The sequence below is a fragment of the Pagrus pagrus genome (genome assembly GCF_965226575.1).
Source record: "Pagrus pagrus genome assembly, chromosome: 16".
Classification (NCBI taxonomy): Eukaryota; Metazoa; Chordata; class Actinopteri; order Spariformes; family Sparidae; genus Pagrus; species Pagrus pagrus.
The window spans coordinates 5,613,031-6,189,746 of record NC_140200.1 but is presented as its reverse complement, the minus strand read 5'-3'; the positions used below and the strand labels follow the sequence as shown (position 1 = coordinate 6,189,746).

General features: G+C 42.3%; 18 protein-coding genes and 1 long non-coding RNA gene across 34 annotated transcripts; 10 read left to right on the top strand and 9 right to left on the bottom strand.

The window, feature by feature from the left end:
- The first annotated feature begins 22,749 nt into the window (after positions 1-22,749).
- LOC311271573 (thyroxine 5-deiodinase-like) lies at positions 22,750-24,933 on the top strand. Its single transcript, XM_084377329.1, has 2 exons — positions 22,750-23,266; positions 23,436-24,933. The coding sequence occupies exons 1-2, from the start codon at positions 22,926-22,928 to the stop codon at positions 24,265-24,267; spliced, it is 1,173 nt and encodes a 390-aa protein (XP_084233455.1). The 5' UTR covers positions 22,750-22,925; the 3' UTR covers positions 24,268-24,933.
- Positions 24,934-44,277: 19,344 nt separating this feature from the next.
- Positions 44,278-70,645, bottom strand: ppp2r5cb (protein phosphatase 2, regulatory subunit B', gamma b). 3 transcript variants are annotated; one of them, XM_084378470.1, is made up of 16 exons: positions 70,538-70,645; positions 69,917-69,976; positions 65,941-66,106; positions 54,271-54,470; positions 51,003-51,113; positions 50,804-50,896; positions 50,548-50,678; positions 50,392-50,451; positions 50,097-50,205; positions 49,938-49,991; positions 49,475-49,645; positions 49,225-49,352; positions 49,026-49,127; positions 48,682-48,754; positions 48,233-48,349; positions 44,278-47,073 (listed from the first exon to the last, which is right to left on the bottom strand). In XM_084378470.1, exons 1-16 carry the CDS (start codon positions 70,562-70,564, stop codon positions 46,939-46,941), a joined length of 1,737 nt encoding a protein of 578 aa, XP_084234596.1. In that variant the 5' UTR covers positions 70,565-70,645; the 3' UTR covers positions 44,278-46,938. The 3 variants fall into 3 exon arrangements, with proteins under 3 accessions (XP_084234596.1, XP_084234597.1, XP_084234598.1); XM_084378471.1 differs by having other exon boundaries at positions 65,941-66,103; XM_084378472.1 differs by lacking the exons at positions 65,941-66,106; positions 69,917-69,976; positions 70,538-70,645 and adding an exon at positions 59,170-59,364.
- Positions 70,646-72,115: 1,470 nt separating this feature from the next.
- Positions 72,116-78,540, bottom strand: LOC311271546 (heat shock protein HSP 90-alpha). The gene is made up of 11 exons (XM_084377281.1): positions 78,418-78,540; positions 76,298-76,447; positions 75,732-76,098; positions 75,494-75,627; positions 75,077-75,406; positions 74,785-74,950; positions 74,483-74,673; positions 73,494-73,641; positions 73,108-73,376; positions 72,690-73,023; positions 72,116-72,576 (listed from the first exon to the last, which is right to left on the bottom strand). Exons 2-11 carry the CDS (start codon positions 76,445-76,447, stop codon positions 72,464-72,466), a joined length of 2,202 nt encoding a protein of 733 aa, XP_084233407.1. The 5' UTR covers positions 78,418-78,540; the 3' UTR covers positions 72,116-72,463.
- A 335-nt stretch (positions 78,541-78,875) lies between these two features.
- On the bottom strand, positions 78,876-83,649 carry hsp90aa1.1 (heat shock protein 90, alpha (cytosolic), class A member 1, tandem duplicate 1). Its single transcript, XM_084377913.1, has 11 exons — positions 83,369-83,649; positions 82,236-82,385; positions 81,757-82,123; positions 81,523-81,656; positions 81,129-81,434; positions 80,842-81,007; positions 80,486-80,676; positions 80,229-80,376; positions 79,845-80,113; positions 79,398-79,731; positions 78,876-79,305 (listed from the first exon to the last, which is right to left on the bottom strand). The coding sequence occupies exons 2-11, from the start codon at positions 82,383-82,385 to the stop codon at positions 79,196-79,198; spliced, it is 2,175 nt and encodes a 724-aa protein (XP_084234039.1). The 5' UTR covers positions 83,369-83,649; the 3' UTR covers positions 78,876-79,195.
- A 1,922-nt stretch (positions 83,650-85,571) lies between these two features.
- wdr20b (WD repeat domain 20b) lies at positions 85,572-92,827 on the top strand. Its single transcript, XM_084377620.1, has 4 exons — positions 85,572-85,882; positions 89,009-89,191; positions 89,351-90,757; positions 91,026-92,827. Exons 1-4 carry the CDS (start codon positions 85,634-85,636, stop codon positions 91,080-91,082), a joined length of 1,896 nt encoding a protein of 631 aa, XP_084233746.1. The 5' UTR covers positions 85,572-85,633; the 3' UTR covers positions 91,083-92,827.
- Positions 92,828-98,312: 5,485 nt separating this feature from the next.
- mgat2 (alpha-1,6-mannosyl-glycoprotein 2-beta-N-acetylglucosaminyltransferase) lies at positions 98,313-102,407 on the bottom strand. The gene is made up of 2 exons (XM_084376706.1): positions 102,231-102,407; positions 98,313-100,221 (listed from the first exon to the last, which is right to left on the bottom strand). The coding sequence occupies exon 2, from the start codon at positions 99,963-99,965 to the stop codon at positions 98,559-98,561; it is 1,407 nt and encodes a 468-aa protein (XP_084232832.1). The 5' UTR covers positions 99,966-100,221; positions 102,231-102,407; the 3' UTR covers positions 98,313-98,558.
- Positions 102,408-103,815: 1,408 nt separating this feature from the next.
- On the top strand, positions 103,816-105,331 carry rps29 (ribosomal protein S29). The gene is made up of 3 exons (XM_084377500.1): positions 103,816-103,940; positions 104,410-104,509; positions 105,216-105,331. The coding sequence occupies exons 1-3, from the start codon at positions 103,879-103,881 to the stop codon at positions 105,222-105,224; spliced, it is 171 nt and encodes a 56-aa protein (XP_084233626.1). The 5' UTR covers positions 103,816-103,878; the 3' UTR covers positions 105,225-105,331.
- A 42,002-nt stretch (positions 105,332-147,333) lies between these two features.
- LOC311272102 (MAM domain-containing glycosylphosphatidylinositol anchor protein 2) lies at positions 147,334-403,356 on the top strand. 11 transcript variants are annotated; one of them, XM_084378258.1, is made up of 20 exons: positions 147,334-147,671; positions 213,298-213,583; positions 226,117-227,224; positions 280,813-280,952; positions 289,430-289,604; positions 305,786-305,982; positions 309,981-310,116; positions 310,366-310,635; positions 326,263-326,354; positions 326,571-326,808; positions 339,559-339,879; positions 350,879-351,151; positions 361,367-361,515; positions 370,004-370,181; positions 378,058-378,078; positions 380,337-380,492; positions 383,450-383,611; positions 392,574-392,704; positions 393,281-393,377; positions 395,856-403,356. In XM_084378258.1, exons 3-20 carry the CDS (start codon positions 227,152-227,154, stop codon positions 395,942-395,944), a joined length of 2,898 nt encoding a protein of 965 aa, XP_084234384.1. In that variant the 5' UTR covers positions 147,334-147,671; positions 213,298-213,583; positions 226,117-227,151; the 3' UTR covers positions 395,945-403,356. The 11 variants fall into 11 exon arrangements, with proteins under 11 accessions (XP_084234384.1, XP_084234382.1, XP_084234380.1 ...); XM_084378253.1 differs by lacking the exon at positions 147,334-147,671 and adding an exon at positions 158,257-158,343 and having other exon boundaries at positions 309,984-310,116; positions 339,586-339,879; XM_084378252.1 differs by lacking the exon at positions 147,334-147,671 and adding an exon at positions 158,257-158,343 and having other exon boundaries at positions 309,984-310,116.
- LOC311271891 (low choriolytic enzyme-like) lies at positions 260,263-263,429 on the bottom strand. The gene is made up of 8 exons (XM_084377836.1): positions 263,323-263,429; positions 263,115-263,133; positions 262,926-262,988; positions 262,594-262,740; positions 262,359-262,476; positions 260,747-260,925; positions 260,583-260,664; positions 260,263-260,480 (listed from the first exon to the last, which is right to left on the bottom strand). The coding sequence occupies exons 1-8, from the start codon at positions 263,380-263,382 to the stop codon at positions 260,339-260,341; spliced, it is 810 nt and encodes a 269-aa protein (XP_084233962.1). The 5' UTR covers positions 263,383-263,429; the 3' UTR covers positions 260,263-260,338.
- Positions 403,357-467,220: 63,864 nt separating the features above from the next.
- fkbp3 (FKBP prolyl isomerase 3) lies at positions 467,221-469,624 on the top strand. The gene is made up of 7 exons (XM_084377208.1): positions 467,221-467,348; positions 467,718-467,819; positions 468,267-468,368; positions 468,480-468,615; positions 468,803-468,870; positions 468,969-469,066; positions 469,268-469,624. The coding sequence occupies exons 1-7, from the start codon at positions 467,244-467,246 to the stop codon at positions 469,320-469,322; spliced, it is 666 nt and encodes a 221-aa protein (XP_084233334.1). The 5' UTR covers positions 467,221-467,243; the 3' UTR covers positions 469,323-469,624.
- A 1,025-nt stretch (positions 469,625-470,649) lies between these two features.
- faua (FAU ubiquitin like and ribosomal protein S30 fusion a) lies at positions 470,650-472,443 on the bottom strand. Its single transcript, XM_084377174.1, has 5 exons — positions 472,346-472,443; positions 471,791-471,872; positions 471,490-471,634; positions 471,097-471,152; positions 470,650-470,882 (listed from the first exon to the last, which is right to left on the bottom strand). Exons 1-5 carry the CDS (start codon positions 472,375-472,377, stop codon positions 470,757-470,759), a joined length of 441 nt encoding a protein of 146 aa, XP_084233300.1. The 5' UTR covers positions 472,378-472,443; the 3' UTR covers positions 470,650-470,756.
- A 488-nt stretch (positions 472,444-472,931) lies between these two features.
- prpf39 (PRP39 pre-mRNA processing factor 39 homolog (yeast)) lies at positions 472,932-480,239 on the bottom strand. 2 transcript variants are annotated; one of them, XM_084377897.1, is made up of 15 exons: positions 480,097-480,239; positions 478,477-478,914; positions 478,176-478,369; positions 477,877-478,002; positions 477,464-477,582; positions 477,134-477,301; positions 476,685-476,865; positions 476,150-476,257; positions 475,897-476,061; positions 475,327-475,453; positions 474,923-475,191; positions 474,350-474,534; positions 474,167-474,250; positions 473,803-473,917; positions 472,932-473,599 (listed from the first exon to the last, which is right to left on the bottom strand). In XM_084377897.1, exons 1-15 carry the CDS (start codon positions 480,107-480,109, stop codon positions 473,510-473,512), a joined length of 2,382 nt encoding a protein of 793 aa, XP_084234023.1. In that variant the 5' UTR covers positions 480,110-480,239; the 3' UTR covers positions 472,932-473,509. The 2 variants fall into 2 exon arrangements, with proteins under 2 accessions (XP_084234023.1, XP_084234024.1); XM_084377898.1 differs by having other exon boundaries at positions 474,176-474,250.
- Positions 480,240-482,447: 2,208 nt separating this feature from the next.
- On the top strand, positions 482,448-485,354 carry arf6a (ADP-ribosylation factor 6a). 2 transcript variants are annotated; one of them, XM_084377900.1, is made up of 2 exons: positions 482,448-482,644; positions 482,783-485,354. In XM_084377900.1, the coding sequence occupies exon 2, from the start codon at positions 483,512-483,514 to the stop codon at positions 484,037-484,039; it is 528 nt and encodes a 175-aa protein (XP_084234026.1). In that variant the 5' UTR covers positions 482,448-482,644; positions 482,783-483,511; the 3' UTR covers positions 484,040-485,354. The 2 variants fall into 2 exon arrangements, with proteins under 2 accessions (XP_084234026.1, XP_084234025.1); XM_084377899.1 differs by having other exon boundaries at positions 482,448-482,648.
- Positions 485,355-495,211: 9,857 nt separating this feature from the next.
- LOC311272105 (E3 ubiquitin-protein ligase pellino homolog 2) lies at positions 495,212-507,396 on the top strand. The gene is made up of 7 exons (XM_084378265.1): positions 495,212-495,553; positions 500,201-500,330; positions 500,664-500,765; positions 501,237-501,434; positions 501,609-501,794; positions 501,881-502,086; positions 502,412-507,396. Exons 1-7 carry the CDS (start codon positions 495,474-495,476, stop codon positions 502,794-502,796), a joined length of 1,287 nt encoding a protein of 428 aa, XP_084234391.1. The 5' UTR covers positions 495,212-495,473; the 3' UTR covers positions 502,797-507,396.
- Positions 507,397-513,002: 5,606 nt separating this feature from the next.
- Positions 513,003-524,429, top strand: LOC311271913. The gene is made up of 3 exons (XR_014624498.1): positions 513,003-513,057; positions 514,276-514,353; positions 523,171-524,429. It is a non-coding gene; the product is annotated as an uncharacterized lncRNA (long non-coding RNA).
- A 5,884-nt stretch (positions 524,430-530,313) lies between these two features.
- On the bottom strand, positions 530,314-535,543 carry LOC311271912 (homeobox protein OTX2-like). Of its 2 annotated transcripts, XM_084377888.1 has the most exons (4): positions 535,355-535,543; positions 532,767-532,993; positions 532,231-532,382; positions 530,314-531,871 (listed from the first exon to the last, which is right to left on the bottom strand). In XM_084377888.1, exons 2-4 carry the CDS (start codon positions 532,858-532,860, stop codon positions 531,224-531,226), a joined length of 894 nt encoding a protein of 297 aa, XP_084234014.1. In that variant the 5' UTR covers positions 532,861-532,993; positions 535,355-535,543; the 3' UTR covers positions 530,314-531,223. The 2 variants fall into 2 exon arrangements, with proteins under 2 accessions (XP_084234014.1, XP_084234013.1); XM_084377887.1 differs by lacking the exon at positions 535,355-535,543 and having other exon boundaries at positions 532,767-533,097.
- Positions 535,544-550,521: 14,978 nt separating this feature from the next.
- naa30 (N-alpha-acetyltransferase 30, NatC catalytic subunit) lies at positions 550,522-560,431 on the top strand. Its single transcript, XM_084377886.1, has 4 exons — positions 550,522-551,909; positions 552,658-552,781; positions 553,096-553,151; positions 556,692-560,431. The coding sequence occupies exons 1-4, from the start codon at positions 551,049-551,051 to the stop codon at positions 556,827-556,829; spliced, it is 1,179 nt and encodes a 392-aa protein (XP_084234012.1). The 5' UTR covers positions 550,522-551,048; the 3' UTR covers positions 556,830-560,431.
- Positions 560,432-560,510: 79 nt separating this feature from the next.
- armh4 (armadillo like helical domain containing 4) lies at positions 560,511-568,612 on the bottom strand. Its single transcript, XM_084377885.1, has 8 exons — positions 568,277-568,612; positions 566,313-567,184; positions 564,347-564,700; positions 563,752-563,901; positions 563,447-563,605; positions 563,275-563,306; positions 562,559-562,708; positions 560,511-562,468 (listed from the first exon to the last, which is right to left on the bottom strand). Exons 2-8 carry the CDS (start codon positions 567,160-567,162, stop codon positions 562,394-562,396), a joined length of 1,770 nt encoding a protein of 589 aa, XP_084234011.1. The 5' UTR covers positions 567,163-567,184; positions 568,277-568,612; the 3' UTR covers positions 560,511-562,393.
- Positions 568,613-569,491: 879 nt separating this feature from the next.
- On the top strand, positions 569,492-575,805 carry actr10 (actin related protein 10). The gene is made up of 13 exons (XM_084378525.1): positions 569,492-569,696; positions 570,860-570,932; positions 571,016-571,098; positions 571,209-571,317; positions 571,489-571,596; positions 571,989-572,056; positions 572,208-572,287; positions 573,009-573,044; positions 573,352-573,431; positions 573,563-573,636; positions 573,886-573,967; positions 574,507-574,708; positions 574,830-575,805. Exons 1-13 carry the CDS (start codon positions 569,620-569,622, stop codon positions 575,009-575,011), a joined length of 1,254 nt encoding a protein of 417 aa, XP_084234651.1. The 5' UTR covers positions 569,492-569,619; the 3' UTR covers positions 575,012-575,805.
- Positions 575,806-576,716: the final 911 nt, after the last annotated feature.

Genomic DNA, 576,716 nt, shown 5'->3' with positions numbered 1-576,716 from the left:
ATGCTAGCAAAGGCTCAGAAGTTATCTGTGTTCACACATATAGAGAAGCAAATTTTTGCCACACGTTAGTTGATCGCGGGAACATTTGTGTTTCTCTGAGCTACCCCAAGCGCTCCAAACAGTCACAACACCTAACTCTACATTAGCCGCAAGATAGATCAAAGTCGGCCTTCACCAGAAGGTCCTTCTAGTGTCTTTTCTTTTCTTTTTCCTGCTCTTCTCTGGACATTCATGAATCAAAGAACACAGTACAATGCATTACAGTGGATTTTGGCATGACCAGGCCCTTAATTATGCATAACTTCAAGCATCAATATAATTCAAACAGGTGAATTATATAAAAGTTCACCCCTTTAAAGTTTTTGGTACTTCGGTGTTGGCTTCAATATCTGTGCCAATATCTGTGTTTTCTTTGGCACACAAGGTTCACAAAAAAAAAAAAAAAAAATACTGAGTTGGTCTAAATTCTTGGAATATTCTACAATAATCAGGTCAGACAAAGCTGATTAATTCCCAGTTGCTACCAGCTATCAGCACACTCAGACCAGACCAAAGGCCACAGCTATAAACGGGTGGCTGCAGCTCCGTGCAAATCCATTGCTTCTCCTTCACCATCTGTAAATAATTTGATCTAGTTCACATACACAGTTTTATTATTGTGTAAATGTATTGTCTAATCTGTAAATGTCTAGTGTTTGTCTGTACATTTGGCATACATTAGAGGGACAGAAAGAGAGAGGTCATGACGGTCAGCAACAGCAAAGCTGGGTTTTTGCCAACCACCCAGCCACTACTAATTGCATCAACAAATAATTGTAAAACTGAAAACGGTGACAGTGGCCAAGTTCATGTCAATGGAAACAAAAAGAACTGATATTTTAGATTCTCAACAGAAAGATAAAGATCTCGGTTACGAACTGAATATACTGCAATATAATTTATTTATGGCTTTCCACATATACATTTCAAGTTTTCATGGAAATGTATATTTGCAAGACTTACAGTCCTATAAATTATTTATAGCCGTAACGCATGACGAGTTCCCATGAAGTTTACCCTAGGCAGGGAAAGGTATTCAAGCAGTAAACTATATCCTGGGTTTTATGGCAATTTCCTGAGGGTCATATTTATGTAGCATGAAGATGAGAACATGTAAGACATGTGTTTTCTTTATATATTATAGTGGATGCAGTAGGATTAGGCACGCTATGGCAATGGAAACTAAATAGGAAAAACATATAGCATGTCAGTTTGAGAAATGAGGCATTCATGCAGATGTAGAGTAGGATTCATGGATGATTATTTTATAATACCATATCATAACATTTATTAATACCATATCACAGTCTACATTCAGTATCATAACTCAGAAGTTGTTTTTCATGCCGTTTGTAGTGTTGTTTCACTTCACTTGCACTGATGTCAGTACAAATGTGAACATGATGTCGTCATTTCAATAAATCAACAAATAGGCCATCTGAAAAAAACCCCAAAACTTTGGGTGTTACTTAACATTCAAAACAACAATTACACAACTCATAAGCTCACTGTTATTACTTCATGGTGGCTTCTTGGAAATTCTACAGATTTCTCAATGGCGTCGTCAATCTGTGTCGGGGAAAGCTCCTCCACAAGACATAAACCATTGATGCCCCCTGTGTCAGTAGATACTGCACTTTTTTTTACCAACAAATTTTAATGACAGTGAGCTTTGGGGCTTAATATTTTGGACACGGCCGATATGCGTCATAACTTTGCGTGATATCGACGCAAGTCTTCTTCAATTCCAGCAGAGGGAAGCCACCGCTCACCAGCCGGCACCATTCGCTCCACTCTCACGTCACGCTGTCATGAACATCAGTACGTTGGTTGATGAGTGACTCAAAACGTGACTCTGCCCCAGTTTCATTCACTGTATCTCTCAATTTGAGTGTTGCAATATGTTCATTAGATGTATCTGCCGAAAACACAGTTACGTCAGAGGGCCGAGTGTTTTTCGCCGCAGTTGTTTGTGTACTTTTCGGGGTCAGTTCAGGTGAATCTGTTCCCCGCTGTGGTGACACTGCTTGAAAGCCACCTCGATAAAAAGGACATCGCCGTCAACAAAAGAATTAACACTTGGGGTTGTGTCCCCATTGCTGGCTCAAAGAGTCCCTTTTGGGTCCAAATACTCTGGCCTGCAAGTAAGATTTGGGCGGGTGGGGGAATACCAGCAGAGAAGGGGGCACGGGATACCACAACAAGGACAAACATGTTTTCGAGAGAATGTCCTCATTTTGTCCATAACAGACCATCTCATATTTTAATGACTCTGTTGTTTACATGGGAATTGTTCTGACAGATGCACTGGCAGTGAGATGTTAAACATACAAGAAAAGGCCTCCATAAAACATTTTATTGCAGCACACACATATAATACATATATTATAGTGAGACAATAAAATTTCATATGGTATCCATTATTCATCAACCAGACTTTTTAATGTGTTTTTAACATCTGAAGGATTCCCCACGTAGCCGAGCAAGTGGTTTAACATCTGCGGGGCCGAGGCCAAAGAGGAAGGACACGCTGTGAGGTGAAGTCAGGATAACGTCGGAAGGGGTTAAAGACGGCAAGACAGGAAGAGAAAGTGAGAGAGGATGTGACCGGAGAGAGAGAGAAAAAAAAAGGAAAGGCGGAGGGGGAGAAAGTTGAGAGGAGGACAGGGGACGAGAAAGGAGGACAGGAAATGCAAGGGCATGTTGGCTTCGTAAACGATCACAGCGTCTGCATGGATTCACAGTCGCTGCAGCTGAGTAATTTTCCGGTGCATTTGCAGGACACCTGGCACAACACCCCTCCCGCCCACACCGCCACCGCCACCACCGCCACCGCCACCTCCTACGTGCACCTAAACTGTGTTGTTAATTAGTTTGTTACAGCAGCTGAAAAACCATGAATTGAGACTCCAGCTCACTGTGGATGACCTCGAATCATTTAACGGCTATCTTATTATTGCAAATCCCACCACCTTTGGAATGTGTCCCATTCCAGCAGCATGGAGATTTATTGCACAGCGGGTGTTAACAGTTGCCGTCGGGTGGATGAGATAGGGTCGTTCAGTGTGGGCCCAGGCTCTGGAGATGTATAAAGTTCAAAAGGAGTGACAGATTTACTCTCAGCAGATGGAGTGAGCTGAGGTCAAACGGTGATATACTGAATAAGCACACGTCTCACGTCCTCAAAACCAGAACAGTCTGCTCTCGTAAACATCACAACAACACCAGGACAGAGGATGTTGTAATGTGCGTCTGATGCGCTCCATGACTCATCCGCAGCCTTATTTCAACAAGTCCTAATGCACACTGCTGGGAAAGTTTGATATCTGACTGTAGCATGCAGCGTTTTCAGTCAATTTCAAATGTTTATTGTGACATGACAGGCAGGTCAGTGAGCAAATTTAGCCTGTAGAGACGCCTGATTTCCTCTTCGCTCAGAGCCAAGATCCTGACAGGTTGGAGAATTTAACTTCAACGACAGGACATAATGTACTACTGTTTATATAAAATGTGTGTTCTAGTCTGGCCATCATGAAGGACAACTCCTCACGAAATGTTTATTTTTAGGTATTGTTCTTAGCCGGACACTGAGACTGTACATAAAAACCCAGGAGGCCAGCTGTTCCTGAGATTGCAAGTGTCCCTCCAGCGCCGTGTCGCTCAGTATTCGGCATCACTTGAATCATCATGCGCAAAGTTTGATGTCTTGGTAATTCTCATAAAAGAGTATCTAAAGGTTAAAAACAAGGAGGTGTCAGTGTGTTGGCAGAGCATGCACCCCATCCACAGAGGCCCAGGGTTTGAGTCCAACCTGTGGCCCTTTGCCGCATGTCATCCCCCCTCTCTCTCATCCCCCATTCCTGTCAGCTTTACAGCTGTCCTATTAAATAAAGGCACTTTGGGTGAAACAGTTATCCATGTTCTTGCAGAGTTAGATAAGAAGGCTGATGTTGGTTAGCCTAGCTTAGCATAATGACTGGAAAATGGGGGAAAAAACACTTTTTTTACATGTTGTAAAACCACAAATTATTGCTTTAACATTTCAGTAATCAAACACAAATAACATACAAGATGTTGAGCCAAGCTAACCTGCTACTGGCTTCTTATTGAACAGACACATGTGAGTTTGGTATCAGTCATCTAACTCAAAGTGAAATACAAAATGAAGTGTACTTCCCACATTGTGAAAGTATTTTTTCATGTCTGGCTTGCTTTAATGCCCTTTAAAAGAGATGTCTTGACCTCATGAGTCACTAAAAAAGTTCACAGGAATCCCCAAAGGAGCACATGACCCTCGTAAAACAAAGCTGCTGACCTGGCAGACTTTAATGTATATGATTGCCTGTTGATTTACAGAAACGAGGGCTTGTACAAGACCACGTTGAAGTGTAAAATTCACGTGATAAGGGTTACTTTGGGTACAACTTGTCCTCAATTTACCAGAGCTGACTCTTTTTCCTTTCATCTTAACAGCGCGTTGAACTCTGACTCTGCAAATATACCCTTGTTACATTTTTTTTTCTTTCTTTACGATTTGGAGCCTGCCATTATCTATATGTGTTTTGCCTGCTCTGCATGTTGAGAGCGTGTACTATGTGTGCTGCACGCTGATAAGGAGATAAGACTGAAACGGCCTGAGGCAGAGTTTAACCCAAAAACACGACGTGAAAACAACTAGATGCAAGAAGGTTGCGTTCACTAAAGGCAGGGTTCAAAACCAGGAAATCAGTCCGACAAGCAAATAAATCTGGCAAGGGGCAGGCAGGGGAATTAGAAGTCCAGGTAGTTAGGTTAGGAGGGGTAAGTGTTGGTCGAAGTTTATAGGGGTTTTCCATTGGCACCACTTCCATTACCAGATGTAACGTACCGAGTTGGGCACAAGAAGGACCTGACTCAAACCACCGGAGTCAGGTCAAAGTATGCCACACCACCTCCAAGCAAGTGACGTCAGAAGGGTTTTAACATCATTCAGGGACGGATGGTGGCTTCCTCTTCCGCTCCTAGTTCCAGTCCGTCATCCCAGTCTTCATTTTTTTAAAAGTAGCAGTCGATGCCAAGCAAAATCAACAACAGCCTGAATAACCAGGACGATAACAACTGTTGCACGGTGCAAAAAGTAAACATCATCGACTCAAGACGTGCACATCAACATTTGAAGACGAATCTTGAAAAATGTTGATAACTTTAAGTTAATTTTTGCACGTTTTCAACTAAAATTCCTACATATTGCCATTTAATAAAGTAATTCTTATTTAAAAGTCAGACTGAGGTTATCAGCATCAATAGAGAGAGACACTGCGACTCCTCGCTTTGTTCAAAAGGTGAGAAGCTAGTGGGTTGATTATAGACGGGACACCTACTGTATAGAGGAATGAGAGGCGTGCACACTATGCAAACTGCGAATGCTGTCTTTGTGTTTATATGGGCAAACACAAAATGTGTGTAGCTCTGTGTCAAATTCAAAGTCAAAAAAATTCATTTCCGGTGCTCCTCAAGACCAGGTGATACTTTAAAAAGATAAAAAATCATAGAGAAAATGAAACCGACGTGTGTAATCCTGAAAACATTTTACATCAGATGCTTCAGATTTTTCTAAGACAGTATCAGTTCCCGTGAGATTAGGCCCATGACTCAACCGTTGGGAAACCTGACAGAAGTTTTGCTCTTGCTGTCAGGCAGCATTTCCAGTCAACCTCTGGGACACTGAGTTCTGCGATAGCGCCGCACACTCATCTGACATGTTGTGAGAATAGTGAAGGGGGCTGCTTCAGATGACTCTGAATCACCGGTTGATAACACGACACACAACAAACACAACATGTACTCTGTGGGGCAGGGGGTTCCAGATTCAGCAAACACAACACAGGCATGAACACGCACAGATACAACTGTTTGTGTTAGTAAAAGTGCGCGCACACACACACACACAGTTATAGTCAGGACGTGTATGACACACTCTGAGGCCTGATAGGTTGGCAGCACTTCAAAAGTGAAATCCAGGGCACTGTGGGGCAAACTACTTTTAACATGCTCTTGATATAAAGACTCACCTCAGATGAACTTGGCATTACCTCATTCTCTGATATTCATTCATCCATTTTTACAGTTTTACATTCTGTCTGACATGAATGTATGAATGAATTTGAATGAACAATGAACTGTGCAGCACACCATTTCAAATAAACTGGTTTTTTTTCTTTGCAGTCATTATGGTTGTTGAGAGAGAAATGTGGCTCCACCACTTCGGCCCAGACTGAAATATTTAAACAGATATACGATGTGTCAATATCGCCCCGAGGATGAATCCTAATAACTGGAATGACTTCTTGACATTTCCTCGAGCACCATCAGTAAAAGTTTTTACAATGTAAGCACGCTAACCTGCGGAACAAAGGTGGTGAACATAGTAAACATTAGACCTGCTTAACATGCTGATGGTAGCTTTTAGCATGCAGAGCCTTTAGCATGGTATTAGACAAGGTGTGTAACTGTACACCGAAGTCACGGTTTCGTACATACGTAGGTTTTGGAGCCCATTGTCAGTCACACACTCTTCTTCTTTGTCTCGTTTAACCATCTATTCTTCTTCTTCTTCTTCTTCTACTTCTTGGTTCATTTCAGTTAACGAACAGCTTTTAAGTGCAGAAGGGTTACACTCTCCTTACCGTGACAGTTTGAGACGATTACATGCACCGCACTGTATCCTCTTCAATCTGTTGTTTGTTATGCGTGATGTGATTGTAACCGTCACCGTAGTGCTTGTTATACCTGTGCAGGGACTGCGACCTAAGCCTGGTACAAAGCATTTCTTCTCCTTTTTTAGAGTTGATTGTCTTCATTTAGATAGTCCCTGACTATGAGGTAAGGCAAAAAGAAATCTATTCAGCCCATCAGAAAACAGGTCTGTTTATCTGTTTCATGCCAGAGCACCCTGCTCTACCACTGTCAAAGGCTGGCTCACAATCACACCATTGTCACTGGCTCAAGGTGGTCTGAAGATTAGTGAGGCCACCTACGTTTTTCAGTCAGCTTTCTGTCTGGTAGACTATATATGGAATATGTTACTAGGGGAAAATAGTATTATACAACAGAGAAGGGAGGGTTACATATGTAACCAAGGTTTTCTGAGAAGAGACTATCCTCCTTAAGGCCACACTGATGCAACCATCAAAATGGTGACCAGTGAAGATAAGGTGCACACTGTCTGTTCGTCTTAAAATATATATCTAGGTCACCTGGTGTCAGTGGGTCAGCCCCCTCACTTATAACATATTAAACTCGGTGGAGACGTAGCCTCCTACTTGTGACAAATGTGACCTTTTGATCTGTTTCCTTACACTTAAGGTGACCAAGCGCTAATCCTTGCAGCATTAGGTATTTATAGTAGGAGGAGGCAGGATTGTCTAGGCTATTTCTGTTGCCTCGATCAGGCTTATAGTTGCCGACTGTTTTATATTAAACTTGAACGTGTCCGTACCTCGCTCGCCTTAGTCCAATCTGTTTAAGTTACCTGAGGAAGGATTTAACATGATAAGAATTCAGCGCAGTGATCTTAAGGAGCTCTGGGTTCACGCTTCCCTGCTGCGTCGTATAATTGTCGCCTAACTACATGGAGCAGGGTGCATTGTGCTCTGAGACTTAAAATCAGTGACATCCTCTCCCAAATATCTATTTATACTGGCCTAGTTTCAAATTGTACAGTATGTTTTTAGCAACACAGCAGTATCAACCAACAAAACCTGAGAGATATTACTCCTTGCTTCGCTTTCTGTTATGCGCGTGACGCTTTGCATGTTGTTTTTTCTTCTATAGATGGACCACTCGTGTCCTAGTTGTGTGGTCTTTTCTGGTTAATGGTTACATATTAACATGTGAGCACGCACCTGGGAGGCAGAGGTCTGTTATTGCTAATGTGCTCATGAAACATCACATGACTCACATGTTCCTGCAGTGTAAAGATAACAATGTATGGACTGAACGAGTTGAAGCCTAATCAATCATTTCTTACACGTGTACATACTAATGATTTTTTTTTTTGGGTTGTTGTTTGTAGAATTTGAGAAGGAGGACATTAAATCACACACGACTGAAACAGACTATTATTTCCACGGTGCAAAAATGGACCCAAACACGCAGAAACCAAAATTAAAAATCCAAAACAAAGGGCAGCAATAAAACACAAGTCCACAAGTAGTACAAACCAAAAACAAAGTATAATCCAGTGTAGCCTGGGCAGCAAACGAAGGTAAAACACGACTGGAAGACGAGGAACGCAGCCACATGGGATGAAAACAGAGAAATCGACAAAGAATGAGGGGAAAACACATTTATTTGTGCTGTGGGGATAAATCCACGAATGTATATCCGACTGGGAGAATTCACGTGCATGGCCTCTCAAGTCGGAGCAACATCTCGGGAAAATGTTGGTACACAAGTTGCCGACCTGACGTAGCATGCTGCTGAAACTTGGCAGACGAAAGTAAACATTGGGTTGATTGAGTGGGTGACATTTACATTTGTGAAATACATTTGATGCTTACATGATCGTTTTCCTTTGTCACTCAAATACCGGGCCAAGCTGTCAACGTGTGGTTAATAGTTCACTCAAGTATGTAAACAGTGCGTACGACATTTCAATCTCATTATAAAAGAACCAGTTATATACCAGTACAGTCTGTCGGTGTTGCAGACAAGGCCCTGCCCAGGGACTGCACCTGTGCTCCATTTACTCCTATCTCTTTCATCTTCCTTGTATCCTCTCAGTAAATGCTTTCTCCGTTCACTGCTCCAAGCTAATGTAACGCCGCCGTTGTGTAATGCCATGCAACAGGCCAAATAAACTCATCTGTGCTCTGACAAGTGTTTTGTGGCTGTAGTTTTATCAGCGCTCATAAATAACCACAACTAATCAGGCATCGTTCCAGCGCTGCTGCAGCCTGCGGTGCATATGGAGTATGTGTGTGTGTGTGTGTGCCGTCGTCTCGCTCCCAAGCGCGTCACCCTCCAGAGGCCGATGAAGCACGTCACTGCAGCTGGGATGCATGTTGGAACTTTCCCTCTGATAAGATCTGGGGCTGGGAGCTACAACTCTTTCTGCCTCATGGCAGGCTCGTAACTGTTCCCGTGGCTCGTCTTGTTTCCTCGTTTAATCTCACTCTACTTCCATCCCCGTCAGTTTTTTTTTTTTTCTTTTTTCTTTGCATGTCACCTGTCCCGTCCACGCGCCTCGGCCTGTGCCTTGTACCTCCGCGCCTCCTCCTCAGAGGCAACCCGGCCTCGTGTGACCCCGGTCCTTCTGCAAAATCTCTACATCCGTGCCTCATCCTTCCTGCTGCTTCTCCCGAGGATCAGAGCAGGAGCCTGCTGTGAGATAAAAAAAAAAAAAAAGGCTACCCTCACAGTGCAGTGTAGCTAGGCTTGATGGTGTAGGGGAAACAAAGATGGAGAATAAGTAGACTGGGAAGACTTTTTGTTTTTTACACGCGTCCTCATTTCATGTAACTTTTAGTTGTTCATTTCACTGAAAGGAACACGAATCAATCATTCATTTTCAAGAACACTGATGAGTAATCCCTCTTTAACCTTTTGTTGAACAGCTGCTCAGTAGCTTTATCAACAACACCTTCCCCTCAGCAGCCGCTCATTGAAATGTGATGTGTGTCCACACGGCCGTCTGACTGCAGTGGTTAGGTTGTGTCAGTCTGACACGGTCTTGATGGAAACACAACAAATACTGATTTATGAAAACCTTCAACTGAAGGCTGGGGACAGTTTCTTATACCTAACATTATGAACAGAATGTGGAGAAATAACAGTGTTGACATTATGTCAACATCGTCTATGGACTGTGTTGCAGAGATGTCGACTGAAGTTAGCACACTACCCAGCTAGCCCCGGCCCGTCCTGTCTCATAATACAACTCTGTACCGTAAGAGGCGATAGTCTGATGACCCCTTTAGTTTCAGCTGGGAGATGTGAACACTGATGTAAAAGTTTGCTACTTAGTCTAATAAGAAAACAAAAGATACTCACAAAATGTCCAAAAAAGAAATATTTTTTACTGACAGAAAAATACATTCGTATACCATCTGAATTCAAGTTTCTGTCACTTACCAAACTAAGATCAGCTTAGTTGCCTCGTTAACTTGTCGTAAAACGCACACCTCTGCTTTGGTCGTGGTGCATCTCTCTCCTGTCCCCGCCTACTATGTCTTCTCGTCCCTGAAGTCACAGTCCTAGTCAGAGCAGCTGTAAATCACCTCCATCCTGTATCGCCTGTCGTCGAGTTGGTAAATCTCAGAGGTTTTTTCCATTCAAATAAAGTATGATTACAATATGAAGATGAACAAATCGACAATTGGAGGCGGTAAGAAACGGAGCAATGTGGCTATAGATTACACTGAAGAAGTAGAAGAAGAAGTTATGCAGGCTTCAAAATATTCGTAAAAAGTGAGCGTGCATACTTGTAAAAAACACTGAATGCAAACATGGTTGTGTTCCTTTAAAAGAAGCTCTGCAGTGTCTTTAAAATTAACAACGCAAAAAAAACAATGCAACAGAGGAGAAGTGTATTACTACAGGAAGTGACTGCTCTGTTGTTAGACAATAGATCTGTCAGTTTGCGACTGTGTGACGAAGAGAGACAACGTCACAGCGCTAATAAACAAACTACACAACCGCAACAGGCCTGGTTTCAAATGTTATTCGGGAACTTTGTTCCACCGTAAGGACGAAACTGTTGGTTCAGCTGCTCGACGAGGAGTCTTTCAAATATTTAACCCCTGTATTCATTTTGCTGCAGGGAGGCACTCAATACTAACAGACAAATACTTGGTAGAGTATTCCTCAAACCTCCAACTAACACATGTTTTTTGTCTTAATCAGAAACACAGACTTTGATCATATGCCCTCGACATTGCATTGCACTGTGGTGTGCTGTAGGTTTATTGCAGCCAAGGATACGAACGACAGACGCAGATTCATTAAATCATTAACGAACAGTGAAGAAAACAAATTAATTCATAAATTACGCTCAATGAAATTCAGTCGCGGCGTGAACGTGTACGGTGAGTGAACTTGAAAGCGAGTTACCAGAATCCTCAAGGTCGCTCGGCTCATAAACAACCTTGATGGCTACACGAACACTTTTGTTAACACTCTCTGAATCTCTCCGTCTACCTCCCTCTGAGGGGCTGAGGCTCACTGTTCTTTCATCCTCAGATAAATGAATTTTAAAACTTTATTACATAACAGAGAGTGGAGAGGCAAATCTCCATAGTAACAGCAGTATAAACACCCTCTGGCTCCATGTTGTGGTAACTGAAGCTGCTCAGTATTCAGCCCGCCTCCTCTCATTTCATAAAGGCAGCGAACATCTGAAGAAGCAGCAGCCTGTCGTGGATGCCCCCACGAGGGTCAGAAAACACTGGGCCGTCATAAGAAATGCATGCGAGAGCTCAGTCGGGGATATTCTGATGAAATCATGAAGAGAGGTTGGCACGGTTTTACGTAATTAAGCACCTTACGTGATCCCCTCTGCTTTTGTGCCAGCGTAGGTACAGTATGTTCCTCGGAGCACAATGAGACCAAACTGCTGAATAAATAACGAAAAGGAAGACTGTTTGAAGAAGAAATGAAGTATAAATATATATTTTTTTTTTTTTTTGCTCTGCAGAAATCAATTTCGACTTCAAAAAGAGAAGAAACACCAGGAAGCGTTGACTTCATCACTTCTACAGCATGCCCTAAAAAATACAAAACAGCAGTGAAATCCAATTTCTTGCACGCCAGAAAATGAATCCAACAAAAGGAGAGAGGCTTGATTCATGAAAAGCTTTAAACTTAAACAGTTATCATATTAATCATTAATCAGCCTTTCCTTCAGTGTGTTGCATGTTCCTGTACATGTAAAAGGTCTTGATAGTTAAAAAGTCCAACAGAGACTCCTCTCTCCCGCATAACGCACTGCTCCTGAAACGCCTCGTCAGTAGTCCCGCCTCTAATTCTGTGACATCACACCACTTCGCCATGATAAAACATTTGCATAATTTATGCCTGATGGATGACTCGGCTGGTATGAATGGATGTAGCACAGCTGCTCTGTTGTTGTTAGCGGCGCTGGCTCAGGCATGTGTGAGCTGACCAATCAGGATTTTAATGATTTCTTGAATTTTCTCCTGCATCATGATAACATCACCCATCGTGTCAGTAATATATGTACGATTATAATCATATTAGTATTAATATGGTATTAATTATTAAGGGTTATTACGCAGGCTATTGTTAGTCTCTCGACCAGGGACATGACCTCACAGTCAGCACATTAACACAGTGAAACCCCTTCCTGCTCAGGTAAGAGTGGGTCTGTTAACACGCATGTTAATTCAAGGGAAATAATTAATTGTAATTTATGTAGCTGGAAAATGTGCAGAAAACCACAAACAACGACTTTATGGTCGAACATTTATTGACTTGTCTAAAGACGCAGACGTGACAACAACAAAACACAAACTCGACCATGACGACGAGACATTACACAGAGACAAAGAGGACTGGGGGGTTGGACCAGGTGGAGCTGTGTTCAGCAACACAATAGAAGGTGATAGGAACCTTAAAACTGACTGCTCTGATCTAAGTATGGACTTAGTGTTGTCTTGTCCTTATTATTCAACCCTTGTAAAGTTTGTATGCCTGGTGAGGCTGCAGGGGGAAGGAGGATGGAGGCGTTGCGGTGATTCTCCAGTCAATGATCCTTTGCCGGTGTGGGGTCCTGCATCTCTCACTGTCCCTCTCACTTTGTTTCATGCACACTTTGGAAAGCGGTGCTTCACTCCTGACTTTGTGGAGTCGTCAAAGATTAGCATCTAGACAGGCCACGGCACCCTGGGGTCCGGGGTCCTGAGAGGGCAGTTCACACTTCTTTGTGAACTCTGGGCCATGTCTGAAGAGGTGGAACTGATGACAGTTTATCAGATAGGCTGGTGCCATCCTGCAATAAACTGTCCTGCCATTTGGAGCTTAGGTCCTTTTGATGTCCTGGAGACGTGACTTGCTGAGGCCGGGACGTCTCTCAGGGCGCACTCACACTCGGCCCAGTTGCTCCGCATGCTGCTGAGGCAGGATTGTCCCTTATCTGCAGTCCCCTTCTGGCCTGCACTCACATTGCTCCGGCCCCAACCGGACCCGAGTACCGTTAGCTCTTGTACATATCGCAGCATGACTCCATTCTAGAAGTTTAGCTACACACAGGTCAAACATATGGTTACACATATTACACATAATATCCACACATCACACAGTCTTGAAAGTCATATCGCACTTAGTAAGCATCACAGTGGTTTTGGTTTAGCAACAGGACGAGCTGATGTATAAAATAATTCTTCACTCGCTCTAAAAATGCAGTTCATGCCGAAGAGGGTTAGATAAAGTTAAAGTTAATATAAGTGTATGATGCAACAGTGAACAGCCTCATATACAATAGCTTCCTCCATTCTGAACTCAGTGCCCTCCTCAAAGGTCAGAGCTGACAACACAGCTTTTGGTCAATTGTGCAAATATTCCCATCAAAGTTGACCAAAGTTGAACTTGTGACTTGGCCATTAATCAATGACGCCTGACAATCCTGCTTTGCTTTGCCTCAGATCTGTTTTGGGTCGTGTTGAATTAAGGAAATCTTCTCTTGTGATTGTTGTTTGTTGGGAAACAGGATTACTGACTGCTCCGCCCAAAGCCTTAAAGGATAAGTCTGGCGGCGTTTTAATATTTTTTTTTTATACTATCAACAAAAAGATGAAGAGCACCAGTGTATTAGACAGTTTCTCAATACTTCCCAAATTCCCCGGCCCGTCGGTGGCCCTCGCCCTGAGCACATTCATTACGGCTGAACATGTGAATCTTTAAAAAACGCATCACAAGTTGATACATTCTTTTGAGAAAGGGCTTAATGATTTCCCCAAACAGCTGGGCATTGTAGATTTTGGCAAATGTAGCTCAAACAGGAGGAAACATTGTATTTCGGGGGGGGATTTTTTTTAGCCTCTACTGACTTCAAATTAAGTTTTGGTTTCCCGTTGAGTCAGTGACTGCAACTGTGCTGATACTGCAGCAGTTCATGAAATAGGAACCTTCTTTCCTTTTGAGTGTCTCATGTGCTATCTATCACTCTCCCTCGCAGCACTTCCAATAGTGTCAGTTAACACTATGGTGGCGTGGTCACACCCCGGTCCACAGTAAGCCTACAGCCTTTTTTGTTCAACTATAACCTTTAATATTTCAATTCCGCAAAACAAAGTGAGTCATCATAAATTATGTTATTGTAAAAATGCTATAATCTCCGTGAAATCTTGTCTGAGTTGTTGGAAAATCCCTCCCACGCTTGGGTGGCTCTGTATTAAGAGTATTTACGGCTATTATTTGGAGGGAAAGTCCCAAATTGTTTAGTTTTATCGGACTGAGTCAAGTCTTAAGACTGTCTCCATCAGAGATTGTGTTGAAAAAGTTATTATAAAGAAGCAGCTTTAATAAACTCTCTTTATATTTGTGTCGTGTGTGCTCACGCCTCACGTGTGTGAGCTGTGAGTGCACGTTTTCTTGGAGATCTTCGTTAATATGTGATATCTTGATTTAAAAGGGACTGATGAGCTTTGACAAAGGAACAAGTATAGTCCCACCTGTCTACTATACTCCCTCTGTTTAGTCAGTCTTTGGGTCACGTAGGGTGAAAACAGCTCATGATGGAGCAGGAAAGTGGTCTCTAAATTATGCAAAACGTCACCCGGCTCAATTCATATCAGCTTTTAAAGTGCAAAGGTTTCTGGGTGCACTATTAACTACATGATGCTTGTTGCTAATTGAAAGGTTTGGGTTCCCACACAGGACGTGACAGCTATTGTGAGTTACCCGACACAGATAACCTGGTTATGCAGAGACTGGAGGGGCTGGACACACACAGGTTCTCACAGACTTTCTGAGGTGAAGCGGCTCAAATTGAATCAGGAAATAGAGATAAAAAAAAAAATCTTCTGATCTTCTTTCATAAATTTAGAACAATATGCAGCCTTGGCAGAGGCACATGCTCACAGAAAATCACTACCTGCCTGCACTGAAAAAGAGAGAAAGACATATTCATATTAAAGACACAAATCTAACAAATGACGAGACATTTAGTACAGCCTGAATTCAGAGTGGATCCCAAAAACTCAGGAGAACTGGCCATCTGAATTGAATTCATACCCAAAACAAACAGGGGGCAGCATATTGGTAGTGTAACTGCTAACTATTGCTAAAATGTAGCTGCCGTTAGCTCAGTTAGCCTTGCAGCACCGGGGGAGTGTTGGTGTTTGCAAAGGATTGACACCAAAGTATGTTAACCAACGATTTCAGTATTTTCAAATATTGCCCCCTCTTATAAAACTATACAGTGGCCATTCTGTTTGATCCTGTCAAAGAAAAATTCATTCATATGATTTTGATACCACTCTCATGTCCTCATAGTAAATCCGAAGCTCCAATCAGCAGCTGGTTAGCTTAGCTTAGCATGAAGACTGGACACGGAGGGGGAACAGCGAGCCTGCCGCAGTCACTCGAGGTGAAGTACAAAAACGAGAAGCTGTGGTTTCATGTGCTAATCTGGTTCTTTCTCTGAAACAGCAGCGTCTTCCTGGAGTCTCGGCTGGTTCAGGTTCCCAGTACAGGGCATTTTTGTACATTTCTCTTTTTTCCCAGAGATCAAACACATGAAAGATCGTTAGTGAGCTTTAGAGGCGTCAGCTGTTTTCTCCTGGTTTCACTATTCATTCATACGGGCTCAAGATGGATATAGGTCTACTTATCTAATTCTCGACAAGAGAGTGTACATCGTGTGTATTTCCCAACATGTCAGGGAAAAAAACAGTGATCCACTTCCAGTAATATCTATCCGTCAAGTATGGTGCAACACGTTTACTTTATATAAAAATTTATTCAGCTCTCTCTGTCCTCTCCCGCTTCATGTCTCTCCTGTCCCCATCTGTTGAGTTTCCGTCATCCCTGGGGTCATGGTCCTTGTCAGAAATTAGACAACAGGATACGAAATCTTTTTGAACAGTGGGAAAAATAAAAAAGAAATATAGACCTTCACCAGCACAGCAGGCAGACAGCAGGCAGAATGAAAACAAACCTGGTGCAACACCTTTAAACGCCATGCAGCGACAAGTTGCCACCACAAGAGCAACTCTTCTCATTGTGTTTGAGGGGAGCTATGAGCTGAGCAGCGACCGAGGGACCCAACACTAAGAATAAGCCTCAAACTGTTGGTATGGGAACATTCTGGATACACAAAGGGGGTTGTTCAAAAAGATGGAGATCCAATCTGCAAAAGTTGCCCCCCAAAATGTCGCCGCCAAAGACCCATCACCTCGAATTTAGTACAAGATCTTTGAGATCACCATCCAGCAACACATGCTCGAGAGAAGGAAATCCACGAAATCTAAGAAATAATTACTTTAGTGGCAAGTTACTTCTGTCACTTACAATCAACAGAGTAGCTTCACAGTAGAATACTTTCAATTTCTTTCTTTTTGTTCTTTATTTTTTGACCTGACAAAACCTGTAATGGTTGCATCACTCATCCGTGACCCCCCATAGGCCTCCTATGTAGCACCAATTCTGTTTTAGGGGAATCTGTTTTGAAGCGAGTGTTTTATATTTTCCAAGCGGGTCAAATAAACAGTCAGTTCCAGGAAGAGACCTGTCCCAGGGGAGCCTCTGTTATCGTTCGACAACAGCAATCAATGTTCAAAACACTAAAAAAAACGTCAACTTCACGTTAGCAGCCGGAGTAGAAATCACTTCTGGATGGTAACTTTGTGCTTTGACATTTGAGAGCAGCCTCTCATCATATCAGACCTCAGCTGGCGCACTCTGTGTCAGCTTTATCTGCTTAGTTTGGGTGGCGTCGGAAAAAAAGTCAAAAGAGGCAGCGCGCCTCGCCTCTGAGCAGACTGATAAACCACAGCAAGGAGCGCCGTGTAAAGACCTACCTATCTTCCCTGAGCGCTGACTCTTTATCAACACAACAGATTAGTTATTTTTCTGGGCTAAATGACCCGGGCTGCGTGGCGCGATAAAGAAAAAAAAAGATGCCGGCCTCTCTAAAGACGGCCAGTTCGGCGTGTCGCCGCTGCTCTTGTGGACAAAGGACGCTGGTGATCCGAGGTGATGTATCAGTGTGCATCGCAGGCTCCATGCAGCCACAGCGGCCTAGACAGATTAGCCTGAGAGGGACTACATGACGGTTGCTTAGTAACTACAAACCTACTGAAATGCTTGACGAACATAAGGGACAGGGCTGTGTTTTGACCATGAATAGTCGAAACTGCTTTTATTGCAACCTCACCTCACCTTAAACTATACACAACGTGATATACGTGTCACGGCGATCACCAGACAGGCCCGAGTGTGTGTGTGTGTCCTACCTGAGACGTGTGTGTATTCAGTGACTCTCCAGTGGCCAGTGTACTAATAGTGGTTTATGCTGGATGCCTGCCACTCTTAGTGCTTTGCTGCAGGCTCCGTCAGGGCTGTTTTTCCTATTCTGGGCTGTCCTTGTATGACCCGCGCTCCCATGCCAAGATCCAGGCCGTGTCTAATGAAAGTAGGGTTCCAGCAGTTTATTTCAGAAAAAAAACAAAACAAAAAAAAAAAGAACAGAATCAAGGCTCAGTGTTTCATTAAGCCATACTTGTCAAGCCGGCGGTCGAGAATGTGAAAAGTAGCAGTAGCTGTGGGATTGTGGTGGTGGACTAGGAGGGTTTAGAAGAGAAAGAGGTATTCAAACAATGAAAAGGGTTTTTCATGGAGGCAAAACAGACTGTGATTATTCTAAGAGAAAGTGTGGTCGCAGTGATCAGAAAAACACTGATGACGTGTCACGTTTTTATCGTCGTCTGTCTCGCTTCTTCGTGTTTTTCTATCGGAAAAAGGGGGTACAGTAGGAGTACATTTCTGTGGTACCCCAAAATACTGGAGCAAAAGGCAACAATGTGTAGCTTTCTGAGGGCCAAAAAGGGTAAATATGCACCTGTTTTGTCTAAATGTCAGTTTCAAATGAATATTGACCGTATCAATGAGGTAATAACACAAACTCAGAAATATTCATTTTAATCCATAACTGAATAAACAAGCTGTTCTCAGAGGAAAATAAGGTCCCCAAACACTGTTTGAGGCTAGAAAGGTGGCAGGGTCCGCCACATATAAACAGTTAAGTAAGTAAAACAGTATGAAAAAAGGTTTTTGTTTATTTAGCTTGTTTAGGCACGAAAAAATCAGCCAAAAATCTTTCTCTTCTGATTAAAATTATTTCCCTAAAACTTCATAGCGCACCTTTAAATTAAGGTATAAAATTGCCACCAGAGGCACAAGACTGGGCTCTTTAAGGTACAAACCACAAGTACAAATAAGTACCCAGGGTCAAGGGGACAACAGCTGTACCTTCGAAGGTACTGTACCCCTAAAGGTACAAATATAAACCTTTATTTTCGACAGCGTAGGCATGATCGCAGTGTTTATATATCATGAGTCTAATCAGGATCTCACAAGTTTTGCCAAGAGAAGGACTTGCCAGCACAAACTGGCAACACCTCCCTGATAATCTGATCCAACTGATTGACTCAAGGCTCTTGAAAGGTAAAGGTGAGGGTGAAATACCAGAGGGTGCCAGCATAATCTAGGAAGCAAAAGTCAGTCATCCTGTCACATTTGCGATCATGTGCTTCAGAAGGTATTACACGCTCAAAGTGTGTCTCTGTGATTTGAAGCGGACTCACGTCTGAGTGTTTGTACTTCCACAACCATTTCTAGAGTTAATGAGCTTGTGAGTATTTCTGCGATGACCCCTCTGAGCGTGGGGTCACACGAGGCAGGACCCGAGCCGATCTAAGAAGTCCTAATGATTCTAGGAAAACTACATTCAGGGCCAATAGAGCGACACCGGCCACGAGTTTTCCGCAAGCGAGCACACATGCTCTTTTCTTCCTTTTAGCCTGCATGTAAACAACCAAACGACGCCAGTGGTCTAATCCAGATCACAGCAGCAGCGTCGCAGACTGGTGTGGAGAGACCAAATTCACAGGAACTCCTGATTACAGAGCGCTGAGTGTTGATGGGATGGTTGTTTTTCTATTACAGGCTAGGATCACACGCTCTTTGTACTTGATGGGAACTTTTTTTATGACAAACAGCTTGTTTGGCAGCGATCTCTCACACAAATTCTATCAGTATGATATTAAATCTGATGATAAACACGTTAATGCTGTGTCCTGTCGGTCTATTCAACGGTTAAAGCGCAACACGAGGTTGGCGTCGAGCCCGAGAGCCATTAGATCATCGCCTTAATTCAGTATCAAGCATTTAAACCAATCAAGCCTCTTCCTCGCAGCTGTCTTATGCAAAGCTTCTGCACACAGAGAGTGCGTCATCGTGCAACATCCAGGTCATGCTAAGACTGGTATGATATGAACATAGTTTGCATGTTTGAGTGAGAATGATGTGTGTCATCAGTAAGCTGGAAATTTTTACAGCTGCATTTTGCTCATCAGCATCTGAGTCACATCCATATTGCTGGTAAATGTTCGGTTTGTCGACTCTTTCCGGGATGTCATGATAACCGGGTGCCTTTCCGAATTGCATAACGCAAGGTGAACGTCGGACGTGACAGAAAACCTTTCTGCGGGCACAAACTTCTTAGTGTTAGACGTCAGAGCTGTTTTTGTTCCATCCTGTCACAGGAGAGCAGTTAAACCATTTCGGCAGTGACGGAATAATGCCATTATGAAGAAAATCAGATGTGCTTCATTCAGCAGAGAATATATATATTGAATTATTATTTTATTTGCTCATGTTTAGAGGGGCTGATAGTCACATTGTTTTGATGAAAAGTAACCTTAAATCTAATTTGAAGCTCCTAAATGATCTTGTATTTCTTAAATATTGCCTGATATATTTTTTTTTTTGAAAGAGACCTGTTTCACTCATTTTTAGGGTCATAATTTTATTTTGGGTTACTGCTACGATAAGTTTACATGCTTTAATGCAGCAGCACTGTATTACCCCTTTGTCTGAAACGCTCTGTTTTAGCTCCTGTCCCTTTAAGCCCCCCCCCCCCCTTCTAAATACCCAGTCTCCTCTGATTGGTCAGCTCACACACGCCTGACCCAGCACTGCTAACAACACCAGAGCAGATGAGCTGGATTAACTCGTATGTGCAAGGCATACATTATGCAAATGTGGGGCACGGCGACGTGGTGCGATGTCACAAAGTCACGGAATTAAAGGCGGGGCTACAGACGAGGCGTTTCAGGAGCAGCGTATTCTGTGGGAGAGGGGAGCTTCTGGTGGCGCAGACTTCAACTTTCGAGATCTTTTGCACGCATGAATATAAAAAAACACTGAAAGAAAAGACAAAAACGTAAAAGAAAAGTGTGTCTCCTTTAAACATGATCACAGTGTGAGAAGGACAAACAAACAAACAAACAATGTTTTATTACATCCAAAGCGCTGGCTGGGAAAAACGAGTAGCTTCTTTAGTGTGAAACACATGTACCTAACGTTCTGATACCTTTCCTTGGCATGCCTTTTCTACTACTTTGTTTACTAAAAAAAGAAAGACGACCTCACACTGCCAGATGTTTGTGTAAAAGCAGCCAAGACGTCAGGCGCGTAGCTGTTGCACATCTGGTTTGTTACGGCCACTTCTCACCAGGTCGCCGGCTGAGTTCTCCAGAACACCACCAGAGGCCTCGAGTGTGACGGCCGCTAAGCAGTTCCAGGTGCCTCCTGTCAGCACCAGACGGCTGTGATCGCCGAAGCTTGCAGAGAATGCGTGGTTGCCGCCGGTTCTGCATCGGTTGCATTGTAAGAAACAGGTAAATGCGGAGATCAGACAGGTTTTAAACAAACCCCTGAGGGCACGCGGTGAAAGAGTTTCCCAAGATGACATTTAAAGTGAAGTCATCACAGCCTACAGACTGACTTCTCGGGTCAACTTTGACACTCTTGCAACATTTTTCCAGGGAAAACATTTTTTCCTGCGTATTGGCTTATTTACTTTTGGTTTTGTCTTCAAGTGAAGTCATTAAAAAAAAAAAAAACCCGTTCAGCTGTTTCACAAGAAGTCTGACTGTCATGCCGCTCGTTTTTGTTGAGTTTTTTCTTGTCGCACCTGGTTTTCATTTCATTGTTAACATGACGGGCAAAGCTGCAACGACAAGTTGACATAAGTTTGGTTTATCCTCTAAAGCAAGAGCCCAATTTTTTTTAAAGTGAAGCACCAAGGGGGTCGGACATTTACGTTCCCCGTGTGTGATCTGTTTTAGATGAGTGTTTTTGTGCTAACTACTAACGAAATGATCAAAAAGGCCAGAATGTGATTGTTAAATGGTCACATCTGCTCCAAACCTCTGTGGTATCATTTTAACTCTCGTCAGTGTTTTGACTGGTGATCTGAATGAATCAAGTTATCACAGGAGCTGACAGCTGATTTCACACTCTGACATTTGAAATGATGTAGCTTAAAGACAACACATTTCATATGTTGAAGGGACAGTTTGACATTTAGATCACTTTCTTGCAGAGAGTTGGATAAGAAGACCAACACTCTCTTGTCTGTAACATAGCAGCACAATCACTAGAATAAATGTTGGCAAAGTATAATTCTGCAAAAACACAGACAAGCTTCTTTATGTTGCAAATTTACATGAGTTAAGGTTCAGTTTTCTATTTTTCTCTCGTCACAACGCTGATTAGGTTTAGAAAACATTGTGTTTTGGCTTCAAACAGTGGCGGATTCAGGATGTTTGAGGGACAGGGGCATCCATCCACCAGTGTTTTTGTTGCCACAAAACATGGCTGGAAATTGTCTCAAGGTATCCTTAACAAAAGCCAGTGGTGTCATGCTTACAAATATTGAAACTCTGTGGTCTGATCAGGTGATACTACTGGATATTTTCACAATAACCACAGAGTTTCAATATTAGTATCACCCTATCAGAAGCTGAAACGCAGTCTTGAACTGCCGTCATCAGCTCGGCAGCCTCGTCGCCTGTCGCTCCACCATGAAAGTCGGGTGATCAACATGATCGCTGGACATATAAATACGGTTATTCAGTGACGCGTACACATTTGAGCGTACCACCTCCAGCAGCCGGTTAGCTTAGCTTAGCATAAAGACTGAGAACATGGGAGAACAGCTAGCCCGGCTTCATCCACAGGTAACAACATCCACCAGCTCACTTATTAGCATCGTTGATTGCTGCAAAAGCCAGACACTGGTGGTTCAACAGGGGGGACTAAATTCCTCGAGTCCTCCGCTGGTTGCCTGGCAACCCGCCGGCGATGACAAGGTGCTGGTAAACAGATTTTCGATGCGTCTGGGGTGAGGTGACGAGACGTTTCAGATCACACTTTGCTCGGAGTCAGATGTGAACTGTTGATCAGCTCGAACATGAGAATGCAAATAATTGAATATTTGTATTTTTCGCTTCATCTTTTATTCACCAGATATGTCCCACGGAGGCCGGGGCCATTTTGTTTTGTTTTTGTGTTTTTTTGCAGAGGGGCTTCAGTGGAAAGGATGAAAAGGAAAAATACTCTGGAAACCAAACAGGAAATGTTTAATGTTCGACTGACCGCAGAGTTTACAGCTGTCTTGCGACGTCAGACGTTTCTGAAGGCACAATCTTCATTTCGGTTTGAGACGTTGGCGTTAGGACGTAAGAAAACAATGAATGAAAACACAAACATCGATTCATTTCTTTCACATTGGATATCTTTCAGATTTCAAACTGGTGGTGGCAGGTTTATACTGCCTCTGTTCCTCACAAGATGTTCAAGGGGCCCTGGCAGATCAGTGAATGAGTCATCCAGCCTGCACAGTCTGTATGAGTCCAGCTCCGCCTAGTGGTGACGGAGGGAGCTGCACTCCCCTCCAGCCAGGTCTGAGTGAACCTGCACACAAGTCAACTCAGATGTTTTCTCTCTCCCTCACTCTCAGGACGGAGCCTGCGTTCAGCTACAGCCAATTAAAACTAACCCGAGTGCCTGACAGTGATATGAAACAACATCCATCAGCTGTCATGTTTTATCCAGCGGTGTGGACCGAGGACACAGTCTTCCCAGCTGTCTCCAGCACCTCTCCCTGCCTCCCTCTCCGGATCCTTGAAGCCCAGAGTGGACGGGAGGTAATCCCCACCATGTGAGTAGGCGGTGCGGGTACCGGAGGCGTGGTTTTCTTTTTCTTTTTCTTTTTTTTCTCTATTATTCAAATGCTGCTGTACCTATAAAAAGAGTGCCTGCGTGCGTCAGATAGTTTTCTCCAATGGGTAAAGGTGACTAAATACTAGTTGTCTCTCTCGCCGGCCCAGTCGCATCCTATCGGCAGGGGAAGAGATGATGCACGACTCCGGCGGTGTCCAAATGGCGAGGGCGCTGAAACATGCAGCCCTGTGCCTGATGCTGCTGCCCCGGTTCCTGCTGGCCGCCGTCATGCTGTGGCTCCTGGATTTCTTGTGCATTAGGAAAAAAGTGCTGCTGAAAATGGGAGAGACGCAGGACGGGCCGGACGACCCCCCGGTGTGCGTCTCCGACTCCAATAAGATGTTCACCTTGGAGTCCCTCAGGGCCGTGTGGTACGGCCAGAAACTGGACTTTCTCAAATCCGCGCACCTCGGGCGCACTGCGCCCAACACCGAGGTGATGCTGGTCCAGGAGCGGAGACAGGTCCGGATCCTGGACTGCATGAAAGGGAAGAGACCGCTCATCCTTAACTTTGGCAGCTGCTCCTGACCGCCATTCATGACGCGCCTGGCGGCGTTTCAGCGCGTCGTGAGCCAGTACGCAGACATTGCGGACTTTTTAGTTGTATATATCGAGGAGGCGCATCCGTCGGACGGCTGGGTGAGCTCGGACGCTCCGTATCAGATCCCCAAGCACCGCTGCCTGGAGGACAGACTGAGAGCCGCTCAGCTGATGCTGGCCGAGGTGCCGGGGAGCAACGTGGTGGTGGATAATATGGACAACTCATCCAACGCCGCGTACGGAGCGTACTTTGAGAGACTTTACATCGTGAGGGATGAGAGAGTGGTGTACCAGGGGGGCAGAGGTCCGGAGGGATACCGGATTTCCGAGCTGAGGGACTGGCTGGAGCAATACAGGAACGATCTGGTGAATTCCCAAACAGCGGTGCTCCATGTGTAGTGAAAAGATGCTGGACTGCCCGACGCGCTGCCCATTCCGCTTAAGTGTCCAACTCACAGTGCAAAATATTCAGATGCTGCTATCAAATGTTTCACAAATGGCACATTACGTGTGTGTGTGTTTTTTTGTTTTTCTTGCGTAAAGGTACCCAGGACTCTGACAAATAGCCTCAAGTCATGTTGACGCCTGTAACTCCGGGCTGTAGGCTGTTCTGTTGTGCTCGTCTGAATTTCTCATAGCGATTGTTTTTATTTTTTTTTTTTTTTTGTAGGCTATGGAAAAAGTCTTGAATCAGTTCAAACTGGATTCAATTAGTGATCACTCTATTTTTCTACAATACCGGTGTGCGTGCGTGTGTGTGTGTGTGTGTGTGTGTGTGTGAGAGAGAGAGAGAGAGAGAGGGGTGTGTGTGTGTGTGTGTGTGTGTGTGTGTGTGTGTTCAGGCTGATATCTCACTCTGGTGTTTGTGTGAAGTTCGGTTTTTAAAAGGCGACGCCAGAAAACCGACACTGATGTTTCTGACACCGGGTCCGTGTCAGCAGGACGCCTCCCGCCTCCTCCTCCTCCTTCCTCCCTCCTCGAGTCGACGATCGATTGCCAAACGATGTATTGTTGAAACCATGTAACTGAACAAACATGTTTTTGAATAAATGTCAGATCACACCCCGATGACTTCACTGTCGAGTGTGAAACAACAAGCACCTTAAACAAAAGTTCAACCTCTGGGTGGTTTTTTTTTCTTCCCTTTTTCATTCAGTCCTGCAGGAAACAGGACGAGCTGATGTTTAAACTCTGCTACAACGTCTGATGACGTCACACCCTGTTCTCGTGCATGCTTTTTTGGGATGTTTACTACGTCAGAATGTACCCTGATGTGATTGTTTTATCTCACTGTTACTCCTGTTCATTCCTAATTTAAAGGTGGGCACCGTGTAGTTTTGGAGACGACACTCAAATTTTTTATATTTACAACATCATCAAACTCATAACTGAATAAACAAGCTGTTTACAGAGGTAAATAAGATCCACAGATAATTGTTTAGGAGCCAGAAAGGTGGCAGGGTCCGCCACATATAAGCAAAGAAGTAAAAAATGTGAGTTGTCCTTTAAGGTCAGTTTGTTTATTCAGTTTATTCAGTCATGAAAACAAACAAACAAACAAAAACAAGAAATCAGATGAAGTTTTCTTCGCCAAAACTACAAAGTGCACCTTTAATTGAGTGTATTAAGGTCAAAGCAGCCCTTCATTAGCACAGCAATCGTTCAGGAGGTGAGAGATCACCTGTTAACGCACACAGAAGTCGGTCTCATTCAAACAGCTCAGATGAAGAGGCCTGCGTTATGATCAATCAGAAGTGATCGTGAATCATGAAACCCCCAGTGATGATGATCCCAGAGAAAGTTCAGAGGTTTTCGCAGATCAACCAGAAAACTGCTTCAAGTTTCAGGGGGCAGAAATGATAATTTAATATTATTTATTCTCTTTATTGAATTTAAGTATTCCCTTTTTTGGAGGGAAGCTAATTTGAGGAATTGAGTCAAGTCATTACTGATCCGATTCAGAAAAGAGTGAAAGTGATGTGTAGCGTATGTCCGGAGGAAATCGCACCCACTCACAGTTAATCAGAGCATACAGGCATGTTCGGAAAGAAAAAAAAGAGAAAAGAAATCCTGTTTGATCAAATGTTTCTTTTATGTCGAGCTACACGGAGCCGTGACATTTTCTATACGTGGAGACAAAGGGAGTTGAGCTGATTATGTGCTGTGATGCAGCGACTGTAATCCACCCGGCTTTGTCTCTTTCTCGTTATTTCAGGAATCGCTCTGATTTCTCACTTTTCTCCTGGCTCCTATACATACATATATCTTCACACACACACACACACAAACACATGTAATTAGGATTAGAGAGCAATGTGATTACTGTAGGTCCCACGTGGCCATGGATGTAGGAAGTGTAGGGAGGGCTGCACCCACCGGCACGAGCAGTCTTTAGTGGGAAAAAAAATAACTAAATACATTTTATTAACATTTTTGGGTATTGGAATTAAGACTGAAGTGTTTTGAAGTCATTTAATTTGGTCGGTAAATATTCATGACCAAAGAAAAACACCCTGTCTTTCACATTTCACTGTGCATAGCCTGTTTTGTTACATGGCTCCAGACTTATTACAGGTTCCCATCAGATCTAAATTACCAAAATTCAGTCATTTCTCATGATCCTCCCGCCCTTTCAACTCAAGCAACATTGAGAATGAGACGATGTTTCTGCAGCTAGCTACAAGACGGCTGCAGGATGTCCAACAATAACCCAACCGGTGCTGCTGTCTCTGCGACAGACCCTGCTGTCGTTGCTTGAGAGCTGACGCTAGTCCAGCTAACAAGCCTAACACAGATGGTTGACTAACCGAGCCTCTCCATCTGATGCAGTTTGATTCTCCAGCCTGGTGTTTTGGCGACAGAAAAGCTGCCGAGATCACTCAAAGCAGGTTGGTTTCGACAATTAGAAACAGCTCGATTACATATGTGAAAGACACTGATAAAGTCTTGGCTCCACCTGTTGCTCCACTGTTGAAAGGAGGCTTTCACAAAGTGATGCAAAGCTGTCGAAATATTCAGAGAGTCTTCATCTGGGAAACGGTTTGCTTCAGGCTGAGTAATGCACTGCTGGAGGCGATCACTTCTGAAAAGCAGACGAGAGTGGTAATTAACAAATTAAAAGAGCTGGCTAACGTGCACTGGTGCTTTCTGCAGCAGATGTGATATTGGCATTGTTTGACTGACACCATGTTGAAGTTGTGGATGTGATGCATTTGGATGACTGTTACTTTATTGTTGTTATAGTCTCACATATAGTGTCAATACAAAAACAAGCCACGTGTATAATTATCTTGACTGATTATTATGCTCACACAAATCCACTGTCTCGAGGTTCCCACGTTATGAAATTATATTACTTAAAAAACTTATAAAATAATGCAGATAAGATTCACAGCAAAATCAGAGCTACTTCCAAATTGTGTGCAAAACTTGTTCTCAATGCGGGACAGCAGATATGAGCTGAGGAAACATTTTCAAAGAAGGGAATAAAAAGAGAGAGATTTCTTTTGTTGGGGCCAAATTATGAAACAAACCTGTAAGCCTGTTTGGGGACTGCTTAATACATGGATAGAAAATACTTCTGCTATAGTAATAATCTGCTCTGATTGGTCAGCGCACACACGCCTGAATCGGCGCCACTAACAACAACAGAGCAGCTGTGCTAAATCAATTCCTACGTGTCAAACCAGCTGCTCAGGCATAAATTATGCCAATGTGTGACATGGCGATGGCTGACGAGGCGCTTCAGGAGCAGTGTTTTCTTTGGGAGGGAGGGGACTTTGGCCTTCTTCACTTACAAGACCTTTGACATGCACAAGAACATATATATCGGGTCCTTATGTGAGCCCTTATGTCCCCACCATTTTTAGCCTAACACGCCACTGAGAAGGCCGACCTCTCACGATGGAGCGCAACGGCATCTTTAACAGGAGTGTTCACTACCAGCAGCTCGAGAGTGGCTGCTCAGCAGAGACGATCTGATATGGTACTGAATGAAACAGTAGAAAAACTGCATGATTGTTGACTGTAAATATTACAGGCTTCCTGCTGACGGAGGCACTTTGTGGTCCTTGCAAGGCAAGAAACCTTCATGGTGAGCACGAGGCCGGCGGAGACGGACTGTGTCCTCGTTGCACTACATTTTAATTAAATATTATCACCTGGTTTGGAAGTTGCGCTCTCTCTTGGCGGTTCTTGCTGTTATTACCTTGTGATTTCTCTTTAAATGTGCATTTTTGTTGACGTATATTCATATATTACACAAGAGAAGTAGCTGTTATGTGACGTTGAGTATCGGGCATCCAGACTGATGAAAATAACATGAAGCACCAACCGTGCGGCTTCTCTGCGGTCAGGACAAATGTTTTCTGCAGAGAATCAAAGGTTTGTCCCACTTGACAATGATAGCCTTTCTTTTCGTGTTATCAGTCAGTCTCAGGTCATTTTAAAAAGCTCTTTGGTCAGACATCACTGATTGGCTGACCCTCTTATCACTGTGTATGTGCCTGAAGGGCTGCAATTGATTTTAAAGGCTTAAACAGGGGGAATGAGGGCAGATTGTTTCTTTCTTTCTCGGCATCGTAACAGCGAAAGAGTGTTCAGGTTGGAAGCGACGGGTCATCCCAGTTCCTCTGCTCTCAGTTCCCCCCCTCCGCTCATACATAAATGTAGCGTGCTACGTGAGGACACGGCCATATAGGACATGCATGTAGAAATATAATGAGTATCATCTGAGGCATCACAGAAGCTGAATACATTAAACCGCTCAGTAGAGAGGTGTGCTACGTGCGCTGGATGGTAATTGGAGTCGGGAGTGCTGCGAGAGTGTTGCAGGGGAAAAAGTTTTCAGCCGTCGAAGCGCTGAGAAAGACGCAGGTGGATACGAACACAGCGGGATCAGCTATTCCACGTGGCTGAGGAGTCCTTGATGCAGGTTTCACATAAATTCTCAAGTATCGTGAAGTTTTCAGGGGTTTAGTGGGGACATGCAGCACTGTGCTGGATTATAACCAACACAAGCACGGGCGAGTGCATGAGAAGCAGGAAGGTGAAGTTGTGTTAGTCATACTTTTGAAAAAATATATATTAAAAAAATATGAGAAATCAACAAGTTCACTAGAGGATGATGTCTCCACTGAGGTTACAGTACAGTACGCTGTTACCCTCAACAAATGTTAAACTCCTTGTCCTTTAGACAAAAACGACTTTATAGCAAGAAGTCCAAACTCTACCGTGTCAAGGTTGCGAAGGATTACAGGTATATCCCTCAGCTGCAGCATAAAGTCTTGGGGAAGCGTTTGAACCCTAAGAGAAGTCTCAGGCTGGACGACTCGTGCCTCTTCGTCTTCTCCCTGGAGTCGTACCAACAGCTGAACCGGCCAAGGCACAAATCTGCAGAGGACAGGTATGCCAGCCACATGCCCACAGTCCTAACTGGTCTCTCACAAGGAGCCATTGTGGTTGATTATGTTTCATGCAATAATGGAGAAGACTAGCCTAGCAATTTCAAAACACACTTATCTAGAATGCTGTCGGCATGTTTGCCATGTTTGTCAAACTCAATCTGCCGTTCGGTATATTGTGTGCCACAGTAAATTCATTTCACTGGGTGTCATAAGATTTTTGTTTTATAGTTTACTGCTTATACTCTCAACTACAAGCACATGTGCCCGGAAGGATTCGGTCCAGCTCTGCTCCCGCACACCTGAGCTCTCCGTCCAGGTAGATTTCTACTGTTCGTCCACTCAGCGTCAGGATCTTACCTGGATTCAGATCTGCAGGAGGAGAGCTGGAACAAGTACTAATATTATTTATTAATAAAAGACCTTGCATAGAAAATTATGTTGTTGTTTTTTTTGTTATACACCACATGCAGCAGCTTGTTGTCACCACCCGCTGAACACTGACCTACTATATAAACTTTTTTAGGTATCTATGTCTCAACACGTTTTGGCGCTGCGTCACCGCTACAGAGTCAGATACGGTGTGATCTCAAACATAGTTAACTGCCAAACGATTATAGTGTGTGTAACTTTATTTACATCACCTGTCAACATGATGCTGGTTAATCACGACAGCCGTGTACTACGTTGCAAGGTTGAGGGAATGTGTTCCCAAAGGAAAGGGCTGTCTGACGGCAATGTAAAGCACCAAAAAATAATCAGACTTAAAGGTATATATTTTTTTAGGTGTTCCTCCTTTTAGGTGGCTAAAATACATCTTGCTGTCGGTGCCGTTTAGCAGCACAATGCTCTGCTTCCCTGTCGGTGCGACGTGCTGCTTCTCCACACAGGGAGTGAGCTGACCATAAACTGACAAGAGATACGTACCTCGTACCACTCAACTCAAAAGACCCGAACTAATACTTAAATGTGTATTTTCAGACACATTCACACAATAATTTTAAGGTACCTCTGCAGTAAGTCTGAGTTCATGCAGTTCATCTTTTAGGGAGCAAACGAAACTCATTTCTTTTCTTTGATTGCGTGACCTACATGTATACGTCGAACGGAGCAGTGATAGCGTTTCACACATGGTTAAACAGCTTCAACCTCTGTTTACTTAGCTCTTCCTCCTGTCAGGCACTTAGTTTGTTTCACAGTTACACAACCAAATCAATGTCAACTCGCTCTATAAGCAGCGACCGCTGTTTCAAATTTGATCGGTCAAAGTCTCTGTTTGTTGTAATCCGATTGCCTTTTGCTTTGCTATAAATTGAAAAGACCAACTGAGGGTCCTGACAGTATGGCTCGTGTGTTAATCATACTGAACATACATGCCTAAAAAAAACTTTGGGGACATTTTGTGTTTTATTTAGCCAATTATTTAGCTGCTTATCTGCATCAATCTCCCAGACTTTCAGGCACCAGGCAGAAGTAGCCAGAACGTCCTACTTGTTGTTGAGACATTTCGCCGTGTCATAAATGTGATTTGATTTAGACCGAACAATTTTCACTTGGCCAGCGCACAAATGGTTCTTAATCTCAGAGGGGCATTTTCTGGTCAGATAAAGTTATTAACTGTTGAATAACACACAGAAACTGTCTTAACTCAGAATCCCTCTTGTAGCTCGTTGGGAAATTCCAAGGAGGGGCAACCTGGGACTCTCACATATCAATTAAATGGCAAAATGTCTTAGATAAGATGTTCCAGCCTCGTAGCTGCTCATCTGACTGTTATAGCAACTTCTGAGCCGAAATCCCATTACATCATGTGTCCCCACGCTGGATGTATTTTCACAAAAGTGTGCTTTATGTCTATTTAAAGCTGTATCATTAATATGTTTTATATCAACAGTGGATCAATTGTAGTGATAAAACCCACAGAGAATAACAAACCCACCGCAGGTCCACACCAGCTTCTGTGCTGAACACTGTTTACCAGCGCGCTCCGGGCCGAGGTGTGGCGACGACAAACCCTGGTTCACAGCTGAGCTCGGGCTTTTAAGGTCGCTGGCCTTTAGGTTGCGGGCCTGGGAGACCGTTTACCTCTGACATTAACTGGCGTCTTGGGCGGTCCGATGCGTCTCCACATGCATCTCGATTGACCACTTGTCTTGGAGCTCACTTCCCGGCACTAAATGCAAATACATTTTTGCCACATGCATTGTTTTTAACCTGTGGCCCGGTTAGGGGTTTTACAAAAATAAAGAAATAACGTAATATATTGCAACTACTGGGTCTGCTTGAAGGGCCTCAGACGGATCACAAACTGTAAACCTAGAGCCCATCGCTCCGCTAACGGCTAGCTCCTGGCCAACAAACTGAACGATTACATACGACAACGATAACAGAACACCCACAAAGAAGCCAGACCTGACTGTCCAAGGAGGGATTGTTCTGTCTCACCGTTCTGTATAAGGACACACCAATGATGACCATTGGCCAATGGCAGTCAGTGAGCATCCGTAGCCCTAGTTTCTGTCGCCATTAGTCGGCCCTTGACAGTGGCGTATCAGCCGACTGAGCAAGTAGAAGCCTGTCAGGCTGTCATTGGCTGTTAAACTCAGCAAATCAGTGCATGAGATAAGAAACATCCTCCGAGTGACCTTCTCCAGAGCCATTAGCAGCTTTTTATCAGACAGTCTCCATCATTAGTGGCTGTATTAGTGAGAGTGGTGTGAAACTGGTCGGCAAATGCTACTTTACCATAACAACAGTTTGCATACCTGCAGCCCTGAGCTTTCTGGCTTCAGTTTTGATTGACTAATTCAGACTACCGCCACCTTATGGTATGGAGGCGCAGAGTGTAAAACTGAGTTTCAGAGTCGTTAGTTGAACCAGCTCGCTGCCTGACCAGCATTCACGTGTGTCCAGCTAGGTGGGTCCAGGTGATGGGTAGTGTCGTAGGCCACCTCCTCTGTTTATGACACTCAGAGTTAAAACGTGACCTTAACGACCCTGTAAGGGTTTAAAGCCTGCAACTCCCCACCAGTTAGTTAGAGCTGAAGACGCCTCTTCAGTCCTGAGAGATGAAACGTCTTCAAGAAACCGAGACAAGTCGTGGTGTCAGTGGTGTGTTTGCAGACTGTTGCACTGTTGCACCCCCAAAAGGCTAAAACAATTAATTAGTGCAGCTTTAAATAACCACTAACAGTGAGCTTAACCACAGACAGAAAGACTTTTCCCCCATCCACTACTATCATCCACTTTTCATCAGCATATTTTATAGGTTTAAAAGTAGGAGTGTAGATTTCTTGCAGTATTTATTGTTTTCTGTAGGTTGCACTGTAGATGTAGAACGCACATATTCCTATTTTTTCTCCACCTCCTCTCAGTCAACGACAAAAGGAGGCCCATTTTGGTTGTGACACAAAACATCGCCCCCTCCTGCTCTGAATCGGGGCCTTCAGCGCTGACCCGGCACGTGTCTAAAGACACTCCCAAGCCCTCATTGTCACGTACTGTACAGTTCATGAAATAAAATCATTACGCTGTTTGAGACAAGGTTCAACTTCACAGGACATAAAATGCCTTGTTGGGAAAATATCTCTTCATCTGGCCAATCCCATGACTCTCCATTTAGCTGCAGGCCCTTGAAGTCATATGATGTAGAAAACAAGGTTTGTAACCATGGGACAGCATTTCCATGTGGGAAGACACCATATAACACACTTTATAACTTGAGATGCCCTGACCTCAGTGACCCAGGATTACTTTACTATGTTATAGCAGGGGCTTTTTGTGGCTGTTTATTGTAACTTAGTCTAAAAGTATAACAAAGGGCACACAGAGGGCAAGAAGTTGTTAAGCAGCTGGGCAGCATTCTTTAATAAAATCAAGTCTGAGCACCGTGGAGAGGAGATATGAGTCTCATATAATGTATAGGGAAGTGCAGACGATATAACTTGTGAAAACAACATATACTAATAATGAATAAAACAGACTAGACGAAGACACTCGGGGCGTTTGAGTCTGTTTCATAAAGTATGCGCACAGCAGAGGCAACATAACATTAATGAAAGAATCAGAGGAGCAGCGAGGAGTCATTTGACCTGAGATGACTGCATGCTGGTGTTTAAGTTTGAACTAATGTACGACAGGTAAACCGCCAGTGTTCAGTTCTTGGATGTTATTTCACATCTGCACTGATACATTTCTTTAAAAAGGTGTGTTCGCATTGGTTCAAGTCTGTCACGATACAGTACCTCCACATTCCCTCTCTCCAAGAGATAACTTCCTAAAGCGATCTGAAGAGATGCGGGACAAAGGGACAGTCTTTAAGGAACGATGTGCCTGATGAAATTCAGTGCAAATTTTAACTGAATTTCTAGAGAATCTGCTCATGAAAATGTGAATTGATAGCAGCAGGCTATGCAGGCTAGTCTTGACGTCCCTCTCCCGGTAACGTTGTCCAGCTCCTTCTAGGGGATCCCGAGGCGTTCCCGGGCCGTATGAGATATGCAATCCCTCCGGCGCGTTCTGGGTCGGCCCCGAGGTCTCCTCCCAGTCGGCTGTGCCAATAAAACCTCCAAAGGGAGACGCCCAGGAAAGATCCTGATCAGATGCCCGGACACCCTCAGCTGACTCCTTTCAACGTGATCCCAGCCACCCTACGAAGGAAACTCATTTTAGCCGCTTGTGTCTCATTCTTTCAGTCACAACCCAGAGCTAATGACCACGGGTGAGGGTCAAACATAGATCAACTGGTAAATTGAAAGCTTCACCTTCCAGCTCAGTTCCCTCTTCACCACGGCTCGGTGCCCAAAATACTGCTGAAGCCGCACCGAACCAGCTGTCTAACTCACGCTCCATTTTCCCGTCACACGTGAACAAGAGCCCGAGATGTGTAAATGCTTTCGCTTGGTGCAGGAGCGCACTCCCCAACCGGAGGGGGCGATTCCCCATTTCCCAGCAGAGGATCATGGTCTCGGACTTGGAGGCGGAGGTCACAGTCAAAATGTATACAGGTAGATGCAATTCTGAGGTTCCCAAACTGGACGCTCTCCTCACCACGGCTGCGCCTCGAGATCCTGTCCAAAAATATCCCAAACAGGATCTGAGACGAGGGACAACCCTGACGGAGTCCAGCACCCACTGGAAACATGTTGGACACCGTGCCGGGTTTTAAAACGCAGCTCTCATGTGTGCATAAATGTCTAATGTGCATGAACATGGTGCATCCACATCCACAGTTCATAATTAAAAAGGAAATTAAGTACTTCTGTTCCCTGATCCATATTGAGAAGGAACATCAATTATTGTGAGAGGAGGCTGCTTTGGAGAAATGCTAAAAAGTCATTAGTGCAAGAAGAACAGGCAGGAAATGGTAGAAGGCCAATGATGCAGACAATAATTTATGGACGGAAACTAGATGAATCATTCAGTTCTGTTTTTTTTTTGTTTTTTTTCTTTTTCTGTAAAAAGTGTCTGTGGTCTGGCTGCCAGTCCCTCTGCATATCACCTCAGCATGGCATCTGTATCCTGGATGCCATGGCAATGCTGTTGCTATGAGATCAATTTATCTGGAGATCTGGCAGTTGCAGATGTCACTGGGTGCTGCTCTCAATAACAAAAGCCTCGGTCAAATTACAGTCGGTTAAGGCTCACGCTCTTTTCATATTTCTGACCCCGGCTGACAGAAAAAAAAGATTTTTAATAAAAACAGAAAAAACGTCAGTCAAGCGTCAGATAAATTGGATCTCTTCGTGTTGTGGCTCCTTCACAGTTAAGTGCCTCTTCCCTCCTCTTCTGATCATTCAGTCAGAAAATGCTGAACCCAAACGCCCCCTGTGAATGTATTCCATACATCAAGATGAATACCGTAAGATGTCAGTCAAGATCAAAGTATGACATATACAGTCTTCTCCCCTCCAGCTTCCCGCTTCTCTGCCATCCTCCTCCACTTCAGAGCCTCAGCGCTGCACAGCGCTGCCCCTGCGTGACGCATGTCTCTGCAGCTCTGACGTGTGGCTCTGTACAGAAGTGGGAATACCACCTACTTGCTTTCCAGTCGTTAATACCCCTGAGCAGCATCTGAAAAGCTATTTATTGCTCCTCTGCTGTCATCACAAAGTGGCTAAAATCTGTTCCAATCATCACGGGTGATTAATCAGCTGCCATATTGGAGGGAAAAAAATCTGGTCCGTGCAGGGATTACGGGTACGAATGATGACAAGGCTAGCTAGAGTTATGGCTAAGGCTAGTATTAGCCTCAAAGGAGTGAAAGTAAGTCGATACAATGTCCTCACAAGTGGTGGTATAACTCGTGTGCTAGTTGTTTAAGTGTAAAAGTCTTGAGTACACCATGTTACCATGTGGACGACACTCTTAGCACTGCCCACCTGTAGCCAGCACCATGCTAGCCTGGAGTGCAGCCTGTAGGAGTACTGTGTAGGTGGAGAGGCTGAAGCTGTGGAAACGCCGCGTGTCGAGGGAGAGTTGAACCAAGGTGAGCTACAGACAAGTAAAAATATGTTCAACATGAACAGGTACATAATTCTCTCAATTTGTGCCATTCGGGGTCAATTTCACGATGGACTAGCGAGGTTAGCCTGCGAGCTAGCCTAGCTGGCTCCCAAAAAAGCTCTGCATATACACATAACACTAGAACCAGTCGCACTTCTCTCTGATTTGTGATTTAAATCCTTTATCCAGCATTAAGGTTTAAGGGAAGCCCGAAGCGTATATCTGTAAGAGAAAACAAAAATAGACCCACTGTCAAAGAAGCGTCTGTAAAACAGTGAAAAAATTACTTTGAGCTTCTCTTGACTCGTTTCACCGTGATAATTTGAGCCATTCAGTCCAAAAACATTTGGAAGGTCTAGAAGAGCTGCACGATTAAATTATTTTACCACTCTTCAAGTTAGCGTGTTCACCCGGGTCTTACATTTAGATCAAAGCCGAGCCGAGGTGATAAAAACCTGTGTGCAGGGTCAGGGTCAGCCCAGCCTTCTGGTTGAGTGATTACAATGGTCGCACTGGTATAAGTATAATAAACACAGTAGTAGAATCCATTTGAAATAGTTTCTCAACAATTTTTGACCGATGAACCACACAATATAACCCGTGGTGCACTGCCTTTGAAAAACAGCTGCATTACTCATTCAAAGTCTTTTTATCTGTCAGGTGTCAACTTGATGTATTGCAAGTGGCGGGGTCAACGCTGACAGTGTCAACGTGGTGAAATGGACAGAAATATCATAAAAGGAAGCTGAGATTTTTCACATTTTTTTGTGTTGACACTGGACATAATCACCGTAGTAAGGAGGCAATACATTGATTTGGCAGAGCGAGTGTGGGGTAAGACTCAAGTGGAGCCGACCGTGTCAAAGGGGGAGAACATCCGATCAGTTGATGTTCTGTTGTGCTGCTCGTGAAGATGAACACTGTCGAAGAAACTGCCGGCTTAATATTAAAGAGCATCTGCAAAATCCTCCGAAATCTAGACCAGATTTATCCAGAGATAACCGTGTTGTCAGTCGATACACATGAAAATGGACCCCATACTTTTGGTCTATATATGGCTGATTTATTTGCCATATCATGATATAAAAAAGGAGACAACAACCAAAGAACATAACAACAAAGTTTGTTTGTAATAGTGTATAATAATGTAAGATTTTGTGATCATACTTGAGAGAAACAGACTCTGAATATTGTCCAGATTATCTAATCTGTTGTGTCAACAATAAAAACAGGTGTCTGCTCACTTCTTCACCTGATGAAGACCATCTGTGGTTGAAATAATTCCAGTCGGATCCAAAACAAATAAGATTTGGGGAAAAAGACAGAAGTACTTTTGTACTCTTACTCAAGTAGTTACTACTTTTACTTCTACTCGAGTAACTGTGTCTGAAAAGAAAAGAAAACTTTTAACTAAAAAGATCTTTTACATGCACAAGAACAAACATAACATACCGAAGGGAAGAAAGGAAAAAACAAAAAAGCATCACACGTCTCCTCTAAGAGTGCTGGTTTGGCGCATCGTCTGAAAGTGCCTATAATTGCCAGGAGACTTGGATTAAAACGTCGTTTTAAGCTGAATTTTCTGGTCTTTTTCTGGCCAATGTGCATATGACACAACCCATAAAAAAGATTTATTCATAAGATTTCCAGACAACCCTCGTGCAGGCTTTGAGTTTCCTCGAGCGTGCACCATCAGGCCGCGGCTGGCGTGCAGCGTCTTTCACACCAGATCCCGGCGTTACCCGAGGCAAGATGTTCTTCCGAGATCACACAACACATGCAGACAGTGGTAGCAAATGCCCGTGACCTATGAATTATCTTGAAAACCTAGAAAGTCAGTTCCGTTTTTGCTTTCTTTCAATCCGATCTTTAAACAGTGCTTGTATTTAAAGATCACGTGTGGCAGCGCGACTCATGAGTCTCTCAGAATCATTAAAAAATACTGCAGAATATAATCACGTTTGTTGTTTCTACTTCAGCTTGCATGCTTGTTTTTATTTACAGTGTGACTATCTTAATTGGAATCTGTCATAAATAGAACTAAGAGCATTACTTTCTTAGAAAATTCTGTCTAGGAATGACACGCGGGAGCCGACGGCAATGACAGGCCATAGAAATTAGCTTGCAAATGGAAACCCCCCCTTCAGTACAAAGCATCGTAATGGATGTAGTTTGTGAAAAATGTGCCCAGAAACAAATTACCTGCGAAGCAAACACTTTGCTACGTACACAGTAAGTGAAAAACAGCCATAAATGCATCCATCAAATGCAGAGAAAAATCATTCACCCGTGCTGTTTAGTCTCTCATCTGAACATCCCCTTCTGCGAAAGGTTGCCTCCATCACTTTCTGCACATCCGTCTATCGCTTAGCCAAGTGGAAAAAGAGCAAAAGGGTGTGAAAGACCTCTGTGTGTGTGTGTGTGTGTGTGTGTGTGTGTGTGTGTGTGCATCTTTCCCTCCAGTTTCCTCCCGTCTTCCTTGTCTGATTTTCAAACACAAGCCAGCCGCTCTGCTCTCAGCGTTTTTCTGCCCCGCGCGTCGCTCAAGTGTGTACTGACCTTGTGTGCTGAGAGCAGCGCGGCTCCAGACGGTCAGGTGAGGCCACCGTGTCTACATTGTTCTGCTTCATCTGGCCCACATATAGTCAGACAGCTACCTGTGTCCCTATTACAGACGAAGGGCTTATGTGTCTGCATGGCTTCAGACAATGGGGTTGTCCCCAGGTGGCCCAGATACTGGAAGATAATAAAGGTTATGTGTGTGTTCCAGACAATCACATTGGAAGAGCATCCTTGTACGGCCCTGTTGAGCCCGAGCTGACAGGCAGCAGGATTACCGCTCGAGAGGTTACCACGGTTTTATCTCCCAGATGCACGGTCACGAGCACGTGACTAACAACACGCTGGCTGACTGGGGGAACGGGCTAACAATGTGAGCGCTCATATATTTTTGATCAGGCAGAAGTGGCATTTAGTGTCGAGTGAACTCTGATGATCTTTTTTATCTGCAACCAGGCAGAACTGAGAAGATCGACATTATAATCAGGGTTCGATCCTTATCCACATGTTGGTCCGTGGATGGTTTGCAGTAATGTCTGAGAAATATACCTTTAAAGGGTTTCATTTTCATTAAAAAAAGGACATTTTTGCCAAAAAGTGGTTACCATGCACATCGAATTATGTCTTCAGACTAGCATTAAGATGTCAAGGTGCAATGTGTAAGAATTGGCAAACTATTGAAGGTCACTCCAAACAAATAGGGGGCAGCGTGTCACCAGAGTAACTGCTGCGCTGTTAGCTAGTTAGCTGTTAGCTCGGTTAGCCATGCAGCTAGTAGTTAAGTTTGTTTTCTTAGTCTTAGTTCGGTAAAGGAGAGAAACTTCTTGACACTTTTTTTTGGTTTATTTTGTTTGTTTTTTTTACAATAAAAGCGCGAAAAAAATAAAGAAGCAGGTATTCTTATCTAAGAAGCCAGAACCAGTACATTTTTGTTTGTTTTCTACCCAAAAAATATTTATCAATTATTAATCAATTGACTGACTCATCATTTAAGCCCTAAACTAAAATAAAACATATCCTGAACACACAGAAAATATCCCATAAAGTTTAACTGCAGTGTCGTCTAACAGCCGCTTCATGTGTCACCAGGGCACTCGGGAGGTAACACCTCGATGATACATCATTATCATGTTCAAACTGTGCTGTGAAAAGGAAAAAGCCACAAGAGGACAGTTGATAGCATATAGATAGAGTGCTATTTATATGCTATCAACTGTCTTCCCCTTGGAAACTGAAGAAATAGGACTGTTTGTTCAGGCTGAAAACGGACTCTGGTCCAGGGGAATTAACAGGGAGGACTCATGTTTACGTGGTTCCCACTTAAACTCCATCTGCTTCGTCGTACACAGTGGAGTGTCTTCAACTAAAAGTATATCTACCGTGTAAGTCAGTTTTGAATATGTACCAGCGTCTTTGTGGCTTTCGTGTCCAGGTGGATAAAAGATTTTGCATCTTTCCAGGGTCTGAGCAACGACATGAACAGCTTGTAATGCATCATTAGCGTCATGCTAAAGTGTGAGCACGAGGAGCAGGGATTTTTTTTTTTTTTCTACTGTCGTCCGTCACAACTCGTACCACCGTCTGAGTTTTACCCTTCTGACCTTTTATTCCTTTTTAGCCATTGTCTTGTCAGCAGGTTTCTGAGTCTAAATCCTGTAAAATGAAATGATGGAACAGGGAAATACGCACACGTGAACACAATTTATTGTTGTATTTACTTTGACACAGCTGAAGGGTTTTGACACATTATTGTGCTGTGATTGTCGCTCATCATTACCTCCACCGAGGAAGTTTTGTTTTCACCCGTGTCCGTTGGTTTGTTGGCGAGGTTACACGAAAACTACTGAACAGATTTCCACAAAACTTGGATGGAGGATGGGTCTCTGGCCAGAATAGACCCCGTTAACTTTTGGAGCGGATATGGATAAAGAAATGGATCCAGGACGTTTTTGGACGTTGTTAATTTCTAAGGGAAAAACATCTGGCGTATTTATATGGCTGGTATCTATTAGTGAGTTTAAAAGGGTCTGTTGGGCCTTGGCGGAGGTATGTGATCTACTGAGTGCCATTCTAGTCTTTCCCATGTTTCTTGTAACCTCAGCTGCTGTCTGGTTAACATCTATAAACAAATGTAAATAGTGAAATTTAAAAAAAGATTACTGTAAATGGTCGACAAGCAACATATTTTCTGATTCTAGACCTAAGGATTTATCAACACCATGATTTGGTAACATATTTATCGTCCTTTTAGACTATTTTATTATATTTATATATGTTTTTAAGGATTTTAGTTTTATAGTCAATATACTAGAAATAAGTGTTAACTAACTATTTCTTAGGCAGCATTACATCCATGCTGATTACACTCTATTCAGCCACAAGGCAACCACATCTAAATACAATTGTCGCTGTATGAACTTTCTATCTTAATGACATTTTTTGTAGATATGTGCAGCTTAATTTCTTTTTATTCCCTTGAGAAAATTACTTTCACGACACTCCGAGCTCAGTGTTTAAATCCTTAAGCGTAATTTCATTAACTTTGTCTTGTCGCGTTGTGTCCCCCGTAAGGAAGTTCCTCTTGTAAAATCTGGATGAACCTTAAGGGAAGACAGCTCTTGTGTGTGTGTGTGTGTGTGTGTGTGTGTGTGTGTGTAAGGCTCGATGCCGGGCCGCTGCTGGGCCCGGTCCCAAGTCCCCGGCTTTGATGCTGAGGACTTTGAAGCCGAGTGTCAAGCATCAAAGAAACTGGGACTGGGCTGCACCCCAACCCTCCGTCCTCCGGGTTGGGGGTGGAGGGGGGAGGCAGAACGGGTGAGGTGCAAGGTGTGACTTCGCTCAAGAGGACTTCAGGTGCTGCAGAGCTTCATCGAGAGAGGAAAAGATGAAGAGCTGGATACAAGACCATCTCAGACCCCCAGGGTGGTGTGATGAGTCACTTTCTGGCTCCCGGTCCTCACAAACATCACCCAGCACACACACACACACAGACCCAGACACAGAATCAGATCCACGCAGATGTACCCACACCACACTTCAGAGTAAAGTAATGCACCGCTGAAAGCTTTTCCTGAAATCTGATTGGATGTAGTCACAATGGGGGTCGACGCTCCAAACTTTTGAGCACTGTTTCCATGGCGATAGGTTCTGACATCTCCTGTCGTGACAAGATTTTTTTTTATTTTTTTATTTTATGTTTTCCTTTTGGTTGAAGGACCAGGGGAGGGGAGGGAGGGGGTTGCACGGGAGATTTGAACACTGACAGTCAGAGACGGCTGTCAGAACATCCTGATCGAGGGAAGGAAAGGCAACGCACCACGTTTCCAGTCTGGAACGACAGTACAGCGCTCCGACTGCAGGCAAAAACAATGAACCCAAGTGACCTCATCTGAGAGCAGAGAGGGAGAGAGACACAGAGTCTTTTAACCACGCACAAAAACCACTGACGTATTTGGATTTTCAATGGCGCATCCAGCCCAGAGGAATATTTCCTCTTAGGTAATTGGGCTACAATGTGTCGATAATGAGGCACTTTGCCTTTTTTGTGGGAGACATTCTGCATCCTCATTAGGCCAGTCATTTAGGGACATAGCCTATTGTACAATATTTAGTTCTCTTACAATATAAACATAGTAATTGTCTTACCCTAAAAATAGTACGTGTGGGATCCGTCACATGAAAACACAGTCGTGAATCAACCGGATGAATGAGCGCAGTGTCTTTTTCCACTGTGTCATCGTCGTGACCGTCACACGTTTGCAATTCCGAGGCTACAAATTGTCCGGGTCTGTTTGTTTACTGAAACCCCGCAGGTTCATCTGGGTTCAGTGCAGATCCCAGCAGGGGTGCTAGACATAAGAGGGTGGGCGGGTGCCAATCGTCACTGTTGTCTTCAAATGAATAGAGGAACTTAAGTGACCTCAGACGAGCCGGTGTTAGGGCAACTGTGACTGGCTGATGGCAGCACCTAGCAACATCTCCGAAAGAAGTGCCGGCAAAGTGTCCTTCAGAGTATACTCTATGAAAATGACTGCTGGTGAATTGTCCTCGTTTAATACTGCTGTGTGCTTTAAAGAGGTCACATGATGCTGATTTTCAGGTTCATACTTTTATTTGTTGGTCCTAGTAGAATAGGTTTACATACTTTAATTTTCAAAAACCACATTATTTTTCTCATATGGTGCATTGCTGCAGCATCCCTTTTCACACTGTGTCTTGAACGCTCCGTTTATGCTACAGAGTGAGACATCTCACCTCTGTTCAATCTTCGATGAGAGCTGCACATGCTCATCACTTAACGGGCAGGATGTAGCCAATCAGAGGCCGGAGTAGGGTGCGTCATGCCGAGCAAGGTAGCGTGATCTAAAATAACGCCGCAGTAGCAGCTGATGACTGACTGGAGTGTACATATTTTATAATAAATATATAAAAATATATATTTATATAACGCCTGTTACATAGTGACGCACATAAGTTGCGTCAGTAAAGGCTCGACTCCAAACCAGGCTTCAGGCGGTGCAGGAGCAGTGTTTACTGTGGGAGAGAGTCACTCCCTCTGGCGTGGACTTTTTCACTTTGCAGACCTTTTACATGCACAAAAATGCCTCATAACACAATAAATTAAAGGCAAAAACCCCAAAAGCATAATATGACCTATTTAAGTAGTTCAAAGCTGACACATAAGACAACACAGCACATCTTTCAGAGAGAATGTGATAAGTCTTGTTCTTGCAGTAGAGCTGCACCATGAAAAAATACTGTCTGGATCTCTAATACGTTGTTGTAAGGTTTCATAATTCATGGTAAAGATGCTTTAATTTAAATAATGTCAACAGTAAGACACTGATCTGTATTTCTTTCTGTGTTTAACCAACTATGAAACCTTCATTAAAAGGTTCCCATTCTGCAGTAGAAATATTAGTCTATGTTGACTTTACAGAGATGTAGAAACACTTGATTTACACCTTTGGTAATGTTAGTATAGTAGTGTGGTGCAGGTGTAACTGACAGTAATATTTATAATGAGGATAAGACTCTTGAGATGAATCATCTGGCTTTCATGGGTGTTGTATGTTTAACAAGTTTGTCCAGCAGGTGGCAGCAAAGGACTACATTTACATTTAAACTGGTCAAAATCCACACAGGTCAGTACAATTCATATTTATTGGGATTAGTAACTTTGGTTTCTTTCTTCAGGTTTTCATGCTGTTTTATATGACTTGTGAGTAATGAGTGTTGGCCTCCATAAATATGCATTTTTTTAAGAATTTAAATATATATATAACATGAATGCTTGTATCAAAATCAAATTTTTTTAGTCATTCTGCTATATAACCAGCTGACACGTTGCACCTTCATATTTCAATTAAATGCATGATTTGCTCATTCAATGTAAAATGGTGCAAATTTGTTTTTATATTTACAGCACAACAGTCAAGTTATCTTGTAGTTACCTCTCACCAATGTCCGTGTCGGTTGGTTGATTTGTCAGCAGGATTTTATAATAACTACAGAACTGATTTCCATGAAACGGTGGAGGATGGTCCGGCCCAGAATAGACCCCATTAATTTTTGGCGCGGATCAGTATACAAGCAACGGATCCAGGAATTTTCTCTCACTCTATTTAACATTTTTTTTATTAACTTCTCAGGGAATAATGCATGGATCCTAAAATCAGGCATAATTAGGTGGTTGGTATCTATGAGTATGCACTCTATTTAGTGCTGTTCTTGTTTCCTCTGTTACTTCTTGGGTAAAATGTTGGATGTTAAGTCACTTTTGTTTATTTCAGACTTGACTTTGATAAGTCAGTTTTTTTGTGTGTGGTTGTGTGTGTTGGTTACCATCATCAGCCTTATAGGTGAAGGTATCATGACATATCAATACATCTTTTAGTGTTTTATAACACTCGAATGTGACCAATGATGACTCGCAGAGCAGTTGTTTTAGGATGAAAATATAAAACTCACATGTTCTCTTTATTTGCTGTATATAGATAGATGTACACCACTGGAGATTTGGTTAAAAGCACACACAAAAAGCTCATGTATGTAGAATCTCAACACATGTCTGGAGATGAAAAACAAAAAAACGGAAAAGATGTCGGATTACAAATAGATAAAAAACTATCCAAATTCTATATACGGTTTCTAAATGTAAATAGTCACATGTGTTGAAGTCTGTGCCACATACCAACTGTCTGCAGTTGCTAATAACCTCTGTATTCTGTACACTGGGTGATTTGTACAAAATAGGAAATCTACCATGTAATAATAGTTATAACATAAAATAAAAGTACATTATATGTACAATATTAGATGAAGCCATTTAGTATGAGACATATACTAAAGGACACTTCATTCTTTTCAGAGAAAAAGAAAACAAAGCTTATGTAAAACGAAGAGAGCTCCAAAGAAGCCAATATTAAAGCCATTTCGAGAAGAACAACAGTCACCAAAGGGGCAACCAGCGATCAGAGGATGTGGATCACTGAAGGAGTTTTGTAAAGGCCTGTGGTGAAAGTTGTTCTTCGAGACAAACATGGAGAGAACGAAACAACGCGACTGCAGTATTATTTACAATTTGCACATTCAGTTGAAACACTGATAGGGAGGTTCTGCAGGCAAAGGAAGAATAAAAACCACAACAAAAAGAACTTGCAAGCATCCAGAAGCAGATCAAACACGTGTCCAAATAACGAGCCCTGCAGGGTGGTGAGGGAGGGGTTACAGCCAGTGTGCAGGTCTGGGCAGAAGGGGTCAAACAATGGTACGAATCTTAAGCGGAATGGGACAAAAAGTCACGATGGGAGGCGATTTCCTCTCCTGTGCGCTCATCGACAGGCACCCAGGGGAGGTGAACCCACACACCAAGACAGACAGCATCACGGATTTCAATTCTTTACTATTTTTATTTTATTTTTTTTCAGTTGTGTTTCTATTTTCTTTCAAGTTTTATCAGGAAGTGCTTCATTTGCTTCTCCTCTCTAGCTTCCGACTACGAAAAAAAAAATCGACTTTGTAGCTTCGACAAGGCATGTGCTGGAGTCCAAGCGTCTGGAAGTGTGTCAAGTACGGACTTGAAACGCATCTGTTTTTGGAAACCAACGTTACGACTGTCTTTTAACATACCTGGCATTGTATTTTATGCTACTACTCGATTCTCAGTTGAGCAAATATCCCCTTAGACTATAAAAGGCACTGTGAAAAGAAAGGCTTAATGTTTGACCTCTTCAAACCAAACATACCTCACCTATGAAGCGGTCTAAACTCGAACAAGTGTTTTATAAACAAAAGGGTCTTGCTTGAGAAGAGTAGAAAAAAGCGATCGGCGCTATCAGCACAGTTTCTGCCCCCGTTTGACTTCTCTCGACGCGACACTGTGGAAATCCCAGACGAGCGACTACATCTCTCTGACCTCTCGTAAGCCTCACATATGAATGACAGCGGCTTGTACTGAATGTTAATGACCATGTTCGACACACTCCTACAACTGCTGGATGCATCGGGCGAACCAAAAATAAATCCCACAGTCCCCTCTCATGTAGCTGTCGCGGCAAGGCTAATCCCACTGACTTATCAAATGGATCTAAACCTGTAACAAACTCTCTGACCATTGTTTGAGCTGCCGACGCACACTGCCACCTGTGTGAACTTATTGCCTACACATTTAAGAGGGTCGTTTTTAAGAAAGGAGCAGTTGGCACCGAATCCGTTAAAAAACCCCAGAACCAGGACCTCTATCAGGTCAGGCCAGCACTGTTTGATGTTGTGATGCTTTTAATCCAGACACACTCTACTGGGAGTCCCAGATGACCCCGTCCTGATTAACAGAGCGATCAATGAATCTTCACAGCTAATGGAAAATGAAGAGAGGAAAAAAACAAAAGCAAGCTCCAAACAGAACAGGAAGTGTGTTCGACTCTGAGAGGAGCTCCTGATATACTATGTAGGAAAAAATATAAACAGCCGTCTTGTTCAAATGTTACGAGAAAAATATGAAATATATAGAAACAAATGGAGTTTATCTCATCGATGTTTTGTTTAAAAATGACACCGGAGACGTCCTATGTGGAGGTTAATGTGTGGGGCTCATATTATTTGTACAAGCACCTGACATCTATGAAGAAGAGGCAAGAAGAGAACTGCTCACACACATACACACACACAGAACAGAACACCTGAGAGAAATGACCAGAAGGGGGCAGCACAGCACCCCGAAATAAACAGTTGAGAGGACAGGAGAAGAGAAAAACGAGGGAGGGAAAGGAGACACTACAGTATCTTGGGTGAAGATCAGGGCATGGTGCGTGTCGCGGTCATGCAGGGCCGTCCAGCACCACAGACATCTCCGCTGGACAACAACCAGAGTGTGGGGGTGGTGGTGGTGACCGAGCACCGCCTGTGCCGGAAAAAAGCCGAACCAGGCTAAGATGTGCGGCTTTAGACATTTTCTGTGTCAGGTGGAGCTGGGACTGTTTTCAGTTCTGTGTTGTGCTGGGCTGGACTGGACTGAGATACCAGAGTCGTGTTGTTGTGCTGGCCTCTGGGGGCCTGTGTGGTGGATGCTGCTGCTGCTGGTTTACGGGGGATCCGGGGTGGTCTCTTAGTGGCCGTCGTGAGTTGTCAACATTTCCTCTGCCCTCCGGTGCAACTCCAAGGCCGTGACGGTGCAGATGTCCTTGGGGAGTTCTGATTTCCTCCGCATCAACGGGCGCTCTCTACGCTGGTCTCTTTGGATCTGGACACACGGAGATAACAGAACATTCAGCACCAACACACACTTCAACCCTTCATAACTGTCATTTCACTTTACAGGAGCTTGTCTGCAAAGGTGAACAGAAAAGTCTGGACATCCACATCTCACACTTAACAAGCACATAACAATGACATCAATGTGTTTGTCTCTTCCAGACTCGACTACTGCAATGCATGCCAGGCTTTTAGCATGTACTAAGAGAAGCGACCACATTACACCAACCCTTGCTGCCCTTCACTGATTAGAGTTTGTGAATAGATTTTCAGATTCTACTGCTTGAATGGTCTGACTCCTGCCTATATTTGATTTTCTACCTCCCTATGAGCCTGAATGCTGCCTGAGATCTTCTGGCAGGGCCTTACTCATGGTTTTCCAAGATCTTGACTCGCCACCTATGGTGACCAGGCTTTTTGCTAATGTACAACTTATAAAAAGCAGCCCAGTGTCCTTTACAGACATTAATCAAACCAAAAAGTCAGTTTTCCTGGTGTACCTTCTACATGTTTGCATTGTTTGTTATATTCAGATGTTTAACTGTGTCCATAGGTCAAACAGTAACTTAGGTAGAATCATTTAGTTTTTACTGTCTATAGTAGTAGTTCTTATCACCAGGCACAGTCTGCTTCACTCCATCCCATAAATAATTTCTTCTGTCAAGATGATTATTTAAAGCAGACATGGGTCACGTGATTCCCAAAGTTGATGTGCAGCCTTAGTGACACATCTGGATCTGACTGAATTGTTCTAAAAAGACATGTTTTTTCTTTATTGAAATAAAACCTTTCAAAAACAAACTTACAAAGTGCTTCTCAATATAAAACATATAGTAAAACATATAAGATACAGAGCTGAGTAGCATCAGTTAAGAAAAAAAACACAAGATAGAAGGGAGTTTTAAGGAGAGATTTACAAGAAGATACTGAGTTTACTCGAGTAAAATGATGTCGCTCACATATCAAATGAGAATCATTTGTTAATAATTGAAAAAAGCCACCTGATAAATAAAGTATAAATAATTACGTATAAATAAAGTATAAATGTTTCTTATTTATTCATCAGCTGCAGCACCTGCCTCACACACACACACAACACCCCAATATTCACTGCTATACTACACTATACACACATACACACTCCCAACCTGTGTGGCTTCCTCCTCCATTGATTTTTTTAGCGCGTTGACGTCATCTAGCAGCGGCCCGTCTGTCTCCATGTCCATCAGACCATCCTGACCTCCCGAGTCGATCATCATCAGAAACTGTACAGAGAGAAAAGAAGAGGGGGGGAACAACGGTTATAGGCAGCACACCGTACTCATGCACTCCTGCCTTTGACTTTAAATACTTAACCAATTTTAAGAGATTTTTACATTTCACACTCATTTTGGACCATTTGGACATATATGGAGCCTCTACCCGCTTCTCCAACTGTGTTTTTTGACTATATTGTTGCATTCAAAGGCCTCAGTATAATGGATTTTCGTTGTAATAACAGAAACATAAAATTGTCGTGAAAGATTACAGTTACTGAAGCATCAGTCAGTCAGATGTCAGTATTAATATATTACAAGGTTAAAATCTCTCCGCTCACCTGTGGGTTTGACTTTGCAAGATTCTCGATCTTAATCCACGCTTCTTCTCTCTCTTTCCATTTGGCTTTCTCTCTGAAAAACCCAACAAAACAGACAAAACCATTAGAGACGGCATCAAGAGGAAATATTTACACAAAGACACACTGACGTCATGAATCTGTTATGTTCAAAGCATTTATGGCCCAGTTTACTTTTCTAAATGACTCGCCTGCGTAGTCATTTTTTCCATTTCTAATGATGTTTGTGCGACGTTTTCTATGACGTGAGTGACTGTGTAAGAAGACCACGAGAGCTGTAGCTGCGCTGCAAAACTCGGATTTTTGACGTCTCAGTCGTCACTTACTTGCTTTTCTCTGCCCTGAACTGTTGGGTGCAGTCGTCGAACAGCTTCTGGTTCATCTCCATGAAGAGTTTCAGAGCATTGTAGATCAACCCATGGATCGTCCTGCACACAGACAATGATTACCACGGGTAACTTGATTTACGGACTTGGTAGACAAACACAAAGATAGACCTGAGGGACGGCCCGGGTGGTGACTCACTTGTTCCAGTGGGTCTTGGAGTTGCGGTAGAGAGATGGGAACATGATGGGTAGGATCTTGGCGGCGTTGTCACTGATCAGGCTCATGATGTACTCATTGTTCCAGTAGTACAGAGCTCGTTCTGCTACCTAGTTTAGGATAGTTTACAGCAGTGTTACATTACAGAGTCGACATTAGATGTGGGAAAGAAAAGAAACACGTGCGGAACAAACTAAACCACATGTAATTGTGTACTAGGATGATGTCAGACCTGAAAGTGAGGGCTGGACACACACTTGGCCAACTGTCTGAAGAGGGGCTCCATGACTTTGACGAACTCCGAAGGCTCAATGACGTCTAGGATCTCCTCCAGTTCATTGAGGAACATCACCTCTTTTGGACTGTGTGTCTTTGGCCAGTACTTTAACAAAGCCATTACCGTCTGCACACAAAGGAAACAAGGCTCATTAAAAAAGAAAAAGAAGATTGTACGGACATCTAATTTGTCCGACTAATAATGAACAAGGCAATCCTGAAGAAATAATGTGTACTTGACAGATCACATTGCAAGTCTAGTCTACGAAGGAAATTTGGAGAACCAGACTCTGGCAATGGAGTCCTTGAATTCAAACAGCCACTAACTGATCTTGAGCAGACAGGATATTGAAGGATATTGAAGGATAATTCAATCGACAATATTAACGGCACAACCCTGTTAATAAATCGTATCTTACCGGTTCTGTGAGGGTGCTATCCTTCTCTAAGAACTGTACCACGCAGTAGGCCAGCTGAGGGAGAAACCGAACATAATGTTTCAACACTGCAGCACTGTAAACACCGATGTTAGAAGATTTTGTCTATTGCTTAAAGTATAACAATATTTAAGGGGTTACCTGTGGGTGATATACACTCAGAGACTTGACTTTGTGTAACGGCAGCAGAACTTTCAGCAGGAATATCTTGTGCTCTTCTTTCAGTGGTAATGCAAATCCATTGATTATGCTGTGAAAAGAAAAGCGTTCATTAGATCAATAAGCGCTCGAGTTGTACGTAAAACTAATGGACTCCAGAGACAATCATTCTACTGCTGAAAAACATTAATGGAAATGAACCACAAAAAACAAAAGGACACCGTGAACCATAAACATCCGAAATGTTTTATGGGTGCACCTCTCAAAAATATCTTACCTGCCTAATATTTCCAGTAATTCTGCTATTCCATTATGGTGTTCAGTCTCATAAATGAACCTACAAAACAGCAGCACAGGGTTACATTTAACAAAACACACCACATTAGTCACAAGGACAACAGGCGCCGATGTGTCACTAATGTACCTCACTCACCTATAAAATATGTTATTAATCTGTTTCCTAATGTACGCTCGCAGGCCCAGGAACTTTCCATAGATGCGATGAAGAGTGGTCTTTAAAAAATCTCTTTCCCTGGGGTCTTCACTGTCAAACAGATCTAAGAGCTGCACACCGAAAAAACAGGGTTACTAAGAATTACAAATACAACTGAGCACCAAGTACAAAGCTCTATAAAGAAACACACTCAATCATCAACAAAATGCACACAAAAGTATCAGTACATGCTCACCTGCATTACAAACTTCTGGTCAATATACTTTTTGGCTATGTTTGGTTGAAAGTCTGGTGACTCTAAGAACCGTAGGAAGAATTCATAGACAAGCTGAGGAAGGAAGAGCAGAGGTTATAAGACTTTAATATACTCTCATTAGTTTACAGTGAAGAAGCAAGACTTTTGTCTCAGTGCGTCCGTGTCACTCTCTGTGTACCTGTAGATGTGGCCATGCTGCCTCTAGCGTGGGCTCATCTTCCTCTGGGTCGAACTCGGCACCCGTGGGGTTGGATGATGGCGGCAACGTCCTGAACATATTCACAGCAAACTGGGGAATAAAACAGAAACAGGCATGATACCGTGCTTCAACTGCCAGCACAGGTGTCAATTACAGATTTAGTTTGTTTTAACAATGCAAAATCTGAAAAAATATTGAGATGGAATCACTTGACAACAAAAGGAAGTGTCAAATTCTCTTCCAACTCTGGTATGGAAAGGCTGAGCGTGCCTGATAAGGCAGAAAAAGCAAGTCATTGCACTGCACTGACTGTGATTTAACATTCAGCATTAGCTTTGTACCAAATAAGACTCAGTGTGGAGTTTGTTTGATTAAAGCAGATAGAAGAAAGTCAGAATAAATTAAGAAAAATCACCTAATTTGAACTGTAATTAAGTTTTAGATGATGCTTGCCTGACACTGCTGAAAACAAGTCAAACTTAATTCTGGTGCACAGATAATATCTGTGGTCTGAAGAAGACACGGCCTCAACAGAAACAGAATGTACTCACTGGAAGCAGTATTTACATAGGATGCTCAACAAGTGACGGAGCATCACTGGTGCGTGTTTTAGTAAACACTCCTTTTTACCCACAATGCACACACGACAATAACCTTTTATGCAGCATTTAGCCAGGCTGAAGAAAAAACACAGTTGCTATTGCCAAACCTTGGTGAACAAAAGCTCTGGCTGTTAAATTTGTCTACCTGCCACTGATTAAATGTTTGCTTCTAAAACAGATGTGACGGCTGAAATAATGAAGCTGATGGGGAGACTCGGAGATCCATCAGCCAGAGTGTCTGACAAGCAAACAAGGTTATTTACAATCAGTAACTTGTGCCACACTATTACAACAACAAATAATCAACAGAGCTTTAGGGGAGTTGATGCTAAAATCTAAAGAGGAGAACATTCTTTGCTACAGCAGTGCCATGCCAACACAAACTTTAAGAGTGAGATACAGTTCAGTGGCTATTGTACTGTCGATTACAGTGCAAATACATGAAAAACACTTGTGCAAGATTACATAGCCCCTGCAAACTGGTTTATCTTCAGTTTTGAGAAACAACTTAGCTTATTTCAACGGAGAAAATGATTTCCAGTACTCCACTGCCTACAACTGTTCCAAGACACTAACCAACAGGAATACAGTTCCCCAAATGGATTTCCATTATGTTAACCCAACTTCATAAGCTGCCTTCAAACTGTTAAATGAGAATATCTTTTATTTTCTTTATGAAAAAGAGTGAATGAACATTTGTGTCTATGGTTGAATATTCCCTCTTGCCATATGCTTTTCTGAGATAGCAGCCTGTTTCAATGGCAATTCAATCCCCCAAACTGGGAGCATCCATCCATTTTCCCTTTCAGCCTATTCTCACTTTATAGGCAGCACACTTCAGATAGTCCCTCCAGAGTGCAGTCGACCAAAGGTTGAAACACACTCGCTCACCATCATGTTTATATTCTTAGCAGAAACCATTTCTTACTTCCCTCCACAGAGAATGGGTCTAATGGAACAACCGCTGTCGTGTCATCCAAAGGTCTGTTAAAATATTGTTCTAAAGCCTGAACACCAAGGCATCAAACATGGCCTGAAAGAACAAGAGCTTATGGGAGAAAATAATACATACAGCCTTAACATAAGAATACACTCTTTATTGCTGTAAACGAGTTTGTCGCGTCAATCTCCATACTTTGATGATGAAAGCCAGCAGTGGACTTCAAAGAGTCTTTGTCTCTCTTTGGCAGAGGAAAGGGGCTGCAAGGAATACGAGTATATTTTAATGCTGATTTGGCAGCTCTGTTGCATTTTCTGCTGATCAAATGAAGCCACGACAAGGAGGATGGGGGTACATTTGCACCTTGATCACCTGCAGTTTACCATGTGGCATTGAGGCAGGGCTTTGATTAACATCAAAGGCTTTTTAATTTGGCTTGGGAAAGCAAACCTGGCACCACGAACACATCCAGGCCACAACCTCAGAGGAGCACGACTCTAATAAATATACAGTAGGAGCTCAATGATAGCACGCTGAATACAGCCCAAAAGAATGAACAGGTCGAGATCTGCATAGGTAGGAGTTACAGGCAATTCACTGTAGGTTTCGTGACCTCATTTAGGTTGAAGGGACAGTTCACCCAGAGAATCAAAACAGTTTTTCCACTTAGCCTCAGTGCTTTCGATCCATTTAGATTGTTTTAGTATGAGTTGCTGAGTTTCGGGGATATTTGCCAGAAGGAGGTCTGAAACTGGATGGCACTGGCTTGTGGTGCTAAAAGCGCCAGAAATTTGAAAAACTCAAAAAAGCAATACCTCTTTCCAGAAATCATGACCTGATTACTAAAGATTACTCGCAGATCTGTGTGCAGTTTCACATTGAAACCATTTTCTTTCTGAAGGAAATGTGCATCTACTCATGGACAAGAGGCTAGCTAAGTAAGCTAACAAAGCTATACACATAAACTTCTAAGACTAACTAAAGAGCCAAAAAGAAAAGACAAAATGGGTCTAAAGCATTAAGTATTGCTGCCAGTTGAAACCACAGTATATTCTTTTCCCATGGGGAAGAAATAAGTGCCTTAACAAATAGCAGATCCTCATACGGAGGCTAATTGAATATAAAAGCAATAACTACATTCTACTGTGTCAAATGGCTCTTCATGGTCACATGCATTCAGTGATAAACAGCAGAGCCTTATTCACAAGACTGCGTCATAGAGCTTTACAGACAATGAAAGAAAATCCTTCTCACCTCAGTGACATGACAACTCAGGAGCTAATGTAGGCGACCATTCTTAAACCTTAACGACCTGCTGTGCTGCTACACTTATCTGAGCCAGACACACGAGAAAGGCATGATTTGCTTTATGAAGCTTATTACTGTAGGCTTGTTTCATAAAACTATTCACGCCGCCCTGCCGTTGCATGCGTCTGCCCTCCGGACAAGTTGAAGTTGACATCCATGTCTGTCCACTCTCACATAATATAGCCTATGTAGTGAAGACTGTGAAGGAACTTAATAAAAGCTTTTAAATAAATCACATGGGCGTTCTGTGGGAAACACTGCCTCACGGCCGAAATTACATACTGAGCATTTAAGAAATGTCTGCGAGCTTAAAATAACATAATATTAATGACTGTTAACCTGGTTGGATGTGAACACTAATGACCAAGTCTGTAGTTCAATGCCTCTAAATACTGACCATGTGAACCACCTCTGGGTAGATGGGTTCTGTGATGACGTTTCTGTTGTGGGTGATGTACTCCACCATCTCGCTTAGTGCCGCCCGTTTCACCTCCTTCCATTTTAGATCACTCAGTGGGTCCGAGACGAAATCGAACAAGACGCAGCACTGCCGCAACTTCTGGATGAACAACTTCTCCTGCTCTGCAGGGGGAACATCTGCAAGACAGAAACAGAAAGACGGTTGGAATCGACAGGTCTGCCATCATGTGTGAAGATTTATCAAGAAACAGGTTACACAGCTTATCTTTAAAACAAAGATAGTAACACTATACAAGCCAGATGCTGGACTAAAGTAATCCAAAACTGGACCAGATGATACCGGAAAAAGGTAAACTGGTAATTAGTCCCAAAAATCATTGTTCAAAGTCATTTTTTTCTCCCACCATCCCCTCTTTCGCAGTCAGTGATAACTTGTCCCAAAGATTTACGGTCATCAAGGTTCAGCACAGCTCTAATTTGCTGCTGTGGAGTTCGTGTGGTGACATGTAGAGACTGCATTTAAAGACTTCATAAATCAATAATAAAGCCTTTTAAAGCCAGCGTCACACTACATCAATCTTGCAGAGGCTCTAAATCTACCTCCAGGAATATTAAGCCACACCTGTGTGTGTGTATAATCATTAGCTTGCAATTTAAAAATCATTACACGTTTTTGTAGCTTCTGCACACTCACTGTCAATGAGCCAGCCTCCATTCTGTGCCAGTGTGCATGCATTATCCTCTTACAACAGCTGCCTCAAATAAATCAATGATTAGCACCAATCATCCAAAACACTTTTTCGCAATATGATGCACCATCAATTAATCAATCAAGTAAACATTATTATGAAATAAGACAAGTATTAAAATATAGAACTGCTCATTAAGGTATGTTTTCTGCTCATTATGGCAACTTTCAGGACCCCTCAACATAAGCTCGGAGCACAGGAGCTAAATGCAGAATCACCAGAGGGTTTTTGTTCTGCAATTACAAGTCTGCTCCCACAGAAGCGTTAGGGCCACGTAGTGCTTTATTAACAAGTAAAAGAGCTTCAGAGCTGTGCTAGACCTACAGGTAAACATGGCCATTTTGTTTGCTTTAAATCAGGTGTTACCGATTTATGGCTTTTTGGGAAGACCAGATAAGACACCATTACTATAATCAATAGTAGTAAAATACACTCTGTCATGCTGTAGGTTCTGCAATGGGACACATTGCTTTCACCGAGGTTATAACTACTGTACTTTCACACAGACAAATGTCAGTATCAGCCTGTCAGCAATGACAATAGACAAACAGCTTCTCCTGCAAATCATTTAGCCTCGCTTGGTCAGATTCCACATCTACAAAAAGCACCTAAAACCAAAAACGGGTGCAATGGTGCTCATTCATGTTTGTCACATTTGGATTTATGCCTTTTCACTAAATGCCACCTAATAAATCCTACCTATAGGGCAGCATGGGTTTGTTCATCCCAGCTTGTGATTTATGAGTCAGTCTCGTCTCCCCATTAACAATCTGCATGTGTACTGCACATCACCATGGTGACCACAGGCAGAGATGGGACTTTGGACCAGGGGGTGACCGGCCGCTCCTAATCAAAGATGTATGCAAGCTGCTGCTGCTGCTGCTGTTGTTACACTGGAATCATATGCTGCCGATTTGCTGTGCCCATCAGCTGCGGCCAAGAGATGTGTCAGCCAAACTGACCTCACGGATAATACCAGCTGGGAGTCGGGAGAATACCCAACACCGATAAGTCAGCACTTTCTACTACACTTAATATAAAGGTAGGTGTGTTGGAAGCCATTTGGTGCCATTACGTTGTCGTAAACTAAACAGAAAAAGAAATACATTGGAAATTTGATAAGGAATGCAACAGGTTTCACATAAAACACAGCTTTATCCTTGTCCAAGATGTTCCTACAAAACACATTCTTAAAACCAAACCACAAAGAACACAAAATTAGAAGAAACTGCTCTTATGATAAAAACGGTAATCAAGCCAAACCCTAACCCAAAAAAACAAAATCAGGTTGATTATATCAGAAACAGTCCTGACAACTTGCATGTCAGATTAAAATACTAATACTCAGCTCTTACATAAACCTGTACCGACACTGATCAGCTTGTGAATGCCATCAATCAATTTACTTTAACTTCACATCAAATACAGAACACGCGGCAAGCGGCAACATCAGATAGTAACAACTAGTTTAGGCCTGAATGAAAAGTTTTGCACCTTAGACATGAATCACATCACTGTGAAACTCCGATTCCAGATAAGTGATAAAAAATGAATTAAAAAAACAACCACCATACTGATTCTGTGAACCCACAAGGCAGTTGACAGGTTTGTCAAGGTACTTTCTCACAACAGGAAACAGACTAACACATACGACTTGCATACGTAGGAACACTCCTAACAGAAAATGGCCTTAGTTTTTCTGACATCTTTTTAAGTAACATTTTGCCACATTTCCATCGTTTATATAATCTCCCTTTTAGCAACCAGAATATTGAGCTGTTTTTTTTAAATCGTTCACTGGACATTTTATCTGCCAGCTGATATACTCCTCAAAACTCAAAACTTGTGTAATGTTTCATCATTAATTCGCAGTATTTTCTACACAGCTCTCTTGTGACTATGGCCTCTACAGCATGTAGAGGCACTGGTACAAACATCAGAGTTAATGCCAAGAAAAATAATAAGTTAATTCTAAGAGATCAAGTACAGTAGGTTGTGCACACTCCCACACCTGAGACTGGCAGCACTAACAGACGGACTTTCCCTCCACCTCCATGTTTCTGAGTCACAGCTGGTATTCAACACACAAACACAAAATGCAGCTACCTGTGTGCTCCCTGTACATGCAACATTTTCTTCTCTCAATCCTATCTATTGATTTCTTGAACCCATAAATACTTCTGTTTTATAATTCCTCCCAAAATGAGCCCTCATAAAAGCATATTCAAAACCTGGGTTTCCTGAGGTCGTGGATAAGGAATCGTACAACTTGTTCTTCAAGTGTACATCAGCCTTTAGGGCCATCTTGTGCCGTACCTTGAAACCTGGAGTCCAGCCAGCTGAATACAAAACATTTTTGAGTCTATATTCAGACTGAGTTGAGAGTAGTGACAAGTCTGTAAGTAGCGTTGCAGTAACATCATACTTTATTCCCTTCATCCAAAGTTTTGGCCACAAACAAGATCTAATCAACCGCATCAAAGGTCGAACAGCTGGCAATTTGCTTCACCCCTGAGCTTTGGCTACCACATCCGTGGAGAACCCTAATGGGGATCTGTTTTTGTTTCAGCACTGTGTTTATGTAAGACACAGCTGAGTATTTTCTTTGCTCTGTCTTCCTCTCCAACAAGCTGCCGTTTTAAACTATGAAGCTGCAATATAAAAAGAATACTTGTCACCACCTTCTGTGTCGGTTATTGTCGCTTACCGTTTCCCTGCTACAGGTCTGGCAGGTACATTATCTACAAGAGATATTAGGACCTTTTCGTTTTAGACAAGGAAAAAGAAAAGGTGCAAACAAATCTCTTAGTATTTATCTAAACAAACAACAAGAACAAACATGTTCAGTCCTTTAACTGTGGCGACGCAAGTTCATCTGTTCAAAAGCTAAATGTTTTTGGAAATCTTCAAGTTAAATACTCCAAGTGTGCCATCTGATTTTAGGTTGAATTCACCAGCACCTGAAAGATCTGTGCCTGTAACTAATGAACTGAAACTCAGGGCCATCCATAAGCACCTCATCTCATCAAACACCAAGTACCAAGAGGTCTACCAGCTCCTGTTACACAACAGCACTAGGGTTTCTGAACAGGCCTAAAATATTAAGAGACATGCTGTGCAACTGCGGACTTCACACACAGGCCTCTCTGCATGGATGGGCAAATAACCTTTACTCATCTAAAGACTCCAGCATGCACACAGGAAACCGGTCGTGGAAACAAAATACTCCCAAGCCCAAGCCCTGCAATAACAGCTGGTGAATATATAATTACCCGATTAATAAACTGGCAACACCTTTAATTATTTTGAACATACGCTGTGTCAATGTGGACATATGCCAACCGGTGCAAATTAGGACAGGTAGCTATATGTAATTATGTGGCTTTATTTATGCCAACAATTTTACCAAGAGAATGCCTTCGCAAGTCACAGCATGCGACTAACAGATAGGAGAACGGCTACGTGATGCATGTACATGGTCACATCGGTTTCTGGAGAGAAGTTGGTTGCAGAGAAACTGATGAACAAACATTAGCATTGAATTTGTTACACCATATGCACTATACGCTCACTCTTAGTCTGCGTCTAGAGTCGGTTTCCGTTTTACAAGCTAGAGACTTGCTGAAGGTCCCAGCTTCAGGCTCGGTACTCAGAAGCCAACGGGAGATTCAACAACAACGTGCGGAGCATTTCAGCTTGCACGTGTGTCAGCTGATACCACATATACAATACAATACAAAAGCACACACTGACAACAAGCTTTGACCTCACTTCCTATGACATCAGCAGCCTTGATGGGGGGATGGGAGACTCAAAACTAGCACTCCTTCTCACTCTCTCCTCGCCCTCCCTCCCTGACTCAAGCTTAGCTATGCACTGTCTTGGCAGAACCCTTCCTCATTGACATACAAACACAATCCCCCGCTTCCTCCTCCAAAAATACTCCTGCCACCAGCACTAAGAGGATAAATGCTCTCACTCTCTCACAGCAACTTTTAGAAAAGTCCTCTGACACAATAATTTTCTTGTGCAAAAATCCAAAGTATACTGCAACAATTTTTGCTCATTTCCCCCTTGAAAACACAGAAACACAGAACAAGCAGAGGAGGCAAATTTCCTATTCTCACCTCTAAAATGCATGAGGGCCACAGGCTGGAAAGGCCCATTGGAGCTCGGTGCATCCAGAACCATCCCACTGGCGGCTCTAGTACATGCCAACATCAGTGAGCTGAGGCAGGAGCGAGGGGAGAAGAGGGCAGCCCAGGCTAAGGCGAGGAGCCAGCCTCCATTTTAGCACGAACACTCGGAGCAGAAAATGAAGCTCCCCTGCTGCTGGAGGGAACCAGCTAGTTAGTGATGTCATACCTCCCTACAGCCGCCCGGTTGGCTGGCTGCAATCACATGGGGCTGGCTGTCAGAATACATAAACATGAGGGAAGGGATTGGCTGGTGGGCTGGGGGGAAAGGGGTGGGACTGTTACTGTGATTGGAGCAGAGAGCAGCTACATCTGTCAAGAGTTTTGAAGCACAAAACTACAAACAGACTCCAGTTTAACCCGTTATATTTACAAAATGCAAGAATAAGGCCAGGAAATATACATTACTATACAACATGTAGCCTCTGTGAATCAGAGGACAGGTAAAGTGACACTACTCATTTCTCATTCACAACCTAACATGACAACAACAAACCGCAACACCACAACCAGCACAATGAATTAATTACTGGAGTTCAATGCCTTAAAAAGGACACACCATAGGCTGAGGTTTGTACATGACAGGAGACTGTTTAACACCGTCAGACAAAAGCCCTTTGTATACGTGTGCTGTCTTTGTGTGCGAGTTTTTGCGTGACAGATGGCTCTCCAGGACCACAGCCTGAGCCCAGGTGTATGTGTATGAGAAACAGGAAGGCAGGAAGTCTCAATGTGAGCAAGACAGGATGTGCATATGTAGCGAGCAGCACTGTCTGCCTCAGAAGCAAAACCCTGCACTGTAAAGCTTTGTGGGAAGAGAGCACATCTACGGTGGCGATGACACTAAAACCATCATCACAAACTAAGTGTGATTAAACAATCCCCTTTGCAGCAAATCAAGCAACAATAAGATAATTATTTCTCGCAATCAGGGTAGAAAGGTTGAGTAATTGTGTGCATCCACCCACAATCACGACCTATACAATCACCAATCCCTCTGCGCACTGTGTGTCATCATGCTGCAAGGAGCATACATACAGACACATACACACACGTTTGGCCCGACTAAGAACCATGCAAAACCGTGCAAATGCAAAGCAGGGGGTGTTCATTGCATTTTGGAGTAGAATAACCTATAGTCCCAAATCTGTAATCAGTGCTTGCTGCACTATCACACATTCTAAGAGGGGCACTCCATAAAAAAAGAGCAAGCGAGACACTACTAAGCAAAAAGCCATTTCCTGTGCACTTTTTCTTACCCCATGAGGATTAGCATTTTGTACCAAAGACAATCCACACACTTTTTTATGTGAACAGAGCTTGTGTAGCATACTAACCTGAGTATCTGCTTCCTTTTTGTGAAGTACAAAGTCTCACAGTTTGCACTTTTATACACATTTGCACATTTCAAACTAGACAATTATTTTTTACTCCACATGAATGTCAGAGCCAGTCAAGATTTTAAAATGTGACATGCTAACAACTAAATTAATAACAAGCACGCTTAGTTTTTGAAAGGACAAGTCTTGTCATTATAATCATATTAAAGTCTCCTCTGTATGGGTTTGACATGCCAAAAAAAACAAAGAGGCAACAAACTTTGGTTTCAATTTAGTTGGGCAACTTTTACATAGTTTCAAAATCAAAGAGGTGTGTTTTTAAGTCAAAATACTTATCTACATTTACTTAATGTCGTGTAATCTGTGAAATGCATTCATTGCAGGGTTTTTCAGAAGCACAGCTGTTTCAACACATAATACCGTGTCACAGCTCCTCCCTGCGGGTTTGTACTTCTGCTTTAGAGGTGCGGGAGGTGTCTGTGTGGTTCAAGTCGAGACGTCATGTTTGACAAAAGCACCTAATTTCAATGGTCTGTTTGCATTTAGTCGTATGTGTCCCCGTCTCTTTCTGAGTGGTGGTGTTTTAGTGTTGTAATGTATTTGACTGATTGCAGAAAAAAAGTTTACATTGTTCCTCAAAGATTGTCACGATCGCAGCTTGATTTTGTGCAACTGGATGACTTAAGATCTCACTTATGTATCTGTGCTGGTCTTTTCATTTCTGATCATCAGATAGAGGGGCGACATCAGCTAACAGTTGATTTCTCAAAATTGTGTACTAGGTAAAATGTAAGGAAAAATATCATGTTAGTCAACTCTAGCTAGTAAGCTTACTCAGAACAAAAATATAACCCAGGATGATTTATTTCTCTGTGTTTCCTCCCTAATCAAACTCTTTCAGGTTTCTGGTTTGACCGGTGTTTGCTTCTGCGACACTGGCTGCAAACTGCAAACCAACTATTTGTGTTTGTCAGCAAAGTCAGCAACCTTGAATGCCTTCAGCTAGGCTACAAGGCAGAAAAAGGGACTGAATCCCAAGCACAACGATCCAGTGTGACAGAACTCTAACATCAAGTCTGTCCGGTCCTAATATATACAATATTGGGGTATTTCAGCAGCAGGGTCTAGTCTGAGCGTATAAAGGGCTCTTTCTTGCCATTCTGTTCCCTAGTCATGAGGCAACCTCCCATCAGAAGATCTGTTGTTCTGACCAAGACAAGACAACGCCAAACACACCCACTTGTTACAAATACTCTCCAAACGCTTCTTTGGCACATGCATTCGACAGGCTTGAGCATTTTTACTGTCTGTGCTATTTCTGTTGGTGGAAAGACAGCGAACTTGTGAGGCATCATGAGTCTGCTCCTGGATGAGATGGAGAGCATGCTGGCTCGTGTTATAGCAGCGCTTTCTCATAAGTCATCATTGATAGCAGCAGGCCAGTTAAAGTGGTTCATTCATAGGTCTGCTGATCTTCAGTGTCGTGATTCCTCTTTAATAAGCACTTAAGGCTTAAATCTATACAGCTGAGGCTCTTTTAACAGCAGCGGAACTTAATTTTCCCCTTAAGCAGCTTCCAATGACAGAAACAGCTTTATCTATATCCGAGATCAATTCACAAAGTGACCTATTCAAATTCAAGCCATGTTTATTATGGCTGCTCTGTATTTCTTTCGCATAAAGACTGCAAATATGCACAGTTCAGAATCTCCGCTGCCATTATATTGGGAGTTTTAGCACAAATGTTGGAAAAGTGGAAACAGACTGTGGCTGCGTGACTGTAAGCTGAACACACGCAATGGGAATCACCATAAATGCTGCGACTAAAATTGTGTAACATTACTGAGGAACAGTTTATAATAATTACAGTGTATGAAAAGTTGCCAATTTCCTTTCACACATAGTGAGAACTGTTGTTTTCAAATATTTTTATAGCATGACAGTAATTGTTATTGTAGGATATATACAATGCATACCGGATGTTTATCAAAGGGTATAATGAACAGTTGTGGGCACAAGCATTCGACAGCAGGTCAAGCACAAAATATGTTTGCATTTGAGACACTATTTACTTACTTCAACATTTCTTTATTCGACTGCTTTCTAACACTAGGGACTTTTACTTTAAAGTAGCAGTAAGTAGAGTAATGCCAAAACATTACAAGATATTACAGCTTTATCAACCTGAGTTATTTTTCTGTGTTTGACCAGGGAAGTCTCTCTCATGAGGTGTGGGAGTCTTTTCCTCCACCACCTGCAGGAGTGGGACAGGAAACCCTTCCCTGAATCCTGCCTTGCCCTTTTGCATCCTGCCAACCATGGTAAAAAAAACATATCAGCGTAAGTTTCAGTGTCATTTCAAGCCTTACTACCCTGCGAGACCTGGCTGTTAAGAAACTGAGCATTCTTGGTTCTGCATGTGTCAACCACACATATAAGTCTAACACACGTGAAGCAAACACATTACTAGTACGCTCACTGTTTAAAGCAAACAATATTACAGAGACTCTAATGTTTCTATGGAAAGTGATCTAGCTTCTGTAGTAAATGATGGGAATTGTTTCCCCATGTTTCCTTTAGTATCCCTCTCTTCCCAGTCCAGTGGATTGAATAATCACTGTGGTTTATCCAAAAACTTCAAAATAAATGTGTGCTGCACTAAATACAAGTTGTTACAAAATTTTGCAGATCCTATTCTATGACTTGTATTACTTGGCTTGTTAAACTTTAACACAGACAAAATGCCTCTGACTGCAAAAACACTTAAATTCATTGATTAGAATCCCTTTTTCCGTTTGTTTTCCACTGCTAAAATATTCAGGGTAAGTTAAATTACATGACCGTCTGGCTACTGAAATGTTTGTTCCAGTTGACCAACGTTACAGTAACTAAAAAATGTGATACTCTACCCAGCAGATGGCGACAAACCCTGTGAGACAGACGCTTCATGCAGGATAGCTCTTGCTGTACTAGAGAACACATACAGAGGCGACAACTGTTGTTGTTCTGGGCTTTTTGGCAAATACGTTTACACTTGAAACGAGACCACAACGAAATAAACAGGCCCAAGTGGAGCATTCATCTCCTGTTATGTACGTCTTTAAAACTGCCACGCTAACATATACAAATGCTAGGACAGTGTAAAAAGTGCTCTGGAGTCCCAAAAAACACAACTGCTTTTTTGTGGGGGGGAGTTCATGGGAAAGAGCCTGCTTCTGGTCACGGTTTTCAGTCTCGCCTCAGCCTTGTGGCTCTGCAGGACAGCCTGTCAGACATGTGTTTCCATCGGGAGGTGGCGAACATGCCTGGAGAGAAAAGAGGCCAAGCGAGGAGCATGTTTGGACAGGACTAAGTGATAACATCTACCGGGCCACCGTGGGATAATGTTTTGCAGAATGTTATCAAAGCTTTCATTGGTCTGGGAAATGAGCAGCTTTTTTATCAGAAATTAAGTCATTGGTTTCTTGGCAGAGTACGAAATTAATGGCTAACCAAGATAAAGACGCAGGTATATTTATTGGTAGGATCAACTCCTTTGTGAGTCAATAAAGTCTTATCCTACAGAAACAACTGGTTGGGGAGCAAATGGCACACAATAACACAGCAGCTGCTGTCTCCTTTAGTCACAGATAGTGACACTTTGTCCTATAAGCAAAGTCTTCCAAAGAATGAAGTAACATTAACTTTTCTCCCTGAAAAGGAATGCTGCCTTTGCTCTAAAGTGTTGTAACAAGATGATCACTGCAAGTAGGGTATTCAGACTTAAGAGCGAGGAAAAACAAAGCGACTCTTTTCTGAAGACAAAAAAAAAAAAAAAAGATAATTTGAAGGCATTTACATCAGTGGCAAACAGTAAAGTCTGTATTGAAAAAGGTCAGGCCTTTCCAATGGTGTATTTTACTCTCTTTAAATGGGGAATTGGCACATCTTATGTTCCGATGTACATGCCATCATTTCCAATTCAGATATAGGAACACAAGCTGCACAGTTAGTCGATTAATCGATCAAAAGAAAATGAGTTTAAAACTATTACAATAATGGATTTCTTGTTTCAGTCATTTTTCAAGCAAGAATGTCAAACATCTGCTGGTTCCAGCTTCTTAAATGTGAAGGTTTACTGCTTGTCTTTGTCATGTATGATAGTGAAAGAACAGTCTTTTGGTTTTGGACTGTTGAGGACAAAAAAAGCCATTTCAAGATGTCACTTCGGCCTCTAGGAAGCATTTTTTTAACAACTTTTTGACATTTTATAGACTTAACTTTTAATTGTTAAAGACAAAATCATAATAATAAAAAGCAGATGAATCGATAATGAACATTATAATTAATAATAATGAATAATAATTAGTTGCAGCCCTAATTATAACACTGTTTTGTGTTTAGTTTTCCTACTCTTGTCACAGAAAAACACCATGTACTGATGCTTGTGCATGTTTGCAACTGTTCACCTTATGAAACAGTGAGATCACATTCAATACAATTTAGGCTGCACCGCCAAGTTATATAATTAATTTTTGAGCACTGGGAAAAGGCAGAGGACAACCTGTTTGTGTGTTTATTCATGCATGCATATACAGAAACATGCATGGATAATGTGCCCAGGGGCCTAACGACAGCATCAATCTCTCGCTTTTCCATCTGGTGCTATCCTGGCACCGAGCTCTGACATTAAACATCGATATATATCTGCAAAGACCGACCAGTTTACGTTCTACATGGGGGGGGAAGAGAGGAGGAATAGAAGAATGCCTGCCAGACATTGCTGGTCATTGGCAACATCCTGAAACACAAGGACCATGGAATTAAAGCTTTATCTCTGGATTACCACTAAATATAGACGCTTGGGTTAAATCCAGCGCAAAGTCCATGCCATGTATGTCCTCTGTTTGTTTCCATGTATTGCGTAATGTCATGCTCAGCTTGGTATTAAAATGAGAATGATGCAGCAGAGGATGTTCGTAGGTATCACAGCTTGGAAAGAGTGAGTAAATAACTGACTGCGTAGCTGTAAGTATGCATATCTGTGAAGCCTGCACTTACCTGTGTCAAGATTACAGGGACTCCTTACCCCGCATGCCTAAAGGAAAACTCTGCTCTATATATAGCTTCTGGGCGATTTGTTGAGTCTTGAATTAAAGCTTCAAAACATTTTACATTCATTTTTTTGCCCACAAAATGGTAGTTTGTCTACAACTCCTAAATAAAGTACAGACCCTTCCAGCCTGGAAACAGCAGCTCTCCTAACGGTGCTTGCACGTATATACTTTTCATGTATACGCAACAACTCCAAAACTGAGAGCACTGGGCAGTGAGATGATTATGTGATTAGATGACAGGATTTAGTTATTGTACCAGTAAATACCTTTGAAAGCAGGCAGCTTCTGTAGCTCCCTGTTGTTGCTCAGGCTGAAGCGAGAGGAGCTCTGCCTCTTGTCCTTTTTGACAGGTGTCTGGGAACCTGGCTGCTTCCCTTTTAGCAGCTGAGTGGTGGGGGGAACACTGTTGCCAGTCTTCCTGTTAGAGCTCTGCTGAAACAAGAGAAAAACACCCACATTAGTGACACTGAGGCAGAGCAAGCACATGTGGTGCACTGGGTGTGAACGAAAGTTCAAGGAGGACTCTGATAAAACTGCCTGCATGTCAACACTGGCCGAGTAGCTTAAGCGCCATACACTAGATGGGACCTTTTTATTCTATTAAGGTATATCGCCACGAAAACAGCGTCACGCATTACTAAGGTCCTAAACTACATTTTACCCAATGGTGGAATACTATATACATGTTTATGCATATAGATATATATATATATATATATATATATATATATATATATATATATATATATATATAAATTATTAAAACAGTACATTTATCTTGGGACTCTTCAAGTTCGCACTGAAAAAACAAAACATTGTGATTTTCTTATCCACTCATAAAGCTTCAAAGCTGCGTCTCAGAAGACTTAAGAAACCCAGACGGGTTTGTAGAGCTGGATATAATCCTGATGTGGGATCAACTGAATGTGGCAAGTTTCTCACAGCTGGTCCCACCTGCCTGCTGGGATCCATTCATCAACACACACCTGATGGCACAGAGCTTACTTCACCAGATGCACCTATGGAGCTGTGTCAGTCCGAGTCACCGGGGAATTATTAAAAGTCATTTGAGACCCAGATGAAGTTGGCCACAGTCTGCAGCGCTACAAGATGGGAGCTTAGGAGTTGGGCCACCACCAAGCTGTCGAGGGAAGTGGGAAATAAAGCTGAGCTGCCCTCCATTACGAACTGGATTACATATTCATGTCATACAAAGATAGGAATTTAGTCCTTTACTTGTTTGATCATTAAGCTACATTTACATTTGTCATCCATGATTCTCTAATTTTACCGATTTGAATGTAATCACTGATGTTTGCCAAAAAGCAAATGAAGCCTTCCTATATATATATATATATATATATATATATGTATATATATATAAATGTTTCCTTCAGTCTCAAACACTTCTGGTTACCGTATATATGAGACAAAAGGAAGGGTGGGGGTAACAACAACAGCTTGCAGCGATTTCAATCTGTCACACGGCTGGTGCAAGAGTAGATCTGCTAAAAGGCTGCTGACACAAATCAGAAATATCGATTGCTGCTCATGCTTGATATTATCCAACAAAAGATGGGTGGGAGGCGGAAACCACAGTTTGACGAAAAAATGAATTTAGAAGATCAACAGCGGAGGAACATATCTATATACACAAGTACGTACACAAGTCTATGCATCGATCAGAAAACTTGTGTAACTTCAATCACATCAATAACAAAACATCCATGCAGGGTTAGTATTATTCTTGGTAAGGGAAATGTGCCTGTACATCTCTAAAAATACACTATTGTCTTAAAGGGATTAACTTCAAGCGCACATTTCTAATAACAATAAATGGGACAGTGTATTACAACAGCCACACAAACAGGTGGTGACCAGCCCTCACAATATGAATATTGAATGACGTGTTAGGAGAGGGGGGGGGGGGCGCACCTTTTGCTGTCAGCTGTCATAGCAGACCTGAAAAAAAAGGTCTTCAAAAGGATAAAGGAAGTGGAAATCTCTCCATAATGGTTCAGTGATGTTTCGATATGGTGATTACGGAGGTCATGGAAGAAGTCTGATCTGTTGTTAGAATCTGTTAACAGATGTATTTTATAATGGAAGAGAGGAAAAATCATGAGAATAGTGTTTGAGACCATACTGTGCACCTGGTCCCAATGAATGCCCTAGTTCTCTTTTACAAATGCTGTACATGACCATGCAGTGCAATAACGTTACATAATGATTTCCGCCAGATGTCTGTGTTATTACAGGACGAACACAACGTTAAACGGTTTTTAATATTGGCCGAAGGCTTTTGGCTTTCCCAGATGTGTTACCGTTTTTTCAACATTTCATTATACACCTTGACAGGTTCCAAAAACTGAGTGCAATAGCTTTTCATAAAAGTTTTTTCTGGCAATCTCATGTGAAATTCCTGCCTTGAGATGCAGAGTTTATGACAGATGGTAATTTCTGAGGCGCCAATCCTGTAGACTGGAATTTGTTCACATGTTTTTCATGAGTATATTCTCCTTGCAACATTTTATACATTGTCTTCTTGTTGGTATGACAAGAAATGTCCTTAGAACTATATTTTGATTGCTTCATGTTAAGTTTAAAGTCTCATATTAGTGTAATATTCAAGTCATTTCATCTGTCCCCTTGTTTATGAGTAGGTAGTACAGTAAGCATACATTTGTATCATACCATCTTCATTATATTTTCAAGATTTTATTCAATATAGGCATTTTATCCACATGTTGCAAAAATAGGGCTGCAAAATATGGTTAAATAAAATTATATTGTGATCATTTTGACAGATGTAATGACTGCGATATGATTCAAGATTAGTGGGAATGATCATTTTTTAATTACAATTTTCAGATTCACTCAATAAGAACTAAAATTATGAGGATGTGACATTCATTGGGGGCTGTACCAAACAAATGTGTTTTATTACCTTTGGAGAACAACATCTATAGGCCACTGAGTCTCTGCAGCGTGACACAACAACAGAACAGCACAGTCTTTGCAATTTGGATATTGCATTCGGGCATATTGCAATTACGGTTACATTTCGGTTGATTGTGCAGCCCTATGCAAAGTATTACGACATGTACATGGCAGCAGCATCAGAAAGCAACCTCTGTGAACCCAACTGACTGTATGGCTGGTGCCATAAACTGATGTCATCTGCAAGTAATTTAGCACCAGGTTATCAACAAACGGCAGTGCGAGTCATGAGAAGGGCAACCATGACCCAGGTACAACCCAGTCCTGTCAATGAATGCTCTGTACACCAACAGAAGACAGCAGCAACCAAAGATCCACAGCACAGTGTGTTCATGAGATTCTGATTTAGAGGAGTTCAGCCACAATTTCACTGATGGTAGCTTTGCACAACCGACTCCTCAATCAAGCGAGTACATCAAATGCCTCGAGCTGTGATTTGGTTCTCACTACACAGGATTACAGCTGCTACAAGACATCAGGAGCAGGGTATACTTGCACATCTAACCACTCTCTGAACCCGAGTGGTGTGTGGGCAAATCTTGATGACTTTTATGTGACAGAAGTCGAAAAAGCTATGGAGGATCAAAAACACACATTGCTTGCTCTGTGACAAAATGTGGCCGCAAGAAGTATGTTCAAAGAATCATGAGGTCTACATCAAGCAAGCCTTTCTCCTCCCACTCCACAGGAGGTTTTCTGTCCTCCATGTGAATGCCTGCTTTAATAGTCAACTTCATTTTATATAAAACCCGATATCACAAATCTGCTACAAAGGCACTACAGCCTATAGAAATACCATAGTTGTATCAACACCATGCTGACCCGTTTCAGTGAAAATTATCAACATAAGCTCTACACATAGTGAGGGTTATTATGGTGCATTTCAGACTTCACAGCCACCTCCTGTGATATTTATAAACTGTGATTCACATGATATACTGAGTATCTATAAAAGATTGTATCAGACAGGGAAAACAACGTGATACAATATCTTTAAATCACCAAGATTTAACTTCAAACTTAAGAGTAGTTTACTGATTTTAAGGGCATGGACCTTCCCCTGAATCACTGCAAAGGACAGCAATGGACAGCAATGGACACTGATAGTGCAGGGGTTGAGCGTGTAGATTCGCATTGCCACTGATAAGGCAGCCCTCTTTCAAACACTTGTATTATCAGTGGCATTTGAACTTGTGTGAGACGAGGTCCTACTGTCTTGCAGGTGGTTTACTGTGAGCCTACCTCATGCTCTGTATTCTCTTGTCCTCCACTCTTGCCCACTTTGCCAGACTTAGGGGTCTCCTGAAAGAAAGAAAGAAAAAAAAGGTTGAAGCACTGAAGTCAACTGGGACATCACCACATAAGTAGGTTGACAACACCAGTGAGCAGTCTATCAATGAATGCAGCCATGGAAGAATCCTTGCTAAATATAGCACGCCTGCCCACCCAGTCTCACACTCCTGTTTGAATACACTGGCAGGTCTGCTGCTAGCTAGCAAACGTTACTTCAAAATCAATCGCATTCATACGACCCCGGCTTTCAGCTTTATTAAAAAGACAAAAGTCCTTACATTAACACTTTAAAAACACACACACTGTCAGGGAAAAAAGCATTCATTAATATCCTAACGTATCTCACTTTTGATAACGCTTTCAAATAAAAGAGCACAGCGTACCAAGCGCTAACATGTTGGCAGGGTAGCGGCTAGCTGGTGATTACTGCTGGCTGGCTAACGTTAATGTGATGGGACACTGCGCTCTTTGCTAAACGTCTTCTCGTAAGACCGGTTTATTGATAAACACACTGAAATGCACCTTCACGCAAACTTTGCTTCCAGCCGTGGTAACCTTTCTCCAACTCACCTTGTCCTTTTTCGTTTTATTCGGCATTGTACACGCGTAGCCGCCCTTGCTCCCCTCTCGATTACTCCACAATCAAAACCTTGACAACTCTCAGGGCACCACACTGTAAGGCGGCTCCAGCCCGTGCTCGCCCTGTGATTGGCTGCTGCCCGTCAGCTGACCCCAACGGCTCAGACTGACGCACCGAGCATCAGCGCGGGGTCGGCGGGAGCCCCCTGCCGGTGACAGGCGGCTATTACAACACACGGTTACACAGCAGCAGGCATCATTATGATCAGCTGGGAGGAGAAAAAAAAGAAAAAGAGCTGGGGTGATGTGAAATTTAGCTTACAATTCATAAGCCTGAGTGTGTTTGGAGTTATTATTTCAGCAGAAATGTCAAAAAGTCTTCGGTCTAGTCATTTTGTGTGTAAATATCTGGATTTTACACTATTGGACTGCACAAAACAGACAATTTGAAGATGCCAGCGTGGGCGTTAGGACCTTATTTTCTGTGCACATTGTGTGACTTTCATATACTTTCTTATTTTTCAGTCGTTTGTTTTGTTTTGTTTTTCTCTTTCTGTCTTGTTTATTCCTTTGTTTGTCACAGTTCTCCATTAACACCTGTAACATATACAAATGAATTACCTGTGTAGGCTCATAGAAAATATTTGATGAGTGAATGTGGAACAGGGGTGCTGGGAATTGAGGGAAGACACAAGATAGTGCATTTGTGATTTGTATTCAGTATGCATTTATTGTTATATGTTTGTTACTGTACTGTTCTATGTAATGATCGTGGCTATCTTTAGATTTAAATCAATAAAAAAGACTCCTCCATCGCTCACATTATTCTAAAGCATGTAAGGTTTATCTACTAATTGCACTATGGCAAATTTTATAACCTCTATTTCCCTCTGGATGGTAAATGCACACAGCTTTCTAGAATATCTGAAGAGCTTGATAAATCCTTGAATACAGCAGCTGGCATCCTTGTGCTGCATTACTGCCATCTACTGGAGTTTGACTGTCACTCACAATGTCTGTCTCCCCCTTAACTGTACTCAATTCCAATTTTGCCAAATCCAATTCATTTTGTAGGGAAGCACAAACTGGGACACTTCAACAGGAGAGAGCCACTGATGCTTTGTTTCTACTACGCCAAGCTTCTGTAATTTTGACACCTCTTCCTGCCTGTTGCTCATCTTTTTATCCCGATGGCATCTCCTTCTTGCAAGCAATTTGAATTTTCTGCCATTGCATTGTCATTTTTATACTACCCCTTCACAGACTATTGTCAGTCCTGTTAGAATGATCTAGTGGGTGACACTTTTTTTGCAAGATTCCTTAGGATTACAATGAAACAGACACTTGTCTGCATGGATACAGCATGAAATATGTGTCTTGTGGCAAACAATTTGTCACTTCTGAGCTCCCTGGTCAATAAAACATGCAAATGCTCTATTTCACTTACTGTAGAGCTCCATTTAACTGAGTTTATATACCTTTATCATGACAGTTTAGTTAGTAATCAACAGTTTATTATTATTTATAATTTGCAAGGATATAACTTCATCAGTAAGGATGAACAAAGTGTGACTTGTTAACATGGTAAATCTTTATTTATGGGTCGCATCCTGTTTCAAGTAACAGTATCAATTTTGACATATTTACAGTTAAAGTACACTCAAAGAACATTGGAATGTCAAAAAATACAAAAACAAATACATTAATTCATAAAACTCAAAATACAAAAAGTGACGAGTTCAAAAATAAATGTCTAAAAGGAATGAATCTGAACTGCATATGAGCCGATTGTATGGGGAAATAAAGTGAATTTGGTCAAAAGGGGTTGGGGGGGACACTCCAGGCTGATTTTCAACAGTAAACTTTAAACTTTATTACACTACTTCTGAACGCTAGCTAGCAGCAACAGAAAGCGGCCTAGTCCACTTCCTCCATTCTGGATGTGTCGTCATCGTCCCCTTCAAGAGGGGGCATGTCCTCAGTGGGAGCAGAGGTGACGTCCTCTGGTGTCATATCATCTTCATCGATACCTAAAAGAGGAAGGAAGTAGATTATGAGTCAGTGGAGCCAGATCATTATATAATCATTTCATTAACACAATAAATGAATGTCACAAAAGCTTTACATAAACACAGATACTCACCAAGACCCAGCTTGATCATTCTGTAGATGCGATTGGAGTGTGTCTGAGGGTCATCCAGAGTAAATCCTGAAGAGAGCAGGGCAGTCTCAAAGAGCAGGATGACCAGATCCTTCACAGACTTGTCGTTCTTATCGGCCTCGGCCTTTTGCCTCAGTGTCTCCACGATGGGGTGGTCTGGGTTGATTTCCAGGTGTTTTTTAGCAGCCATGTAGCCCATGGTGGAGTTGTCCCTCAGAGCCTGGGCCTTCATGATCCTCTCCATGTTGGCCGTCCAGCCGTAAGTGCTGGTGACGATGCAGCAGGGGGAAGAGACCAGGCGGTTGGAGACTGTGACCTGTGGGGGTAAACAACACTTAATACCATTTTCACTCATACACCTCAGAATTATTTTATTGCTCTAATTTATTCATCTTCTCACCTTTTCCACCTTCTTTTCCAAGATGTCCTTCATGATCTTGCACAGGTTCTCGAACTGAGCCTTCTTCTCCTCCTGCTTCTTCTTCTCTTCATCATCTTCAGGCAGCTCCAGGCCTTCTTTGGTCACTGAAACCAGGTTCTTGCCCTCGAACTCCTTCAGCTGCTGGACGCAGTATTCATCGATGGGCTCGATCATGTAAATGACCTCAAGGCCGGCTTTGCGAAGGCGCTCCACGAAGGCAGAGTTAGCCACCTGGTCTTTGGTCTCACCTACATTACAGACATGGTAATGTTGTCACACGTCTATATAATATCACATTAATTAATTAATTGAGTTCACTTTAAAATGCTTTTTAATTTACTCTAACAGATGAAGAGCATCCTCACCGGTGATGTAGTAGATGTGTTTCTGGCTGTCCTTCATACGTGTGACGTAGTCCTTCAGGGAAACCATCTCATCTCCAGAAGCGGAGGTGTAGTAGCGCAGCAGCTCAGACAGCTTCTTTCTGTTTTGGGCATCCTCGTGGATGCCAAGCTGAAAGACAAACAAAACTGAAAGTCAGTAAAATGCACATGAAAAAAGTTGCATCAGTAGGCACCATTTTAGTTTAAATCTAGTTCTGGCAAAAATGACATTATTTTTATATTAACTAGACCATTTTTAATGTGTAAATACACTGATATTAGTCTATAAATATGGCAGAATCAATTGGCTGCCCGCAGACCATGTTTAGCCCAGAAGCAAACCTCAAAGTGGCCCCAAAATGTAATGAATGACAAAATATGGAAACTATGTGTATGTATGTCTCACACACATCTGCTGGTGTGATGAGAGTGGTACTGGTTACTGTCATTGTCGCTCGTGAACAGTTTTGTGCATTGATTGCTCTTTATTATTCTGTTTGTGCAGTTTTTTTGGGTGTGCCTGGGTCAGATGTGTGACCAAAAACATTATCTTATTTCTAAAGTGACACAATAACAGTGAGATTTTTCACTGATTGCGTTTCTTAAAAAAAAAGGTTGCTGAAAATATCTGGCATATCTACATGTTCGTGATTTAACATATGGCCCAGTTGAATTTGAAACTGTTAACCCTGCCATGAGGTGTAGATTGATAAGTGGAGTGCCTCCATTTAAACAGAAGATGGCAGTAATGAGCTCCAAACAAATGACTCAAAGCAGCTTTACATTGGGACAATATGGCCACAGGATCAGACAGATGGCTACTGTGTAAAAGGTCAGAGGATCTAATAGTCATCAACTAAAATTCCTTGTGAAGCTTTGCACTCTGACCAAAAGTAAGCTCCATGCTGCGAACACAGGACGGACAACGTTTTAACAGTGTTTCAAACCAGGTGCAAGATGAAGACACTAACCTTGATGTTCTTGGAGAACTGCTCGTAGCACTTTTTGTAGTTGTCCTTGTCCTCGGCGAGTTCAGTGAAGAGCTCCAGGCACTTCTTGACCAGGTTCTTGCGGATGACCTTCAGGATCTTGCTCTGCTGCAGCATCTCTCTGGAGATGTTCAGGGGCAGATCCTCAGAGTCCACCACACCCTTGATGAAATCTGACAGGAAAGATAAAGACACCCTGGTTAGCAACATATTTAAATTCTGGAAATGATATGTTATGAATAAATTGTATAAGCTAGTAATCCAACTATTGGGCATATACTCACTGAGGTACTCGGGGATGAGCTCATCGCAGTTGTCCATGATGAAGACCCTGCGGACGTACAGCTTGATGTTGTTCTTCTTCTTCTTGTTCTCGAAGAGGTCGAAGGGAGCGCGACGAGGCACAAAGAGCAGGGCGCGAAATTCCAGCTGACCCTCCACTGAAAAGTGCTGTGAGGAAAAACAGAGTTTTGTAGGTCAGATATCAGGTCTCTTTTCAAATCTGATTATATTACTTGTACTATATAAACCAACTTGGACTTCTTTCAAGTGAATGAAAATCATGATGAGACCTACCTTGACAGCCAGGTGGTCCTCCCAGTCATTGGTAAGACTCTTGTAGAACTCTCCATACTCCTCATTAGTGATGTCGTCAGGATTGCGGGTCCACAGGGGTTTGGTCTTGTTCAGCTCTTCCTGGTCAATGTACTTCTCCTTGATCTTCTTCTTCTTCTTCTTTTTTTCACAAGACTTGTCGTGGTCGTGGTCGTGCTCCTCGTCGGACCCGACGTCCTCAATCTCGGGCTTGTCCTCGTCCTTGTCCTCCTCTTCATCCTTGTCTTTCTCCTTCTCCTCCTCCTCCTCTGCCTCGTCGTCACTCACCTCCTTGTCACGCTCTTTCTCCACCTGTATGAAAAGAAAAGAACTCAAATCACTGGTCATCATTTTTTGATTTTTTTTGCAGTTTATTAGACACTTTAAATGAATACTTACAAAGAGTGTGATTGGATAGCCGATGAACTGTGAGTGCTTTTTCACGATTTCTTTGACTCGTCGTTCCTCGAGGTATTCTGACTGGTCTTCTTTCAAGTGCAGGATCACCCTGGTGCCACGCCCCATGGGCTCAGCTATATAGAGAAAATATGTGTCAGTGCAAGTCAAGGATAACGCTGGTATCAATTACCAATAAAACAATATGATAAATTAGCAACAAAGCTTTTAGATTACTTACAGGTGTCCACTTTAACTGTGAAGGAGCCTCCAGCAGATGATTCCCAGGCGTACTGTTCGTCATCGTTGTGCTTAGTAATCACCGTCACCTTCTCAGCCACGAGGTAGGCAGAGTAGAAACCCACACCAAACTGACCAATCATGGAGATGTCGGCTCCGGCCTGCAGAGCCTCCATGAAAGCCTTGGTGCCAGACTTGGCAATTGTGCCAAGGTTGTTGATCAGGTCAGCCTTGGTCATGCCGATACCTGTGTCAATCAGGGTCAGGGTGCGCTCCTCTTTGTTGGGAATGAGTTCGATTTTGAGGTCTTTGCCAGTGTCTAGCTTGGTGGGGTCAGTGAGGCTTTCATAGCGGATTTTGTCCAGGGCCTGGAGGAAAAAAAGAGTCCATTAATGGAAAGTTTTTTCAGTACGTGTCATTTTCCAATTCCTTGATTATCAGCATATAACTCTGTATCACAGCCACTTCATATGACAACACCTCCCCTCTAAAACAAACTCAATTAACATCTTTAACAGAACATGAGATTAAGGAATTAGCCTCAGACTAATACTATGACAAACTTACGTCTGAGGAGTTGGAGATAAGCTCCCGGAGGAAGATCTCTTTGTTGGAGTAGAAAGTGTTGATGATCAGGGACATCAGCTGAGCGATCTCAGCCTGGAATGCAAAGGTCTCGGCCTCCTCCTCCATCGGTTGGTCGTGCGATTCAGGCATCTTAAGGAAAGCACTTTACGTTATTTTTCATCGAACCTTATTCTGGACTCAGGACATGCACACTGTATATCATGGACTACAAATGCAAACACAAACTAAATGGTGCTGGCCTATCAGCTGGCACTATGTGTCTCACCAAAGCACCATGCACAAATGCCTACACAATTATATGAATTAGATTAGAGAGCACATAACGTTGGACGCTTTTGTAGCACTTACATCTGCCCCAATTATTGTATTCCTTTTATCTATTGTTTTGCAGTTAAACAGGCGTGCTATGGACCTGTGTCACGTTCATTGTTCTGTGGATCGGCTGCAGCACAGTGAGTCACTAGGCTGTCACATCGGCAACAACCACTGCCACTCATCCTCGGGTGAGGGCTGGGTGATATGGCCTTGAAATAATATTGCCATAATTTGACCAAATACCTTGATATTGATATCGTATTTTATTTTTGAGATTGTGGATATAATGTGGGTAAAGGAAAGTATTAGAACAAGTAGAACAGGTAAGTTCAGGAAATGATATCACTTTTAAAAAAACATTTGTCATATCACGATTTATCCAAAAACACAATACATATTCTCATATCACAATAATGATATAGTACTGATTTCCCAGCCCTACCCTCTGGTAAAATGCAAGTACCTTAAGTTACACCTTACAAGATATCAGAATCAAATCAATACCACCACAAATTACCGGTGTGTTAAGAGTTTAATCAAAACCTCTGACAAAATCTTATTCATCAACTGTCAGTGCCATTATCAAAATGCAATCAATTGTCTCTGTCATTTGAAATCGCTGAGGTCTGCATCAGTAATGAAAGCTTATGTGTGAGCCCGTATCACTTGTGCAGGCAGGTGGCGTGACAGACGGCCCAGCTCTGCCCACTGCTCCACCTTCCTGTAATCCATTTTGCCTGCTTATGCCTTTATGCAGGCTGAACAACACAAGTTTTATTTCATATTAAAAGTATATGTGGAGAGTGTGAAAAGTGAATTGTAGCCCACTCAGCTGATTTAATCTGAAGATTCTTAGGTTGCACTTTTGATGAATTTCTGCATTTCAAAACACACAAATATCGTCACAGGGCGATTACAGTCACTGTCACCTTGTCCTGCTGCAACTGCCATGATCAGTTATTGGTTGATCAGACAGGAGCACATGGCCAGAGCTGCATATCAGCACCAGGACTAATGACTCCACCTGCCGGTTTCCCAGGCGCAATGCACGTTTCTAGAAGGTACCAAGAGGCGAGCAGAACTCTCTGGTAGTTTCCATAGGAATCGAAAGCTCCTCCTCTTGACCATCATCTTGGGGAGATGTTTTGTGAATGATGCCCCCCCTGTACTTCACCGATCCTCACGCTGAATCGCTGTGACAGCTGCGGACTGGAAAATCTGAGAATAAGCTCCCCTGCTCGGGAAATCTGATTTGGCTTCATTAAATTGCGCGCCTGCTTAAAGATAATTCCTGCCTGACAAGTGCACCTCGAACGCACCATGTGGCCGCTCGTCTCCCAGCTCGGAGCGATGCACCGGCAGCTAATGTGGATGAAGCCGGTTAGTTGCCAAGATCGTGCCAAAAAAAAAAAAAAAAAGTTTTGACACAAGCAAACAAGGCCGACATGCCAGAGGAATCACTTTGCCACAAACATTAAATGTAAAAACTGTGGAAAAATCCTCAATCCTCATGCTGTCATGAGCTGATTATAACACGATGTACATTTACAAGACTCGGATATTTTCCACTCAAGTCATCCCAATTTACATTCAGGAATATCAGAATATTTTATAATCGCTGTCATAATAAAATAATATAAAATATCTGCTGAACGGCTCAGCTTTAGTGAGCTATGCAACTACAAAGCTAATATAATCAATAAATGTTAGTGTGTACATGCCATTCTAGCAGTTGTCATCTCTGTCGTGCGTTTTATTCTATAATATATATTTAATTTCTTTACCTTGGTCCTCAGTGACTCGATACCCCCGTTAAGAAATGTATGACCGTGGGCTCGCTCGCAGACTGTCCGGGTACAGCGCTGTCTGGTGCGGACTGGGCTGCTTTAGTACCGTCACTGACCGTTCGAGAAATCCTGACTTGAGCTTCCAGAACCGTCTGGAATCTTCCTCCCTGCCGCTCTGTGCTGAGCGCTGATAGGCCCGCTGAGCTGTCAATCATTGTCTGTGCACACGCCTCTCTTACATTCTCAGCTGTGGAAGGGGGGGGGGGGGCGGGGCTTAAGAGCTGCGTGAGGAAGTCGTGCGGCAGCGTCAAAAGTGAAACATGCGGTGCCGACTGAAAATTCCAGAATAAAGTCGATGAATCAGAGTTATTCCACCCGGATTATCAATATCCATTCCCCAACCAGTCAAAGTGATGGAAATCCAGCATGCAGTAGACTGAATGAGCAAGATGGGCTTGATTTCTAAATAGATTTTATTACAAATTTGAATACATTTCATAAAAAAATGTAACAGTTACAAAAAGAGACATAAGCCAAATTCCCAGTGGCTTTATATCACTCTTCATTGTTGTCAGTAGTTTTATCTAAGCAGCTTATATGATGTAGACTAAGCCACATTGTGGCCTACATTAATTCCATTAATTAACTTCTGTTGACTAGTTAATACGGTTGTTGTAATCGGTCGTGTTAGAATGAAATGTCGATTTGAAGAAGCGATACATCTTACAAAAATAAAAATGAATAAAGGCAGTAAAGATTGTAGGCTACTGAGTCTTTAGTCGACTTCCTCCATTCTTGATGTGTCATCGTCTCCCTCCAAGACTGGCATATCTTCATCAGTGGGCTGAATGAGGTCCTCGACTGCAGAGTCATCGTCATCAATGCCTGTGAACAAGAATGCATTGATTAGCAACTGAAAGTGTATAATAAAACAGATTATTCCCGTAATGTCGGATGTCAGGGAGAAGAAAACGTACCAAGACCCAGCTTGATCATTCTGTAGATGCGGTTCGCATGCGTCTGAGGGTCCTCCAGTGTGAATCCTGAAGACAGCAGCGCAGTCTCGAACAGGAGGATGACCAGGTCCTTCACAGCCTTATCGTTCTTGTCAGCCTCAGCCTTCTCCCTCAAGGTCTCAACGATTGGATGCAGAGGGTTGATCTCAAGGTGTTTCTTAGCCGTCATGTAGCCCATGGTGGAGTTATCTCTCAGGGCCTGAGACTTCATGATCCTCTCCATGTTGGCTGTCCAGCCGTAGGTGCTGGTGACAATGCAGCATGGGGAAGCCACCAAGCGGTTGGAGACTGTGACCTGTCAATGAGATGTTATATGATCTTCATGATCAAACACAATTGGCCATACTACTGTATATTAGCATGATCGTATTGAAACATTAAAATATGATATCATTTTTCTGCCATTACCTTTTCAATCTTCTTGTCAAGGATGTCCTTCATGATCTTGCAAAGGTTTTCAAATTTATTTTTCAGCTCATCCAGCTTCTTCTTCTCGTCATCATCTTCAGGCAGCTCCAGGCCTTCCTTGGTCACTGAAACCAGGTTCTTGCCATCATACTCCTTCAGCTGCTGGACGCAGTATTCATCGATGGGCTCGATCATGTAAATGACCTCAAGGCCGGCTTTGCGAAGGCGCTCCACGAAGGCAGAGTTAGCCACCTGGTCTTTGGTCTCACCTGTGAAAGTTGATGTAAATTCATTGAATCATTATTACTGAATCACTTCTGAGAAAACATTTAAGCAAAAGTATAAAAAGAAAAAAAAAAAAAGATATCAAGATGACTAGCTCACCTGTGATGTAGTAGATGTGCTTCTGGTTGTCCTTCATGCGAGAAACATAGTCCTTCAGGGAAACCATCTCATCTCCAGAGGCTGAGGTGTAGTAGCGAAGCAGATCAGACAACTTCTTTCTGTTCTGAGAGTCTTCATGGATGCCGAGCTGAAACATGACATGGTGTGTTACTAATCCTGAGCATTGAATTCGAAATTCAAATATATCTATCTGATGGATACGAGTTAAAGAAATATCATAAGATGGATCATCCTACCTTGATGTTCTTGGAGAACTGTTCGTAGTACTTTTTGTAGTTTTCCTTGTCCTCGGAGAGTTCAGTGAAGAGCTCCAGGCACTTCTTGACCAGGTTCTTGCGGATGACCTTCAGGATCTTGCTCTGCTGCAGCATCTCTCTGGAGATGTTCAGGGGCAGATCCTCAGAGTCCACCACACCCTTGATGAAATCTAAGCGGAAAAAAATAAAGATTACTTAGCCTTCCAAAGCCACACGCAATAATGCTACTAATAATTTTGACTTACAAGAGCTAGACTGCATTGTTTTGAGGCCTTAAGTCTCTTGGATCGGATCAAGAAATTGTATGTGAATGATTAGTAATATAAATTACTTACTGAGGTACTCTGGAATCAGATCTTCACAGTTGTCCATGATGAAGACCCTGCGCACGTACAGCTTGATGTTGTTCTTCTTCTTTTTGTTCTCAAAGAGGTCGAATGAAGCCCTTCTGGGTACGAAGAGCAACGCGCGGAACTCCAGCTGACCCTCCACTGAGAAATGCTGCAGGGACAAGAAAGAAATATTAATTCACCAGTTTAAAAAAAAGCACTACACTTAATGATAATAAAAGTTGGAAAGAGGTAGTTCGGATGCATGTTAATCAGCAGTAGACTTAGCTTACCTTGACAGCCAGGTGGTCCTCCCAATCGTTGGTGAGACTCTTGTAGAACTCTCCGTACTCTTCATTGGTGATGTCGTCAGGGTTACGGGTCCAGATTGGCTTGGTCTTGTTCAGCTCCTGAGCGTCGATGTACTTCTCCTTGACCTTCTTCTTCCTCTTGTTCTTGCTTTCCTTTGTGTCCTCATCCTCGTCAGAGCCCACGTCCTCAATCTTAGGTTTGTCCTTGTTCTCGGCGTCGTCTTTCTCAACTTCCTCTTCCTTCTCCCCCTCTTCAAGGTCCACCTCTTTCTCCCTGGTCTTCTCCACCTTGAATATATGATATAGTGCGTCAATATCATTTATCATTAGGTTTTAAGATGGCAAACTCGTATTGCTAATGAAACCCAGAACTTACGTAAAGTGTGATGGGGTAACCAATGAACTGCGAGTGCTTCTTCACAACTTCCTTGATGCGCTTTTCCTCACAGTATTCTGTCTGATCTTCTTTGAGGTGAAGGATGACTTTTGTGCCTCTGCCGATGGGCTCTCCTAAAAGATGATAAAAGCACGGCCCAGCAATCAGTAAAATTATTCATCATGCAAATTATTGAGCAATGATTATTTTAGTAATTGAGGAAATCGAACTTACCGATGTCTGGTTTGACTGTGAATGACCCTCCAGCTGCTGACTCCCAGATGTACTGCTCGTCATCATTGTGCTTGGTGATGACCGTCACCTTGTCAGCCACAAGGTAGGCGGAGTAGAAACCAACACCAAACTGACCGATCATGGAGATGTCAGCTCCAGCCTGCAAGGCCTCCATGAAAGCCTTGGTGCCGGACTTGGCGATTGTGCCCAGGTTGTTGATCAGGTCAGCCTTGGTCATGCCGATACCTGTGTCAATCATGGTCAGTGTGCGAGCGTGCAGGTCGGGCTTGACTTCAATCTTCAGATCCTTGCAGGACTCAAGCCTGCTGGGGTCTGTCAGGCTTTCATATCTGATTTTGTCCAAGGCCTGTCCGGAAGAGATAAGCATGTTAGATTACTGTCATTTACATACACATGAAGGCTGCTTACATGTAAAAAAACAAAGATGGATGTGGTGATAAATTGCTGATTTTACTTACATCTGAGGAGTTGGAGATAAGCTCTCTAAGGAAGATCTCTTTGTTGGAGTAGAAGGTGTTGATGATAAGGGACATAAGCTGAGCGATCTCAGCCTGGAAGGCGAAGGTCTCCACATCCTCCTCCGTGACATGTCCAGCTTTCTCAGGCATCTAAAAAGGAAAGCAAGATATATTATGTTTACGCAAATCTTATTCTCACTTCATAATTATGCTTCTCGTGGTTAAATAGCGATGTGCTGTAAATTAAACTTTTAATCTACACATTACATATCTTGGAAATCGTGTTCTGCTGTTATATGTGCAATCTCTTTCTCCCCCTTCTTAAAGAGAGCCTCGTGGCTCGAGGAGGGCAGCTACTGCTGATGGCAGACGAACACATGTTACTTCTGTCAATCAAACACTTGGCCATTTGGCTAATGGGTGGAGTTCTGATGCTTTCCCCAACCCCCAATTGCTTCACCATGTGTCATTCAACACCTTTAGGTTAAAATAAGGATTAGCAGCTAGGAATTCAAACATGGCAGAACATTAGGCTTTTAACAGTATTAAACATCTGCTGTAGTATCCCTGTAGCAACATGTCTTCAGGACAATCAGGTTATAAAAGCTCATGATTAACAGACCACACAAAAGTTAGCATCTTTGTCATTCCATTGTATTCAAACATTAACCCGACACCTTTAATGTTGTCTGATGCTAACTCTCCACCAGCATGTGAAACTGCTGCATCTGCTCTTTGTGCCAAACGGTTTTTCCTCACCCGCCATTGCTCTCACACTCAGGGTCACCCTGCTTGCCATGTGCTCCTTGCATGTTGCAGTCTCACTTGGATACTGTTCCCAAAGAGGCTGTTCTGCCACACTACAAATAACTGATATTGAGGAGCTAAATTAAGTGTACTTCTAAATCTGTTGCAATGTGTGCAAGTATAAAAAAATTAAATAAGCTCGAATGAATTGCAATGTTATCAGTTGCTTGATCCATTTTTATGTATTCTAATTTGTTGCAAGGATTCTTGCTGTTCTGCCTCTGCTCCTAACATTAAAGCACCAATTTTGCTGTTAATTTTACAGTTTTTTTCTTTTTTTTAAAGCAAAAATTAGCTGTATTTGATTCTAGGTGTTCCCGTCTTACCTTGAATATCCTCTTTTTCACTTCTTGAAGATAGTTTTCAAATGTATCACTGAGCTTCTATTCCTGAAGAGCTCCGAATGTTGGCTTTCACTGCTGCTGCTGCTGCTGCTGCTCCTGAGGGCAGTAAGTCTCTCTTGGTGAGTCCAAGTGGGTATAGTTTCTCTGCAGAGTCCCAGGACAGGCCGCTGTCTTTATATACTCAAGGAGGGGTTTCTAGAAGCTCCCATTCAGAAGCTTCCAGAAGATACGTTCACTACGGTGAGGGAGGCGTCAAGGAAAGGCTGGGAAAGGGGGGGTGGGCGTCGTGTGATACACCAGAGCCCTAAAGTTTATGTGCCCTTATAGGGTTGCAGAGTCACAAGGAGTGCCTGTCACTCACAGTGAGAGCTTTCCTGATAGCTTGTCTAGCCCTTAGGCCCCATACCCCCCTGCAAGCATCACAGCTGTGCAGGGCCTTTACTATCAGCTGCTGTCATGGTGCCTCATTGGACACACACACATACCAGAGGGCTTCCTATGGACAGCAGGCCCATTTCTTTTTTTGGCGTGCAAGATTGGGGAGAATCTCAGAGGTTTCACAATTGTGAAGCAGCTGTTGGACAGACCATCAACTCATGTGCAGTATATCTAAGAGAAGCTGAAGTACACATTAAATCAATGAATGAATATAACTTTATTAAAGCAGTTAGAACATTTTTTTAACATGAGGTCAAACAATTGGACATTTTCCAGAGCTTTCCAGCGCGTATTGTGGCCTTTAACACCGGATGGACTTTGAAAACAGAATCAGCCATCTTAACATAAAGATTTCTCGAAGTTTATTGGCCACAATTGCAAATGTTTGTTTGTAGGGACAACTAGCAGGCCTTTTATCTGATGACCAAAGACAACATTGAGTGAATTTTTAACTTTAAAGAGTAATGTAGGCCCTGTCACGGGCCTTTGTGTGTATGCCTTGAGGTTACTTGTACTAATTTAAGAATAAATCACAAAATGTTGACTTTTAATGACATTTATTTGTAAGAGGGATGTTTAACAATAATCACTTGAAGGAAATGTGACTATAACAGTTTGGGAATTTGTTAAAATGTTACATGAGTCAAAACTAACTTCTTGCATACAAGTGATAATGTATATGGCTGATAGGGATGCCAAAAGGGAAGAGTAATTAACACAAAATTATGATCTGAAAAAATTGCGAAACATACAGTATGGTGATGAGAAGGGAAAAAGGAAAAAGCTGCAGGCTCACAGGGAAACTGTAATTTGAACCCCTCGTCCCCCATAATACTTTCAATATACCATAAACAACTGAGAGATTCTCACATTTTGGACTACATAATAAATACAACCTTTAAAAGACAAACAACTAGAATTTTCTGGTCCACTGTGGGTAATAATGACTTCAGCTGACCAGAGGATGGCAGTATATCACACTTGCTACAGATCTGTTATGTAATCCAAATGTTCCCAGTTGGTGGCAGACACTGCTAGACGCTGTGTCCATGTAACCGAGAAACATGGAGAACTGTCGCAATCACTGTAAGATGATATTTTACTGAAGCACAGAGCCAGTTTCCCCATAGCTTAAATAGTTTGCCAGAATAAGATGGTAAGTTCATGCATGTGTGATATGAACAGTGAAAAAGATCTGGATGTTTCTGGAATCTACAGCTGGATGATGGAGGTGTACTGTATATCCTGAGATGTCTGTGATCAGATATCCTGTTTTTACTTATTTGATTATAGTTCCAATCTCTGTTTAGGTCCTGTTTATGAGATCTTTTTATAATCTTCTACGTCCATCTGGATTTATTTCTTTCAGCTATAGTTTACTGAACAAGTGTTTTATGCATTTTAACTTAACAGTTTTCTCTAGGTAAAGAAAAAAAACAATTTCACAAATTGAAACATGTCCAACATAAATGTTGCCTGCCTTCTGATTATAATAGAGAGGTTAAATTAATATTTTCTATACAATTTCGACTTGGTCTCGCCCTTTAATTAAAGACATTGTGTATTTTATGTAATAAAATATCACAAAAACTGTATTAAACATGTAGTAGTCTGCCAGGTGTATTCACAATACATCATTAGTGTTTCTGGTGCCGAGTATTGTCGGTTTTCTCACATTAACACACAGTTTATTTTTCCTAGTTTCGCCTCACATGACTTTGTACGCATGGCTGCAGGACTTCAGCGCTCGGACGCATGCGCTGTCGCTAACATCCGGGGCTCGGACAAGGATGAACGCCAATTTCCAAGATGGCGGCGGAGGGAGGAGGGAAGGAGATGAACGAAATTAAAACTCAATTCACCACACGAGAAGGCGTCTACAAACTCCTCACTCACTCCGAATACAGCCGCCCGAACAGGGTGCCTTTCAACTCGCAGGGCTCCAATCCCGTCAAGGTCTCCTTCGTCAATGTAAACGACCAGTCCGGCAACGGCGACAGGATCTGTTTCAATGTGGGCCGGGAACTGTACTTTTATATCTACAAAGGCGTGAGAAAGGTAAACAGTATTGACTGCAGCGACGGAGCCCGCGCTGTCCGGGAGCAGCCCATTGATTTGGCATCTTCAAACGTGTTGCGCCTTAGCTGTCAACTCTCTTAGCCTCTGTCATTGAAGTGCGCAGATTGTCAAGACAAGGCCATGTAGCAGACCTAGCTAAGTTAGGAGCTAATTAGCATTCTTAGCTAACATCGCCACAGTAGTTGTTTTTGCCTCGACGTGACTTGTGGGCACTTCAGGGTCCGTCAGATGTTTGAGTTCCTGGTCAGTGACAAACAGTGACGTGGGATTTTCCGATGAGCTGGCTTACGTGAGAAAAGGCTCGTCATGTCATGTCTGTGATATGTTTGTTTATCCTCGGGTGTTTGGATGGTTAAGGCTACACATGAGAGGGCAGGTTGTCAACAGTGCTCCCCAGCAGCAGGGTCAAACTAGGTGTTTCTCTTGAGAGACCTCCGGTGTTGACATCGGGGGCTTTGGGAGTGGTAGTGGCGGTTGTTTTGTTACTCGTGATGTAATGATATGTGCACTCTCCTGTCAGGGGTCTGGATGTGATGCAATGTGATCCACTGTTTGGTTGCACACTGTGATGATGTCACTGCGAGCAAGTCACGTTTGGTCTTGTTGAGCAGGGATGGTGACTGACGGGGCTGATCGTGCTGATGATGTGGCTGTCATCAGCTACAGGATATGAAATCTAACAATGGCAGCCTCGACTGCCAGTGACAGATCTGCTGCCGTTTCACCAATCCAGGTGCTCTGACTCAGTGGTCTCAGCTCATCAGTCAGAAATCAGCTGATTTAGTTATTTAACGACTGCTTCCAATGCAGATAATTATGTCTTGTGTATTTTAAATGATCAAGTTCTTGCACAGTTTGACTTAATACAAAAGTATGGTATGTTTTTAACCTGTTTCAATAGCTTTTAAATTGGCTCATGTCAAGCACATCCAGTGTTTGCTTGTCCGTAGGGTTGAGATCAGTAAATTGACTAACTGTTGGGTGAGAGTGAAAGATGTTTGTTTACTTCGATGATGTTGAGGAACGTTCCCCCAAACTTTAACGAGCCCTTCTTCCCTGCAGCTTTTGATTTAACTAACTCGCTGTGACATCTTCTACTCTTCTTCCCATGTGATATTTCAGCATCACTGAAACATCACATCTGAGGCGTCACTGCAGCTCTGATAGCAGGGCGAATGAGAGCAGGCCAGACAACGTGGAGACTGTTGTCTGTTAGATGAAAGTCAGAGAATGGCTGCAGAAGTGTACAGATGCTGCCTGAGAGTAGATGGGGATTATTGTCCACATTAGTATGTATCCGCTTACCTCTATATGTATTCACTCAACATGTCTCTTCTTATATTTCTTGTTAGACACTAGACAGTCTTCTCCCTCACTGAGTTGACCTACAAAACTTTACTGTCGTACATACAGCTGGTAGTCCAGACCCAGCTCGTGTTTGATTTAATTACTGTCGTGTGGATTTTTCATTGTGCAGCTGAACTTGACTGGCAACATGCCAACCGTTTCTTTTTTAATGTATTTTTTTGGCCTTTTCGTGGCTTTATTGGTAGGACAGCATCGAGAGGTGACAGGAAACGGGATGACTCGAATCCTGGGCTGCTGCAGCAGAGAGGACAAAGCCTTCTGTACATGTGACGTCTGCTCTGCCAAATGAGCTACTGGGGCGCCCCATGCCAACCATTTCTGACAAAAGCAAGATCTAGACCGATCAATTCTTGGGGTTTTTCAGTTTCGAGATTGTGTAAATTATCTTGACAGCCAGTGGGTCAAGTTTAGCATCATTGTAGCACTTTCAAAGTCCGCCCTGGAACCTTGTTTTATTTAGAGCTGCTTCCCTTTGACAACACTGACAGCTTTATAGTTACACCCACTCAGCTTTCTCTCTACCTCCTTTTAAGCATAAAAATAGACCACAAGAGAGTTGCGGTGATAAAGAATAAAACTGTCACAGATATCACCTTTTCACGGGACCAGTGCTGGATACATTCCTGTCAGATTAGCAGTCCTGTCTATCATGCCCATATACCGGTAGTCATTTTCCTTTTAGACTCTGCACAGGTTTAGCCAATTATCTTGTCTACTTGCACAAGTAATGATTGATGATAAGGACGATGGCCATTCTATTTGAGCTCAGAGAACCTGTGTCACATGTTTAGGAAATAGATGATTTATGGGAAAATTAACTTAAAACACCACATTTTATTTTCACCTAAATGTCACTGTGTCATGGTTGGTTTAAAGATGCAGCAATTAATATATTCGTTTTCAACTTTTAAATGAATCGGCAACTATTTTTGTCAATTGATCGGTTTGAGTACATTTTTAATCAATATTCTTTGATTTCAGCTTGTGAAATGTGATTATTTCTTGAGCTTTAGGACACACTGATCAACACTTTTCAGCATTTTAGAGCCCAAACAACAACTTAATTGAGAAAATATTTGCCCCAATAATCAACAATGAAAATAAGCATTAGTTGCACCTATACTTTGGATTAAATTGCGAGTTGTTAACCACCTGTTGGAGGACAAACAGTTAACCTACATTGTCGGGCTTGGGCTGGTCTTCCTCTCTATTTTTGGATGACTTTCCATGTGTCACAATTCATTATTATCATGCATCAGAAAAATTAGGTTGGCAACAACAACGGAGAGTAGATGGCAGGCAACATAACGATGCTCTTGAGGTGTTTGTACCGACTGTTGAGAGAGTTAAAAAAAAGTATTTTTCTGTCAACTGAAAGTGAAATCGATCCCATTTCTGGCATTCTCATCTGGTGTGTGAGCAGTTGTCCCCAGGTGGTATCTGAGAGAATCAAATGTAATTTATGGGCTGAGGTTCTTGACTGAGACTGAGGTTTAAATTGATTATGTGTAAATCTTCCTTTTCAGTGAGTCTTTGGAGAAAAGCTGTGAGATAAACATAATTGCCGAGTTGTAGAGTTAACTATCAGAGGTCACCTTGGAGGAGAGACAACGTCTGAGGCAATGTCTATCACAATCACTGCTTTTTTTTTTGTTTTTTCAAAGCAGTGTCAAAATGGCTGACGGTAGAAAATCCTTTTTATAAAAAAGTATTTACGTGTATTTCTCATTTTTCCAGGCTGCCGATCTTAGTAAGCCCATAGACAAGAGGATATATAAAGGAACGCAGCCCACGTGTCATGACTTCAACCCCCTCACAGCTACAGCAGAGAGCGTCTCCCTGCTCGTGGGCTTCTCAGCGGGCCAGGTGCAGCTCATCGACCCAATAAAGAAGGAGACCAGCAAACTCTTCAATGAGGAGGTGGGTTCCAGTTAGCGTCTGATGTTTTGTTCCCAAGGCCAACTGAAAGATACTGAGGACATTTTAAATCACACTATCATTTAGTTTCAGTTGTTCAAATAAAGTAATACCTAGCTGACCACTATCTTTGTTCTGTCTCTTTCTCTGTTTTACCTCCAGAGACTTATAGACAAGTCACGAGTGACGTGTGTACGATGGGTTCCTGGTTCAGAGAGCCTGTTCTTGGTGGCTCACTCCAGTGGCAGCATGTATTTATACAATGTGGAAAACACCTGTGGCACCACGGCACCTCACTACCAGCTCCTTAAGCAGGGTGAAAACTATGCTGTGCATACCTGCAAGAGCAAGTCTGCTCGTAACCCGTTACTGCGCTGGACAGTGGGTGAAGGAGCGCTCAATGAGTTTGCCTTCTCCCCGGATGGCAAGTTTCTGGCTTGCGCGAGCCAGGATGGCTTCCTGCGGGTGTTTGGCTTTGACGCCGCAGAGCTCCATGGAACAATGAAGAGCTACTTCGGTGGCTTACTGTGCGTCTGCTGGAGCCCGGACGGACGATATATTGTGGCAGGTGGGGAGGACGACCTGGTGACTGTGTGGTCATTTTCAGACTGCAGAGTGATCGCACGGGGGCATGGTCACAAGTCATGGGTGAGTGTGGTGGCATTTGACCACTGCACCACCAGTGTGGAGGACGGTGATCCCCCCGCTGAGTTCAGCGGTAGTGACGAGGACTTCCATGAGCAGATTCACTTTGGTGCGGGCAGAGATCGAGCTAACAGCGCTCATTCTCGGCTTTCAAAGAGAAACTCAACAGACAGTAGGCCTGTTAGTGTGACCTACAGGTTCGGCTCAGTGGGCCAGGATACACAACTGTGTCTGTGGGACCTTACGGAGGACATTCTCTTCCCTCACCTCCCTTTGTCCCGCACTAGGACTCACACTAATGTTATGAGTGCCACAAGCCCTCCAGCCACTGGACAAACTACTACTACTACTACTACTGTAACCACCACTAATCCCAGTGGCACCAATGGTAAAGACAATTTGAGCAATAGTAGCTCCAGTGGTAACCCAGCTAACTCCCTCCCCAGCACTCTGCCCCGGTCCAACAGCTTGCCACACTCCTCCGCCCCAACTGGGGGCAGCACGCCCAACAGTCACACAGGCAGCAGCAGCAACAGCAGCAGCAGCACCACCAAGGGTAACAGCATCATCGACAGCGCTTTCATCGCCACTGGGGTCAGCAAATTTGCAACTCTGTCTTTACACGACTCACGCAAGGAACGCCACGAGAAGGACCACAAGCGAAACCACAGCATGGGTCACATCAGCAGCAAGAGCAGCGACAAGCTCAACCAGCTTAGCTCGTCGCGGACGGCAAAAGCAGAGGTAGCTAAGACTCTGGGCACCACGCTGTGCCCGCGCATGGAGGACGTGCCGCTGCTCGAGCCGCTGGTGTGCAAGAAGATTGCTCACGAGAGACTCACTGTGTTAATCTTCCTTGAGGACTGTCTGGTAACAGCCTGTCAGGAGGGTTTCGTTTGCACATGGGCTAGGCCTGGGAAAGTGGTGAGTGACAGGCCTCTCGAGGATACTGTCATGTGACACCTCTTAACTTGCTTTGTCTCGCTGCATTCAGACGCTGTTAACGCCACTGTGTGCAGCCAAAGGTTTTGTTTATTTCACGAGAGATTAATACTAAACCCTCAGCATTCTGATGGTTAATAGCACATCTTCTCCGACAGTAAACCTCATGGCCTCACTATTCTGCCTCTTTTAAATACATTCAAGTAACACTGTTGTTTGTTATCAATGTGTGTTATCTGTCTCTCCACAGGGATTGCTATCATCTCAAAACAACCCAGCCAACTCCCCCAGTGGAACAGTAGTATAGCCCCAGTGCTGGTGCTGCTAATGACAGCTCCATGCAACAGAGACGGGGATGACCAAGGCCAAGGCCCTGCAGCGCTTCTTCACACACTGTCACACACCACATGACCTCCAGTGTCATCTTCATTCTCGTCACTACAGCCACCCAGCTCTCTTTGTGTTACTGCTCATGTTTAGATAACCAGTATTGGCCAAGCCAGGGTTAGAAACTCGACCTCCCCTTTTTTGTGCGGGGGTTAAAAAGGGTGCTATTGGAAGTAAGAGTGCAAGCTTTAAATCGTCCAGGAGGTTTGTGGGAGGGGTTGACTGGTTCATTGTTCCATCTGTGGTCATATCAAGTGGCGTCTAGTCTGGAAAAAAAAAAAAAAGACTCTAGTACCCAATCCTTTGTGCCTGTAGATCTTCGAAGACTAGACACACTGTAAGCATTGTGGTGATGCCTCAGCTTAACCTTTTTGTATGGGTTTAATTTGGACATTTTTTTCCCCCTATATTTTGTTTCATCAGATGTTTTCACAGATAAAGGGAATAAGATGAGGGATTGTTTTGGAGCAGCGGCAGCAGCAGCATATCCCCATTATCTTTCATTTGTCACTTCGTGGGCGATCCCTTGTGCAGCCCGTAGTCTTCTCTGGACACGTGTTCAAGAGAGACTGCAGCTTTTTACTTCCTTTAAAAACAAAAAAATATATTTTAATCAGAGGTATCACACTTTATAGTGAATTTGCACAGATTTTGTTTCATTCTTGTTTTTTCCCATTTTTGAATTCATGACGGTGGAACATAAGAGTTTTTGAAGACAGCTTTGGAAGCACTTGTGAGGGGGGAATGGCTCGTTATCGCCCTCTGTCTCAACGCTGGATGCTGCAATCATAGTTTTTTATATGGAAAAAAAAATTGTTTGCACTTAATAGTTTGTTAGAGGAGAATGGCTTTACATTTTTGGAGTGTGTAAGGACTCCTTGACAAGGATGAAATATAAATAGAATTTAAAACAAACCTTTGTATCTATTGAACATTTATTTTAATATTGTTTCAGATTAAATGGGGTCTGTAATATATGTAAATATTGTACTTCAATGATTTATGGGTGAAATGATCATTATTACATTAGATCCTTGTTTCAGAAAATAGTGATATTTCTAATACAGAAAATCTATACATAATATTAAAATGAACCTTGAATATGCAGGTGAAACTGTTTCTTTTCTGTTGTACATAAAGAGAATTCAGGTGTATTTTTATTAATGAAACGTTTGGTATAGGAGATGTCTATGAAATCCTCTTATCTAACAGGTAGTGCTGAATGCTAGCTAGCCTGTCGCTGCAGATTCCTTTTACAACCTAGGCAGATAGGCGCAGACGCAGCGGTCTAATTCAGCCATCACTCCGAGCTCAGGTAAACCACGGGAAGACTAACGCCGGCATAGTTCCCCTCACTAGTCTAATCCATCAACAACGTGTGTGAATTCACTTTAACTAACAAATAAGACTGACAACCTTGTTCTGCAGACAGGGCCGAGATCTGTGAGGCCTGTCATTGTGAGTAATAATTACTGAACTGATGCTGAACTTGTGAACAAACATTTTGACACTGTGTTGAACTGACTCATGTCAGCACTTGATGATGGAATTAAAATGCTTGAGGTGAGTGTGTTTTTCAAGCACCCACGCAGGAAGACTGAGGATTTTAACAGTGGGAGCCTTTTCCTCCATGTGACGCCTAATTAAAACAGCTTTGACAGATTACATGTTCCATTTGTGTTACTTTGTTGGGTGTGTTGTACTCACATCACATGAGTCGTTATCTTCATGTAGCCTGTTGAGTGATACTTGGTTACTTGGATGGAATGCACCATCATGTTTCCCTCCGCGTGAGGCCAGAGCTCAGACAAAGGTGACTCATAGTACTCCAGTGGCACTCGTACAGAAGAGTAGTGTTTTCATTACAGAGGCTTATTTTACCTGTAATTCTGTGACACAAGTGTAGCTGTCCTAGAACCACACATCTCCATAAAATCCACTTAAAGAGGCCCCATGGCCACACTGATATACTTCTGGACTCTTGAGAGGAATGTGCATAATATGCTTCAGTTTGATGCTTTATATCAGGTGCTATTCATTTAAATGAATATATTTTTCAAGAATGGTTGCCATGGGAGAAAATAATAAACGCATAGTCTGCCAGACACTTATAGTCTTTTTTTGTTAGAAATATAGACCGGCAGATACATTGGTTAGCCAATATTGGCCTATTGCAGATATACACAGTAGGTATTGGTGTACACGTTAATATGCAGCAAACTTGGGGGAAAAAAGATTTTTTATTGCCCAGTATCTGCATAGGACCCCCAAAAATTGAGTATTGGTCTAGCTCTAGTCGAATAGTTGACTGTTTCTCCGACATCAAGTGTGTTTCTTCCTGGTTGGTTTGGTAACGTGTTAAAAAAAACATTAGACTTCATTGTTTAAGTTCAACAGAACCTCACTGAGTCAACAGCTTTGATAGTAAAAAACAGCTTTGAGGAAGTCCACAGCTAAATGTAATTCAGCCATCATTAATTTTAGGCCATTATTCACACCTGTGCTGTGTCAAAAGTCTGGCCTACGTCGTAACTCTCCTTTTAACGACTTAATTTCCCTCCTGGTGTTATGATTAAAGCACTTTGACCATTTCTTATTAAAGGCCCTCCACACCCCGAGCCCACCCACACAGGTGTTTTCACCTATAATGCCTGATTACACCTCCTGTCGGGAAGGTGTGGGCTTGTACCAGCTGTGCTTGATTGACACGTCCCTCAGTCTCCACCTACCCGTCAGGTGGGACAAATTACACACTCAGCTTTATAATAATTAGTTTATGAATTTTGGTGACCTCATCCAGTTCTCAACGTAGCTCCCCTGCTGAGGTCTAATCACACAGAATAAGTGAAAGCACCTGTGTGGGTGTGCAGGTGGTCAAGGCCAGCTCCAGAACTGAGGTCTAATTCACTGAAAACACCTGTGTGGCAGGACATTTAATAACTCTGCTTCCTCCTATTGTTAAGGAAAATCTCTACTGCATGTCAATGTGCTCATTGTGTTTACAGAGGCTTACACAAGCCCAAATGGAAGAACTGGCTCAGGACTTGATGTACATCCGACTCTTGTTATGAGCTTATTTGCTCTGGATTGGATCAGCAGCAGGCTTCTGTTACCACTCCTTTCATTTCTAATGGTGAGGCTGATCATGTGAGGACATGACCTGCCAGATCTGCTTTAATTACCAGTGTTATCAAAAAGAAACATCATGTCAGAGGCATCTCTTCTAAACTATCCAACAACAGTAAAACTCAACATACAGAATAATTCAGCATTAATACTCATCCAAAAACATTATATATAATAGTGACACCACTGTCTTTACTGCTGCTCGTGGCATGTTTGACTTACAGTTGGCCAGTAGGTGTCAGTATTGCTCAGACAACTGAAAGCTTGATAACCCCCCCACCCATACCCATTAAATGAACCTACATTAGATAACAGCTATCACTTGATCAAAGTGGGGAAACATTGTCTATATATGTATATCCTGTTGTCTCTCTCTTTCTCCCTTTACAAATGCATCCCCACTACTTCATCCTACTACTTCATATATATTTTATATTCCAAGGGGGGAATAAAACTGCTCCTCCATAATTTATGAGTCACTTTTAGAAGAAATACGAGCACTCACAGCCATTAAACCAGTAGCCCGTGGCATTATGGTGAGGGAAGAAGGGCTGGGGAGTGTGATCAGCAGGATGGAGAGGCCCGATCATCCTGTCAGGGTGTCGCTCAACACATGACAGCCTCTGACTGACTGTCTGATCCCTCCCCTGAGCTGCACGCATCAATGCTGAGCAGGTATCAATCAGGATTTGTGCTTACAGAGAGATGTGTTAAAAAAAAAACATCACGCTGACTGTAATATATGCGCTCTGGTTTTGTTTTTCTACATATGCTGTCAGCCATTTATTTATCATATTCATACCCTACCACCCTTTAATCTAACTGGCCATTTGAGTAGCAATCAAAAAACACTGTGGCGTAAAGTAAAGGCTTGAGAAACAGCCGCATTCATCTTGCATCCTCAGGGAAATAGGTCCCACTTGATAGGAATTCAATAGATTGAGAGAAAATCCAATCGCTTCTGTGGGGTCCCTGCTTTAATCATCTTCTCATCTGATGCAGTTCCCGCGCATGCATGCCTCCATATATCGACCCAGAGTTTTGTTTACCTTGCAATGTGTGCAACAGCTATGAATGATTAATATGGCCTGTCCGAGCTATAGGCCTAAAGAAAGAGCAGCATTCGGTGTGTGTTGTGCAAAAATCTTGTGGCAGTTTAGGTATAATGGACTGAGAAAATGAACGCACGCATTTAAGTTTGCAAAATGACTTCCCACTTACGTCAGTGATGGATTTCCTCTGAACAAACATGTCAGATTATGGAAATGATCAAATTAACCTAGTTCTTTCACAGATTCCACTGGGATATTTATTTAGCCTGTTAATGAGACCTGTAGTGAGCTCAGAAATGAAGGAGGAAGTGGGGATAATGACTTGGATGATAAATGAAATGGGACAAGCAATTCAATCCTTCTCCTAAACGGATGTATTGGCATTTGGCAACCAGATAGCATGGACTCCAGCGTATACCTACTGTTCTACCCAGCTCCTTGTCAATTAAAAAATCAATAATTATCTGTGTATCTAGGAAAATTAGGGATAGGAAAAAACACAGGTACAGTCTATAAGGGTGCACAGATGTTTGCATCTACAAAACCAAAGCCTAGTCTACTGCTAAACGTAAGGAGGTGCTAATAGGCTAAACCACTGAAATACTCACATTCAAATCTTTAAACTCAAAATAACCATTTTTTTGGCTACATGGCAAAACCAACCTTTGAATGCAACGCCATGATGTTCAAAGATGATATGGCGAACTTGTTAGCAAACACCTTTGACTGTTACAGACCAACATTAGCGTACATTTTGAGTCATCTCGCTGAGAAACAATTTTCCTTCTCCTTTTCGTTCCAATTTTTTCTGCTAAATGTTCTACCGTCTCTGCTAACCACATCTGTTTGCTGTGGTAGCACATAGTCAGTTATCAAGCTTTTGTGGCTAGCAGCTTGCTTGCTAGTAGCTAGCTTTTTTAAGCTAACAGCTGCCTGCCAACAGGGACGTTATGAGAGCAAAAAAGAATAAACTAGAAAAAGTTTTGGCTGGAAAATCAAAACAATAAGACAAAGGGATGAGCTCGCCCCAAATATGAAACTTCAGTCATTATCTACTCACCTCCATGCCGATGAAAAGTCGGGTGAAATTTCACGGGCCACAAAACAGCTGGGGACTTGTTTTAAAACTTAAAAAACCACAGAATAATAATAATTACAAGGCTCCATACAGATCGTCCTGGCAAGTATATTATTATTATTTTCATTTTTTGATAACTGCCTTTTTTTTTTTGATAAATCCTTTAATGACATCAAAATCTTCCATAGAGCGATTGTTAACACAAAGTAGTGATTATGGCTGCTTTAACATTAATTTTGCCTTTTGAGTACTTAATTATGGAATCAATCTATCATTAAAACCACTTATTAGTACACTGTAAAGACTGTGTTTTGACTGAATGAATGAATTGAATGCTACAGCAGCTTATTATTCCACATAGAAGTGAAAATCCACACATTTTCTACTTCTACAAGAATAACTTCAGAGGAATGAGTCGCCCTGTGGTTCGGGCACATCACAGGTCAATTATTATATAAGTATAACAGAAACCTCTATTTTCCTCACCCTGGCTGTTAGACAAAAAAAAATAGTTTATCTTATACTGACTTTATTACAAAGAGTGTCTTTTCAGTTCATTCTTGCCCTAAAGTATCAAACTAAGTGGAGCGCTCTCAAAAGGCAACAGTATATTACAGTTTCGAGGGCTCCAGCTTCAGTTCACCATTAGTCACCAGGAATCAAGAGCACAGCGCCACTTCCTCCCATTCTCTATTCTATTCTCAGCCGCGTTTCCCTTGAGATGTGGGCCCAATAATTGGGCCGCCACCATGGGAGCAGCTGCACAATCAGTCACATGACCTCGGCACAGCAGTCCCAGAGTCACGTCTTCACACTGTATTCGGAATTAAAGTTCACAGATAGGAAAGAAAATGAGACTTCTTACCCTGCAGAGACAGTTCGCCACAGAGGGACCTTTGTTAGGCTATCAGTGTTGCTCTGTCTTGAACGTTTGTCTTACAGAGCAGATGCACTCAGGATATACGTATGTCTTACATTTAGCATGTCATATTTAATTCATGCAATGTTTGGGTATTTTATGTTGAGGGCCGAGCCTCTTAAAGGCCTCCAGCAGAGTCTGTATTTGATATGAACTGTGTGGAGGGCCCAGTCAGCGATAACTCTGCAGTTATTCCAGATTTTGAACAGTGTGCAGTACTGATTGTTGAACATCGCCGGAGGGGGGATGGGGGACAGAGGGAATCAATGCAGCTTCAGAGAAGCCACTGAGCTCGGTCCTCAGCGGAAACCATCGATACCGAGCTGAGGTCTAAGCACTTAAAATGTAAATGCATCTTGAACAACAACAGCACAGACAAGAAAGTTGTATCAGTGTCTTGGGATCTCTCCAGGTGCATCGTGTGCATTTATCTGTGAAATCAAAATCTCTGCACAAAGACACAGGTGCCTGAGTTGGCATATTCTCCCCTTTAGTGTTGTGCTGGACAGTGATGCATTGCAACAAAATAAAACAAATGGACTGCACTGAACACACTCTCTCTGTCTCAAAACAAAAACCCACTGTAGTTTATACCATGTTCCCCATAATGTAAATTATCGCCGGCATGTTTATTAATGCTGTGTCCCGAAGGTGACATCCTTAGTGCTGTCACAGGACTAATAAGACTCTTGGTGTGCTCTAGAAAACCTGTTGAAAATAAGTTAAGTGGGAGATTATTTAAATGGAACAAGGTGTCTCTAAGGATCTCCTTTGATCTCAGCAATTTTGTGTGATATAAATATCTGCAGATTAATTATGCATGCACAGTGGGATTGCTAAATCCACAGATTCACCAAAGTTATGACTGCCCTGATGAGCACTTGCCTTCTCTTCCCATTTTACTACTGTTCAGGAGATGTTTTATAATATTTTGGCAATTTAAAGAAAAACCCTCTTAGAGAAAACACAACAATATATCGTTTAGTATATTATTAATGACAACTTACAAAACAAAGCAGGCTTGCAAGGAATCACTTGAATAATTCGATGTAAAGACATATTTGTGTTAAAGAAGCCAAAAATCCAACATTCGTCTTTATTTAGAACAGTCCAATAAAACAGGCAATATGAAGAATAGTCCATAAAGATTTACTTTTAAAAGGCTTTTTTCTTTATAGAGGATGCAAAAGAGACAATAATATATAATAGTAGCAATTAAGGTCACTGTAATCGAACATAACTCTTGCAGAGTTCATGGTCCCTGATATCTCCCCAGCCCCCGTTTTTCACGTGCGGGGCCACCCCTCCGGCCCCGTTGGCTGGCAGTCTCTTTGCTATCAGGAGGTTCTTTGGGAACAGCTGGTTCCCGCTGCTCTGTAGGATGTTCTCTATCTTCGTTTTCTGACTGACCGGCATGCAAGAAGCCTTCTTGTGGTGCATGCCGCAGTCGCCGGCGTGGAAAATCCGCGGCGCCTCGCTCACCATGACCTTCCAGTAGGAGGGCAGGCAGGACACAGTCAGGTGTTGTAAGGACCAGTCCCAGTTGTAGTCGTCGTAAGTGCAGAACGTATCGGTGCACTGGATGAGCTTCTGGTACGTCTCTCTGCTCAGAGCCATCCCCATGTTGTGCTCAGTGGACTTCCAGGCCTTCACCTCCACCTTATTTGCTTTGCTGGAGTAGCCGATGTGGCTGTAGCTCCCCAAAGAGAGGATGTCGCAGTCAGTGCACTGCTCCCTTTTGAGAGCCGACATGAGCTTTAAGAGGTGGATAAAGTCCGGGGACATGAAGTGGTCCTCCTCTATCAGCAGAACCAGACCCTTGTGGTCCTTCACAGCCCGGACTCTGTCCCATACAAAGTGCAGCTTCCACCACCAGTGGTGCTTGGTCTGGGAAAACTTTGCCTCACGGTAGTGGCCAAACGAGTCGGGGTACTCTGCGTTGATGCAACCCAGCTTTAAGGCGTCTTTTTTGGGAATGTCTCTTGGGCAGTCCTTGGGGTCGTGTCCGGGAAACTCCTGAGGGTACAGCTGGATGCTGAAGGGGAAGAAAATCTGAAGTACCTGACAAAAGTCAACAGAGGCCACCACTTTATTTATCTCAGGGGACCAGAAGTCATGGCTGAATATCAGCAGTATGCCCTCCACACCTCTGGCCTTCCGCAAACTGTCCACTAATAGCTTAAGGTAGTCTGGTCGGTTATGGACCTGAACCACCACAACCAGATCGTCCTTCTGCCGCGCCGCTTTAAACTTTTCCTCATTTCTTACTGTCTGGTCGAAGTTGAGCTGGAAGACAATGCCACGGTAGACTAAAGTGGTATTATCTACCTCTGGCTTGGATATCTTCTCTTTTTCCTTTGCTTTTTCCTGATGTGTGTCATTTGCTTGTATAATGGGAGGTGGAACAGGTGCCCGGCTGACTGCAGGTGTGACTTGCACCTGGACAGGATTGTTGATGCTACTGCTGCTGCTGCTTATGCTGCTACTTCTCCTCACCATCTCCGCTTCCTTGGGGAACGACCCGCCGTCGTTCTTCTTCTGCCTTCCGCTGCTCCAGAAAGCTAGGCCACAGATGACAACCACCAGAGTCAGTATCACCACCTTCCTCTTGTAGATTCGGAATCTCATGATAGGGGGTCAGCCTCTTGCGAAGGGAGAGAAGTCGATTGTAGTGAAACAAGAAGCACAGTTTTGCAGCTGCGGTGATGTGCTTTGCACGGGGAGCAAGCCGGATTAAAAAGAAGCTGTTATGGGGCTAATTGTTGGCAAAATGAACTGTTGTTGTAAACATGGATCCAGCTGGAATGTCATTGATGGCGGATGAATATTCCATAAGGCATGACGGTAACTGGGAGGCAGCAGGGTAGCAGTGAGCATGAACCACCTAAACAAAACATAAAATCAATAAATAATGTTAGGTGCATTGTGGCAGTATGACTGAAATCACTATCACAGTCTTAATAATGATTATATCTGACACATATGTCACAATCAAGGTTCATTTCTACAACACGGGGTTGTACAACGAAATGCACGTTGTAGTCTCTTTATGCTACACAAGAGAAACTATTTTTTATGGTGGAGTGCGGAGGATGAGTTCGAGAGTCTCACAGCCTGAGGAAAGACGCTGCTCTGTCGTCTGATGGTACGACAGCAGATACTTCTGTATCTTTTGTCAGACAGCGGCAGGGTGAACTGGCTGTGACTGGGGTGGGCGTATGGAAAGGCAAAGCAAAAATCCCAGCACCCGTTCCGAGAGCTAGAACAGACAAATGCTGGGCAATTTTGTTTGATCAACTAATGAAACGATTAAACTATTGTTAAAACGGCTGCTGATTAATTTTCAGTATATCAACTAATGATATAATCAATTGTTTCAAGGGCTGAACAATCTACTGAAATATTAATAACAGCATTATAGTGAAGAACTGTGGCGCAGCAGAAATGCCCCAAACAGTAACATCATCATGATTTTAATTGTTTTTTTCAGCAAATATGAAAATAGTGATGCGAAAATGGCAATTTGCACTAATTATGAATCATATTGCAATCATAATTTCTGTCAATTGTTTCAGCTTCACAACTGAGCAAACTGCATTTGCTGATGAGGACCTTGACATGCAGTGGGAAGCGAGGAAAACAAGCTAAAAACTCCCAATTTAGCTGGATTTTAATATGGACGGCAGAAATTTGTAAGACGATAACATCATAAAGATCGTATAATGATGACTCTGCTGAATCATCCGGCTCTAATGGAAGTGCACTTACAACAACAGCAATGATATAATTTCATATTAAAAGGGACGCTGGTCACTTTGAAAGAGAATAATGAAAACCACAAACATGGTTTACAACGTGCTTCGCTCTCCTCTCTACTTGTATTATCAGCTGATCGTCGCCCCACGCTATCTATATTTTTCCCTGCATAAATCTGTTCTTAACTGCATTATCATTATTGATCACCCCCCTTTTTCTGCTCACATCTGCTGAACACACCTCCATTTTTTATTTGTTATCGAGTTAGTGGTCTCTCTCCCTCTCTCCGGCTTCCTACCTGACCCTTTTATCTGTCTTATCTGCCTGCCTGGAGACTCCTCAGCTGAATGATCACCAAACACTGCCTGGGTTAGGCATCTGGATTTCCCCATTAGTCTGTGATCATGTAGTGACATATAACACAGCCTAATGAATACATACCTGGCAGCTGCTATAGAAAACAACAAAGTAAACAAAATGCTAGCAGTGAGCATGCACCATCACATTATAATACTTGAGTAAAGGCTAGTTTATGCCCGACTAGACCAATATAGCTACGTTTACAGTGAGCAGCTGTGTGTGTATACGTCTTTTTCTATGTCCAATGGTTTCCATACATTTGTCAAATGAAGTGAAGCGTTTGTTCCGTAGCTGAAAGTACAGCTGTCTCAGCCCACTGTGCTTATTTTTTCCACCATAACCAGAGCAGCTTTAATCTAAAAGTATCTCTGCCTGTCGTGTAAAGATGCATTATATTCTCCCTAAGCGTTAGTTCGCGGTCCTGCATTGGCCGCCGCCAGGCACACCGAGCCTCCGCCAGCTTTCATCGATTTTACCGTGACATCCCGTCGCCCGTTTTTTTTTCATCTCCCCCCCCCTTCACCACCACCACCACCGCCGCCGATATGAAACAATGCTCCCGCAGCGACCGAAAACAACAGTTAACGTCTAATCTCCGCTTTTTTTAAATGACGGCGAGCATCCCGAACAAAAAAAACAAACAAACAAAAAAAAAGATGCTAGCAGTAAGTTAGCTTCGGCTAGCAACTTACAAGCAGAACCAAAAACCTCCGTCAACAACGGCGGCGTCCATGGCGCAAAACCACAACAACCGCGTTCACGCCGGCGGTTACTGACCTAAAACTGGGGCAGCCGTGCGGTCCTTTCTGCGGGAATCATCAGGAAGGAAGAGTCCCCCTGTTCTCCTCCATACCTTCCAGCGGGCTGCATGGAGACGCAACTGCCAGCTAGCTGCAACAAAAATCCCAAATACGGAACCACTGCCTGCCGCTGTCCCACAATGCACTGGTCCAGCGGGGGGCAGCCAAGACACCTTAAATATCATGTGTCCCTGCTGCTGACACTGTTTTTGAGCTCATTACAGGCGAAAATAGGTTTACTATACCTTTAAGTGCTCCTCAGGTTCACACCGAGGCTTGATGTATAGATTTTTTTTTTTTTCAAACATGGAAAATCCACCTTAAAACAGGATTTTTGCTCACATTGTGCTCCTCAAGTGAAAGTGGTCAGTTCATACTGACTCCTTCAGATAGAAAACAGAGCAATCAATACTTTATATTAGGGCATATTTATATTTATCAGAACATATATCCTTGTAAAAGCACAATGGATGCTGTAAAAAGTCTACTGTTGGAGTGTTTTAAGTAGCCTATTGTTGATAATAATAATAATAATAATAATAATAATAATAATATCCAGTAATATCCATTAAATCCTTCATCACAAAAAAATGTGTTGAAAGCATCTACTTTATTTTTTTCTCTCTTTTTAAATTTTTTTTACAATTGAGACATTATGAAAGCCACAAAATGAGACACAAAAACATGAAAATAAAACAAACAACAAAACATAACAGTCATAATAATAGCAATAGCAGTGATCACAAACAGTAAAGTTTACAAATCATGGTCTTTTATACACTTATTCAGTATACTTATAAGGCTTAACCATGCAGTTTACAGGTATTTTACTATTGGAGACCAGTCCCTTACAAAAACATAAATCTAGTATTCTTTAGAAAAGTAGGCTACGAATCTAAGGTTGTTGTTATGCACACAAGTTACTAAAAATCTCAATTTTGCCTGGATAATTGTAGTTATTATATTTTGCTAAGAAATACAGTACGGACTGACGATGTAAGTGCCCATAAATCTGTAACTTTGTCTACTTCAATTCTCGTAGGTGAACCAGTTTATTATCAGTTTGTATTGTTTTAATATTTTTAACAATATGATTTTTTTTTTTAAATTAAATTCTGGTATTTGGTGTTAAAAAAATATCTTTTGGTTAATATTTCCTGTCAGAAATGGTAATAAATAGGGTAAAAACTCCTTTAAAGAGAAGGAGAAATAAATAAAGAAAAAAGTAGCACTCTTCAAACTGCATCCACTCATATTTGGTATAAAATATTCTCTTTTAAAGACAATATTGTCCAGTTTAAATGTAGTAAACATGTAAGCCACAATGAAAAATGTGCCCAAATGAGGCTTATTGAAGATCTGAACGTATGAAAAATATTTGTCATCATATTCAACCTGTACTTTGTCTTTTCCCTGCGCAGTTAACTCATATTTGATAGTTTTCCACTCATCTCTGCCTCCACTGTAACGCCACCAGCAGGCCGTGCGGCTCCCTGCAGCGGCTCTTTCTAACACCAGGGGGCGCCGCGCAGCAAACCTCAACCGGAAGCGCCGCCTCCGAACGCTTCATTGGCGCAGGCGCGTCAGTCCTTCTTCCTTTCCGACGCTCGAGCGAAAGAGACAAGATGGGCCACCAGCAGCTCTATTGGAGTCACCCCAGAAAATTCGGTCAGGGATCCAGATCCTGGTCAGTCCCGAGCTAAATGTGTCGATTGTCGATATATGTGCGGAAGCGAGTCGGTTTTAAGGTGTTTGTGGCCGAAAGGACTTGAGAATTAATGCCGAAAAGAGCACCGCATGGAGGCTGCTCCTCAGCTAATATGGCGGTGGAGGATGGATGCTCCCTGTTAGCTTAGTAGCGTTAGCATTGTGTGTAGTTAGCCGCTCATTGTTTGAAACTACACTACTGTAGTTTTATTCTCCGAAAAGCTTGTAACATTTTCCAAATACGAAGCAGTTGGCTTTCTTTCCCTGTATATTTGCCTCGAGGTGTTAAAAATGATTTAAGGAAGTGTTTAGTGTTAGCGGGGATGCTCAGACAGAGGCATGCCAACTGAACTCTGAGCTAGCGTGAACTTCCGCATGAATGATGGTTGGACATATGTTACACTCATGTAAAGATAATAAGATTAACCCCTTATTTTTTTTTATTTCAGCCGGGTATGCTCGAACAGACACGGTCTGATCCGTAAATACGGGCTCAACATGTGCCGCCAGTGCTTCAGGCAGTACGCTAAGGACATCGGCTTCGTCAAGGCAAGTGATAATGAGCTTTTTATCCTCAATTAATTAATGAGATTATGTTTCACAACATAGCAAAAGGTTTGGCTTAGTTAAGGTTCATTGCAAACACTGCTGTTGAAGTGTAGGTGAAGCATGACCAGAGTATTTCTAATGTTTAGTTTATATTTTGTAGAAAAAAGGGACAATGCACATTAATTAACATGAGCACCAAAGTCTATCAGATGTGCCAGGTTTAGCCACACAGGCTAATTTTGAACTGCAGACTAAAAACACAACACAACACATGAGCACAAACAAGTCAAATAAGACAGCCACTGCTCCAGACCATGACAGCTCTCCCTGGCAGGTTAATGACATGAAAACACAACACACATGAGGACAAGTAATCACTAAGCACATCAGCATTTTAGCACATTAAAACACATAAGCATTTGAACAGACAAAACGGCGTAAGTGCAGACAAAAGCAGGCGGACACAAGATATTAGTGAAGACAAAGACGGTAGTTCTTTCAAACTTTTGTTTTAAGGAACTGGTTTTAAAATGTTATGCATCAGGTTTTCATCAGTTGTCATTTGGTAGTGCATCCCTTTAAGAATTTAGCATCCTTATTAAGTGTTTTCAGTTTTTAGTTTGTATGAATGTATGATGAACTGAGCAATAAAGCTTACTACGTTTCATCTCAACTAATGTCTTGATTTACTTTGTTTTTCACACAGCTGGACTAGATGTCTCGCCCAGACACCTCCTCAGATGGGTCAAGTGATCTCTGGAAGGCTGGCAAAGATGGGATAATTCAGCACTGCAAATAAATGTGTTTTTTGTCCAAGCTTAATCTATTGTGTTTTATTCATGCATGTGTTTGTTTGTTGCACATGATGCTGGATAAAGGTTCTTAATAACACACAGGGCTGATTCATAATTTTCATACTGTTAAAAGTGAGCGAGGGCACATTCATAGACACGTCTGTAAATATGGCAGTTGAACTGTCGTGGCTAATTATCAATTCCAGTCTCTGGGTGTGTGTAATGACGGCTTTCAAAACTACAAGATGCAATGCACTTATACTGTGACAGCGAAAGTGGGCGTTAGTGAGAAACAGACTAAGACTTAAATGTCAGAATTTAAAGACGAGAGTACATAAACACAGGGTTGTTAGCTGTTGTCACTCAATACTTAATACACAAACTTAAAATGTGTCCTGTGTGCTTCAGTAGTTATAAACGTAAGCAACATCTGTTAGCTGTTTTTAGGAGTAACATGCTGATTTTTCACCTGAGCACGATTCTTAAATAAAAAAAAAAAAGTTCATGTAATTGATGAATAATAATAATAATTAAAAAAAATCAGGTAATTGCTTTCTTAAAGCTCCCATGATGGTTGGATGGACCTTTTTTAAATTTGTCTTTAAGGTTTAGAGCATGAGGTCCCAAATAGGAAGCACTCATTGTAAACAACTTGCCTGATAAATCCTTTAAACAAATATCTGGAAGGTAAACACTCCTTGTAGAAACTGCTTCAACGTTTAAATTAAACTACTGACAAAATGCAAAAAAGGTGGAACATCACTTCTAAAAGATGTTTTTAGTTTCACATCTTGGGTAACATGTAAAGGCATCCATATAAGTGGTAGGAAACCCCAAGGGTGGTAAGTTTTGAAATGAGTGAAAAGTATAGCTGAAAATCTAGCCATTAGAAAACTGAACTTTGAGGCCGTTTGGTGATCAAACAGTCACCTTTCTTTGTCAACGACCCTTAAAGAGCTATTTTACAAGAACAGAAGAGGTACAGTGGACCCCTGCAGCTGTCTATATAATAATAAATGGCACTGCAGTAAAGAGGAACTGATTAATTTCCAAGCCGGCATGAGTTCACATGAAACAACTCGCCCCCCTCACATCCTCGAATTGGTCACCTGCTGAGATATTGGACCTGTTCAAAACGAATGAAATCTAATAGGTCCCCCGCAGTGCGCTTAATTGCTTAGTGCCTTGTGACCCTGGCTCCCAAACTTGAAATATTGAGTGAGCACAGCATAAGCACCAGCCCATCAGCTGTTGTCCTGGAGACTGAGTAGTGATCAGAAGAGTTTTGTGCACTCTCAGATCAGTAGTCAGCATTCCTCCCCTGGTAGGTGGTAATTCATGTCCTTTTTTTTTCTCCCTTCTGGCTTCAAGGTTAAGTGTGGAGCACTAGATGGCAGCAGCACTTCACATTCATGATTCAAGACCAGCACGAATGAAAATGGCCAATGAAATGCCATTTATGAATTCAGATGTTCTTCAGTATTAATCATATGCAGATAACCAGCCATTTTAACCCCCTTTTCATCATCTCAAGGCCTCGTCTGCCACTCAGTGTATGGTCAATGTGAGGCTGCAGACAGGTTTTTGAATAGGACTCTTGAAGACAGGTTGAAAAGGGCACACGTGGTCATTTTAATATATTTTTCAACACTCATCTGACACATTAACTGTGATTCATGCTGAATCTACCGTGTGTATTTATATCACGCCTTGCGCTTTGATGATTTATCACCCGGAGGTTTGGGTTTGGTCCCATTTAATCCAAGGCGACAAATAAATGGTGTTTTTTTTTGCAAAGTCCTGTTTATCGTAAGCAGCAACACATCTCTTTGTGCACAGCGGGATTAAGATGGAACTTTAATGATCCCAGTGGGGAAATTGAACTGCGCCAAAAGAATAAATAAAAAACCACAGCAAAGTGAAGGTTACAGGAACACGCGACCTGCAGCTGCAGCGCGGGAACATACTGCATTAAAAAAATGATAAGATGAATGTGAAAGAACAGCAGTGCACAAGATTGGAAATGTAGCACCTTTTTGTAATGAGTCACTGGAAACTCAATGTACGTGCAAAATGAATAAATGTCACAGAAAAGACAGGATGTACACTTTAGAGCTAACACTTATAAGTACATGAGTAATCAAACATGGGCACCATCATTCCACCAAAGTCTTTGAACAGATGCACCGCATGTGCATCGTATCTGTGTACATGAATACTTTATGTGTGTATTATATAAGCACAAACTAATATGCATAAAGGAGAGCGTGTGTGCTTTAAGGCTGTCGGAGGGGCTGGTCGGACAGACTGAGCTGAACACACAAGTGCTCCATGTTGCATCAGTCCACCATGGAGGCGGCAGGAAGGTGTTGTCTTTGATGTTCACTTTCATTTTTTTTTTCTCACCACTGTATTAATGCTCTTGTTATGCTGCCTCCTCAGCAACACCGCGGCCAAGACAACCGCTTGATAGGACAAGTTGAAAAGTCTGTTTCATCCGACCCGAGTCTCCTCAAGAAGGCTCTTTCTTGTTCAGCGCCTCTGTGTGGTCAGGCCAGTTGCTGGGGACATGTGAGCCTCAGTTTCTGCAGTCTACTCACAGATATAAGCAGTGGAGGACCAAGGCTGGACCATGTGGCTGACACATGGGATATGCAAGATTTGTACACGTTTTTAAACCCATGTTGTTCCCTTATTATTTCACTGATGAGACTTTCCAAACCCTTAACAAATCATCAACATAATCGCCAGTACCGGCAGAACTTTTTAGTTGTGCTGAATATAAATGAATCGAATGGGACTGGCTGATGTTTGGTTGTTGTGACCAAGTTTGAGAAAGGAAACTAAATTCTGCTTTCTCGGTTTGTTTAACACAAGCCGTCCTCCCAAAATCGGCTTAGAAAAAGCAAGAATGCTGTGAAATACTAATAAGTGACGATATTTTTCAATCCTTAATATTTTTATTCATACGCTCATAAGTTTTGTCCTGCAATAGATTCGAGAAAAGAGAAGAAACGAGGAACATTTTGAGGTAACTTGCAAAAAGTACATATTTGATGTTGTCCTTTACTCTACAGAAGACTTTTTGTAACATGACAAAACGCTGTGTTCTGAGGTCTTTGCCTCATAAATGCCAGTTTCTTTCAAACCCCGCAATTTCAAGTCTTAAGCCTGGTCCGTAAGTAAATGCGTGGAGCGACCACAAAATCAAAACAAGGGGGCTAAAAGAGGCTAAAACAGCTCAGTAAAGCTGCATGTTTGAGTCACCACGAGACACCGATTTCACACGTCACCTTTTAATATTTCATAAAAACACTGATCAGTGCAGCTACTAGTACATTTGCAGCCAACATTATTCCTCTTTACTTCAATGACATGACGAGGCCAGTGCCCCAACAGTGGATGCTTGTGCGTCGCAGCATTGCTGTAGCAGATGTGAAGGAAAAAAAGAAATCAGTTTCCTGCAGAAGTGAAAGACCTGTCTGTGTGCACCCATGTGTGCATGTTTAGCCTGTGCGCGCTCCCCCTTATAAATATATTAGAGAGCACACTTTGTGGGTACAACCACATGTTAACATTGGAAGTAAACCTGAATAAAACACTAGTCAGACGGCGCATATCAGAAGGGAGAGCTCGTGCGATGGCTCGGGGGGGCCCCGAGTCCCAGTAGCTTCTCCGACTGACTGCCAGCCACGTCGCACAGGTTCTCCCATCCATCTCTGAGATTTTAGGGGAAAAATAAGTGAATTGAAGATGTTACGGCGCGCTGTTGGCATGGAAACATTCTGCTTGGCTTACCTGCTTTTCAATTGTTAGACCAAGAGGCACTTCTCGCTGCAAGGTTCCTCAAAAGGCCTGCGAGCAAACACACACGTTCTCCTTCAATTTCGACCGAGAGGGATCGTTGTTGGCTGAGTGAGGGCAAATAAAGGAAAGCAAAAAAAAGTGCAGCCGCTGGACACAGACAGAACAAACAGAAAGATTAATTGAAAAAAAAAACAAGAAGCAACAGTAAAGGCAGGAGCAGTTTGTTCTCACTGAAATTATGCAGGCTACTGTGTAAGCAGCTCTAAGTATTGGCGGATGTTTTGATCGCTATATCCTCATTTTCTTTCAAAAGTATGTGGATAGGTTAGGAAAATCCTCAGTAATGCAGTTTTTTATTTTTTTTACAAGAAAACAGCAGTATCTTTAGCCACATCACCAGAACACAGCGCTTTCTAGGATATTTCCCCTGTTTCAGTGTGCTCCCTTGAGAGGCGAGCTGTGCAACACGCTGAGCTTTATTACAGTCCAGTGTGAAACGCTGGCCGACCCAATTGTTCCAGTCAAACAGGTCCTAATTCTCAAACCGCCATGTAATAATCATTCTCCTGCCGCAAAGCCTCAATTTAGGCTTCGATGACTTTCGCAAACATTAATTTCTCCATAGATTTCTGGGGGGGATTATGGAAATTGAGAAATTGCTCCTGCAGTGACGTGCAATGACACAGACTTTATTCATATCAGAGAAAAGTGTCTATAATCTTCAGGCTGATGTTACATAAAATGGAAAAAAAAAATAGTCACATCACAGCCAAAGTAGAAGTGGGCGACTCTTTGGAGGCTGCCGTGCCACAGCAGGAAACACACAGGTGTAATTAATAACACTAATGGTGGCTGTTTTCCATTTAGGTGATCTAGTTGCAGGGTGCTGCTGCATGTTGGCTCACCGGGGCTTCTCAGTGGAGCAGAGCCAGCATTAGTTTTATTAGTTACACCTGTGCTGTGCCTGCTATGACAATCAAAATGGCTGCCGTGAGGAATCACACAGAAGAAGAGGTTGAGGGGGTTGGAAATGTTAAGTGTGACCCTGCACGGTCCGACAAACCATTGTTGTTTTTTCAATTTTAATTTTGAAATGTGGCAAATGAACCTGTTGAGCTCATGTGTAGATTATTAAGTATTTTGGAATGGCAGGAAATAAGGTTTGAAACTTGGATGTTTCCTCTAATGTTTTCATGTTGACTTCACGGCTGCAGCCCTGCGATGCCCCGCCATGAAATGCAAAATAAAATATGACGACAAAGTAGTTTTTCCTGTGATTTTATCAAAGCTCTCATCATCATCAGGCATTGAGAGTCAGCTCGGAAAGTCAAACCTAATTTCACCATTTTAACGTTTACCTTGCAATTCTAATGTATGTACATATATTTTCTCCGGAGGAGTAATTAAATGCAACTTAGGCAGAGACACTTTGCATTTCAACTTTCCGGGAAAGCAAATGAATCCACCTGTGACGCACAAATTACTGTATCCTATAAAAATATCCACCTGAATATTAATCGGCAGGACGGTTACCTGTAAGATGACTGGAGAATATGAACGGCCTCATCTTTGTGATGTGCACCTACAACTCTTAGTTATTGTTATTTCACTGCTGAAGTGCCGGACATGAAAAATGTGTTGCTTACCGATCGTGAGGAATAGAGAAGGGATCCTGCAAGATCCTCTTTGATATCGACACAATGCTAAATTTCATGAATTACACCGGGCATGCAGAGAAATCCATCAAACATCTGTGCACAGCTGTGGAGGATCTTTTCTTGCAAAGCCATGCATTAAAGTCATATGAGCTTGCTTTTGACTGGAAAGACGTAAGCTGCACTTGACCCTCATGCATTAAAACAAAAGTCGTGGCAGGCAGATTTACATCCACGCCACACTCTAAACTATAAACAGAAAGACCCCTTTGAATGATGGGATTTCACATCTCAGCCTGCACCCCACCATCCAGTGAAAAAGGACGCTGCAAAAACCCAAACCTACCTGTGGGGGCAGTGTGGCACCACAGCTGAAACTGCAGTTAGCACAGATGAGGAGGCATGGAGCACTGGAAGGTGAGGTGACGGGAGGTGCTGTGCTGCTCCCTGGGGAGGAGCACTCCAGTCACAGTAGGAAAAAAAAAAAAAAATACTAGAGAGGGAGATGCAGCCTCGATCAGGCTGTCAGCTCGGGGCACATCTAATTGAATACGCCATGCCATTTGAAGTGGTGGAGTAGAGCTGGAGCAGAGAAGAGAAGCGAGCGTAGGGCAGGCTCAGCGGGAGAGCAGCCTTCACCAAACAAAAAGACAAATCAAAGAGTGAACACAGAAGATGTTCAAACAGATAGCCCTGATCTTTGCTTTGTGTTCGACATCTCCCACTGTCTTTATGTATGTGCCGCTGGTAGCGGCATTGGAGAGGAGTGCGAGGAAGGAGAGAAGAGGCTGTGTGGAAGGTGAAGGAGAAGGAGCGAGTGAAGTCGTAACTTTCAGCGCGATTTGAAAACACGCAGTGAGGTTAAACAACCTCAAACTCGACGGTTGAGGTTGGAGGTCTGCATTTGACTGGCCTCGCCATACGTAGCTTAGCGCCCAACGGTGCTGAGGGGTGGCGGGAAAAAAATATTGCTCATAAAAGGAAAAGATCAAATAGTGGCATTTAACAATCCGCCGAGAAATGGTGTCACGGAGGGCCCCTCGTCTTTTAGCCCTCCTCAGGCTAAGAGGATGTGATGTTCTGTCGGCATTGTGATTTATTCCCCACACAGGTCACACTGGCCAATCGCACCATATACTTTACTGGGTGGTCCCTCGCTGTAATCCCCCATTACCGTCATGCACATACGCGGTATATGTTCACCGAGCTAAAGGTGTATTCAAACTTTATGCCTTCAAGAGACTAGACAGAGCCGTAACCTTTTATGCAATATGGAAATATCATGCCCATAACCGTGTCTGTCAATCTCTTTTGTACACCGGACTGGATGTTAACCTTTGAATTCACAACGGCTGGCCTGAATATGACCCGTGCTCACATTTTTTTTCATTACCTGCATTTATGAATCTCCGAGACAGCCCGAACGGACGTGAATATTTAACGCGATTTGCATGAACATTACAGTTAGGTGCATATTAAAGAAGCGGGACGTCTCTCTCGGTGGCAGCCGCAGGGGATGATGACAGGAGGAGGTGTGATGGATCGATACCTGATTTCCATTTTTTCTCTGCAACATGTAAACATTTGTCATTGCTGCCTCTGAATTGTTTGATGCGATAAACAGATGTTGGAGATGGGGAGCGAACATCTGCCACCCACTGATCTTATTAGCAGGTGCTAATTTCTTCCACGAGTTGTGTGGTGTGTCTGTGCCACTGCTCGGGCCTCCCCGTCTCTCTGCTCACGCTTGTAATCCAGGAGAGAAAATGAACTGTCACGCATGTTTGATTGTTAAAAGTGGCTGCTGGTTTCTGTGACAACACCTATTCCAGAGGGCTTTAGAGTAATGGGCAAGCATGAGGTTTCTCTCTCTCTCTCTCTCTCTCTCTCTCTCTCTCTCTCTCTCTCTTCCCCATTTTTGAATATTTGAAGGAGGTAATTCAGATGGAGGACGATTCAGTGAGCGACATTGTGACAGATGCAGCTCTATTTTTCCAGGATGAATGTGCGAATGATGCAGCCGGAGAGAGGATCAGAGAGAGCAGAATAAAAACCACCCAGCAGCTCAGATGGAGGCGCAGAGAGCAGGCTTTTCCTGCTCACTCCAGCTCCAGCCCTTCTTATTTTTTTATTAACCCCACTCCTACCATAACCATTACGCCTCTGGCTATTACGCACAACATCTCCACAGACCGACCAACATGTCAGAAAATGACTGGCATTAAATATGACACGCAGTCCTTATGCCATCATTGCAGAGAGGGCCATTTTCCTCTTGAGTGAAATGGAGGATGCTGCAGAGCGACACTTTTTTGGGGGGGACAAACACGCCTAATGCAGCGTTTGAGTCATCTTACTTTCACACTGCTTTCAGAGAACGACTACAGCCCTCTCGGGATCCAGACACAGTGAGATGGGGGACTTTAATGAGGTGGATCACCTCGGTCTGGTGGCTGAGCAGGTTTTTGACCGACGCGCTTAAAGCTGCATTTAAAATTCAGATCAACAAGCATACTTCATAAAACCATCTCTTTTAAAGTAAAAAACAAACAGTTGTTTATTAAACACGTTTTAATAAATGGAAAAACATGTGGAATGGAAGGAGCCCACATATATTTGACAATACATGCCATGATATTGTATTTAGGTTCAAGAATATACTACAAACTAGAATGTCACTTGGCACATATCGCCTTTAATTCAATCAAGCCTTATCCAATATCAAACTTGATAGCCCTATATCACTTTACATTTTAAACCACCCCTCACTGCTACTCATGATTGAAGCTCACCAGATCTAGATAAGACTTTTTTCATCAAGATTGAGACATTAATGAAAATGTGACCCATTCTCCATCCAAGTTTCATGGAAATCTGTTCAGTAGTTTTTGTGCAATCAAAAACCAAACCAACCAACAAACTAACCAACCAACCAACCAACCAACCAACAAACTAACCAACTGACAAACCAAACAACTAACTAACTAACTAACTAACTGACCGACCGACTGACCGACCTACTGACCAACCAACCAACCAACCAACCAACCAACTGACCAACAAACTAACCAACCAACCAACCAACCAACCAACCAACTAACCAACCGACCAACCAACCAACCAACCAACTGACAAACCAACCAACCAACCAACCAACCGACCAACCAACTAACCAACCGACCAACAAACTAACCAACCAACCAACCAACCAACAAACTGACCGACCGGCCGACCAACCAACCAACCAACCAACCAACCAACCAATCAACAAACTAACCAATCAACAGACCGACTGACCGACTGACCGACCTACCGACCGACCAACCAACCAACCAACCAACTAACAAACGAACCAACAAACTAACCAACCAACCAACCAAACAAACAAACAACTAACAAACTAAACAACCAACCAACCAACCAACTCTATCACTTTAAATATATTTGGCATAAATTTTATAGCTAATTTATTTTGAAAATATATTATATAAAATATGGTAAGATTTTTGTTCCTATCTTCATAAATACATCACTAATTTTATTACATATGAGAATAACACTAATTTCAAACATGAGCCTGAGACAACTCTTGATATCAGCGTTAATATGTAATTAAAGGTGAAAATATTGACATGACACTGTTTAATAGACACAAGTAATGAAAAACAACTAGAACGTGAATATATTAGATATAAGGGAAATATGTTCCTGTTGTACAGGCTTTTTAAATGTTTTTTGTAATGAAAGCCTCCCCGTGCTATGAGGATGTCTTCCCACCAGACTGAACAGATTATTCCTACTCCTTTCAAAGCTATAATTTTGGCTGTAATGACATGTTCCTGTGAAGAACAGAGCTTTAGATGAGAGGTTATATAAACTTTCATTCTGTATTATTCCACACCATAAAGCACTGTACAGTCTGTCTATTTTTATTCCCTGGAATGGCTTCACGTTCCTTTGACTGTAACCTTAGATAGTCTCCACGACATCAGGGATCGCAAGGAGTTAAATCACTTGGTTACAGCAAAGCGGTTTCTTGCCCGTAGCAATGACAAGTACGGCATTAAGAAGTCACGCAGAAAAGGACTGCGTGGCACGTTGTTGTTTGGTGCGGAGATATGCCTCTCCCAGTGGATTCGCTGTGTGTTCGCCTGCGGCAGCCTGACCTGCCCCCTCTCGGCTGTGTGCTGCCGCCGCTGCTCTGGGATCCTCTCTGCTTTTATCGATTCCCGCCCCGTCCGTCCACCAGAGGATCCGATACCGGTTAACATGATGCAGAGTCCACATATTTAGAGGCCGGAGGGTATCAGCGGACTGAACTCTGATTGGCGTAATTGAGAGCGATAGGGATCAGTTAGAGCCAGGTTACGATTGATTTGGTGTGTGTGTATATAAACAGATACAGAGATCAATGGTGATGGTCAATGGAAATTATAAGCATTTTAACAAGCACCAATAAGTGACACCAAGAGTTAAAAGGTGGTATGGATTATTGCAAGGGCCTTAATGTAGCCTGTGTGAAAAAGTATTCTTGTTTTTGCCTTTTTGACTTTAATGCAGAGAGCAGTAACTGAATTATGGCATGTGTGCGAAAGGCCTTTTTGGGCCAAGACTAGAGCAAAGTACAGGGTAACCTTTCAGGCACAGCTATTTCACTTTTCACACTGCACAGTGAAGCTGCACTCAAGAACATCTCCATCTTACACCTTCACGAGAATGCCACGGAAATGCCAGAATAGACGGGGCGAAGGACGGTCCAGCAAATGGTGCTAATGCAACACTTAGAGACGCCAACCGCCATAAAACTCAACTCAACAGAATAGAATGCAGCGAGAACGAGTCCTACAGCCCAGATACTTAAGTTCCCTCGCCTCGAAGTCGATGGGTTTTTCAAATGGGTTATAATAATGAGGTGTTCGGTTAACGCGAGCTGAAGAAATGTTCACATTTGAGTGGCTTTTAAAAGGCGACTGTGAATAACAACGCTAAATGTAAGATGTTTTGAGACTAACACTCACTAGTTTGTCTTTACGGGCTCTGTAAGATACTAAGTTTGAAATATTCAAAAATTAAAAAACTTTTTTTTTATTGTTAAATCAAAGACAATCAATATACAACTTTTCATCATACCACTCTGAGCTCCCAATCCGGCCCGCTATCTGCATCGCTAACTGAGCTAACTAGCTAATGGCAGGGCCAGTTAGTGGTTACTCTGGTCATATGCTGCCCCCTGTTTGTTTGGAGTATGAGGTGGACAATTCTTGCATATTGCACCTTTAAATAGATACAGGAGCCCCCCCATACAGGCACATTTTGATATTGGGTACACAAAGAAAGTGACTCAACTGCCAGAGGATTTTTATCATGCTCTTTAATTTAGTTCAGTATGTATTTTAGCGTATCGATTTATTTATTTGGTTAATCGTGTATTAATAGAAAAAGTACAGCCCTATATTTAACGTTACGTTTACATGCATTTTACTGTTTTTATATGTGCCTTTTTGTCATTCAGATTTAAATGGTAAACATACATCTGCTTATACTTTCTCCTTCTTATGATAAGGCGAAACCACTGGATTGCTTTTTCCCGTACAGACTTTAGTTGCAAACTGTTCTGACTAACTTTATAACTTGTGTTAAATGTGTAGAGCATAGTGTAGTAAGGTTGAAGTCATGTCACAGTGATGTAGCTCACTCTGTCGGAAGATGTGGTAAGGCTGGATTTTTTTTATTTTCAGGAATATGACGAGCTAAGAGTGTTTTTTGTCCTGTGCCGATGTTTTTGTGACGCACTTAATGTTTTTTCGCGATGAATCAGAAACGTGCATTCAATCCATTTACGGGAACATTAAAAGAGTGATTGCTGCAGAACTGGATGGAAGATACAGAGGAGAGTCTTAGTCATAGGTTCACTCTCTGTGCGTGAAAGAGGATGTAACCCACTACTGCTTGTCTTTGCAACACTGCTGCTTTCCCTGAAATATTACTCGGTCTTGAGTTGGGAAATTGTCAGTAGAGATTTTCCCTGAATGTCATCCCCGTTCCCTGCAGGAAATGTTCCTGTGTGTGATCGTGGCGTCATACATCTACTCCCAGAGCTTCAGTTTTACAGCTCTCTGGCTAATTTTGCTACAACTACATCCTTTAATAAACGACTGTGTGCACTACTTCTACCTCTCCTTGCACAGAAGTATTTTACAGAAACCAGCCTACTTGACTTTAATTATTCCTGGGCCTACACATCATTTCATAGAGAGATATCTTTATTAGCCAATTTGCATAGAACTGGTGTAATGTTGGCGTCTCATCACTCATTTTTCTCCGTCTATGATAGCCCGCTCTACATCATTACACTTGGATTTGGAGTGGTGCTCAATCAAGCCTCAGGATGTTAATAAAATATGCTGGTTACCGAGATGAGATGAATAATCGCAGGAGTCAAGTATAATTTCCAGCCCCACCAGGTTGAGTGTGCTCAGCCTTTTACGTCACACCCTGGGAGGGGATCGCTCGGTTGCAGCCCGCCTATCGGGGTGGTCGCACGCTGGCTGCGATGGTGGCGATTTGAGGGGAAGGCAGGCTTGGCATGGTGCACCGCACGATAAGGTTTCTGCACCGCCGTGGACAGCACTGGGGGATTGTGGGAGAGCGCTTATCAGTCTGTGTCAGGGTCTATCAGCATCTGTCATGTTTACTCCTCAGGTGTGCTGGCTGCTGGCTGACTGCTCTGCCAAGGCTCCTTCATATCAGCCAGCTGAGAGCTAACCGGGAGCACAAACAGAAACCCACCCACTGCTGCCGCAGACCAAACCCTACCTATTACAGTGCGTCCTCTCTCTATATATAGACCTCGTCTTCACAAAGTTTACTTGTTATATCCTCTGCTTCTCACTGCCTCTTCCTTCCACATCTTGCCTTTCACCGTGTAACCTCTCCACCGCTTTCTATTCACCTGTTTGGAAGGGATGCGGGTTGAATCATCGCTTAACGGGATATCAACAGACCTGACCAGAAAAAGGCCTTGATTTCACACCACCATGTTGCCTTTTTTCCTGTCAAGTGGCACAGTGTTTCGTCCATATAGTCCATTTCCCTCTAGTCGCAGTTCACAACTGCTTCTCCGCTCTTACAGGAGCTAAAAATGTGGCTTCGAAAGAGGGCAAGGTCCACGGCGAGCGTGCGAGGGAAGCCGGAGAAAAGGATGACATGAACCGAAGCGGAATACAAATGTTGTATTTAATTGTTGCATACAGGAAGAGCGAGCGCGAGAGACGACGAGAGACGACACACTCAGACGGAAAGGTGAGAGAGGTTCAAGCAAGAGAGAACGAGAGATTTGAGAGAGATTGTCAAAATGTCGCAGGTGGAAATGTCAGCGGCGAGGTGGAGAGGAGTCAAACTCAGCGAGAGCAGGAGGTTGAAACCATAATTAGTGTCTGCGAGTCACTGCGAGTGGCCCTGTGTGATGTCACCGGCTCGCCGTGCTCTGTATCCACCGCTGAGGACAAGCATAGGGACTAGCACGCCCTGACCTCTGGCCTTTCTGAAGAACATGCTGTACTCTCTTCTGTTTTACTGCAGCATCAGCCTCCAGGCTCCCAGCTCTGCCCGTGTCGGCTGTAATGACCTCATCACTATTTGCAGGGTCACACTCGGGCCTGCTGTGACTGCCGATGAGCGCGTGTGTGTTTGTGCGCGCCCCCCCCCCCCCCCCCTTCGCCAGTGTGCATCTCTTTTATCTCCAGCAGAGCATGAGCAGCTGCTGCATGACTGACAGCAGAATCACACTGCTGTGGCAAATACCGTCTGCCTGACCATCTTCCCGGGAAATCAATGTAACATTGGAGCAAATCAGAGCAACATATGAGTGGTGGCCTCTGTACATTCCTTTTCTGTGAGGCAGACGACCGTGGTCCGTGTCATGCTGTTTTCCCCTCACTGTGGTATCGCAGGGAGACAGGCAGCCAACCACTGTGAAGGAGCGAGCTTGGGAATGACAAACACCCACTTGATCTCATGAACCTGCATAACAAATGGTTCTCAGAGCCACGGACATGGCCAGTGCCATGAGAGATAGGGAGGTTGAGGAATTCAGACAGCGCACACAAACAAAACCGAGCTGAAGTCCCGAAATAGTGGGAAAATATCACAGATCGTGGCGCCGTTTCAGAGTGAAGGGCTTTAAATAAGGCCCAGAACAGCATTAAAAAAACAATGAGTGGGGGAAATAAATATGGATTTCAATGAGAATATAATAATATAGAGACAAACAAATCAATAAATCAAAGGAATAAAAGTTATGAGGCATTTTCAGTGCAGTAGATTGGCACTAAATTAATCTCCACGGCGCTGGAGAAAGGTCTGGCTGCACCTATTATCATTCTCATAGAGTGGAAAAAACACTCTGGCTTGTCTGTATTTCTTTCAAAGGTGCAATATATAAGAATGGTCTACCTGTCAAATTCACATTCAAAACAAATAGGGGGCAGCTCAACTGCTGCTAAATGTAGCTGCCGTTAGCTAGTTAGCCCAGTTAGCCGTGCAACTAGCAGTTTGGACTGAGGGCCAGGGGAGTGTTGGTGTTTACACGGGCTGGTTAGCATGCTAACTTCAGGAGGTATCTCTTCAACACAATACACATCATAATATCAAAACTGTTATTTCTTTACATTCTGTTGATAATTTGATGATGTCTTGAACATTTTCAACTTCTTCAGCAGCGCTAGACCCAGGACATGACGATGGTGGGGAGTGTACCTATGTTCCCCGGGTCCTATGTTCCCCGATCGGGGAACCCTAACCCTAACAGCGGGGAATATAGGACCCTTTTTCCAAAAAAATGTCCTATGTTGCTCCCATCGTGGGAACATAGGGATGTTCCCACGATGGGAGCCACTGCAAAATAGTGTCAGGGGGAACATGTTTTGTAAGAGAGGAGGTAAGCCCCTGCATTTAAATGGCTAAATCCTCGCAAAAGAAAAGGTAATAGCTTGTTAAGGTTAGCAAACGGGTTAGTGTTAGGGTAACTTGCCATTTTAGCATGTATGTTGTTAGCTCGGAGGTTGATGTTGCTGTTTCCTGCAGCTGCAGGTATTTTGAAAACAATAACAACCCCATGGCTTGAACCCACAGCCTACATCAGGTGAGTCAGTCAATAGAAGGGCACACCACAGGCACGGCTAAGTTACTACAGGTTGCACCACACGTTAGCTAGCCAGGCGCGAGTGCTACGTAGCTAATGGGTTCAACTGAAACAACGTTAGCTTGCAAAAATAACATTAAAAGAACACATGTATTCATCCATGTATGCATACCTGTACAACCCATGCCCAGGACAAGATGCTATCCAAAGGCCCCTCATCGGATTATTTTAAGGGTTAGAGGGTCATTTTGGGCCCTCCCATGACCCAGGGCCATAGCTGGTGATACTCAATCCACAACAGCAAACTGTAGGGCATTCACTGCATTTTAGTAGTCATCAACTAATTTCATAAAGTAGTCACATAGTCGGTTAATGACAGCAGATTTATCATATTTCTCTGCCCAGTAACTATAATCGATTCTTGTCAAAGGGCCTCCATTAAAGGGATGAACGATGACGATGATGATGATGGACCTTGTCGACAAGTGGTTTTGATAGCTGACTTGTCAACTAATTATTAGATTTTCTGTGAAACCCCTAGTAAACAGACCAGTCTTTGACCTGAGATGTCCGCTGAGTGTGTAACGCAGAAGCAGATGACAGATTCATTCTGGCCCTACAGGGGTGACAAAAATTTCTAAATGAATCCTTCGACACAGAAAAAAACCTGCGGTGTTAAAAAAAACACAGGCCTCTGTGGCAGTTGTTCCACCAGCGTCTGGCACATAGCGTGCCAAGATCCGCTGATTGTGTTAGTAATGCGCCGTGTTAAACAGATGGGACAAAATGGAGGGAATAGCGCAGTGTGTCTGACCTAGTGGTGTATTTCAACCGAAAAAAAAGCAGCGAGGGAGTCTGAGCAAAAATACCACCCAACTGGTGCTGAAAATAAGCCGGCTCTTCTGTCTGTCTGCTGTAATTCTCACAGTGTTCAGCCTCTCATGAAATTATTAAGTCCAAAATCCTGTGCGCCGGGGATTTCTCCGTCTCGCTCCCACTCTTCCTCCTGATCAGTCTTGCAAAACATGATGTATGTAGATGGTCTCCGAGCTCATCTGTCATTTAAAGAAGACGCAGTCTGAGTCCACCTGGCTGGGAAATGCACACTTTTCTGTACTCATCTAGTCTCTTGCCTTTTTCCTGTACGCACACTCCCCGTACACACACTAACAGAAACAAATGGACAAAGCTTACTCTGTGCTTTAAATGAACGTTGCACTGGGGCATGGCTGTCATAGCAAATCACGGTAGCACTCGGCGTGTTTCTATCCTCCTGCTCAAAGAACAGCAAGAGGTCCTTCCATTTATCCATTCTGTCTCTCGAGCTCCACAGTGCAGGGGAACAAAATAGGGCATTTTCAGTGAACACACAGTCGCATCCTCTTCATTATGTATCTGGTATATGTAATGACCTCTTTTAGAGTGGCTGATGTTACTGTATGCATGTGAATGGGCGCGCATATGGCAATGAGAAAGAGCAAGCCGAACGAGAATGTGTTCCCCCCGCTGTGGGCTTGAATATGTGCGACTGAGTTTTTAAAATGCATGTGTGTTACGGTCGGAGGAAGGCGTAACGGGCGAGGACGGCGCGCACAAAATGTATCTGGACAAACCTACAAACAGATAGGCCGACGTTCTGCTGTCTTTTTTTTTATTAATTCGTAAATGTCAGAGAGGATCACTGTGGGGAAATGACAAAAGGTTGAGGGAATTTCAAAGCCTTATTTATAAAAAGCAATTTAAAGGGAAGCATCCCATGTAGGGCCCATTTCCCCTCTCCGCCATCTCTTTGATCATCTGAGTTTGTCCTCACCTCTCCCTCGACTTTAGCCTCTCCATATCAATCACTGTTTTATATACGCTTCATCAAAGCCGCTTCGGGGGGAAAACAGCAACACGAAACCTCCGCAGAGACCCCGCGGTTCGATTTCTGACATATATTCGAACCAAATGGGACAGCCTTGTTTACCTGCTTGAAACAATCTGTATTAATCCTTTTCCCACGGAGGGAGGAGGACTTTTGTTCCACTAGCTGACCACTGTGAAACTGAAACCCTGCCATGGACTTAAAGACACCTGTAGCTACACATTAGTTGGGGTGCTGGCTACTAATATATTCATATGGGCTTCATCATTTCAGCCAAATAGCTAAAACCTGATGTTGCTGCTGAATTTCTCTGTCGGCTGCCTGAGCTCATTAAAGTTACATTAGCTTGATAATGCATGTTGTGAATGCCAAACGTTACCGAGACACTATGAATTATATTGTACAGTATAAAGTCATTTACTACGTTATTTACATACATAAGTTATGCATTATAACTCCCATTGACCTGATCGACTTTACAGAAGTCAGAGCTGTGGTTGCATGAGACTAAGCTTTTACTGAATTGTTTTGTGATGGAGAGTACTGAATGTTGAGGCTAGACTACTTCCTTGTTGTTATTTTGGCAAAGGTGGGCGTTAAGCCCCCAGGAAGAGCACCAGGCTTCGGAGCCAGTATTTTTAGTGGCCAAACCCTGTAATTACATCATCAGCTGATGTACTGGGGCCCAAAAAGACTTTGTGTCACAACCCCTCACTGTCAAAATTGGAGCCATCTGGTCTATTAAAATTGGAAAGTGTAGAAGAGCCACACGCTTAAATTATTTTATCCCCATTCAAGTTAGCTGGGCGCTAAAGCGGAAGTTAGCCGGTTCGGTCAGCGCAAGTCTCTAATGCGCACGCTCTATGGGCCCCACAACACGGAAGATCCGAGATAAAGAGATACAGATATAAAGTAGGTTATTAGCTACATGAAAATGACCATCCTGTGGATAAAACTTCTATAAAATTGAATATGTGGCTGTTATTTACACCTTATGCTGGAGTATATCCTCAAATATCCACGGCCAAGCTAACGTCACTTAGCATGCTTCACGTTTGTCGGCTAAAACAGAGCTACATTTTATGGTTCATAGCTCCATAACAATACCTTTATAATTATTATTATTATTTTTCTAGTTATAATTATTGTTTAGCTGAGGAAAACCTTGAATTGAACAGCCTGTGGCTGCATCTACCGAGACAACTGTTTATTGTCGATCTCTGCCTGCGAAGACATTTTATTTTGTGTTGTTGCTAGACACATTGCAAGCTGCTAAGTAACGACACCAGATTTAAACACAGTCGAATCGAATCACAACTGTATGCTGAGCATCGTGCTGTGTTTTCTCCTGACAGCAGCTTTGGCCCTTTTTCTGCTGTAGCTTCAGAACAGGAATACGTCTTCATTCTTATTATTAGTTCTGCTTTGGCCCGTTTGCACACATCCCAAGAGTCGTTAGGATTAAGTGCGCACATTATACATGTAAGGACACATAGAATATCTTTAAATGCCTCTATTAGTTAAACAGGGATGATTCAGCAGCTCTGGACCTGAACGTGTTATTTATAATCAAGATTAGGGCGACAACATGGAGTTTATGATTTATGAGTGCCGGGGTCAGGGGTACGCTGTCATCGCATCGCTCCTCACCTCAGTCGCAAACCACTTAATTACGCTTCCGACACATGCTACACATGAGCGGGAGGCCCCGACTGGTCAGCCTCATCTTTGGGGAGGTCGCAACTTCATTACGCTGTCCGAGATCAGCGTGAGAGCCCGCTCAAACAAGCTAAGACCAATTATTTAGATTAATTCGATGCACCCTTCCCCAGCCTCATTCTGCTCGGAGCATCTGCTTAGGCTCAAGGAAATGATGATGTACGAGGCGTAATTTAGCCTTGAGAGAGAGAGAAATCACCGCGGCTGATTGTGGCCAAATGGAAATCAGATGAACTGAGCGTATTAAGAGGTGGAGGGGATGGGAATGTACAGGTAAGAGGTTTATCAGTGTTAATAAATGCTGCGGCCATCTCGTCTGCAAGCTCCATCAGATGGGAGCCGGGGGGGCCTTCAATCGTCCAAATGGACTTCACCGCACCCGAGCCTGCGAATGATTGGAGATATTACTTCAGCTCATTTCTGGGAGTTAGTGCTGCTTTCATGAGCGCGCCTCTCAGCAGTTGATGAGGAACATATTGTGTTGGCGTCCTCGTACGGCGCTGGTGTTGTGCAGAATTAACGGAGATGCTCGCGAACAGGCTTTTTTCGGTGGCGCATCCCCGTTGAGTTTGCCGCGGAAATTGGAGAGAGGCACAAAAGCTGCAGCGACAGTGGTCCAAATGTCATTATTACTTATGAATTACAGCGGAGCTCATTTTAGCAGCGATGAAATCTTAAATGGGGTTATGAGAACATCATCACCACTGTGTATCGCTGAGCTTTATAAAGTAATGGATTTAAATGGAAACTCACTGCTAGTCTTAATGAAGCATGAAAAGCATTCCCAGTTTACACAGAGAGAGGCAGAGTGAGAGGGAGGGGTGGAACGATAAAAGAGGAAGGGTTGTCTGTTGTCAGATGTTTAAGGGCTGATCCTGATATTAAAAAAACAGGCATTTTCCATCGATGGAGGGCCATCGATGGAAAATGTCTGTTTTTTTAATATCAGGATCGTTAAGGTGAGGTATGGCTTTAGGTCAGAAGGACTGACGAATCTGTACTTTTACGTTATTCCTCAGAAATCTGTGAGGAAACTGAAAACAAAGACATCATTGTTGCTTCTTACACCCTTCGTATCCCAAGCAGACACTATATGGATGGACTTGCATTTCTGTAGTCTACTGACTGCTCAAAGTGCTTTACAACACATGTCACATTCATCCGAACCAGCGACCTTGCGATTACATTATATCAGCTATAAAAGAACTATATAGCTTAAAAATAATTACAACTCAAGTGTACAGGCCTTGGGTAGGATATAGGCATTCTGGGCACAAATAGATACCTAACTATAGTATAATAGTCATGTGGAATTTAATTGACTTTGTTTGTCTACCATCTATCGAAATGCGCCTGCCGAGAGTAATCCGTCCATTTCATCCGGCCTTGTCCACGACACAACTATAAGAACGACGGCGGTGAAGGACAGCGAAGGGATCACTTTCAGAGCCATTTGGTGAACGATAGAAACACTGACAGCCAATCAAAATCATTCTGAAAGTACATCAATACGCTTTATTCTGGGGACATTTCTCTGCAAAATAATGTTTCAAGAGTGCTTATAATATCGGTTTCTACTGTAACCTATAAACTAATTAATTGAATTAATGAAACACTCTTTAGATGGTCCACTTTAATACTCCAGTCGTCCTGGAAATTATACAACGTATTAAACGCTCGTTAAGTGTATATTAAGCTGCCAGTTACACTTTAAAAAAAGTCCTTTTACCTGAGACATAGTGCCAAATGCTCTATGGTGTTTTAATGAACTTTTTGATGGTCACAAACATCACTGATGTCGACTGGTAGGAAAGTAGGAATGAAATTAGTCTTTAAAAGACGACAGCTCTTGTAACAGATTGTTGGATTCCCCTAACATGAAACTTCATGAAACCCATCCTTCTGTTTTTTTTGTTGTTGTTGCTGTTTGTTCATCTGTGTAAGGTACAGCAATAACAGGTCATCAATATCCATTTTCCTGAGCTGCTGACACAGCTGGGGTTTAGTGCGTGCCTGGCACAACTGTTTACACCACGTTGTCTTTCATCAGTGTGGATGCTCACGTCGTTATAGTTATAGCTATGGTGATCGTTCTCGGTGTGGACAGCCCTCTGTACCATCTCTCAGATTTATATGTATTCGTAAGTCGCTGCACACGTGCGTGGTTCCTTTGTTGCTATCTGTTTGTCTGGTGGAGAGCAACGGGAGTGCCACCAGAGAGCACAGCCAAAGATATGTGACCTTGTAGAGCATAAAAATGATTCATGTCTCCTCCTACAACAGCAGTTGCATAACCTGTTGTTTCCCAAAAGAGTTTCACAGCATTTAAAAAAAAGAGAGAGAAAGAAATTCTTCCATTTCTTTTATGTTCCAGACTTAAGTTAGATTAGAGATAGGTGAGTAAACACACTGCTGCTACTGTAGCAATCAACCATCGCTCCAGGACCGACGCTGCTTTTTAAGCCTTTATTCAAATACAAGCCAGTGCCTCGTGCCTAAGTTTCTGCATGGCTATATCTGTGTGTACGAGTCCACTCCAAGCTATAGATTCATGTCTTTGCGGGCGCCGGGATGCAGCCATGTGTTATGCTTGCTAATGAAGCCGGGGGTTGAGAAGAAAGAAACCTTGTTTACTCAATGGAGATAACAACAGCTCAATCACCTACCTGATCTGAATCCTTAATTGGTATCATTATTAAACTGGGGACAACTAAAAGAAGATAAGTTTCCCATTTGCATAGCAGACCGGAGATGATAACTGCGACGCGTGTCACCTGTAGACAAGGGACTTCAATCATAGTAAAGGGTAGATTTGTAGTACGTGTGTAATCCGCTTTCTGTAAATAGTTGACGAACACATGCATGCGTTTGTTATATATCTAATCCCGTATGGTAATCATAGTATATGCCATAACTGTGCAATTACCTCACATTCCAGATACCATCTGGGAGACTTTCCTGTGGATCTGTGAACCCGATCAACCCTCAGTCAGTCTGCTGCAGTGGACACCGGCTAATCTGGACTAATCCATTTATCAGAACAGAGTTGATTCTGTGATATTGCTTTCCGTTGAGTGCTGTGACAGGTGCCATCTGATGTGCGCGCATGCATTAGCCGGTCGCACAGTGGCGAGCTTAAGTGAAATGTCACTTTTTACAGTGTGCCTGATTGCATATGCCTCTCCGAATGACACCGAGCCAGCCGGAACTCACTGGAGGCCTCTCTGGCTAGATATTAATTTCACTCAGATGTGCCCACAGCGGGCCTCGGTGCACGAGTGGATGAATGCACACAGTCACACATATACAGCCACAAAAGCCTCAGTTTGAGCCCTTGCTCGAGATTTCATTATCGCTATGACTTTATTGCCATTACCGCTCCGTTGGCGGCTGATTCGGGGATTGAAATGTCCCTTACCCTGTTATTTGCATGCTGATTATAACATGTGTGCACCGTCCGTGTCTCTACAATATGTCCATATCGCTCTCCCTTCACACACACTCACACGTGCAATGCTACGTGCTCGGACATGGCCGCTCTGTCCAGGGGACCTGACGGGTAGAGTCAGGCGGTAGTTATAAATGTGTGAAATGTGACAGGCAGCCAATTTTACACCCTGGTCTGTAATCAAACAAATCCATTTTTACGGCCAGTATATGTCTATGTAGAGCTGACACTTCTGGCTATAACTGTAAATGTGATTCATGAGCCAACCTGTTATCAACATTGTATTACTTTCCCTCAGAGTTAGAAAACAATCTCACTCCTAATGGGGACTAGTGGGGTAAAGGTCCTCAAAAAACAAGATAAAACAACGGTCCTCAAAATCTCCCTTTAAAAGGAACTTTTGACTGTTATGAAACAGTCTAAATTTAAAACAGATGCCTCTACATGACTTACATAAGCAAGCGAGACCATCAGCAAGAACATTTTCTATTTCCTTATATTATTATTATTGTAAACAGTTGTCACCAGGTCAGATTCTGACTTATCCAGGTCAGATAGGTCTTAAAATAAAACGATTTTTTTATGGCAGAGAGCTGAGGATGAATTAAGGAGCGTTCTCACAGCCCGAGGAAAGAAGCTGCTCTGTAGTCTGGTAGTTTCATCATCATCCTATTACAGCTATTACATAAAATATAAATAAAAATAACCTCAGCAACGAGATGTAAGATGTTAATTACTGAGTTGTGGAGGTCTGGGTGGGTGCTAGCTGTTTATCCCTGTTCTAGACTTTATGCTAAGCTAACCGTACCATCTCCTGTCCGTACCTTATTATTAACCACACAGACATGCGGCAGGTATTAACCTTTTCGTCTTACTCTCGGCGAGAAAGCGAACAAGCGCCCTTCCCCAAATGGTCAAACAATTACTTTAAGGATCTCATAAACTTAACATCCCCCTGCTCCATCTAAGAGGTCTTTAGTTTCTGTTTTGATCGCAAATCGCTCCGAGAGACGCAATGAAATCACTCTCCATTTTCAAACCCCTCGGATGGGAACAGCACATATATTTTTATTTCTTCATTCATATGCAGCCGTTCAAAGCACCCACTCAGCAGTATTGAAGAGGAAGCCATATTATATCCATAAATTGGCCCAGATGCGAGTGTCTTTGGAGACTTCGATTCATCAGGAGGGTAGGACAGGAGGGCTGAGGGGGCAGATCTTAGGTTTCTTATTGATGTGCTCATTACTGTCAGTTCCGCCAGCCGTAGATGGTTCCAGCCCAACAAGCTCACTCCAACAACTCCAAATTGGCATGTATGAAACAAGAAAATAGATTTTATCCATTACCTTGCCTCCGCAGTGTGCATTTTGCATGTCATTACCCAGCTCCTAGGTATCAGGCGTCAGAACCCATTACAACAGGGAGTGGGAGGATAACTATACTCTCAAACTCTATCTTTTCTATAAAGTAATTTGTAGCAAAAGTGTTCCAGTCAGGCCTCTGACAGTGGCCTAGAATATTGAAGAGTTTGTGTCATTCTTAAGTGCCAAGTGTTGTGTAGGTGTTTGTGTTTGCGTGTACCTGTGTGTACTTACTTACGTCTGAATACAGATGGTCTATTATGGATATAGAATAGCGCTGAATGACAGCACTTGCTGTTCCCTCAGCTCAACGGCACAGCAGAGGAGCGTTTACTGCTACACTGACTGACCTTAGATGGCTGGGATGTGAACAAAAGATCTCTTCCAAGCTGTTTTTAAAAGTATCCAGTGCACTGTTAGTTCAGCAAGATGGATCTCGGTGCCTAGCAAGGACAAGAATTGATTGATCATTTCATCCAGAGCTCCCTCCGCTTAAAGTCCTTGCATAATGAGTAATTGGCTGGCAAACGACCTGAATGCAAACAGTGGCAGTTGCTATTGAGCCTGTTCACCGGGGTGGTAATTATTCAACAGCATTAACTTAAATACACTGCCGTTGTCCGCTTCAAAAAAGAAGCACTTCAATCACTCCACACCTGCTCTTATTGGTCCCGAGCCTTATTTGTTGGCCTTTTATTGGCCTAAGAAAGTGCATCTAGCGGGACGGTAAATGAACTGCCCGGTGCAGTGAATACAGCGTGTATATTATCCACGTCAAGTTTGGCAGTTCACAAGGCCTAGTGGGGAAAACGCCCTTGAAAGTTCATTAAAATGCCACCGCGCTCATAAAACGCTCCTAAAGTTAGTTCACCGGGGCAGAAATCTATCTTGTTATATATTTTAGCAAGCATTTAAAACAATATGGGCAAAGATTATGGGATCGTTAAAACATTAAGACACTGGGACACCTTCGTTCCCCAGGAGCGTTATATTATCGCCATCAAACTTCCAGTTCAAACAACAGCAGCAGAGGTTATTTATTAGTGGCACTATAGTGAGATGAGGCAAACTGTCTGATACATCATCTTCTTTTCAAGGCTGGAAAACAAACTGACTGTGTGGCAATTTATGGTAATTTGATTAATTACCAATCTTTTTTGGGTATTATGCTCCATCAGACACAATTAATAACTGGAATGGTAAGGGCCCCAAGGTGGCTCCTGCATTCTTATCCAATCTTGAGGTCCTGTCTAACAGAGGGGGCCTCCTTAAACGAAGGGGTGTTTATTCAAATCATCACGTACTGACTGACGTAAAAAACCTGGTTCGGGGTTGTACTCCAGCGTAGAACAACAGATTGGTTTCTGAGGACTGTAGCTCTTTTTTTCTGCCGGGGTCCATCATGGCTGAATCTGGTCCTTTTACTGTAAAGTTGGCGGTATGCACAAAAATAACGAGTTTGTGCAACATGCTGTCAGGCTCCGTGTGAAGTGGTCGTTAGTGTTAAATCGTTTGGTTTCAGAAAAAGTTCAGACACTCTAACAAGCACTGCGGTTGGAGTGTAACCAGCATATTGGAGCCCAATTGCCAAAATAAATGTTAGCTAAGTCATGTTGCAACTTCACATTTGTGAAGGTTCAGTTTTCTATTGCTCTCTTGTCATTACACTGTGCTTATGCTGTAGCTAGGGTCAGGCACGATAACCAATTGGTTAGGGTTAGGAAAGCGTCAAGTTTTGGTGTAAAGTACCGATTGTTGGTCGCCACAAAACAACCTAATGATGGTCTGACTTCCCGTGAAAAATAGCTGCTTTTAGTCTGCAATAATACAGCTTGAGATGGTCCACCATGCTGTGAAAAACCCTCCAAACACCCGGCAAAATGCAAGGAAAAAGTCCAACTTCCCTCCACCTCCTGATGTGAAAGTCTGCTAATAAGCATATGATGTGAACATGACATGCCACGCCTGGTACAAATGTCAACCTTGGCTGTATCTGTGGTTCACAGAAACGGATCCCTGGGCCTTATTTATAAAAAATTCCTGGATTTACACTTGAACTTAGTCTCAAGATGATTTCTGATGGCGCTTATGTTTGTTTAATAACAGATAGTGTGCGCAAAAAACCTTGCTCAAGCATTTTTAACTTGCGCACTTGTGATCTATAAATCTCAGATCGACTTAAACTGATGGCACCTGCGTTGTTTTGTCCCCTTATATGACGCCCAAATGAGCACAAATGAGGGTTCAATCAGGAATAGACCTGGCCCGAAAGAGGAAATCAAAGTTTTTAGAAGATGAAATCACAGCGATGGAAGAGGAGATTAAAGCCAGGCAACACGTAGTATTCATTGGACCAAATATTGGGCTGACACACAAAGCTGAACACACGGCTTTGGAGTGTGTTGCTGCTGCAGTGAGTGAGGTGGAGCATAGAGACAGAACGGTGGCTGATTAAAAAACACAAGGTAGCACCGTGCATCCCAGACTGCAGTAACCCTGCAAATTTACAGTTCCTCCCTCCAGCCAGCTCCATACATTACTGAGCAACTCTCCAGACCTGCCATTCTCCACCTGCCCACCAGATGTCCACAGTCTCCCCCACCCATCCCGATCGCCTGACTCCCACATCCAACTGCTCATCTGTTCGTTCCCGTTTCACTCCCACCTGCTGATACACCTGCCCCTCATTATCTCGCAAGTCCTTCAGCATACATAACCAGCTTAACAGCCTTTTCCCTCTGCCAGTTCACCATGTTGTCAATATTGTGCTCTTGTTTTCCAGCCATCTGTACCCGCTCCCGCTCTCCTGTTCCTGATTTTCTGCCTGGTATCTGCTCCCCCACGTTTTGACCTGCTGCCTGTTTATGAGCTGCCCGCCTGACTTTCCCCTCTGGATTTGTTTGCTTGTTTGGACTGCCTTCTTGTGCCTGACTGTAAGCCTGTTAATTTGAACATTGATTCGGTAAAGTCCCTTAACTTCGACCTGTTCCGCCTCAGCGTCTGCACATGGTTCCTCACTCCTTTTTCCCCTCGTACACACATCCAGTCAGTTACATGAGTACAGTGAGAACGGATGTGTTTTGATTTTTTGGGATTTGAGGGTATCCACTACATTTGAACTGCAACAGGATTTGGTGCCAGAGATGAGCAACTGGGGAAAGAAAATGCTCTGCCGCTGGCAGATTTCTTTTTTCTTGATTCAGCAAACTAACAGCATCCAGCAACCGGAAGACACGGCAGGGTGTATGAAGGGTAAAGAGGTTGAATGATAGGGGAAAAAATGTAATGATTAACAGCACGACATTTGTCAACTGAAGCACTTTAAAATCCAATCTAGCTTGAATTGGAGCCGGTGAAAGGATGTTTCCGGTAGAAGCGTTTAAGTTGGAAGATTATATGAACTGGTGATCCAGAAAACAGGACTTTACAATGATTATAGTAATACACTTTCTTTATTTAGTACTTTTGCAAAACAGGTTTAAAAAGTGCTTAACATTTAGAATACAGGGGACGCTGATAAATGGTCTCATCAAAAGAAAATCATAATAAAATATAAAAACAACAACAAAAAAAAGTCCTAAAAGGATATGAGGAAGAGTTGGCACAATAACTGCAGTAGAATTAACTGAAGTAATTTGCAATAAAAAAGTCTATAAATAACATTTAAAAATATTAAATGAACAAACAAATGTAATGTAAATGTAATGTAAATGTAAGTTGATTTAAACTAAGAAAATCTTGATCCCCTTTAGATTTGAGTTTGGTTTGAAGTATGTGAAGAAGGCACTGGTCTAATTACCTCATTATGAAGGAGAGTATGGCTGTAACAGTTTGGAGACAGTGTACTGATGCTACTGTACAATGGAAGTTCTATGTGTGGACCATTGTTCAAATGTTGGTAGGATGGATCCTGCTAAAGATGATTAATACCTCGAGTCTTGTCAACATTAAACTGCAGAAAGTTTTGGTCCTTCCATTTCTTGATGTTGCGAAGACAGTCATGGATATCTGTGAAATTATTAAAATTCAAAAACAGAAAAGCACATCTATTTCATGAACCAGGTGTGTAGGAGAGGGACAAACAGACCACAAGTTGCAAGCAAACTCCCACACACTGTCTCACTTACAAAAATACATTGATTTGCATCGTTTTGGTACTCGACGATCATCCGGCAACCTGTTCGAAAATGTGCTCGCTAGATTATTAGGATTAAAAGCAGTGGTTGAGTGTAAGGTACCTGGTACTTGACTTGAGTATTTACATTTCCTGCAACTTTATACACTCCATTACATTTAGGAGACAGATGTACTTTTTAATCCACTGCATTTATTTCATTACTTACTACTTGTTTTGACAATGTGACTTGAAGGTAACATATAAACAGAAAACAATAATGGACCGAGGGTAGACCCTTGGGGAACTCCGCAAGACACAGCAGAGGAAAGGTCACCAATCATGACCACAAACTTCCTGCTGGAGAGGGACAAGACAAACAATTTGAGAGCAGTAATTAACTATCAATTAGTGAAATTTAGTCATTAACACATGTATACTTTAAGAATTTCAGCATACGTAACAGAAAATAGATGTTTCTGTAGACTGACAGTTGATGTATGTTCGAGATGAGGTCACTTGCGTTAGATACCAGGTTTTCGTGGGACGCTGTTGTCTCCCAGTTGCTCAGGAGTCATCAATCCACTAGAGTCGTATCTTGAACTCACATAGTTAATCTCTCCACTATCCTGCTCTGTCAGGATAAGTAACAATACTAAGTCTTCATTTGCCTCCTCTTGCTGCTCGCCTCCCTCATAAATAAACTAATTAACTTGGGCAGTGTGGGTGTGTGGAGGGAGAAGTACGCTGCACAACACACATACAGGGACGTATACACCTGGACATGCACATATACCCTGAGATATATATCCTGTACACACATACACTCACATATTCTTGCCCACTCACTCCTCCTTTCCTTCCACCCTGTCACGTTGTGTGGAGATCCAGATGAATACAAATCAGCCCCTCTCCTGTCTGTCTGGGTTTAGGGGATTGCAGCTCAGTAAATAATCAGAAACAATGTTCGAGCAAATGGAAGAAGAGATATCGCAAAGGACCGAGAGATACAGGGATGAACAGTTGGGCAGCACTCTCATGACACCGTTAGTCATCAGTGGGGAGAAGATGTGCTGGAAAATCCTTCTTCAACCACGGGCACAGGAGCGTTATTTCAGGGATGATGATTCCTATCAATCACTTGAATCCCTAAACTGCTAATTTGCCAGTGCTCTGATAGTCGAGAATTATTAGATGATTAAGAAAACATTATTTGAATGGAAAAAGGAAATACACAATTAAGGGTCCACCAAAGGCTAGTTTTTGCAATGCTAATGACTTTGCTCTAGGGATGGCAGTGTCAGTCTATTGGTGCACCACTTTCTCAAAATGTCTCAGTAACTGGTGGATGGACTGTCATGAAACTATTCAGACATTCATGATCCACAGGGAATGAATCGGTCAAGACTTTGGTTATCATCTGGCTTGTTCTTCTAGCACCAGCAGCTAGTCATAGCTCTCATTTATTCAGTCGGTATCTTGACATCGACTGTATTGGTGCAAAAATGTGGAATTACATCGTAATGGCTTCGGTGATCCCCTGACTTCCATGTGCCACCATGAAGATGACATTTTTGGTTTGGAAGTGAAAGTGAAATGTCTCCACAACGACTGGGCGGATCGCCAGCAAATTTGGCACAGACGTAAATGTCTCTCTCAGGATGAGTTGTAATAGCTTTGGAGATTCCCTGGCTTTTTTATCTGGTGCCAACATCAGATCAAAATGAGTGTGATGTCCGAGGAAGATGGCCGCCATGTGAATATGGGCTCTTTGCAAATGATGTTAGTATGCTAACCATGGACGTATCGAGAAACCTGGATACAGTGTTGGAGATTGAGCCTCATTCATTCCTTTGAAAGCTGCTCAGTGGTGCATGAAGGCGCACCAGAGACTTCCGCCGACTGAGCAGCCGAACTTACAGTTTAGCGCCCGGCTAACTTGAATGTGAATACAATTATTTAATCATGCGGCTCTTCTAGACTTTCCAAATTTCATTGGAGTGATTGGATCACATTATGATTGTGAAACAAGCCATTTCATGAGGGTTGTTATCCACCGTTTTACAGCCTCTTCTTCACAATGCAAGCTTATGTCAGAAAGTATTTTTGGGCCGCAGTGCATCACGTGGTGTTGTAATTACACGGTTTTGGCAACTAGGAAAACAACAACAACTTTATTCTGAGTGCTATATCGTAGGTAATTGAACGTCTTTCAGTTTCTTGAAGCTTTTTGGATGATCAGTGAAACATCTTCAAGAAACTGAAACATGTCCAGTTGCCTGCGATACAGCACCTAGAATTACCATGACCTGGATGACTGAGAACTTTCATCAACAACAACAACTTTAGATTTGTCTTTGTAGCTAAATGACCTCTGACCTCCCGGAAAGGAGCTACAGGGCATCCGGACCAAAAATGCCTTTGTTTATTCAGATATGTATTTATAAATGATTTATTCATACAGTGATTATTTTCCAGAAGATCAGAGGTCAAGCTGTCTGTTGAAGCATAAAGAAAAGACAACGCAAGCGTCAATCTAGAGGATAAACATAAGCCAAAGATATTTTGTGGCAAGTTGTTCCTCTTAATGGCTCACAAAGCATTAGTAAATGATTTATTATTGATAAGGCAAGCCATTAGTTAGGATCCTTTATAAAGACGGAATTAGGAGACAGTAATTCTAATCATTTTGTGAGCTTAAACATCAATGAGGCAACACTTATCAAATTTTGAAATGCTCAGTTTGCTTGTCAGCGTCACAGGGAACTACACAGTCTGATAATTAGTTTTATTAGTTTCTAATGCCAGCACGCCGCAGCAACACCAAGTCACTGATTGAGACTGCTGAACGGGTAGCAGATAATGACCGCAATACTATATATTCCCTCATGATACTGTTTTTACTTCCTCAGCAAATCATTTCCTATAACTACCCACTACCATCTACCAACGGCTCTAAAATAACCTCCCCTGCTCCTCAGGGAAACAGATATACAAAAAGCCAATCTATTGCAAAGGCCCTGACAGAAATCTTATACATTATTTTTGGGGAGTGCAGAGGAAGAGTGAGAGTGGGGGGGGAAAGGTAATCCATTTTAATAGAGCTGTCTCTGTGTTATTGGCAACTTTCCCTTCTTGCACCGCTTTTCAGTTTCATATAAGACACTACATGCAGTAAGAGTGTGTGTGTCAGCACAATACTGTAAATAATAAAAGGGCCACAGTAGCGATAGGAAACTGCAGGTCTTGAAATAGCTTTGAGGAGAGAGAATATTTATTCACTTTAATGATCAAGCCCTTTATTGACTTTTTGGAAAATCCAATATTCAGCCTGCAAGCCAGTGAGAATCTTTCTCATCGCTCTGCAATTTCACTATGGTCCCCGGGACAATAAGCATTTATATCCTTCGAACAGACATCACACGCAGGCACATACAGACATCTCCACTGACATTAGCGTAGGCACTGATGTACCGTATACGTGCACACATAACTCTTGTACAGACCTTTAACGTGACTAATAAAAGTTTGTCATTAGCAATCTGTACCTGATTACTTTCTGTCATCACATGTTCAGCATATTCAGGCAGATGAGCATAAATGCACGATGTTCATGTACGTATATACATATACATGTACATGTATACACCTACGCTGTAACCATAGGTACGTTCATATGGAAATGTAAACCTCCCGTCACCTTTGTGTCTCGTCGTACCTGGCTCTCTTTCTCCTGTTCCCAATGTCACACACTGTTGGTCCTCATCACACTGCAGTAGCCAAGGATGAGACAAAACATGATTTTGTCTGGCAGCCAGTATCTGGCACTGCATTGATACATGGTAATCCAGCTGTCAGCGGGGAGCTGAGGGAAAGAGCTGCAATAGGGAAGAGAAGAGGAACAGAAAGAAAGAAACGGTAACAGTGGGATGGAGAAAGTGAAAGAAGTAAGTAGAAAAACTGAGAATAACAGGCAACACATATAAAATATAGATGGTTTGCAGTTTTGCAGTGTTAAAGCAGACGTGGAGTGCCATCAATGAACCCAGTGGAGAACAGTCTGTGCGACAATAAAACATAACAACCTGCCAGTAAAAGAGAGGCTTACCTTAAAATGCTGTAGTGAGGGTAGATCAGTTCAATAAGACTGATGTTAAAGTGGCTATGATCAATATGTTGTCATCACTGGATCACATGGTTTGTACTTGTACAGTATGTAGGCAGCTGTTTTTGTAAAAAAAAGAAAGCTCAGATTAACCCACTGCCCGTTAGCTGACCAGCACCAAATAGCATTGAGTGCTGCAGGGATGACGTCTTTTTGGAGGCTAACCCAGAAGTTTGCATCTTCTTGGTTCCCTCTACAAAAAGCCTATGGGATTTTTCAATTGGATTTTGGATTATTGCAGAAAATAAGCTCTTGTTTATAATAATTGAATGTTTTCTTCAGCAAGATAATCTTTTTAAGAGACTTAAATGCTTTGTAATTCAAATGTGTGGTGTTAACTGACATATTTTATGTTGTAGAACAAAACATGTAAATATGTTAAAGAGGTCACATTATGTTTTATGTTTTTTTTTTTTTCCTTTTTTCCTTTTATTGTGTAACAGGTGTTATATAAATTTATCTTTATATATTTATTATAAAATATATACACTCCAGTCATTCAGCAGACATACTGTTGCTACTGCTGTAGTGGCGTTATTTTAGATCACACTACCTTGCTAATATATTTATATTTCCATCGGGAGATGGTTGAGACCAAAACCAGAGCTTAAACAATGTAAATATTGGATTAACATTAATCAGGTTCAGACAAACGTAACTCCAAATGAATGCTAATATTGCTCGGTAACTGCTGGATGTGTTTGTTGATAATATTAACATATCAATATAAATTTCAGTTAGTATGTCAATGTGTTTAGCTCATTTCTGCTGCCAAAAGTACCCAAATAACTCTGTTGGTTTAAACTGGAAAGTGTGATTAGCTGCATATTGTGCAGTCTGCTCCAACAACACAATGCTCTTTCATGTAAGCAGTGCTTTTGTTAGCATGCGGATGCTAACCACTGGTAAAGTTATTTTCTCCCAGATAAGCTGTCTAATGTGTCGGATGTTCACTGCCTTTATTTGTTGCCGCTCTCTGGTAATTGTCTTGAGCACAGACAGCACAGATCATGACCCTCTAACCCCAGACTTGATTATCAGCTGAGCTCATCAGTTCCTCGGCGTCTCCCTCACCATCAGAATTACTGCGATATTACCAGTAATGCATTTGTGTGGAGATAACATTGTGATATTTCATTATGTCAGTTGGAATATGTCAAGCTTCTGTATTCAACAGGCCCGGTTACACAACACCAATCACACAGCGGTGCATAAATGCATTAAATTATCCCGCTATCATAGTGAGAGAGGCTATCAGGAGACAATCTGTCTGTACTGATGAAATGTCTCCAGTCTCAGTATTGATGATGTATTGATTTTGCAGTTAGACGTTGGGGTTGATTTGATGGCAAATGTCCGCTGAAAGCTTTTCAATAATGACTCTTGAGTAAATCTTAATTTCTTTGAACCACTTAATCCCAAACTCATTTTAACCACAAAAGGCCTCCATGCGGGTTGAGATAACAGCTAAACGGAAAGCATCCTGGCACTTGCTTGTTCATTTGCACTACACAGTTATAGACCAGATTCACACGGCAATCCATTTTCCTCTATCGTCGCGCTGAGGGTGCGAAGCTCAAATGTCAAACTGCTGTGTTTCAGGATGCAAGTCCTATAAATGCAGCGAATATGAGATGTTGTTAACATTTCTCTGCTTCCTGATTGATCACCAACTGAAAAGACAATGGATAGTGAAAATCTGGAGAGATATTGGCCTGATGTCCCTCCAGTTTTTCACTATCCACTGTCTTTTCACTTGCTGGTGAATTGGGAAGCCATGAAATGGTAATAACTTGTCAACTTCGTTTATACGACTTGCAACCTGGAACAGAGCAGTATAGCATTATCCCAGCAATGGAGCTTCCCAACCTGAGCGGGACATTAGACGAAAATGGCTGCCGTGTGAATACAGTCAATTGTTATATTTGCATTTGGTTAATTTATGTCTACATCTCATTGTCTCATTGTTAAACCCAGTACACAGATGTAAATAACAAATCTGGTTGTTACATTTTTTAACATCCTTTCAGGCAGTAGTATATTACGTACAGTAATGCCATCCTGTGATCATAATATATCTCCAAAAATGTTAACTTTTCATGGGTTAAAGCTATTTTTTTAGGATTTAGGGGGGTTAATGGGCAGACATAGCATATAAAATTCAACATCAACATGGAAGTGCAACGTGGCGGGTCCGCCATGTTTCTACAGTAGCCCAGAATGGACAAACTGCACACTGGTTCTAGAGATGGCCTTTCCTATTTTGTTGGGTGTTTTTTGTGTTTTTTAGCTGACACCACTGTCATGTGTAGTAACCAGGTTAGCCAAGTGTGGCACTGTAGAGTTACTTACCTGCTGAATGACGTTTATTAGAAGAAGAGGCTTCAGTAAACATGTGAGCTATGCGCACAAGCTAGTCTCTGTCTCCATTCATATAAGTCTCCACATACATCTACGTAGCAAGTAGAATATATCACAACCACCAGGATGAGGCGAGGGGTATTTAGTTGGTTGCAATCTGCAATCTCAACGCCTGATGCCACTAAATCCTACACACTTGACCTTTAAGTACAGCTACCTTGTCCTCACCTTTGTGACAATGCATTTTTCACAGAACCCAATTTTTAGATGCTTTATTTAATTTTTAAATTCAGCAAATTTGCAGACATTTTGAAATACAGTATGGGTGTTAGTTAGAAACGTGATTATTTACCAGTTTTAATTTCCACAAATTGAGATACAGCTTGATCTGATGGGAACTTAACAGGTAAGATCTGCAACAACATGCTCAGTGATGCTGTGGGGGATTGGTTGTCTCTTAGCATGGACCTTCAGAAAAGCAGCCTACAGCTGGAATAATCCAGTCAAACTCAAATAATGTCAGAATGTACCCTGATATATCCAAAAATATTACTATAACACAAAAAACAACTATATTGTCATTGTCATTCATTCTGTTTGTTTTGTCAAAATAAAGAAGACCAACGTGGAGTTTGTTATTCATGTATAAATGTGCGAGTAAATCTCTGATATAAATCCTGTCAATGCATCTCAGATGTTTTTTTCATGCTGCGTTTGCCATGTTTACTCTGAGGATAAAAACTCGGTCTGCATGACATGGCAGTGCAGATTTTAAAAGTTTTATGTTTACTCTGTGTCTGTCTTGCCGTAGTAGCGGAGCACACTTGGCATACACAAACATACTTAGCAGTACTTGACTCCCCATGGATACATATTGAACAGCACCGAAACAAGTGGTGGTGTTGGTGAAAAATCCTGAGGCAGTACCAAACAAACAAGAGCAGCTGCATTTGTGGTATGTCTGAACAGACTCTGAGCTTTAATTAGAATGGGTGCGTTCACAGCAACAATGACAACTGGGACTAACATTTACAGCGCTGTTTACATTATGGACTGCACATCTCCATGTCCACAATAAGTCTGACAGCATGTAGCATTATAACGGCAGTGCTGTGGAGCCCTGAGGAGGGCACTGTGGAGACGTGGACAGAAACAGACAAGTTTGGATTTAAAGAAGGATACAGTTCAGCAGCACAGTTGATCAGACCTAAGCTCTGTTCTAATAGGGGCCATGGGATTGACTTATTATGCATCTTGATAACTTCTCTCTGCTCCAGGGAAAGGAACATTGTACATGGGCAATAAGTACGCACAAAGTATGGATATTATTTTTACGGACAATGCTTGTAAAAATTATACGGATACCCACATATATATTTCTACTCTTACTTTCCTCTTTTCCTAATTAATTTTTTAAATTATAGTGAAATTAAAGGGCACAAAGCATAAGGGGATGGACTCCTTAATTGCTTTGAAATCTCATTTATTTTCCCTCTTTAAATGAAATCCTGGCTGTAAGGTCTACTGATAAAGAAGGCAAGACACCCTGTCGGTGTATGTATGTGTGACAATGAGCAATAGAAGCTGATTGGACAGAAAACCAATCAATAAATGAAGGGCAGATAGGGAGCAGATACTCATGTCTGAAGGCGCCACATATATATTATGCAATATTGATGTTTTTTTGTCATGTGAAGCAACATCACAGAATCCACTCGCTTGTTGCGATAAATTAAACATGATTTCTGTAGCGAGATCAGCTCATTAATGTAACACAAATCTGTCTTTTCTTTAGTCTATGCATCATATTATGGTAATAACGTTTACATGTAGTCATTATTTGTTACGTTTGAGATGTTGAGAGATTGGATTTTCATTATAAAAGGAAGGGGAGCACTGTTTTAATACAGATGAGAGACAGATGCTGAATGGATGGATAACAAATCAATATATGCAGTGCAGAGCGGATGAAGAGAGCAGATACTCATTTCTGGAGTAAATAGTCCCATGCTTATTGTGACCAATTGGGTGTGTGATTAATTATTAAACATACAGAGAGGAGACTCTCAGCAACGATGAGCACAAGCCACACTGAGACTATAACCTACTGTTAGTGTCCATGGTCCGCAGGCAATGTTTTTCACAGATGTAGAAAATGAATATTTTCTACTCTATGAACCTATTCATATTCTGGAACTGGAGCTCACAGTTGTCTAAGCCCTAGGTAACAGACACAGCTGATTTAAATGTCTCCCTTTCACTCCTGAAGGATAGAGAATCTACTTACCGACTATCATATTGTGTCAGGTTAAAGCTGCCATAATAAATTTCTTTACATTAACAGCGAGTCTAATAACTAAATGTATTTGAAAGGGCTCACTTGAAGTGACATCTCTGAGCTGCTGATTCTGCAGCTGCTCTCAGCTTCTGGGTTTTACAGCTCACAACTTTACTCTTTTGATTCATTCTTGCCATGTTTCCAGACACAGCAGGCAGCCATTTTCATCAAAAAGGCTCCAAGGATAGACTGTACTCTACCTTGCCAGTACAAAGTGAGAGACACGGTAAGTAACTTGCTGACAAACATCACTGGAGAAAATATCTTGCAGCTAAAGAGACAGATTTTTTGCTATGGATTTGGTGGAGACCAAAACAGAGCAAAAAACAAGCGTGGACATTAGACTTATAATCAGTGGGTGGCTAGAAAGTGGACTCCAAAAGATGTTTTTCTCTGTCTGTTGGGTCTGTATAAAGGCAACTTGCTTACCATATCAATATGATAATACTTCAGGGTTACTGCCAGGTTCACACAAAGCAGACCCAAAGATTCACAGGCAGGCAGATAACTAAACAAAAGGCAAGTTTTATTAAATCAAGCTGTTAGCCAAAGTCCATAAAATACAAAATACAAAGACCAAACAGAAAGACTAAACAAAGTACAAACCAAGAAGCAAAGTACAAACCAGGAATGATGCAAGGAATCATGAAACACACAACAGGAAGGGGAAGACAAGGACTTACACACAGGGGGTGATTACTAATACAGGATAGCACAACATGGGTGAGGAGCAAAACTAGCGGGAAAGCAGACAAAGGGAGGAAATGAAAGCAAAACATGACACATGAGGACAAAACTCAAACCGTAAGAGTTTCAGCTTGTCACCGATGCCAAAGTGGCCAAAAAATAATTTATTCTCTTTGAACTACTAAATCTGATATTTTTATTCCTTTCCAAATCAGCGTAACCCCAATAAACTGTCCAGTCTAGTCTCCAAAATACTACGGCCATCTTAAAAAAACAGATGAAAGCCCTGTGGTTATACCCAACTGCAACTGCATCCGCCTCCTTATGCGGACCTTTTCTATGCGTATAAGAAGGAAAATCTGGTTACAGCCTTTGTTGCGGAGCCCTGTTCATTCCTATGTAAGCTGCTCAGCGGCGCATGAAGCCAAGAATGTTTTTTTGCCAGGTATAGATCTTCCGGGGTTATGGGTAAGCCCCATCGGTCAAGCCCGATGCCCCCGACTAACATAAATAGGAGTAAATGATTTAATCGTGCGGCTCTTCTACACTTTCCAAATGTTATCAGACTGAGTGGAAGAAATTATAATCGTGAAACAAATCATTTCGCAGGGTTTTGACGCTCAAAAAAAACATTTTTTTTAATGTCAAAATTTAAGATGCAAGCAATGATATGACCTTAAATGAGTATTTGTCACAAGTTAACAAAACTAAGCTTTGAAAATGTTTCTTTCCACTGTATTTTTTTTTTTCAGTTGTACTATTGCCTTGCAGCCATCCAGCAGTATCCAGTATGACAGTAATTTCGCATATTGAGAGTGCTTTAGTACATCACAACCTATAAGCAATTACTGCCAGCAGAGAATTGCTGGGGCCTGAATGTTATAAAACAGAAACTCACGGTAGCGCAGTCATAAAAATAAGCAACAGATTGAATTGTGATTTAAGGGTAGATTCAAAAATGGATAAAACATTTATAACAGAATCTTATAACGAACATTTGACAAATGATGCTCAACAAAAGAGGTATTGATTACCAGTGGGGAACATTAGATGGAAAAAATAAATACGATTGCAGAGTATACAGGGTTGTCAGGATAGTGAGACATAGCTTGAAAGCAACATATTCCACAACTTGAAAAAGAATCATCTAATGGACGACCGGTCTTGCTTCTTGTGCCTTTTAGTGTGGTGAATGATGCCTCTTTCCCATTACTAAGTGCTCAGAGGAAAAGGTGAGTTCTTTATGGATTGGACCTCAGCAGGCAGCGAATCGTTGCGCACAACACTGCGGCAACTTTTATCAGCAGAGGAGCTGCATTTCATACTGAAAGAGCACCTCAAATTGGTGTTTAACTTGATGCTGAGGGCATTAAAATAGGTCAGTGTACACCTCCCCTGTCATTCCTGAAGGCAATCTTCTTTGAAAGTCTTAGTGAAACCTGAGGACATGAAAGCAACTCGTTATGAAAAAAGATTTTTCATTGGATTTATGGTACATCAGGAGTCTCTTTCAGGTTGGGTATCTAATTAGACTGCTTTCGAGGGAAGTACTGTACTGCAGGAATGACTGCTATGAAGACAGTGCTACTGTAGGGTGTTAATACTTAAGATGAAACACATGGGCGAATGTTTCTGAGCTGGACCTGGAAATGGAGAGACAGGGACACTGTGGTTAGTGCTTCACAGATTCTGTCCTGCTTGGCCTCAGTGTTCTGGCTTAATATTAGAACAGTTTCTCTTTTGAGTATTTGATCTGCAGACGCCTCAAAGGGAAACTGTCATTTTTCATCCAGATATGAATCCTGCATGAGAACTAGATTATTCTTTGAGTTCTGCAGCTTACAACAACGAGACAGAGATGTGAGAACAGATAAGTCTCACACAGGTACATACAGTACAATTTCAGGCATATACTGATCCGTGTGCGTACACACACGCACGCACACTCGCACACCAGGTATTTTAAGGCAATGTCTTTTGTTTTGAAAAAGTTAACACGTACAAGCCGGCAAAAGTGCCTGGGGTTTTGGAATCAGAGCAGCACCGACAATTGATTCTGATGTTTGTCCACTCTCTCTGCATCGAAATGAGGACAGGAAACATATGTAAATACTGACAATGAAACAGGGAAAGTCTCAGCAGAGGTCCCTCTGGCTACACAGTCTGAATTGATTCGATGTTATACCACAGCTAAGCCTCAACAGTTTGGCCATGTGTCTGTTCAAAGGGGCAATATGTAAGAATTTCAGTTTAAATCAAACAAAGTTATGTCAAAGATGGCTGTAGAGATATCTACTGATGTTAGCGTGCTAACCAGCTAACCTTTCTCCCATTGCTCCCTGCAGTGATGTAAACAGGGTAAAAGTAGTTAGGCTAGTTGCATGGCTATAGCTAACAAGCTAATAAAAGCTACAGTCATGGATGTATAAACAGAATACAGTTAGCTGCAGTTAGCAGTTACCCTGGCCTGTTGATATGCTGCCCCTATTTGTTGGGAGTATGAATTTCACAGGTGGCCAGTTCTTGCTTATTGCACCTTTAAGTGTGTGTGTGTGTGTGTGTGTGTGTGTGTGTGTGGGTAAGAATCAAGGCTTCAAATCCATAGACATGATTGATGTTACACATTACAGCTGCTTCTGCCAACCTTGTTTTGTGCCTGTCTTACTGGTCCTGCCTCCTACAAGTTTGACCACTGCGGTGACACTGAGAAATACAAATTCACCTTACATGCCCTGTAAAAGTTACACTATTATTTATCAGTGTATCTCACAGTAAAGTAGTCCCAAAAAATGAAAAAAGGAAGAAAAGACTAAACCAATGCCTTTAGGGAGTTTGAACTCAAGATGTTTTTCTTTAAACACTCTGTGAAAGGTAGCCAACCTGCACACGGGGGTGTGACACTCTGATTGACATAGCAAGCTGTGTGGGGAGTTTGTTTCCAAAGTAATGTGCGCTTACAATAAAAATGCCTTCTATCACCTTTTCTCACCTCCTCCCGCTGCTTTTTTTTTCCACTCACCAGACTGTATATGGATACCCATACCGCTGTTAAATCATTTAAGGTGGGAGTGAAACATTGTTCTCAAAAGAGAAAGATACACAAAATGTACCCAGTAGAAGTCGAACATTTCAGCAAAGTCACAAAGTGATAACACATCACAGCGTTGGAGTTGCAGTTGGGTACATTTTCATTACAGCAGGGGGAAATTTCCAGTGCCATCGGCCCTTTCATTTAGAGACAGAAACCATCAGGGATCTAAAAGATGTCAGAATTCTGACAGGAAACTCTGAGCTTTTGTTGAACATCTCATCATCTGCACAACAATAAGAAAGAACATATTTGGAGCAGTCCCACGGAGCTTTTGCTGTTTTTCACTTAGCCAGCCACATACCATGTCAGACATTGTCATCATCAAGTCCTGCAATTAAATTCCTCCTATTTGGGGACCAGATACACAACATTGCTCGCACCCTTTCATGCACATGTCATGTTCTGATTAATTCAATTTATACTGTATGTACCTTACACACTGTGACATTTCCGTTGCAACTATAGGTGAGGCGAGTATGGTGTGCTTTTCTAATTGCCTACACTCATGTAACTGCATGGCCCTCTGTAGACCAATTACGGGGTGAACACATCCCTGTGCACTTTGTACATGCTACACAATCACATACATCATGTTATTATTAAGAGGGGAGCACTTTAGCTGTCCGTGCCAAACTGCGGCTACATTTCTCAGCAGGTGATCTCTGAGCCCACCCATATACAGTCCCATTCGCGTTCTGCTTGCAGAGCAGAGCCGCGGTGCGCTCGGCAGCATCTCCCCCGCGAACCGAGCAGTAATGGCCTCGTGGTCAACTGACCGGCTGAAGAGTGTGTGGCCATGCAGCGGACAGGAAGCGAGGGACGTTGACATTTAAAAGGCTCACTTTGTTGAGCATACAGCAGCATTGACGTCAGAGCTGCTGTTTTTGGGGAGCTGAGTTATACACCTCCGTTTTTGCTGTATTCATCTCACAGATAGCAGCCTCGGCTCCCCTTGGATGGTTAATGAAAGTCCATTACTCCCTTGCAATGTTAATCTCAATACTTCCTGCTGCTGTTTAACAGTAAAAGCCTTCCAGCGATGCAGTATATGCTCAGCACAGGTAACAGCAGCCCCAGGGAAATCTGCCTATATTGTCTTTTTCTTCAGCTCCATTATTTCTTTCATTGTTATTTAGGTTAATACCTCCTATGGCTCAGTTTTCTGCTGCCATGGAGACTATTGCAGCCATATTATCTTCTATAGCTGTTGCAGTCTTTTAATCATTACGTTTTTCCTTAATGTGTCTGGATTATTGGTTGCGTATGTTTCATTTCCGTCATTTGGGATATTATTAATATTCATATTACTTCTGTGAACTAGTGCTCGCTGCTGCAATGTACAAGGGATTACTGTTGTTTCATTGCATCAAATCTATGTATCTGATATAATCAAAGCACGAACAGTCAAAGATATATTGCATGAGGGCTTTTTGCTTTACTTAAAAAGAACATTTTACATTTTTTGAAAATTCAGACGTATGCTGTGGGTTAAGATGAAAGATTTGCAGAAATAGAACATGAGCTTGAATTGCACACACTGCAGTGCTGACAGTCCAGCTGCCAGCTTTGTACATTTCCTCTGCCTGTGATGCACGGGCATAGAGGAGACATCTCAGTGTCTGAAGCAGAATTGATTGACCTGACTGTGTCTCTCAGCACTACACCAAAAATTGATTTTTGTGGATGCTATGCAACTGTCTCTGTAAGACTTAACGCCAGGCTCCCCTGCACCATCTGTTGCCAGCCACTTTTTTTTAATATCAAAAACTGCTAATTAGCCAAATTATTCAGGGTATGCTGATAGAATAAATTGTTGTACAATCACCAAACACAGCTGGCAGCTAACATTTATCTATTTTATCTATTTATTTTTTTTAGAAATAGCTGGAATTTTAGGTGATATTTCCAAAGAGGGGAAAGTGTATGAAACTAAAAGCAATCTAGGTCGGTGTCATTATTTAATGTCGCCACTAAACCAGAGAAACTAAGTGTTTGTGTAATGGTGTGTCCTATGATATTAGGAGATGTCATATTTTGTGTAGCAGTGATCTTTAAAATTAAAGCTCAAAATGTTACCTGTCTATTTAAACAAGTTTTTCTCACACTTCTTGCAGAGTGCTTACCTGCACCCTGTTGCTATCTTTCCCCCCCATGTCTTATTGAGGTCTTTAAAATGTGGTGAAACAGCGCCCCCCCTAGATTGTACTACCAGTGTCCATTAGCACGTGTGGTGGAAAGAGGTATTGCAGCCACTGGAGAGAGCCCAGGTGAAGCTCGTGTTCTTTGATTACAAGAAGTCACCTACTATCAAACAGGAAGATGCGGACATGTTAACGTGGCGCTGTTAATTGACAGGACTGTGTAGACGAAAAGTTGGACTTCACTCCAAAGAAATAGTACTTAGTTAACTAACTTAGCTAGCTAACTTGCAAACACGTGATACAAACGGAAGACGTAGCTCGTTTTTCAGCACTGACCTGACGTTAGCAACGGTAAGTTTAGCTAGCTTGCTAGCAGTGATGGAGGTGCTGAAGCTGAGGGGGAGACAACAAGTGCATCATAGAGATATTAACTTCGCCTCCGTGAATAAAAGGACAGAGGACTACAAATGTGAGTTAAGTTATTTTTATTATACGTTTAAGTTTATAAGTGTAAGTGTTGCCAGGTTTGTTATACGAGTTATGTAGAGAGAGAGAGATAGTGCTAGCTAAACTAACTATAATAGTGTGGCTCAAACACTACTTGTGTTTTAGATACGTTTGATTGAAGATGACAGTTTTCTTTAAAAAGGTATAGACTTCCTATTGTATGACAGTTGACTGAGAGTAACTGACTGTGTTTGGAAAGGTGTGCTCTTTGGTGTTGCCAGATGGTTAAATGTTTTCCAGCCCAATCACTGTTAAAAAGCTAGATACAAATATCATCTATAATACACATTAAAAATGAATTCATAACCAGTAGCAACGGCCCTGTGATTCATCACAATCTTAGCTTTGGTGTTAAAATGACTGTCCTACTTTAGACCTTGTGTTTTTAGATGGGCTGTCCGACTTTCCCTGAGACACATCACAGCTAAAATGAGCACTCACTTTGGGTTCACGGTTAACTGGCGCCCCTAAAATACCACCTGGTCCCATTCTGGCCCAGATTGCTTACCGCCTTTGGAATACTAAATTTATGTGGCCTTTCTTTGGATATCTTGTCATTTCTTAGCCACTTTCAGACAGGGTTGAAAAGGTGTATAATTTTCATGGTACAATAACCATCTCAGAAAATACCACAGTTTCAAGGTATATGGTATTACACAATTATTATTGTTACTGTGTCTTTACAGACATGAAACTAATACAAACTTATATTGTAGAACGCAATGCAGTACATAAGCAAATGCACACAGAATTATATTTTTTATACACGGTATACCTTGGAAGCGGTATAAATCGTTGCTGTGATACTTACAGATTAGAAGAGGGTGTTATTTCCATGTTTTTATTACTTTTCGAAGCCAACATGTTCTTCCATTATTGATGTTTACAGTTGTAGCGTCTGACTTAAGGTTAATAACATCATCAGCAGGCACTCGTGCCGATTAATTACTGACAGAAAAACAATATGTGGCTCTGTAGTGTTGCTCAGTATGGCACACATTACTGTTGATCACATAATATAGCGGTTCATGTTCCCTTGACTAAATGTCTGGAGTTAACGAGTCATGAACATTATGTGTGCAGTCACCCTGCGTGTTCTGTTGTGAACATCTGATCGCCTAAATAAAATTCTTATCAGTTTGCAACACCTGGCTTTATGACATTAATCGACATTTCTAATGTTCCATTAAATTAATGTCGCTGACCTGTGTGACATAATAGATTTATTTTTGAATGGGACATAATTGATTATGCTATGCAGGTTTTAGCAGACCAAAACAGCCTTTCTAATCTTCTAATTCGACTGGAATTGTCTTGTTTTGCCTCTTTTCCTAAAAAAACAGCAAAAAATACATCTTCAATTTGTGCCCCCTGGCTGTCAGACTGACTGCTGCCTCCTGTAAAAAGAAACACCGAAAACAATAGATAAGATGGGTGCTGCTGTATGCAGTTTCCTCTGCTGGCTGTGCAGAGTTTCCTCCGAACGATCAGAGGTGCCTGACATAAACACACAAAGTCATGTCGGAACATATACTACATATGGCTGTTTAATTCCTTCTGAAGCAGCTTCCTTGAATTGTCTATTTCCAGTGTAACACAAGCTAATCCTTACACGCTTGTCAAGTCCCCACATTGTAATACTGTGTCTTTTGCTTGGAAAGCTGCCGCATTAATTCAGTCTCACCTTGTTCTGTGAATGGGAAGGCATTAAAAGTCTCCCAAGTCCCTCATCCTTTTGTGCCACTCCCCAATGACTATACCTAAAGTATGAATAGAAATGTTATTTCAGTAATTTGCAAAGAATCACATTTAAAAAGAGGCTCCATAAAACCCCCTGCTCTTGAAGAAATCCTCAAGAACAAGATGATTACATATTCTCATGTGTGCACTGGCTGTTCTTATCAACTGATTAGATAGTTTAGGCAACAGCAGACTCATTTAATGAGGCTCAAAAGGGCCATTTACATTTTGTTACTGCATCCAAGGTTCATAAATATCACCGGGAAAGGCTCCGATTTTACTGATGGGTTATCTTTTAGAGGTTATACCAGGGCTCCAGACTAACTTTTGACATTTGTTGCACTGGTGCACCCGATGTTTTTTTTTTTTTTAGGTGCACCAGTGCATAATTTAGATACACCCAATGATATATTTTAATTACATTTCTTAACACATTATGTAAATGATTGTAAACAGGAATAAAGCTGCAGAGAAATGTTTTTCCTCATTTAAATCACAGCAAACACAACAAGAAACTGCGATAATTGCTTCAATCATTTAAAATTAAAGAAGTGCTGATGTTTTTTGTGCTTGACAAACTCAAACAAATAAATCAACCTAAAATATTATTGGGGTAGTATAAAAAACAGGAACCATGGTGGTTTGGCAGCATGAAAAGTGGAAGCAGTGCAGGGTGTGGCCTTGCAAATGCACATACACACACACAAACACATCAAATCCCACTATACACTGACAAAATATGCACAGAAAATATCTTTATAGGCTAATATTTGTTCAAAAGCAACTACTATCTGTCCACCCAGTTGGTGTTTGTAAAAATATTTTAATAGGCTACATTGTTTTAATTAGACCTGCTAAATTTTAGGTGCACCTGGTGAACAATGAAAATGTTAAGGCGCACATGACAAATTTTTGGGTGCATGTGCGACCAAAACAGTTGCAAGCTGGAGCCCTGGGTTGAAGTTAAAGTGAGTGAAGTTTCTACATTTCTAAATGGGCTTAAACCATTTAGTTAGAGATGATTTGAGATGTAGACAGTTCAAGATTAGCTGACAGCTCAAATCTTTCCTCACGTTCTACCACTTAATGTTTCTGGAAAGTATGAATGCCTTAACCGTAGTCAGGCCCTGAATTTTAACTGAAGGCATTTTTAATGTCCAAGGGGGAAGATGCTCTGCATTAATGGGCTGTAATTGCCAAAATGTTTCTGTGTTGCCCTCTCAATCCTTCATAAATATTGTAATTTATTTCCAGTGGATCTCTCTTCATTCAATTGATGCGCACACAGTGCGGCTAGGGACAGCTAGCGCAGATCAACAACTGAGTTTTTGTTGTCAACAGAGCAACAGTGTGATTAGAGTGATGATCATGCCAGGCACAGTCCCAATCTGGTCAGGTGTACTCAAGGCTGAGCACTAAAGAGGAGGCAGGCTGTAATTTTTGGTCAGGCTAATGGGCTATTTCTCACCTCTGCAGAGCATAACTCTGCCATCTGCTGCAGGGAGTCTCTCTCAGCGCCTTGCCCCCTCTCTCTGGAACAGGGAATGGACAAATGGCAACCTGAGAGCTGCACTCAGCAGCTGAGTACAGGACATGGACTCTTTGCTATTCTCCTCGCCTCATCCTGCCTCCACCCAACCCTCCCCCTCATCCTACTTTTGTCAGTTTTATTCATACAGTTCGATATTACAAATCACAGATTTGCCTCAAGGGGCTTCACAATCTGCACAGCATACTACACCCTCTATCCTAAGACCCTCGTTTCTGATAAGGAACAATTCCCCCCAAAACCCCTTTTTAAACAGGAAAAAAAATGGAGAAGTCTCTGGACAACAGAGGAGGACTCTCTCTTCCAGGATATATGCTCTAACTTCTCTTAAGATCCTTATAAACAGCCTGTTCAAGGTGGGAATGCTGCGTCATTATTCCGCCTCGCCATTGTATAAAAGGTACAAAGACCACTGGGTTTTTTTTAAAAAGCAGCTAGTCAGTTACCATCTAACTCAAACTCAGACTGCTCCCCAACTGTCTTCAGTTTTTCCTCCAATCTATTGATGATTGCAAAAACAAGGAGCTCACACAAATCCGCCATTGTTCACATCATGTCTGACACTTTGTTTGCAGTTGCAGAATGTGCATGGATAGCAAAAGCTTAGCTTGTCCTCAAAAAACATCGACACACAGTGACATGCATGCATGTACAAGAATATCAGTGTTTCCCCTATGTAAATTGTAGGTTAATGTATCACAATAACTCTATTCTCTTTATGTGGACCTATTTCATGTTATTGCACTATTGCATCTAGTTGACGATAAGTGTATTTATTGTGTGTTGGTAACTCTTTTCAGTAATTACACCCTTTGGAAATTAGCCTCGCTAGTGTGTACCAATCTCATTTTACAGTCCTTACATGCTTTTAGTCAATGCTGGCTATCAACTAAAGAGCTTCAATCTGAAGTCAAAGATGAACAGACATCAGCCCTCTCCCAACACACCCGCAGCACATTCGCCCACCCAAAGCAGTCAACCAAGGATGCTTCTTACAAACGTACAAGCTTATGTTTGTAAGAAATAAGATGATTAAACCACATATAGAGTGCAGCCTCTTCTGACAAAAGCTGCGCCCATGTAGAAATCAAAAACAACTTGCAGTAAATTTTTCATTTGACAGTAAGTGGGTGTTATTGGATCTTTCTCATTGAGTCACGTTGGAGCACTCGACTAGAAAACCAGGGCAAACAGAACTTCACGACTCCCTTCGCGCTCTTCTTCCAGCCATTTCCTCCAACTCGTTACAGACGTCTGAAAACTAGCCCTGTGCTAAAATAAGCTGAGGAAGATCAGGTGTCTGCTTTGTACCTCGGCCCACTCTGTTAAGTCTTCTGCGGTGAGCACAGATAAGCAAACCTGTGAGAGATGCTATCGGACCTTTGGGTTAAAGAAACTGACAACTCCATCACCTGTAGTCAGATCAGTAGGGAACTGGAGAGCAATGCATATAGAGCAGTTTGAGCTGAATCCTTATGATTCTCTGTATGGCCATTATGCTTCTCTGTGTGTCGCTTTGCACAAGATATAACTGCATATGAGGACATAGACTGTATGCAGCCTAGGAATAAATGAAGGGGAGGGGAGGCATTTATAGCTAACAGCCTGACATGATGCCCTAATGTGCTGCAATTTGTCTTCAGGACTGTCTATGTTACAGATACACATTTACTGGGTAATACTACACTGCTGAGCATGTATGATTACAGATGATCTGAAGAAATAGAGGTTAAAAAGTTAAAAATGTCATGCATTTCTCCAAGGCGACTTTAAACATTGTTGCCCACATTAGATGTATTAAGATACTGCCTTTAGTGGCTCTCTGACCTCAGGACAATGGCAAGGTGAAATGTAGAAGGTTACACAACTGCAGGCCAGTCCAGGAGAAGAAAATTACAACAATTTAGCAGAGTGACAAGCCAGGCCTGGAGGCACAGAGCCATATCACTCATGTTCTCTCATGTATGACAGCCGGGGCACACTGGCCTCTCTGCTGCCTTAGGAATACAATAATGACTGCACACTGTGTGTGTTTATATCTACGTGAGCCTGTGTGCCTGTGCCCATATGTGTGAGTACATACAGTGTGTGCCCAGACTGTGTTTACATGCATACATACATGTGAAGGTGAAGTGCTGCTGAAGCTAGCCTTGGCTGCGGAGAACAAGAGGAGTCATGTTTCCTCTGATGAGCAACACAGTCAGACGATTAGGCTTTGTTTCTGTAATATGGTGGCGTTCTGCCTCCAGCCTGCAAGCTGAGGCTGAACACAGAGGCATCTGTATCCACGTCCTCTGAGTAGTCTGAACATGTACTTGGTATTCCTGATAGGACAGAGCTGGCTAACTGAGCTTTCCTGGCAGTCTGGTAGATCTGCAGAACGCAGCTCTGTGGTGGCACATTAGAATAGCAGTACAAAAAACAACAGCGGCTATGCATAGACTCTGAGTCAACTGAATGGGCTGTGTGTTCATGACAGGAGGAGAATAATTGGTCCAATTTATGCCGTGTGGATTTATGGCAAGCTGTCGCACATTTGGTACAGGCTTTAATGTTTTTTTTCCGTAGTCGACTTGGCATTGATGTGTCAGGGTTGAGATAAATGAGAGCATATAAACATGTGTGATGTTTTGAATGTTGCAGAGAGAAAAATCAGTGTTTGTGTGCAGGCAGACAAATTAAAATAATCATAATATTTTTTATCTTGCTAATAAACCCTGCAAAGCAGCCCAAATGGAAAGATGGAAATGTGATTTCGGCGACTGCAATAGTAATCTGAAAATGTCATCATCGTCGTGGTGCATGCGCTCGCTCTCATATCATTTCAGTGTATCCCAGAGCCAAGTCCAACTGAACTGTACTGTGATCCTGTCTCTTGCATATGGATTGCATCTTAGGCTTTTCTGTCCTGCAAGGTTTTAGAAGTGTGATCAATGAAATGTACTCCAGTGGAAGCAAGTGTGAGACGCAAAGCCATGTACTGATAACTGACAGACCTTAAGAATAATATATTCCTCCTGCAGACTTGTTATGTTGATCTGTATCTTTGCATCTATCAGTTCAGTTCTTGGCTGCTGCTGATGTGAAATACTGAAGTAAAGAATATTTATGTTGCTGTGCATGTGTGCACTGTACATTAATAATAAATTATTCTGCTTTTGAGTTGGCTCGCATAATAAGCTCTCTTCTGAATTCAGAAAAATCCTTACACCATACTTTGAATGGAAGAATACTGGACAGGTTCATGAAATGAGTGTTTTTTGTGTAATCCAAGGTTAGGCATATGTTTACATATAGGATTTTTATTTTTCCTGAGGTTACGTAAAATCTATTATTCCATTATTATTTAGCAGAATGGGGATGTCCCAACCCACTCTTACTGTTTAGAAATTGGGCCATTGCAGCGATGCTTTGATGGATCATGTATGTTTGTTAAAAATGCCCCATCGCGCTCTGTTATTACACACTGGAGCCATGCAGCTTTCTAAGCTATTTAATAATAAGTGAAGCACAGTTGCTGTAAAATTAATAAGCGGCAGCTAGAAGTTTGAATTGGTGGTAACTGAAAGGTTAGAAAAAAACTTCTGCAGGTGTCTCAAGTGTTGCTACTGGTTGAAAACTCTATTTGAACTTTAGCATTTTGTTCATGCTGGAGATGGAGAGGAGCAATCCAAGACTACCTACCACAACAGATCCACTGTCACGGAGATAAATCACCATGTTTCAGTGATATATTATTTCTTTTGATAACATACTGCCTCCCAACTAAATGAAAATGCACCAAACTCTGCAGACTTTATCACATGGATTGATGTGAAAATTGAGAGCAATTTTCCTCATGGTAGAATGATGGAAACTTTCAGAACTCTTTTGCTCTCAAACCTTTTTTTGGGGGGGAAAAAACACAAAAAAAATCTACTGTCTCTCCTGAATATGCCAGATCTTTGAAATATTTTTTATATCGCCTTCATAGCTCAAAGCTTAGTTGCTGTTTTAGCTGTGATGTTATTGCTTCTAATGTAAGAGGGTTCAGTTTTTAAGAGTGTCCTTGACGGCTTGGGATGGGCAAATATGGCCAAAAAAATAATATCTTAATCTATTTAATAGGGATGGGAGGATATGGTACTATCGCAGGTGGTGATTAAAACACACACACAATTTCCATTGCTGCGATAATTTAATTTATCATCTATAAATGTAGGAGGACCTTGTTGTTTATGTTTTGAAGGGTCAGACTTTAAAGGATGTAAAAAATAAGTGATTCCAGTATGTTTACTGCCATTTCAAGAGTTTTAAAGCAACATTATGTAACCTTTTTTATCTTAAAATAACAGCTTCAAAATCATGTTGATGGTACAGTGTCTTGTAATAGGGTGACTGGTGTCTCTGTCTCAGCCACTCCGCCTCCTATCACTTGTTTCTGCACTATGTAACTTCATAGAGAGGGTAGGATCAGTGTTGCATACATGTTTACTTCAAGATACAAGTTTTTAACACATCTATCATTGCTATGATGGGATGAGTTTTGTTTGTGGATGGCACTTACATTATGTCTGAGAAATTGTTACAGACCTGGGATTTGTATTTATGACAGTGTTGTTGCACTCAGAGACTGTGGGGGGCGGCAAATCACACAAAATGCCAATTTCAACATCATGTCGCTTTAAGCATATTTTGATGATTATAGGAATATTCACGTCAATTGGAATTAATTTGGCATCAGTAATAGTCACATGAACTTTTTAATATTGTCCAATGCTTCCTGTTGAATTGGAATCACAATCCACAATCTAAATGTATTTTTGTTTACATTTTGAAACGGCCGGTAGACTAAAGTCAGACTTCAAATAGCCTGACTTACTCCATTTAGACCATTAAAACAATATTGCATTAAAGATAGTTCTTGTTTGGCATAAGCTCCTCGTCTGCCATGCCTCTAGATGTAACTCAACATTTTACAATGTCACCTAAGGAAGTGCCATGTGAAGTAATTTGTCCAGTCAGCATAGCCATCTTGTTGACTGTGAAGTTTGGAAACTGAAGTAAGAGGACATTAAATACCCCAATATCAATGATTGGCCTGAAAGGTAGATGGTGGATGCCTTAATGATTAATCACAATCTAAAATCTTCCACCCCTATATAAACTACCTTCACCTAAATGTTCATGAAACAAATAATGTAAGGTAAGTTTTTAAACATTTTAAACACAGAGTAAATGTCACATTATGCAAATGAAAGGTTTAAAAGATAATACAATACATTTCTTATGCCGTCTGCACAAGTGCTTACTGATCTGGGTATTGCTCAGTTTCACCTGACAAACACCTAACCATCCTATAACAGCTGCAATCATGAAGCAGTGCAGTGGGAGACAGCCTGTGAGCTATTGATGGCTGCTGAAGTGGAAATATGGAACTTTCCCTCTGTTCTCTGCAGCGCTGCACAGGATAAATTGTAGGATTCATACTGAGATTCTCACCTTCGCCCACATCACCGGGGCCTGCTGCTGCTTCCTTTACAGAAGCTCCTCGCATCGATTGCTCTGATATCCCTCAGCACCCAGCGCTCGCTTGAATCCCAGTGTTTTTTTCCACGGAAGATTAATAAGGGGCACAGCGGAGGGTCGCTGGAAACGGCAGATGAAAAGAAACACGGTTCAGAGAGAAGGTAGTCTGTAGACCCCGCACACCTTTTTTAAAAGTGCACGTGATCCCCGCATCACATGGGCAAACTTGGTGGGGGCTGATACGTTATTACATTATTTTATCTCTCACTTCAAAGGCACACAAACACTCACTCGATTGTTGTTTTTTTTTTTTTTTGCGTGAGATTTTTCTTCACTCTCAGCATGAAGCATGTTCTCATTCCCCAGGTAACTCTGGGAAGACAAGATTAATCCCGGACACACTGCTCGGAGTTCTTTCCATCGCCCCGACAAACCTCCCATTCCTCATGTCTGACGGTGACCTTTCCTTTGCCGACTGCACAACGGTTATTTCAGTAATAACTAGGCATCATTCAAGGCTACGCTCTCAGCAAACAACACCGGCAACACTGTTTTCTGTTTTCAAATTGTTGATGTGGATTCAGCAGTACGTTGTTTTTAAGCTTGCAGTTTTTTTTTTGTTTTTTTTTGTTTAGTTTTTTTTACTTAAGAATGTAGAGATTCAAAGGCTGTGAGTTTCTTAGAGGGAAGTAGCAGATGGATAAGAACTGTCTGTTGAGTGACTCCAGGAAATTAAAACTGTCTTTATTACCTCTCATTCTCATCCTCTGCCACCCACCTTCCATTCACACACACTAGCACGCACAACATTGCACTATTACCACTACAATACAGCCATGCGTTGCAGCTCCATAAGCTCGGAGAAAGAGAGAGAGAGAGAGAGAGAGAGAAGGAGAAAATGTCAGGATTATATGAAAGCGTGAGCCGTAATGAGATGATAATGGCTTCTCCCATGCTGACGAGTTGACAGAAGGATGAACAGGCTTCTGGGATGTTGCTGTCAATAACCTGCTGAAGCAGATAAAATGACATTACAGTCAATTAGCTCTCGAGTTTGCATGGATGCATCCTGTAGCTCCGCGTTCGGTAACGCAACATTTGAACCCCCACAGATCGTGATGACGCTCGCTGTTTTGCTGTCATAAGCACGGTCAAACATGTTTTACATTCTGTAAACAAATGACGCTGGTGTATTATGTAATGGCAAATTTGAAAGATTGAGGCAGTTGCTATAAGGATGACGTTTGGATGATCGGTAAGATGGCTTTCCGATTGTCCCTGATATGTAACATGTTTTTTTTATGTCAATCAAAAACCTAATTAGCAGCGGGCAGGAAATAGCAGAGTACATTGATAGTGTAAATATTTGATTACAACACCTCTGTGAATACACTATGACTTGCTCTTCACTTGTGCTGAAGTGTTTACGCAAAACCTTGCAGGCGACTATTTTTTCTTTCTTTTAATGAACATCTTGTTTCACTTTTATTGAGCTTTCAGACTTCACAGTGCTTATCACACAAACACTCCTTGTTTCAACAGAAATGAATCCATAGGCACCTTGGCAAAAATGGAGTAAAAAAAAAAAAAGCAAGTCACATATTTTTTTGACCCCAAGTGTAGAGTCTGTTTCATCTTGGTAAACTCACCTCCACTCCTCTCCACTCCCCTTTCCCTTTCAGTGCGCCTCTCGCTCCCTCCATGCGCTCAAATCACCATCTGGGGAAGCCTGATAAGCTCCGAGGCAGACACCAGCATTTGGGCGTTGAGTTGAAGAGCTGCCTTGAGACAGCCGGCAGGTTAACCCGACCAACGAGCAACCTTTCCGAGCATGGAGGTTAGGAAGTGGCAACACAGCTCATTCTCTGCCTGTTTGTTTCTGTCTTGTTGATGTGTCTCTTTGTCTCTATATTTTCCTCCTGCTCTTTCATTTCCCCTCCATCCCCACACAGGGAGTCTATAAGACTGCACCCTATTTAAAGTGAAGAGATTTGCGTCGGACATATTTGTTAAAGGGACTTAGAGTATGTGTCATCCAGCAGGTGTGAGAGCTTATCCCCCTTCTGACAGCTTATGTCCTTCCCAATCTGAGGAATTTTCTCCACTGAAGGCCATAATTAAACAAAGCTCATGTTTATTCATTTGATCCTTAAACCCAGACATAATTAACACTGGAGCTCAGTTGTCACAAGCTGGAGTACATGTGTCCAAACTATTAGTCACAACCCTCTTTGTTGAAATCCTGCATGGAATGGATTTGGGTGTAGTTCGCTGAAGGTCTCTGGAAAGCTGCGTGTCTGACACGCATAAATACACTTGCAAATGATACTTTGCAAGACCCCACTGTGCTTTCACCAGCCTTAGTGTGCATTTAATTTGGTTGCAGTTTCCTTCATAAGGGTCCGGATTATGCCCTTGCTTGAAGTTTGGCTGGAATCTCTCTGTGGCGCTGTCCACGGTCCTGAATAGCAAATGCTTCCATTAACAACCCATTAACTCCAGTACACTCTTTTCTGTTCCTCCTCACTGTTTCTGTCCTTTTTGCTGCATCACTGTCTTTCCCACACACAAACAGCACATTGCAACTAATTAATGAAATTCTAGTTCTGTCTAAATTTAATCCGAAGGCTACCATCTGAATGTGGCAGCTGGGAGAAAAGTCAGGGAAGACCCCTGGGGCAGAGTGTGCCCATGCTTCACCTCAGAGGCCTCTCTGAATTTTTCTGCTCCTCTCACTCTGTGCCGCTCTTTGACCTCTTAATGGGCTGCACTTACACTGTGGTTTCGCTGATGAAAACTCCAAGTGACAAAGAGCATTTCTGTCTTAACCTCCCTCGTAACTTAAAACAAAAACATTCAATGAATAATTCAATGGAGGAATGAATAAATAAGTAAATTGCCAGATATAAAATTAAAAACTATCATGAATAGTTGAATTCAGAAGCGGTAAAAAAAACAATGTTGCTCAATTCAGTAAATTTAGTTATGCTGTCTTGATCTGGTCTGAACATTATTGGCTAATGTTAGATAGATATTGCTTGATAGTGGGCATTAGTGAGACAATTCACTGACTACATGACTGTCGTATATTTCATTATTGATCTGTTGTTTAATTTATTGATAGCCAAATTAATAGTTTGTTCTAAAATGTTATAAAATAATGAAAAAATGTCCACAAGAACAAAGTGATATCTCAGTTTCTTGTTTTGTCCGACAGTTGACTGGTTGACATACAATGACATAAAACAGGAAAATGGCAAATCCTAAAAAACTGATGTGTTTTGCGTTTTTACTTGGAAATAAATGACAGTAGACTAATTAATCAATTGCACACAGAAAATTGTCAATTATTTTGCCAATTGACTAATTGGTTGGACCATTTTTCCTATGCAGCGCAGTTGCACATTTTGTCAAGATGACAGTTGAAACTCTTCCAACATTTTCTGGCAAGTTTCCTGACAATTTATAAACCAAACGTTTAACCAAGGATATACTACAAATTAATTGATAATTAAAAAAATTGTTACTCGCAGCCATCGTGACAAAATAATTTTCTGTTGACGCGCTAATTGATTAATCAACCACTTGACATTTCATCCAAACTCTCACAACTGGTACACAAGGAAGGGCTGTTTTTAGCTCAAAATCCACATGCCCAGTCCTGAAAAAAGAAATTCAAATTTACACAGATGTATTTATGATATTTATGACAAATATCCAAAGACCAAAAACTGCCAAAAAACTATTTTGTGTTTGACGGGTCAACAATGTTTTTGACATTGAACCCTGATATACAGTATGTTTAGTTAAATCCTCAGTTTCTTGTACTTTAATACTAAATTGCATAATGATTTTGTTCTGCATAATGGTTCAGTTGAAAATTAAATTAAGTAAATATCAGAAAACTGGTATTTATTTTATTTTCAATGGTCTTATCAATCAATAGACTTGTTGTTCCAGCTCTACTTAACTGCATACTATGCATACTACCTTCATAAGGACACATGTTTGGCAGTATTTGTTCTGTCCTCGTGTTCCTTTCACTGCCTGCTGGCATTGTGTGAACAACTGCTATGAATGCATCCTAGCTCTTTACATGATTGCTGCTGCATTATGTGTTTGTCACTGTGTTTATGTGTAGCAGCAATGCCTCCCATTCAAAGTATCAGCGCAATATTCATATCAAGTGATCCATAACATCACCGATTCAGGCTGTGACCTTAATTTAGAAGAATGAGAATGTTTTGATGCATCCTAATGTCTGCACTCACAGATGTGCCTTTCTACTCCTGCCTTTCATGGATCTCTTTGAAACGCCTTTCTTTGTTGTGCTGGCTTCATCAAAACATGTCATGGCATTCCCCCCAAGGACTATTTTTTGTTTTTTCGTATTCTCTTTATTGACAGATTCAATCAGCACAGTAAACACATTTTGTCGTAACATTCAAAATCATCCTTCTTTTTGCTTCAATCGACAAATTTTATCCCTTCTCTTTTAACTCCACTTCATGTGTTTCAGTGTCTTAGCATATCTCTTGAACCAGAGAAAAACTAATTAAATATGTAGTCCAATCAGCATGAACTTTTTCATATGAAACCACTGCAGTGTGAATTCTGCCTTTTCTAGCATCCCTAAATGGACTGCTTTCCACGAGGCAAGACCGGGCATCCCAGAGGATATCTAAAGAGATCTAGACAACCCTTCCTGGACACTCACTTATTCATGTTGGGATGTGGGAGGAAGGAGGGAAGGATACACGGCAGCCCAGTAAGCCCAAGGCCATATGGTCTAATGCGATGCAGGATGAGTGTGCTGAAAGGCTTGCAGGACAGATATCAGATAAGGTCAGGGAAAAAAGGATTTGCGAACCATTCCTGGGGATTTGATAAGTAGACCATTGCCGACATGTCCCCTGTAACAGTGACACCTCGGGCTTAGTATGAGGATATCAAAGGTCCGATGGGCAGCGGAAATTAGTTGGGTGGACTCTGCAGTGGGTGATAGCGTACAGATTGGTGATTTGAAGATTTGAACTCGCAGCACACTTGGCTACGGACTTCACTGATGGGTCATTTGGACGACTTAAACTAAAACTAAGAAGTTTAAATAAAAATCTCTAGAAAATGAAACATCATCCCTCATGTAAATCACGCTGGGTCGAGTGAGGACCGAGGCTGAGATGATGCTGAATATCTTTAAGCTACAGAGTGCAAAGGAAAAAAAAACTGTGTGGATATTGAAAAAGAAAATCAGAACAGTATGATCAAAGGTCTAATGTCCTCACATTTAAAACCAAGTTTCATTTGGACTCCTTCCATCAACTTAACAGGCACTCTGGCAGCTGTTTCTGAAGTCCTATAACCTCTGATGATAATTATGACCCCCATACCATAGAGAGGGGATTTATTCAAATTAGTCATGTCATTATCCCCAAGATCACTCCACTAAATATTACTTACTGATGTCTAGTCTGTGACAAAATGTCCTCCTCTGCACCGTCTGACCGTGTCACTGCAAACCCTGGGGAAAGTTGAGCTGAATGTACTAACTATGCAAGCATCAAAATATTGGCAGACATCAACAAATCAACTCATCCTTCAAGAAATTGACTCCCGAAGGGAAAAGAAATGAAAGACACACATACTGATGTTTAATTTCCACTTCCTTCACCATCCATCGCACGTCAAAGAGCGTCGAGGTTGAGGAATCCTGCTTCACATTGAAGCAGCTTTTAATGGCAGACACGATACAGGACTGTAAGAAGTGCTGCAACGTCCTTGTGCATCTGACTGGCACAGTCTAGATAACTGAGGTTACAGTGTGAATATAGAATAATGAACATAGACAAAAGGAAGATGGATCACATTAATCTGAGCAGCAGAGCCCCCTCCCCAGCTCTTCATCTCCATTTTTTTTTTTTTTTTTACTGTGAATACTGCAGTTGTGTAGCTGACACCGCAGCCTTCCCATTTGATGAGCAATTAGCATACCCTCGCCTGAGTTTGTATCGTGATGATCCATTCATTTCCGTGGTGTAATTATGTGTATAAGGCTGCTCATTTGGAAAACATTGAACTCATCAATCTTTTTGCACCCGTTTTCTAATTCGGCCCATTGAGAGAACCCTGGGGGACACCAAAACCGCACTTAATTGTCCTCATTCCAGACAGCTTCTAATTACACCCAGTGCTTTAGATCTCGTTAGAAAAAGTTCAAGATCCTCCTTGCCTTTTTTTTTTCTTCCCCTCTCTCTTATAGAACGGTTCTCAATGTGTAGGGTGAGAGCAACAGGGAGAGAGAGAAATTCCCTCGTCACCTTGCCCTCTGGCAGCTGCGCCCTGGATAAACAAACACGCGTCGCTGCACATCAGTCAGCCGGTTGGGAGCTGAGGCTTGATTAAAAAGCTCCCTCCGCTGTTTCTCCATGGCCTTGCTCCTGTGAGTGCCCAGATAAATAAATTAATGAATAGCTCTTGTTGAACTAGTGGAGGGACGGTGTTGGTTGTCTCAACAGCTACTGTATTGTGTCTAGTTCACGTGATCGAGTGGCAAGCGGAGCACATTGAGCCACACTGTAAATCAGCCCCGATTAGTGCTTAAGGAGATGATTACCGCTTACCTCTTCTCTGCTGCTCTCATCTTCAGATTCAGCTAATGTTGCTCCCATCCTCCTAAAAAGTCACTGCCTACAGTACATCTCCTGGTTAAAGTGAAACCTTGCTGATTTTCAACCAGCTTTGTGTCATTACAGTGTGGGTTGTTTATGCAAAATGAAGAATATTTAACCTCCCATGTTGCCCACACCCAGAGCTCCCTGCTCATTGGCAAGCAAAAGTCTGCCAGAAGGTCGTACTTTCACTCTTTTTGTATGCCAGCTTTTATGGACAGTTGAGAGGGATGCAAGTGAGTTGAATAGGGACAGTAATTTATCATAAACATGACAAGGTTTATGGAACACCCGCCTTACTACTCACTACCTGTGAACAGTTGGCTTTGTTGGGTGCATTTTCAATTCTTTATTCAAACTGTTAACCCACACATTAGCTCTGGTAATGTATGTTTTTCTTGCGGTTCTTATACGGTGATTCATGAGCTGTAGTCTTCCCGGTAAACACACCAACCACTTAGCCTTCTGCTGCTCTTCTCCGGTTCACTCATCTTCAGGAGTAGTTCTTCACTGCAGGAGTGTCTCTGGGCTCGTTAGGAACAGTTGACCGGCTAGCTGTTTGCAGGGCGGGCTGCTGCAGGCCTGGCCTGCCGTTATACCTTTCGAACACAGAGACTGCAGTTGTGACAGTCACAGTGGTCACTATATTTACCAAGGCAATGTTGTCTCACAATTTGCTGCATCAGCTCCATTGCTGTTTGTTAAAAGGTGACAAAAACACAAACACAACCCACAGGCAACATTTTTTTATATATATTTGCATCTTTCTCCTGCATAGACAGCCCGGTTTTATGAAAAGACCGTCTATCCAGTGATCAAATACCCCTTTTAAGGAATACAGACATCAGAAACTGACAAGGAGCTCTTTAAGTTTAAATCTGAACATACAGTTGGAAACTTTTGTTTCTGTGGGGGACATGAGAGAATAGGACTGAAGCTGGCCCTAATCAGGCTACAAACGCAGCCAGGGATGAGAACCGTCTCTCTGTTGAGAGGCAGCAAGAGGCTTTATATAAGGCATAATGCTCAGCAGGGAAACCTTGGTTTTTTTAGAACATTTCAAACTGTTTATTTCACACAATGACACCCCATACAGCGCGATCACCCATTTGAAGAGATCGTTTCTATTGCAGTGTAGTGCCAAACACCAGAGTAGCACCCTTTCATATATAGGAAGAGGCAAGCTAGTTAAGGAAGATCATAAACATGTATTAAGAGACACATTTGTGCTTTTTATGTATATGTCGCATTTTCTTTTGCATGGGCTTCATTTGCTCTCGCTCGTGTTTACATTAGCTCACTGCCTCTGTCACTGAGCTAAAGAGCTGAAGAGCTCAAAGTTGCTGCTATGGCAACAGTGCAGAGCTCTGATAGGCCGTAGAGGCAGCAACGAGCCCCTGGATTGTAGTGGAAGTCGGACATGGGATTGAGAATCGGCCTCGAACCTAATTTTACTCTCCAACAGGGTTTGTGTACCCTTTTTTTAATATTTATTTTATGTCTTCTATACAGTATGTGTGTTAGTTTACAATTGTATTAACATATTTATTATTTCCTGCTGATTCATTGGAAATGATAGTCACACTTGCAAAGTCCAAAAATGTATGCTAGATATGTTCAAGGGGATGTAGACCACCTTCCAACGCACACACGCACACGCACACGCACACACACACGCTAACATCTTGTCTACGCTAACATTCAGCTGTGTGTGTACTGTTAACAACAGCACATTACCCAGAAACCTACGTATATGTAAACATCTCTTCAAATTTAATTGAATGGTCCTTGACCCCCAGCAGGGAAAAGTAATTACTGGTATTGCCATCGATATTCACCTTCATTTTAAAGTGAAGAACTTTAAATAAGGGTCCCAATTTGTAGGACAAATGCACAGAGTCAACAAGAGCATAGCCCAGCTGTGTGCACGTAAACACTCGAGCACACTTTGAAGTAGCGTACAGTGGCAAGAAAAAAGTGTGAAATATGGTGTGACAGCCTAAAGCCTCAGCTGAACTGAATGTGAACTACAGACTAGCAACCTTACAGTATATCGTCTATCGCCTCCATATTTATCCTCCTTCAGTGGTTTTATTTCAAACAGGCTGTTCTTTGTCATAGTGAAGGTGTTGCAGGACGCTGCTGAAACTGTCCTGGTGTGTGCTAAGCCGACAATGGCCACACCAACTGAAGTAAAATGTGGAAGTGGTGTTGAGAAAATGACCAGCTGAGGAGCGTCCAGTGCAGTGGGATTAATGTCCGGCCGGGGAAAGTCTCCACAGAGCAGAGTTAGCAGTGGGGTGTGCCCGAGGGACAAGTCGCTTCATCATGGTATTGATTTGTACCAGTGCTTAACTGACTACATCGTAGCATGAGGTTTCATGATTGATTATTGATATCAAGAGAGTGTCATCAAGCCACAGCATTAATGAAGCCTCTTTTTCTGGCAGTGACTCTCCGCACAATTCCCATTTGAATTGGAAACAAGGAGAGAGCAAGGGCTGTCTGAAATGGTAGAGTGAGCTTGTGTGTGTGTGTGCGTTTGTGTGTGTGTGTGTGTGTGTGTGGGAGGAGCAGAGAGAGAAGCACCTGAATCCTAATCACGTTTGTTGTTGTAATCGAATGCACACTAGCTGATTTCATAGAATATTTAACAACAAAACAACTGGCTGGAAAGAATAACTTTTCTGCAGCGGGGGCAAAAACTGCTTTGCAACACGCTTTCTTATCTCTTCTCCTCTGTGATCTCAGAACAAGTGAATAAATAACATCGGAATGATGAACTTTCCTCAGGCTGAACATAAAAACCCTACTGGAATTTGGGCCATCGATTTACTTTTGCCAGCTGTGAGGCCGTTCATATGTAGACAGCCTGTGTGTGTGTCTATGTGAGTGTGAGTGCGCAAATCCAAAGAGATTAGCAAGTCATCTCACACTTTGTGATTGTCAATCCTAAACATAATTTTCTTAATTTGCGTGATTATCAAGGAACACTCACCTGTGAATTTCACAATGTAACACCACAGGATAATCCTGTTTGGCTCAGTATGCAAAATTCAGGCAGAAAATACATTGGGGAAATAGAGCAAGAAACAGTGTTGCACTAAAAATGATTTCTTAAACCTCTCATTTTGTGGTTCAGGCTGACAAGATCAAAGTAAACAATTGTGTATTATTTGCATTTCTTTCTTTCCTTGTTCAAAAGTTAAATTAGAACCAGGAATATTAAAGAAGGTTACACAGTAGTGTAGCTGTGGTGGTCCACAGGTGCTGTGCTTCTGTCTTTTCAGACAGTTTACAATGGAGCTTGGAAATGCAGCAATGCCACCTGCAAGGCCACAGATTTCTAATTTCTTGACAAATTGTTAGTATGCACATATGAAATAAAAAAGCCTTAGGCTCTAATTCTTCTCAGTTTTTTGTTCTTTCAATATTTTTGCAAGTAATTTTACAGGAGAATGACTCAAAACCTATAGAAAAACTAGTCTTTGTTGATCTCCAGTTCTCTACATTCACCAATTGCTTTTGTGCCTTAATGAGCAAACTGTCAGTTGAAATGACGCAGAATAACTGATAGAAGAGTTGAGGTGATGAACTTTAAGTTAAACAAATGTTGTGCTCCAATTCAGTGTCCTTCTATCGGGAAAAAAAAACAAATTCAAGCAATTCTGAAAGCCTTTAGTTATCCTTCAACAGCAGACTCACTGTAAGGTCAACCCATTTTTATTTTACTGTATGCACGAAGCCATCAGCAGGTTGCTTCTTTTGAGTATCAATGAGTGGTTGGATCTACATACTTACTGGCTGCAGGGCATAATACGTGTTGATTAAAAATGTCAAGGAAAGGCTGAACTTAGCATACATGATTAATTAAATAATAACTATGAAAAACTGTTTGTTTCCTCTTGTGCAATAACTTCAAGGATCAATTAAAGAATATGTTGACTGAATTGAGCCAAATCTTCCCACTAGAGATAACAGCTTTACTGCCATGCATTGTGCCAACAGCAGAGTGGTATTCAGAAAAACTGTATATTAAGAGAGTGGTTTGTAACACTGATTAATCAATACATGCGCAAGCAGTTAATACAGACAGTTATTAATTCTCAATTAAATAATGATTTATGTGTACATTTTCCAAATCATTATTCTGTTAGGCGTGCAAGGCTTTTCTCATGTTTTCTATGTCTCTTCCTGTATACAATACACCTCAGTACAATGAAGCTGACACCGCTGGAGTGTTTTTTTAAAAACTCTTTAACAAAGTTGATTCATTTCTGTGGTCATTTTCGAGGGTTTGTCATTGAGGGATGTTTACTGCCGAGAATATTTTTGACCACTTGCGCATGTCAGCCCACAGGTTAATTCACATACAGGCACAGTGTCTGCAAGAGCAGGCTGAGGTAAAGTGATGCGTGCTAAAAGACGCTCAGAGTGGAAACATTTCCTCCAGAAAGGCAACAAAGTCAAGTTGAGTGAGATGCTACTCTTAAGTTTAGTATAACAAGCATTATAACATGTTGCTGCAAGCCGGAGGGAGAAAGTGTGCACGCTGGTCTGAGGAGATATATGTTGCCAATCGGTGTGGTAGAGGTTGAGGGATTCACAGAGCTGATTCAGTGACTTTACCTCAAAATGGAAATGTAATGCCATCGAGAGCTACTGTGAGTAAACACATGGAGAAGCCCTTTGAGAAGGAGGAGGATGAGCTATAAGTCAAGCTAGCCAGGGCAGACAAGCGATTGTTAACTCTGACGAGCAACTGCCAGACAGCTCTCTCAAACGAAAGTTAACTTCACAACTACCTGTAACTTAAGCAGTGCTGAGTGGGAGATGCAGTCCAGTGTGCGTCTTTCTCCAGTGCTGACACAGCGACAAAAACAAAGTGTGGAAACAGGTCCAGCAATTCAAGACTATAATTGTGCTCCTCATTCAGATACTCTCTGTCCAGCACATGACAACTTCACCAAGAAGCTGACGCAGCGCACCGGAGCTCATTGAGTCGACGGAGTGCTGGACTAAACTGCAAGCCCCTCTTGTGTTTCCTGTCATTTTGTGTTTTTATTTCTTAATAATTATTCGGTTTGTTGCCAAATACTAGGTGTCTTAATTACCAAACTGACAGCCCTAGTGTTGTTAATATATTGTATTACATTGGATTAAATTGCATTTTAAGAGATGAGGTACACATGTACCCACTAAGTACTTCATAAAATAAGTGCTGATGAATCATTGCATCCTCCTTCTGGCTAAAGTTAGTTGCTGTTTGGATCTGTAGGAGGATGTTTTCACAGTCAGTGTCTCAGCAAAACAGTCGGCAGATCTTTGAAAATGTTGTCCTTAAACTTACATCATGATAATGGAGCTGTCACTCACCGTTTGTCCTTGAAGGGTTTGTTTTGGGTAATAATGATTGCTTGGGTTGAACGATGCTAATTTCCCAGTGACTGGAATAGTATTACATGCTAGAAAAACCATGCAGTTTTATCTGTTTTTGCTCTTGTGCCTCAGCGTAAGGATGCACCCTCAGAGAGCCATTTGCTATATGTCTGGTAAGCCAGACATTTTGCTTTTGAATTCCTATGATACTCTAGTTTTTATTTTTAATCGTAGAGAGGATTAATAGAAAATGTGCCTTTTGAAAATGTGCTTTTAGCTCCTCCAGGGGACCAAGTCATTTTTTAGATGTTTTCAGCGCTTGTTCGCTTATCGATTTAAATGAGCAGAGAAGTGTAAGTTTTTGTTGTTGAAGGGAGCGTATGCCTTTGGTTGCCGTGCTACTCTTATTTGTGCTAAAGGAATATCAATGTCGAGCAATTGATTCCCTCAAGGACAGCAGAGCCACGCTCTAACCCACCGGTAGAATATACACAGGCCACAATAATAGCTTCTTTCTCTCTGACATACATTAATATGCCGTTGTCATAAAAATTTGATTATTGTGTCATTTTTTCATTTGATACACAATCACCACAGTAATGTAACGGTGATTAAATAAAGAATGCTGTATCCTCGTCCTGACAGTTTCCCTATTAATAAAATGTCAAAATCAGGTTATCTAATGCATATTAAAAGTCGGGAGGCTGCATCCTGGCTCACTGGCTCAAAGCTCATCTCAGGTGGTAATTTGCGGCCTATTTTCCATATAAAAGAGACAGATTCCAGTTAATTCACCCAGCTGGAAAACCAGGAGTGTCTAGCTCTGTGATATAGTAATTTGCCACTGTATCCTGCTATACCTGCACTAGTTTTCACTTCGGCTAGGTCTCAGTCGAATATCTCCGTTTCAGCCTTAACCTCCAAAACATCCACACACACACATACACGCAAGCAAGCAAGCACTCACACTCACTTATTCTCATGTAGCCACTTCCCGAGGGACAGGAAGTGCTGCCGGAGAAAGGGTTGTATGTTTACGTGTGCGATTTCTGTTGTACACGTAAGACTGCGCCCTTTTACGTCTCTTGGGATCGGATCAGGCCTCATTCTCCACACACTGAGCCTCAACCTGCCCGCTCTGTTCACACACGTGCACATACGCACACACACACACAGGCACAAAGTTTGCAGTTGTACAAAAGAAAAAAAAAAAGAGTACAGTCTGATGGAGTTTGAGTCTGTGGGAATATAAACTCATAGGTCTGCTCTTTGTCATTCAGAGGGCAAAATTACAATAGCAGAACATTTTATAGGATTACAATATTAGATAGACGAAGCATTAAATTAATGCTAGTGGACTGAAATGTTGAAGATGGAGGGAGGGAGGGTCTGCAGGGAGGATTTGCCTTTATATTATATATTATATGTTTCTATCCAATCTCCATTACCAGACCACAAGAAATAATATGAATGTGGGATAACATTATCAGGAAAAAATACATTACCACTAGCTTGCGATTGTTTTAATGCCAGGGAGCTACTTCCAAAGCCAGATGGGACTCAAGAATACAAATGTCTTTCCATTACAGGCATATCTCTGCTGTAGAATAGACCAAAAAATATATGAATAAACATCTCCGTGCAACCAGCCCAGTCTTTTAGCTTGCCATTACATTCATAGCAGTGGTTCGTTGGGTTTGTCGCTGTGAGTTGTCCAGGTGCACTGGCAGGCTAAAGCCCCCAGCATCATCTGTTCAAATCCACCTCATGACTGCTACATCTTATCCCATCTGTCTTTTGCTGTCTCTCTCTGCTTTACAGCATGCAATGAGACCAAAATTAGTGATGGGGAAAATGGTTTGAAAAAGATGGAGTCTGGAGTCATGCAGTGAGTAGGGAAAGATGTCCCTGTCAGCTCTGTGGCTGCTCCTCTCTACCTCAAAGTGCTCTTTGACCTGCCTGTGGAGGTGGCACGGAAAACATGCATATACAATAAACTCAATAAAATGAGTATAACTGCTGTTGTGTGCAACACACAGTCCTGTAAAGGTTTTAACAGTTTTAAGCTATTAGTGGTGCAAAGTAGCTAATTGTAGAGCCTGACCGATACTGGATCTTTGGGGCAGATGCCGATACCAATAAATACAAAAAATTGTTGTGGACAAAACGAGACATTTGAGGATTATCTTGGGCTTTGGGAAAAACTATTTGACATTTTTTAAAATCATAATCAGTTAATCAAACAGATTAGTCAACAATGGAAGTAATCAAAAGCTGTTGCCCTATTGTTTAAAGCTGTACAGTTTTGCCTAAACATCAATATACAGTTGTATTTTAATATGCAGCGCAATGAGGCGATCTCTTGATGCATGCTTCATAAAATGCTTCAAGTAAATGCCTAAAGTTTTGTTTTAGTTGAGTGCAGAACCCTGATCCCTGGACTGCTGTCAGTAATGGAACAATAGGTTTTAGATACACCGTGTGCTTGTGTCTGGTAGCAGGGTTTACCGCTCCAGTGCACACTGTCATGTGGAGATATGATGTATGAGCTTTAAGCGTCCCCACAGTGTTTTTATATTTTGACACAAGAGTTTATACACAATCTGGAAAACTTTATACCTTATTATAAGGGTGCTTAAAGGCTCAGGCTTTCCTGAAAGACAAACTGTGAGGACTCAGGAAATTAATTGCGATCTAGTTGGCTTTGGGATCATCAGTCATATAAAGTTATTTGTTATAGGGCTGGGTGATATCACCTGAAATCAATATCATGAGGACTGCACATTTACTTTAGTGACAATTAATAAAAGATATCTTAGCTTTTTTTTTCATTTTATTTTTACAAAAAACAGTTTTTCATTGATTTTGACAAAAGATCGAATCAAGTCACATTGCCTCAATGGGCTTTACAGTCTGTACAGTGAAAGATGTGCTACATTACAGTATTTTTTGATGTCCTTATATAAAATGACATATCTTGTGATTGAGGATTTTATCACCTTCCTCTCCTTACTCTGATTTTCTGTTGCCAAACCACAATTTGTTAAACATTGCTTATAGCATTTAAGCTCATATAACACTATGACTTACACAATTTTGTGATATTTGCAGACGCACTGCACATGTCGAGGTGACAGACCAAAGAAGTCACACCACACTGTTCTCTTCAGCATGACCGTCAACACTCTGGAGACACAACAGTAAAACGTGACTGGAACTACAATACAGTTTATTACAAACAAAAAAATGTTTGAGTCTCTACTTCACATCAGGTTAGCAATGATGTAGTAAGTAGTAATGATCAGTAAATTAAGAATGCATGCGATTTGTAATGTAGACCACACATCAGTTTGTCTACATTACAAATTATCCACATTAATAGTAATTCAATTAGGCCTAAATAATCAGACAGTAAATAAGTATGCAATGAAAACTGCACCTTAGATGCTGTGTTGAAAACAATCTTACTAATGTAATAACTCATGATGGATAGCACATTCAAACATTTTTCACACGAATGTTAGCGATTTCATAACGTCCCTTTATTAGTGAACATAATTCAAAGATCTTCCAACATTCTGGCTTGAAAAATGGCTTGAAAGCACATATAAATCTCCGTATGATTCAGCCCAGGTAGCTTTAGAAATACTGAATCAAAGAACAGACAACCTGAAGGTGGGACTCACTTTGATTTCTCCTTTATTGTGACAGGGAGATTTCACTGGTAATGGGGTTTTATATTTATGAGAGTTTTTACAATGCCAAAGAGAAACAAAAGAAATGGGAATGAATAACAAAAGTGAGGAATCGAAATGACAAGGTATTTCTAGAGTGCACAAAAACAGAAATCACATGTCACTGCTGCTAAACGGGCTGCTGTACTCATGTTCGATGTAAGATAATTTTGCAATAACAAGGCCTACAATAACATGTAGGACCGCCTATTGTGCCATGTATAAACAAGTCTGCAGCAGTTGTAGCATGGCTAATGTTAGGCGCGTTCGCCTCAACCCTGTGCAATTTCTGTGCAACTTCTCTGCTGCTTTCTGAGGTGGCGGGTATGTCAGCGAACAATCCGTTGTGGCCAATATGTTTCAATAATCTGCAGTTTGCTTAGGTTAGCTTGCTCACATGATTGTATAAGGAATCATGGGTATAGACTACCATCGATGTTGTGTAAATTAATAACAATGTTTTTTAAAATAAACACTTTCAAAATAGGCCTATTATTAAATAATAATGTGGCAGCCCAACTGCAGTAACTCTGAGGTCCTCCGGGGGCTCACAGACCCCTTTTCATACAACAACAACCCAATGTATCTGCAAAACACTGATATGTTGACTCTTGACGTTTCTTTATTTTGCAACTTTCTTAATGTAGGTTTAATTGTGTTTTTTTAAATTGCGTTGCGCATGGTCTGGTTAGGTCTAGGCACAAAAACCACATGGCTAAGGTTAGAAAAAGATCATGTTTTGGTTGCTACAAACACAGCTGGCACAAAAATCTGTTATTTGTCGCCGCATACATGGCTGGAATTCGTCCCAAGGTCTCCTTTAAAAAATATCTTACAAGCTTATAAAAGCTGAAAAACAGTCTCAAACTGCAGTCACTGGCATGCATCTTGCCTGTACCTTCACCACCATCTCCTCCACCTTTTGATATGAAAGTCTGGTCATAAACATGTAATGTAAATGTGATGTGACATGTATTGTACAAATGTCAATATGATACATGGACAAATGTGAACGTATCAGTGGTCAGCAGAAACAGTAACTACCAACATTTTATCCTGGCGACTGGGCTGTAACCAATCAACCAAAGACTGTTCAGTGGAGAGACCCAGTTAAAGGTCTGGTAGGCATTTATAAACTGTGTGATCATTTCAATGACTTATACTATTGGTAACTGTGCTTACAAAATAAAGATAGTAAAACCTACTATACTTTTGATGTTAAACACTTTGGCCATTTGAGGAAACAGGAAGTGACTGGCAGGCTAAGTCTAGCCCATGAAGCAAGCTATTGCTATTCATGTGAGGGTCCAGCAAGCTAATGCATCTCACTTGTACCTAAGGCACATCATAAGTGGCAGTCTTTACCCTGACGATCTGGCTCTTTGACTTCAAAGGGTGGCGTGAAGAAAGATCCTATTATTCTGCTACAGCAGCAGAAATCATTAGACTCCAAATCTCTGATGTGGCTGTTGAGGAAAGAAAGTGGTGAATTAATACTTAGCCACTGTACCACTGCTGTGGACATGTCTTGCTCAGAATATATACAGTATATAGGAGTACAGAGGGGAGCAGGAGAGAGCAAGAGTTGAAATGAAAGGTGCATGCACAACATGAAAGCCAATGCTTTTTAAAAATTATATTTGCCACTCAAATGCTTTTTGAACAGTTACCAAGTTTTGTTTTAGTTTTCAGAAATGCATTGTTATTCTCTAAAATCAGTGTGGGCTTAGAATGAGCATGTCTGTCAGGAAACTGCCCCGCCGGTGTGTCCTTGACCAAGGCACAAAATCCCTCCCTGATGGGCCTCCATGTGGGGAGAAATCTTATTTAAGACCAAAAGCTCGAACTTTTTCTCACATTGTCGTCCTCTCCAGTGGTGAGCTGGTTTCAATTGCATAATTTCTGCTATTGGCATAGGTTGTGGGAAAGCCTTGGTTTTCAGTTTTCATCTGTGTTTTTAAAACATTTTATCGACAAAAGGCGCAAACCGACTTTTGAAAGATATATGCAATATTGCTTCTCATTCACTCACATTTACACCTAAAGTAGCCTTTCTGTTCTGTGTGTTAACCAAGGACAGTCAAGGATATGTGGCCAGGAGGAGCTGGGAATGAACTGCCAACCCTGAGATTAGTGTACGAACTGCTCTACCTGCTGCGTCGAGCAGTAAGCATCACTGAGTATCACATTTCCATGGCCAGTTTTCCATTCAAACTCTCATTGGCTCACAGAAACCTATCTACTGTTTTTTTGTTCTGCGCCAATTTCTTTAAATTTTCTTTCTTTGAGCAGAAGCTTTGGTGGACATTCATGCCTCATGTGCGTCATTATTGTCAGTAACGATTACACTGTTCACTTTTTGCTTTAGACAATTAACCTACTTTTTGATCTCAGCTAAGCAGAACAAGTTTATTTGGAAATATTTAAAATTGTGTCAAGTCACAAAGAAAGCACTGTGCAACAACTAAAACCCTTTTTACAGCAGAGTGACATGAGCAGGAGGTGGCAATTCACTGACAGCCTCACAGAGAGACACCACACTCCTGATTGATCTGTAAACACAACACAATACTCAGCTATGGCAACTCAAACCTTCATCAGTCTTGGGCTGAGCAACTGGCAGCCACTCTAAAAATAGTGCCATAACTGATCCTGTTACAGGACAAGCCTGTAGCAAAAATGAGTCACGTGTTTTGTAAGAATATCCCACAGGTAGTATGTGTTGCCACAAATAAAATCAGGCAGTCGTTTCAGTTCACTGACAGCCCCTGACTCTTGTAGATACTCACATCTATTTAACATTTTCATTATCATAATTATGCAACCAAATTCACCTTTCTCCGTCATCAAGTCATAACTGTCTCATAGATTCTCTCTGCTAGGGAACTAAACAAATAATTGATAGATGTGCCTGAACTTTCTCGAACTAAGCACCAGCAAAACAAAGATAATTGTCTTTGGTGCAAAAGAACGAAGGCTGAAAGGAACTCAACTGAAATCCAAAAATGCAAGTCAGAAATCTTGGTGTTATTTTGGACTCATCAAATCTATTACAAAGTCTGCAAATCAAATACAAAGTAATCCATACTTTCATTTCTAGCTGATCTCAGATCTCTTCACTGGCTTCCAGTGTGTTAGAGAGTTCATAGTAGTGCTACTACTTTTTTTTAAAAGCATTTGTAATTGCCTTCATGTATTATTATATATGCCATACAAATAAACCTGCCTTGCTAAGTGCATACAGTATTGTCCTTTCCTTGCCGTCATCACTGTGATTTTGTCTCTGCATATTAGTCAACAGTGTTCCTGACGTCCTTCTCTGTTAATGTCAAGTAATGTGACATTTCCTGTGGTGACGCATAGAATGCAGAGAACTGTCAAGCTCTGCAGGTACATACTGTACAGTATACTGTGGGGAGGGTAGCATATCAAAATAGAAGTGACAGAAATGCCATTCTGGTAGGCTAAATATCTATATCTATATATTCTTTTAAGTCAGTGTTTAAATCAGTGTTATTTTTTAATGCTAAGTGACAAGCCTTTAATATATGTTTCAAGTGACATTTCTTTCTGCTCTGGATATAAATATTAATTGAACATCAGTATTTAACAAGCACACACATGCACTCACACACCGCAAGGCCAAGGCCAAACATGTACAGACCATCTTGTTGAAGGCAATGGAAGGGAGAAGTGCTGAATTACTAGTCTCAGTTTGCTCACATGTGTTTTGAATGTGAATACTGCTCTTGTCCTTGCAGCAATAGAGTAGTACATGTACTTATGATGCAGTATATATAATATAGTATGATGTAGTGTATGTTGCACAAAAAACAATTCTGATAGCATTTCATGCATTTTTCTGATTGTCAACAAATCCAGTGAAAAGACCAAAACTAGCAATTAATTTATTCTGTGTATCCAAGGTCGATTTTGTGCCATGGACCTCCATTGTTGCCGAAAATCTATTTAAAAAACACTTCACTGAGCCACATTGTTGCACTGAATGGCATGTTGCTTCTCTGAGATAAAAATCGGCACTGTAGCATTCACTTGTGCAGTACAGTACAAGTACAACAGTGCCAGAGTAGTAGACTGTAGCTGTGGTGCCCTCTGTGCTGCCCTATATTATTGAAGTGCTGTTCATTTCATATTTCTTGCTCTTTATTGTCTTAAATGGTCCCAGTGTGTGACCCTGACCCAGGGAAACTACAGGTTCTTACTGGTTGTTATTGGTTTTTCTATTGTACTGTAAATGTTTTGAACAATCTCCTTTGGGATTAATAAAGTTCTTTCTTAGATTATCTTCATTAGCGTTGCCAAAAATATGTTTGATATGAGACTTACAGACTTACAGTCTCTGACTGGGAGTCCCTGCCCTCCTACTGTGCTTAGATGATTTTAGCGTGTAGATATGAGATTATCTACCAGATCATGAGGTTATCAATATTATGCTTCACCTTTTTTGTTTTTCAACAGTACTGCATGGAAGTGAAAGTAATATGGCTGGGGAGTCAATGTTTTAACAACAACAGGACAAACTATTGTCATATAAGAGCCAAAAAAGTTGTTGATTTCTATCTGAGTAATATGGTGGCACAACGCCCAACTCGAGTACAACATAACAAGACATAAGCACAGCGCCACTAACTAATTGACTGTCCTGGGGCTCCTGCCAACTAGCCACATGCTGGACATTTTCAGCGCTTCTGTGTTGGCAGATCAGTTTTAAATCATGCAAGAGAGATGACGTAGCCATAAGTGAATTGATTAGATGAAGAGCTGCGGGTGCTTATTGCAGTTTGCAGGTCACTGCTCACATCCTTTCCTTTAAGGATGCCCAAAACCTATATCCTGAACCTGAACATCAAAGCCATTTCAGTCAGACGTTCTGCTTCTGTCCTTAATGTGAGTTCACCTGATATCCAGAGTGAGGCAGAAAATTAAGAGCAACCTAATATTCGGCACCTTCTGCTGAGCATATATTGTCCATTTGTTTGTGAGCAGTCAGGACTTTGAGTTGAAACTAATTGTGCTGATTAAAGTTGGAGAACCAAACAGCTGCTGATTAAAACAGGCATTAGGAAACAAACTGGAGCGCTCAGGTCAAATGAATTTAGCTCCTTTTTTCCCCTTTTTAAATCGACAGAAAGTCATTTGCTAACACCAGACAGTGGTGGTCTCTGTAATGACTTGAGAGAATGCAAAACTATTCAGTGCCATTAAATGTACCCAGTCACTGTGCAACAACACCGTGTTGCATGCTGAGTGAATGTGCTTGTCATCAAGGTGACAAGCAGAGTGGCAACACCTCATCCATATTTCAAAATATACCTCTAATCTCAGACTGTACCTTGCAATTACTGCCAAACATAAAAACAACTCGCATTTAGCTGCAAACGCATAACTGAAAACATAACTCTGATATTAAATGCATTATGTATCAATAGTCTGAGATGTGAATTAAGCATCAGCTGATTCAAGATGCAGCACCACTCAGGTTCTCTGCCTCAACTAGCTGGCAGGCTTTATGTTATTAATATTCAGCAGGCAACACTTGAACGCCAACTGTCATTTCAAAACACAAGGTATAACTTTAGACAAATAGTGTATGTCATAGTTTGGATTCAAATCCCAAAATACTTGCATTGCAAGTGTGTCACACTGCAAGACATATTGTGAGCAGCAGGAATATCCTTACTACAATTCCAGGAAGAGTATTTATGCTCTTCTGCTATTTCCCTTCCTGCATCTGCAAAGCTGTTGTTGATATTCTTTCCAGGCAACAGCAAACCACCAGGCACCTCCAAAACCATTGAAAAATGCATGACTGAAGCATCATTCACTTCGATCCTCAATTCCTAGCCTACACTACATACCTCCTTTCTGGTAAGTGCACACATACATCATAAGACTGCATAAAACAGCCAAAGGGCTATAAATCATGCAGTAAGACACATTTTCAGCGCTGCAGTCTATATGCTTTTGTCCTCCGTATCCACCATATCTTTCAAGCTATTTTTCATAAGCACCACTCTAATGTATGTGCACAAATATTAGCCCTTCAATATAGCGATGGACTGTTTCTAAAATTAGGGTCTCGTGTATTTATTACAGCAGGACTGGCTATGGATCACTATTTGGAGCTATGGTTGACTGAGCACGAAGTGTGAGCAGAGTTTTACGGTATAATAGAGTGAGCCTGTGTGTTTGATTGGAGCTTAAGCTTGCCTCAGTTTCCACAGATGCAGCGTTCAAAAATTAAATTTGGCTGGATTTCAATTTCCAAATCAATTGGCCTTCTTTTTTTTATTTATTTTTTTATCATTGCAAGTTGCCTGGAAAATATTGTGTGAGATTCATTAGCGGAATGAAGACGGAGCAATTCTGCTGCAGTCTTTTCAAAAGCAAATGCACGAGGTACATATTGGCTGCCTGAGAGATTGTTGGTAAATTGTTTTGCAGATGACAGGAAGCAAAAGAGCATATCAAAAGCACACATCTCCCTCTCAGAGCACCTTGGTATTGGCCTTCTGTCTGATAGGAGCTCTCCCCTTCCACTTCACTGACTGTCCCCACAAGAGGAGAGCTCTCGGCTCCAACTCCAACCACTTTCCCATTATGCAAATGATTTCCCCGCAGAAAAGCTCCACGCCTGGTGCCCATCAATTCAGCGAGGCCTCCAGTTTGAATACATGCATTTTTTTTTTTTCTCTCCTCTACCCCCCACTTCCTCCCTCCATACTTCTGAAAAGAATGTCTATTTCTGATGCACAGCACTGGTGTTCACATTGCTGTGGTGGGGAATAGAAAGAGCTCTTACCCAATCAATTTATACAACCCCCTTTGAAGAGTATGCTTTTTTTCTATGGTGAGGAGTGAAATTATACAAATGTATGGGGAATACAAGCTGTAAAAAGTAAGTTGCGCTCACACAGCCATGGGTTGTTTGGAGTGACGGCATTGCCATTCAAAATGCATACATCCCACCAGCACATACAAATAAACTTCCTCAAAACATTTGATTAACTTCTTAGAGGCCCTGGAGGTGTGTGGCCTTAAAACCCTCACCATCGTTTAATCCTCTCTTCTGCAGAAATTTCCTAGAGTAAGACCATCAAAAATATCTTCATTCTCCGCATTGCCACTGGCAGTCCATCTGCAAACTCAATACATACTGAGCAGTATTAAGGTTATTTTTGTGTTTTGCCACACAGAATATGCAGTTTCCTTTTTCACAAATTGATAATGGAAAGATATCACATTATGTAGCGATTAAATTTGACCCAATATTCTATCGCATGGAAGACAAGAATGGCCGTGCTGCTCATCTTAAGAGCTTCGTTATCTTGCAATAAATAATCAACACTTTATCACGAGAAAACAAAAGTGTCAAGTTTGGCAAAATAGGACGCAAAGAACAAACTGACAGACAGCATAAAACGAAGAAGCAGGCTGGGGCAAATCCGAAAACTGTTGAATTAATAGATACAACAATGAAATAAAGTACAGTCCAATGACGCACTGGGAACACGGACAGAAACATAGATTGAACACGCGGAGCAAAACAGGAGTCGGAGGACTGATGGGGGGAAAACGGATGAACTGACAAAGAGTGAAGCAAAAAAGACAAACTCAAATACATAATGTCTGTTGAAAATGAAAGCCTGCTCTCCACAGAAAAAAGGCGTGAAAGAACAACAGCAGGAAGCGAAAAGTCACAACAACACTCGGAGGATGAATCTGCAAGATATAACAGGAAATGACTCACTAAAAACCAAAACCATGACATAAAGGTAGTTTATTTATACCATTCAGCACTAATATTGTTCATATTTATTCACTTGATCATGATTAAAGGGGCTATTATGGCACACTAGTTTTCATGGTTTGCTTGTGTGTTTTTCTTTTGTTATCTAGATTATAATTTGAATCCTGATTGAATGTAGTGGAAACACTGGCGCAGAATCATTTGAAGATCCCCAACCAGATATTATAATAGACAGTAACACATCTGCTTCAATGTGAGCCTATCTTTAACAGTAACTAATTAGCCATGATGTAAATGCCATCGTATCAAATCATGTGTGAAAACATTCTTACAGCAGATGGTGAAAGTTCAGAATAAGTTCATTCAGTTTGCTTTAAAACTCAAACCCACCACACAGAGCTGTGTTTGTACTTCTTGGTCCAAACAAGTCATTTTCTCGTGACAAATTATCTTGTTATCTTAAGAAATCAGCCTTTTGTTTTCTCCAGATAATGAGATAAATGTACCAGTTATCAAGACAAAACAAGCTTTGTTATCTGGAGATAACAAAATAATTTACTTGTGATCTCCAGATAACCACATTAAAAAATAATTGAAAGCACGGCCATTCTCGACTTCTGTAAAGAGAGCAATGCAATTTATTGAAAGTTGACCTCCTGATGTATTTTAAGCGTCAAGACTACAGTTGTTTTTCCTCACAGACTCACTCTTTCACATTAGATTTTCATGCTGTTCTTTGTGTTGAGCCAATAACCTCCTGTGTACATAAAGCACAGATATAAGGATGATTATATTTCAGATTTGTACCATTGAAGACAGAAATAGACCATGGTTGGTTCATGTACATCTGCATCTACATCTTTTCTTTGGACAGGATCCCTTTATGAGCCTCCTCTCCAAAGTAACCAAGGGCAGGTCGCCCTGAGGAGTATGCGCTCTCTGTTCCTCCCAGTACTCAGCAGAGCACACAGTGTGCTCTACGTGGGTTTATAATACAAAACTTGACAAAGATACTGCATTCACAAAAAGAGCATTTATCAACAAGAACTGAAGCTATGATGTCTGTAATTACCTGCAGGAACAGCAAGATTGAAAACTACAGCTATTAATAATCTTTTTTTTAAATAACTATGGAGTACAAAACTGTGGTTATAAACCTCTGCTGCTGTTGTAGCAGTTTGACAGTCAACAGCTTTGTCATTCAGTCGTATCTGACAGATCATTGAAAATCAAACCTCATTAAAACTTGACTCATTAAAACCTTGCTCATGAACCCTCAGCAAAAACAAAACACACACAGCAATATGATTTAGGATATTTAATTCTCATAGCTAAATAGTTCAGTTCAAGGTCAAAGCATGACAATCCTCAACAAAAAAAGTTCAATTCATCTCAGTCCATTTGTAGTTGGTTCTGGTCTGGCCAGTTTCCTGCTCATTAGTCGGCAGTTAAGAGTCAGGCAGGAAGTAGCCACTCTGGGGTTTCTCCATCCAGATGGTGAGAATGGCGATAATTGAGGATGTTCCTGGGGCTTTGGGACGACTTAAGACTCTGCACTAATGCAGACTGTTATGACTGTGCCGGAGGTAGGCACGGGCGCAATGATGGACCAACTTCACGGGATGGATTGTGTCCATTATCCTTGTGGGCTTTGCCCTACTTGTGAAGTCTCATGGTTTGAGCCATGCAAGTGTGGATATCACTTATTGGATCAATGAAAACATATGTGTGGGCTGAAATGTGTATTTAAGAAGCCCTCGTTTTTAAAGTGGTAGAACATAAACAATTACCTTTTACACCCAGTCAAAAAAAAAAAAAGTTCGATCAAAAAATGAAGTTATCTATATTGTCAGGAAATGTCTCAGAAAAATGTGAAATATCATAAAAATGCCAAAAATACACTGGAGTGGGGATTTAAAGACATCATGATATACATTTAAAATTGTGCAGATGTGTGTATCAGACTGCGAGTTGTTATATAACACCAAGGCATATGACGGCAATCATTTTCATTTTAATGCCTTCCCTTTGAACTTCAGAACATCAGCTGGCATTTAATTGACACAGCTTGACAGCTCGCTTCTTTCATGCTCCGTACTATGCGAAGTCTCTCAACCATCAAGAAGTGGACACTGCACTAACTCAAGCTGACAACAGGTTAATTCACGAGATTAACAATCCCCGGAAGACACCTTGCATAGAACTGCTGATCCCTTTGCTAACATTTTGTTCCATGTGTGTGTGTGATCTCGCACAAGCTGTCACTGGCAGTGGCTGTGTTTACATTTACTTCTTCTCAGAACGGCAGTGATGAAATATATATTTTTCATCCCATCACAGACAAGGAGATTATCTCACCAGGTTTATAAAACAAACACATGGCAGATGAAGAGGAGGCATGCCTCTCAATGAGTGAGTGGCCCCTGCTATTTCCTTGTGATTCACCAGAGATTAGAGTGATTACAGTGTGACAGCTGTGTAATTACATGGGAAGCTCCCAACAAGTGAGTAGATGACATGTTTGAACAGCTGCAAACAGTGACATTGTCCCTCTGTCACTTTAATGTGTATCATTTCCCGAGTGCGCACATGAGTCTGCATTCATTTGTGCTCTGGCCAACATTTTAACGGACAGGTGATGTCTTGCAAGACTTTGTGCCATGGTGGTGATGGTGGTGCGTGGGCACTTCCCATCACAGCTGTTTTGTTCAATTCGGAGTAAGATGCCTTGAAAAATCTCATCTTATTGAGTTCATACACTGATCAGCCTCAACACTTAAAGGACAAACGTACGGTAACATAAATAACATATTGATCAACTCGTTACAATGCAGTGTTCTGGGAAACCTTGTGTCCTGGCATTCATGTGGATGCCTTTACATGCACCAAATGGCAATGGCACTCCCTGATGGCAGTAGTTCTCCAGCAGGACAATGCACCTTGCCACAATGCAATTACTGCTCAAGAATGGCCAGAGGAGCAGGACAGAAAGCTGAGGGGTCGACCAAATTCCCCAGATCCCAATTTGATCGAGCATCTGCGGGATGCATTGGAACAAGTCTAATCCATGGACACCACCTTGCCAACGCACAGGCCTCAAAGGATCGACTGCCAATGCCTTGGTGGCAGACACCACAGGACACTCCCAGGGGATCTCTGTTCACACCTCGAGGGGTCAGAGCCAAGTCCAATCCACAGTGGGGCTTCCATGGACTGGAATTGTTCCAGCATGTTCCAGAAATTCTTAGTTGGATTGGGGATCTGGGGAATTTGGAGGCCACGTTGATGCCTTGACCTTTCTTTCCCAAGCAGTTTTTGCAGTGTGGCAGGGCGTATTGTCCTGCTGGAAGGGCACTGCCATGTAGGAGTAAGGGGGTGTACTTGCATTTGGGTGGGTGGTGTGTGTCAAGTGGCATCCACGTGAATGCAAGGACCCATGGTTTCCTAGCAGAGCATGGCATTGATCTGAGATAATCAATGTTAGACACTTCACCTGTTATTGGTTTTAATGTAGTGGCTCATCAGTTTCAATGAAATGACTTGTGACCTCTCTGTTTACACCCAGTTATCAAACTTTAGTTTTTCTTTATACAGATAAATAAGGCCGCACAAGAAAGGCAAAGAGGTGATGAAATGTTAAAGCAACACAAGGTGAAGACTGTTCCCTTCAGCTCTGCCATGAAGTAACACAGGTCCTCCCTCAATCCAGCTCACTACTGCGGTTATGAATATGATTATGTCTGCTTTTGGTTATTTTTGTGATTATTTTCACATGAAACGAGGTGTCTAAATAAGAATGAATTGAAATGGAAAGCAGTCTTGACTGCAATATGATACATTAATGATTCACTGAATTTGTGATCGAGGATTGCTTCGGCTAAATTTCCCCAGTTTCTTCCTTTCCTTCGCCTTCTGCATGTCAAGCAGAAATCGCTGACAGCAGCCCGCCTCTCTGGGCGTAGCTTTCAGGTTTTTATTTAACACGGTCACGCTACGAGGACATCCCTATGGATTTATAGCGCTGGTGCGGGATGTAACAAACAATGGCAATAAACAAGAAAACAGAAAAATGTGACTTGTTTTTAGAGGTGAAAGTGAGATGTGTAAACTTGATACGCACCCCCGTGAACTCATTTTCAGGATCACAGTTTGGTCTTCTTTAGTAATTCCTTCTTCTCATTTCTGCCTTGTATCAATGTGCAGGATCTCCAGGTACAATTACCCTCATAATCAGACCCTGGAACAAATTTTCTTTTATTAAATTATTCCTTAATATAGTTTAAAGATGATCACAACCCCACAATAATTTAGCAAGAGTTAATTAATTGACAAAGAAAATTGGGTCCTTCTAACAGTACGTTTAGACTGTCAGGAATTTGAAATGCTACCTTCGGAAACAGAGCTTAAACCGTCCTCGGCTGCATTTAACCAATCTTGTTGCTTCTTCTTGAATTTAAGAAATTATTATTTTCTCTTTTTTTTTGTCAGTGCCATTTAAACTCTCTGTGGCTAAGGGTTCTATTTAAACCTGTTGTATTACACAAGGCGCAACTTTGAACCGTTGAAGCGGTATTTTTCAGGAGCAACAAGGTTTCTCCCCCGCCTGCATCTATTTGGCATTTTGGTGACTCACCATGAAGAGCAGCGCAGCGGGGGTGCGTTGTTGGCAGTTCACTGCAATTCTGGTGTCCGTATTCACAGTATTTTGCAGCACGAGCTGCATGCCTTCTTAGTCCGGGTCAGAAGGTCAACAAACAGGCTGCAACTGTGGTCTGTGCGATTTTCCTCACTTTAATTGGCGGAAACGTACTTACACAGAACCCTCCAAAATAACACAAACCCTCTCCATGCATATTTAGCTTGTCAGTTTCATTTTCACAATACATTCATCAACTGGTAGACACATCGAAATGCATAGCAAAAATACAATTTCATAGCAATTATGGCAATAATGCTGGGAAGGCAGAGTAAAGAATTCATGTCTATTCTTATCAGCATCTCTCATTCACTTCCCTGTTCAGCTGATCAACTCCCTTTACAGACATCTGAAGGTGACAGGTATGTTTCCCATCTGCAGTCTCTAATTTGAGTGACACACATTGTCAAAATCGAGTTATGCATGCCAGATTCAGTGTGGTTAACTTTATTAAATCACACACAACCACAGCAGGCTGCTGCAGAATAAAGACACCAACATCTGTGCCCTTATGCACATCAAAGTGGTCGTTTGTATTGACACAGCCTGCAAGATTATGTAGGGAAAAAATCAACAGGTGTGTGTGAGACATCTACAAGACACAATGGGCACTGAAGACTCCATGAAGTCAAAACAACTTACCATCGCCAAATTCCTCCCCCAAACACCATTTGCCCATTCGTAGCTCAGCAACCATAAATAAGCTCGGCAGGTCCATCAAACTTTGGATCTGTCCACTTTAAACTAGAGTCTACGGTATGAGTCTACAGTGAGGCAGTACTTTGGCACAACGGTGCTTTGAGCCAAAAGCAAACACCAGCTTGCTAATGTGCTAGCATGTCATTGTGTAGCAGGTATAAAGATTACCATGTTCACCAGCTCACTTTTTCAGTGTTTTAGCTTGCCGATATTTTCTTACTAGCATTTAACACAAAGAACAGCTGGTGCTGATGGGAATGTCATTAGTTTTTTAGGTATTTAGTCATAAATGAAAATATTTGACAAATTGAATTTTTTTATCTTATTATGGCAGTCGATGAAAAGTCAGGGGATCAAGATATTAAAATTCATATTCTGGGGTCCTTGAAATTTCCCAGCCGAATAGTTTTGAATATTTCAATAACAGCCAAAAATGCATCTGGCTGGTGGCACTAGAGAAAAAGTCAATGGATAACCAAAATAATTAGAATTCCTCTTGGGAATTGATGGATGGCCATGGATTTCATGGCAATTCATCTAATACATTTTGAGATATTTTTATCTGGACCGACTGACTGACAGCCAGACAGTGCCATTCTCCGAGCCATGCTGCTAGCATAGCCAGTCATGTTCTTGGTAAAATCTTGTGCTGACATATGTAGAGTTGGGAAGCTGTACATTTGCAATTGCGACTCTGAATGTCCTCAAACAACCAAAGATAAGCTGATCTGGACTTTTTGTTCCAGTACAGGATGGTTGGCCATTTCTGCTGCTGTTTGTTTAAAGCTAACATTTCTCTCACTTGTTTGATCCATCTGTCTTTATTTATCACACGGATAGCAACTGACTTCTCAGTCTGGATCTGTCGTCTTACAGACTGTGATCATTTTATGCCCGCAATCTGTCGGGCCACGTTGTGACAAACATGATGGCTAATGTCTACTGTCTGTTCGGTGTGGTTTTCTGTGTGTCTGTGTATGTAATAAAGGCTAACACATTTGTTCTTATTGGCCTCCCTAATGGAGAAGCATAGCCGAAAATATGAAAGTCTGTCAAAACAACAGCAGAAAAAGATCCCTCTTCTCTGTTGCACACTGTCTTCGCCAATCCCCCTCTGCCACATCAGTGCTAAGCTGTCTCTTGTGAACCCTCTCGCACAGCACAACCCCCGCTATCACTTCTCTTTGGCAGTCATTTCGTCTTTTGAGCAGGAGATGGGCAATTGCCATGATGAACCTGTTGTCATCCGGAACAGACAAAAGTGTTCACTGGCTGTGGGGCGTTCAAAGATAAACATCCTGTTGTCTTCATCCTGTCTTGGGTGTCACAGAATGGAAACAAATTATCATTTTGCAAATGTAAAAGGTGTTTATGTAAAATAGATGCAATCATGCCCTGCTGTTTCTGGGTCTGTCTTTGTTAGTCAGACGTTGGAAGGATAAAACTATGTTCACTCAAAGTTCTCTATAAGTAGTCTCACTGTGGGTAGACGGCGGGTATAAGCCTGCAATTGGGCAACTATGCATTCCCTATCTATACAGGAAACAACAACAGTGACCGCTAAGCTAGCAATCTACATGCTAAAAAATGCCAAAACAAATCAGTCATTAACTAACACACTATCTGAAGTGTGTTCTTTTATTTTGTAAGGGCATATCTTTATCAAAAGTCATATGGGGTAAATATTTTGGGTTTTAGTTTGCTTGTCCATACATCTCCCATAGACTACAATAGAGCTGGCACCAAAATCTGGCACCAAAAATGTTGGAATGATGATGAACATCGTGTCCTTATTTTGTTTCACGTCCTTTGCATTAAGCAGTAAACACAGAGCACAGCTGAGACTTATTGGAATGTCATTCATTTTAGCATGAATGGAAATATTTGACAAATTGAATTTTTTATCGGATGATGGCAGTAGATGAAAAGTCAGGAGATCTGGGGGAATTTAAATTTCCCAGCAATCCTCCCAATACAAAATTCTTGAGCTATTTCATTAACAACCAAAGATGCGTCTGGCTGTTGGCACTTAAGATAAAGTCAAAGGATAACCAAAGTAATTAGAATTTCTCTTTGGAAAGGATGGCTGGCCATGGATTTCATGGCAATTCATCTAATACTTTTTGAGATATTTTCATCTGGACTGAAGTAGTGGATTGTCTGGCTGACAGACAGTCAGCTTACTTCAGACCACCTAAGATGATTGTGATTGGTTTAAAGATATAAAAACAAGCGAGTGTTCTTTTTCTTCTCCCTAAACCAAAATGAGAATTGGTGCTGCCAGACCTTTCTCCAGCCCTGACAAAACTCTCTGGAGACAGGTTTGGATAAGTGAGACTGCTAGATAAGTAGCGACTAGTTTCTTTTAAAATTGAGAGAGATTGATACCTTGACACTGCGTGGGTTGGTTGGATTACTTAGAAATATCCTTTTAAAAGTCTCTCTGAAGCACCACTGCACTGACAACAAAAAAATGTAAAAAGAAGTTAATAAAGAAGGTAACTTCTTACTTTGAATAAAAAGATTCAGGAAGAGCTAGCTCCTAGGTCGATTAAATAAAGAAATAAAAATACAGTCTCTCAGAGAATGCTGTAAGTGCTTAGGTAGTGCTCTATGTGAAGCTGCTGTATGATGTAACTCCAGCTCAATTCAGTGTTTCTGCTGAGGCAATGGATGGAACCAGAACCGCGAGAGGTAGATGAGAAGCCATCGCTGGCCACTAGAGCAAAGCAGAAAACTTGATAACGCCGATATGCCCCTTCAAACAAGAAGCCATACTTCCTGAGACGAGTTTCAAAATCACACACACATACAAAAAAAGCTGTTTTTACATTTGTTGTCCCCTTAGGATCTGAAACCATTCAGCCTCATCGAAAATGTGTTTTGATGTATTTTGAAATGGCGTTAATTTCTTTTTGTTCACAACATGAAATATAAATTGTGTGTATGTGTTTGAAGTCTACTTGTGACGGTGTTACGTGTGCTTCAGATCTTTTTTAGTGCCTGTTTGTATCAGAGCACAGCTTTAGTGCTGCAGGGATCAGAGGCCAAGAGTCTTCAGTGCCGTACATAAAGGCCTAATGCGCACTTTTCATAATGAATGGGACCAGTGCTGCTCATAACAGATGCTTACATGTGTGTGTTTGTGTATGAGTAGTAGGTTTAATTGTATGGGAGTCTCCCAGTATATTTGCATCGATACTGTATTTCCATCCTCCGTGTGTGTGTATGTGGTGCTGCATAGAGCAGAGCAGGACCACTGGGCTGGGGCTGTGCTGCTACACTGGTAATGAGCTGCCTGGTGCCTCAGCATTTCTGATGAAGTCTTCCCTGTGATCACTTCTCTATCTAATCCCTGTCGGCCAGGTTCCTAGCAGCCTGCCTCCCATTAGTACAGCCACTATCTAATGCACGCCGAGGAACTCTCACATTAACTCTCTCCTCTCCGGATTAATGAAAGCATCTCTCCCACAGTGGGGCTTTGCATGCATTTCCATGCTAACAAACCTGTTGTAAAACATGATGCACATTTCACACTGCCTAATGAGTTGTACATACGATACGGAGAGCGAAAAAGAAGAGGTACAAGGATGGATGGTGTTTTCCTTCTACTGGCTCTGATTTCAATGGTGTGTAAGATCAGATCTTATGGTGATGTGGATTAACTTGTGCTCTTTCCTGCTGCGTTGCGTCTCCCAGGGCCTTTGCAAAGGCCCATCCGTATGCCACTGTATCCGCGGATCCCTGTGTCCTTCTCGCGGGCTGAATTATTCATGTACCAAAGCCACTGCTCATATCTGTGGAGGCAGCAGCTTCCCTGCGTTATGAGCCTGCAGTAATGTGACTTTATAGGGACCAAAGCTCCCTTTACCCGACCAGCCAATCCCACATTCTTTACTCTCTGCCTGAGACTCTCTGGTGTCTCCCTCCCCCTTTACCTCTCTGTTCCATTTTTCAATCCCTTCCTCTATCCCCTCTCTCTCTCTCTCTCTGTCTCCGTCAACTGTGTCCTTCTCCCACTCTCCAACTTTATAAGGACAGACACTTTATACCTTTTGCTTACAGGTTTTCTTTTCTCTCCCTCTAATATAGCAATCCCCTTTTTTCTTCCCCTACAGCCGCTGGCAGTCAAACAAAAGCCCTCTCCCACATATCTTTGAAGCCCTTTTTCCACCTCAATCTTTTCTACCACACACTCCCTGTTCTAACCCTTTCTGTATGTCAGTCTCTTTACTTCTCCCAAAGCAGCCAGGGAACATCCTAAGAAAATACTGGCCTGCCCCTAGGGCTGCAGAATTAAACTAAATATTATCGAAATCGCAATATGGCCAAGTGCAATATCCAAATCACAGAAGATGCCCAGTTTAGTTGTTTTTGGGTGCGTTTCTTTTATATGTAGGAAGGTTACACAATGATATTGGCATGTCATTGGTGTCAGCTGATAAAAACTTATTCTCTCAATATCACAGGCAGATAAGATGAGTCTTTAGTTATCCATGCATCCTGTTTGCACATCACCTGGCCATTACAATGTTTTTTTGTTGCTCACAGTGCGAATTTCAAAGTGCAGCACAGATTGAGTCTAGTTTTCAGTTTAGTTTTTTTTTATTTGCTGTTTTAACGATTGTTTTTCAAACTGGGCTCGTTTTTGAGTTAAAGCAACAGTCTGTAAGGCGTATGCATTAATTTATGCCCATTTATTCAACAGTGTGAAAAAGAGTACACTAGGTCTATTTATATTCTTTCCGTTGGCCTTAATTGCTGTACAGTTGTGCAATCCACTTTCTTTCACATGATCCCTGTGGACAGAGATTACATTTATTTACTTGTTATTTACTTATGAAATAGGTCAAATTTGCCCTTGTTGTGGTTTTTTTTGTCAGGATTGTTTTAGAGAGAGCATCATCCAAGCCTGTTTATGTCAAATTAATTTACTATTAGTTTGAAAATGCTACATCAACATAACTAGAGACCATCTTGTGGTGGGATCACACATGCCACAACACACCCATCTTCAAACTTGGTCTTCATTTTTATCTCAACTGCACAACTGCATAGTTTTGTGACTGCATCTTGCATGGTTGTGATGCTAGTCTGTGACAAAATCTGTCCACAGACAGACGGACAAGACGAAAACAATAACAGCTAGGCTAGAGTGGACTGGGATGATTGGAAATAGGATTCAGTGATCCACAACTTAAAACAAATGTGGGCCAAGGGCATCAAGTGGGGAGCTAATGGCCCCTTCTCCCTACTTCCAGCACCCTCGCTTCTATTGTGGCCATTTTTTTACTCAGCCTTCATTTTGATCTAAACCATCTGTCCACAGACAGATAGACAGACATATAAACACTGGCAAAATACTCAAAACGGCTTCTGTTGTAGTTCCTGCTGGTGCTGGTCAATATTATATCATTATCATGATAAGACACTATATATCATCTTCGTTTATGGATGTCATTATATCATGATATGGCAAAAGTGTTGTCTTATCCTTCTTTTCAAGGCTGCAGTAAAATGATCATCACCTACTTTCAAGATCCCCCAAAACTCCAAAGGGTTTACAGTGAAATGCTGTTCTGTAGCTGACACACACATCTCTCATCACAAACTTGTGGAAAATTCCCATATGCAACCAGCAGTCTTAATGCAATTTTAATGATATGCTGAATAATGTATATCTAGAAATCTACGATTTATGGAAAATGGAATTGTTGCAGATTAAGTTTGTGTTGAGCCCTTATCCCCAGGATTGCTCTCCTATAACTTGTTGGACTCAAGATGGACCGTTATTAAAAAGGGATCAAAACTGAAGCAGCAGAACCAGAGATATCATCTTTTTATAGGGCTGCAACTAATAGTTATTGTTCAGTTAGTAATTGCGGTTGGTCTCCAAATAGTAAATAGTTATTTATCAATCTGCCAATGATCATTTTGATTATTTTTTCCAATTGTTAGTCAATTAAATGTTGAAAAATAAGGATTAAATGCCTAACCTCTCAGACATAAAGGTGAGGTCCTCACATGTTTTATTTTGTAAGACCACAACTCTCAAACCCAAAGATACTCAGTTCACGGTCATGTAAAACGAACAATGAACTGGAGACTCTTTCACTGTTTTTGTTTGAAAATCATTGAAATGATCAATCAATCATCAAAAAAATTGCAAAAAAGTTCCATGTCAAAAACATCCCAGATTTTTTCGTTTTGCTTGAGGCAATTCAACAGACTTCACACTGCTCCTCCAGGGGCCACAAAAGCCTTTATACTGTTTTTTCACACATGCAGTAGTGGTCCCAAAGACCTGTAAACAGCTTTTCTTCCCCTTTTAATAACTACAACCTATTTCAAGATGAACACAGTGTGGTTTATGGAGTTGGCAACTATCTGCATCACAAAGAAAACTAAATGAAATATAGATTTAACAAATACTTGTCCTAACATTTTGCTGAACTGTTTTACCTTTGTAGCTGCACAAAGTACCATATTCGTCTTATCAGTTTTATTCACATACACCGTGAATTTGTGAAAGCTTGCTTGTCTTCTGAAGTAGATTTTCCTCTAATACACAGTATCTCTACAATGCAGTGCTTTTCAGTAGCTGACTATCTGATCTCAAATGTAGGAACATTCTTGAAAATTGAGCTTGCAACTCCATGACCAAACAACAATATCATAACTTTGAGAACAAAATTAAGGCAATAAATTCTTCTGCGATGTGATCTCTTTCAGTTCTTGCTCCCCAGGAGATGCTGTAAAAAATTAAAAGGCACTATTTATATTTCATGAGCTAATATGTAGAGGTGACACCTAAGTTAGTGATTGTCCCAGACATGTCATCAGTCATGGGGAACAATATATTAACTGTTGCTATGGTATCTGTTTTTTTACCCCCCAGTTATACAGGCCGACACATTTGCTGCTCTTTCAGGCCATTTCCTTAATCTAAATGACATTTCAACAGTTGTCATTTTCTGTATTCAACTTTAGCCTACACCCTGAATATACAGTAAAACTCAAATGGAAAGACATGAAGATAGTCACTGAACCGTATGAGAAATAAAAACACAAAAAAAGAAAATCAATAGGCCCGTGTAATAAAAACATGAAAGGAAATAAAAGTGCAAAATGCTTTTTTATATCCTATTTTTATTAAGCCGATAAAACAGTTCAAGGGAGTAGAGGGAGCGAATCTGGGATGATGTGTTCTAATGAAGATATCTTTATTTCGGTATTGGCGCCCTTGGCTTTCCCCTTTGTGATCTCTATGTCTTGTAGCTTGATTTTAATATCATTGAGGTTTGATTTCTTTGTATTAGCTCTTTGGGCATTCGCAAGTCATAGAAATGTCTCGGCTCCATTTACCACATTGTCACACACAGAGCGAGGGGTCCTTCAGAAATAATTAGTTTGTTACATGCTGTCAGGACCAGTAATGCAAATCATGGTCCAACATCTTGTTATGTGTTAATTTATCGATCCAGTCAGGGAGGATAACATCTAATTTACTAATGGAGGCTGATTGAACAGTACACCTCAGAGGAGAGAGAATGTGAGTGAGCAGGAGACACAAAAGAGACCAGAGCTGTATACTCAGCCAGCTGGACGATTTTTTTTTCTTCTGCTACTATGTTATCTGAACAGCTTGCTAATAGAAATTCTTTTTCCCCTCACATATTGGAAAGATATTCATCACGCCTCTTTCAGTGAGCTGATGCAGTAATGCATTTTCGGACAGACCAATTCTCCTGGAAGCTTAGCAAGAATAATATGTTCTTCTCGATTATTTTTTTTCCCCCCATTTTTTTAGATGTAAGGTGTTGAAGTTTCCGCTGCGTGTGCCGTGACTCGCTGCCTTTTGGGGTCAAAATTCAAACAACAGCAGTGCTAATGTTGCTCTGTACAGATGCTACAAATGCTGAGGAGTTAGAGTTTTCTAATTGTGGAAAGACCTGCCAAGTATCAGCGCTGAGCTTTTATATCAGTCCCAGTGGTAGTTTCACCTCAAGATGATGTGTCTGCCAAAGTGTCAGACATACTGGTAGACTGATTTGAAACTGTGAGACTATGCTTTATTTTATTGCTTTTGAGACAGGCCAAGATATTTTTCCTCTGAGAGATTCGAAGACTTCCTCAGACAGTGAAGACAGTGTTCATTGTTTGCTGTAATAGAGCAAAGTACAGCGTGTTGTTAAGGGAGTTCACTTCTGCAGAGAGCAATTTACAGATGTAAATACTTACTTAATGGAACAGAATGTAATATTGAATCAACCTGTGTTTTATTCTCGATTATGGGAGCAAGGCAAGCAACATAACTCACTCTCCATCACAGTGAGCAGAGTCTGAATCCTGCTGTTGGTGGAGAAGGATGTTGCTTGTGTGTTGGCATCAGAAAAAGATCTGGATGCAACATACTTCAGGTGCAGCTAATTGGGTTTATAAAGACCATGCTATTTGGTAATTGAGTCCCGTGTGGGTAAGAAAGCCGAGTGGTGCTATTAGCTTACTCGAAAAGAATGGTATGAACCAGGAGGGAGTTCCATATTAGCTTTTAATCTGATAGGATAATAGAGCAAAGTGGGATAATATTAATGGAGAGATTAGAGAAGGACACAATGATTGACAAAGAAGAATGAAGTATGAACTCATTGTTTCCCACAGGTTGACAAATTAATTGTGGTGGTGGGTGATGTGATGTGTGACTGTTCTGTGATGGGCTGATTAATCATAAACTAGTCAAACAAAAGAATAATTCTTTTAAGATGATGACCTTGTACAGTTTTTGTTCTACTAAAAAAACACTGCACTCATTGACATGGCCAGAATTGTTCAAATGTCTTTCTGATTATTCAGGAGTTGTTCAGTCCTTTGACGTCGGCAGAAGGCATGCATACAATGTAAACTTTACAGTCAACATATTTACAGTAAATTTAGTAGTAGTAGTAGAGCCTGGGATACGGGTCATACAGTGGCACCTACCAACAGCTTTTAAGGTGGACTGCTTTCTTCCATGTCACGCAGTGTATGAGCTGATGTTGTGAATTTATCACACTGATGAACTATTCTAGTATTATTCTTGCTATAGATTGAAGAGTTTCTGCGTTCTGTTTTATTGGTCACATGAGGGTTACTTCAATGAATAGAGAAAATACCTTTTTGCTACTAAATTCTAATCACAAAGAGAAGGATTTGGATCAAACACTTCAACACACTACAAAGAACTTTTAAAACGGTCTCAATTTAATACTAATCCCTCTATATGACCTACAGTATATAAGCAGATGAGACTACTGTATATGCGAGAAGACTGGTTATTTCATTATACCGTTGGGTGTATTCTAAACACTATATTTAATAAACTGATCCTATAAAATGTTAATCTCTAAAGTAACAAGAACTAACTACAGCTGTAAAACAGAAATGTCCAGGAAGAGCGAAGCAGAACTAAGTGGACAACTCATGCAAAGTACTGCTGCTTTCCACCACTGTTAGTATAGATGATATTAAACAAGTGTGAATTTGCAATAGCTGTAACCAGATATGCACAGGGATCCGTGTGTCCATGTATTCAGATGCGCACAACCTCACAAACGTGGCAAACTGGTGTGTGTGTGTGTGTGTGTGTGTGTGTGTGTGTGATGCCCCTGTTTGTTATTGGCCATTCACACTGTCACACCCTCATTTATTACAGAAACACAGACATGCACACACACTTGACCTCCATGCCAAATCTCAGCCTCCTAGGGTGAAAACTGTGTCTGCCGAAGGGTGGGGACATTTTTGAGGGACCTATACAGCTGCTGGTCTCAGCTAAAAATGTGGTAAGCTTGACTCATACAACATTATCCAAGTTATAAGTTTAATGTGGCTGGTATTAAATGACTATATAAATGTGAAAGGGGTTGACTGTAGTGATAAACCCTCAGAGAAATATCATCGGACTCTGCAGTTCCCCTCAACTCTCTGAAGCTTTATAGTGTTTTTCATGTTATTGTTTAGGTTTCACAACCGGCAACTTTCCTAGTTTGGTTCACTCTCACTGCTCTCATCGGTGCCGCAGATGGGACCAAACTACAGACACAGTTAGCAACTAGCTGGTGAACATAGTGAAACATTTTGCAGCTAGATATACGTGGCAGGAAATTATGCACACCACATAAGAGCAAAAATAAGATGGAGATTAACATTCATCAGCAGACACAATTATGAAATGAATGGTAAAGTTACTCCTTACCTGCTAGAAGAGGCAACTGTTTGGCAAAAATTGGTCATATTATGTTGTGTTAACAGCTCTTTGAACAGTTCTCATGTGGCTGGAAAATCGCACATAACAAAATCCTCAATCGTCTTTCAGATACATGTGAGTTGATTCCAGAAAACAAATGCTGTGCACATGGACAGGCAGCGGCATGCCAAGCCCACCGACTATTGCATGCACTTTCTAGCTGCTCTTATCTATGAACATTTTCCAACCAAAGCCCCTGAGTGACGCTCTTTCCTTTCATGTCTGCTGGAGCTCTGCTGGCAGCTTCATCTGCACTCTTTTCACTTCTTTTCTTTCTCTCTGTTCGTATCTGAGTATTTAGGAGGCTTGCGCTGCCATCCCTGCTCTGTCCAGACATTCTGACCCTCCTTACTACTGTGCGGCACGGTGCTCCTCGTTGGCTCGTTGTCTGCAAATGCCAGAGCCGTTTTGTGCCTTAGGGAGTATGCAGAGATCAAATGGCCACAATTCAGTGTTGTGAACCACAGAAGAAGGAGAATGTCAGCAGAGGTCTCCCCAGAGCACACTGTGTGCCAGGATGAAGAGGCTTGCTGATCACTGACTGATAGAGGTCTCGAGGATAACACCTGTGCTTTTCTCATTGATATTGGCGGTGTCCCACTGACAGAAAGACTTTGGTGGGGACGTGCTGTTGTTATTTCCCCGTCCTATTCAAGTGTCTGCAAAAGAGGTTTTTCAGGAAGAAATTGTTGCAGTGGTGTCGCATACTGGACCTTGAATAACATCAGGCTAGTTTTGAAATAAAAGCTGAGAAGTGCATTAGTGTAAAGCAAGTCTCTCTCCCAAAGTACATGTGTAAACAGCTATCATAAAGCCACACGACATTAATGATAAAAAAAAAAAAAGACGAGCCATCTTTTAATATGTTGTTTGCATGCGTGAAGGCTTTTACTAAAATAAGTTATTTGCATTTAATTAACCATGAATACACATGGGCCGGAGAAGAACAAAGAAGCAGCGACATGAATTTTGGAATCCAGCCCCTGATGGGTCGGTGCCTGTATGAAGCTGAAATTTTATGCTTGCATAATAACACTTACAGCACCATGTTCACAGAGATGAATATAGCCCCACGCTTCCAAATCATTTCCGTTGCTATGGGGATTAAAGCTTTTTGCACACTTCAGTGAGAGTGGCCATACTAAACGCTTACACAAGATACTGTTGTTGTTACATAAGAAACACAAACACTTTGCAAGGCTAGCCCGTTTTAGGTGTTGATAAGCCATCGTCTCTGAGTGCATTGGTACGTGGGCGGCGTGCAAACCGACCCTGTGCGGGAGCCGATCGAATCTGCACTGTCAGCACACATGGGACTTCCTGGACGGGCAAAGCTGCCTCCCTGATTGGCTGTCAGTCAGCGTCAGTCACTCAGAGCCAGACCATCAGTCATATGGAACGCACACATACAAAGAAATGAATTGGACTTCGGAGAAGCCAAATTATTTGCAAGTAAATTGCAAAACTCTCATTCAGAGAGAATTACCCCCGAGAATGGATTGGGAACGGTTGCCTGAGCACACAACTGTTCCGCAGCAGCAGTTTACTTGTTGAAATGTGAGATGCTCATTAGGCCTAGGATTCCCTGATGAGACAGTTTAATTACATGCCATTGGGACTTGTGCAAGTGGTAGAGCTGCCATTACAACTTTTATTAGCACTGTGAACCAGCAAAACACCAGTTCTTTATAATGTCATTGTTTTCATGGGCTTGCAACAATCTGTACAACAGTGTGGATCATAGAAAGGTATACATATATAGTATGTATGGCTTTTATTTTGGGAAGCTAATGCTTTTATTTTGTGAAGTTGATGTACTCGTGCTGTAAACCCTGTGTCTGTAAAGCAAGGGGAAACAGCTTGAATTCAGCGATACCGAGCAGAGAAAAGATGTCAGTTCAGCTGAGGATTTACTTGCTTGTGTTTATTCTGTACTGTGTGCACATCTGTGGCTCTCTAATGGAGTTAATGGTTAACAACAGAAACACTTGACAAGTGTTTGCAAGCTGATCTCAGGCGCAACAGGCACTCTGGCAGGGCCGAGTGACCACCCAGAGTGCACCGTCCTTCTTCCTTCTACAACAGATTTACCTCTTATGTTGCCTCTTGCATCCTTCAGTGTGAACCATGTTCGGCTAAACCTTGAGTCGTACCTCTGAGCCAAGAACCCTGCTGGTTCAACCAACAGATCATTTCCTGGAGACAATCGTTCCCATTCCCTACCTCTGTGGAGCCTTTTGTTTCCCTGTGGCCCAGTGGTCTCTTTAGCATGCAGATGTGATTAGCTAATGCCACCGCACAGCAGGGCTGATTCAGACCGTTGCTCTCTGCTGGAGTCGCTTAGGCATTGCAATCCTGGGAAAATCAAATTATAGAGCCATTAATTTGTCTAGGTAATCCAGCCTGTCTGCTGCTCCGGAGAAGTAATCTCCCAGGACTGCGTTCATCAAGTGTGAGATGCCAGCAGAAGTGAAGCATTACCTAATTACCAGGAGAGGACGGAGGGAGGAATTACACCTGGCCTGAATCACCTACCTTTAATGCTAAAGCGTTGGTGACATGTAGACGTTGATTCTGAAATATAATCTTCTTTGATTACCTGTTAAAGAAAGGTCCTGATTCCCAGCTGGTCCTGAAACCTTAAAGTAATTAAATTCTACTCGTTGTTTCTGACTTGTTACTGTATTTGATTGATGTTTCCGCTGAAGGAACGTCACACTTGCAAACATCCATAAATGTCTTCTGTAAACACAATTTGACAAAAGTGTGGTGCTGGCAAGGCAAAGGTTTTCGAGTGTGACAGTGTTTCCAGGAAACCAATGTATATTCACGACTTGAACCTATTATAAAGGATACAAACCTCCATGTCAGCAAACCCTGGCAAGGTGACCGCCCAGTATTTGCCCATTTAGCTGATTTGTACTGTTGAAAGGGCACAAAGAGACGTTACATGTATTTTGTTGTACAGCTTATAAATATAAGGGGACCTTTTGAGAATTCATTCATTCATTGTTTGAGTGAAACTTCCAATAGTTCATACTAGAAATTATCAGACGGAAGCTGCAAAATGACATGGTCATAAAGGTTGATGTAAAAGGTGTTCCTGTTAATTAGAGCAAAGTGATCACTGAAAAAAAGCAGCATCAGTAATCAGATAAGACAATTATTCATGCTGGGCTGGCTTCAAAGGTACATTCCAGTTCTATTATTATAACTTGGGCAATCATTCCTTTTGGTTATGATACGGGTGCGCTCATCAAGTTAATTGCTAAGATCTTGGAATATGTCTACACTCCTGAAATGAAGTTTGGGCAAGAAATAGGGAGCAGACAGGTTTAAACAAACCCCCAGGTTAGCCAAAATTATTTTGGAAAAGGAACAAAGGCAAACGGTGAAATTACACTCCAAACTGAACATCGAATAGCATCCAATTTAAAGACTTAAAGTTCTGCACACAGTTTTCCTGTCCAGTGAGGGATTATTACCAACATTTTGGGTACAATCACCTTTGTTGCAACCTTTTATTAAAATGGTTTAGATAGTCGGTCTAAACTCGGACCATCCGAGCATTTGTGCTTGTCACCCAGTTCAGCTAAATCTGTAAAATGTTCCCAGATCTTCGTGATTACTAAGATGTACAAATGCATTATGATACCACAACTTACAATGTCTGCCTAAACCAATTCCAGATCTGATAACAGTTTTGGCAGAACACTTGATAAAAATATAATAGAGAAGGACAATATGGTCAAGTGCAATGCCTAAATCACAGAAGCTGCAATGTTTTGATAAAGGTAAAATGTGTGACAAACAACAGAATGATGAAGTACTGTAGAACTCTGGCCTGCAGATCTTGTCCTTCAGATGTAAGAAAAAAATGTAATAGTTTTCCAATGAAACTTTTTGTCACCAGCTCTTTTACGGGCTCACTTTTTGTTTCTCATTTGGCAGATATGTCTGGCCACCCACATGTGCAGACAGATTTCCTTGAGAAAATTGGCCCGGCACATTTCCTGCCTGAAATGTCTTCAGAAACACATTTTAAGGTACTGTTTGGATGTAGATTGAGAACCTTTCTGACAAGGCCGCCATATTTTTCCTGATTGAAAACAGACCAGGAACTGCCTAAACTTGCAGATGTCACTCAGAGATCATCACACGTGTCATTGCTCTGATTGATGTTTGATTGTCGGTCATGTTTTGTTGCTTTGATTGGTTGTAGGTCATGCTATCCAACTGCGTACAGAGGCATTTTGGTCTAAGTCTAAAATGAACTCAGCGGGATCACACTAATACACATTTGCAAATTAGTCTGCCAGTGCCCTCTGAGTGCTCTCTATTTCTCTAATATAAAATTGGTACACCACACTGTGTTGAACTGTGTGGGATTGCTGTAGTGCTACAAAAACAACCTGCCTTGAAAAAAGGGTAACTCTACAAAATCCACACATTAAAGTGTGTTTACAGGTCTTGTGGAGCATTACTGCACATATGAAAAAGTAGTATAAAAGCCTTTTGTGGCTCCAGAGGAAGCTTCATGTAATCTAATAAAAGTCCTCCAGTGATGTCACTCATTGGCTAAGTGGCATTGTGGTTAATGTAGACGCAAGGCTTTGAAAAGCAATCCACTGGTCTAGGGTTGCACTCCTATATCACTGTTGGACTGATTATGGACAGATCAAAAAAGATCAAAATTGATACAGTGTAACAGACACTCAATCTGCTTAATAATATTGATATTGGCCCCAAAACTGATCCGGTAGATTGGGTCGGCGCATTTCTAATGCTTTTTTACTGTTATTAAAACTCGTAAAAATGATGAAAAACTATGAAAAGACCCACATTTGAAACCATAATTTTCGGTTAAGTGCAGTTTTGAAAGTTCAAATTACAACTTGCGACAAAACCTCAGCTGGGTTGATGTTTGTTAACCAACAGGTTCTTGAACCATCACACTCAGGTTAATGACACCCCACTGCCTTCCTGTCTATATTCAGAGTTTGTACATGGCTTTTTATTTGAACCTCACGCACCTAGCCCAAGGGTTATTGTCATTAACGGATGATCGGAATCAACTGCCTAAACAATTAGCTTGATCTGCATTTGGTACGCATGATCAGGCCAACACACCGTGATTATTTCCAACTTCCTAATGATGCTGCGGGTCTTTTCTATTTGCCTTTTAACTCTACAAATGTATTTGTTATCAACATTTCTCAGTCTGCTGGGAGTAGAGGCAACAAAGTCTACATGACGTGACACAAAAGACTCAAAATATGTTCATGATACTGCAGGTTGCTCTGATACACAACCTCGACTCTGTTTATATTTGCTAACATTGGATCCTTCCTTTACATTTAACCGAACAGATACCAGTTTCTGACTCCATTTTGGCTCTAGTTAAAATACAAACGAACTGAGCTCCATGCTTTGGTCAAAAGGAAGTGACCAGTGAAGTGATCCTGTGTAATGTAGAGAGAAGGCAAGAAGGGGATAATTAAAGAGTACATCAGCCTGTCTAGTGTATCTACGCCTCTCTCATTAGCAGACATGAATAGAGTTGAATATTGCTCAGAAAATATGATTTTGAAATATTAATTTTCTACATGATTAGATTTGAAACTGATGAGAGACGTAGAGCATAATTAGGCAATGATAATGTCAGCCTTTACAGTAGGACTGCAAGTGAGAACGAGTGAGCAGAGGGAGAGGTAGAGCAGCATGTCTCCGCTGTGATCATTTTTCATTTTGTCGGGGTTTTTAAAGTCGTGATGTTAGCAAATCACTCTGTGCTGAAAGACGTTTGCTCTCACCCTGCTCTCATTTGTTGTTTTTTTTTCTTGCCGTGTCAAAGCGTTTTGCCAAACATCATCCGACTTTAAAAACGCTCTTCCTCCTCGCTTCCTCTTCTACTGTTCACATTCAGCGCTCAGGGGTATCACTCTGTAATCACATTAGCAGATCATTTGTGACAGCTCTTTCACAACTGCAATGTGTTTAACTCCAAAAAGATCCCTTCTTGTTTTTAGCGATGCGCCGGGAGGCGTCTTCAAGCAGACATTTTGCCAAAATAAAGACTTGGAGGAGACAAAATATAATGCACTTTTGTAATGTGAACGCAATCATCGGCGGTGTTTGTTTGCATGCAGTCGGATGTGTCTGTGCGAAATGTGAGGGTGAATAGATGATAACGAGACATCATTATCACCAATCCATTTCCTTTTGTGTGAAACGTGGCCTCAATCCCTTTGAGAGAGCATTCCACCGTTTTGAATACACACAAGAGAGCTGGTGGAATAAAAACAGCTCCTTGCATGCGGAGGACGTAACCCAAACCTTTGCAAATGTCATCTTCCCTGTGACTAAGTTTACTGCTGCTATTTGTGTCACAACAAACATCCCCTGGGTGTGGATGATTGACAAGTTGAGAGTGATAATTTGTCACATTCTGTCATTATTCCTTTATGCCGACTCACTGTTTGTTGCGAAGTACGCTGCAAGACTGTCAGCTGGAACCGCCATGACACCTGACAGCGACACATAAGAAGATGTCTTCCTTTCATATGAGTGAAAAGGTTTAAACTTTCAATTTAAGCCTCTTCCACACTGGGAAAAAAATGTTTATGCCCTTGGATCGATTCATACTTTCAACTTATTTCAGCCTTTTTTTTTGTTATACATTCTGGGTTATCTTCATTACTGTGATGGAGGGGCTTACTTCAAAAGTGTGCTCTTTGCCTAACAGCGCGCTTCAGCTGAAGGTGATGTGTAGCGTGTGATGCATTGTGCAAAGACTCCTCTGACATGCATAAACAACAAGCCGCATAAAGCGCCTTGCATCGACCACAGCCGCCTTCCCGGCAGTCAGCTCTGTGCGGGGCTGTTTAGCAACTTGCGCCATTGATCGCTTAAAGTGAGTACCCGCCACAATCGGCATCCTATGACACAAGGGGAAGCGGGGGAGTGCAAGAGGTGCAATTAGCGGCTCCCAGGAGCACCGAGGGAGTGACAGACAATCAACATGGAGGGAGAGAGAAAGGAGTGAGGAGGAGGGGGGGAGCCAGAAATACAAAAGAGGGGAGGAGATGAAGGAGAGGTGTATATAAGAAGGAAGGGAGGGTGAGGGAAAAAGATGGTCATTACCCAAATGGGTCGTTACGCCCCATCTATCCATCCCATGCTGCCATACCCCCTCGCCCACGCCACAGGAGTTTTAATTGGCCCGGTACACAGTGTTTGCTCAAGCACTCTGCAAGTTTGGAGAAGGGCTCTGTGGGGGAATGCGGTAAGCTCAGTCATCCTGGAAATATAAGATGGAAAAGAGTGGGTAGAGGAGTGAGGTCTATTTGTGTGCTAGTGTGTGCGTGCGTGCGTATGCATGTCTGCGTATGTTCTTGCGCCCCTAAAACTCATATCAACGTAGAGAATTTTATGTTCAGCCATGTGGATAATGAGCAGCTAGAGTTTTGGTGATTTCCTGTGTGGGGCACATTAAAGAGGAATCAGCAATCTTCAGGACTCATTATATTGCTGCTGTCACTGCATTAAAAGTACCGGTCACTAAACCTAAACTCTCCCTGCCAAGATGAAGTCTTGCTCGTCGTAGAGCTCCATACCACCAGAATTTCCCTAGTGTTTCTAAGAGCTGATGCCACGAGAAATAAGTTTTCAACTGAGCGTAACGGCTCAAATGCAAACTGTCCGGTGTAAAGCTCCCGCGCCGATAGCTTCTTCATAAATCCCTTTCTCAAATCCATATGCCTTGCACCTCACGAAGCAATGTTAATTTAGATCCCCTCGCAAGAGCTGAAGAGTTGACTTAAAAGTTGAACAGACTTCCTCGCCCCCCGGCTCTAGGTAAAGGCTAGGCTCCCAGTTAGAAATGCTTTGATGGAAAGACAGAGTGAAGTCTTGTCTCTTTCAATCTGATGAATACCCTCCATGGGATTATCTCACCTGGCAAAGATGGAGAGTCCTTGGCCACAGGGCAAGTCTGTGACACTATTATAGCTACAGTGGGTGTATAATACCAACTGCAAATGCCTGTGTTTTCTTTTGTGCCAGAAAGTGTAGATTAATTTCAACAAGGTCCCGGTGTCTTTCACTTTGTCCACCACCACATCTGAAGGCCAGAGACGGCAGACGGCAGTCATACACTGGTCCATTTTGAGATTTTGGGCTTTTTTACTTCTATAACATGTCTTCATTCTGGTGAGCAGAGAGTATCGATCAACTGGGGAAGTTCATGGGGATATTTATTAGTCAGATTTTTTACACTATTCACCTGTCGTCTGAGTCTAAGTCTGGCCAGATTCAGCACATTGTGCAGTTACAGTCTGAAATATTCAAGAATGCCCAGTGAAAGAGACGTTTTGGAACAAGAAAATACAATATATATTCTGCCGTTTTCTTCCAGCCTCAGGTTAAACCATAGTTTGTCTTATAGCTGCCATTTCATTCATCATTCATCATGGCCTCTGGTGAAAAAAAACTGGATGGGAATTTAGCTGATATTCTGCCTGTAAAGCAGAAAACATTGAAATATCACAGCACAGTGCAAGTTATTTATTTTCTCTTGTGTTTATTTGAATATTTGGTATTGCAGTGAGTTAAATTATTTTAATATTGTGATACTTAGTTACAGACTTCATTTTTAACTGGTAACTAGTAACTGTATATTAAATTAACCCCCCCAACCCTGATAGCGAGGTATAGTAATATAGTATTTTTCAAATATCTTGAGTCAACTTTGGCTGACGACTAAACGGACTAATTGAAACTTAATTCAAATAATCTTTCAACAAATGCAAGATGGTAAGTAAGTAATGGCACCGTTTTCCATTAGTGATCTAATTTAATTAATCTGACTGAGATTGTGAAACTTTGACATTTTGTTTTTTCACTAATTAAGAAAATAGGGCTTAAAAGATTAAGCTTGCTTTGCTTAAAGCAAATGGGTCTGTTTGCATATCTTATGTTTTTTAAAATGGAAAGATATTGGTTACATATTAAAACTTTTTCGTCTAAGAGGGAAAGTCAAGGTTGAACAACAGCGTTGTAAGAAAATATTTTTTAACAAAAACCCAGATTTGCCAACACACAAAGTGGGAGACATCTTACAGGAAAAATGAGCAGTTTGATCACATTTGATCTTTTAGTTGCAAAGAGTGTGAACTGCTTCAACACCATGATCCCATATCTCCCAACACAGTGGGCTACAGAGCTGCAATATACTGCAACAAGAATCAACAGTTTCTAGTCGAACACAATTAAATTCTCATGATGAAATCTTTACTTCCTCTGCATCTGTTTAAGTTCAGTGATGAGGTCAGTCTGGTTTGTTTCACACAGTATTCAGCACATTCTTAAATGTCTTTCTTTCTTTAATTTCTTTATTAACATGCGGTAAATATCTTTACTCCTGTACATAAAAGAGCTGCAGCTGCGCTGAGGAATACTTCAGAGCAGATATGTTAAGTTTTTACATTAAATTAAATTCCATCAAATTCTTCACATCTCTCTACCACGCGCACCACAACACCGAACATTTTTCTGATGGTCGTGTCTGATCCAGGTATGTCAGACGGAAACTTTACACACAAATGCACAGGTCCATAATTGATGTGCCCAACAGATCCAGTTGGAGCAGGGGAATGGGATGGTGAATTAATCATGGAGGCATGTGTGTGAGCTCTTCAGAGATAGAGAGACAGAAAGAGAGAGTGCATGGACCAGCACTGATGAGTGATGGTGAAGGTTAAGACAGACAGGAACCAGTGCCGTGGATGTGCTGGATGGGTGGCACAACATCATGTAAAGCCACATGATGCCTGCAGCCTATAGTGTTGTAATCGCTGACCTCATAAATATGGCAATGAATCACTGCTGGAAAACTACTTGTCATGAATACAATATTCATCACTCAATGGAGCTCGCTGTGCTCTGTCACCAAAGAATTATTGTTTGATGTCCATTTGATATTGCGGAGTAAACAAAATCTTGCTGTAGCCAGACTGACTGGATTTAGCTGAGCTTCTGTATTTCTTCAGTGAAAAACATTTTATTTTGTTTCCAAGATGGATGGTTGTAGATGAAATGGTCGACACGTTTCTGGTAAAATAAAACTCTTTGAAATGCTGGATAAAATGGAGGGCAATTTCTCTGGAACACTTTGTACCGTCTGTATTTGTTGGATGTTAAAAGAAATATTGAGCATCAACCAAGCATCTTTTAAGGACGTTCAATATGATGCCTTGGATTCCCCACCTGCCCTTCAGCTACCGCTTCCTCTTTGCACTCTTTGTGCATGCTGCTGCAGAAACGGTGTGCAAGGAGTAGCAGAAACCCACACGTTTTTTTTTCAGAGCTTCTCATGTCAAAAGAGGTATTAACCCTGTCAGTCCCACTTTTTCTGTGATGCCTGCACACAAACTCACTAGTCTTATCTCACTATTAAACAACATACTAATAATCCTGGTCTTGAAAGCAGCAAAAGCTATCACACTTGCTTTAACCCCTCTGCGTGTGTTATCATGACAATCCAAATGACGTATAAACTTCAAAGTCTGGTTGTGTACCCAACTGTGAAGAGTTCACTGAAAAATTTGATGCTCTGTGATGCTTTTGTAAATGATTTACAATCAAGAAGTTGACCCTTATGCAGTCAGAAAGGTTCAAGACATGATTTGATTTGAGTAAAGCCTGGGCAAATCAATCTGATCAATTCTCACCTTCATTAATGTGTTGATGAGTGATGAGGCTCTTCGTAGACCATACATCTTCAGTTTCACAAAACCCCTCACTGATTAGTTGGATTACTGTTTTGGAATGAGCTCTCCTATTGACACTTTCAGAATCTGGATAAAATGCATTTTTTGCATAAATCATGTAGCCACAACAATTAAACCACTGAAATGTGAAGTGAATAACACTGATCATCTTTTCACAATCCAGTGTTATGCTGGAAAACCTTTGATTTCTGGAATTCACATGGATTGATTCTATAGATGATTTGGCTCTGACTTGTTGAGGCTTGTGAGGCTACACAGGTAGATGGTACCAATGATGCTCTGGGCATTTATAATAATCTACTGTTGAGCCTTTCTCTTCTGGGCTGTGCACAAACCATGCCAGTTTGTGATGTTTCCAGTCAGGATGATTTCTACCGCTTCTGTGTAAAAGTTGACGAGACTTTGCCTCTGGAATTTGACCTTCTTAAGTTTCCTCAAGACGTAGAGGCTTTTCTGTTTTGTTTTTTTCACCAGGGTGTCGATGTGCGATGACCAAGTTCTCTGTGATGTTGATTCCCAGGAAACTTGCTGATCCACTTCAGCTCCACCGACTTAGACAGAGGTGTGTCTTTGACTCCTTTTTTTCTACAATCCATTAGGGATGCTAGATATGGATTTTTTTCATCCATTACCGATACATACCTGCTTCTCCTGGCTGATAAAGAAAAGCTTACCGATAATTCAAATTTTGTATTGTAAAAAGAAGTAAAACCTGTAGTTTATGCCCACCAGAGAGTAAGAGAGGGTAAGATGTAGTACATGAAAGATATTCAGTTTTATTGTCCTTATCTATTGGCTTTGATTTCACCAACACTGATAATGATGATAATATAAATTTCAAGAAAATGTGCAATAATATAATATTTATATTTGAGGAAAATGAAGGACTTCGAGAGGTACAGGTAAGAAAAATATTATTTTCTTCATTTTTATATATTTATATCAACTTGCAATTATAAAATCATGATTATAATGCGTACAAAAAGTATATATGGTATACAAAAAAGCCACATACTGTTAGCTACCTTTATTATAATGCGCTAACCAAATAATCGCCTCTAAAACCTCGACACCTCATTCTTTCTGAAAGATTTATGTTGCATAAAAGACGTTTGACAAAATGTTCCAACTCCCATTTACAGTGTCAACAATGGGCCTTTAAACTCAATAAATAATGTTTTATTTATGAAACTGTAAAAAGCGAGGGGGGATAAAAATAGGATTTTCAAAAGTGAGGAGGGCATATGGAAATCACGTCTTTGGGCGCCTCTCTCCTTTTTTGCATTTAAGGGAGCGTCACTAAGAGAGATAATAAGAGCAGAATAATAACAGGAGACATGTTCACAGTGAATGATTATGTTTTCTGCTGTGTTGACTGATACTCATGCATTTACTTCTGCGTGGAAAAAGATTGGATTTACAAGAAAAGGGTCTGGTGGGAAGAGAAACAATACTTCATACTGCAGAAATCTCATTAGACATAAAGTAATCACATCACTAATATATTCAAAATTCAGTTATTTGAAAATGCGTGAACTAATAAAATTATAGAGCTTTAACTAAATGACTCTCACGATGTAGAAAATAGATCAGTAACCATTGAACATCTGATTATACTGTAACAATGAACAAACAGAGGTCAGGGAGATGCACGATCTTCTCCTCCACCTGCTGCTCCACCCGTCTTTATCCCTATTCAACACATGCAGTAGATGAGCTTATGTGACTCTTACTGGCACTATATAGTTGTACCAAAACCATACCATATCATCATTTTACGAGTGAATATTTTTGGAATAAAGATCACTATATTATCATTCCTATATGAGCTTTGCGATTTCATTGAATTCCCACCACAGAAATGTGCCTGTGAGCTCTCCTTCTCTTGCAGAATGCGTCTGGAGGTCAGGCTCAGTTCAAGAGCTGACTGTGTAATGATCTTAATGCATGCAGATTGTGGCCACAAAGTCATTGATAATCACTGCACAAATTCGCACGACACCACTTTCTTAGTAAATCTGGCCACTGAATGAACATGACATCAACTTAGAAGATGTCAAAAGTGCCATCCTTGAACAAAGACAGGGGTCAAACTCTCCCATCACTCACCCATATTTCCAACTACTGGTTTCCATGTGACCGAAACATCATGTTTAGCTCGAGGCTGCAGGATCATTGACTGTATAAAATATGTATAGAGCTCTCTGGTCTGAAAATTGAAGCTCAGTTACTTGGGTTCGATTAAAATATAGGTTCACTCAAAGATGAAGATTGAGTCATTATCTACTCACCTTCAAACCAATTAAAAGTTGGGGTAAGTTTCGTAGTCTGAAAAACATTTCTGGAGCTTCACAGCAAAACAGCGCTGCGTGATTCTCCCAAATAACTGAAATCGATGGGGACTTGTTTTAAAAGGTTAAAAAGCAACACATATAACCGCTCCATACAATGTGTCTGACGTAATACAAGTTTCCAAAAGTGCAGAGATCCTAAATTGATTAGAAAAGATGGTATTTACATCCTTTTTAAGCTTCAGATAAATGTCATGCCAAGAACCGTTTTGAAGGATGGCTTTAGGTTTTGATGGACTTGCACAGGGTCCCTGTGGATAAGAGAAAAGGGCAGAACTTTAGTAACTGACAAAATCTGACCGAAGTGCCACGATGGCAGAAACTGGGGAAATAAAATCTCTAAATTATCCTTTAAGTTGTTGGCTATTCATCTTGGCTCAAGACTGTGTGACTGCGAGCAACCAAGTCAGTCATCCCGAGTGAGAGAACTCATCTGTCTGCCACTGTACAGCCCATTGCCTTCGAACGCTATGAAATATCTTTGTCTGCCATTGTATGAGTGCAACTTAAATTGTCTATGCTTTTTTGAGCTGCAGCAAAAAATACCATCATTTTCGTGAATGTACTTTACAAGGGCAAAACGACATTGTGCATAGAACAAACAAAGACGTTAAATCACGCAAGCAGAATATCACTTCCTGTACCCTTTCAGCTCCAAGGTCTGATATGAACCGATGTGATGGGGTGACTCTGGATGAGAGAATGGACTTTTGAGACGCTGATTTTAACAATGAAGAAAAATCAAATTCTGAACAGACACGACTTTTTACTAAGAGACTCAAATACCATCTAATAACTGGTTCAGATGTACTGCAGAGCAGCCATGTGCTAGGTCGAAGACTCATGTTTCATGGTCTAGCTAGCTCTCTGTCCCTTCCTCTCCATCCCTCATGTACACCTCTTCTCTCCCTTCCTCGCTATCTCTGCGTCTCTGCCTAAATCTGTTCTGCTCCAGCAGACTCTCTTCTTTAATCCTATCTGATGAGGACCCCGGTTGCCCCCCGCTCCCTCCCGCTCTACTGCATGGAGGAATGTATGCTAATGTGGCCCGAGTGCAAAAATGGAAATTAGACTACTCGCACTCTCGCAGCAGCCTGAGACAATGCAGCCGTAAAATGAAAAAAAAAAAAAGGAAAGAAAAGTCGCAGCATTGTTCCACAACAAACCTCAAACTGGAAGATAAGAACTTGTCAAATTTGATCAGCGATGAATTATGCATCACTGGCCACTGAGTTTAAGCGTCGTGCTTTTTGATGAATCCCCTTTATCTCTTCATCTGTCTCAGCAATCACACCCTGCTGTCGAGGACTCTCTCTTTATGTACACTTTATATACGCCTGTGTGCGTATCCGGCTTGTAATAACTCTACTGTCGCTTGTATGTGTACTGTAGGTGTGTGTACAGATAAGATGCAGCCTCTAAAAGTGATAAAGACACAGACAACAACTTTTTTGCATTTCTGATCCTCTGGAGAAAAAAAAAGCAGCATATTGTGAATTCAGATGCAGGATGAATAAAAGCGGCTTGTAAACAGCTCTTCTAGGGAAACCTTAGATGTAAGCAGATAAGAAAGCCTTATCACAGATACCACTCGATCTGGGCAAGTGTTTTGGGGAAAGAGCTGCTAACAGGATTACGTCTTGCGTGTTCACCTTTTACCAAGCAGACAGAGGAGCTTGATCGATATGTGACTAATGTGATCAGGGAGGGCTATCACCCCCTCGTCTTGTGCTTTCAATGAAACCCCATTAACCATGTGACCGTGGAGCTTCAGCACAATCTTTTTCCTCTCAAACCCTACGGCGAGCCAGCCGACTCTGTGGGCATAATACGCTCTTGAAATGGGACACATCTGATATCATCCGACGTTTCTCAATTTTAAAATTTGAATCCATAGTGGGGCTGGAAGGAAAATCAGCCGCATTGCTAACAGATCAAGGTTCTTGTCAGTAACAATTCAGCATGTCATCCAGGCTCGTTTTCATTTACCTACAGGACTGCAGGTAGCCTGAGCTGGGCATATCTCATTAAAATAGAGGAGAATGGCTCTGCCGTGTCTATTGTGCTCAGTAATTCCTCGGTGATGTATTCCTCCCCCATCTAGCTAATGTAACGTCGTTTCAGATCCCCCCTTTTGCCTCTCCATTTTCTCCTTCTCTGGGAAGGAATCTGATTTCCCCCAAGTTAATGAAATTGTCACAGCACCTTATGAAATCGCCACCGTGTAAGCAATAACATCTGGCAAATAGATGGTGCATGTAATGTCCGCTGAGCCTCGCTAGACACAACCCTGTTAATGAGTGGAGAGACGAAGTGACAGACAGACAGACAGTGGGGGATGCAGACAGACGGGAGCAGACTGACAAACAGAGTACATGACAGAAAGATAGACGGGTGGATGTCCGTGACAATCTGTTTTGCAAAAAATAGATTCAGGAAAAATGACTTGGAGAGACTTGGAGCACGTGGCTCTTCGTGGAGCTCAGCGATCTCATAGAAATCCCACCTCTGAACTATAAGTGCTCCTTCACTGGCATAGTTTCTGTTGGAGGTTTAGTACCAGGAGCTGAGTGCGCAATGGGCTGATTACACACAGATTTCAGTCACAAACTCAATGAAAACTGCAGGGCACATTTGCGCAAGACTTAATTAGAATGAGGTATAAATTAGGATGAATTACACCAAAAAGTGGAACAGGGTCATTTGTTCTTGCAACATAGTTAGTGCTGAAAACGTTGTGATGTTGTGACTGCTTGTGTGTCATGTAGTGACAACAGTTTTGTTGCTATTCATTTAGCAGAGCAGAGTCATATGAAACTAGATGATAGGAAACAACTGTTATGGTAACTTTTTAAAAATATTCTATTTTGAGGCTTTTCTTAAGGCAATGAGAAAAACAGTAAACAGTCATGTTGACTAGAAGACAACAGTGAAAGGCTGTGAAAAGGTGAGGACCCAAATGCAGACTCAAGGGACAGGCAGGTTGGAGAAACAAAAAGCAAGCTTTAATAACTAATATGAAGTTCATAAACAAGGGCAGGCCACAAAAGCAAAAACTAAAGAGATAAAACTAAACGTGGTGCACACCAGGATAACACAGGCAGCAAATTTAGTTCAGACATGAGGTTAAGTTTGAAAAACACTTAAATACACAGGAATAATTAACAGACAACATACAGGTCAGCAGGAAAGTAGGGCAGGAAAAAGACAAAGATAAGAAGTGTAAATCTAAACATGATACATAAGGCGAGAAGTGAAGAAATTACTATACCAAAAACCAAAACCATGACAGTACAGAGTGGGAGTGCTATGCATTAGATGACTTACTCATCCTCCCACAATTAATTGAAATGTTATCGAAATTTTAACATGGCCAAGTGCAATATAGAAATTGCAGAAGTTGGAATTTTTTCGCTAAAGGTAAAATGTGTGCCAAAACAGCATCATAATGAGGTATTGTAAGGCTGCAGAGCTTTGCTGGCTGACAAATCCTGTCCTTCAGATGTAAGAAAACATGTTTGTTTGGTCCAGGCAACAAATGTCAAATGAGTTTCTTTTGTGATGCAAAAAACGATCATTCTCATTAATTGTGAATTATTTGGCAATTGTAATATTAGTGAAAGTAATTGCAGTATGATTGCTTTTTTTTACCATATCATGCAGCCTTGAAGCTTCAACTGTTGCCATGGTTATTGTTGTCCAAATCCATGTTTGAATGCTTCAGGGGTTATTTTTAATTTTTTGTGAATGAGGAGGGGACTTTTGTTGGCTACAAAAAGAGGAAAAAGAAATTGAGTTCCTCTATTGTGTTGAATTTCGTCTCAAAACCCGCCCGTCACTCTGACTTTTGAGTTACTGTCTTCCCCTCCTGTCCTCAGCCCACAGTAGACTCTTAATTACAGTGATAGCCAAGTATAAAAGCAAATAATGACTGCAAGTTTGAGGAAAGTATGGTGTGTACCCTCCCCCACACACCCACAGAACCTTTAACTAGTTGCAGGAAATTCTCACTGAAGCTTCAAAGCTCGTCAAATAGTAGTTAGGACAGCCCTTGTCCTCTCTCATTCTCTTTGTCTCCTAAAAATTCTGCAGTGTCAGACCCGCTTGTTAGTCAACGGCACAAATTCACAGGTCAAAGCTCTCCAAAGTTATAACTTTAAAACTAATCAAAGGGCTGCACAACTTTATTTTTCTCTGAATATCTTTTTAAATCCAAATGTGACGCAGCTCTCAGTGAGTGAGCATGTAGTGAAGAGGCTCATATACTGACGGTTACAGGATACATCACTGGAGACTGTATGTGCTGTATAGTGATACTGTAAACATCTGCTGTATGTTTGTGTGTGTGTGTGTGTGTGTGTGTGTGTGTGTGTGTGTGTGTGTGTGTGTGTTCCCTGTTAATGCATCATGTTAAGCAGAGCAGAGAGCGCCCGGCTCCTCTGCGGCTCTGGCAGGCCTCTGACAGTTCGTGCTGGCTGCCCTCCCAACCTGCCCTTCCAACGGGGCGCCAGCTGGAACTGCCATCGCCACCGCTCCTCAGCAGCCACCGCCATCATCACCAGGGAGGCCGGCTGAGTGAAGACAGGGCGTAGAGGGAGAGAGAGAAGATGGGAGCTGCCAGCTTGCACCATCTTCACCCGCTCACTGAGATGTTAAATCTGTTGTCGGCCTCTCGTCGCCGGCGCGCCGATTTGTATGCAGGCGGTGAGTGTTATTCATTGCAGAATGCCTCCTTAACCCATCCTCTCATCCGGGCGCGTGCTCACATCCCCAGCACCACACTGTTTTTAAAATCATTTATGATAACAACAGAACATTCGGCGAGTGAAACACATTCAGGTGTCAATGCGGTCAGCTTCCTATAGCGCGAGTAATGCTGCTTGTGCTCTTTAATGAAGCCGAGTCTGAGCAGGATCAAGAGAGGAGGGAGGAGGAGGAGGAGGAGGAGGAGGAGAGGGGGAACTGATGTGATTATCTATTTATTAAGCAGCCCTCCTTGCGTTTTCTCATGTTCTTTGGCACCTGCATGTCCCATTAGAAGTGTTCGGTCAGCAGTGCTGAGGGCAGCACACCATAATTAGGCCCCCCACCACATATCACAGTTCTGCTTGGCTGTGCTCCCAAGAGACACGCTATCATGTCGACACACATACCCCAGACACCCGACCCCTCCCCCCTTAAACCCTCTGACACACACACAAAATACACTCCCACACACTCACAAACAAGCTCACACGTCTGTGCACATCTGCACTTTAAACCCACGATGCACCTCTGCTGCTGATTAATCTTCAGGGACATGCTCAGATATTTCTATCTAGTTTTACATGAAGTGAAGGTACATGTCGTCCTATTAGCGGTTCTCATGTTAAAAGGAATCAAAGAATCAAAGTAATCAGTTTGTGAATAGTCACACTTGATTATGGTACAGGCTGTCAAGCTGCCAAATCCTATACTGTAACAACTTTTTGCCTTCGTCTCCCCTTTATGCAGCCACTGGTGTCTGTTCTCATTTTACATCTATTAGCTACATATAAGTCTACAGTGTTGGATGCCTGCCCAGCAATTAAATGACAGCTTGGAAATGTGATGAATGATGATAGGAAGTAAGTACATGCTTATAGAGGAAAGACAGACATGATTGAATTTTATTATCCCACCTGATCCACCTCCAGGTTTAGTTAATTTTAGTTTATTTCAACATCCATGTTGTGCGGTACACGTGCACGCCAACAACATCCAGATGAAGTGATGCGAAAAACAATGCTAGCTTAATCTGAAATGCAATTTGAATTAGCATCTCAGAAAAAGATTAAATCTAATTTCCCAGTGAGCTCCGTAGGAAGGTTTACAGTTCTGAGAGCAGTGAGAATTCACCTGCCGCTCACACAAATGTCTATTATCATGAAAATAAAATCTCAGTTGCTTGGACACAGATACGGACAGCCACAGTAGACACAGAACACAGGGAATACATACTGAATGAGCAGAGTTTGTTGCTGAATTAAAAATTACTTCCCCCCCCCTTTTGTTTTTTCAGCTATACACACCAAAAGCAGATCACATCCCAGGTGTTGCTGTGGGTGAAGATTTAGATTTCCAGACGTGGTCTGAGAGAAGATGCCGTGTGATGAGGTTTCAGCAGCCTCGCTAAACCGGTTCTCTGTTACTGTGGAGCGTACAACATCATGAATATTTGAGATGTTGGCTGAGCACATTAAAGCAGGCTCATGTGGCTCCTCCAAAAGCCCACTTTAACTGAAGGTTGAGTAAGGTAGATCTGGAAAAATCAGCAAACTCTGCCAGACTTCTGTTAGTACATGAACAAAAGCATGGAAATGAGCATACCCATGCACTTGTTTTTAATCACTAATGCAAGAATTGTATCACATACATATGGTATTCATGTTGATATATTATTATTAGTAGTTGTAGTATCTATTGGAGGTTATCCAAACTCAAATTGGTGTAACAAGGCTTTGACCAATGGTGTCACTGAGCTGCAGAGTGTTGCAATATTAATGAAGACAGTGTGTTAAATGAACAAAGGTTTTCCTGAACCATTCACTTTACAGCCAAGGTCCACAGACAGCAAAGCATTTCATGTAACAAAAAAAAAGGAGGGATCTGGTCTAAAGCATATCCATCACCTGCCACAAAGTAAGCAGTATCTCACCTCTAAAATTTCATGACACATTGCAAAGTGACGATTCCCCCAGGCTCTGTCTTCCTGGATACATTTTGGCTGCTGTCACGGCAGTCCTGCAGCAACGTTTGACTGATGTGAAGTCCAGACAAGCCAAGTATGTTAGTGTTTATCAGTTCACATTGATCCTAAAACCAGTCTCTCTTTGTTCAAGGAGATAAAAAAAAAGAATTTTGCAGTTTGAAGTTTATATTCCTTTATTTTATGTGTGAAAATGCTGAAGATTAGATGCACAATATGGACTTATTTCAGCCAATAAGATAACTGATAATTTTTCTATTCTAAAAAGTTTCTAACCTATAGTTTATGCACACCTGAGGGTAAGAAAGCGGCAAAACCAACTTTAATGGCGCATACCATCACATACTGGGAAGTATCACAGTGTGACGATGCAGCCCTTGTCAAGTCAATGAAAGAAATTTGGTTTCGTAATATGGGCTCTTTTTATAATTTCATTGCTGGTTGCCCATTATCCAATATATATCACGCATCTCTAGATTAAAGCTGTTCCTGTTAATATAATAAGTAGTTATGATCCCACTGAGAATTAGCACTTTACTCTGCAGGTCCCCACAGCTTTAAAGGGATAGTTTGGGTCTTTTGATGTGGGGTTGTATGAAGTACTTATGGACACCCTCAACCGTATAACATTTCTATTCTTATGTTCAGGCAGGTGGGACTTTATTTTAGGTGGCTAAAAGACAGACTGGTACAATTTCAGCAGTACAAAGCCCTGCTGGCTGCCGGTGCTGCTGGCTGCTTCTCCACACCAGCGGCGAGATGACAGTCATCTACTGTCTACTGACTATGGATAAGCACCTCATACAACCTAACATCAAAATACCCCGAACTATCACTTTAAGGAGTGTTTTAATGTCTTTCAGCTCATTGTTTAGTTTTTTTGGTCATTTAACTTTAATGTTTTGCTTCATTCTCACTATTCTCATCTGCATCGTTGACAGCAGCTGTTTGCAGCAAAAGCTCAGATAATCCAACTAGATGTTACCGACTCACCACCAAAAAGCAAATCAGCAACTAGCTGGTGAACGTAACCGATAAGTTAGGAGCCAAAGAGCCAGATATTCCTCTCAAAATTTGTTGTTGGAATCGAAAAATAAAGCTAGAAAGAGAGTAAATATTTAACCTGGTGAACAGAAACTGACTGCAAATGACTGGAAGTAGCCAAAAATAGTTGATAAAAGTAGGTTAAAGAATTCATAAACTAATGTTTCTGAACTGTTAGCTACCACTCAGAGCGAAAGCTATCAGGGCAAACATATTGTGAGCCAACTGGAGCCAGTATTAGCTTTGTGACTCCTACGTGTGTCTGCTTCCATGAAAATGAGCATTAAGTGATAGATGGAAGAATCAGTGGCCCTGGATTTGAACCTGCCCCGGCCAGCTGGAGTCTGTCTGCGTGGAGTAAACATGTTCTCCTCTGAGTGTTGAGTTCGCCTCCCTCAGTCCAGACACATTCAGGTTAGGTGAAGTGGAAACAATGAATTACATGTAGGTGAGAATGGGGTGGTCTGTCTATATGTGTTAGCATTGTGATAGACTGCTGACCTGTTCAGGGGGCATAGTAGAACAGGCTGCTGCCCCTGACCCTGGAGAGTAGAAAGAGAAAATGTTGTCTGTAACGGCAATGAGTGGACTATAAGAACAGCACATACAGAATAAAAGCAGAAAAATATTATTTGTATACAGGAAAAGATTCTTTTTATTTACATTTGTAGTGATGGTGCTTATTATTAATGTATTTTTCATTTTACAAGGATAAATGCTTTGAATCAGTGTCTCTGACTTCTCTAAATCTTTTATAAAAACAGGTGAAATCAGCCTCTAAAACCCATGTGTCTGCTCATATTTTCAAAATGATCTTTTGTTGGTGGTGGTACTTTTAAATCCAGAGTGAATGCTTGCCAGGCATAAACAGCAGCGTGCACTCAGGTTTTTGTTTTAAGCCAATAGCGAAAAAAAAAAAAAAAAGAGAGACAATTTAAAGGACAACCGGGTGAGCAGATGGCAGAGCCATTATTACCCTACATCTGAACCGCGGTGCAAAATAGAAGAGCCAATGTAACACAGCGCCTGTTTCAAGCTTTGTTTGACCACTCGATTACTTTGTAAAGTGGGCACATCAGAAGGCAATGTTGGGTGAAAATAAGGGACACAACATGATGCGATGCCGCCTGGAGAAACATTGTTTATCGGCCATTGATGATAGAAACATAAACATGACTGGGTTCAGCGTGAAAAAAACCCTATTTTTCCAGTGTGCTGGAGGGGCCGTGTTTATGTTGCATGTCAAGAAAATAAAAAAGCAAATAATTAACATGGCTATCTTTTAAAAAAATTGCATACACTATAAATTTTTCACGTTTTGTGTCACAAATATCGACTCCATGTTGGCTGCTTCTCCCGTTTAAGTGTGCTGACGTAGAAGAAGTGATTAGAATTCAGCTTCCACGGAAGTGAATATCCAGCCCTGTAAATCAAATCTGCTGGCTTATGAAGGAGAGGCAACAACAATTTTGAGAGCAATATGCAATATTCATTGTTCATAAATAATTAATTTGTTTGCTCGCAACTCAGCCTAAAGTGATTGTGGCCCTTTTTCATTCGGTTGTATATCTATGGCAAACTCTGTCCTGCTGAATGGAGTGGCATTTGTATTTCATTCACACACACCACTTTACCCATACTTCATTGCTTTCTGCTGTCACCCCCCCGGCCCTACTGTGGTTTCCAGAAAGAGCTCTGATTCACAATGAGGCTTCCTCACAGAATCAGGCACAGGATCTGCTGCAGATAAAGAAAATAATTACACCCTAATGGTATCTTTCTTACGAAACACCCAATTATCTGCATGTGTTTGTACACTCACACAGGTACAAACAGTGATTACTAATGGCCCTTCGAGTGGTAGAGGTTGGACTGGTGTGTAATTTTGTGCTGATTCAAGGCCTGCAGAGATACAAACCAATACTTGAAGTTTACTTTTGAATAAGGATTTCCTCTCTGTCACTCTTTACCTGCAATTTTAAGCGGAGTTAGTAATGTAATTTACTGTCTGTCGAGTGCAATGTGTACTGCGTAATGAATGTACCCAAAATGAGATCAGTTCTGAAGATTTATTTTCCTGCCCTGGTGCAGCCAAGGACACGAAGGCTAACATGGGCTTCACTTTACCTTCTTTACTGAGAGATAATTACATTCTCAGACACCGAGCCAAGTAGCGCTGCATACTAAACTGGAAATCACATTTTCTATGCAGTTGAAGGGGTTTAAATTGGGAGCCTGATTGTGCTTGCTTAGATCATGGTATTTGTGATTAGCACAGCAGTGGAAATGCACTGCAGTGTATTACTGCCGCCATGAGAAAAACAAATCCACTCAGTTTCTCATTATAATGCCAGTTCTTTTCTTTCAAGGTCTTTTTCTCTTCACAAAAGGACACTGTGATGGTATTATAAAATATGTATATATACGTGTTACTTTCTCAACATTCAGAGCCAGTACGCTTAAGCATGCTTGGACAATACAGCTAATTTTGATACATAAGATATTTTTCTTAATAAAACAGCATGCACACATATATTCATCAAAACACTGACATAGCATAACAAAATATTTCTTGTTGTTAGCATCTTTTCCTATCGTTTGTTGTAATAGCAAGAAAAAACAAAACATTTTTATAATTTCGATTTTAATATGTATTTCATTAAGAATAGAAACAGAGGTAACACTTTCATTTTGACATTTTATGCTGCAATTTAAAGCAGAAAATACTCATATAGTTTATGACATACTATTATGATGTTGTCTGCAACTATGAAGACATTGTAAGTGTTGTATGTATGTATGTTACACTCCATAAAGTGTCTAATTCAGAGTCTTATTTTAAAATCACCCTTAATATCGTAGATTTAATTTTGTTTTAGGCTATTTATTGACCCATTTATTGGTTTTATTCTTCTGTCCTTGTGGTGGAAATCATTATTTTGACTACTGCTCTTGTTTTAATAACTTCAAAACAAATATTTCAATAAGATTGGTTTCCTCCGCTCATGAATAGTGCAATGCTTTTAATCCGCCCAAACAGATTAACGAAAAGATAAGAGGTTTAGGAGTACAGGCATACCTTCACAAACACATGTGGGAGCCCAGCTGTTGTCCTTGAGAGGTTGTCTTACAAGGCGAGTGTCCTTGAGTTCGAGGGTTAATAATAAAGTTCCTTAACAGCAGCTATCCTCTCGTAATATGTCCGGCGCTGCCGTAAGAATTTGGTCTCCTTGACAGTGAAGAGCGTCTTCAAGGAGATTCTCTTGGAAGAGGAATTTGACCTTGTGAATTACGGCAACAGTAGCTTTCTTCGGCCGACTTCCTCTACATGTTGTGATGAAACTGTTGATCAGAATGCCTTGGTTTCAAGAGCTGTGCTGTCTACACACAGCCTTTGTGTCTGCACTGGAAGTTCAGTATTTCTCAACATCACCTCTGTAAATTTGGTTCATTGTATACATTGCACACCTGCAATGCGGGGGTCTCCAGATTGACCGGCTTATATATTCTGCACGTCTTGGCAAGATTTGATCTGTCACATGTCACAGTGGCTACAATTTTGCCAAGCAGTCCATATGATGAATGAATCTGCTCTATTTCTGCGCCAATAACTTAAAATGTGTGTCTGCCTACATGCTGTGGTGGCCCTGCTGTGCTCCAGGGTGGAGCTGCTGATCCAGTGAACTGTTACACCCAGAAAGCTTTTGTTGTTAGCTGTCCAGATGTCATCTGTGCTGCAAACGAAGTTGACCTCTCCGAGTGTGGCCTTCGGATTGCATCCCATCACTGCATATTCTCTGTCGAGGTAGCCGGCGAACATCTTTCTCTGTGGCAGCTTGGGATGGCTCTTCATGTTTATTTTCTATACAGCGCATTGAAATGAGGGTGAAGTATGAGATTGAAACTGTGGAAATAGGTAACGTCTCCTCTATCATATACCCAGCAATGAGCTTCTGTAGATCTTGTCCACTCCAGCTCTGAAATCCAGTTTCTTTTGTTGAGCTGGAGCGCATGCATCACTGGCTGTAGAGTCCTCCCTGTCAGTGCCAGTTTTTTTTTTTTCGGTTTCTGACAAGTTTCTCATTCCTGTCCTGAAATGCTTCAATAAATTAGATGTTGTGTTTTTAGTGATTGAAAGCATTATGCTGCCAACACAAAATTAACAATGGATGACATCTTGCATCTTTGACTGAGACAAACTGAAAATAATGAAGACTTGTTGAAAATATGCCTCTCTCTCTCAGCCTCCAGCCTTCGTTTGGTATTTTGGCTAGTAGCCAACATGACCTGCCGCGCGTATGTCATCATAGGATGGCTCAATTATTGCAAAAGACAAATCTCAGTCTGGCAACACAGTAACGCAGCATTACTTGGATTTAGGGGTTTCGAAAATAACCGGTGTCGACGATAACGGTGATGTTTAAAATTAAAATATTGGGTTATTAATGCACATACAGTATGCACGTATGATAAGAATGGTAATAATCCAGAGTTGTGTTGTTAAAGCTGAATTATCATGGCGCTGGACATATTTTCTCTCTCCTGGTTAACTGTAAGGCAGTGTCAGAGAAGTGGGAGAGAGCCAGAGATTCAGGTCAGTTAACACTGTTTGAGTCAGTGGAGGAGAAAAGACAAGCAGGTCGCAGCTAACATTAGTGCATCACAGTACATCACAGTGGTTAGTTGTGTCACACACACACAAACTCTCTGTCTCCTATTCCCGGCAGTGGATTTTGTTTCATCTGACACTGTGTTGATGCCAGATGGCTTTTGGCTCTTTGTTTCTCACTTCATTTGGTTGCCTTTTCGCTAGTCATGAAGTGTAAATGTTCCTTTTGTACACTTTTGTACAGTTGTGGCACCCAGACTCAGTCTCCATCTCCCTTCCCTTGTATTACAAGTGTTACTCATTTAACAAAAAGAGACAATCCACACAGTAAATAAAGTTAGAGATTGTTTTTCTAGATGTTGTGATAATACCGTTATCCTGACTTATTTTGGCCATGTGACAGTCCAGTGAAAACCTGATATTGTGCCAGCCCTTCTTGGATTAATGACTGTAAAATAAGAATGTTACTGAAATACATTGACACAAGAAGTACATTATTCAATATTATCATGACTGAGCAGATTGTGTTTGAGCAATCTGCTGCCCCTGTGATGTGACAACAATGTGTAGAAAACCTGCTGCAGCTTTCTTTTAGATTCATCCTCTGATCACCTTCAAATGTCCATTTATTTGATTTCTTGCTTTATAACCTTCTGAAGTGAAATAGTTTACTGTGTACGATGTCAAATACCGGGCCACTTAATTAGTAAAGTAGGATCACACAGCTTATTTAGCATGCCATGCTAAGTATATGCTGTCTCACCAAAATAGCCCTGAGAGAATCAATCTGAGTTGGGGCAAATCACTCGGGACAGCAGCTGATCAATAAGCCAATAGGAAGTTCCCTCGTGTTAAGAATAGACAGCTGCAGTATAGTTCAATTAAGAGAGACAAAAGGTTTTCCAAATGCACGGTGTAGACGGATGAATAAATGAGCCTTTAATCAGATTGTAATGCTGAAGGCCATCATTAAAAAGTGAATGGAAAAAGTCAATCGTTTTGAGTCACAAACCGACAGTTTTCAGCTTTGCACTTTTCACACTGTGGTTGCAAGTTTTACAGGCTTGAAATGTGCAAGTAACTTCACACCACTTCAATAGATTCGTTGACAATTCAACCTCTGTGGAGACCAACCCCGATATCTCACTGGGGACCATCACAAAGGGCTGCGGTTTCTGGATTCTGACGGCATCTTGATACCAGCTGACACAAACCGCTGCACCTCATTGTGAAATCTACCTCTTTTCACCCCAGTTATGTGTGTAAATAGTGCCGACAGGCTTCCTGCTGCCGTGAATACCGAGAGTGTCAAAGTGCCGCTACCCAGGGAAAAAACGGGAGGGGGTGTCTGAGGAAACATTTGTAGAATAGAAACACACGTCATGCCTGTCAGAGCTGCCTTTTGTTTTTATTGTCAGGCTAAGGCCTGCCTCAGCATGAGATCTAACACAAGTCCATGTTAAAAGAGTGCGCTGAAGATGCTGCTTTCCTCGGCAGAAAATTAAACGCACTGAATCTAAATGGAGTCAGCTCTTTTCACATGGAGGAGCATAAAGAACAGATGTGATCTAGATGACGCCGTTAACATAAAAAGAAGGTTATTTGTTGCTTTCAGGGAGAATCAGCAGATCAAGTGTGCGTTAACTCATCGCTGCAAACATTTTTATTGGAGTAAAGATTGCCCTGCGTCTTTCTCGAGTGCAGCCTGGAATAGAAGTCGTGAGGGCTCTTGTTGGATGCAGTTTGACCCACCGGCTCTCTCCCTCCAGCTGCTCTCCGATAAGCCACATGCAAGGCATTACCGCGCGGTAAACGAATCATGACACGGAGAAACTAAATCATGTGCCTACTTTAAAATTTTGGCCCTTCTAAATTCTTCCTGCCAGCTCGGAGGTGACCTATTTTCTAAGTGAAACATTCGTCAACGGTGGCACACTGGGGGGCATGCTTGGTCGTGTCCTGCGAGTGTGTATGCTGTTGCTAATATGCATGCGGGGTTGGCAGGAAGTCGGGCATGTGCAATTTTTGAGTGACGGCCAAAAATGTATTTCCCATACCCCCCGTGGGTGCTCGTGCCCTGGATGTTGCAGCTTTCAACAGCTCGCTTAATGAGTCTTCAGGTCGTTCAGAGGAAAAGGTAATTGCAGTTAAAAGTCTTTTTTAAATCGAGAACGCTCGGGCCTGTGTCACTTCCATCAAACAATTCTCCCCGGTCGCCAAATGACATGGCTCTTTTTCACGAGATAGAAGTTTAAAGTAATCATTCGCTTCAAATGCCACATTCAAACAGTGACCCTGACAATTTAAATGAAGCAACAGGAACCAAAAGAAAAAAAAGTGAGCATTGCTTGACAAGCTTTGAGCTACAGTCATCAGTTTCCACAGGTGGCCACTTGCTGTTATATGACTTTTAAGGCAGCGAGATGGAAAAATACATGTTGTTCCATTTGAGATTTGCTCATGTGTGATGGCAACCAGAGCAGAATATTGTCAGACTACCAAAGCCATAACCCTCTCATGTTCTTCCTCTCACACTCCGGCTGACCCTGGCCTTGCGTTTGACGATGAACGCGAAGCCCGCAGAGGCCTCCCTCAAATGCCAGATTGTCTTGTTTCGTACCATATCCGACACCTCCTGCACTGTACGACTGAATACATTTAGTAAAATGTCATCCAGCTCCAACTAGTGAGGGGCATATTATATTTATAAACCCCCCTCATGATGCTACATGGAGACTCTGTACTCTAGCGCATGGTAGCATTAGACATCTTGGATTTAAAAAAAAAAAAAAAAATGTGAAGAAGAACTGAGAGAGCAATATCCACAATAGACGGGGAGTGAATTTCTAATCTCTGCGGTGGTCTCCTGCTCTCCTGGTCCATATTGGAAAGGTGATGCAAAGGTACAGTAATGATAAGAACAAGATGGTGGGAGGGATAAACGTATACACACTCCTGTCACGCATTACTTTACTTGTCAGGACATTCAGCTGGCTTATATTCCCGCCTAAACTGTTACCAAACAGCCAAAGAGCCTTCAACCAGAATTCATCCTCAAGTGGACACTTTCTTTTATTTGTCTTGCAGGCAATGAAAATCACCATTTGTCTGACACTTGTGGGGAAGAAAAACAGGACAGAGAAGGAGTGAAAAGACAATGGAAGAGATGGTTAAATGCCCGAGTTGATAAAATTACAGAGCTCTTGAGATGAAACAAAGCCGGTCGTTGGCGGAAAATAAGATCTGAAACATTTTAAAAATTACAGTCGCTATCTACGCTGCTCCACCACTCCGGCTTTCAAGGGCACTGCACTAATGACAGTATAAAAGGGACAGACGAGATTAATCATTTAGATTGTGAAATTAAATTTAGAATAGCCAATATCAAATATTAACTCTGCTAAATTTATTTTACTCCTCTATTCCACTGTGTAGTCCTGGTCCAAGGACCGCATATTGACAGATCGGCTCAATAACAGTGACGGACACCTCATACGGTGTGATTCCATCTTTATTTCATCTTTACAATCATATTTATAGCCTGGTCACAAACTGGGTATAACCACCAATGACTGTATCATTATGGATTTGTTTGATAAAGGTCCTGTAGAGGGCGCCAAACCACCCACTGGAGATCCAGCAGTCACTTCTGCATCTGATCCCCTGCTGGGGCCCTCTGAGGACAGTGTCTGTGCTTCAAGTGGTGTTTCTGCTCTGTTACAACATTAACAGTTATTCTTTTCAAAACTTGATTTAAAGGACTGAACAGTAGATGAATTACATGTTTTGGGGAGAAGTTAAGCTAAAGGACAAACTTTCTACCTCAACTTGAGTGACAAAATAGGAATAAACAATCTGAATATGGTGTCTTTTGTAAGCTTTTCCAGCCTTTTTCAATGTACTAAATTAACAGTGACTTTCTACCAAACTGCATTATTTGACATCACAGGGAAACCTAATGTGGTGAGTCAAAGCTACGTGCCTTTTGGTGCTTCACGCCGCACGTTTTGATCACAGAATCAAACTGTGACTCTTGACATTCGTCTCCATTCGTCCCAAACGTATAATAGTTGCCTCTCCGTTGGGGAGAGTATTATGCTAATTAAAACCCTTTAATTAAAATTGTGTTGCTAGGAAACAGCTATAGTCCAACTTTTAGATCCTCCCCGTATTAACATTACCAAACACTTCAACGGGAAACACAATAAAGTGGCCTCATTCATATAATATAACGTTTATTCCGCTTTGAAATGGTCCAAATGAGCATTAGTCAGGAATGAGCTCGGAGGATAACGGTGAGGTGAATACCTGTGGTCAGAGCGGACCTTCTTACACGGTTTTAATTGGGGGGTATTTCTAGCTACTAAAAACGGCAAAATTGGATATAATGAAATGGATTTCATAATTTTGCAGGAGCCCCACAGAAGTGCCAGCAGGACCCCTGAGGGCAAACTGGGACCCCATTTGGGAACCACTTAGCTGCACCTCTTCAAAACTTTAAAAGTCATGCATAGCTGGAAAGTTGGCACAAATATGTAGGCCTGTGGCAGCAGCAGTGTGTGTGTGTGTGTGTGTGTGTGTGTGTGTGTACACTACTAAAATAGACATCTCACTGTTTCAAGCCACAGAAGTGTGATCTAGCAGATGAGCGCTACATGACGGACAGCATCTCATCCTGCCTGTCTGATAAAGGAGGGATGGTGAAACATGAGCAGACAGCAGTATAGACTGTGTGTTTGGTGTTGATTGCAAAGGTCTGTCAAAGCTCGATCTCCTGAATTCCAATGGTCTCCCATCTCTCCCTCCCTCCCTCCCTCCCTCTCTCTCTCTCCCTCTCTCCCTCTCTCTCTCTCTCAGCATCCAGCAGCTGCGCCTCTCATGCCTTTCCTGACGCCGAGCGAAGCCTCCCATACAGATGAGCGCTGGAAGCCACGCACCTCTTGACGTAGCCACAGACCGGTTGCGGTGCCACTCGGTCTCCGTAGCACGTATTGCGCAACGTGACTGATGCTCAACTGGCTCCACGGCGGGGCACATCCGGCTCCCACCGTCGCGTGAATCCATTAGCAAGTGGTCTCATAACGCGGGAGACGGCAGCAAAAGGCATCGGCGAAGAGCTGCGTGGAGGAGCCGTCCGCCGGACTGGACCCTCCCCTTGTCATTGCCACCGGGAGAAGATGAGTCGAGTGCGCGGCGTCGGGGCGCAGTCGTGATGTGACCGCCGTCTCCACACCGGCAGCTTGACGACTTCGCAGCCCAGAGGGTGAAAATAGTGAGAATTTGACTGTGTGTGTGTGTGCGTGTGTGCGTGTGAGGCAGAGGTGATGGCTCCGTTTGACAGCATGCAGTCAACGCAGCAGCAGCAGCAGCAGCAGCATCCGCGGAGCGAGCCGTGAACCACAGCTGGAATTGAGGAGCTATGCCCGTGGGTACCGAGCCGCCGTCTGCCTCTAGTCGACAGCATCAGCGCGCCCCGTCCGTGTGCCGCCTCGGGGGTCTTCGCTAAAGTACCAGTGGAGCGCACCTCACCTGGACTCGAGAAGAGGTTGCTGTTTGTTTCTAAGGCCGGGCTTTCTGCAGCCCACTCCCCCGCGCCCGCCTTGCGTCCCCGCACCCTCCACCGCGCGGCGTCTCCGGTGCCGCGAGCGCACCGCGTTTTCCCACTTACATGGCAGTGGACATCAAAACCACCTGAGTGTGCGTGCGTGTGTGTATGTGTGTGTGTGTGCGCGCGTTGCCTCCTGCGGGCGTACAAACCTTTACAAGCGAGACTATACATTAATCGACGCGTGGATCGGAGCGGCGCTGTGTGTTCTATGCACCTCAGTCACACCGCCCCGGAAAGGACTTCTTGCCATTGAGAGCTGGATATGCAGAGATTAACGTGAAAGGATGGATCTAATTATCTGTGTTTTGGGGCTGCTGGCGCTGATCGTGGAGGGCATCCGTTGCCAAGGAGTGTACGGTGAGTGTGTGCAATCTGCTTTCCCCTGCTGAAACCAAACGTGATCATGACCTTGTGAAACAGTGGTCGCCCATAAATCACCACTTTGACTCACAAGCTCCTATGATGTAAAAAAAAAAAGGAAGACATGCAACATGAACTCATGTGAGGGTGACGAACCAGCTCTGAATGTCATGTTTGAGTGAGAGGCTCCAAATGTTCTCACAAACCCTGAGGTTATACAGGAAACCGCGCGCGTAGCCAATCATGCACAGCCCCCCTTTTCTCATCCAATCCATCAGTCATGATGGTCGGTGCGCAGGCTAAATTTAGTATTGTACAGTCATAGATTATCACACTGGAACCTGGTAGATCCAATCTCGATGCATGTAGCCTCTCAGCCATGTAGTTAACGCTAATTATCATTCAAAAGGTCGACGTGGCTCTCCTCTTACATGTATTGTTGAATGTCACCATAAGGGCTGTAATCTGTGTGTCTGAGGCAGTGGCATTTAGTATGCACAGTCATGAATTATTATCTGCCTACCTCTTCCGTCCGTCTGTCTGTCTGTCTGAGTCGCTCCGTCTCTCTCCCTCCCATGCACACGACCATACACATTTCTGTCTCTTACCCTGCCTGCTTGTGCAACCAGTGGCACAGATGATGTCTCATATGAACCGTCATGCTCGCAGCAGCAGCAGCAGAAGAGGGGAAATAATGATTCATGTGCACTAACAATGGCACAAGGAGAAAACCTTGAGGTGGACAGCCCTGACCTGCCGGCAGTGACAGTGGCTCTGACCGAAGCAGAGGTCGTGCAAGGGAGAATGTGAGGTCAAGTAGAGATCTGGGTTGGTGTGCTTCAGAGGCCGATGCCAAGCGCTTAAATAGGTCTTTTTGTCGCCGTGGTGTATGTGTGTGTGCGCATGGAGATGATGTAGCAATGAAAGGTTACTGTGTGAGCATGACAGGAACAGTCATGGTGCTGCACCTGACCAATGACGCGCCAGGATTTTATCTATTCTTTTGCTCCACAGGGAGAAGGATGAATAAGACGATCAATCACAGCACATGTCTCGGCAGCTGTAGCATACGAGCACAGTCACTCACGTTACCACATTTCTCCTTCTGACACCTGCTGCAGAGATATTTCACAGCAAAACGCCTCAAAAAAACCAAAAAAAAAAACAGAGCATACTCTTAATTACACCTAATCTTCAAACCTCCAAGCGCCCCGCAGGCGGTGTAAGATCTGTACGTGGGCGTTGTTGTTGTTTGGAGTTCTCGCAAATTCCTCCAGTTATGCATTCAGCCAGAGGGCATAACCCCTCATCAAACATTGATGTCTGGAGAAATCACTGTCGATATCCTTATCTACCAAATTGGTCTCTCCAAGAGATATTCAGGGAGGAACGGGCACGACGCTAACCATCAAAACCAATCACGTGAATGTCAGATCAAAGCTGCGGATTCTCGGCAAGCTGCCCATGCTTTCAGCGTGCGCGTGCAGATGAAGATGCAAGCTCATTAGGGGAAATCGTATCCCATAATGCTCGATATGTGGTGTTGCTATAGAGGTATGTGTGGACTGGTAGGCCAACAGCAGCAGCAGAAGAAAAGACAGGGAGATCTAGCAGATGGAGTTGTTTGAGGATTTAACGGTCTTGTGTTTGTGAGTGCGTTCATCCCCCCTTTTTTCCCCATCAGTCCAGTGTTTCACCTCTTCTACAGTAAGTGTGCCTTAGTAAGGATTTACATGTCTTGCTTTCTTGCTGATGCTGCTGCTGTGTCTTCGACTGCGACAGGGAAAGGACTCAGCTAGATAGGTTTATGGACTCAAACTTGTATCTCACTTTCCTTCAAATCGCGCGCCTCATGTTTAAAGCATACCCAACATCTCCAGGGAGGCGGTGCGAGTTAAAATTATTGGCAAGGTTCAAAAGTCAGCATTTATTATTGATGGGGGCAAAACATCAGCATGCACGTTGCGTCGCCTCCCATTGTATTCTCTGAAGGTTTTGACACGTGAAGGAGGGAGGGGGCAGCGAGATGGAGCGGCGTGCACTACAGGTGAAAAGCAGTGGGCGTGTGACTGAATAAAACGAGGCCTGTGAGAGGATAACACGTAACGGTTGGCAGTAACTTGAAGTGGGTGAGTTTCACAAGAGGTTTTACTGAGGGCAAAGCTTGAATTCTTTGCTCTGGTCGTATCATATATAGTATTTTTTTTCCCCTCCCAGATTCCATCATCTCTTCCCTTCCCTTCCCGGACATTGACCCAAAAGCAGATGAATAGGCCAGTTTGCGAAAATGAGACTTTCGGCGATTATTTTTTATCCCCGAGCATCGTTACACGTCATCGCCGCCGACTAAATGGCGAAATCACGACGTAGTAATGAAGAAATCACATACTAGTGCGTTAAGTGGTGCTGCCAGAGTCATTAAAGAGGATTGATGAAGGCTAGTCATCCCTCCATGACTCCAGGCCACAGAGGGAAAAAGAGAGACACCATAAAGTACAACATCTGCTCCACTCTTTCTTTTTCCCCACTTCATCCTTCCCTTGAGTGTGTGTCTCCTTTTTTCTCATCACCACACACACACACACACACACACACACACACACACACACACACACACACACACACACCCTTCTGCAGGAGATTGCTCTATTATCCTGACCTCTGCTCATCTCTGTGCTGCTCTCTGGAGGTCCAGTAGGAAAACTCTTCCATCAGAGCGGATGGAAGCACCTACAAACCTTCTTAATATTCCTACTGGGCGTTCTTCTCCAATGTTGCTGACAACCGAACCGCGCTAAATAATAATATCAAACGTCTTCAATGGAACATGACTCTTATGATAGCGTGGAAGTGTTTTTCTGCGTGTTACTTTATCTGGAGATGTACCGCCTTCAGTATGTTCTCTTTGCATCAAAGTCAGTCAGCGACAACCTCCATGGGATGTGCAGATGTTCCCGATCTCGTTTTGTGCTACGCTACTGAAGAGAAAAAGTTCCTACTGCTTTTTCTGCCACCACCGCTCCTCTCTCCCCCCCCTTCTCTCTCTCTCTCTCTTTCTGTCTCTCGCTCTCTCTCGTTTGCATTGAAGTCCAACCAATTGCTGGGGTTTCTTTTCATGAGCCCCGGTTCAGACGCTTTGGCTTCTAAGCTATGCAAATGCATTCTGCCAGTGAAACTAAAGCCGTCTTTGTTGGTTCTCAGAGGCCTCCTCCACAGAGTCCTTCATCATTCCCTTGGATCGGGACCCTCACATTTCCCACCGTAATGAGACCACGGATAACTCTATCTCTTCTCCTCCCTCCCACTCTCAGTCCCCGTCTCCCTGCCTGTCTCTCTCTCTCCTCCACCTGTCTCCCTGTCCCATTACCCTGGGGACCAGAAGAGAGGATGGACGTCTTCAGTGTATGTGCTTCAATCAGAGGCAAATGAGGATATACAGCAGGGTACGGTGCAGTAGAAGTGATTCGTTGCAGTAGAAACTGTGTGAGGTGCACATTGGGGATTATTACATACCCCTGGGTGGGGCTTCAGATAGCATCAACTTAATCATACCGAATGTCAGTTCTCTTTGGGCCGAGTCCTCTGAGACTGGCACTGAATATACACCGCAGAGACAATGTTTGAACTTAGAGTCTGAAGCACTCCTGCTGTGCTCGGTTCACCGCATAATCTGTGACAGTGTTACTTTAATACTCCAATACAATGCGATTAAAGTGAAACAGTCCTTTGTTCAGTGTGGTGAATTTTGGAAACCAGATGTCAGATACTATCTAAGTTCATATTAAAGGGATATTCACAGTTGTCAGAATTGAAGCAACTTAGGCCAGAGTATCATAACTTTTTGTTAGGGATGCACTATGTTTTTTTTTGTCAGCCAATACCAATAAGATAACCGATAATTTCCCACCTGTCCAGCCACTCCAACAACAACATGTCTGGCTCTCCGGTCCAGTCATCATCAGCAATGCAACAGTGTGCTGCACTTCCTCTCCTTACTCTTTTTCTTCTCTGTGTACTTTAAATCGCATCGTCATCAAGGTTATTTTCTCAGACTTCAGCCGGCTCCACCGCAGCCACAGACGAAATTGCACAATCTGAGTCACACCTCCTATATGTGTAAAGTCTGATAAGTGCCACCTTAATTTTATCCCTGCGACTTCCTGTGTGGCTGTGAAGCCAAAAGGTCATGTTGCTTGTTCTTATGCGAGGTGTGTGTGTGTGTGTGTGTGTTGCAGGGTGACACTCTCCACTGGAAGGATGCCACTCTCAGTTTTGCCCCCTGTCTGCTCCCTTTAGCTGTTTTGAAAGATGTAGCTGTGTTTAGTTTGGCAGTAGGCGAGATGGAAAATGGAGCTGTGAGCTTTAGGTTTGTAGCTGGGATTTGAACAGCACTGTCAGCTACTGCAGCGTCCTTTGCACAGAAAATAAGCGAATCTATTCCCTTTTTCTTATTCATAGTTCAAAGCAAAGATAGAGTTGTGCACTGCTGTAGTGAAAGGAATACATTTTTCAGAGTCGATGTTCACTCAGTTTAACATTTTCTGATGATTTGTGTTCAAAACTTAAAAAAAAAATTGGAAGTATAATGTAGCTTTGGCGAGTTTGCACACACCATGAACAACTGTAATACTTTTTTTTCCCTTCGACTGTGAGGATTTGGATGAGTTCAGGAACACAATTTACCTCTGGATCATTCAAGGCCAAATCCCCTCTGCGGACCAAAGAAGCTTATTGTAACCTGGCTGGCTGCTTCAACTGTTAAGCCCACATCCCCAAACCCTGAGCTAGTTGTCCAGCTCCATACAGTGCTGAGGACAGGAAGCTGCTGCTAATGATCTTGTTGTCATTCATTCATTAAGTCCTGTTCCGGTGCATGACTAGACCCAGCCTCTTGCCCCGGTTTATTTAGAATCAAAAGTAATTCTGCACTTGTAATGAAGTCTGGTTTGGCCTCTCACCTGCACTGAACCAGAATTGATATTTTTCCCTTTGTCTACTGACATTGTAATGAAGTGGCCGTTCATCATCTGGATCATTAAAAACAAGATTTCAATCTTAAATGTCATCCTCGGTCCTGCTAATATTACCTTGTGCAGCAGCAAGGCGTTTTTTTATCTGTAGTGTTTTCATCTCTTGTAATAGCGCTCATTTCCTCCTGTTGACAGACATGGTGTCCAACTGCAATAAATTAAAGCTACAGTATCTTGCGTTAAGAAGCCACACTGGTCAATTGCGGTTGTATAGCTGGAGTGTGACTCGTGGCAGATGTAGATCTTTGGGATAAGACTCCCACTAGCATTACATTGTGCCTCCTTTCCATACCATTGCTGCCCCTGTTTAACATGAGAGCATAAAAACACATTGACACTGTGGAGCTGTAATATTATGTTGCTGTTGGCTCTTGTCCTTTTGTAGCAACATTAATCAGCAATCCATAGCCTAAAGTTTTGTTTTCAATTTGGGTAGGGGTTAGGGTTACCAACATGATTTTTCTTTTTTTGGGTCCAGTTGGTGCAGAGGTTAAGACAACATCCAGGCAGGGACCTTTTGCAGCACTTTGTCTGCCACATCTCTCCATCATTTCCCGTCTGCTCTATCCTGCATACTATCCTAATAAATTAAAACAGACAAGAAAATAGGATTATGACTAATTCACAGCCACAACATTTGCATTAAGGTACGTACTGCGCAGTCAACAGATGGTGATTAACATCCACTGAGATCTCTGACTGGCAGGACACTATTTAAGGAACACTGAATCTAATTGTTCAAATTAGCTTCAGTTTTCTTAACAGTAGATGAGAGACTGCTGCTGCCTTGAATTTAATGCAAAATAAGTCATGATATCGTCTGGTAGTTTCAAGATCCACTCCACACATGTATTGAGGCCGACGTGACAATTCTCCCTAATATGTGTCTGACTGAAAAAAAGTAGCATAGTTACCACCAGTTAAAATCCTTATTTTGGCGCCTACTCCTTCTCCCTCATAAAAATCAGAATATGTGAACATGTAAATATTTTAAGTGTATCAAGTGTCACTGCTGGTCTCCCACTTCTCAACATTCTCAGTGTTTGTGCACCGGAGGCGTCAAGTTTCCACACCACACTTTTATTGCTGAATATTAGACCAGGATTTGCTTCCAAACTGTTTGTGATGTCACAAATCAAGCCTGTGCGCTGCCTCTTAAAATCAGATTTACAGTGAGCGCAGAGAAAATTTACACTTTGAGCAGATGGATGTGAAAACAGCCTTCTATTGGCAAACTCTGCACATACATAATCCTACACAGTGAAGCTCAAACATCAGGGCAGACTCATTTTTTATACTAGTTGCACTGGCGCGCTAAACTTTTTTCATTTAGGTGCACCAGCACATCATTTAGGTGCACCCAATAATACATTTTAACTTCATTTCTTAACACAAGAAATTTCAATGTTTAAAACATAAACCTCTAAGTCTCAGGTGCAGCGGCGCAACCAAGCAAAAAGGAAAAGTCACACAGATTTTTGGGTGCATGTGCGACCTGGAGCCCTGATCATTCAATTGTCAGAATAGGAAGAAAAAACACATTTTTTCCGTGAAGGGGGAACTTTAATCAATAGTCATTAATCATGCAACATATTTTATAAAGTAATCATATTATTTTTATGTATAAACTTAAAGGACCTGCACCTCCTTTGTTGATGTTTTTTTTTACCTTTTTATAGCTGTTGTTGGTGCACAGAGTTTGGTGACATTATGTCACTCCTGGCATCGCTCCACCCAGTGCACCTGGTGAGGTCTAATTAGCCAGAGTAATTGATGACACCTGTGTGAGTGTGCAAACTAACAAGTAGCTACAGCTCTCAGATTAATGTAGTGGGTTCAAAAGTACAACATCTCCCTCTAAGATGCAGTGAAGTAGAAGCATTAACTGGCATTAACTGGCAGTACACAAGTTAAGTACAGGAAGTAAAAAACCTGACTTAATTTACTTGTACCAATATCACACCATTAAATGTTTGCACCTTTGTGTGGTTGACCAAAAACGAAAACTGACCACTTTTGCAGTCACTTCGTGATTTACAGATTCTGTTGTTAAGATTTTGACCAAAAAATTTGAATCGCACATAAAACAGTACAATATAAACCCTTAAGGCTTAAACATCTTCCATTTATACGAGCTGGAGCTCTGCTTTGTGTTGAGTTTTTCATTTTCTGCTCAATTTACAATTTTACCATCATTAACTAACCTCTAAGTCATGCATTCATTAACATCTCTAATATATTAGCTGAAGTGCCACTATCCGGCTATTACAGAAGTTCATGCTTTCATTATGCTGTCGTGCATCTTTCACGCATTTCAGTTTGGCCAGCTCATAAATACTGTATACTGCATGTGGGCTGGTAATCAAGATGCAGAGAGTGAGGTATAAATGCAGCACGGTGATAAGAGCAACAACAGGTGTGCATAGAGACACCTGCACTGATGTGTCGAGAGGCTCACGTCCCTGTGCCTGGTTTATATCAAATATACTGTAATGACATGTAAATTAATGTGTGACTTGACTGTGTTAAAATTCACTTTTTGAATTGAGGAGTCATAAGGTGCTGAATCGTTACATAAACTTGATTATTTATTAATATTAAGCTGGTGTTATATAACCCATTATTACATGCATTAGATCTTGATGAGTCATGGTTCGGTTTTGTATCTGAAAACATCAATTGTATACCCTCATAAAGTGATACGGATTTTTCTTAATGAACAGCAGGATTGGCTGCTAAGATGGATCCTTTTAAGTGCCTGTGGTGTGTTTTCCATTTCTCAAGTTATCATTTCCATGATTGGCATCACTTCAAATCACAGAGAATTATACATGCTAGCCAGCTTCAAAGTGACGCGAATGATGAAAGGGGATCATTGAATATGAATGTCTTCCCCTCCCGTCTTCCCTTACGCACTTCAGTCAATTGGATTGTCTTTGTTAAGCCAAACTGGCAGGGCCTGCAATCGCACACGTAAAAGTACAAATCACTCAGCAATCCCAATAGGTAGCTGGTAAGAGCAACGGAGCACGTTTTAGCGGCGCTGTGGTGGAAATCAAGCAAAAAAGCAAAGCCGTTAGAGGATTGGTATGTTGTGGCACCCACAAGAGGCTAATGCCAACCTTCAACTATGTCACTTCAGCCCACACAGGCATCCTAAGTGCTGCTCCTGTGAAGTGATGTCTGTTGTCATGGTGACAGTATGTGAGCCTGGCATTGCACATCCTCTGACTTCCCTGTTGCCTCCCTCTGCTCGCTCCTCCCCTCCTCTCGCCTCCCTCCCTCCCTCCCTCCTTCCCTCGCTGCCTACCCACTCGCTCATTCTCTCCTTCCCCTCACATGCCAGGAAATCAATCGCTGAAACAAATGTGAAGTGATTGCAGAAACGCAAGCTCCTCGCAGCAGCCTTACAATTGTGCACGAGAGCAGATGAGATTGCTGTTTGGAGGTGGGGGGGGGGGGGGAGTCGGTGGGAGGGTGGAGAGAAGGTTTCGGGGAGAGGGGGGGAGAGTGCTGAATGTGTCTCTTCAAAAATAACCACCATTTCATTGCTGTGAGGCAACTGCAGCAAGGGGCCTACTTATCTTTGTAGCGCGTAATGCATAAGCCTCTCTGACAAGCAGGAACAGTGGCGATGTAAATGTGTTGACAATGATGCCTTCAGTTTTCTCCAGCTTCAAAACAAACGCCAGACAGCAGGGGAGCAGCCAAAAGGAGACACCCCTGACTAGCATCATATCCATACCTCCCCACCTCTCCCTGCCATCCACCCAAATGCAACAAAAAAAAAACAAGTATCCATGGCGCATTTGTTTCCCTCGCTTTCTCTCAAAATCTCCCCTTCTGGCAAAAGGAGACTGAAACCGCAGAGTGAAATTTCAACACACATGAACATACAGTTTGAGTGTGTGTGTGTGTGCGTGCATACTCGTTTTCTGTGTGCGCATGGGCTTTTTTCATCTATCTAGGGCAATACTTTGCTGAGATATTAACTTAGCTATGTGATTTATCACCGCGTCCACACATCGGCACGTCTGAGTGAGGAACATCACGGATGCCTCAAAGTGCCTGCGAACATGCGAACGCAGTCATTACATGCGCTTTTACACTCGCTAAACCTCCTACCCCCTATTTTAAAGGGATATCTCGCTGTCTGCTGAGCTCCTTTTTTTGGCATTATTTGGCTTTCTGTGCATCCCTCAATAGTCCCTTAAAACCTTATTCTTCTAACAGAAATTCACAATGTAATAGCTAATCTCTTTAGCGTCATGCTCTCTTCATCTTCTCTCCGCCAGACACAGTATATCCCAGAGGCTTGTTACACCCATGGGGATAACCTCAAGCCGTGTACTGTCAGTTAATGGCTTCCTATAGCAAAGCAAAGCAGAGTTATCTGGAGTAGGCAAAGCGCTTCTCCACTGAGATTTCCCTAAGTGGGGGAAGAAATCTCAAGTGAGATTTAATGCAGATGTTGGAGCTCTTGCCCAGTTCTGATTGTCTGCTGTCTCCCTTCTTGCCTCTATTCAGGCTGCTGCAGCAAACGCTTTGCACTTCATAGCCGTTTTACCTGGAGTTATATTTGTACAGTATATATGGTGATATATGGAGTTCGCCATGCATCCGCTCTTGAGAACAACGCGCCAAGTCTTGCGGATCGCACCTCACAGTCTGGTGCGTCATCTTAGAAAGTCATGCTTTAGCCCTTCGGTGTTAACACTCCCACTAGCTCATGACCCAGCCTATACGTGCCTGCACAGCACGAGGCCCGCTTCCTTTTGGAGAGCTTCTCCCTCGCCACAAACAGCGGAAGAATCAGCCCACGCTTTTGCGCCTTCAGTGAAATTCTCACTTGATTTGGTTCGATTTCCACTGGCCCCAACAAAGGCCCGCATCAGCCATTCACTGCACGTATTTCCTTTCCTTTGAGTCAGTCACTTTTATGTTTTGTCTCCAGATGTTTTTATCGTCAAATCAAATCATTGCAATGGCAGACTTACAGTAACATCAGTTTTACCAAATTAAGACTTTGCTAATTAAGCACAGATCAAGCAACGGGTTAATTCAAAACTGGTGTTGCAAATTTGATTTCTGGTAAGAAATCTGATGCTTTTACTCAATGACTTCTCAATTCATCCTATCCTGTCATGCTGTGTGTTGCAGTGAGTTAATGCATTTGTTAAGATTATGTATGCCAACGGTGTGATCGTAATACATATAACATTGAAACTGTGCCCAAACTCACATGCATAGGCATGTGCGTACAGAGACACACACTTTGAATCCTTTCCACTCATCTTTCATGTCAGTTAGATGTGTTTCATCTGAAGATGACTGAAGCCTGTAGGGGGCCTCCTCAAATGCCACATTCACAGCTAGAGCTGACCTCCTGCCCTCTTTCATTACTTCTGCTTCTCCCCCATTTCCTTCCATTTTATTTCCCTGTGTCCTCACACTGCTTTTTATCTTGCACGCAATATTATTACTCCTTCTTTTCTGGGTGTGAACCAAATGCCTCAAATAGCAGCATCATCTCAGAGGCAGTTAAAGCATCTTAATAAAAGAGGAATGGGCTGAATTGACCTCTCCAATGACCCTTTATTGGCGTGATTACCTTGAGAAGTCGCTGAAATGGAAATGGGGTAGAGTTTCTATGAATTCTATTCATATTCATTTGTGTGTGAAGCAGAAAAGCTTTTTTGAACAGCAACTTTTTCTCGAGCCAGCAGCCAGGCTATGTATTCTACCCTCCAAGCTCAGGTGGGTGTCTGGTTGATTGTGTGAAATTACAGAGCAGTAGCTGATTGATAGTTGATTGTTTGGGAACTGCTGTGCCAGTCCTTGAGAGAGCGCCTTAAAGAACGCCAGTATTTACTCATTGAATACATCTGTTGCTTATATAACTTAGGGCTGTATTCTGACGCAGGCTGAGCGATATGGCCTTAAAATATGTTTAATATATAATATATTTTTTAGCCATATTGTGATACATGATGTATATCTACATAAGTTTAAAACTCCTCAAAAGCACTTAATACATGCTAGGACTGGGCGACAAAATAAAATACCACGTTGTGTTTGACATGTATGCTCACACGTCTCCTATTTAATGTAGACCTACTTATGCCGTTGCTTTGTACGAGCTACCCCTGGTTGTTGCGATGTCATTCAGTGGACGTTGGTTTTGCTGATGAAGAAAGCAGATAACGTCGCAGGTTGAGAGAAAACAGAAAGGTGAGATGAACAGAAAGTCAAGGCAAGCCAGTGTGCGTGCATTAATGTGGACAGTTAAAGCAACACCCATCACAAATACACAGCCATACACAGGAAACACTGATGTAGCCTTCAAGCCCAGGAGACGACAACAATTATTTCATATCAACTATATCCATAATCTAAGATGATATAGACTAACACGATAATTGATATCTTGCCTGGCCCTTGTCGAGACACAAATAAAAAAGAAGAAAATTGCACGTGGCTTCAAAACTTTCTTAAAAAAAGTGACTTCTGGAACATTGCCTGTGACGCATATTCTCTAAGATTTAAAGTTTGGCACAAGTTATGACCAAAACTCATTTTAATACCCACCTTTAGTTTTAAATTTGTTATATTGTGGGTGTATTTACCAAACTAGAGCCATTTTCCCCCTGGTGGCACAGGTGATTTCGCACTATACAGATATCTGAGATTTATCAGCTTCAATGAGGAAGAAGCGGTGCTCCGGGCCGTTTCATCAAGTTATTAAAAGAAATGACGAATCTTGTATAATTAAAAATGTACCACCAAATCGATTTCATCGTAATGTCTGGTGAGGTGTGATTTCCCATTGGCCTTCAGGCCCCCTGTTTTAAGGAAAGAAGAAATATTAAAGTTATTAACCTGTGTAGGTGGAAGTAAAAAAAAAAGTCTGAATGCATTAATTCCAGGATGTTGTGTTTTAAATGAGTTTGGTTTGGTGGGTCTACGTGTTTGGTGTGCTGATGTGGGACCGTGTCGTTATTAAAGTTTGTTGGTGGGGATATTAAACAGCCAGAAATCCCAGCCACAGAACAGAGGACTTCAAAACAGCTTTGAAATGCACCAATAAACCTCAACATATCAGTGGACCCTTCCTGGCTCATCAGAAGAGCCCATGCAAATCTAGTAATAGCTTCTCTGAATGCATTAATAATGCTCTCCAAAGAGGTGGAACCTGGATGGTGTTTCCATACCGCTATCCATATTTATATCATAAGGCACATATCAACACATGCTGATAATATTCATGAATTCTGTAGCAGGCGATCCAGCAGAAGCAGAAGAGTGAAATTTGGCTGCGCCCCCTCTGCGGTAAGAGCCTCCTGCAGTGGGTGTCTTACATGTCAGTGTGTGTGTGTAGGCGAATGTGTGTATGTGTCTGTTTGCGTGTGCATTCCCTGTGGATTTCAGTGATGCTACCGAGGTAATTGGATGTGTGACGCCCACCAAAAATCCCCTTTAGCCCTGGGCAAGCGCTCTTTCAATCCCAGCATGCCTCTGTGGAAAGCGCAACCCAAAGTAAGGCTTATTCTTTCAACTGGCAAACATCAAATGGTTCCCTGTTCTCTCCATCACAGCCTCCGTCTCTCCAGCCCGCTGTAGCATCAGAGGAGGGCCCATTAACATGTAATGACATGATCGTACACATGCATGGCACACGTAGGGGGACAGACAGCTGGGGACGCACAAAGCCTGCTCACCGCAGTTTTCCCAGCTAATAATTGTTGATTTTTTTCAGTGACAATTAATTTGGGAGGTTCTCTCATGGAGCTGATACAGCTCTGGGGCAGGTGCTCAGAAGTATCAAGAGTGTTAAATTATCCCTGATGGGTGGAGATGTACGTAAACCCTAGCATAGTGTTGAGTCTGTCTGAATTTAATTAACGCTGTTTGGGAATGACGGAACAGCTTCAGCAAACGGTAAAAAAACAAAAAAAACATGGCTGCGAGCCGACACGACAACATCAGCATGTAAACAACCAGGAGAATCAGCAATTAACTGATTTGTATAGTGTCACATTATCGCACTAAATATTCATTTAGATGCGAGCTGCTTTGTTTGTGATGATTGATGGAAATAGATGACATAGCATGTGAACCTTTTTATAGTTGGTATATTCCTACACTGCAACCACAATTATTTTCATTATCTTGTGATCTGTGTATTTTAATCTGTATAGAATGATGGGAAATGGTGGAAAATGTTGGTAAAATTTCCCAGAGCCATGTTAGATGTCTTCTAATTGCTTTTTTTTTGTTCATGCCGAGAGTCCAAGACCCCAAGGTATTTAGTTTTGGGGCTGCAGCTAGCAGAGTCAAAGGTACATCATTACAGTAAATTGCTTGTTTATGAGGATAGATGAATTATTGCCATGGCTGATTATTAGATCCGGTTATCTGAATTAATGGTTTGTTTTGTTTTTTTGTCTGAATGCAGATGAAATACAGTAAATTTGCCTAGTTTGCATGCTAGCATTCTAATGTTAGCATTTAGCTCAAAGCACCACTGTGACTATTACAGCCTCACAGAAACTGCTAGCATTGCTGTAAACCTTTGAATTCCTTTGACCAACTGAGCATTATAAAATTCAACTTCTGCTCCAGTGTTTTACATACCTGGTCCATAGTTACACACATCTTTCCTCTGCCTTGCAGTAGCTGCTCTTGATAATCCCCAGTGCAACGCAGGAGTAATGTGTGACGTCGCTCTAGCTCACAAGGGATCGTTTTCTAACTAGTAGCCTTATTAATAATGCATGACAAAGAGGGGGTCAGAATGAGTTTCTATTTTAAGAGCGTGCCTTGTTTAGGGAAATTTAACTGCGGGCGAGTGTAAGTGTTCATAATGATGCACCTCACAACATGGACACAAGGACAAGATGGACCATGTGTTGTTGAAACTATCACGATCTCTAGAGCTGTCAGTGTCTGACGTGCCTATGTGTCAGTGTTGGGTTTGTGCATGGGTCTAAATGTGTGTCTGAGGGAATTTGTATGCGTTAGATGCTGCAAGCTCTCTCCTTCCAGTGGACTGACCCCCCGCTGAATCACTCACTGCAACGGGTGCAAGCAGAAAGAGAGGTAGGAGGAAGAGGGTCCTCCTTTCCTTCCTTTCCTGTTTATCTTCTTTGATTTCTCTCCGGATATTTCCGTGACCTTGTTTTTGAAGTTGCATAATACGTTGCTGGAGGTTTGGGTGGAGGGCAAAGGGAGGCAGCGGGGGTGGAGGCAAGACACTGATCTAAACTGTGATGACAGCTTAGGCTTTCTCCCTCTCACCTCCTCCACGCTCTCGAGGGGAGGTGAGACTGTGGCGACAGAAAGAAACCTTAAAGACAGCAGGGGATTTCGTCATTGCCACAAACACGGTTTACTGAGGGGGGGGATGAGGTTGAGTGAAAAAGCACTCTCTGAACCGTGCGGTTCATTCACACATACATAGAAAGGATCACACTTGCATGGGTTCGGATTCTGTTTCTGTTCACGTTTCACTCCCCTGCATGCTCTCTCTCTCTTTCTCACACACTCGCACACTCATGCAGAGACGGACAAAGAGGGAGAAGGCCTCTGACTCATTTATTTCGTCATTAAGTGGCTTGTTGTACATGTTACGAGGTTACGTGCTGCAACGGAAGCAGGAGTCAGCTATGATGATAACGTCATTGAAAAGCCAAAAGGGGACAGCTGTGGAAATTGCTCACTGCCCTGTCTGATGATCTAATAGGCTAAAACTCATTAATTTATGGAATATAAATGCATGCTCACAGATGCAGTGCTGCAACAGTGAGCACAGAAATAGAAGTTGGAGCTTTTTTGGAAAGACGCTTGGCGTGGAAACTTTGTAATTAGGATTAAGCTATATGAATAAATACCTCTGTCAAGTATACAAATGGCGACATTAAATATATATCGTGGTAAAGTTCTTGTTTTGGAAAATCCCTTTAAATATTTATGGTTAAAATTTGTGGTTTTGCACGCGTAGGGCTCAGAAAATAAAAGTTAGGATCAAAAACTACTTGCAGTGTCTGGTAGGAATAAAGCCTGATGACAAACATTGCACATATTATAACATAACATGACTTTTGACTGTTATTATTGTTGTCAAAGGGTCATGGTTTGGTTAGGTTTAGGCACAAACACAATTTGGTAAGTTTTAGGCAACAAATTCACCACACTAATGCAAAAATATGTTAAAATCCAATATTGCCATAAAGCAATACGGTCCCGCACAATTAGCAACATCGCCCACAATAGACCCGTTACTGCTACACCCAGGAATGAAAAAGGGAAAGCTACAGTGCTACTGAGTATAAGATGTGCATTCACAACATTAATAATAACTTCCAGTATAGAGGCCTAGCACTTTTCTAAAACTGTCTTTCTTTATATAGATAATGCTGGTGTAATATAACATTACATGTAAGAGTTCAGTTTAATCAGTTGTGATACATAATGAGAAGGAAATCTCATATCATTAAAGTTTCATAACGCACTCGATGTACAGATAACCAGATCATTAAATTGGAGTTTATATTCACTCCTCAATAAGATCTTGTAAGGAGCGTTGTTGTGGCATTCTGAAGCAGCTGAAGCGTGGATAGGTATTAGTCAATCGGCTTATGTTGGCTTAACAGTAGATAATTAAAGTTCTCACTCATTAGAAGAGCAGGAAACCAAACTGTGTGTTCCTTATGCATCTCCGACCCTCACGGTGCGACTGTAGGTCCCTAATACACACCTGGCTTGACTGTGGCTCTTACCGTGTCTGTCGCTTTCCTGATCCTTTCCTGTACTGTAGTGACACCTGTGGTGGAGAAGGGCCATGAGATGCTGAATCCACCACACTCCTCCACTGGGCATTTTTCTCCCACATAGAGTAAAGATAAATGGGATTTATAGCAGCATGTTCTTCATTTCCCAGGCCTCATTGAATATACATATGTAGATCACTGCCTCTGTTCATGATAATAGCAGTTTTGTGGGAGGCTGTGTGTAAATCTTTTCCTAATATTTGCAAGGCTTTCTTCATATTTCTCTCAGCTTGTTTTTAGCCTTGTAATCCCGGCAACCACAATGCAACCCAGCCGCCTTCGCCAGAAATCCTGAACATATAATACTCTCTGTTTTGTTCCTCACATTTGTTTTAAGTGGTTACCTCCCCCTCCAGACTCTGTGTGAAAAGCTGAACTCCAAATGCTGTAAAAAGATAAAGATGGAACATTAACGGAGCATATTCTCGATACGGGAAAAAAAGAGTAAGCAGCTATTAGTAATCACTGGCATTCACGAGTACACAAAGGCACCGGTTATACACGCTGCACTGCAAAGCTTTTAAAACTTATTTAAGTCAACACCCGTCAAGATCAAGAGATCAAGCTCTTGTGTTAATATGCTAAGTGTTCTTTGCAGCATTTGAAAGGATTTAGCCCAGATTTGCATTCATTTGCGATTCCGTGCCATGTTGTGTTTGATATTTGACGTTGACTCTGCTTTTTTTCTCCGGTTGGATACTCTCTAGATGGACTATTAATGGCTCTTCTCAAAAGGTTTACAATTCTTCTTAATGCACTTACATCATCAGTTGACATCACCCTATTGTCAACAGCAGTATGTCATCATGCGTGCTAATGTGTTGCAGCCTTATGCTTCGAACAGCTCATTGGTATACAGCATATATCTCGGTGAATCTATTTACATAATGGAAGGTCTTTTACGACGGGTTTCACTGGACGGAGGTTAACTGTTTCTCACCACAACATGTATGACAATAAAACGGAGCAGGTGTGAGGGTATTACACATCAACTTTGGTTTTACACGCGATTATTAGATCACCTAGCGTTATATATCAAAAGTGATGCTCTGTGGTTGACTTTCACTGAGCTGGGTAGCTTTCTGTTTGCTGTGCAGTCACTGAATAATGAGTATCAGCCCGGGCTTTGACGATGCTCGCCATGGCGTCCCGTAAACAAGTGCGGGATCCAACAATGCTCTCCTCATTTGTTGGCTTCGCCACGGGGCGCCGGCTCTTTAAAGGGAATGAAATCTTTCTGTGAGATAAAGGGCACATAGAGCTCACTTAAGAGTACCCTGCCTTTTTCTTTTTGCTTGTTTGCAAGCTTACTGTGCAAAAATGGGGACAGAAGGAAAAAAAAAAAAGGGGGAGCACCGCAGGATGGTAATTTTTAATGAGCAGATTTTTTGTGGCTGCACATGATTCCCAGGGGTGGATAGATAACCCAGAAAGGTAAAAAGTCAATTTCCTCAACAACTAGCTCCTTGGTAATGTTATATGACCACTCAATTTACATACGTAAAGAGAAGAAAAGAGATCCTCCATCAGCTCTGTGTTTATCTTCCTCAGCGGTGTTCTGAATCTGCGGCTTATTTCCTCCTCCTGGTCGGCTTGACTTCCTCTATCATTTCCTGTTTCTTCTTTTTATTATCCTAAAGCCAAGGTGCACAATGTAAGCGATGGCTCCTTTGACTGGGATTCGGAGGCAAAGTATTAGCAAGCGCAGAGAAGAGAGGAGGCTCAGCGGGGAGAAGATTAAATTATCTCCTTTGAAGGTGTGCTGGCGCTTTCATGAGACAGAGGCCATTATTAATATGCAGTGACACATGCATACATCCAAAATGATCCTGGACGCTTCGTCATGGATCATAAAATTCCCCAAGGTGCCTTTCGCTCATCGCATACTGAGAGCCGCCACCGCATCTCTTATGAATCATAGCTGTTCCGCCCGGATATATGGAAGGAGGGCAGGAGGGACGGGAAAAAGGGAAAATGGCCTTTGTGTTTTATTAGATTGCCCAGACGAAAATTATATTAGTTTTGAGCAGTTTGACTCCATAGCAGGCCACTGTGGAGCTCCGTCCACGGGTGACAGGAGGGCCAATGAACAGATTGTGTGGTTTGCACGGCATGCAAGAAGGTTAAATGGGTCATGTAAGCTGCTGTCAGTCTGGGGCATGGTGATCTCATCTTTTGATTTGTTGTTGGCATTTAAAGTTGAACTTTTGTCTCAGACGCTGTGCACTAAAATGGACTGTATGCAGTATATTGCTTTAGACAGGTGTTTGACAGTATAGCATGCTGTTCTCTAATTATTCTAATCAGCTAAAGGTAGCCAGGTTCAACCAGAAATATGGGATAATTTGCCTGTCACAGTGTGGCAGCGAGATAATGCCTCTCTGATCTCATCTCTTACCGTCCCGAGTGCTCTGCAGGAGCACCTGGATCTTCTTCACAGCACTCGCTGTTCTTCTTCTGATTTCAAAACTCTGTTGAATAAGTGATGCTCACAGTTTGCTCATTATGCAAGTGGATGGAGGCGTCAACAACGTCAGCCAGAGGTTACACATATCCATGGAGCGAATGGTCATCAACTGTGTAATTGGAATTTCTAACCTTTTATTCCCTTACTCTGCCTTCCCTCGGTAGATAGCCCAAATGAGCTGTCATCCATGATTGATTTTCACATTTCAGGGATGCCTACTTTGACTAAGCACTGGCTATTAGAGAAGCTCTGTCATGCCCGTGGCGTGGAGTGGGCCGTTAAGTACAGAGCAGGAAACAGTTTGGCTTGGACCCTCTCAAGCTTGACATGTAATGTACATGCAAATAGGCTCACATTCAGTTCTTTGCATGGCGATGAACTGCAACGCGCGAGGCAATAAAAGCCTTTATGATCTGCAAACTAAGCTGACTTTAAAAATTCTCCCGCTGGAAGAGTTCCTGTCAAGATGGCAGCTTTAAAATGGTTCACAGTGGCAAGGCTTGGTTTGAGATATCTTTACATGGCTGCCTTTTATGTCTCTGCATGTCGCAGCGTGCTTCTGTACTGTATGTCACGGCCTGCTGCTGTGTAAGAAAAAATGTGCAATTTGCTGACAAAATAATTAGGAGCTTCTCATTGTGGGGCATTTCTTTGGTTTGGTGTTGGAGTTGGTTAAGCACACACACACAAAAAAAAGCACAAATGGTGCATTAAATGGCATTTGAATGTCTCATTAATCTGGTTTGTTTCACTTCAGTTTCACAATGATTTTAGCTGCACCCACAAGCGGTTATTATGAGTCATTCTGTTGGTTGCTTAGATGGTCGATCAGGTCAAACACTTTATTATGCATGTGGCGCTGTGGGGCATAATTGGAGAAGCAGAGCTTTTCCTCACAGGGAAGAGACTTGCCCTCCAGGGTCGTAGGATGCTTTCTGGTGGAACCTGTTTGCATGTGAGCCGGTGGCACTGCATCGTCACATGCACAAAGGGATTATTGAAAATCATGAGAAGCTGGTCGGTGGGTGTAGTATTGGATGTGGGTGTGATGGTCCAGTCTTGGATTTCCGTGGCTCCTTTTCATCTCATATCCCCCTGCTGCGTGCCAGAGATCCTAGGTGCCAATCGCAGATGAGCCAATTTAACGGCAAGTTGGTTTCGAGCTAATCAAGAATTATGTGTTTATTTATTGGTAAATTACTTAATTCTTGGGCATTTTCTCAAAGCAGACCAATTGGAAAAACTGGGCTTGACCGAGAGAGGCAGATTAAACAGCCATCTTCAACACACAATTCAAAGATGGTTGGGTGATATTCAAGCTCTTCAGTGGACATCTGATCATTCAAATCATGCAAATCCGGTTGAATGAAAGCCATGTTGTAATTATTCTACAATGTCACTTCCACATATGCTTCATCCCTCCAAAAACTTTCATTTTGAAGGCACGTCAGTAAGCAGTGGTGGCAGCTAGGTGCCCAGCCTCGCCTGTGAATGATATAATTTGACTAACACTGTACAACACCAGACCTGCCATTTGACCCTGGAGGCCTTATGACTGGACATTGATTTACTCCCTCTGTGTTTTCTGAATGGATGATCAGGGCAAAGATACTTATCTGAATTACAGAGTGAAATGGAGTGAAGCCAAAAAAAAGTGGATTCTCGGTGGCCTGCACATACTGCCTGTGCACATGCACAGGTATGCACGTGCAGACACAGATTTAGAACAACAGGGTGACATGGCACAATCAGACACAGTTTACTGTGCGTGAAATGAACAAAATGGGCATATGCTCCTCCCCCGCAGTGGGTGTAGTCGGTTTGAGTTTGCTCAAGTCGAACATGTGATGGCCCTCTGTATGATGCAGACAAAAGATTTTGTTCCTTTCTGTTAAACCAAACTTATTGGGTATATTAGAAAAGGTGAAAGCTGAATGAAATTGTTTTTTTTAGATAACTTTCTCCATAAAAATCTTAGAATCACAGATTAGGTGGGTTGTTTCCCATCATGGTGGTTAGAACCTGTTCGAGGGGTTGCTAGATAAACCTGAGGGTTTACAAAATAGAAAGGTAATAAAATAATCTATGAAGGATTCCTTAGTTTAACGGCCAATTGCAATCTGTACATGAGGGGTTGCAAGTTGACATACCTTTGCTTTAACACGAGAAAACAAGGTGAGGAACCATTGCGACTGTCATAAGTATTACTTTTATTACCCAGCGTTCCTGGGTTTTGTAACTGTAATGTAATCACGACATTTCAAAATGTAATCCCTGACACTATTTGTGTGTCGCTGCCAAACACTGGCAATGAAAAACCATCGAATAAAGGTGCAACTTCTGCTTTATGCATGACCTGCCAAACAGGTGTGTCTACTGTAGCAGACACCATGTGCATCTTTAAACACACATATGTGTATTATGCAGGTGCAGTCACAGTAAAATCCACAGATCCTACACATCCATACTGATCCATACTAAAAGTCTCCCTGGTGTATGAGCGGATATGCAGCTCCCATACTCCATGACCTTTAAAGCTGTAAAGATGTCAGATATTTGTATGTTTCTTGCTCCAGGCTACTTGCTTCCTAAATCCCTGTAGGTGCCTGTCATGCCCTCCGGGGCAAGGTCCCGGTGCATTATAAATGCAAGAGTGGAGGTCAGGGACAACGAATCAAGATACAGTTTTGCCAGCAGGGACCCCGAGGGTCTGCTTTAATGATAGTGATGGATTCCCCAGGACAAAACCAGGTCTTGTTTAGAAGAGGAGGGGATGGTGCAGAGATTAGCGAGTGAGACAAACATTTCTCTTGCAACACCTGTTTGACAAAGACTTGTTTTTTGTATTATGAAAGATTACGATACAGGAGAAAAGCACATGATTTTGCCACCTTTGCTTAGAATTTTTTGGCACTCAGGTAAGTCAGTATGACCTCCTTGTTCCTTTTTCCATGATTTAGATGGCCGTAAGTTTGTTGCCAAAAATAAAATGTAATTGGTAAAGGATATGAATCATTTAATGGGTATGATCCGATGTCCGTGGGAGGCCTGCTGTCATTTGTAATACAGAAAGTTGCAGACTTGCCAGGTACAAAGAGGGAGCTATTTTACACTTATCTCGTTTGTCATCTGTAATGCGCCCCATATGTCTTTCTGCCACTCCCTCCGGTATTAAGATTAAGGTGAAAAACAAAGAACACACAGAGCAATTTAAATCACAGCTGGCTTAGAGCGACAAAAGTACACGCACGAGTAGAAGAAACCTATTGTGAGAGATAGATTAGTTCGACAATGCCAACGAAAACTCTGGCCAGTTTGGTTAGCCTCCTCTGAAGGTTAAAAACCAAGATATAAATTACATAATGTATTCATAAGTTGTAGATATTGGATAACAAATCTGATTTACCTCCATTATGCTTGCATTGGGTTTCACCTGCCGCCATCCATCCTGGACTCAAATCACTGGTGAACACCTTACACTTTCTGTCACAGCTGCCAGGAATAAAACAGCTGGATGAGTGATTACCAGGCTTACTCCCTTTCTCTTCCTTTTGTTCCCGGGCTGCTAAAGCTCTGCTTGGTGTTTGGCGGCTCCTCAGTCGGAGAACTGAGGGGTTTTGGCCTGTGAGGAGACATTACAGGTTGCTCCTCTCTGACAGGTATCTATAGATGCCATTGACTTTAAATTAAAGCAGGCTGGTGAGGTGATCAATCATAAGAGTGCTCTCCGGACACAGCTACAGTGTGATGCATGGGCTTCCCTCCCCGGGCCTCACGACAGTGCACTGCGATCAGAGCTAAATTACCCTAGCGACCCGCACTCTTTCTCCTCTCCCCTGCTGTCCTCCCTTTCTGCACACTGCCAAACCCTCCCATTTTACACTCCATGGAGCAACACTGTTTTTTATTGCCTTGCTACACCCCTCACACAACCACTTCCAAAATGTTGCAGTTTTTGCTCTGCAGTATGTAAGACCTAGAAGTGCACTATAAGTCGGGGTGGAAGTTTATTACTCACTCAGGTCAGATACAACTCCCAAACATTTTTTTTCCTGATGTTCAGATTGAAAGGGCTGTCAGTGTGTGTGACACAGACCTCATTCAACTTGGATACTGTTCCTGTGCTTGTGTATGTACCTTTTAGCCTGGTAGAGTGGAGGTTGCAAAGCTGTCCCTTCGTAGCTTGCGGAGTATGATTGAAGGACCATACTAATGGTTTTTTCACATTAATCGCATCTAATCACGCATACTTAACATTGCTGCTGCTACTTGTAAGTATAACACACTCCTAAAAGTTGTTTAATTGACTTCTTGCCCTTATTGGCAGTCACTTATTCCATTAATTTTTCTGTAATGCACAGGTCTGACCTGCCTGCTTTTGTTGGCAAAGTTAGATTACAGTCACGTGGTGATGCAGGCAGGGACTGCCTTGAAAAATCTCCTTTTTTGTTTTTTGAGATTTGAGAAACTGCCAAATTCAAATTCAATTGCACATGATATTTGTTCTCACTTGTCGTTTGTGTTAGCTTAGCTTACCATAAAGACTGAAAACTATGGGAAACAACTAGCCTGGGTCTATCTGACAAAATAGAAAGCTCACCAAGTGACATGTTATCTCTCGCTTGTTCATTTTTACAAAAGCTGAAATGTTTAAATGACTATCTACCAGACTATTTCTTGGCCGGGTGTAGTGACTTCTGTGCTGACAACACTCCCAGGAGTCTCTGCTCCTGGCCAAGAAGTAGTCCTGCCCGAAACATGTTTATTAGTGAGATTTAGAGCTGCTAGTAGGCACATTTTTACCTTTAGACCAAGTCTCACTAGCTGCTCCCCCCGTTTCTAGTCTTTATGGTAAGCTAAGCTATTAACACCCAGCTATATCACTATACTTGGCATACGAGTGGTATCAGTCCACACATCTAACTCTCAGCAAGTAAACACACAAACGTATTATTTACAACTACAGTATTGAACTGATGAGAGCGAAATAATGTCTCAAGTAACTGTTTGAGTATCGTCTTAGAGAAAGGATCGGAATAATCACAGCTAAAGGTAGAAACTGCAGCATTTGGAGGCGTGATCGGGGAGGGGTGCTGAAACTAAAAGTCCTGTTGTGTTGTGCAATAGAAATAAGCGGAGGTCAAGGTCTTTACAGTCGTGTTTCCAGAGAGAACAGAAGAATCAGTTGTTTCCAGAAATGCCCCAAAACAATGTTACTGTTAATGTTCAAGTGTCAAAGCCTTCTAGGGGCTGAAAGAATAAAGACTCTTTGTCCTTTCATTATGAGAACTTGTCTTGGTACTGTAGCTTTCTTCTCTTTCTATCTCTTCATTTTTCTGCTTTCTCTCGCTGAAAATCTTCACACAAGGCTAGGTAACATAGCTTAATTTCATGGTCTAATGAGCCCCTCACCGCATGAGGTGTCATACTGGCTCACAACATGTCAAGTTAGTTATGGGAAGGGGAAAAATTAACTTTATTTTCAATTAGTTTCTTGCACTAACTGGTGTCGCTGCCTACTCAAGATGGTTTTAATCACGTTAACTGGAAAACTGAAGCTAAACTTCAAAAATGAATATGTTCACAATTGTCGTGACAAAACTGCTATCCCATTTTAACAATCTGGCATAAGACGCATGACTGCCAGTTAAAGATAACTGCATAGAAGAAAGAAAACAATGAAGTAGCATCCACCTTGGTGCATTTTCACCTTTGAACGCATATGCAAACTCACAGGAAGTAAAAAACACACACACACTTGAAGAAGTGATGAAAGGCTTAATAATCAGAACTGGTGAACTGAAGAAAACGCTAATGAGCCCGTGTATTGTTGTGCCGCACCAGCACCGCCATCGCCATTTTTCAGCACACGTTGCTGCAGGAGGAGCTGTTGAAGCCTTGAAGTACATCAACTGTATCCCCGATCATGTGTGGACTACAGGCTAACATGCTTGCCTGCTTCCATTTACTGCTCCTGCCCGTGCTGCTGTCAAGGGTTGCTGGAAGAACTATGGGCTCCTTTGTTCCAGTTTGTGTCAGATGCGATGAACCGGGAGCATTAGGGCGTACCCACAACACTGCACACTTTTGTCATTCCCTTTGCCGGAGCAGAGAGGTTTCCCATGTTGGATTTATCGGTGGTTGGTTAACAACTCACGAGCACATTACTGCCAACCACTTCAAAACGCTGATCAAATGGATTTTTTTTTTTTTCATTTTAGAAGCAGAAAGTCTTTGGTTGCGATAAAAGACCGATGAGGCCAGAGGCAGAGGCCAGACGCAAGAAGCCTACTTAGGTTGTTTTCCTGAATGGGACCTTATAATTTAAGTGGAAGGGGAATGTACCACAATTCATGGCTGCTCAATGGCTCGAGCCATGTGTGCAATACAAACTAAAACAGGCACACATGAAAGGAATAAAAATCTTACTCGTCCAGTTCATGAAAATGTAATTGCTTCAATCGCCATATAGAACCCAGAAACTGTCTGGACCCCCATAGAGAGGCTGAAAAAGTGTCCATATAAAGGCCTCCCTCTCTACTGCGCACTGTTTGACCTTTCTGCTAATTTAGCATGTCCTTGTGGACAGTGTGTTTTGCTCCAAGACAGAGACATACATCGCCCGAGCAGACGATCATGTGCTCTCCAACCCATTCATTCAACGAGAAGAAATTACATTTTCCAATCGTCTGCGGCAGGATGATGGGAGTACATTGGGGGCGAGAGGATGTGTGGAGAAACACAATCAGCCCACAAATGTGCCGTCAAAGTGAATTTCAAAGATATTATGTTTTTAAAGCACAATCGGAGACTTTGGACCTTTTTGTGCTGTGTTTTTCAATGGTTTACCCACTTTGTGATCCTGGCTGTTTGTTTGTCATTTGCGTTAAGACTCACATTTTCCTAGAAGCACAATGCTGCTGCATTAATTGTGGCTTTAATTGGATGATACACAAGTATACTAAGTTAAAAATATCTTAAATGTGCAACACATCTCTGCAGGGATAATACGTCCTCCTAGGAACATTATGTTGTAAACAGAGAAAAAAGAAACATTTAGATTAAAAAAAAGAACATAATATCCCCTTTTTGGTTATATCTGGAAGCATTCACATTCTGAATGCACATTTGTGGTTGTGCAACACTTACAAGAAGTAAACAGCCTACCTTTGGGGATCGCTCTCTAATGCTGCATTATTATATAATAAAACTTAATTAAATTATTGCATGTATTAATAATATATCACGTATTAATGCTTCATCATTTTGTCATTTTGTCATTGTCTGCCCATTTCATTCGATTTTTTCATCTCCGCTCATGTTACAACTGCGCTGTGATCCAACCACAGTTTGACGATCTATGTTATCGGCTTAAAAGTGATTTGGGAGCCATCACCAAAAACTTAATTAAGCAAAAAAGAAAAGAAAAAAGAGGATGTATAATCAACAGAAAATCAGAAGCAGCTGTCTGACGATCACAATCCACCTGGGTTTATTGGCAAGTCCACCAAGGACAAAGAGACTGAAGTACAGCCTACCGCCATGATAATTAGCTGAAGCTGTAAGACAAGGCTTCCTGCGTATGAAAGACAGAGAGGTGCTATTAATATAACATGGAATAAAGCGCCTTGCAAGACTTCATGGGGATCGGAAGCTGTCATCCACTCGGCTGCTCATAGAAGTCAGATCCATACAACCTGTGTAATTACCTCATATAATTGCCACATTGCAAGGTTGTAATTATATTTTTATAGCAGTAATTATACAATCCCACCTTTAGTATGCACATTCAAAATGCACCGATACACCGCTCACATATAGCTTGCTCTTTTAGCATTCAGCACTTACAAAACATTCACTCCTAAGCACCTGCGTGTCACTCTTGACAGCATCGTGTCTTTGACGCACGTATAGAGATGAATCAACGCGTTCAAGCAGATGTTAACCCTGTTTGATCACATGTTGTTGTAAGGTCAACTTAAACCTGATGTCAGCCACATTTTGGTAACGCTTCACAATAACCGTTATTGATAAATTATACATTTATAGTTGTTAACAAACAACGACATGATTTATAAACCATTTATTAAGCAAGTTTCTAATGTTAAGATGCCACTTATTAATCAATACTGTCTAGTTTGTCTTTAAACATTATTTGGATGGCCATTAAAAGTTTCCACTGGTGTTTATAAACCTTTACAATTGCTTAATGTGTGGCTTATAAAGCATGTCATTGTTTAACAGTGAAATAATTGCTAACATAAGTCAAATTAACTATGAATTTACCATTGATGAATGATGGTTATTATATGGTTGTTACATTTCTTCATGGATGCTTTCTTCTGGTATGTTAGCTCCTGTGTGGATGCCCTGATGTATGAATGAATAGTTATTACAATTAATTAAAATAAAACCAGCCCAGTGGATCAAAACATTTTTGGTTCCTTTGGGTTTTGTCCTGTTCTGTGTGTGCGTGAGAAGAAAATTTGGAGCTTGGTGTTTGTACTTCCTAATTAACGCTGTGCACTACTTATGATGAAATCAACATTTGACCAGAGCAACTAGAATGTAGTGTTACTGAATATTTAAAACGGTTTCATCACTCATGTTCACAGTACTGATACTGCAGTTCTACCTGCGTCCGTTCAGTCTCCTCTCCAACAGCAAACTGACAGTTGCACCACTGAAGTAGCTACATACAGTACACATACAAGTCCCACCTACTCCAGAAGTAAATAACTTAGATGCAGTTGTGCTTAACGCACTAGTCCCATCTTAAACAACCCTGATTACTGAGGCCTTGTCGTAATATCCTTTATACAGTCATGTGTGTTTCAGAAAGTGGTGCACCTTGCCTCAGCCCTTGCTCATGAACAACTGAGCATGCCCAGTCTATTCTTGCCCCTGTCCCAACATTGAAACATGTCACTGGCACTGATTTCAGACAAAGTGAATATTTACAAAAATCAGCGAGGTTGATGAGGTAAAACATTAAATAAATTGTCTTTGTACTGTTCTCGATTTGTAATGTCCATCCCAGCCCATTAGTGGCTCCTGCGCTCCCCGTCAGGTTGGTCTCGACCTGCTTTTAAGTGCAGTAAACACTGTTTTAATTTGTAACATAGTTCAAACTTGGTGAGCTACAGTATAGTGACGCATTATAAATCACAACTACCCGACTAAACTGAAAACCAACATGGCAGAGTGTCAGTCTCCCCTGGTGTTTTGTTCAATTAACTTTAAAAAAGCCAAATAAAGGTTACATGGTAGCAGATGGCCTACAACACCTATTACCACATTGCTGCTTAATTAATTTTCTCATAGCAGCTAAACTGTTAGCTGCTTCGCTTTAAGCTTCCTTTAATAAGTGACGACAGCTAACAAACTGTAGTTGATTGTATGGATAGTTTACCTTGCCTGCTCATTAATTATAGCTTAATGTACAGTGAGGGGCTTCATCCTCGGTGTGAGATCACAGCCTGTTGCAGCGTAGTGATTTCCTGTGCGGCCCTTGTGGCGTGCCCGCGTCTTTATCCGGCTCCGTTACACACAGCTTCCCTCAGAGGTGAAACAATCTGCAGGATGAGAGATCAGTAACTCCCTGTGAATAAACCTGCCAATCTCTCAGGGCTCTGGCTATTGGCCCTCTGTGTCTCTCTCCGTCTCTCGCCAACTCTCTTGCCTCGGTCTCCGCTTTGATTCGTCTGTTTCAGTGTTGCCATCCCCCTGATTACTGTCCCAGTCACTCCCTCTTGCTCCCCGAGTCTCATTGTTCCCTTCTCTATTTGTCTCATCTTATCTTCGCCATCCGTTTTCCCCCCCCTTCTCTTTTTCATTCTTCCTTCTCACTCTCTTTCTTTATCTTAACCCCTCCATCTCCTCCTCCTGCCCCATTCTCATCACACAGAGAGTGATGCACAAACACCATCCCTCACATCTCCAATGAGTACCTTGTTATCATCTTGTCCCCACAGCGGCTTTCTGTCTGGCTCCGTCTCAGCTCGGATTCCGTCACTAATGGGACCGCGTCATTTTCGACAGCTGCAATTCCTCAGCGCTGACAAACAGAGATGCGGTGCGGCGCTACGAACACAGCTCAGAGGGATTGTAGACTAATGCCTCAGTCTGATTTACACATTTACAAAGGCCTTTTTAAAAGATAATTTCTCTATGACACACGCGGGCAAAGAAACGCCACGTGGTCCCTAAATAAAACACAGGTTAATAGATCTCGCTCGCTTTTCAGTCTCTCGTCCGAATAAAGTAACGTCAGCCACAATCTCAGCGCCAACGAACACAATGCATGAAATATTTATGAGTTTTGAGAATGCAGTGACAACAGACAGTAACTTGTCAGCGTGCTATTCTCGGTTCAGACGTCTCAGAAGTTTGTATGTGGCTCCTCCGGTCCCTCAGATCTGCAGAGGAGAAGTTAAATGAAACTTCATGAAAGCCGCAACAATAGCACATGTTAGAGTTTGCCTGCCTTCGATCTCTCAGCCCGCTAATCGTTTCCACTGGGTCCGGCAGGGCAACAACAAAGCCTCCCTGAATTTGTATGCCAATCTGTTATTTCTTTTGATTGCCTCCTTAACTAAATTTACTAGTTTTTTATGCGAGCGCTGCTTTCATCTCCCTCAAAAGGGACACTTAACAGCTGACTTGCTTGTGACCCACGACAGGCTTTGAAAGCAGAAGCACAGCACAGATTGCACAGTCAAATGTTCTGTAGTGGCAACTGTTTCTGTTTTATTTCCCTCAAAATTCCTGTTGGTTATTAGGCTTTTAGAATATATATGCAGGAAGAAGCTACCGTATGTTATTTATTCAGCTTAATACACATTCTGTCTTAAAGGATGTCAATGCTTACATGCCCATATGTACATTTACAGAGAAACCAGATGGTGTTATCATTCCTTCTTCCCATGATGCGGTCCCTTTTCTGATGCAATTTTAATACAAAACAGTCGGGGTAAAGTCCAAAGCGCTGTGCGAAAATGCATTCCACAACTCAGCGACTTCAACAAGACTTCTCACAGTTTTTTTGTATAAAATTCTCTTTTTATGTTTCCCCAGACAGTGTTTTCTCTTTTTTTTTGCTGAGCTGCTGCAAAAGTGACGGTTACAAAAAGGGATTTCTTTTTGCCAAGAGACTGTAACTTTGCTTTTACTCTCTTTATTTACAGACACGTCATAGATTATTTTCATGATAGTTTGGGCTAGAAATGCCATCAATTTGCATATGAGTTGTATGATGCATGTTTGAAGGCAGTTTTTTAAAAAATATTTTAAAAGCTTTTTTACTGAATAGGTCGTATATCACCATTCCTGAAACAGTGAAGCCATTGCAGTATATGTCGGCCAGACATTTTCCTTCCTTATTTCTTGCAACTCACAAACTACTTTAATCTGCTCACCTGTTCTGTCTGTTCTCTCAAACTTATGAAAAAGGAAATGTAAAAAAGGGTTACCAAATATACTTTGACGGCTGTTAAGAACCTGAGCAGCCGCCACCACAACTCTATATTTGCTTGTATTTTGGCGAAGTGGCACAATTAAAAGTGTTTTTATACTAAAAATTAAAAAAATATATAAAGTATAGTGTGTGTGTGTGTGTGTGTGTGTGTGATATATATATATATATATATATATATATATATATATATATATATATATATATATATATATATATATATATATATATATATATATATATATACACTATATCATATACAGTATACCCATGGATGTGCAAACAACTATCACTGCAGTGCTTTGATACCAAAGAAAAAGAAGAAGAAAAGATTTGCAGGCATCTTCTTTGAAAGATTCCTAAAAGGATTTATGGACGTTAATTGACGATGGACCTTGGAGACACTGATTTCCCCCGAGAGTGTTCAGATGACTGACTCACGAGTGTGATAATTTTGTGGATCTCTTCATGGCCAGTATGAAGAGGAGGAATGTATTACTGTGAAAAAAAAAAAAGAAGATAAAAGTCCTTTTAAAAGTGCTCGTATCAACTTGCAGTTAGAGATATAAAAGGGCTTTTTACAAGGGTCTTTTTTTTTGAAAGAGTGTTTTTTCAAGGAAATCCAAAAAACCTGCCTTGCTCACAAAAAAGACAGTCTCTAAGGCTGCACTGGCTGAGATGGTAGCACCACTTGTAGAGAACATTTTAATTTCCTATTGGTGGGTATTAGGCAGTGAACTGAGGAGAGCTGTGTGCTGAAGCTTATCATGTTTGAAGAGAGGCAGGTACACTGATCTGTGTTAATAACGCCGCTCAGCCAGCCAGCGGTTATGGCCTGCCAGCATATTACCAGTGACATCACAGATCAGACTGCATTTGGCTCCGCTCGGCCTGCTCTCATTAGAACAGACATCCTTCAGGAGACCCTGCCGGTCATATACACACTGCCCTTTAAAGTACGGTCAAAGAGCATCTGTAAAAGCCTTGCAGACAATGCTTTAAAGCTGTTATCAGATAACAGTCGGTAAAACAAAATAGTATAAAATAGAGACATGCTGTAGATCAGGGTTCCATTTTCATATTTTTAAGTTTTAAAAGGTTTCAGCAACTCCGGAAAAAAAGAGTCACACTTGTGAACAATCAAAGGATGGATAAAATAATCCATTGGATGTGTTTCAGATTTTACGTCAGCCACACATTTCAGAGAGATGACTCTCATTGGACACTTGCATTGAACATTCACTGATTTTGTTGTGTTCCTTTGGTGGCCTGTTTGTACTTCAGTCATGGGACCTCTGCCTCTCAATGGTAATCTTAATTTAATCAGGATTTGCGAAAAATACTCTAATTTATAGGCGGCCGAGAGTCTCTCGCAGCTTCTTGGAGCGTGAACAGAGCCGGGAGCGTTAAATATTTCAATAAACAAGAAGATTTTTAAATATTTCATGTGCGGAACGATTGATAGGAACTGAAACTACTTTATGAAACATTAAAGGCCCTGTGTCCATCTGAACTATACAGATTCCCTGGCTTTCTTGGAGCACTGCTTGTGCCATGGCCTCTTTAGCTGCGTTTAAGCCAGAACGCCGGAGAAATACATGCAACGCTGTCATGATTGTTGGTGCATTCATACATCACGGGAGGAGGCTTAATTGCTTAATAGGAATCTGTTCTCTCTCCAGGGCATTCTCCTCCCTTATCTCACCCTGACACTCCCACGCCACTCCTTCCTCACCCAACACTTCTGTCTCTCTCTCTCTCTCTCTTGCTGGTGTGAATGCAGAGGAAAACACTGCGTAGGATTTCAAAGTGTGAAAAAAAAAAAAAAAAAACACATTCAGGAAGAGTGTGGGATGTGGCCAAGTGAGAAACTAATGTCTCTGCAGGGTTCAGGAGTAGTACGAGAAGGGGGTTTATCTCTCGGTTGTGCCACATCTATGCCTTTCTGCAGAGAGGCAGCCCTGCAAAGTTTGGCTGGATGAATACATTGCAGTGCTGATTCACTCAGATAAAACACTGTACACTAAACCAGTGTACAAATCCCAAACTTAATTACTTTGTGCAGAAATGGAAATGAACTCAATTATGAAGATATTGCCACATATTTGCCCTACAGTCTTTTTTTTTTTCTATCTAATTCAATTCATCTCTTTGTCCTTTGCCAGCATTTCCCAACTTTAGTTTCGTACTGACAGTAATATGGAGCAATAGGAAAATATGTAGCAATAAAAACAAATATGAAACTGTTTTTTAAAGTTTAATGTGCAGCAGGATTTTACAGCGCATAAAAAAAAAAAAATCGATAAAGTTGTTCTTATAAATAAACATAAGTAAAAGAAGTAAGAAAACAAATTAAATAAAGAAAAAAGAAATAAAGTCAAGCGTAGTCCTTCGGGCTTATTTTATTCACTGGTGGATGTACATACTGTAAAGCATAACTCCAGACAGAGTGACTCAGAACTCCAGTTATTAAGTTTTTCACATCCATAAAGTTAGGAGGCCTTGCAGGAGAAAGATTAAAGGAGACCTATTGTATTTATTTTTCTTTCCCTTAATATGTGGGTTAGTCCACGCCAACGGGAGCTCCTCTCTCCCGCAGAAAACACTGCTCCTGAAGTGTCTTTAAACGCCTCGTCAGCAGTTCTGCATTCAATTTCCATGACTCAATGACATCAGACTACATCACCGTCTCACACATAATATACATGCATACGAGCTGAAAACAGGACAGCGTCAACCGGAGCAACGGTGAGCGGTGCTGGTTCAAGTGCGCGTGAGCCGACCAATCAGAACAAACTGGGTATTCAGGAGGCGGGCCTTAAAGAGACGGGAGCTAAAACAGCGTTTCAGACAGAGGCCCTGCTGTGCTGGGCAGTATGAGAAAACTGATTTTTTGAGTATTAAAGCATGTAAACCTGTTCGAGTAGTAACCCAAAATGAAATTGTAAACGTGAAAATAAGCATGCTATTTCTCCTTTTAAACAAAAATGCTCACAATTGAAGCAGCATAACCCAGGATATCTCGATCTGTAGTCCAAAATATCTTTCGTTTTACCCTCCCTGCCTCGTAAACATCCACTTCTATCAAACTTGATGCGTCTAGTTTGTAAAACAGGCCATCTGTTATAAATTTGTACTCTCCAAAGTAGCAAATCGGACAGCTGCTTTGAACACAGATCTACCTGTTTTCATAGAAACGCACAATTGATACTGTTCAAATGACAAAAGACAAAAGATTGATGCATTAACTACTTTATTGTCACACGAATGTCAAGTATCATGTCAAAATTTAAGACACACTGCTGTAATCTTCTATCCGATGTAGTTCCAGCACTTGTAGAGCCTGTTGATCCTTAAGATGTCCATTTTGGACATACCATCCCTATTCCCAATGGGAATGGAGGGGTCGGGGTAGGGAATGATGGTTTCTGATCTTAGCTTTCCGAAGGCAGTTCTGCAGATTTTAAACAATGGGAATGAAAAAAAAGAATAATTCAGAAGTTAGCATACAGTTGATTCAACATGGGCTTATTTCAAGACTGTTGTCCTTCCTTACCTTCCATAGTGCATGATGGAGGAGTAGTCATAAGGAGTGTTGAGATTATTTGTGTCCTTCTTGTCGAAGTTGTTGAGAAAATCTGGTGGCAAAAAAAAGTCAATCAGTATCAGACTATATCAGTTTGAATCAATCGATCATAATCGGCGCTGTGAGACTCTTACATTTATTGATGTTGTCCCAGTTGATTTTGATATACTGGTCACGGTCGCTCCTGGTGTGTTCGTGGTAGAAACCCAGCGCGTGCAGCGTTTCATGCTGGATGATGCCGTGACTTACGCAGCCATACCTCTGCAGTGACAGCACCTGCTTGTCTCCGGTACGACCTAGTAAAGAGGCGCAGCTAATAGTGTAGATGGTAGTGAAAGAGAGACAGAGACCATTAATTCGCAACATGAAACTTGACAATTCATTTATATATTAATGTAATTTACTTTTTCAGCCACCTTGTGTGGAAATGCTTTCATAATTTATGATTTATGATGATGTTTGGGGATGGGTTTTAATTGCTGTTAGCGTTGCTTGGAGCTGACTAAACTACAGATGCATTATTTGTACAAACAGGAAAAAACAGCTGTTGTGGATCTAAACCTGCAGTTTACCCCCTCTTTCGTTTGGTTTTAAAGCTCTTGTTTTGAGCTGATGCTCAACTCGGATTGTTTGCTGTTTCACGGCAGAGAGGTTACAGAGAGGACTTACAAATGCTTGGGTAGCATTTTGACCGACTAAAGGGGAGAGGGCTGGATTAAAAAAACACTTTGTGCAGTAGTTAAAAGCTTAATGCAGGCTGGAGCATTAACCTGTGTGGACGGATAATGAAAACCTTGGGCCTTCACCCTTCCTCTATAGGAGCAAAACCTCAAGACTGAAAGGGATGCAAAATGAGTATAAACAACACAGCTGTGTCTTTGTAGTCATTCACTTCTTTGTAGTTGTTACAGTATGTGTCTTTGTGGTTGTTTTGCATCCCTTTGTAGTTTTCTAGCTGTTTGAAGTTGTTTGACATCGTAGTTGTTTTGCACCTCTTTGTAGCTGTTTTGTGTCTCTTCGTGGTCAATTTTGCATCCCCTTTGTTGTCGTTTCACATCTCTTTGTAGTCATTTTGTTTCCTGTCTGCACTGACACTCCTCTGCACAGATGTGCTATATTTAAACTAGACCGCTATACACAAAATATTAAAAGAAATTACCACAGAAAGCCTGAGAAGCAGAGCTGTTCTGCCGGCAAACTGATTCAAACAGCTTCACTAATGTTACTTTATATTTGAATAATACGTTACTGTAGCCTCAGTATGCTGTGCAGCTGAGGAGGAAAAATCATTAAAACCATATAAATATTCAAACATGAACTACATATAAACTGAGATCTGTGACTCCTCAACATGAAGTTGTCACTTCAAACAGAGGCTCTGGCCCACGGGCCCCTTGATGCCTGGCTTCAAGGCCTGTGTCTCGTCCAGTAATCCACCCATGCCTGCGTGTAGCATCATATGTCTGTCTGCATTACAACAGCTCAAAAACTTTGTATTTAGGAGGTTGTCTTTCACAGGAGGGCATCCTGACTTAGGCAATGAGTAAATTAAGTTGCCTAAAGTGGAACTCTGTATGTTGTGCAGTGTGCAAAACCTGATTCACCTGGCTCCTAGATGGATATGCTAAGGTGAAATAAAGTGATTTTACTGTTAATGTTTTTCTTAACAGATGAATTATCTTGATTGCTTTTAATTACACTACTTATACTTCTTCAGTTTTTCCTGTGCTTTAGTTATCAACTCACCCATATCTTGGCTCAATGCTCAAGTACGCCCTCTGAGCTGCACGATGAATGAAGCGGATGCAGGTTTTAGTTTCAAAGTCCTTCAAGGCCCGTAAAATGGTAGTCTTCTCACTGTTGTCTGAGATTGTGGAGAAAGTAGTTCATCAGTGAGATGGTCCAGTCAGTAGGTGAAAGAGACATGTTAATATGCAGTATCCAGTTCCAGTAATGTAGTACCTTAAAAGGTCAAACCTACCGTATTTTTTGCTTAAAAGGAAAGGGATTTCCACATTCCCGTTGGAAGACTTCGGCCACAGGCAGCTGTATCTTTTGCTTACGCACCTCATAGCATTCCTGGTTTTTGGAATCAGCACGTCTCCTTCCATCAGATAATCACTAGATCCTATTAGGAAGATCAGAAAAAGGAAAAAAATGCACTTTGATCTGTCAGAAGTTCAAGCCATTGCTGTGTGTGTCAAAAATGTGTTATATATGTTGTAAATGGTTTCTATTATATAGAGTAGTTGCACTATTTCTGTGAGAAACTAATGTTTAGCTGTCCTTGTAATATCTTTTCTGAAAACTCACCATTATTCATCCTCAGAATAGTCTCGGTAACGTCCTCCATGTCAGGCTTCTCCACTGAGATCTCTAATCAATGGAAGCAAAGCAGAAGTTACACAACTGTGTTTTCACACAGACAGACAGTGTTATATCTGTTCGATCTGGTCTGTTAGACACGGCTGCAAAGAGATGCACTTAGATTTGGTCACTTACCATTATCAGCGCCATGATCCTGTGGAAAAAATGGAAAAAACATAAAGCATTTTACTCAATTTTACAGCAGTTTAACTCGGTCTAATGCAATGCAATGCTCTGGACCAAAATAGACAGCGATTATCTGGGACATAACATTTCATTCATTACATACATACACTGCATACAGGCTGTTCTAGTACAGTATATATGAAAGGTTATCTCTTACATGAGCGTTACAGAGGCCAAGGAGCAGCAGCAGAAGAGAAACTGTAGTTCTCAGGTCCATTTTTGTCTGAAGGTGCTGACGGTTGAGTTGACGCTTCGAAGACTTCACTGGTCTCACCGAGGACTGATGCTGAAGTCGAGTCAGGGCTGAGTTTTTATTCAGTGCTGTCAGGGTGTGTGTTTATACAGAGATTAGCAGTAGGTGTTCAATGGGCTCTGTCTTAGACACACAGCTGATGGGAGTGCCCTCCCCACCCTGGCCCACTGTCGCTACACAAGGATAATCTTATTCTGGCGGATTACAGTGAAAACGGGCTGCTGTCGGCTCGCTTAGCATCAGATTTCAGATGGCCTTCTTAACCAGCGGGGGGTTCGCTCGTGAGATCTGGGCCTGTCCCAAAGTTTTATTCCAAAAATGACAGATACACAATCTGAAACAAACAGCGCCATGGCCGTATTATAGATTTGCAGGCATTGACATGAATTCGATTTTAAATCATCCTGTCCTTTAAAAATGGCAATTTAAAAACACTATTTCAGTACTAAAGTATAAATGTGGTATTTTTAAATTAGAGCTGAAGCAGCTAATGGATTAGTTGATTGACTATTTAGAAAATTGTTTTGTCATTTCAGTCATTTTTAAGAAAAAATAACAAATATTTGCTGGTGTCAACTTCTCAAATGTGAGTATTTGCTATTTTTTGGTCATATGTAGATGAATATTGTTGTGTTTTTGATTGACGGTTAAACAAAACAAGATATTTAAGGATAAAATAAAAATAATACTTAATAAAAGAGAAAAAACATAATTAGCATAGTATGGATAATATAGATAAAGATGGATAGAGGAAGAAAGAGACTTGAACAGAGTAAAGTAAACCTCTGGATTAACATCCTCCATAGTTGTATTAATGTTGTGAATACATCATTATTTGTTGGCTCTGTAGTTTCTTTTTTCCCCCCTAACATCTTGGTCACACCATATTTTTATATCAGCATCTCTTAAATTGATTACACGAGTTTTCAAAAAGTGTTTTTTAAAAAATCAAGTTTTCTTATTAGATTCCTGTTAATTCCTGAGGGGAGCTGCTCCGCCGCTTTGAACATCTCTTTGGTTTGGAGCTGCTGTGCTGTTACTCCCCACACTGCTGTGTTTTTTGTTCCAGCCAGAAAATTTGTGTTTTATTATGCCAAAAAAACGACTTACGGAACCACTGGTATCAGAACAAACTTGCTTTTTGATCCAAATTTTGGCACCAAAGAGCTTCATTACAAACAACTGCAGCACTAAAGATACTATCAGGGCTAAACAGCCACTGTGGCCTTTACAGCCCTTTAGAGCTTTTTAGTTTACACTGCAGACGACCCGCTGCATTATTGTGCGGCTCCATTTAAAATGTGTTGTTTAATAATGACTCAATTAGTGACTGGCTGTAAAATCGTGGATTTATTATTGAATCACCGCCGCTGCCGCTGCTGCTGCATCTGTGGTGATCTTCGCTGGAGAGGCCGGGCCTTGGCCCCCCAGACTGTGATTAACGGAAAAAAACAGGCATCTAAAATCTCAAAATCCAGAAATGGGTTGTTTAGAGAGATGAGTATTCAGATTTATTGGATGCCTCGCTTATAAATCATCAGCTTCCAGTGGATTGTTTACAAGAGAAGAGGGATGCTGTCTGGCTTCATAGCGCCATAAACAGTTTTAGGATCTGATTCCGCATGTCAAGGCCGGCAGCTTCAAACGGAGATTCCATCACGGCAACCTTTATACGATGTGGTCCTGCGCTGTACATCACAATAATGTGGCATTTATTATCAGGGAACAAAAATTGCACTAGTGTGTGTGTGTTTGTGTCCTAAAGAGAGATGGACTGCAGGTGCTGTATGTGTGAACTCCCTTTACTGCAGCCCAGTAAAACCCTATAGATTTGTACAGTTTTTACAATGTTTGCATCATGCAGTCTACGCATGCAATGTCTATATGTGCCTGTGTGTATGTGCGTGTGTTCTGTATGTCCTGTACGTGCCTGTCCAATTCGGGTGATCCGCGTGGGTGCACAGGTAATCCAATTTGTGTTTTAGAGGCACAGGCGCAGCACGAGTAATGCTCAATGATGTATGACCCATCCATTCGGTTGAGCTTTATTCCTAATGCCTCCCTAACTGCAGGGGGAAGTAGATCTTTTTCAATTGGATGTCAGTCTAGTGCTCCCAACAAAGATTTTTCATTTCTCCTCAAACATCTGCACTTTGTGAAGCAGAGGAGAAGCTTCAGGAAACCATAACCTGTCAGGGTAAAACTATAGTGTATTGTATACAGCACAGTCTAAAGTATAGTTTGTCATCCTTTACTCTTCTTTTTCATGGGTTCAATTGACTTTAACATAAACTGTGAACATTTCTGGGGTAGCACAAATGCAAACATTGTCTGGTAAAGTCTGTAAAGATTTGCTGCCTTTCCTTGAGTCTTAAGGTTTTGGACTATTGGTTGGAAAATAGAAGCAATTTGAAGATGTCATTGGGCTCTGCGAAATAGTGATGACATTTTTCAAAATGCTGAAAATCAAGGGGTGTTTGACGTCCTGTGACAACACCAGTAGTTTTTGAGGAATAACTCATGTTGGAGTTGAATTAACCTAACAAGAGTTGAAATAACTCCTCTGTAACTTCTGATTGTGCTGTGTAGTGTTATATTACAGCTCTTACTATGACTTGATGGAGTGATTCATCATTTCATTCGTCATTTGAGTCAACATTGTCTGGTTCCAGCCTCTCCAGCGTGAGCCTTTGCTGTTTGTCTTTGTCTCATATGGAAGTAAACTGAGTAGCGCTGAAACAATTAGTTGATTAGTCAATCACCAGGACATCAGGCGGCAGCGGTCTTATATTTGATCAATACTTTTCAAGCAAGATAAACACTGTCTGATTCCAGCTTCTCCAATGTGTAAAAAACAGAACATATTTAGCTTGAAGACATCACATTAAACTAAATGATTTATCAAAAGTTACTCTGCATATTGCCAAAATAATCATTAGTTTTTACTATTATCACTTGATTTATTGTGTCTTAAAGTATTCAGAGGAAGTGGAGCTGATGGGAAGTTTTGGCACGTTGTTCCTGAACACCAAACAACAGCGATGGGATCTTGTGTTTATCCCTCCACTGTGCTGGATCCCTGTCTTTTTCTCTGACACTACGTGGGCAGCCAAGGACAACAGTCAATGAGCAATATCAATTTACGTAATGGACTATTAAACAATGTGCTTAACATTTGGAATGGCTACACTGGTGTTCAGTGGGAGTGTGTGCCAGGAAGTCGGCTGCCATGATAACCACCCCGTGACATGAAACGCATTAGCCTGCTCTGCTGCTTCTTACTCACTCACAGCTCCTTCTCCTTTCACAGTCCTACGCCACACACATGCCCTATTTACTCTCCCTTCGCTCGCCTTTCGCTCTGCACCCGACTGCATGTCAAAATAACAATTAACTGTTTTGTACACTGCTTTCATATTTCAAGCATCCACTGTGATCCGACTCATTATGTGTTTTTACAAGCGAGTCTTCAAATAAGCCGGATATTTCTCCTGTTGTTTCCCCACAAGCAGACTAATTTCTCATTTAATGTCTGCGGGTAACAAGTTGGTTTTTGCAGCATTAGTAACTCACAGCAATGGATTTATTTGTTTGTTTTTTTTTCTTCATCAAAATCTTTGAAGACTAAAAGTCTGTCTGTCTCCTGTGTGTGTCTTTGCGGAGTCAATCTGAGAATGTAAACATCTTGCTCATACTAATTGACATTCAGACAAACAGGAACAAATACATTGAATATGAACGCCTTCTTAATTGGCGTGAATTACCAGACTTGTAAGAGCTAGGCGAATAGTAAATTAAATCAGGTGTATTATTGTGGAAATGCAATTGATTAAGCCACAATCCAGTCGCTCGGTCCTCACAGGGTATAATTTGCAGTTGATGGATGAGGTGTCAAGAGCTTGGATTTGGTGAAATTATACTATAAAAGGTTTTTGTGCTGAGAGAAATAGCAGTGAAGTAAAAAGAGGATGTAGTGAACGAGAGAACATCTTAACTTGTATTTGTTTTCCTCTGTCAAGGTCCGTAGTTGGTCAAAAGGGTCCAGCTGAACAAACTGTCTTCTGTTTTAAACATCAACTCAATCAGATATTGGGTTATTTAGGGGTATTATTGGGATTTTCAGGGATAAAACACTTTTATTGGTTGCCACTAACCCAATATACCCCCTCCTCAAGGATCCCTCAAAAATGATGTTAAAGGAGGGAAGAGTCTGACTCATCCACTTTGCCCACCCACGCATCCCCAGCCCAGCCCGTCTGGAGTTGATGATGTTAGAGAAATGGTTGCCCATTTCCCCCACCTCCGGGCTACAGCCTCTGAAACAGACCCATCCTATCTGCATTTCAGTGTAGATGATATAATTACTTTAAGTTGTAGGAAACTTTATTTTAATCCAACATTTTAAAAGTTTGTTATGTGGTCGTTATTTCTTTACATCCTTCGTATTGTCTCTTAGAAGATAGATCATTTGGTTTGAGATAACTTTAGTGATCATTTGTCTGATACTTTGCTGTATGATCAGATATCATTAAACCTGAAAAAATACCCATCAGGGTTGTTTGGTACTATTAGCAGATGTTGCTAACCAACAACAACCCTGAAAAAGTTGGGTGTAAAACATAAATAAAACAGAATGTGAACATTTACTCAATTTAAAACCGTACAAAGACAATATATTTAATGTTTTACTGCATCAACTTCATTTATTTATGTAAATATATGCTCTGAATATGATGCCAGCTACACGTTTTACACAAATTGAGACTGGGGCAACTAAAGACTGTAATGCTCCAAAAACACCTGTTGGAAATATTCCACAGGTAAACAGGTAATTAACAGCTGATAGACTCATGGTTGTAACTGAAAGGCAGGAAAGGATTTATTTACGTTTCGTGTTGTAATTGGGGTTTTAAGATGGTGAGCATGTTAAAGACGATACTTAACATCGACGTAGCCCTTGCAAGCATATAAGCATATTCTACTGTTAGCATTTACTTTGTAGTACCACTCTGCATAAGTGCAGCCTCCTGCTGGCGTGGCTGTTGACTCTCTTGATCTTAGAGTAAACTGTGTTGTGAAGAATTTGGGATTGTAAATAACATGACATAAGTCCTCTGTTTGCAGGTACAAAGCTGTAAGCCTGTGCTGGGTAAACAGTGATTATAGGTGGTGTTTTGCTGTTTGTATGGCTTAGTCACACCCAAGCTAATGGGTGGTGCATGTGATCACTGTTAGCACACACCTCTTTGTGTCAGATAACATAGTGCAGAGGTCTTATCAGCAATGTAAAGTTTTTTAAGATGTTTTTAACTTCTGGTCTGGTTAGTTTTTGACAGTTTTGGCACGTTTTGATGTGAGTACTGGAGGATAAATTCATTTTTATATGAATTAATGAATAAATTAACGTATATGACAAAATGTGTGATGACAAAACACCACATCACTTTTCATCTCATACATGTCTGTTGTTTCAAAAAAATAATCCCACATTGTAGACTGTTTATTTTGTGTAACATATAACTTTTCTCTGTCTTCTGTCTCTTAAGCTTCCTCCCCTCCTGCTTCTTTTGCCTCCTTCCTTAAACGCCCCAGTCAGTGTACATGAGCTTACTTACTTAGTTTTTTCACCCAAATGTAGAAAATCCCCTAATGAGGCTTTAGACGCTGCTATTTTTCATCTTCATCATTTTGCTGAGCTGTATTTAACATCACATTGAATAAGCACCCTTCAGTTAACAAGACTCAGTGGAAAAATTCAAATTCATTAAATCTCAAAAACCCTTAGACCCATATTAATTTGCACAAGACTGTAGCAGTTTGTGTTTTGTGATACTACAGTACGTGCCTAGTCAACTGGGCGTGATTTTTTTCATGGAGTGCTGCAGTGTGGCTAACATGAACTAAATAGGCATTTCCTGGGTCTGTGCTGCTGATATTGGGAGACCTGTAGCCCTCATTTCCAAGAGCACAGCTCAGTGAGAGATCTCTAAAACCCATTTCCTGCCTGGCTTAGAATAATGAGGTGTTAGAGCCTGCTGGCAGGGCTTAGCTGCGCACCTCCCCAATGGAAAAGTTATGGATGGTATACAGTCACACACACACACACACTCTCACACACACACGCAAAGACATGGACATATGCCCCCTGGAGGTGTTATGGATAGCTGCATATTGCAAAGCTAGCCAGCAGGCAGTTTCGTCAGCCAGCCCGCGCTGTGGGCATTGATAGGACAATCAGTTCACTCTGGAGTCGCTACAGCCAATCATAAGACAGTTTCTTGGCGGGAAGCACCCAATCTTCAGAGGGTTGCCAGATACTCTATCCTCAGTGAGCTGTTGCTGGCCTTCTGCTAGCCAACCATAAAGAAAGCTGCCGCCTTGCGTCAGCCAATCGTGTGAGTGTTGGCCAGAGTTAGGCCTATCGACAGAGAACTGCTGCATGGTTACAGCCAATCTGGGCTTTATCCTTCCCTACAGATGTCCGATTAGTGTTGTTTAGGGAAATCAAACTGCAACAACAGGCCCCACTATGCCAAAGTGGCACGGTGAATGGAGAGACTGGTAGAATGGGATAGGAAAAAGCCACAAAGGCTTACTTAACTGGTACTCTGGCTGTCGTACTGTGAGTGTTCGACTGTGTACTATTGTTGGTAGGCAAACACCTACAGCTTGACGACCTTTCTTAATAATACCATGAGCTAGCAGACACCGCTTAACTTTATTTTTAATGAGAGTGTGAATTTTCCATTATCATGTCCTCGTAAAGGCCTTTAAGTTTATTTCTCTTAAAACCCGTTCTGGCTTACTCGAGCCGAGGATGCGTACAGTGTTCTCTGTCCATGTTGACTTTAATGGGCCTATAACACATGCCTGCGCCTTGTTGACATGAGCATTAGATCAGAGGATAGTACAGAGGTTTTAGTACATTCTGTTTCTGCTGTAAAATGTAGTAGGTAATGTGTAGAGTGTTTGTTTGTGCCTGACCAATTTGGGCAGATGTAGTTTGTGTAGCTGTGCACCTTTTTTCCTGCACAACATTTGATAATGTTATCTTTAACATAATTAAACACAGCTCTTGAAATAAGATGCCGTTTTAGAAGGAGAAGCCTGATTATCTTTGAAATTAAACTCACAGAAATAAGTTTTTTTTATCATAATTACATCATATTATGGTGGAAAAGCATGAAGATAAATGCTGCATTTCAAAGAAGACATGTTGAGATGTCATAGCAGCGAAAGCACAGGTGTAATTAATAACAATAAGTGAGCTAAATCCAGACCGTGGTATTGTGAAGGGTGACTCACTTGGAACAGAGCACTAATTAGCATTATTAGTTACACCTGGGCCTCTCCTGCTAAGTCACAATGCCTGCTGTGAAAAAGGTCTATAATTTGATCTCAATATAAAAAGGTCAGACAACTACTCAAAGCAGAGCTTGTATATTCAAGGGTACATGCACAAAGTGCTGGTGTTACAGATAAAGGAACCCAGGGACATTAAACCCAAGATGATGTATTTATTAGTGCCAATATTCAGCATTATTCTGATAATAAGTATCAGTGTTTTTTGTGTCTGATTACCGATAAAATAGATTCATTTCAAAATGCAGTACTTGGGGTCTGGTGCAGCATCTTTTCTCTGTCTGTAGTCACTACTCTGTGGTCCCACTCAATGTCCCGCCCATAACACTATCTGATTGGTTGCATTTAATAGCCTATCAACGCTGAGTAATCTGAATCTGCAAAGTAACTAGTACTAAAATGATCAAATAAATGCAGTGGAGAGGAAGCAGAAAAGCAGAAAAAGGAAATACTCATGTAGAAGACCTCAAAATTGTAGTTAAGTACAGTAATTGAGTAAATTGTAGTTAGTTACATTATATCGGTCTCCTTGATAACGTAAAACCATATCGGTCTATCCTTAATATATGCATGTGCTGGAGTAGAATGAGCCTACAGTGTTGTATTAGGTAACTTCTGCCTGTTCAGTTCGGTTGGTTCGATGCTTACATTTGCGTGGGCAGCAGCAGGCGTAGCTGTGTTTTTGCAGCGGGCTCTCCCTGCATGGTTAAAATAACAACTGCTGAATGCTTCAGCACCATGGACAGAGACAGTACCATCACAGCAGCGCTCCAAGCCAAACTCCAAAGTGCTTCTCACAGCGTTTTTCCCTGATATTCTGCTCTGTTAACTTCACACGTTTTTATTTGGAGTAAAGGAACAAGTATCTGCTAACGGGCTTTTAAAGTAATACATCAGATGAAACTGAGCTCGTTTTTGTGTCATTTCCTCAGTGCGGGTTCGCATGACATAAAGCTCGCATGAACATAATGGATGCAGCTGTATGCAGTCAAGGTCCATAACCCCTGCTGTGCAGCGCCGAGATGTGGGAGCAAAGATGAATCTGTCCTCTAAATCTCCCCACCTCATCCTCTCTCTTTCTCCTTCTCAGCGGGGCTTTGGCAGATTTACAATGGCCTAATTTTATAGTAACAAGGTGTGTGTGTGTGCACATGGTTATGTGTTTGTATGACTGTGTGTGTGCATGTCTGTTTTCTATAAATAGCACGATTTTCGAGCCACATCTGTGCATGGTTTGTCTTGTGCTCTTGTGGTGTTTCCTTGTCTGTGGAACGATCTGACAAACAAACCCCTCTGCTGTGTTAATGAGCTATCTCTTCTCAAGTACCCAATTTATGACAGTAAGCTTGTGCCACAAAAAAGACCACCTGACATGTCCCTCTTGATCGTAATAATGGCTGTCAGTCTTTTTCTGCTGAGCTGGAAGAAAATGTTGTGTTTTCTGTGATGCTGCAGACTCTGCACCGTCTGAATGTCTGTGTTCTGCAGCCCGGGGTACACACCGTGTGATAGATGATCTGTGCTGATAGTGCGAAGCCAGATCTATACAGAGTCTCATTTACAATAACAGTGTAGGCCGAGGAGTGCATGCAAGTGCATTACAGTGTGTAATCAATACGCTCTGACAACCCCTGATGTAATAATATGCATGTGCTGTCGGCAAACCATTTCAAGGCCTTACACACATGGATGACCCCGCGGATGAGTTGCTTCTCAATTATACAGTAGGGAGGGCCGGGTGTGTTGTAAGCTCACAGTTTCTAAAGTGTAAGGCAGGGGGGAAGCATCGAAAATAATAGAATTCAGAGTGTGACGCCTTTGGCAATGGATCATGTTTATCCGTTCTCAGAGTTAAAATCCAGTGAATTCACGCTGATTTTACAAATGCCAGTGTTCTGCTTCACCTGAGAGGACACTGCCAACCCTGCCTTCAACCATAACTCGTGTTCAAATTGGATATGGTGAAATCTGCTCAGCTGTGTTATGAAAGGGAAAAGATAATATCAGTCTTGTTCTTCAATACCTTCTGTGTGATCACTTTGGGTTTATCAGAGAATAACCATTACCTTACAACAGAATCTGGCCGGTGACTTTTTTGATAATGTATTATTTGGTTGTGTAGATGTGAATACTTTCTGGTTTCTTTACTCCTCTATTGACAATAAATTGAATATATTTGGGTTGTCGATGGAACAAGACATTCGAAGGACGTCATATTGGGCTTTGCTCAACTTTTTTATAGAACTAATCAACTAATCAATTCATCCAGATTAATCAACAGCTAATGAAATAGTTGTTAGCTGCATCCCTTGTGTACTGTGAAAGGACTCGCAGGTAGTGACAGACATGGTCGGCTCTGTGAGGAGTTTTAGTTAGCTCATTATTTTGGCTTTATGACCCGAAACTCTACTGTTTTGGTTGAGTCCCAATGCTCTCTTCAAGCTTGTTTCCACCAATTTAATTATATTGAAAAAGCTCTAATATACCCAGCGCACGCTGTCCTCCCAGCATCAAATAACAGACAAACAGACAAAATTAGCCGTCAGGAGACGGTGAAAACCAAAGCAGAGCTTATATAATAGTAATAATACCTCTGTTTATATATCGGTTTTCAAAACATGTTACAAAGCCCTTTACATACACATAAACAACAGTTAATTAAAAAGATTATGTAAAGGATTCTAATTATAGATAAAAATGCAATGAAGGATAATTAAACAAACAGTAAAATCAATTAAACTAACAGTAAAGACAACAACACAATCAGTAAAAAGCAAGTCTTTAAGAGTTTTTTAAAGGTGATTTTTAAAAAGAAAAAAAAGACACTGTTCAAGGGCAGATGTTTCATTTCACTTTTAGACGGGACAATAAGCAGAAAACATTTTCAAGTACCTTTCAAGCACCAACACCAAAGATGCTGCCAAAAGTAGCCAGAAGTCGAATCAGGATCAAGATTCAACCATGAATTAATGGACTGAACATAATGTGGTCTGGGTATTAAAAAATGTGTTTTATTCCACTGAGTGGTGAAAATCAATAAAAATGTCAGACACATCTTTTATGTTAAGTTTTGCACAGTAGCTGCTTATCGGAGCCTCCACCACCAACACAATCCCAGAGACTGCTCCACAGACACTGGTGGCTAATGTATGTGGAGCTGCACAGGGTTGGAAGGCAGTGGACCGAACCGTTGTGAGGTATATGACCCAATATTTCAAAAACTGAAAATCACATTGTTTTGTGTCTATATTAAGTATTTTCAATGCATATTAGTATACTGTTTAAAATGATATGTTTACAGTGATATTAGCTCTGAGGGGTCCGGACCCTTATATCCCCCCCATAATTTCCGCCTGTGAGTGTGTTAGCTTCCCTCATCTCCTGCAGGAAGTCATTACAAAACTAAGAGGCCAGGACAGAAAAGTGTTACACACGAACAATTACGCAATGTGACTACAATATTTCATCAAGAAAAGCTAAATGCAGACAGAAAGAAATCCTAGTTGTAGCAGGTTGACTCTCATGTAGTAACCAGTTTGACATTGACGCCTCTTTGCCTCTACTCAATCTGTTGTAAATATTAGATCAAGCACAGATGTGTTTTTTGTCTCGTGATAACACCTGACAACCTGGGACAGAAATCTGTTTTGACAGGGTCAAACGTTGGTTAAACATGTGTAATAAGTGGTATTGATTTAAAGTGGGCAGTGGGTGACCAATATGTATTTAGGACCCAGTTTCATTTTTAGGGGACATTTGCAACATCTGTAATGAATTTGTCTACCTTTTTTGAACAGACTAATAATACTGAACATATTTATTTTGTTAATATGTTATTACTAAGCTTTTTTATTTTGGCATTGTGCAGTTTTATCATACAGCTGAAATTGACTTTTGTCCCAGCAGTCCCTTTTGTAACCACCTGGAGGTTTATTTCTGGTGGTCCTGGCACAGAAGTCATAATGAGTTTCGTGTGATAACAGAAACTATTCTTATTTAAATTGTGACATTATGCATATTGCATATGTTTCTTTTCCCTCCTTCTGTGTCTCGGTCTCTTCTGTTTATCACTATCTGGCTCTCCTATTCTGAGAAGGTGATTGTGGAGCCCAGAAAACTAGTAGGATATGGTTAGTGGTCCTGAGGGGTTGGTCTGAGGACATTAAGCCCACAGCGACAACGAGCACCAGCTGTTGGAGTTTTTTTTTCTCCATTCATTTGTTTGTCAAATTTAGAGTCTCCACCATTGCCAAGAACCCCCTCTGCCACTCAGGCACTCCAGAACCGTGGTGACAAGGCTGCTTTTAGCCAAATCCAATTTAATCTCCATTGGCGGTAGTGGATAAAGCTGTCTCCATCTCCCTCAACTGAGGCCAAGGAAGGCTCGGCACTCCACTGGGAGCTGCTCATTCAACACACAATGACATAACGCACACTCAAAAAAACAACTCGAGATACACACACACACACGCGTGCACGAACTTAAGATGCAGACAGAGCACTAAACTAAGTCTGTTATTCACCTCCATCCTCCTTACTTTTCCGTCCCCATTGTGTGTTTCTGCAGAGGGAAATGATGTCACTGTTATGGAAATGAAATAATGAAATGAAAAAAGGGGGGGGGCACATCTGAGACTCCTGCTCCTTGCCGGCAGCTCCTCCGCTCCCCTTTTTAAACTTAAAGCTATCAGGAAGCTGTGTGTGAGTGAGAGTTTGTGTGTGCCTGCAGATGGTTGGGTGGGTGGAGAAGTGCGGGGGAGTGACACTACAGCCTGAGATGCACATTTATGCAAATCTCCCATCTTAACCCACAGGTTCACATGGCAACATTTGCTCAACATTTGCAACAGCACAGTTTAATCACAGGCGCTTGTCGCACAAATAAACAAGTGATTTCAGAGTAATTCTGCATTAGTTTGACTGCTAAGATCAGCTCAATATTTAGCATTGATTTTTTCCCTGCACTCTTTTGCACTTCTCACATCAATGCAAGTGGCAGATGTGCTTCTTATGCCAATGCCAATTCCCCAACTGGCAGGGGGAAAAAACGAGATCAGAAAAAAAGTAGCTAATTAACATCCAAATGTGCCACCAGCAGAATTGTTTTTTTCAGCTCATTGCTCCCAAATGACCTCTGCTCTGCTGCTCAACATGACACATGACCACTCACTCATTTAACATCTTGTACTTTTGCTCTGGAGGGTTAGGAGATAGAAGAAGGTGCTTTAGACACGTTTATAATTGATTAATTGGCTTTAAGCCCGGGCATGTTGTAACTTGAACGATTCCTCTGATTCTTCCAAACAGGCGACTGCAGGGACTGCTGGGGGTTGATTTGCTGTGCGTCCCCTCACATAGTAATCAATATTTGCAAAGGTATTTGCAAAAGTACTGTACTGTAAGACAGTTTGCTTAAACAAATGGTCACATTATAAAATCTGATGCATTATTATAAATCAAACTACCCAACAACAGTATATAAAATACTTAAAATTAGCTCCTTTTGATGAACCAATTACAATGTTGAAATGGTGCTTATACACTGAGGCAGTAGTAAAAATAATCCATTTATATAATATACTGTTTGTGTTTACGCTCTGCATGGGGCCATCCTACATTGTGAATTCTCCTAGTGTGGATGCTTTAAGTACATTAAGCTGGCAATACTTCTTTGCTTTTGCATGTAGGCCCTCCATGGAGTTTTAATTATTGAGCGTTATTTAGACGAGTGGGTCCCCGATTTGTTTGTATCGCGTAGCAATGATGCGAACATAACTTTTGTTTGTTTACAAGAAAACTCCACTGGGCACCTTTAAGCATAATTACAAATGCAGGACTTGTACTCGTAGCAGATCATTTCACTTTTATGAAAAGGATCTGAATATTTCTTTCACCACTGAGGATTGGTTTGAAATCCAGGACAGAGCAGTACGCAGTACTGTGTGTGTGAAGTCAAACTTTTGTTGATTTTGGAAATTTACAAGGCACAAACGTAGCAAGTCTATAAATGTTGATTCTTCTGTCAGTGTGTTGTAAAACTGAAGTTAGATTAAGTTATTTATTATAGGCTGCCAGGGTAAAACCTTAGCCTTCATCTGCCTCTGCTACTGGGGGAGATGTGATATGAAAGTATAGCAAAACAGTAAACATTTTGAAGAGAAAACATTACTAACTTACTGATTAGGGATTGACTGATAATGGGGTTTTCAGCATTGATACCTATTATTAGTAATCAAGGAGGCCGATAATCAATATTTAGAACTACAATGCAGGAGGATGCATGATTGCTGTACCTCAAGTACAATACAGAGGTACATGTACTTTCATTATTATTTCCATTTTATGCTACTTTAAACTTTCACGCTTCTTTTTTGAGGCAAATACTGACTTGTTACGATTTATTTTATTTACACTTACACACTTCTGTTATGACCTGACTTTTGTATGAGAATGTGAGAAGCCTGCCAAGCCAGTGACCGCTGTTCAAGACTGCGTTTCAACATTTGTTGAGTGTGACACCGTTGGATATTTTTAAGGAGAACTGTCCAACCTAGTGGTCACCAAACCAAGTGTTTATAACGAGACTTTGAGACAGCTGCAGCCATGTTAGTGGTCACCAAAACAGGTAATTTAAGCCAAAACATGATCTTTTCCTAACCCTGACCAAGTGGGGTTTTGTGCCTAAACCTTACCAGGGCATGTTCTTCCACTGTGCTGTACTATCCATTTTTTTCCTTATATGTTTGGTGCACTGACCTAAAAAACAATAGACTTTTCCAATGAGCGAGACAGTTTTCTAGTCCACGTGGTGAACTAGTATGAGGTGTAGTTAAGATGTGAAAGGCTATAACCGGCTGTGTCTGGCCTGCTTAGATGTTTTCAAAGCCTTTTTTCCACCACCCATACCCCCTCTCCTCGGACATCTTTTATCTCAGGCCTGACAGCACACTGACATCTCACTTTATGCTGTGTCCTACTGCATTAATGTCTCCTCGTCCGTTCTCAGATGTCTTTTCTGAATATTCTATGAGTAGTTACTGTCACATATCAAGCGGCTTTCATGAAAACTAAACAAACAAGGAATTATGTAGTAACGACAGCCATTTTAGTTCATGCTTTAGGCCAAGTGATCTGTGAGAGCAGGTCTTCGCCATACAATGATATGTGTGCGACTGCGAGAACATTATGGGGCTCATTATGTACGCTTAAGCGAGGGTTATTTGCTTTTGTCGCTGCAAGCTTAGTGTCGTCTGCGCAAAGAACAAGTGTGTGTTTATGCGTGTGTGTAGCCGTCGCAGTAGCAGCTATAGCCGTTGAAGATCATTAATTACGGGTGTTTCCCTACTTTCCTCCAGGACTGATAGTATGCTGCAGAGATACTGGCTCATTGGAGTAAATGGCATTAGTACTTTGTTCAGGCTAGCGCCCTGGGGTCTTGTTTCTAAGCCCTTTTTTTTGTTTCAAGTGGCAGCCTTGCGTGAAGCTCCCTTACACTGAGCCTATTTCTCAATCCCTTATCCGCCCCTATGGAATTCACCACCAGTGTATTCATCTCCAGCTGGAGAGAGGGAATGAAGGGTAAGAGCAAGAATAGTCCAACGAGGCATTATGAGTAGCCAGTTAGGACCGGCGCTCATCAATCTACCTAGCATTTTCGACAGGCAGTACTAAGCTAACGAGCTGAATGAGACAAACAGCATGGTCGGTAACAGGGGAGGGGACGAGTGGTTAGCGCGTGGCTAAGGGTACACTCTGGCTGAGACTCCCAATGCAGCGTTAGGGAGGAGTGTCGCCACGCTCATTAGCATTGCAGCCTGGATAGAGGTAGAAGTGAGTCTGCTGCCGGGCGCGAGTCTGCCGAGAGAGGCCCACACAGGAAGCGGCTCCTCCAACATGAAAGGCGCGCTACAGTCTGTAACTCGGTGTGATTTCTGCTTGACTTTTTTTTTTTTTTTGCTTTCTTTCTTTTTTCACCAATTTGTACTCCTCCTCCTAATCACATCCCGCATCCGCTCCCTCTAAATCATCTCATCCCAAACCTCTTCACTAATCATGTAAGTTGGAGAGGAATAAATGCTTAACAGATGCTAGTATTGTCAGGGGTCGGTTACATGCAACTGCGCTTTTACAGCTCAGTGGAACTGAACGTTTACCTAAGATGACTCGTTCCTCCCTTCCGGTTAACTCCCTCCACTTCTGTCCCATTGCATGTCGAGTTGTGGACGGACTGAAATGTCCTTATTATTCACAGGGGTCATCTAATGGTAGAGAGAAACACCAGTGCAGTGATTACAGCAGTGAGCAGACAGCTGTGGGTAGTCCGGAGTTTTTTTCAGTCCTGAACTTGTACTGCAGTGAGCCTGTGCAGCTGAATACTGAGTTTGATTTGCCCATATCACAGTTTCTGGCATTTTTATATCCCTAATTGCATTACATTAGGATTATGTGCTAAAATTAATATGCTAAATGATGAGTTTCTATTCCAAAATGAGATTTCCACCAATTTAAACATGGACACCCACTCTCAATGACAGAGTTATTTTAGGTTAATATGGAAATTTTTGTGAAAGTATATTAAAGTCATCTGAAGACATTTACTTATAAAATAATTATTACTTCTTTAGTCAGAGCCAGTGTTTTCAAGATATTAATGATTAATTTTGGATCACTTTCCTCTCTTTTCACAGTGTATATACGTGTATAAGATTTTGTAATGAAACCCTTCTGGCATGTAATTACACTGAGTTGTAAATTAATTCTGATATTGGGGAGAGTGAGGGGGACAGAGAGAGTGAGAGAAATGACTTGTTTTGCGGCCGAGCATCGGTTGTTCACAGTCAGTCATCTACTTGACACTGCATTTGCATTATTGCTGCGCACACTGGCTAATTTGGTTAGGATGCAAATTGAGTGTCACTTTGAATCAATGTGGAGAGATACTGATTGGTTACCGCTTCTGCCATAACCCATCTTTTTCAAGATAGTGTGACCAGGGCCAAGGTGCATCAGAAAACAGCTAAATATGCTCACATATTTAGTCTTAAAATGACAATAACATAAAACAATGTGTGGCCTTTGTGGGCTTGTGTCTTCAAATTTGGTACAAATGTCCACCTGGACTCAAGGATGAAACTGATTAGAATTTGGTGGCCAAAGATGTCAGAAGTAAAGGTCACTTTGACCTCACAAAACACATTTTTGGCCAGTCATATGATAAGTCTGATAACATTTTAAATACAGTAAATGTTTAATAGGATAAAATGATGAAGTTCTGACATTTGATATCCAAAAGGGCAGAGGATAAATGCTCTGTGACATCACAATGTTCTGCTAAAAATGTTCTGCCTTTTATTCAACACCACAGCTCAGGAACATACAACTGAGAGGTGGTAATTCTAGTTTTTGTTTTGTTCTTTGGTGCTGGGATGACCACTTTACTTAAATTGTGCATTGTGCCTTTAAGAGCCAATCAAAATGCAAGGCAATGCAAAGTATTGACACTTTATTGCAGTAGGAAGCATGTTTTTTTTTTTTTTCTATCAACTTACATACAGTACATGCACAAATACACACTATATATATATTTTTTATTTTCCATCTTTCTCAGTACAAATAAAATGAAAAAAAAAAGAAAGACATGTCTTTTGAAATGCATGACAGCACACGTTGCAGCCCTATTAGTACCACATCTGTGAAAGTGCTCCTTTCACAAGCTACTTCTTAACACACAACATTGTTAGGCAGTGAATCACTTTACCAAAGTGCCTTTCCTCCACTTTGTATTTGATATACTAGCAGTGTTTGAAAGCTAAACCAACAGGATGCTATAAAGGTCTCAATTCTTTTTCTCTTCTCTCCTTGTACAAATACCTTTGGTGTGTTGCGTGCAGGACAAACGTGACCACAATGCTTGTTTTCATCGAGACAACCTCTTAATCAATACGCCATCTGTTGTGCTAAACTACTCATTCCTTCAGAAATGACCTGAATGCTAACATGGTTTGGTGTTTTTTTTTCTTTTTTCCTCCGCAGCCCCTCCGACTGTCCGCATTATACACTCAGGGCATGCCTGTAATGTTGAGGAGGAGAGGCACACGGAGAGAGTCTACACCATCAGAGAGGGAGAGACCCTGGAGCTCACCTGTCTGGTGACGGGGCATCCTCGACCACAGGTAAGGAACTCGGTACCTTTTTCGTCCGTCCTTCGCTGACAGCGTGAACGAAAATAGCTGCACAAGGACAAGATGCTAATTTTATAGCCTGCCTCTCCTTCCTGTCTGTTCCTCCTCTCCTCACTCTCCTTCAGCAGCTTTCCCTTTTAATTCTGTATTAGCGTCATTGAGTGGCACACCACGTACCTCTGCACTAAACCAGCTTAAAAGTTTAATCCTTTAATTATTGATGGTTTAGGTTGCATTGTGCACCTGCATGTTGATAATGAAAGCTTCCGAGTCTAATGAGAACGCAGAAACAAAACATCTGCCAAAACACAACTGTAACGAGCCAGAAGCAGGCCACAGTGGAAGGACTCTGGGTCATGCAAATGCACATGGGTCCTCGACATCTGAAGGAGTGTTTGCACCCCTTACTCTTTGATTTACTACTGTGATCTGAACTAATTAAGAAAACACCTTTTATCTGAAGAAAGCAGGCATTTAATTTGGTCTTGTTGTGTCTTCCACTTATTGCTTCTTTCATAGATTAAAAGTAAGAATAAAGCAGAAAGATCTCATCTCCCTGCGTAGACAAAATACCAGCCAACTTGATCTGTGCCGGTATAAATGTCAGCTCTGCCACAATATACCTGACCATCACATTTTGTTCTCATATTAATCTGGGCAGGATTTGCACACCCTAACCTTTCCAACACTTATCGAATGTTGTTTCCAATTTGCTCGGTAACACAAATTGCACAGATTTCAGCACCGTCTCCGGACAGGACCAGGCACATTTACATTAATTAATATAATCCCCCTTTTGATCGATAGACAGGGCCATTAGTTTGTACACTTCCCCTCTGGATGCCAAAGCAAAAGAGCATATTGATTTTTATATTTCAATTGAAAAGGTGAGACCTCTTAAATTAGCGAGAGGTTCAGACACACCGTTCATCTCCTTCTGTCGTCGGGTTGGGGGGGCAACTTCACACTCATCATCTCTGTCTTTCCTCTTAATTAGAATTTCTGAAAAACAGAGCAGAGCGAGTAGAGGAGGAGAGGAGGGGGGAGAGGAGCGTGGCAGATCAAAAGCCCCGCATGGCTGTGGCAGGAGAGGCAGGATCTCCTTTGAAACCGAGTCATTATGAGACTCACGCAGATCCCCTGGCACAGCGGGTCTCGGCTGTGTCTCTGCGGACTTCGGGATGTGTCAGCTTCGTCCCCCTCTGGTAGTGGCATGGGACCTAGAGGGGGGGGATGCGCACACTCATTCTGAGCGGTTTCGGAAACCGAGGAGGTTATCTGGGGTGGCAGAGGACCGAAGGCTGGTTTTGTGATGTTGGTGGAAATAACACGAGGGTATGCGCCCTCATCGGAAACATCCCTCGCCAAGTCAACGCGGCAATAACAGCTCGTCTTTTTCATTAGAATTAAATATTAATCCTCAGAACATGTTCGGAGTCTTTCTTCACCCCAAAATTTCCAAATTTTAATTGAGTTGAGTTTCTTCATCTTTCAAGTGCATATGTGGGGGGAAAAGTAATCAGTACTCTCTGCAAACGTTGCAGTGTGCTTTCGATGTGTCCTGTTGTGATTAATGGCACGGGCATTGGTTTGGTTTTACCATCGGTGGGGACGATTTTAGTAGTTTTTTTTTTGCCCCTGGTTTCACGCATGCACATACTCATACTGTACTTGCACACACATAGCACTTGATCTTGCAAAATGTTTGCTATATTTGTACTGTACAAGTTCCAAGTACTCCTATCACAAAGTACATATTGTTATAAGGCATATCTTTTGGTAATCAGGCAGTAATTTGCTATTCTGTTTCTGCTATAATTGATTGTAAAACTATGTCTTCCCTTTCAGTCTGTTGATTTGGACTACACAAGTCCAGAGTTTGTTCAGATGGAACATCCTTAGTAATGACCAAACATGTCTGTATGGTATAGCCAGATATTTTATAATGACACCAGAGCTCATGTGATAGACTGCGCCTCACCTGCATGTCACCTGATACACTTAATGATGTCCATGTTTTTTAATGGCCCATACATTAACAACTCCTGTACCACTTAAGAAAAAAGGGTGTTATGCCGCCTTTGACCAAAGCAATTCAGGTGCTGGTTCAGAGCCAGTGCCTTCTCTGGAACTTCTTCTTTGCACTTCAACAGCCAAGAGCTGACTCTCAGCCAGGAAAACTGGTTTCAGAGCGGCATCAACACTTCACTGGTCCACAACAAAGAACCACTTACGTCAGGGTCTGGGGGCGGGCTTATCGTGACCAAGGACCAACTAAAACTGCTTATGACCAATGTTTTTAAAAACCAGAGCTTGTGTAGCATGTTTTGACATATCCACTAGAGAATAAACAAAAGATGTTCACTATGGACGCCAAATCAAAGCAACGGTGGTGCGAGGACGAACCATGTTTGGATGCAAATTTAGACAGGCTGGATGATGTCGTTACTTAACTCATTATCATTATAGCCAATATGCCACATCACATTTTGAGGAGGGGTTGTTAGTCAGACTGTCTGCAGGTTTAATCTGATCCCCATAAGCTGATACCAAGGTAATAACTATTCTTTCTGAGGTCCATGTGCTGTACAGGAACCATCCTCACTAATTCACATATACCTCCAACCCAATCCCCAGATCCCCCTCACACCCAACCACTGTCCTCCTACTCTCAACACCTATGATCTCCACCTAAGATTGGTGGGAAAATAGTTTCCCTGTGGAGTCATTCTGGATTTTGTCTCCTTAAAAACCCTCCATACCAGCAGTAACTTAAACCACTCTCTCCATCTGCACCACAATATCACAGGGGGCCACATCACGCTACTCAATCACTGTAAATGGCTTCAATTAGTTCTGCATTAGCAAATCACAAAATTGCTTTTTTCACCATTTATGTCCAGATTTCAGCCTCTCTCCCCGACTTTGAGATGCTACCAGCTCTCATGAGCGATGTGGGTGTTGTGCCAAGTCCAACATCAGCACCACAAAGGACCAACCACGGAGTAAATGGGGCCACGGTTGGCAATTTCGCCACCGCTTAATTCTTCACATGTCTATCAATATGCACACTTCTTAAATTACATAGACGCCCCTCAGGCCCTCTCGCTGATGGAGTCTCTGGATTGTGTCCAACCAGGCAGCAGCTTCCTCACAGTGGGCCTCACTGTCAGCCCCGTGCACATCCGCCCACCCACCTCGGAGGAAAAAAAAACACAGGCTTTCTAATAATAAAGCCTTACATGTGTCCAACCTCACACACAAACACACACGCGCACGTGGCAGCAGCAACACTTGTCTCCGTTCCCATTTAATTGTCAAAGAAATATATGTTCCTGTCAGTCACCAGCACACCGTGTAATATGTGCTTTTTCACTGTGCCTTGTGGGTTTGGCATTTCAAGGTGTTGCTGTGGGCTTTGCAGGAAGACTGGGACTGTTGGCATCTGGCAGGCTTGGGGGAGCAATGAAGTCAAATTCTCCTAGATGTATAATGCTAGAGGTCACTGGAAGGATTTGTGGAACTTGGCTCTCTGAGGAGGAGGATGAGACAGAAATCTCAGTTGCTGCCAGGGCTGGTCTCTCACTCTGCTTTTTATCTGTGTTAAACACCAGCAGGTCAATATCCTTCCTCCTTCGCTTCTTTTCATGTATTTGTAAAACAAATAATCGATCGACAAGGATTTAATGAACAATTTTGATAATAAATTAATCTTTCATGCCATTTATCAAACAAGACTACGGTTCTCCAGCTATGCTAGAAGCTCTGTGGGACTAAAAGCCAAAGTCAACACGCTAATAATCACATTGCCAATACTGATAATGTTTAGCAGGTAATGTTTACAATGTTCCCAATCGTAGTTAGTTGTTAGTTTATCCATTTTCACAGCGTTTTCAGTTGTCGAAACAGGAAAAGCACAGGTGTGACCAATAATGCTAACAATGGCTCCCAGTGAGTGAGTGAGCATGCACATTATCACAGACCTTGAACAAGCTAAATTAAAAAGGATGCAGCCATCATTGCATTTTATAAATTCCATCTGTGATTTTCCTGTTTAGACGAGTCAAAGTGTCTGCTGTGAAAAGGGTTTGTTAGAACTGAAGACCAAGAACAGCTGAGGCAGACGGGAATGTCATTGGTTTTACCGGCTTGAGGTTAGAGCTGGGTATCACCACTGATAACCAGAATCTCTCCGATTCACAAGGTTACGATTCAGTCTGATCTGACACCAATGTTGCTCCAAATAAGACACACCTCTTTTGATTACATTTAGCATACAGCTTTTTCTTAATGGTGATGCTATTTTACCTTGATTCATCCTGTGGGGAACATGAATGTCTCAACCAAATGTCATGGCAAGCAAATGAAAAATGTCTCCTTCGGCTCTGAGAACTTGTGATGGACATTTTTCATTTTCAAGTAGAAGTAGTGAAGAATTAGTTGAGTAGGTGGAAAATGAACTTATCAATTAATTGACAGTTAAAGGATAAAACAAAAAAGGGTTTACCGGTGCTGCTCCTACTCTACATGTCTTTCTAAAAGACCAACATGTACAATCTCTTCACTCTTTACTCTCTGTTCTCCCTCTATTTAGTGCTGAAATGATTAGTCGATCACTAAATGAATGAACGTGTTATTATGAATGTATCAGATCTTTGATAAATGAGTCATCTATCAAGCCCAACTGCCGAACTCTAGCAGGTTACAGCCTCTCCAGTGTGAAGATTTGTCGGTGTTTTATCTAAATGGCAATTGAATATCACTGCAATTTAAAGACGTCTCCTGGGCTTTCAGGAAACTTGTGATGAGCATTTTTCACTGAATTCTTGACATTTTATAGATCAAAGGATTAAATCATTAATTTGAAAAGTAATGAATAAACCAAGTAAGAAAATGAATATTACATTCAGCCTTGCCTCCACGAGATACAAAGACTCTTTGTCTTTATCACTCCCTCTTTGTCTCTGTATCAGAGCACCACATACATACATGTACAGCTTTATCTGTTCATACTTTCATGGCCACTGTTCTCCTGCTTCGTTCATCGTCTTTGATGCCACGAATAGACATCAAAGAGTCCCTGATGATGAAGCCATCTGCCCCCGTCTCCCCTGCCCTGGCCTCCATCCATTATGTCCACAGTACTTTGTTTGAGTACCAGGCTCCAATAGCCAGCAACACCACATTGCAAACACCTTTTTTTTTGTTTCAATTATTGGCCGGCCAGATTCAACTCGCAGCGCCACGGGTCAGCGAGTACAAATAAGCTGACCTCAGGCCCTGGGACATTTCGCTTTATACAGACCAATTGGAGTATGTGATCTGTTTTGGATGCTCCCATGACAGTTAGCCTACAGTGCTGGTGTCTGCAGCAGATGGTGCTTTTTTGAACACGATTTAACCTTCTCTTTTTATGTACTGTTTGCCGTACAGACGCCGGTACCAGAAGGGGCACCGTCTCAGAGTTTCCCCTTGAACTTCACCCTCCTTATTGCACCCGCAGTCATTTACACTCTGTTGTCTTTAAGTGGCTTTAATTGCAGCTCTCAAACATTCGTATGTGGTTCAACGACGAGGCAAATAAAAGCAGATTAATTCCATTTTTATCCTTCCAAGTTTTTGTCGACATCAAAGACTGGTTTATATTGTCATCCGATTTTATAAGGGTCAGTATGTTCGAATAAAGACCTGTAGAGTCTGTGCGCTGACAATTTGTGATCCGGACCCCCCGTTGCTTTTTCTGATCGCTTGATTGTCATGCTCAGCCACACTTGGCTGCACCACTGAGCGGCACAGACCCACCATCAGCGCCTAAAAAAAAAAAAGATGGCAAGCAATTAGAAACCAGTCTGTAGTTAGGGAGAGCGAAACGTCACAGCAGGCATTATGGGAGATTCACCGAGGACGCGTGCTCCAGCATATGATCCCTGCATAACAACAGACACTGGGCGCATTTTAATTAGCTCTTGCCGTGACATCGCAGCATGTGTGGTCTCAAACACTGCTGGGATTTTCAGTTGGATACTAATCTGGACGAGCTTCTGCTTTCCTTGTGAGCAAATGTTGATCTTTCTATTGGGATGTCTGATATTTTTTAATGGTGTTATTATTGTGTTGACTTTTCTTTGCCGTGTGGAACTAAGTGGTGTCGTGTTTTTGATGCTGTGCCAAATGCCACTGCACAACTCTGTGAAACATGAAAACCAGACCCAATCTTCATTTCACTCAAATAATATAAGCATGTAATTGCAAGGGACTAACAGCAATAATGCATTTTTGCCATAAAACAGCATTATGGGCAGTTTGACTTAATCCCCAGTGTTTACTTGCAGGCACCTCCTGAGTCTCAGCTGAGGACTGCTGCAAAAATAGCCAGCAAAAACTGAGCCAGGCTGTCATTGGGCTAGGAGGAGCAATTATCATATTGCTCAAATCCGCCAGCTCCTCTCAGATCAAGAGTATTTGCATTGTGCTAAGGAGAGTGAAGAGGGTCAAACTGTTCTCACCAGGCACACTTCAGGACTCCCCCTGCGGGTAGAGGTGCTCAGATGTAAAAAGTCAAAGGAGAGAGGAGGAATGAAAATAGCTCGAGGGCACAGGAGGAGTTGAAAGCTCACCAATAATGTGGTCTGCTGCCCCCGAGAAACAAACAGGAGCACTTTTCTTTTTGAAAGTATGAGGAGTTATTTGAATACCCACTTCTTAGTGTCACTCTGACAATGCACTTATTGATACTGCGCTTTCCTAAAACTCAAAGCTCTTTACACAAAAGGCAAAGGAAATGACTGGGGGTATAAGCTGGGAGAATATTGAATTCTGCTGAGGTCGCCATAAGCCAGCTTGCTTTGTATTTGCATGAGGGGATCGAGAGCGCTGCAGGAGAGCGACACAGAATTCAAAAACTTTGCTCCATCTAATTTATAATCATAACTTATTTAACTTCAGGCCCTGTTTTGCTGAACTCATGATGTCCTCGACTGTTATAATAAGGCCCCAGATTTTCTACTTTAGCATCGATCAGTTGCTGAGCTGGGTCTTTTTCTTGGAGTGCTTTCTCTCAATGTCTCTTGATGCATTTGAAACAGGCTGAGTGAAGCCTTCTCTGTGCAGTGTATTAATTTAGAGGCATTTATTTTTAATGGTAATGTATCGACTTAAAGGCTGTACAAAGGGATGGGAGAGAGGCAGAGCCTGGCTGCAGACTTTTTTCAAAGGAGAGGAGGTGGGTGAAATAGAAGAAAACAGCACACACAGTCTTTGAGTTTGAGGGTAGCTAATTTATTTCCGCCACTCTGAACAGTAACACCCCGAGCAAGACCGAGAATCTGAAACTCCTCTGATAAACTTTTGCTGCGCGAGTCTTTCTGGCCTTGTCATCCTCTCGCCCCGAGCTCCTAAAAAAGCCCCTGGAACAGGGCGCCATTATCAGGTTTTGGGCCACCCACCCTTTTCCCCCGTCTGTTTGGAAAATGACCAAACTTCAAGCTGTCGTAACCCCGGGCTGGAGCCGACGTGGGTATAACCCCACAGCTACAGCAGCACAGCAGCAATATCCCAAGATAGCACCCAATCCCTCGGTGCGATGATATCCCTGTTCCATCTGATGCTATCTCTTTAAAATGGGATGTTATCAGTATCCAAGATGATGCCACACCATACAGTGTGGCGATATTGGATTCTAATTCATAGCCTCCTCTGCTTAGACAGAGATATGTGAGGTTCTGCAGGCAAAGCCAGTCCATCTGCGGCTTACTTAGGATGAGGGATTGAATGGAGCTTCATGCTCCGTAGTTCTGGCTGTGTGGCCCCCAGGCCAGAGTTGTCACAGTACCTGTTCATGCTGTATGCTTTAATGAGGACAGGAGAGGCAGATGATGGAGAGTCAATTACAACCTCATGTTGGAGAGTAACACCATTTCACCTTTCATTACACCTCAATGCCATGGGCTAACTGGGTCTCATCAGTTAGTGAAAGGTACTCATGCTGAGAAAGCCACACTGAGGTCAGTCTTGTGTGGAAGAGAGTAAAGAGGGAAGTTAGTGGGGGACTCTTAGCTCTCAAGCCCTCCTATGTACTGTGACAATAGGATCTTCTTCTTCAGTCGTCTCTAAAATACAGAATCTTGTCAAGAACACAAGCCAATATGACAAACACACGCATAACAACATTATTTTGAAATACAGCAAGGCCAAAACAGCCTCATACACATTTCAAAAGCCTTCCACTGGCTCAAAGGGCGTAATACCTCCATTTTCTGGATGGCTTTTAATTTGAAAAAATATACAGGAAGTGATCATTTGAACTAATGGTAGCAAGAAGTTAGTGTACAGTATCTTTACATTTACTTACTGCACTACCCAAAGTTGTGTTTGATCCTTTACTCTATCGCATGCACATTACAACAGAAGATGAACACTTGAAATCAGATCTGAAAGTGTAGTCATTTCCACAATTTGTTCTTTTCCAGATTCGATGGACCAAGACAGCCGGCAGCGTGTCGGACCGCTTCCAGGACTCCAGCGTGTTCAACGAGACGTTGCACATCGCGAAGATCCTGAGGACCCAGGGAGGTCGCTACTACTGCAAGGCTGAGAACGGCCTTGGATCTCCTGCCATCAAGTCCATCAGGGTGGACGTCTACTGTAAGTGCATTAGATGCTCGAAATTGGGTATAATCCTCTAAGGATATTTTTTCATTTGTCATTTAGAAAGCAAGGCTAACTAAACATTTTACACAAGATTTACCACACATAATTGCCCCCTGTTGTTTTACAGTAACAAGGTCGTAGCTGTTCTGTTTCTTGCCTCGGCTGTTACTGTGTGGAGTTTGTGTTTTTTTCCCTTTGTTATTATGTGTTTCTTGCAAGTTTACAAAGACATCCCAGTGAAGCGTAAAATGTTGCCCAAAGGAGAGACTATCAGATCCTGTATCTGTGTTACTATGCGAATAACTGGCCACGGTGTCGCTTTGCCTTCTGCCTAATTCCCTGCTAGGACACTTTCCAGAGAGCCATGACCCTGAAAAGGTTTCTATTTACTGTCCTCTAAGTCAGTCTCTTAACAGTGTAGTAAAACACAGTATAGTGCAGCTGCCAGCTCGGTTAGCTTTTTAAATAGCAACCAGTCCATATGCTTTACTGTGAAATCCATTAAAGTAAAAGGAATGAAATTATTATGTGAAATGAAACAAGTTCTGGAATATTACTTTCTAAATTTGACCAAAATGATTTAAATTTCTCAAATACAGACAAATCTCACTGTGGGCACAGACAGCTGCAGCACAGCAATTAGCGCTGATCAGTGTGTAACAACACGAAACCTTCCAGCCCAGCGCAGAAACATTTCATATTTCTGCTGTTTGAATGTAGTTATTTGGAGGTAGAGCATCCGAAGAGACCCCTGCGCTCTCCTGGGAATGTTAATGAAGCTAAAACGCTTTCATTATCCCGACACAGTCATCGACTGTAAGTGCATCCTCTTTATGTTTAAAGTATCTGTACGACAAACAGCGAAGGCTCATTAGCATTCATCAAAGACAACAGCAATCCAGTGCCATTGTTTTTTATTGATTCAGCATCGATTGTCCTATTTCACCCCTGGAGTGGTCGAACAGTGGCGAGACAGGGGAGTTGCTGCCCTTTCATCAAAGCCGGACCCTCGGACAACCTCCAACAAGTGGGAGTTCCAGTGTTTAATATGTCGGTGTATTGCACTTGTTCAGCTTCAAAAGATTCTGCCGAGATACATTCGGAGTCACGATTATGGTGCCTTTGAAAGATCTCCAATCCTCCTCCTGAATTTTTCACCGCTCTTTCAGGAGCACTCAATCCCTGCTTCCTTTTTATGCCAAGCTGCGGAGTAAAAAAGGCTATCTCTTTGGAAATTGATGACCTCTCTGCCCTTAATTTGTCGCCAAACATCCAATTTACAGTCGCAGAGGAAAGAAAGAGGTAGTGAAGCAGAACATGTTTGCAGTAAATAAGCTGCGCTTGAGCCCTCTCCAGTCCATGATACCTTTCCAGTAAAAACCTACATTTATTTGATGCATCTTTGAGTGGTAACCCTGGTCTCTCTCTGCAGTTTTGTGAGTTACACTCAGGCAGTTATGGGCTCTGCTCCTCTCCTCTTTTTCTGCCCATATTTTCTTTCCTGTGTCAGGCTTATTCCTGCCCCTCTGTGTGTGAGCAACATTCTTGTATGTGTTTATTTGGACTGACGCTGGTGGAGGTTGTGGAATTGAACCTTGTTTAGAAAGCCTTAGTGGAGCAGCAGAGCAAAGGCTGAACGCGTCTCAGCAGCTGACAGTCAGTGCCTTGTTCCCTCTGTGCACCATTTCACCTTGGCTGCTCTAAAGAGCTGGAGGAGCAGATGTGGAAATGAAGCCAGATAGCACACCGGAGCCAGACGTGAGGATAATCGGAGAGTGCGGATTTTCACTGAGCTTCGCCGTCTGGCATTTTGACGACATAAGTTTGAGTAGTCATGCTGTTGAAGACAAACTTATTATTGTGTATTTATTTCATTGTACATCAAAAATGCTAAATTATTCATTTGATATAAGAACTTATTGATCTTAAGTCTTTGAAATTAGCAGCAAAGAAATGTTGAAGACATTTTAAAATAAAAAAGCATATGAAATGTAGACATTTTAGCACTATAGACTATGTAGGTGAGTGGCGCTAATGTGCGAAAAATCATATCATTATATATTTGCAGTATATCTAATATACACACACTATACATTAATAAGGCAATGCTATTAAATTGGGGTGGAAAAACAATAATATCGTGATACTTTTTTTTCACGATCCCTGAATCAATTTTATATAACTAGTGCTTTGTCTGCTAGCTCGATGCTAACTCATAATAGGAATTTCCCATAACGTCCTTTACAAATTATCTAATATTCAGTATTTCATATGCTCTGTGGAAACAAACTTATAACCATAGACTTTATTGTTAACTTAATCTGCTGTTCTGCAGCTTCAACACTCCCCCACAGTGACCAACTACAGCAACCTCAAAGGGGTCAAAAATCCAAAGCTCAAAATTCCCAATGGGTTTAAAAATACAGCTACCACTGGAGACATTGCGTGCCAGGAGAGGGCAGCACAAATCCAGTATATATCTTGTGATGCTGATGAAATAAAACTGACATGTGATGTGCATTGTTTTTGGAAAAATGACTCATGATATATTGTCTGTAGAAGTTTATGATTGAACTTTTTCCCATGGTCTAGTTTTAAAAAAAAAAAAGCAAACAAAAATCGCAATAAATTGTATTATTGAATCACAATACTTAAACTTCATCGAATCGGCACCTCAGTATCATGATAGTATTCGAAACGGGAGATAAGTGTATCGTCCCAGCCCTGCTACTAAATATATATTGCCAGATATGGCACACATAGAATGAAATACCTTAATGTAGCATACAATCTCATTTAAAATACAATAATAGTATCATAGTAGTAATAAAGTGTCAGTAGAGTCTAGCAGCTCTTTTTTCCCTCCATGCAAATGCATCACGAAAGGCGTAGAAGTGAAACATTTAGGAAAAAAACCTTCAAATGCAATTAATCAATTAATCAAATCAAGATGAATATAAACAAATCTTTTTTGCACTGTAGCGCTTCAAATTGTTCTCCTAGTGATGTCCTTGCATCTGGCCTTGTAACACAGTATGCGTGTACTTCATTAGCTGGCATTGTGTTATGTTGCACATCCAGCAAAAGCACATCATTCCTCCTGAGCAATGTTATAGCCGTCCCCCGGGGGTGAATTTAATTGATGGGCCTCTGCAGTACATGCTATTTTTAGTGGTTTGCAGCAACAATTTTTAATTAGTATTACAATTGCTGTTTTGGAGCCGGACCTCCCAACAACAACACCTTGAATTATGTTTGCTGTCTCTTGCAGATGTATCGTGCATGTGTGTGTGTTCATATCACTCTGTTTACATAAGAAAAGAAGAGAACACGCTGCGCCATCACTGAAAAGGGGGAAGATGCTCTCCAGCTTGTTTTACATTAAGAGGCTCAAAGCTTGAATGATCTTTCTAAAGTCTCTTCTGTGGTTTTCCATTTGAGACCATGTATCTGCTTTTGCTTCCTGGAATCAAGGGTCTTGTTTTCAATTTTCAAACTAAACACGAGAGATCATATTCATACGTGCACCTTTATGAGATCAAAGTGTTTCAGAAATCCCCCCCTTCTTCGTAAAAGCAGCCGCAGCCTGCTTGAGTCTGTTCAAAGAAATTAAATGAAGGAAATAAGGATGAACAAATGCCGAGGAGACAGACAGACAGACGGATGGACAGACGGGGAAGGTTTTCCAGACTTGCCTGTGAGCAGCAGATGAAAACAGAGAGAGATAATTACAGTTAATAACTGACCTCTGCAGCCCAGTGGAGCTGATATTAGCTATATAGCCAGCTCAAAGCTAACGTATTTACAAAGCTCAGAAGTCCATCTAAGCACATTTTATACCTGCTGACACTTCAGTTGTGTTTGTCGGCAGTTCGGTCTGTGGGGAAGGGCCTCTGCAAAGTTAATAAAGAACCTTGCCCAACTCCTACACTGATCGATTTGAAGCTTAAGATGCTCACTTCTTTTTCCTACAGGGGAGTCTTTTCAGTGTTTTCATTTAATTTCGGCTGCATTAATTTTGCTGCAGCATCTAATGTTTCATTGAGTGACTGATTGAGGAGGGCTTAAGAGTTCTGCAGGGGCAGCTTATTGTGCAGGCTCAGACTAGTTCACTGACCATCGCCAGCACAATATATTTAAGAGATTTGGCAAGAGAAAATGTCCACCGACCACAAAAACAACTGTTAGGGAAAAGTTCAGTGCCGTGAAATATTCCTTTGTACTGTAGGTTCTCAGCAAATTTTACTGCTTTTCCAACATTAGGCTCGGGCTGCACTATGAGTTATCAAATTAGTGTAATAAGCAAACAGCAGAAGCTGCAATTTTTTGATAAAGGAAAACATGAGGCAAAACACCATTATAATGAAGTACTGTAGTGCAGCAGTGATGCAAAGGTCTGCAAATTGTTTTCTTCAAACATTTGTTTGGTACAGACCCCAACAAATGTCTCTGATCGTCATGATTTTAATGGTCTTTCAGTGAAAATGAAAATTGGGATGTAAAAATAATCATTCTCACTTATCATGAATCATATCTGAATTGTAATATGTTTTTAACCATGTCCTGCAGCCTTACTCAAGAATTATTATAATTGATTAAACGTGCACTATGCAGCTTTTTAAAAGAAACTCAGAAAGGTCATACTTACAATATTGATAAGTTAATAATACAAACTCATAACTGAATAAATACACCTTGCTCAGAGGAAAACAAGGTCTCCAAAAAAAGGTGGCAGGGTCCAGCAAATACAAACAAAGTAAAACAGTATGAAACTGTGTTGTCCTTTAAGGTCAGTATGTATTTTCAGGTTATTCAGTCATGAAAACAGTGGCACAGTTTCTTTATTTTGTTTGTTTAAGCATGAAAAATCAATCAATGAAGATTTTTCTCTTCTAATTAAAATTTCTTCCAAAAAAAACAACATACCTTTAAGTCATTTGGGAATCAAGGATGTTCCTTCTCTGCACAAGTGTGAGGAATTTCAGCTTTTCTGTGTTTCATATAGTTTGAAATGAATGCATTGGTTGGACAAAACAAGCAGTTCAAAGGTTTTTCAAATTTTCTAACATTAAAAATGTAACTGAAGAAAAAATGACAGGCAGGTTAATAGAGGAATTGTTAGTTGCACCCTTGCAGCTTCCCACTGACAGACAATAATTCAAGTCAGTTATTGGTGCCCAACATGGCCTTCAGGTTGTAGAATTAACTCAACAGAATGATTTCAGCAGATGGACGAATGGAAATTGCTGCACCTTAAACCTGCTCAGTCCAGGTCAGCATTTACTGTACAGGTTGTGATAAAGGACCACTTTTAAACTCACTTTAAAAAATGGTCTGAACAAGACTGGCAAAACTGAATAAATTGAGGACACAGAGATGAAGTATGGCAAAGAAAGAACAGCATGCAGCCAAGTTTCCCAGAGTTCACAGGAAATATGTCCATATGCTAATGTTCTGCAGATGATATTAATGTTGTCTGTGCCAGTTTGTCAGGAGCTGTGAACTGGTAAGAATCAGGTGATGCATATATTGTGAGAAACAAGCCACCGGACTGTGAATATCGTCGGCTTTCTCACACATCTTCACTCTTCCCTGATATTCTCTCTACATTCCTTCAAAAGACGGATTAGAATAAGACAATAGTCTGCTTTCTCTGTGTTATCTCTGGAAGGACTTACAAAGCCCTTACTCCACACTGCTGGTGCACAAGCCAGAGAATTTTAATGAGGATACTGTGCGTTTGTGTGTGTGTTTGTCAGCACATGGGCGAGAGCCTGAGCTTGAATCATTTTTTGGCAACAGTGGCGTTCATCTAGATGTGAGACGTGTGAATGTGTGTGTCCATTTCTGTGTGTACTCACGCGCGTGAGAGGAAGCAAAAATAGAGGCTGCCCATTGGGTTCAAGCACATGCTTATGCATGAACACACTCTCCACCGGTGAGGTCCTGACTCACACACACACACATGTCAAAGGCTTAACTTGTCTTGGCATACGCCTCCTCAGCTGTGCAACGCTGTGCAGCAGCATGTGGTGTGAGGCAGACTTGGGGAAGTGTGTCTGCTTTATGTTTGCCTTCCATCGATGGAGTTCATGAAGGAGCTCAGAGACCAAACAGCGGCTGATGGTGTTTGTTTAGTGGCCATGCTGGCTTCGGTTTATCCAGTCGGTCAGTGTAACTGGCGCTTCCTATCTCATCAGGTGTCCAATTCAAGCCGCCCCTGCTGTCAGGTGCCTGAGTAAATATGTAAAAAGCAAGAGGAGCAGAGGGTTTTTGAGGAAACGGTGACTCAGAAACACAAAACAGGGTGATAAAGATCAACTGTTGACTCAGGCTAATGCTGCTATTATTAATTCCTGCGTCTCTTCATTACTGGTATTTGCAGAGAGCCTAAGTTAAAGTGACTAGGCAATATATTTGGCTATATGCAGAGGGAAGTGTGTGGGATGGAGATCTCAGGGGAGCCTATTGATTAGTGGGTTCAGTTGGTTGATGCAGGTGCTGGAGGCAGGCTCAATAGGTTGAGTTATGACTCAGATTGAGGGAAGACATAATTGTTAACTTGTGGGCCATCTTCCAATCATATTAAGCTTTTATTTTGACAGTTTCATTGATAAAATAAGATATGGTGCATCCATCGGCCCCTTGATGAGGCGTAAAATACAACTGTCGCTAGCAGATTTTATCAGCTGCATATCTAACGTTAGCTAGGTTGGTTGGTTGGTTTCCAGCTGAGGAGCAGCGAGTCTGAGGCAAAAAGGAAAAATAGCATTGTTCTTTTATTTCTGTATAGAGCCCTAACCCTAACCCTATTAATACTTGTATTATACTGTATGTTTTTTTGGTTGCATAAACTCTGATAGTCTTCAGTTGAAATTCAAAGCGGTCCAGTTACTCAGATTTCCTCCCAGCAAAGGTCCGAACCTCATAATGTCTACATTGCATCCAATAGCCTACCCCTATGTCTGTCAAATTCATACTCCAAATCAGTAGGGGGCAGCATATCACCAGGGTAACTGATGCTAACTGTAGCTAACATTAGCTATTTAGCTCATTTAGCCCTTAAGCTATTGGCAGTGTTGGTGTTTACACTGCCAGTTCAGGAGCTTTGGATTGTGACAGGCCGGGCTAGCTGGTTAGCACGCTAACGTGTCATGTCATTCATCAAAACTGCTTCCCATTATGCTGATTATATTCGTTAATTTTTTAATGTTTTCAACCAAAATTCTATATGGCACCTTGAAGCTCCTTGGTCTTGGAAGTAACACTCAGTTACCACTGTAGGTAAGCTAGTTAGCCGGGTAGGCTAATGTTTTCAGCTTACATGAGAGCACATAAACATTAATTAATTAATTCCTTACACTTTTGTGCTTGTATATTTTTTGGTTTTAGAGGGCTAAAAAAAATACACCACCCTTCACTCTCACTTCAGCCCTATTCACACCGCTTTGACATATAGAGAAATCTGATGTGTGATAGATCTGCTGTGCATCGTTCCTCTTACTAAGTTATGATTGGATCATCATTTTTTCCGTGCTCTTCAAAATTGAATTCAAGCAATACAAACCCTCACATGGCCTTTTCATCATCCATTGAAGAGCTAAAAACAGAGGAAGAAAGGATGAGGACCGCCATCTTGGTATCTCAGAATAATGCGATCCTGTGATACGAGATGATGTATTATACAATCTTCTGAAAAGATCCCATAATGTATGTAGACAAAGATATATTTGCAGCGGCTCTTAAGTGCTTTTGGATGTAAATGACCTGGTGTGATGAATGGTGTGATACAGCCACGGTGAGTTATCTGAGCCTTGTTTGAATCAGGACAGAATGAATCAGCACATTATGTGTACATTATGTAAATGTTTGCTGGTTTGGTTAATGGAGGTAAAGCCAGTTCACGACTGCCCATTACTCTTTCAAGGACTTGCTCTGGGTTGGGGCCCTTAATCAGAGTAGTGGAGTCAGCCTCGTCTCTTGCCTCTGTTTTTCTCCCCATCAGGAGCTTAAAACACACTACAGTGTGTTTGTTTTGCGTATGCTAATGTGATTATCTCGTGCAGTATTTCATTCTTATCTGTTTTTCGTGTTTTTTTTTTACATTTCCTCTCAGGGCGAGGAAAGGCCAAAGATGATGTACTGGCAGCTTGTTAGTATTTATCATTTTTCGGCAGCATTTTTGTATATATATGTACACAACAGTATCCCAATTACAAGATCCCACTATACACCGTGACTCATGAAGAATAATGATGATATCGATCTCCGAGCTCCGCTCATTTATAAAACCAGAAAATGTATCGAGCAAAAACGTATTTACCGGCTGCCTGTGAATGATAATATTGTTTGAAGAAGTCTCAGGAGGAGAGAAGACTTGAAATGGTCTGAGGCGAGAATCGGTTGAAGGATGTTGTTTAAACAAATATCATGAGCTTTGGTGTTTCGGTGCTGCTATGAAAGAAGACCAAAGAGACAAGAAATGAAATAGTTGTTTACTGATATTTTTTGAAAGGGTGATGGAGAGGATAAAGAGACTCTGTAATGATTTTATAACTTACTACGTCACAGAACTTGGCGGTGTGCATGAAACACACACAAATGTCCTTATTTCTCCCTTATAATTATGTAATTTCCGACGAATCAGGATGCAGCAGCAGGACATAACGCAGAAACAGATCTCATTAAGTCTGAACCAGTCAAATTCCGGTTCATTTTTTAATGGCCAGAAGGGCAGTGCTGTTTATAAATATATGATGTCTTTGTGGGTAAGTTTGTGATGTCCACACCTGCTGGTACAGAATGAGATCACTGTTGGAGATTCACAGTCTGCCAGGATGTTTAAATGCCAATTTCGGTGTTGATGGTGTCGTTAAAGAAGTGCAGCGCGCGCTCGGACATCAGACGTTGCGTCAGCGGTCAAACAGGCGTCAGCCTCCTGGACGCCAGCCTGCTGTCGAGAAGGAGGCGGCTCAATAATGAATGATATCTTGTTATTTTCTAACATACAACAACACAACAGGTTGTGCGCCTCCTTCACCCATCACATCCGTTGTAAGCCATTAGAACACACATTGGTATTAATAATGCGTGATAACACTGCTAATACTGTTATTATAGGTAAAAATTGCTTTCATATCATCATTTAGGAAAGATCTCCCATCTGCTCTTTGTGCAGACCCTACAAAGGAGACGGTCATTAGGCTGAAACCAGAAAAGGACTCCATCATGTCACTGGAGCTTTGCCTCCAACCCTAATGGTGGCTTTCTAGGCGTTGTTGCTTAGATCAGTGCTCTGTGGCCTGTTTGTTTTCTAGGGAGATGAATTAGAGAGGAGATGGGCTGAGGCAGACGCCACTGTCTAAGGCGAGAGGATGAAGAGGAGATTCATTACTCCTCAACCCCCAGCACACACACACAAACACAAACACAAGCACACAAACACCCACACAGCCGAATTGGGCCTCATTATTTCCTCATCTCCATCACTGGGAGGAAGTGAGGGGTTGCAGGCTCTGCTGTTGGGCTGCTGACGTCTGCCCCTCCATTTATCACACACATCCTCCACGTGCACACACACACACCGGTCGTGCACACACCTACAGACTCCCAGTGTTCCTTCCGAAGACAGCATAATTGGAAAAGCACTGTCACTGAGGAAGATGGAGGTGCAGCAGTCCTAAGTGGGCCGCTCCGGCTCTTAAAGCAGCCGTTTAAACAGCACACTTAAAGTGCAGGATGACTTCATCTGGCTAGAGGGAAACATCACCCACTCTCTGAGCTTAAATATCTTCTATTTGCATAGTTTTGACTTCAAGGGAAAAAAGAGCAATCAAAAGTCTATATTTAAGCTCTGGAGGTTTGTTTACAGCACAAACAAAATGCGTTTTAGATTCCTGCGTATTGTCTGAATCATTTCTGTTTTTTACACATTAGCAGTCGGTCGCTCGAGGGGACAGGCCCACTTTACTATACATTAGATTCTCGTCTTGCAGTACTAACAAGACCATTGTCCTCTATATCTATTTAGGCTTCTACCCACAGTGTAGCATGCGGTATTGTTCACCGTCGCTCCATTGGTTCCTTTCTGCATTGCTGCTTTAATTGCCAGTAATTACACTTAACTAGGCCTGATGACTGTGGCCTCGGAGAGGGAGTTAGTTAGCATTACTGAAATGCTCAATGCATACCCTACAATGGTGAGAGAAAAAGTAAGAATGTGTGTGTGTGTGTGTGTGTGTGTGTGTGTGTGTGTGTGTGTGTGTGTGTGTGTGTGTGTGTGTGTGTGTGTGTGTGTGTGTGTGTGTGTGTGTGTGTGTTTAAAGGTGTGGGAAGTCAAGTAAAGAAGATTTAAAAGAGAAAGAGAGAGGAAAGAAGCTTTCTGAACCCTCCTCCGGAAGAAATTTAAGTTCAAGTTAAAGCAGGAATGTGGAAAAGCGTAATGAATAATTCAGGACGTGTTGCACACAGCACCACAGAGGCATGCCAAACAGCAGCCATGGCAGGGGTGGTGAGTTGCCCTTTACAAACCTTAACCCAACTTGTCCAAGCTCCCCCTCGCTGTGTTCCTGGCAGAGACTGGAGAGAAGCCTTCATAAAAAAAAACCCCTGTCTCAAAGGTTTGCCCCTGTACACTGTATTAAAACAGTTGTTTCTAACCCCAGGAACTGACCCGCTGATTAAATTTCAATTCCAAACTTGAAATATTAAAGCCTGGACGGGGAGTTATAAGTTGTAATGAATTTTTTCTGACGGACTCACATTCGCACACACACAAAGCTGCCTAACCTAATAAATCTGCAATGTTTTATTAATGTGACACAAGGCTTTGGATATTCATTATTATTCTATCGATGCAACCGGAACAAAAACACTGATTCATTTGTTAGTGTTGCTCTTTTTTCAATTTTTTTTATTCAGAAATGGTAAATGCCAGTGACATTAATTTCATTATGGAAGGAGCTAATTAGGTGTGTTTTCAAACACATGTGAACAATGTTTGCACACTGTTATCTCTGTGTGCCACTGCTTTTGCTTTGAGCAGCTCATATTTAATCATCGTTAGTAAAAAAAAAAAATAAAAAAACAGGAAGTTGAATGGCTTCAATGCGCTATAATGACCTCTGTGATCATAACATCCTTATCCAATGATGACTCACTATCATATTAGAGATAAACATTATGATTAGGTCCACATCATGAAATCAACATTATTAAAACATCATTTTTAAGATAAAGATAAATAGGTGCTGCCAGTATTAATAGCAATACAACATGGGATATACTGTTAATAACACTGACATACAGTGATCCTGCTTTATAAACCATCATATTATTGCAAGTGTCTTTTTCCAACTAAAGGACGAGATTTACATTCATTTGCTTTCTTGCTGAGAGTTACATTACAAATTTGATACCATGTCTGTACGATGAATGTGAAGCTTTAGTCAGTGCCTGGTTAGCTTAGCTTAGCACAAAGTATGGAAACGGGGGGTGGGAACCAATTAGCTTGGTCCCGTCAAATGTTGACAAAATCCATCTACAAGCACCTTAAAAGCTCACAGATTATCGTGTGGCTTATCATTTGTTCATCCATATAGAAAATAAATCGTAAAAAAGGCAACAATTAACTTATCATGAAGTAATCGCCAACACGGGATAATTGCTTTACTTCTGTATGACAGTAAATTGAACATCTTCGGGTTGTGGACATTTGAGACAGAAGAAGAAGACATTTGAGGATGTCATCTTAGCCTTTGGGAAACAAACCTTTTTTCTGACGTTTTATAGACCAAACCACTAATTGAGTACTCGAGACAATACTTGACCTATTAATCAACAACGAATATAATCGTTCCCAGCACAGAAAGCGGAAACTCCAGGAGGTCACTGCCTCTTGCCAAGAAGTAGTCCATCAGCGGTGTGTACATTGCCATTTAAAATTTTGTGTCGAGATTAGCTCTCCTGTTGTATGATGTGTCCAGTCACTGTTTATGTTTTTTCTCAACATAAAAATGTGTATTACCCTGCCACATTCAGATATCACACACACTGAATGAGCCTCTCCCTGGATCCTATCCTGTCCCTCCTTTATCCCCCCGACAGCAAATGAAGCTGACTGCTCTCGTATCTCATGTCTCGGAGAATGATATTCAGTTTACCGAGATATCTCTGTTACACAGGCGCCATCAACAGAGTGGACTTATTGGAGAAATAGATGCACTGTTCCCTCGCCCACCTCCCCGAACACATCCATCCGCCACCGCGATCACACTTACGTGTGGAGCAACAGCTGACACCAAATACATGCAGCTAGCAGCAGCTAGTTATTGTGGAGATAGAGGTCACTGTTGCCAGGGGGTTGAGAGATGGAGGGAAAGGAAATGTTCTGACAGTAAATTACATGGCGGATTCACATATTCCATCAGAGGCCTCCACATGAGATGGATGTCATATATCACCAACATGGCTTATTAACCTTTGGACCCACATAAATGAAATGCATCAGAGCACACCATCCAGTATTATATCTGTATCATGTTTTATTTTGTGCTGTCTTATTTGATGCATCGTGTTTACACAGGGTGTAACTGATGTTGAATATTGTTAGCAATTTTAGGTCCTCTTACAGTACATCAATCCCACGCGTTCTGCATTAGCGGCGCAAGTATCTAAGGCATTGTATCTTATGTTTAATCCTCACTCCCTATTATTGAAATGCCTTTATTTATCCAAGGCTTTTATTTAAAAATGGCTCCAGGTGGTATTTTTAAAATTCACACAAGGCCTACATGAACAGTTGCCTTTGATGGACATTTAAATGTCTAAAGAGCTGAAAAAATAAATGTGCCTCTTATCGTCCTCCTATTTATGTGGAGGTGGCTCTACCTTTTTTGTTTTTTAAGGATTCTCTTTTAAACTCCATCTTCTCAAAAAAAAAGAGGCTTGAAGGTGAGGTCCTTCACAGGGCAGGCCGCCAAGTAATAACCTCTCTAATCGCTTATGCCTCATGCTCATATTTCGACCCAAAAAAAAAAAAAATCCACTACAAAGAGAGCGAGTCACCCTTATTTGGAGTAAGTGCAGGAGACAGCTGCTATACAGCATCATCACCTCATTAACCCCGCATCTGGATAGCAGCAAATTAGAAGTTTTTACATGCTCTCGACCCTCCTTTTCCTCCTTTTGTCTCTCTTCGACCACGGCCTCTTTCTCTCTCTCCTGCTGTCTCTTGTTGTTCTTCTGGCACAAAATAAAAGCAAACTGCTTATCTTTGACATAACAGGGCTGTTTTTACTCATTAAAGACGCCGCGCAAATGGCATTCAGGTCAGCGGCTCCCGCTGGTAATCAAGCTGGGACGGTGATTAGGTTAAATTAATCGCAGGCCTCTGTCGCTCATGGCTGACAGCCTGGGAGCCCGATAGGTGCCCTCTTCCCAGGTGACTCTGGCAGATCAGGCGGAGAGTGTGAAAGACATCAAAGCCGAGAAAAAAACTCGGAAAAAAAACTTGCATTAGATTAACAGCGGAGAGACGGCTCCAAAAAGGTACGTGTGGGTCTGTACGAGGATGTTGGCGTCTGTGAGTGCGCCTGGGTGGCCTGGGTGTGGGTAGGTGGAGTGAGGTAATGTGTGTGAGTTTTGTGTGCAGGTGTCTGCTTTTTGGGGGGGGGGGGCTGGAAGACATGAAAGGAAAAGAGCTAAGGTTTGATGTGATAATGAAGCACCTTCTTTAATCTTTATCGTCTCTTTTATCCAAACCACTCACTTGTGCCTATTTGTCCAACAAATGTTTTGGTAGGCCTGCTAAGTAGAAACGTGCCATCTGCTATTCAAACGGGAATATCAACATCTTCAGGTTTTGTTCTCACTTGAGGGAATAAAACGATTGATGATGAACTGGATGTTACCCCTTTTTGTTTTGCCCTTTGACTCACCCACGCGATGCGTTTGCACACTCATATGTCATGCTGTCCCACCCTCGCGTCTTAATATCAGAGGAACCCAGAGCTTTGAGTCTTGTCATGGTTGGTGGGAGTGAGCAGGAGTGATGCTAAGGTTAGCTCGCTGGAGCGTTTAGCTGTACATGGGCAGATTTACCGGCCTGTGAACCCATAAACCTGCAATTACAAACCCTAACAACTCTGGCGCAGGCGGCCTGTACACCGCAGTTTTCCTCTGGGCTCGGGGATTTAAGCTTCACAATCAGTCAAGCGTGACTTCAGAAGCTAATTGCACAAGAGTGACACGCACACACACTCACACACTCACACACACAGCATCCTTACGGGAGAAAGACTGATGGTGGAGGTGGAATTTTGTTTGAAATTCATCAAATTTTAATCCAGTGCGTACATTTCCATATTTCCATATTTATCTCTTTGCGCTCCTAGCATACACTTCCTCTCTGCATATCATTGCGGCCCTATTAATAGCCCAGGCCGCTCCTCACCTAATGCACAAACATACAGAAAACGCACCCTCGCACTCTTGTCACCACAAGGAAAGTGAAAGAAAGACAACCTCCTATCGGGTCCGACGTTCAAAGACACGTGTTATCCCAAGGTAGGTAGCGCTGTCAATGAATCACTCCATTTCTGCCACAGTTGGTAAATTGACTGTTTGAAGCAGGAAACAGATGAGGGGGAGGCTGGGTAGAGTCGGAGATAAGATGTAGGATTCATACTCTGCCCCCCTCCTCTCTATAATGAATCAGTGTATTTACTTAGAGCAATCTGCTCCTCTAAAATGGCACCGCAATCGCTCTGTCTTCTACGGAGCACTGTCACTCCCCTCCCCTGTTTTTCCCCCTGCCCCCCAAAGGTAATTGCTCTTACCTGAGACACTGTAATGGATCCTGGATGAAGTATTGACCGCTGCTAGATTTTGATTAAGGGGCTGTAGGGCAGAACATGTCTTTAATGAAACTGAGGAATCAGCATTCTCTGGCTGGTGCGTCGAGGCTGGATGCTGTGCACTGTGGCCCACAGGCGCCTTGATTAGGACCTGATCCTCAGCAAATCCAGGGGCGGGCCACCGCTACTGAATTAAAAGCAATGAATTCATCCATTAATAACACCTAAGGCATGTGTAGTTTTTCTCTGGAGGCCTATAATCATTAAAGATTTGGGTATTCATTTACTGTAAGCTGCTTGCACTCTCTCACCCGCATACCCACGCAGCGGCTCTCTCGATCACTCAATCATCCACCTTGTTGCTCACTCACAGAAACATTAACTCGCTCATTAATACACTCAATCACTTCCCCCTTCATATGCAAAAGGTCAGCCTTTATCAGTGAGAATTTTAGCGTGAGGGATAACTTGCATTAGCTTCTCTCATCCTCTCCCTTAAATTGCCTTTTCGCTCGTGTTAAAAACTGATTGCATCTCGGACAGAGATGAAAGGGAAACAGCTAGCTCCCCACGTTCTTTGAGCGTGCAAATGGACATAATCTAAAAGGCGAGTATTAGCATGCTAAAAGACACCACAGCTATGATGAACACCATTTGCCAAGGCTTAATGCGATAGCCGGGTAAGATGATTAACTTTGAATCCATTTAATCAACCACAAGCACTTTCTCAAATAACCAACTGTCTAGCGTTTGGGGTAAAACTTCCCTCAGATCTGCTGGGAAATGGGGGAGAGTAACAGATGTGTCAAATCACAGAGTGCCTAAATCGGAGTGGAAGGCCAGCCAAACGTTATTCTTTGAAGTGACGGACATCAAACATCATTTTGTGCACAGTATTTGTCATCCCCGCTCATGTTTGAAGCTCTCAATGGAGTGTGACTTGGAACACATAGCGGCTCGCTCATTGACTGGGAAGTCAATGTGCCCTTGGGCTGCATCCTATTGACTTAAGTAGTTCAAGCAGAGGGCGTCGCACCTCCTCTCACACATCGACCCCAGCGTGCATGCTGATAGCTAGCTCTGCTAATGCAATGAGAATTATGACCCTTTCGGTCAGATCTTTAACCACAATGAAGACCAGGGATCCTGGAAGATTGTGATTGTATTAACTTCTGTTATCATAGCTCGACATGCATGTTTATGCGTGAAATGTGGTCTGTGGTGATCGATTGATCCAAGACGTCTTTTGTCAATTGAGCAACTCGTGGAAAAAGTGTTTGTTGATAGCTTCCTCTTCTCTCTTCGCGCTCCCTCTCACAGATCTCGATGACCCGGTGGTGACGGTGCACCAGAGTATAGGAGAAGCTAAGGAACAGTTCTACTACGAGAGGACTGTGTTTCTGCGCTGCGTGGCCAACTCCAACCCGCCCGTCCGCTACAGCTGGCATCGCGGGAGAGAGGTCCTGACGCAGGGCTCGGATAAGGGAGTGGAGATCTACGAGCCGTTTTTCACTCAGGTAAGACAGACGCAACATGATAGGGATGAAAGTATTGAATCAGAGGGAACGGTAGATGCAAAGAAAGATGTACTGTTTCATCGAGGGTAAAGGCCTATAACTGTTACCAGGCAAATATGAAAGCTGAGGACTTATAGGTGCGCTTCAATGGCGCTTTATGCCGGCTGTCATGAAGACATGCATCCATTGCCCTCCGACTGCACACTACAAAGGAAGGATAAATGGGCTGATACAGAATGGAGCATGTGAAACAACCATAATAATCTTTTGAATGCATAACAAAAGATGCGTTCATCAGGGGCCATATTTGCCGAGGCATTTTCAGACAGTGCTCTCTCATATGAAGAGATGCTTTCACGACTAGCTGCAACAGAAGGGGGAGAAAAGCTAGCAGTTTTAGCAACAGAGCAGCTTTGGATTTTGTTCACTTCTGACACATTGCTCTCTCACTATGAGAGGGTGTTTGTGTTACAGTGTTTGCAATTAACTGCGATTCATTAGTCACTATGATTTATGGTTAATTTATGTGTGTAAAACTATTTTTGTTTGCTAATGTTTCAGTCATTAGATACAGAAAGTAAAGCAGTCGTGCAGAAATAAAAGTCTGTGTTAAATAGCGATGGTCTCATTATTATTACTAGTTTTCAACATTCTAATACATTTTACTGCAGCATGTGGGGGATCATGTTCTACATACTGCCGGGCCTTAAACAGACACTACAAGTATGTAAATGGTGACCTTCATCAGCCTCTTCTGTCAATGAGCAAAGAAGTGCAACAACGTGTCGTCACAGTACACTCCCTTCCTGCATTTTCACAACAAGGAATAAGTAAGCCTCGGTTGCTAATTAATGAATCAACACAACATCTTGTTACAAAGGTGAAACACTGCAAATTGAAATACTGTAATAGTAGTGTTGCTGCTTAGGGTTGGGGCGTTGATGATGTACGTAGATACCGTGCGTCAGTAGAATGTGTCCAGAAGTAGAGATTTGTGATTTCTGATATATACCATTACTGTGATAAAAAATGCATATATCACCTACCTCTACTGCTGTTTTATTTGCCTTATGTCCCAGGCAACACATTCTCACTCCTCATCAAATATGGCAGCTTGATCAGTGGCCTTAGGCTTCAAACTAAGACGCTGTACCTACCCCTCCAGTGTCAGTGGTGCATGTGAAAGGCTCAGCCCCTCAAGTCAGCAATAATACGTAATATGTGCTGCCCGGTTAGACTTCCAAAATGAAGAGACTCTGCTGTCAGTTTAGTGATAGTACCTAATATACAACATCCGATGAGACTTTAAAAATAAAGCTTGCTGACAAACAGTTCACATACTGTGACATATAATGACTTTTGGACTGTTATTAACGTTGTCAGATGGCTGCGGAGTGAGAACGCGCTGTACTGGAAGAGTTAGTGACATTGAGCCTGTGTTATGTTTGGTTTTGTTTTGTTTCAAAACCCCTGTCCAAACCATTGCAACCCTCCCTTGCTGTGCTATGGGAGAGAAAGACTTATTAGCCTTATGAATAGCAATCTTAGTTTCACAAACCTGATTTCACATAGTTGCAGGCACACGGGGAAACTGCAGACACAGAAAGACGGGGTTCTCTGCACAATCAGTCGGATTTTCTTTACAATTTGAAAATTGAGAAGCTCTTGTTCTAAAAAGGATCTTGTGCAGCCAACAAAGACCTGTTTGAGATTGTTCTGTCACTAGTAACCGAATTGTAGTTTTTGAATTGACCGAGCTGAATGCGATTTGTATGTTGAATTGGGCGGCAGAGGGAATTGGAAATCCTATGAGAGAGAGAAAAATACACACGGGAGAGGAAAAGCGGCTTAAGATACAGAGAGAGGGGAAAAAAGGAAGTGAAATTGATGTTTGGCCAAATGAAGAAAGATGGCTGGGGACTAATGGAGTGGGCGAAGAAGGCTGAAGAAGCTGCACAACTGGGCCTCATCAGACACTCTTCCCTTCTCCATCCTGCTCTTCATACCTCTTTTCTCCTTCCCTCGCTCCTTCATCCTGCCCTCTATTAAAGCTTTAATTGGGTCTGGAAATTTTGAGCGCAACCCAGACCCAGAGATTAACTTTGTCTGAGTCCAACCCCAAATAAATCCTGACTAAACTCCTAGTAATTTGCTCATATAAATGGCTAATAACATTATATTTCCACAATATGTCTGAACTTGCCTGAAACACACTCAGACAATTCAGTTGCATATTCATAACTGACCGAAATCGAGCCTACGGGCACGAGTTGAGCCCATTAGAGAGCAGCCAGGCCTCCATTTTAGCCGGGCAGATTTGTGAATTAAGTTCGTCTCTTTACCTTCCTCCCTCCATTATTCTTCATTCCAGCTTCATTCCCGGGCACCCTTTTCAGTCCTCCAAATGTATTTTATATTCCCACTGATACTTCAAAAATGCACTGGTGGCATTTCAAACTCTGTACAAAGAACAGGTTCGTTATTAAGTGAGGCCCAGAGCTGTGCTTTTATTGAAGAAAGAAACCCTGTCCTTTCTCCTGTCTGTTACTTTCTCCTCCACCTCTCTCTCCATAATTTTACCCACAAGGTGCCAGAGAATAGCACAATTATCGAAGGTATAATGGAGCCATTTCTCATCTCTCGTCGGATTCCCACCTCTTTATTGCAGTCGATATGTTATGATGTTTATGATGTTTCCTTGCGGTGTGATGGTCTCTCAGCGCGCTTTATCTAGATCTTTAGGAGGTAGCCATTTAAATACCGAGGTAGTACCGTATTGCTCATTACCCCGTTGAGTTACACATTCTTGTCAATTTGGAAATTTTCCTGCAGTTGTTTTGTTCAGCTTCCTCACTCATTTTCTTGGCCCCCATGTAGTCAACAAATGTTCCTGCCGCTAGCATGAAAAATGTCCCCCTATTCCTTTCTGCTGCCATGCATTTTAAGTTGATCAAGCTGGTTTCCAATCTCTCTTCCCAAAGATGAGAATTCGATCCCTCAAAACTGCGGAAATGCTTTTTTCACCTGACAGGGACAATACGTTCCTCCAAATTGTATTTGCCCTTTCCCGTCGGCCACAAGTCCTGTTCCTGAAGCTCTTGTGTACTTTAACGTTCAATCTTTCCATCAATATGGCCATCAATCCCCCAGTGCAATTCCTTTTAATGTGTTTGTCCTTTCCATTCCTTTCTCTGCCCCTTGCATTTTCAAAATAGATTTTCCTTCTGATCTGCCCCCCCCCCCCAGCCACCCACCCGCTGTGACTAAAGCTTGCACTATGAACACTGCGGACCTCATCTCCTGATATCTGCACTGAAGCAGAGGAGGTGACAGAGAAAGAAAGGAAGTGGAGTGTGGGGTTCAGGGCTGATCTAATACAATTAAGTTATCCATGAGCCTCGCTGGATATGAAAGGGTTTGATAGACGTGAGTGATTGTCATGTTGTGTGGACTGGCGCAGCATGTGGCTGACTCATGTTTTAATCTGCCATGTCCTCCGCCAACCCATCACCCACACATTGGAGTCAGGCAGATCAAAGGTTTACATCCTCATCGTAGCCCTCCGGGCGGGGCTCTCGGTTGACGGGCCCGGCTGGAATCTAATAAACACATTCTCAGTGAGATAGCCGCTTCTGTGGAGGGATCCCCCACCGAGCCCATCCATATTTCTGTAGCTGTATGGTGAAATTACCGCAATGTCATTGAATGGAGAGTAATCCGCTCGTTGGTATCGAGCAAGTTGACACGTTAATTTCCTTGAAAAATACCGGTATCCTTTTTTACAGTGATTTTGCACTAATACACTTGAACTCGACTACCTTTTCTTTTCATTTTGGCTTCATTAAAACAGTATACATATTCATTTCTTTGACCTTTCTTTGGAGCTGTTTGGCCTTTGTCATCTCCTTCCCAGTATCTAGTTTTCTGCATTTCTTTTACTTGATTATGTTGATATTTTTGCACACATTTGCATACCAGTGTTGGTTTGGTCTGAGCTGCAGGGGGAAACGAAGATTTTGAAGCTGAAGAACCTGCGTCCTCAGGACTACGCCAACTACAGCTGCATCGCCTCCGTCAGAAATGTGTGTGGGATCCCTGACCGCAGTGTTATCTTCAGACTCACCAATAAGACAGGTACTCTGACTATTTTAATTTTACAAGCATAGAATACCCAAAATGACAGTTTTAGAAGGGAATTTGATATTATTCTGAGTAGATTGCAATATAAAACAGCCACTTCTACAAAGGTGTTTTAATAAAAGTAAAACAGACATGGAGACGGAGAGATGAAGCGGTACGCAGTCTCTCAACTGACATAACTGCCAAAGTTGTCCATCTTCTGCCAATCTTTCTAATCAGACTCTACACGCTCTCCCTCCACAGCCTCGCCGTCCATCAAGCTGCTGGTGGAGGATCCCATCGTGGTGAATCCTGGCCAGACGGTATCCTTGGTGTGCATCACCACGGGCGGAGAGCCTCCCCCGACTCTCACCTGGGTTAGCAGTAATGACAGCTTGCCACAGAGGAGCGTGGTGAAGGGGGGCACGCTCACTCTCCCGGCCATCAGCTCGGACGAGGCGGGGGTCTACAGCTGCGTGGCCAGCAACAACGTGGGAAACCCGGCAAAAAAGTCCACTACCATCGTGGTGCGAGGTGAGAAGGCATGACTGCACAAACACATACATGGAGCAGCACAAAGCGTTACAAATGACAAAATAAAAAATAAATAAACATTATGAAAGTAAAATGTATGCAAAAAATAATTGTGAATTAATGTAGTAAAATATCAAAACTCAACACATTAATAACTAAGACATTTTTATTTTATCGACATTTTTATTTCAAAATGACACATTTTGCAACAATATTGCTATGAATTTGTATAAAGTTTGTTTATATACAGTCATTTTTTGGTAAAAGGGTGTGAAACCATTCATTAAAATGCACTGGCTCAGGAGTGGTTAGCACCAGTTTATTAAAAGCAGCAGGGCCAGGGCCTTTGCTGCCTGTTTGGCTAATTATCGGGGTTTTTAATATTTTTTTTCCAAGCTGCTCTTCACCTGAGTGGCACAGGAGGCGGAAGAGCATCTGATCTTGCTGTAGCTCATTACAGAAATACCTGTTATCAAAGTACCGCTTTTTGCATGCTTGCCATATTGGCATATCTCTATTAATGTGAATACACAGAAGGTGAAGTGCACTTATGATTAGGCTTTTTAATATTTACAGTAACTGCAAAAAAAGATCTGCTTTGAAGGTTAATACTCTAGACAGGCAATTTTACCATCTGTAAAGAAAAGCTGTTTCAGTATGAGACCCGAACAGACGAGACACGATGCACGAGGAAATCGACTTTTATATTCTTAAATCGACTGCTATTACTAAGCTCGAGGATTAAGAGTGGTGTGTGCGAGGAGACTTTCATCAGTGACATTACAGATGCCCTGAATGTTAAACTGCACAAACCTCTCGCAGGTGAATGAAAAGACGCTTTAATTAGTGAAGCCTTGACAAACAAAACAGCATTCGTGCGATGATCCATATTTGAATTTAAACTTTCCGGAGAACATCACACGCGCACAATTGGGACACATTTGAATCAGAGTTTAGCAGATTGGCTCGGAAAGTTTCTCAAAGAGTTTCCTCCTTTCATCTCGGAGATTATGCCACAGCTCCATCATCAGGTCGCCTCTGAGCTCAGTCTGTTTGGAAGCATTTATTTATGCAGCCACACACTCCCTGGGATGAAAATCAAATCATCAACAAATCATTTCTGATGGCCCCCCTGACAGATAAAAACCCCTTCTCTGTACTGTGAAAGTGCCCATATAGTTGAGGACTTAAGAATCGAGAGGCTTACATCAAAGAGAAGGTGTCAGGTGTCCCATGGCAGCAAATAAGTCAGGGCACACTCGGCGCAAGCAATAAATATAACGCTCTCATCGATGTGTCATATGTCTGGAGCTGACAGTGGTTCTCATGGGATCTTGGCAAAATGTCATCAAAAAAAAAAAAGAAAATCACCACCTTCCTTAGATATGAATACAATCACACTCATGTGTCACAATTAAATGGTACCTGTGGTGCTATTTATCCATTTCGACTGTTTTGGTGTAAGTTGCTGAGTTTTGGAGATATCAGTCGTAGAGACGGCGTCTCTCTCCAGAAATCATGACCTGGTTAATCAAGATAATCCACAGAAATAGTTTTAAACTTTTCTCTTTCTACCGAACTACACCCTCCAAGCGTATCAACATGCAGAAGGAAGCTTGCATCTACTCATGGATGATATTCCTGGGCTTGTGACATGGAGAAGAAAAAATTCCTACATGATCTCTATCGCTGATGACTCCAAAACTCGATTTACTCACCAAAAACAATCTAGATGTATAAATAAAGCTACAGGTAGGAGGAAAATGTGTATTTTTGATTTTTGGGATGAACCGTCCCTTTCAGGCTGCAGAGCATTGTCTGCACTTGTTAAAAGTGAAACAAGACCGGTATGTATTATTCTGCTTGACTAAATGCCATGCAGGATCCATAGCGATTGATTGGTTGGGCAGTACAGAGCTGTATGAAAAAACTTTTTTGGCTCCATCATTTCAGATATAAAAGCCTTGGACAACTTATCTGCTCCTTAACCTCGCCCTAATAATATCACTGTTCACTCTTTAAAAAAAACACACAAGAAAACCCATTTTAAGGCTCTATCTGTGTAATGTTATGAATACTAGCCTAGCAACACTGAAGGCCAGTGAGTCAGAGACGGGCAAAGAGACTGGAGCTGCTTCCCAGTGAGCAGTGTCAAAGGGAAGGCAGTGGATATTGTTGAAGTTGCAATAAACTTTGAAATCTTATGAGCTGTTTCTACGATTAAAATCATGCCCAGTTTCCCAGTTGAACACAGCACGCATCTGTCTTGTAGAAATGATGACGGCGGTGAAACTACTTCACACTATGATATTTAAATTATGCAATAAATCTCTGGTTAAAATGCGATCCGAACCACTTTGGAGGGGGGTTATCTCTGAGGATCACAGATCAACTTAGTTCCATTACTCCATTACGTGATAAAAGAGGCCTGGAAGCCACCACTGACGTCTGCACCACTTAGGAGTTTAGTGCAGATGTTAAAACACAGACAAAGATATCAGACAGGGGAGGTGGCTAAATAAATCAACTGACAAGAAATGCTGTCCTGAGTAAATTAACTCACTCATCTTGAAGTGTGAATTAGGGGCGAAAACAATCTAAACCAAAGAAATCTAGGCACGCTTAAACTAAATATGCTACATAATTCATCAAAATGTGACAAAAAATATTACAGTCACTCTTGTCTGTGCTTTTGCGGGGATCTCCAGTTATTAGTAAGTAGTCACCCAAACAAACTGAGTGGGTATAAATGACGTCTAATTAACCCAACAGTCTCTAACAAAACATCACTGGTGTCAAAATAAATTTGAACCAAGTCATATGGAAGCTATATCAGCTCTAAAAGTTAAAAGCATGACAGTCTCCTTTTTTTCTTTGTAAATTAGCTCTGCGACAGACGTCAACACGTTATCACACATCTCAGCGTGACATCAGGGGCGCTCTCCTGAGTCTGATGAGCTGTCACTGACGCAAATGCAATTTGGGGATCAACATGGGTGGGTGGTATGAATGTTCTTTGATAGACTGCGTTGTTTATTGAGCTATATCATGAATTTGATCTGTTTCCGAAGAACCGGCCGCATATTGAGCAGTGCGGCAGCCATGAAAAAGTGGAAATAATGGAGACACGCAGCGCTATATGCCTGACATACTCACGGTCATGTTAATTATATTCTGTCTGGCAACCCAGCTTTTCAGAGCCAAACCGTGTCTGTGATGCACCTTTTTCTCTACAACGATTTCTCCATTGTTTTGTCTCGCCACTGATCTCCTCTTACTTATTTTATCAAGTGTCGCATTGCATGAAAACATTCTTAAAGCGTCTTTCCATATGCAGGGGGCCCGGTGGGTGCTATATTTTCAGCCATTTGCAGGAAATTTCCATCACCACAGATGCTATTAGATGTTTGGATTTAGAAACAAAGTGATGTTTTTCTGCTTTGATTTTAACTTCTCCCCTCGCTGTTATTTTTGTCCTTCGCCAACATAAAAAGGCGGCGTAAAGAATGCAGACTTGTGAGGCGTGACCAAACTAATATTGGAAAGCTTCGAGACAGACTTACATTATTCATGATTTCTGCCGCATTCTCCAACATGTGTGCTTCAGTTTTTCGAAGTGGATTGAGCAGATAAACAAAATATATTTAAAGGATCCCAAACCTTTTTTTTTAAAGAATTATGACTAGTATATGTAATGATTGAGACATTTCACCATGAAGATTTAACTTCCCCTTTAGTTGACAGATGACATACCCCAAAATATCTTTTATGCCAATTTCTTGTGACTTATTGGCTGACATTCAAACACAGTCAAACATATATATCTGTAATAATAACCAATATATCAGCCCTGGTCATTATAGACGAGGACTTTGGTGTGTCAAGTAGTGCAGGTGCACTGTCAGAGTTTACAGGACCACTTCCACTCGCTATTAACTGGTTTGAGATGGTCCTGAAAATAGAAAACCCTCCAAGTGAAAGCAGTAAAAGTGGAGTGAACAGGGTGAGGTTGAAGTGCCGATAATGGTTTTGAACCTGTCTTCTTGACACTTTACTGAAATTACACATGAATAGGGCTCGGTACTGAACTTTTATACTTTTAGGACACCACTCGAATTGCATCAATACTGAATTCCAATACCTAAGGCGTGAATATCATCAGTGTCCGTGAACCAGTGATAAAAATAATCATTAAAAGCACAATTTTAAACCACCTTTTTTGGCTATGGAGTACAGATGGAGCCAAGGTGTAAAGTGTATCTTACAGGGGACCCGGTGCTACTTAGAGACCAGCAGGTCAAAGCAGAGAAATCAACCTGAAGATGACACGTTGGATACTTTGGAGGTCTCACTTTGCCACTATTTCCCAGTACCACGACCATCATCCACACAGTTATTACCTTCTTTTTCTTCCTCTTAGTTAGACTGGACGTTAAATGGCATATTGCTGGCATTTGATCAGTTATTAATGTTCCTTCTGACGGTTATTTGTATTGAATACAGCATCAGTTACCCAGGTCGAGTAAAGCGCGCTGAGTAAATACAGTTTGTCCTTGTCTCAGGTCTTCATCTCTTGAAGAGAGCAATTCTACCATAATATCTAATGTCAGCTTCTATATTTTTCGAAATGGATTTTACAGATTTGGTATCAAAAAGTCAGGGTATCAGTGATGAACACGTGTTAACAAAACCAGCCCTCACACAGGAAACACTTTGGAATAACAGGGTTGACTCTACACAACATACAACTGTATTATACAGAGTTGTGGTACTTGAATGGAACGTACTTTATCTCCGTCCAAACACATTGTGGCTGAATTACAATCTAACCATGTACAAATTAAGATAAAGCATTGTGCTTTGTTCTCCTGTACTTCTCACATATTGCTGACACTCCAGTTGGCCACATTTTAAATGAAAATGAATGTCATGTCGCGTACAAGAATTGTCTATTTTTTTTTGTTGACAAAACGCACAGTCACTCCACTGGCAACTTTATACTGTCGTGATACTTTGAAGTGAGGAGGAAAAGAAAATTGAAAGGGGCTAAGCCAGGCTTGAGGCTAGAGCACAGGCAGACCTTTAGTTGTTCTTTATTTCTGTGTGCGTTTGTTTTTGCATTAGTGTGTGTGCAGGAAAAGGAGGCAACAGGAAGAGAGACTGCCTGTCTGTATACATTTTCATGTATCTTTTATGCCTGTTGCTTTAATTTTCAGAAAATCTCAAATATAATACAGACTTTAATTAAGTGATTCAAAATGGAGAATGCAGAAATGCTCTTCAGATTGCTGAAGATGTGTGTGCGGCCATGAAAAGTTTGAAATTGGAAATGTTAATGAATTATAAGCACTTGTGAGGAAACAAGTACTCATTTGTGTTGATATCCATGTGCAAATCCTGCAGGTGTACATAAACAAAATACCAATTGATTTATTTCTGCCTGCACTAACTTCATTCTGCATGTTATGCAGGGTCACCCTGTGGCCTCATCGTTGCCTGCCTCAGCTTGTTCACCCTCCTCTTCAGTCCTTGAGAAGCCCTCTCAAACTGCTGTTGCCAAACAGGGCTGTGTGTGTGAAAACACACATCTCTCCCCAGCAGATGGTAGTTTCTCTGGCCATACTGTCCTACCAGCCAGACTGCCTTCCAGGGCTTGGCCTTCTCCACAGCCAGCCCAGCAGGCTACTGGCATCACATCACCCTGCTGACAAGATCCTTTTTATGGATTAAGGGTCCGCAACACGTCGTCAAATGCAGGTCAATACCCTGCTTTCCCCTGACCGCTTCGGTCCATTCAGTCCTCCACAAACACACCAGTTTGTGATGTATCTGCTGCGACAATGCAAAGATACTCCGCGCTGGTTGTTTCGTCCTCTCTCCTGTTTGGTATCAAATATGAGTCGGCAGCCCTCAAATGGAGAGTTGGTGAATTGAGACGGTACTGTCTGTGGATGGTGTTGAAATGGGCAGCCGGCCTGGCATTCTGTTTCCCCCGACTCCCTGCACACACACGAGCAGACTCATGTGCATGTGCTTCCTGTCTTTTTGCTAAAGCAATGTGTTTTCCCCCTGTGTGATGTGGAGAAATGAGCATAGCAGTAGCTTTCAAAAGATTCAAAAATCAAACGCCGCCGTGTTGTCGTCGGATTTTCTCGACAATTCCTCCAGGAGTTGCTGACAAATTCAGGTGCGAAGCTTTTACACCCAAGACATCCATCACTTCGACCTGCTAACGTCGACACGACTCACTCCGCACACCCACATGCGTGCACACACTCAAGCGTAAGACGCTAGCTACAATCCACACTTTGTAACTCTGATTGGAGGCTTGCTGGTATTTATAGAGAAGCAGAAATGCAATCTTTTTTCTGTGTGAGCTCCCCGCTGCTTATATTTAGGCTGTTTGGTGGGGAGAAAACAATCATGACGTGCCTTGTAAAAACCTGGCTGTCAGCATGTGAATCAACATGTGAATGACCCTTATCAAATTTGCTTTGGAATAAATTCTGGTCGAAAGCTGAATATATTTCCATTCATGAATGCCAGATTTAATGGCTGGATGGCCAGAACTGGCACAGGCAGGCCTGTCTCTTGGGCTGCGGCCCTAAAGACTGTGTGTGTGAGTGAGTGAGTGATCGTGTGTGTGTGAGTCAGTGATTGTGTGTGTGTGTGTGTGTGTGTGTGTGTGTGTGTGTGTGTGTGTGTGTGTGTGTGTGTGTGTGTGTGTGTGTGTGTGTGTGTGTGTGTGTGTGTGTGTGTGTGTATTTGTATGTGTAGGTACATGTGCACGTACCTGTGTTGTTTGTGCATTCAGCGCATGTGAATGCTTTTCAACGTAAATTACAGCCGGAGGTCAGCCTCAAGGTTGAGAGCAGCGTTTAGGACTAATTTCCCTCCTAAGAATGGACATGTGTGAGTGGCCATGATACTGTAAATACGCTGATGCATGGGAGGGTGATCGCGCCGATGCGAAGAGCGTTAATGGGAAAATGAAAGGTGTTTGGACGGCGGCGCACGAACGTGTGTCTACGCCAGGGCGCGTGTGAATGCCTGGTGTTCTGAGCCACGCTAATGCCCTCTGTCCTTTTTTTTTGTGTTTAACCTTGAGCGGATGAGGCAGAGCAGAGTGGCAGTTAGAGAGACATCCATCTGGCTCCGAGAGATGAGCTCGCCTTCACATGCTGATATTCTCTGCAAGAAAGAATGGAGAGCACAGTGTGATGCCTGCTGAGAGACAGACAGACAGGTCCGACTGAAAAATGAGATGGACTGATGGGAAGACAGGAGGATAATGATTCAGAGTGGGAGTGGAATGAGACGCGTCTTTCTTCTCTATCAGACAAAGGCAGGGAGAATGCACTGGAGAGAGTAGATGGGGGGGAGAGGAAACGCATAGACATGTCTTTTTTTTCTTGCAATGTTGCTGCATTTGTGTGTGCGCATAAGTGGTGCCATTGTGTCTTTGTCATTATGAGCCTACGTACGTGCATGTCATAGTCAATATGTGAGGGCTGCGTGTACTTTTGCCCTGCTAAGAAGCTCCCCTGAGGTGGTATTGTAATCCTGCCGTGTGACATGAGCTCTCTGTAGAAGAAGGCCTCAACCGGGGCTTTTCTCTTTGTGTGATTATCTGCGCTCTTCATGTACAGGCCACCCATTATTCCCACAGGCTATTAAAGCTATGGAGAATCATACAGGCTCGCTGTAGGCAATAGCACCGCTCTTTGTGGTGTAAAAAAAAAAAAAATAAGGAGCATGTGAACACTGTAATATGTATGGTAACGATCCATAAGAAAGCCTTGAATATCATCATTGAACCGAGTGCAATCTCCCAGGCAGAAAAGGAAACAGGTGGCATGTAATGCAAATGTAAGCACAAGCTGAACCTTTTTTCCTTCTCCTAATATTACCATGAAGAAAAGGAGGTCCTGTAAGTGAATGCTTTTACTCCTTGTGCATGTTGCCACAGTCAAAGTTCAATGACAGGAAGCTCTGATGGTGATAAAAGGAAACCAGCTTCCAAGATCCATCAATAATTCATGCAGAATTTGTTTGTGCGTATGTTGACTTGTGTTTTATGCCCCAGCGCCTGTGATACTGGCAATGGTTTTCAAAATAAGGCTGGATATTTTAATCCTGAGATGTGTGTTTTGCTTATTGCGCCGATGATTCCCTGCTTCAGTTGGCAACTAGTGAAACAAATTGAACATTGTGCTTCATAACGGTGAGCATGCATTGACCATTTCCCAGAGCTTTCAAGAGCACATCAGTTGTAGGGGTGTAAAGACTGATCAATATGTGAAAACCGATACAGTGCAAGACTCTGAGAATCGATTTTATCGCTATTGTACTGCAGATCTGACACAAATGTCTGCATGAAAAGAAATTGGCCCTGACTTAACCCCTGAATCATTGATGAGTCAAACTTTTTTAAAAGCTGCGTAATTGCACACACAGCAACACCGGGTATCAACAATATGTACTGCTCGTTATGTCTCAGAATGACTTGAGTACAAAACTAACTAATGGAAATAGAGACGTAGTGTGTAAACAGAGGGCTGAGCAACCTTTTTTTCTCCCTTTGCTGCATTAACGCTCTCAGTCCCTGGATGTTACCGATGTCAGATAAACTTTGTTTGAACCAGATGCTCACTCCACTTCCTCTGCCTCCTATCCATCATCATCACCACTGTTCTTTCAGGAGGCAGGCAGGAGAAAAAGCTTTGTTGTGCTCTAGGATTTCATTACTGAACTATGAGCAGGATTGGCACCTTTTTATTTCTCTGACTTCACAGAAGATGATGGAGACGCTAAAACTTGAGTCTAGCAGGTAAAAACCTGAGAGTAGACATGTAATGAACAATTCTGATTCGGATGCAGCCCTATTTAGCAGCTAATTGCACTTCCAGCCGGTCCCTGAGTCCTGAAAAATGTTGTTATCCACTGCCCACATTTACTACTGCTGGTGTGGAGGATTCAGTGTTTGAAATAAAAATCAATTACTTTTATTTATTTATTTTAGTTTCACTTAATTACATTTTAAGTATTGCAATCATTATACGATGTCCCTTGCTAGTCACGGAGATGCTTTTGAGCTCTGATGTCAGCAAATCCATCTCCATAACAACTGAGCCAACTCTATCCGCTGAGGAAGACGGTATGATGTGATTGAACCTTCAGAAACATGGGTTGATGTTTATCACAGAGCTATATGTGCATGGCAAAGGTGTTCATGATATTGTGTACATACAGTACATAGAGACTCACTCATTCCTACTGTACACACATCTACTTGTAAAATCTTATGATACAATGTATGTAATTTAAAATTGTGTAGCAACAGTCGGAAGTGAGTTATTTGGGCTTTTCTGCCTCATTGTCTGCCTAAACAAGGATGCACTGAGAAACTTCTTCTTTTGTATTTGTTGATGTTTCTCACAGTTTACAGCTGTTAAAACCCCAAAAGAAAGAGAAAATAACTCGTATTAGTGCCACTGCCATTATTACCAACAATTGCATGTGGGTTTATTTCTTTTTCTCTCAGTTTACATCATATTCCCATCAGCTATTGGTACTTTTTGCAAACGACAAGTCAAAATAAACCGTCAGTGATTCACTTATTGCTTTAAGATAAGACAGATCCATCTCATCAGTATCAAACACAGCAATGATGCCCCTGAAAGGAGAATAAAACCGCCATGCTGTTCCATCAAATGCTGAATAAAATTCTTAGACTGTACAGCAACGTATGCCTGCAATACCATAAATTACCAAAGGGCATAAATGAATCATCGGTTGACTGCGCACACCTATAATTTTTGCATTTAGTTTACAAGTCTACAGCATCGCTCAAACAATGGAAATCATTTACATACCATCAGCGTTTCTGAGGTCTCTCTGCACTTTGATGCAAACCTTTAGGTTTTCTTTCCACTGAAGGGATACGTGCTTTGTCTCACACAGAACAACGTTTACTGGCTGGACTGTATATTAATCAAAGTCTTTGGGGTTTCTTTTTTTACACCTGGATGATCCGGAAGTATGAGTCAATTAAATCCAGGTGAACTCTCTCCTGACGTGAGCTTCAAAGCTCAGTACAGCCACACTACCTCTTTTAATTCTCTCTCTTCACATTTGTTACCATTAAACTCGAGATTAGATGAATCACGCGTCTGGCCTGCCATTGAATGGACACAACAATGCAAAGGACCACCCTCTTTTTGCGACCAGGATTTCCACTATCAGGAAATTATGAGGCCATCTATTGAAGCCCAACATATTGTCTGGTGAAGATAAATCCATCTAAGCACAATTTGAATTCTATTTAAAATAGAGAGAGTGATTCTGGTGAAAGATACGTGATAAGTGTCTCATTTCCAGTCATACCAGCCCCATTGGGCTGGTATGACATCAGTGCACACAGTGAAAGTTCAGTAAACACAGATAACATTTGACTGGACTTTCACCCTATTGTTCAGGACATTTAAGTATTTTTGGACACCTAGTCCAGCGCCCATTTTTTCGCATGGAAACCCTGTGTGCGACGCAGCATTGTTAGGCTATGCAAATACAAAAGGATCAGTGATTGACTACCACTGTTAATGAAAAAGCAACTAAATTAATCGCAACTTAACAGCTCCCATGTGAGCTCCTGGTTACTGAACCCAAGGAGGTCACATCAGTCTTTCAAGCTTCTGACACTCTAGGCACCTTAACCGTTTGTGTCCCTTCTTCTTCATGAACGGGACAATTTAGCACGGAAAGGTTCTTAAATGTTGCCTGACCTGTCAAGGTTGACACTGACTAATCGGGCCAACGTGTTCGGATCTCTCAGGGCATAGCAGTCCGTCAGACACTGTTTACTCTCAGATATGGGAAATGGGAAAGTTCTGTTTCCAGGCGGAGCCCTCCTTAAAGATTCATGTGACTTTTGCCATGAATTGGTTATCAGAAATGGGAAAGCAGGAGTGACAGCGCACCATCACCCGATAAAGGCTCCCCACTCTGCACTTCACACCTCACACACTCACCACAGTCCCTTTCAGAATACCTCCAGTTTTAGCTCTGCTCCCATGCATAAGGGAACAGGCACCATTTTAGTCACTGCAGCTGTCCAGCAAAATTTACTACAACCAGGGGAAGTAATGCCCACTTATCTCTCTTGTACACAAATGTAGTCGATTTACAGGAATGCCTACTTGCTATTCAATATTTATGGTCAGATAAAATTGCAGGAGAGGAGGTTTGAACGTGGAGACGGCAGGGAGGGGAACCAAAACTGAAATATGCATGAGTCCACATATGCAGCACTGGCTAGTTTGACTTGCACTGCAGCTCCGTGTGGAAATGAGGGAAGGCTGAGTCACCGTGAGTCTGAGGGGTGTGGGGGATGAAGAAGTGACCATCAAGATGTAATCACATCTCTACTTAACTAGTAGTTAAGATCTGTGGCTGTGAAATCTAAATCTAAATCTGTGTGTGAGTGGTTTTCTACCACGAAGAAAGAAAGAGGTGGTTGCAGACATTCGGACACTGTGGTGTTTTTTTAATGAAAATAAAATTGATGCCGGATATGATGCTTGGTGGTGACACGTTCTGATTGGTATGATAATAAAGCAAGTCTCCCTTGGCGTGCTGGTATTATCATAGATATTAAAAAGTGGCGCATGAGCAGCCGGGTCAGTGTGGACTGTAATCTCTTCTTCCCTTATGTCAGTAATCAGTCCAGCCCTCGCTGATCATACATATGCAGGTGGAAGAAGAATACTTGTGCTCTTTTTAATTATGTGGTCCAACTTTTATGCTTTTGTTCCATATTGAGCATTGCATATGTACCAGTACGGCAACAGCCAGCTGCAAAAATCCGTCTCAGATGTGTCTCAGTCTGGATGCTCTGACTGCTCAATTCAAAGGGTCTTCTGCGCAACTTCAAATCCAGATTGACAGGAGTGCGTCAGAGCCTCGTCAGCAGCGTACGTGGTGCGTGATGCCCACGTCAGTACCGATGCAGATAGGTTGGCGATGTCTGGATACACAAATCCAATCTGATCAAATGATATAACAGTGCGGATAGCGTGGCTCAAAGATCTCATTCTGATTTGCCTGCAATAAGAAGAAGACCTTTATGCTTGCTGCCTTGTGAGCAAGACTTTTATTTAGCAAGGTTGTGATATGAAGGTCTATGATGTATTCATTAATTTTCTTTCAACTTGAATAGTTTAACAGTTAGGCTCAAAGTGGACTTTTTTGAGTTTGATTTGTACCAGCTGATGTAACTCGGTGTGTGTCAATATCAATCTGGCCGGTCAGTCGACAGTTATTTATATATAGGGGATACGAAGTGGTTACCAGACAGTTAGAAATGGATGAAGAAGAAGAAGAAAGTAAATGATGTAACACATCTGAGCCCAGTTTCTTCTCTCATGTGCTGTGTTGGCATGCTGAGCCATCCCAACCCAAGAGCACATGGTCCACATTGCACTGTGATAGGATCGTAGAAGCCATGGGGCAGTTGGATCCGTCACATCCTGTGGTCAGTGAAGTGTATCTACACAGCGCCAGAATTTCATTTGGCCGAGAAGGCCTAATTCTGTTCAGCAGCCCCAAGTTTCTGTTTTCTGCTGATAACGTTGGTGTGTTGTAACATAAACTGCAGGTTAATATTCGCCTTGGAAGCATATTTTAAATGTATGCCTATCTGGAGCAGCAGCCTCCCAAATTAGCAGATGTATGCTATATTTACCTCTGGCATGTAGTTTGGAAGGCAGTTGAGATTTATCAGTAATGGTGATGGAAATGTGATATTGTTTGAACGTAACGAGTAAAGGAAGGGGGGGGAATGTCATTCAGAATGTTTGATAGGTAGTTTGAAGCGGCTGACCAGCATGCTGGCTCAATACCGAGGTCCTGGGTTCAAGTTCAGGGCCTTTTTGTTTGGAGAATGCGTGTTTGCATGTTCTCAGTGTGTTTGCGTGGGTTTCTCCCGCCATTATTACATTGGTATTGATCCTTAATGTGATGTCATTATATGTCACTTCACATCTATAATATCTGTACAACCTAAGCTAAACAGTTATGTGGATGACTTTTCAACCATAATAAATGTTAAAAGAAGCACAATTGTGTCAAAATACAAAAAACAGTTATGTATTTTCATCAAAGTTTACTAAATAAACAAACAAAAAATATTGAACCAAAAGATTTCTAAGTGTAGAATTATAAAAACACATCTTTAATACTCCATAACTTATTTGAGTTAAGTAAAAGGTGTTTTAAATATATTTTCCCAGTGCCTACATTGTTATTTCTTTGTTTATTGTGATGTTATTTCTTGGATCATCTATAAATGCTCAATAAACCCACAACTACAAAACACATAATAATCAAAACTCACCAAATACGATCTATTTTCGTAGGGTTAAAAAACATGTATATTATTGCTTGGTTAAATGGGGAGATTACATTTCACTATACACTATAAATTGAACTTGAACCATTGTAAGCGCTCTATCATAAATAATTCTGTAATGAGGCATTCACGTACACTATTTACAGACATATACAGCACCTGTTGTCATGCAAGAACAATGAGTGGCAACAGTGCGTTGGAAAATTATTCAGCTTAACATAACGCACGCTTTTTTTCCCAGAGCGCGTACAATTACATGTTTAGCTGCGTAGCTCCCTGTGGTGTTTCACAACATTTACTACAAATGGAAATAACTCTAAACAACCAAGGAAAATGACTCGTGTTTGTCTGTCTGACAGACAACTTCGTAAACAAGATTAAACCTGGCCCGAGCAGTAAAGTAGAGCTGGATCGTGGCTGTTAAGTGCCTGGTTGTGTTAGAGTTTCTTGAGTTGGGGAGAGGAATGTACTCGAGGCAGAGGAATGTGAAGAGGAAGAGGCAGTTAATCCAAATGTTTATCCGCTGTCACCTGTGACAGCACAATGACTCGCACAGATGTGTGGAAATACGCGTGTGTGTATGAGATAATGCTTTCTTAAGAAGCAGCTACCAACTCCGCTGAGGATGTCGCTGAGACACAAAAGCCTTTTCAAACTGTCAAGATAGAACTACAACTCTGTCTCGGGCCGTTTTCACTGTCTGACATGTATGATTGAAGGACAGCTGCGCTCCCAGATATACTCACTTAATGGCTTCCTCCGTGGACTGCATATAGTCTCATTAACCTTATACTCTGCATGTTGGCTTTAAGGAAATTGAATCATGGCGTGTATGTAGTAGATTTACACCGCGATGCAGAGCTGAGGAAAATGAGAAATGAACGTGGGTTGCAGGTAATGCTTTGTATTATCTTCATTTCCATAAAGGTCACAGATAGTGTATACGCGGCACACAATATTATACTAATTGCTGCACTTTTCCATGCCACTATTAAATTATATACAACATGACTGATAGGCAGCGCCGTGCAGAATAAGAATATACAGGATATAAGAAGGAATACAGAATGCTCAGCAGTGTTTGTGAGAATTCGTGAGAGCGTTGACATGATTGTAATATTGGTATCTGACACGCGTCAGAAATAGGATTCTCTGCCTGCCGACATTGATTTCAAAGGCGTGGAGAGAGATCATGTCAAGGAGGCGTGTGTCACTCGTCTCCCCCCTCACTGTGCAGCTCGGCAGGCATCACAGTGTTTTGCACATTCAATTTCCTGTGTTTAAATCTGACACGCAGGTTTTGTTTTCGTTTTCCCCTTTACCAAACTGAATATGATAATGTCACTTGGGAATTGCGAGATGAAAAGATTTCCATGGTGCCGTCAGCTTTTTTTTCTGTTTTTTTTTTTCTTTTTTTTTTTTGCTGAGGAGATGAATTGAACAGTAGGCACAGGGTTTGGAACCAATACAGCATGCATTATAATGAAATCATCTCCCTTTTTTTCCATTCAGAGAAGCTAGGCTTTGAAAATGGAGTTTGCGAACCAAATTGGATTAGAAATGGTGGATATTTTGTTAGGTATCTTTCCAATTTCACAGTGTGTGTGTCTGCATTTGAGTTTGTGTGAGTGTGTGATGTGAACCTGCTTGAATGCTGCAGGTTCGAGGCTTTAGTCTTTGAAAAACAAACATATTCAGCTTTATCTGTTTAGTTCTCAGTTCGACCCCTTCTCCAGAATCGAAGCTAAACTCTCGGCTGATGTGTTCGAAGAACAGGTCGACCAGTTTGAGAACTCTTTCATGACAACCCTGATACCAAGGTGACACATTTAGATGAGCAAGAAATATAATCTCAGTTTTTAAAGGGAGTACAATTTTTTTTCTTGTTATACAATGATGTAAAATGACAAACTAAATGAATCTTCAAGTGTGCGAAGGCAGAGCAGGCACGAGTATCACGGTCACATTTCCAGTACATTACGTGGAGATGTATCACAGCGGTTTACAGCCCAAAGTGAGGACGCTGAAAAAAAACTTAAAACACTTGAAAAATCTATAAAAAAAATCCATAAAATCCTGTCTTTGGGATTACATCTCAGAAATCGCATCAATATGACAAGCAGAGCCATAACCTGCAGTAAATATTGCTGCAGACTTGCTGTAGGAACAAGTGTACAAATGTCACTCTTGTTCTCATCAAATGGATTATCTCTTCACAGCTTTGAAGAAGGGGCGATTCTGGATCACTCCGGACCCTTACCACAACGACGACAACATCCAGATTGGACGTGAGGTCAAGATATCTTGCCAGGTACAGTAAGCACGCACACGGGTAACATTTTATAATAACCATCATTATTAAACAGTAAATTACAGTTAATTAAACTTTAGACTATTAAACTAGTTAATAGTAATTTCACTGGTAACAAACAATAAAATACTTTATGAATTTTACATGTATGCTTAACATAATAAGTAATAGTTACTTATCAGTGCAACACTAATAACAACCTACTGAATGTCCCAGGTGGAGGCGACCCCACCAGAGGAGCTGACTTTCAGCTGGCTGAAGAATGGCCGTGCCCTGCGGAGCTCGGAGCGCATGGTCATCACCCAGACGGACCCCGACATCTCGCCCGGGACCACCAACCTGGACATCATAGACCTCAAGTTCACTGACTTCGGCACGTACACCTGTGTGGCTGCGCTGAAGGGTGGAGGCATCCCCGAGATCAGCATTGACGTCAACATCTCTTCCACAACTGGTGAGCCTCACACCCCTTTGTGTCAGTGACGCATCTACACACCTCCCCTCGACACATTCGACTCACACATGCACACAACCAGTGAAAGACGTTGCTTCACTTTAGACTTACGCAAATGATTGAGAAGATCATTGACGGAAATTTACATAGGCAAAGCAAAGAAAGAAAAGATCATGGCAGTGTTTTTTGAACTGTAAGGCTTGGGACGTCAACCTTTTAAAGGAAAAATCTTTTTTTTACTAATCGTAGTCTTGTTTTTGTAGATTCCTTTAGATCAGTTTTGATATCAGTTTCATCTTATTGTGTCAGGTTGTCCAAACCATTTAACAACAACACAACAAGTTTCTACGCATAAATTATGCAAATGTGTGACGTGGTGTTGTGGCGTGATGTCACAAAGTGAGCAACGGCGAGACCGCTGACGGAGCGTTTCAGGAGCAGTGTTTTCTGTGGGAGAGAGGAGCTTCTGTTGGTGCAGACTTGGACCTTTTTAACTTTCAACATCTTTCACATGCACAAGAACCAAAAAAAAACAAAAAGCAGAACAGGTCTCCGTTAATGTTCAGCCTGGTTTGCATCTCTCCATAGGTCTTTGAGGTTTATGTAGTTTAATTAAACTTTGTATGTTTAGAATAGAGTTGACCCAGATTTCAGCAGTTAAGTACAGTGATGGTAGCAATAATGTTAAATAAGACCAGGTTGTAAGAAAAGCAAATTTTCCTTTTAATGATCAGTTCACCCTGAACACACCCTTTCACACTTATCTCTTGTGTTACAAAGCACTGCAGAGATTTTTGGTTTATCTGCTCAAAGTCTTCACAAATCTGCTGATGAGAATTCTGCACCTCAACACCAAGACAGTGAATCTAGTTTCTACCTGTCATGAAATAGTTGAGTAATAAAATAAAATTACAATTGTCAGTGAGATCTGTGGATTATCCAGACTAACCGGGACATTTTTTGCAAAGAAGTACTTTATTTTTGTCTGCTTTCTTAGCGCTTTAGCAGCAAAAACTCAATTCACTGCCATTGTGCTGGTAAGCATCAAAGGCTTCAAAAACTCAAAATATCAAAACTTAAGCAGATATAAGCAAAACTATCTGCCAGATTTTCTTGCGAGTGTGTGATTTGGGTGAAGTGACCCTTTAAGCCCTCTCTCTGGAACGTCTCCGCAGGATTAGAAAGCTTGTATGTCTTCTTTAGACTGTTGTTGAGTGCCTGACTAAACTCCAGTAATCTGTCCCAGGCTGAGAGACGTTCAAGAACCACTGTCTGCGCCTGCAATTTCTAGTTACAGACAATTGCATCACAGCACCAACGCCATCGCTCGATCTCTGTGAACCAAAGCTGACTCCATCAGTCCGACTAATCAGAGACTAAACATCCATTGTCCCGCCATCTAATTGGCTGCTTCCACCACTAACGTTTGTATACATGTGTACAGCATGTTAATAACACAACATACCAGTCCACCTTGTCTTCTGAGCTGCATCATTTTAGTTTCAATCATGGCATGTCGAGCAGTCTCCTTGAAGCAGAGCGGCGTTGCAGCAGCCGTTCTGTGCGTCTTCTAGAAACTCTGCTGCTCTATTGTACCAGTCATTCGAAAAGGCGGTGAGACGTAGGTGCTCGGATAATAAAATCAGTGTTTGATCTCTGAAAGACAAAATATGCTGTCAGACGTGTTTTTCTGTGTATTGTTTCAGATTTAAACATCAATCAGCCCTCTGTCTGTCAGGTTTTTTAAGAAAGAAGCCTGGAACGTCTTCACAGGCAACAAAAGGGAGCCCGACTTTAAGAGGATTGCTACATTTAGCACATTTAGTACAGTTAACAATGCGTTTTGTACTTCCTGCAGGTGGTACAATAACGAGGAAATGCAACGGTTAGAGAGACAAAGCGATAACACTTGTCTTTATCTGTAATCTCCAGTGTAAGGTCAATCAATGAGCGGCAAATGCGCGGTAATGCCCCGGTGTCACCACACATTACTTCACCGCCTGTCAGCTTTACAGAGGGGTGTGACTCAATCGACTCCACGCCTGCAGAGAGCGGCAGCAGTTGGGAGTCTCCTGCTTGCTCGCTCGCTCATCCCAGATTTCCAGATGTTCCATGTGGGGGATTCCCATGGGCTGGTGTTGCCGGTGGCGCGGGAGAAATCTGTTTTTGCTTTGAATGTACCGGCGTGTGTTTGGAACTGATAAGTGACATGTGGGCTTGAGAGATATTTTGCAACTTGTGTTTGAGTTCATAGCCAGCTTTATTTCCCCTTTCTAACTCTCATGCATGCGTGCACACACTTCGTCAGGCGCATTTACACACTCGCGCACCCTTACCTCCTCCTCGCCGTCGTTCTGCTTTTTTTTCCTATGGCACACACACCTCGCTGCCACTCACAGCGTGAACATGAAAGCGGTGTGTCGACCTTCGGTGCATAATTATTGTTAGATAATCCTTTGATAATCCCTGCGCTATAAAACAGTGGGATCAATCGCACCTGCCAAGATTGTTTCCTCATTATCTTTTAAGTAGTGCAGTCTCTTCTTTTGGAGTGCCTGGGCGATGCCAATGCGTTAACACACACCCTTTAATGTGTAAAAAAAAATACGGCTGTCTGAGTGAGGAAATAACCGAGGAAATGACTGACTCTATTGTGATCATATGAAATGAAAGGTTTCCTTAAGGCTTAGATGTGATTGCTTCTTAAGCTTTCATTGTTCCAGTCAGATGTGCGGGTATGAAATATCATGAAAGTGTTGCATTGTCATAGAGCTGTTTCTGTCATAGGAAATAATATATTGAATTTTGCTTCTGCCAGTTGCAATTCTCGCTGCTTTACCTGGATGCGACTGGGCTGTTTTTCTGGAGAATGCCTGTTCTCCCACTCAGGTTTATGCCATGAATCAGAAAAGTATCTACACTGAGCAGCACAGTACTGCAGCTGTGTACAAAAGCGCCTTGTGCCTCTGCCTTGCCATGTGCCTGCAGCCTGTTTTGGGGTGAATAAGCCCTGTTTTTGTTCCTCTGCCTGTACTCCTGAAGGGAGAGAGCCCGAGCTGCAATTAGAAGTCTTAATAAAAGCGTTTAGAGGAGATTACGCTGCAGGTCTGCCAGGGTTTCGTGCTGGGGAAGTGGTTGGAAAGCGATTGAGCCTAAAGTGTCTCTAGTCTGAACAGTTTGGAGCATGCTGGCTGTTCCAGCATTGGCTCCGGTTCCAGATTCCAAACCAAGGCTTTGCCCCAGCCCGCAGCGCGACTTTATAAAAGAGAATATTTATTATCCTTCATTCTTTCAACTTTTGATGAACACTGATTCCAACAGCCTTCATGATTTCTGCCCTTTTGCAAAACAGCACTCATATTTACTCTCTTTACACGCTCATTAAATAAGCATCTTCTTCTCTCGTCAGGACTCCCAGAGATTGCGGGGCTAATGCTTATTTATGAGCGTGGTCAGGAAACGAGGACACGGACCTCCCCTTTGGATACTGTCAGGATTAAGAACCAAAAGACACAGGAAGAGCTGAAAAGAGTTACGAGCATTAGTGTAAAACATTAAACATCCCATAAACTTCTAACAGGAAGCAGCTGATTAATCCTCTCGTCAGTCCGCGTGTTAAATGTGTGTTTAGTGGGTGTGTCTTGCTGGATTATCGTCAGACGCTGTGATTAGTGACTTTCTACGGCTGTGGCTCTGAAATGTTATTTGGCTTCCAATGGTAACTGTCAGGGGCCACAAAGGGGGCGTACTTCACACAGCAGGACCCGGTGTGAGGCAGGAGGTCTGGGTTTAAAGTCCTCATGAATTGTTTTCTACTCTACATCTCGCCTATCCGCCATAATCAGGCTCAACAATGGCACGGGAGTTGTTTTGTGCCTTGGATGTATGAAAAGGACATTGCTGCCCTTGTGTTTCTGGGGACCGGGCCTCTTGAATTACTGGACAAAAACACAACTTAATAACTAAAAGAAATTGATTTTGGGTGGAACTGGCCGCCATTCTGGACAAAGTCGGTGGACTGATAGCTCCACTGGTGTCGGTCGCTCAGTCTGGTGCCTCCATGTTAGAAAAAACGCTGCCCTCTGCGATGCCCTTATGGTAAATAAAACATGATTGAGTTTGCTCTAGGATGCCGACTCAGTGGACAATACCTGGTAGCCGCTAAATGGGAACTTAAAAGTAGGCAGTTTCAGAGACTACAGCAACCGATGCAGACTCTGAATGTTACTGTATGTGTGCATAACTGCTTACATTTTTATTTTGACAATATTATTATTTTACCACAGAAATGCTCCTCAAACATCCTGAGTTCGCCTCTGGCCCTGCCCCTGGAACTACCACTGGGATAACATTTTAATATTATAATATTACAGATGGATTTGTGACCTTTAAATCCAGTTCCTAACACTGATTCCCAGAGCTGATACCTGCTTATTGCATTTGCTGTTTTATTACTATATACAGTGCTACCATTCAAGAAAACATTGCTGTCTTTTAAACAGCTGTGGCGAGAACCGTCTCCGTTGATACATGTTAGCAGCGGCACACGTCTGTAGCTCATCCTCACTCTGATTCGATGAAAGTAAGTGTGAGGATTGAAAGTCACCCCTCTCTTCTCGTGAGGGAGATAAATCCTTTCATGATGAGCCCCTCAATTAGCATCCCGCTCACACCTGAAACTCTGGCACCACCCAGTGTTTCTGTCAATCTCAAGAATCACTGCAGTTAATGAATTAAGCAAATCAATTAAGTGCTCAGTTGATTAAAAAATGAGCTGGTTTAATAAACACAAAGTACAGGCTCTTTTTTTTTTTCTTTCCTCAATTGAACTTGAGTCATCGAAAGAACGCAGCAGGCCTGCCCGTGTCTGTCTATCCTCCTTTTAAACGTCCCGTTGTCTGTTTGACTCTGATTCGTCATGAGGTGCCATCATCCGAGTGACCGTACCACATGTGACTCTAATAGGGACGGCATGACCGCTGGCTGTTGACTGGACTGATGTGCTTGTTTCAGCAGCGGATTCACTGACCTCGATAAACAGAGACCTGGTCTGCATCCTGACTCACCTAGAGGGTGCAGGAGTTCAACTGCTGTTTGGTCACTGTGGGTGGAAACAAGTTGTTTGCTTTTTTTGTTCCTTCAGGTTCAGACATGGGGCGTTTTCACAGAATGTTGTTCTTTATTGGTCAAATGTCTGTTCGCTTTTTTTGGATTGTGTTTGTGCGGCAGAAACATCCAGCTGGTCAAACAACTGGCTGAATACACATTGAAGAATATGAGAAAAAAAACCTTCTGTGAGCAGTGTATCTTGCTTTTGCAATGTGTCCAGTTTTCACTTTGTGGAAAGAAATCTGGAAAGAAAAAAAGTTTATCTTGACCATTTGCTTCATCCTATCTATGTCACTTCTGCTACACCTGTCAAGCTTTCCAATTCCACACGATATGTGGTTGACAGTAACAGAGGTGGATTTACCGCTCAAAATCCTTAGTGGCTGTCACACAAGTGCTACTTGATTTCAAGCAGTCGAAGATAAAATCAGGCTTCTCGTTTACAGCTTACAACTATCGATTTTGCTGGCTGCAAATCATTGTAAAGCACTTTGGATAAAAGTGCAATATACATGTCGCCTTTTCACATGTATTTATCCATTTAAAAAACTATAATTGTAATGTAATCATAGATTGATAGTATACTATTAATATGTTAATTCTATAATGTAAGTATATTTGTTAGAATGTCATATAACAGTTTACTACATGGTCTAATATCAGAATAATATTCATTCCAGTTGGACAATACAGCAGTTTAAGAAATGTATAACCAAGATGTATACATTTTATGGGTTTATTTAGGTATATTAGGTGCCAAGGAAGGAATCCTTGGCACCTAATATACCTAAGTAGCTGGTCAGAACTTACTCAGACCTGTGCTCATCTTATCCATATTGCCTTCTGCTTTGGCTGAAATAACCTTGACCAGCAGGTATACTGGTATCTATGGGCTCAGAGGGCTGCTCTCTCTCTTCTCTGCTGCCAGTTCCTTTAAGATCACTAGGCTCAGATGATTGACTGGTAATGGCACCAAATGAATCATTTATAACTTTAAAAAAACATTTGGCCACATCAGTCTCAAGGGACTTCAACCTCTTCTTTCTTCTCCGCAGTTTTTTTTCTGTTCTCTTTTTGTTTGTCCGTCTCTCCACTATTTATCCAATTGTTTTAAATTGATCCACCTAACCGAGATGGGAAAGGAGCAGGGCCCAGGTCAAGTTGGAATGGACCAAAAGTAATAGTTTTAGAGAGAGGAGCTCACAGATGTGATACCAAGCTACAGGGACATCACTCGGCTAGTCAGCCACACAGCACTTGGTTATTTTTATTCAAGCGGCGGCTCGGTTTATGAAAAATATTTATATTTCGATGCACCTGCCCCAGTTGTCAAACAGCCCGCCCGGTGCTACAGATGGCCGGTCCGTCATTGGTTATAATGTATGTCTCACCTCTGATATCAGCTAATGTGGTCCAGGGTGATTTGTTGTCTGCCACAGAAAGACGACACTGACTATACTTTACTTAATAGTAGAATTGAAACACAGAGAAAAAAACGACATGAATTACAACATTGAAAAGACGGCCCAGTCCATTCACTGGAACAGGTAGTGACAAAAATAATCTAAGTCTTTGAGAACATCTTAAAATTAAATATCTCTGATCACTGAGATGCTAAATTAAGTCAAGAACTGCAAACTGGACTAAAATAATGACATCTGAGAGCAGCAGATCCCAGCATTTGATTAATAAGCCAATAAAGGTCCGGAAACAGGCCCAGTGAGCTGTGAACTGGGATGAACTGGGACCTAACAGCTGTCCCAAAGCTGGTACACTGTCCTGGGAAATCTGCCATACGACAACAGTAGATGCCACGGCCATGCCACTTCTAGAATGATAGGCACATAACCACCTGGCAGCACTTGTCAGCACAACACCTGTGATGTTTCTGGGGGAGACTGTAAATGCTGAAACTGCCAGTGTAAAACAACACTGGAGTCTGTAAACACAAACATTTATGGAGGTCTGAGAAATCAAAGGGTGGCAGGCAGAAGCGTAGTGGTAGTTGCAGTTGTAGGTATATTGTGAAGCACATAAAATATGTTAATAAGACTTGACAACTCAGCACATTATGCCCAGCGTACCTGCATCTAGCCTCAACGGCACCACCTGAAGAGATGCTTTATAGAGGTGGCCATCTGGGAAATCACCTCCCTGTCCAGCTGGGATGGAAAATCTGGGAGGGAAACATGAATAAGAAACCCACTTCCCTCCCTCATTAACTACTGCCGAAGTCCCTTGAGCGATGTACATAAACTCTGGTCCTTCCAGGGGAGGTGCTCAGTACTTAGCAGCAGAAAGAGTGGTGGTACTGGAGGCGTGTATTTGTGTGTTTCTAAAAATGGGCAGTGGCCATTAATTTTACCCTGCGTGGTTGGTTAAATGTTAAGAAACATAATGGCACCATTACAGAGAGCAGTGTGGCCACAAATTCAACTGCAACCCATGAGAGCTTTGGTATTGAAAGCCACATGAATTCATGAGGCGTTTGTGTGATTGATCGCGAGATAAGTTATAAGATCTCAGGGGAACGGCTTAGAGCTCAAAAACACACACGCAGTACTATGTCAATGTGTTCAGCAGTGTGTCGCTGCAGTCTATCACTGCACTAAGCCAATTTTAACACATCTGTGGATATTTATTACACTTCAACAACTCTGGGTATGGATGCAGCTCTCTCTCGCGCACACACAAACACACACAGATTCACAAATATGTTCACAGTGGACCTCTGGGACTCTTCTCTCAGTCCCCAGAGGACCAGGACTCAGAGGAGCAGAGAGTCCTGTCACATTGTGACCAATTCATTGGCCTCAAGCTGTCTAAACACGCACTCTCACACATACAGACACACACTCTGCAGGAGTTGCAGTAGTGGAGAGAGTGCTGTGTTGCCATGGTGATGGGGAGTGATGTCACAGCACTTACCCGAAAAGGGGGCAGCGGGAATGTTGTTTATTCTCAAAAACACCACTCTGGCTCCCATCGCTGTAAGAAAATGCAAAGTGCCAGATATTTCCACGTTTTGCAGTCGGCTCGCATTGCACCGAAAGGCTCCGGCAATCAGCCTCCATACTTGGAGGATCATTCCAACTGAGACCCAAGAGATGTGCAGCACTACTGAGGCCAAACAAGAAGGTCCAGTCCCTAATTTAAACCCACAATACACACACACACACACACACACACACACACACACACATACACGCTGTGCTTTCAGTCAACAACGACGAGAAGCATTTCCATTGAGGAACTGAGGCAGGATCACAGCATGGTGTCACCCGTGGGCGAGAAGAGAAACACTCAGCTACACACACATGCACATGCAGACATAAAACCACATAAGCGCACACTATACAAGCATACGCACACAGCGGGCATGCCCTGCAGGCATCACTGGCATTTGGATGGCTTTGGCACAATGAGAGCACAGTGAAGACCAGTAGCGGGCTCTCTGCCACGCTGAGCATCTCAGTGGTCAGTCTCACACACAGAGGCAGGGTGTTCGCTTAGAAAGAGGGAGCAGGAGGAAGAATAAGATACAGAGTGAGCAAGGGAGAGCGATATGTGTCTGCGTGTATGTATGGCTGTTTGCGTTTCCATGATGGTGCAGAGAGAGACAATGGCAGCCGATAGCTATTATTTGTGCTGCCAAACCCAATAGGCAGACATCTGTAATTGCCTAATCCGAGCTGTGGAGAGGCCAGGTGTAATGATGGCAACTCAGTGAATACACCTCTCCTCCACTTGCTAATGGATGCTTGCTGCTGCTCTCCTCCTATGCCGCTGCTGTCAATTCACCATTTCAATGTTCGGACCCAAGGAAACGTCCGGAAAAGTGGAGAAAATATGCTGCGGAAAGAAATATGTCAGCTCTTGACACCTGGCTGCCTCAGCGGAGACATTGTGTGAATACCAATCAGTAACTGTATGAGAGTGAAATGAGCGTCTGCTGTCATTGTCTCTGCAGAGATCATTTTTGCTGCCAAACAGCATTGCCAAGACTTATCTGTGAATGACCAGTCTTCATTAGCCAATGCTAATGACACCAACATGTTTATGCAGTACTTACACAATATGATATAGATGACTGTTGAAGTTGCCAATTAGCAGCTCTACTGCTTAATAGCTGCGAAGGCAGGAATACTATTAATCAGTACAGTATATCATAAATGGACTAGAATTGGGTTAGCGCTGCCATGATCGATATTTTCATATTAACAGTGGATCAAATGTGTGTTTGAAACACGTAACACCAAGTAATTATCGCCGAACTACAGCGTTTTAGTGTCTTTCAGCACATTGCTTTGGTTTTTACAGGCCACAACTTCAAAGTTACGTTTCACTCTCCCTCTTATCAGCATAGTTTACAGAAGCAAAAGCAGCTTTACTTAAAATTACTTTGAGAAACCTAATCCGCACTACCTGCAGACAGACCAAAGTTAGCAACTAGTTAGTGACTCCACAGTTCTTTGTCAGAGCTGGAGAAAGGTTGATTATCACCCTGGTTTAGGGGGGAAAAACGCTCTGGCTTGGTTGTATTTCTTTAAAACAATGCTGAAAGGAGAATGAATGCTGGACTAGATGGCCAGAAACACAACTTCAAATGAATGCTCATTTTGTAACGTATCTGCTGGATGTGTAAATAGGCCATTGACAAGTTGCCATATCAACCTAAAATGTTTTGGTCTGTGTTGTGTTTACGCTCTGTTTCTGCTTTCCTCAAGTTGCCAAAAAACATAACAGATTGTAGACTCTCGGGAAAGAGTTTACTGAGACAATTCTGTGAAAGTGCCCCATTCAACTTTTTCAAATATTTAGACCCTCTCTTATTCTTCCTAAGAATTAATGTTCTCAATGCATAACCTCAGATCATCAGTGGTAGTAAATTTACAGTTGGTATTTTCTCATTTTTATAGGACCAGTGTGTAAGATTTAGTACTGAGGCTGCAGATTGCAACCAGCTGGATACCTCTCCCCTCACCCTTCCCTCCCAAGCTTTTAGGAGAACTTAAATGGGTGCCAAAAAGTGTGAAAAGCCCTCTCGGAAGCAAGTGTTCGGTTGGTCCATTCTGGGCTGCTGTAGAAACATGGCGGTGCAACATGGCAGACTACTCACTCCAGATATAAAAGGCTCATTCTAAAGTAACGAAAATGCATTAATTCTTATTTTCAGGTGATTATAAAATGAAAACATGAGTGAGTTTGGGTTTAGCACAACAACAAGGGCTGCATGTCGAGCTTTTCCTTGTTTTTTTCTCATCTATAATTCACATCCAGTTTTCCACACAATAGTTCAGCGTTTTTGAGCAGGTTAGTACCTGTCGAGTCACTTTAAGGACAAAAAGATTAGCCGACGGTTGCAGAATTGAGCTGGCAGCGGGATTGTTACCTCTCATCCAGAAATGGGGTCAAAAGAAATATAGCTGGACTCTGTTTCGTTTTCTGGAGATTGCTGGTGATTTCATCACCATGAAACTTCAATGTGGCTTGACTTCATTCCAGCTGCAGCATTGTTTGGGCAGAATGACAGTGATTCGAAAAATCATCAGGGAAGCATGACACGGTTTCGTCATTGCTGAGAAGATTTTCACTCCTCGACTCGCTGGCTGTAAACTATTTTTGGGAGCAGTGCTACAAAATAGTCTTGGAGTCTGCTGATGGTTTGGACTCGCACAAAAATACAGGAACACACAAATACACACACAGCACTCTAGGAGCCGGTGCAATTTGCCAGGTTTACTAATTAAACAAATTTACTTGGCCAGCATGCTTGATGGGGAACCAGAGTGCCTGATACAACCTGCTAGTTTTCCTGCTTTCCAAACATAAAATAAATACACACAGAGGCACACACACACACATAGGCACGCTCAAGGAAACCTGCAAACGTGTCCAGCAATTTGGCACATCGCACTTCTTTTATTATTCATTGTTCACTTTCAGCCAGGCTTTAAAATGTCTGTTAAACAAAGGCAAAATATTTATAGGGTCATATTTTCCAACACGGCCAGCAATAATGCTATATCACCTTTGGGAGGGTTCTGCTGTAAACGCTCTGAATTATATGACGCCGTGCTGAAATTGAGTAGCTGCATGAGGAGGAGTGCTGAGAAGTAAAGCACTGTGGAGAGTGATGGTAATGATGCAAGTGATTGTGGTGGTGCTCAGAATTATGAATGTCGTAATGATGGGTGGTGAAAGTCATCTTGGAAAAGTAGTATTGTGGTGAGGAAGTGATGAGAATGTGACAATGATGACGATAATGCTGTAATGCTGATGATTGTAATGGCAATGGTGACAAAGACAATGGCGTCTTAGATCTGTTAGCAATATAGTTGCTTAGGGAGATTAGGTAGAATTTGTTTATTGTTAGGATTTATGGTGGATTCCCATACCTTCTTATTTAGTGACTTTTAGCACTATTTCACTGCAGGAACTTTTCCAGGAACTTGTCCTTCCTTTTTAGGTTCCTTGGTGGTAACACAGTAGTACTTTTAATGGCCCAGGAACATATCAAAGATGAGTTTAGAGTGCTGAACTTCACTGATTGATACAACACATTCCCAGCATCCATCAGTTATCTTCTGACAATGATTACGCCTCTGGGGGCAACAACTGATGTCTCTGGGTTGTAGCCTGGATATCTGGGCCAAGATTTCCTCTTCCATGTACCATTGTCATTGAATAGAGTCTGATTAGCAACTTTAAATGCGAGAGAGGAGTTGAGAGGTTACTTTTCAAATGCTAATAAAAAGCTAAGTCATCACATGATAGTTGGTTGGTTCAGAGATGACATTTCCAGCCAATGCGTTCTGTCTCTTTTGCTGTCCAGGTCGACTCTTTACCTGCATGCACCCAACGCTTCCGATACCAAAAATCTTGTCTCTTGCCCACAGATTCTGCATTAATATGTTGATATCAGCTTAGATCAAACTTGAAAATCATTGCTTCTACAACGTCTGTACAGTAAGCAAGTAGAGGGTGCCACTAGCGTCAGTATGGCGATGGTCGAATGTACGAAGTTAGGTTGCCATGCTAAAAACAGTGAGATAAAGAGAGAGAAGACGTGAGACCGAGAGAGATAGGGAAATGGAGCAGCAATCAATGTAACAACTGAATCAAGCACTTTCAGTGAACAGATAGACAGTTAGCTTAGCTTAGCATCCAAACTGGAAGCAGTGGGTAACAGCAAGATTGTCTGACTTAAGTTCCTGGTTTCGATCCTGTGTTTATTTCCTGTGGCTCCTCAGTACCTGGAAACTTTTGGTTGGAAAGAGCTATTGTTGATCTTTTTCTTTGACTGTTATAGTCACAAAGTGCATCTGCTTGTCAGCTCTTCATTGCATTGTTCATTGTTTGCCATTGCTTGATTGCATTGAACTTCCTTACCGCTGCCCTCCATGATGATTTGACTAAAAGTACATGCTCCGATTGTCCAGTCCCAGCTGTTAGCCATTGCCGCTGCTAATGTCCGCATGGTCCTTCCATACAAGCTGTGTATGTGGCTGAGACTCAGCTTCATTGCCATTGCAACTTGGATGCTCCTTTCGCTTCACCCCATACCCTCCACGCCACTTCTTCCCCCAGTCGACCATTTCCTCTTACCCCGCCTGCTGACTTTCTAGAGCCCCATATCAGTCCCTCCTCTGTTTTTCTCTTTCTTAGTTCCCCCCAACCTGACAGTACCCCGGGGCAAGTCCCCTCTGGTGGCCCGCGAGGGTGACACAGTGGAGCTGGAGTGCCTTGTTTCAGGGAAGCCCAAGCCCATCATCCTGTGGTCGCGTGCCGATAAGGAGGCGCCAATGCCGGATGGCAGCATGCAGATGGAGAGCTACGACGGCGTGCTGCGTATTGTTAATGTGTCCAGGGAGATGACGGGCTCGTACCGCTGCCAGACCAGCCAGTATAATGGCTTCAACGTGAAGCCCCGGGAGGCCGTGGTGGAGCTGATCGTACAATGTGAGTAGACAGACTGTGGGTATTTTTGTCTCTGTATATAAACATGTTGCACTGTCGTGGTATAACTTGTAGCAGTGATATAGTATGTGTATATCGATGTATGATGCATCATTGTTTCTGTGATGTTCTTTCTTCATTTGCAGGGTAATTAATCTTTATGTGTTCTGGTCCAGTGTGACCAAAATTCTCCCATTTCTTTTCCTCCACGCCCATCCAATTTCCTTCTGAAGGCTGTAAAATTAGTCCAATCCCCTGGTACCCTCAGTCAGGTCTGAGAGGGAAACAGCTCCGACTCCACCTCTTACACTAAGGGGAGGCCTTTATCTGCTGAGTGTGAACTGAGCAGAACTAATATTAACAGAGGCACAAAGCTCTATATACTGATGTCCACACTTATTAGGGTCTGTCTGTCTTCGTGTGTGTGTGTGTGTGTGTGTGTGTGTGTGTGTGCGCGCGCGCACGTCAGAGAAGACCTAAAGACTGTGTGCCATATCCCCGGGACTAAGACCCCCTGCCACTGCCGCTCATTGAGAAGCCTCTTCCACTCCTTAAGATGTGACATTCAAAGATGGCTTAACGGCTAATTAGTGAGCGGCTAATTTATTCCCACTAGTAATCATTTTGTATTCATTTATGGAAATTTGAATGGAAATTTTCGAATGAACGTCAGGGATTCAAAGCGTTGTCACTCATTCAAGAGCTGGGGATGTTTCTCCCTGCCGGAAAAAAAGGGCCGGAAGATGGATAGGAAGGAAATGAAAGCAATCCATGTAGGATGCTACCATTCTCTGGCAAGTGATTATAGGAAATGGATCAACTGAGTCTCTTAGCCACAGTCCCATTGTTCTTCTTGTGGCCTACTTAGTTAATCCATACGTTCTTCCATCTCAATTTACCCTAATCTAGAAAGAACCTGTGCAGCAGCTCAGTATGTCACTTTGAAACTACTCTGACACAAATGGCAATTAACACGCTCCATGCTGACTGCCATTTTTTAAGTGTCTTCCCCATTGGACCTGCTATCCAGCAACTTTCAAAGTGTGAACAATAAAACAGAATTATGGCCGCAGCCCAGCAGTGTTTTGATTCAAGCTGAACCTGACACACCCACGACCAATATTTTGATTGAAGAGGCACAAGAGCAGCCCCCGTTCTGTTCTTGCCGACGAGGATTAGCACACGATTCTGTCGCCAGTTTTTTTGTCCTCTTTGCTATGGCATTCACGTTTCAGCTTAGCTGTTACCCACTGTGCTGTGTTAAGAGAATTAATGAAGTTTTGATGCGCTTTGAAGAAGACTGTTACATTTTTTGGTTGAATTGATTATGATTATGCAGCGATGACAGGCCCGTATCAAAGGTTAGTGGCTTTGCTACGCACCAATGCTGACACTTAAAAGTAAACAAAAGGATTTGGACTCTAAGATGCCCTTCATTAATTAGCGAGACTTGGTGGATATACTGCCTCTTGTAAAGCGGGTGTGTTGTGACAGAGACGAATTGTTTCAGTTACATTAAAATATCAACCAAATGTACAGTAGTCCACATGAAATATTAGCACACATATACATCCCACCCTCAGTTGCTTTAAAGGTGAAGAATGGATGATGCTGTTCCCTCTCAGCAGAGAGCAGTTTACTGCCACAAGCAGCAATAGGTCACAGTGATCTTACCCACCATTTGGGAAGCAGCAGGGGCACACACTGTAGTCTGTGCACTATTTTGTCTCAGAGCAGCACAATTAGAGTAGGAAAAAAGCAAATAAGTACAAACTGTCCAGTCGCTTTTTGGTCAACAGCTACAATTACGCAGCGATTGTAAAAAACCCTTCTTTTTTTCCCCTCTGCATTTGCAGGAACATCACGTGTTACCGCTTCATCTGCAAATCGGCAACAAATAACAAAAACAGATTATACATTTATTCGGCGTCTGCCCAGAATAAAAGGTCTTTTTGGGGTCAGTTATTCAATGCTATATTTTTTAAAAGAGACAGTGTACATGAAACAACGTTCACACCTCAAGTACATACAGTAAAACTATTCAAGACATTCAAAAACATATATGTCATTTATAATATGTAATTACTCTATGATGTTGGGCACGAAACACAAACATACATAGTAGATTAACACATTATGGAAAAACGTCCACTGCATGCAGCCATGTCATGTTCGAGCCCGAGCACAGGCTGGTGTGCCAATGCCTGCGAGGCATGTAACCAAAGTGTCTCACTTATGGCTCTTTTCTCTGCCTATAGGCAGTGAATCAATTTTGCGACAGTAACTCGCATCTGTGAAGCGTGAAATTCTCTGCGATGCACAAAAAAGCCTGTATTTATTTGACAGTTGACACTATTATTGAATATTTAATTATTCTGACTTTGTCACAGTCGGTTATTTATCTAAATATTCATTTACATGCACTTGCAGCACATACATGACCGCAGCACAACGATAAAAACAATATTTTATATCCTTCCTCCTGTGTGGTTGCAGTAGCTGTTTGACTGGTGAAAAAACAGCTCTATATTCCAACAGTAATCACTCTTATAGCGTGTTTGGTCAGTAACCCATGTCTATTATCACCCTGATCGTGCAGTAAAAGAGATAAGAAATGTTCTGGTGTCCCTGCCCACTTTATCCAATCAAGAGAGAACTCCATAAAGAGGAGAATCCTCCCGTTTGCTGCTATGTCTGGAGATTAGCTCTCCACGTTCATGTGGTGACGTAGAGAGGATGGCGGGGATTGCTAACTGCCACATAGACAGGAAGTTAGCTAAAACAACAACATACATCGCCATAAAACACATCTTTTCACCCACTTATGTAATATAATATATATTTAATTGATAATTCCTTTTGGAATAATTAGCTTGTTACATAATAATAAGCACGTCATGAAAACTGAACTCGGTGTTATAATGTAATGAACATAATGAGACGAATTGTTTGTCAGATTGTTGTAGAAGACCTTCCTGATCTGTCAGTCATTCGTGCTGTATGTTACATCTGATAATCCATAAAGTGTTGGTACCAGGTGATCACAAGCAGCAGATAACAATGTAAACAACGTGACACATCTGGTACATCTGGTGCAGAAGTGAAGTTAAAAGACAAAATGATATAGTCAAAACGCATATGATCAATTTTTTCATTTCTTCTCCCTAGTCTGCACCAAAGTGGAGGGAATTTTTTTACAATTTTCCCTCTGTTGATGTGCATTATTCATGAAATACAGATAAGACAGTTTGCTGTAGTAAAGAAATTGTTAACAGTGAAATACAGCCACAGAGTATCTGTTACCACGTTGTTCATAAATGAGCTGCAGACATGTATTCACTGGCTCTGGGGTAAAGTAGAGGAGTAATGTGTAGAGGAGGAGGGAAGTCAAGATGTCTCATACCAAGGCCCCCTCAGTCAAATTTAATGAAGTGTTATCGCGAAGATGAGAAGACAGAGAAGGAATAAGAATAAGGACAGGTGAAAGAAATGTAAAACTGTCTCGTATATAGAATCAGAAATTGCTCTGTTGTCTGATATAACGGAGGAGAGAGGGAAAAAGACCTTCAGACTATAAATCCAGGTGGCCTTAGCTATCGGCTGAATGTACAACGAACACTAAAAAATTCCAAAACCTATGCAGCATAACTCCCATGAATGTCCACAATGTTTTAATGGCCCGTTTATGGGCAAGATTTCTCTCTTTGGTCATCTTTTATCACCCCACACACACACACACACACAACCACCCCCACCCTCCCCGTCTCAGTAACAGTGGACAGGGGTAACTTACAGCAAGTGATTGTTGTTAGTGACACTCAGATGGAGAAGACATGCCTCAGGAGGCAAAAGGGCAACGCGACTGAGACTCCAAGGCCTCAGGTGAAAGACTCATGCCATTAAATCTATTCCTTTTCTCAGATAGATCGGCTCTGGCATGCAGTTGCATCACTGGATGACAAACGCGGTACAAGCCACCGAGTGGAGCGCGTCAGTTCACTCCCGATAAGTCTCTTCCTTTCAGCGCAAGTATTCCGAGAATGTAATTATTTCTCATCATGTAGTATTATTTTAATAAAGCACCTCTCTCGCACCACAGATCTCGATGTCGTACAGCACTTTCATCTGTTCGCCATCTTCAAAGCGGAGCACATAATGAATAGAGTTTTTAGGGCTTTGGTGTTGATAAATCAATCATTCTGCCATGTACTCACTTCAGAGCCAGTTCTGTTCCTCGTCAGACTCTAGTTACTTATTCATAGTTGGCATCAAAGCCCGAGTTTTAAAAAGCACAAACAAATCCGTACTTGAGTTGTTAGTCTGCTTAGACTCAATTTGAGTATATTGGGAAAATGTGTCCACCATGTGTACACATCAATGCACACTGTTGACTCCGGTGCCTTCGCCAAACACGCAGACCTTTGCCCGTCTTTTTTCTCGGCTCGAGAATTTACTTTATTAACACAATCCGACCCCGCTTTTGTTGTTTGCTCAGTGCGAGCGTCGGTATGCCCCCGCCCCTCTTTCTCTTGGCCTGTCTCATGGTGTGTAAGCACAAGCCAATCCCTCTGAGATGCTTTTTCTCGCCTGCATTTCCAGGTCCCAGCGTGAGCCACCCGCCTTTGGTGGTGAGCCATGTGCAAAGCCGCGTTTAGTAACTTGATCAAGGGACCGAGGTACAGTCCTCTGAAGCAAAGAGCATTAGAGGCGTGAAGGAACGACTCTGGCAAGTCAACAGCTTTGATATGTAAAAACCTGCATCTGTTGGCTGGCAGAGGCAACGCCGGGAGGAGAGGTAGAGGGAATGGAAGACGTCTGCCTTTAGAGTCGTTGCTCTAATAGAATTGCATACGCCAAATCCCAAGCTGTGACACCCTAATGTTCTTAGTCAAACTGACTTGGCATGATCCAGGGGCTTGAGAGAGGGAGCGAAGAAAGAGAGAGAAATAGAAGGAAGAAGGAGGTATAGAGTGGTCTCCTGTCCTAGATACCACTGTCTGTCAAAGTGAGAGTTATCAAGCTCTACTTGAGCCCAGATGCACGGGAATCTTTCATCCAGGCTTCCCTTCTGTTCCTCCGCACATCGTCCATGACACCTGCCTGATGCAACCGTGCGATTGTCCCCGTGAGCGAGCGACTCGCTATCTGACGTACATCAAAAAGACACACCAGGATAAAGAGCTACCGTCTGGGCCAAAGTAATGGGAAGAATTACACGATTATTGTTTTTAATTAATTTTCCTCTCTGCATCAAGAAGGTCTGCAATGCTGGCCCCCGAGGCCCACTCTAATGTGAATCATATTAGAGCGCTTCACATTAGCCTAACGCCAGCAAATTAATCTTTCGCATTACAGCGGGGCTCACACACCGCATTTGGGGCTGAAATTTTAATAACCGCTTTTTTTTTTCATGGAACAATATTGAATTGATCAGCCGTATCAAATCCACACCAGAAAAAGGTCAGCGAATGTGTAGGTTGTAAACACGAGCCTGCACACGGCTCAGACAGAATAATTCACAACTCGGTCAATGACGGAGCTAAACCTTTTATCGGATCACCAGGCCACTCCTTGCACTGATGAGCCTCCATCGATTATCATTAATTGTATGTTTAAGTTCATAAATTATCTTCAAGTTTTAATAACAATATGGTAATGCAGACGGTGCTTAAGTTCATTGTTTGATTGCAGCGGCTGCAGCGTGAGGGAAGGAGGGCGCGCTGATGCGGAGCAGCGATTCCCTACATTATTCAACACAGGGACTCATTATAAATCAGTTGAATCAGGGTTATCATTTCATATTCTGTATATATCTGTTTGACTTCCTAATGAATGTTAGTTCCTCTATCAAGACTTGATATTGGAGCATGTTATGCTACAAAGGTTATTTCTCCCACAAGAATGCTTTTGCTTCCATCCTAAAACAAGGCCTTTTTTTTTTTTTTTCTTTTATACTCCCACGTGCAGCTGCTCAAGGCTGTTGTGTGAAAAACGTGACAGATTTTCTGAATGGAGCGCTGCCTTGTCACATGTTAATCCAACATGTGTCAACAGACAATAAAGGGTCCAGCAGTGGTGGGAAGGAACTAAGAATGTTTACTCAAACATGTGTAATATTGAGGTATTTGAAAGGATTTCCATTTTATGCTTCTTTATAATTCTCCTCTGGTACATTTCAGAGGGAAATATTAAGCTTTAAACTCCACATATGCATGATATAGAACATAATTCACTGTAAAACATTAACTCAGTGGTTCTCAGCTTGTTTGGCATGTCACTCTTTACATATCTTTAAATGTCTATGACTTTCTAGCAGTGAGCAGAGTTAATTACCTTTTAAACTTCTGAAATGATTTTATTTAATTAAATGTATGAGGCCAAGAGAGGTAAAGCATCACATATTGTGAGTCGGAGCAAACATTGACGTCTAGAAACTTTATAGAAATTTATGTATCAGAATTTCTTTCGCTTCAATCCTCTCATGAACACCCACATTTACCTCGTGACCTACTCCCACGTTGGGCAACAGTCATGTGTACTGTGAATTCTTAAACAGTAGCCTGGGTTTTTTTTTTTTATCCTCATCGCAGAGAAAGCTACAAAATTAATTCAGTGTAACATCTGTTTCCACAGCACATTTTATTTACGCTTATGTGAGCTTATGTGTGATAATTTGCTAATCCTTTTTGATGTATACTCAACTGAAAAAAGTCCAGAGACAATGTATTTAATGTTTTACCTCATCAACCTAATGGATTTGTGTAAACATATGCTGATTCTGACAGCCAGCAACACATTTCATAAAAGGTGAGACAGGGTCAGCAACAATAGACTGGCAAAGTTGCGGACTGCTCAAAAAACAACTGTCGCTCAGGTGAGAGTATCATGATCGGGTAGTAAAGGGGCATTCTGGAAAGGCTCAGTCGTTCACAAGCAAGGATGGAGCAAGATTCACCACTAAACGTGTGGGCAAATGGTCCAACAGTTTAAGAACGTTTCGCAATGCTCAACTGCATTGACTGCAAAATTTAGGGATTTCACTATCTACAATCCATAAAATCATCCGAAGATTAAGAGGATCCGGAGAAATCTGTGCGCTGATCAAAAACCACCATGGAGTGCCAGTGACCTTCGAACTCTCACAGCCTGCACCGCATTACAAATCGGTAATATAATCAACATCCGGCCAATTTTTCCGGTACCGAGCTTATCTCAGACAGGCTGACGCTAAGTGGAAAAATGTCTTGCGCTTTGATGAGTCCATATTTCACATTGTCTTTGGAAACTATGGACATCATGTCCTTGGAGCTAAAGAGGAAAAGGACCAACCAGACTGTTACCAGCACAAAGTTCAAAAGCCAGCATCTGTGATAGTATAGAGGTGTGTTAGTGCCCATGGCATTGGTTACTTGCACATCTGTGAGAGTGCGAAGGCACCATTGCTGCTGAAGGGTACAACATATGCTGCCATCCAGACGCCGATTTTTTTTTTTTTCCAGGGACATCCGTGCTTATTACAGTGAGGCCATGCCAAGCCACTTTCTGCAAGTGTGACAACAGCATGGCTTCGTAGTAAAAGAGTGCAGGTGCTAGACTGACTCGCCTGAGGTCCAGTTCTGTCTTTCAACAAGCTTTTACGAAGTGCAAAATATGAAAACAGAGACCACACACTGCTGAGCACCTGAAGTCATATATCAAGCCAGCAATTGAAAAGAATTCCACTTTCAAAACTTTACCGAGTGTAAAGAAAAGCTGGTGTAACAGAGTGGTAAACATGTCCCTGTTGCACCTCTTTTGAAATGCGTTGCAGGCATTAAATTGACACTGAGTGCATATTTATAAAAGACAATTACGTTTATCAGTTTGAACATTAAATATCTTCTTTTTTTTGTACTGTATTAATTTGAATATAGGTCACAAAGGATTACATTCTTTCATTCCTGCTTTTCTTTTAAACAGCATTCCCAATGCTTTTCAAAATTGGGGTTGTATTATTGAATTATTGTACTTTGACTGAAGCAAAAAGGTCTGAGAGACTCCTGCCGCCTCTGCCATCCAGTGAGCCATGAGGGAAAACGTGTTGTCGCCTTGAGGATAAAAATGATGAAGGAGAAACCAAATGGACATCCAACCATATAGGAGGAATGGAATCACATATACGCACTTGATGTGTATATGCACAGAGCGTACAGTACAATCTACTCTGGCGGGCTGGCCCACAGGAGTTACATGTCCTTCTCCTGATGCATTCACCCGAAGCACATGGAGGAAAAATGAAGCCCGTTCTGATTCAAGCTGAAGTTTATTCTAAACCAGTCAAGCAGTGGCAGGTGCACGCATGCGCACAAATTCACTTTGGCTTTCCACACACTTGAAAAAACACTTGTATTTCCCCTATGTATGCCCGTGTCTTTGTTCTGTCCACCTCCCAGTAGATTGGCGGCCTGTATGGACCGTTGGGAAAAGGCCTCTGTGCTCCTAAATGTTGTTTTTCACCACATTACTGTCAAGGTATCCACCGGTGACTGATGATGGATTACATCTCCGCCGGAGCTCAGGGTTTTCCCTCAGCCTGTGACTTACAGCAACGCCGAGCCCTCCTCGCCCTCGCTGCTACGCTAACCATGGAGAGCACTGCTCAGGGAATATCGCACAAGACCTTTTAGCTGCTTTCTCCTCATGTTCTCTGGGCAGCTGTTTCACAGGAGATGCACAGGAGCCAGATGAGGCATATGCCCTTGTTTAAAGGATGTTGTGGTTATATAAGAGATTTTTGTTGTATCTTTTTTCATTTGCTGCAGACCCAAACCCTGTCTTCATTTGTCTTTCTGTGTCAATGGAAATGCACTTACTGCAATTTGGTCTAGTGCCACTCAGGGAGGCTGTGGAGCTGGGCTGTGATTCACCGCCACACACAAAACCTACAATTTTAATGTGATAAGTAGAGATTCAGACCCTTCTTTTGGAGTCACAGATAAGGCATTGGGTTTGGGAAAAAAGCCCAGGCGAGGCTCATTTGAAGGATAGAACTGATTGCTGTTTCATTTCGAGGGGATGAAAGCCACTTTGCTCTCCACCTTGTGAGCAGCACCAGGTGAAGGAGGCACACTATATTCTTCTTCTTTTCAGGCCAAACCTCTTGAAAGATTTGTGTTTACCTTTCACGTGTTACGATTTATTATTTCTCACATTTCAGCCCTTCATTATCTGACCTAATGGTGTGCCATAAATCACAGTAGCTGCTGTGTGAATTCCTGGTTTTTGCGTGCGATGTGTGATAATGAGCATTGAGGGCAAGAAAGGTAAAATCCCACTTTGGATTGTTATATGCTGCTGCATTCTTTGGCATACGGTCTGATGTTTACAGCCCCAATTCCCAGTGCGCCTCTGTGGCCTGGAGGACCTGCCCTGCTCTACAGGCTGGGCCGAGGTTAATTCAATTACGTGCAACGAGAAAAACAAGCCAGAGTTCGGTACTCCAAAAACACGGCAAAATATTCTGGAAAACAGACGAGTATTTATTAGATTCCTTGAAGAGATTTAGCTTATAAGCATCTTTTATAAATTAAGGTTGTAGATAATGACGTTAATAGTGTTATCAAATTATATGCTGTAAATTTTGATAAACTGTTCATTTAATTGCATATCCTATCAAGTTTGGAAGGCTCTGTAATTAGATTATATTACAGTGTGTGAATAATGTAGAAGATTATGTTGCAGATTACAGTTTCAATCAGGTAATCAGTGATCTGTAACATATTACATTTTAAAAAGTAACATCCCCAGCCCGGCTATAGCTACCCGCCTCTCCCTTACTCTGTCAGGAATTATGCAAATTTCAGGCAATTAAGAGGCTGTGTGTCATTCTGTCTCTGCTCCTCAGTATTCGCTGTTGTTTCTCAAGCCCCGCCAGTGACTTTTGTCAAGCATCTGTATGAGCATGTCAAGAGCATAGATGCTTAAGATGTGGAAATTATTCATAAACATTTCAGTGCTTTCACGCAGGAGCATTTGCAAACATTCTGTCCGACACACGCCTCTTCTGATCGCACCCACATTTAAAGTAGGCAGAAATATAAAATCACACACTGCAGAGGGAGGGTCCGGCTCGTGCCGAGGTCATATTCAGCCCCTCGCTTCACTCCGAGACGACTCGGCTAAATAATTCACCGCCAGGTTGTCTGTGTGGGAGGAGGTGAAGCCTGTCAGATACTCAAATAAGTTATTAATTTTCCATTTTGAAAGCTTGAGGTGCACTTCATCATCCTGTTACCAATTTTCCGCCAAGCGTGACTGATTTCGTTCAGAACATTGTTCTAGTTTCTCTGCAAAATTGATCTCCTCTCTCCCCACTATTGTTTTCACTCGTCATTTTTCAGTCATTGCTGTGGCATATCGACTCTGCGGGGCTGATTGTTTAAAGCTTATTTACAATATGCTTAAATCTGACCCTTTTTCGCCCTGCTCAGCTCCCATTCATGTTACAGTATGAGGCTTTCCTCTAAAATGTTTCTCCTCCTGTGTGCATGATTTAAATATGTGTTGGTCGTCCTTCCTAAAGCTGCTATTTCCCTTCCAGTTTTTGCCTTTTCAAGTCTGGGGATGGCTTTTGTATATTCTCACAGCCGTTTCCTTTTTTTTTCACATTTTCATCACTCGTCCTTGTCTGTATTTTTAAATAAATGTATTTATTCATCTCATTTATTTCTTCTAGACTCAGTATTCTAACTGTCTTTTCTGTCTTTCAGATATTCTTTCTCTGTAAATATCTCTTTAGGTCGGCGATAACCTAGTCTGACCGAGACGGCCCTCGTCTGAACAGCGTCTGTGTTATAGAGATGTTGACGTATCTTTCTCCCACTCACTGTCTTTCTCTCCTTTTTGCCCTCTTTATCCAAACCTTTTTCTTCATATTCCCACCACACTTTCATCCTTGACACACTTTCTGTGTCCCTATCAAATGTCAGCTGAACTCATCTGAGCCCATCTGTCTCCCACTCAGACCCTCCGACGGTGGAGCCGGTTTACATGGAGATGCGTCAGGGCCTGGGGAGGCCTGTGGTGATGACCTGCAGGGTGCTGCGAGCCCACCCTTCCCGTGTGCTGCGATTCGAGTGGCTTCTATCAAACCGGCTACTCCACGCCGGAGCCTTTGATGCCCAGAGAGATGAGACGGAGTACACCATACGCAGCCTGAATCGAGACGGCTGGGGGGAGTACACCTGCAATGTCATTAATGAGGCCGGAGCAGGCAAATGCACCTTCCAGGTTACAGGTATAGAGAGCTCATCATTAAAGTCTTTTCATGTAATTATCCTGTACCCTGGCTCCCTTTGCTATGCTTACCTTCTATTCTTGCACATCACACGCGCTTTTTCTTGTCTTGATAATGTTTTGAACAGTATTTCACTGATATAAAAGCAGCTTCTGATTTCAAGACGTAACATAACCCTGTTTGGCTCGGACAAACAAGACAGATTGGGTTTATGCTTTATTGTTTGTATTTTCAGTCTTTTTAATTTTTAATGTTACAAAGAAAAAGCTTTTAGGGTGATGACTAACTGATGTTGTTTGGTGAAAGTCACACTGTCTGGGATAATGAGTTTGGAAGAGGTTGCTGGACTGTAAATGTCCTCAAATCTAATAGAGAGCAGAGCAGGGCGGCTAACATTAGCTTCAACTCAGAAAGTAGCACCTAGGCAGCTTCTACATTAGATTTAAATGTAATAGTTTGTCGCACTTCGCATGTTTTAATCACTTTCCTGTCGGCGCTGTCTCGAAGTAATAGCAAGTAACTGCTTTAGGTAATAAGCTCGCGGTGTTAGCCAAATATGCTAACTCATGCAGCTCACGTTAAAGCAGACAAACACAGTTTAATCCGTCCTCTTTTTTCCTCTTTGTTTTGGAAAGGCTGAAAAGAAGACACCCTCTAAATTCCTTAAATGCAAAGAATATCTCTAAGGCCTCATTCAGACCAAATCAGGCGTTGCGGCGATTAGTGCAGGGCTGAGTAGGGGTGTAGGAGGACACAACTGCACTCTTAAGTGCACAGTTTTGGGTCCCAGCTCAGGAGCAACAACTCTGCAGAGGCTTTCTTTCGCAGGAGGACAGGCGATCTCACTTCAACGCCTGATTTAGTCTAAACAAGGCCCTTGTGCTAGAGCCCCATGTGTGCCACTTTAACATAGAGAAATCCAAAGTTTTAAAGACCTGCCGTGCATCGTCGCAGTTACTTAACTATGATTGGTCAGTTGCGGTTCAAATTTTTTAAGGAAACCCACCGTACACGCGCCATATTTCAATATCCTGCACATATTGGTGGTGTTGATGCGGTGTTTTATGGCAGCCATTTTGCTGCCACACTTCTGCATGTCTACATCAACTTATTCAGTATGCACTCCAGTTTGTAATTAGAGTCTTCACTGAGGATTTTTTTGGACAGCTAAAATTGCCTCCTCATACATTTAACCATCTCTGTCACTGTCTTGCAGGCAATGGATGATGGATAATTAATTTAAAAGAAGAGTGAAAGAAAAAAAAAATCTGAGATCCTCTAAATGAAACAGTCAATCATGGTGGCTTTTTCTCTGTCTCCTGTAGTAAACCTGTTCTTTCAGATAATACACACTTGGCCCTTGCTGCTTTATTTTAGAGATTGCCTTTTTTCCATCAAGAGCTGCAAGTGTCCATCTCCTAGTTGGTTGTTATGACAGGACCGAATTAGTTTGGCGGCGCTGAGTGACCGCAGGAACTCAGGCCAAGGTTTCAATCTCCCAGACCTCCCATTAGAGACAGGAGCTGCAGGGTCACAGGAGGAGCATTTGTCACTTTGATCCTCTGCCACTTAGGTTGCTCTCCTCTTTGATACCGCCTGTTTCTCACCATCTATTGCTGTCCTCTAAGCCTACCTTTCTGCACTTGATTTTTCTATCTCCTCGCTTGCTCTTTCCCTCTCGCTTTGACCATGTTTGCTTGCCCTCGTTCTTCATCTTTCTCAGTTCAAATGTCTCTCTATCGCCCTCCCTCTCTCCAGTTTGCCTGGAGAAAGAGATGGACACCCCCTCCTGCGTGTTTGTGTTATAAATCAGTCCTCCCTGGTGAAGCAGGTAGAGCACAGAGACAGAAGCACATAGTCCCCTCCAGCCATTTGTTTTTCTCAACAGGGCTGAGGTTTGCCTGCCTATTGCTCCCTCTTCCCACCTCCACTCCCCTTCCTTCCCTTTCATCCTCCATCCCTCCTTTCCTCTCTCTCTCTCTCCCGCCATCGCTCTGTTCCTCCCGCCCAGTGCTCCAGATTCCCACCATCTGGACTCAGTGGTTGCCAAAGGTATGGAGGCTCTTTTAGTAACCCCCTGAGTGCAAGAGCATGGTGCAGAAAATCCACTTTGGTTCCTCCCATCATCCGTGAAATCTGGCATGCCCCGTTCCCTTAACTCCAACTCATATTCTTTAAGATTTCTGTTATTCTATACTGAAACTCAATAACCACAACAGGAGATCAACTCTGTTCTGTATTGTGGCTGAAATAAATAATCTACTGGAGAGGAAGTTGATATCGGCTCCTTGCAAGCTCACTTTAAGATGAAGCTACTGAAATATTTCTTCTGGCTCATGCAGTGAGGTAGTTTTGGTGGTTTGAAGACAGGTGGACCCCTGATATTCCTCACCGCTCGTTCCCTGACTTCCTCCTGTGCCATGCTGATGTGTAATAAACATATCAGGCTGGACTTCTGGCGTGAAGCCACGTTTAACCCACTTGTCCAGTCAACATACCATGCAAAACATACATGTTGCCATGCCGACAGACACATGCAAACTCACCAAAGTCGGGCACGAGGCCATTCTGTGGCTTATATAAATGCTGTCGCCTCAAAAAGTGCGTTGTGCCAGAGCAGCGTGTGTGTGCATGTGCATGGATGCCCATGTGCCAAGCCATTGGGACATCTGTGGAAACAGTGAGTTGGCTGTAATGGCCAAGTTGGCCATTAAAGTGTGCCAGGGGAGAGACCCCTCGGAGGGATGTAATGTGTACCACTGAGTCTTGGCTCAGACTCCCTGTCATGGGGAACATGAGTTTTTTCAACAATGCTGAAATCTTGCTCCTTCGAAGGGTTTTGAGAGTTCGAGTGAAGGAAAAAAGTATTTTGACCGTCTTTGTGCTGCTTTTTTTTCTTTGATTTCATTCCAGTCTGATGCATTTGTCGATTTAGGCACAAGTCTGCATTTACTGTGGCTCCTGTCCTCAGGCTGTAAATGTGTACTGATGAGGCAGTGATGGGGTGAAACACCGGTCACAGAACACCAGAGGTGGGAGGTACCGAAGTATGAATACTTTGTTACTGTACTTACATAGATTTTTCAAGTATCTGTACTATACTTGAGTATTTATTTTTTTACTTCAGTACATTTCAGAGGCTGTACTTTCTTACTTTACTTGAGTAAAGAAGTTGAATCAGTTGAATACTTCTACTTTTCTTTTTTTTTTTTTTTACACGTGTATCTGTACTTCTGCTTGAGTAAAGAATGTGTGTACTTCTGCCACCTCTGCAGAATACACAGACATGACTTAGATTTTGGATATCGTGATATGATAAAAGCGTAGTCTTTTCCTTGTTTTAAAAGCTGCATTACAGTAAAGTAACTTAATTTTCTGTAAAGTTAAATGCAAAAACTCCAAGCCAGGCAGGTAAAGGAACATAAAGCCAGCTCTAATACAGGCAGACAGCAAATACCGAAGAAGCAGGCAGAGGTACATCTGAGACCTAATGAAGCAAACATACAAAAACTAAATAAAGTACAAACCAGTGAAGCGCTGGGTTCACAGGCAGGAACACAGAGAGAACACGTGGAGCAAAACAGGACCCAAGAACAGAGAACGCAGGACTGACGTGGGCAAACAGACGAACTGACAAAGAGAGAGGGAAAGACACAAACTCAAATACACAAGGGAGGGAACAGTAAGAGGAGCCAGGTGAAACTAATAGTGCAACCAAAAAAGGCAGGAAAAACACAAAGACAGGAAGTGGAAAGTAAAACATGCCACATGAGGATTAATCTACCAAAATAAAGCGGGAAACAACTAAACCAAAAGCCATGACGTTTTCTGAACTCAGCAGACTTATACTTGCATTTATCCACTTAGACATTATATCCAAACTATTGATGATTATTTCTCTAAAACCTGTGCTTTTGAAGAGATTTCACAACATCGAGATGTATATTGCGTGTCGCGATATACCCTAAAAATATCAGTATTATTTTAAGGCCCTGTCATCAAGGTTATTTTTAACCCCTCCTCGACAGATGTTATTGAGTAAACTGAACTTCATGGGTTAAATCAGTCGATTACTGCTTTGAAGAATCTAATTTGTGTAATCAGTGCAAAAGTGAGATTTCAAATAAAGTAAATGAAACTAATTCCACACTTCTGCCTTCGTCTTTCTCGTCAGTGACTCGTCCTCCAGACAAAGCATCCTGCAGTTTCTGCTCGCATTCTGAAAAATTCACAGAGAAAGGGCAAACAATGTTCCTCATTCCTCCCACGTTTTAATTCCTCCGTTTGGCAGTCGGTCATGAATTAGAAGAAGAAAAATTCTCAGGGACAGTGTTCACATATTCATCGTCTGCGGTTTGCGAGTTTGCTCGCAAAATGAATTCAGATTCGACATAATGATGAGCTTGTATGGTCCCAGTTTCCCTTTTTCTTGTAGCCATTGTTCTTAATGATGCAGCAATCACATTGTGGGATACGGTGCCAAAAGTTGGCTGTGATGAGATGTCTGCATATGTTTTAGGAGGAAAACCTATTTGTCTTTGTGGGACACACACACCTCCACTATCTCACCTCTGTTTTACCTTCTTTACACTCAGTCTATTTTGATATATTATTATTTAATCCATCATCTGTTTCCAGTAATGTTTCTGTCGTCTTGATTTGTTTTTTTGTATGTTCGTTTGGCTCTTTGAGGTGTGTTTTAAATAGGCCTCTTGGGGTTTTTTTTTTTAAGCTAGAGTAGTACAAGCTGATGTGTGTTATTTTCGTCTTTATCATTTTTCATATCTTCAAGTAAAAGCAAGAAACTAAATTGATTTTACCTTTCAAACTGGCGCACTCCTCTATCTCAGGGGTTTAAAGCCTTATCAGTCTTGGTTTGCACTGAACAGACATGGCTTTTTAGTAACTCGGCTATCTGCCTTTATTGTGCCAAGTTCACTTTGGTTGAACTTCTCCGCCGCTGTAAATGGCGGATGATGTTGAATACTTTCCGCAGCTCAAAGAGACATGCTGACATTGACGGATCCTGTATGTAGTAATGACTGACGTTGCGTGGTCAGAGTAAAAAGGCAGCATATGAATAATGTTATCTGTGATCAGACTGTCAGGCCTGAAGGACAGACACAATCTGTTCTGCTGTTTTTATGTATTTCTTTCTGGCATATGTTCCGGTGTTCTGCTTCTTTTATATCAATACAATATCATAAGATTAGTCACTCCAGAGCAGCCTCACTATTATGCTGGCCAAGAAGGATAAAAATCAGAAGTCACAGCCGGTCAGGACGAATAAAATTCAATCCCACTTAATATGATCACCGATTAGAAATCTATCTGGGGTTTCTTTGTTTGTTTTTTCTCAAGTGAATTAGACGAGGAGGCGAGAAGAATTAGCTGAATAGAATGGGTGGAAGTGACTCATTACAAGTTCACTGCCGCTGCCCTTAAAGAAAAGAAAATCCAGAGAGATTTCATTCTGTGTCCCAGAAGGACACAACCAGGCAATTACCACCCAGTCTTCTAATGTCTTCTCCCTACAGTCAGTTAGCTGCTCCTGCGGTGTTGTTGGGTTAGTCTCAGCCAGCTGTGCGTCCATATGTAAGCATCATTTCTGCCACAAAAGCCTACGTCACACATCAACCCAGCACCATATAGCAAAGGCTCGCCATATGGTGGGACAAAGTGTTTTCCTGAAGAAGAAAACATGTTCAGAAAACCTTAAAAAATAAGAAGGAAGTCTGCAAACAAGGTCAACTTCTTGCCTGAAGGGTTTCACAGAGCTGTTATTAGTCATTGCATTGGTTCTGCTGTTATAAACAGGATTTTCAAAAAATCAATTAAGCCTTCTGTACTTTATGTTTGATGTCTCCCACCCAGGGTTATCTGTTTCAAGGAGTCTAAGTGGGTTAGGTAATGTGCTTCACCACACTTAACGTATTATTTTGGAGTGAATGCCATTTTTGCTTCATGACATTGCATTAAGCGTTTGAATAAACGAGAGTACGTGTCAATGTCGGTGCCTCTGCTGTAGATGTGGTCTAAGAAATGTATCTTTAAAGATTTATTTCAAAATAAGACGCAGCTAATGTAGCAGAATACTTGAAAACGCCTTCGCTAAATGAACGTAGCGTTTTTAGGAGGCACAGTGCTCACTTGTATGAAGAGAATCCTTTCAGTGTGTCGCTTAAGTAGAGTCCGTGTGGGAATCTTGTGAAAACATACAATGTGAGGCAGTTTAATTATCCCTTCCTGCCTTTGCTCTGCAGCAAATTACAGCCTCTTGCCTCACTGTACAGTATGAACTGCATGAACGAGGCTGACAGTATGTGCCAGGCTGGCTTATGTAACATTTACTGTACAGTGTGCTGTAAACACAGCTGGCTCTATACGGAGAAGAGCTGCCAAGTGAAGTGCAGACAGTATTTGTCCTTGCATTGTTTTTATTGCATTAGCATCTGGGCGAGCCACAGAGGCAGTTTGCGTGATAGCATCTTCGGTTATGAAACAGAAAGGTTCAACTTGCCTTCAACATCTCAACGTTGCGAGGTGAATTTCTTACCCCAAACATGAAAACATTTAAAAATGAATCACATTGTTTAATTATTAACGGTGTTTTTCTTGCTCCGGCTTGTTGTTTTTCTCTCTGAATGATTTTATCTGGCTGATGGACAGGCGTTCCTTTCCCTCAGATTACACTATTGTATTTTAAATGGCCTCATCCATGTAAAGGCCAAGTGATCTGCAGTAGGCTGCCCAAAGCATCATTAACCGGATTTATTTTCCAAAAAAGCAGAACAAACGCTCTCCGTGTTGATTTTGACTTATTTTCTTGGACGATTATGAGAATTGATCAAACCAGTCAGAGGCTGAAAAAAACCCACTAATTGTGTTATTTTCCTCCTACAAATGCACCTCACTTAGTTTGAATGATTACATCTGAAGTGCATGTGTTACGGCTTAACTTCTACAATGCAATCAAAGAAATGATGAAATTTGCCCGTGTGTTATGGATAATGTTTTCCCCTGTAATTTCAGCAGTGTTTGCTCCATATCATGGTATGGATTTTATCTCAAGACAACCCATAATCTTGGCATCTCACATCACTTACAGCTAATGTGGCGTGATTACGCAGCTGAGTGTGCACTGAGTCAGATTCCCCGAGCACTGATTGGCTTCGTCTAACCTCATATGAATTGTCTTTAAAGGATTAGGCTGGATTTATTCTATATTTGTCTTATTGTCAACAAATCCCATTAAAAGACCAAAACCAACAATGTGCTGTCCATATCTCAGTACTTTAATGACTTAGTTACCCCATCTGTGGCACTCAGACACAAGCTCATTCATTACTATTGAATACACGGATGACTATACTTATTTTAATATTCAATTTGTAACATATATTATAATATAACATTTGCCGGATTTACAAGAAGGCCCCAATTATATCAAATTTGTCATAGACAGCGTTTCACAACAGTTATCAAGTTTCTTCTAACTCAGCAACTCACAAAGTTTCATGTTTTTTTTAGGGAGTCTGGGAAATTTCTCCACCTCTTCATCCTCAAGTTGATGTGGTTGTTGATGTTGGTGATCCAGTTTGCTGTCTGCTCTCTTGGTGTAAATTGTTGTTGATAAGTAGTCATTCAAATTAATACAAAACACATGAATCTAGCACGCCATTTACAATTGTGTAATTACAGTACATAGACTGACCCATTTACACACCCACCTGCGACGCACTTCCCACGTCCGTGCTCCTCAGCGTCATGTCTAGAATCAAACAAAACGACTCATAATGGGTCGAGGACCTGCTCACACCGAGGCTCACATCACTGTTCAGTAGAAAAATGCCATTATAGCTAATCAATAACATAAACTCACTTGACAGGTTGGTCCAGTTGCCTGACATACACCGCATTACTGCACAGTCACACCAAGTCCCACTGCTGCTGCTTTTGTTTGAGCTAACAATGGCCGCTCTGCTGTCTCCTCCATGGCTATTAAAAATCAGCTGCCCTGGGTATTGTCATCCTTCAACAAACAAGCCCAAATAACAGAGGGACCGGGGTGAATTACTATTCTATGCCTGGAAGGTCATCCTGTGAGCTTGTTTCTTGATCTTGATTGAAATACAATGTTCTGTCAGCTCCCTCTTTAGCTGTCAGAAATCAGTTTGCAGACTGTAAACCGAGCTGAGAAGTTGAAAGATTCATTCAGGTAACAGATTCAAAGAAAGCAAGCAGTGCTACTGAAAGAAAAGGTTTGAGGTGATCTCAGCGGTAGTCCAAACCCAGCTGTATGAAATTATTTGTGTGAGTGAACAGGTATCTAGCACACATGGGACAGACACTTAACGATGTTGGGTAATATTCATGAGACATGCTACAATCTGGTGCACGCTTTGATTCAATACCATGAAAGTACTGTATGTCACGTAACATACAATGAAACTTTAATGATCCTTGAGGGAAAATTCATACGTACAGTAGGAGCTACAAGGAATATCTTATAGCGAGGGGAAAAAATAGAGCAACCAGAATACAGTGAAGATGAAAGACACTGTACATCTTTGTCATGTTAATGCAGCGGTCCTTTTTTTGGCTTTTAAGAAGTCTCACTATGTTAACAAATGAAACATTTACACTGAAGTATAAAATAAATGCCTGTGAAAAATAACACTGCAGCAGAGCAGAGCTTGTGTACGGATGCAAGCAAATAATTGTGATGTCAAAATAATGATAATAACAACAATTAAGGTTGCTGTTGTAATTCATATCTAAGTTATACACCCAATTACACTGACCTTTCAAAAAAAATCATGCAAATACTTAATGATCAGCTCTTTTTCCGAGATCTGTCATATGATTCCTTCTACAAACGTGTCTCTGGGATCTTTAGGCTAAAACATACACAAACGAGTGCAATAGATACTGTGAGACAGTCGTGCAGCTGTAATGGGGCTGCTTAAAAAATGAAAAATTAACTTATTATTATCCTCTCACTCCCATATCGATGGAAAGTCAGGTGAAGTTTTGTCGTCCACTAAACGCTTCTGGAGCTTCACAGCAAAACAGCGTGGCAGCGTTCAACTAAACACGTGACTTAGATAGGGACTTTTGTTGAAACGTAACAAAATGCCTGGAAAGAAATGCCCATAAATATGGCTCCATACAGCTTGTCTGTCATAATCCAAGTCTCTGGAAACGCAGAGATCCCATATTGATTTGAAAAGGTTTGTTACTTGGTCGTGGTTGTGCAACCACTTCAGACGGGATGCTCACCAAAGCTTTTCAGAGTTTCTTGTTCGTAAGTGACCTTCGTCAGGTTTCAGGTTATGACATTATGTCACTATTCATTCAAAAGCATAATGAGAAAAGATTGTTCATAATGTGTCTATTCACTGCACAGGGCCAATAATAAAGGGACACTTCACCAGTTTGGCAGGTCAAGATCAGGATACTCATCAGGGCAGGTATTCCTGTAAAAGCGTTTGCATAATATCCACTGCGGGGGTGGTTCTGGCCTCGGCTTTGGCCCAAACTCTTTCAATGAGTCTGGTTTCCAGCTTTGTTGGAAAAATGTTAAAATAGAAATAGGTGCTTTTATAAAAGATTGTTATTACCACTGCTTTAAAGACAGTTAACTGTAGCATGAACAGTTGGTGCCTCCTCTAATTTACTGTATGTGAATGAAATTGAAATATTGCTATAATTTAACGATGAGTAATTCATCCTGGCCTATAGCGGTGTACCTGAAGGAACAATAAATTAAATAAGAAACAAACGGCGTTAATAAAAAGTCACCGTAAGTAAGATTAGCATCTGACAGGTTTTATGGCATGTAACATCACAAAAAGCTCCGTTCAGCTGCGAAATAAGAGCTAGTCACCGAGCAGCGTTATTATGAGCTGCCACAGGACGAACAACCTTGATGATATTACGTGTGAGGACATGACTATACTTCCATTTCTCTGAAGGGAGCTGTGGAAAGATATAATCAGTGTTTATGAAGCTTGACTGTAGAGTCTACCAGAAACTGCTACAATCTTTTGTAGCAGTTTCCCACAAGTGCCTCAATTCTGTGGAAATACAAGACTAGATTGTTGAAATAGCACTTTAATGCCGTCTTGAGAACCTTGTAGGTGGGTAGGTGTTTTAAAATGTTTAAATGAGCATTAAAGCAGCTTTAAAGTATTGTATCTGCTCTCTCTCCAGGAAAGGCCTACCCTCCAGAGTTCTACTATGACACCTACAGCCCCCTGTGGCAGAACAGGCCCAGAGTCTACGGCTTCAAGCTGCAGTGGACCCAGATGAACCCCAACGCCGTGGACCGCATTGTTGCCTACAGACTCGGCATCAGACAGGTAGGATGACTGAGGCCACGGGTATTTTTGGAGACGGGGTGTTAAAACAAAAACAATTCCTGTCCATTATCCATTTTCTCCATTAATACTAACACACCTGAAGACATCATCATATGGCCACTCCGTGGTTGGTTGCTTGGATACAGAAAATACTATGATTGAGTCCGGGAGACATGATTGCTTTTCACAGAATCCTCCTGGATAGTGCTATTTTTAACACATTTATAGCAGCTGCTTTTGTCTTTCTTTTCCATCCTTTTATTTTCATTTTCTGTGTTCGTCTTTTGAAATGGGCAATAATAAGATCAACAATACGCCACAATATCATGACACATACTACAGGGTACATTGATATGGCCCTATCAGGAAGCAAATGTGGGTGTCTGCGTCATCATTTCCAAAAAAATCTCAGTTTCTATTTTCACCCTGGAAGTTTCCCCAAAGGTCCATTTTCAGTGGCCTCAAACGCCAAAATGCATAGAAAAATCTTTGTGTTAAGGAAATTCCCTGCGTGCACGTTGGGTATCTCAATGCTCAACCTCCTGTCTGCTGATTTGTTCTCTTCTTTTCCGTTTAACCTATGGTTGCATCATTCAGATGCTCGTTGGCCCGAAAAGTGTTATCCAGTCCCACCGAGCTCTTTTGTTACAGACCAGAAGACAAGTTTTTAAAGCCTGAAATGTTGGCGCCTGCTACAATAACGTTTGAGTCATCAGTATTGGTCAGCCACTTTTCGACCCCTCATAGATGAATTAGAGTCATTTTGTGCTACGGGGCAATAAAAGCCTCTCTTATTGCCAATCTGAGCATGTGATAGAAGTGTTTGCACAGCTTGCGCCTGCTTGTTTTATTCCGTTTGACAGCGCCAAATCTTACGCCTTTTCGATTCATTGTCTGTCTTATTCGGCAGTTTTTGAGGATGTGAATGAGCCTCTGCGGGCCGGGCAGGATGACTAAGAACCTGTCAGGTTCAGTCGTTTCAATGAGTTCTGTGGTTTCCGCGAATTGCTTCTGTTTTCGCTCTCCATCAGAAGCTCAGTCGGAGGAGTGGAAGGGAACCCCGCAGAGAGAAAGAGCAAGCATAGTTCCTGTTTTCCCTGCTTCTCAAGTAAACTCCACAGATGACAGGCTTGCAGCATTGATGGATGGCATGGTTGGATTTTCTCTCTTTGGCAATCAATGTGTACCTTCCTCTCTCTCTCTCTCTCTTTCTTTCTCTCTCTCTCTCTCTCCCCATGGTAGTATGCAGCACATTTAATCTTCAGTTGTTTTTTTTTACACTTACAGCAGCAGGTGTGGCACCACCGTCACTTTACATGAAGTTTTAAATAGTGAACTAGCTCCGTTAACGCCACAGATTTTCAGGTTTTCAGGTGAAATAAAACCGCATATATATATATATATATATAACACATGCTGCAATTTCTAAATCCATCTCAGTTCTGCTCCGAATTAGTGAGCATACCCTGACAGTTGTGCTTGCAATGAATAATATAATTTCATGTTTGTTTCACACTACACCCTCAAGGAATCGGAGCTTGAAAACACACTCTAAACCAGTTATGTTTGTGCAGCGCAATGATTTTTCTGTCAACTATCTCACTTGGTCTGTTCGGTAATAAATGATGCTGTGCTCGTGGAGCCCGTGTTTGTTTGCGCTTGCCAGGCATGTGTCTGAAAACTTGCCAGGAATATACATTTGCTTTTTCCCTATTTTCAGCTAGTCCCGCGCACATTTTATTTTGTTTTTTTGTCAACAGATTATTATGTCTGCATCCGTGCTAGAACGAACCCGCAGTTAATTCAGAAATCGCATTAACATTTCAACCTTCTTCGGCATTTGTTTATTAAAAAAAGAAGAACATCACAACCCCACAGTCTATTTTAGCAGACAATCATTGTTTTGGGGCAAATTAATTTCTCTCCACCTTCTTGCCTTGATATCTCAAGAGGGTACATTTTGTGACCATTATTTCCTTCCTGCCAGGCACAGCAACATCTCCTCTATTGTCTCAGATGAAAGAGATTCATGCCGTCGGAGAAATTCACAAACTTTTGCGCAGGATTTACTAAACTGTGTGCCCTCTGTGATTGATGGAGAATTAGCTTTGAGTATTGATTTAGACTGATGATAAGGTTTTTTTTCAAATGTCTTCCAGTTGAGACAGGAAAGAGGCAGAACAAAAGTGTCAGTGAGCAAGAAATGAGGGAGCACCAGAGATAAATGAGGAGGAGGAGAGGCTCCTTATGTAAACAAATAAATGCAGAGACACCCCCGGCCTGACTGTGGAAAAGTGGTGCAGTAAAGAAAACCTCGGCATGTGGACTACACCACTTCGATCTATTTATAGATCCAGCAGCAGCTCCCCTGCCATTCCCTTGGAATTATCATTTTCTCTCGCTACCTTTGAATTAATACTTAGCGCTGGTAGACCTTATGCCTCTGTAATGGATTGCTTTGTGTTACCGTCCAGTAACCTTGTGAGAGACAGTCTGGCAGAACGGGAGATGGGGAGTGAAGCTCTAGCTGAAAGGCATGCGCGGGCGAGAATCACAAAACACAAATCACCGCACCTGTCAAGGTTTCAGAGGGAAGGTGTGACATCTGCCCTTGTTTTGATACTGTAGAAAACCTTCACTGCTGTCCAGAGGCTTGATTGCCCATCTCCATCCCCCTGTTAGATAACTTTTTCAATCTACATCTTGCCAATCTTGGAGCTGCTTCTTCAAGCCTCCTCCTCCTCCGCCTCCTACTGCGTCTTTTTCAATTGATCTGTCAAGTCAGGGGTGTGCGAGCAAGATCAATAGGAGCCACACTAATTACATGCAGGCAATCTACATTAGATCATCTCGTCTAAGATTACACCATCACTTTGATTGCGCCTGTGTTTCTTTTTGGCCCCCGCTATCGCTTTGATCAATCCTGCTGTTTTTTGAAGTTGCCATAAAAAATAAAATGAAAAAAAAAAAACCCTGAACTACCACAATCAAATGAAATTAAATCAATATGGCTCTCTGCCTCTGTGGGGAAAATGCAGAGAAAGAAAGGTAATGGGATGTAAACAGAAACTGTAATTGAGCGCAGACGTGGTGATTCAGTGAACATTAATGGGAACGAAAACAAAGGTGCAAAATCCATAAGGCAGTAAGTGTGTGCATGATTCAAAATGTCTGAAAAGTTCAATGTTTTTTCTCAATCAACATCTTAAGTTTGATTTGATATGCACCTTTTAGCTCAATTCCTTTATGGTATGAGGAAAATTGAACTATATGCTTCCTCTTGTTATTTGGAGCTTGAGGCGACATTTGGCCAAGAATAACATTTAAGGCCTCCATCTGCCTGAAGCTTTGGACACACACACACACACAGACACACACCAGTCCCCCTATTAGACATTCTTTACCCAATTAGATGCTGTTCTCCAAAACTGATGTACAGCTACACACATAAATACATGTTATTTATGCTCACAGCACTGCACCACCTTAACTACCTCAACTTAAGCAAAGAAAGCAAAGTGGTGCAGGGACAGTAATGAGGTAAGATACAAACCCCAAGACATCCTCATCCTCCAAGTGACAGGGTCCTCCCATTACAACCTGGCATTAAATCCATTGTAATGATTTTTTTTCTGAGGCATATAAAGGGCTTTCTTTCACACTAAAGCACTAAGAACATTGTATTAATTCTATAAAGTAATAACATTTAAATAGACGTAAAGTGCAGATGTAGACTCACAGTCTGCTTGTTTCATTAGAGCTTAATTGGGACACTATTACATATGTTTCCCAAATCTTACATTAATTGTTTTGTAAGATTTTCTATAATTAAAAAAAAAAAAAGTTGTTTTATTAAATATAATATAAACTGATAACAAATGGCTGATTTTTACTTCTAGAAAATGGTAGTGTAGTTTGATTTGGTTTCAGTTTTTAAGGGAGCAAATAATCACCGAACACATCCGTGACCAAAACACTCAGTTACATCTACAATGCCAGACTGATGGTGCAAGAGGACCTTGTGGTGGTAGAGGGAGCATATAGGCAGACTGTGAAAAATAGAAGGCTATAATGGCCACACTGTACACCGGCATGAATAGGTCTAGACGTTCCCGGTGAGTTGGTTTCCGAGCACTTGATGAATAAGCCAGTGATTGTTAAGCATGTATTATGTAGCTATTTTTCAATGCAAGCGCAACCTCAGAGCTTTGCCCTAACAAACTCATGCTCGATAAATGGGACTCAACTAGAAGAAATCAAAATAAAGAAAACACATATCCACAAGCAAAATTATATATGTTGGTTTGTGTTTAGGTTTGTTTTATTTCCTCCAGGAAAGATAAAAAGTGGGCTAATAGAGCTACGACTGACAAATATTACCTCCGCCAAGGAGGCTGAGGCTTTTCACCTGTCTGTTTGTTGGCTTGTTGGTTTGTCAGCAGGATTACACAATAACTACTGGATGTTTTCCACTAAACTTGGATGACGGATGGGTCTCGGCCCAGAATAGACCCCCTTAACTTTTGGATGGAGCCAGGATTTTTTTTCTCACTTTCTTTAACATTGAAAGTTAAGCCATTTTTCAACATTTTCCTTAATTTCTCAGAGAATAATGCCTGAATCTTAAAAGAAATTCACCGTATTTAGTATCTGTGAGCGAGTACAATTTGATGCAGAGCTTGGATCTGGTGAACTTCAGTTGCTTAAGCAGTTATGGGTGGTTTAATATTTAGAGTGATACAGGGCTAACAAGTTTGATATTGGATTAGGCTTGATTGAATTAAAGGGAACTGTTGGGCCTTGGTGGAGTTACGCAATCTACTGAGTGCCATTCCAGTTTTCATTAACGATCAGTGTTATTGTCACGATAGTTAAAATGCTCATCACAATTTCCCAGATCCCAAAATGACGTCTTAAAATTGCTTCTTCAGTCCAACCAACAGTCCAAAAGGTAAATAAAATAAATGATTATCATAATAGTCTTGACTAATGAATTAAATGACTGATCGTTGAAGTTAAACCGACATGAATAATGCGTTAAAGACTGCTGTGGCCGCTCTCATTTCACTGTGCTAACCTGCCTCTTCTTGGCATCAGAAAACAGAAACACGGTCCACTTTGGTCAAACGGTCAAAGCTGTCAATTTACATCATCGTCTTTGCTTCTTTTTTTTTGTTTTGTCCTTGAACAATACCCCTCCTCACAGTCCATTAATGAGAACAGGTGCAGCACCACAACTAATGTATAATACATAATGTAGTTTGTCATGTGCAGCTTGTCAATCTTGCACCTGCCTATCGCTGCAGACACAGAAAAGTAGCCCATCGCTTTCGGCACCTGCAACCCCTCCGCACCGGTCTGCAGACATAATCCACACAGCCAAAAATGAACAAAACAGGATGTTATTTTTCACACAGTCCTGTGTCTCGAGCTGCGGACAGCAGGTTTACTTTTTTTTCTCATCATTTGCATAAAAAGGTTCTTTTCACTCTTTTTTGAAAATATCAAATATTCTTAAACCGATACCATCTCCTTCCAGGGTGTTTAAACACACATACATATACTTAGAGAAGAACACTGTGTAATTTATCGCAATTAGCTGCCCTGCCTTTTGTACTTTAGATGATAGCAAAAATGTTCAAAGGATAGGCAGGGACAGCTGCTCCATCTGCAATTACCAATGGCAGACAAAACACTCTATTTACCTGCAAACTAATGGCGATGAAAACTTGCACCCCATAATTGTGGATCATCCAGGCTCTAAGTAATTACTTAATTAGTATTGTTCACACACACAAACACACACACACACACACCGACTCTGCTTCACTGCCATCACACCTTCATTCACTCTATCTCTGTCTCTCCTGCTAGTACCACACTTCCTCTTTTCCTTTGACTGAGAAGGGCACGTAAAGTCACTAATTGTGATGCAGAAGCTGTAACTTGTCTTTGTGCTGCTCTTCCCCTTAAAGTGATTCTCAAGGATAAGATGTACCCTACTTCTCTCTTCTCTTTGCCCCCCAGCAAATGCAGCAACAAGCCCTCGTTTTGTTTCTTTGAATTTTCCGAGCGGCTGTAACGTATCGCAAGACATGAAAAGCAAGAGCTAATTTTTTGTGTGATACCTGAGCTTAGTCACCCAAAGACGGGTCCGCTTGTCTCAAAGACGAGATATAAAGTTGCTGTCGGTTGAAGGTCTCTGTAGAAAGGGATAGCACGACTTTGTAGAGCATGATTAAAGAAAGCAACTTTTAAGACAATCAAGCACAGAGCGGAAAAGGTTCTGTCCGTAGTGTACTAGCAAAATGCCTGTATTGCGAGTACAGTAATGCAGACTGAAGCATGTCTTTTAAAGGGAAGAGTGAATCAGGGATTTTTCTCTCAGCAAATATAAGAAAATCTCTGCTGCTTGCTAATGGCAGTCATTGAATTCAGAGGCTGGAAGCTGCTTCGGAAGTAAATGTGGCTAATGAGCAGCTAGCTGTCAACAGCTTACAGAGGAAGAAAAAAAATGTTTTCTTGTTGTGTAGCATTTAATGTTGGCGGATCACACAAATATCTATAAACAAGGTTAGCTCTCTGATGAGACACAACGTGGTGAAGGGGATGCATACTTGCTGTGGTCATACAGCAACATGTTCCCCAGGAGCGGGAATGTCCTTTGTACTGTTCATACTGTCTTTTTGTGGTCATACTGAATATAAAATCATTAGTGGGGGGTTGTGTTGTATGGATTGTTGTTAGGTTTATGTTGGATATAACACACAGCTACAAAAAATAAAGTATGCAGTTTAAATTTAAAGGACTTGGTTGTTATGACTCAATGTTAAAAGACTGTAATTCAGCTTGGTACCTTTTTTATAGATGTTCTCCATCAGATACTTTTTTTTTTTTCCATGAATGATCTTATATAAATGTGCTGCAGTTTTCTATGACGACCAAGACTGATTTTCAGTTTGGTCCTTGATATAATGATAAAATCAGGAGTTCAGGTGGCAGGGTTCGCCTTTGGTCTCAACCATCTCCAGGGTGAAATAATTGGTTCTGTAGCAGCTCAATGCTCCACAGTGTCACAACGAGAGACCGCTTGATAACACTTTATAACAACCATCATTCATTCTATAGAGCTTTTCTGGTCTACTGACCCCCCCACAAGCGCTTTACAACACTTATGACATTCACCCATTCATACACTGATGGCAGAGGCTCATCAGGAGCAATTTGCGGTTCAGGACACTTCGACGTGCAGCCAGGGAAGCCAGCGACCTGGACGACCTGCTCTACTTCCAGAGAACATAGCAAAAGAGAGACACCCGTCAATGTAACGCATACAGTTCACAGGGTCTAGAACAGCAAAGTGGGGCGTTTGAGGGGATTTGTACTTATGACTCATTGTTTTTGGCGTAAACAAGTCGATTTCACCATACTTAAGCAGTCCAATGACTCTGTGTACCTGCTTGACTAGAAGTCTACACATGAAACATCTGCCAGGGTTCTTCCTTGGAGGTTACTCGAGACCAGACTGAATGCCGCCAGGCATAGCTCAATATCTGAGGACACATAATAAGATGTGCGTGCATGCAATACAATATGTGTGTGTGGTTGCTATCAGTAACAAACATAATCGAAACATGCATGTAATATAAGGTGATCTGTGATTAATGATGGTTATTATTTTCACATACAAGTATTCAGTTGATCCATTGTTGATATAAAATGTTTTGATTATAGCCACCTGAAATATGTGGCATTTAGCATGCAATGAAATCAACGTATTGAGACTCCTGCCAGCACAGAACATAAGGAGCAAATTCCCATGTTGGTATTAAACTTAAGCAAGCTCTGGTCCGGTGGGCATGAGTGGCCCAAACTCTACAAAGATGGTCTTTGAGATGCTCAGGAAGTTCAAGTGTTGTGAGTTCATTTTTCTAGCGTGACCAGCAGAGATGTTAGAAGTGCTGTTTGCCAACGATTGCCCTTGGGTCCAAACCAAATACAAGCCTGATTAACCTTGAGAGCCGAAGTTAACTTGAGGTGTTTTTCAAACAATGAACAGAGTGTCTGATAAAAACAACTCAAAACAAGAGATTTAGCCTGCAGTCTAAGACTTCCTTTATCAATTAAATTAGTTTTTATAGCTAAAAACCTCATTCTGTTGTCTTTAACAGAGGGTTCGGCCATATCGGTCAATACTGGAGGGACATAACTTGTCTTGTCTTCAGTGTGTTTTCAGTGTAATGTGAAACAAAAAAGCATTTACATTAAATCAAAACAGTAGGGGAGAAAAAACATGCTATACGATGACTTATAGGTTACAGGATAATGTTGTACCTCAACTTTCTGAAACCTCTGGGTGAAGCTTATACTAAATAGACATGTTTAGTATCAGGCTGTGGTTGATGTTGATGCTTTAGGTTCTGTATAAATTGATTGTGTCTTGTGATTTTAATAATCTAAACTTCTTGTGGTTCCTCTTCCTATCCAGATGGGGTTGCAGCGCTGGTGGGAGCAGGAGATCCCTGTGGACGTGGCAATCAACAAAGGAGAGCTCATGACACACAACCTGACCGAGCTCATAAAGCCTGAATCCTACGAGGTGCGCCTCACCCCCATCACACGTTTTGGAGAGGGTGACTCCACCATCCGGATTGTCACTTACAGCGGTGAGTGCTGTATATTAACTCAAGGGACGGCTTTTTTGGAGGAGAAATGTAGAGAAACCTGGGCAGGGGAGACACAGGAGGGATATATTCTCTTTAATCTTCTGTTTAAACATGTGGTTGCACAGTTGGAGGAATTACAACGACAGCTTGTGATGTTATCCTTCAGCTCACTCAGAAATATGAACTCCAGCCAGAGTTTGTGCTTCTGTGTCATGACACAAGTTCAGTCTAGTATCAACATTTCTATCACCATCACCGCGATTATGATCAGTTTCGTTTATTATATATGTGAGGAAGGAGTCATCATAATATTTGAATTAGATCTCAACACATTCAGTCATGAGACGACAGCTTGAAATCAGCTTGCTTTGCTTCTTTGCCAGTTTGAATGAATGCTGATCAACTGACTAACCATCTCCTTCTCATGACCTTTTTTTTTTTTTTGCCTGAGTTAAGTCTGTCCCAGCCCGGGGCAGAACGCTAACTTGTTGTTTCTGTGCATGAGAGACCACCATGACATCAAAGCATCAGATGACTCAAACATGTAGTTTTGTGTCATGAGACCTGACTGAGCAGGTCAAAGATGAGTCACGTTTTGCTTTCCTGAGTTTTCCCTCAAAACAATGTATTTCTTGTGTGTGTGATTCCCTCTTATCTTTTTTTCGAGAGGATGTGGTTTGTCTCCAGGGATGTTTTTCATTTAACAAAAAGCTTTTTCGATTTCGTATTACAGGTATTTTTAAAGGTCTGTGGCCTCGCCAACCCCCACATCTCCTTTCCAACAAAATAGAATCCCACTGTGCGAACCAGAGAGGACAATAACATGTTTACTGCTGTCATATTGTATAATTTGGTTGTAGGTTTTGAATCAGGTCTCTTGTAATAGAATAGCAGGCAGAAGGACATCACGGAGATGATGTGTACTGCACTGTATGGCATGCCAGCCTGTCTAGGCAATAATAAAACATCAAAACACAAGGTATTTTCTCTACAGAATGAAATAGCTCCTTGCAAATGGAGGTGCATCCTTCAGCCTGTGGGACAACAGACTTGCTAAAATACAAAAGCTACATTAGTATCCACTGTCGGCCCAGCAGTGCCAGTGAACAGATGCACAGGTGCTTGAGATGTACATTTTCAGAAACAAACTGCCTGACAGTTTTCTGTCTAACACTGACTGCTGAGGTTTCCTGAGCGAAACTGCTGCAATGGTGAATTATTCAGTTTTACTGCAGCTCATCACTGCTGGAGAAAAGAGAATTCGGAAAAAGAGGAAGAGAGAGGCAGATAAACTTTCTCTGATCTTAGTTTTGTAGTGGTATGTGATATTATGTGGACTCTCCCCCTGAACCTTGAATTGAATTCTGCTGAATTCAATCAATCAGTCGAGGTGAATTGAAGAGAACCGAGGCTGATTAAGGAGAGATGGAGGCAGCCAAGTTGGGAATGGGGGTAAAAAAGAAGACACAGAGGAAGAAAGTAAAAAAAAATATATAAGTGAAAAAGGAGAGCCAATGCTGATGTGCGAATTGGCTGCCCAACAAGAGACTGGACTAATTATCACTCTAGGGCTGCTCTGTTCTCCCACGCAGAGCCCGGCGTCACTGTAGCTGTCTAATGTAAGACTGAGCAGATCCACTCTGCTCAGAGAACGTGTCCGGTAGCACGTCCTGACTGACATGTGGTATACAGTCCATGATCAGCTCTGTCAACGCCTTCCCGTCACACTCAGTGGGGAACAGGGAAATGAATTATGCTATATGTGGCTGTAATAAATCAGTTTACATCAGGGCTCCATTCTATCTCCGGTTATATGAATGTAATGTAATATTTTCTTGTGAGCAGGAGAAACCCAGTTGCTCTTGTATCTGTACGTGGAGCGGAGACCCTTGTATCTACCTATTATTCAGCTAAATTTAGTGGAGAACATTTTGCTTTTGAGAAGCTCTCAAGCACTCTTCAGCTGGTGAATCAGCCAATGATTGTGAGGCCTGACTAAAGCAGCTGATGCCAGTCAGCTAATGCCAAAACCTCAATTTCTTTACCTTTGCCCCAAATCCATACAGCATAATAAATCTCAAAATGTGTTTACGCTGAAAAAGTGACAAAATTAGTAGACTGACAACAGTTAGTGTGAAATGCTAAATAGCCTTGATTTTTCAGTGCACTGTTGACACTTTTCTCCCACAATTCAGTGCACAAAGGATTATGAGGAGCTACTCCACAGCTGCAAAAAACAAGAAATAATGCTGTTTATTGGTGAAGTTAAGAGTAGTTGGCAAAGACATTTGATAAATGTTCACAATCGATGCAGATTTTGTTTCATTTTTCATCAGTATAAAACACTGAAGTTCATTTTTTTGTACTTTAACAGCAAAACCTCGTCTTGGCTTGTCTCTAAATCTTCTGCCGCTTGTTTGAGTCTCTGATTTTAATCTTTGTCACTTTAGCTAAAGACACACTTACAGTATGTGAATAGCAGGCAGTGCTCCAGAAACCTGAGCAGGCTGTTAAAGTTTCATAGTTTCTTTAGAAGTAACCCTGCTCCCATTTTTAAGATTTTTGATTGTCTGAGGTTAGGTTAGGTTTTTCCATTCCCAGGTGTGCGAAGAAATGCACCACTCTGCACATTTGTGAACTGGCACTCAGGAAGTACAAAACTGTATAGTTTACCTTGCAGCCGGGACATATGTTGTTGTAAGTCCCATTTCTTTTTCTTTCTCTACCTCTTAGTTTTACTTGTATATTCTCACTATTATAGCACATTATTATACATTTATAGCACAGCCTCATAGTCTGTGAGTATGTGACCGTGATGGTTTTCATCAGAGTTGTAGCACTGTTTTGTGAGCTTGGTTCTTACAGCGGGGAGTTTGCACATTGATCCCATGTTTGCTTTGGCCTCCTCCAACCATTTAAAAACACATAAGAAGTTATGCTTCTAGATAACCTTCAGGTGTGAATGTGAGTATTTGTTCCTCTGTGTTTGCACATCTATTAATGCTTACTGTGCGATGGCGAACACGGTGCTTCCTGTCTTTCACTAGAGCTCCCCGTGTCCCCGAAGATGAATGTGGGTGTGTAGAAACGCGCAGCAAACTAAGGAAATATGACTAATATCCTGCGTTTTACCTGTAAGGATATGAATTGCTGTCCTTCTGTGAAGTTTTAATATAAGGCCTTAAAATCGAAGTAGTTTGCTCATCATTGCCCAAAAGGCCAAGCGATCATTTTGATGAACATAAAGCCGATGGTAGCAGCTTTTCTGCGAGTTGGCAAGAAAACACAATAGCGGTTACAGTGTCCCTAGCTGTAGGATGAAGGATGGTTGTGTCACCAAGCTCCAAAGATACTCCTTTGAATTTTGCTGCAGTGACAAACTCAGCATCTGTTTGATGCTTCCTCATAGCGCTCCTCTCTCTCTCTCTCTCTGTTTTCCTCCAAGACGAAGGATTTAATGTTGAAAACCTGTTGTGGCAAAACACTGCAATTTTTTTAATTTTTCCATTTTTATGCAGCTCGTAGTGACATAAACTGTTAGATGTGTGTCCACAAGTCAAAAGCCACTAAATCTTACATCAAATACTCAGATCTGGTGAGCTGAGGTGTTGGGGTTACCGTTCGGCCATTGGCGGTTCAGTGTAATCCCTGTCTGAGCTTTTGTTCGGTCTGAGTCTCAACTCTGTGTTTACCGGAGAACTCAGTGAAACAGTGTCTGAATTTAATATATTTTATAATTTATGTGTTTTTTGAAAACCTTGGCCTCAAGCTTGCAACATAGGGTTCCTGAGGGAGGTCAGTATAATATAATATGCAGGGTTTTTAAAATAACAATATTCATGATAATATGATCAAATACTGAAAAATAATTGCATCATGTCCACCTTTCAAGGGTTAGTAGACTGTAAATATAATGTAGCGGCTATCTTTTCCCTGTGTTCTTGTGTACCTGGGAGCAGTGACTGGAGTCTACTTTTGCTTTTAAATTTGGGCTCAATCAAGCAAAAGGCTAAAAATATGTTTGTTAGTGATCCCAAGAGGAATGATAGTCAGAATCAAGTCAGCTGTTTCTCCCTGCTGTTTAAAGTCTTTGTGCTAAGCTAAGCTAACCTAACCAGCTGCTGGCTCTCAGTCAGTCCTACATTCCCAGGGTCCTATGTTCGTTGGACTGACGATGGTTCCCACGTGTGCTCTCCCAGTGTCTTATGTTCGCAGTGTCTTATGGTCTAAAGGCCTATGTTCCCAGTGTCCTATGTTCCCAGTGTCTTATGGTCTAAAGGCCTGTGTTCCCAGTGTCTTATGGTCTAAAGGCCTATGTTCCCAGTGTCTTATGGTCTAAAGGCCTGTGTTCCCAGTGTCGCATGTTCCCAGTGTCTTATGTTCCAAGTGTCCGACAGTGTGTTCCCCAGTTCAGTGTACTGAATATGTTTTCCCAGGGTCCTATGTTCCCAAGCTCTAGGGTTAGGGTTATTTGGCCCAAACACAATAGGATGATTAATGTGTGTTGACATATTGAACTAGGGAACATAAGACCCTGGTAGCGTAGCATCCTGGGCACACAGGACCTTGAGAACATAGATATGCTCCCTCTGGCTCCAGCTTCATATTTAATGTATAGACCTGGCAGTGGTATCAATCTTCTCATCTAACTCTCCCTTAGAAATAGGCACTTTGCTGTTTTTCTCCCCTAATTTTTGTCTCAATCCTCTACTTACTATTTAAACCACAGCACAGCTAATCCATGTGGAAGTCCATTAAGGACGCGCTTGCATCAGTGTGTCACATGCAGACTGATGCAAGATGAGGATAACACGGAGGAAATTGTTGGACATAGGCCGGCTGTGTCAGTGGGGTTGTGTGTGTTACTGCAAAACAGTTACATCCTCTGTTAGGCAGCAATGATTTGATTGAGGGGCACAATAGCGTGATGTCGCTAGTGTTATTTTTGTCAGAGACATGAGGGGAAGATTGCCGAATTACATTTGTCCATGCTGTTATTACTCCAACTGATGGTTGGAGCTGTGAAGCCGTGACAGGGCTTTCTCAGAACGTCATGGCACCCACCCAGACCCCCTAAACATGATGGATGAGAATCTCGGAGAGTGTGGATTATATGAGGTCAGTAAAAAAAAAAAAAAGAAGAAGAAGAAGCTGGGCTGCTGATGTCTATGAGAAAACTTGGCTGCCGCCATGGAATTGTCTGCTGCTTCGTAATACAGCCGCAAGCCAGTGGACAGGGAATCCTGCCAAGATGAAGTCAGTGTTTGTATCCGTAACGGCCTCTATGGACCGCTGTCCTTTGGCGGTCAATGAGCTCACTTTGTGTTTCAATCAAAATTAGGCAATTTGGATGGAAGGCACTCAAGCATCAAGCAGCAGTTTGTTTTGTCCTGAAACCAGAAAGGAGGAGGGTGTGCACATATTACGTGGGTCAAGGGCATGACCCGTCACAACAAAAGTTTCCAACGCGCCGCATTGAAAAGCTCACTTCACTTCACTGCATTAACGGGGACTGTTTATCTTGAGGAGCATCAAAATTACATTTCATCCTCGATCATTATTTTAGGCTTTTATTAGCCGGAGGGGAAAGTAGAGTGCTGTGACGTTAAGAAAGAAAGCAGAGGTGTTTTTTGAAGCCTCTGCAGCTTCCTTGAGGGCTTTTCACACAATGCTTTAACAACATGCATTTTGAAGAGAGTGTTTGAGGTCCACTCAAGTTTCAGGAGTGTAAGGACTGTAGCATACCTAACAAGATCTTTCTTTTACATGGTTGAGGAAATAATAGATCTCATTATTAATGCTATGTGCTGTTTGTTTACTCATATCCAATACAGTCCTCTGAATTGGAAACTAAATTATCTGTGTGTGTGTGTGAGAGAGAGAGAGAGCGTGTGTGTGAGAGAGTGTGTGTTTTAGAGTGTGCACAAGCACAGCAGTAGTAAAGTAGCCTGTGGGCCTAGTCTGTGCTCAGCTTGATTTCCTCAGTGGGGGTAGAGACATTGCTCGAGCAGACAGATTAATCTGGACTAAGGCACCTTGAGTCAGCCCGAGGAAGCTGCAGGTAAAAAAAGAAAACATGACAATAAAACATATTTTCATAACTATGGTCTTGAAGGAGGAGGAGGGGGGGGGCAGCGGGAATCATTTGGGAGGGGGTGAGGAAAGTTGAAGGAAATGGGATGTTGAGAGGGAAAGAGCCGACGAGCAGGAGGTGGGCTGAAAGAATAGAGTTTTGTCAGAAAACTCAGCATCCGTTTCACAGGCCTGAGGCTGGAAGTTGTCATTTAAAACATTTTCCTTGCAACAGCCGGGATGATTTCCTCCCTCTCTGCAGAGTCTTTCATTTCATCAGCTTCGCTCTGTGCAGTCCAGTCTAAATTCATGGTGTTTAGATGCAGGTACTTTCACAATCGGTTACACAAAAAAATACGAAAGCTCTTGTACAGTGAGGGTGTGCAGCCTGTTCTTTCCACACTCGTGCCCCCCTCATGGTGAGGCTTCAGCTGCAGCGTTGCAGCTCACTGAATGTTTTATATGATTTAATTGGAAATGCAATGGTTTGCTCTCTCTCTCTCTTTCCCTCTGTGTGTGTGTCTCTGTGATTATTTCTCTTTCCCCCACACTGCCAGTGAACAAGTGGACATGCGTTTCCATGAACCGCAGAGCAATAAACAGAAATCTCTACTTGCATTTCTGCTTTTTAAAAGAGCAATACCACCAGCCCTGCGGTGCTTCCACACTCCTCAGTACATGTTTTCCTTTGTAGGAATGATTTGTTATTACTCACTTTAATTGGTTGGATTAAAATCAATTCCCCCCACGAACAGCAAGGTTTCATAAATCATGGCGCAACGTAGTTTTGTGGTAAAGCTGATGTATCGCATCTATTCAGCCGGTCAGCAATCGATCATGAAAATGCCCATGAATCTTCTTGACAGGTTAAATGGTATTTACTCTGCAAAAAGTGAAGTGCCGACTAACTGGCTCGTTGCAACTCCGTGTGATACCCTTGACCTTTCTGTGTTTGCTGCGGCAGTAGCCTCTTAAATTATCAATGAGGGAGGCATTGAACCGCGGTTAGGTGGGCAGAATGCAAAAGAAGCCTCACATGGACTCAAGTCATCAGTGTTTGATCTAAGAGTTTCTATAATGGTCGTGTTGAAAACACAGAAAGAATCAAGGATGTTACAGAAAAGTGATTAGCAGACAACTGCCGGCGATGATTACTCATTTTTATGATTTATTGGCTTCTAAATGGAAGTATAAAATAGGCTTAGCACTCTAAATGGAAGTCACCTTGAACAAGAACATCAGCAATGCCGGTAAATGGCAATAATGATAAGCAGTTTCGCTATAAGCTTATTAATGTGGTCAGGCTGGTCTTCCTAATCCCTCTGTCTTTTACATTTGATAACGGGCAGAGAACGACTGCTGTCACCTTTTCCACTTTAAATCCCAGACATCTCTCTTCCCCTCCGCTCAGTAATCATCGCATTGCGTGTGTGCAAGTGGCTCACTTCCTCTTTAGCTATGTGTTTACTTTTTGTTTGTGCGCTGTGAGACCAACAGAGCTCGACGAAGATGGAGCGTGCACACTCTCGTATGCTTCCAGTGTTTTAATATCACAGGACAATAATTCCAGCCGTCCCATGGGCCTCTTTCATTTACTTCTGTGACAGCAGAGCACTGAGCAAAGTGTGCAAGTTTTATATATGTAGACTTTTATTAGCTCTGTGCCTAATTAGTAGATAGTAGTTAATAGTAGGAGGAGCACACAAAACGTTATAACAGCCAGATGCGTTTTTTGGTTCCATGTATTGACAGACAGCTAAGATATTATGTACTAATGACTGTCCCTGGCCTCTCTCTTTCACAGCTCCCATCAACCCACACCTGAGTAAGTAATGTGCACCTCACTGAGCATGTCTCGCCAGACAGCGAACTCATCTTGTCGTAACACACTCTGTGAGAACAGTGGGGAGACTGAAAGTAACGGCACATCCTGTCGAGATCCGGCTCTCAACCTGTCACACTGCACTGGAAGATCCTCCTAAGTGTTTTTAAGTAGAACTAAATGAAGTATGATGAATAAGACTCCAGGAGTCCTGCTGCATCTGGCTTTTTGACATGTTGAGAGTTTGAAAATATCTGCAGGACATTAAGAATGGAGTGTATTTGCATGTGTTTGTGTGTGTGTGCATGAGTGCATTTGCTCGCCGTGCTCTGCGAGCATTACTTATGCATGCGTTTGTGCAGTGTGTGTTTATGTTCTTTAATGTTTAGTCCCATTTATGATGCGTTTCTTTGTTGAAACTTTACAAATTCACATTATGCACGCCTTGAGAATCCGCACTTAATCATTGTTTGCTGTGCTGCAGTGTGCTGTTGTGCATTGTGGTTTATTTATTTATATAGATATATATTTTGGTGGGTGTTCACACAAACATTGCCAACATAATAACAAACATCCTAATCACCAACATCATTATCCAAATCCCTCAAGGAAGCTATCTTACCTGCACGCCTCCTCTCCCCTCCCCCCCTCCCTCCAAATCCTCCTATCTCTCCCGGGCGCAGAAGGCGAAAACGTTTAGTTTAGCTCACAGTGGATGGGGGCGTTAGTGTCTAGCGCCGAGAGTTAGACCTCCATTTAAATCTGCATGCCTGTGAGGAGAAGAGTCAAGAGTGCCTGCAACCTGGCCCCCCTTTTCCTTCGCTCTCCCACTCAACCAGCTCTTCTTTCTCTCTTGCTCTCACTTTCTATTTCTTTCGCGGCATCATTGCCCTCGTCCTCCCTTTCGGTCCATCCACCCACACTCTACCTCAGTCTATGTTACCTCCATTACCTGAGTAAAAAGCTGCAGATTCGGCTCCTCTCAAGGTCACCACTCCAAAATGCTCCCAGCTACGTTTTAATAAATCAATGAATATTTATCAGAACACATGCCTGCATCCTGAATCTAAATGCTCCCTTTTTTACTATATCTTTGAGGACACGCAAAGAACAGCAGCACGTCCTCTGGTTAGGTGTTTTTGTTTGTTTGTTACAAGGATTAAATGGAGGTTTTGACACTTCTGATCCCGCCGCTATCCCTTCATTAAGCCGCGCTTCGTTTCCGACTGCTCATTAGTATATCTGCTGTTAGACATTCCCCCTACATGTGACCCATCATAACCTCGCGCTGGAGTTGCAATTACTCCTATACTTTTTTTCCCCGACGGGTGACGAAACCCACAGTTTCATTCGCTCCCTGCACACTCGATGGTTTAAAAATTGCAGTCAAAGGGGCGTGGAGAGCAACGGAGGAGAAGCGAGGGCGAGAGGGGGGAGAGGAGGGAGAGGAGGGTGAGGGGGGGGCACTTAATATCTCTACCTGCACACCCACTGTGGAGAAGATGGAGAGTGATAGAGAAAGAGGGAGGCGGTGTCCATTTTTAAAACTGATTGCTGCTAGTGAGACTCTACAAAACACCCAAGGACAATCAACTAATTTTTACTTTCAATCATGGAAAAAAGCGAGAGCTGTTCAAAATCATTAGCCGCTCTGCAGATTCCCTCTTTATGCACAGAAAGCCAAGAAAACCATTAATACCTTCAAAGAAAAGCCACCGTTTAGTGTTTCCACCCTCTTTTATATAACCTTTTTTGTATTCTAATATTATTTACTGAGGAAGTGTGTGTGTGTGGGTGTGTGTTTATTAAATGCAATCCAACATGCCTCAGTCGTGGGCTGTGATGGTATAGCATCGAATAGCCAATTCTTATATACACACACACACTCGCGCGCACACACACACACACACACTGCCATTGGGTGTTTTCTCTCTGCAGTGACTTCCTCTCTGAACTGAACCAAACTGCACGTCGTTCTCAGGAAAAAAACAAAACAAACACTCTCGCTGATGTCTCCACCAGTCAGCGAGAGGTCACATCTTAATTTAGAAATTCTGTTCACCGGATCGTATGGTGTAATTAGGTCTTTGCTGTTGTATACCCCCCCGAGACACTCAGACACACAGACACACTCCAGGAAGTCTCATAAATATACAGTAGGTGTCACACTGCACACATTCTGTATCTTGTATAACTTCCACTGTGGCCTCTTTTATAATGAAGTGCATGTAAAGGCCTGCTTCTGCTCTGTCGCTCTCCAGGAGAGTTCCACTGCAGCTTTGAAGAGGAGCCCATCTGCATGTTCACCCAGGACAAGAATGATGATTTTGATTGGACGCGGCACAGCGCTGCTACCCGCGATACCAAGTACACACCCAACACCGGGCCCAGTGCTGATCGCAGCGGTTCTAAGCAGGGTGAGTATAGTTCTCAGGTAGATAGACCGGTAAGTCCACTGTGTAGTATTTCCACAGTGTGTGGAAGTCGGTCCTGGATGCAACTGTATCGAGAGTTTAGGGTATCTTAAACATAAACTTTGGTGATTTTTATCAAACACTGTCTACTTCTTGCCTAAAATGTTGTCAGAAACATATGTCAGTACACCATTAAGCTGCAATAGCGAAAGTTTGTGAACCGGAAGTGGCCGACATATTGTTTCGTGTGTTGTGAAAAGTGAGGCTGCAATCATAACATCACTGATAACTTCAGCTTTAGATCAACAAAATGACAAAATGAGCAACCGAATCTGGATTACATGTATCCTAAATGTATTAATGGCACTTCAAGTTTTCTTTGTTTCAACATCCTCATATTACCTCAGTCAGATAAAGGTCTTTACGACAGGAAGTAGTGGTGATCATACTGCGTTTGTCCACAGGAGCTGCCAGATTCAACAAAAATATAAGAGTTTCTTGTCGCTGCCTTTAACAAAAACAAAGCATGTAAATCTAACCTTTTCATTGTTCATCCAAGTGTGTGTTTCTATTATAAGCATGTCAGAGAAGAAAAGTCTAATCTTACATTTGTTGATGTTTTACTATATTAGACTCTAGTAGGAGTAGGAGTAAAACACAGAAATTAGTGAAATACTCACACAAGATGTCTGCTACTTCGCTGTTCTCAGTGGATATGCTGCATGTTGTGAGGTACCACACCAAACTTGTGTAAACTGCAGATATTTAAGGTGAGGACAGAGAAACGTTCCCTCTCCAATAGGTCCAGTCATTTCATTCTACTTAAGTAATCCGATTCCTTTTTTAGAGAGTTTGTTTCTGTGTTATATTTATGTATAGAGAACAGATATATATGGATGGATGGATTCATGTCATATAACAGTAGATAATAAAGCAAATTAGATTCAAATCACCAACAACTTCAACATTCAGTTGAATTTCTCAGCCTGGGATTCATCTACATTGAAAATGAAGCACCAATGAGGAACAAACACAGTTGTCGTAGCGATTATTTTTATCCAGCTGTCAGCACTAAAGCTGCTCACTGGATTGGAAACATGTTGGTTGAAGGCACACATTGAAATGGACACCACTCTGTTATTCCTTATGTAATCCATGCATAAATACATGGATTCACCCAGTGCACAGGCAAACAGTGTGCTATCATGTTATTGCCTAATCATGTGGAAGGATGTAAAGTTAGCGCCACTGCAACGTGAACGTGTCGTAATTTGTTTACAAAAATTGCAAACATCCCACTAAAAGTTCCATTTCTTTGAAATGGTGAAATAAGTTGGAGAGACTCAAGTGTTCCCAACTGCATAATAGATGATTTCAGCTGTGCTCATTGTGTCACCAATGACTTGATGCAGCACAATCCAACAATGAGCAGCCTTCATCATTTATTTTCAAGATTATCTTGTCACCGACTCTCTGTTGTCTTTTCCGCGGTCTACCCGAGCCGGAGAAATCTGCACAGTATTTAGTATATGTTTGCAACATGTGCCGGTTTTCGATGTTCGAGAGCTTAATAAATAAAGAACTACCAAATTAGATTTGTAGGAATTCATCAGAGGAAGGTATCTGTGGTGGAATTAAGTGCCCATTATGGTGCTGTGGCACCAGCAGCAGCTGAAGCAGTAAATAATGCATCAGCTTTAATCACCTAATGGTTTCAAAACGTCCAGCATTTCATTACCAGCCCCATTCCTCTTTGCGTATAATTATCTGATACAAGATTCAACTGGGGGAGATATTCCATTTGATTTTGGCTGGAGGGGCGTGGAGCCGCTCACCAGCTCCCTCCTCTGCGCCTGTGGCTGGGCAGAGATTGGCCTCAGATTATGTGGCTCAGACACAATCAGAGGGCTGTTTGACTCACTGCCGTCACCGCAGCTGTCCATGACTGTGGGAGCAGAAATCTAACCCCATTGTTATCGTCTCGATTTGCCCCCCGGTTATAGCTATTAGTAAGACGAGAACTGTCCTTCGAAGAAAGGCCTGCTGCTTATCTCTGATATGGAAGGTTTCATTTCCATCATGCTATCACAGACTGGTCGAAAAAGCAACTGAGCATGACTGAGGAAGCCTCGCTTTCCCCAGTCTTTACAGTGACAAATAATTTGTTGGTGTATCAGCAGGCAGTCATAAAGCAGCCGAGGGATTCTGAACACTGTCTGACAGAAACTCTCATATTTTTCAAAGAGTACATCCACTGTTTGGGCAGTTTCTCACTGAGGATGACTTTGTCTTGTGTCCTGAGGAAAACCACAAGGCACATTCAGATAATATAGTCAACAGCGGACACTTTTGACAAGATGAAAACTTGCTTTTGAAAGGACTTCAGGCAGTAACTGAGTAACTAGTAATACGTGTCAGCAGTGGCTTCACATCACACCCAGTCACCAATGCATCAACGTGACAGCAAATGCATACAAATCTGTAAAAGCTGCAACTAAAGAACTAGCATAAGTTTCCAAAAATATATATTCAAGTACAGTACAGATACTCTAAATACTTTGTACTTTGTTTCTGCCACTGCCTTTAGTTGATAATAAGATTGTAAATAACAGTATATATGCAACAAACATGAGCAGTCAGACAGTCGGAGAAGTTTCAAGCAAACCTCCATGTCAGCCTCATTTATTTGGACGAGAAAGCAAAGGCAAACTGACAAACAATTATCCAAACTGTCTGTTTAACCTACCTTTAAACGGAGAGCACTCGATGTGCAATGATCTATTATTAGCAACTGAAGGTGCAGTCACCCTTGTTTTCACCTCAAAATAAGCACTTTAGATAATCTGGCTCAAGTGTTTGAAACCTGCTTACTCATCTGAACGCTTGTTTTCCTTGACTTGGTGAGTACAATGTTAACAATACAATGCGTATGTGTACTTTTCTCGTCCCTGTGTTTCAAGGTTTCTACATGTACATCGAGACATCAAGACCACGAAAGGAAGGGGACCAAGCTCGGCTCGTAAGCCCGTTTTTCAACGTAGCTCCTAAAAACCCTTACGGTATCACCAACCCTCCCGCCTACTGCTTCGGCTTCTTCTACCACATGTATGGAAAACACATAGGTAAGTCTCATTCCTCGTGTGGTTTATCGTCCCAAGGTCTGTGTTGTTCTTGGTTTTAATCTGCCATACATCATATCCACAGCCGAAAAGATCATCTGCCTTTATACTCATTGCTGAATTGTTAATGGAAATAGACAAAGAGTATAATAACACTCTTAACTGTTCTGTGCCTTCAGTTGCTTCAGTCTGTAATTAAATTACAGTCAATAAGGAAACACCGCAACAAATGTCATTTCCCAAAGAAAGTCCATCATCAAGCATCTGTGAGACTTCACACTGACTTTGAAACATAAATTATGAGATGAGATTTCTGAGAACCGTCCGACATCTTCTTTCGAAACACAGGAGTCACGCTGAGACTAAAAAACGGAGAACGGCAGAGCTTTCTCTTGTAAGCATCAGAATTTCAGTCATTGCCAGGGAACTTGTGAGCCCCCATGGAGTTCTGTGCTTCCCTGCTAAAATTTTCTAAGTGCAGCTGTCAGATGTTTCAAGCAAAAGAAATCTTGTTTTTTGCAACAAACCCCTTCAAAGGTGTGCGCGCAAATCCCGGGCATTAGCTCTTACATGTCTCTCTGAATGTAGATAACAACCTTGTATGGCCCGTTTGAAGATGGCAGAGCGACTGAAGGAGCACTCTGTGGCTTATGTCTGACTCTCAGGCTCCCCACACCGGGGACCCAATCAGCCGACCAAAAGCACTTCTCCTCTGAGCGAATGCTGTTTGTGTGCTTGTGTTTTTGGGAGTGTTGAGCAAGATTGGATCTCGAGCACAAAAACAGCAGGCTTATACATTGTTGAAGGCCTCTAGTGGCGACTTCTCTAGCTCAGCCTCACCCTGTATCATTAGCCCCTGCACAGGTTCATAAGGTGGATGAGGTTGCATGGCTGGGTGGGGTCGCATGGTCAGCTTGGTATCATCGGGGTTGGATGAGGTTCAGGCGTCATGTTTTCCATTCAAAGCACTATATAAAGCCTTCACAGTAATAGCCAAAAGGTAGTTCTACATTTAATTAAAAAGTCCATAACAAGGTTTGTCAAATTTGTCGGCACGATGTCCCTTTTTCACGGCCACAGATGAGCTGCAAATGGATTATATAGGGATTCTGCCGTAGTTCAAACCTATTTAATCTATTTAATCTTTGGAAAAAGAAAAAAAAAGTCAATGAATATGTTTACATAACTCTCGTTAACATCTGTCTCTGGTGATCTGACTCACTGGGACAACTGGATACAAGGAAGGACATAACTTCATGAATTTACAAGGAAGCCCAAATAATTAAGAACTTGTCGGAGACACAGTTCACAAAGTTGACAACGTTTCTCCTAACTCAACTGAGCATTTCTTTAGGAGTCTGGAGACTTTGTCCACAGGCAAAAAGGAAGAAATTAGTTACTGCATCTGTAAAATTTGCCATCAAAATTATTTCTCTCTCATAAATTGATTGTAAATGATGAAATCAGTAGAAATAGTGCATTTAAGCAGCTGCAACAGTAACTGTTGGCAGGTAAGGCACACACTTCCGACGTCGAAGCAGACAGGCTGGTTCAGTGACGCCGTGACAAACGGACTTTTCAAAAAGAAAGAAACAGCTTGATGTATTGCATTTCACGCTGAATTTACACAAAGGCACAAATGATCGAGAGTTTGTTTTGCTTTGCTCGTTTCTTAAAATTCTTGAAATTGCGCGATTTCTTAAAGTCTCCCTTCTAAAGGATACTGCAGTTAATCCGTTGAAACAGGCGGTGTGTTCACCAACATTTGCTGCTTACTGTGGCGGGTAAGAGAGCCAAAACACGTAATTTGCATTACAGTCAACCAAATGGAGATCACTCGGCGTGTAATCCATTCTGCCTATTGTTGTGGCTTCTTCTTGTTGTTTGGCAGATGACGTCAGTTGGCGTCCTGTCACCATAACAACCATCACGTCCTGCACTAATGCATCCTTGTCGGGGGACGTGTCGGTGTTTACACGACAAAATAGATGTGGTCAAATGCGTCCGGGACCACCTCCACAAGTGGTTTGAGTGACCGGATAACAATGCATCTTGGTGGTTGTTTACACTTGTTTAAAGAGCTGCCCACTGGTGTTCAGATCATATGAGACACATGAAAAATCTTCCACAACAACATTTCATCAAACCCAAAGGTTTAGGAACTCTGTAACTGCGATCTCCAGATATTAATGGGCCCAATTTAAGCCACTTGAATGCCGCTCCCTTACTGGCTTCCACGGTCATGCATGATTGTTCCTGCGTTGCTGTCGTCATCTGTCCAGCACCAATGTGTGTCGGTGAATCATATTTTGAGTCAAAACGATGAAATCAAAAGATGACCGTGAAGTACTACTGTGGGATTATGGGGGTTGTTGGCTCCATTGATAAATAACCACCATTACTGTACTAATGATAATCTATCTGACATGACTCAGGTAGAAATGACAAGTTAATGTTTAAAACACACTGTTACCTTGAACAAACTTGTCATTTTAATGCAGAAATGTTACATATTGTACGTTTAAGGCCCAGACCACCAGATGTCTCCCATTTTTATCCACCATGGGCACGTCTCTTAGCAAACTGAAGGTGTCTTGCCGTCTGGACCGGCACCTTTGACATTTGCACCTTAAAAAAGCTCAGTGACTCTACAGTTTTGGCAACACTAATCTGGCATCAATGATCAAGAGTCTGGGCTCCAAGTCTGTGAAATCACACTGGGAGCCCATTCTCAGTGGTCCGTTCACGTGGAAAGCAAAGTGTGGACATAGATTATAAGCACAGCGGCCTTGTAGCACAGTTTGTGTCACATTTGAGGCTGACACGCACGGTGATGAGGATGCACTGCATTGCCTTCTCCCAGTCAGTCTTTTTGCATCTTACAGATAAGACCTGCCAAAGTGTGAAATGTTCAAATGCTTCACAAAAGGAGCTTTAAAGCCTCAATAACATTAAATATTTATGACTAACTGAGCAGCAATCAAAGTTAAAGCTTTATTTACCAAGAGTTTGTCTGCTTCATCAAGACTGTGTTTTGTGTTTGATCTGATTTGATTGACAGTGACCAAACAACCTTCCAGCTTTCATTAGGTTCTGATTTAAATATTGCTAAATCCTGATTTGTGCATGAAAGTACATGTCATCACCTTTTTCAACCGCGGCCCGCCTACTTCAAACCGGCGATAGAAGCAAAGAAAGAAACGAAAAAAAATACAGAAATCTCTCATGTAACATAACCGACCCTGTTCAAACTTTGGCATCTTGTTTTTGTTCGTGTGGGACCTCGTCGCTCTTAATAAAAAGCCGATAGAGAAAATGTGTTTTCAAGGCCTGAAGAAAAGAACACAGTGACACCTGACAAAAAGAGAGTTCACCACGAAAATATCCAGATAACTAAAAATATGGCTTCAATAAAAATATATTTTAGTCAACAAGAAACAAATAAAAGAATACAAAAATAACAGAATAACAAAACAAAGTGACGATAGAAGCAGTAAGCAGATAGAGCAGCGATAGTGAGTAAACGGGAGGGACGGGGATTGTCGGGTTTGTGCTCATTTGACTTGCACTCGACGTTCAGTAAACTGTGAAATCACGACAGGCTGGCGACTGCACTCGTCTCTCTTTTGATTAGATGTTTACAGCGAGCATTTGGCAGCATTTACCTCGGTATTCTAGTGAGACATCGGTGGCATCAGCACCATCTCCACCCTCCACCTGCTCGGCTCGGCGCTGCTGCTGGACCTGCTGCTCCAACTGCAACCTCACTCAGCTTTCTCTCTTCTTCTTTTTCTTTTTTAGCCCGCTGGCTTTTATTTTTTTAATCCGCTATGTTTTCTTATTCCATCCCAACTTTTGTATTTGCCTTTGAAGTTTTTTGAATGACTTGAATCAGCATCGCAATATACGTAATTATCTCAGTTGGAGGTAAACTAGAGAAATAAGTGTTGGATGTTTGTTTTTTTACTTTGTAAATGAGCCTTTTTATTTCGCATCACATCTGTTTTTTTTTTCCAACACATCTGACCACTGACGTCCAGCTGGTGAGCTCTCCTGGTTATTCAGTTTAATCCCCAAAAGTCACTTTGAATATTTGAGCGGATTATTATGAGCAAACAGAACATTGTTTCTGGAAAATGTGAATATAAATGTACATTTTCACTACAAACAACATTATATCTACCTTCACTGTGTGTTGGAAGTGGCAGACAAGAAAAAAAGCAAATATCTCTAATAATAATACCATTTTTACCATTTTTTTAACATGTATATGCAGATTTTTTTAAATGCAGGCAAACCTGCTAAAAATAAAATCCCACACACTGAAACTTTTCTCATAATTTTTATATTTATAGCTGACCCTTTACATTTAACATTGACTTGACAACACAGAGTCTGGCAATTATCCAGGCTACTTTTTAGCTGCCCTGAGTGGAAAGGCCAAGCAGGAAGTATCCAGGTGGGGGGGCCGGAGCAAACATCTGGAGAGGTGGAGGCGAGGGAGGTGGAGAGAATATAAGGATAGAGGTGTCGGGGGGCGACTCAGCGGGGAGATGAGAGCTCCTCCGGCTCCCTGCCGAGGTTGAGTAGGCCGTGACATTTCCAATTTGCTCAAATTGATCGCCAGCCAGACCCTCTCTTCCCTGCCCTCCCCGTCTGTGGTGAAGCCCATGCCCAGACTGTGGCGTGTTATGATGAATGGGCTAAATGTCAAGGACTTGAAACCCAGCTCAGATCCTCCATAGCTACGCTCCATTTAGTATTCTGCCTCTGCGGCTGCAAGAGAAATTCGCCCCTGAGCTCAGGAATGTTGGTTTTGGTATTTTCCAACCCCAGAGAGGTGAATGCTTCTGACAAATGGTCCAAATAATGCATGTTTACGTTTATTGTACATGTTCCCTTATGGCAGAGGACTTTGTTGTTTTGTTTATTTGAAGGCTTTTTCGTTGTTTGGAGCAGTGAGTCATAAAGCCAGGAGACGCGGCACAGCTCCGTCTTGAAAATCCTACGAGTTTGATGCTTTTTGGGACTGTGCTGCTGAGGTGAGTCACAGTCGCGGCACGGCAGCGCTGTAGGCCAGAATCAGTCGATAAGGAGTTTCGCCTACACTCTGATGCCAATAGTGGCACAGGCTCAAAGAAACTCCTCCGTAGTTAGCTAGCGGGGGGATACCTGAGACAAGGTCACAGTTAATTACTGAAGCGCACATCAAAGTTTGCCTTTGGAGTCCGTGTCGCATTTGTTTATAGGATTAAGTCTCCAGCAAACCACTCCAAGCAAGTCTGTTTTAAGCCTGACCTTCTGAGAAGCAGGGGAGTCATCCTTTCATTAGCAAGGAGGGTGGTACTGCACCTCACTACCCCCTCTCTCTTGTCCTCACTACATAATTGAAACATTTCCAGGAGCTATTTCTCACTTTTCACCACTCGCATCCTTCTCTTCTCAGATCTTTTTAAATTTCACAAGTGTCTGCCACAGGTATTTCTTTCAAAAAAAAAAGAAAAGGTACTCCAAAGAATATACAGCATACGCCTTTGCTCAAGATGTGATGACACTGACATAACCACCTACATCGCGATGAGTTCAAAGAAAACGTAAGCCAGCCAGCTCAGCAAGAATCCTCCTACATCCTAAACACTTCAATGGGAGATGAAACCGCGGGTCATGTTCTGTACAAGAGCTCATCTCTCACTGGAGATTGTGCTGTCGTCGGGGAAAGCGCATACGCTGCTGATGAGAGAATATAGACAGGGACGTACAGTACAGCTTCCTCTCATTTCCTCACAGTTTGTTCAGAAGGGGACTTAAAGGTAATGAGGCACCTGGCTGAGGCAAAGAGGCTCCTAAAGGCGGAGGTTGCAGCCGTAGTCGCTGCTGCTGTTGTTGTTTCTCCTGTTTGTGTCAACGCAAAGGCGCCCCTCTCCATACGTGTGAAATTCAGTTGACTTCAGAGCGGTGGTCCTGCTGTGCTCTCGCTATGGTGTCAATGCTAACCTGATTTGGGCCTTTGGATGCCGCTCCCGCTGCCGGACCGCTGCTGACGGATACATACTGCTCTCTCTCCTGCGTGGCGAAGGAAAAACTAACACAATCGGGTGTGTTTGGAGAGGAGGGTAAAGTGGTTGCACTCGGTGTCATCATCTGACAGTTTTATATCAAAGCCAGGGGCCAGACAAGAGGTCCCACTGAGGGGAGTCTCCAATTCAGACCTGGGAGATGGTCTATTCTATCTCAATAACAGCCTGTATTTCTATGTTATTGTGAGGGTTATATATGAATTCAGCTGAAATGGATCTGTGATATTGCATTTCCACGTGGAGCATCAGTTTCAGCGGTGACGTCTTCTCCTGTGCAGAAAGTCCAGTAGTAGAAGGAAGCAGAAATAGTTTGAAACTGATGATGAATAAGGAGCAACTCTTCTCCACAGGGGGAAAGTATTTACACCTTCCGAAAATTCTCATCACACATTGCCCATTAGAGATAATTAATTTGGATTAATAGGAAGCTAGAGAATAATTTATCATCACTTGCACAACCCCAGTTTAATAAATGTATCAGTTCACATGACCTGAGTTTAACCTTTGCTACGGCTCGGCTCTGCTTCGAATGCAGAGGAATACATAAATTTGAAATGTGAGGAGACGGAGATGAATATTAAGCTCATGAGTCAAGATCTAGTTTCATTGTTGTCCCCCCCACTACGGGTGCATGTGTATTGTGTGTACAACACTTAAGATTAGGGTATGCATATTAACCGTTAACTAGTTTCTTATTAGCATGCATAGAAGTAGCAAATTGGCTCTTTATTAGTAATTATAAAGCGCTTATTAATTCTACAACTACCAGGCTGTAAAGTTGGAGTAGGAAGTTTTCCCTCAATGACCTCGTACTTGCTCGATGATAGGAACTAAGGAAGTTGTCGTACATGCATTACAATCTTTGAGTACTTTGCTCAGTAAAAACTTTATATGGTGCCCCACGAGTATAGTCTTTCTCCCTTAATAACACTTACTAAATACATCCTATTCTTATGTGACAAAATGCAAAACTACAACTGTTAATAGTGTCCACATTACTCTAGATTAAACTGGAACTTCACAGCTTCTTGTCACTACAATGTTGATAGTTTATCCAGCTGAACAATGGTAAACCACTCTTGCGACTACAGATTGTACTTTCGCATTATTGTATGCCCGCACCCACAGACACAAAGAGTTTATACTGATCAAGAGAGAGAACCGCCCCTCGCTCTCCTCCCTCCAAGGGCATCACAACAAATCAGACCACTCAACTTGAGTAAACTAGGCGATGCTGATCACCTATAAACAGAGACTCTGTTACTACACTGCCTTCGTCTCGCCTGAAAGTTTGTGAACTGGAAGCTGAAAAGGCTGAAGAAATTGAGTTTGCACAGATAGTATTTGTTTTGTTTTTGTGTTTGTTAGTACTTTCAGTCATATAGGTGGAAAGGTAGGCACAGTATAGCACCTTGATGTGGGATGACTGTGATTTCTTTATTCTTTGTTGCTTGCTTGCTTTTTTGGAAAATAAACCATGAAAACCGAAGGAACTTTGAACGGACGATAACTTCTTTTGTCTGTGTACATTACAAAGTCAGCAGTGTCCCCTTTGATTTAAATTTTGGTGTTTGATTTTTCAACATATGGCCGCTTCACACGATATTGTTTGTTACCAGCTGCCTAAACTAAGCACCACCCAACTTGCAACTTGTCACCCATTAGCAGGAGTGTCTATTGGTCCGGTGCGGCCCAGTGCGTTCTGGTCGATGTAGGTTTTCTACCTTTTGAGGGAGAGATACTACCACAGCCCTTTTTGAAATACTTCTTGAAGTCTTTCTAACTCAGAATATGTTCCATATTCTGATGTCCGGCTCATAACTAATTCACCAGTAGGACCTGTGAGGGTTAATACATTTTAAACCACTGGTGAATTAGTTTAATGTGAAATCTGCGTGCCCTTATATGATGTAGGATCTTTAATGAATATAGAATAAGACCTCTGATTTTCTTCTTTTTTGAGGATTTGTTAATTTTTTCCCAGTAATGGCATGCATCTATATTTTAGCATAAGAGTCTGTCTTGGTGTCGCTCCAAGGTTTTTTTGGGACCACACTTTTGTCACAATCTCTTCTATAATCTGCTAAAGCCACTGAGTTCTTCCCTAAGGCAATGTTCCTGATTAAAATGATTAGGTTCGACACTCAAGACGTATGAACCGAGAGATTTTTGTATTTCCGATTCAAGCTGGTTTTTTCCTTTTGGAATATGAAAATGTCATTTTTCCGTTCTAAATTATTCTGTCATCACTCATAAACTGGATGGATTGATGAGATCAGGGGCTCTCAACCTTTTCTCTTTATTTGCTCCAGAGTCTGTTTTTCTATTCTCTCATCCTGATGCGTCTCTTTTTATTCTCTGAAAACAAATAAACCTTGATATGAGTCAGATAACGAGCGAGAGAGAGAGAAAGGAGAGCGCACAGGTGACGGCGTGGGCGTGCACAGACGAAAAACAAAACAAAAGTAAACAGAAACTTTTTTTCGGTTTGTATTTCTTTGGGGTTACTTATCAAATAAATCAAATTCACACAGATCTCGCTGCCGCGCTTCTCACACAGATTACATGCACTGCTGAATGTTTAGAGGTGGGGCTGACAAACTGGTTAGTTTGAGTACTAATGACCTACTTTAAGTGAAATATGAGTATATTGTTGTTGAGGACATAAAGTAGCCTACAATGTAGTGCCATGTACAATTACCTAATTGTTATTCAGCTTTTTTTACCTATTTACGTTGTTTTTAGTAGCATACAATCCGCGCTCGGCTATGGCTTCACTGCCTGGAGCTTGTAAACCACTGACAGTACAAATTTTTATACATTTATTTTAATCATGTTTGTGTGTTCGTCTGTGCGCTGACCTCTATGTGTCTCTCTCCCTCTTGCAGGAACGCTAAACGCCTTCCTTAAGCAGAAGGGCCAAGCAACCTCGGAGGGCCCCGTGTGGTCGCTAAGCGGTAACCAAGGTGAACGCTGGAAGCAGGCCAAAGTAAGCATCCACCCGACAGCATCCTTCCAGGTGAGAGCAAAAAACTTAATCAATCCAATACGCAGCGGCGTTCCCCTTGTTGCCCTCTATTTTCTCTCTCTGACTGTGTTTGTATGGTGAAGTATTAGTTTCCTTGGGGGCTGCATATTGATGTAGCACTCCACAAGCCTCGATATTAAGCAGAGGAGTGGACGGGATCCATAGACAGTGTTTGCTGTTGAGAAAGCAATATCACTCACGCGTTGCCATCAGGAGGCCTAATCTGTGTGAGTGGCGAATATAGAGCTGCAATATTCTCCATCATTTTTATGGCTGCAGTTGTGGAAAGTAATTATAGCTTCAGCTGCACTTCTGTTGTTTTTTTGTGTGTGTGTGTGTGTGTGTTCCCACTCTAACCACAAGCATTCACAAATCTTTAAATTTGTGACATTAAAAACTGAAACAAACACCTGCCACCTGCTGATATTTTTCATGAGGACCAATTTAGCAAAATTACGCTGTGTGCTTACTTTGAGATTTTATCTCACAAAGCTGCTAATTTTCTTGTTTTTCAGCTCTATCAAGGCTGAATATTTAAAAGACACGCTTGCTTTTTCCTCTCTGCAGGTGGTACTCGAAGGTATCAGGGGACCAGGCATCGAGGGAGACATCGCCATCGATGATGTCACGCTGGAGGAAGGAGAGTGTCGAGACCCACCGCCCAGTGAGTAGCACCGCGTGCCCCTCTCGTGTCCCTCTTATCTGAGCTCCGGGCTCTCGCTACACCTCTCCCCGACAACGTTGAGATTTAAGAGAGGGGATCTAATCTTAGACAGTTGCCAGCATTCAACTACCATCTCGTGGGGGGAAAAACCCAGTTGCCGTAGCAACAGTGTTGTAATCACATGAATGATAGCTATGCTGGCTGAGTGGAGCACTATAATTGCGCTGCAGGAACAAACAGAAGGTAAAAACATAAAACAGGACACAGAAAATGGTCTGCAATTGACGAGGTGACATTGGCAGGCAGACGAATGCTGTTTATTTGATTATTTCTGCTGTTTGTGGTTGGAGGGACATTATTTCCACAAGCTTCTTATACTTAGACATCCCTTTAAAACGTGCCATAGATGAATCAAGGTAATCTATTTTCATCTTCATGTCATTCTAGAAAATTAAAGCATCTAAAAGGAGAGTCAAAATCAGAGATCTTTGTCCGCAAGATGTGTCATCGCTGCAAGATTATTAATCATTTGGATCCATTATGATTCAAAGCAACTACACTAATTCCTTTTAGTGTCACAGGAGTCCATGCTGAGGACAGAGCGATGTCAAGAATAATCAATTCAATCCCGCATGAAGAGTCCTGCATGACTTTGTGATGCAGGAGGAAAAAGTAATAATCGAATCAACCGCTCTCTCTTTTTTTTGTGTAGCACATTTCATACACAGGTTAACTCGAAAACATGAAACAAATGAGACAAAAAAACACATTTGAAAATCCTCCAAATAAATAAAATAATCCTTCAACCACACATACAACGCACAGACACACATAAAATAGTGTTTTTTTGTAACTCCTGTCCTGCTCCTACTCACACATGGATTACACAGACCCACACTAAGCCTGAGAGAAAAGCAACGATTTTACGACTGCCTTTAAAAGAAGAGGCAGTTGCAGCAGATCTCAGGTCATCGGGCAGTTTGTTCCAGAGAACAGCACCATGGTGACCACACGCACCTTCACCCGATTCAGTTTTAGCTCGAGGTACATTCAGGAGACGCACGCATGATGATCTGAGAGATGTATTTTGGAGCCGTAACATTTCGGGTCTTGTAAATAAACAGCGATACCTTGAAATGAATAAGCCTTTTTCACGGCAGCCATTTTGGCACAAAATAGTAGGTAAACACAGGTGTTACTAATCACATTAATTAAGGCTCTGTACCTAAATAGAGCGGAACCTTCATCAATGTCATTAGTAACAGCTGTGTTTACAAATGATTTTATGGCAACATGACTGAAATAAAGGTCTTGTCTACTGTACAGGAAACTAGTGAAGTGTTTTGCGTCTTGCAGAATGAGTTGGAGCCGACTGTCTTTCTAGGAAGTCCTTTAAAAGAGTGTTACAGTAATCTAATGCAATGCCACGCCTCTCAGTGATGGGGGGTGTCACGATTTAGATTTTAGATTGAAAATGGGTCAGAATTGGCTTTGAAATCATAAGCAGGATCTGCTATTCCCCATCCACCCCCCCCACACCCACCTTACAGCAGCCTTACGGCAACCCTGAGAGGACACACTACCTAAAATGCAGAAACATGTCTTACAACACCAGACAGGCACAGTACCCTTCTGCCATCTAGTGATTCTTGGCTTTTTTTGTGTGTGAACATTATGTTCCATTATGTCTGACTTATTACATTCAAAATGAATGATGTGCTACTTAATTCTCTAAGTGTGCTACAGTAAAACAGAAATATGGTGGTTGTATCACACTTGATACCGTGTAGCCTTGCTTTATAAAGAATAGATTGAAGATGAATATTACAGTTGTCAACGCGTAAAACCAATAAAAAATGCTGAAAATGAAAATTAAATTGAATAATGGCGTTAAAATCAAAAGACAAATCCAGTAGAAGGTTTGGAGAATCATGACACCCCTGCCTCTGTACAGTATGACACTGGAGCCAGGAAGTATTTAGCCTAGCTTAGATTTAAGACTAAAAACAGTTGGAAACAGTCAGCCTGGATCAGTCCAAAGGTAACAAAACCTGCCTGCCAACACCTCTAAAGCTCACTAATTAAGCCTTTATATATTGTTTGTATAACTGGTACATAAAGTGTAAGAAAACACAAATCATTTAAAGGGAGTTTGTGAACAACTATGTCTTGGTATGGAGCGGTGACTTTCTGGAGCATAAGGTTGACAGGCAACCAGTCGAGACTCCAGGGAGTTACTGTGCAGAAATAATCCAGCACAAAACCAGAGTGTAAAATCACAGTTGACATCTTCACACTACACTTCTTGTATCTTTTGGACAAAGCCAGGCTAGCTGTTGCCCCTGTTTAAAGTTTTAATGCTAAGCTCATTACAGCCTGTTCTCTTTCTGTGTACCTGTATGTTGTGTTTCTTTCATTGGAGAATATAAAACCAGCAGCTGCTTACATTTTCTGTCTCTTACACTTCTTCCGATGTAGATCTCAGCGCCACGGCTCCGTCCACATCCTCCCATATATGGCTGCTATGCATCACCATGGTGATGACCCTCCTGGAAGGTCAGAGGTGACCCTTCTCCCTGTCATCTCAGAGGCGAATATTCAGACCCACCGTCTGTGAACTATACCCTCGGCATCCAGTCACCAAAGATTCATGCATCCTGAAAGCAGCAGGGGACCCCTGACGGACCACGGAGGGACCGAAATCCACGAGAGAGAGAGAAAAATAGTGATTAAAAACGTTACACAAAAAGTAATAAAGAAGATGCGCTAATTTTTTAAAGAGACCTCTTTTACAGAAAACATCCCTCGGTGCAGGACTCGGGACATCTTTACGAGCACAAAGGCAGGTGGGCGATGAAAAAGCCTGGACTTTGGCGAAAGAGTTCACAAGCGTCGAGGGAGGACAGTTTGTAAAGCACAAGAACAATTTTATGAAGTTATGAAAATATCTTTGGAAGGCGGCGGACTATAGACACTGCTGACTTTTTGAAGAGGAAATAACATTTCCCCGCTTACAAATACATGGAATCAGACCTTTCTCTGTGTATCTTTATCTTCATCTTCTTGCACCAGATGCCAATCACCGACACTTGTTTTTCACTCTAGCCCAGCCTCACGTCACACCCTGGCATTTCTTTATCTGCTTGGTGCTGTACTGTAGAATAACATGGACTCTGGCAACATTTAGTTCTGTCTGCTTACTCCCCTGTAGCTGCCTATGTATCTTTTTAACACTGTGCTCACGAGTCCAAGTGGCCAACCGATGGTATGGTGGCAGAACAAAAAAAAAGAAAAAAAATTTGCAGAAGAAACGGCGAAGGTGTAGACAGCTTGGACCGGAGGGGAGAGGAGAAGTTGGAGCCTAGGAGCTGAAATGAGAAGGGGGAGGTGGAAATGGAGCAGAGAGGAGGCACGTTTAGGGGAGGAAGAGTGGAGGGAGAGGAAGAAACAGGTAGTGAGGGCCCGACTCGAAGATTCAGTCAGCGGTCCTGCCTGTGGAACAGAAGCCACTTTACTTTCTGCCATGAAACAAAGTGCCTTCAGATTACAAACCGAATCGTGAGCCTGGGTGTTAATCAACATCGGACACATCTCCGTTCATGTTTCCTCTGATGGGCTATTTTCTACATGTTTCTTTTGCCCCACAAGTGCTGATGGGAGGGCATGCGTGTTCAGAGGGAGAATGGGAGTTGTGCTACACCCGGATTTAACTCCTGATGGGACCGTTGTCTGTGTGTGTGTTTGTCTGTGTGTGTGTGTGTGTGTGTGTGTGTGTGTGTGTGTGTGTGTGTGTGTGTGTGTGTGTGTGTGTGTGTGTGTGTGCGTGCGTGCGACTGTGTGTGTGTGTGTTTGTGTGTGTGCATGCGCCTAAGCCTATGCCTATGCCCACGTGCGTAGTTCAATGTGAGGGCAGCGCCGGCAGACCAGGTTTGGAAACAGTTTGGATCAAAAACAGCGGAAAAAAAGTGAGGCTCTGGATCTTTTTTGATGAAAGACAGTTTAAGATCATACGGGAGGATAAAGACACTTCGCCGAATGAATATACCCCACTCTCTCTTCCCACAATTCTCCTTCCCTGCGGGCGAGCATTTTTTAACAAAAGAAAAAGAACAACTGCTGAATAAAACATTGCGTTGTACAGGGAGGAGAGTAGGAACTTCGGGACTGCAGGCTCTTCATTAGGGTGATCCGCCTCGGCCCCATCCTCCACCATTTATATGGAACAATACGAGAATAAAAGATAATAATGACCATAATAATAGTCATGATATTTTATTACTCTAGCGAGAATGTTTCTCTGCTTTTACACAAACTGTGAAGATTGACTGTGGAAGATCTACCTGAGACCATAACCTTAACCAGCGGGGTTTTTAAAAAATGTATTGTAAAAAAGAGAAAATAAGAAAATGAAAAATTCCGTTCATTGTTGGTTATGACAAAATGTTTTGAGGACTTGTGTCTTGTTTCTTATTTTTTCCGTTGAAGATGACTTAACTTCCTTTCTCTTCTTGTTGTCTCCCTTTGCATTGCTTAAGTATCAAAGCTGATGGAAGCATAAGAAGTAAACCAATTTGGTAACTGTATAACTTGTAAATGTTAAAGAAGCTCTATTCAAAGGTTTATGATAAATGTTTTATGTTGGAGTACAGGAAGCACAACATACAGTTTAAAGGTCTCAACATATAGAATCCATTTTATATTTCTCTGCACATATGTGACCTACTCCCACTGGCTTTTTTCAAAACACTCAAGTCCATGTTTAACAGCAAGCTGATCATTTTTTACCCGTGACATTCATATTTATAGTGCAACCAGAACACTAAAGAACACGAAGAGAAACCCAGTCGGGAGTATTCATGACGTCTCGGACGAATGCAGTCTGGGGTTTAAAAAGGGGAGTTCAGTTTGGTGTTGTGGTTGTTCAGCATATGTAGCCTCTCTTTCAGTGAAAGCCTGGGTTGGTCTGAGTGGGTCATGTACATGTGTGAACATAAAGCTGTGTACAATAAAGTGTGTAAGAAACATGTAAAGAAGATAAATATGCTAAGCAAAACAGAGCAAAATGATGAGCATTTCAGGGCATCCTTACGATATCATTATGGTCTGTATGTTACAGAGACATGATCACAGCTATTATCTGCTTTTCCATTTCTGTTGTTTGTTTTATTTTTTCTTTCATTTCTGTGGTTTTACTTCCATAAGGCCCAGATCACAATGAATGTAAATGGCGTTCTGGGGTGGAGTTATTTTCTTACAGTCTTACTAGATGTAATGTTTTACTAAAACATGTTTGTTTTTTTTTCGTGTGTGCTTTTGATGATGAGAACTTTCAGACTTTCATAGGTTGTTTTGGACACATCAAGAACATGAAGTTCGTCTGACTTTGACACAGACTTTGACACGATTTCCAGAAAAAAAAATATAGAAGCTCAGATAAAATATCCATTAGCTAGAAGCTATATCCTCCTGTGGTATAGCAGGTAAAGAAAAGTGCCAAAGTGCCCCGTGCAGAAGTCACTGTTACTAAATATGGATATGAGTTCCTGAAGATATTTTGGTGATTGTTCCTTTTTACACCCTGATCACCTGGTCGGTTCATGATGGGAGTCCTCGTGTATGAGTAATTACACCTCGAAGTACATGAATGATTAAAAATTACAGCTGGATTAAAATGAAAGAACGCCTGGTGTTGAGGTCAAAAGTTTTAAAGTAATAGTTTGCTGAAAGCTGGTTAGCTTAGCATAAGGACTGAAAACAAGTCTGAAGGTAACAAAATCTGGCTGCTAGCACCTCTCACCTTGGAGGAAGATTTGTATAGCTTCGGGGCAGAGCCAAGCTAGCTGTTTACCATTTTCTTGTTTTTATGCTAAGCTAACTGGCTATGAGCGTATATTTACCACACACTTGTGTATGGTATCAATCTGCTCGTCTGACTCTCGCCAAAAGAGCACAAGAGGATTTTTCTTTCTTTTGTGTCTGTTGGAACTATATCAGTAAAAGCCTGTCAAAAACTATAGCAGACCTGACTTTTCTGGTGTACATTACTAAATTCTGGGTATATTCATACATGTCTGCAAAATATTCAACTGTGTGAAGGAATATATTGTCTAATTTTACCAGAGTTGTGGCTGAAATTGGACATAAAAGTGAATCGGCTTGTTTCCATGGTATTACAGCCCTCACCGTATCCTTGATTTCCATTTCCGTGCAATTCATACACCCTGTGTCAGGCTCTGCCCTTTGTGTGTACGAGGGATGTGAGCCCGGTGAGTAGCTTACACACTCAACTCTGCTCCATTTATAGATAAAAGTCCTCTAAGCTACTTCAAAGTACAATTGGAGGGGATTAACAGTTTTTTGAATATGTAAACAGTGTTGTGTGACAGTTTTCTTTCGCGCACGTCTTTACCGACTTCATTTTGATGATTAGAGGCTCCCGTGGCTGTGGAAGGTGTGAAGTGTTCATAAACTAACGAGGTTTTGAGGTATTTGCGGCTTCTGATTAGTTTGTTTTTCTGGAGCTGAATGTGTCCACGTGTGCCAAGTGGTTTGTTTTCACATCACTGTGCCCGGGCCCAAGACATTTGTTTTGTTCCCCCCCCCCCCAAACAGCACACAAAGTATCAGATGTTTCTCAAAGCAGCCACTTTAGTTTGACACAGGAGTTTTTGCGGCTGTGGTGATGGAGCCATAAATTTTAATAGAAGGTTAGAAAAATAAAATGACAGTGTTTTTTTTCTCCTCTCTTCTTGGTAGACCTTTCTGAGAATCTATTTAGTTTAGTCCTTGAAACAGTGTCATGATAACATAAAAGTTAAAGGTCTCTATTTCTTTTATTTATTATCACGTCTGCAAGAGTTTTGCTGCAGTCTAATGCAACTGTCGGTGACGAATACTTCAGAGAGAGGACTAGTGCAGGAGCCACACTCGTGATCATCTGATTGGCATCAGCTGTTTGGTTCATGACTGTAAATCAGGGGCTTCATCACCAGATGTGTCAGCTGACTAGTAACATCCAATCATAGTCAGCTGACCTTCATTGTCACGGTGAGGTTAAAGTTAATGGTGCAAAAATTAAATAGATTATCAGTTATGACATGTACGTACTGTGTTGCAGAGATATCTACTCAAATAAGCATGCTAACCAGCTAGCCCCGCCCGATCCTGGTCCAATGCTCCCGTGCTAACAGTGTAGACACCAACAGTCCAGCAACAGTGTCCCATCTACTAGCTGCACAGATAACTGAGCTAACTAGCCAACGTCAGCTACAGCTAGCAGCAGTAAGCAGTTACTCTGGTGATATGCCGCCCTCATAAATCATCAATATGTTGTGATGTAAGTTCAAACAAGTCAACACTGACTTTTGGGTTCACATGGACACGAACACCGGCCTCCTGGGGGGAAAGTCTTGTGTTTGACCCGTCCTTCAACTCCAACCTCCACCCGACTGTCTCGCTCTTCATACTACATCACCTAACATTTGTTATGTTGTATTTGGACGCATGGGAGGACAATTTGAGATGGAAGCAACTTCTCACTATTACTCATGGCGTATGCCAATTTTGCTAGCGGTTACAGCTCCCTACTCCACCCAAAAACACCTCAGTATGTGCTATATTTTTGCTGTTGTTAATTCAACAAAGTCTTAACATTAATATTTATGTTTGTTAAGACGAGATTCATTCTCCCAGCAGAGCCTTTTTCAGCAAATCTCACCGTGTAACCATTTGCAATGACTCTTCAGTTCCTTTTGTTGTTGCCGTCATGTCAGAAAGGTGTTCATTTACCTCTGTAGTCATTTTTGAAGCTGTACTTTGTGATGGTTTTTTGTATTATGTTTTTCCCCTCCACGCAGTAAATGTAAATGAGATTGGAAAAGGTTTTAGGGCACCTTTCAATGTGATGCAACCACATAAAAACGCCGGCAGGTAAATTCAGAAAATGCACCACAGAATTCAGTCAACACGGGGGAAAAAAGTAAAGAGCTCAGCCTTGTAGTTTTTGACAAATACTGCACATTATAAACAAGGTGTTTGGGTCAGCTGCATTGCATTGCGTTACATTGTGCTGGTCGCAGTATACACTAGAAATTGCCTTTTTCCTTTGTAAACAAATGACACAAGTCGATCTTTATTGCATAGAAAAGGCAATAACCGTTTGGTGGGTGGGAGGAGGGAGCAGTCTGCGGTACAGAGATTCCTTCAGGAGTGCAGTTTCACCTTCCTTTACTGATAAAATGACACATTCGACTCGCCGCCCTTGTGCAACACAAACGGTGCATGTTGGTCTTAATTGAACTGAAATGGAAATGGTAAGGTGCTGTAGTACCAAGGGAACAAACAAGGACTCGTGTTCAGTTCAGTTTGTCCCGGATTATTTAAAAATCCGTTATTTCTTTTGTGCACCGATGAATGCACAAGTGAATTATGCGGCTGTGCATGATTGTACCCAGTGCTCGCATTAACAGCATTAAAATGGAGGTGCTGTGGCATTACAGGATGTGGTCTGTCAGGGTTTGTAGCGAGCTGAAGATTGAACGTAATTGCTGCAACATGCTGTATGTTGAAACAATTTCCCAGGTTCTTTGCTAAACTTGATTAAACCTATCCATGTGAGTAGGACCATGACCAGTTGCTATGTGTGGGAAAATGTAATTTAAATCAAAGTATCGCCTTAATTCTTAGAAAGTGCACACCTTGTTATGTTGTCAAGAAGAAGAAAGTGAATCGGTTTCTGACTCGAAAGAGTTTCTGAAGGTGTTTTCAAAGTAATCCAGCTGTAATTTTTAGTAACTTAGTTTCTGCTCTAACTTATTATCCTCACCGTGTGTTTAAATACCAGGTGCTTCAAGGGTGTCAAAAAGGAACAGTCCCAACATTTTCTCTCTGAGTGGAAATGTTCTCATTTTCTGTTCAACCTAAGAAGGGCTTTGTCACATTGTGCCATTCATCGCGCTATTTTCGCTCCCCGAATAATTATTGAGTTCCACTAGCATGACATAATTGCAGCTGGTAGCCCCATTATCACTATACACACCCTGCTTTCTTGGTATTGATTCAGCAAAGACAATTGGTGCCAAGAGAGAGAGAGAGAGAGAGTGAGGGGGGTGGGGGTGGTTAGGCACGACCAGCACCAACAGATTTGGCATTCACTGTGAATTTGGCAGTCAGGAAAGTGTTCGCATGAAGCACTCGAACAGGAACAAAATGTCTGCCATACTAAAGCTGAAGCGTTACACCCTGCGCTGAATGTTTTTTCAAGAGTAAAATTGCCATCTCAATGCAGTGAGTTTCTCTCACTTTCACACAGCGGCTAGGCAGCAGTGAGTGACTTCTCGACAGGAGGCTGACTGCAGTCTCACTAAATAACTGGAAGAGGGAGACACATTTCGGAGATCTCATTTTACTCTGTCAGGGAAGAAGCAGTGTGTCGTTATTTGATGGCACGGCTGTTCAGCGTGACAACTTTACCAGTGGGGGAAACTGCCACCTCTTGGTACCCAACAGTCTCTGCTGTTGGAGTGAATTTTGGCTACTCTGCTTTCTCGATGGCGTTTTCCCTCTTCTCTTTCTCTTTTCTTCTGCTCTGATCGTGAAGCGCAGGCCAGGCAGGATCCAACACGAGCACTCGCACAGAGCTCCGCTTTTTTTACCAGTTACTTTACCATCAGTGCAGCCGACTGTGTGCAGGATGACAGCACGAAGACGTCTGCCACGGTGGAAGACTTCACCACACCCTGCTCTTGAAAAGACCCCCGGAAATGATGTAATAAGGTTGTTGAGAAAGCTGTGTTTCAGTGATGTTATTTATCTTGTTCTGTGCCGACACCCTGTAATGATGACCTGTCACTCTTCTCTGTTATGTGCTCTATATTTATATATGATCAGGCTTCTTTTTCACTGTATTTCTTTGGATTTATCACCCATTTTTTGTGCCATACCTGCAACTAATGAAAAAATAAAGAAAAGGAATATTTTATGTGCTGTGTCGAAATACATTTTCCATCGTGTAGTTATGAGACTATAAAACATCTCATATTATATGCCTTGTGCACAAATCCTCCCGTTTTCTGTGGCTCCCCTGTACTTGACACCTTTGTCCCCGTAGCTTTTCAAAGGGAAAGCCAACTTATTTCCACAGTGACCACCTGTCTCCCAGTCAAAGGGCCGGAAACAAAAGCTTTTGTGTTGTGCAAATTGTCCTTTTGACAGAACTCCCCGGCTTGTTGTTCTTCTGACGAGCTAGCATGCTCGCGTTCCTCTCAGAGTTGAGAGCGTCTGAGTGATTGTGGCAAGAAAAGAACATCAGAGGGAAAGACAGAGGAATAACAATGGTGTACGGGGGGACTTGAAAGTCATCCAAAGGTTAGCCAGCAGGGGCCTCCCGACTGAGAAAGCTTATAGAGTGGCAACCTGAGGAGAAGCTACTGTACACAGCCAGGAATGACTTTCCATCTTCTGTTTCTCCTGTGCACCCTGCCTCTTTGATATGCTAAATATAAAGGGGAAACCAACAAACTTTATTATCTTACTTCTAAGTAACCACCCGGTCAGAAAAAGTGGTACGATGAGGACTCTATGCACAATAATATATTGAATTTAAAGGTTCCTGTGGAAGAGCACTATGAAGAAATGCCACCAGTAGTTGTGGTTACATGGACAATATTTCTTCAATCCGATTGAAATCAGATTAACTTAAAGGTGCAATATGTAAGAACTGGCTACCTGCTGTGTTCATACTCCAAACAAATAGGGGGCAGCATATTATCAGAGTAACCGCTAACTGCTGCTGAGCTCAGTTAACAGCACAGCTACTAACCCGACTACAAGCTCAAAGCACCAGAGTTGTGTTGGTGTTGTTTTCTATCAGACTATCACCTCTCAATGTACAAAGTGGCTAGCTGGTTAGCATCAAAACTGTTGTTTCTTCTTCATTCTGGTGATATTTCTAGTTAATATCTGAATGTTTTAACAAAAAATCCTACATCTTGCACCTTTAACTGTTTACATGGATGCTAAATAAATATAATCTGCTGGAAATTAAACAGAAAAGGGCAAATATGAAGATCGTCAGACTTCACACACTGTCTGGGCCTGAACCACTTTTTCCACTTTGACTTTTAGCCTTGTGATAGATGGCCATCAAACTTTTCCAGCGTTTTTTTGATTTGGTCAACGGTTCAGTGGATTTCTTGTTTGAGTGTTCAACAATCGTTAAATCTCGTAAGATCTCCACCAGGAAAGTTGTACTTGGCCACAGACCAGTTCTGTTCTGCTACCGCCATGTCTCCGTCCCTCCAGGCAGCAACGTCACCTGTTCCCCCCACATGAGGTGAACATGTGCAGAAAGGTTATTTTCATCAAGCAGATAGAAACGATTGGATTGAGTGTTTACATGGATGATTGGCACTAATATTTTCCAATTGAATGGACTATCAGAGGTTTACACCACCCCAGATCAGATCAGTCTCTTCTGATTGAGCTGGTTACATGAGGCATATTTATTCTGATTATTAGGGGAATATTAGCCACCATGTAAACACAGCTATTGACACGGCAAATGTTTGTTGGACCTCATGGATACGCACGTCAACCTCCCGTCCAAATATGGTCACTTCTGGTTCCAAGCAAACAAAGATGGCAGCGGCTGTAATGCCAAACTGAAGGCTTCAAAACGGTCGTCCACAAAACCAATCGCTGACATCATGGTGGGTTTACACAGCACTTTTTCCAGTCTAGTCCTTCCATCCGCCCGGCCTCCTGGTAACAACAACACGCCAGGAAGTCACCATGAACACTGTTAAAACCACGACTCAGCGTGTGTAGCCTATAGATTCAACAACCTTGTACTATCTGTGGTGAATTTTACAGGCGTTTTTTAACTGCATCCACGCTAAGCTAATTGTCTCCAGGCTCCCAATCAATTTAACATGAGACTAGTGTTCCTCATGTAGCACAGCATGATAGTGCATACCTTTTATACTTATACTTTTATATATTGAACTCATTTTAAAAGGCTGTGGAAAGACCAGGCTGCAATTTGCTGTTCGCACAATACAGACAAATACAGTAATGCACGCCAGGTCGATGCGTTTATGCTGCTTTGGCTTCTTCCACACATTGCGAGCCTTGGGCACGAAGGCAATCTAAACCATATACAGCAGTCAGTTTTCCCCAAGGCCAAGCTGTGTCCATACTGCTGAAAGGGAAGTTGTTGTTATGAGGGAGTGGAGGAAATCTGCCAGTTGTGTTGTTTTTTCGGCCGTGTTCCCCGAGGGAACAGCGGGAGAGTGTTATTGTTTTCTGAGATGCAGATTTTGTCATCGCTCTCTCTTTGGCCTTGGGGCTTTCCTAAGGCTGTCCACCGATTTAGAGAACGCTATGGCTGCGTGTGTTCGTGTAGGTTGTGTGGGCGCACACATACGTGACTGTGTGCAGCATCCTCATGTGCAGAAAGCCATTTATTTGTCCCAACAATATATTTTTTTGGCATTCATTTTGGTCTTTCCCCCCGCGGCGCTGTTATGGGAATTTGTAGCTCATTGATGGTCAATCAGAAAACACACGATGCTGCAGCTCTCGGCTGTATTTTCCGGTTTGTTTTGCCCCGTGTGGTAACACAAGCGATGATGTAAGCCTCTTTACTGATATCCAAGTAGCGATCTCTTTTTAGCCCTGTGCAGATTCACGAAAAAAAATAACAACATTAACACCACATTATGGAGTTTCATTACACGGACAATTACTGCGAAGGGATCGGCTGCTGGTAACTGGAGCACATTTATTCCAAAGGGTGCTGAGTATATAATCCAAACATTGTTCCTGCACACAAGGTGCTCAAAGTAATTTTACAGTGCTGTAAAGGCTCTCCAAAGTTTGCTTGTGGCCTTTATGATCTTGTTTTATCCGGCGTGCCCTCTGCGAAGCGTGACAAACCTCCTTTTTGTCCGGATAATAAGTTACTCCCATATAAAATTCAGATTGTTTCTGCGGCTGATAACCCCTGGTAGCATTTGGCCTTTAAAATCCCAAGCACTTTCAATTACCCTGCTGCATGTCCCATTCGTCCACTCCCTTATCGCCTCCCTCCTCTGTTTCAGCCAGCACAGAGGTTGGCCTGTAGATCCGCATTAGAATGCGCACCTGGTATCTCAACCACTGAACAATGCCATTTTACATTACACACTATTCCCTTTTCTCCTTGCCATGCACCGCAACAGCACTTTGTTTACAGGGCCACCTCTGCTTTCTGGACGGACGGGAAAATGTCATGGAATGCTAATGGTCTGCTAATGCTCCTCTGACAGGGCTCCCCGTGTCAGTCAAACAATATCTATTCAGTCACGCCAGCTTTGTCAAAGTCGTTCAGGCAAACATGAGACGGCCCTCGCGTCCGTGTCCGGAGCAGCGCTGACATATCGTCAATAAAGGAAACGCTCCGCTTTTATTCGCAATCAAACATGTGTTTTGCTTGAACTCATTTGTGTTCAGCCATTCATTTGTGTTTAGCTTCCTGCAGCGTTTTAGTCAGGTTCATGTGAAAGATCTTAAAAAGTTCAAAAGGCAACACCAGCAGAAGCTCCTCTCTCCCACAGAAAACACTGCTCCTGAAACGCCTCGTCAGTAGCCCCTCTTTAATTCTGTGACTTTGTGACATCACACTGCGTCACCATGTCACTCATTTGCATGATTTATGCATAGTTTGGCACATAAGAATTGATTTAGCGCAGCTGCTCTGTTGGTGTTAGCAGTGCTGGCTCAGGCGTGTGTGAGCTGACCAATCAGAGGAGACTGTGTATTCGGGAGGGCGTTAAAGAGACAGGAGCTAAAACAGACAGGGGGAATACAGAGCTGCAGACCTGGACAGTAGAAGAAAACTGATGTGTTTTTTGAGCATTAAAGCATGTAAAGCTATTCTAGTGGTTACCCAAACTAAAAAGATGAACCCTGAAAATTAGCATTTCATATTTATGACAGTAGGAGAAGAACCGCTGGGAGTCTATTTAATTTATTAGCTTGGACACTCTTTGTTCCCTCGGTGCATTTTTTTTCCCAACTTAATAAATCAAAGTTATTGTTTTTAAAATCAGATTCAAAAGTTTCCACACAACAAAATACTCTGAAAACAATAAATCCAGTCAACAACGTAAGCAGACGCAGATCAAACTGTAGCTAACGCTGCTTTGTTGTTTTCATCATCGCCTGCATCTCGAGCACAAAGATGTCACAGTCTGCAGTAACTCTTCAATTAGCAATTCTTCCATTATGAGCAGTAATTTGCCTCTCCACCTACAGATGAGCACCTCTCACTCAGCTCGCAGCTTTGAGACTTCTCCTCGCCCTCTCATGGATGTTGCATGAATTAATCCCTCTCATGTGCTGCCATCTGAGCCGTGTTGATGCAAAACTTCAGGCTGAATAATTTATCTGTCTGCCCTTCGGAAAGCCAGCGCTTCTCACCGGGTGCCACCACGCATAACTAGGAGTTCTCATCACAGACCCGAGCCCCGCTGGCGTCCGCTCAGACATCTGTGTCGTGTGATAAGAGCGCACATCATGGGAGGAAGACATCAGATCTTGTTTTGAGTTGTGGCCACGAGATAGATGTACAAAGGGGGGAGCCAAACAGTGCCTAAACAGCACAGTGGTCACCTTTTCCACATGTGCACTTTAGTTTAATCTCTGAGGGGATAACTTCTGCTGTACTGCAGTATCCAGTTTGCTAACGCAGGACTTGATCCAGAGCACTTTCACAGCCCGTGCAGCCTCATTGTTTTAGTTTCATCCTTCCAGGTGATTAAACGATAGCGAAAATGTTCTGAACTTCTGCTGATCTGAGCCTAATTCAATTATGGTGACAATGAGCATCAGCTCTTATGTTTCTGTATTGTAATACTACCTCATGATGAATTTCCTCCTGGGGTGGTTTTACATGTGGTTCCCTCATGGGTGCAGCATGACCCGCTTCCTCAGAACAGAAAGTTTCTCAAAGTTCTGGTGAACTCTCTTCTTTTTTTTCTCTCATATTCATTTTTACGCTGTTGATCCTACGAGTCAATTTAAATGAGACGTCTAATTCTGTAGTAAATATTCCCTTCAGCGTTTGTTAGCCGAGCTCTTTCCGCCATGTCTTCTGCTCTCGATGTATAGTTTCCTTCCTGAATTAAAAAAAAAACCAAAACAATGGATTTGTGAGACGTAAGAATGAAGATTCACTTTTTAATTTCCCCCATCACGTCCATCACATTTTTTTTTTCTGGATCATTTCTCAAAGAGCTAATTGACAAAAAGGGATTTCATAAGCTTTGTTTACTGGTAGGCTATGAGTATAATGCTTATGAGCTAGCGAGATAATGATTACTGCTCCTGCGCATATCAAGTAGGTGATTCATTTGCTCAGTATGAATTGTGTGTTTATCCAAGCAGCGTGTCGGGGTGTGAGGACACAAGTTTTTCATTACTGTTAGAGTTGCTGATACGGATCAAAAGAGCATAAATCTGCTCAGGTACGACACAACTGAGCCTTAAACGCACCGGAGCCCCTCTCAGCTCGTCTGTGCTCGGTCCTGCAAATCTCAGTCAGCGAGTTAACATTATGAGTAAGGTTGCAAGCAAGGTTGTTCATCATGTGAGCGAGCGAGCCCCACCCAGGCCCTTATCCGCCCACCAGATGAGCTGTTCGCTCTCTTGTTCTCTGATGGAGTGTGGAGTGTGGAGGGCAGTCATCAGATCTGTTTTGCATCACCCCGCAGGACAGAATGGGCGTGATGACACGGGCGACCTTTGGATCATCTATCAGCGCTGACGTCTTTCTCATAGAATAAAAAATGTTGCATTAGCACAAATGACCTTTTCTCATCACCACGTCCTGATTACACAGTGCCACGAGGATCCACCCCCACTGCTCCCTTATCTCGCCGCTCTTATGAGCGGTCACGCCATTAACTACGAGCCCGAGAATTATGCCCTGCTTGGAGCATCTCATCAAGTGGTCTTGGATTTGATTTGGCAAAAAAAAATTGAGTGTTCTTTTCCTTTTATTTGACTCGGCGTTTGAGAGAGGCCGATTGTAGGAAGGGACCGACGGATGAGTCGCTGCACGGTGCAATGATGTCACATGTCTTTTAAACAAAAGTAGGTCACAAAGTACAGACAGCTGGCACCTGTTATAGTGGTAGGTGATATTGTTGTTCCTCAGATCGCCCTGACCATGATCACTTGATGACAGCCAATAACAGGAAAGTAGAGTCTTGCAATGTCGTTATTTTATGGTCTAAAGAAGAAAACCTGTGGTTGGGTTTTCTCTATCAGTGCTGTGTCATTATAAATTAATGAATGCAAAATGGAGCCATGTTAGTCGGGAAGTTTCAACCACATCTTGTACGGTTTCATCTTACAAAGCTTCATCTTTGAAGCATTTTGTAGAAATTGGCCTTTTGTGTGATTTGGCACCCGCCACAGTTATAAATGCAAATCTGTCTGTGATGTAGGTGCTAACTACAAACAAGACTCGAAACGTCATAACAACGTCTTGAAGTAAACATGTATGTAACGCTGGGATCCTACCATCTCTCACCCTTTTTGAAGCTTTTAATTAAAGGTAAAAAAAAGTTACATAATGTTGCTTTAAAGCAGCTATAAGGCAGCTCATGTTTTGTGGATTCTGGCGGCCCCTGTGGACAAACGCGGTATGAGCATCATCGCCTCCCGTAATAGAGATATTGATCGTGTGCATTTGCTTTGAAGCGACTGAAAGAAAAAAATGCAACATATTCTTAATACTGTTTTTTCTTTTGAAAACCCAGCTGTTTGCAGGATTGATGGCGATGAGTTTATGTATCTACTCGGGGCTATGTAAGATTAATAAAGATGGGGAAACAAAGTAAATTTGGTTTTAGTAGCGTACCAAACTACAGAGCAGCTTTTTTACCTCCGGCTGTGAGACTCCGCAGCAATCCACCATAAAAATGGTTTTATTTCTTTGACTCATCCAACCCGAATAAGTCAGAATCCAACTCGGTGGCATTAAGGATAACTGTAATCATTTTGAGGAATAGCCAGTCTTCTCGCAGATGGTCTCATTTGTTTATGTAGGTCATGTGAATGGTTTTAAAAACTCCTTGTAGTTCTTTAAACCTGCAATTACCAACTGAAGGCCACCTGGGCACTGATGTTAGCAACTTTTATGGCAAACACCTGCTCATTTATACAAACAGAAACATTAGCATTTATGCAGAGGTGTCCATCTGATGAATGTAGGTCCAACTTCCAGTCCCCTGTTAGCTCTGTTGAGGGAAATATCTGTCTCTTCAGGGGCCAAAGGCTCAACTGCGTTCACCAGCTGGTCACTAACTCTGTCTGTCTGTCTGCTGTGTGCTGCTGGGCAGAGTGTACAGAGGATTTGTCAGAGCTTTTTGGCCTAACAGTAAAGTTGTAGGACAACAATGACAAATATCTCCATGAATCTGAAACAAACTGCAGAGTCGGGCGATAAATATTTATAGGTTTCATCAAATGAATCCTTCCTTTTCCATTACACGTAGTGATTTGATCCATTGTTCAGACAAAAATATTGATTAGAGCAGCTTTAAAAAAGCTATTTCACCCTGAGAACCAAAAAACAACAAAATCAGATGACAAGAATCTGATTTTTATTCCAAATTTAAGTGAGATGGAAGTATTTTTTAAGAGTAATACCCACAGGAATTTTGTTTTTCAAGTCGCCCACACTCTTGTCAAAAAGAGTCCGTTCAGATGTCTAAAAAAAAAAATGCGTAAGTGCCGAAATTGGACGAGTATCTTAAACTCCAATCCATAAATTCTGTCTCCTCTTTTCATCTGCACTCACCACTTGTGGTTTTGATGTAACACAAGTGTCCTTTGAAGGACAGGACACGGGCGTAGAGTAGCTCTCAGCATGAAGACGACAAGTTAGACGAAGCAATTATCTCCCTCTGCGATTGCATCTGCCAAAACACACAATAGATAGATAGATAGATAGATAGATAGATAGATAGATACGATAGATAGATTAGATAGATAGATAGATAGATAGATAGATAGATCTTTCCACTGTCATATTTTCCTGCGTGGCTGAACCTTCGTCGTCTTTTCAACTGGAAAACACTTGAAAAATGTACCATTGCCAAGTCTTTGACAAGTTCTGCAGATCTCCGGTTCCGCTTAACAGGTTGTTAAAGTCTTCGATTCCTCGAGAAGAAATCGGCCCCACAGCACGGTGAACTAGTTTTTACCCCAACAAAAAAAGGCTGACAACTCAGGAAATTGAATTGCTTTTATTTTGTTTGTTTCTGTCATGGTTGCTGTGGAGCTGTACTGGACTGCTAACTCTGTGTCATGTTTTTTTTTTTTTTTTTTATGTGAAATGATATTTATCAAGCTGGTCAAATGGATTTGATATCTGCCTTCAAAACAAGGGGATATGTGTCACTGCGTGTGACATGGCATTCGTTTTGTTTTTGGCCAGAAAGGCACGACTTAGTTCACTGCGGGGCTTTCATTTTGTCATGTCGTGTGGAGAACAAAGCAGACATCCTGTGCCAGCTTTTCTCCCAGAGGACTAAACTCTCTGCTGGGTGAAGAAAAACAACTGTGAATAGAGTATCCCAGAATTCAAGGCCATGCACCATTTAGTGCACAGGACCTGGTTTTTGGTTTCTAGGGACATTTCCCAAAACCTATTGGATGTTTTGCTTCTTTGAATTTTTCACCTGTGAAACATTTAATCTTCTTTTGGATGAACTGACACAAAGTTGGGTACAGATATTCATGGTCCCCAGACAATGAATCTCACCGACGCTCTCCTACTCAGATGATCCCCCTGCAGCCTGGTCGCCAGAATAAAAGGTTGGCATTGTACATTCATGCAAAACATGGATGCTTTAATTATTAAATGAATTAAATTCAATGTCACCTTGAAGTTTCTGTCTGTGAAACAAAGAAAAAGTAATTTCTTTCATTATGAGTTGAAAATGCTGTTTTCTTTTTTGCATTAAAATTCATTTTGATGATCTTTAGTTTGTTATTACGATGACGTATCCAGGTCTCGCCAGAAGATAGTTTCAAATGCAACATTATTTGTTGTTGCTATGGTGGTTGCTATGGACCCTTTATTGCCGAAAGACGAAGGATGAATGTTTGAATCATCGTCTTTGCATTGTGTAGCACTCTGAGCTGTTATACTATTTGTGTAATGTTATGTACCTGTTTGATTGTGTTGTTTCAATACAAAAAAATTATGATTTCAGAGCTTAAATGTCCAATTTGTAAGAAAGGTGCTGACACTCTGGGATGGCAGCGGGCCTGACCTAAGCGTCAGGTATTTGACGAGTTGGTAATGAGACTCAAAAATCAACTTTCTTACAAAATAGACCTTTTAAAATAAGATTAGAAATATTATCAAAACACTCTGGATGGCTGTGGCTGTAACACAGTTCAATGTCAGCCCGGGTTGCGCGTTGGGATTACATTTTTATAAGTCACATTGTCAACATCATTCTGCAAAACGTCAGCATTAGCATCGTGCAAAGAATAGTATAGCCCTCGGAGAGACACTTGCATACCGTCGCTGCTTTGTCTTGACTAATCACCTCTTGTTCCTGTATCAGTTCCTTTACAAGTTATTAGTCCCCTTTAACTTCATGTTTACTGCAAACTTTGCTGTTATTCATTTTCCTTATATTGACAGTCTGTGGAACGCAGTCAAGTGTGAAATTTTAATTGTGTGCTAAGATCCTTCTCCCAGGTCCCTGGGGTAAAAGGTGGAGATGTAGATCTGGTTCAGTGAGGTTTTCACTGCCTGGAGCGCCTATTGATCAGGAGAGGACTGTAAATAGCGGGGCATGTGGACGGATGTAGCCGTGCTCTGCTGCTTTTCAGCGCACGCTGCCTGCCTCGGCGTTTGAAAGATAAAGTCTTTCTCTTCGCCGTCCTCCGCTGACAGTGTTCAGATAAAGTTAGATTATTGAAAATCACGGTTCACTAAGGGGGGAAACCAGGGATCGTTTAAAACCAAGAAAGGAGGATGGAGGACAAGGGGTGAGAAAAACGAGTGGGCGGAAAAGCAGCGTACCATAGCTGGCTCTCTCTCTTAAGAGCAAACTATTCTTCCTCTAAAGGAATTAATCCTCGTATTGTACTGGAAAATTCCCCCTGAATGAGCCGCGCTAAACCAAATTCAGGCCAAGTAGTCTGGCCTGAGAGATTTGTGTCGACATTAGTGCATGCTCGAGAATTTACAAAGACACCGAAAAGCACTCGAAATTCCATTTTGCTTTCAGGAAACTTAGGATGGATTTGTATTTCGGTGCCGGGCGATCACACGACAGCGATGGAAAAAAAACCTTGACTCTAACAAAGACTAACAGTGATACTCTCGCTGTGCTGCTCTTCCTCCTCCGAGCTCTGGTGTAAACACGGAGTGCTATTTTTGGTGCTCCTTGGGTGCAGGTGTCCAATTATATTTCACACTCTTGTGAACGTGCACTGAGAGGGTGCTGGGGGTAGAGTGGCCCTAACTCGCTGCCTACTGCCCCCCTCAGCGGAGCCCGGGGAGAAAAGTAAGGCCAGAAGAAATAAGAAAGAATCCGGAAAGGAAAGAAAAAGTCTCTCAAACTCTGTCGTGGATTCATCTTTATGTTTCAGTCGATTTTATTCATATTGGACACAATCACGAATAACAATTTGCCTCAAAAGGCTTTACAATCAGTACGATCTGTCCCCGCTCTCCGCTGGGACCCAGGATAGATGTTCGCAGGGGTGAATGAGCACACCATTATCTGTATCTGTTCAACCAACTAAACTACCAGGAAGTTTTTAATTTAAGACTGGAACTGATATGGGTTCAGATGTTGCTATATTTATTATTCATTAGAAAACAGATCGATGTTTTCGATCAGGAGTTAGAGAGGTCTTCACAGAGTTTATTAACTTGAATGAATAAAATTCAGTTAGATAACCAAGGAGGACTTTTCTTCATCATGAGTACGGATATTGACGCATTTCGCTGGGTTGATTCTTGTAAATAATCTGCGATGGAAACTATCCAACAAGTTCTCACGCACAGACGTCTCAAATTCGGTAGCTTGGTCAGCGGGCTTTAAACTGTGACGCTTTCTTGTCAAGTTTTGCATGTGAAGGGCTCCGTGGTCAAGACAGAAGAAATATGTAATATCCACGGTCTGGGGAAGACTTTCAAAATAAAGCTTGCTGGAAAAACAGTTCACATACTATGACATATTACGACTTTTTGCCGTAAGTCATGCTTTGGTCTGGTTAAGGCACAAAAAGGCTCCGAAACTACCTGGTGAGGTTTAGGAGTACTACTTTCAGTCTTGTATGTCACGTCACGTCAATTAAATAACAAAACCCTGCTAAACCCTCGATAGTGATGCATACAGAATCAATCAGCAAGACATTTTCATGACAAAAGTACAGATTCCTTTATGAAGACTGTAAAACGCAGGAGGTTCCCCACACAGGCAGGACATGAGCCACACGACCTACTGCTAACCATGTCGACCTGGAGAAGGAGGACAGGCCACACGAACACAGCAGCGTATTCATGCAGACAGCAGAGACAGACGAACACACAGAGGGAGACAGTCTGGGTCTGTTACTCTGCCTTTCTCAGCCAACGAAAAAAGGATAATTCGCTGTCTTCCTTCTCCATCTTCATCTCAACATCGCTGACATTCAGCAGCCAGCTCCTCTCCGCCCGTAACCTCTGAGGCCAACCTCAACGCACATTGTTTGTGTTGAGCGTTTCCTCACAGATCAAAAGGTTGCTGCTTAGACACTTTTCTGTCTCCTGGACAACAGGGGAGCTGCTGCAGAGTTGGGTTGTGATGAGTTGGGGATATACGGGTGAGGGTCAGGTCAGCTCTGCAATGTGAGGTGAATTTTTCTTAACGTTTTATGAGAGCTCGCAGAGACACGGAAGTTTGTTCCTCGGCTATTTGTTTACAGCTTGTACACATTTTCCAGTCCAGATGGTTCGAGGTCCTCTGGGCTTTATTTTAGTAGTGCTTGTTTAGCTGTCTTTTTTTTTTTTGTGTTGTTGTCTTTGCTCAGAAAGGAAGATGTCGGTGGGTGGAGAGAGAGGATTTCAGAGGTTTTGTTCACGTAGATGACTAAACGTGCTCGACATTCTGGAGGAAGAGTTCTCTTGAAATCGATAAGCACATCTCCTAGAGTGTGGCTCCTCTTGTTTCTGTGATATCTTTTTGTTTGTTTGTCGGTTGAACGCATTAGCGCCGAGAAGGAAAATGGAGAGTTAGTTTTGTTTTGTTTGTCCTCGCTGCTGAATTCTGGGATGTCCTGAGGAGCCCAGCATAATCTGAAGGGACCAGTCCTTGAGATAAATTGGCACATACAGAGCAATGGTGGGAGTATATCACCAAAATAAATGCTTTTCCAACACCGGCACGGTGACAGGCCCAATCTCAACAATGCTCCGAGGCTTCAGCAAAGGTGACAGGACTGGCAATCAAATAGACCTCATCACCTACACTGAATTCAAACAAGATTGTCCTTTTTTCTGGATGCCTGGAGTGAAGCTTTTATCCAACATGGGGAAAAAAAACAAGCTGTGCGAGGGGATTTTTTTTTTTATATTATTTAAAGAAAAGCCACATAGTTCCTCGAATTTAAATGGAGAATTTAGGTACCGCATTCTTGCTTGTGCAGCTGGTAGAAGTGCAGACATGACATTTAACTAAATAATAAATGCCCTGAATACATTTTAGCCGCGCGCTGTTTACTGCCTTAGAAACAAGCTGGATCTCCCAGAGTAGAGTTCCACTCTGAAAGAAAACCATGAAAGAGATGGACTTCAACATGAAGTAAAATTATATTTGTTTTGCGTATGTCACATAGTTTTTCATTAGACATTTGCAGAGTGTTGTGTGGAGGGCCAGGGGACAGAGCCACCGGTCAACGACTCAGAGCCGCTGATTTCCCTCTCTGGAAGTAGCGACAGGTGACCAAAGAAATGCACCGTTACCTTGAGTGAACACTTGGATAATGTAAGTACACAACTCAATAAAATATACAACAACATTTTTTTAATGCAGAATTCCCTACATACCTGAGAGGCGTGCACTGGGAGGTGTCCTCTTTAATCTTTTGAGCCGGCGTGTTTGTAGCCTTGTGTGTCTGTTCTTACCAAAGCTATCATTAGCATTCTCATTAGCTTTCCGCCTTGAGCAGCAGTCAAGTGTTGCTTAAAAAGCCAAGGACATCGCCAAGAAGGCCTAACTACATTAGTTTGAGGGATTACAATTATTTATTTATTTATTTATTTATTTTTAAAAAAGCCCCATGATTTTTATCCTCATGAAGCTACATTAGCTTAATTAGCCAGCCAGTTACAGGTAATGTGTGCCAGCAAGATTAGTCATTACAGAGAATCGACAGTTGCCTTGCAGAAATGAAAAGCACGTTTTAGTCCGTCTCCGAGAGCCAGGACCCTTTGTTCACATGAATTACTAAGAATTTCGAGCTTGACTGATGTAGTAACAATGGGCTAAATAAGCTTATGATGAAGTTATTAGTGTCATCATTTTCCAATTTCTTTCTTCTCCATTGTCTTCCTTTGTGGAAGCAGAGCAACGGGGGAATTTATAATAAAAAATAATTCAAATTTACTCCACTAGACTGAGTCGATTTCAGCATTATTTTACACCCCAGTACCAGGAATTTCCAATCTGCTCCTCGGTGCAGGCCTTTTCCTGGAAACCCTCTTGTTAACGTGCAGCACATTTCAAAGGCACAACCAGGAGCATGTCCCGGGGCCAAACTCACACATTAATGCAAAGGTGCAAATCTCAATAATCATCACTGTCACTTCTCCTTAGTCCAAAAATGGTCTTTAAAAGCTGCTGAAAGCACGCGTGAAGCTTTATTTACTTGAAACGCAGCATCACGCCAGAGGTGGATTATATGTTGCTGTGTTCTGACCTGACACACAGTATTCACATCACATATTCACATCATTATTTATTCATATTTTAAGCCATTATTGATCAATACTTGTGTCTTTTAACTCTTAACTCTTGCATTTTTGTCTTTGGGGTTGTTTAAGTTTATCAAAGTATCATGTTTTAGGTAAATCTCTTGCGTCGGCTCCCTCCACATTATCGGAGCCAGTTTGTAACAATACGTTTTGAATAATGAGTCCTTGTTCAGTGCTGAAAATCTCTTTAGCTTCAAGTCGTTTTACTATAGTCTGTAATCGAGTCCTTAAAGTTTTATGTATTTTTTAAGTGAATAATTGGCCTGTGCAGCGAGAATAAACCAACCTGTTTTCACTGGAAATCAACCTTGTAAGTGTTTCCTAACATCAGGTAAATTTATTTTGTAATTTTAGTGTAGCAACCTGCCTCGTTAATCCTAGCACCAAGCCACAGACGTCAGTTTCTATTCTACATTTTTTTATATGTCAGTTTACTTATTAAAATCTGGCTGAAATATAAAACCATCAACTATTCTTTAAAGGTGCAATACGTACTGCTGCCTCGCTGTAGCTGCCCTTAGCTAGTTAGCTCAGTTAGCCCTGCAGTGACCAGGAGACTGTTAGAAATTCTAGCTGTTGCACCACGTATATTTCATCTTGCCTGGGTGTAGCGTTAATTTCTGAGGACCTGCACAACCGACGCTCCAAGCAGACGCAGAATACGCGAGGCAGCCCTCATGGGTACACAGACATGTTGTCAGAAGCAAGTATATCTTCGGCCTCAGTGTTTACACCGCTAGTGCAGGAGCTTTGGGCCTGAACCGGCCAGGGCTAGCTGGTTAGCATGCTTACATAAGTAGATATCTCTAAAACACAATACATAAGCTGCTATATAGATACATTATGTTGATGATTTTGGTTAATTGGTTAATTTCAACGTTTTCAACTAAAAGTCTTACATATTGCCCCTTTAAGTACATTTTACTCTTAAACCTTCTGAACATAAACAAGACACCTGATGACCTTTGCTTGTAATGGAGTATGTTTACACTGTGGGTTTGCTACTTTTACAACCACTGAGCGTAAACAACATTTCCAGCCGGCGTCAGAGTAAAAATACATGAATAATAATCATAAATCATCCTCCTCTGCGGCGTCTCAGTGGCATTTGATTGGATGCACGTCTCTACCGCAGCTCACTTCAGGCTTTTGGCTCCGACTGTTGTGCTTCTACATAAAAACCTGCCATGTGGAACTTTAAAAGGAGACTTTATTGGAGATTTTCAGTTAACTTACAGTTAGTCAGTAAAACCAGACAGCTGTAAAAAGAAGACTGCTGTGTGATGTCGCTGCTTTCATTGACCTTCCAGCACTTGATAGAAATGGGAGGTTCTTAAAATAGGACATTTAAAGTAATTCTCTCACCCAGTGACAGTGCATCTCGGCTCTTATTTCTCCTCTGCCAATCAGTGTCTCGACGCCGCGCTCTAAAGCCGTCACGGCGATCGGTTCGGCTCTCCTCTAAACTTATTTGCCTTAGGGCCACCTTTTCCTGTCCTTTCACTCCATTTCCCTCTTTCATTAACCTAATCGCTCACAGTCTGATTTCCCTCCGCCTTTTCCCCTTCGCTAGTCCTCTGGCCCATCCCAGAGGGGAGCATTGTGAAGGTGAGTCAGCCGATTAGCGTCCAGCTGATGTACTGTCCCTTCCAGATACGACCTCCATTGTGTCCCACCGGACCGGCCCACCGTACGGCAGGGCAGCCGGTCAAAGAGAGGCTAGATGACGCTTTGGAAAGGGGTGGATGACAGATGGTTGCGGGGCAGACTGTACTGATGTGACACGTGATTTTTCTTGAACCCCTTCAACAACCAGATCGACCTCACTTTGAAGAGAGAATCAAACGTGAGCTCTTTCTCCTAAAAAAAAAAATTGTGAAGGAGAGACTTTGGAAATTGGTGCAGACATCAGCGAGGGAACACCAGCGCTCTCCATCAAGTGAACGCCCATCCATTCACTCTACTTTACCTTGGTTTCGATCACTCTTCATCTCTGCGTTCGAGGTTATTTTGCTGTGTGGAGTTTTCACAGTTTTCCTGGGGATAGCTGCCGGGGGAAATGCCTCTTCCTGTTTCGGTTGAGCTTCCTCTGTGCCGTAATTTGACCTTCATTATTTTGGGGAAAAATCCAACTCGGCACAGTGAAAACAAGACGATCTATATGCCGATGGTGTCAACTTTCTGCATCAAAAAAGCTCAATAACAGATTCTGAATCTGTGCTAATGACAGCTTTAGCGATGATTAATTCTCAGATATCAGTGGATCTACATATTGACCACTTTCTTAATGAATCATCCCTGATGAACTGAGTCAGCCGCTGTGGAGTGGAACAAAAATAAACAGCTGCTACGTTTCTAATTAAATTTCTAATTACATTTCATAATTACTTCATAATTTCCTCACTATTATTTACCCTTTTTTTGCATCTCCTCGAGTAAAACACTGCTAGCAAAGTTGTTTTAAGCTTAAAGTTATAAGTATTTGGAATTAAATATTAATTAATGACAAACTAAACAAATTTCACAAGAAGATTTTAATAATTTCCCATTTTGTGTACCCATGATGCACGTACCCACACAGGTGTTGCTTTTTTACTTACTGTGCCTAATTAGACATCTTCTCTGGACTGTGTGGGCGTGTACAGACTCTGCTTGATTGACATTTCCCTCACACTCTCTCAGCTTTGTTGCACCCGGCGAGCAGGACCGGATCAGACAGAACAGAAAGACAAGCAGCAGGGTGCCGAGTGTTACAGGACCGTCGACACAGCTGCAATACAGAGGAAGGTGAAAACAGTGTCTTGTCCAATAACTTGTTCAATTTCTGTTTGCAGTCTTTGTTATTGCATATTACGAACAGCTGAGGGTCGTTTATAATTGACTGTGTAGGGAAAGACAGATCTGACGTACGGAGGCAGTGCAGAGGAACAGGAATTCAGGCATATAAGAAGAATGTGGGGCTGAAATCTGGAGGTGACGCACATAAATTTAAAAACATAACAAACCAGATCACAGTTATTCAGGCACATCAACATCAACACCAGATCCCATAAGCTCCCCCCAAAACTTTTCAAGGATCACACAGAATTTAAAAGTCATTTCGAGCCACCCCCCTGGTTTGGAGCCAGCCCAGAAGAAATTTTGGACTCAACACAGCTTTTTGAGATTAAGTGTCCCCCTCAAGAGTGCCAGGTCATTTGAACAGCTTCTTGGGCAGCAGAAAGGCTGATATCAGATTATCGAGTGATGGGTAGTTCTGTCATTCTTTCCAACCGCCTGAATGGGTGCTACATCCAGTTTCGTGACATTTAAGATGACTCGTAAATTAGCGTCTGAACTAATGTGACAGATGAAGACACGTCATTTTACATCAGTTTTTGTTCCAGATTACTTTTTAAGGAGACCACTGGAAAATTTCCAGTTTGTGGCGACTGAACTGGTTGTTTTTAAGATACGATTAGAAAGTGAACTTAAAAAGGAGTTTGGATATTCAGAATCAGGCCTTAAACTAGCCGACACATTGTATGGCAGGTGAAGAGATGCATGGCCACATTTCTGGTCTGCTTTCAAGCATTATGAAAGACTTAGAGGCGTCAAGAGGTTCGTGGACATACGTATATATCGCAGCGCTGACCTTTTCAAAAATGGTGGTTGACGGAAAGACAGAGGGAGGCCGTGTTCACGCAGTCTAACAAGACCGCCACCGGTAGAAAGCTTGAAAAGAAGCGAATTGGCACAAGTGGCTCCAGCCGTGATAAACGCCATGTTAGATCATGTTAATTATCGCACTGAGAACGCACGGCTGCATGTAAAAGAGGATATAAGTGGAAAATTCATTTTCATGAACAACAACTTAGACAGATTGTCGTCTTTTACAGAATAAAGGCAAAAAACTGAACATAAATGTAAAAGTAGTCAGTGATGTTTCTGGAGCTGCTGCATTTCATTTAACAAATAACGTCTTTTAAATGTTTATTTTTTACACATGCTTCCTAGATTAGCCCCAAATAATTTTCAGCTTTTTAAAATGCATGACAGAATGATAAAGAACAGATAACTGGTAAAAAAAAAAAAAAATATTCATTTGAATCTCTCTTTTTAAAAGACTCGAGGCTGATTCACTTTTTGGCTTTGGTTAATAAAAAAAATGAACCTTCAGTATAATATGAGACACATTTAATTCCCAGAATGATTTAGTCGGACTGGACAGCCACAAAATTGCTGTCGAGTGGTGTCCCAGTCTTTAACAATGGGTTTAATACTTTCACCTTGACAACATCCATTTATACGGTAAAACTACATTCACAGCTCCGGTCATGTTGAATGTCATTTTTAGCTGTATCTTATCCCAGCTTTTTGAGAATGTTAAAAAATTATATATAAGCCATAAGTTCAGCCGTGTTAACTATGAGCTGTGTGTCTTAAGTTTTACTTGAGATAAGCTCTTAAATTCACTAAACAGGAGTATTTTATAAATTTGTTTTCTGGACCAAGATAATTGAGAGAAATAATCGTGAACACCTTCGGTATCTTCTTGCTCGGTCAGAGTTAATGTGGGCGTGAGCAATGGGACCTCATTTGTCAGCCGGCATGATCAATGAATGAATGTTGAGCCACAGTTAGTTCATGAGACCAGGCACAGTTCTGCAAATCAAATGCATGTGTCTAAAATCGCATCTTCTATGTAGCTGGGTTCCTCCTCATTTAACAGCACGTGTGTGTAAACTAGCTGTGAATTAACATTCATAAATTGATGATCCATTAAGAATTAACCGAGCACATAATCTGATAGTGGCATGATTATGTATTAATGGTAAGGAACAGGCATTCATAATACATCCTCGATTAATGCATGTGTTATTAAATCAGCATGAGTCTCTCATTCGTTATGCATTCCTTAAGGATGTGTTGTGCAACCTTATAATAAAGTATTACCTCTTATAATTTGCCTCATTTTCTTTTAACCGTGCAGAATATTCGTAGTTATGTTTTCATTTGGTGTTTGTTAATGTTTAATGTTGTGTTTTTTTTTTAAATGAACCATACTCCAGGAATGTTTCTACGGTAGCCCGGAGCAGACAAACCAAACATCGCTCTCGGTGAGGGTGAGATGAGGGGGTTGCAATCTACGACCTCACCGAGGTCCAACGTTATACTAACTTAGTTTGTTATTTCTATCTGAGGCTTCTTCCCCAGGTCACCCTTTATTTCCTTGGTAGTAGACGGCGAAGGTGTGACACATTATACGCTTTAAGGTGCGACAGGTTTTGTTACCATGTTTTCAAAAAGCTCAGGAAACAAAATTGTGGATAGCGTAATGGTTCATGTCTGTTTTAGCACAGAGGTAGTGCTTACAATAACTGGATATTGAAACATCTCACATTTCAGAGTTTAATAAAACTGACAGATATGTTCAAAATTTTACTGGATGCTGGATTAAAAGAGGATTGATTTGTTACTGTTTGCAGTTTCTCTTTCAACAAAGGCCCTAGTGAGAGCTTCATCAGTTAACAGTGGCCAGCAGGTCAGGAACAGACCACCCCCACGACTTCATAGTGCTGACTGTGAGCTCCCTGAGGCATCTGCGGTGCCAACCTTAGCTGTTTTTAGCTCTGGTTGGCAGCGGCACAGCCAGTTATTTATCTACATCTCTATCTACATGCTGCTTGCAGCACATACATGTGCACCGTGCAAAGATAAGACGCTCTAATCTGTCCCACTATCTGGTTGCAGCGGTCACCTCATCCCTGAGGCTCGAAGGGAAGTTAAACAGCACAAACACAGCCGAGCAGCACCAAAGGAGCCCACTGCTTACCGGGCTCCTCTGCAATCCATCACAGCGAAAATCAAACCGGCTCAGGCTGAGCTCTTATTGAATTCAATCGGATGTAAATGCAAGCAACTCATCTTATTTGTGCAATGATTCTGCAACATTACATCTATTGACTGACATTACATTTCTTTATGGACTTTTTTAAACGTGTGATTGGAGCGAGTTTAAAAGTTTGAAATGGTTTTCAGCTGTATTATTTTAAATTATTCATAAGTGTGTTCATCAGGGAATGGCTTTCTCTCCATTACATTATTGGTTTATGCAAAGCAGGGAACACTGGCTGCTGGGATCCGTGTGTGTGTGTGTGTGTGTGTGTGTGTGTGTGTGTGTGTGTGAGGTTAAGTGTGTGTTAAGTGGTGAAGGTTTTTCTAGTCTGTAGCTTTGAGTCTATTTGGTCGAGTGTGTGTATTATTTGGAGACAGAAGCCAGAAAGCTCAAATTTAAGCAGAAGTGAGTCGTAGAAAACCTTCTCGAAAGAGTCGTATCCATTTTCCATTTCGGTTTTAGATTGTACTCATATCCTCTATTCCTTCATCTTGAACACGATTCATTTTTGTTTGTTTGTTTACTGTAAGCCATCTATATTAATGCAACCGCTTCAGTCTGGATTCAGCGGATTTCGAAGTACAGTTCTGCTCTATTGAGATGCAAAAATACTGCATGAAAGATACAGAAAGAGATGATTTCTTAAAAAATGTTTTGTATCATGAAGTATTTAATGAGGCTGAAATCACACAAAGATAATCATTCCCCTCGCTGTTGCATGAATGCGTCAGTATTTTGCTTCCTAATGGAAAATATGTAGAAAGTTTCTTTTAAAAAGCTTCTGTAAGGAGTATTTTGGTGCTACATGCATGCACGTACACTTTGGGGAAGAATAAGCAATATATTTATTATTTAAATAATGCCATTAATCATGTTCTGTTTTTTTTGTTCCTGTGAGGAAAACCGGTTGCACCTGAACGTGATAATGATTAGATGCCATGCATTGTGATTGGCTTTCGGTCAAACAGGCTCAACAGGGATCGGCTTCGCTGTAAGCAAATCATTTGTCACGACTGACGGAGGGAATTTGTCGATAATTTGTGACTGGCTGTGGTTCAATAGCTGTCAATTGATCAGTCGGAGCCCATATTCCCACTGCATCTGCGTCTCCGCTGTGAGTGACGGATAAAAAACAAAGGAAACCGACTGAATCTGTTTTCAATGCAGTCCGTTTCTTTGACTCAATATCCTTTAAGCTCATTTAAAGGGATATTTTCTGCTTTTGACGTAATGAAGCGCCGTATTTTGTTAGTAATTGGTAGTGATTGATGCGCGGACATCAGCTCAGACAGCTGGTCTTCAGGTCAGAGCTCATTGTCTAAAAATAAGCAGCAGCCTACAGGGCCTGAAAACATTGAGCCTTAATATAGCACATAAAAGACGTCAGGTAATGGAGTTTGTCACTCCTGTTGTTTTTCTCACGTCCATTTAGATAAACACGTTGTGAATTTTGAAAGCATAATTCCCACAATGCATTGGGGGAGGTGTGGGCTACACTACACGAGACACATTTTGGCCTATATTCATTTACATTTTAGCAAATCTACACCGTGCAAAGTCATGTCGGATTAGCTACTTGCAGTTAGATCCCTAAAACTACAAATTACGGCTGAGAAGACAAGAAACTGGGAAAATATAAATCAAAGGAAACAAGTAGTTTTTGTCACATTTCATCCTCTATCTCCAGAAATCATGTAGAGCTTCATCACAATTCAAGAAATGTGCCAAAAGTGCACACATGTCTGTGAACGGAGTGGAAATCGGAGCACTGTGCATATTTTAATACAACCCCTGATGATAGATTAAGAGCAAGGTCTAATTAATGCAATCAGAGAATGGTGTTGACATGGACTCTCTCTCATATGCATTATTGACTCAATCAAATTTTTAATCTCATTCCTGTTGTACATGTGAACGTGGCTTGTGTGACTGATGCCTGTTTGTGGTCTTTAGCTGTCTCCTTCACCCCGGGCGGGGGGGTGGGTGGGCGCCAAGGACGAAAGAGGTCAAAACTCAAGCAGCACGAGTCCCAGATGATGCTGTCCCAAATCAACGAGCTAGTTAGTGACAACAGCAACATGATAGCTTTTGATCAGCAAAAAGGAATAAAGCTGTGGACACACTTGATTTATGAAGCAGTAAAGGAAGACGGAGAGACGAGAGAAACAACCTGAGGAGACAGTTGAAGACGTTCTACCCTGCTATTAATGCCATGGTGAGACAGCTGACTTAACTGTAAGTCCTAATGTTAACAAAGCATTTATATTCACTAACATTAAGTCAGTGTTCCCGGGCAGTCAACATATTGGCTCAGCCTGGCAGGAATTTTCCAAAAATCTCAGTTTGCAGTCACAAATGAATGAATAAATGAGCCTGGCTGTGTTCATGTGTTAGCTAGTGTCAGTGTGGTAGCTTCAAAGCTTGTGAGCGGCTCCCAGGCTAACGTTGACAGGTACAAATTTTGGTCGGATAATGTCATTCGAGGCAAACATACGGGGAAAATGTGTCTAAATGCTAATTTCGCCAAAAGCTAATGCTAATTGCTGTATTTGGGCGAACAGTCCAAGGCATCTAGTCAAAGCGATATTTCTAAAATGACACAGCATGTGTTTAGTCTGATTTTTTTTAGCTCTGAGGCCAAGTAGGAATATTAATCGACTGATTGTTTCATCACTGGTGTGATTTTTATGGTAGTACACAATCAAACTGATCAAACGGCGGCATGTTTGGAAAAACATGAAGCTGCTGATTATGCAGAGGCTTATTTGTCTAATTGAATGAGTTTAAAGAGAGAGAACATTTTGACTAAAAGCCGAATAAAATTTAAAACTTTTCATTGACTAAAACTTATAAAAAGACGTTTTGGAGTTTTTGTCGATTAAAACTAGACATGACTAAAATGTATAAGCATTTTGTCTCAAGACTAAATCAGAAACGGCAGCCATTGAAACATTTAAACATTACAAACATTTAAATAAGATGGGTAGGAAGCAAACATATAATGCAGTCTTACACATACACATTCGCCAATTGGGCACCTAGACCTTGATGGGCTGATCTGGGTTTATGGCCATGTTGCTTCAGGCCAATCACGTTCCCCAACAGTATAGAGACATGGGGCGTTCCCAGTAATGGACATGGTTTATACCATTTATGTGGACGCCAAGGACAAAAGGGCAGGCGCAAATCAAGCCCCCTTAACCCCACCGATACACACCAACATCCCGTATGAAGGCAGGATGCTGCCACTAAACGCTCAACACCTACCGTAGGTGTTCATTGTTGTTTCATCCTTTAGTGAGCAAATGGAGTTCACACACAACAAATGAAGAGCTGCCAATTTGCACATCCATTCAGCGTAAACACACAAGCATCCAACAGACAGTGAGCACCTAATGTGGGCCAACACACAGCCACGCAAACATCCCTATAGGCTGTCAGTGGCGAACCGAGACATGGCAACACTGGCACTAATCAAACAAGGAGTTTGTCTCTCTTAGCATCTCTTGGCACGCGGGGGAGAAAAAAACCTGTGTATAACAAATAGGCTGATCTAAGAACAGCGTCAGGGGGATTTGGTGAATATGTAGAGAGGGGAAGGCGCAGGGGGGGTGAAGTTAGCCCGCATCGTTATCCCTCCAGAGCGTACGCCTCCCCCCCCTTCCTTCATCGCGCCGTGTTATCGCTGTGACGATCAGGAGAGCAGGAAGAGGCGAGAGGGAGCGCGAAGGGGGGAGGCAGGTGGGAGGAAAGAAGGGGGAATAGATGAAGGCTCTCAGAAGTCAGATAAGAGAGCCCAGACAATCCCTCTGCTCGTCCCACTTGTTTTTAATATCAAGAGGGAATATATCATGAGCTGTGTTGTCTTGGCTACACCAGAGATGGTCTTTGAGTTAGCAGAATCTATTAGGAGGCATCTGTGTTCATTTGGGAGCTGGAAGGAGTTGACAGGGGGGAAAGGAGGAGAGAGAGAGGAGGAGAGAGAGGAGGAGGAGGAGGGATGAGCTCTGGTTTTTTAGTCTGATGCCATTGTTTCAACATTGATCATCGCTGCGGACGCGCGAGGTTCACGTACAGTACGCGTTCATATGTTGCGTCAGAGCAGTGAGGGAGAGGTAGAAAGAGAATTATACGGGTGTTATGAAACAAAACCAAGAGAAAGTGCTTTGATATTCATGTCTCTGTGGGTCTGATGGTGATATAACACATGTTCTAAATTTTTCATAACAGATGAAACGCAGTATGTAGGCTACATACCACAGTATTGAACCAGCACTACTAAAACAGTAATGCTAGCTCCACTACTTGGAGAGGAGAGAGAGAGGAAAAAAAGGCAGAACATCAGCTTGTTTCCATGGCAAAACTACACTGTTTGCACTTTTTTATTTAAGATCTTGTCCTTTTCTCACACCTCGGCGTTACATAAACCGTGAGACATTTTCTTTGTACGGATTCATTGTTTGAGGTTGGTTTTTTCTTTCTGCAGAAGCCCGTTAGATTGAGAGACATTTTAAGGTGGTTGATTTCAGCTGAAACCGGCAGTAAATAATGCTGTCAGTTCACACACTGAGGCGTGTGTTGGTATTCAAGAAAGGAAGCCAGGTTGTTTCATGTGAGTTGTGCTTTGATTTTGAGGTCTTCATTGGTTTAAAAAAAAAAAAAAACTCATGCCAGAGCCCAAAAATACAAGTACAACCCCAGAATCAAGCCAGAGCCATCTATTATTTAGAAGAAATGTCAGACCCAAACCCGGCCAGGACACACCAGACCTGATTGGCATTGATTTGACAGATGGCTTTTAATAAATCAAGTTAATTTACAAGTTGTGAAAAACAAAACTTAGTTTCTTACCTAATTTAGTAGCGTCCTCCTTTGTGCCCTGCGTATAATCCATCCTCCTTGCCCAAGAAAGTTGGTAAAATACCTCCAGGTTTCCTGTTATTCCTCCCTCGCTGATTTGAAACAGCGTGGCTAATCTACTCGTTATTTCAGCTTGAAAGTCCACTAGCTGTCACGGATGACAAACGCGACTCATTTAGCTTCGCGGGTTCGGTTGCGTCTAGCATAGCAATGATGAATTCCCTTTGTAGCTATCCACAAGTTCCTGGTGGAGGTGAGACTTCACGGTGCTCGGTGGAGCTAGCATTAGCAATGAAGTATCATGATAACTCAGCTGCAGTTTCAGGGCTCTAGAAGCGTTAGCTAAGGGGGCTGAGCAATAATAATGGTGTTCGTCGTATTTCCTCTATATTATATTTATACGTTTATGCTTCACTGTGGTTAAGGTTAATGCAAGATTGTGATCACAGCTGATACAAGGCAAACTGCTCATGAAGCTATTGTTCATAGTTTGGGTGCAACCCGTCAGTTTTATGTGAAAACTCAATGCTACAGCATACGATGATGTTTTATACAGTAGTTTGCTTGAACGTTATATCGTCCCCATGCACAAACTTAGGTCCATAAAAACAAAATGAGCTTGATGCTGAAATATATGCGACTCCTCTCTTCTAAAGGGTAATGTCGGCATTATTTTTATGTTGTTGTTATTGCCAACAAATCCATTAACTCAGTGGTATATCCCTCCCAACTTTCTGCCCTTATGTGGCTCTTAGCCCCGAGCCTATCTGCGCCCTACTGTCCTCTTTATCCCGAATCTTCAAGCCGCTCCGAATAAAACTCCTCGCAAACGGCGTGCTCTTAGTCTGTTAGCGAACGGAATAAATTGGGAATGTCGGCTGCGAGCTGGACCTTAATCGCCCAACATTAAAGCGACCTCTCTCTCCCTGCAGCAAGCCTACAACTTATTAAAGAAAGCTACAACATTTGTGTATCTTTTGTTCCAGTGTCAACACATTTTTTACCAAATAGTGTATTATATCAATTAATATATCTCAGCTATATAACATTTTGTTTCCAGTGGTGATCAGGTCAGGACAAAACTGTTGTTTTCAGGCAACCAGAACAAGAACTGTGAGTTTGTTCACGTTCCTTACATGACACTCATCTGCATATCGAATCACCTCCCGCTACCCTGTCATGACACAATCTCCTCTTGTTTGTAAAGCTCGACAAAATTCGGAGATTTCGATTTGCCTCTCTGTAAAAGTGGAGCACATTGGATGCACAAGGTGTCGGCAGCATCAGTGTCCGTCAGCACCTTTAGGTATTCTGCGACAGTCGTGTTTGTAGACTGAGGAAAGTAGTTTTCAATATTGAATGAGGATTTAAATACCACTCTGTGTCTTCATTTGCACATTTCATTGAGTGAACTGCAAAACAGAATGTGAATATTGGTCTGATGCCTGTGGCATTGTTTTCCCCAGTTTACTTATTTCAGGGTTTTCTTTTTAATGATTTTAGTCTCCTGCTGTTCTGTTGTTTTTTGTGTTGCCTCGCTATTATTTATTTCATAATCCTTTCTCATTATTCTTCCTGCTTTCATTTTATTCCGCCGCCATGTTTTGCTGCCAGTCTGCTGTTATTTTGATATGTGTTTTGTTGTTTATCACTGTCTAATATTTTCCCTTCAGTGTAGACTATTTTTGTTTGCCCGAACGTCATTTTTTATCTCCTCCCCTTCCCACTCAAGAGGAAAATTCACTCCTCCAAGGTTACGCTTAAACAAGAATTTGTTGTTCGCCGACCTACATGCATAAATAAAAGGGGTTTTGTGATTCGCTATGCTGCTGAATTCATCTTTCCAATTGTCCTTGGGATTCAAACCTGGCAAAGGCAGGAGCCATATCATCCTCAGAAGAAATAACAGCAATGCAAAACTGAAAATTGTGCAAAAAAAAAAAAGAGAGAGTCTTGTTATAATTGTCAAATAAAGCTCAAACAGCGGCGCAAAACATTCAAGCCACTGGGCCATTTGTGTCACTGTATCAGTTAGAGCCCAAGAGAGGTGTTCCATCAGAAGCGGGCCATATGTTGCTTTCTGATGGCGGTTTGTTTTTCTCTGAATTCACAGATGAAGATATACGTCTCCAGAGACTGAGAGCTTGTTTGTCTGTGTGTGTGTGTGTGTGTGTGTGTGTGTGAGGGAAAGAGCATCAGAGAGCGAGAGGGGCTGAGTGAGAGTGTGTGGCAGTGGTTCACCACAGCTGCAGCGTTTACGCAGGCCGGCACTGGGGAGGGTCACCCAGAGCAGAACAGAGCGTATGCCAATGTGCCACAGCTGTGGCCATCTGCACGGCAAACTGGGCTTCTCCCGGGGAACAAGTCGCTGTGCTCTCCAGGCCCGTACGGGACGCGGCGTATCTGTGTCAACCATGCATGACCACATCTTGTGTCTTGGATTAAGTACGCCAGTCCCCCGGGTACGTGTCACTCCGGAGCGGCGATGAAGATGATGTCTCATCTCATGACCTGCTTCTTCTGAGGTTATTCTGTTTTTGTCTTATTGTCAACAAATCCCAAAAAAAAGCCCAAAGCCAACAATGTGTTGATCCGTCTCTGAGTGCTTTTTGACTTACCTAACCCGAGGGCTGCCAGATGTACTATCATAATCATATTTGTGTGCTCATTGTGCCCCTCTGGACGATCAATAATGCCAAAAATGTGCGATAATTTGAATATTTTGCGACACTTGTATGAGTAGTCGGTCTTAGTCTACCCTGTCTTGATCAGGATAGCAAAATAGAGATCTCACGTACCTCTTTCCAGCCAGTCATGCTTGACGTAGGCTCTGATTATTGATGTGATCTGCAAACCGGAGCGACTTGCTTAACGAAAACACCTGGATGTGTATAGTTTTGTAGGCATGTCAAAAGATCTCCCATCCCATGACTTCAAATATCTGCTCTCTGGGTCGGTCCAACCCGGCATCCAGCAATCTAACAGCACCGAAGAAAATAAATCAATAAAAAAACAATTATTATGAATCTGCATGTGCTCCATTTAATCCTCTAATCCTTTTATTCAAATTGGGGATTTGGTTAGGTGATTTCTTTTTTTTTTCTTTTTTTTAATTAAGGTGATGATGTCATAAAAGACAACTGAAGCTCTGTTTGAAATCCTCAATAGAAGCTTTTGAATGTAAAACAGCTTTTAAAATCGCGGTGGCAATGTTTATCATAATGGAGGAACCCAGTGCAACATAGTGACTCATGTGTTGTCATAGCTTGTTGGACAACAATAAAGCTCTATAGCAAAGAGCTACATTAGGCTTCGGGTAGAAGATACTTGTTTGGTTGTCGACAATACGAAAAATATGGACCGCCACCGACGCTTCATCCTTTAAATCTGAGAGTCGAGAGGCAAAGGTGAGTGTAAAAGTGGCAGCAAAATCTCTGATGCTGAGTGGTTCAACGACATAAAGAGAGGACAGGTATACAAAAAAATGAGACGATAACTTTCATTTCTATTGAAGTGCCACTCAAGTGGTGCTCCACTTCATTTCAGATCCGGAGTAAAGAAAAGAACGCGGTCTCGAACAGCTCGGACTCAGGTTAAAACGAGGTCTCGATTTGCATGTGTTGCACCCTACTTGACAGCCACTTTCTCGCCATGTGCGTACGTTACAGCCACTTCTCTCCCTCCGTGATTGCGACCGGTAATGACGGTGAGGCCACTGACACTGCCTCGCTATAATTTAGAGTGAGAGATGTTGACTGGGGAGACTCGAGGGTGCGAGGAGAAGGAAATTGTGTTGCCTCTGGAGAACTGAGCAACCCTGCTAAATTTCCTGTGCAAGCAAGAAAAAGAGAGCAGTGGAGAGAAAGAGGGCATGAAATAAAAGGAGACACGGAGGGAGAACGAGTAAATTTGCTCTGACATTTTGGAGTTAACACAAGTGTGTGTCAGAACAATTCTGCCTGGTCGTGACTTTATAGGAGATGACCTCCATTACTATTCATGCGCTAACAGCATGTACAGTACTACACAAGTACAGTATGCACAATCTAGGACAGCTGCAGCGCTGTTTACTTTACAGTGGGACTGCATATTTCTGATTTTTATACTACTAAAAGGAGGCTTGACCTTGCCCCTGGCTGTGTTTATGAATATTACAAATGACACAATTAGAGTTCAGCAAAAAATCTCCTCCCTGCAGCCTCCACGTGTAGTTTCAACACATGCTGCTTCACTGTAAATCCACACATGTCCAAACAAACAGTCTACCCACATACTCTTTGAATTGGACCTGGGTACTCGCTATATGCTGAATATGGACGCCTTCAGCTTGTCATCCTGGAGAGGCCGACGGTCTCTTTATCCCGTCTGCTGGCTGTCATGCGTACAGAGCCTCCTCATGTCCCTCGGCCTAACCAGCTCCCTAAAGTCATTATCTGCATGATCAAGAGCGAGATTGAATAAAGGCTACGTGCGTTTAACCCCTGAGAGTGTAAAACGGGAGAGGGGCCAACTGTGGTGGGCGCAAGGGGGAGAATGACAAGGTTAGGTCGAGGCGTAGTCGATATGTTAGCACAGCTGAAGTGACAGCTGGAATGAACCTCCTCGCAGTCTTATCTGGCCTTTTGTTAGTGTGAGGAAAATTTACTCTGCTCAGATATGGCTGTAATATCTTCTGACTCATTTTATAATATCCTCTGACTCATTTTCCACTAAAATATTGACATTATGTCCACAAACCGGCTGAATTTAATATGGGAGACTACAGTTACCGTGAGCCTGATAATCAGGCAGAAGTCTTTGTTTCTTTGTGTACATGTTATCCCATTTCCTTGTTTGTTTTGTGTTGCACTCACCAATCTGTTGCCAGTGACATATCCACCCCACCGATGCTGGAAAAGCGACATAAAAACTTGGCATTGAAAACTAAACCTGAACTGAAAAAGGAACATTGGCATTGAAAATATCGTGTTGGAAAAAGTTTTATTGGCACTAAAAAATGAGACAGAAATGATTTCATTTTGTGCTGACATTTTTTTGTATTTTAATGTGTTTGATGCTGTGATGGCTGTAATTACCTCAGCGTAAGTTCTTGTGCCAGTCGAAACGGTGGCAGAAAATTGAAACTGAAAGCCAGTGATCCCGTGGCCACGATCTCGCCAGGCTTCAATCTATGTGTACACGGTAGTTAAACCAATCATCGGCCCTTGAGGAACCGCTGCTAGCTGGAGACGGTGGCTGTGGGCATCGTTTGGATGTGACGAAAAACAACGATGGCGGCTCCTCGAGAGTTTTGCATAAATGCTGCTACAGCGTCTGTTATATCAGAATCATTGATTACATTTCATTATTGATGCAAAAGATGTTTTCGCTTTTCTCTCGACTGGCTTTGATAAGAGTTTGATTGACCATCGGTAGCACTGTCTTACTGTTGATCTGATTGGTTGAAGTTAGCCGATAGATGGTAATATATAGTTCATCCAATCAACTGCCAAGTATTTTCTGAAAGTGTCCTTTTTCCAAACAGTTTCTTTTCAGATGGTACAAACCATCTGCTGCATCAGGTAACGACATACCTAAGTAGCTAACTATGTAGAGAGATGACGTCACCTGTCTTAGTCTAGTAAACTCTGATTGGTCAATTGTTTCTCCAGTTGAACAAATCCGAAATGTGAGCAGCAATTCAGAGCTCTGGAAGCAAGCAATAGACTTATTAACCAAACATCTACAATAAAAGTTGAATATCAAAAGAGTAGAAGTAGAAGATCATGGCTTAAGTAAGCCAGCGTACTTCCTTTGTCATAGAAGATCTTATCATTAGTTTCAGTGTCAGCCTTATTGGTCCATTAGGAAGGCAATATGGAAACTTGTGGTTGCCTGAAAGTAGGAAAATCAATCTAAAAATCTATGGCCTGCTTTAGAGACTGGTCAGCAGTAATGTTAAGTATACACAAATGTAATTACTGGGCTTAACGTGCAAACCGAGCCCATCGGTTCCAGTTGAAGGTGTTGCGTTTCCAAGAATCCACTCCCGACTCATGCTGCACACGGAAACACACCACCGTGCCCACACACAGCACATGCTACGCACACGCATCCTCATCCGAGCTAATTCATTTATCACCTCTGCCATTGTTCCACACCGCACGGTCGCTACATGCATTTTCCTGACGTTTTCAATTAGGAAAAAATCGCTGCACAAGAATAACTAATTAGGGGGAGGAAGACGAAGAGCACCTAGATCTGTCACGGCAACCTAATTGGTCTAATTTAGTCTGGTTTGTATCACGTAGCTTTGGGATGATACAGGTAACAAAATAGATTAATTGTATGATTACCCCATCTGGTTCGAGTCATCCGAGCTCGCAGCATTTCTTTGTTATACGTTTCCTTTCCCAACGCTGAATGTATTGGTGACTTCGGGCTGCAAATGCTCATTTTATCTGTAATTTAAGTGGGTTTTTTTTTTAGACTCACTCTGTTCCCCTCATGCTGAAATGTTCCGACTTATTACACTGCCTTCTCCGAGTCATGCCTCTCAGCCATCTGTGTACTCAGATATTGCAATCATTCCACTCGTTGCGTAAATATATGACATAAATATTCACGTGAGACATATGTACTCTTGAATATTCACGACTCGCCTGATTATACAGTCCTCCTCCTCATCCTGAGAGCAGCAAAGTTCCCCCGCAAACTTAATGAATGATTGGCGCTGCGCATTGTTGGGGCTTCACCTCTTTCTGCTTGTTACCACAGGCCATCCTCTGAAGCTCGGAGTTCAGGACTGGCCAATTTAGATCCAAGCGGCAGAGGCATCTTCTGACCACGATTTCACCCAGCTCCCATACACCGTATGCCAGAGGAGGAGTGCGTGGGAGGGAGCGTGTATGTGTGCTCTCTGGATATTTCACAGACATGTGGAGGAAGAGAGGGAATAATGGCATGAAGCCGCAGAGAGAGAGAGAGACAAACATAATGCCAGGAATAAGAATAGATAGTGACTGCAAAAATTAAAAACATGCCAGCGTGAAAAGTATGCCTCGCGCATATGTTGGTGTGCATGCAAATTAGAGAGAAAGCAGAGACTGATTGAGCGAATGCTAAAAAAAAAAAGTGGAAAAATCCAGATTCATGCTGTGTGAGAGAGTAGGATTACTAATGGATTTTCCTCATTGAGAGCCAGCCACTAATGAGGAAGCAGGCAGAGAGAGGGCAAGCGGCGGGTCGGCAGAGTAGGTCAGAGGAAGGGCTGATTGCCATGCAGGTTGCAGGTAAGAGGGCCAGGATCACCACACTGGATTTGATGGTGTGGAGACAATCTAATGAGCTATGCTCTGTACATAACTTCGCTTAAATCCTTAATGGCAATGTACCCCCGCTAATGGTCATTTTACTTTAGTAGAGAACACTTTGCTGGCCGTTTAAACTAAGACAGAGCAAGAAACTGAAAGGAGGCCCGATCCCAACACGGCACTTGCCCCTACCACTTAGCCGTACCCGTCTGTTTTGCACGTTCGTGTGTAGGGGTAGCGTGTCCTGATTCTTGTTGGGATGGAGGGGTAGGGCGAAGTGTTAACGCTGCATGAGGTTTTTCAGAGGCATACTTCAAACTGAGGGTTATGAGAACTCTGTTGTTTCAATCTATTATGGTTATTTTCTGGATAACAAGCATAAAACAATTGCTACTGTTCAGTTTGATGATGTCCCGGTTGCTAGTGTTAGTCTATAAAGCAACACTAGTGGTCAGGTAATGAAGCAATGTTCTTTTTTATTTAATGGCTTGATTGATAGCACAAAGTTGTGAATGAAATGCGAGTGTCCGTGCATTTCTATTTCCATCAGATAAAGGGAAAATGGCACTGTGATGACACCAGGATTGCCATGGTAACCCAAGAGAAATCATCACAGCTGAAGACGGCATATTGGAAATGTCCGGTCACGTCTGTTTACGGAAATGCCATGACTATTGATGATCGGGGTCCTGAAGGGTAATCTCATTTTATATTTTATTTTTCAACTACCACTGTACCCCTTGTGACTCTGTTCTGAACAAAACAAGCCAGCAGCTGAACTGGATGATCTTTATTTGGAGGCACAATCCAAAAAAGTATACGAAGAACTGTGATGAAACATTAAAAACACTGGTTGTATAAAATATGGATGTTACCTCTGAATAGTCTGAGGAGTGCAGCCAAGGCAGAGGTGCTTTTGAATTGCAGTGTTTCAATCGTCAGCAGGGGGCGACTCCACTGGTTTCAAAAAGATGTCCGGTTGCATGTAAGCTTATGAGAAAATGGTCCTACTTCTCGCTTGATTTATGACCTCGTTAGACAGTTCCTTAATGAGTTTATGATCTCAATCCCTAGATACAAGTCCTCTTCAGTCCAGCATGATGTTCATTTTGTTATGTTACTTGTTACTCTGATTGCTCTTTTGTCTGGCCCTGTCAGACTTCTTTTCTAGCAGTGGTGCTGCATTCCCACGTCTCAGCATTTAACTTTGTGAGTATATAATCATAACTGATAGAACAAATGATTAAATCTACAAAAATGAGACCCAAATTGCCATTAACTGTAATTTCCCTTAAGGAAATCAAGGTCCTGAATAAGATGGTGTCTTGATTTAGCACGAGAAAGCACGAAAGCCCAGATTGAGCAGTAGGAGCAGGTTTCTAACAGCAGGCAGAGAGCAGCATGTAGCCTGGAGACCTTGTTAGCCTCTCCCCTCTGATCAATGAAGAATGACAATGCCAGGGGCTAGGCAAAGTCCCGTGGGTGCTGCAGTCAGCCAACGCGTGCCAGAAGCACTACCCACCCAAAACGGATACCGTGTCAAAGACCAACAGAAACATCCAGAGCTGCTCAGACCATCATGTTAAATCCTTAAGATGTCATGTTTTATGTCTTGCTGACTCTTGCAGGGGCTCTGCGTGCAAGTGCCTATCTGTGAGTGTAAGCCTCAGAGATAAGACATCAGGACGAGTTGTCAGATAATCTTAAGGGTGCACCTCTTCTCATTTAAAAATAGAGAAAAACATCATCCTGTGTTCCTCTACTTGTGTTAAAATAATAGAAACAAATAGTGACGCACAGTGCATTACCACTCTGCAAGTGCAGGGAACCTCCTTCATGTATATCATATGAAGATGACATGTTAACGTACAGGCTTTTAGTACCACTGAAAGTAGCACAGCTTAACCCTCAACCCTCTGAGACACACACTAACATGGTTTTCTATGCTAGCTTGCCCTCTAGCTGCAGTGTTAGGAAAATGTGGACAGGTAGAAGTAATTAATTTCTTGTTTTAAAAAGCCATATCAGAGTGGAAAGAATGACTTTCAAGTGTTTTCATGTTTGATGGGATGTAGACGAGGGTTCGCAAGGTGATGAGTCACAAGATGTTATTTCCGCAATCGAGCTCAGCTTTGATTTTGAGCCGGGAATTATTTTTATACTCTCATTTTTATGACTCTTACTTGGGCTGCTTTGGGCACGGCTGTGGGTCAAGTACCAGCAACTGATACAGAAGAATAACTGCTGCCTGAACCCCAGGCAGCTTCACTAAATAAAGGAAAATGTTGTGCTTCTCGTCTGCATCATAGAGCGAAGAGGTTTTTTTTTTTCCCGAGAGGTGATGTTGAGGTTGCTGCAGAAAAAGAGGAAATAGACATCAGTTCAAGTCCATGATTATCTGTGCCTGTGCACCAAGCGCAGATATCATTTCACACATTCAGTGAAATGATGTTTAAACTTAAAGGTCCCTTATTATGCTCATTTTCAGGTTCATCATTTTATTTTGAAAATGACTAGAATAGTTGTACATGCTTTACTGCAGCTCTGTATTCACCCTCCGTCTAAAACGCTCTGTTTTAGCTCCTGTCTCTTTAAGGCCTCCCTTCCCGAATACACAGCCTGCTCTGATTTGTCAGCTCACACACGCCTGAGCCAGCACCGCTAACAACAACAGAGCATCTGTGCTGAATCAATTTTTATGTGTCAAACTGGCCACTAGGCATAAATTTCCATGTGTGTGACATGATGACATACTGTGATGTCAGAAAGTCCCAGAACTAAAGGCGGGACTACTGACGAGGCGTTTCAGGAGCAGTGCTTTCTGTTGAAGAAAGGGCCTCTTTTTGTGTGGCTCTTTAACTTTGAAGATCGTAATAGGTCTCCTTTCAAGAAATGTTGATATTAGGATGGAAGCAGAAACAAACGGCTTCGCTAAGACTGACGTTCATGTGAAGTCGTCACGCTTTAACCATTTCCTTTTTACACCCATCAAACGTCCAGCGAAAAAAACAAGAGGATGTCGCCCATTTTTTACGCCTACGCTAATGAACTCGGCCAATTTGGCAACTAGATGAGAAATTAAGTGCTTCGGACAAGGTCAGGACATTTGGGTCGTTGCAGCATCAAGCCTTCGTCATTATGACAAGCTGGGCTGCAACAGTCTAAGAGACACAGGTTAATTAGTGGGATTCCTTGCCGCTGTTGCCCTGCACCAGCGACTAATTTAATGGCTTTATTACTGTGGCTTTCTGCCTAATTAAATTGCTCTAATCTTATTTGCAAAGTATTGTGAGGTGCAAGTTCAAGGTGCTCCCGGATATGTCGCAGAGGTAAGCCATGCCAACGCACGCATGAACACGTCTGTACAAATGCATTTAAACAGCCGGATGAGAATACATTTTTATTATATCTGAGACGTGAACACTTCATGGCATCCACCCGTAACTCCGTGAGTCGGGGAAGCCGGGAAATCACCAGAATAAGCTCTTACAGTTAGATAACAGGAAGTGAATGCTTGTCAAATAGCGGACTGAAATGCTTTGGAAACCACAATCAAGTGGCTCAGCTGACAAATGCTCAACTAGACAGAGTAAAATTAAAAGCAACCAGTGACAGTGTTTATCCCTCTGGCAACAAGCAGCGCTCCTCCGTCGCTGAGAGACTGTTCAGTTCGTTGACTCCTCCTGCAAGTGGTGACAGAAGCCCCTGTCAGACAGACCATCACTCACTGTAATGGTGTCACCAGCTGAACAGTGCTGCTGCTCGCAGCTCTCAGGAAGCAGAGCTGCATTACATGCCCAAGAGATCTGAATGCACACAGGAAACAAGCATCACAGAAACAGACTGTCGTACTGACTAGCTTTTACTCAACGCAGTCAATTAGCATAGCTGCTATAGAACGCTCAGCTTTTTTCCACCACTTGAATCCAACAAGGATGGTTGAGTGAACATTTACAACAGCGTCTGACTTTTACATTCAGTGAAAGGGATTTTTGCATTTTAGTCGCATCATTGTGCCGTTCTCTGACTGGCTGTATTTATACTCTGAGGTTGTGAGCCTTCGCTTAAAGGCAGACTGATATTAGCTAGTAGGTTTTTGGATGATAAACGACTCACTAATTAATTAATTTTCCGTTCCTAAAGCATTTGAGTTAATCTTTCAAACGACCTGAGACATGTAGCCATCCCGTTTTTAATAGCTCAAACCTCACCTGGAGCTTTTGAATAATAACCTAATCAAGTTTCTAACAAATAGCTATACATCCATCCATCCATCCATCCATCCATCCATCATCTGAAACCTCTTATCCTTTTCAGGGTCACGGGAGGGCTGGAGCCGATCCCAGCTGACATCGGGCGATGGCGGGGTTCACCCTGGATAAGTCCCCAGTTGATCACAGGGCTCACATTTAGGGTCAAACAACCATTCACGCTCACCCTCTAAACCCTATGGACAATTAAGAGTGGCTGATTAACCTATTTTTTTTTTTTATGTATATTTTGCTAAATAGTATGTCTATTGTACATTAGCGTTATAACACAATCAAGTCAAACCCATGTAGTCTACCTTGAAGATATAATATGTATTATTTCTGCATTAAAATGTCTATTTTGTTGAGTTGTGTAGGCTACTTATATTATTCCAAATGCTTCTTTTATTCAAGGCAACGGTGTGTTTTCTTTGGTCATTTGACACTTTAACTTCCAGAGAAACATCAGATGAAAAGTCGGAGAGTGAAGAAGGAGGTCATGACTACATTTAAAACGAATACAATTTTGATACATTACATTGCAAGTGAAATGTCAAGAGGTGATTAGCAAAGTTTAGCGCACAGTGTGGAGGCAGCCGTAGACAGCTGGTTCGGCCCTTTCACAAGTTCATAAATACATTTAACAGCACCTCAGTTGTCTCTAGACAGACAGAAATGGAAATGGAAATTTGTAGTTACATGCCGTAACTATTTCTCAACATCTTTTCCATTATTTTGATGATGAGTGCTGCCTTTGTGTTGCTTTCAGCCTGTTCCTCTCTTGGCTTCAGGTCAGGTCCACGGGGTTGGGTTGCTCAGATGTGCACATGAATCTTTTATTTGGACCTGGACACAGCTGCGACGCACAGCCTTGCTTCCAATTTTGCCCGGTGGCCACTCGAGGTATCACAGCTAAAGATTCCCCTGCGGCCCAAAAAGCATTTTCCCCATAGGCATTATAAAGGAGAGACCTGTAAAACTGTTGACAGGACATCTCAAACTAAAAACAAGGTCAATTATGAGTCTATAATTCATTTTTTATCCATGGAGGTTTCATATTTTGAAACTGTCCTCGAGCCAAGGAAAAGAAAACTTTTAAACCAGTGGCATCATCACAATGTAAAGTCTGCCGGCAGAGCGGGGATTTGTGGGCTTGGCCCGGGGGAGATACACCACTGTGGATTTCCAGAGGGCCGAACAACCAGGAAGATAAAAATTATTTCGCCGTATGTGCCAGGCGGGAAATTCTTATTGGGCTGAATCGGCGCCATCTTTGCATTTAGCATCTAGTTGTACTTATAAATCTGTGTGTGTGCATTGCTGTCCGTCTTTTCTTTTCAAATATTACACATGGGGACTTGAAAGTATGCTGTAGATTTAACAATGTATATTTCCTTTTATTTAAATATAGTTTTAATTATTGTAGATGTTTAATATTCTGCTTCTAGATTTACAGGATGAGGCCATTTTTTCACAAATGAGTCAGTTCAATATTGGTAACATCTGTGCTTATATTTATTGTAAAACTATCTTATAAAACATAAGTGTTTTGATACATACACCAATAAAACACAGCTGAACATCTGTGCTGCATTTATATCTAAACCTCTGTACAAGACTTTCTTGTTTTTCACCTTTAATGAAAACACCTGCTAGATGTTGAGTGGATCACACCAGTTGTTCCATAACCTTCAGTCACAGTTTCCTTCCCTTTTCATGTCCTTCAGTGCAGATGGCTTCACCACAAAGCCTGATTTGGTTTGAATGCGGACCAATGTCATCTTGGCAGTGGAGATGGTGTCAGCTGGACAATGATAAAATAGCGAGCGACTTGTCAGGAAAAACATTCATTGTTGTTATCGGGGTAATTTATTGTTCGGATGTACTGAAGCTCTGCCATGCCCTTCTGGGGACATTGCCATTCACGCTGATAGGATTGGCAACAAACTGCGACAGGTTTCATAGCTGACAGACACGGAGTGAAACACTTGAGACAGCCCAAAACGCCTCAAGTCACCTGGATCCTATTTACTTTGAGGCGTTCTCCTTCTCATGTGAACAATGTACACAGCTACTCAAGCATGCAGCAACATAAAAGACACACTCGGGCTCTTTGACACACGCACACTCTGCTACTTCCACCTGTGAATCCAATCATGTCAGTAGATAATGCCCTCTTGTGCCTGTAATTTGGCAAAGTGATAATTTCACTTCCTGTTTGCATAACCCGGAGCAAACAGTGTCTCCTGTGTAACTCAAATGTCTGCTTAAAACAAAGCAACTTTTAAACAAATAAACAGCTCACTCTCCCTCTCACAAAATAAAAGGCTGAATTAATTCATGAGCAAACAGAGACACCTTTGTTCAATTCAACACTCAGGGGGTTTGGTGCAACAGTCTTTCTCTTGGTCTGGTATTACCAGTTGCTTATGGTGTCTAATTTTAACTAAGATTTGCAAACTGTAGATGGAAGCATTTTTATGGATCCCATTGGTTTTCTTGCAAGACCCACCCTATTCCACTTCTGACAGGTTGCCTTCGCTGGTTGCATTCTCTATGCTTGACTCAAACTGTTAACTCATAGTGTAGGTCTGGTTGTGACTCTTTTTCATGCGGTTCTGATACAGTGGTTCATGAGCTGTAGTTACCCCTGTAAACACACTGACCTCTTCGGCCGGCTGCGCCTCCCGGGTCACTCATCCCTCGGAGCTGCTTTTTGCTGCAAAAGTGTCAGTGGGCTCATTAGGTAGAGCCAACAGCCCAGATGTTTGCAAGGCGGGCTATCGTCGCCCTGTCTGCTGCTTGTCCGCCACCCGGCCTGTCAGCTCTACCTAACGAGCCGAGAGACGCTGCAGTTGCAACAGCCGAAGAGGTCGGTGTGTTTACTGGGGAAACTACAGCTTACACTACAACTTAATTTCATATATTAGATTGTGTGAAAAGATTTGCTAGATACTCGTTAGAGGTCGTCTTTGGCAAAGAACTACATGAATCTGTTACTTGAGAGTTAATTTAAGCCAAGAAGAGATCTATTTTGGTTCAGTGGCACCCATCTTCCTGCTCAGTTTATTGCATTTTCATCCATAGTCTATTGTTTGCCCCCTACAGAAACCAATTCTGCCTCCCAGGGATCAATAAAGTTAATCTTACGTTAACACTCCGCCTTCTCCTCCCTGCTGCCTCCACAAGCCTACTACTCTGCCACACACACACACACACACTTGCGTACACACTATTTATTGATGCCGGCATCGGTACTATAGAGACAGACGGATATGAGCACACGTACACGAATACACAAACACATCCCACAGCCAAGCATATGTCTCGTCCTGCTAAACAAACATGCACACTCACACACAGACGCACACACAGACACACACACACACACGCTCAGTCCAGTCTTCTAAAGAGAGAAGAGAAGCCTCTTAAGTTCCAGCACATTGCATTTGCGATGAGACCAGCGGGCAATCATCGCCCATCTCCGCCAGTGAAATGAGCCCAAAATTGTGAAGAAAAGAAGGCCGTTTTGACAGGCGGGGTACAAATACAAGGCGATAGAATCTCAATGAGGCCTGAAAGAGGGAATGCATAAATAGATTAGATTGAAGGGACTGGCGCCACACAGAAAGCAAATCTAATTATGAGGCGGCTGTGTCTCCTGATTTTCGAACAGGGGAAGCTCATCTCTACCCAGCGGAACCTGCTGGATCCACTCGGACAACAGACGCCATCGACAAAAGAAAAAGAGACAGAGGCAGAGAGATAGAGAGCGTATATTTCATCTTCTCGTGGTGAGATTTTCATAGTGAGTGGCACAGACCCAGGTGCCAATGTCATTTCGCGACAGAAATAGGCAGCCAGCTGTAATAAATATGGCAGATGTTCAGGCTGCTGTGAAACTCATAAGCTCTGAATACAGAAGCAACATGGCAAATTAGGGTCGGTCTGATTTTGGTTCAACAAAAAGGTTCGTTTTTGCATTTAAATCCACACGCTTACGAGAGACTTCACCCCTCAGTGATGATATCTCCACTGGGCTAGATTCTGCTGCAAAGTGGGTTAATAGCGGCCCGACTGTCTGTCTCCATGCTTTCGCTTAAACAAAGTCATCTAGGTGGACTCCATTATCTGCGTTTAGCCAAATATAGTCCGATTGCGATGGTTCAAATCCAAATGGAGAGTCACCTCACTGCAGGGAGCAGAAAATATATGCCAATTTATTTCAGGATTGGATATTACAATTAAAATTCATTTTACAGTAATTATACGGAATCAAATTAAACACTGAGCTGTTCCTCCAAGGAAAGTATAATGCATGTATGTAATTGAAATATTCCAGCGTCGTAATGGCTCACACAATTAAATGTGCATTAGTGGAGCAGTGTCCCTATCACTCAATAACAGTGCATTTCACTGTCGACAGCCACAGACGGTGCACATGAGCGGCGGCGCTGCGCTTGTTTGGGGGGGAAATGAAAATCAGTTTAAAGGCCACTGCTTTTTAGATAGTGTCCGCCTCATTATAAATGCCAATGCGATGAGCAGATACAAAACACTCAAATGCCACTGTAAGTGCAGGGAGCAACTCTAGTGGTCATTACTATTATCTGTATTAATTGTTATTCATGTTGCGTCCATCTGTGAATCCTTTCACATCGCAGCAGGGAGCACAATGAGCCAAAAATCACAAAGGGAGGCATTTTTCGAGCACTACCTCTCTCAGAGTTATGCACATGCACCTGGACAAAAAAAAAACCCTGCAGCATTAGCAACTCAGTCAAAGGCCAAATTGAATTAAAATTCAGGTTAACTCAATTTGTTTAGAACGTTGTTCAAGGCTCTTGTTAACTTGTGTGTATCTTTGCAAGCTGGTGGAAGCAGAGGCTCCTGGTGTGGCGCGGCATGACCCCCCCTGCAGCGACAAACCTCCCTTCAGCGGTTTGAATGATGAAAAAGACACACACACACAAAAGCAATAGAAATAATCACAGCACAACCACTGCCCTTATATTAACTCCTGCTTGGTACGTCAAGGATATTATATATAATTCACTCAGAAGCAAAAGAGGGGAAAATGAAAAATTGATTTGCGGAGTGTGCTATAGTGGAGAGATTTATTTCTTTCTGCTCCCCAACACACATCTGCCTTTTTGTTTGAGGGATGAGCGACTGGAAGAAGGAACACAGAGATGGGATTTTAATTATAAAGCATGCGGCCACAACTGCAGTCTGCTCGCGTTTAACATTAGTAATTATATAAACATAAACATATGTGTTGGCGCGTGCTGTTCATGACCAGCTGCGGACATCCATCACAGTATTTCTAATTATTACACCAGCAGTTCCCATGTGTCATGTGCCCACTCTGCCATGGTACGTCTTTATTATCGCCCGTCTCACACACAGTCAGTCAATAGAAGAGTCCACGTGACCCCTTGACCTCTCCGTTCCCCCCACACCCGTCCCATGATGGAACAGTTGGGCCGTGCACTTGACTACGACCTCCAGCGTGCCCTCTGCCCACGCTCCCATGAGCGCTGTCCGCGGTGATGGAGTGGCTAGCTGGGAGGTGTAGTCCAGTCACCCAGGGTGCAGCCGTCCGCCGGGTGTGTGAGTGATAGGTAGCCCAGAGGTCTGCCGGGCAGCAGGTGGAGTCAGTGACTCTGTTGCTCGGTCATCTCTGCAGCTCTCACCTTCAAACCGGCGCCATCATTCAAACGCTGCGCTCATAAACACTATTCCTGTTGTCATTAGCGTTTCGAGGCCAACATTTAGTCAAGAGTTTAATGCCAGAGCAGCTCCAGAAACTGCATGTTGATGAAGATCCCATTGAAGGAGAAGAAAAATGACTTTGTGGTCCAGGCTTTCACGTATACTTCTGTTATTTTGCTGGTGCAACATTTGAAACTCAGATTCACATCAGGTCCCAACGCTTGATTGGATTCAGTAAATTCCTGAAACTCCATCAGCCGTCCCGCTGATATTGACAAGCGCTGTTTGACAGTATAAACATATGTTCATCACAGAATCCATCAATACAATCTCCGCGGTGCTGCTTTTTGTTTACAGAAATAGCTTGCACGTTTCTGTCTATGGTAATTACTTTGACAACTTGCAGTGAGTCCCCGTTTAAGTGTTGTTTGATTTACGATGCCTTGCTGGAATAATATTTCACCCAGGAATTGGTAGTTGTAAACACTGATTGCAAAAAATACTGTTTCTCAGAGTCCAAACTTTTTTGCGGAAATCTGTAACATGAACGCGGCGTGATTTTAAAGTGGATGTGACTGAAACTGCTCCAGAGTGAATCCTGCAACCGGAGGACAAATTAAGGGATGGGAAAATGATTAAGCAACTCTCTCTCCTCGCTCATCTCAGCTATTAATTATGATAAGCCCTCAAGCAAGGCACTTAAACCTGTTTATGTTTAGGTTTAAGACTCTGGTTATCCTATTATCTCGCCAGATGTTAGTACGTGCGCCGCAACTGCATGAATCCGAAGCTAGAAAAAGAGCACGCGTGGTCAGCAAACCATCCCTGGACAAATAAAAAAAAAAGAGAGAGAGAGAGAACGTTATCCAGGATCAAGGATAAGGCAAGCTGCCTGTCCCCCCTCCTTCACAGCCTGATGCTTAAATCCAACACCAGCTCGCCAAATAAGCCTTGAGCTCGCACTATTTCCCTGAGCCTCAGACCTTGACCCTGCGAGCCATGGGCCCAAATGCATTCGCTCTGCCCGGGTATCATGACTGCTGCCACGGAGGCCCAGGCAGATAAGACATGATGAATGCAGATTGTTTGCGGTGTGACAGACTCATTCGTTTACAGTGGGATGGTGCCTTCAGGAGGGGCAGCTTTGTGCAACCCCTCAGTCTGAGAGGAACTGAAGGAGAAAAAGGGAAGAAAAAGGGAGAAAGTGAGGACGACGTTCATGCAGGAGGACGCTATGACACATAAAAAACCAGAGCTACAGGCTGAGAATGGCAGTGAGAAGAGTCCATTTCTCCCTTCAGACAGGTAGTAAGAGGAAAGAAATTGGAATGAGGGGAGTGAGAAAGGACACAACAACAAAGTGAGCAGTGAACAAAGGGGAGATAGAAAAGATGCATTCAGCACATTCCCCGTGTTTCTAATCTAGCGGCTTTTATCGCGGGGCTGTGGGATTTATGCTTCTCCCTGACACACAGACAAAGCCTGTCTGATACTCTCCATGGCAACTGAACGTGGTGACTAATTTTAGGGTTGCGGTTTGGATAACACTTCAGTTATTAAATACCCGTCCGACAGCTCCCATGCTGTGCCTTCTCTGAACAGGAGAGGGGTTGTTAACATACTTGGCCTGGATTCTTATGTGACACAATTCCCCTGCCGTACATACACACAGTTTATAGTGTCTATGTCTGTTATATTCTCGATGGAAAACAGACGACGTTAAAGCTGCACCAAGCAATATTTTCTATATTGACAGTGTTTCAAACGACTATGACGAGGTCCCTCATTGTGACAAACCCACAGAGAAGTATTACCCGACTCTAAAGCTGCCTTCAGCTCCACAAAGCTTTTAAGTCTATTTTAGATTTTTCTTTTTTTTTTGTTTTAGTTTTCTGGCTTTCTTTCATTAACATGTTTTCCAGCAGCAGCAGGTGGTTGTTTTGTAATAAAAAGAACTTGCTTTGATGGAACATTTGCTTGTGGGGAGACGAGTCCTTGCATTAAAATGGCTGAATCCCTACTAAAAAAAAAAGAAAAAGGAAAGCTAAGAGCTCCTAGCTGCTTTGGGTTCGTACTGGTTGGAGTAATTTGCCATTTATTAGCGCGCAAAGTTGTTAACTCAAAGGTTTTTCATGTTGTTTCACATGACGTCAGGGATTGAAAAAACAGAATTATCCCTGAAACAGGCAGCTGTTGGCAGACTTTACACCAGCAGTCCACATCCGCTGAGTCAGACTAAGTGGCTACAGCGTTAGTGGCAACCAAAACAGAGCTAAAAGAGAGTGAATATTGGACGCCAGAGTCTAAATGAATGCTAATGTTGCTCCGTATCAGCTGGATGTGTGAAAAGGAAAGTGTTTTCTTGAATGTTTGTTTGAAAAGGGGCAGGAACAAGAGAGGTAGGAAGTAAAAAAGGGCCCTGGACCATTGTTTTTTTAAGTTGCAGATCACTGTAACCCAGTTCCAATCATTCACGTCAACTCTAGCAGAGCTGTTTATTGTTTTCATCATGTCTGTCTGTGGACAGATTGTTGTTGAGCACTCATGCAATAATGTAGTAATCACTCCTGAGTGATGATGGGTCAGAACGTGAACATGTTGGTGGGTGTTGCAGCCGCTGTGATCCTGTCGCAAGATGATCTTTAGTCAAAATTGATACTGAAAATGCTTTTCTTGACTTTGTAGACGGGAGGTGACAAAATCAATCTCACGCCCCGGTCCAGCAGCTGCGCCGGAGCCTTTAATTGTTTTTGTCAGCCGCAGTTTTTCCGAGGTCAAGCTTCAACTTTAAACCCAAACTTTTAAAGATGACATGGATGACACGTCTTCAAAGCGCTCCATAAAAACATTTAAATTTGAAAATCCATATTTCCATGACAACTGGGCCACTCCGTCTGCTGCGGGAGATCATGTGATATGATCAAAAAAAAGCTCCACAACAGCTACTGAGTGGACCTCGTGGTGAGACGTCCGCCAGTCTTAAGATTTCCTTTTGTGAAATGTTGCCTCTTATCTAATCTTGTCCATTTCAATTAAATTTGCTGAATAACATTACCGGTATAATCTCGTTTTATTCATATTTAACTGCTAGATATTGAGAATTATTGTGTCATGACCTCCTGATAATTCAACCACACGCACGCACACACACACACACACACACACACTGAGAGAAAAGCGCACGGTCTTCAGTCACATCCAGATCTGCGTGGGCATAATGCAGCACAGAGTTGTATCATCTTGTTATGGGAATGAACTTGATCTATTGCTGTGGCGATACAAATCCTATCCCAATAGCAAAGTTAGCGCTGCTGCTCTCTTTACCCTCTCTCTCTCTCTGTGAATGTGTGCGTGTGTGCATATGTGCGCGCACACACACACGCACACTGCTGCGTCTCAGGTAATCAGGTAGAAAATTGTAGGGAATAATTGTAGGTTTTGACTCTATTATTGCAAAGAAATGAAAGTGATTTCTCATAGTCAGAAGGGTTTTCTTGCTTTATATGTCATAGCCTTGAGAGAAGTGGAACATGAAAGGGAAAATAGCAGGAGTTCAGGAGACAGAGCCAAAGCGTGTAAGATAATTCAGCTGTTACTTTGTGGAAACTTTGTTAACTTACAATGCTCATCTTTTTTTTTTTTTTTCTCCCCCTGCCTTCGGAGCACACTTGCCTTTGAAACATTTGTCAGACCTGTAACATTCTTTGCTGTATTTTTAGTCGCGAACATGGTCATTAACTGTATTAAGGTGACTAGCGCTGCCACCCAACTCTAATTTACATCTTAAATCACAGCTTTTCTTAGAGGTTTCTGACTAGGAAATATGGCTGCCAGCTGCATAATTAGTTTAAGAAATCTTTGCCGCTTGCATCTGCCTTAAAAATTATTTTTTCCTGCTAGAACTTCTTCAAGGTCTGATGAATAATGAGGTAAATCTCCGCTACGGAGATTGGATATCAGACGTTTTACCCGAGTCCTTTGTTAATTCCGAACTCGCTGTGAAACACCTTCGACTGATGCAGAATCACGGCACACTCTTAAATGAGAAATGATCGACTGCTTAATTGATACTCTTTTTTGCCCCTTATGTGGGCAGTTATCCCAGCAGCATGCAATTATTGATGAATTACCATATCATCAATATTTAAGTAATCTTCTCACTGGCTGACCGAAAAAAGAAAGATTATAATGGGCTGCAATTTGTAAAATATTCAGAGAGGGAGAAGGGATCTCTTCGACCGGCTCCGTCTGTGGTGAGGAAGTCAACGTTCTCGAGCGGCGCCGTCTTTTTCACCCAGTTTCAAGAGGGCAGTCGTCCCCACCGGCTCCGGATCGACAGGGGAGTCAGACGTTGTGAAGGACAATTGGCAACTCGTGAAAATTTAATCAGGGCCATGAATTAATCAATAAAAGGGGGAGGATAAATGAAGCAGGCGCATGCACCTAAATGATGGCAGGGGAGGCCCCATGGCCCGCTGCTACACTTACTTCCTGAATAAATCATTTCCTGTGAAGGCCTGGAGTGTCCTGTGGAGCAACCGCTCGCGGACTCGAAATCTTTTTCCCTCCTGAGTGTCTTCTGCGTGGCTCTCAAGGCCGCGACAGAGAGCGGGGAGCTGAGTCTGTATATCCGCCATACCAAAATAGACTCACTCAGAATATTTATCACACGCAGCACCAGTTAATTTCTTATGGGAGCCAATTTGAGGAGAGCTTCGCCTGTCAATGTCATGCAATTAAGCCTTATAACCCAGTGTATCTGATTGCTATGTACTGTAGCATGTTGGGACTTAATTGCTGGGGTCTTAACTCACAGGGGACCTGGCTTAATATTTTCCTCTGTCCACGGGCACTCTACTTCATACACTATCTGTCTTGGCTATAATTACAGGCTATACCTCTGTTTAATACGTTGGCAAGGAACCACAGGAGGCTGATGGGCTTTAACAGTCGGCTGTTGGGGCAATTATGCCGTTTGAGGGACTTGATCACTAGCTTGCACCAGGGAGATTGTTAGAGTTTTGAAGTGGTACTACGGTGGCCCTGAAGGCCAAATCACAGCGACATTACAGAAAACACGTATTTCAGTGTTGTCTGTAATGTCGTGGTTCCTGTTATGTTGTAGTGTTTTGACCTTCAGGGCCACCGTACCATCTACTGTTGTAAAAGGAAAAAAATCATGACAACAAACCTTTGAGCTCTTATTGCGTGAAGAAGCTACACAGCCGATCGCAAAAGCATGTTGGCTTTCCCCAAGTAAACCTACAAACGTCTTACCGTGTTCGAGGTCGACTGCCTCCCTGATGGGCCGCGCGCTTGGAAGAAAGAATCGTCCCCGCCGCTCGTCTGCAATATGCATTCACACATGTTTGGGTTTACTTTTCTAGCCAAGTGAATGTGAAATCGAAAATGTGGAAGCACCTGGCGTGGTAATTGGTAACTCGAGCCCTAGCAAGGATAAATCTGCAGGAACTAAGTCCACATCGAATTGAAAATGCATGCTTGTGGAAAGAGTGTGGAAGAGAAAGACAGAGAGGAATATGATATTTTAGGGATGGATAGATAGATGGATAGATAGATAGATAGATAGATAGATAGATAGATAGATAGATAGATAGATAGATAGACAGACATAGTTGATGAAGAGAAACAAAAATAGGAGATTGAAAATGAGAGAGACATGTGAAAGGAGAATAAGAAGCGACCACAGGGGAGAGAGTCAAGTGTGAAAGACAGAAGAAGACAGAGGGAAGCAAACGCAGAGAGACTTAAACTGGCAAAGCCAACCCCGGCTTCCCGTTGGCACTGTAGTGTGCTTGGAGCTAGGTACGAGTCTAGGTAACCAGCTACAGCAGCATGGAGTCTCCTGGGCACTGTTCTCTTCTATCTCATCCTCAGCACTCAGTGGAGCACAGCAATCGCTCCTCTCCACACCCAGCCACAGATCTGCACCCGCAATTACACCCCAAATCAAATGAGTCTGGGACTGAGAGATGGAAGGAGGAGGAGGGGGGAGTGGAGTGGAGTCAGAGCAGGGAGGAGGGGGGGAGAGGAGACAGGGATGGTTTGGCAGATGTGCATACAGATTTATCATGCCAGCTCTGGATCTGAGTGGTCTGAGAGAGAGAGAGAGGCGGAGAAAGTGGAGAGTGAAGCACATTGAGTGATTTAGAATTCATCTAAAGCCCGTTGGTTTAGAAAAGGGCATTCATGCAGAGAAATGGCTCGAGCATTTTCACAAAGATTCAGTGTGAACAATAGTGCATGTATGAAAGATATGTCCCTTGAAGCCGAAGCAACACTTCGTTTTTTTTTTTTTTTCTTCTTCACAGTTTTATTTAATGCAAATTGAATGCTCAGGTCTCTGGCTGCACATAAGAGAAACTTTACCGACACCCTGTGAAGCCAGACGAAAGGGAGGTTAGAAATCGAAAGAGTAAATGGCAGACAAGGTCTGGCAATATAACCAGTGACTTTTAAAAGCAGAGTAGAAAGAGCTGAGGGAATAACACCATCCTACTCTACAGATTTCCAGACAGGACTTTTACATAGATGCTTCAGCTGCCAATGAGATAATGATAGTTGACCCATTTAGCGTTGCACTCCTGCAACATTGTCGGACTCCCGACGGACCCAAAGGGGGAAAAAAAGTATCTAAATCAATGCAGCAGTGTGTCTTTTAACTCCACACATTCTTCTTCCTTGTCGAAACCTGGTGCTTACACGACTCCCAGTGCAACTCAGCTCTGATGTAGCCTTGAGTCGCAAACCTCAAGCAGAGATGAGGAGTCTAAGTCTTGTAAGCTCACCTCTTTCTATTTCAGAAAGCGTGTGCGTGTGGGCGGTTCTGGAGAAAGACGGTTTATTGTTGAATCTCAGGCCCAGGATGTCAAACACCAAGCAACCCAATGCATTGATATTTGATGACCTGGGAATGAGATGAAGTATCTTTCCCCACAATCGCTTACTACACCTTTTAAATTTAGAAAACTGTAGCTACATGTAGCTCCTGTCCTGCAGCTCGCCAGGATTTGATACTACTTTTTAGAAGGGCATCAAGAACAAGGAAAAAAATGCACCTTTTTTATTATTAGAAGTAACAGGTTGTCAGTTTGAGGCTCGTAAATTCCCGACTTACAAATACGTTTCACAGTTTCTTTAGCACGTGACCACGTTACTGGGTCAGGATTAAAAGTCCTGATAAATATACGACAGATACATTTACAAAATATTTACAACTGGGACCGAAGTACTGTTCCAGATACAGGTCGGTGACTGTGACATCAAAGACGGACGATTTTAAATCAAAAAGAAAGCGTTAATAGAAAGAAATATGTGTTCTGGCACGTCCCCGTTCTCTTTTCTGACCCACAACATTTCATTCACATCACACCTGTTATTGTCGCTTAAGATGCATGAATGTGGTTCAGAGGCTGATGAGGAGAATTCCTCAGCTGAATAGAGACACAGTGAATACAATGTGACTGAACTGCTGCAAAGGGAAACCGCTGACTTTAAAGAGAAGACAGGTAAAAACTGAAATTATCCCAAAACTGCCTCATCATTCATTGACTCGGTCTCCACCAGCGCTCTCATTTGGGGAGATAAGAAGATAAGAAGAGGTTGTACGAGGTCTCCAAAAAGTAGAGAGAGTGTTTTGGTATTGACGAGCCCAATGATAGATATTTGGTAAACGACAACATTCCCTGATGTTTGAGGACACTTTGTCAAATTACCCCTCTTACATCTCTTCTTTTGACGTTGCCGGGCTCACCACAATAACACATTTCGTCCAGGTCCATCACTCAGCAGAGATACGAACACAAAGTAGCTTTGAAAACAACTCTAATCACATAACTACAGTAAGTACACACACAATTCAGAAGAATCGTGTATTGTGAAAGTGGGCATTTCCACGCCTAAGAATACTGAAGGACGTCATATTAACATACAGCGACGGGATTTTATCTGTATACATGTTGGTGCTTCTTCACCTTGCCACTTTTCCTCTCAAAGGGAACCCTATAAAAGCAGCTCCAGTGTGAATCATCGCGACTCCTCTTCATCCTGTTGATGTTTGAGAGGATCACAGAGTCGATGTGGTGAAAGATGCCACCTTCATGTACAAACGGCACTCCGAGAGCTCTTCAAGTTGAAGGGGCCCAATGTGCCATCACCGTGTCACGTACTTCTGCCTCCTGCTCAGGTGTAAAGGTTGCCGCTGTTTCACCAGCGTGTGATTCAGCTCTGTGAGTGAAAAGAAGAGGAAACAAACGAACAAAGGTCATGTATTATACGATGGGAACTATCTTGGTGTAACGGAGATGATCGTGAAGAAACTTGTTGAAGTTGTGCTTGACACAGCCATACGGAACAATTACTATCAGCGTGTATGAGAACTGGATTTCATTACGTTTCCATGCACACTTAAGTTGAGCTACAGTTAGAGTTACAATTTGATGCCTAAAATCTGCATTTAGTAAACAGACACTTTAATCAGGCTACGTTTGAGCTTACAAAGAGCTGGTGCAGCTCCTGATTCTTCATGACGCTAAAGGTTAAACTGTTCGAGTGTGAGCAAATGATCTCGTCACCTTCAGGTGTTCGCTGTGCAATTTTCTATAACTGCAGTGGAATTCATGTGAATTAGTTTGTTGCTTTGCATGTGAGACGGATGGTATTGGACTCGCAACAATATGTTTTAATTAGTCAGAGTAAATTGATTTCCTCCTCAAGTGTAGGCATTAGTGCATCCTCGTTTGCAGCAGCGAATTTTACTTTTTGCTTTTTTGGATTAAAGCAGCAAGCAATTTTAAGCATTATGAGCAAATGTGTCCATGGTTAGGGATTTTGACAAATTGTTTAGGCACTGGACGGGACAGCCTCTAAGCAGCCGAGAAGTGTAAATGCTTCAATGTGAATGACTCCGAGCGGAAATGAAGGAGACAACAGGGTGACTGGCCCATTGCGCTTAAAAGGAGACACGGAAAACAGAGAGAGCGCTCCTTTGTTTTCCTCCAGAGACGGGGAAAAGAGGGCAGAAGGTGCGTTGAGCGAGACAGAATGAAGAGATGGGTAGTGAGGGGAGATAAGGTTCATTAGAGGAGGTGAGCGGGAACAAAGCGTAATCTCCATTTTAACCTTACCTTTAGAGGAAGACCGCAGTTGCTGCTGTGATAAAGGACTAGTGCAGCCCTAAGCTACGCACAGAATACTGATTAATCCCTTACCATTGTTATCAGGAGACGTCAGCTAATGCCACGATGCTGAATCACACTCAGCCGCTGTGGCTGAGGACATTTTTTTTCTTCTCTATCTACCCCCCCTTTCTCCTTCTCTCTCGCTCCTGTCCATTCTCCAGGCCTATCCGTCTCTCTCTTCATGAGGGAAGAATGGGCGCCCGGGGCCTTTGATGGCATAAGGGGGCGTTAGTGTTTTGATAAGTATTGATATCAATCTTATAAATCTGAATTTAATGACCCGATGTGCCTGGACCGAGGACATTTGTCATGGAATCCTCATATGAGGAATAAAAGCTAAATAGGTTCTCTGAATTCACATCGACTCATTCGGACAGAAGATCGCTCGCCGCTGCATTATAAAGCACGAGGATGACAACCCCGTGTATTTGTGTTATCGACTTGGCCCGCTCTTTGCCAAATATACATTACAGGAACACTGAGGAAGGCACGTTTTCGTGTGGAGAGCACGAGACGACTGTGGGAAAGTGCGGACGGAAAAGCAATAAGAGAGATCCTACAGAGTGGTCTACTCTCAGCATGAGCTCTTACCGTCCTTCCCTGTTTCCCTCCACTTCCTCCTCCTCCGCCCTTCCCTCTTTTAGAGTGTCTCTCTTGATGGATTGGCCCATCAGTTAGAAATAATTAGGATGAGCTGTAGTCTTGTCTAGCTGAATGCAGTATCACCAGGGAGCAGGGTCAAGCCTTAAAAGCAGAACTTCATCCTGCCTTCACTTTATTATTCCTGCAGGGGGGGAGGTTTGCACATAAAATTGCATCACTCTGTTTTATTACTTTGATACCTCTGTACAGGATCATGCAAAGACAAGCAGTTAAAGTCAAACAGATGATTTCACCTGCTAACTCATGGAAACTGTGTGTGCGCAGCATGATGTAATCTGCTGTTCTCACCTGCGTACGTGCGAACCTCAGCTTGATCAAACATCACGCCAAGACACTCAGCGCGCGCAGTGTGTGAGTCCTGTCAGCGCGCACAGTGTGTGAGCTCTAATGTCGTGGTTGGAGCCTGAAGGCGTCATCACGTCCTCATTTCTCTCTGCCTGTATTTTATGTATATATAGAATCGCTCCCTCCTCGGCGGATGCTTTTGTCCACTAGAGGCCAACACTCGATTCTGCAGGTTGCTGATTATAATTAATTTTCATACTTACATCCCTCAAGTGTGTGCTGTATATTAAACTCCGACATACTGTTGTGATGAATAGTCAGGTTGGATGCCTCATGGGACCTGTGTGACTCATGGATGGTGTTTTTCAGTGTGACGGCGGTGTGAAGGATGTGTCTTGCAGTCTTACATCTTCACTCGGTGGTCGGTGGAACAACACAAGTTGAATTCGGTTTTTAAATGTAGTTGTAATTTAGTGTTAATGTAGATTAAAGTACAATTAATTAAATACATAACTTAAAAAGCCAGTGCAAAACTCTGCTGCAGCTATTCTAATAGTAATCCATCTGAAGTAATTCTTCAAATCCACAGTTTGCTAACATCAGCGTCTTGGCCTTACATCAGAGGGTTTTTTCTACATTCAGTTCAGATGAAGCTTCTGCAGCAGAGTGACTTTAAAGCCGCTCTAATCCATATTTTTATATTGCCAATAAATCCAATGACTGGCTGTAATGTAAAAAGGTGTCGCTCTTGATGGCAGAACCACAGAGAATCGCCACCCAGTTCTGCAGTTTCCTCTCAGCTCTCTGAGGCCCGTTTAGTGTCTTTCAGCTCATGTTTTGGTTTCACAGTCTACAGCTGTAATGTTTTGGTTCACTCTCACTGCTCTCAACCTCATTCTGTGCCACACACGACAGCTTAAAGTAAAAGAAGGCTACGATAGATCAATTGTACACTATGCTCAGTAAAAGAAATGTCAGACAGACAAAGTTAGTTGGGTAGTGGTGAACATGGTAACTGTAAATGGTAATTATTTCAGCCTTTACAATTTTAACAAATTGTTACAATAAATCTGCATCAATGCCTGCTCAGGCCTGCGAGAGCAGACCAATCAGAGCTGACTGGCCTTTTCAGAACTGGGGCCTTAAAGAGACAGGCACTACAACAGAGCATTCAGACAGAGAGATGCTGCAATGGGCAGTATGGGAAAATAATGTGTTTTTTTGCACATTAAAGCTCGTAAACTTATTCTAGTAGACACCCTAAATAAAAGCATGAACATGAAAATGAGCATGATAAGATGCAGGTTTTATTCTCAGGAGTTAATGGAAACTAGACCAGAGCTAAAAGGACCAGAACTCAAATGCAAATTAATGCTAATGTTTGTTTTGTGTCAGCTGGATGTGTGAATAGCCAGCTGTTTGCTATCATTATGTTTATCCTGTAGCGTGTCTCCAAGAAAGTCTTTGAATACAGCTTGAAATCTGTATTTTGTGGCTACTGTGGAACAAATCTTCAAGGAACAATCAATAGTTAAAGCATCGGAGCACTACTGCCTGATAGACTAGAGCCTTCTCATTAAGAATACACAAGCCAATACCAATTAGATCTTTGTTTTTTTAAAAACTAATTAACTTTGTACATATTTTTTGTGTACAAGGCCACATATACGGCTGCAGATCCGGAGTCTGCTCTAGCTTTAACCCGAGCAACCAATGACACAGCCCTAAATTAATTGTATTGTCTCTGTCTGTGCCAGAAAAGCAGATGCCAGACAGCCTTGCCCATCCCTAACGACACCCATCTCCACCTGTATGGGTTGTTATTACCGTCTCGGGACGCCTCGACCTGTCTACTGTATCTGTCGTCTGCAGCCTCACCCTCTGTCCTTTATACTGATGAGACCTGAGCCCCAGTGGACCGTCTCACCCTTCCAGATAATGGCTTTTTTTTGTCAGGACAGAGTGTGACCTTCTGCTAATACTAGTGAACAATGCCATAATATCACAGTCATCTTCATCATCCCCATTTCTCTCTGTCTTTATTTTTCTTCTGTCTGGCATGTAAGGCCACGGGAGGACATAAATTACATTTTAATACGTTTGTGATGTGTATGTTTTTCCATCCGGACTCCCTCCCTTGCTCCTTGTTTGAGCAATTTTCTCGAGTTTAGCTTGTCTTTCTTCAAGCTCCTCTAATATATATTGGAGCTGTGGTCATTGCCTCACCCACCTGAAGAAAATTTGCAAAAACTCAGACAGACACCGGGGCTGTAGTTCATTCCCCGCACAGATTCATTATTCAAACATGACCTTTCTTCCTCCTCCGCTTTAAAAGTGGCACCTTCATGAATTTTGTCAGATAGACGGATTGGTTGGCACCTTCAAAAATGCAAGGTGGTAGAGGTGCCACCGACAATCTTGCGCTGGCACTTTCCTCCTCTCCATTATTGAGATGAATGGGACTCTGAGAGCAGGGGGCCTGGAGTGTGTGGATTGTTGGTTTTTGTGTTTTGAGCCTTTTTGACCAAAACAGAGCAATGAAAGGTTGTGCGAGACTGACACATAAAAGAGAAAAGTGTGTGTGTGTGTATGTACGTGTGCGTGCCAGTGCCTGGATGTTTGCTGAGCCTTTCATGTTCATTGCATGGTGCCTTGTCCGCGTCAGGCTTCACATACTGATCAAACTCTGTGGCTGAGTGGCTCAGCTGGCTGGAGAGGCCAGGGTAGGAAGGCTGCACGTAACAAAATGACTGGTCACCTCTTTCGCGGCTGTTGTGCTTTAATGTCCCATGGTTTTGCACCAGGTGTGTACCCTGAGCGTGTGCAGGATTTAACACACAGCACTTCATCCCTGAAATACCCTCTCTCCCAACGATTTTGTCTCATCTTTCTCCAAAGTGCATTCAGGCCCATGCATGTACACTCAGGGGGAGAAAAAGAAAAAAAAAGCGACATTCTCCAGCCCGAGCCGTCCGCGGAGTACAATTTTATTTGCAAACAACATAATGGGTTCGTGACTTTCATGACACTATCTGTCACATGTTCGCCCATCTTTCCTGTTACGCTTCACCCCCCGAGAGGAGATTCCGCCTCAGAAATAACCTTCACGAGGCGTTTCATAAATACTAAGTATAAGAAACATGTTCTGTTATCAATAAGTCTTCTTCTCTCGGCAGTCATGATGTATTTTACATGGCAGCCGAAGTGAAACCTGCTTCATCCCGGTGATGGAACTGAAGGCAGGAAGATGGAATTCCATCTACTGAATGCAAACCCATTTTCAATTACACAAAAAAAAAAACCTCACGCACGCCGCATAAGCCCGTGCGTGTCCGTGTTCTTGTAAAAGTCAGGGATTGCTCTAAAATGCAATGCAATCTTTGAACATATGGGGAGGAAAAAAAGTTACTACATCCCAAGTTTGCAAACAGTTTGCTCGGTGTAAGTAGAGCAAAATTGCTCAGTGTTTTACTTGACATCCTGATAAGAAAAAGGTGCGCCATCCTTTTTTGTAATAGAAGAAAAATATTTTTTTGCTGGAATGTTATCTGAAGGTTTGAATGATTTATGCCTTATACAGAGAGTGAATCACCTTTGTACACGCACGGCTAGATGAAACCGGGTATCGCTAACATGTTTAAGCCGGGCCTGCATCACCGTGAAATATATTCAGCCGCAAAACTGTGCAGTCTGAAACAGAAAAATAAAGCCGTGAAAACGGGCGTATTTTCAAAAAGGTGAAACAAATCACAAATATTGAAATCAGGGTTATGATTCAAAGTAATAAATGTGGCAATTTTCCTCATTCTCTGTTTCCTGGAATTAGAAAATACAAGCTCTCCATCACGCTGTGCACATGTCACATTCAAATCAAATTCGGCAGAGACAGAAAAGCTCATAATCCAAACCACGCAGTCTTGACATATGCCTTTCAATGTCACTTAGTTCTGCCTCTGGGCCCCGGTTCTCCCCTGATGTGAGAAAGGGGCTGAGAAAACATCACTGCAGGGGTCATGTTCGTTTAACATCTATATATATGAATGTGTGACCATGAATTTGTTTTGTTATTTTACTACTTATGTTCTTTAAATAACATTTTGTTAGGAAACGAAGGCATAAAACAGTTTCCCAGTGACTGTTTCTGTACCACACAGAAGTTGTAGGGATAGTGGGCGTTGCAAAGAGCTCGACGTATCGACTTTTGAAAGCAGGAGAAGCACAGATTGAAGTGAAAACATTAACGACAGCTACATTTCAATTAGGCGAGCCACTTCCAGGGCTCTGGTATTGTGCATGCTCACTCACTGACATGACTTAATGGGAAATTGAATGGAAAGGAGCCATCGTTAACGGTATTGGTTACACCTGTGCTTTTCCTGCCTCGACAAGTCAAAAACAGGCTCGTTCGTGATGAACTGCAGCAGCCGGCGGAGACAAAAAAAGCTGCCGTCAACTCAGACAGTTTTCTAGCAGCCTTGACAGAAACACTCACTTCCTATTAGATCTGATTCCGACTTACATGAGTTCGTACGTGGTCTTCAGTCGCCGTTAATTATGACAGGGCAGCCCATTAAAATGCTGCACGGGCGTTCTGTTATCTCCGTTCACGGACCAGCCTCCGTTTTAAATATACAGTATTTTCATGTAAATCAGTTTGCTGCTGTATATAAATCACCCGAGCAGACACGTCCCTCTCAATCTACACAAATAAATGTAAAACATTAAAAGTCGAACACGGAGGAAAGAAATAAAGACAATGGCTTCATCTGTCAGAAATTTAGTCTGTCAAGGCTTCACATCTGTACAGATGTCATTTTAAGAATCATATCCTCCTTCCCAACGACTATGATATATTGTGTGCAGTTCGTGATATGAATGTAGGTTATTTAGTGTCCCTAGTCTACTACTAAACATCATTATCAAACACACAACATGTATTTTGTTCTTTTGAATAAGGTTTCGGTTGGATACCTGAGTACGGTCTGTGGTTAACACAAGCTTTGGTGTAACGCTTGACAACCCAATCGCCAGAATAAGTGTTAGCGAAGTACGTGTCTGCCACGGATAAGTTAAGACTTAACTTTGTTTAGGTTAAATGTTCTGTTTCTCTTTCGTCACAACGCTGCGCTTAGGGTCTGCTCAGGGTTAGGCACCAAAACCACTTGTTTAGGGTTTGGAAAACATCATGGTTTGGCTTAAAATAGCCTTTTGGGTGTCACAAAAGTGGCGGTAAATGTCCCCACAGAGTCAAACTGTGGTCGCCTACTTGGCAGCCTTGTGCCTCGTAATAGCACCACCACCATCCCCTCCAGCTCCCGATGTGAGAGCGAGCTAATAAGCATATAATGTGAATGTGATATGCTACGTTTGATACAAATGTCAGCCTTGGAGATATCTGTGGTTTGTAGAAATGTTAACTGCTTTAAGATTATACCCTGGCGACCGGGCTGCGCTTGAAGGTCTGAATTTCAACTACCTTCAGCGTTGACTGGAACACAAATATAAGATGCTACTGTTTACCATGTTCATGACTTTAGTAACTGTTAGCATGCTCACACGCTTAAATAAATAGCAATAAATACAAAATATGATTGAGGCTGATGGGAATATAATTCGTTTTGGAGATATTTGGTCGCATTGGACAGACGTCCTGAGGGGGGACACGGATGCGGGTACCTCATTTCACAGCGGTCCATCCAATAGCTGTTGAGAAATTTCACTTTCTATGCAGGGAAGGCGATTCTGGAGGAAGATAGTTGATTGTATATCTCATTCCCAGGTTGTCAAATACAGATGCTTTGATTAGAAAGTGCCAGCTTCGCCTTCCCTACATTTAAAACCAAAAAATATGCGAGAGGAAAAGTCAAGTAATCGCCAAAGTCACAAGTATTCACCATCTAAGAGCGATGAATGTCTCCTCAAAGTGTCACGGCCATCCATCTAGCAGTTGACAGACAGTGACATCCCTAAAGCAATGCCACGAGCGCGGCTTAAAACATAATTCAGGCCACATCATTTTTTCTTTCGCCTGCCGTCCAATGTAATTGCTCTACTGTGCAAAATTTCATTCAGCAGTTCTGAATTCAGGCTGTATAAAGTCTGGAGACAGTCGAAGTAACAGTAAAAGTGAAGTAATAACAGGAGGAAAAAATATCAGGGCCATCCTTCCTCTGCTATACAAACTGTATTTCAACAGCATTTTTAAGGTATAAGAACAACGTGGACATCCTACACAGCTGTGGATGAAGTTTTAATGGAGCGTTTTACATTTATAATTTGCACTAAGCATGCGGTCATGAATCTGAATCCCACTCTTTAATTGCAAGCAGACAGCGTGAGAGTAATGTGAGGAGACAAGAGTTTCGGGAGCATGTGGCTCACAAGTCTGTCCCTTTAAGCCCTGTGAGATATCATACTGGGACCAGTTCCAACCGAAACTTCACATCCATCTTTTCTTTTTGGTTTTCTAATTAGCCGTTAACAGATGACGCATCCCGGAGACAGAAGGGAGACGGCGCGTCGTGGCGGCGTACAGCAAAGCCTCTGGTGACTGATGTCGACCCCCTTATGCCACCCAGTTCTTGTGATTTTGAGATTTTTCAGGTGAGTGATTTTCCCCTTTCCCTTCGCACGCCTCAGATCGGGGGGTTGGGCTGATCTCAGTTAAACTCTTAATAAGCCCCATTTCACGGCATGCAGCCAAGAGATTAGATCTGACAGGGCAGGCGTGGGCTAGTACTGAGACTACAGATCTGCAGGCTAAGCTCTAGATTGGAAATGTTCCAAGGCCTGGTGCAGCTTGTAGGGTGGAGAGCTCCTCGCTGCATGATGATACCAGGAGCGTGATTAGGAGATATTCCTCACTCCCTGTTGACCGACCCACCTGCTGTACCGCACTTTAATCCAACCTTTACTGACCTCCCCAGAGACGCAGTTATAGGTGGAAGTTTTATGGAACGAGGCAGCAGTTCCAACTTTTTTTTCCCCGCTGCCAGATGTTGGTGGAGTTTTCAACTTGCTGACCTATCACACCTTTCAGCCCAGAGGTGCTCTGCCTGCATCGCATGAAGTGCGGTGTTGGTTTGAGCCGCAGCATATAAATTCATATTCCATAGGAAGCTAAAGATGTGTTCTCACAGCCCGGGGCACAGGCAGGTGAACTCAGCTTGCCATATGGCTTAGGGGGAGCTTATTAGGCTCGGAGCAGAAAACACATTATCCACAGTGGACCAAGGCCACCGAGAGATGATTTCCATTATGAAAGCCTTTAATTCCTCTGCTGTGAGTAGAAGGGAGGTGGGGAGGGGGCAGTGGAAATGTGGAAAAATGCTCCAGGAGAGGAGCTGCACCCTGGTTCAAGCACGGGTGGGTGATATCTTCAAGGCCTGTGTGCTGGCGTTAAAGGGCTGAATTCTGTGGCTTGTTCCCCGAGCACAGTTTTACAAGTAATTACATGGTTGATAATACAAATGACCGGCCATCTGACCTCGACGACTTTCCCCCGCCGTTGCTCTCTTTCCTTTTAAACTTGTAAAATTAATCACAATTACCCTCGGGGTGTTTGTTGCAAAAGGGATTTAAGAGAAGGCTCAGAGGGAAGCTCATGGCCTGCGAATGAATGGGGGTTTTATTTTGAAAAGCGCTGTTACATGATGTGTGGCCTTGCTCGATATCTCCGCCTGTTCTTGAGTTCACTGGTAAACAACATTTCAAAAAAAAGCTCATTAATTAAATTTGTGATGGATTGAGCTACAGTACACAGACGCACACGTGTTTGAAACTGAAAAAAAAAAAGACGCATGACTCACTTCATGTGGGTGCTGCTGCAGGGTATGATTAAGTTATCTTTCGCTGGATTTCTCAAAGAAGAAAAAACAGCAAATTAACACTTACAGAATGACTCCTACTACTTTTTGCACATGCATAAAAACACATGCACACACAAGGTGCTTCGAACATAAACACTACATTAACACTATCCAGCCAGACACTGAGTTATTGGCTCTGTGGCATAGCAACATTGCAAACCTTTTTTTTTTTTTTTTTCCCTGTAACCCCTCACCATGCACCTGTTATTTATTCACACTTTATTTATCATTGTTGCGCTTCTCAACAGGGTGAATCATGACCATTTTCCCTGCTGTCAAGCCTTATTGTAAAGCTCATATATTGAAAAATATCAATCTTTTTTGGAAATGTGGGACAGAAAGCTGCTTCACCTGTGACAAAGGTTTGTACATATTGCCCCCCGGAGGTCAAACGTTGTAACTGCAAGCAGAGAAGAAGTGCAGTGACCCAGATAGACATGGATGGATAGATAGATAGATAGATAGATAGATAGATAGATAGATAGATAGATAGATAGATAGATAGATAGATAGATAGATAGAGAAGAAAAAGAAGAAAAGACAGATTATCCCTAAATATGAAATATGATAACTTTAAGCCTTTGGTCCTGGTAACCCATGGTAACCCTGTGTTTAACGTTACAACCCCATGACCTGTGGGTGATTCCCTTGGGCGAAGTCTGCAGAAATGGACAGACTTGCTGAAAGTGGCCATGAAGGGCTCAAAATGTCCCAGAGGGAGCTCTTCATGCACTGAACGATTTGACAGCGGGACATCCCCAAACCCTGTGGGTGAGGGCAGAGGTTGGGATCGGGCCTTTGACTTGTCGAAGCAGGAAAAAGCACAGGTGAGAACAATAACGTTAACAAAAAGCTTTATTCTGTTAAGTGTCCCAGTAAGCATGTACTATACCAGAGCCTTGGAACTGGCTCATCTAAATGGAATGCGGCCATCAGTAATGTAATAATATGTATACAAAAGTTTCACCTGTGTTTTTCCTGCTTTGAAAGGTCAAAATGTTTGCAGTGAAAAGCGTTTATGCTGGATTTTACAGTATGCAGGTGACAGTGTAGCTTGCTTAAGTAGTTTCTGATGTCTTCTCTTTTCCTCTTTGACATCATGTTGCCTAAAAGTGTTGAAGCCCCTACGTCCCCACCGCTTTTCAACACAAAGTGACGCCTTTGCTTCAACTGTATATGCATTGCGTGACAGTGAGCCCCAAATGCCCAAACAAAGCCTGCTGTAAACTTTGACTGACAGCCCTTGTGCTTGAATTGAGTGTATCCGAGGACATAGTTCTGCAAACATTACTTGAGGATTATATTGTTTGCCATCTGTGCTGAGAGGCACATCTCGGAGAATGTGTACCGCTTGTTTGTGTAACCTGTAGATGTGAAGAGCTCTCAGGAGCTGCATCAAATTGAATTCCTCCCTGGCTTGATATGTGAGCTCATTTAAGCTCCTCAGCTTTGCATTCCTGAGAAGTACTTCATCACAACACGATACACCCAGACACAATCCCCAATCGCCTTTTCTTTTCTTCCGGAAACTTCCTGTGATGCAAGTTTCATCCAGGCGGCCATAAACACGGAGAGACACGCTCGTCGCTTCAAAAATGCAAAAGCAAACATTACGCCGGCGGCATGACAATCAAAGAGCGAGATAGACAGAGGGAGGTTTAAAGCAGGCCCAGTGGCCAAGTGATCACTAAAAACTCTTTTTTACTGGTCGCACTGTGCGCAGAGAAACATTGGCGCGGGCAACGTGTCATCAGAGAACGATCACGATACTAAAAGGCAGAGGAGGCACATTTTGTTCATTCTTGTACATCAAGTACTGAGTGTGAAACCATTCCAGTTCTTCTGAAGCCAACTCGCCTCTCTTCTAAAGAGACACTTTGCCCTCTCCTCTTCCTCACGAGCTTCTCCTTCCCAGAGTTACTGCTGCTGCCTGGTAAACCAACGAGGTAGAACTTGTGTCTGTTCTACAGCTAAGTGAAGCGGTGGCTCTTTCAAGGTTATTGATGGACAGAGGCAGACAAAGTAAGTATATAGAGGGATGTTTATGCAGGTGTCTTTATGCTGGATGGAAGAGGAAGATTTCAGGTCAAACAGAGAGGCCGGATGATGTAACACACACGTGATAACACAACAGGAGGCTCTCACTATGATAACCTGTTCATATGTAACTGCTCATGTTCAATAAAGCTGCACAACTGGGTCAGAAACATACAGGAAGACCAGCTGCTTTAAGATGTATCACTAGATTTGGGGTTTTTAATTTGAGCAGCTTCATTATTAGACCACAAGGTAGGTGTGGAGGTCAGTTGTGCAGCTGTATGGATGTAAGTGACATTAACTTTTAAAAAATAGAGAAGAAGAAGCCAAAGAAGAACTCAGTCAGAAGGTGGTGCTAATGTAACTACCAGAGTTTTTAGAGATGTTTGGCAGTGTCTGTGATTATTTTTGGATTTTAAGATCGTAAAGAAGATGTGATACAGCTGTTTCGGTGGTTACCGACAGGTCACAGGGGTTCAGAGGGGATCAGATAAGGGATGTAATAGGACTTTATTCTAATGTGGGAGTTAAATTGTTATTGTTGTGTCATGCTGCATGTAAGTCTGCCCAGCTGACATGGGCCAACAGGTCAAAATTAGGAGCAGAGTGTTGCGTATACATTAACAAATGACAGAGAAAGTCAAGGAATTAGGGTAGCAACTTTTTTGCAAACTTAAACACATCAAAATTGAACATCCATTCCGACTTGTTCTCATCTCTTCATCCGAATATTTCATGGTTTTGTCGAGCCGTTTCCTGGAAAATGAACTCCACCTCATAAATCATCATAATTTGTAAAGCACAAAAGACAAAGGGAGACTTACTTTCCTCTTCAGCCATATCGCACATCATTTTTCTCCTGGATACTTTTGAATAAAGCAACGTCAATGGCCAGAGGAAGAATAGCTGCTCTCTGCAGTGCAAACAAAGATCTGCCAGATAAACCAGATATGACATATGACTCAGGGCCAGACTTATTACATTCATTTTGGCTTTGTCAAGAGGTATTCTCCAAACATTTATCTCCAATAAAATTAATATTTCAAACTAAGTAGACAAACTTGACTTGAAGTAAATAAAGAAAATGGAGCGCTTTTATCGCTTATGGATGCTTATGCTTATGGGTGTGACTTACTCAACGTCAGCCACTGAAAGTATATAAACCGTTGTGTCATCTGCTGTCACACAGAACAAAACAGGGGATGTGTGTTTTCTTAATTATGTCCTCATCAGGTGCATGTCTTGGTCAGAGATGTTGGATATGATCAGATGAAAAAAAAGAATCTGAACTATATTTCTGTCCATGGTTAAAAAAGTTGTAAAGTTTTGTAATGTCTGACTTTTTATGTATATTTATCTGTATTTGATTTGTTTCTAATGGTTCAACAGTTATCAGTAGTACCAGTAGTGTCCACTAGGTGGCAGGACACATTGGAGAGATGTAACTGGCTGATCACACTATTTGTAGCCATAGGCACATTTAATATAGTGACATTGTATAATGTGTCCATATCTTATTAATTTAATGATTATTGATTGGTTTAGCCTTCACTCTTTCCGTAGCTCAATTGTTTTTCAGGCTATGCACTGAATTTTATTTTTTTTTTTTTTTTTTTTTCTAACCAGTTAAATCGTCAAATATTTCACATGACAGTTACTAATAACAATAATAATAAGTGTATTTATTTTTTAATAATTAAAATATATATTCATGATAAAAACCAAACCGCCGTGACGTTTAATATACGTCACGGCGGTCAAAGTTCACCAGTTCGCCTCTCAAAATGGCGGATGAACCTACACGAGAGTGGAGCGATGAGCAGCTCAAAAGTGATGATTTGCCCAAAAAAGACCTCATAAAGTTCATTCAGGACAATGCAGCCCACTCGGTACGTTTACCCCGTTATTCCCGTTGTGTCGTCGGTCTGAATATCTGCAGGTTAAAGTGTTAATGCGTACTTCTGAACTGCAGCATGCTGCGTGGTTAGCTAGGGGGAGCTACACAAGAAAGGATGTTGTGTGTTAGCATCTAGCTAGGCACCATGTACGACAATACAGAGGGATATTCATACAAAAAAGAGCGCTGCGGAAGTAATATGTGCGCCACGGCTCGTTATTTCATCTGAAATCACGGCTTGTTTACGGTCTGACATGTTAGCTATAGCCTAAACTAGAAAGTGACGCAGGAGCATATAGAAGGTGGATAAATAAAAGCTAACCTCTGATGGTTTTCCACGTTTTTGCAATTTTCCTTTCAGTTCCTCAATGAGCACAAGCTGCTGGGAAACATCAAGAATGTGGCCAAAACAGCAAAGAAGGAACAGCTGGTCATTGCCTACAATCAGCTGTTTGAGAGCAAAGTAAGTGATGATCATTATACATGATGTTGCACATTGTGGCACTGGTTTGGCTGATGAACTCATTCAAGAGTGCACATTAGGGCTGCACAGTTATTTGACAAATAATCGAAAATTCAATATGCAAATCAGAAGGAACTGCAGTTATTTTGTGATGGTAAAATGTGTCACAAAACAATGTTTTAATGAAAATGTGTAGTGCTGCAGAGATGCTCTGGCCTACAAAGCTTCTTCTCCAGATGTAATAAAACATGTTTTTGTTTGGCAGAGACCAGGAGAAATGCAACATCATCTTGATTTTACTAGTTTTTCAATGACAATGAAAATTGTGATGTAAAATATTATCCTCAATAATATGAATTATGAACATGAATTATATCGTAATATCACTTTTTGAACCATATCGTGCAGCCCTGTATGTTTATTCCCTTCTCTCTGTTTCATTTGCAGCGGTTTAAAGGCACAGAACCGATCGAAGAAGTGACCGAGCAGGTTAAAGCTGTCAAAATCGAAGACAAACCCAAAGAAGTCAAAACAGAAGTTGTTGACGAGGTACGGCTTGAGGGTGTTGACTTCTGGCGATGTTGTTGTTGTTGATGACAGGTTATTTTCATTTTTTTGCCCTGCACACTTACAAACTCCTGCTGCTCCTGCTTTTCACAGGGTCCGCCCAAGTACACCAAGTCGGTGCTGAAGAAAGGTGACAAGACTAACTTTCCGAAGAAAGGTGAAACCGTGAGCTGCTGGTACACTGGTTCCCTGGAGGATGGGACTGTCTTTGACACCAATATTCCCGCAGGTACTGTAAGACAGACCTACACCTTTATAGTCAGATTTAACTGAAAATGAGAGTGCTGGACCAGTTTGTTACCACCGTAAACCAGCCAGTGTTTGTCATCATCACCTAATTTAATTGTCATTAAATGCCAATAGCAATTGTCCTCAATGGTCTTCGGGTTTAAACCTGCCCTCTTGTCTCTCTGCAGCGGCAAGAAAGAAAAGGCAAACTAAACCACTGAGCTTCAAAGCTGGCCTCGGCAGAGTCATCAGAGGAGTAAGTGATGCTGCCGATGATTTTTTTTTTTGCTCCGTGCATCCAAACTTTTTTCAGTTTCACTGTATGTCATCATCACTGATCCTTGATTTTCACAGTGGGATGAGGCCATTATGACAATGAGCAAGGGTGAAACCGCTCGATTGGAGATTGAACCAGAGTGGGCCTACGGAAGGAAGGGTGTACCTGAAAACAAGTATCCTTTTCTCTGGCTGAGTTTGTGCTTCACTTTGTGCATGTCATGTAAATATGTGTTTGTGTTCAGTTGAGTTTAGTCACCGGACTTTTCAGCTGGTCAGCACGGTGTGGCTGAAGCACATTTGATTGTCAGTGCTCTTAATTTGTTTACAATAATTTGCGTTGACTGCTGTTCCTTCCTTAACTCCAGCTCTTCCAGAATTCCACCCAATGCGAAGCTGATTTTTGAGATCGAGCTGGTGGCTGTGGATTAACTGACGAACGTTGGCCAGCATGCACTATGTTTAAAGGACGGAGGTGGAGGAAAAAAAAAAAAGAATCAACGGCCTTGTTGTAAAGATTCAAGTTAAAATGGTATTTGGACTGCACTGTTCTGTTTCTACTTTGTCTCATCTCGTTACAGGAAACGATGACCAGTTATTACAATGTCTTAAGTTTTGGCCCAAATGTGGCGGCTTGTCAATAATGTATATATGAGACACCCTGAAACCTTATTCTCTGTATTTTCTTTTTCTTTTGCATGTAAATGTAAAATAAACCTGTTTCAGAGACTTAAGTATGGAATGGTTTTCTGATTTTCATATCATCACTGTTGACCAATCATTTTACAAGCACATATAGGTTGGATGTCAATTTTAAGCAGTTTAACCATCATTCACTTGACGCATGCAGAGGAAAACACAAGTTCTGACATCCCATTACACACAACATCCAGATTATCTTGTATTTATATATAAAAGGTTTGTACATCTTTTTAAGAGTACATTTGAGCACTTTCAAGGTAGCTCAACCTAAAATTCTCTCTTATCATTTAAATTAATATAAATGCAACTGTAAAAGGTCCTTACACTCACAGCAATTTAATGTATATTGTAAATTTCTTTTATAAGCATATTGAGTTATTGTGTAGATGGTGCCAGATTTCACCTAGCCTTAGACACTCACATGAAGGCCAGTTTGACCAATGACCCACAAGTGGCCCTAATGACTCTGAAACTCGAGAGCTCACACGTCCTCAACGACTCCGTAAGAAAATACCCACACAAGAGCCTGCCAACTCCTCTCCAGTCAGTTAGACCTGAAGAAGCCTCTTGGATGAGGTGAAACGTCTACAAGAAACTGAAACAAGTCCAGTTGCCTAAGATACAGCATCTAGATTTACCATGACCTGGATGACTGAGCCTTCATCAACATGGTGCCAGATTATGTTGAAAAATACAAAACCAGGCATTTTCCTAACAAAAAACATGGTGAAACTACATTAATCTGTGGTGATCTTTCATATTTGCTGACGCAAACCAAGTCTCACTTGTCCGTCCATCCAATATTAATGTACTGCAGAGGACGAATTTAGATCAAAAAGACAGTAAGTTCAGACCCTTCAGTGACACATAACTATCAAAATCATCTAATTCTGAAATTTAGAGGCAAATAGACATTGAGAAATGAAAACAACCCTCAATCATTTCAGGCCATTTTCTAACCACAGATCATGAAATGAACAGTAAGTGTCACAAATCCCTGAAAATAGCAACTGGTTTCCATAAGGACGCCACTTTCATTGCAGGAAACAAAACACAGTTCTCTTTTGTCCAAGCCAATATTTATTCTGTACAGCAGGATAACATTTAACTTGGGGAAAAACTGATTTGTGGTGACTGGGTTTCTCCTTTAGGGCATTAAAGCACTTAGGAGTTGGCGTTGGGTCCCTTCTTCTTTCCGAAGGTGGGCACAACGTTCACGAAGCGTCTGTTGTACTGGATGCGACGCTTGGCACGGCCAGTCTTCTTCTTCTTCTTCTCCTGCTTGTCAACCTGGACAAAGTGAAGAAAAGGCATCGGTTATTTTTTCTAATTTTCATGACCAGCACATCCAACACAGAACATGTAAATACCATTTTCATACATTTAGGAGGCCACTTATATCTAAGTACTATACAATGTGTTCTGGAGGAAATTAAACACGTAAATGTTTGAGTTTGTATTTTACTGGAACATAAAGTGTCAGAAATACTCAAAATCTTCTTACCTTGGGTGTCTGTCCCCTCACTTTTCCGGCACGGGCCAGAGAACCGTGGACCTTACCTGAGGAGGGAGAAAAGGAAGATGGAGCGTTAGTTGGGATAATTCCCACATAAACCAAAGATCCTGCAATTGTTCAGACACTGTACTCATCTTTGAAATCACTAACATGACCCCTAATGTCATGATCCACTGAAAACATCTTTTTGAATATCCATACATGATATACGATGGCTTGGTGATGGAGGTTTGGGTCCCCAAATTTTCAAAATGAGATGTCTGATCAACAGGAAATACTGGCTTTTGACTTTTATCCCTAAAGTATATGAAGGCCAGCTCGTGCACCAAATCTCTTACTTTGAAACTTAGACTATCGTGTGTTTTATTTCCGTGTACTGACCTCCCAGAAGCCTGCCAGCTACCTCCAGGGTGCAGTGCTCTGAGACACCGCAGGATGCCAGGGAGGCATCATCCTCCAGTGGGCACCCAGCGAGCAGCAGCACCTGATCCTCGACCAGGAGACCCTCCACAGTCTGGACATGGGCCTAAGGGACACCAAAGAATAAGCATTTATAGCAAAACCCCCTTCACCATGTGAAAGCATCACTAGGACTCACACAGATCACTGAAAAACAGTAGTGCATTGACATGAGAAATCAAAAGTTTGGTGAATTCTCACCAACTTATAAAACACAAATTACCTTGATCTGTCCAACAGTTTCCTGTCCGGTCACCTCAAGGGTGTGAGTGTTCTGGGCACGCAAGAAGAGCTGCATCATGATGCTGGAAGAAAAACCGAGAGGGCAGATTAGCTTTAGTCATTATCAATATATCGACTGCGGAAATAAGCCTGTAGCGTTGGATTTATTTGTGACAGCAAACATCGGCTACCAAACGCGCCACGTTATACCTGAGTCGGAGGTTACTAAATATGCTAAACGTGGGGATGCCGTGACAAATTGTATCCTGTCATAAAACTTTCAGGTTAAAAAACTGACGAGAAACGGAGCAAAGCAACGTGCCGGGAGCTGGAACAGACTTAACTCGCTTGGTGTCTTGCTAATGCTATGCTAGCATAACTAGCCGCATGGGACACGCTTTTCATAAAGTCGCTTTAAACACACGGAATATAGCGTAACTGTTCAAAATAAGGAAGTACATGTGATAAATGATGATATAAGGGCTCTATTAGCGTAACAAAATCTCTCGGGGCTTTACATTTTCAGGATTTTTCACTGAAATTGCACAGGCCTTACCTCGTTGATGCTAGTCGTTCAACGCTAGGCATAGAAAGGGCTGTTTAAGGGGCGACACTGCGCATGTGCGGATCTACGTAAGCATTAGTGGAAGCGGTGGCCACGCCCATCGCACTTTGGACTGTTGAAACTGTGCTTGTGGGATCAATTATTTTGTTTTTCATTGATTTAATTGGCAATAATGACAATATTTATTAAAAAAAAACAAAGCGAAATAAAACACTGATATGTAACCACATGATCATTTAATCTTGCCCACCTAGGCCACTGCAAGAAGCAGGCCGGGGTTTATTTGGGCATTTTAAATCAAAGTATGGAGTTATTTCTTTACCTTACTCAATAGTAAACAAGCTTTCAGTTCTTTGTATTTCACCGTATACCAGTGTTCAATAAAGGTTAAATCTAAAACTTGTCACACTGACTACGGGGTGATCATTCGCACTTCGTATTGAATATGCGGAAAAAGATCATTTCTGTACTTAACAATACATATATGAAAGATTGTTGGTAATGTCTTAATGTCTCATGAATTCAATATATTGAACAATGTTGGAATGAAAAGGATGATGAAGTCAACAGAGGGACATTTCTGGATATCAATCTCTTTATTATGAAATCAGGTCAAAATAAAAAAAGGAGGAACTCTTCATTTTGTTTATGGAAACATAACCATGAAATATTAAAAATCTTTCAGTTTGGGAAGAAGAAACATGACTCAGAGGTACATCAATGAATGCTTCCTTTACAAGTTTAAATCTTAAACACAAAGAAAGAGACCAAACTAAGTCATCCGATCTAAAAATTAGAAAGCCTTTTATCACACAGGGGAAAATAAATCTGCCTTCTCACACTTAACATGCATTAAAGAACCCAAAAAAGCAGCCAGTTAAGGAGATGATGGATGTAGCAACTAACGTTGTTTTAAACAACATGACTAATCAACATGGCTGCCATGGAGAGCCAAGTGTATTATAATCTAAACAATTGCTACAAAGTATAATTTAAGCGATTAGCACACTTTAAACCAGAAAGAAGAAACAAACGAGCTTCTGTGGTTGGATTAATCTCCATGACACCATGTTGAGTAGCCCTGTTCAGAAAAGTAGGCAGGGCAGAAAGGATGCTTTCCTCTGAGTCTCCATCTTCATGTAAGGATTTTGTTCATCATGTTGGAGGAGGAGGGTAGTACTGGTTATACTGGGCATACTGGTTGTACTGCCCCCAGGAGTTTTGTCCCCAACTGCCGTATGGTTGCTGAGAAACAGGGAAGGAAAGAATAAGTTAGCCGGATCACCTAAATTTCAACTCACTTAAACAAAACATGCGTTTAACTTTTGTACAGTTGATTAAGACAAGTTCTTACTAGAAAATAGACGTAAAAATGCTGCCAATGGCCATACATGCCGAGTGTGACATGAAGGGAAAGCAAGGAAATCTTTTTCAGATAAGAAACCCACCTGGTACCAGTTGTAGTTGTACGCGGAGTTGTTGGCCTGCGTGTCTGTCAGTGCGTTTGCTGCAGCCGAGGACTCGTCATCCACACGTTGTCTCTTGGTGTCAGGTTCTTGAGAGCTGAAAACAAATAGTTTACAGTTAGTAAAATCTCTTACTAGTTAGTGTTGTTTGCTGTAGTGCCAATAATATATCAGAAGCTTTTTAGAGGAAGTTTAGCTCATGATAAACACCCACTGCAAGTTTGTGCTACAATGAATGACGACAGGACACTGGACTGCTATTATATGACTGGAAAGTTGAAAAAATAAATGAAAATAATGATGTGTTGATGTGTTGATGTGACCCAAGCCCTGTTCCAATATCCACCTGTCATACCCGTTCTCCGCTTTCCTCTTTGTGGGTTCACTTTCTTTCTGCAGTTTCTGTTGTTCACTATATGCAGCCACAAGCCTGAAAGAAATAAAAGAATGAAAATTAGTCAATATTAAACATGACAAATCCATTCACGTTAATCCGTTATTCAATCTCTAAAAGTAACAAAACACTTACACATTTATGTCACTGCCAAAGTCCTCGAGGAACTCGACCTTGCGCTGGCAGAAGAGGAGGCGGGATTCAATGGGCATCGGGCTCTGCAGGGCTCGGTCGAAACAAGCCAAGATCTCAGCCTCGTTCTGCGTCACGTCTCCATTGTATTCCAGCTCGAGCAAGTTTAGATAGAGCTTCGGATTAGTCTGTAAAGCCATAAAAGCACAAGTGAGTATGTCACAAGTAGTGCAATATCGCCATGGCGGAAGGTAGTATAATTCATTTTAATTACATATAATAAAATGTCCACTCCAGTTTCTCTTTATATTCTAAACTGATTTGTTTGCAGGGGAAGAACAGGTGTCTCAAGTGTAAACAAGTCTGATTTCCACTTGAGGAAAGAAAAGGTACTTTCAATGAGGCAGCCTATATAGTGCAGCAGTAATCCAAAGAAGAGGTGATTAAATGATCTTGGTAGTGGGTGTTTTTTACTGGCCTCATTGTTTATTCACTGTAGGTTTTAAGAAGGGTTTGCCGACTCTTTAAGTTCTCTTGGTAGACAATTTATGCATGCATCTGTAGAAGGGTCATCACCTGGTCTTTTTCAATAGCATCCAGCAGCACCTTCCTGGCTTTGCTCAGACTTTTCTGCACCTTCATCTGCTGTCTGGCCAGCTTCACAGCATAGAACGACGTCTCAGTAGCATTCTTCCCGGAGTCCATGGCCTCCCTTAACAGCGCCTCTGCTTCATCCATGTTACCATGGCGACGCTCAAGACTGACCCTTCGAAGGCGCACCATGGCAAGACCTGGGACTGATTCCTCTAGCGACTTCAGGATGCCACGAGCCTCCTCGACATTGCCTGGACAAAGAAAAGCAGAATATTGTCAAGCATGGCCCAAACAATGCTGTTTTTTTCAAGTCTGTATCACTATGTACATTACATGTGCAGTCACACCCTGAGTTTTATCTGCATGTTGTTTTGAGTGCCACTCACCCTGCTGCTCCTCAAAGGCTGCCCACAGCAGGTGGATGGCCGGTTTCTTGGGCAGGTGGATGGTACACGCCTTCTTGTAGACATGTCTTACACCGTCAGTGCTGTAGCCCTCTATATATTTTGCATACTTCAGAGTGAAAAAGAGAAAGCGGAGTTGGAAGAAATGCAGGAGAGGACAGAGAAAAAGAACAGAGGAGAAAAAGAGAAAGGCAAAGGAGACAACACATTTTAAACCTAAATTTTCAGTTGACAGAAACAGTGAATTTCTTCATTGACAAGATCGTTTTTAGAAATTTTCTGTGTAAACCCATCAGCACCTTCATGGAACCAATTAGATAAGTTTCTGTAAGGTAGTGGGAGACGAAGAAGATGCAACGTAGTAGTTGGCAAATGCTGCAGTCATATCTTGTGTGGCAAGCTGGCCATCCCCTAATACAACAGATACAGTCACATATCAACGTTACACGCAAAGAGAGTGCAGGACGATTTACTGTGTCGAAGTGATATCATCGTGGATGGGGAAGTGCAGGGAGGTAGCGGGAGTGACAGAGAGGTTAACGGTCATTTTACCTTGGTCCAGAACTCTTCGTAGAGTGCGCAAGCAATGAGGCATCGCTCAAAAAGAACAACCACGCGCTCTGGAGTCCCATTTTCAATTTCAAAGTCCAGGTACTCCTTCCAGTTGTTCAGCTGGGTCTTCTCTAAGGCTTTGACGTGGAAGTATGGCCTCTTAATCTGAAAAGACATGAATAAATGGTTGTTTTACATTGTCAAAGAATAAAAAGAAAACACGTTTCCAACAAACAACAAATAAGACACATACCCCTTCCTCAAAGGCCCAGCGCTTGCTGACTTCATGTTCATTGTGGTTGAACACCTCCTGCCGAGCCTCGATCACCTTGTGGCGCATGTTCTCGATCTCTGTCACTCTCTACATAAAGACACATAAAAAACACATGGTCAACACTCTTGTGAACGAGTCACCAAATCATTCTCCACTTGATGTCAAAACTGCGAGTCCTGCAATCAAGGATTTACATCACCATGAGCTTGCCAGAGACTAGAAGCCTGTAGAGGGGGGAGGTATGTATGCACCCTGCATATCAGCCTCTGGGTGCAGGTTCTGCGGTCAAGGGGCCACGGTTGATCCTTTTAGTTTATGGGCGAGTCCCTGAATGGATGCCAACTTGAATCCCCCCTGGCATTCATTGGCTTGGCTGCTGACATAAAGACACCTCTTCAAACCTGAACAAAGCTTTCGTTCCATCTCATCATGGAGAAAAGGCAAGCTCCGGCTAACCCCTGCAAGTACTTTTGGAAATGTGTCTCCCCTGCAGGATCAGAAATTAGATTTCTACCTTAGCAGGGTCCGAAAGCTCCTCTGTACCAGGCGGTAGATCATCGTCAGCTGCAGGTGGCTCCGCATCTTCGGTGACCATCGCCATCAGGCTGGCTTTAGAGAGCTCAAGCCTCAGCTGAACAAACTCCTCTTCTGACAAGAAATGTTTGGGGTTGTTCGTCTGCACATGATCTTTGAACCTGCAAAGATCAAAAACAGGCAAATAAGCTTTAACGCAAAGATTAAAAATGTGTAATTTTAGAGTGATTTTAAGCAAAAAACAGCTTTCTTTGTGTTGTGTGGAGCTGAGTGCTTTTAAGAGATTGCCCTATTGTGGTCAATTATACTCTACACTGAAAAAGAAATTTCTTCCTTCAGTTACTGAGAACCTGTACCACTAGATTATAACTGAGGAGCTGAAGAGGTGAAACGGCAAACAGACAGAGTGACAGAGACACACACACACACCTCTGGAAGTGCTGGGAATAAAGCTGGGTTGGGATGCCCAAGATGCGGTCATAGATGGCGGTGACGTTGGCCAGCTTCTGCTGCTCCGTCTCCCAGTTGATGAAGGCCTCCCACAGGCGATCCGAGCGAAAGTCTGTGCCTGCTGCTCGTACTGCATGTTCATAGGCACTAAAGGTAGAAGATTTAAAAAAAGGAAAGATTGTGAATATTAAGCATTGGCATGAACTATCAAATAGTTGGTTAAGATTAACTGTCGAAAAATGTCATATAAGCAAGAGCCACATAACACGAGGATGAGATAAAATGCTATAAAGTAAGTCTTTCACTCACGCTCGAATGCGACCCTCAGTCTCCGGATCAGTCGCGTCTGAGTTCTCTTTGATGAAGGTCAGGTAGTGCAGCCACAGGTCCACGCTGAGAGGAATGGCCTGCAAACCTTTTCTGTACACCTTGGGAGAAACCAAACACAAACAAGCCTGTCAATGGCTGGAACAAATTTTATTTGATTTGTACAAGCACCTCTATTTGCCCCTCTCTCTTCAGGCCAAAATACCTGGTGTTTGCAGTCTCTAAATGACCAAGACTTAAGGACATGTACATGGACATGAGTCAATGTAGTATTATAATATAAAGGAAGAAACAACAGGGACAAGGACAGAACCGCCTGCCAAATATTTACTGTATGAAGGGTATAATCCTTGACAAGAAAGCAACAAATGTGTCCAAACAACATTGGTATTTACCTCTTCTGCTTCCTGTATATTCCCATGCTTCTTTTCAATATCAGCATACTTCTTCCAGTAGCCATAGCAGTAGGGATAACGCAGGAAGAATATATCAAACGTCTGCCTCACAGGTTCAAGGACATTCTGCAAGGGAACGGTAACAGAAAAGAGATTGTCACACTTTGTATAATAATCCAGTTATCCAGCTTTTCAATGACATAATGTAAAAACAAAAGTTTGAGCCCCTGTTTAATTTTGTTAATGGCCAAACTGTACATTTCTACACATATCTGAATAATCTGCATGTCATCCCTTACCTCTTGCTCAACATATTGCAACAGGTAGACCCAACCATTGAAGTCTTCTGGGTTCTCCTGACACCCTTTAAAGAGTTTTTCAAACTCGCTGGGCTGTGGTGGTTCTGTTGGAATAGTCGATTCTTCTGTTGTCTCTTTGGATGGTTCTTCCAGCTCCATGCCATCCCCTGTCTCCTGTGGTGCCTCAGTCCCATCTGGAGCAGTAAACAGGGAACCATTAAGTATCCAGTTGCATGTATTACTTATTTTGTAATATACCTTTAAAAGTATGTCACTATCAAGCAACAATTATTTTGATTACCTTGACTGGCATCCTGTACAGCAGCCTCTGGCTCTACACTCATCTCCTGGTTGTCTTGCGGAGACTCCACAGACTCTGTTTTTTGTTCTGCCTCTTCTGTGGGCTGTGGTGGAGGTGGTGGTGGTGGTGGTGGCTGCTCCTCTTGGAAGAGCTGAGCACTGGCGAGCTGAAACTGCTCCACAGCCTTCTCCACAGATCCCAGCTCTGTGGCATTCATCTGCTGGTCTGGTTCTTGCTGTTGCCCCGGGGCATCCTGGGATGCGTCCGAGTCCTCAGGCAAGATGTTGGTGATTGGTTCTGGAGCAGCCTGGTCCATGGACCAGTCAGCAGCTTGGCCTAGAACAGGAAGGTCTGGTAGAAAGGCATCCCCATTGCTCTCCATGACAGGGGACTCAGTGTCCAGCATTCCAGTAATGGTGTCGTCTGAGAGTCGTAGGCCTGTTGAAAAGCAGGGTGGATTATAATCAGAGCTGCAGGGATTAGTTGAAAAATTTAATTTATTTATCATTTCACTCATTTTTTAAAAAATATATATATATATTCTCTGGTTTCAGGCCCTCAAGTGAGGATTTTCTTTATTATACATGACCATAAATTGATTAAGCCTAGATATTGAATTGCTGATAAATACTTAAAAAGACATTGTTATTATTATTAGAAAAAAATATTACTACAAATACATTTTAAAATAATAGGTAGCTTTAATAGAGAACTAACACCATAGGCACTGCAGACTATACATCCTCTATCTTAGGTTAAGAATGATCCAGAACTTGTTTGGTAGCATTTTTAATTTGCATGGCAACTAAAGCAAACAGACTTCACAACTCCCAAGTTACCCGCTACATAATCACCAAGTCGAAACGTTAACAATGCCGTGCCATATTTTTAGCTGCACTCCTGACAGTGGCGAATGATTTACTTTAAGTTAACTGGCGTTAGCTTTACGCCAAAAAAGGTCAGCCAGTAGAAACGGCAGCTGGTGCTACAGGACACTTCCGTGTTCTAACATTAACACGGACGCCAGCTTTAGCTTAAACCATTGCGTTAGCCTCTAAAAATAATGTATCCACGTGATTTGTTTGTTAATTAACACTGAGCGTGACTGCACGACGCTGCAATACGGGTTTTCGTCAAAGTCGGTTAATTTTAGCTCGAGCGCTGTTTGCTTGTTGCACACAGGAGGTTGTTTGCATAGTCAAAGTTCAATCAGAAGTTGGGCCTAAGTTAGACGCCAATGTGTTGCCTGAGAAGTAGCACAGCACTCAAAGTGACGACACGTTAGCGTTAGCTTCACATTAGCACTCGTTTGGTAACGTAACGTTGAGTGTGAGCTCAGTTGTGAGCCTTTAACGTTACTACAATCCTCAGCTTACCTGCGCTGTGCGTCGTGTAACGAACCGATACCCTCACCATCTTGTCTCCCGTGTGCTAACTACAACGTGTTAGGCATTAGCCTCCGTCTCCAGTTAATAGTCGGTACCGGGGGCTACTCCATATTAGCTAGCCGGCTAACGACGGCAAATTCACTCGTAGCTAGCGTTAGCTGGGTGCCGAATTGCCACACTTCTACCCGCGTTACACCGACTTCTCGCATAAAGATACGTTTTGTGAACTTACCAGTATCTTCCATGAAATGTTGGTCAACCTTAGGAACTTGTACGCAGCTTTCGAAGTCACTTGTTCTAGTTAACCTACAACAACCAGGCGCGCTTCGCCCACCATTCTTAACTTGAGGGAAGAGGACCGAGACAGCGAGTGCGCATGCTCAGTGCAGAGCCCGCCCTCGTGTGTCTGCTGTGTGCGCGCGTGTGTGTGTCTGCCGTGTGCGCACGCGTGTGTGTGTGTGGTAATGGACTAGACCTTTTCCCATTTTTACCACGTTTTTTTAATATATTACACAATGTGCAAGGTCAAATATGTATTATTATATATTAGCTGAAGAATAAGAGAGGTTCAATCAATCAGTCTAGCTTTTACATTGGTTACTTCACTAAACAGCACATTATGAAACAGTTGTGAGTTTTTCAGTGGGGGGCAGTATACTCAAACCAAAGTCATCTTTAGATCACAAGGCTACAGCTAGACTGATAAATAAGTCAATATAACTTTATTGCAGATAAGTGTTGGCGTACAGAAAGATCCAGCCTGTGTCAGCAGACACATAACAATCATTTACAGTTCAGAAGTGCCTGAGATATGTTGCACAACATGTTCTTCAGTCGTTGATTTATCAGCTGAATGCCCCATTATCTCAGTCATTATAATCAGTCAGTTGTAATAATAATGATTCAGGATCCATAACAGATACTTGATATCTGGGGCCCCTGCCGATACTGATATTAGGAATTAAAACATTTCAATATAGGTTGATAGGCACACATTTTTGTGGCTATCAGTCACAGCTGTGACAAGCCAATATCAGCCAATAGTATCTGGGATATATATCAGTTGGGCTCTAGTTTGTTGTTTTGTGTTTATGAAAAAAATATATATATTGGCCAATATATGGTGTTACCAGATTTTTAAAACTTTTTTTTTTAACTTTTATTTATCTGAATCAGTAGCTTAATTTGGGAGATCTAGATCTTGATGTTATGTCATTTGCTTTCATGCAGAGGCTCCTGAAAATCAGGGTTTCAGATGGTATTGAGCACTGCAAAATGGACGAAGACATTCAAAGTGCAAACATGTCAAATCTCAAGCTTTAATAAATATATTGTTGTACTGTAGAGTTTAAGATGTACTGATTGAGCCTCGGCCTATTAAGCAGGAAGCTAAATAAAAGCTTACTAAAATAACTATTTCCTGCCTTTAGAAGGTTAATTTCTTGTTACATATCTCACCACCTGACATGCTGCGGTTTTACTGTGATAACTGGTTGGTCCACATTATGTTGATTGTGTTTTTTAGTCAGTTTCAATAGGCTGCTGTCGTCAGAGTGTGAAACACCGGAGTGTAGTTCCCCCTCACAGCCTCCACGTCACAGGCTGATCACACGGGGCCGCTTTGAATGAATGATCAGACATGTCGGACGGACCGGGCCGGTACACCGGGTCTGGACTTCATCAAGTGTCTAAATCCTCACGTCTGTTTCATGTGCGCAGGCAGATGTGTGATTATTGCGGCGGACGTGACATTAGAGGCGATTAAACACATAATGAAAGCTCAAATGGCGTCAACACGCGCTGATGGGCCGGTCTGCACTTCAGGGTTTTTTTGAAGCGCGCATGCGAAATGGCGTATGGTGCGTTTGCGTACAATCAGAAATTAATACATGATTTGCAAAACATTAATCAGTATTGACATTTATTTGCTGTTAATGCTCAGTGGCTTTAACTTTGAGGTATCACAGTGTATATAACACCTTTAAATTATATCTTAATAACAACAAAAATGTTCTCATCTTGCTGTAATGATGTGCCTGCCAGTCATGACATCACTGCTTTTGATTCAAATATTGCTAAATCCTGATTGGTGCACAGAAGTATGTGACATCATCTTTTGTATCTCCCGCCCACTTTATACCAGTTAGAAAAGCATAAGGAGGAGAAAAAGAAATAAATCTCAGATGTGAAATATCCCAAAAAGTGTTGTTACTTGCAATTAGAAAAATAGTGTGCTCATGTAGGATACCATGATAATACGTTTTGTTTTTTTCAGGAGCTGAAAGTTACTTTTAGTTACCAACACCAACATACGAACATTGTATTTGTATTAAACATACAGGAAATTATCCAAAGACAAGTGATCTATGAAATAAATCAAGGAAAATAGATGGCAATAGTTAAATAAAATAGATACTATTATCATAAACACATTTGTTATACTGCTACTCACACTTAATTTAAAAATAAAAATAATTTGATAAATACAAATAGATTAAAAAAATTAAAAAAAGTTGTATTAAAAAATGATGTTTTTTTTCTGCGTCTTCAGATGTCGGAGCTGACGAGTAGCCCTTGAACGCAGCACCAGTGTGTGTGAGCAGTGTAGAGGAAGTGGCGGCTGATCTGGGTCCGCACCTTTTCCGGTAACACAGCACCGCCACCGCTGTGACTGAACGGCTGAAGAAGAGGGAGAGAGGAGAGGGGAAGAAGAAGAGAGCCAGAGAGCGGCAAGAGCGGGGAGAAACGGCCCGGGGGACTGGGGGATGACCGCCGCAGACGTAGGTATTCACCTCGCCCTCCGTGCTCTCTGTGTTTGTTTTGCTCTTCCAGCCGCAGACAGAATATTTTTTCGGATCCAAAGTTGTCCTCTGTACTAACACCCCTCCCTTCTCTGGACCCGCTCTTGTGTCACACAGGGGGAAGAGAAAGAAAGTCGGATGAATCAATGACCTTTTGAGCGCTCTTCCTCTGGATGTCCCGCTGCCGAACCGGACCGGAGAGATCCTGATCGGGTGTGTTTTTTTTTCTTTTTTCTTTTTTCTTTTTTTTTTAAATAATCCGAACTGAGCTTTTGAGATCCATCGACTGGAATTGGGCTGAGGAAGCAAGTGTGGACAGCCGACAGCTCAAGGAGGAAGTGGGAACCCCGGGCTTGGACAGGGCCTGATTTGTAAAAAAAAAAAAAAAGGCTAGTAGTGGTTCTGTTATTCATCAAGTCCAGCTCAACTGAGAGTGACTGGATCCTTTTTTTTTTTTTTTTTAAGGAGACTTGTGTGAGTGGATTTTGACGGAAGTCTGAAAACAAGGGGATGTAATATTTTCTTCTTACATCGGAGGGCAGTGGATCATGAAAACACATCCCCACCCAGTTCTGCAACACACACGCTGAATGCTCCAAAGTCAGCCGCTCAGGTCAGATCATCACAATTGTAGTGGTTCTGGTCCAACAACTGCACAAAACTTGAAAGTCACTGCCTTTTTTTTTGTTGAATATTGACACTTGTGTCAGCCCCTCAGCTGCCATCACGTGGAGGACACTGAAGCTCTTCACGCCTCAGCTGCATTGAAACCAGCTTCTCTTTCTCACATTAGAGAAGCCTTTTTGTTTTTCCCTTCACACAAAGTATTTATGCACAGCAAACAACATGGGCAAAGTGTTCGCAAAGATCTTTGGCAACAAGGAGATGAGAATATTGATGCTTGGACTTGATGCCGCTGGTAAAACTACCATCTTGTACAAGCTGAAGCTGGGACAGTCGGTCACCACCATCCCCACGGTTGGGTTCAACGTGGAGACCGTCACCTATAAGAATGTGAAGTTCAACGTGTGGGACGTCGGGGGCCAGGACAAGATCCGGCCCCTCTGGAGACATTACTACACCGGCACCCAGGGCCTCATTTTCGTGGTGGACTGTGCCGACAGGGACAGGATCGACGAGGCGAGGCAGGAGCTCCACCGGATCATCAACGACCGGGAGATGAAGGACACCATCATCCTGATCTTCGCCAACAAACAAGACCTCCCGGATGCCATGAAACCGCACGAGATACAGGAGAAGCTGGGCCTGACCCGGATCAGAGATAGGAATTGGTACGTTCAGCCCTCGTGTGCGACGACAGGGGATGGACTCTACGAGGGCCTGACCTGGCTTACCTCAAATTACAAATCTTAATGTTTTTCTCCCCCTTCACCAGCCTGGAGGCAAAGAAAAAGTAGCTGAGAATGATGAAAAAAAAAAAAATGCAATCTGAAGCAATTAATACCACGACCTCTCTGCTGAGTATATATGTCAAAGAGAGTAGCAATTATATTTTGTTTTATTTTCCTTGTTTGATAATGATCTCCTCACTATAACCCCACATTTCATTTAAACGAAAGACAAATTGGTTTTTTTTTCTGGCTTCCTTTTTTTCTTTTTAAAGTAGTTTGCTTTGGTTCACATTCTGTATAATCAGTTTAAATATACAACAAGCTTAATTTTTTGAGCTCTTGGTGCAAAATCTTTCCCCCCTTCATTTTAATTTTTTTTTTGTTTGTATCATTTCTTTTTCGGGGACACACACTTTATACTCTGCTTTTTGCTCTCGTCCAGTATTTCTCACGACCCAGCTACGTATCCAAAGGATGGGAGAGTCCTGAAAAACCTACATCAGCATATCATATCGTTCGCGGCTCCAACTGCCCGCTGTCATTTGTGAGAATGTGTATTGTTACGGATATGTTAGGACCTTTTTTAAAAGAAAAGAAAAAATGGAGGAGGAGGAGGAGGAAAAAAAAAAGAGTTTTCATAACTGATTGTACCGGGATGATAGAGGAAATGTGTTTGTACTTCCTTCCTGTGCCGTGGTTACATCCATCATGTCTGCTGTGGCGGTTTGTTTTGAAAGACACTATGTGGACGCTGGATATTCACACACACACACAAACACACACACACTGTGATATGGATATATACTTTTGTTGTTTCAGTGTCTGAATCTGTTCACCAGTCTTATTATTACTGTCATCATCATCGCCGCCCCTTTTGTTTTGTTGTTTTCTCCCAGAGCTTCCATTCATTAACTACTGTTGGGTTATTTTGTAGTTTCAGCTGCCTTAGGAGGAGGTTACAGGTGCCCCCCCCCAGAAAAAAAAAAAAAATCAAGACAGTTACCCACAGCAGAAGCTCGACTGCTGAGTTTGCACTTTGGGACGGGGAGCGGGGGGGGGTCAACAACGAGCTGGCTGTGCACATTTACATTTCCTGTGACTGACTTTTGGACCCCAGCAAGTGTTTTCACATATTCCCAACCCCCCCCTGCCATCACCGACTCCACATGTCGTGACTCCTCTTCTTCTGTTCTTTCTTTTTTTTACCCATCATCTACCTGCAGACACAAACTTCTGTTAATAGCTCATAGATACTGCTCTGTTTTATTTTTGTTCCCCTTTTTTTTTTTTCTCTTTGCTATGCTGTTGAAATAATAAAAAAAAATATATCCAGATCAGTACGGAAGTGACGCCTTTTTCACTGAGCAGTCGATTTTTCACTTCTGAAAAGAGCTCGTAAAAGAGGAAGCGAGAGAGCGTTAGAAAAAGGCTGAAAGAAGGGACTAGTTAGAGCGAACCGAAGCGAAGTGAGTTTCCTTTCCTGCACATGCATGTGTGAGTCACCGGCTGTGAATAAGTGATGAGGTCTCTGGTTTCAGGGTAGTGATTGTCAGGTAAACCCGTGCTCTTGCCTCTGTGCGGTGTCGCTCTGTCGAACCCGGGGAGCTGACTCCTCGCGCGGCTTTTTGACATTTTCGAACAAAGGAAGTGAATTTTGAAGCTGCAACGTGCAGCTCGGCGAAAGTCAACAAGCCCAAACTTTTTAAAGAGAAGAAACGGGAATGGGTGACTTCACGTGTCTGTTTAAACAAGTGAAGTGATAAATAAGGGGTTAAAAGTTTATCATCGGGATAAAGATCTTAACTTCTGCTGTTAATTTGTTAACCTAAGCAGAGCTCACGGCAAACCATGAGAGCGGTGTCTTGTGTAACTGCTGCGGTTAGGGTGACAGCCTCACCGAGGCCTCTGCCAGCTCGGCTACGTGAGTCACTTTAAGGCACACAGGCATGAGATCAGAGATTTATCCACCTGCTTACTGTATATCTCTGCTCAGAGTTTTTACGTGGTCCCAGAGCCACCAGAAGAAGCGTGTAAGGTCAGCTTCCCCCTCTATGTGTGCCAGAAGAGGCGGGCGTGAAATTGTGGTTAGTGACATCACCGTGTGAAGTCAGGAAACGCTCGAAAGGAGAAAATAGTTGTCATGGAAATGGGTGGTTTAGGAGGCTGTCGCTGAGACAAAAACAGAAGCAGTGTCAGCTTGAGTGCAGACAGGTGATGCAAGACGAAGAAGTGCTTTGGCTATTTCTGAAGCACAATGATCAATCTCCAATTTCCTGAAAAGATCAGATATTAAATCCTTCTCAGAAACATGTAACTGTGTTCAGGAGAGACGCAGTCCAGGAATTCCTGTGCAGGAATGCTTGCTCTCTATCTGTATTTGCTCTGTTTGGCCGTGTGGTGTTTGCTCTGTGGCTGCTCATTTGAAGTTTGACCTGTTGCTGTGTCGAAAAGCCGGCGGCATGTGTCGTTCTCCAGCATGAAGGACAGGACAGGACAGGGACGGGCGGTTACACTAGAGATAGACACACAAATGCTCCTTATCTCTCCTGAAACCACACACCAGGTTTCTTTTTTTTTTTTTTCGGACTCAAGCGCTCACCGGCTTCCTGCGTTTTCACAGCAAGCTACTCTAATGAAACCACTCTCTATTTGAATAGTGGAGGGCAGCGCCTCTGAGGCGTCAATCATGATCTCAGTTTGCTTATGATTTTCCATTGTGGAGGAGTGAAATCTACAAAACGCTTTGCTTTTTCTCAGGAGGGGGAAATGTGGAAAGGGAGAGCGGTTTGAAACGGCTCCTGATGTTACGTCAGCGCTGAGCCGGTGAATCATGCTGCACATGTCAGAGGCCTTTTGTACAGCTGTCACTGCACTCGGCAACAGATGCACTGCACACACTGGCTGGTGTCAAATGCTGTCAGGCTCACCTGTGGCCCTCAGTTAAAGGGCATGTTATAAGAGTTTAAGTTACAGGGGTGAATCTGTGAATTCAGTAAAATGGGGTCATACACAACACAATTATCCTTCAGCTTCACTGATACAATCATCGTCATCAACCGTCACATCAGGACTTTACTAGAAATGTGTTTCCTCCCAGTGAAAGCTGCCACGGAAGTGTTGGATTTGAATGAAAGCCTGAAGCAGACCTGCCTCGCTTTCTTTTCGCGTTCAGGTCTAGCCCCAGAGCTCTGCCATTGTGTGTCACTGGGTGGGGGTGGACCGGACTATTGTACGCCTTTTCAAAGGGGGTGGTTTCAAACAATTCTTTCAAACGGAGCTCATTGGTGGTTCCCCTGTCATTTGTTTACTCAGGCGTTCCTCTTTGATTTTAATCTGGCTGCAGTTCTTCATTCAGAGAAACCAGGAAACGTACAGTGTGCATTTCATCACAAGAGTCAAACTCCTATTTAAGGAGGCTCTGACCTCTGAAACGTTCACCTGTTCACCTGGTTAATCATGTGTGTCATGCCACTGTAAGTCAGTCTACCACAGTCACGCTAAATGCAGTAAAAACACTGATTGTCTTTATGTTAACTTCTGGTAAAGGCCACTCATACAGTGAGATCTAGAGTTGAACAGACACACTTCTCATCTGTGCTTTTTCTCACACCTCAGGCGGTCGCTGTCTGCCTCTGCCCACAGTTGTTTCCATAGAGCTGGGGAGTTTAGAGATGGTATGCTCGCTTTACTCGAAGAGTCAGAGGCCAAGTGAAGCACTCAGGGAGCGTTCAACCCTCGAGCCTTTTCTCATCATGTTTGTACGAATGTGTTTAAATGTTAGTGCGGTCCGCCGGTGGAGATATGTACAGAATCCGTGGAATGAAAAGCGAATGGACGCAGAAGTTCAGCAAACAGAATTGCTGTGAATGGACCACCTAGTGAAGCTTATGTTAAACGTGCTACGAGGGACTCTTAACCTTTAAATCAGTTTAATACTGATGCCTCTACATGACCTACATAAGCTAACACAACCATCAGCAAGGTGATTGGCTGATATAATAGTTACTGTTAAAGGTGCAATATTAATTATATGAATTTTAGTTTAAAACATTCAAAAAATTAACTAAAATTATCAACAGAACGTGAAGAAACAACAGTTTAGACGTTATTTCAAAGATGTGTTTGTACTGTGTTATAAGGGTGTCTATTGAAGTTAGCATGCTTACTAGCTTGCCCCTAGCCCCATTGTAAAAACACCAACAATCCCCCAGTGCTCTGAGCTCCCAGCCTGGGCAGAGTCAGCTAAGCTAGCTGGGCAGCTGGTTAGCTTAGCATAGCACAGACTGGAAACAAGGGGAAGCGGCGAGCCTGGCTTTGTCCAAAAAATCTGCCAGCACCTAGCCAGTTAACATGCTGTATCAGTTTGTTTAAAGGTGCAATATGTAAGAGTTGGCAACCTGTGGAATTCATAGTCAAAACAAAGATTGGGCAGCATATCGCCAGAGTAGCCGCTAACTGCTGCTAGCTAGCCATGCATCTAGTCAGGACAGGGAGCTCCGAGCAACGGGGGAGTGTTGGTGTTTGCACTGCTAGCACAGGAGCTTTGGACTGGAAAGGGATGAGGCTCACTGGTTAGCATGCTAAATTCATTAGCCTATATATCTCTGCAACACAATACAAGGACGTCACAACTTCATAACTGTTATTTCATCACATCCTGTTGATAATTTTAGTAATTTTTTTTATGTTTTCAATTAAAATTATATTGCATCTTTAAATTGCAGTCTAATAGGCTGCCGGCTTTAGCTTCACATTAAACCGACAGACATGCTAAACAGACTGCACATACAGAGAGCTTTTCTAGTCTTACTGACCACTCAAAATGCTTTACAACACCAGTCAGCCTTCACCCTTTCACACACACACATCCTTACACTGGCGGCAGAGGCTGATACAGGGTGCCACCTGCTCATCAGGAGCAATAACTATTCAAACACACACTCACGCAAAGATGGAAGAGAGCAAATTTGGCTTCAGTTTGCAGACACTTCAACATGTAGATTTCAGGAACCAGAGACCGAACAACTGTCCTCATGATTAGTGGATTACCTTACCTACCTACTGGGCCACAGCCACACTGATCTCCTCACTTTTCAGCACATACTGAATAAGCTTAATCCTAAAAATTGTTAAGGCTAAGCTGATATCGTTAGAAGCTTTGTGTTTATCAGGAAAAGCATGTAAATTACAACAAAAATCAGAAGAGAAGCATAGTTTATTGTACATTTTTGGTGAATAATCAAACATGTCACTTCTCATCACCTGCAAACCTGATGTTAGTATGGACATGCTTTATAATATACTTCACAGCCATTCCTTTAGCTGTCGCCGCCCTGCTCTTACCACCATCAGCCTCCGATAACCAGGGCAGTGCATCCTCCTGTCGCCATGGGCAACAGGACCAAAAAGCATTGTGCTCTGCAAACACACCCTTCTTCTTGTTCTGCTCATCAAGGATAAATCTCACCCTTGAATTACTTTTGTTTTCTTCCTTTTTCCAAAAGTCTTTTGATTCAACGAATGTCTGCTGTTGTCTTCACAGGCATTTCCTGCTCAGCAAACTATTAACGCACACAAAGGGACTTTAGGAGCGGCTGGATGGGCCGCGGCTACAGCTCAGAAAGCCTCAGTGTCTCAGTTGTCATGGGGCCCGTTTTAAAACAAGAGTCATAAAAGCAGCATGCAGAGTGACATTCAGCTTCCAGGCAGTTGTAAGCTCCTCAGAATCTGTTGCACATTGCGTCTCCCTCCGCTTTGGACAATGTGCTAATAATTATAGGGAGCCCGAGGCCTGCAGTGTTTGCATTTGGCGGAGAAGTTGTGCAGTGGGAGGGATGTGCACAGCAGCAGTGATGCAGGCTCACAGATGTAATTATTGGAGGCTGAGACGTGAGAGGATTGCTTCTTCACATCCTTTAGAAACAAATAAAGTCAAGCAAGAGCGCATGGAGAGACCATTGTTCTTGCATAAAAGCGTGTACACTCCTTTAATTTCATTGATGTGGCTGTGCTCTAAAAAAAGGTTTAAAGCTCTCTAAACCGATCTCTCATATAAACTAACTGCATGAACAGCAAGTTAAGAATTTTTTATTGAATGTGATTCCTTTTTTTCTTTTCTTCTTTTGTTGCCTCAGCAGATGAAACCTGAAATAAAGAACAGGAAGCAGCATCATCTTCTAATAACAGACAGATTATTCCTCCAGATAAAACGCCCAAACTGGTGTGTGAATGTTTTCAGTTGTGACAGGAAGTGACATGCAGCAACCTTCCTGTGTGACACATGGCACACCACAGCCACATATGGACACATTGAGATAAAATGAAAACCAAAAAAAAGGATTAACAGGGTAGTGAGAAGTACAACTGACGTGTCTGCGTGGGTCGAGAGTGAAACAGTGAGAGCTGAGGGTTAGGTATTGTCATCCTGAGGTAAATTATATGTGTGTTAAACAGCACTGTAATTACCTGGACTGACTTTGCTGCTACAGTACAGTAGCTTATGCGAGTACGGTCCAACATGTAAGTCTCTGTTTATTTCTCGGTTAATTTTCTCCATGTTGAGAGGCGATAAAACACTCAACAAGTGACACCATGCCATAACGCGTTCTTTTTAAAAAAAAAAAAGCCGTGGCGATAAAAACCTGTTGAAGCTGGGTCAAAGGCTGCCACTCACACACATTGTGTAATTATTAATAGGTCCGCTGTGGAATACTGGCAGACTAAACAGGGAGCCAATTACTCTAAATGTCGCTCTCTCTCTTCTCTCTGGTGCCTGTTGGCAACCTCCCACTTACACAAACACAGAAATAGAGTCGCCAATACAACTTTCATCCCTAAATAACACACAACACCAAATCCAAAAATAACCCACCACACACAGCCTCCCCACCGGCTCTTATTAATGACCCGTCTGAGCAGCCATCTGCTTTCAGCGCACTAACCGCCGGCAGCTGTGTGTGTAGCCCTGTGTGCTCGGGTCATGTACATGTATGGCAGGTTGTTGGCAGGTGCTGCATGGAGCTCAATGATTTGCAAACGGATGTCTCAGGTCGCTGGTCGGTGTTTAAGCCGAGCTTGCAGTTGTCCTGGTAAAAGGCCTTGTGTTGCACAGTTGCAGTCTGGTAGTCTTTCTCTCTGAAGATTGTAAGTTCAGTTCTCACATAACTGATAAATCATTCAAAACTTGAATACATAAAGTGTACTGCCAATCCCATTGGCTACAAAGGTTAAGCTGTCACATGCACAGGCTTTATTCAGCCAATCTTTGACAGTGATTTGGTTCAGTAGTCGTTTCTATGACTTCCTCATCTCCTGCTCCTCACATGATGTCATGTCATCTTTCTTTGTCTTGCTCAATGATGTGCTCAATCTAAAAAAGCCCCGTTATGTACAATCAGCCCGCCCTGAAATCAGCACTAACTGCCTATACTGTGTGTGACTGTGTCCGCTAAAGCTATTATCTACTGTATACACAATCAATTGCCACAGTTTATAATGCCATTCATTTTCAGTGTTTTGCAACAAACCTGCTTGTGTATGCAATTAGTCCTCCCTGTAGGGAGCCAGAGTCACTAGTAGAGCCTGTTGTGTCCCAGTGCCTGTAGAGAACAGGAATATGCTGAGCCATCTGCAGTATTATGTCGGCTCTCTTTAGGAGTCTGCCTCCTCATCAGGCTGAAAGAGTATGATGTCTCACACACACACACACACACACACACACACACACACACACACACACAGAGACCCACGCCCAGCAGGCATGTGTGCACTCGTGCATCACAGGTAGGACCCTGCCTTTTTGGTTGTATGCACTAACACGAGCGCACAGAGTGACAGTGACGCTCTGATTTGTATTAAAATGATTTAATAATTTAATAACTCCTGTTGCTCTGTTTGTGAATGCATCCAACAGTCTCAGGTTGTGCTCCACCGGTCCATCTTGGTTTTAACTACAGAAAGGGTAGACAGGGTTAGCTGAATTACAGAAATACCTTTTCTTTGTTTGCTCCTGTCTCTATGGCAACATTGACAAAGACTCAGCAGCAGATGGCTGTGGCACATCTAAGCGGTTTAAATTGACTGTCTTGACATCCATCCCTTGCTTACCCGCTCTTCCAACATGTATCTGTTTCCATCTTTTAAATCAGCATCAGTTAAATCCAGATTGAGGCCAGCTCGCCCCGAGGCATCTTTACGTCACTGATCCACTGATGTGTTCTGGGTATAAATCACAGACACAGTCCAGAAGCAGTCCAGAAGTCACATCCATCATGTCTGGTGGGGTACATGTGTAGAACAGGCTGTTAATCCACAAGCATTAGCAGTATCGTGCAATATGTGCATAAAGCATGTGTTTGTCTTGTCTGTTTTTAATAATGTGATTTATTCTGGTGCCTCGGACCACTTGTTTTTTCTTCTTGCTCTTATATGTATTTATCATACGTGAATACGTGGCTGTATTTGTGTACATCTGGAGATCCACGGTCCTCGTTTGTGTACATTCTGCATGAGCATGCACTTATAAATCACCAGTGGCCACTCCATCTACTACGCTCCGCTCGACTTGAAATGCAGCCTGCCAAAAGCTGCGTAATGACAGCAGAGGCAATGCATTCCACATGTTCACAATTAGGCATACGGTCTGATCTGTGATTTGCTCACCAAATATGGTTTTCTTGATGAGTTTGTGTGATGCAACAGGGTACAGGTTCGCTACTACGCAAAGTAGAGCACAAATTCCTTTCCAATTTGGCTGCTTGGATCCCTTTTTATTAATGCCGGTGACATAAATGTCAAAGCAAGCTGCCATAAATGGAGATTTTTTAAATTGCTACATGCTGCTGAACTACTGTACGCCATTTATATGTCACTACTGTATATTTTGTGCAAGCAAGCCGAGACCTCCCGCTGTGATTGAACTCATGAGAACTCATCTGGCTGACGAAGGCCATCAAGGCACAAAGTGGCTGGCTGTCGATCACAACTGCCATGTCCAGTTTTTTTTAATATTCACATCAGCTGGTCTTTATCGCTTTAACTGCGAGAGGATGTAGGAGACAGAACTGATGACATCATGGAAAGGAAATCTCTATATGAACTATTCTGGCCTATTTGCGGCTGTGAGTGGAAAAGCTGTTTATGAACAGTCAACTCCATAATGACAAGTATCTGCCCCTTTATTAGGTCGATGAATCCCTCCCACTATTCTGTTATTGAGACTCTCCTCTGGGGATTAATGAAGCAACACATAATCTTTAAATATTTTGTATCAGATACACTCGATTACCAGACATGGAGTGCATTTCATTCATTCGCAGCCAGCACTCTTTACATTGTACATTCCTGCTCAGACGAGACTGAGTAAACAATCCCCACAGAGTGAGCTGGATCCCTGCCCTGCTGGTTGATTATTATGGCCATAAACAACATAAATTAATGGGAGCGGTGAGGATTCCTCGCTGGGTTTGTTTTGTAGTTTAATGCTGAAATTCGGCCAAAAAAAAAAAAAAAGGACAAAGGACAGCCACAGAGGGGAAAGAAAGAGCAGAGAAAATGGGAGATATAGAGAAACAGAGAGACAGACCGAGCAGGGTGTGACCTTAATCCCAGAGTGGGAAAGAAAGAAAGTCACACACAGTGAAACATGCACACACACACACACACACACACACACACAAAACACACATCTGGTCCATCCAGTTCCTGCTTCCAATCTCAGAAGACAAGTATGTTGCTGGTGAACTTCACACAGTGGATCTTGTGTTGTATATTGTGTACATGAGGTGAGTCAGCACTCTTGTTAATTACTCTGCTGACTACAGTGAGCTGCCATTCATAGATTAAGGGTGTGGTTGTTTAGTTGGGCTCATTCATGAGTCATCACCCCTTCGAGGGTCATCAGCAGGCTCTGTGGCTGCAGCATTTTTTCTTTTTTGCTAATTTGCGAGGGAGGCTTTGACATTTCCATTTTGAATTTATTATCACATTGCTCAGATAACACCTGCAAATGTTCTCAGGCAAATGTTTAAGTGACACCGACAAGGGCCAACATCACCGCACACTGTCAGAGCAACACGCAGAGGACTGCTTGGCGCCTCTGTGCCTTACCCTGCATGCAAGCCACTACATGTCGCATCTCCCGCGCCAGAACACGATTTTAGGATACTGTCCCAGGTGAAGGCGGCATGCTGCTGTTGGAGACTGAGCAGATTCTGTTACTGACACCCCGGCTCTGTCCAAAAAAAAAAAAAAAGCCTGCAGGGAAGGCTTTGCTTTCTGTCTCATCAAATAACAATGAACAGGTTGTTTGAGGAGAATCTGCCAAGGCAGCTGAATCCAACCCAACTGTATGCCTCAGTCCAATTCAAAACCTCGTCTCAGTCGAGTCCCGAACAGAAAACACACATGCTGGAATACAGTCGGTGTGAATGGGCCAATGCACAGCCAGAACTGATGTGCAGACATACAGATTTGTGACTCACAAAGTTGTACTTTGCCACTGAAGTGCACTGCCCTCATGTGGTCACACTATTGTGAGTAAGTACACTACTCTTTGTGTTTATGTCTGCCTGTGTGTATGTGTGTGTGTGTGAGAGAGAGAGGGAGACAGACAGACAGAGAGATGGAAGTGTGGGCTCCACTCGGCCTATATCTGTCTCCCAACTCCCACATGAAATGCAGACAAGGAGGAAAGAAGGTGTCTAGTCTGGGGCTCAATGGTGACCCACATCCTCGCTTCACCACACCCCCCGAAGCATCTCATTACGTCAGACTCCATAATCACCCACGAGATCGGAGCTATACGATCCCTGTGCATAACATCAAAAGATCTTGTCTTGTACTTTAAATGTGCCAGTACGCCTCTACGTGCCGGGGGATGTGGGCACTTCCTCCCTCATTTCGAAATGCCTCATTTTATTCTAGCAGTGGGAGCCAGCGTCTCCTCGAGGCTGCGTCCATTTCGCGTCCCACGGGTGGGTTCATGCTTAAGCGCATTTGTAAATCGAGGTATAAAAATGTTTTATATCCTTTAAATCGCTAGTGAAATATTCTCATCGCTCAAAAACTAAACACGCACACGTTCCACCTTGTTAAAGCATTTCTGTCAACTATTTCGAGACGTAATTTGAACGACCACCCCTACAAATAATGGTACGCCCCACTCCCTGCCGTTAGCCGTTGTTGTATCCGATGCTACTGAACAGATATGTTGCGCTGCTAGCTAACTACACACTAGCATTATAGCCACGAAAAGATGCGCCTTCACGGGATTAAAACAATAAAACAAACAACAAGAAGTCTGGAAAAACTTTGCCCAACTGTGCCCAAACTTTGATAGGCTACCGCCCAAATCACTTCCCCTTCAGTTTCGAGAGTGTTAGCATTGTTTTATCCCACCACTATTGCCATTGGACGCGTCTTTTTGTTTTTTTTTTCTTCTGGAGCAGTCCAGTCTGATGAATTCACCGAAAAAAGACGGAGATGATGATGTGCCCGTTAAAGACCCGGTAAAATACGGCGAATTGGTCATTTTGGGGTAAGTCTCTTCAAACCTAAAGCGATAGTAAAATGTGTGGAGGACGGAGAAACGCTCCAGCGGCAAATTAACGTTAAATATGTAGCGGCACCATCGGCACAATAAACCCAACAGATGACGTGTGAGTTCAGCTTTAATCCACTGCTCTTATCAAACATATCCTCTGTATGTGTCGTTTATCGAAGAGGAAATCCACCACAGTAACACATTTAGCTCGTATTTGTCAGTAAATCCCACATTGCCGCCGTGTAAGCACCGGTCTGTGGCTTGTGTTGTAATGTTACAAACTAACTTTATCCTCCGAATGAACGCATAATCCCTGAAACCACGCCACCGTATTGTTCCCGCATCATGTGTGGTGCGTTTGAGTGCAAAATCTGCTCAAGCCATATTGCACATAAGGCTACTACGGATGTAGCCCCCTTTTTCATCAATGGTTGTAGTGGGGATAAGCAGCGCTGGATTGCTCAGGCTGAAAACCCCAATGATGTCATACTATGCTGGATCTGAGATTGCTAAAAGTAGGGCTGGGGGATGATATCATTGTCTGGAAAATGCATGCACCGTGCTCGTATTATTTAGTCATGAAGCATCTTTTGCTGCTGATTAATAAACGTAGCAGCCAGATGACCATCCATGCCAAGGAAGGAGGAGGAGGATGAGGAGGAGGAGGAGGAGAAAAGCCCTTCTTCATCACCAGCACACACAAGCACACAGTAGGCAGGATGTGCTGATGACAGCCACCAGCTTCCACAGCATTTCCACCCCTGCAGCTCCACCACACTGTGCAGGGTCTGCAGGGACCACAAATGCCACAACACACACACACATACAGTCATATCCAGGCTTACACAGGCCCCCCTCTTGCCCCGCAGAGCTTCCTGTGTATGCCAAAGATAACTGACCTAATGGCCTATCTCTTCCCCTCTGGCTGAACATGGAGAGAGGAAGCTGTGGCCCGCCCGCATCAGAATACTGATTAGTCGCCCTCCTCGTCATCTGACTGTTTGAACAGAGCAGTCCTTTACATCCTCGACTCAGGACAAGGAAGCGAGCGCTTAATGTGTGCAACTTAAATGCGAGCGCGCTCTGCGGTGTGTGGCGCGATGTGTAATGTGCCTTTTATTGAGGGTTGAAAATGCATTCATGTTAGCTCACTTTGAAAGTGTTGTGATTGAGGTGCGGTTTGATCTTGTTCTGGCAGAGTGATTGCAAAAGGCTCGCAGGCTATTATGGGTATCATCTCTGTGGTTTTGAGCAGGGGCTGAGTGATATGTGAAAAGTGGATGCTGCTGTAATAAGAGGGCCGTCTTCCGTTATTGCTGTTATTGTGTTATGTAACACAGTTAACAACGTATTAAACCTGGTCACGTTGACAGATGATACACTTTATAGGTGGGATCTATTAAGACCAGCTCCTCTGTCCCCAAATGAACAGTAGGTAACTTTGACAGCAAATAGGCGGCGTCAGAACAGGGTGTTCTTTCGACTGCTTCCTGACATTTTCCTGGCCTGTATTGTGCAAGCGTGTACTAACTTTGCATCTGTCAGCCTTGATGATCACATGCCCCGGGTGGTCGATGGCTGCTTCACTGCAGGCCATGTGATCTTTGCAGTGGCTGCCTGCCATCGCTCATTGCCTTAGTTAGCCTGGACACTGTGTACAGTAGTGCCCCCGTCCTCCTCTCCTCTGTATTTGTATCTCCCACACCTCCTTTTTTATCTCACCCGTAAGCCCTCTTAACACGGTCTATGTCGCATTCCTCTCACCCAGTCCCTTCCCAGGCAGACTCTCAGTGTTTTGCTGAGTGCTGACTTTCACAGAGGCATGCCTCCTTGGTGGCTTGCCCTCAACGAAAATAAACCCTGTGTCGAGGGGCAGAAGGAGTGAATATTTCATATTGTGCTTTATGATGTACGCACATGCGTGATGCAGGCCAGAGCTGCCCAGGCAAGCTGTACTTTCTGGAGCTGCGCTTCCACTGGCCTTTCCCCTCGACCCTCTGTCCTGTCCTGTCCCGTCTCCCTGCGCCCTGCCCTTTACTTCATCTCATTCATTTACCTTTTCTGTCTCGAATGCGCACAATAGCTTCTGACTTCTTTTCCATCTCTGTTTCTGTCAAGGCGCTGGCTACCTTTTCTCTTTACATAAGCTGATTTTCTCACCCCTGCCCTCTTATCCTTAGTCACATATCACATCTTCTGCCTTTTAACCAGACCCCTCAGAAACCTATCCTCAAGTGTGTTCTTTCCCTGACCCAGCCCGTCTCTTGTCAGCCACGGTCCAGTTTTAACTGACAGGCAGGGCCGCGGAGGGAGCAGGTAGCACTGAGTCATCCTCTGCGATTGGACTCCACATTTCAAAAAGTAAATGTCGCCCGCTTGAAGGTTTTTTCAGGCAGCATAGCCGATCTTCTCGCCACTATCCTGCACTGATCTGGGCTTTTTAGGGTTGTAATCCACAGAAAATAAATTCTGATATTCATGGAAGTACAGCTCATTAAAAATGCATAATGTCAACAAACTTTCCTGAGCCACACGCGGATTTAACCACCAAAACCAATTTGTTTCGTTTTGACCAGCTGCTGGCACGAAAATTATAAAAAGGCATATAAAATGATACAATCCAAAGATATAAACCAAACCCCTGTGGTTTTTATGCTGCTTTTGCAGGCCAGAAAATGTTAACTCCCCAGTACTTGTTCAGCTGGCGTCTTATCTGGTTAGAAGTTTTGTTTTTCTCAATTTTATTTAAGGTTTATTCCAAACTAACAATACTTAACAAGTGGCATCCTGAACTTTAATTCAGATTTTAAATAAATATTAAACAGTACAGATGCATAAAATAAAACTTGGCCACACATTCTACTTATCCATTAAAGTGTTTTTCTTCTCCTATAGAGATTGTTTGGCTGATATTTTCATTTAGCTGATGATGAAGACAAAATAATCTAAATAAACTCACGTATTCATGCTTTATGCAAAGTCATAGTTTTTAGTAGTAGGCAATAGCAAAACTTGCTGAATGAAAGTTTTTTTTTTGAACGATTAATGTCAGAAAAAACTCGACTGATATATCAGCTTGTTGATATAATTAACCGATATTGGCCTGTCATAGTTATATCGGTATCTGCTTATACTTTGTCGGCCGATATGAAAACTATTTTTTAGACATAATTATGCAGAAAAAGATGCTTGGGGTGATTTTATAATTATTCAATTCCCTGTGAAGTTTAAACTCTATGAAGCCCTGAGTGATGTCTTAACTGTTGACATAGCCTGAGCAGCAGCAAAACACCCACTGTATTCAATTTGTAACATTCAAGAAAAAATGTTTGGCCATTTTTGCATTTGAAAAGTAGTGACCATTGACCAGCGGATTATTGGCATTTTCCTTTTCGCAAGTGATTAATTAATCATTTTCTAAAATTGCCATTAATTGGTTTCATTATAAAAGACTGCTTGATGAATCGATCGTAGTCTCTAGTTTCATTGTACACACACAGTCAAAGCAGGCAGTGTTTCTTCAGCCCACGCTGCAAGGCCACAGTGAAACAGATCAGAGCAGAGACGAAACCAGATGCCCTCTGATCTGATCAAGTCTGGCCAGCAGAGACAGTTACCGTCCCTCCATAAAGTCTTCTTGCCTGCTGGGTGTCCTCTGAGAAGTTTTTAATAAGGACCATACCCTGCTGATTAGTTAAAAGCCTAAAACCAGAATACAACCATCTGTGTGAATCTAGCAGATGTCCAAAAAATAAGTAAAAAGCCAGTGTCTTAGTCAGCCCCAACACCAGAACAGTTTTCTCATTCATTTTCAGTAAAACATGAAAACTGAGGTCATCTTTTGAAAAATGGTTGATATTGAATTATAAAACACCGAAGGTCCAATACATAATTTACCTTTCTCATGAGGAGAAGCTGAATTTTTACATCTGTTTCTATTAATGAACACACGCCTTTTAAATTAGTAACTCGAGTGCTTAATCAAGGCTGTATGGTGAATGGTATTGTGCGGGAAAAATATTCTGTCCTGCTGAAAATGCTGTAACAGGAGTTCAGACAAGTACAGCAAGTACGAGCTTCAAGTACGAGCTGAGTGAGCAGGATCAAGTGCTAGTTGTCCTTTTCATTCAGGTTCAGCAGCTCGGTATGAACCACGGGTGGCCGGGGTGTGCTGCTCTAATTCATTTCAAAAGAATCTGCGGTGATGTAGCCGTGAAGAAGCACCGAATCGTTTGAGCTCACACACTAATTGCAGTCATCTCTCCTGACAACTTGGCAGCACCAGTGACATTTTATTTATGGCTTTAGTTTTCCCCCAAGTGATGACAGATCATAAGTGCAGCGTGCAAACGGTGAGATAACAGTGTCTTTCCCAACATTAGGCGTTCTCAGAAACGCTCGATGAACTGGAAGAACAAGTGTCATCTCCGCGTCTGTTGACTAATCTAGTCAAGATTAGAGCTGTAAAAAATGTGACCCCATTTGAGGCCGTCATCTTGGACACTGATTTCACCGCCTTCTGATATTTTATAGAAAATGATAATCATTAGTTGCTGCCTTCGTCTTGATTCGTGTGAGTGACGTGCGTGTATCAGTGCTCGTATCTTCATCCTGTGCGTGTTTTTGTTCGTCTGTCTTCAGGTACAATGGCTCTCTTCCAACCGGAGACCGTGGGCGCAGAAAGAGCCGCTTCGCTCTGTACCGAAGGGCCAAGGCCAATGGCGTCAAACCAAGCGCTGTGCACATCCTCAACACACCACAGGACAGCAAGGTACACACGTGTGTGTTTGCGTACTGTATGTTTCTTCAATGTGTAATGTTGGTTTCCTTCCTGCGACTCCCTGTTGTCTCTTTTAAAATGAGCCAGAGGAAGGATGACTAAGCATGACGACTGACGCATGTGGGCTGTCCATCCTTGTGTGTGTGTTCAGGTCATTGTCAAGTGCTGCTTTCCAAATGCAACATTAACATTTAATCACGTAGCTACATCATCCGACTTTTGAGTAACGCTATGATTCAGTCTGATGTACGAGTTGTCAAGAAAATGAAAGACTTTTCCAGAAAACGAGTACTTACTCTCTGCTTGTCACTGTCGTTGTTGCAGGCCGTCCACAGCAGGGGGCAGCACAGCATCTCTTTCACACTGTCCCGCAACCAGACGGTGGTGGTGGAGTACTGCCATGACAACAACACAGACATGTTCCAGGTAAGACACAAAGGAAAGCAGGAAAGCAGGAAAGCAGAGGGTCAAGCTTCTCATACGTCATGGCTCATTTACAACAAAAATAATCATACATTTGTCGTCAGGAGCACGTACCTCCTAAAATATGCTGTTATGTAATGTCTTCAAAGAAACTTCTACAGTAGGTAGATTATTTTGGTTCAGTACGGGGTCCATTAAGTATTAAGAATAGACACGTGTGTGTGGAACATCTCCAAATAAGTCTATTTTTATACACAAAGTTCTGCTCCGATTTGTTTAGCTTCCATCAAATTAGGACTGCTCTTTCACCCGAATCACTCAAGTATGCGGGAATTAAAATCCTTTAGGGAAGTGGAAAATCTGAAAACCTAAAACTATCATAGATTGAGTTGTAATAGATAGCAATACCAACTTTGAATGTAACTGTCAAAGGCAGTTTTGACAGTGAGCTCTTCTCTGTGCTGTCCCCTGCAGATTGGACGCTCCACAGAAAGTCCCATCGACTTTGTGGTGACAGACACCTCCGGAGGGGGGAAAGAGGGGGAGGACCCCTCCATTGCACCCAGCACCATCTCACGCTTCGCCTGCAGAGTGGTGTGTGAACGCAACCCACCGTACACTGCACGCATCTACGCCGCTGGCTTTGATTCCTCCAAAAATATCTTCTTAGGGGTGAGTGGACTGAAGATCTCACCAACAAAAGTGTCTAGTTTATTTTTGGAATCAGTGTTGAAAATTCTTGTTAATCCCACGAAGAATGATCCAAGTCATTCTTTCTTACTGGTTATAAATCATCTTAATGTGATCATGAAAGATTTCTATGCCTTCGTGTTTGTGCCACCACAGGAGAAAGCAACCAAATGGAAAAACCCAGATGGGCACATGGACGGCCTGACCACCAACGGGGTGCTAGTCATGCACCCGGAGGGGTTCCCAGAGGACCCCAAGCAGGGTCTGTGGAGGGAGATATCAGTCTGTGGAGATGTCTACGCCCTGCGGGAGACACGCTCCGGTCCCAGCCGGGGCAAACTTGTGAGTCCACATCGCTTTTGGCCACCATCTAGTTTGTTAGGTTTTGGTTTGATTGTAAGCGTCTGTATGTGTATTGACCTCCACAGGCGGAAGGGGAGAGCAGTGCACTACGTGACGGTTCCCTGGTTGACTTGTGTGGCGCCACCCTGCTGTGGCGTACAGGTGAGGGGCTGATGCGTGCTCCCACCCTGCGTCACCTGGAAGCACTTCGCCAGGAGCTAAACGCCTCCCGGCCCCAGTGTCCTGTCGGCCTCAGCACACTGGCCTTCCCCAGCCTGCCACGCAGCCACAGGTCTGTTCCAAAACTACAAATTAATTCTCATTAGGATATTGTTTCATCTCCACTAGCTCGCCTATAGAAAATGTATAACTGCCACGGCTGGTACGATTATTTTCAAGATAAATTGATTAATCGTTTAATTAATGTTTATTAAATTTTCCCATAGTGATGTCTTAAGATTGCTACTTTTGTCCAACCAACAGTCCAAAAGTTTACTCATTTACTCTCATAAATGACAAAGAAAAGCAGCAAATGTTTACATTCATTTTGATTTATTTGCTCAAAAAATGACTGATTAGGAGTTCACAGGAAGCTGAACGTTGATGTGTTATTTCAGCCTTGAAGAGCGCCAGCCCTGGGTCTACCTCACTTGCGGCCACGTCCACGGACGCCACGACTGGGGCCAGAGATCCGAGGGAGAGGAGGACCCAGGAGAAGGTGACGGCTCCACAGTCCGCCGAGAATGTCCCCTGTGCAGGAGCGTGGGTCCCTACGTGCCCCTGTGGCTGGGCTGCGAGCCTGCTGTGTACGTGGACGCTGGAGCCCCCACTCACGGATTTGTGCCGTGCGGCCACGTCTGCTCGGAGAGGACAGCCAGGTACTGGGCTGAGACCCCGCTCCCCCACGGGACGCACGCCTTCAGACCCATCTGCCCCTTCTGCTCCTCTGCACTCAGCACCCCCGGCTGGACGAGGCTCATCTTCCAGGGCCCCATCGACTAGTCACCACTCCTCAGCAACCACTCTCACAATAACAGGAAGACGCCTGAGCTTCATTCACGTTGCAAACGTTGATCAGCGTTCAGTATGGATTGGTTGATGAGTGACGCGTGTGTGTGTTCTACACTCAGGCTATAATTTGTGCGTGTATAACAAACACTGTCAAACGTTGTTACTGAATGCAGCTCACGGCCGAAGAATCCTTCCCCTTGCTTATCCTTTGATGCGTGTTGATTGGTATGTGATCAAGAGAACAGGTGAAAAAAAAAAAAGATAGAATAATCAATGCCACCAAATTCTACAGGAGCTGATTTTACCTTCATTAAGACAGTATCTTCACAGGGGCTTAAATGATGCTGCTTGACCCTTTTCAAATAATTATTTCCTCTCCACAATCCTCCACTAATTATAGACTATGTTACATGGAATAGATTGATCCAAACACTTTTTATTTCTAACTCAGGAGCCTTGTATGAAATGTCAAGTAGCTTTTTGCACATAAGAAAAAAAATGGCCTTCTTAACCTAGTTGATGTGCAGCGCCTTACACGTCTGCGGCGTCCTTGTGTCCTTAATGCGGTGAAACGTCACCTCTTGATTCCCAAAGCGTGCTACTATACTTGCGAAACGCTGCCAATCATTAATTGTTTTTTTCTTTATTGATTGTGGCAGCACTTTGATCACCAAGCAGAATAACCCATCTGTCCTCAGCTCCTGCAGAAAGCACCTTCATCCTTATTTAGCTAACCACTTATCGTAAATGTGGGAGGTCACACAGATCAGTAGTGCGAGCTTCTATCCAGCATTTTAAGTTTTTTAGTGAGTCATGATGGCAACTGTAGTTAAAGGGGCAATGTGTAGCTCTGGGGAATAAATTCAAACTCAGAAATTTTATATTTTCAATATTAATGAGGTAATAAGGTAAAGTAAAGGTCAGTTTGTTTATTCAGTCATGAAAATGAAGAAGGATTATTCAGTTTGTTTAGGCATAAAAAAACAAAAAGATAATGAAGATCTTTTCTCCTCTGATTTCTTCCCCCAAACTACATACTGCACCTTTTAAATTCAGGATGTTTTTGAGAAAATCTTTAATCTTCGTGTGTCCCTTTAGTGTGAAATCTATGCAGGGAGACCCCATAAATGAATACCTAAATAAAACCTACTGTTTGAAGCACTGCAGGGAACCCACAGGCTGTATCTTCACCTGCTCAGGCCAGATCGTATCCCGATTATCAAGCAGACCAAGGATAAGCAAGGGCTGGGAATGAAACTGGGTTCAAATCCACTTCATAACTCTCTACAGCAATAAGAGCACTCCCATAGATAAGCTAGATGTTGTGCTATGTTTAGCCAAGTGTTAATGTCGGCGGTCACTTCAAACATGGCTGAAATGGTTTCCAGGTTAAGGGCTCAACCAGAGGTGTGTTCAACATCGTGGTTTATTTGATTTCCCGATGAGGTCTTAGAGCAGTGATGTGTGATGTAACCAAAGCACTAGATTCTAACTGAATTAATTCGCCAAATTCTGATTTATTTCGATACTCGTTTCAGATCTCGTAGCTGCAAGAAATTAGGATTTGCGTTTCTACTGTTTCTGTTGATTTGAACACACTTCTGGTTGCTGAATTATGCTAAACAGGGTCCATGTTAGTGTGACGGAGTGTCAAAAAGGTTTGACCTTGTATAACCTCAAAAGATAACCCTTTTTTTTTGTTTCAAAGAAAAACTATTTTGTTAGGAAATGGGGAGGGATTTATTTGGGGGGGGAAGCGTGGGGAATTCTTTTAGATGTTCAGTGTTAAAAAAAAAAATACTATTTTTCTAACTGATAATAATTGGTTTTAGTTAACTGTTGTTACTCAGTGTAAGCAAGTTCTGTATGTTTCCGAATATTATCGTGTGGTAGACCTATAGGAGAGCTTGTGAGTGAGAAAAACATTGCCAACACTGTGTCCAACAAAACACACACTTCATACACTGCTACCGTTAAAAACACATTGCCCAGACAATGAATGTAGCCAAATACTCAGGCTATGTTTAGCCTTCCCTGGTGCTCATATTGAATGGTCTATATTGTGATACTATTTTTGTAACTGAATATTATGGTGTAGCTCGGTGAACTAGCTCGGAAAAAAAAGTCAGATAATTTCAATAATAGCCTCAAGTGTGGAAGACGTATAATTGAAAATTCACACTCACATGGAAATTGTGTCTAGCTTGCATGTGCTGAACGTACACATACAGTATGTACACTACACACACACTTACTCGAAAAACTTTGCACGGTTGATTGCCAACCTGTTATTCATGCTGAGAGCGTTCCGTCGCAGACCAAGATGTCTTCCGAGTCTTTCGGCTGTTTTAAACTGCAGCACTTCTGTTTTTTGTTGAGTTTCTTTCGGTTTTGGAAGACCTCTTCAAGAGAAAAAAAAAACAAACAAAAAAAGCGAGCGTGAGAGCCTAAAAAAAAAAATCCTCATACTTGATAGATGTGTGACGTTTGTGAATGAGACCTATCGAATCCCACTTTGTACTACTATGCTGATATTTTTCCGCCAAACCAACTCACTGCAGAAAGATGTCCACGCCGACACTTGTTTTTATTTTGCATTTGGGGCCGATCACGGAACGGTTCAAAGCTACTGAAAGTCAGCCTGCTGCTTTCCAAATATTTTCCATTTGAGGTCTAAATGCAAGATTTAAACTCCCCACAGTGCGGTGGATGATTGACGTAGTGTTGATAATTACTGTAGCTCAGGATTAGTGATTTCAGATTCACAGCTGGCAAAGGCCTGAAGGAAGCCTGGTAGGAGACACTTACAGTGGAAAAGTTTCACTGCGACAAAACACAGTAACAAGGCATTAGATGTGAGAGGTAGTCATCTAATGTGTCGGACAGATGATAGAGGGCGTACAGTAGGGTAGATCACCACAGGTCACAGTCAGTCACATACGGGTCTTAATAGAAGGGGAAATGGGCACAAACAGGCAATTAAAACTACGGCTGCCGAGAACGCCCGTGCTTGCAATTATTTTATTTGTTTTAATGCTGTTAACTTGAGATGACAACGCCCATGTTCTCATGATAATTGGTCAATTTATCTTGTTGCCTCGAGAAAACAACTTCATGGATGGGTTTCAGAGTTTCAATAGCAAATAGTACAAACTTTGTTATAGGAATGTTTTACCTGGTCATTTGATATGAGTCGTCATCTACTCACCCCGATGCCGATGGAAAGTTGTGTGACGTTTCATAGTCCACAAAACTTCACAGCCAGACATTCTCCGAAACAACGTGGATGGGGACTTGATTTCAAATGTTAAAAAACAACTAAAGATCCCACATTGATTTGAAAATGTTATTTACACACTTTTTTTTTCCAAAATCTTCTCTGTAGCTGCTAGGCTAAAACTGTTAGCGTGCTCCCTGTCTGAAGTGGGTACACAAGCTTGGCTGCGCGTCAAGGGTGTAAATAATGTCTTGTCAAATCAATTTGGGATGTCGGGACTTCCAGAGACTTGGATTTCAACGGGCGAGCTGTACGAAGCCATTTTATGCTTGTTTACTTTATTTTTTTTATGTTTTAAAGCAAGTCCCCATTAACTTCAGTTCTTTAGGAGAATGTTGCAAACGCTGTTTTGCTATTTAACTCCAGAAATGTTTTGCTATTAAACTTCAACCCATTTTTCATCCGAGTAGATAAATGACAGAATTTTCAATTTTAGGTGAACTTATCCTTTAAATCAGATGCCTTACTGTCCACTCGGTGTTTGAGGGTGGGCGTTGAAGTAAGATGAAGGACAGTCTAATGCATGCTTGAATCTGTAGCTGCCGAGACACCATCTATGCATGCTGGCATGGCACTCTCACTCTTGAACATTACAAGTTATAAGAGGAAACGACCCTTCTCGATTATCTCGTCATCGCAAGATAACAAAATGATTGTAACGGCATACTAAAATAAATTGCAAGCACAGCCCCTCTCGGCTTCCACAGAAAACATCTCAATCAGCTGCCCTTTACTAAGCACGCCAAATCCAGTGAATTCTGCTTTTGAAGATACTATATACAACGATTAATGTAACACCATTGGCATGTGGATGGAAGAACCGTTGCAGCACCCTCATTGGCTTCTAGTTTACGACCTGACACGTTTATTTTAGCCGATCTTAATTTACTTCTAATCTTCGTCTGAGCCCTCTTGGGGTTATAGGTGTCCATATGCAATTTCCTTTCCCTTTTTGTTTTTAGATTTTAGTGTCGGGGAATTTTTCAGATTAAGTATTTTAGCGTGGCATCAGGTTGTTAAATACCACCAGGAACATCACTAGCTCTTCCTTAACTCTGTTATTTTAGTCTATCTATCTATCGAACCTTCATTCCAGATGGTAAGACCTCAACTAATGAACTCACCTTGCTATAGGTGAGTGAGTAGCTGACACGTATAATTACACAGCGTAAAAACCTCACAGTTAATAATGCATTCCTTTCAATACATCTGTGTTATGTACAGCTATTTTGTATTATTTTATATCATATTCTTCTGTAATCGTCCGGTGCACAGACAATCGCTATACACATGTCAATAAACCTGTTAAAAGTTCTCTTCTTCTGGCTGTTTTGAGCTTCTTCCTCTTCGGGGTATCGAATACTGTAGATCAGCGTAAAGTCAAGAATGTGCTTATCAAACAGAATCCAGTTCATTGTATTTAAATGAAGGGGTGTGCGCCACATGCAGCCAGCAGAGGGCGCTCTCTTACCAGCTCTGGAGCACACAGCAAGAGGCTCACAAACTAAAATAAGGGTTGCTCTACAGTTGCATCACCTCTTTAAAATAATCAACCGTTTTAATGAGCGGTTTTGGCAGTCATGTTCATCACCACGCAAATGTGATAAGACGCCACAAATGTTCTGCAAAATTACAGAACGCTTGATTTTAAAATAGCAATTTAAAACACTTAAGTTTGTTCCTTTCGCAGAGAATTCAGGATGCGTGCTGAAAGACCTGCTGAGAGTGGCGTCTTTCAGAAGTTTGAACCGTGAGGAGGAGGCTTTTTCTGAAACTTCTTTCAAAGATTATGAAGCCTGTTTCATGGGTATCTCAATACCACACTGCATATAATCTCTTCCAGAGCATGGGAGGGAGAAAACAAAAAGTCTGCTGCAACCATAGCAGAGAATGTGTTAAATCAGGTTCATGTCATGATATACTATGATTTTCATTTAATCAGTCGTAATAACTGTTACATGTCTGTCCTTGTGAGTATTTTAATACATTTGGTTTAACATGAGGTTATAATACAGATAGCTAAAATGCTCCTTTAACAAGTTAAGGGCTAAAACTTTAACTTTAAATGAGGGCCATGTCCTTGTTACCATAGCCTGGTTTTCACTCAGGGATATGTTCTAATGGGGACAAAACTCTGTGTCGTCACTGACTAAATGTATCCCAATCATAGCTATTATAGTGACTGATATGAATTTGCCAAAATTCATCTGTACTCTGCTTTAAGCACAGACGAGAAAACAGGGTGACGGCTGGATGCAGGCGAGACTTGACATTTAAACTCAGAAACACAAGAGCTGGAGGAATCAGAAACACAATCAGCTTTATTGGTCGAGTGTTTTAAGTTTCTCTTAAAGGTGCATTATCTAAGAATTGATCATCTGTAGAATGCATACCCCAAATTCTCAGGAGGCAACACATCACTAGGGTCATCGCTAACTGCTGGTAACTGGCCGCCATTAGCTGGTTAACTTAGTTAGCTGTGCAGCTAGCAGTCTGGACAGAGAGCTCAGAGCGGCGGGGAAGTGTTAGCGTTTACATCGCTAGCACAGGAGATTTGGACCAAGACGTACCATGGCTAGCTAGATATCTCTGCAACAAAACATAGATGTCATAACATTATAACTGCCATTTCTTCACATTCTGTTGATAATTTTAATTAATAATTTATTTTTTGGGATGTTTTCAACAAATATTCTCACATATTCTACCTTTTAAGTTACACCGTTCCAAAAATAATATGCAGGAAGATAGATAAAGGAAAATAGACAGCCAATAAAAGGTCAGATAAAAGGTCAGCAAAGCTGAGCAAAGATGGGTGAAATAAACATGTAACCGTAACGCACAGACAAGGTGGAAATAGATGCAAAAAAACAGCAATTAACAAGAGCGTACAATGTCTTTATACCATTCAAACTGTTTCTGTTTCCGAGAACCCAAAAGCCCCACCTGCTTGTTTAAAAACCTAGCTGTAATACTTAAAGGTCTAAGGATGCTACTGAGTGAATGTGAACTCTGTAGTGTTAAATATGTAGGAAAAGATAGTGAAACTACAAGCCATAGAACTTGGGTCCATATAGAATGGGAAAAGCCATAAGGGGGTCATCGAAATTGACCTCACTGCCACGCCCACCAGGTATAATGTAGGCGAAAGCTTTTCACAAGGTGTCATCATCAAGTTCTGAAGATGATATTTATTGTGTGAGTTCTGTGGCGTTAAATCTGTAGGATTAGTTAGTTAAAGTACGAGGCACAGACATTGGGTCCGTACAGAATGGGAAAAGCCGTAAGGGCGGTGTTAGGGGGCGCTACTGAGCTATCGTGCTGCGCATGAGGGCAGTTGTGGTATCAAAATAACGTACTCATGGTTAAGAAGCTACATGCGAAATTTGGTGAGTCTGCGAACATGCTGAAGTCCCGAAAACAGCGTCGGAAAATTGAAAATCGGCGCACGCCATTCAAGATGGCGGACTTCCTGTTGCAGCAAAAATTCCAACAAAAATAGTTCCGGGCTAAGTCCTTGAGACCCATAAGTCCTGTAAATTTCATGACGATCCGAGAAAGTTTTTGGTCACATGACCCGACGTTAGGTGGCGCTATGGAGTCCCCTGGCCACACCCACCCCCAATCATGTTGAATTATCAAATTTTTCACCACATGTGACGTATGTTCCAAGTTTGGTGAGTTTTGGGGTATGTTCAGGCTGCCAAATATGCGATCTTGGGGAAGGACAAAAAATTATAAATAATCCTTACAGATACAATAGGTCCTCGCACGAGATTTGTGCTCGGGCCCTAATTAATAAAAAAGTATTTAGAGATGTAAAATGTAAAAACAAGAGGCGTATCTCATGCAGCCAGTGTAGTTACATGATCCCACACTGATTTTGAGTCAATTGATCACATGACCTGGGAGCTATTGCGCTAACATGCTAGATTTACAGATAAAAATTAATAAAAAATGATAAAAATTAATAAAAAATATTTAGAGATGTAAAATGTAAAAACAAGAGGCGTATTTCATGCAGCCAGTGTAGTTACATGATCCCAAACTGATTTTGAGTCAACTGATCACATGACCTGGAAGCTATTGAGCTAACATGCTAATATTTACATATAAAAATTAATAAAAAATAAATTGTTTGAATGTGCGACAAAGTATATGGGAGTTATTAGGCAAAACGCACTTTCCTTGATTATAGCACCACCTAGTGGTGGAAATTCACAACAACAGATTATAAAATGTTTCGCCAGGTGTGACGTATATTCCAAGTTTGGTGAGTTTTGGGGTATGTTCAGGCAGTGAAAAATGCGATCATTTTGGCAGAAGAAAAAAAATAATAATAATCATTCGAAAAACAATAGGGTCCTTGCAGGTTCCCTGCTCGGGCCCTAATAATCGAATGTATAATCTATTCAGGGGTGTTTTATTGTATTCAGTTATAGAGATGATGTATGTGGTTGTGCTTGCAGTGTTTTGGGGCCCCAAACAAAATACTGTTTAAGGCTACCAAAATCCGAGTTACGGCCCTGTTAAGATGATGTTGTTTTGAAATGGCGAACGTTCCTAAATTAATTTGTGTCAGATCAGATTACTGCAGAGCAAATACTCCAGGAAACACTGTACATACTGCACAGAGGGGGGAGGAACAGGAGCCCAGTGGCTCTTTCATGCCCTGAGGCTCCCTCGCAGGTTTATCCGACCATGCTCAGTGTGTGTGTGTGTGTGTGTGTGTGTGTGTGTGTACTTGTACCATGGGACCTAGCATAGATGATGGAGGCCGGGTTTAGCAATACATTTCAATCCTCAGTGGAGGGATTTGTAGGTTTTGATCCCAGCTAATTAATGTGAAACCCTCAATGGGAAGTAATGGGTATCTGTGAGTGGGAAGTTTGAAGGGGACCGTGTGTGTACGTGCTGTATGTGTGCGTGTGTTTTCATGCATATGTTTGTGCGCTTGCATACACAAGTGAGGAGCATGTGAAGGCATCTGAGTCGGCGAGTGTTTGAGCGTGCGTGTGTGTGTGTTAATCAACGAGTCAGAAATCTTCCCCTCCGTAAACTCTCTGCGGACTCACTCTGGAGGTAGCAAGGGGCGTTCGAACCATTGTTCCATCAATCCATCCATTAACTACAAACACTGGGAAACTTTAATTAAGCTGGGGCCACAGACGATTAATTAACTTTAAGACTTTCCCTCCTTTTTTCTTCCCTTCTACACATTTCACTAAGTCACCGAGCCATAGAAAGTGTTAATTTAGCCACATAATTTACAAATCCAATTAAAGCCAATATTAAGGCATCACAAGCTGCTGCCCTGTGTTCTCTCCGTCTTATAAGACTCTTCTCTTTTGTGGCTGTGAATGTGGCTGTGAATCTCAGCGCACGTAAGCTGAGCAGAGTGTATTTAACAGGGGTTAAGAGTTGTAATAAGTTTGATTATTTTATGGAGTTTATTATGCTGTGTTATCCTGTTAGGGAGGTGATGTTGTGGCAGTCGGTTGGTAATCCGGACTGTCTTGTGTCTCACCGAGTGGTCTCCAACTCTGCCGCCGTGGAGGCTGTCGTCACATGTGTCTGTTTGGGGAAGGGAAGGCCCAACCTGGAGGTGAGATGGATGAGAACACGACAGAGCCGCGCACCTGTTTCAACGCCTGTCATATACAGCTCACTTAAGCCTTCAGGAATGTATGCACTGTGGCAGTTATGGGAAGCCTGCTGATGATGCCGCTTCACTTTCCACCAACAACCACAAAATCAAGCAATCAATACATTGCTAAACAACATTTTTACCATGAATTTCATATGCACAGAGCTGTGACACTTAGTTTGTCCACAATCAAAAACTAGTATGTGTGTTTTATAGACTGATTCCAGTATTTTAGGCTCTTTATGTTTAATTTTGACAAAATTTAAATATTTCTCCAATAGGATTTAATCCCTGGCAGTGTGGTGACGACAGCATTAAGGACGTCCTGTGGTGAAACTGTTCGTCTCTCAGTATAAATCTACAGTTAAGTTTTTTTGTTGTTGAAGGGGTCTATTGGGTGAACTTGACCTCATAACTGTTGTTTACCGTCCTGGCTGTAAGCATCAAGATATAAAGTCTCGCAATACCGATATAAAACCAATATATTGCTCAGCCCCACTGTAGTCATCATAATCAGACTCAATGTGATGAGTTATATTCAAGTGTCATGTTCAGTGTCGGGGGTAACTGTTACAAAAGCAACGCATTACAGTAATATATTACTTTTAGTCGTAATGGAGTAATATAACACGTTACTAATAATATTTCAGTAATATATTTCTACAATTATGTCACGTAAAGAGTTTATTGTTGTTTTTTTAAAGAATCCATCCACACCAACACGATCATATTAACAGGCTGTGCATGTGTTTAATACAGCCGAGCCTATAAATTCTTTGTTCAGTCTCTGTGTGACTGAAATGAGTCATATTTCATAGGCCTCATGATGAAGCCTAATCCTCCGGAGCGCACTTTAATTTACATTCTTGAATCACACCATGCATTCCTTGTTCTGTGGACTAAAATAAAAAGGCATTCGATAGACAGATTTTTGTCTCATCATGTCATTATTGGCTACATTATAGAAGGTATGGGTCTGTTGTGTTTCATATGACTAAGCCTACAATTAAAAATACTTATTCCTATCTCATAATATATCAGACTGTGATCCTTTGTCTGCCTGCTCATCCCTGTGTCCAAGCACATTCCCTTATTTAAAAAGATCTAGGCTATTTAATTGTTGTATAAAGAAGTAACTAAAAAGTAGTGTAACAACTCACAGGTTCTTCTATTTAAATCTACACCCTCAGCAGATTCAGTCGGACGCCATCTTGAGACGGTGAAAAATATACGTAGTTAAAGACGCAGTGTAAGCCCCGCCCACCTGCGTAACGTCAACGTCGAGCTGAATTTTATCTGCGCCATTTTTCTTCACCTGGAGGAACTGAGTGAGTGTTTCCTTAGCTGTTAAATCAGTATTTTGGTATTTCAACATAAACATTAACATAGTACAACTTAAGCTTTTCTCCATGTCCTCCAGCTCGTTTTGTTTCTGAGTGTGACCAGCTTAATGAGCTAGCTTATTATGTTAATCAGCCAGCTAGCTAATGTTAGCAGGAGCTGTTATGAGGCCTGTCTTCCTCTAGGCCTGTTTGGTGTTATTACAGCTCTGCTGTGTAGTCTCATGTTACTTTTATCAGCTTACATCACAGAGCAAGCCTCAAATGCCATTATTTGGCATTTAAAGTAATTATCTTGAAGATTTTCATGTGAATAAATATCTGTTAAGTCAGTATGTATCGCCGAAGGAGGTAACACAATGATGGTTCAGCCTATGGCCCACTGATGAAGGCCCTTGCAAAGATGCACACTGGGTGTTCAATGCTTTTTTTTGTTTAAGGGTAACATTAGTCACCACACAGACTGAGTTTGTCACCTCCGCCAAGGAGGTTATATTTTCGGTGCCGTTTGTCAGCAGGATTGTGGATTTGGCCCGATTTTCATGAAACTTCGTGGATGTCGTTAAGTTTGCAAACAACGAATGTGTCCGTTTTGGGCTAATTTATTTTCTCTGTTAGCGAGCTAGTACAAATACACCTGTAATTGCTTATCGCCATCGGTGACGCCAAAGAGAACAAAATGGAAAACTTTGAGATTACCACTTTAACCTTACGTGTGTTTGACCCAAGTCTTCTTCATGTTTGTTTTATATTTTGTACTTGGAAACTCAACTCATTTACAGTAGCTGTCAATTTCTCGTGCCGTTTCATTTGTATTTTGCTGTTGAAACTGTACTAATTCGTCTTTCACGTTCCCCGTTCTGATAATGAGGGAAGTGGCCCCTGCAGTGGCGTCCCTCTGCTGCTAAATGAATATAGGCCAAACACTTCTCTGTTTCCAAAGTTTCTTCTTTTCCTCCCTGACGTTGCTCTCGCTGCTCGCTCTCAGCGTGACCAATAACAGCCCCGAGGAGGCATCGTCGTAATTCCCTGTAAATGACAACTAATGAAGATGGTATTTCCCCTCATTACTTTGTGTCTTTGAGGGGGCAGGGCTGTTAGTGGTGCTCGGTTGATGCAAGCACGTGTCACTTTTATTTTACTCTCTGCCATCCACTCATGGTTGGAAAAATAAGTCCTCCTCTTTTCTGTTTCCCCTCTCCTCAGCGCCTTCAACGGTCAGGGATGAGCACCCTCGTCTCCTCTCGTGGCTGTATCAAGCACACACTCAATTAGCATCGCATGGTAGGTGAGAGCCATTTTGAAAACATTTCTCATTACACCTTATCACCGGGGCACAGAGAGGGGCAACATGAAGCAAATTAGAGGGGTGAATGAGAGACGGCGAGAGCGAAGGAAGGAGGGAGGGCTGAAGACATCAAAGTGTTCCTGCTCTATTTAAATTGAGTGATCTTGTGTGAAAGATCCCCACTACATAAAGATTAACCCCATCCTCCCTCCCACACTCACACAGCTAATATCACACACCCACATACCCTTGGATTTATGTGTCAAGGGTTAATAACTATGAGGATGAGGACACTTGGGGCTGGTGGGGGGGTTCATGCAGGGTGTTCCTGCAAATGCACATGTGTGTTTCAGCATGTATGTGAAGAATGTGTTTTTATATGGATGCAAGCGAGGATGTTTAGCGGAGAGGAGGAAGAGAAGGGAGCGCACGCAAGCAGGGAGGTAGAGATCACACAGCAAGTGCGAGAGAGGCTCAGTTTCATCTCAAACCGACGGACTGACATGTTACAAATCCCAGCAGCAGCAGCACTGAACAGACCTGCCAACACTCCTCAGGAAAAGACTCTCCAAGACACACACACACACGCACGCAGAGACAGACCGAGAGGCTGTGTGAGAGTTGATCTGTTGCCTGTTTTCCACCAGTTTCATCATGTCCTTTAGCTAAATGCAAATTTCGGTCCTTTTCAGCACATTGTAGTGTGTGAGAGTTGAGGTTGTGGCATCTGTGTGTGTGTGTTTATGAGCCTTTAATTTCTTTGCATGTCTTTCTGTGTGTGTGTGTGTGTGTGTGTGTAGGCATGTTTCTCTATCTGTGTGTCCCTGTTGTCTTCAGTGTATGAAAGAGTGTATGTGTGCATTCCTGTGTTTGCCCCAAGTTTTCTTTCACTGTGTGTGTGTGTGTGTGTGTGTGTGTGTGCGCTCAATCCTGCCCGGTGGATTAGTGACGTCGGCGGAACTCACCCTCTCCCTCTGATAAGGGCACGCGCCGCTGCCTCCCGCTCTCTGCTCCCCGCGCTCAATTTCAGATAGTGCTAATGGAATCTGTCCTGCGCGATTGTAATGCGAGCGAGACTCATTTTCCACGGAGCTTGGAGCTGTCAGCTTGGCAGGACTGTTGGGAGGGTTCGGGAGGAGGAGGAGGAGGAGGAGGAGGAGGAGGAGGGGAGAGCCAGCGAGGAGAGGGTTGATGGGAGGACGAGGAAACCGAGCTGCTGATGAGGAGGGTGTGCGAGTGTGTGTTTGTGCGTGTCTGACGTGTGTTATGGTAGGCCTCCTCCCTCTTGTCAGAGAGCTGTAGTGTAGCTTCCCACACGTTGCCCATCACGGTGCATTCCTGGGTACTCACAAACACATATTTCCAGGTCATCTCAGTCAGCGTATGGTGACTAAGTTTGTGTCACAGGACAAGTTGAAATGTCGTTAGTCAAAGAAAAAACTTACAGTATTTTCTCATTATTTTCTTGTCTAGCCACGCAGAAAGTTTGGGACTAGAGCGTTGAGGTTGTGAGATGTCAAGAGTTTCCATAGGAACTATTTTAATTTTGTCAGTATTAAGCAGCTCCTATGAAAAGTGTTCGCAGTGAGTTCTTTGGATTATCCAGAGAAACGAGGCTATTGTTGCTGAAACTACACATTGCTGTGGATTTTTAAAAAAAATTTTCAATACTGTGAGCGCCATGAATAAAGATGCCTTTTACCTTTATTGTACAAGTCTAAGAGACAGATATATTTAAACCAGAACTATCCGCATGGCTGCATACAACAAGAAGCAAGCGATATGAATTTGTTTTTTTGTAAATTGGGTGGAGTGGCCCTTTAAATTTGAGGGCCTTATGGCATGTTGTTTTTTTTTTACTATCATTTTGACAGTAAACTTCCAAATACTGTCGGCTTTCTTCACAGCAAACATAATGACTTGTACCACACAAAGGATACAATTTCCCCAAAATAGGTTTGATCACATAAACTCTGGCAGTGTCCAGTCAAAGTTAACCATCATTGCAGACACATGGGTCCAACTTGGCCCGGGATTGTAACTATTGCCCGACTGATACTGGACTTTTGAGGCTGAGACCGATAACGATATACATTTTAAATATCATCCGATAGTAATGTTTTAAACATTAATACATAACATAAGCAACACTTTGACTTTATGAAAACAGGGAACAGTAAAAAATAAATAAATAAAGCCACATAGAGGCCAGTGACAATGTAATGGTTGTTACTTTTTTATATTTTTTACTTCAGTCTCTCTTTCAAACTCAATTTTGTGTGAATTTTTTTGGCTTGTTATTACAAGAAATACAAGTTACATTGTTCAGTGAAAACATTGACACAATAATCATAATGTTATGTTATCAGAAAATGTAATAATTTATTACATTAAGTGAAAAAATGATATTAAAGACAGGTAATTACATTATCATTTTTAATTATTTTTTTATTTCATTATCAGTAGCTTTTATGACAGTTTAAACAATGTAGAGCCTGATTTACACATATTTTTTGCAATGTTCCCTCAAATGTACTAAATAAATAACGGTGGCCTTTATTGTCACTATTGCCACATGACACTGAAACAGTAAGGGCGTTTAATAATTATATAATACCTTAAACATCTTTTCTGCATTATAATCTCACAAAGAACGTTTTCATATTGGTGCATATCTGGCAACATGTACGCCGACACTGATAAATCTGTCATAGGCCACATCGGCCAACCATTATATCGTCAGGCTCGAATACGATATACTGTTACATGCTTTTTGGAGGCTTCAAAGGGAGACAAACTGGATTTTCTGTCTTGATATAGGATTTTGTCTCTGCGTGTGTTTGAACCTGTGGGTGGTTTTTGTGAACGTGTTTATATCAGCGGCCTGCAGGTGGCAGTGTTTACATGATGAACACTATAAAACCATAGCTGCTGACCACTGGACCAGCTCTCCCTGAACTGAGGGTGATTCTTGTACTCGCCTGTCTTTGCTGTGTATGAAATTATATGCTAACTTATATTTATTGGTTTTAGTTTTTTCACATCATCATCTTTCTTCAGTAGAGATAAAGTTGAGCATCGTATTTTATCCCCCCTTTGTAAGCACCAGTGCAACACATTCCTGAAACGTATTTCTAGTAACGGTTCTTGGCATTTGACATAAAGTCCAGTCCAACCACAAACAAGGCCAGGGAGTTCAGATAGGTCACAGTTCACTATGCGATACTTGTTCTCTTCCTGTCCCAGTCTCTGCCCGTTCAGTGCTGCTCAGTTCAGGGGAAGGGAAGGAAATACCAATTTGGCAGTGCTACAGGGATTACTGTGTGTAGTGGGCATTTTTTAATCTGGGACAGACTGTGGCATTTGTCTACACTTAAAACTGTCATCAGTCCTGCCCTGTCTATCGGCCTGTCACCACGTCCCATCCTCTTGAAAAAAAAAACCCCCACACAAAACACTGCTGGAGCTGATTAGACTCTTCAAAATAAATAAATAAAAGAAATAAACTGCAACCTAAATCTCACAGTCAGGGGTTTACGCAGCCAGAGCCCCATTACTGGTACTCTACCCCCTGGGAAGAGTTTAGTGTCAACAGACCTTCCTTCTGTAGGGGTGGAGGAGGGTCTCCATCACACACATGAAATGACTAAATGAAGGAAGAGTATTTTGATACAAACAGATAACAGGTAGAAAAGTTTATTCCGGGTCAGACCTGTGTAGTCTTCATTACTGCAGCTGAAGTAAACTGCAAGTAAAGTGAAACAACCTCTAATGGCCTCAAATCCAACGTTAAAGAGCGTGAGGGGACATATATGCTTCTGCACGCACACAAACAGAGCAGCACACATGCAAAAGAGCATATGCTTAATCACCACTGGAGTTTCCCAGGAAATAAAAAAGCCTCCGTGGATTAAATCCTTCGAGCTGAACATTAGCGAAGTGCAGAGTTCAGCTCTTACAGGAAAAAAAAAAGGCAAATCATTATCTTCCAGAGAGAGAGAGGGGAAGAATCAGAGGTTGAAGGCGGCGGGCTGTGATACTGGGGAAGAAAGGCGTCACGTTGCGAGGAAGACAGACTGATAAAGGAACGAAGCCATCGGCGGAGGAAGAGAGAAAGGGCCCCACAAATTGGCAAAGGGAAGTCAGGGTCTCTCTGCTTTGCATTTCATTTACATGGCTGGCCGTATCGACCAATCGGATTGGGAGCGGAGCCCGTGGCTTAGGAAGGCGAATAAAGACTCCAAATGCCTTCACTGCTCTCATCCCTCTCTCTCATAATACCCTGTCTGCCCTTCTTTTCTCTCGCTCCCTCTCTTTTCTCTCCTCACTGTCATAATACCCTTTCTCTCCCCATTCTCTGCTCTCTGGCGCGGTACTATAAGTAGACCCTGTCCGATGTGATAGTGGGATGAGGAGAGGGGAGAGAGGGAGAGGAGAGGTGAGGAGGAGGAGGAGGAGGAGGAGGAGGGGAGTTTGCAGGGATGAGTTTTGCTGCCACCCGCTAAAAGTAAAAGAAGCAAGCTCGTGCATGTGTGTGTGTTTGCATTTTAGGGTATTTGTGGGTGCATGTGCACACGAGTGTTTTTTATTTCTCAGCACTTTCATCTGATGTTTTTTTGTTTTTGTTGTTGTTGTTTTGGGGAACGCATCCTCTGGTGCTCACCTGCATGACACACACAATGTAACACCGGCAGAACATTTTGTTAACCTGACAAATCCACTGACACAGAACAAATGCAAGCGCACACACACGCCCTTAGAAGTTATAATGCATGCTAATTGATTTTAAAATGCTCTGTAATTAATGTTAATAATGTCTGCGTAATTACATATTACACATAGTAGATGATAATTGAGACTGATAGTCATCATGTGACTTTTTTGATGTGCAGTCGATAGTGCATTTCTTCAGTGGAGTGTATTGGTACACACACACACACACACACACACACACACACACACGATCACACACACACAATGATACACTTCCCCTTGAATTCATTTGAATAATGGCATGTAGACAGACACATTAGGAAAAACCCATGAATGACCCCCGGGCATTTCTCACAGGAGACATGCAACCACTTAATGCTTAAGCACATCACCACACACACAAGCGCACACACACACAATCACACGGACCTCCGGGGTGTAATTTTGTGCCATATTACGAGTTGAATAGTTTACCTTCCATCCATGCAAGAGACGCCTCCGTCTGCGAGTCAAATGAAAGTTTTGGAAAAGGGAGATGGAGGATGCAGGAACTTATTCGCCTCAGTCAGAGATATTAACTACATCATCCACATTAGTGCGGCATACTGAGATGTCCCCATTGTGCAGCGCTGGTATTGTGATCTTTTATTTTAGTTAAAGATATAATATGTAACTCTTCTGCATTCAAATCAACTAGAGCTTTCTTATACATTTTACGATGATTTGGTTGCCTGTCGCCATAACCTGGCTCCCCAGACTGGCCCTGAACCTAAGCAGCACACAAGTTTACCACCAGCTGCCACCAGACATCACAGCTTCCCACCGACAATAATACACACAGATAATATTAATCTCAGAAGTGTGGACCACTACCTCAGCAGCCTCCTCTACTTAAGAGCTGACATCCACAAGTAAATACATCATCATATCAGCCTGACCTTTGTGAGGATGTTTGCAGACCAGACAGGACACAAGAACCACCTAGAGCAAACACATAAAAGTCCTGGAGTCCTTCCGCCAGAGACATCTCCAAAGTATCTTGAACTGAGATGGACTGACCATGAGTAAAAATGCCAGACTCAAATTTACCACCGAAGATCTATTCCAAACTACAAGCGCATCAACAGGGACCTTGAGGTCAGAAAAAGAGACATCATCTCTCCAGGAGCTGCAGTTAATTAAGTGGATCTCTGAGAGGCTGCAAAAGACGAGTGGCAGCAAAGAAAGGAGAGACCCCACCACCCATCCACCTCCAACCAGCACAGCGCCATGCATAAAGTGCTGTCAACATTGTAGCTGATTGAGATGAATTTATATCGGCCCAACATACCAACCACCTAAATAAAGCCAGATCCTTGATCCTAGCTGCTCAGGACTAAGTGCCTTGCTCATGGTCATTTCAGTAGCTGGAGGTGTGAAGAGTATCAAATTTACTGCCATCTCAGTCAGCTTCATTACTGCCACTGAGTTTAATCTGTGGTAACACCTCACTTTTCATCAGTCATCACCTCCATCATCCTCATTATCCTTTTCCCTGCCCAAACACACACACACACACACACACACACACACAGAGAGAGAGAGCACCCCTCATTGCCGTTAATCATCAATAACAATACCTTATTTGTCGGGGAGGAATGTTTACAATGGGATCGCCCCCCAAGGCGTGTGAGCCCCTCCCTCGACACCGCGGTGTGTCAGTGTGCCACCAATTACTGAGCGCAAACTGAATGAGGTCATAACGGGATGGGGTCATTAGCAAAACAAACCCGCCGACCCCGTGGGGCAAAAGGAGGCAAAGAAGAGGGGGAAGACAGTGGCAGAAGATCCCCCCCCCCCCCCCAACATCCCAAAATACTCGACTGTGTTTCAGCCTCTGTTACGCTTCAGCCACATCCAACAAGTGTGAGAAGGGAAACGTTTAATATATCCCTGAACACACTCAGAGGGCTTCTTGGCTGTACATCAGGGGTCTTAGCATCCTTTTACATCATTTTACTGTAATTTCTGTGATAGCTTTACTTCAAACATGTCATTAAAATATATTTAGATGACACTGAAGCACTGAATTACATCATGCATACAAAAGCGAGTGTTGCACTGATGACTCTCAGATTTACATGCAAGCAGCTGATGGCTACTCTGATGTTTGTAATATTGCTTTCCTTTGTTTCATCACTAGTGACATCTCTCTTTCATGTCCCTGTCGCAAATGTGACAAATTACTCGCTGAAATACCTTTACAACCAACATCGTCACTAATACACATAAAACTACAACTTACTTGATAATCACAGTAATATTTCTATTTTGCTTGCAAGCATTGAAACAAAATTAAAACACGACATTCAAGAGTATCTGCTTCCATTTTATGCATTCAAACCAACTTTGAATTACTTCTCAGTGAAAGTTTTACATTAATATTATATATAATTATTTGTATCCATTGCTTTTTTTGTTGAATTAGATTTTTTGAAGGTTGCTCCATTGATTTTTATGTCACCACTTGCATGAAGTTGTTCAAGACACAGATTTAAAATGAATGGTGAAAGCTGATGCTGCAGAGGTCAAGATATCCTGCCAGTTAGTCCCTAAAAGCCACAGAAGACATTAAAGACGTGTTTTTACTGGCTGGCTGGTGCTTCCTAAGTAGCTAATTGACTCTGACATGTGAAATGGGTGTAATGCCCCTTTAAATTATTGTGGGAACTGAGTTAAAGCTCTTGGTAGATTACCTTGTACACAGTAATGCTAAAGGATAGCTAAGTGAATGATTTATTTAACTTGCAAATGTAATAATATCAGTGGTGGAAACGACATGCTCAAGCAATTTTGTGGTACTTGTACTTGCAACATTAAAAACATAGTGTATAATGTACATTGTTCTGATATGGGCCATCCTTTTTAATGAGTACTTTTAGTTTTTGTACTGTAAGTAAGTATATTTTGATTCTATTACTTTTGTTCTGGTACGATTTTGAAGGCAGGACTCTTAACTTGAGTATTTCTACCCTGAGGTATTGTTACTTTTACTTCAGTAAAAGATCTGAGTACTTCTCTCACTACTGAGTAAGTAGTTTCTGACCTCATAAAGAGCCTTTAGCCCAACGTACGAATGACTGTTCATGCTTCACTGAATCCCCGTGCTCACTCGTCTTTATTGTGTTGAGAAAGGCCTGTTGAGTCCTCTTTGAGTGGACCCTTATCGTCGTTACTTAAAGCCTAAATAACACACAACACTTATTGTTGTTTGTGTTTATGACGTCCACGCTGTCGTTATTGTTGTTGTTAATGTTGATGTTCTGTTTTGACGACCTTTCCTGGTGACGATGGCCTGTTGGTTTGACGTCACAGTGTTTTTATAGTTGAAAAGTAGGACAGCATATCTGTTGTGGGTCATGGCAAAACACGCCACAACCCCACCCCCCCATCGTCACACACACACACGCAGATACACATGTTAAAACCCCACTCAAACAACCAGTCAAGTGAGTGGTGCAATAAGCCCTCCTCAATAAACACGTACAAAAATGAATCCACAGAAAACACGCAGCTCATAATCTCTCCTCCTGCACCTAACAGCATCAGTCAACACAAACGTAAACATCATCTGCCGAGTCGTGCGCTGCGCCCAGAGTCATTATTTCCCATACCATGAAAATATTGAAGATGCTACAAGCGATTAGCGGTGAGGCTGTCCGGTGCGTGTGTGTGTGTGTGTGTCCTTTGTTGGCCGAGGGCATATTTGTGTTTGTGTATCTCCATTGTGACGCGTGTAATCCGCATGCTCTCTAATCCCAGAGCAGGTGGCCAGGCGTGTGGCGGCTGTGGGGGTGCAGCGAGGGCACACTCCTCCTGCTCCCCTAAACACACACACGCACACACTAACACACTCACACACATACGATTGATCCATAAACCCACAAACACATCAATGCTTGCTTCACACTCTCGTGCTCTATAGTAACAAGAGGAGGAGGACACCCATAGAGACACACACCTGCACTCATTCACACACACACACACACACCTAATGCCCACAAATGTACACACACACATGCTCTGTTACAAGACTTGTAAGTGGAGATTGATGTCCGCAGGGAAGCACGTGCCAGTGTTTCCAGTCCGCCCCTCCCCGGCCACCTCCTCCCTGCGTGCATCCGCAACAGACACGCTCGCCTCCAGGAGCTCAGCGCTGCCCTTAACAGGTGGGCCGAGGCGAGGCGGGGCTGGGACGGAGGCATCTGTCAACAAACTCTGCATCCATCCTCCTCCACTGTACTACCTCTCCATCTGCCCAGAGATGAGACAGCCAGGGCGAGGAGGAAGGTCAATAATGTAATAATGTAATGGTGAAACTGTAATCATCAGGCCGGTGCTGTTTTTGTTTTCTGTTTTTTTTGTTTTTGTTTTATTTTCATAAATCATGTCCTGTTTGTCTCCAGCAGCCTGAAAGATGGACATGAATGGAGTTATGTAAGATTTTATACACTGTATGGTTTCCTGAAAAGCATGCGGAGGCCCCTTGACCTTTGACCTTTGTATTGTAGCACCAGTACTGGAGAGGTTTGGCAGTTGAGGCCACTGCATGTCTCTCTTATTGAACTGTTGGCACTGATGTGACCATATTTTCAGGTATTCTCGTAGTTGTTTTTATGAATATATATTATATACAGTGTGTGTGAGTGTTTGTGTCATATGCAGCAGAAAGTAATGGCTCCATCTTTTTGTAAAATTGCCATGAATTTGTGTGTTTGTCAGACAAATACAGACATTGGCAGGACGTGTGTTTGATTGGTTTGACCAGGTTTTGGGGTAAAGTTAATGGAAAGTATTTCACACTGTTTAACTGTGAAAGTTCATTTGTCATCTGAATAAACTTGATCCTCTAAAGAATCAAGATGCAGTCGAAACGTGGTTTTAAAACTCGACAAAGAAAGTAAATCATAGATGTTCATAGAGAACAGCAACCTTGTTTCAGTCAATCCTAGATTATGATCCATTTCCGTCCACTGTCCATTTGTATGCTGACATTTCTGCCAAGAGTATGGCTTCAAAATTGCAGCTGATGTTTATTCACCTTTACAATTGTACCTTTTTTTTTTTACCAAAGCATTTATTTGTTTGTTAACATTGAGGTAACTGTTAACTAAAGTTTAATTAACTATAAATGTGCCATTTATTAATGACGGTATTTATAAAGTGTTATCAAATGTGTTTGAGGTCCCTCTGCCTCCTCCTCGCTGTCCTATAGCTTCCTCGACGAAGCTTCACTCAATCATCTGTTTGCGTCAAATGCTTTTAGTTGCCTGCCAGCTTATGGATGTAAATTTGGCCATTAAATGCATGTAATCTGTTATTACAGCATCTCCCTTTTGCTCTTATAAGGAGATTTATGATTTTTTTATATTTTTTTTCGCTGCTAATGGTCTGTTCTCATAAGGGCAGGAGTGCTTTGTTGGCTGGATGTCCACTGTCGACATAATCCAGGGTCGTAAGGTCCTGAAGCTAAATGGATGCTTTGGAAAAAAAAGAAAGAAAGAAACATTAACTAGGCATTACCTTTATGTAAAATACTAATTCTCTGATGGCAATTCATTTTTTTTTTTTTTTTTTTTACATATGCTGGATTTTCTTTAAACCTGTAATCAGCTTTCTGCTTTATGTCTGCGTGTGTGTGTGTGTGTGTTTATGTGCAACATATGTGTGTTTTCAGGGTGCGGTATTTCCTCAAATGACAATATCTAAGTATTATTAATATTTTGGCTCACGTGTAACTCCAAGCCATATGGTGGAGACGCCCAGCTCAAATCCCAGCACCACTCAAATGTCATTTAGTTGAACATTTCACTAATGTCGTCTCTATAAGAGGTTTGCAGCCATAACAGGCTCAAGTCTTGGAAATCAGTTAATTCTACATAAATTGAGTTATTAATGTAAAGATTATCACACAAATCAGATGCATGTTCATGATTTTAGAGCGGGACTGTGCTCACCATGGAGGTCCTCTCAGCCTGAAGGGTTTTTCCACTCAAAAAGATGACTTAGAGAAATCAAACAACATTTAATTGAATTAAAAAGGACTCGAGATAATATATGGATACACACATTATAGCCTGTGGCCCGCTCTCACAGACGAGCTATAAATGTGTGATGGTTTCATCCCATGTAAAAATGATTTTGTGTTTGGCAGTGTCCCTCACAAGAAAATTAAAAACATGCATGCAGTGTGCCGTGGCTGCAATACAAAAATAGCAGTGACAGACGGCAAAAGCAGCTTTTATTACTGGAGAAGCACTCGGGAGGTCCAGTTAGGAAGCGTTTTCATAACAATTTCCATCATGAATTGAAAACGAGCCAAACAAACCTTGTAATAAACATGTAACACTCCACCCTACTTTTATTTACAGTCAATAGACTCATGTTGTCCAGCAGTGTGTTATATCAAATATGAGATTAACATTTTCATGTTCACTTCTCGGAAAACTTTGCCTTCATTTGCTGACCTGGGACAGCTGTTTGATGACCAGGGACACGCAGTGGCCTCAAAAAACCTTGTCAAAAAGTATAATACTGATAATAAAAAGGACAATAATTAACACATAGGCACATAAGTAAATTTTCATAAGTACAAGTTAAAGTTCTGTGTACCTGATTGTTTCATTTTTGGGTACTTTATACATACTACTTCAATACATGTTAGGGGGAAATATACTTTTTACTCCACTACATTTACTGGTTATGTTTTAGATTACAATTTGAATGATATGCTTCTGAAAGTCTTTGTTAAGGTTTAAACCTGTGGTCTCCAGTGTCTTTGGCTTGTGTCTGTGGTCCCTCGTCACCTCAGATGTCTATAAATTGACAGATGCAGTTCCCTCAAAGAGTCACTTCCCCTCTAAGATTCTCAGATTGTTTCATTTAAATACCTGTTTAAAGGCCCAAATAGGTAAAATAATGCAATGTCTCACACAATATTTCATCTTTCCATTCCTTTGTCTTTAATCATCTCACAGCCCCTCAGTTTTATCTTCTGACCCTTGAGTGGGAAAACACTGGACCAAACTGTATTAAAAAGTAGTTAAAGCCAGCTCCATTAGAGTATTTTTACAATGTTTTGCCATGCTTTTACTTAAGTAAGGGATCTAAATACTTCCTCCACCACTGCTGACCTTTCTCTGCTTATCTTGGTGTGTCAGCTCTGTGCCACTTCTTTACACGAGAACACTGCCTTCATCTACATCCCTACCTGTATTTCCTAGCTGTGTCCTCCATGTCCAGTCACATTCTGATTCTTAAAAAAATGGCTTATTTTAGTGCATTTGCTCCCTGTTTTAATTAAAGAAACTAAAACCAACAGAAAGACAAGTTACACCAGCTTTCCCTCTGTCCTCTGCTAAAATTTGACTCTGCATTTTACACCACGGAGGCGGGAGCTGTAAACGAAAGCCTCCAAACACGAGTTCAGCCGCACCGACTTTAAAGTTAACCCCCGGTCGAGTGTTCGGAGCAATTAAAAAGAACATTTCGCGTCGCTTTAAGTCCCATTAAAACATCACATGGCAACGTTTAGCATGTGCATCTGATAGAATTGAGTTTAATCTCATCAAATTGTGTAATCCATGAGATGAAATCACTCTAAACATTACACGGCTTAACACAGATAGAGAGGGTCATGAAGAGTTAAGGCTGCGTACTTTTAACCATTTACCATATTCCTCAACCGCCAGTCTGACAGGAGTACAGAAACACCATTGTTTCATTCATTTAAATGAGATTCCTTGACTGTTGTTGTTGCAGATGAATTATGTATGTGTTGATATGTGATAGACATCGTCTCTCGGGGAATGTAGGACACATACTTATGCATAACAATAGCCTTCAGTTATATTCTCACCAACAAATTGGCCGTTTATCTCCCGTGTTCTCGTCTTCATAAAAGAAACTATATTCAGTTCATCTTGTGCTTATTTTTACGCAACTGCCGTCGAGAAATCAGGTCCATATCCCGCTTAACCGAATGGCGGTTACTGTATTCAAATAAGCCGGACTGTTGACCCGTTGCCCCAGAACTTTCACTAATTCTTCTTTAAAAAAACAAAGTCATATGCCTGTCAGTGACATTGTACAGCTGATAATAGCATTAGCCTATTTAAATAATCTCTGATAGGCTTGTTTAAATCGTGAATTGTTCTTGGTGAACAGTTCTTGATGTTTTGTGGCATGCCTCTCGTCTCTCTCCAGACAATAATTGACATATTGGTTCGTTCCAATGGGCTCATTGTGTTGGTTTGACTCAAGCAACAGTCACTGTCCATAAGCTGACTACAAAAAGAGCTGCGGGATGAAGCTGATACTCAGGCAATCTGCAGCATATTCACATTTAAATTAGCCGGTACTAATGTGGATACAGTTGGATTTACCATATCTCAGCAGTAAAAAGATAAAGACTATTAGTTTGTGAAGCTCGAGGTGACAATTCATCAGAACAGATCGCAGAAATAAAATCTAACTGCAAACATTTACACATTAAAGGAGCATTATGTAGTTTGGGGCAAGAAAGAGTATTTTTAATGCCTAAACAAACTAAATGAACATAATAAATTGATTATGATGAATTACTGACTTGTGGAGAAGGTGTAGGATTAAATAAATAAGTGTATGCTTTGTCATACTGTCACAAGCTTTTCATTTTATTTTGCCTATTTGTAGAACTAATTTAACTTTTGTTTCATTCATTTATTCAAACAACCTCTCTTCGTTTTCATGGCTGAATAAACTGAATAAACAAACTGACCTCAAAGGACAACACAGTATTTCATTTCATTTTACTGTGGCGGACCCTGCCACCTTTCCAGCTTCAAACAGTGTTCTGGGGACCTTATTTTCCTCTGAGAACAGCTTGTTTATTCAGTTATTAAAAAAATAAATATCTCTGAGTTTGTATTATTACCTCATTTATCTCGTACGTATTAATATTCTGAGTTTGAATTTCTTCTCCAAAACTACATAATGCCCCTTTAAATATAAATACTTAAATACAGTTACATAAATAAACTTTAATGTAACTCAGATCGAGCTTCATGCATATTGATTCATGTAAGAATCAACATTCATCTACAGATTTATTAAGTGTGAGCTTAAGTCATCAACTTAATCTTTTGTTAATATGAGCGACATGAATAAACACATCCTGTGTTAACAGATGCTTTAAATCGTCACGAGTCAGGCATTAGTTAATCATTCCTTAAGTATATGATTATTACTCCACATTTAAAGTGTTAGCAGGCTCATATTGTCTGTATCTGTAATGATATAATCTCTAATTATCATGCTATTATTATGAATATAAATATAGTAATAAAGAGATAAAATCGATCTATATCTTTGGTAATAGATATTATTGCCAAATGCAATTAAGAATTGATAATGAAATGTTATTTGCACTTTATTAAAACCATAAATAGGAGTGTTCCTACAATCACATTCATTTGAAAGTAAAGAAGCAGGAAGGCAAAATACCATAAAACATAAAAAAATAAAAAGGCCTGTTCATATTATCCAACAGCGTTTATGTCAGTATCACAGGAGTATAGCGGGCTCATCGTCGCCGCGGAGCCGGATCAAGTCGCCCCTCTCCGCCGTCGGTCGGATCCTCTCCGCCGGCGGGGGAAACCTGGAAATCCCCGGGCCGCTGTGAAGTGGCGCCGCTTGGGGAAAGCCTCGCCTCGGGGCGACGGTCGACAAAATGTGCGGTCGCCTCGTCCAAGAGGAGGCTTCCGAGGCTCCTTTTTTAATTTTTTTTTTATTGTTTAACATCCTCAAATGCGATGAGAGGATTAATGAAGCGCGTCTGCCGGACCCATATGTCCCCTTTAGTGCCGCTTGTGCGTAATTAAAACCGAATGGATACTCGGGGGCCCCCGGTGCTCCTGACTTACTGCTCCCTCACATTTATTACTGAACCTGTTGAAACTTTGACTCTGGGGTCGAGACGAAATATATCTTGAGGATAAAATGCTAAAAATATATATAAAGAGAGAGAGAGGGAGAGAGATCAGTTTATTTATGAGCCTGTTTGTGATTTTTATCTTTACGCACACGTGGATTTGATTTTTATTAAGAGAACCACTGATTGGACCGGATTTTCTCCCCATAATATTTCAGCCAATAGCCTTCGGGTCAGATTATATCACATATTATGTTCTCTCTCACATCACTTTAATTGCTTTGTGTTTGTTTCATTTCTTCACGTGGGTCTAGATTTTAGGTTTTAAGGTCATTTTCATATTAACACATTATCTAGTGTCATCCATACAAATAAATATAAATGAACAAGCTCATTAATGATGTTTGAGAGCGTGCTCGCCCTGGCAACAGTCAGCTGTTTGTGGCTTGTGTAATTAATGTGTGTCATTCGGTGCTAATTGGGGGGTCAGCGGCAGCAGAAAGTCACGGCACAGTTATAAGAAGCCTGACATCTCCTGTCACATCCTAATTAGACCGATAGCACGAGCCTCCTTCTTCTTCTTCTTCTCTAATCCATGCACGAGCCCCTGGACCTGCTCACGCTCGTATATACTCTCTCCGGCTGTATGTGCACACAGATCCATATGTGCAACACTGGTCAGAGTCCCTGCAACAGATGCCTGATTGATCTTGAGATTGTTTTATTGGTCCTTCACATAAATATCCCAATGATGGAGTAAAAAAAGTTTAAGCTCAAGCAGCCATCTGCAGATTGATGTAAACTGTTTTTATTTTTTTTTCTTGTATGTTTGTAAGTCTTAACATCCACTTCCCTGTCTGCTGTTTTCTGTTTTTCTAACTCCTGTTTGCCTCCTGGGCTCATTTTTCCTCATTTCTCCGTGTGAACTGGCCAGCGGTGCGCCCTGGACCAAAGAGCAGCCGTCAATAAAAATGTCGGGATTATCCTCTTTATGAGACGGGATTAACATAGCTCTCTCGTAATTCACATTCCTCACAGCTCTGGACGGAAATCACGTACCCTTGTGTGGCGTGGGCGTAGAAATATTTAAAAGTGGGCAAAAAGTGAATGGAGTTTGGCACGGGTGAAACTTTTAATGTTAGATTCCAGCCTAACCAAAAAAAGTAAACATCTTGGTGATATGTGAGATTGACGTGGACGTGTTGTGGTGCGTTTGTGTGCAGACACAGGTGATGAAAAGTGGAGTACACACAGAGGATTTAGACGGATTTACACATGCAGGCACAGTGTTGGGTTCAGGTCAAGTGGTCTTTATTGTTATTTAGTGTTGTTTGTGGCCTTCTCACCGCACTTTACAGCTCAAAATGGACCTCGTTTTTTACCCTGCAGTCCCCCTAATTTCATTCCAACTAATATGTCTTTTAATAATAATTTAACCATTTAACACTCGAGACATGGAAATAAATCTATCAAATTCACAGCTGGGGGTTTGTGTGTGTGTGTGGCGCCAAGAATAAAATTGCATACAGGTAGTACAAAGAATCACAATTTAAAAAAAAGAAAAGTAATCTAACACATGGGGAAATAATCCAAAAACACATAAGGGGACATTTATGAGCACACGCGAACAGGACTGATTGTCTCTTATAACTAGTCTTAAACATATTTCTCATAAATTAATAGTGCATCCAGGTTCATGTCAGAGCTGCTCACACACACACACACACACTCACACACACTCATGCACAACGCTTTGATCAAAGGGGCCCTTCAGCGTGCCAACAAAATAAAAAAATAAAAAAGACAAGAGAGGGGAGTCTTTAAGGAGCTTAGAAGAAAACCTGACCTATTCCTCAAACTCAACCAAGTTAGGCTTTGGATCTTTCGCTCTTTTGATCCTTTTTTTTTTTTTTTTCTTTCTCTTTTCTCCTTTTGGTCAACACATTTGTTCCGTGTCCTTGATCAAAGTTGTGGAGAAGTCAAGTCTGAATGTTCAATAAATTAACCCAACAAGTGAGACAACCAGCTGGCAGTCCTGCTCTTTGCTCTGCCCGAGGTAGAAGTTGGGGCCTCGTTGAAAAAGAAAAAAAAAAAAAAAAAAGCCGCACTTGCTGCTCCCAACCCTGGCTGTGTTTTTTTTTTTCTTTAATTCGCCTGTTAAAGTCTAGCAGTTTGTCAGGATTGTCCCTTTAATGTCTCTCCTCTCACAACACTTGAAACTTCCACGCTGCTTGGTCTTTGTAATCCAAACAGTCCGCGTTGAAATTGAGCTTCCAGGAGGAGGCTGTTTGGTCCTTATAGTCCAGGCAGTCCGCGGCGCCGCTGAAGCCCAGACCCGCCGCCCCGTACGCCGACGAGGAGAGGGAAGACGCGGGGCTCAGGTGGCTGGACACCCCGTTGCTGCCCATGGGGCTCATGGCGGAGCCCGCGGCGGATAGCTGGTGGTGCATAGGCGAAAGGTAGGAGCCGCAGTCCATCCCGGTGAAGTAGGACGAGGAGCCCGTGTAGCCCTGGTTGTAGCCCGGCGCCTGGCTGTAGGTCATGGGGTAGGAGCGCTGCATGCAGGAGGAGGAGGAGGTAGACAGCGGGTCGGAGAGCGGGGAGATGGAGGCCGGGCTCCAGATAGACACCGGCGCCGCGCTGCTGCTGCTGCTGCTGCTGCTGCTGCTCACAGCCGGGAGCGAGGTGCTCGAGGGCGGCGTGAACTGGCCGCTGGCCCCGCTCTCTGAGCTGGCCTCTCTCACCGGAGAGCCTTTCTTCTTCATCGGCTTGGTGACAGCCTTGTTCTGCACTCCACTTTGGGTTTGCTGGGCCTGCTGGCGATGTTTGGCTCGTCGGTTTTTGAACCATACCTAGAAGAAGAAGAAAAAAAAAGATTTATTAGATTAATTCAGAGAAATTAGTGTTTGGAAATGTTCTCTTTCCTGTTTCCAGGATTAAAGATGCTCCACAGGCCTCAGGATGAATTTAAAAAATATATATTCAGGTGATCAGAGAGCCAAATAGAAATAGTTTTCCCATATTTAATTCTGAGTTTACAACTTTCACAGTTGGAGTCAGTTACAGAAAACACCAACACTTCGTCTCAAGGTAATAAAATCAAGCACTTCTCCAACAACACTGTGCCTGAAGACAAATGACTAATTATCGACCCCTCCATGAATAAAAAAAACTGTGTGCTCGTGGTGTTTGTGTTGGAGTGGAGGCTCACCTGCACTCTGGATTCAGGCAGGTTGATCTTTAAGGCCACCTCCTCTCTCATGAAGATATCTGGGTACCGAGTCTTGCCGAACAGGTTCTCCAGCACGTCGAGCTGGGCCCGAGTGAACGTCGTCCTCTCTCTCCTCTGTTTGCGAGGGGTCCCTGATAATAATAAAAGAGGGGGGAAGCAAAGATTATGGAAACGAAATCACACCGCTTGATCGTTTAAAACAGCAGGATAAAACTTGTGTAACCTGATTCTAGACAACTGATGAATTTAATCTGAAATATTTGAGCGTTTATAGATGATAAACATGAAAATTAAGCCTTTTTAAGCCTTTGGTTTTGACTAACAACTCATCTGTCTGATGTGAAAATCAGAAATGGTCATTCATCACTCAGCTCTCAATGTAAATATGAAATAAGTTGATTATTTAACTGCAATTAATTCTCACTTTCATCGTATTTGAAAGGCTACACAGACCATCAAAAGCCTGCGTGGTGTTTCTAATGTAAAAGCTCGCACCCTGGTGTATATCAGCCTACCTTGGTATCCCACTGACGGATGCAGCAGGTCCACTCCTGAGGATAAGCTCAGTCCGTTCACCGTGTACGGCGGCTGCTTCAGATAGGACATCATGCTGGCGGCCGGACGAGGAGGGCACCGATGAAGAAGAAGAAGTCAGAAAAATGTGGGGCAGAAAAAAATCGTCTTTTTTTTTTAATCCTCTCGCGTCTCCGTTTTCGGGTATTTCACCTCGTCCACATCAAACCTGAAGCAGGACACAGAGCAGGAGAGAGGCTTTATGAGCTCGTTCAGAATCGTCCGCTTGGTTTTTACGCGCAGCCTTTTACGCACCGCGGCGGGTTTAAAGAAGTGGGCGTCCTCGGACACGCAGGGCTCTTAAAGGCGAGTGGAGACCCCCAGCTGTCCCTGCTGGACTGAGGATGCTCTGTCTGGCTGACAGGCGTTTACGCCATCACCACCCCCCCACCCCCCACCTCCACACACACACACACACACACACACACACACACACACACACACACAAACTGCTTACTATAACCCCACCCCCTTATCAACCCCCCTCCTCCCCAAACACACTCCTCTCCTAGTACCACCAAAACAAAACATTGTCGTTAAAATGCGCACACTCGTTGGGCCCCAACCGGGCTCTCAATTAGCATATACCCACAGGTTAGGCGAAGCTAAATAGACAGCTGATTGGGGGGCCATTTGCAGAAACAAAGCCCACTGTTGACCGATAAGTAATGCTGATAACAAAAGACTTTTAGGGGGGAACAAACAATGAAGCCAATACTGCAAACTGTGCGCGCATTCAAACACAGCCGAGCATCTTCATTTCTATATCTCGGGCCTTTTGTCGGTTTCCACTAAAACCCTTGTACATTCAAATGTAACGAAATTAAAATACGAAGGACAACTTTAGCAAATAATTAGAAACACGGAGGCATCATCTCCCCCCTCACCACCGCCACCACCACCAACCCCAAATTGAATTGTGACATATTATTGACACTCCTCGGGGTGATGCCCCCTCCTCCTCCTCCTAATGAATTGCTCCCGGTAATTAGATTTGGAAGGTGAGACTATCGAAAAGTGTTGATTAGAGAGGAGCACTTAATCTTAATCTAAACAAACAAGGAGATGGCCCACTAAAATTGTGTCCAGGTGACGGAAACACGAACTTTCATTTCAGCCTCATGTTTTACTTCAAAAAAAATAACATCGAGTTCAGACAAATTATTCAAACTTTTCAGGAATTTTCTGTTTTTTTTTAATTCTTATTCGCCTCTAATATTATAATAAAGTAATAATATTTCATGTTTTTTTTAGGAATATTAAATAAATATTATGATACAATATTAAATCCATTACATTGTTTCATTCTCTGCAGATTAAAGTCACTGTAAAGCCTAGTTTATATGAGATTAAGTGCTGAACACAAACACAAAATGCGTAATAATCCTTCATATTTTCTGTTTCTTTTCATAATAGCTAATTAGTCTATAACCCATATGTTGTGTCTGAGGCCTCTCCTAACGTTTCCACTGACACCTACCTGTAGAAGAAACTTCCCAGGACCCTCAGGGTGCTCCTCTCCCGTTTTTATAGAGCCAATAACGGCCACTCCTCAATCTGTCACTTTTTTTTCTTTTTTTTTAACTACCGGTTGCTCCACATCCGTTCAATAATAAATACCCTGCCCCCTAGCCCCCTATTAATTATTATTGGCTGCAAGAGATTTTTTTTCCTTCTTCTTCTTCTTTTTCTTTCTGTAAGAAATTAACGAGATAATCCGGACGGCACGCGCTGGCCTGATTACAGGACGCCAGCCACGACTCCGCATTCAGGCCTCCTTAATTTTCTGCGTCACGAAAATAAAACAAAGACTGGCATTGTATTTATCAGACCAGCTGACTGCCAGACAACCCCCCCAATGTACCCCCACCCTCCCCTAAACCCGGCACAAGCAACCCGAGAACTCACTTTCCCAAACCGACATATTATTATTATTATTATTATTATTATTATTATTATTATTATTCCTTTATTTTTATATTTAGAGATTTTCTCTCCTAGTCCAAATCCAGCAATAACAAAAATATAAGTCGTGAGTGTATTATTTTCCTGAATAACACCAAAAATCAACCTTTTCTTTAAAATACTTTCCAGTTTCTTTCCATTAATTCAACATCCTCGTTGCATTTAAGATAAAAAAAAAACCTCCAGTTCACACCAACTTGACTTCAGGGTTGGGGTTTAACCCTCTCTCCTACATGCCTGAATACATCCACAGTCTATAGTCAAACATCCAGCAGCAGTTAGAGTGTATTATCTGAAGTTGTGGACTGCTCCGTCGTCCTGCTATTAATCGCTTGAGTGCCCCTTTTTGCTCCGAGCCTGCAGCCCCGGAGAGGGAGGAAAAGTTTGAAAGCACGCCTCCCCAATTACCTCCCTGTGGGCGCGCTGCGTCTGCACCACCACCGCGCAGCAGCTCCTGGTGGCTCTCACCGTCCATTAAAATAATAATACTTATAATAATAAAACACTTAAATTCATTCAGATGAATAATATGCTTCTGAAATAAAAAATAAAAAAAATCACTTACTTCTTTATTTTTGTTCCTGTAAAGGTCTTTTTTCTCTGAGCGCCTCTGTCGGCAGGCAGCGCAGGGTGGTTAGTATATCAAGCGGCTTTGATTAGTTTGCTCCCGGGTAAGCTTGTTGGATGCGGATAATACGAAGAGATGCTCGGTATTTATGGAGGGAGAGGGAGACTGCGAGGAATTTTAGCAGCCAATTGGAAATGAGAGGAAAAAACGTGATGGGCAAAAAAAAGGTGTGAAAGGGACGCAGCAGCTGGAGGAAAGTGGCCTGGTGGTGGCAACATCACCTCTGGAGCGACGCTCGCTGCATCTGCCATCATTTCTCGATTTAAACACAGACGCACTGTTAATATTAAAGATGCTAATATAGGTGTGCTGCCTTGACCCAAAGAGCAACCAATCAGAGCCGAGCACCTGCACAGTGGCTGTCAAACAACAACAACAACAACAACAACAAAAAATCCGGTCATCATAACAAGCAGAAGATTAAAGGGGCAGCTCGCAGATTTAATTGTCAGAATGAGCTGGGCAAGCAAAAACTGAAGCAACTTCTGTTCAGGAGAGGTGGAAATAACTTCTCGGGCATCTGTCACGGTTGGAGTCTGTGTAACCCTGTAAAGGAGATTTAAAAAGAGAAGAAAAAAAATGGTGGCCCGTGAAGCTCAACAGCAAATTCTCTATATGTTTATTATTATTATTATTTAAAGCAACAACGGAAAAAAAAACAGAAACCCAAATTATTTGTTGCTTACAAAACTTTCTGGGTTACACATCTTGAAAAAGAAAAAGTGGATTTATTTTGTGTCCAGGGGAGACCGCTTTAATTTAAAGGTGCATTATGTAGTTTTGGGGAAGAAATTTGAATCTTAACAGAAAGATCTTTATTGACCGATTCCTCTCCGGCTCTTCGTTGTCATGACTGAATAAACTAAATAAACAAACTGACCTTAAATAACAACATTTTCATACTGTTTCACTTTGTTTATATGTGGCGGACCCTGCCACCTTTCTAGCTTCAAACAGACCTTATTTCCCTCTGAGAACAGCTTGTTTATTCAGTTACGGAACAAAAACATATTTCTGAGTTTGTATTATTACCACATTAATATTGTAAACATTACAATTCTGCATTTGAATTTATTTCTCTAAAAACTACAGAGCGCCCCTTTAAATAAAACACCTGCGTAAGCAAATCCAGTCGTCACAATTCAATATAAACGTCTTTTTTGAACCTGGTTTCAGTCCATGTCGACGAAACTTTGGCCTCGGCAGCTCTGAATGCAGGTTTTTAATTGATGCTCCCAAACGAGCAGCAGGTTAGAGAACTAATTAGGAGTCTACATGCCAGATGAACAGACTGTGAGGCTGCTGGGTTCTCAGACGGGACTAAAATCAATACCATCCTTCCACGGACTCTATAGAAAATCATTGTTTATGATTTAGTGCAATTACATGAAGTCACTGCCGTCAACGAGGAACTGAAAATCGAAGCGACGTCTTGGAAAATAACCACTGTGAGTGGACTTGAAGTGTGTTTTTGAAATTCCCTCCGGTGTGCAGGGTTACTGTAAGTGGAGTTTTCCCATTTTCCCTCAGCCATCACGCTAAAACAAACAGCCTAACCGGGCTTAAGTATCTGGTCCCCCTTGTTGTCCCACAGCTATGTTCTTGGCTCACACAGAGTCCTTTCATCTTCAGCTCTGATATATAATTCATCGGAAAATATCTAATAGCCCTGGGGAGCGTTTCAGCTAAACGGGGCCGTGGTTGTAAAAAGGTGAAGTCGCTTGTTAATGTCTGTGGCAATATGCCCTCCCCCTGTCTCCGGGCCAATTGACGAAGTCACGGTTTCTCCTGCTGTTAGGGAGACGAATTGAAGGCTAAGAATCGTGGGACTGAGATACCACTCTCTCACACAGGACTGGATAATACTGGCTGGCATGAGGGAGGTATGATGTGCTGCCTCCTCTCTCCTCCAGCAGCCTTTTGTTTGCTCCCTACAGGACTGGTTCATATGGAAGAAGAGAAAAATCACAGGGATCCTTTGTGGCTCTGGGATTTTATCTATTAAGTCTTCTGCATTTATATTCCTGAAATATTTATAACTTATTATTATGATTGAATGAATCTATCTATCTATCTATCTATCTATCTCACTGTGTCGTTGTTTTGCATGATGACAACTTGAATCTTGAATCCAGCTTTTGAATGTATCTTTTTAAAGGAGCATTGCTCGATATTTATAAAGTCTTGCGAGACAGATTTTTAAAATAATCTGTCCTTGGTCAATATAATTGGATCCTCACTTTGTGTTGTTTTTTTGCACTGACCACTTCAGTTCCCTTCATCTGTCCATCTCAAGGTCAAATCAATGACTTGGCCCACTCAACCAAACCCCATCTGTTACACAAACACAGAACTGTATTGGACTATTTTACTTCTTTGCCATCTGCGCTGCAAAAACTCACGTCGATGGATTTATTGATAGGCACGGCGGAGGAAGCGATACATGTATTGATGACTCCACAACAAGAAACGATGCGAGCGTCCGTGGATATTGAATTAATATTTTTTTGAGGAGTCTATGTGAGCGTCGGACAGCAGGTGTTTCTGAGGAAAACAACTGACATAGAGCTTTTTTTTTTGTTTGTTTTTAAACCGAATTTCAGTTAGGAGTCCTGAAGGCCAAGTCACACCAGGAAGTGATGGTGCTCATACATTCATTCATTCCTGGGTCATCAAACATCGACACTTTTGGATGATGAGACAGGCTGAACCCCAAGATTTAGTATTTTACAACCTGGGAATGAGAATCAATACGCAACTATCTAACAAATTGCACCTTTTAAGAGAAATTGAAGGCTAAATAAAGCTCTCTGATCTCACCGTCAGGTAGCTAGCTTGTTGCTAGGTCACCAACAAGACAATTACACCTGTCGTTAGTGGAGACCCGACACCCATCGCAGTTTTTATCACACGTCTCCAAGCTCTCCATCTGATCACTTGTGTTCAGATTTTATAATTTCCACATTAACCACATTTGTTGCATTTGTTAACCAGCTAACGGTGTGAGACAGTGCTGCCTGTTCATATGGACTGGTCTCATGAACACAGCAAGGCGGCAGTAGCGAACATGCTAACAAGCCGTGAATATGCAGCACAAGTAAGCTCTAGACTATAACCATCGTCATATGTTATCTGCACTATGCCTTTGACTCCTTCCTTGCATGTGGTTGCTAGAATTATACATCATTTCATTGAATAAAGAGGCAAAAGGCTCTTTAAACAAGCAACTGCAGGTGGCTCATGACACAATGAGTTAACTCTCTTTAGTCAAGAACTGTATTTCTTTCTTAACTGTCTAAAAGCCTTTTTTTAAATAAAATGTGGCGCAACAAAGTCCCATTTTGCACTTTTTGGGCTTTAAGGCTTCCTTAAAGACCTCGGCTCTGTCAAGACGGCTCATTTTTAGTTGCCAGCACATCTTTGCACCCCACAGTCCACCAGGTTAGCCCCCTTAATATCTAACTGAAAGGCTGACATGTAGTTCACTGACAGACACTCACTGAGTACCAGTGCATTGTTTTATATTACACCTGCAGTCTTGTTAGCATTTAACCCCTCTGCACCCACCACATCATATCATATTCATGCCCTTCATTGAGATACATCCACCACTTGTGGTTTGCCCGTGGGAGGGTTGAATGTCTTGTCCCTGCTGGTACCTCGTTAACCTCCCACGGCCTGCGGCTAGTGTTAGCCAAACTGAGAGACCTCATACCTGGGTATTGGTCAGCAGGGACCGGCCCCGGGAGCCCTGGACCCCCCACCGGGCGAGGGGAGGGAGGCAGGCGGGACAGAGGAGGGCCAAACAAAAACACAACCTGGCATCCCTATGGCAAACAGCCCACCTACTGTCAGCCAGCATCTGGGCCACAGCACACAGCCCCTCTATTCACATTCTGATGACGGCAAATACTGAGCAGCACACACACACACACACACACACACACACAAACACACACACACAAACACACACACACACACACACCGGTGCAAGTGGTCATACAGCATAATGCCACCTTGCAAAGAAGTTCAGTCTTCGTAAACCTGCAACAGAATAAAAAAAATGTCTGGTTTCAGTAAAGCTGAGAGCTGAAAAGTATTTTTTTTAAATGACTGAGCCGCCACATTGTCGAGTCTCAGCCTGCAGCCAATCAAGGTTTCAAACAATATACAGAAGTGGCTTTTTTTTGAGGGTCATTCGAAAATGCTTTGAATGCAGTGTTTAACTGTACTTTGAAGCAAATACAGTGCATGTGGAGAACAGAGTTCGGAAATTGCAAGATAGAAAGAATGACAGAAAGGGATTGGGGGAGCGAGTGACAGAGAGAAATAAGGAGGAGGAGTGTAAAGTTAATCCAGTCTGAATCGATGGTCCCGGCTGCAGGAGTGACACTGAAAACAGTTTTTCTTTTCTTTCTTTTCTCTGCAAATTTGCTCTCCCCTCTCCCTCTCTCTTTGCTTCCTCCCGTGCCTCTCGCTATTTTTCTGCCTTCTTATCCTTTTTAATTAGAGGGGCTATTCTGCTGCACAGAGGACCTTAATCCCCAACTGACCAACAATGCAAAAAGCCAGCCTTTGAACAGCCGACCTGCACCCCTCTTGGCCCCCAAAAACCTTCCCCCACCACTACCACCAATCACTGCGCTGCCCAGACCCCTCCACGGCTCCCATCGTTGGGAAAAACCAGGCTCTCTCTCCCTTCTCCATCGTTTTCCAACGTCTCGGACAAAGCGCTTTTGGGGGGACCGCTGCAAAGAGAAAGTGTGTGAAAGAGCATTTCAATATCCGCCCGAGGTTCTCGAAAAGCTTTGGTTTGGTGCTGGGACAAGGCCGAGGTCAAATGGCAGGTGACTCTGAATGAAGAAAAGTTACTAAAATAACCTGCTAACATGTGACGTTTATGGAAAAGAGCTGAAGATTACCGAGGAGGCGGTATAATAGAGAAGTAGCAGGGGTCAGGAGGTTGCACCTGCTGAGTGTCACAGAAGCAGAGTCAGCAATGAAACTTTTTCTTTGTTTCTTTCTTTGTTTATTTATTTATATATTCAATTAGTTAGTGGTTAGTTGGTCATTTTGAATCTTGATTTAGTAGAGAGGCGAGTTCCCCCCCTCTGGTGGACCACAATGGGACCATGTATCGGGAAAAAACATCTACAAAAGTTAAATGAGTTATGTCCGAAACTTTAAAGTTGTTCCAGGAAGCATCACAGAACCAACTAACGCTCTTTTCCATGACTCTTAATGCAGGATTTCTCAGCACGGCCCGACTTTTCACCTCTTTTAATCATTTGTCCCTCGTTTTGAGAACAAGGTGAAATAGTGTTATGTTGGTGTTGATGGCATGAACACAACTAAACACAAAAATGGCAGTCAGTAGAGCGCATACCTCCGCCAAGGCCCAACAGTCCCCGTTTTGTCCCCTTTTGGTCCCCTCATAGATACCAGCCAGCTAAGTACACCTGATTTGTTTTTAGATCCATGCATTATTCCCTAAGAAATTAACGAAAATGAAGGGAAACGCCCTGTGTCACAATGTTAACGAAAGCGCGTCACTTTATTCGGATCTACAACAAAAGTTAATGGGGTCTGTTCTGGCCCAGGATCCATCCAAGTTTCATGGAAATCCCTTCAGAAGTTTTTGTGTAATCCTGCTGACAAACCAACAAACCAACTTAAATGTACTTTACTATTTTTTTACGCTTACATTTTAAGAACATTGGACTTTTTTCTTTATTATAATTGACACACATGTTTTAATTCATGGCACAGTTCAGATGGGATCATATAATTATTTGCCTCCCACTGTTTCCCCCATCTTTTCAGGATTTAAGTACCAGAGGGGGAGGGACTTTGCCTCTCTGTAACTTTTACTTTGTCGGTTTTACACTTATTTCTCCTTGTTTTATATGTTGTCTCTTCTATCTCCAGCGTTTCCCTTTTCCTCTCCCTGTAAAACATTTTCTAACTTTAGTCTTTAAAAGTACTATAGAAATAAAAACATGCTGTTACGGATACAATTTTTAGATGAAATATAATCATATAATACCTGCGCACTTAGAGTTTTGTATTTTAAAATGTCTTTTAATTCCTCTCCTGATTAAAGGAATAATTCTCCAGGAACAAGCAGAGGACACTGTTATATAGAGCAGAAGCTGAAGCACATTCCCCCACTGGGTCTCATTTCCATATGTATGTTCATCTCAAGATGGAGTCTATTAAGACAAACCCTTGTTGCCTTGTTAGATAATTATGTGTGGCTGTATTAGTAAATTACCTACAGATTGAGATAATAGGTCAGGGTCAGGGAGGAGAACATAATGAGGAGCTGGTTAAATTACTCATCAGAGATAAAAAAAAAAACACAATACAAGGATGGTAAATTCATTAAGCCATCGTGTGCAGCAGCCATTGTCACGCATCTGATCGTTCTGTGTTTTATATTAACCGAGGTTGACAGGAGTCCAGACCGGGGGTCCAGATATTTAAACTTTGAGGGGGCAAAATAATTAGTCTCATTATAATGTCACTGCTCGAGATAACAGTACTCCAACTCTGCCTAAAAGCGACAGAACTAATTTTCCTGTAATTTTGTTCAAGCTGATTTTCTATCAACATTTCGCCAACATAGCAGTCTGACAAATTGCCACTGGAGCACAATGACAATCCTCACACTTTCAACCCTGCCTCGCGTGTGAATGACAGAAAAATGAATTTCCTTTCACCGCCGACTGCAGTTTTTTCCTATTTTTTTTTTTTTTACGCGTGGCGTGCTGGCTCGACGCTCCCTCATACAGACAGGGAGAAAACACGGGCCAGCCAAACCTTCTGCCTGGCTAATCACAGGCCCAATATTTCCATAGCAGGCAATTAGCATCGTGCTTTTATGTGTGAAATGGCTGAGGCGAAAGAAGGAGCGAGTCGGGGAGAGAGGCACAGTAAAAACAGAGAGAGAATAAAAGAGCAATTAAGATGTTGGGTGAGCGGAGGACAGAGACAGGCAGTCTGCTGCCGTGTGATTTGAGGCTTGCAGGCCCAGTAATTAGCCCTTCATTGTGAGATAATGGACTTGGCCGGTCTTCCTGGTTCCCCGAGCTGCCCAGCCCGACTCGACCCATGGAAGGTCAAAGGGCGCAATGTGCAGTTTGGCTCCTATATGTTTGTGTGTGCATGTGTGTGCGACTCCAAATGTTGACGCGTCTTTCAAGACTTGCATCATCTGATACTAAAGTCCAGAAACAGCGAAAGGCTCGAAGTGTTTGCATGTAAGCAAAACTAATAATCTCTCTAAATCTGCAAAAGGTTGTCGGGGTTAAGAGTGTGCCAGTGACAGCAGCGCCCGGCTTTGAGGCGTTGGAGTCATCGCTCTCCCGGCCTATCACTCCTTTCTCCCGCCATCTTTAGAAGAGCGGTAATCTGTGAACCCTGAATCATAAGCTTTGGGTAAATCTATGTAATACGGGTAATTCGATGAAGCAGTATTTTCCTGGTGAGAGGCAAAATCCTGTTGACTATTCAAGGATTGAATCATCCAACAGTAATGCCATTAGACCAGTGCCACGGATTCCTCGGAAAATGCTGTTTAATTGCCAGTAACCAGCCATTGTTTGGTGACGGGTAAACACTAGCCGAGATTGGGGAGGGGGGGGGGGTGCAGAGCGAGGAAGCGTGTGAAAAAGATGGCCCCTTCGGCTTCAGCCAATCGCCATTGAGAGACGGATTTACTCGGGGCTCGATGAAGCCCGCGCTGCAAAGTGGCAGAGGCACTGGCTTAACTAAAGTCTTCAGGAGTATAAATGCAGAGTAACTCTTTCCTTTTAATACAGGATTTGCTCAACAATGCGATTTAGGGGGGTGTCTATTCAGGATAGACATTTTTTTTTTTTTTGAGTGGCGAGGTTTTTGAGGATCAAGCCTTGTTGCTCACGTTTATTAGCGCGGGACTGCGCAGCTCAGGGATTGTTGGTCGCTGTAATCGTCGAGCAGTTTATCCATGTTTGTGTTTGGCTTTACGTAGATACTCCCTGACACTAAGTCCCATTCTTTCCACCTGTATTGAAGATCTTTAAGAACAAAGACTACCTACACCCAGCCGTTCATCCTAAGCCACACTTACGCCGGCTTCCCCACAATAAAAACTGATATTAGCTGTCCGAATCAACGTGAACTGATCTAAAGCTACTTGAGGGAGTGCTTTTTCTTTTACTTTTACTAGTTAATCCAATTCTCACCACACAGAGATTTTTCATGAGAATTTGAACATTTGAGGCGCATTGTTGTCCCTTCCCCGCGGCCCCCTTGCTCTCAGGCCTGTCCTGGAGGACGCAGATTGGAAGTGAGAGGTGTGGCGGCCGAGGCTCGCCTCCATTGTGAGCCGGTGCCTGGGAGACGAGCAGCGCTGCCAGACCAGACACTGATTGGGTTTGACACTGCGTCCAGGAGGCGAGAAGAAGCTTTTCTTTTGCTCTTTTTTTTTTCCTTCTTTCATGAGTAAAAGAGAGCCTTTTTTTTTTTTTGTATGAAAGGCCCCTCCTCTGCTCTCCTCTCTCCTCCAACTCCCCCTGGTTCTGTTGTGCTCCTCGGTTCTCTCTTTCACTCCTATCTATACGTTCCTATATTGACTCCCTCGTTTTTTTCCCTCTCAGATTAAAACCAGCGGACTTCTGTTTCTTTTGTCTTCCTCTTTTATCGTCCCTCTCACTTGGATGTTGACCAGTAAATTTGATCCGTGAGCATCACAACATTAAAAACGTACTTTTGTCCTCTCTGAGCAACAGTACTTGTTACAGTAAAACACTGAGGGCAAACCAAATCTGTCTCCTTCCTTAAGCCTGCCACATACTGAGCCCGCTAGTATGTCCTATGGTGGACACTTTGCCACATAGGGATCCTTAAGCACCATGCCTCAGGCTATGATCACACACTGCTCAACACTGGGCTTTTACACAGGATTTACCTTTCAATTTTCTAAGCTTGGGGTCCTTTTTTGTTCACAAAGTGCCCAAGTGACACATTGTGGTCGCTATTTGTGTCAAACAATGTAGTTTTGAAGGAGCAGTTTGGCAGTTTGGGAAATAGCCAGGTGATGGTTAGCTTAGCTTAGCATATAGACTGGAAACAAAGGGTAAAGCTCACTTATTGGAGCAGTCGGTAGCTTATGTGCCGTCTTGCAGAGAGTTACATAAGATGATCACTACCATATCTGTAGGCTGGTGGTAATATTAAGCTACAGCCTGCAGCCAGTTAGCTTAAAGGAACAATATGTAAGAATCTAAGCTGAAAATGTCCAGAAATTAACTAAAATTATCAACAAGTTGTGAATAAAAAGCAGTTTTGACAATTTGATGTGTACTGTGTCGCAGAAATAGATACAGTTAGCATCTACTTTGGTGATATGCTGCTTTGTTGTTAGTATGAATGTGACAGGTCGCCGATTCTTACATGTTGCACCTTTATTTTAGCATTAAAAACTCTGTCCAACAGTCCCCTACCACCTTAAAGCTCAGAAATTAACACATTGTGTCATTTGTTTCATCTGTACAAAAAACAAATTATAGAAAAAATACTTTTTAGTAGTTTTACACTTACAAAGAAGATACAACGTGCTAATTAGTGATCTTAAGAGGTGCTTGTAGGCAAATTTTGTTACCTTTAGTCCGTGTCTGCCCAAAGTTGAGCCCGCCATGATGCTCGATTTGGCCTGCTTTAAGTTTCTAGTGAAAACAAAAAAAAATTAAGTAATTAAAACATTTGTAATATAGATTGCTGTTTATGGTGTTTTTTGTGAGGTAAAAATCATCTTTAAATACGTCGGATCCTTACCTATTATCATCATTTTGCATGATCTCAGCATGGCAGGACCATAAGTTAAGTCAATTAATTGAACCGTAGCACCATTTTGGATCTTAACAAAACAATACAGATACAAAAGTTTGGGCACCTTGCTTGAGACAAAACCATGCTAGCTGTTTCCCTTGTTTACAGTATTTTATGCTAAGCTAGCGTCTCGTGGCTGTAGCTTCATATTCACTGTACAGACAGGAAAGTGGTATCGATCTTCTCATCACAACAGCATATTTTCCAGATGTCAAACTACCCTTTTAATGTGAACTACAAATCAACCCAGAGGATTATGGGTAAGCGAGCGTGAATATTGCTGTAGGACTACTGTACGAGCACTAAATGAGGAGAGTGTGGGAAGGTGGAGTCTTGTTGGTATTGATTAATCTTCCGTTCTGATCACCAAAGGGGAGCACAACCCTCTCGATCCGCTTAATGGAGGCACTAATGACGAGCTCCATTAGTTTAATATATGCTTTTATCGCTGTGCCCTTAGATGACTGTAGCGTTTCATTAGACATGTCTGCCTCATATCTCACTTTGCACCCAGAGGAAACTGTGAAGGGATTAATTTTATGATGGACCCCCTGCCTCCCTCCTCCTCCCTCCTCCTCCCTTACTCCTTCCCTCCCTCCTCTCCTCTGCTCTCCTCAGCTCAGCTCAGCTCCCAGCCACAGCCAGGGGACCCAGGAGGAATAGTGTCTTTGTCGTCCTGCCGTTTTTTCGGAGTTGAGGAACAAGAGGAGTTTAATCCTCATTGTCCAGGAGACTGCAGAGGGTGAGGGGGGGTCCTCCGGCTGTAAAATGATCCAACTGGCCTCAGCTAATCCCCTCCTAACCCCCCACTCCCGGGCCTGACCCCCCTCCCGGTTCTTAATTCACGCCCCCCCCCAAACTACCACAGTATCACACTATAAACACAAACACACGTCCAAAAACAATCCAGATCTGGGACTGGATCTTTAAAAACACAAAATCAGGTGAATGACGGCACCAGTCACTCTGAAGTGAATGTTGAACTTTTTCCCCACTTTCTCACACACATGCAGGATAACAAAGTAATTCACAGTTGTGCAGTAAGTGGTTTAGGGGGGTATGTTTAAGTGGGATTTAACTTAATCACCTACACATAGGCTTAATCAAACCAGTCACCCATCTTCCACTCTGGGGATCCTCACCACCAGTAGAGGTGTCTAATCAACTGAGACAACCCCCCCCCCCACACACACACACACTTTTCTGCCATTATAACGTGTGTGCGCTGTGAAGATGAAAACAGCCCGGTTTTGTACGAGTACGCGTGTGTTTGTGCGTGTCGGTGACAGGAAAACGAACAACAAACAGCCTGGTGTCACCCATCAGGAGTGATCAGGAGTGATGATGCGAGTGGACGTGTGTGTCCGTGCGTGACTGAGTGTATACGTGTGTGTGGGTTGACAAAAATAAAACAAAATAGCTTCGTTTCATTGTTCCTCTCATTAGCTGGAGGATTATTTTCGAGATTAGGCAGGACAGGACCGGACATCTATGTGACGTTAAGTCTTTCTCTAACAAGACGGATGCTCTCCAGTCTGCACAAATCTTCTCCTTTGAATTTTTCCTACCTTGCTCATGCAGACCCCTCCCTCCCTCCCTCTCCATCGCTCTACCCGTTCTGTCTTTATTTCTCCTCTGTTCCTCTCTCCCCTCCTCTCTTTCTTTTTTCTGCGCTCCTCCCTGAGTGACAGCTCAATACCCAGCTCTCCCAGGCTTATCTAGCCTCAGCAGATGGTTGACTTGGATCACTGTTCATACGCCACGATCTGGGCTGGTGATAAAGACTGTTACAGAGGGAATATGTGCTATCTCCCTCTCGCTCGCTCTTTCTTCCTTTCACTCCTTCTCCTCTCACCTCCTCTTGATCCGCACTCGTCGTTTTTCCTCCCTCTCCATCCGTCTCTTTTCAACTCTTTTTATTCAGCGGCTCTACCTGGACACGTCTACTCTTCTCCTCGCCGTGTCCTCCACCTTTCTCGACTGTGCTCTTTGTCCCACCCGCCCCCCCTCAATCCTCCCTTCTGTGTCTCCTCATCTCCCTCCATCCCTCCATCTCTGTGCATTGAATCTGGTGCTGCGTGATTGTCTCTGCCTCCCTGCTGGGCTGGCGCCTGTCTAAAGGGCCCCAGGACCCTCACACACTGAGGGTCTCCAGCCATGCCAGAGATGCCCTCTCTGTCCTCTCCTCTCGCCTCGTATCAGTTCATCTGGTCCCTCTTCATCTCCACAGGAAAGAAGAAAAGGTCAAATTGTGTCTCTTTCAGCTCTTCTTGCTCCTTTTTGTAATCAAAGTTACACCTTTTTCATATTTGCCATACATATTTTTTTTTTAAACCTCCAGTTAGCCACACTAATATGTTTTAAAATGCCAAAAAAGTACAATAAGTAAACAGGTAACCTTCAAAGTGCCGCAGCCGGAAGCTTTTTCTACACTCACGTCTACCGTTCCTCTATCGTTTCGTTTACATGATCACTGCATTTAAACAACTGATGTGCACTTCACAGGCTGGAATCGGCCATTTTATGTATACTTCACTTGTCTGGATTGGTCATTTGATGTCCTCCCTCACATGCTTTTCATTCTACACAGCCAAGCAACAAAGCAAAAGGGAAAAAGGGTATAGCTGCCGCACGCAGATGAGAAAAGGGGGAATGAGTGCTGGGAGCGATATGAATGAGGACGTACAACACAGCGCCTTGTACGGCGGCGGGGAAACGGACTGGCAAAGACATCACTTGCAACGCACCATACATTAGACCGGCCCTGTGTGATGTGTGCCAGTGTACTATGAGAGGGAGAGGACATGAAAGCAGGCTGAAATCCAGCGACTATAAGGTGTTTTCTTGTGGAAGATGCAAAGAAAAGAGGTTGAAATGTGTCAAATAATAAGCAAAGTGATGCCAGCATGGGCGTATAGGGAGCTGCCATCCCATATGTGGTGGCAAACCTCCTCCCCTGTGATTCACTGGTGGCTCTCTCTCTCCCCAACACTCCAGACAATTTGCAGCCATCTTAATCTGAACGGTGGAATCTGGCAACCACACAGGAGCACCTGCATCCGTCCAGCCTGACCCGCTTTTGTTCTGGTCCGACCCCCTAACTTTAGCCCCTAATTAACCCAACAGAAACTAATTAAATACAGCTCTAGTGGACCAGACGCCAGACAGAAGAAATAAAAAAAAGAAGGAGGAGGAGGAGGAGGAGGAGGAGGAGGACGTAGGGAAGTGAGCGGAGTGAGGAGAGGGAGCCAACGTGACAGGAGAGGAGGGGGAGAAAGAGGAGATCCAAATGTTGGCCTCTAGCCCCTGAGGCCGGTTCAGAGAGATCCGAAGGAGGGTGTCACTGTCACAGTCTGGTTTGTCCTGAGCGTGTTGCCACATCTCTGCCGAGCTCCACGCTGACCTTATACTTCTGAACATGCTGTCGTTTTTCAAGGTATTTTGGGTTCTTCCTCATAGATGAGTGCGGTTGCCAACTGCTGTAATCACAAGCACACCAGTCACATGACGCAACTGACGCCCTGGAGATATTTGGAAAAGGGTAAAGACAGGATGGGGAGAGCCACGGAGAGACAAGAGCAGCGTAGAATGAAAGCAGGAGTGAAGGAGGGGGGGGGAGGAAAGGAGGAGGAGGAGGAGGGAGAAAAGGAAGGTACGGGACGGGATTGTGAGAAAGAAGATATATAAATATGGGTTCAAACCAGCCAAGTGTCTCTGGCAAGGCGCTGCTGCTCCTAGTCCCAGGCACCGCTCGCTAAGTGATAGAGAAAGTAATTAAGAGAAGCCTGTTCAAGTAGATAGGCCTGTAAAGGAGATTTGAAGAGGGGGAACTGATTGTGCATGTCTGATTCCAGCTCTTCAGAGAGTTCTCAGCCCCAAGGCTTAGCTTTCAAAGGGCCGTCTCTCTTCCCGTCTATCTCTCCGTCTCTTTCTCTAACATATATCTACAAACAAAAAAAATGACTCACCCTCTGTACACATATCAAGCACACGTATGTTCAAGGGGAGTCGAATGTAGGACAGAAAAGAAAAGGTGTCTCTCGTAGCGTCTCTTACCACGTGACGGCTTAATCAAGACATCAGACGTCCTCTTTTTACGTACAGGAAATAAAGAGGCACTATTGTACTTGAAAGTTCACACCACGTCTTTTTCCAAATAGTGATCCACCTCTCGGTGCATGGACGTCCTCGAGGGCAAGATAGAGCAACAGTGCCACCTAGGACGGGCTCCACCACCCTGCAGAACCAAAGTGAGTCTGCTGTAAGGGCCCAGAGGCAACATATTACTGATAAATAAATATTTGTTTACTACTATTTGTTCACAGTTTTAAAACCTTATACATAACTGAATAGGATGCACGGAAACAAGTAGTTGGTTTTTCTTTTCCTGATGTCACCTGATGATGAGTTTTATGAGGCTTACATTAGTAGAGATGAGTTTTGGGGAAGATTTAAAAAAAAAACAGGAAAGAGCAACAACTCCCCAGTGGATACCACATTGTGAGCATTTGTTGTCTAAAATAGATACAATTGGACTTTATTGAACAAATGAATTGATCTAAACAACTCTTTTAATTCTTAAAAGGATCCGTTGGAGCACATATATATGTTATGATGATTAAAGCAGTTGGAAATATGGTCTGTCAGTAGAAAAATCATTCTTACTTCAGAGAGACTATCAGCATTTTTAGTGCTTGAGATCCTGAAATCATCACAATCAAAGTCTCAGTGATGGGAATTAAGTAGAGTTTTTACATCAATGTGCAAATAACTCATATGTAACCTACATCTGTCAGATACAGTAAGTGCTGAGGTGAAAAGTGCAACAGAAGTATTGCATGTGCAACTTGCAGGTGCTCCAGGATGAAGCCGACCTCGCCATCCAAACTGATCTACTGGTGACATCTGCTGGAGAAACTGAAGTGTAGTTGTTGCAAAAGAAAAAAAAATCCAAATAAATCCTCAACAGGGCGTCCTCTGCTGGTGAGAGAGGAGACAAGTCAGCAGGGTTGTTTCACAAGAGCCTCCAGGGCACATTTGACAGTTACACTGATGAGTTCATTTCAGATTATGAGTATGAGTTTCTGCATAAAACTACAGTATCTTTCCACAAAACTCAAATGAAGCATGTATCTTTTTTAAATTCAATAATTTATTTATTTTTGCTGCACTAAATCCTGTTAGGACGAGAAAAACAGACGTTTATTTGTGATTTAGCCACTTTTTTTTCAGGGTTACAATTAGAGGAGTACATTCAGGGGAATTAAAAATTATAGGTAATGTAAAAATCATTTTTTCTTGTTTTAACCTAATCGTGACCTCTGGCCCAATCTGTCCACTTTCTTTGCTTGTGTGTTGCTTTTGTGTGCCTTTTATTTTAGATTAGATTGTATTCACATGTGTGCTTCTGTTAATAAACAGTGGGAATGACTTTATCTCAATGCTAAGTAAACTACAGCAGCTAATTGGCTCTCGTGTCTGAAAAACCCTGCATCTGTCATGCGTTACACCACTGTCGTAAAACGTTCCTGTCTGCTGTTGCAATGGCGTTTGCTGCGACAGCACTTTGCGGCAGCTGGGAAATCGAGGAGAGAGCAGCGACTAACGTCGCCAGCGGATACGCTATCGCCTCAAAACCCCTTGGATTTATGTAATATTCGGTAAACTAACTTGTATATTGATTGTATATCCCTTCGCCCTGTGGATGAGATTGTGTTCAACGTTTTCCAAGCGTGAATCTCCACCTTAATGCGGTGGGATGGCCACAGTGCCGCCTGGGCCTAGTAGCGCACTGCCTGCATCCCCGGCTGAAATTCCTCCTTTCCCCGGGGCTGGGAGCGGGGAGCCGGCGGGGGGAGACGGAGAGCCGGCCTGCCACAGGGAGGGCTGTGTGCCTGCCGATACGGGGAAGAAGTCGCAGCCGGTAAGCGAAGTCAATACGTCGGTCAAGAATAAGCAGAAAAACATGCTAGCTCGAGCTAGCCCGGCAGCGCTGCACCTCAAAATGCAAGCCCGAGAGCAGCAGCAGCTAAACGGCTTGGTCAGCCCCTCGGAGGACGGTGACAGCCACCAACACACAGGAAACCGGCCTGACAATCCAAGACCGTCCGTGGACAACTGTGACAGCAGCAGCAGCAGCGGCAGCAATGAGGAACAACCCGCTAGAAACAATAGTGAGCATTGCCAACACGAAGGCCACAGCCCCTTCTCCAAAAACGGCCGTCACTCTCCTCTGGTTAACAATAGCATGAACGGGATGCCGGGTTTCACGAGAACTGAGGCGGCCCACAGCCACCCCGGGGACGGAGGGAAAGAGGAGTTTGACCACACGGAGCCGCCGAGACCGCCGAGCGTCGAGCCCCTGGACGGTGCCGGGCCCGGCGGAGGGGACGGCCCCGCTGACCCGCAGCAGCCGCCCTCCGCGGAGCTGGCCCGGCTCGACCTGAGCTGCTCACCCGGCCGAGCGGAAGAAGACAGCCACGGCATCCGTTATGTCCGCTACGAGTCCGAGCTGCAGATGCCGTGGATCATGAGACTGATCACCAAGGACTTGTCTGAGCCTTATTCAATTTACACGTACAGGTACTTCATCCACAACTGGCCGCAGCTCTGCTTTCTGGTGAGTACAACCCTGAAACCATCTCAGTGTGAAGGACCTGACTGTGTTCATCAAGTCAGAGCAAAGTGTCAGCCCCTGTGGCCTTTACCTGAGGTAGCATGCCATTACTGGGGCTGGGTGTGACTGCATGCTCACCTGTCAGTGTGCCTCAAAGGCAGCTAAACATAGCACTGATAAACACACATACACAGCTTCAACACACACATGTAAATGAGCCTCACTAGTGGCACATTGGTTTGGAGTTTGCATTGCATCTGCCGGCAGCTACAACACTCACTTTTCTATCACAAAGCCTCCAAACTTGCTGATTATATGGATGTCAGTCTGTCCAGGTAAGACGAGCTGAACTGACATGACAGTATCCTGTTTAGTTCGTCACTGATGTATGGATCTTGTGTACAGGACTCAATGTTTTAAAGCCTTTCAAGAGCAATGTGCTTTAAGTAGGCGTTTCCTCATGCACCCACGGTGTCCAGTTAGGGTTTCCTACTTTGAAAAAACATTGTCCTTTCATTGTTTATCCTTGGCGCCTCCAAGGTTGTAAACTTCCAGTTCCAGTTTTTCTGGAAGGCCGCATGTGACATAAGAGGAAGTGCCGTGAAACAAAGGTCAGAGGTCAGCTCAGAGGGCCTGCAGAACTGGCAGGATGACGGCAACTGTACAGGAACTGACGCAAGGCTTTCAGCAACCACCCCAATAGACCCCTAACAAATGTGTGTGTGTGTGTGTGTGTGTGTGTCTGTCACAGGCCATGGTGGAGCAGGAGTGTGTCGGAGCCATAGTTTGTAAGCTTGACATGCACAAGAAGATGTTCCGTCGTGGCTACATTGCCATGCTGGCCGTGGACTCGAAACACAGAAGGAAAAGCATCGGTGAGATCAAGACTCCTCGTGTTCCCGTACAGAATCAACAAAAAGTCTGTCCTTTCATAATGCGGAGCCGAGTGGTGCAACGGCATATTTTGTGCTTTCTTTGACAACCAAATCTCTTTATGCAAATGCAACATTTAGATAAGTTATGCACTCCGGACTTGATGTGTAACACTGTGACATTGCACACCTCTTGCATTTCTTATGCTATCAGCTGTCGAGCCAGAAAAACAGAAAAAAAACAAGAGTTATTTTCTGTAAAAGCTGCTGTTTTGTGTTTTTGCGTCGTGTCACTGACTTAAACTCTTTTGTTTCAGGTACTAATCTTGTGAAGAAGGCCATTTATGCTATGGTGGAGGGCGACTGTGACGAGGTACGACACCGAAGGGCGATCAATCAATTCACACTTTTGTAAACCATGTTTTTAATACGTGCAGAGAATCATGTAAAATGATCTTAAGTTTTTGAGCCAAGCTTGAAACACACTTATGTGTTTGTTTGTGCCAACATGAGCGGGCTTTATGCCTGACATTGGCACACATTCGCATGCTGTGTGCCAGCGCGTTCGCTCACAATGTTAACGTAGGCAGTAGACGAGAGGACAGTCTTGGATTTACCGAACCAGATTGTTACTGTCAAGGAAAAAGAAGCTGAAAAATCCCTGGAAAATAAAGTTAACACATAAAATGACAACATATTTGAAAACGATTGAAAACAAACCTTCTGTGCGTGTTTGGTGCTTTTGTTTTAGTTCGGCGTTGGCCCGATATCAAAGCCTCGGTGAGAGACTGAACCAAAAAGAGAAAAAAAAAACTCTGCTAGTGTTTCAAGGCCCACTTTTCTTCCCCTGTCCTTCACGTATCTTAGTTTGCTGGTAACCTTGGTTTGATTGTCAGCTACTCTGAACCTTTCAGTATCCATCCTCTGCGGCAAACTATTTCGCTCGCTCTGCTTCTTGCTGAATAGCTGCACACACAATACACACAGTAGATTTCAAAATATTTTGTAACCTCCAGATGTTTGAGGTGGAAATGAGATTCAGTATGAACCTTTCTCCAACATCTTTGTTGACTGAGACCGTGATTCACCACAGCAATAATTCTTCTGCTGGTGTGATTGTGTGCAGACGAGGCTCCAGTACATTCCTTTTTTTTTTTTTCATCAATCAATCAATCGAGCTCCTGCAAACACTGACACTGTGTTGCAAACTGCTCAGCTCTGTTGCTTTTGTATCAGCAGGCATTTTTCAATTCAGAAAAACATAACCTAGGTTCTGAGAGCTAAGAAAGCACGCTGAAACTAAGGGCTGCAAGAGCTTGTAAAAAAAACATATTGCTATTATTTTTGTAAGATAAAACAATCGCGATCAAATTTATTAATAGTGGGAATAATCATTTTTGTATGACACTTTTCATTTTCACCAAAAAACAACTATTCGAATCATGATGAAGGGACATTTGTTGAGGTCTGTACCAAACAAACACGTTTTCTTACATCTGGAGAACAAAGCATTTCATTACGATGCCGTTTGTCACACATTTGACCTTTTTATCAAAAAATTGCTGCTTCTTGTGATTCAGATATTGCACATATTGCGATTTCGATAATATTTTTGATTAATGGTGCAGCCCGACTGGTAGCAGTAGTTTTTTCAGGCTTCTTAACTAGCCTAAAATGCATAACTCCACATTACTGCTTACTACGTTTTCAAAGCGTACTGTAAGAGTTTAAAGACTTATTATTTCATTTTCCAGGCCTTGTTGGTTGTTGTGTTGTTGGTGCTCTCTAATGCTTGTAGGAAAATCCTGGACTACAAATTTTAGTTGGTTCAAAGTGTTTAATTTCTCGACAATACAGCTTAAACCTGCACCTGATATTCTGGCCATGAAAGTAACTACACAAACACTGTCTGCATGCTTATAGTGTAACTTACCTGTTCCCATCTTCCTCCTGCTATCTGCGTGTTACTGTTATTAAAATCCCCTTCGCTATGTTTAACAAAAGCTTCCTCCAAGCTGCACAACCTGCTCTAACTGCTTTTACTTTTGTATTGCGGGAAATAAGCCATTTTAATGCCAGGGCTCGCCTCGCCATCTGTAAAACAAGTCCCCTCTGACACTATTTGGCAAGCAGGGGCAGAGTCGCTGCATCCTGGTTTTAGCTCGGCCCAAGACGATTGAGATTGGTAAAGAAATACAATAAGCCAGAGCATTTTTTACGCTCTACACCAGAAAAGGAATCGGTGCATCCAGACCTTTCTCCAACACTGACAGAGCGCTGTGGAGTAGAGTCAGGCTATGCAAGACTAACATGCTTATTGACGCCACTGGCTCCACCGTACTCCTTTTTTTCTGTAGCCTTCTCCGACACTTCCCCCATCAGCTTATTGCTGGTTGTCGTAAAAACCCATCGCCATCACCACAGACAACAGATTTATTAAGTCTGGTGCACTACAGTGGTAGACTTAATCGGCATTGTATGAATTCATTTGGCAAGAGCTTGAAGGTAATGGAAAATCTGACCTGCGGGTTTGAAATTTCAGACCTCCACGAACAAGAAATATTGCTAAACCACCCCATTCTTGCAACTACATTACAACATAATAACATAACTGTGGCTGAAAGTATGTAACTAAAAGTGTCTAAATGATGCTTGATTTCAAAATGCTAGTGAAATGTATGACTAAGACTAATAGTTGCTGGGAAATGAGAACTAACTTGTGTACACATTGGGAAATGTTCCTTAACAAAGAGCACAATGTTGATGTAAAATACTCCCTGAACCCCCCTTGGATGGTATGTTTCAACACCGACTCGCAGTGGATCTTATGAAATGTTTTACACTGCCATGTGTGCTCTTGGGTCCACTAAATATCGACCCACAGACATACCTGTTTATAACTTAATTTAAATCAATATGTTTGAGGGTTTCTTCCCCTTTTATTAAAGAGCCTTTCTGTTGATCAGTGTAGAGTAAACGTTTAATCCACTGGTTAACAAAATCTGGGGGAAAATCCAATGTGGATGAATAATTTCACTGTATGTTGTTTGTGTGCACAGGAATACTCCTTATTTCTTGTCTTCCAGTGTTTTATTTAGCATATAAATGTTGATATTGTATGTTTAATATGTGTATCAGTAGGAAAAGCACAGGTGTAAATGATGAAATAAGTGTTAGCTGAAATAGCTGCATCAGTTTCAGGGTCCTCATACTGTACATGCTGTCATACTGTCATGGCTTTTAATTATTAATAATTTGCTTTGTACTGTGCTCTTCCTACTACATCCAGTCAACATATCTGCTCCATGACACAGTTTGCCTACTGTAGCAGTGGGAAACAGCTAACTGTTTGTCTGACACACATTTATATTTGAACAACTTGAAAACTGTCTTTTTATACACTCGGTATGTGTTTTATTTAAGGCACGTAGAAGTAGAGCACGAGATATTTTGGTGTAGTTAGCAGCTAGCTTACTCATTGAAGCTATTCTTGACCACCAACAGCTGAACTACACTCGATGATCTCATGTGCCTTCAGGCTAAATGCTGGCTTTGCATATGTTTTATGATTCTGCACTAAACCAGGCTGACTCTGGGAGGTAGCTATAACTAGTTTTCTAGCTAACAAGACACAACATGAAACTAGGACCGGTTTAATAGCTGTGGGGTTGAGTGTGTTTTGTTTACTTAGGCAAACTCTTTGACTGCGTAGCATTTCATAAATTGCACCAAACAAGCAGAGATTACATTGACATTGATCCCATGATAGCAAATGACTCATTTCTAATAATGTTCCACTTTCCATTAATAGGCTGACACTCCTGTTAACGCCCACAAACAGTCCACAGGCTCTGAGACAGTAGTAAACCTTGTATGTAACATCGTACTGACATGGCCGTGTTTTCTCCCCCAGGTTGTATTGGAGACGGAAATCACCAACAAATCAGCCCTGAAGCTGTACGAGAACTTGGGTTTTGTCAGAGACAAGCGGCTGTTCAGATACTACCTGAACGGAGTGGACGCGCTGCGGCTCAAACTGTGGCTCCGCTAGAGGAAAGAAGAGGGGGACGGGGGAGGACGGGACAGCGGGTGCTGTTCACCTCGTACACTATCAGCTTGACAGCCTCAGCTCTGCCCTGGTCATTTCACTCGAATACACACACACACACACACACACACGCACTCACACACGGGAGTATGCACATAGGTATGCATAGACACGCAGACGCACCCTCTTTTTGTCCTTGACCTCTGAACAACTGATGTTTAGGCAGAACCGGACTGACATCCCACCTCATGTTCTCATGAAGGGGCCCCTGACACTGTCTGCGACGAGGAGGGGCGGCGAGCGAGGGTGGTCTCTGGGATGACCTCGACTGGGGACTAGGTGACCTTTTTTTGACCTTCAAGCTAAGATGCCGCATCGACCGCGACGTGAGGCGTGAGGCAGCTCATGCGGGGACGTGCGTCCGAAAAGCCCCCCCAGAGGACATGGCACCACACCAAATCCTCCTGCAGAACACAGACAACAGCAGTAAAACAGGAAGCAGGGCGGTAAACACAGACTGGGAAGAAAATATTTGTGGAGTTTATTTTTGTGTTTCTTTTTTAACCTTGTAAGTTGGACGGTTGATGGAAGAGCTATAGTATGAGTGTGTGTTTGTACCGCCTCATGTTTTTTCTTTTCTTTTTTTTTTTTTTTTTTTGCCCTGTTTTTGTGAGCATGTGTGCCAGTGAATGTGTTTTGTGTGAGTGGAATAACGCGTACTGTTGTGTGTGTTTTTGTTCCCCATCCTGTCCATTTGGGGCGCAGCCGCTCCCTGCTGCTGCTTCCATCACCTGCCTCAGCCTCCAGGACTGAAGCCTGTAAAGATATGCATGCATTTATTTTAATGTGAGTGCGGGGGAAAAAAAGCGTGAAGAGTGCGTGTGTTGATTAACCCAGTCTGAGGCGAACCCCTCCGAGCCCCTCCCTGCGTTCGGTGTAAGCATGTTGGTGCAGAGAAAACAAATCACTCCATTAGCACCTCAAACTTTGCCCACCCGGTGGACCTGCCACCTTTTTTTTTTTCCGCTTCATTGTCCTTCACTAAATTTCCCCCGACAGTATGGGTGAGGGGTTTCCCCCCCCCCCCAAATGCACTGCCAGCTGCTGCGAAATTCCCGAAAATGGAGTCGTCACAGAGAGACTCCTTGCCAATGAAGGTGCGGGCAAACACGTCCTAGCCGTCTGAGTTCGCTCCTTTGTTCGATCATCTACTGCTCCTCATTGCAAGTGCCACTCGGTCTAAGCAACTGCAGTGATCTGCCCGCCAACAGGTGTCACACAGCAGTCTCGGCCCGGTTCTGGTCTACGCTTGGCGTCAAAACCGGACGTGAAATGTTACATATGCTGGACTCCTGTTTGAGTATGGTGTGTGTGTGTGTGCGTGTGTGTGTTTTATCTCTTGATAAAAAAAGGAAAAAATAGACAAGTATTCTTAGCAGATTATATTTTATTCTTGTGTTTGCTTTCAGTTCATTTAGATGATCTACTTTTTACACCTGTGTAACCTCACGCTGCTTGCAGAAGCAAGCGGCTGAGTCCACAATGCACTTCCCAGGTGCCCTAACTCAATGCACAACCAACCTCGCTAACATTTTAAGATCTCCAGCCTGGAACTCGTCTCCTAGTTGCGCCCAGACGTTCCAATCCACACTAATTATGGCAAAGAAAGTTTGCTTCAACCGCTTTTTGTTGTTTCTTTTGAAAGTAAAATGAACAAAAGGTCAGATGCACTTCTTTGGAAATTGCTGCAGTGTGTGTGTGTGAGTGTGTGTGTGTGTGAATGTGTCTTGTTATTTTGACAACAGTGTGGCTCTGTTCTGTCAGACTTTAATTTCTCTTCTTTCAGAGGCCCCAGCACAGGAACATCAGAGCCTTTTGAGGTGCTGTGTTTTGCTCCAGCCTTATAGGGACAACAGGAAGGAATAAATCACACACTTACTATTTTTTTTTTAGCTGTCCAGGATTCGAATCAGCGCTCGGATAGAAAGGAGACAGCTTGGCTGGCAGTCGAGGGGAGAATAAACCCTGAATCAAAATTTGTAAATGCAATTTTTAAAGTAAACGTTTGTTTTTCCTCGTAGCACCTGAAATTATGCAAGTGTGCTTTTATCCTGCTGCAATAGTCCGAGTGGGAAGCACAGCGAGACGCTGCCAAGTGGCTCGACTAAACAAAAAGAAATAATCTGCTACAAAATATTGACTACAGAACAAACAGAAGTGTCTCGTCTCTCCGTGGGTGACCCGACAGGACCGTGCTCATGTTCTGGGTTTATTCTCCTTTCTGAGATATTTCATCCCAGGAGCCGAGGACTGAAAGGAGAGTAGATGTTTACAGAGTTTCCACCCACAAAAACAGCCCGTCTATGTGAGTTTGTGTCTGTGTGCATTTGGAGCAATGGATCAGATGACCTATATTTGTTTTTTTTTTGTTCAGATTTGTATACGAGTGTTCTGTTCATTGGATATATTGAGAGCATGTTTTTTTTTTTTTTTTTTTTTGTGAATCATCTGTTGGGATGGGGGCGGTTTGGGTTGATTTATCAGATTTGGTTTTTATTTTTAATTTCTGTGCTACTTTAGCCCATCCAGAAGTGTAACGAGCAGCTCGTAGTGGGCATAAGAAAAACGCTCCAGGCCCATGACCACCAACTATTATATTTACAGCTCATCCGACACTGTTTAGATTTCAATTATCAACCCCGTGTAAACTCCTCCTGGTTTATGTTTGGACGTTTAAACCTTCTGTCCCTGTGTTGGACACTTGTCTCCCCCTCCTCTGTGTCCTCTCACTGTCTGGGCCTTTTTCTTCTTTGACACAGTGACAGCTGAAGGATGACAGGACAGGACAGATTACACCTTACACATTGAACCTGTCTCACTCTTTCAAACCAGCTGTCAGTGTGAGGAGGTGTTTAAGGTTTTGAAGGAAAGGGGTCTGCTACCTTCTTCTTTGTTTTACTCATGTGAAATTTTGGCAGTTCATTAGGTATATGGGCATTACAGCCTGTCGCAAAGAGCCTCGGGGCTCTGTTTAGACCATGACCACAGACTGAAGGGCTTTGTCATCAATATCACCTTGTAGCCATGGCTTGTGATGTTGGATAGTTTAACTCGGCTCTCTCTCTCTGACGATGCATTTGGAAATAAGATTTGACTTGACATGCCAGTTCAGTGTTCACAGATGTCAGATCCTGGACGTCCAGGTGGCTCATTCTAACAATCACAACCCCACTTTTCTGTCCTCACCTGGGGCGACGTCTGCCATCTTTACATTGAGTGTTACAATCATAAATCTCCCCCCCAGAAACCAGTTTGTTGGTCAAATAAACATGATGTATCTTGGTCCCTTACAACCAACCAACCAACCAACCACAGGGGCTTCCTGCAGTCTTTTCGGGGTGGGACAGCACCGCCTCCACCGCCATCCACGAAGTGTGCAAAAGGGGAGAGCAAAAGGTTTTTTTGCATGTCAGACTTCTGTTTCCCCTGTTCCTCTTCCCTGTCCCCTCTCTTGATTTTGATCTGGAAATGTCCGATAGCTTTTATTTAATGTGGAAAAAGAACACAGAAATAAATTATTTGATTTTTTTAATGCTGTAAACTGGGTTATCGTGTCTTCTGTCTCGAATGGTTTAACTGGAAAGCATAATTCACACTCTGCACGGTAAGAAAGAGTCACAATCAGACATCTAAAAGAATCGTTTATTTCGTCACGTCCTGTTTCATATCTACATAAAGAGACAAAAAAAGTGTCCACTATTTTACACCACACTTACCCTAAAACAGTATTATTGCATATAAACAGGCAGTTGTACATTAAGCGTAACAGATGGCTCATGAAGTTACACAAAATATATTTTTCTTTAAACTAAAAGACAATCGTCGTTTGTGTTTCGAACGAGTAGTGTTCAAATATTTCTTCCGTCTTACTGAACCACAGCGGAGAAGTTTTAATTAAATCATTTTTGTTATTTTCTCAACTCACTGCTTCTCAGCAATGTGACATTCTTGTGTCGGACGTGTCGACCAAAACATCCCCTTTAGTCCGTCTGTCCTCGTCTGAACCAGATTCACACGTGAAAACGGCTATTTGCACGAAATGAGTTGATTAAAAAACAAAACAAAAACTTGATAAAATATGAGCTTCTTCAGTGTTTGTGCTTTTCCAGCCAACAGAGAAGTCTCTGTCACAGCTCTGCGCGTGAACAGATACGCGCTTAGAAAAGAAACAGCTTGCACGTGGCAAAAGGATTCATATTGTACATCAACATCTGTTTTATGTTACAAACATCTGTAGGATTATGGCATTTTGTATGTGTACCTCACAGGAACTTATGAACAAATACCTTTTGAATAAAACATTTACATTTACACAAAATTCACATTTAAACGAAGCGTTAATTGAAATTAATCGTATGTGAAGGTTTCTAAAATGTGTGGAAATCTTGCTCGATGGGAATGTTTAAGCATATTGGGAAGCAGGATTGGCTTTCCCGCCGGGAGTTGGACGAGAAGACGGGTGCCGCTCTTTTGTCTGTCCGAGCTGTCGTTATAGCCAGGTGAAGCGTAGCTTAGCATAAAGACTGGAAACGGGGGAAACAGCTAGCCTAGCTCTGTCTAAATGTGGCAAAATCTGCCAACAAGCACATCTGAAGCTCGCTCACCATTAGCATGTTGTTAGGTAGGCTAACGAGCTGAGACGGCGGGAAGTTACAGCTCCCAGTCAACTGAGAATTGTTGTTTTTACATTTCTTTTCTTTTTCTTTTGTGCAGATTTCTTTTTGTGCAAATCCATATTTTACACATTGCACCTTTAAACGTGTTTATGAGTGAGCTTTGGTGCCTTTAGACCGATCCCGGCTGGCTCAGTTTATGCTAAGCTAAGCTAACTGGCTGCTAGCTCCAGTTAACGGACAGATAGGTGAGAGGTATAAATCTTCTCATCTAATCCTCAGTGAGTTTGAATTTCCCAAAATGTTTAACAGTTCCCTTTTAATATCCTAGATGTGTAGCAAGAAATAAAATGCTAGCCTATTTACACTCACACACCACTGACTCCACGTCAGCTACGAATACACTGCACATATTTACATCGTTTATGTAATGTAACTCTTCTACAGCCCTTTTTTTTTTTTATTAGTTGACAGGAAACCCGCTGGTCCACACTTTCCCCCGAAAAACTTCTATCAACCAGCAGCGCTCTCATCCTGCCAATACCCTGCTAACGCATTTTACTTTCAGGAGCAGCAATATATATATTTTTTGTTTTTTACGTCAAAGTGCATCACGCTACCCCTGCCGAGCCATTACAGTCGACATCACCTGACGACATTCAGAAAAGTGCTCACATTGGTACTTGTAGAAAGGGGGGGGGATACAAAGCTGACCTTTGTGCAGCCTGTGCAAATTGTGCCCTATACTCTGTCACACTCTGTGGATCAGATGAGTCATAGCCAAACAGCCCGGGGTGATTGAAGATGCGGTAGTCATAGCGATGGGAGTGTTCGCCGAGCCTCCTTCACAGGGAGCATCAGCCATTGGTCACCAACGACCCAAAAAGGGTCTCGTCAGAACTCGTCCTCGGAGCTGTCAGCCAGCAGCATGGCCTGGTCCTGGCGGCTGGTTCCGGGCTCTCGAGGTTGCTGCGGAGAAAAAGGTACACTTAATACTCGATACAAGGTCGATTCCTCAGTAGAAAGTGGGAAAAAGAAGTAATAAGAAGTGGTATTGACCTCTGGCTGTCTGACCTTCCTCCTCTGGTGTTTGAAGCTGTTTCTCCTTTTGCGGTGAATCATCCTGATGCTGTAGAGGGCGCCGACGATTAGCAGGGCCCCAGTGATGCCAATGCCCACAGGGGCCAGCATCCCAGACACGTAACCCGCCTGCCGAGGGTGGATACGCAAAGGTCAAACCTGAGCAGAGTCGTAAACACGTCTAATCCAGGTAAATCCATTTAATCTCTCTTGAACCCCAAACTTGGTAACTGTAGTTTTTTTTTAGCAAATGTCGGAGGAGTAGTGAATGGTTCATTTGTCGTGGACTACTTTCTGCTGCGGAGAGATACAGATTGGGAGCTCTGGCGATTATTTATGGCAGCAGGATGGGGTGGGTGTGATTGAGTCAAAATAAACAACAGTGCCTATTTATGTGATAATGAAGGAACGTGTCATCCAGTGCAACAATGTGGCTCACTGATGTGTTTTTCAGATATTTTGGACAACAATGGAGCTGTTCGGCACAGATGAACGAGATATATCAGGCTCAGGATACAGAGGAAACACCTGTTCTTTGGATCAATCTATTAATTCGCTTATTTTCATGGGATTAGTCGGCAATTAAAAATATTGTCAGCTCTATTCTAAACACCATTTAGGGGAAAGAGTGGAAGAAACAGACATTTCTTGATGGATAGCCAAGACTTTTCAAGGACAGCAGAGGGCAGTCTTACCTTCTCTCTGATCAGCTCGACCCAGCTCCGCACTGGAAGAAAAGAAACAAAGACTTAGAAAGGAAACATCCGACCAAATTATTGCTCTCTAAGCAGCTTATATGTTTCTGTGTTTGCGGCAGGTGAAGGTAGGAGTAGAAGTTATCTGTAATTCAAAACAATGTGCTCATACTCAGCCCCTGGTTGCGTTGAACCCAGACAGGAGGTGGAGGGATGAGGCTGTACGGAGGCTGCGTCGAGGAGGTTTTAGGTGTCTCTGTTAGATCCTCTTCGCTCTCGTCCTCCACCGATTCCTCAGAGTTCTCGTCGTCCTCATCTTCGTCCGTCTCCTCTGCGGGGGAACAAAGCAAAATACGATCCACTCAGCAGCACGAGAAGGGAAAAAAAGATCACATTTACGATTAAGAACAAAAAATGTAAAGTAATCCTAATTAAAATCAAATCATTTTTTTCCGTTGGCGGTGAAATTCGCCTTACCCTCAGACTCCATCTCCTCTAACCCTGATGTGGACTTGTGCGCCGGATGATGGGTTGCCATGGTTACCGTTGTCATAGCATGCTGGAGGGAAGAGAAGGAGGGGCCGGTGGTGGGCAAGTTCTCCTCGGTGTTCGGTGTCCTCGCGGCACCTACGAGTCCCGAATCGCACGGCGCGAGGAGACAGCAAGAAAAGCGAAGGTTTTTCACATACCGTGTACAACTGCAGCTGCGACTCACAGCTCATTTAATATGTAATAATGTGTGGGAGGTTTGTGATTTGTGCACAGAGAGTGGAGCTCCTGTTGGCGTCGACTTTGGCTTTTTCAGTTTCAAGATCTATTACATGCACAAGAACCTTAAGTGCCCTAGAGTGCCCTTTCAAAAACATGATGGCTGCCCTCTCTTCACTATAAATATGTTATGACTTTCGGTGCACTGGTGCCCTTTTAATTTTTTGGCCTTTTTTTGGCCTGAGTTAGTCAGACTAGAGATATTTAAACAACACCTCCCTCCGCCACCAGCAGATGAAGAGGGGGATGCCTTTCTGCTCACTGTTGAAGGGGGAGTCATCCCTCCTCACATCACCTCTCTTACCTCTCTCTGAATGATCCTCCAGCTCAGTTCCGGCCTGCCGCGGTGAAACAGATGGACCCGACGAGCCGATCGGCTCCAGCAGCTCAGCACCAGACGTCTGCCAAGTTGAAGTCCAGTCTGGTATGAGCAGGGGCGGGGCACGCGAGGGCCCGTCGCTGTCCATGTCCAGGTCCACCTCTGACGGAGGCATGGCAGCGGGAGGCTGAGCGCTGCCGGGCACCAGCGTCACCGCTGCTTCTGCCGGTGCCCCCTCTGATGTGACGTCTTCAAAAGGCTCGAAGATGAGAGGGAGAGCCTCTGATGACATGGTGCCCTCTGTGGCTTCATCCTGAGACAGCGGGACCACAGTGTCCACTGTAATCAACAGGAGAGCAGGGAGAAGACGGGGGTCAGCATATGAAGCATGGTGTCTCGTTTCTAAAGGGCAGATTGCACTCAGAAAATGTTGTCTTTGTGATGGTGTGGGGAATTAAACAGTTTTTAGATTCAGAAACACATGTCTGGATTAAAGCATGTCAGATAGAGGATGATTATCTTTGCCTAAAGTGTTGTCAGGATTAGCTGACAGTCATTTTCTTGCAAAACAGCTAGGGTCACTGCCCTGGGGAAGGCGTGGGGAACACCTGTCATGAGGTCTGCATCTGTTGTCTTGTTGTTACCTGACAGTATACAAGTCGAGACAAGCTGAATGTCTGGAGAGGACGTTCGGCTTGGGTCTTCTCTCCGTGCCGCATGTATTAAAGAGATCTGATTCACAACAGCGAGTCTGTAATTCTTGAGAGAATTAGCAACTCTCAAAACTTCAACAAGGAGAATTTCCATTACATCACGCTCGGCTCAATTCAGGGACTAAACTAGGCCAAACGAATGAGGACAAGTTGAGGGTCTTGCAGTTTTCTTCACACAAAGCTCTGCTGACAGCTCAAAATGTATATGTTTTCTATCGCGAAGCAGCAACCGTCGTCAGCACTTAGCGCTTTATGACTGCTGCATTGAACCAGGTGCCTCTTTGGACATGCAGTTTTCTCATTAAGGAGCGTCTTGCGCTCTCTGGGAGCCGAGTTCACGGCGCAGCTAAGGCGCCATGAAAAGGGGGATTGTTTGAAAAATGGTTCTCTCTAGATAAGAGCTACCACAGAAGGGGGCTGTCGCAGGGAAAAAAAAACTGTCGCTGGGTATCTCTCAGGCATTTCCTTTAGTCCAAAGCATTTCTAAAGTGGGCTGGAAAATGCTTATAAAGACTGCAATCCTTTTACATAATACAGTGTTGGGAATTGGGTTTTTTTCCGTGTCAGCTTCCATTCTGTTGGGAGGAAGCTTCATCAAACAGACATCCCCCAAATGAACGTCGGGAACACATATTGGCTCAGACAGACTCCTTTAATCCATTTCCCTCTCCTGCCTCGCTGAATAATAACCTGCCTGTTTCTTTACAATAGCCGAGATGGGGGAGAGCGGAGGGTGGGAAAGAAAAGAGAAGAGGTTTTTTTTTACGGAGGGGTTGAATCCTCCCAAGACTTGTACAACACACCCCGCCACCAGCCAGTTTCCTGGCAGTTGTGTGTGTTCATTTTTTTTTTTTTTTTTGTTCTCTCAGGCTCGAGTCAGGAATAGAAAGTAATTAGACTGCCACGGGTCCCAGCTGGGGTTCAAAGTGGAGCGTGGAAAAAGCGGTCGCCTTCTTTGCCAATCATCAAAGGCAATCTCTGCCACTAGACGTGTCGCTTTCATTTCCGCCTGACTTTTTTAATGAAGCCTCCTGAAAGCCTGCAAACCCCAGCGAGGCCGGAAAATAAAATGTTGTGGAGGGAATTCTTACGGGGTGACAACGACTCCTTACACTTGCTTTTAGGTGGGATTTTGTGCGTCTAAAGTTTGGGACACGTTGAATTCATGACTAACGAGGGGATTACAGAAAGTTCTCCCACATTTGCCATCACGCTCTTTCTCATTTTTCTGAACCTACCTCCACCGGGCCTCGCCGCCTCGGTCCACAGGCTCTCTGGTCCGTCCTCTCTGGGCATCAGGTTTGGTCCGATTTCAGGCAGCAGGGGGTCTGGGAGGGAGGATGTTGTAGCTCCATCGTGGCTCCAAACTGACAAAGGTGTGGAGGTCCGAGGGGAGAGGAAGACCAAGGGAGGGACGGGACTGTGGGAGGTCAGTTTCTGGATCGGTTCTCCAGGTTCTGTAGAGGACGGTGAGCTTGTCCCTGGGAGAGAATCACCATAGCCAGGTAGTGTTGTTCGGTCCTCCCCACCTTGGACTCTGCTGTCCCTGGCTGTGATGCTGAGCTGTGAAAATCCCTCTGGAGGCGACCTTGTGGTACTCACACCTACATCCAACTGCTTCCTCCCACCTGTAGGCTCCTTTTCGCCGTCTGGATCAACAGGCAGCTCTGAAGCAGCCTCCGACTGTCTGCGAGCGTCTCCCATCTCAGATGTGCTCTCGACCTTCTTTACCTCGCTCCTCTGGCTGCGTGCCTCTCCGCCCGCCTCGCTCGGCCCAGATCTTCCATCAAGGCTGTCCCCGTTTTCTGTCTGCGTCACTGGATCTGTCCCCTCAGGCTGTCCTCCTCCTCCTCCTCCTCCTCCTCCTGCTCCTCCTGCACCTACATTCAATATCACATGTTGTGTCTCTGAGGGTTCAAACTTTACATCCGTGCTGTGCGTCGACCCAACAGTTGTTCCTGCGCTGGCACACTGCCCGACACAGTCCTGCGTGGGGTTGAGGTCCAGGAGGCGGACGGGGGTACCACAGACGGCGAGAAGACAGGTCCAGGCCAGGAGGAGGCGATGGAGCGTCCCCGACATCAGCATCTCTTCAGTTACGGCTCAGTGCCTGCAAGAGTGGATGCAAATGACAGATGCTAACAGGCTTAACTGAGGTGTGAACGGTCCAACATGTGGACAGAGACACAAAGCAGAGGTGGCGCGGTCTGGGTGGGAAGACGAGGTGACAGGACACATTACACAAAGTGCACCGCCGCAGATTAAAGTGTCAGGATGCACGGGGAGAACTTCATATAGTCGGCTGTGATAACCACAGAGAACAGGATTAACTGTGCAGTCCTTCGCCCGCCTTCGCTTTGATGCTGCGCTGGCGCCGTTTTGAATAATTCGGAGAAGAAATTCCTTTTCATCTCAGACTCTTCTGTTCGTTTTTTTTTTTTTTTTTTTGTATAAATAGAAGGAAATGCGAGGCACAGGGAGAGAGAGGGAGAGGGAGAGAGTCTGACACAGCAATCCTTAGCACCCCTCCGCACTTCACCTATAAATAGCAGCAGGTTTTCTATCCTCTAGGATCCTCTACAGATGGATCCGCGAATGTTACATCCTCGCGCTGCACAGGCCTGCGTCTCTCTAAGAAAAGAGGGGGGGACATGTTCACACACATGATGGGATTTTAAAGCAAACAACTGGTGTGTTTGGCTTCACGTGATGTGGCAGCGGCGATCAGCCAGCGTGGTGGAGAACGGAGACAGACGACATGTGTGCTGTTGACAGGGTGACACCCTTTCACACTGCCTGAGTCAGACAATCATCCAGCCCTGATGATGATGATGATGATGATGATGCTGCACAGTCCAGCAATGTCACAATACACCCCACTCCTCCTCCTCCTCCTCCTCCTCCTCCTCAGCTGGTGTGCACCCCTCAGTCCACAACACAATCCCTCCAGCATTCACACTGTAAACAAAATGCATCGTTCAATCACATTTCCCCCCTCCCAAAAAAACAGACTGACCACACTGGAGCCTGATCACAAGCCTGACACCGACTCCAAAAACGCGCCCCCTCTTCCTCCTCCTCCTCCTCCTCCTCCTCCTCCTGCTCCCCCTTTTAAAACATCTTTTAAAAAAAAAATCTTTCTATCGCATCGTCACGAGAAATGAACACAAGGTGACGACTGTAAAAATCGAGCTGCTCTTACCTGCCAGAGTTCATGACGGATCGCCGTGGCTGGAGGACGCAGGGAGCTTCTCTCGCAGCTCGCACGGATCCAAATTGGAGGAGAGTGTGGTGGAGAAAGCAGGATGAGGAGAGGCTTGTTGTTGTGCAGCTCAGCGTCACCGACTCAAAGTCTCTCGGTCTTCTCTACGTATGTCCGCCTGCTTCCCGAGCGCTGCCGCCAAACGCCTGAAAAACTGCAGGATTCAAGTCAAACAGACATCTGCTGCTGACTTCTGAGCAGATCTAGTTTTCTCTTTTTCTGCTCCCCTTTTATTTTTTGTCTTTCTCTCTCTCTCTCCCAGGGGGTCATGTGAGGCTCGTGGTGGTGCTGAACGGACAGCTCCTTCACCTCATGTCAGGGGTCGCCTGCTGCTCACAGGAAGAAAGTCACAGAAAAGACACATATACCAGGAAAACATGTCAGCTGCACGTGCTTATTAAATGTAATGCACATGAAAATGTAACGCATGCACATATTCACACTGTGCAACATCCCTGTGTGTATTACAGCTATGAGTGCAATTATTATGTGCAATTGTCCTCCTTGTTCATATCTTTAAGTAAAAGGCAAATTGTGCATATAGTGTATATTGTCTTATTATTATTATTTTATTATCTATTATTACTTTTTCACGGTTCTTTTCTCGCTGCCTATAAGCCTATATTTATATAATTTATTGGTTATTTTAATATATAATAAATAATTATTTTATAATTATAAATAATAATATATAATGTATTAATTATTTTTAATTTAACTTATTTATCTTAATTGTTATCTTCAGTGTACCATATTATAATGTCTCTGTGTTGATGTATTATGTCTCTACTAATTATTGAGTTTGTAAATTAGAATTTTCTACAATTACAAACTTATTTATTTATTTATTTATTGCAACCCCTTTCCTTACAGAGAACTTTTGAAGCAACTTATTATCCTGTTTCATTTTCATTCAGTCAAACTGATAAAGCTCTTCATGCTGGTCTGTCCTTGAACACAGGGATCTTCAGTGCTTTAAAAAACTAGATATAGAAAAAAAAGATATGTGCAATACACAACACAGCACAGCAACACTATAAATAAAAATAAGAAGTACTTCAAGCTGATTAAAATTAACTTTTCTGTACTTGTAGGCTATTTCTTTGTGAGCACATTTTGATCAGGCAGCACTATGTGACGTCATCGCGTTTCTGAGGACCCAGCCCAGCCCAACAGGAAGACAACAGATTTTTTTTCTTCATCCTTTTGATACGATGCAAATCTGCGGCTGTCAACGCTGAGTATTGACAGTATTTGCGCCTGAAGGCGAGCACGTTCATAAAATGCCCTTATTTGATGGGTTGGGAAGTGGAGGAGAGAAGACTGCAATCGTCGTCGACTTAGGAGCAGCGTTCACAAAGTGAGTTAGCATACCTTTTTTAACAGAGCTATTCGGGTTAGCATTATGCTAGCGTAAACTTAGAGTGTTATTTTTTATTTTTTAACTAACCGCCCGTGTCCTGATGCTTCAGGTCTAATACATGGGTCAAACCTCACATACACATGATACATATTTGTGTATTCTGATAAAAAAAATTGCTATAGCGGTGTTAGCTAAAAAGCCACCCAGCCAATGCTGACTGGATATGTTTAGCTAGCCTTAATACCAATTTAGAGCTAAGATCAAATCCAATAAGTAACATTAACGTGAAAGAAAAACAACTGCACTGAACGCCGTTAGCATCTTAGCGAGCGCCACTGCCAAATACTACTAATAATACGTTTCTGAAAACCCTACATGTTAGTATTTGGGTACATTTCAGACAATGAATGTGCTAATTTAAAGCTAAAGGTAGCTAGCTAAACTTTATCAGCACTTTATGAATTATCCAGCTTGAAGTAACGTGCAGGTATTAAGCAGCGTTATATTATGTAGATGGAAATTACATGACGTAAGATTTAACTGCAAACGGCTAAATGATCATTAAATATACACTTGGTTTCATCAGACGACAGCAGATTGATATCATTTGTCTGTTGTTGGATGGACATTCACCTCCATGTTGACAGTTGTCTGTGTGACCTAAATAGTTGTATTTAAGAAGCAGGTAATCTGAACGCTGTCTGGTACTAAAAGTCACATCACCATAATGATGCCGTACATACCTCCACACATTTAGGGCAGTTACAGTGCTGCACAGTTTGTCATTATGCTGGACTTTTAGTCAAACTACTGTGCAGTAAAGACAAGACACCGGCCTGAGGCAAGTCACATGAAGATCAAGAGGACTGGTCTCTTCTCTTTTGATAATGATGTCTTTGTCTTCAGTAGCCGTCCCACAACATTTGACACAGAGCTGTACTGTGATCTTATTCATATGCAACTTACTGAAGGAATTTTAATAAAACAATTTGAGCCTTTCTTCCTCAAATCACAAACATGTGATCGCCATATTGGTGTGCATCATGTTTGCGTGTTATGTGTGCACAAGGCTTCCTAATATTATGTATATGAGCCTAAAGAAAGATTGCTTTTTTTGCGCATCGTGTATCAGCTCACCTAACAGTTTCCTTGTCTTGCAGATGCGGCTTTGCAGGGGAAACGGGGCCCAGGTTCATAATTCCGAGCGAGATCCGGAAACCGGGACAGCAACAGGTGAGACATCGCTGTCCTCTGCTGACGGATGTTTGGAAATTGCAATGTACATGTTGATGAGATCTGTAATGTCTCTTTTTCAGGCCATCAAAGTGGTTCAGTACAACATCAACACAGAAGAGCTTTATGTCATCCTCAAAGAGTTTATCCATATATTGTACTTCAGGTGAGACTCTGCTGCATTCATTATTTATTGTAAGAAAGCATCCAGCGTCTTTTTACGAAACATTAAAGTGGGGGTGGTCAAACTCGTCTAATTAAATTTGTCACGATCAGGCACCTGCTGGTGAACCCTCGCGACAGAAGAGTGGTCATCATCGAGTCCATCCTCTGCCCGTCTCACTTCAGGGAGACGCTCACCAAGGTTTTCTTCAAACAGTTTGAGGTAAAAAAACAAACAAACAAGCAGATCAGCTATCAAGTTTAGCTCTGTGCTCATAAAACTGGCAGTCAAAATGTGATTTACTCAGCAACTTTAGTTACGAGCTTAATAGTAAGTGTAAGCTACAGTGTGTACTGAGTGTTTTAAGTGTTATTATTTGACTGTGTTTTCCAGGTGCCCTCTGTGCTGTTTGCCCCAAGTCACCTCATGGCCATCATGACTTTGGGCATCAACTCCGCTCTGGTGATGGACTGTGGCTACACAGAGACTCTGGTCCTACCTGTATCCTTTCACTGTCACCCTGGACCCTTAAAGGAAAACTCCCAACTCTTTCGGACATGGATTTATTTGCCTTCTTACCAGGAATTAAGTGAGACAGTTGATAAGTTAAATCTCCGTTAGTAATGCGGAGACACATTTAGCCTGGCACAAAACTGGGAGCAGGGAGAAACAAACTAACCCCAATCAAAGGAGAGAAAGACAGTCTTAAACTGCGGTCACTGGCTTGACAGGAGTCTTGCCTAAGTGTACTGCATTTCAAATGACTGTCTCTCCATTAATAGACCACTGATGTGTTCTGTAATTGATATTTCTGAATGTGTCAATGCAAAACAAAGGTTTTGGTGTGTTAGCTTTGCGATTGGGATTTGTTACCACCTTAACTGTGAAATCAGGTTTATGAGTGCACTCCTATTCTGCCAGCGTGGGAGGCGTTGCCTTTGGGAGGGAAAGCTATCCATAAGTAAGTAGCTCGAACAGATGTAACAGGAGGGTGTGACTTTGCAAGTTGGTGTGCTGTAAAAAGAAACACTTCTATTTCCTGCTTGGCTCTGTGTTGATTGAAAGTGTTCTTGTTTTTTTACCATAAACTGTGTGTCTTTTGTTTCTTGTAGAGAATTAGACGGACTTCTTGTGGAACAGTGCACTGTGGACACAGACACCACCACTGGGCAGAGTGTACCAGCTGCCATTGGTAATTACAGAACAATACACCAGTGTGTCTTTGTCTTTTTAAATGGATAAACTCGGAGAGAGACTGCTGATTTGTTTTGTAGGGCAGGGAGCAGGAAAACACAATGACTTTGACCCATTATGCATCATTTAGTATTCATAAGAAGAACTTGTTTCTCTGAGACAATCTGAGTGAACAGCATTCTCAGTCTGTGAATTATACATATGCACGCAGTCTATTTTAGACTTTCTCTCCGCACTTTTTCTCGACGGAGAAAACCAGACTGAGTCATCGTGTTGAGCTGCAGCCGAGTGAGCGCAGATACACACACATGCATCAATAATTAAGACAAGCCAGGCCCGCTCACTTGACTGGACTGTTGAACGAACTGCATTTCTGCAGGAACGGCCGAGGTCTCTGTAATCAACCCTTTGTACTGTGCAGGGTTCAGGGAGGGAAAATGTCGGCTCAGAATCTAAAGTACATACAGGATTTGTGTATGAAAGTGGTGACAAATTCCTCTCGCAAGTTTCTTTTGTGGCAGTGTTCCAACACCAAGCAGTCATATTCGACTCTTCATTTGCTGCAGCGTCAGCTCACACATTCTCCAACTGCTGATTCAGCCTCGTCATAAATCCAAGTTGGAAGCGAATTCAGAGAAATAGCTGATTTATGCACAAGTGAGTCGAAGAAAATTAGATTCCACTTCATTTATATCTCTTTTTCATCTCTTTTTCTCCAGGGACCATCCCAGAGGAGACTGTGGAGGATATCAAGGGTGGGTTTGATTGAGTTGTGTCTGGTTTTTTAAATTTGTTTTTTTAAATTTCAAATCTGCACGTCTCACTCGACTCCCATGACAGTAATAGATCAGCTTTATTGTTTATTCCCTTCAAAGGCGGCCTTCCAAAAAGAAAACAAAAGAAAAGAGTCCAGACTTAACTATTATAGCAGCAAAACTGAAAATGAGGATATATTTTCTACTTAGTCAACATCATTTGCAGGCTGCATTCCTTTATGTTGATACACAAATGTAACCGTCTTTAGTTTGGTCGATGCTTATTGGTTTTGTTTTGTCCTTCCAGTCAGAACATGTTTTGTCAGTGACCTGCAGAGAGGCCTCAAGATCCAGGAAGCCAAGTTTAACCTGGATGGTACAGCTGAGGTAAGTGTCACATCGTTTTTATTCTATTTTTTAACTAATCACCTCGTCTGCAAATCTGTTTTTTGCATTAAGTGATGGACTCCTGTAAGATGTATTTATACTTCCTCCTCCTTGTGAATATGTTTTTGCAGCGTCCAGCTCCTCCTCCAGATGTTGATTACCCTCTGGATGGTGAGAAAATCCTGCACGTCAAAGGAGCGATCAGGTAGTTCATCACATAATTAACTATTATTTAACAAACTTTGTATTTTTTTTTTTTTTTTATTCAGTGCATTCACATTTTACTTTGTCACTGTAGTCTCTCTGTAGAAGGAAATTGCCTATTTTGTAACCCTTCTGTAAGACGATACATTTTTCCTTTAACGTGCTTGCTGTCTAAACTGTGTCCTTGTTTTTTTTTGTCACAAACTTGTCACTCATTAGATGTTGTGGTTTTTTGGGGGGTTTTTTTCAGGGATTCTGTGATGGAGATACTGTTTGAACAGGACAATGAAGAGAAGAGTGTGGCCTCTCTGATTCTTGATGCTCTGGTCAAGGTAGAGAACAGTTATTCTTCAGTTTGTGTGGGCAAGATGTTATGTTTATGATCAATCACTTTCTGGATGAAAGCAGTAGAAATGGGTTAAGGTCTTTCTTGAACAAAAGAAATGAGTCCCCTACTTTTACCTGTGGAAAAAACAAAATCTAACCATCCGGTTTTTGCTGGTTTGCTGGTTGCACCTCAAAAAAGTGATGGAAGTAGTTGTGAGCATGAGAGAGAAGCTCAAATCATCCATTGATGTTATTACAGAATCTCTCTTCAAAAATAAAAAACGGTTGGTTGACATAATTTAATTCGTATTTAAGTAATCTTCCCTTTTTGAAAGATATTAGTTTACTCCTAATTATTCTGCTGTGCACCTTCATCATCTTTGGCAGCAGGAATGAAGTAACCCAGCTTTGTGCTCCACGTAGGAGCAGCAGCAGACATTACACATCCTCAGACAGTGGCAGCGATATGTTTAAACCCCTGCCTGTGCAGCACTCTACAGTGTGTATTTTAAGTGATTTAATTTGTGTGCATGTTTCCCTGCAGTGCCCCATTGATGCTCGTAAGGTGCTCTCCGAGAACCTGGTGATAATCGGAGGCACAGCCATGCTGCCGGGCTTCCTGCACCGGTTGCTGGCAGAGATACGCCTCCTGGTGGAGAAACCCAAGTACAGCACCGTGCTGGCCAGCAAGACCTTGCGTATACACGCTCCACCTGCCAAGCCCAACTGCACCGCCTGGCTCGGAGGTCAGAGCTGAGATTTTGTTTAAATATTTACCTGCTGAATTGAAGAAAAAGATTTTTGAAAGAATATTCTCAAATGAATTTAACGGCCCTCTCTGTAATAATACTGTCCTCTGCTCCACAGGTGCCATCTTCGGGGCGCTGCAGGACATCCTGGGCAGCAGGTCGGTGTCACGAGATTACTACAACCAGACAGGCCGCATCCCAGACTGGTGCTGCTTGAGCTCCCCTCCGCCTGAATCTCTTTACGAAGCAGGAAAGACCCCTCCTCCGCTCATGAAGAGAGCCTTCTCCACGGAGAAGTAGAAAAGCGCTGTAATATCATTCAAACAATGTACTCTCCTTTACTCTACCTGATAGAACAGTTCAGTAATCTCAAATCTAACATCTTGTGAATGTGTGAAGTACAGACAGCGTCAGGTGTTTGTAATGGTAACTAGTCACACTCATGTTTTGTACGCACTGTTTTTGGACTGTCTGATGATCAGGTGAGCTGGTTTCTGACCAAACGAGAACAGATGTCAGGATTTTAGGTGGTCACGTTGATATTCCTACAAGCATTACAGGGTTCGAATAGTTCCTGTCCACGTCCTCTGTCTCATGAGACGTCTCACTGAACCGGCTCACTTTCATTACATTTTGTTCTGGATTTTGTTGACACGGAAAAACACATCAGCAGAAAAGTTTCCGACGAATACGCAGTTGAGCTTTAGTCATCCATTTATCAGCAATGACAGAAAACTTTTTGGAGAAAACAGACGTTTTTCCAGTGATGTAATATAAAGTGTGGAGATCCGACCGTGTGGATTTAAACCGTAATGTCCCCTGGGGTTTTAAAAGAGGAAAAAGTTTAATTTATTTATTGTTTGGACTTAATGAAGGGCCCTGAACACTAACACAGTCATTTCAGCTAATTCACAGCTTTTTCTATGTACATCCACACAGTTCTGAGTCTCATCGAGAGAAGTAATTGAAATCATCTGTGTGTGTCGACCATTGTTATTGTTGTTGTATACAGACTTTAAAACATCAATATCATTGTGTTCTGTAACCATAAAACTCAACTATTACAACCAATAAATATTCAGAAGTCAATCAGACGTGCTGTCTCTGTCTTCTTTTATCCAACAATGGCGTATATTTAAAAATAGAAAGAAAGTAATTTAAGTATTTTACAAAGAAAATGCTGATCGTCAGATGCGTGTTTCTGTTTGAAGAAAGCTTGAACACAAGTCCGCTGCCATTAATGTGGAACAGAACATTACATTAAATAAAAAGTGAAGGTAGAAGTAGAAATTGTTCAAATGTTTAATTCCTCGCACTGAGTGTGGAATTATTGCTGTGTACATGTACATTTCTTGTATTTTTGTTTTGTTCTGTTGATATTGATATTATTATTGCTACTACTATTATTATTATTTCTGCATATTCTGAATTTTGAATGGGAGCAGCTGTAACACAAACATTTTCCCCTAGGGATGATAAAGTATTTCTGATAGACACCAGCCTGAACTATGAACTACATCCTCATTTCATAACTCTGACTCACTTGTGACCTTGCAACCACAGATCCCGGCAGTGAGAACTGCAAAAACACTCAACTCACTCTTACTCATTTTCAAATAAGTCGAAGGTCAAGACACATATAGGGCTGCAGCTAACGACTGTTTTAATTATCAAGTCATCTACCCATTATTTTCAAATGTCAAGTCGCTTCTTTTGTCCAATTTACAGTCCAAAGCCCAAGGACTCTTCATTTAGTATCATGTGAAACAAAGAAAAAGCAGCAGATCCTCACGTTTAAGAAACTGGAACAAATGCTTCACTGAAATGATTCATCGATTATCAAAATGGGTGGCGATTAATTTTCTTTGGAACAAAACACTCCAGCTCTACAAGATAACACCGTACCGTTTATCCTTGAGTTGTGCCACGGGTTTAACCAAAATCTTCTCTTGAGTCCGACTATAAATCTTTACAGTGAAGTGTTTTATCAGGCCTCCCTTTTACT

Coding starts and splice junctions, on each gene's coding strand:
- LOC311272105 (XM_084378265.1), top strand. CDS start 495,474: ATGAATTCACCGAAAAAAGACGGAGATGATGATGTGCCCGTTAAAGAC. Junction 495,554..500,200: donor GGCGAATTGGTCATTTTGGG/GTAAGTCTCTTC, acceptor GTCTGTCTTCAG/GTACAATGGCTCTCTTCCAA. Junction 502,087..502,411: donor AGCCTGCCACGCAGCCACAG/GTCTGTTCCAAA, acceptor GTGTTATTTCAG/CCTTGAAGAGCGCCAGCCCT.
- prpf39 (XM_084377897.1), bottom strand. Junction 477,302..477,463: donor ACTGAGGGTCGCATTCGAGC/GTGAGTGAAAGA, acceptor TTCTACCTTTAG/TGCCTATGAACATGCAGTAC. Junction 474,535..474,922: donor ATGCTATTGAAAAAGACCAG/GTGATGACCCTT, acceptor ATGGCTTTACAG/ACTAATCCGAAGCTCTATCT.
- hsp90aa1.1 (XM_084377913.1), bottom strand. CDS start 82,385: ATGCCTGAGAAAGCTGGACATGTCACGGAGGAGGATGTGGAGACCTTC. Junction 81,435..81,522: donor GTTACCCCATCACACTTTAC/GTAAGTTCTGGG, acceptor CATATATTCAAG/GTGGAGAAGACCAGGGAGAA. Junction 80,377..80,485: donor AGTTCTCCAAGAACATCAAG/GTAGGATGATCC, acceptor GTCATGTTTCAG/CTCGGCATCCATGAAGACTC.
- LOC311271546 (XM_084377281.1), bottom strand. CDS start 76,447: ATGCCTGAATCGCACGACCAACCGATGGAGGAGGAGGCCGAGACCTTT. Junction 76,099..76,297: donor TTATCTCCAACTCCTCAGAC/GTAAGTTTGTCA, acceptor TTTTTCCTCCAG/GCCCTGGACAAAATCCGCTA. Junction 75,628..75,731: donor CACAGTTAAAGTGGACACCT/GTAAGTAATCTA, acceptor TTCTCTATATAG/CTGAGCCCATGGGGCGTGGC.
- naa30 (XM_084377886.1), top strand. CDS start 551,049: ATGGCCACAGTGCCGCCTGGGCCTAGTAGCGCACTGCCTGCATCCCCG. Junction 552,782..553,095: donor ACACAGAAGGAAAAGCATCG/GTGAGATCAAGA, acceptor CTTTTGTTTCAG/GTACTAATCTTGTGAAGAAG. Junction 553,152..556,691: donor TGGAGGGCGACTGTGACGAG/GTACGACACCGA, acceptor TTTCTCCCCCAG/GTTGTATTGGAGACGGAAAT.
- fkbp3 (XM_084377208.1), top strand. CDS start 467,244: ATGGCGGATGAACCTACACGAGAGTGGAGCGATGAGCAGCTCAAAAGT. Junction 468,369..468,479: donor AAACAGAAGTTGTTGACGAG/GTACGGCTTGAG, acceptor TGCTTTTCACAG/GGTCCGCCCAAGTACACCAA. Junction 468,871..468,968: donor TCGGCAGAGTCATCAGAGGA/GTAAGTGATGCT, acceptor TGATTTTCACAG/TGGGATGAGGCCATTATGAC.
- LOC311272102 (XM_084378251.1), top strand. CDS start 158,208: ATGCGCTCAAATCACCATCTGGGGAAGCCTGATAAGCTCCGAGGCAGA. Junction 326,355..326,570: donor AGGTCAAGATATCTTGCCAG/GTACAGTAAGCA, acceptor TGAATGTCCCAG/GTGGAGGCGACCCCACCAGA. Junction 370,182..378,057: donor CCGGATTGTCACTTACAGCG/GTGAGTGCTGTA, acceptor TCTCTTTCACAG/CTCCCATCAACCCACACCTG.
- armh4 (XM_084377885.1), bottom strand. CDS start 567,162: ATGCTGATGTCGGGGACGCTCCATCGCCTCCTCCTGGCCTGGACCTGT. Junction 563,606..563,751: donor AGAGGAGATGGAGTCTGAGG/GTAAGGCGAATT, acceptor GTTCCCCCGCAG/AGGAGACGGACGAAGATGAG. Junction 563,307..563,446: donor TCAACGCAACCAGGGGCTGA/GTATGAGCACAT, acceptor CTTTTCTTCCAG/TGCGGAGCTGGGTCGAGCTG.
- LOC311271912 (XM_084377888.1), bottom strand. CDS start 532,860: ATGATGTCCTATCTGAAGCAGCCGCCGTACACGGTGAACGGACTGAGC. Junction 532,383..532,766: donor TCCGTCAGTGGGATACCAAG/GTAGGCTGATAT, acceptor TATTATTATCAG/GGACCCCTCGCAAACAGAGG. Junction 531,872..532,230: donor TGCCTGAATCCAGAGTGCAG/GTGAGCCTCCAC, acceptor TTCTTCTTCTAG/GTATGGTTCAAAAACCGACG.
- mgat2 (XM_084376706.1), bottom strand. CDS start 99,965: ATGAGATTCCGAATCTACAAGAGGAAGGTGGTGATACTGACTCTGGTG.
- ppp2r5cb (XM_084378470.1), bottom strand. CDS start 70,564: ATGCCGAATAAAACGAAAAAGGACAAG. Junction 54,471..65,940: donor GAAGCTGCCTGCTTTCAAAG/GTATTTACTGGT, acceptor TCTGTCTTGCAG/ATGTTCCCCCTGCAGAGCAG. Junction 49,128..49,224: donor TCCAAGACCCACTGGAACAA/GTGAGTCACCAC, acceptor GTCTGTGTGCAG/GACGATCCATGGGTTGATCT.
- LOC311271891 (XM_084377836.1), bottom strand. CDS start 263,382: ATGGACCTGAGAACTACAGTTTCTCTTCTGCTGCTGCTCCTTGGCCTC. Junction 262,741..262,925: donor TATTCTGAGGATGAATAATG/GTGAGTTTTCAG, acceptor TCTTCCTAATAG/GATCTAGTGATTATCTGATG. Junction 260,926..262,358: donor AGCATTGAGCCAAGATATGG/GTGAGTTGATAA, acceptor CTACACTATTAG/CTGCGCCTCTTTACTAGGTC.
- faua (XM_084377174.1), bottom strand. CDS start 472,377: ATGCCTAGCGTTGAACGACTAGCATCAACGAG. Junction 471,153..471,489: donor AGCTGGCAGGCTTCTGGGAG/GTCAGTACACGG, acceptor CTCCCTCCTCAG/GTAAGGTCCACGGTTCTCTG. Junction 470,883..471,096: donor TGAGGGGACAGACACCCAAG/GTAAGAAGATTT, acceptor CACTTTGTCCAG/GTTGACAAGCAGGAGAAGAA.
- actr10 (XM_084378525.1), top strand. CDS start 569,620: ATGCCCTTATTTGATGGGTTGGGAAGTGGAGGAGAGAAGACTGCAATC. Junction 571,318..571,488: donor TTTTCTTCAAACAGTTTGAG/GTAAAAAAACAA, acceptor TGTGTTTTCCAG/GTGCCCTCTGTGCTGTTTGC. Junction 571,597..571,988: donor CAGAGACTCTGGTCCTACCT/GTATCCTTTCAC, acceptor CTGTGAAATCAG/GTTTATGAGTGCACTCCTAT.
- wdr20b (XM_084377620.1), top strand. CDS start 85,634: ATGGCGGCGGAGGGAGGAGGGAAGGAGATGAACGAAATTAAAACTCAA. Junction 89,192..89,350: donor GCAAACTCTTCAATGAGGAG/GTGGGTTCCAGT, acceptor TTTTACCTCCAG/AGACTTATAGACAAGTCACG. Junction 90,758..91,025: donor GGGCTAGGCCTGGGAAAGTG/GTGAGTGACAGG, acceptor GTCTCTCCACAG/GGATTGCTATCATCTCAAAA.
- rps29 (XM_084377500.1), top strand. CDS start 103,879: ATGGGCCACCAGCAGCTCTATTGGAGTCACCCCAGAAAATTCGGTCAG. Junction 103,941..104,409: donor GGTCAGGGATCCAGATCCTG/GTCAGTCCCGAG, acceptor TTTTTATTTCAG/CCGGGTATGCTCGAACAGAC.
- arf6a (XM_084377900.1), top strand. CDS start 483,512: ATGGGCAAAGTGTTCGCAAAGATCTTTGGCAACAAGGAGATGAGAATA.